At 41.4% G+C, this 576716-nt stretch overlaps 2 protein-coding genes and 1 long non-coding RNA gene across 12 annotated transcripts; 2 read left to right on the forward strand and 1 right to left on the reverse strand.

Annotated features, from left to right (window-relative positions):
- Positions 1-29447: 29447 nt before the first annotated feature.
- DBX1 (developing brain homeobox 1) lies at positions 29448-35149 on the forward strand. Its single transcript, XM_050955445.1, has 4 exons — positions 29448-29817; positions 30439-30540; positions 32595-32797; positions 33851-35149. The coding sequence occupies exons 1-4, from the start codon at positions 29448-29450 to the stop codon at positions 34223-34225; spliced, it is 1050 nt and encodes a 349-aa protein (XP_050811402.1). The 3' UTR covers positions 34226-35149.
- Positions 35150-68209: 33060 nt separating this feature from the next.
- On the reverse strand, positions 68210-424634 carry NAV2 (neuron navigator 2). 10 transcript variants are annotated; one of them, XM_050955200.1, is made up of 40 exons: positions 423544-424634; positions 308962-309079; positions 299087-299139; positions 274682-274754; positions 266644-266911; positions 264826-264894; positions 259454-259611; positions 212840-213947; positions 208850-208962; positions 204404-204512; positions 201947-202336; positions 183104-183226; positions 141863-142001; positions 134295-134586; positions 132626-133328; positions 128431-128898; positions 127613-127678; positions 126031-126075; positions 123470-123630; positions 122646-122705; positions 119166-119354; positions 117284-117336; positions 115444-115467; positions 115246-115320; positions 99166-99249; positions 98193-98304; positions 97339-97484; positions 94656-94828; positions 91143-91296; positions 89649-89808; positions 89061-89161; positions 87559-87654; positions 86981-87149; positions 84477-84712; positions 83294-83448; positions 82716-82787; positions 82343-82539; positions 81790-81908; positions 73090-73293; positions 68210-71849 (listed from the first exon to the last, which is right to left on the reverse strand). In XM_050955200.1, exons 1-40 carry the CDS (start codon positions 423799-423801, stop codon positions 71724-71726), a joined length of 7419 nt encoding a protein of 2472 aa, XP_050811157.1. In that variant the 5' UTR covers positions 423802-424634; the 3' UTR covers positions 68210-71723. The 10 variants fall into 10 exon arrangements, with proteins under 10 accessions (XP_050811157.1, XP_050811160.1, XP_050811159.1 ...); XM_050955203.1 differs by lacking the exon at positions 264826-264894; XM_050955202.1 differs by lacking the exon at positions 127613-127678.
- On the forward strand, positions 273452-303989 carry LOC127052181 (uncharacterized). Its single transcript, XR_007774691.1, has 3 exons — positions 273452-273574; positions 293547-293621; positions 303909-303989. It is a non-coding gene; the product is annotated as an uncharacterized LOC127052181 (long non-coding RNA).
- Positions 424635-576716: the final 152082 nt, after the last annotated feature.

A 576716-nucleotide genomic window follows, 5' to 3' on the forward strand; every position in this document is an offset into this window, starting at 1 on the left:
TAAACAAACATGCCACTGGAGCATCATTCATACACCAGTCCCTTACTAGCACTTACTATTTTGATTCAAGGTATTACTACAGTCTTGTGAGAGGTTGTGAGGAAGAGAAAGAGGCTTTTTCTTCTACCCTTCCCTTCTTTACCATGATGACATTAAAAGCGAAATATCAGATAACAGCTGATGAACACTGTCACCAGTGGTGAGAGTAAGCTGGTACGGGCCGGTATGGAGGACCAGTAAGAAAAGGAGACTGGTTGAGTGGGGGAGAAGCCTACCCCCTGCATAAACTCACCTATTCTGTGAGTGGTTCAGCCCTCAGAGTTAGGAGCGGTTTCTGGCATCCTTGTTAATTTCACTCACAGTAGCTGGGTGGAGTGGGGAGGGTGTTTGACCATGGCAGGGGCAGTCCTTTTCTACCCCCAGGATGAGGGGATCTCTCAATATTAATATACACAACAAATACAAGCATTTGGCTGTACAGCTTAAATCCAGAGCTAATAAAAGAAGGTGGAAGGGGAAAACTCACTGTCACATTGGTTTCTCATCTCCTCCCTCCCCCTCCTCCAGCCAGGCTGCAGACAAGGCTCTGCATTGCTCCCCCGCTCCCCCTGCAGCAAGGGTTCTCCTCTAAGCTCTAGCTTGCAGTAGGGACACTGGCTGAGATGCTGCCTGCATAAGAACAGTTTAAACTCAGCTGTTCCCTGCGCAGTTCAGCCCCCAGGGTTAGAAGCCATTTCTGGCCTCCTTGTTAATTTCACTCCCAGTTGTTGTTGGGGGCGGGGGGTGTGACCATGGCAGAGGCAGTTCTTTTCTGCCCCCGGGATGAGGGGAATCTCCTATACACAAAAAAAACACAAAATCAGGAACCATTTCCAAGTTCAAATCTATCCCATTCCCTCCCCAGCAAAGGATCATGGCTGTGATGTCCAAACTGCTTGCAGATCCTCTTTGAAATGTTACTGAACCACACAGGGAACAGCTGAATTTAAATTGTTCTTATGCAGGAGGCAGGCTTCTCCCTGCCTCAGCCAGTCTCCCTGCTCCCTGCTGCAAGCTAGAGGGAAGCCCCTGCAGCTGCTGCTCAGTGCCAGGCAGGGAGAAAGCATGGAGCCTGGTGTCTGCAGCCTGGCTGGAGGAAGAGGGAAGACATGGAGAAAAATGTGACAGTGAGTTTTCACTTTTTCAGGCTTATTCCAATAGTAAAGTTTTATTACAGACAGTACTGGTAGTAGTAACACCAGCTTTATTTTCTCTATCTATGTCATGCAATGGGAGGGATCCATGAAGTACGAAGGAGAGGTGGATTGCTTGCGATTGGACCATATGGGTAAGAAATGTAAATTACTTTCACCCCTAACCAAACCCCAGGGCTCCCAGCTGCCTCTGCAGCTAGTAGCTCTGGGGGTGATTTAAAGGGCCCAGCCCCTAGCTTCAGCTGAATCCCCGAGCCTTTAAATCCTGATTTAAAAGCCCTGGGATTTAAAGGCCCCACCTCTTCTAATAGAGGCCGCGCCTCTTCCGGTTGAGGCCCTTTCCCCTCCACAGGACTCTGGAGTACCGGCAAGTCCTTTAAGTTACTTTCACCCCGACTGTAACAGAACCTAACCCTGAGGTTAACTCCAAGTAGTAAAACACTGACTGACAGTTTCTTTAATTTTTATATAGCACAAAATGGAATCTGTATTAGAAAATCAGATTGGTTGATGATTTGATGTTTGTTTACTGGTAAAATGTAAAGGAAACAAAGGCACCCATTCAGACAGTGCTGGTTAAGAAAAATATTATAACAAGATTTTTTTTTTTACGTCAATGGTGCCTTTTGTATGAAGGCCTCAAAGCTCTTTTCAAATTTATTTAAGTCTCAGTACAGCCCCATGGAGTTAAAAAGTATATGAACATTATGACCACATCTGATAGTTGAGACAGCTGAGGGTCAGAGAAATGAAGCAACTTTTACATAAATTCATTAAGGAAATCAGAGCCAGGAATAGAACCAGGAGTCCAGATGCCTTGTACTGGGTTTTGTCCACTAAGCAACACTTCTTCCTGCTGTGTTCTAGCAAAAAAGAACTAAAACCTCGTATTTGTACAGAAAAACTACTTGTGGCTAACACAAATAGTGTACATGCATCCGACGAAGTGAGTATTCACCCACGAAAGCTCATGCTCCAAAACGTCTGTTAGTCTATAAGGTGCCACAGGATTCTTTGCTGCTTTTACAGATCCAGACTGACACGGCTACCCCTCTGCTACAAATAGGTCTGCTACAAATAGGTCTGCTACAAATAGGTCAGTCAATCAGACAAGCACTGAGCTCCTATTTCATCTGGCTCTAATCTCCATCGAACAAAACAACCACACCTACATCAATCATTTAGTGTAAAAGAGATGGAGTAATTTGACTAGAATGTAGTCACAGAACTGAGGTCTTGTCTTCTGTTTGGAAAGCAGATGTCTTGGCTTTGCCTTGGTCTTGTTTATTCTTGATAAATACCAAAGAAAAGCAGCAGGGTCACTATTATCCTGTGACAACGTTCTGTTAATTAGGCATGTCATTTGCTTGTATGGCCTAACCTTCTGCAGGTCCCAAGAATTTCCCCCCTCCGCAAGAATTTAACTACACAAATATTGCAAATGTAGGTGCTTTGTAACCAGCACTCGAAACAGTTTGTTTTGTAGTTTCAAACATTGAGTTATCAACAGCCACCTTAAAAAAAAAAAAACTGTTGTGCTGTCAGCCGGGCATGTATACTACATCATTTTTCTACAAGAATAGGGGCTCTCAGCCAAGATTTTCCCTTCTCCAGCTGCTGTGTGGTGACTGTCATGATCCTCCTCAGAGCTGGCTGCATCCAGAGGTGAAGCAGTGTGTATATTTTGCACAGTCCTTTGGGAAAGGTGCTACCTCCAGGTAAATATTTTTGCATTAAAATTAATTGGGTCAAAATCTGCTCTCAGTTACACACATGCAGTCTCCCTGATGTCAAGTGTTATGAAAGTGGCCCATTAACTATGAAAAAGCAGATGTTGGAAAGCAGGCACCAGAAAAAATAAGACACTTCCTTCTGAGGAATAAGTCCTGTAGAATAATATAGTACATTGGTAAAGTTTCACTGAAGACAACAGAGCTATGCCTACCAACAGCAGTAGAGGATCTGGCCCCCTCTTGCATACACAGGAAATACATGGAAGTACCCAGCAACAAATAGTGAGGTACAAGTCCCAGTGAAACTGAAGCTTAGAAACACTGAAATAGATGAGGAGGCAGAAAGCTCAACTTGGGGAAATATTACCTATAGGTGATCTGCAAAGGGGAAAAAATGATTTTTGCCCTCTATGGGACAAAGAACATCTGAAAGGTTCCTGCAGTCTTTTTTTTTTAATCTTAAACATATCAGGAACATCACATTAGATCAGCTGTGGTATTGCTTGATGTTTCATTGGGGATCTCAAAGATGCCTATGCTTTCTCAGCCCTTAAATGAAGGAAAGGGTTTGCAACAGCAAAAACAACAAAGGTCAAAGAATTTTAAAAACAGTCTCTGTAAAAATCACTTTCTCAGTCCATGGATGCTCTGCTGATGTAAAGGAGCCACAGAGCTGTCTGAAGTGCCCCCTACAGGGAATTCCCACACACCCCAACCCCTTTCAGTCCCACCACCTACCAGGGAAAGGGGAAACATGGCAGAGAGCCAGACTTCTCAATCCCTTCCAGCTTTATCACCTAATAGGACTTCAATGCACAGTTAACTCAGATGATCAGTGCCCCAGTGTTTGCAGCCACATTGCCATGCTCTACCAGAGTAACTGTGTCCCCTCTGGTGCTGCGCTCCCTCCTGTGTGTGTTGCTAGAACTTCTAGCGATAGCTCCATGATTTTTTATGCCGCTGCAAGTTGAGCTGCTCTCTGAGGCTTTCCCAGTGAATTGTGGAAGAACTTGCCTATCCTTCTGAGCACACAAGGTGAATTGTGGAAAGTTACTGGAGGACGATCAGCATTCAAATGATTGAACCTAAGTCATGATTGTAAAGCGGGTGGGTTACCAGCCAGAGCAATGCTTCACTGTTATGTCTTCACTGCAGAGTTTCCCTTAACCCCACTTCTGGCCACATAAAACCCTCTCATGCAAGGTTGGTGGTGCTGTCAATCCTGGCCTGTCCTGAGATACAGGCTAGAGCAGTGATATTCAGACTGTGGGTCCTGAGCTCTTTGCAGGACATGATATTAAAACACTATGTGATGTCATTCTTAACCGATCTAAGATATAAAACAATCAGGATACTTTTACTATGTTATTAACCAATTCAGATATCAATTTGCACTAAGTTATTAACTTATTTACTGTGAGAATAATATAGGCTCCTGAACCACAGAGATCTGAGTATCACAGGGCTTAGAGCCTGAGTGAGGCTTTCACTCAGACTGATAACCTACCTATTTACACTTGCATTCACCAGGGAACTGCAGGCTAAATCCCATGGCAGTAGAGCACCAGCGAAGATACAATGCTCACACCCTGACACCAGTCACACAGTCTAGCTCGATAGTGAGCACATACCCTGTTTGACTTATCCAAGTTCACACAAGATGTCTGTGGCTGAAAAGGGACTTGAGCCTGGGTATCCCAAGGCCCAGGTCTGTGTCTTAACCACAAGACCATCCATTTTCCCTCACCTTGGTGATGTACAAGGATTTCACAAACAAACTTCTGCTTATCTAGCATGCCTCAATAGACACATGCTTGAGTCCACCCCCAAAATTCTTGAGGGAAGATCTGCATTTTGCTTTACTAGGGCCTCATCCTGCTCCCACTGAAGTCACTAGCAAAATTCCCTTTGACTTCAGTGAGAACAAGATTTGGTTCTTGGTTTTCCAGAGGATATCTGGGTTGTCCCTAATGCTACAATTTCTTATGATTTTTATCTGATGCCTTTCATCTAAACGGATTCCAGTGTACTTCATAAAATGTGCTAGGTGTACATATATGCAGTGATGAGCTGCCAAAATATTAACAACCAGTTCCCTCCTCCTCACCCCATGAGGGGTCATGCCCCCCCCAGGACTCCTGCCCCATCCAACCCCCTACATTCCTTGACAGCCTCCCCTCCCCTGGAACCCTGCCACTTCCAGCCCCCTTCTCTGTCCCCTAACTGCCCCCTGCCACCTCATCCAACCCCTGCTCCTTCCTGACTGCCCCCCTGGGACCCTTGCCCCCATTCAATCCCCCTGTTCCCTGCCCTCTGACTACCCTGACACTAAGCCACCCCCCCACTCCCCTGCCCTCTATCCAGAACTCCCTCCATGCTCCCTGCCCCCTTACTGCGCTGCCTAGCGATGGGGGCCGGGCTGGGCTGCCTGGTCAGGGTTGGGGCTGGAGCCGGGGCGCTCGGCCAGCCGGGGCCAGGGGCCAGGCCGGAGCCGTGTGGAGCCTGGAGCCGTTCTCGCACTCCCGCCCCCCTGCCCCAGCTCACCTGCAGGAAGCCGCTGCTTCCTTCTCAGCTCTCCCAGGCTTCCTGCGCGAACAGCTGATTCGCGGGAAACTGGGGAGGTGGAGGAGAAGCCTCGAGAGCATTCAGGGGAGGAGGCAGAGGTGGAGTGAGGTAAGCTGGGGCCAGGGGAAGGGCAGGGAGCTGCTAGGGCTTTTGTTAAATCTCAAAGCCCTTTTTAAACCAATTCTCCCTCTTGGGACAACCGGTTCTAAAAGGGCTTCTAAATTTAACAACCGGTTCCTGCGGACCGGTGGGAACCGGCTCCAGCTCACCACTGCATATACGCATATTATTACTTTGCCCAACTGTGAAATGCAGCCACTTCTGGGGTGAAGCAGTAACTGCTTTAATAATGCACAGCTACACTATATAACACTTTAAGACAGGAAGTGAAGAAGCACACTGTTTCCTATTAAAATTACAGGGGGGATTTAGGTAGGGGGAATGTAATGTAAAGTTAACGCCTTTACCCTTGTGAAATGTACCAGGGTTATTTTGGTTTCTTTTTGTTTAATGATCTCCACTGATAAGAATAATAGAATAATAGAATATCAGGGTTGGAAGGGACCTGAGGAGGTCATCTAGTCCAACCCCCTGCTCAAAGCCCAAAGGACCGATAAGGGCCTCAGATTTATGTCTCATCTGAAAGACCAATGTGAGAATGGTGCTGCAATTAGATTAGGACTTACATTTTCAGTCATCTTGACTTTGCTTGGCCATGTTTCATCTACAACCATTCTGGCCAGACAGGCTGTGAAAAAAAGCCCTCTTTCCTACAAATTCCATTTCTCTGTTGGAGGTGCTGCTACCCTCAGTGCACTTTCCAGTGTTTCTGGGAGATGCATGTGGCTGGCAGAGTCCTGCTCAGCAAGCAACAGAAGACTGAGCATCCTCTTTTTCTTTATAACAAACTTCTCCATGTAAATAAATGTGAATCTGAATTAAGTCTGGCTCTCGCAGTTCATCATGTCACCAGAAAACCTAGATGGAATTCAGTATTTATTCTGCATACTTGGGCATGCATTATTCCTTAGCCTGCATATGACTTGAACGTTATAATAGCAATAATATCATAGGCCACGTCCCTTACCATAAAAAGTAAAACCATTTAAACCAAATGCAGGCAAATAAATTCTTAAAAAGACAGATAGTACATAATGTTCCTTCAGGAAAGTGTTAAACTCCTTATGTGAACAAATCCAGCCCCCGAGTTTAGCACGTCAGAGTCTGGATAAAAAATAAATAAATAAAAAATGGCTTTGGGAGCCCTATTGAGGTGCTTTTGCTTCCCTGACTTCTCACACACTGTTCTTTCAAATAAATTTAAAGCTTTTCTTGTCCAAATCCCTGCAAAAAGTAACCACACTGCAGTGTTCCTACTATTATGCAAATAGATTAATCAGTCAATGCTCCAATGAGAATTAATTTATATTTGAATCAAATGAGGCCTAGACTCTTTATAACTGAACCCCAGGCCAAGGCCTAGGCTAGGTAGCAACCTCATATTATTCATTTGACGAAATGTGAACTGACATAAATACCATGGCTAACTTTCAATCCGATTACTCCGTTACCTCACATCAATGGTCTCCCAGCCATCAGACTCTGGCGTCCCTCCTTTCACCAGCCCTGCTAACAACTGACAACTCTTCGCTGATAAACAAGCACCCACGCTGCCACCTCGTAGCCCCATCTTAACCCATCATCCCTGCTCAATGGGCCCTATTAGACAAGGTACTTTATTTTGTTTGTAGGAATCAAGGACTAAACAGTTCAAAAATACTGTTTTGCTGGGGCTGCAATTCAAAGCTGCCCTTTCAGAGCAACTGAGCACTTGAGTCATTAACAATAAATACCCCAAATATATGAGTATGTGTGTGTGTGTGTATATATATGTATATAATTTATACACACACACCCACACACAATTTATATATATATAATTTAAAACAATCACCAAGGTCTATTTTCTTTTGTATGCTGATTAAAAAAAAAAAGGTAAAACAATGTTTTAGGCTATTATGACCAAAGGTCAATGTAAACTGAACCCACATTTTACACAGCACCCTCATACTAAACGCATGTTGACAACCACTAAATTCTTTCTATTGCACTTCACAGGAACTTGTTTTTTAAAAAGATCTCCTCTCCCCACACCCCCTTTAAAACTGTAGGCATTTAAAAAGCTTGTCTAAACAATCCACCAGGTGTGAGGAAAGCTATTTCTAAGCAGGCGGCTCTGTCAGGGAACCTACACTTTGTAATTAGGTTAGCAGGAAAGACTTGAATAGCTCTGATCAAAACATTTTTCCCCCTTCTATATTGTTTATTGTGCACAATTGAAAAGTAAGCTTGTCAAGTCATGGTTAAATTCTACTTAAAAATTTGAGTCCTGGGCACCATGGAATGTAAATGAAGAAGGAAAATAAAACAAATCTCCCATTACTTAGAAAGCTAGAATCACTTGGCGTTAGATAAGGCATTATTTGAAAATATGAATCATAATGCAAGCTGTGTGATGTTATGGCAGCTCTTCAAGCAAGACATGTTGAAAACATATCCAGTGCTTGTGTCTTCATTAAAATATACCTCACAATAGTTTGGCACAGCACTTCTAAAAACCAGTCCTTCCACTGTGACTAAGACCACCTGTAATTATTATACAGTGTTTTAGAGATCACTGTAACCCAAACTCCGCAGTGTGCCTATTTCTCCCCATTTTTTCTGCTCCTGAGGTGGGAACCACTTCTGCTCTACATGAACACAAACAAGGAGCTTGAGTTGCTGAATGTTTCCATTGATTTTGGATCTGAGCACATACATGAATGAGATACACATGTAATTCTTAATTTAAAGTTTGGCTCGTGGAATGCAGCATCTCTATTGTGGGGGGAGGGTCTTTTGGAGGCAGCAGGTAAATATATATGCATGTTCAATACACATGCTGCTGAATTATGTGCTCTTTGGGGCAGTGACGGAGTCTTCTGCTGGGTGTGTGCGTGCACGGCTAATGCTTAGCATATTGTGAATGCTGCCAGAGTACAAGTGTATGATAATAACAAACAGTCTGCACAGTAGCAAAGGTGTGTTATTTAGTGGCTGGAACAAAAGAATGGCTCTGCACTGATTCACTCTAACTCTGGGCAAGTGGTTTAGTTTCCAAGCCTACTGCCACTGAAATCAATGCCAAAACCCCTCATTAGTTTCAGTGGGGCAGGATTTGGCCCTTAACTGTAGCCCATGTCATCCCCCAACAGAATCAGAAGAAGCCCTCTGTCATGGTATAACCCCCACTCTGAACCTTAGCGTCCAAAAGATGGGGTACCAGCATGAATACCCCTAAGCTTAATTACCAGCTTAGATCTTGTAGTGCTGCCACCAACCAGGACTTGCAGTGCCTGGTACACGCTGGTCCCCCCAAAACCTTCTCAGAGGACCCCAAGACTCAGACCCCCTGGCTCTTACACAAGGAAAGTAAACCCTTTCCCCCACCATTGCCTCTCCCAGGCTCTCTGTCCCTCGGTTACCTTGGAAGATCACTGTGATTCAAACTCCTTGAATCTTAAAACAGGGAGGAATGCACCTTCCCCCCTCCTCTTTTCCCCTCCCCAAGAGGTAATACAGATTCAAGCTCTGTGAATCTAAAACAGAGGAATTCCACCTTCCCCCCCTCCCTTCTCTCTCCCTGTCTCCCACCTGGTGAGTACAGACTCAATTCCCTTGAGCCTCAACAAGGGGAAAAAATCAATCAGGTCTTAAAAAAGAAAAACTTTTAATAAAAGAAAGGAAAAAGTAAAAGTTGTCTCTGTAATTAAGATGGTAAAAGTTACAGGGTCTTTCAGCTTATAGACACTAGAGAGAAGCCTTTCCTCCAGCACAAATACAAATTAAACTCCTTCCAGTAAAATACACATTTGCAAATAAAGAAAACAATCAAAAAGACTAAACCGCCTTTCTACTTGTACTTACTATTTGAACAGAAAATTAGAGAGCCTGTAGGTACGTCTGGTTACTCTCAGAACCCAGAGAGAACAACAGACAAACAAACAACACAAAACAAAGACTTCCCTCCACCGAGATTTGAAAGTATCTTGTCTTCTGATTGGTCCTCTGGTCAGGTGGTCCAGGTTCACTGCTTGTAACCCTTTACAGGTAAAAGAGACATTAACCCTTAACTATCTGTTTATGATGTCATCCCCCAATAGAATCAGAAGAAGCCCTCCTTAAATTCCTACAGGAAAAGGGGCTGAGTTGCCACCACAGGAGTGTCCCCCTCACCCCGACTTATGACTTTTGCTGGTGCGAGGCCTGCCCGGAGCTTCTCAGAAGTCAGTGGGGCCAAGAGTAGTGGAAGTACCATTCTCCATAGCACCATCTCCTGCTCTGCACCATCTCCTGCTCTGCACCTGCACTGCCTTCCACAAGTATCTCTAGGTGAGAGGTAATATATCTAGGATCTGTATTATCTCACTCTGGATCCCTAGCATGGCTGCTACTGAGCCGAGAAAACTCCCTACAAGGGGAACCTTGGTTTTCTTCCTTCACAGGTTTTTCCTCCGGATAGAGCAATCTAGCTTTTAGCTTTCCCTCCCCTTCCCCCATAAATAGGGTGTAATATTTTCATACCTCACACAGATGCTGTAAGGCTTAATCAGTTGTTTGTGACGTGCTTTTGAGATCCTGGGATAAGAAGTGCTACTGTATGCAACTGCAGATCATTCTGATCCAGTCATTTGCAGAAATGTTCATTTCCGTGCAAACCTAGGGATTAATTGAGAATGCATCACTAGCAAAGATAAAATTCCTCCCAAAGCTCAGTAAAAGTGAGGCTGCCTCTCAGCTTGATCCAGCTGTCAGATACACACACTCCCCTTGGCCTAGATTTCAATCACAGAGACACCAGTTTGATCTGGAGTCACTCCAGTTTTACATTCTAGTTTTACTCTAGTCCCTTGTGTATGAATTAATTTTACTAGAAGACTTGCACCCTTGTTCCAGCTCCTTTACTTTTTGTAAAAAGGCCAGAGAAGCGTGAAGAAGTTCTATAAGCTCCAGATCCTGCGGATGGAGAATTCCCCTGGATGCAGGAATTGAGGAAGACAGCCACAAGCTGTTTCCTAAAGACCCCCTAAACAAGTCCCAGAGGTGTGCTGGGAGCAGGGAGTGGGTTTGTGTCAGGCAGGGCCACAGCACATAGCACTGTGGAGATTCTGAGCAGCAGTGGGGACAGACTGCTGTAAGTTAGACAGACCTTGAGTACTGTCTAATTTTATGCCAGGGAGCCACTTCAGCTCTTGGAGCCACCTAAAACTGGGAGGTGTAAAGGTGGCTTAAAGCTACTTGAACCTCTGCTCCCCCTGGACTGCTAGTTCTTGCTGTCTCTGTGTAGGCAGCTCAGAATCTCATTCCATATGTTTAATTGCAACTGGCATTTCTGAATCTCTTCCCCGCAGCCATCTTGATGTTAAAATGTGACGTTTGGTTACACTCTACTTCAGTAGTGATTTTTGCTACTGAATACTATAGAATCATCCAGGTCGATTAGTCCAGTCCCAAAAAAGCCCTTAAGGAGAATCTCAACTCATGAAGCATAAATATTGATCACTTTAAGACACAGTCAAGGACAGACCTGAATGGAGAACAAATCAATCAATAAAGGTTGTAAACACTTTAAGACAGATGCGAAAAAGTGATTGAAAAAAAGAACCAAGCACTATGCCAAGTCTTCAGCGTGATCTACACATTCCTATGTAACATCCATTCATGATGATGTGCTTCACAGATCAGACTATACAGCCACAAGAGAATGCACAAAGTAATTGTTGGATATGATGGAAAGCCAATTATTGGAAAAGTAAACTTTTGTTTTAAAAAAATCAATTTTAAAATCGATTTGCTGATTCATAAAGCAGATGGTTTACAATCCTTTTTGCCAGTGCCACACAATGTGTCACTTTTACAATAATAGTGACCAGAAGCAAGTAGCACAGAAATGTAAGGCAGAAGCATCAGCTGTAACTGAGGGGGATGGAGAAAAAAATGGCACTAAAGCCACCTTTACAGCTGTCCCAATCCTGGGGGCTGTATTCACTTGTGTTGACTTTTAGGTTCTAGTTGGAGAACACTTCAACCTCCCTGGTCACTCAATTACAGACCTAAAAGTAGTAATTATTTTTAAAAAACGTCAAAAACAGACTCCGATGAGAAATTGTAGAACTAGAATTAATTTGCAAACTGGACACCATTAGATTAGGCTTGAATAAAGACTGGGAGTGGACGAGCCATTACACAAACTAAAAATTATTTCCTCATGTTTATTTTCCCCCTACTGTTACTCACACCCTCTTGTCAGCTGTTTGAAATGGGCCATCCTGATTATCACCACAAAAGTTTTTTTTCTCCTGCTGATAATAGCCCACCTTAATCAATTAGTCTCATTAGAGTTGGTATGGCAGCACCCATTTTTCATGTTCAAACAAAATCTCTCTCTTCCTACTGTATTTTCCACTGCATGCATCTGATGAAGTGGGCTTTAGCATACAAAAGCTTATGCTCAAATAAATTTGTTAGTCTCTAAGGTGCCACAAGTACTCCTCATTCTTTTTGTTGCAAAACAGTTATTTCTAAATGCAAGAATGATCTAGGCCACAGAAAGTTTGGTTTTATTGGAGGGGTTTTTGTTAACAGATAACTTACATTTCAGTAAATATAAGTATCTGTATCTAACAGAGAACAGAAAAGAAAACAAGTCTCAGAATTCAACAATAACCAGAACTGAAAGTGCTCAAATGCCACAAGAAAGACTATTCTTGCAGTACTTCTAGCTTATTCAGAAGCAGGATGTATCAGAAATCTTAAAGAAAGCAAGTTTCAGACCATAGAGGTTCTCCTAGCTCAGACACTGTAACCATCCAAACTTGGGATGGTTTCCTAAATCAAACCCCAACCCCATTCTTTTTATATGTATTACCATAGAGCCTAGGAGCCCTTGTCATGGATCAAGACCTCATTATGCTAGATTTCCTCTTTGGTATCAAAATACCTACAACAAAGTGCTGGGCATGGACAAGGACACTCAGATTTTAGAACTTGACTTGAATCCATTGAATCAATGAGATTTTTGCCAGTGGCTTCAATGTGAGCATTATCATGCCTTTAATGACCAAGCAGGGATCTCAGGATGTAGACATGGGAAGATTTGTATTCTTTACTAGAAGATTATACAGTTTCCACCCGTCTCCTCTGTTCTTGGGAATTCTCATTTCCTATTTCAGGAGTATTCTTACTCTTCATCTTGACAGTATAGGAGACACTCCCCTTATCTTCGATCAACCATGGGGATAGATAGCAGGGCTTTGTAGCTCTGCTCCAGCTCCGCTCCAGCTCCAGGCAAAAACCTGCAGCTCCACTGCTCCGGAGCTGCTCTGTGCTCCAGCTCCGGGGTCTGCTCCAAAGCCCTGATAAATAGTCAAAATGATGGAGCAAGATGGGGTTTCCTATTCTTCTACTTGTGACCTCAGCAATTTGGAAGCATGGTCATTTAATAAAGCGGCACTTTCTATACACTGGTTCAGCTCCACTGGGACAGAGAGGTGAACATAGCTGAACTGCTCAGTAATAGCAACCATAATGTAATTAAATTTAACATGCTTGCAGGGAGGGAAATACAAAAAGAAACCCACCACAGTCACATTTAACTTCAAAAAGTGGAACTATGCAAAAATGAGAATGCTTGTAACATGGAAATTAAAAGGAATAGTCACAAAAAGTGAAATACCTGCAAGCTACATGGAAGCTTTTTTTAAAAACCACCAACTATATGGTATACCCTAAATTTAAAAAAAACAAAAAAACCAGTAAGACAATCAAAAAAATGCCACCATAACTAAACAACAACGGAAGAGTGGAAGTAAGAGGCAAACAGGCATCCTTTAAAAATTGGAAGTAAAATCCTACTGAGGAAAATAGAAAGGAGCATAAACTCTGTCAACTCAAGTATAATTAGGCAGGCCCGAATTGAATGAGAAACTAGCAAAAGATAAAATAATTTTGCTCTTCATTTTTGTGAAGTGCATCAGAAGCAGGAAGCCTGCCAAACAATCAGTGGGGCCACTGGACAATTAAGGTGCTAAAGGAGCACTCAAGGAAAACAAGGCCATTGGGAGTATCATTGGGATGAATTTTTGGCATCAGCCTTCACTGCAAAGAATGTGAGCCATTCTTTTTAGGTGACAAATCTAAGGTGCTATCCCAGATTGAGGTGTCAGTTAGAAGATATTTTGGAGCAAATTAATACATTAAACAATAATAAGCCACCAGAACCAGATGTTATTCACACAAGAGTTATGAAGGAACTCAGATATGAAATTGCAGAACTACTAACTGCTATGTAACCTATCACTTAAATCAGCCTTTGTACTAGATGACTGGAGGGTACCTAATGTAATGCGATTCTTTTTTAAAGCCTCCAGAAGTGAACCTGGCAATTACAGGTCAGTAAACCTAACTTCAGTGCTAGGCATATTGGTTGAAACTATAGTAAAGAACAGAATTATCAGACACACAGATTAACACGATCTGTTGGGGCAAAGTCAACACAGCTTTTGTAAAAAGAAATCATGCCTCACCAATCTACTAGAATTCTTTGAGGGGGATCAACAAATATGTGGACTAGGATGATTGAGTGGATGTAGTTTACTTGGACTTTCAGAAAGCCTTTCACGGGGTTCTACACCAAAGACTCTTAAGCAAAGTAACCAGTAAGAGGAAAGGTCCTCTCATGGATCAGAAACTGGTTAAAAGATAGGAAACAAAGGGTAGGAGTAAAACGGTCATGTCACGGTGGAGAGAAGTAAATATCAGGATTCTATCCTTCCCTCCCCCAATGGTCTGTACTGGGTGTTAAACATATTCATAAATAATCTAGAAAAAGTGGGTAACAGTGAGGTAAGGAAGTTTGCAGATGACACAAAATTAGTTAAGTCCAAAGCTGACTATGAAGAGTTAAAAAGGATCTCACTAAACTGGGTCACAGGGCAACAAGATAGTAAGTAAAATTTAATGTTGATAAATGCCAAGTAATGCACATAGGAAAAAATAATCCCGACTATACATACAAAATGATGTTTCCAAGCACTCTTTCTTGAATGGTGTCATCTTGGAGAGTTCTCTGAAACCATCCACTCAATGTGCATTGGCAGTTAAAAAAGATAACAGATCATTAGGAAAAGGATAGATAATACAGAAAATATCGTAATGCCACTATATAAACCTAGGTTATGCCCACACCTTGAAAATGATGCACAGTTCTGGTTGCCCCATCTCAAAAAGATATTTTAGATTGGACAATTATTAGGAGCATGGAACAGCTTCCATCTGAGAAGATATTAAAAAGATTGGGACCTCCTGGTATAAAAAAGTGATGACTAAGGGAGAGGGATATGATAGAGGGCTATAAAATTATGAATGGTATGGAGAAATTGAATAAGGAAATGTTATTTATCCCTTCACATAACACAAGAACCAGGCGTCACCCAATAAAATTAATAGGCAGCAGGTTTAAACCAAACATAAGGAATTACTTCTTCACACAATGCACAGTGAACCTGTGGAACTTGTTGCCAGGGGTCATGTGAAGGCCAAAAGTATAACTGGGTTCAAAAAAGAAATTAGATAGATAAAGTCATGGAGGATAGATCCATTAACAGCTACTAACCAAGATGGTCAGGGACACAACTCCATACTCTGGGCGTTCCTGAACATCTGACAGCTGGAAGCCAGGACTGGATGACAGGGGATGGGTCATTCCCTACATTGCCTTGTTCTGCTCATTCTCTCTGAAGCATCTGGCACTGGCCACTGTCAGAAGATAGGATACTGGACTACACGGACCATTGGTCTGACCTAACATGGTCATTCATATGTTCTTATTCTTATCTCAGTTTCTTCCCTTACTTCAGTAGATTTAATTCACTCCAATGTAACTGAGATCAGAAGCTGAACAATGGGAAAAATTATACTGTAACCAAATCAAGGCCTAAAAGGACAAGATCCCACATTCCCTAATGTAAATACCTGCAAATTGAAGCTGTCCCTAGGTCTTCTCTTTTGAGTTCTGTTTTAAAGACAATGTATCCTAGACAAAGTTGCACTCAGATGCAAAATGGTTTCTGAAAAGTCATTAAATCTGCTATGAATCTTTCTTACATCAAATAAAACTTCAGCTCCATAGGTTTCAACTTGGGAAATCTAAAATGCCATCCTGCTATGGAGGAATCTAAAGGCATTCACTTATACAATCATAGAACATCAGGGTTGGAAGGGACCTTAGGAGGTTATGTAGTCCAACCCCCTACTCAAAACAGAACCAATCCCCAAACAGATTTTTGCCCCAGATCCCTAAATGGCACCTCAAGGACTGAGCTCATGACCCTGAGTTTAGCAGGCCAATGTGCAAACCACCAAGCTATCCCTCCACCCACAATGCACAGTGTCAGTGTGGTTGAGTTCCTTTCTCTTGCGAAGCACCTCAGACAGACAAATAGAAGCACAGTGCTGTGATTCTTTTATTTCTGATGATGCCTGTATTTGCATTTTTCAGAAACAACTGTGAAGACCAAAGTTAAAAAAAACCATAAGAGCAGTCAGTCTCTCTCTTTCACACACACACATTTTAGCTTTGGTTGGGTTTGGGGGGTTGTGGGTTCATGCGGCTTGAACAATACAACCCCAAAGTTCTGCTCCGATTCTCTAAATGCTGGAACTGGGGAAGAATGCATCACAAGCTTCAAGTCCTCCTCTTCAATCAGATCATCCAGATAAATGATTTCCTGGTGTAGTAGTTAATATTCTCTTAACATGTTACTTAGCTCGCCTCAATATAAGGAACCTCTCTCTGGTTTTGGAGGCATTAACTGTTTAACATTGTAGGCTATGTCTACACTTACCATTTAAAGTGCAAGAAGTCCCTTTTTTGTGCTAAAACCATGGGAGTGTCAACACTTGTTAATGACTTTTTGCGGTGAAACTCCGAAGTTTCACCGCAAAAAGAAAACCACCTTTATGAGAGGCATACAGTTCTTTTCACTTTCACAACAACACAAAAAGAACAGCAGAGACACATTCTACCTGTATAATCACCTTTTGGCCTGCAGAGAATTTCCCACAGTTCCAAAAGTGACCACTCTGGCCAGCATCTCCACTGCTCTGACACCAGGTAAAGTGACATCTGCTCCTCCCTGTGTAAGCCCTGGGAACTTTAAAACTCGATTTCCTGTTGCAAGTGCTCATCTGCCCAGGTCACCATGGCTGCTCCACATAGCAAACGATCCCCTTCTTGGAGCAATGCCGAGCTACTGGATCTGATCAGTATTTTGGGAGAGGAGTCTGTCAGGGCCAGCTCCAGGGTTTTTGCTGCCCAAAGCAGCAAAAAGGGGGAAAAGAAAAAAAAAAGCTGTGATTGCGAACTGCAGCTTTACTGCCACTACTTCAGTCTTCAGTGGCAATTCGGCGGCTGGTCCTTCCCTCTGAGAGGGACCAAGGGACCCACCGCTGAATTGTCGCCGAAGACCCGGATGTGCTGCCCCTCACCGTTGGCCACCCCAGGTAGCTGCTTGCTGGGCTGGTGCCTGGAGCCAGCCCTGGAGGCTGTGCAGTGCCACTGTGTTCCAGCTGTAAGAATTTCAGTACCTACAAGCAGATTGCACACAGCTTGCAGGAGAAGGGGCATAACAGGGACACACTTCAGTGCAGAGCGAAGAGCCCAGTGGATACTTCTTCATGTCTGGAGACAGTGGAAAGTGGCCTTAGCCAGGAGAAGAAGGAGGTCATAGATGAAGAGGAGGAGTCTGAGGAAGCTGTGGAGTCTGTTGCTGTGTGCACTCAGGACCCCTTCTCTGCTCTGGAGGTGTCTAGCCAGTGTGAGCGGCCACTGTGTGCTGAGGAACAGGCAGGAGAGCAGAGCTCTGGCAAGTTGCTTTGCTATAACAATGCATAAAGCAGGTTGAGGGCACAGAAAAGTACTAAGGTGACTGTGTTTGTGTGCTGGGTGCCCTCCCTTCATGCTAGCCCTTTTCAGAATGGGTGTATGCAATAAACATCTAACCCTGCGTTCCCTCACCACTAGGGATGCTTGACTTTTGTCACCAAGCCAGTGATTTCTTACCAGTGGTGTATTGCAACATATGCAGTGATTCCTGTATGCATGTTTTACAGCAATGTGTTGCTTTTGTCTCCCCAGAAAAGACTGTGGAAGACCCATCCCCCACTGTAGCAGACCGTCTGCAACGTATAAGAAAGCGGCCAAGATGCACTAGGGCGGACATGTTTCTTGAGGTGATTCAGCACTCCCAAGCAGAGACGCAAGATAAAAATAAATGGAGAGAACCCATGACAAAGTGGAAAGAGGGAGAGAACTGAGATCAAAGAGAGAATAATGCTTTCCATAGGGAAGCCACAGAGAGGCTAATCAGCGTTCTGGAGCATCAGACAGATATGTTACATTCTCTCATTATGCTGCAGAGTGACCTGATTTGTGCCCACCCCACATTGTAGCAAGTGCAGAATTCTTTCCCGTGTACTCCCCAAACTCCCACTGCACATTCTTATAGGTTTGTTGCAAATGTTTCCATTTCTCGACAATCCACACCCACAGACAGCTTGTCAAACGAAAACTGGAGTTATACACAGCTATGAGGTATGGGGGGGTTTGTCTGTTTTTAAAATAAAAAGGACAAATTTTTCAAAAAGGTATACGGCCCCCCACCCGCCCACACCCTGTTCCCCATCATCACTCTGGATTGATATATGTACATGTGGTGTTTTCTCTGTTCCTAAAATAAAAGGATAAATTTTTCAAAAAGAAGCAAGCTTTATTTGTGTGGTCACATATCCGTACATGTCATCACAGCTACAAGTCAACTAGCACTTCATCTTTACTGAAATTACACAGAGAACCGCCATGTAGCACAGCACATGCTGCTAACACATCCTTTCTCAAACACAGTAGCAAAGTTTAATGATTTTCATTTGCAAACTTTTCCCTCAAGGCATCCCGGATCCTAACTGCCACACACTGTACTCCTCTAACAGCCCTGGTATATGGCTGCTGAAACTCAGCAGCCAGGTGTTCTGCCTCCACGCTCCATATATGAATAAACCTTTCGCCCTTCCCCTCACAAATGTTATGTAAAGTACAGCATGCTGCAATAACCATTGGAATATTTTCCTCACTCATTTCCAGTCTACTGTACAAACATCTCCAGCGTGCTTTCAAACGGCCAAATGCACATTCAACAGCCGTTCTGCACCTACTCAGCCTGTTGTTGAAACGCTCCTTACTCACATCTAGGTTTTCAGTATATGGCTTCATGAGCCATGGCATCAATGGGTAAGCTGGGTCTCCCAGGATCACAATTGGCATTTCCACTTCCCCAACAGTGATCCGCTGGTCCGGAAAGAAAGTCCCCGCTTGCAGCTTTCTGTACAGGCCAGTGTTTTTAAAGATACGTCCATCCTGCACCTTTCCGGACCATCCAGCATTAATATCAGTGAACTGCCCAAGGTGATCCACTAGTGCCAGCAAAACCATGGAGAAGTACCCCTTACGATTTATGTACTCGGTGCCAAGATGGGCCGGGGCAACAATAGGGATGTGCTTAGCATCTATCACCCCACCACAGTTGGGAAAGCCCATTTCTGCAAAGCCATCCAAAATGTCATGTACATTATCCAGAGTCACGGTCTTGCGCAATAGGACGCGATTAATGGCCTTGCACACTTGAGTTACCACGGCGCCAACGGTCGATTTCCCCACTCCAAACTGGTTCACAACCGACCAGTAGTTGTCTGGAGTCACCAGCTTCCACAATGCGATTGCCACACGCTTCTCTGCAGTGATTGCAGCTCTCAGTCTGGCGTCCTGGCGACGCAGGGCTGGGGAAAGCTCAGCACACAGTTCCATGAAGGTGGCTCTCCGCATCCGAAAGTTTTGACGTCACTGGTCGTCATCCCAGACATGCATAACGATACGATCCCACCACTCTGAGCTAGTTTCCCTGACCCAGAACATCATTCCACAGTGCACAACTCCTCAGTTAATGCCAAAAGAAAGCGCATGTTGCTTATTTTAATTTCAGGCAGCTCATCAGGCATCTCTGACTGCAGCTCTCTTTGCAAGTTTAAGAACAGCTGTACTGCCAAGCGCGATGAGCAAGCGACAGCTAGCAGAGTAGTGGACAGCAGTGTAGGAGCCATTCCTGCTTGTAGATGTGGTGGGAAAGCAGCCATACCAGGGAGGCGGTAACAAAAAAACCCTTGAAAGAAACAAGGAAGTAATAGGGCTGCTGGGACATGAAGCAGTGTACCACGGGACACTGAGCAGGGACCCAAAACGCCTTCTGTTCACCTCCACCCCTCACAGGACCTATCCAGAGCGGCGCACTATGGGATAGCTGCCCTACAGAGCTGTTCTCATTGGCCATAGAAGTGCTGCTAGTGTAAACACCCTATGACTCCTGCAGAATTACACAAACCAGGGCTTTAGGGCTTGGTTACACTCAAAACTCCAAAGCGCTCCCCCTGCAGCACTTTGAAGTGTGAGTGTGGTCGCTGTGCCAGCGCTGGGGGAGAGCTCTCCCAGCGCCGCAGGTACTCCACCTCCCCCTGGAGATTAGCTTACAGCTCTGGGAGCCGCTCTCCCAGCGCTGGGGCACTATTTACACTGGAGCTTTGCAGTGCTGTAACTTGCTGCGCTCAGGAGTGTGTTTTTTCACACCCCTGAGCAAGAAAGTTGCAGCGCTGCAATGCGCCAGTGTAGCCAAGGCCTAATGAAACTTAGGCCATGGCTACACTAGAGAGTTGCAGCGCTGGTAAGGGGGTTACAGCGCTGCAACTTAGGATATGGCCACACTTGCAAAGCACGGCCAGCGCTGCAACTCCCTGATTGCAGCGCTGGCTGTACACCCGGTCGAGCCTCGGGTGTAGCGATTCCAGCGCTGGTGATCCAGCGCTGGTCAGCAAGTGTGGACCCCACCAACGCTTTTATTGACCTCCAGGGTATAAGGAGGTATCCCAGAATTCCTGTCCACAACAAACCGGAAGAAAGAGGGAGCTCGGAGTTCAGACAAACTGCTTATTTAAAAAACAAACACAGCTCCTGTTTGCTGAGCGAGCGGAGGCAGGCAGGGGAATTACTTTGGAATGTTCACAGCTGTTTGCTTGAAGAGAGAAACAGCACGCTCACACGGCAGAGGGGGAGGGGGAAGTCCATGTTGAGCAGATGCTTATCTGGTCTGACGGTTATTTAGGAGTGCATAATTTGCATTTAGTGAATGAGAGAGGGGTGGGGGAAGGGGTCAGAACTTTTAAAATGATTGAAGGTAGGCACTGTGTGTCTTCCAGTCCTTAGAACTTGCAAGGCAGGGAGCTGAGAACAGTGTCAGCTCCAAAAATCCAATCTCTGTCTCTCCCACGCTCCCTGTCACATTCCACCCCACCCCCCTCTTTTGAAAAGCACGTTGCAGCCACTTGAATGCTGGGATAGCTGCCCACAATGCACCACTCCCAACAGCGCTGCAAATGCTGCAAATGTGGCCACACTGCGGCGCTGGTAGCTGTCAGTGTGGCCACACTGCAGCGCTGGCCCTACACAGCTGTACGAACACAGCTGTAACTACCAGCGCTGCAGAACAGTAAGTGTAGCCATGGCCGTAGTCTCGGGGCTTGGCTACACTGGAGAGTTGCAGCCCTGGTGGTGGGTTTACAGTGCTGCAACTTAGTAACTGTCCACACCTGCAAGGCACATCCAGCGCTGCAACTCCCTGGCTGCAGTGGTGATGCAGCACTGCTCATCGAGTGTGGCCACCAAAAGCACTGTTATTGGCCTCCAGGGTATTAGGAGGTATCCCGGAATGCCTACTCACAACAAACTAGAAGAATGGCTGAACTCCAAGCTCCCTCGAGCTGCTTATCTGAAAAACAAACACAGCTACTGTTTGCTGGAGCGAGCGAGTGGAGGCAGGCAGGTGAATTGCTTTGGAAGGTTCGCAGCTGTTTGCTTGAAGAGAGAAGTCACATGGCAGAGAGGGAGGGAGGAGTCCGTGTTGAGCAGCTGCTTATGTGGTCTGAAGGCTATTTAGGAGTGCATAATTTGCATTTAGTAAATAAGAGAGGGGTGGGGGAAGGGCTCGGAACTTTTAAATTGATTGCAGGTTGGTGATGTGTATGTTCCAGTCCTTAGAACTTGCACGGCAGGGAGCTGACAGATCCAAAAATCCACTCTCTCTCTCTCCCCCACATTCCCCCTCACCCCCCTCTTTTGAAAAGCATGCTGCAGCCACTTGAACGCTGGGATAGCTGCCCACAATGCACAACTCCCAACAGCGCTGCAAATGCTGCAGATGTGGCCAATCTGCAGCGCTGCTAGCTGTCAGTGTGGCCACACTGCAGGCTTTCCCTACACAGCTGTATGAAGACAGCTGTAACTCCCAGCACTGTACAACTGTAAGTGTAGCCATACCCTCGATCTTGCTTTTGTCACATTCTGAAGATGCCAGAGCTTTTCCTATAATTGAGTTAAGGTGGCTAGTAGCTGCCAGTTACCCACGTGTATAAAGATAAAGTTTGAGTTACCAGCTTGAAACTGAACCATTGAACTTTCTATCAACTTAGTCTGTTTCCTCATCTTAAATTGGCCAGTGTAATGCCTCTGACAGTGTAACCGCTGAACTCCAATTGATTTATTTTTCTCTTAGCTTATTAAGATACAAATAGAAGGGACCTAAGAAGATTTCAGCATCCGAGGGGGTTAAAAAAAAGTACAAGTTTCTTGCATGTGAAAAGTTACTCCGGGGTTGGATTTCTTATTTTTCTTCCCTTGCAAGCCTTTGGTAGTTCCCGGGGAAGATGTAGTAGGTTAAAAGTGGTAATTGACCGTATCCCGCCAATCAAGACTTTCATGAGATTTTTAATACTGTGCTTTTGGTGGGGAGAGGGTATGTTTTGAAGAAGATACCCCAATTCCCAGAACACCGAGTGCCACTCCACATTTATCCCGGCTGTACAATACCTCCGCTGAAATTAATGGTTGCACGCCGAGGACGATTTCGTGCTAAACACTTTTTCTTGGTGTGGAACAAAGTGCTTCCCCAAAGCGATGGTTTCACTTGCTGGTTAAGAGCAGAGGATCTAACATACAGGTAAAGCCCGTTCATACATACCCAATGGATAAACTCTACCATCTGCACCCTGAAAACCCCTAAATGAGAGCTGGTTTAACCACTGACTCGCAATGTATGTGTGTTTCCTACAGCTAAAGGAGCAAATAAAACCCCTCCTTTGGCTTCTCTTCTGCCACCTTCCTGATCACCCACTAGCCGCAGCAGAATTACTTTCAGACGCCAAGGCAACCTTTCCTCTTTGGCTGAAGACAAGTGTTTCAAACGAACTAGTGTTCTCAGCAATAGCTAAAAGCTAGTCCACTAACTAGCCATCCTTACTCGCCCTCTTCTGCTCACTGAGGTTTAAGTCCCAAAGAAGGGAAATACTGGCTGGTATTAGTTGTAAAGGTCAAAGTCAAGGCGCCTGGAAGGGTCATGGTCTCACTTTTCTTTTTCCTTTGGCAAGATGGAGGGAGGTGGGAAGCGGGCATCCTGGTTTTAACCCTGAATGGGGATGTCTTCTTAAAAGTGGCTGTTTCTGCCCTCCTTCCCATCTGCCATACTAAACTTTCCGTGTGCTCCTCCAGCAGCCCACGGGGTTTGAGATCAGCCTCTGGTCCCCTTACAGGAACCATCTAAGGGGGGTGGAGGGAGACAGAGACAATGAACAGACACTTCATCCTAGGGACAGAAGTGGTCTATTTTCTAGACCGAAAGCACTCCCTGCCCTCCACCCCCCTCCCTTTACTACCCTCGGGTCAGTCGCTAACCTCACCTTAGTCCACCTCTTTACCAAAGTCAATTAAGGACAGACTCAGCAGCCCGGCTTTGAGCCCGGAATTGAACTGCTGAAGGGGAGCAAGCGGGGCAGCATCACTTCATATTTCTCACTTGATGACTGATCACATTTAGGAGTCCACAGGAGGGGACACCCTAGGTTCAAGTGCCCTGGGTCGCTCACGGCCCCCTCAAATCCTGGTCATCCCAACCTTTGCACCAGCGCCAGAGTTGCTGCTTGCAAATAAATGCCTTAAACCAAGCTGAAAGTTCATTACCCTGAGTCCCCAGACTTTTTGCAGAGGAACCGAGGGGGAGACACATTCCCCAGTTCTGTGCCTTTGCAGTCAGGACCAACGGCCCCTCGATAATACATCTGCAAAGGGACCTTTTTCTTTCGCGCTGTAATCTGGCGAGTGGGGACGAAATCCGTGGCTTCTGGGGACAAGACAACCTGCTTCCTCAGGGAAAGTCCTGGTACAGTCCTTTGCTGGCAAACCCTATCCCCCGCCCTAACGATTGCAGCAGGCTACTGTATGTCTGGAGAAGGGCTTTATAAGAAACTTGCCAGAAATGGGCTGTGGGTTTGTCTGGGGGAGTTTTATGGGGAAGGGGGTGTGGGGAGGGGAGCAAGGAATCCGATTTGTGAGAAAGGTTGGGGTCAAGTTTTTGTTTCTTGTTTGTTTTTAGAAACTCCCTTAGGAAGATAAAATTTCACACACAAAAGATAAACCCCTCAACAAACCGCACCAAAAAATAAAAATAAAAATAAAGAAAAGAGCGAGCATGAAGCTTTTTACAGACCATCACTTTGCTCAGGTTGATATTATTCTATGCCTTTCGCCCACTCTTTGCATGTATTGTCTATTTAGATTGTAAACTCCTTGGGCAGAAACCCTGACTCTTGTAGAATGACTGCAAGTTTACAGCCTCCGGGATTACTGGAATACAAATAATAAGCAATTCCTAACTCCTGCGTCGTTTCAGCCCTAGATCCCACAATAAAATAAATGATACAGCAATAATATGGCAAAGAGGAAAATCCCATATAGCAATTTGGAATCCTAGGAAATATTTCCCCTCTCTTTTATTGTTTTTTTTAAATAAACAGAAGGAAGGAGAAGAGAGCAGAAAGACTGGCACACACTAGATTTAAAAAAAAAGTCAAAAGGACAGGTGAGGAAAAAAACAGATGAAAACGACAAAATAATCAAAAGTTGAAAGAAAAGCAAATTAAATAGGCTTGGAATGCATTAGTAAAGCGCAAGAAAGACACAAAGACAAAACTAAAGTTAATTACTTTTGACATGATCAGATCATATGGTTCCATTACAGATTGTGCACTCTGGGCTGGCTAGAATGAATGGTGGGGTAGAAGAAAGTAGCTCTCCCCTCTAGGTCTCTCTGCCAAGTCTGGGTTGTGCGCTCTATCCAAGATCCCCTCTTTCTTTACGCGGGGGAGGGGGGGAGAAACACAGTTAACCACCTGTCAGGGCTGAGGACACAATAAGGCAGCCCCCAAAAGAGCTTTTCATGCATGCGTAATATATTTGTTCAGCTATTCACTTAATGAAGCTGATAAATGTGATGCAAAACAATAGTCAAGTTAATCTATTTAGTAAAATGTTTTGAGACTTTCAAGCGATGTTAAGGAGGGCAGTGTGTTCGGGGACATTTTCATTTCAATACGCTCCTCTCTCCTCTCTTGGGTGGAGGGGGGTTCAGGCAACCTATGTGAATATAATTTCTTATAAATGTGTCTTTAATGGGTTTAATTCACCCTTGCCAGCTGTTTTTTAGCTATTTTGTAAGCGCAAAACAAATGTGCCAGGCTTGGAAAGCTAATTAAAATTAGTTTCGGTCACTGGGGCCAAGCTATATTTCCTGCAAACCATCTGCTTGATTGGCACAATAGAAGGATTTTCAAGAAAAAGGGGGATCTAGAAAAGCTTTGAACGAACCAACAGTTACTGTTCCTTGTGTTGAATTCTAAAGGTGAACGCCTTAGGTGTCTTATAGAGCGTCTCACCCACAGCCTGCATTTAAGCTCTCAACGAGGTGGATAAGCATCATTAAAGAGCTTGGAAACGCATTAAACTCGAGGGATAGAGCATCCACCTTCCCCTCTCCCAGGAAAAATAAAAGCCACGTATATCTTTCCTCTATAGATTTTCAGAACAACAAGTCAAAGTGCCCATAGTATACAGAGCCCTTCCACTGTCTGAATCAGCAGCAGGGAGGCTCCAGCCAAACTGCTACCTGGCTCCCAGCTGCAGACGAGAGCGCTTCAACGAGCTTCAGGAGCTTGCAAAAAAGTGTTTGGCAAATAAAGACCAATCAATAGAATGGAGCAAACTGATGACTACAAATCTGTCTCCTTTAATCGCTGCACATGTCAAATAGTGCATTAAAGTTGATGGTTTATAAAGATAGTTTACAGCCCAATATTAGGTTAACGCGTTTGGGTTTGTTTTTTTCCTGATTAATTAAAACAAATCAGAGCTTTTCATTTGCTTATTATCTTGAAATTGCTCTACAAGCCCAAGGCAGGTACAAGAAACAATAACTGCGTGAGTGAGACACAACCTCCGTTTTCATAAAAAAGACTTGCCCGCGATCCGTTCTGAAATTGATTCATGTTTCTGATTTGCTAGCTGGGCAGCTGGGCAAATATCTTGGCGGGCAATGCCAGTTGAGTAAAACGTTGCAGGGCTTTAAACAAAACCCTACCGCATCTCTCTTGTACAGGGACCTACAAAAACCACCAATCGCTTATGAGGTTCTGTAGCATCAAATCCCCAGTCTCTGTCTTTAAAAGTTATTTCCTGCTTTTCGTTTCAGGCGTCTCATATCCTCCCTCCAGAATGATTGAGACCTTGTAAATATGACAGACACGGAGTTTGACACTGTACCAATGATACTGAACGGGAGGAAATGATCTAACTGACACAAACAGAATTCTGTATATTAGGTGAAGCAATCTGAGTGCCAACGCGAAGTTCTGGCTCTCTCGGACAATTCCGTGCAGATTACCAGCAGCCTGGGAGTGTGACACACGCAGACTTCAAGGTTTTTCCCCTCGATTTTTAAAAAAAAAAAAAACTGAAGAGGGGGCGACAAAGAACGCGAGTGACTTTTAAGAGATAAATTTGAAGATAACGACATTAAAATGAATGGCAGGAAGCACAAAACCACATGAGCATAGGTCAAACGGCATTAGTCACAGGTTTTATCTGCAGACGCTAGAATTCTCTTCTCTTAAACGATCACTGCCTTTGAAAAGAAACTTCCAAAGGAGATCACTTAAAATAAGATCCTTTCGTCCGATTTCTTGGTTTCTTACGGTCTATCTTCCCTTTCAATAGATGTCTAGTCCCTTTTGCCTTGATGCTTAAGGAATTCTTTATGAGTGTGCTAAGACATATCACAAGGACCTGGGTCCACGTGTGCCACAGCATGCGCTTGACCCAACCTTCCAGAAAATGTCAGCCCCTTTTTTAAAAACCAGAGAAATTAGCAGCAGTTGGTCTATAGTGAGGCAAAATGCCCCCGATGTATATGTAAAGAAAGGAGTAAATCATCTCAACGGAACATAATGACTGTAAAAACTATGTGTTCTCAGATCCGCCTGGGCTGCTCTTCTAGACTTGCAAGTTCTGCTGGGAAATACCGCGTTTGGGGGTGGAGGTCGGGGAGAAGTCATTATTTATTGTTTACAAAGTTCTATTCGATTGTTTTATTTGCTACTGTTCCACTTGCCTGAAAGTAATACCTTGAGAGCAGCCAGGCATATTGCATGGGCTCGCCCTATCCGTAGGGAAATGCTATGGTAAGAAAAGAAGTAAACACAAAAAACAAACAAACAAAAAACACACACGCACACAACAGAGCAGGATATGGTACCGACAGACTAAGCCTCCCCACTGTGACTATGCACTGGAGTAGTGCATAAACTATGCCAGCTTCCAAGTGCAGGTGTTTTGGAACTGGGCTTCATTTGATCTTAGTTGATTCCTTTGTAGGTCTTGCTGGGGCTCTCTTCCTTGCTTCTGCAAAACGTTAACACTAATTTTAAAAATTGCAGAGTTCTTAAACTGATACCGAAGATCTTCTGAATCACCATATACTCTTACAAGCATAGGTTGTTGGAGCCTTGGAATAGGATTAGGGAAACTTGTCAGCATCATATACTTTCGATGGCCAGTTTCCTCCTCTCTAATAACTATTTGATTTGAATCACGGGAGAGGTTTAACAGACTCTTTCTTTCTTCCCTAATGTGATATAAATCGCAGATGCACTTTTATTGAATGGTTAAAGCATCGACATGGAGATAATCAACACAAAACACCCGGACAAAAACCATCGAGAGAAATAAAGCTGGTTAATAAGATTTTTGAGAAAGCTTTGTGTTAAAAAGTAAAAAGAGAAAACAGCTGAAGGTGACAGTTAGTTCATGGTTAATAGGATAAAGGCTGCACGGCTGAGGCTGCACACTTCTGCTTGCAAAGGTTCCGCAACACCAAAGAACTGAATAGGGTGCTTTTAAAACATTTAACACATCTGTTATATTATTTAACAGAGAAATCAGGTAAAACCACTTTTCAATAGCCTCTTTCATCGACCTACACCAAAGAAAATTAACTACAATTTCATATATTTCCATATTTGCCATTAAAAGGGCTATCAGAAAATCACTTTTTACGTTATTCCCTTAAAATATTACTTGTTCTCAGAGGAAAGTGGTGGGATCTCTGTTTTGGGGGACAAATATACTTTCAGAGACTCAGATAAAAAACATTGAATATGCATTTGGGGGGGATCTGAGAAAGATTCAAGCTACATTTTTAAAACTGCTGTTTACAAAGAATGGCACTTACTCAAATAAAACTTATGTTAGTAATATGGATCAAGAAGTTGGAATGTTTCACTCGCCTTCTCCTTCAAATAATGTTTATTTCTACCATTTTAGAAAATAGATTAGATAAACGGTACCAACCAATTTAAAACGTTGTTTGTTGTGTAACTAAAGAGTTTTATAGGTTTTTTTTCCTATTTTTAATGTTCATATTTCCTCATAGTTCCTTATGAACTAAAATAACTATTACATTTAAGTTTATTTGCAAACCTGTTGTTTGAACACATAACATTACTTATTTACTATCCAATGGGCTTAGTAACAAAAACCAATATAATCATTCAATCAGTTTATAGAACAGGAGTTCTTCTGGCATTAATCAAGTTTATATTATTCCAAATGCTTGTAGGCTTGATTTTTTGGATAGAAAAGATTGTTTTACATACGTACAGTATACTTTCAAATTTCACAGCGTACGATAGCACGGAAGACATTTTCAGAAAACAATGAGATTCAATAGCAGGATCTTTTCATCAGCAGAGTTTAATTTTATGTTCACTAATTTGTATCTTCCCCATTATTCATAATTGGTGCTTTTTTAACATCCAGTAGATAAGTTTGTATGAATATTTATTGATTTATTTCCTAAACTCGGCAGGGGAGCAGCAAATAAATTTAGTGCTTTTTTAAAATAATTCTTTTTCTATGAGGCAAGATGTCATTTGAAACTTTTAAATAGGCATTTAATTAGCTTGTGTGTGTTGCTTCTGAACAAAACCCTGCTGGGAGCCTTTGGAGAAATGTATTCCAAAGAGGCGGTCAATATGCAAAATTGATGACTACACTTTCTTTGTTGCAAGGCCATTGTGCATTGCTTGTTTATGAAGTCTAATCCAATCATAAATTGCACCCCTGGACCAATCAGAAAGCCCAGAGCTCTCGATGAATGAAGCTCAAGTGGAGAACTTTGTTGAACCCCTTTGTTCGAGCTGTCACTTTTGAAAGAGCTTTAGCAGGGCTGACCACTATAAAACCCATCACCCAGGAGGAAGGGCAAAGAGAACCCTGCCAGACTTACTAGTTGGATCTTTACTAAAGAGGTTTGCAAAGCAGAAAAAAATACCACGCCAGGTTCCTTGGACCTTGAAAAGTATTTGCTTAGCCTCTGCGATGATGTTCCCAAGTCTCATAGCTCCTCCGGCTGTGTACCCGAGTCTCCTGCGGCCAACTCCTACTTTAACTTTGCCTCAGTCTCTGCAGTCAGCCTTTTCTAGCCATTCTAGCTTCTTGGTGGAAGATTTGATCAGGATCAGCAGGCCTGCCAGTTACCTGCCTAGGAACGGCCCTCCGTCTAGCATGTCCCCTCCAGCCTCCGGGACCAGCACAGCCAGGACAGACACTCTGACATCAGACCTCGTCAGCTGCAACACCTCTAGCGCTAGGAGGGTCTGTTCCCCGCAGACTTCAGTCTCATCCAATAACGATTCCACTTTCCTGAAGTTTGGGGTCAACGCCATCCTCTCGTCCACTCCTAGAGCTGGTAAGCGTCCAACTTTAGCGCCTCAATTTAGTGTTTCAGGAGGACTAGCAGGAGCGTATTCCTGTGCACTGTTTTCCAATCGGAAAACCATTAAGTACATTAAGGGTGGGGAGGGTTTCTTCCTGTACATCACTGCCAGTGTTGAAGAAATGATCATCAGCTGAGTGTTTGAGGAAGGGGCGGGGGGGAGGGAGGCAGAGACCTGCAATCGAGAAGCAGAGATTTTCTTCAGAGCATTGGTTGAAGAGTAATGGGAGGCCCTGGTTCTCCGTTCGTTCTGCCGCATTGCCTCTTGCATCTTTGCAGAAATGATATGGGTCCCTCTAAATTTTGGAGAGCAGAGCTGTTTGTTTGTTTGTCGGTCTGATAAACGATGCCAAAGTGACTAATCTCTGCCTCGTTAGTATCAGTGCTCTGGCAAAAAGAAAACAAAACAATCCCAGGAACGGGATTATTTTTTAAACTAGAACCAGGCAGATTAATTTGATCCGTCTGCATCTGCTTTAGGGAAGAAATATTGTATTGAGCTGCTACTTAATCATCTCCACTGCTCTCTTCCTGCTACTGGTGGAATCCCATGAACGGTAAATATCTTTTTTTATTTGCTTTTATTTTTGCCAGAAACCTCCCCTGCGTTGCTTCCAAGTGTCCCTCCAAAGACATTCTCCTTTCCATACTTTGAAGGATCCTTCCAGCCTTTTATCAGATCTTCTTATTTCCCAGGTAGGTCTCAAGGCCCCTCCCCCCTCCTGACGCCTATCTCATCGCTCTCCTCCACTCCCACCCCCCTTACTTGTTCAAGGCATATCCCAGTCATATTTCTCCGTCCACCCTTGGGGGTTATGCTCTAGTTCAGAGGTTGGACGGAGAACAACATTCAAGAATCAGTCGCGCCAATTTGATGCCCTATTTAGCACAAGCAGTGACTGCTTGACATTTCGTACCAATTCCCCCCTGATCTACAAATTAGCCGGAATTGTCATGGTCCAAATTTGAGGCGGTTCCCTTCTCACAGAGAAGCTGCTGGCATCCTCTTCATGGCTGCGGTTTTCCCACAGAGTCAGTGCACTCTGCCGGTGATCCCCAACAAAAGTTTCAGCACCATGACCAATTTGGTCAGCTCCCTCTGGGCAGCCACACACAGACCTAGCGCTGACTTTACCATGCTGCTGATAGACATTTACCAGCCATGGGCTAATTTCCCATTAAGGGTCATTCAGTGTTCCAGTATTTTCACAAGACCACATGGAGCGTTCCCTTGTTTGGGGTATTCGGTGTGGCAAAAAAGCCACATACATACCCCAAATCCCTGTCCATTAGAAAATTTACAAATACAATCTGGGCAGGTAAACAAAAACAAATCAAAATTATGATGAAAAGTCCATTAACCTTTTCATTGCCTACTTTGTGTCTTCAGTGTCATGTTATGACTAAGTATTAACCACTTCTCCCAGAGTTACATTGAAAAGCAAATCTTATCCCCTTACAACCGGAGAGTATATTAATCATTTCGTTCGTAGGTCTCCAATTTCATATATTTATTTATATTAATTGAAGGCTATTAAAATGTAATAAAATTTACACTGATTAAAAAAGACAAAAATCAAGAAGGCTCAGGGTATTGAGATCTGAGTCCTATGGCTGCAAAGTGTCAGGATCTGGGGCAACAATTAAAAAAATCTAATTAGACAAACAAGCTATTAATATTTTTTTAAAAGGAAGAAAATAATCCAAGCTCTTCCATTCATGCTCCTGATAATGGAATTTGCTTCTTTTCTCCAGCATGTGAATGGCCTAACAAAAACAACTTGAGCTTTATAAATAGCTTTTCATGTCCATTTAATGAAAATGATTTGGGGAAAGAGAAGACTGTGTCATCAGTATTCTCCCAAGGAGCTTGGCATGCAGTTGTGTTTAGTTTGAAAGTGTAAATCTCTTTTGTTCCAATAATATATGGCTTTAGCTGCTTGTCCTCAGTCTTTTTCTGTTAGTTCATTACTACACAATTACCATTCACGCTTCATTAGAATCTCTGTCTCTCTTTGGGATTTTGTTTAAGGCGAAACTGTGCCCTTTTTATCATACCAATACCATTGGGAACCAGTCAATGTGCTAATTAGCTGTTACTTTTCATGTCTTCGGATTGAATTCTTCAAGTTTTGTAAGGGGGGAGGGAAGATTAATATAAAAAAAGATGAATACTGATTGATCAAAACTGCATCTAAAGAGGATTTTTTTGTTCAAACCAGAAAAGTCCCTCATTTTCATCTCAAGAATAATGAAGTGTCTGAAATGATAAAAGCTTCTGAAAAATCAAATACTTTAGAGAGAGAGGGGGGAAAAAAGCTTTTTTATTATACCTCTATTTTAGTTGGTATGCCTCGCTTTGCCTTTTCAAGCTGCAAACCTTTGAAACACATAACAAAACAGCCCACTATTGATACATTTTACACGTTTCAGTTGATGTATCTAATCCTAGTTATCACTTGTTGAAAGGGACAGTTATTTAAGCGTAAAGTTCCTTTCATTGCTTCAGGTTTATAGGTGCTGGTCCATTCAGTGGGATGTGTGTACAGAGTGAAAGAAGGTGGGGGGGGGGATGGCAAGAGAGTGAAAAAGACAGACAGAAAGAAAGAAAAAGCTGGAGAAAGTGCAAAGAAGTTAAAGGAAAGAAGGGGAGAGAAGCGGAGAAGTAGAAAGCGGGGAGGTGGGGGGGAAGCCTGTTTGCAGTTTCTTGGCTCGCTCAGCTTAGTCTCTGCTCCTGTCTCTTTCCCCAGCGTCCTCCTCGGTGGTGCCTATCCCTGGCACTTTCTCCTGGCCCCTGGCTGCTAGAGGAAAGCCCCGCAGAGGGATGCTTCGCAGGGCAGTCTTCTCGGACGTGCAACGCAAAGCTCTGGAGAAAATGTTTCAGAAGCAGAAGTACATCAGCAAGCCAGACAGGAAAAAGCTGGCAGCCAAACTGGGGCTCAAAGACTCGCAGGTAACTAACAACCCCTGCGTGTGCGTGCATGGGGGGGGGGGGTGCGGGGAGAAGGGTGGCATGGGAGCCCGAGGACCAGCCATGGGATCAGCATCTTGCCATCCCAGGGGAGAGCCTTTCGCAGGCCACTGGTGGGGATGTCCGTCTCTGGGCCATTGGGGCCAATCCTGCCAGCTGCTGGGCGCCACCTTACGGGCACCATCAGGATAAACAGCGTGTCCCTATGGACTCAGCAAATGTCGGCAGAGCCCCCAGAGACACACACGGGGGGAGAGATATGTGGATTCCCTGGGTGAGGAGTTACAGCGTGTACACAACGAGGGATCCCCTCGCTTGCTGGGTTTCTATCCTTCCTCCCCTTCTCACCTGTCACCGCTTCGCTACCTTTATCCTCTCAAGCCTGGCGCATACCGAAGAGCCTTACCCCAAAGATCTTACAATTTAGGGCCCGATCTTGGCAGCTCCCGGGCGCTCTCCGCTCCCACAGACCTCAGTAGGGCTGGCTGGGACCCAGCGCCCTGCGTGGTGGTAACACTCCCCGCATCCGGCCTGCGCTCGGGCTAGCGCTGGACAGGGGAGAAGAGCTCAAGGGCCGGGGCGGGTGCAGTAACCGCTACGGCTGCGGTGGGAGGAAGCGGCGGCCTGGCAGGTGGAGCAGGGAGATCCGAAGGCTGTTCCAGATTGGGGCTGGCGGGCGGGCATTCAAAGGCCAGCGGAGAGCCCAGTGTGGGAGAAAGCGGAAGGGAGAGCAAGCCGAGGCATCGCTGTCTGGAGCCAGTAGAGCAGGGCTGCCCATCTACAAACTGCTAGTGCCCACTGCGCGCTGGGCACCGACCACACCCTCCCCCGAGACCTCAGTGCCTCCCCGGAGAGCTGACATGAATGGAGAGTCTATCGGACTCCCCCTGGGCCGAGGCAAGCTCTCAGCAGCGGCGCATTGAAGCGGTGGTAGTGGCAGCGGGGGTGGGGGCTGTAAGTCACACGTGCCCAGCCGCGCACCCTCCAATTCTGTGTAACCGGAGCCCGGGGCTTTGTGAATCCCTTTCAATCCAGGTGAAGATCTGGTTCCAGAACAGAAGGATGAAGTGGAGAAACTCCAAAGAAAGAGAGCTTCTCTCCTCCGGGGGCTGCAGGGAACAAACCTTACCCACCAAGTTCAACCCTCACCCAGACCTCAGCGACGTGGGCAAGAAATGTTCAGAGGAGGAGGAAGAGGAGGAAGTGTCCTCTCTGTGCCCAGCCAGCCCTCAGCACACCCTGACCTACCACCAGTCCCCCGAGCACCTGCACTTGAGGGACAGACTGGACTCCCAGATGCCCCCCTCTCCATCCCACTCCAGCAGCCCCAGCAAACCTTCAGACTTCTCAGACTCGGAGGAAGAGGATGATGAGGGGGAAGAGGAAGAGGAGGAGATCACAGTCTCTTAGATCTCCTGCCTGCCCCCACCACAAGAGGGGACTTTGCAAAGATGTAAATCAATAAATAGAAGTATAGAAGTGCTATAAAATTGAAGAGGTGGTGTCCCTCCTGAATGTCTACATGGTTCTCACATGCAGGTTATTTATGGCATAGCCAAGTCTGTCTACACTTACACTTCTTTCCTTGTCTATTTGCTCTTCTTATGAGGCCTTGTATACATAGCAGCCATTAGCCTTTCCCTTTGTATCTATGTTTAGCAACCAAACTTGTGTGATAGCTGCATTTTCCCCATGCAAGCCACAGACAAGATAATTGGAACACCCTGCTTTGGAAGGCATACTTGGTATATAGCAAGGGGGAAGTAATTAAATGGAGTGAAGACTGTGGTTTGGAGACAAAATCATGGTAAATGCTGTAATTCTTTTATTAGATTTCAAGAGAACTCTCTGCTATTATTAAGTTATGGAAATGATGAAAGCTGTATAGTATGATCCTGGAACCCTTGTTTACGTGAGTAGTCCTTACACATGTGAGTAATCCCTGTGGAACTATTCATGGACCAGACCATGCGCCTCTTAATTACATCCAGTAGTACCATACTCCCAAGTATGCCAGTGGGACACATTTGGAGTATGTTGTTACTTAATTGAGAGAACTTAGACCCTCATAAGTAAGGACTAACTGGCATGAACAAGGGTTTCAAAACTGGGATCTATGTGTTTACATTTTAATTGGTGCAGCAATACTATATATGAAGCACTCTCTAAACCACTTTTTGTCCACACATCTGTGATCAATTTCTACATTGCTTCTAGTATAGGTTTAATGTGGATGGAGGATAATGGATATGCCTCTTTGATTTTTGACTGAACTTTGCTGTCTTTGCACAGCTTTTATGAACTGTACACTATTTTGTACACTTACGCTGTATGGATGTTTTATACCAAGGTTATTGTGAATGAGTATAAAGATGGACTGATAAGATCTCTTTTGTTTTTTAATGGTTTTTAAACTAAAAAAGTAGCTGTTTAACTGTGTAACTTATAAAAAACACTTTTATTTTGTATTTTATGTGTACAGATTTTAAATATGTATATATAATAAATGGAATGAATGCCAAATAAAAAGTAGATTTCTGTGGTTGGTCACGTCAGTCTGTTGTTTACAGACTGCTGTAGGTTGTGTCTGGGAACAAAGGAGTGTATAAACAACAGGAGACTATCAGGACCAGAGATTTTATAACACCCATATCAGCACTTTAATTTAAAACTGCTACATTTCAGTTGTGTTACTAAATAGATTTTAAAGGATACACCCTGTCCTGAAACCCTTATTCCCATGAGTAGCCCGTACTTTCACAAATAATCTCGCTAGCTACAGTGCTGTGCACGATCAACAGTTTGCACCTTCCTCAGTTATGATTCCTCTTTCCTCCAACTCCAACCCTCACCCAAACCAACATCAGAGGGCAAACCCTTGACCCCATAGGCCCAGTCCTACATGGCGCTGAGCAGCCTTAAGTCCTACACTGGGTCCCATGTGGTCAGAATGTTTACATGGGGAGGGAGGAATCAAAGAAAAAGGGAAACTCCAGGTAGGCAACAAGTTGTTACTCCAAATGTGAGAACACCACATCAAGTCTGTGACCCTTTTAGTAACTCAGTTTGGAACAAGCAGACAATTTAGAAGCTTTAAGCCCCATCCTGCCTACACAATTGGGTGGAGGGCTTACAACACAATGTTACCAGGATCTGGCTCCAAGCTAGTAATACCACACTATCCTCAGATCAGTAATCCCAGCAGAGTTCGGGTAGGGCCTGTGCCTTTTATATTTTATTTATAATTTTAACTGTTTCAATTTCATATTAGGGACTCAATGATGTTCCTCTAAAGATGAGGACTAAGGTCTATGATAATCATTCACAAGTATTTAAAACACTAAGAGCACAATACTTCTTCCATTGAATCCAACAGCAAAACTCCCATTGACTCCGAAGGGAGCAGGATTGGGTTCCAAGAAAGGAGAATAATCTTTAGGATTTACAACTAGGAGTAATGCAATGAAATTAAGCAAAGGAATATCCCTGAATATCAGGAATTATGGGGAAATTCCTAACAATTGTGGAATAATTTCTTCAAGGAAATTATGGGAGCCCCATTGCTTGAGACATTTAAAATTGGAATGGGGATTATACTGCATGGAATAGCTCTGAACTGACTGCAGGGATGGATTAGATGACCTAATAGGTCTTCTTCATCTCTAACTTCTATGATTCACTCACTGGGTAATTGTAAAGCTGATTTACAAAGAAAAAGGCATTGACAATTGCTGAAGCACTTATTTGGCATTGGGTGAAGGCTCTTTATTGGTATGAGCTTAAGTGCTAAAAACACAGTTACATCCTATACATTGTGCCCTTTCTATTCCAATATTATCATTTTGTCAACAACTAAATTTGGGTCAGGATTAATTGTCTTTCCTTGTCAGTGGACAGGTCATCAAAGTCTCTTTTCTCTCCTTAGTCTCATCCTCTGATATTTTATTTAAAATTAATGTTATGTCATAAAATGATGACAATAATCAAGGCCAAGAGTTTTAAGTAATTAATGATTTTGGGTGTCCAACCAGAGTTGCCTTACAGGAGCTTGATTTTCTTAAAGTGTTCTCATCCTCTGAAAATCAGGCCCCATGAAGGTGTCTAAAGCTGGGCAGCCAAAAATGGAGGCACCCAAAAACACTAATTACTTTTAAAACTCTTGACTCAAGGCCCCTCTGAACATGATGGTTGAAAATTAACAATTGTACGATAACAGGAGTTTTTGTCTCATCTGAGTGCAGTATAAATGGGAGATGATTTCTCCCTTTTTTTGGGAGCAGCTGGAAGAAACAAATTAGTCCAGGGTCAGTATACAATATTCCCCTCTTCTTCCACTCCCTCCCTATTATCTGTGGGTATATTACATCACCTCCACTGAGCACAGTTGGACAGTTCAATTCATGTAACATAAAATGAGCTTTCGTCAAGATTTCATCGTATAGCATTAATGACATTAATTTGGATAGAGTTTTAAAAAACCCACAAAATGTATAATTAATCATTGGAACTGATTGCTACAAGATCATATTAAAGTCAAGAGCTCAATAGGCTTCTAGAAAGGATTAGGAATGAAATCCTGGCCTTATTAAAGTCAATGGCAAACTCCCATGGACTTCAATGAGTATATGTGTAATGAGACCATCTGCAGTTACTTTAGTTATCATATGAACATGTATAAAAAATAAGAGCTATAAACACTCATGGAGAAGCCAAACTAACTGACAGGGATTAAGAAAAAAGACTTGTTATATGGGCAGATTATTACATTATCTTGCATTAAGAGGTTTCTTGCACCACTTTCAAAGAAAGGATCCCAGGCTAGATGGACCATTAGTCTGATCCAGTTTGGCGATACCCACAATACCACAAAGGGTGAAATACACCAGGGTGCAATGGGCCAGCACATAGGGTGACCAGATAACAAGTGTGAAACATTGGGACAGGGGGTGGAGGTCGGGGTAATAGGTGCCTATTTAAGACAGAGCCCTGAACATTGGGACTGTCCCTATAAAATCAGGACATCTGGTCACCCTACCAGCACAAGACCTGTACAGTGCTTCTGTCCTTAGCTTTCACCCAGATTCTTGTTTGCACAGATGAGTGGGATTTTCAAAAGCACCTGACTTCAGAGCACAAAGCTCACTGAGTTTGCAGATTTCTGAATACTTTGTTTTAATGTTGCTCTGCACTCTTAAAAAAAAGTTTAAAAAGTAAAATGAATTTCAAATACAGATAGGGAGAGAAAGCAAAAAACTTAACACTCTTTCTACTGTCCCATCAGCCTATTCTTCTTCTTAGTTACTGTTGCTCAACAGTATCTTACCACTAAACCAAGGCATTTTTCACTGCTTGAAATTAATTCAGACTTACAAGGTTTTGGTCTTTAAAAAGGTTAGACCAGGGTGGGCAAACTTTTTGGCCTGAGGGCCGCATCTGGGTATGGAAATTGTATGGTGGGCCATGAATGCCCAGTGGGGGAGGGAGACTCTATGGGGTGTAGCATGGAGGTGGGGCTCTATAAGGAATGTTACTGAGTTGGGGGAGGCAGGACTCATGGAGTGTGGCATGGGGTGGGGCTCTACAGGGGCAGTACCGGGGACCCCTAAGTGTCTTGCTGGCAGTGACACTAAGGTGGCTGTACCAGGCACCACCATGGCACCCTAGCTGGGATGGGTGTGGCCTCTGGGCTGTTTTAAGGCTCTCGAGGGTGGGGCCGCAGAAGACTGGAAGGGGATTGGGCACGCTGCTGCATGGGGGGGACGACGACACTGCCATGTAGGGGTGGAGTTCCAATCTCAGAAACAGCACAGTGAAGTCATGCCTGCGCAATGTGACTCTGTGTGTTGGAAGATGGTGCTCATCAAGGGAATTGTGAGTGTGGGGCTGGGAAATGCCAGGTGGATGGACTGGGGCAAGCCCCCAACCCCTGGCAAGATCTCGAGGGCCGGATAAAAACATCTGATGGGCCGGAAGCAGCCCAAGGGCCATAGTTTGCTAACTATGTTAGTGATTACTAACTAGCTGTACGTTAATTCAGACTAAGGCCAAACGAATATTGCAGAAATTTTTCTGTGCATAGTTCCTTGCATTTTTAGGTGAATTTCATAAGAATTTTAATATGAATTGTTTGTGGGGAGTGGACAACGATGCAGCTTCCTGGGGATGAGGGGAATGGTTTAGTTTCCTCTTTCCGTATCCCAGCGGTTCTTGACAGAAATTAGCCATCCCACTTCACCCAGCTCCAATAATGGCCACTGTATCAGTCAAATAGGTGCATTGTTATAGTTTCTGCCAAAATATTTAGCAGTGAAGATGATACCATTAATACTTAAATGGGCATCAGACTTGTGGTAGCCTTCTGAGATTAATGGAAGTTTTGCCATTGACCTCAGTGGAGTTAAGATTTAACCTTTGCTTTGTAAGTCTCATCCAAATATATGATATTGCACAAAGATATTATTCACTTGCTACTTTAACAGGAAGCTGTGAAGGCAGATCAAAACTATGTAATATATTAACTATTTCTTTGTGAATAAATGTATAACCTGGATCCATACTGCACTGCCATATTGTTTTTAAAACCAACCCAACTCCTCTTGGCGTTAATCAGAAGTGCAGGTCATTTTTTCTGTCAGATTATACACAAAATGGGCAAATGATTTCACTCTACTGGGAATGATCTTATGTAAAATTTCCCTTCCCTGAATTCTTTATTATTGTTCCTTGATCTTTTACCTACTTTGTGCTAGAAGCAAGGCAACTCTCTGGTATCAACTCTTTTCCATTCAAAAACCAAGGAAGAAAGAGAAGAAACAATTACCTTTAATTAAAAGAAAACTGCACTAGGGTACAGATCGTATGTGAAAGTTCAATGTGTACCTAATAGGAGAATTTGATTAAAAAAAAAACACAAGAAAAATGCATTCAAAAATTATCCACAGAGGACTTTTTTGCTTGGATCAGGGTCTGCAGTCTCTGCTTAATACCACCCCTTAGCATTGAGTCATGAATATTCATCTGAATCTGCTTTAAAAAATGGACTTGAAAAAAAATCAAACCAAATGCCAATGTATTTCAAAGAAAGAGTTCAATCTAGATACTCAATGAGTTAAATATCTTTACCTGAATGGGAATTCAAGAGGTTTGAGGATTAATGTTCAAAGATGCTGATCCTATAGGACCTTAGTACCTCACTTAGCAAGACTGCTTCAGAAGATCTGGGATTATGACCCAGGATATACCACTACACCAAGTTCTCAGGCCTTGTAATTGAAAGCAAGGTCTCTTAATCTACCCTAATGTAATAAACATCCAATGTAACGAAATGTACGCATGAGGAGTCCGGACATGGAGAATGAAACAGCAGCCAAAAAGGCTGCCTGAAAAAGAGCTCTTTGTGGCTTGAAAGCTTTTCCCTCTCACTAAACAGAAGTTGGTCCAATAAAAGATATTACCTCACCCACCTTGTTTCACTTACTCTAGAGCGGTGGTTCTTAACCTTTGCTGCAGCCTGCATCCTTTCGGTTCCCAAAAATATACATTCTTGTAACACTTACCAAAAATCATTGAAATAGGCCAGTTCTTTAAACCTGGATATAACTATAGAATGAAAGAGATCGAAATTAAAATAAATATATAATTCTTAGTTAAAATTTAATGCAGCAATTGTTAAAAGAAATGTATAATGTTGATAAATACATAGGTTTAAGGAAACAAAGTCATTGTACTTACGTGCATGTGCTTAATTTGCGTTTTCGATGATTTACCTTCTAAAAAAGTCTGGCATGTCTCGCCCCCCTCCCCCCCCCGAAAGGGCATCTAGCACCCCTAGGAGGTGTGTACACCCCAGATGAAGAACCACTGCTCTGGAAGTTATTCATATATGCAAGTAAAATAACCGCATATTAGCATCAGTCTCTGAGCCAGCACACTTAGCAGTAATTTTTTTTGTTTCTAAAGATGAAGATGAAAATAGTAACCACCATAGCATGTCATTCATTTAGAAAGCTCTCTGTCCTCCTTTGTGACAGAAGAATGATTGAGAGTGAAGCACAAACCAAGAGGATAAGTAAAAGAGTAGATGACGCTTGGAAAAAGTCACTTAACCTCTCTGTGCTTCAGTTTATGCATCTGCAAAATGTATCTAAAATTTACATGCATTATCTCACAATGGTTTCAAAAGGTTTAACTAATATTTGTAAATGAATTTGAGATCTTTGTATTCCTTTGCATTGCTATAGAACCTTTCATCTAAAGATGCCATTTATTGAGAGTCTTCCCATTCAGTAAGTTTTTAACAACAAAAATTACAAAATATAAACTATTTGTCCTCATAAATGTAATTTCTACAAGTGCTGTTTATTACGCTGGAACTGGTTGTGACAACACAGTTAGGTAAAGGTTTAACAGGAATTGTTCACTTTTTATTTCATAAAAAGCACAGTAAAAATGGCAAAAATGAAAAAGCATCTGAATTTTGACTAACATTTGAATTTTTCATGGTGGTTTGATGAAAAATGGGTCAATACAGAAAAAATAGTATTTCCAAAATCATCACTTTGATATTTTTCACCAAATCGTCTCACCTTTTTTCAATGTTTTTGCAAGACAAGGCATGAAACATGCTGGGCTCTGGTCTTTGTTGCACACGTGCCAAGTAATGCAATATCAGTTATTTAAAGATAGTATTTGTCTCAAAACTGGCCACTTTTTCTTCTTAACTAAAAAGAAATGTGGCAAGACAAATCCACTGTATTCAGAAGTGATGATGAAATGTCTGCTGGGAAAACCTCTGGGGGGAGGGGGTAAAAGAGAGATGTGTGTGTGCATGAAAGAAGGGGGGAGAGTGATAATTATGTAGCAATAGTATCTGAAACACCATAATCATTGGGGCTTAAAGAGACAACCAACCAGTTCTGCTGGGGAGACCGTCCAGTTGATTCAAATCCACTAGTTAACCAGGCACATAACCCAATGAAGAAGCTTCCTGAATAATATCTGAGACTGCAGTTTGGGGAAATTGCCTCATGTCATTGTAGAAAAATACCTGGTCTGAATTTGGCTAGAATCATTGGTCTAAATTTTAAAATTTAGGTGCTTAATGCTAAGAGCCTAAATCTATCTTTCAGTACATAAATATGAGTGACCAGATTTTCAGAAGTGCTGACCACCCACAAACCTCAGTAAAATCAATGGAAGCAGCAGGTGTTCAGCAGCTGTGAAACTGTTGTTCTGTCTCAAACAGTGTTAAAATGAAAGAGAGGATTGTTGAGCATGTATCTTTCATTTCCACTAAGCAGCCCACATTTTGCAGGGTAGAAAATGGAAACTTGCCTATCAAGAGCCTCATATGAAGAATTCACAATATCCATCTCAGTCTGCTCTGCAGCTGTAGTCAAGGTGTAACCCCCATATCTGATTTTGTTCGGAGGTCTCTCAGAAATACTATAGTGAAAAGTTGCTTCTCTGAACAATGATCACCCCAAAATGTGCTTGTCTAAAATGGGATGCTTTCTCCTGAATTATAATGAACACACCAAAAAGTAGACTTACCTCATTCACATGAATTAATTCCAAAGAGAGGCAATGTGGTCCAGTGGATTAACCACAATAGAAACAGGAGGCTGGTATAAGAAGTGGAATGTTTGATTTCCTTTGATTTTTTTTTTGCTAAGAAACATCTAGCTTTAAATATTGTACATTGACTTGTGCCAAAAGTAGAAGAAAGTCATTAGCCTCTGGTCCAGCCAATGTAATTAAGAATCCTGACTCCACTCCAAATCTATATTTGCATTCACTAGTTCAAAATCCTAACTAGACAGAAGTGAAATAAGTAAGAATTGAAAGTCCTTGGAATCTGAAATCTAGATAAAGCTTATCAGGTAGGGTATACTGGTTACAGACTAAAAAACTTACAACAACATCATTTACTCTGACGGAACAACTTGATGCCTTCCTAAGAACTAATCCATTACAAAACTTTTCCTCTCCCCTTCATATGTAGCTTTACTGATTCAGGTCACTGAGACTTCATTAGGAAATTCCATCAATTCTGAACTGAATCTTCTTAACATCTTCCTCATATGTTGCTGTGCCACCCATTCAATGCATCAAAGTGACTTTTCATCCTTCAGACTTTGAGCTTACAGCTTTAAAATGGCACTAGGTCTTTCATTTACCGTATTCCCCCTAAAGAAGATAGGTGGAAGAGTCTTTAGGAACAACTAGAACTCACTACATGTTCTACAAACTCATCTCTTTCACTTACATGTATCTACGAAGGGCTTATCTAGGTCAGGGAAATTCGCTTTGGTGTATGCCCCTAATGTAGACACTGCCTTGATGCAAAATGAGACCTTCAATGATGCGACTTACCTAGTGCCATGGGTCTACTCTGGGGTTGCACCCACCAAACTCATCCCCTACAGAGGCTATCAAACATCCTTTCAAGGGCAATACATTTTAATTTCTACTGATCTGAGCAGCATTCAAATCAGCGACCTGCAGATAACTGGTTCCACAGCTCACTATAGCTATGGTCACACTACAAGTGCTACAGCTACAGAGGTGCAGCAGCAGAAAAGGGATGCAGTCATGCTCTGGGCATCAGAGGGAAAATGGAGGAAACCCAGGGGGAGTTTTAGAACTAAGATCTTTAGAACCAAGACATATACCCACCACCACCACCCCCCTCAGGTGTCAGAGCCAACAGTACAGTCATGTACTAAAAGTTTGTAAAGGGAAAATGAGGCGTGGTAAATGTGGGAGAGAGCATGCCTATGAAAATTGTATTGAAGGGGTGGTGTTCAAATGCAATGGTATATACAGTTCAGCATATGGAGGGTGTACAGTGACAAGCTAAAGAGATACAAAAGGCAAAAGTTGTTAATATATCTTATGCAGAAGACGCAAGGAGGCTGTCAAAATATGAAAAGGAGAAAATCAGCACAGGGAAAAGGGGAACTGAAGACTTAACCTTATTCTATTAAAAATATGATAAATACTGTGGAAGGAAAAGGCAATTATATACTAGTAGAGAAAAAAGAAAGGGTTATTGCATTTATGATGGCAGTGATAAGTTGCCTATTTCAAACAGTGGGGAAAAACAGGAAAAAATGAAAATTATAGCAAGCAGAAAAATACTCGTATGTTAGCAATCTGTCAATTGACCATACTGAATGAGGTTAATGGTGAAATATGACTAGAATGAGTATCACAATCTCTTGTTGGAATATCCACAATCTGACAGCACATGGTTAAGATCTAAAAGAAAATATCCTGGAAATGAAAACTAAACCAGATATTATATGGATCAAGGAAACATGGTTGGTTAAAGAGCTTGCTTTAAAAAAAAATTTAAAAGTGGTATACCACAAAGCAGTGTTATCAACCCAGCCTTGTTTAATGTGATGAAAAATTTGTTTGGGGTGATCATAAGAGCTGCAGTAGAAGTCACTCTATTCATAGATGATTGTGCTCTGTGGGTTAAGAGTAAAAATTTGAGGTGGAGGAAAAGACATGACTGGGAAAACATATGGTGTTTCAAGTTTTCCACTGCCAAACCAGAGAACTGAAACAAAAGTTACAAAGTAATGTAAACTGTGTCTTTATGGGGAACAAATGGATATATTAAAAAGTTTTAAATTCCTAGGGGTAATACTTGATACTAAATTACTTTGGGAAGATCATAAACCATGTTAGAGATAAATGTGTAGGAAAGATTATCCTGCTTATGTCTTAGTGGGACTAATTGGGGGTGAATAAGAAAATGCTAGTGGTGGTACATACAGCCTTAATCGGACCAGTTGTTAACTATGGCTGCCAAGTTTTTGAGTCAGCATCAAAATCAGAACTTAAAAAATTAGGTTTAACACAAGCCCAGGCACTATGAATTGCAGGCAGTACCTGTATGTACACTACAGATAGTTTCTGATGAAATGCCAGTTACACTACAAATGAAACTACTGGACCTAACTTTCTGGGCAACGTTAATGGGAACTATAAGGAGGGTTTTTTTCAAATATATACAGATGGGTCCAAAACACAAAATCAGGAAGACTAGGGACAGCATATTGTATACCAAAACTGGAATTAGTACATCTAAAAGAATATCCAATTGTGTAGCTATCATGACATCTGAACTAGTAGCAATTATGCTAGCATTAAATAGGATCTTGGATGTATGCTCAGCAATGGCTGTCATTTTATTGGATTCAATCTCAGGCCATATGGCCATACAAAGGGTGTCTTGGTATGCAGAAGTGACGTAATCAATGAAATTATATTTCTAATAACAGAGGTAGTACAGCTAGGGATAAATGTAGCAGTAGCTTGGATCCTAGCACATGCTGGGATAACAGGGAACAAAACTGCAGACAAAGCAGCTGAAAACATTATAAGAAATGGAAGGATTGACATAGAAATACCCTTGAGTAAACAGACATTCAAACAGCTAGTGCAGAAAAGTTGGAGAGAAACAGCAAAAAAAAAATGGATTAGTGAAAAAAGAGGAAAGAGACTTTGAATTTTGCCCTAGAGTTGAGAATAATGACACTCTTCAGGGCCTGAACAGGAAAAACCAAATTATTTTGTTTAGCATACTAACTGGCCATTGTGGCTTAAACAAAAATATTTTTCAAATAAATAGATGCAAAGATGGACTATGTGCACCTTGTGTGATGAAAGGAACAACTGATCACCTTTACAGGTATGTACAGGCTTTGATAAAGAAGAGGGAAAGTTTTCTGAGGAATTCAAATGTCTTAGGGCAACAAAAGTTACATTATGTTATTCAGTAAAATTAGTGGGGCAGTATTAAAAAAGTACTGTTACTGTGCCTGAAGGACATAAGGCAGAATGAGAGACTATAAAGCACTGAGTATTTAGTAATCGTAGCTAGTGAAGGCTATAGACCGCTTCACCATTTAAAAAGAAAAGCAAAGCCCTTTTGGGAATTGAAGGTCAGACACACACCTAGAGGTTATCAGACGGGGCAGAACCTCAACCTAGCAAGCTTTTTCTTCCCTTTTTAGTAATAGCAACTTATTATACCCCCGAGGAAAAGCCCAAAGTGACTGCAGCTGTTTTTTTATCTTCCCATTCAATTTAAGTTTGGAGAGATTTCAGGGTGAAAGGCAGTATATAATTGTAAGATGATTCTCACTTGTAAAACTTTCTCCAGCAGGCCTACCATGCTGAAAGTCATTACAACTTACAAAATAATGAAAAATAAGGGGCTAATAATTTACACAGAACTTCACTGAATGAAGATTCTCAGTGAAGATTTGTGCATCACTCATGCCTTTTAACTATCTGCTCTAGGCATCGTTTTAATAGTGCTTTGGCACATGATATTCCAGCACTGCATAGAAGGCCAGCATGACACTGCTGGATCATCACTCTAATTATAATCCTTAAACCTTAGATAATGCTTTTCATCCCCAGATTTCAAGGTGCTTCAAAGAGAAAGGTATCATAATCCCCATTTTATAGAGGGGAAAACTGAGACAAAGGGGAAATGACCTGCTGAAGGTCACTCAAGTTAGTGGCTGAGCCAGAAATAGGGCCAAACTCCTAATCAAGTGCCCTGTCCATTGGCTTGTGTTGCCTCTATTGAAACAGAATGGCTATTTCTGTTGATTTCTCCCTTGTTATGAATTGCTAGTATTGCTGTAATAGGAAATACTGTAACTGCTTATCTGAATGATCAAAATCAAGTCCTAACTTAGAGAATTGTAGAGGCTCTAAGTAAATAGAACAAATCAACTTGACAATGGGGTCACATGTGCTGTGGTCAAACAGGAGTAAGAGACAAAGCAGGAATTATCTCCACAAAGAGATTTAATCCTGGGCTATGCCTCCATTACTAGCATTTTATCTCTTTCTGAGTCTAATGAATATTGATGAACCATCAATAGCTAAGAAATAAAGAAATCCCCCTCAGCAGTTGTTGGTGTCTTCATGGTTAACCTGTATCATTTACTTATGAGTGTGTGAACCCACCTCTGGCAGCCATTCTAAATAAAGGGCCCTTGGAGAGGGAAAGGATAGTTAGAGACTGAAGGAAAGCTGTTCCACAAAATGACACCTTCAGCTGTACATCTCCATATTCCTTATGGTGAATCATGCACAAGAGTAGAGAACAGCCCTGGGGGTTATTTACCCACAGTACACACAGCAGAGGCAATACTCATGCTTTCAATGCTAATGGCTATGCTAGGGTATGTCTAAACTGCAGATGGGAGTGTGCATCTCAGCCAGGACAGACAGACATGCTCTAGTTCTCTTCAAGCTAGCATGGCCAAAATAGCAATGTGGACGTTGCAGCCCGAGCAGCAGCATGGGCTAGCTGCCCAAGTACAAGCCTGCCCCATCCCCTGGGTCCAAGCTCAGGTGGCTAGCCCAAGCCATTGCCTGTGCTGCAACATCCACACTGCTATTTTTAGTGTGCCAGCTCAAGCAGAGCTAGCAAGAGTCTTTCTACTCAGACTGGAAGGCATGCTTCCAGTTCCAGTGTAGACAAACCACCAGTGACAATATTCAGCATCACACTGGCCTGCGAAGCCTCGTGGTTCTGCAGGACCGTGTCTAATTCATTGGCTTTATATAGTTTGAATAAAATAATCACTATCAGAGTATCAGTGGCAGACATCCTTCCTCAGCCTGTTGGTGTGGGAAAAGTCCCATTGTTATTAAAGTAATAAAGAACAGGAGACAGTAATATAAAATGGGGAAGAGACGATTGTCCTTACCTGATCCAGGCCTGCTATAGTCTAGGATAAGAATCACTTTGCATGCTGTGTCTAATCAAATACACAATGGTCGGGGCAGGGCAAAATCCTGTCATCAGACAGAGTCACCCATTACAGCCTGGGAATCTCTGTGCACACACACCTCAACAGGTATTTTGATTCTTTTTCTCTCTTTCCCTTGGATTTGGGTGTTAGAAATCTGGTGTTAACAAATAGCCCTTTCCTTTACTCTCTGCTTGCTATACTCAGACTACCACAGAGCTTTCCCTCCTTTCTATACCTGTGCCTCTCAAGGCCAATAGCAAAACACACTACAAAAAATGAATGTAGGTGATGGGACAATCCACATTCCAATTGACTGTGATAAACTAGAACCTTTTAGGAAACACATAACATGTCTCCACATGCTTCTTTAGCCTATAACACCTGGGATGCATCTTCTCATTAATTCTTTTGCATCACTAACAGCTGAGGATCATGTAAGCAAGTAATCACCAAACTTCAGGCAGGATAGACCACCACACAAAAACCCAGACAGAGGTTGGGGGGAAGACCTGACCAAATTAGTATTTCCTAGCTCTACCACCTCCAAAAGAGAATCCCTCCCCCCATTACCCAAAAGGTCATATCAATGTATATGAAACAGAGATTCACAGGATGGGCCTCAGCTCCAACCAAACTTAAATAAAAGAACCCTTAGCCCCCATGTAACAACACACACATGGAAAAAATTACATTGCCATTGGCATCACACACAGTTGTACGTGATGCAGCACTGCATGACAGTCGTGCAGGACTCAGTAACCAGTAGCAAGGAACTATAACTATACTAACAGTCTTAAATCAGCTCTACCCTATAGCCATTAAGGCCCCCTCACAGTTCCTTCAGAGGTCACAGATATAACTACAGTCACACAGATCACAACGCACTAAATGTCATATTTAGGATGATAAACTGTAATTTACATGTAGCTCCCTTAGACCTAGTGCTCAACAAAGGGTAACAGTCAGCTCTTGCCCTTGGGCTCCTGAGGACGTGTTTACACAACTATTCTAGACTAATTATTCTGGACCAGCTATTTTAGTACATTTTCAAGCATGCACAAGCCCTTAAAGAGCCATTGTTTGTTTCTTCATGGTGAAAAGATACTGGAACTAAAAGGCCCATCACTTACCTCAGACAAGAAGGAAGTTTTGTGGCTGTGCCAGAGCCTGATGGAAGCTGAGTTTGTGTTAGGGGTATGGTAGTACTGGGAATTCTGGTTAGACCTTCCCTTAGAAGAGAGGAAGGGCCTCTTGATTTGCTGTTTATATAGGGGAGTGTCCGAGGCAGAGCTAGAGACATTAGCCATCCCATGATGCCCCTGGCCTGAAGCTTTCTAGTACTGATGAGGACATGTTAAAGTGCTAGTCCTTATAAATGCTTGGTCTTTTGCTACAGAGCTCAGAGTGCTAGTTACTGTCAGTTCTGAGAGAGGAAGGGAGACAGTGGCTTCAATGTCACACAATGTTTTGTTTTGATACCTAATGTCAATATTTGTATATGCCTAAACTCTGGCACAAAGCAATCCTTTGTCTAACACACAGGTGCAAACTAGGTCCCATGTTAAAACATTTAACCATTTGTCTAAGGGACACCACAGCTGGGATTGCTGTTATGTGTTAGGTATTCCATATCAGCAGAAGGAAGGGCGCTGACTTGAAACTCTTGCCTGGGGGGGGGAGGTGTTGAACCTTCTGCAACAGACTCCCTTTTCCCCCTTGCCAGGAGGCAGGAGAGGAGAAGATCAGTCTGAAGGGGAGATGTTTTTTGTTAAGTATTTCACTCTTGATCTTGTTCCCAATGTTAACATGCACCACCATCATTAGACTTCAAAGTTAACATCTAGCCCAAACAAATGAAGTGACTCATAACTTTCTTAGAGCTATTATTTCATGCTGTCTGTTGGCTGGCAGTATTACATCTGCTCACAGAAGGAGATATTGACACTGATGGGCTAGAGATGTACACTTTTCAAATAAAACCATAAACTAATTGGAAAGATGGAAAAACCAAAGCACTTTAAGTCCTGGGAGACAAGATGGTTCAATTTCTGTGCCTGACAAAACCTTCATCTCATCCAGTGTTGGATGGTGGGTTTTAAAAGCTAAAAATAAAAATAAAATCCCCTTTTGCGGGAAGGTCAAAATTACACCCCCTTTTCCAGATTCTGTGGGGTATCAGGAATGTGGGGCCTTGCTGCTATAAATCCCTCCTGTGAGCACAAGAGTGCTGGGAAGGATCATCTTATTGGCTACGGATCTGTGGGCTACACTGACCCAGGAAGTGGATATTGCACTCCTGATCCCATTAGTTCTAGAGGTCATGGAGTGTGGGCTACGCTGCCATGTGGGTTTCTAGTGGTAGAAGGGAGTTTGAAAGTGCATCTGAGATGTGCAGGAGCTCTGTTGCTGGAGACTGCTTGGGGCTATGCTGAACTGGTTACCCTCCAACCTCAGTGGTTTTACCTCTGCAGTTGAATCAGCTGGAACTGGTGATTGCTCTTTGTGGGAATTTAAATCTTATATGCTGCCTTTTTTCTGTGTTCTGCACCTTTAATGTCTAAGGTCTTGTCTATACTGTCAAGTATCTGCACAGTAAAGCAGACTTCTGTGTTGTAACTCCCGAGGTGTACACACTGCCAAGCCACTTAGTGCGCAGAAACAGTGCAGTTGGAGCACTGTAAAAAAACACCCTGACAAGAGGTGTAGCTTTCTGTGCCGGGGCTACAGCACCGCAGTGCTAGTGTAGGTACCCTGGTCGATTACCGCACTGCAATTGGCCTCCAGGAGGTGTCCCACAATGCCTCTTCTTGCCTCTCTGGTCATCAGTTTGAACTCTATTGTCCTGCCCTCAGGTGACCAACCATGAGCCCCACCCCTTAAATTCCTTGAGAATTTTGAAGGTCCTCTTCCTGTTTGCTCCGTGATGTATGCAGTGGTCTCAGCGCATCATTCGACATGACCATGCCTGCTCCATGCACCAGGTGATCCCCCTGCTTGGAGCAATGCTGAGCTGCTAGACCTCATCAGCATTTGGGGAGAGGAGGCTGTCCAGTCCCAGCTGCACTCCAGTTGTAGGAATTATGATACCTACAGACAGATTTCACAATACATGACAGAAAGGGGCCATGACTGGGACATACTGCAGTGCAGGGTCAAAGTGAAGGAGCTGCAGAACACCTACCAGAAGATGAGGGAGGCAAACCATTGACCCGGTGCTGTGCCCACAAGCTGCTGGTTCTAAGAGCTGGACACGATACTCGGTGGCGACCGCACTTCCACTGCGAAGGCCATTGTGGATACTTTGGTGGCTCACATGCCAGTCAAGAGTGGACTGACCCAGGAGGAGGAAATCTTGGATGAGGATGTGGAGAGGGAGTGGGACCCAGAGGCAGAGGATGACTCGGAGGTAAGCGATTCTTGCAGCCAGGAGCTCTTTTCTACCCTGCAGGAGGCTAGCCAGTCACAGCTGTCAGATCTTGGCGAAGTGCAAACAGGAGAGGAGGCCCCTGGTAAGTGGCTTTGATTTTGGGAATCACTGAAGTGAGTTGTTGGGGGAAGGAGGGTGGCAGAAAGCAGGCTTGTCTGTATGATGAACATACCACCACATGCCTAGTCTGAGTGGTGGAACAGGGTGTTGATTGAGTCCCTCACTTCCTGGGAATCTGTGTCAGAGATCTCCAGGAAACTCTCATGGAGATACTGGGAAATCTGCTACCGCAGGTTCTTTGGAAGAGCTGCTTTGTTTCTTGCCCCATTAAGGGTAACTTTCCCATGCCACTCTGCCATCACCAGGGGGTGGGGTGGGACAATTGCTGCACACAGGTGAGCCACATAAGGGCCAAGTCCTGGAGAAGACCTTCCCATGATTCCCTGCTCACCCTCAGCAGCGAGATATCTTCTGTAATAAACACATTCTGCGGAAAGTGTGGGGACAGGAATGATTATAAGGCCCCCCTACAGTGCTGGGTCTCCCCAGGAGCCACATGCCCAGTGTACAGTACAGTCCTGGAACACTGATTTCCCCTGCAGTTACTCACCATTTTGGGGGTCTTGTGGCTCATGTATGTTTGTCTAGGATCAGCCAGTTAGTGACAGGTATGTGAATAGTGGCTCTGTTTTAAATCACTGAATCAGTGGTGTGTGTGTTACAAACAGTGCTGCTTCTGTAAAATGTTGCATTTTGGCTTCACAGATAGATATAACTGTGGGAGCCGCTTCCCTTTTTGTTATCGCCAGCTGAATGGCTGCACAGAATTAGAAGGTGGCCATGAAGTACTAAATGTCATGATGCATGCCACAGCCAAAAAACAAGAATTGAAGGAGTGGCAGGACAGCGAGAAGAGGGACTGAAAGGAGAACGCGACGCACTAGAACGAAGCCATGGAGCGGCTCTTAAACATTATGGAGCACTAAGCAGACACGCTTCAGGTGCTACTAGCACTGCAAACCAAACAGCTCCACGCCTGCCTTCCCCCACAGCTGCTGTCGCAAAACTCTTTCCCATGCGCCCCCAAGACACCATCAACACACTCTTACCAACCTCCTGGCTCCAGTCTGTACCCACTGCATTCCACTCCTCCCCCATCACAGTCCAGCCCTGTGGACTCCCAGTACCCACTGCAATCAAAACCCGTCCCTCTGCAGTTTAGCCCTGCTGAAGTACAGTACTCGCTGCCCTGTACACAAAAGGAGAAAGCTGGATATGATACCTGGACATACACAAATTTTTATCCGTTCCGGGACCCCACCTCTTCCTGGAACCCTTCCTTTCCCTCATCACCCTCAGTGATAATGTGTTTTTAGTTTGTCTCTCTCCTCCAGTTGTTGTTTTTTAATAAAAGAATTGTTTTGGTTTGAAAGCAATCTTTAGTCCATTAATTGAAAGCAAACAGAGCACTGCAAAGCAACAGGCAATTTTCTTACACCTTCATAGTGCATCATCTGTACCAATCTCAATCACCTCCTAGCATTACAAGCACTGCACTCCTGAGCATAGCAACAAATATTAGTGGCTTTCAGTTTCAATTTATGCCTCAAGGCACCCCTGATCCTTATGGCACTGCTCTGTGCCCCTCTAATGGCCCTGGTCTCTGGATGTTCAAATTCAGCCTCCAGGCACTGAGCCTCAGCAGTCCAACCCTGAGTGAAACTTTTACCCTTCCCTTCACAAATATTATGGAGCATACAGCACGTGGCTATTAGCATAGGAATATTATCATCGGCCAGGTCCAGCCTCCCATATAAGCAGCACCAGCAGGCCTTTAAATGGCCAAAAGCACACTCAACAGTCATTCTGCACTTGCTCAACCTGTTGTTGAACTGCTCCTTGCTGCTGTCAAGCTGTCCCATGTATGGCTTCATAAGCCACAGCATTAAGGGCTAAGTAGGGTCTCCCAGGATCACAATGGGCACTTCAACTTTCCCTACAGTGATCTTCTGGGCTGGGAAGAAAGTCCTTGCTTTCAGCTTCTTAAACAGACCAGTGTTCCAAAAGATACATGTGTCATGCACCTTTCCAGACCAGCCTGTGTTAATGTCCGTGAAACACTCATGGTGATCCACAAGCGCCTGGAGAACCATTGAGAAATACCCCTTCCAATTAATGTATTTGGTGACTAAGTGGTCTGGTGTCAGAATTGGAATGTGTGTGCCACCTATCGCCCCTCCGCAGTTAGGGAAGCCGATTTGTGCAAAGTCATCCACAATGTCATGCACATGGCCCAGAGTCATGGTCTTTCGGAGCCCTGCACACTTCCATCAACATGAGTCCAACGGTCAACTTCGCCACTCCGAACTGGTTAGCAACCGATCAGTAGCAGTCTGGAGTAACCAGCTTCCACAGTGCAATCACCATGCGCTTCTCCAATGGCAGGGCAGCTCTCATTCTCGTGTCCTTGCGCTGCAGGGCTGGGGCAAGCGCATCACATAGTACCATGAAAGTGGCTTTCCTCATCCAAAAGTTCTGCAGCCACTGCTCCCCATCCCAGACACGCATAACAATGTGATCCCACCACTTAGTGCTTGTTTCCCAAGCCCAAAAATGGCATTCCACTGTGGTCAGCATCTCCGTGAATGCCACAGGCAATCTAGTGTCATAGCTACTATGTGTGGCATGATCAATGTTGAACTCCTCTTGCCTTTGTCATTTAAGGGATATCTCCACTGTCACTCGTGATGTGTTACCGAGAGCGAGCAGCATACTGGTCAACAGTGTGGGATCCATTCTTTCAGACCAAAGAGAAAGAGCAGAGCGTGTAGCACACAAACCATTGAAAGATGGTGCCAAATGTGGATGGAAGCACAGGGATTGCTGGGATGCGAAGCAATGCATCATGGGGCACTGGGACAGGACTCAGGATGCCTCATGGCCCCCTCCGCCTTCCCACAACTCTTAGTGGCCGAAGAGGAAGAGATGCTCTGTGGGATAGCTGCCCAGAGTGCACCACTCCGAATACCACTGCAAGTGCCACAAATGTGAACACGCTATTGTGCAGGCAGCTGACAGTGTGAAGACACAACAGCGGTTTCCCTTCAGCGCTCTCTGAGCAGCACTGTAAATCTGCCAGTGTAGACATACCCTAAAACGCTGCCTGTCTGTGGAGACAGTGAAGCAAAATGGGTGAGGTAATAGCTTATATTGGACAAACTTCTGTTGGTAAGAGAGACAAGCTTTTGAGCCACACAGGGCTGAGATCTGAAGAAGAGCTCTGTGTGGCTTTAAAGCTTGTCTTTCTCATCAATAGATGTTGGTCCAATAAAATATACCTTACCCACCTTGTCTCTGTAATATCCTGAGACCGACACAGCCAGAACTATGCTGCAAGGAGAAACAGTGGTCATTTTGTTCAGAAAGTTTTTGCAGCCTGTAAGAGTGGAGCTAAACCTAAGGGGAGTGATTTTCCTCTGCCTTGCACTTGTGCAAAGTGGATGTAAAATGCTACTACAGGTGTAATTGAGTTGAGAACTCTGATGTGGTAGCGTTTTGCACAGGTGTAAAATAGTTTACTATTGTTCTTTTCATTGCAGTTTGCCTTTGTTTAAAGTGAGCCTTCTAGACTGACAAGCCATGTGTGTCTATCCAGACCTAACGCTCAACACCTCGCCATTCCAGTGACCTTAAATAAAAGCAAGAAAGGCATAGTACAGAAACCAGAAAAAATAGAACACAGTGGGCCAGATCCTCAGTTGGTGTAACTCAGCATAGCTTGTCTCAAGTCAGGGGACCGACATGGCTTTACACCAGAGAGAGAATCTGACCCAAAGTGTTTAGGAGAATATAAAGACTTATAAAAATCACTGTTAACCAGGTATAAAGGCTGAATTAACCACAGAGCTGTTGTTATGGGTACTAGCACCTTGCATTTAATTAGTACAATGATCTCAGTGTGCTTTACAAATGATAGTCCTCACAACAGCCTGTTGAGAGGTAGGCGGTAGTGTCCCCATTTTATAGGTGAGGCACAGAGCAATGAAGGGCCTAAAGTCACTTCCCCAGGTCACAATGAATCAGTGGTAGAACTAAAATCCTTGACTCCCAAGTTCCTGCACCCACAAAATAAAATAATGGAGACCTAGTATTTGCTATGGAGTTTGGCTTGTATTTCTTTGTTCTAGCACATTTTAATGAAAAAATATGCTACTGCAAATTGTTGCCAAAGCAAAACATTTTCTCCTTCACCAAACAGGAAAAGTAAAATAGGCACCATCTCTGCTTTGCATGTGAAACCATTTCATAGTTCAGTGTCATTTCCAGATGTTAATGGCAGTCTCAGAAATACACCCTCTTTTATAACTTTGTCGTGCTTACATTTGGAATCGAGTGCCTCAGGCAGAGATTTGGATTCAATTGTTTTGTCTTTGCTGCCATCTGGTGACAATGTTGTGGTAATTAACTGAAAGCACCCCTCCCTCATACTGAACGAAAAAGGCATTATTTTGCAACAATGGTGGTTGTACCATTATTTGATTTCCCCGTCTGTCCCACCCACCTCCATGGCATGCAGGGCTCCTGGAATGGTATGCTTGGTACATCAAACAAAAAAAAAGAGCATTATTCTTACTGGCATTACAGTAGCTCCTACAAACCTGAACTAAGATTAGGGCCACATTGTGCGAGGCACTGTACAGACACATTGGCCTGGAGTTAGGTACCTAAATACCTTTCAAGTTCTCAAACTAAGAGACAGTGCCTATCCCAAAGAGCTTATAAGCTAAGGCCCTTGTCCGACAAAGAAGTATGTGTGTGGTAGCCTTTACACACTCCAAGTAGTCCCATTCACCGCAGTGCATAAGTCTTTGCAGGATCAGAGTCCAAGTAGACAATACAATCAACGTGGAGAAAGGAAGTAGTATTAGCCCCAATTTACAGACAGAGAACTGAGATGCAGAGATATTATGATTCTGCTATACTGGCAAAGATGTTGATGGGGAGTGCAAGAGGGCTAATACTACATATTATACACATAGTATTTTACTATACAAACAGTAACACCATTAGCTAAGGGTTATATGGGGAAAAAGTGCTCAACTAGACATAAGAAAACAATGGCAAGATTGCGGTCATATGAGCTAATTAATGTAACTTGGGCATTGGCTAAGGTCAATGCCAGTAAATTCACTAAAGGCTGGTGTCTCCAGGACGAGGTCTGAGTCAAGGGCCTTGTTTCACTTCCTGCTCTGAGTCCTGCCCTGCTTCACTTCTCTTTGCTGGGGCCACAGGCCGAAGGAGTTTCGATAACAGATACTAAGGTGTGAATGGTGTGAAGTCCTTGGGCCTAGGGCTGGCTTCAGCTACGCAGGCGCAACTGTCATTTATCTCAAAGTACTCGGGGCCTGATGCCACTGTGTTACCCTGTGTAATACCAGCGTAAGTTCACTGACGTCATGGAGTTGCAGTGGTTTATAACCCGACTAGAGAGTCAGAGCCATTGACCTCAATAGAAGCTGCGCCCATCTGGCTAGTGCAAAACTGAGCCCTTTGTGTTAAAAACATTGAACATATGCCATTAAAGGCTCCCCTTACAGAATTGCACCATGAGTACAGTAAAACACACAGCACTGCATTAAGAATCACACTGATGTCAATAATGCAATATGTTCAGTTAGCGGATGCATACGTAAACACACAGGCTTCAGCTAATAAGCCACAGCTGTTAACACCATAGGCACAAAAGCATGTTTGTCACACCAGCATGAAACAGTGGGGCTTTACTTAGAGCAGTAAGAGGAACAGCGATGTCTGCTTTCACACCAGCCAGTCTGTTCCCCAGGCCTGTAGTTCTGGTCCACACACTTCAAAAACAACATCTGAAAAAAAATAGCCATTGTTGATTAACATTTCTTAGCAGAAACATTTCTTTAGCGTGTGTAATCTTAAAACGAATTGCCTCTGATGAGAGAAAGAGAGAGCTTCTCACTACCAATGGCCAAGATTACCAGACATGACTAGCAAATGTGTGTGTCTCACTTGAGATCCCTTTAAGGGGCCTGATCTTCAGAAAGTGCTGCGCTCCTGCCCTCTGAAAACCTGGCCCCTTTAAGAGATCTCATAGTAGGTGCTCAAAATCATGAGCCACTTATAAAAGGCTTGGCCAAGAATTGCAGGAGACTCTATGTTTCATAGATCAGGTCAGGCTTTCAATAACCATAAAAAAGAAGAGCATCTTCCTAATGCTGGGAAATGTATCTGTTCCTGCCCCTTCCCCTTCCCCTTCCCCTTCTCCAGCCCAGTGACAGCCAGGGAGAACAATATCATTACAAGTATCAGAGGGTAGCCGTGTTAGTCTGGATCAGTAAAAGCAGCAAAGAATCCTGTGGCACCTTATAGACTAACAGACGTTTTGGAGCATGAGCTTTCGTAGGTGAATACCCACTTCCTCAGATGCATGTACTGGAAATATCCAGGGGCAGGTATATATATGTGTGCTAGCAAGCAAGCTAGAGATAACGAGGTCAGTTCAATCAGGGAGGATGAGGCCCTGTTCTAGCAGTTGAGGTGTGAAAACCAAGAGAGGAGAAACTGGTTCTGTAATTGGCAAGTAAGAGCATTACATTAAGTACATTACAGTAAGAGCTCTGGTGGGTGAGTGGCACTTCCCCAGTGTAGTGTGTTTTCTGCAATCCCAGGTACACTGTCTGTGCTATTCCTGCCTTGGTGGTTTCCTTTTTGACAGGAAGCAGGGTGTTCAAATATGCCAGAGACACAATGCCATAAAATGAAACTCAAGAAGGGGGGGGGGGGGGAGGGGGTGCTTGGTGCTGAAAGCGGGGGAGTAACTTTGCCAGCAGCATTGATTGGCATGGGACACAAAGACCCTCAGAGAACTGCCACAGGCTTGTGAGACTGTCCCTCCAGAGTCCTTCCCTGAACTTTTGTGTTTCCCTTGTGCAGCTCCCCCAGAGCACCTTTAGCTCCCTTCCTCCTCATACCTGAAACAGCCTTGCTGAGAGGAGAAGGAGCTGGAACTGCAGGGGTAGGAGTTGAGCCTCTCTTCAGTGCAGTGCATTTGGCTGCCCCGCTTGGCTCCCTCTGATGGTGTGTGGGTTGGTGGGGGAAGGAAGGAGGCAGAGAGAGAGCTGAACTGGCTTCAGAAAGTAGTCTCCAGCTGGGCCAGCAAAGGGAGCGGATGGGCCTAGTGGCAGTAAGCTGCAGCTGCAGCTGCTTCTTCCCTGCCCAACAGACCTACTGGGTGTATTGAGAGCTGATGCCTTAGACAGTTCTCTTTTTTTGCTCCCCTCCAAATAGGGAGCTGAAAGTTGGGAGAGAAACACAGTGATACTCCACCCCACATTGAAAGTCACATGAGATGTTTCCCCTCCACCCTTCAGGTCCAGGTAAATAACACCCATGTAGAGAGGTAGACATAGGAGTGTCTGCCCAACAGACCTACTGGGTGTATTGAGAGCTGATGCCTTAGACAGTTCTCTTTTTTTGCTCCCCTCCAAATAGGGAGCTGAAAGTTGGGAGAGAAACACAGTGATACTCCACCCCACATTGAAAGTCACATGAGATGTTTCCCCTCCACCCTTCAGGTCCAGGTAAATAACACCCATATAGAGAGGTAGACATAGGAGTGAGAGGTGGTATTCAATGGTGGGCGAGGATGTCTACAGAGTGTGAAGAGGATGGTACTAAGGTAGGAAACCTGGAAGCTATGGGCAGGAAGGAGCTGGAGGAGAGAGGAAGTGTAGCCTGTTGGAAGGAGGGAGACAGAGCAGCAATTAAAGAGAAAGTGAGTGATGTTTTGATGTTTTTACATGTAGACCTAGCAGAAAGGGTTCAAAAAAGAGTACGGCCAAAAGTAAGGGTGAGGGTGAGAAAGAAAGAAGAGGCTCGTGGCGCTGAGCCCTTTGGACTCAGTCCCCGAAAGCATTCGAGGCAGGGTTAGAGCCAGCGCGCTGAGCACCTTTAAGCACCAAATTTGCATGTCCATGAATCAAAATGAAGTCTGAGAACAGGAAAAAACCCAGCTGGCTAAAAAGAGCCTTTTAGAAATACAGTTGCTCCTGCCTCAGGAAAACACTGCCACAAACGGAAACACTGTATTATTGGCAGCTCAGTGCTAGATTATAGTTTGTACTCTGTTACACTGTTAAGAGACAAGTGAGGGAAGGCTTGTAGCTGAGAAGTGAAAAGTGCAGCGAAATGACTAAAGCCACAAAGATCTGCCACTCAGCAAACCTTATTTCTATCCCCATTATGCTCCAAGGGAGCAATACTTACTGGTTAATATTTTCTTGTAATAGGTTGTAGTAATGCCCTGCAGCCAATACCTTTCCCTAGCTTACAACAAACAACAAGAAAAAGTTGACAGGGCTTATTGTAGGTAGCTCTTCCTGTCTTTAGAGTCCCTTTAAAAGCCAACAATAATGTTAAAGAATCACTTTCTCTTTAGTGGATGAAAATACCCTTTTTGGGTAGACCTGGTGTACACAGGAGCCGGTTATTAGCTATACATTGAATTACTTGTGACTCAGTGGGAATTTTCAGTAATATTTTTATGAAGCCCTCATGACAACCTATGCAAAAGGGTTAATTATGCTCTTGAGGAAATGAAGGAGACTTGAGGGGTGTGTGAGTGTTGCCCAGCTGAGGTGGACTGACATTAAAGAACTGGCCAGGTGAACTCATATCAGTGGAAATCTGAGACGTCAATGGGACCCCCCCCACCCCCCAGTGGCCAGGTTATTCACACCCAGCAATCAGGGACCAAGAGGAAGGTGCTTTCTCCCCACCTCTCAGCACAGAAGTAAAGCCTCAGCTTCAGCCCAAAGGTCTGTCCTGAATTTTATACTGTTGGCTCAAATTATAGCAAAACTAGCACTCAGAGCTGGAACTGTATGGATGAGATGAAGGCTCTGTCCTGGGGAAATGCTTTCTTAGATTCTTAATTTAGGGCCCTTTTCAATATGACCCACTCAGGAAAAAAGTCTAATAAGCCTTTTAGCTGCTCTGTGTCTCAGTTTACTCATCTGAACAATGTGGAATTCCCATTGGCATCTGAATTTAGACTGGGTTTTTGTCTGAATAAGGAGAGTTCTAAACAGTGCCCTAAAAAGAAATGGGTGGGACAGAGGAGAAAAGACACAGCCAAACTGGCAGCTGGAGTGCACTTGAGTGGGAGGGGTCTGATGAAACTGAGGCCAAGCCCCAGAGCAGGATACACCCTGGATGACCAATGGGGGTTCTCCCTAAGACCAGCATTGTGTGGCATCAGGATCAGAAATGGGTGAATAATGTTTTTTTTCATTTGCTGCTGATTCTGAAAATTCCAAAAAAAGTTTTGTTTCAGGTTGAGTTGAAACCAATTTTCTTTTTAAATTTCCAGTGAATCATTCTGGGTTGTTTTGACCAGACACAAACTTTTTTGTTGGGTTTTGGGGTATTTTGACAAAAAACAAAGCAGGAATGCAGTCACAAAATGGCAGGGGATTACTCCCTTAATCCCATGCATTAGGTCTCTCATGGGGATGTGGGAGACTCTGTTCAATTCTCTCCTCTGCTTGATGTGGGGAAGAGATTTGAACATAGGTCACCCACATTATAGAAGTGTCATTGCCACTAGGCCTTGCGATAGTCTGCTACAGAGCTTTCCCAGGCCTGCTCTACACGAAAACATTAAATCGACTAGTTTTGCATGTGTCTGCGTCTAAACGTCTCTGCTGCCAATGTAAGCACCATTTCATTGATGCAATTACAGGACCTCCCCGAATGATACAAGCCAAAATTGACCTACTTCCAGCAATGTGGTGCTAGTGTAGACAATGCATTACCTTTGTCGACCTTACCAGACATCCAGCAGCTAGCCCGCAACAGTCATCACTCTGGTCACAATGTTTAACTTCATTGTTTTGGGGCAGCACTGATACTGGACACCTGACACATCCCTCCCTCCCCATGCCTTAAAAAACACAGCATGGTTCTGAAATGCCTTTTCTTGGTTGCCCACTTGGGTGAGTACACATATTAACCCACTTCTATGCACTTCCATCCCTGCTGGCTCAGTGCAGACAGAGAGCTACACCTGATGTGCTCGTGCCTGGAGCTCCTCGGCTTGGACGGGCGTGAGGAGAAGAGACTCTACAAGCACAGCTAAGGAGCAGCCAAAGGACTGGAGCCATCTAAGTGCAGCTTGTGCAGGAGATGCCCTAGGCCTGGGGCACAATGGGGGTGAGAATCAATGGCAAGTGAAAGTGACGGAACTTCAGCAGGCAGATCATAAGATGAGGAAGGGCAATAACTAATCTGGGGTTGCCCAGCAGACCTGCTGCTTCTACAAGTAGGGTGGGCGAATGTCTCAGCCTGAGGGCCACACTGAGGAATAGAAATTGTATGGAGGGCTGTGAATGCTCACAAAATTAGGGTTAGAGTGTGGGCTCTGGGGTGGGGCTGGGGATGAGGAGTTTTGGGTGTAGGAGGGTGCTCTGGGCTGGGGCCGAAGGGTTCAGAGGGCTGGGGTGGGGATCAGGGCTGGGGTAAGGGTGCAGATTCTGGCTGGGGTGTGGGCTCTGGGGTGGGGCTAGGGATGAGAAGTTTGGGGTGCAGGAGGGTGCTCCGGGCTGAGACTGAGGGGTTTAGAGAGTGGGAGGGGGAATCAGGGCTGAGACAGGGGTTGGGGCATGGCCCTGACCCAGCCCCCCCCCCCCCCAGAGCAGTGTCGAGCCAAGTGGTGCAGCCCCAACCCTGCACCTGGGCTGCACTACGCGGCTCGGCCCCATACCCAGCACTTGGTGCGGTTCAGGGGCCAGCTTAAAATGACCCATGGGGCCGTAGTTTGCCACCCCTGTTCTACAATGACCTGAATGCCACATTTGGCAGGGACTCACTCTCACCCTCAGTGTGACTGGGGACACTGTGTGAGCTGGGTGTGGAAACCCCTGCAGTGCACATTAAGGAGGGGGGAGACATAAATCATAGGGCAAGCCAGGAGCTATTTCAAACTCTGCCAGAGTCAAGCCAATCCCACCAGTTTCACACAGATGAGCCTGCTGACGAAGCAAAGGGCGTGCAGGTAAGTGTATGGATGCATTATTTCTTATGAGCATCTTTGTTTCCCTTTTCAGTGCCCTGTGTCCCTCTCCCTGCCCTTCTTCCCTATTTAAAAATTGCCCCCCTCCCATCTGTACCAGTTAGAGAATAAAGGCAGAAAGTTTTGATTCTTCAATTTACTTTTTAAACCAGCACTGGGCGTACAATTCAACGCTCTAGAATGTATAGCAACGCTCTGGAATGCATAGCAGTCAACTACTCAGGGCTGGTGCAAGGATATTTTGCACCCTAGGCGAAACTTCCATCTTGCCCAGCACCCCCCAAAAAATCACATACATTATACACAATACACGGTCACGAAATTGTGCCCCAGACCTTTTTTTTTAATCTGCCATGAGGCTGCATCAACTGTAAACGAAAAAAAATGAAATTTTATTCCTATCAGTCCTTTTTCTTGTTCACTATTAAAAGTAAAGGATAGAGAATGCATGTCACTTACTATAATAAACTATTTGAATTTCATCAACTGTTTGACGTAAATATTGATTAAGAGATCAAGACGACTTTCAAGCTTAAGCCTGAGCATTCAAGCCTTGTTAGGTTTATGTTGCAACCATTACACTAAACAAAAGCACAGATGTAGGCAGATCTTATCCTACTGGTGTAACAGCAACTGCTCTGGATAGGATCAAAAAGTTGTTCCATATTATGGGTTGTCAAGTTTCTCAGAGGCATTGTGGTCCAGGTTTGTTTTAAAGAAATAGACCCCTATCCTGCAATCACTTATGCAGGAGGTATCTGTTAAGATGTTTTGCCTTGTTCTACTTTACCTCACTTGAGATAGGTGTAATTCAAGCATCTGACAAAATAATAGGAGAGCAACCTTCCAAGTTAGTAAGGAAAACATCTGGCTAGTACAACCTAGGATCCCACTATTGTGCTGCTCTGCTAGAAAGAATGATAAAAGATTAAAGTTCACAGAAGGTACAACTCCAAGGTGCTCTGAGCTGTCCAGCTAATCCTTGAATGTTACATTGTAAGAATTCACATGCAAATCCCATTTGCTTGATTCGAAAGAGAAGAGGCCATCAATGGGAGAGGCCTGGAAGCTCTAGAGATATTAATAGTTCATGTCTGTTCCAGTATTTAGTATCAAATCAGGACTTTACCAGTCAGCAAGCAACCACCACACCTACTTATTTCTCAGCATCGTGCATGTTGTGGCTAGATGGTGATCCTGAGTCACTTGTTACCTTACACAAGAGAAACCTACATTTTAAAGAATTATTTCAAATGGGACAATAAAACAGGAGTAACAAACTTTCTGCTTTTCTGAGGTAATAGCCCCAGAAGTTCTTTATTATTTAACAGGGAGCCTGAGCTGAGTGCTGGAACAGGAGGCAATATGATGTTGAAGGGCTTCTGTGAAGGAAGAGGAAGAAGTGGCTCTTGGAGCCTCTGGGCCTGATCTAAAACCCATTGAAATCAGTGGGAATTTTTCCACTGACTTCAAGGTCTGGGGATTGGTCCTGCTTTGAGCGGGGGTTGGACTAGATGACTTCCTGAGGTCCCTTCTAACCCTGATATTCTATAATTCTATGAAGGTGGATCAAGGCCTCTGATAACAAGAGTAACTTTTGTAAACTTCTCATTTCTGGGCAATGAAAATACTTACTTACTGAAATAAGGACATGATTGCTGGGGATGGAAGAGATGTGGAGATATCAGAGGATGAGAGGCTTACAGTCACCTGGGTTGGGGAACTGGGCTAAGGGTGGTTGGTGGTGAAGTAAGATAGCTTAAGAGCTCGTTTACACATATTTCCTAAGAAGTGGGGGCTTAGTAGGTTTTAACACATGCAATAGTTTAAAACAACACACAAGGGTGTATGGATTGTTTGTAAGGGGTCTGTTTAGTAATGAAACAGAAAATCACTTCAAGTTTAGAAAACGTGGGAACAGTTTAGATACAAATAGGAAAGGGAATATAAAAAACTGTACAGATTTTGCAGAACATGATGTGAACCTAACAAGTAACTATGTCACCTGATTTTTGTATCCTCCTCTTCCCATTTCCTTATTTTGCTCCCATTGTTTGTCACTATCACTTGGTGTCATTTTTAATTTAGATCACAGGCTCTTTGGGCTAGTGAGTCTCTTTTATTTGTCTGTAGAGATCCTAGAACATTTTTGGACACAGAATACATAAGTAATAATATTCACAACAATAATTGCCAAGAGATATACAAACTTAAATGGGATAGAGCCCAGGGGATCCCCCGGGTCAGTGCGCCGCTGCGGCAGCCGGCAGCCCAGGGGATCCCCTGGCCCAGGGAAACCCTGGGCTGCCAGCTGCCACGGCGGCGCCCTGACCCGGGGGACCCCCTGGGCTGCCAGCTGCCGTGGCGGCGCCCTGACCCGGGGGACCCCCTGGGCTACTGGCTGCCGCGGCGGCGCCCTGACCCAGGGTCAGTGCGCCTCAGCAGGAGCCGGCGGCTCAGGGTTTCCCTTGGCGAGGGGATCCCCTGGGCTGCCGGCTGCCGCGGCGGCGCCCTGACCCGGGGGACCTCCTGGGCTCCGGGCTGCTGCGGCGGCGCGCTGACCCGGGGGGCCCCTGGCCTGCCAGCTGCCGCGGCGGTGTGCGCTGATCCAGGGTCAGTGCGCCTCCGCAGCAGCCGGGGTTTCCCTGGGCCAGGGGATCCCCTGGACTGCGGGCTGCCGCGGTGGCGTCCTGACCCGGGGGACCCCCTGGGCTGCCGCCTGAACCGGCAGCTCAGACTCCCTCTCTGTCCCAGCAGCAGAGCCCGGTCAACCATTTAAAAAAATATTTGGGGGCGCTTTTTGGCGCCCCCAAATCTCGGCACCCTAGGCAACCGCCTAGTTCGCCTAAATGGTTGCACCGGCCCTGCAACTACTACATGGGCAAAACTAAATTCAAACAGCTGAGTGTAGCAGTCCAAATTACACTGTCTGCATCAGCTCACTGCCCTGTGCGCCAACTGAGGTAGAAGAAAGAGGCAGAGGTGGCGTCTGCTTTGCCTTCCTTTGGCTTGTTGGGAGGGGAGGCAGGGGACATAAGTCTCCCTATGTGGTGTTTAGCTTCTTGAACACCCAGGATGAGGCTTTCATGGAGATACTGTGCCATCCGCTCCTAAACGTTTCTAGGGATGGCACCATCATTTCTTCTCCCACCATAGGACCCATTCCCGTACCACTCTCTGAAGGGTTTCGCTGGCACCAGTGCAGTAAGCAGGCTGGCAGCCCTAGGTGGCTTCAGGATGCCAGTAGCAGCTGTGTTCTCTGGGCTTTTGCCACCCTTAGACTTGAGATATGAGCCAAAATCACTGCTGGCTGTGAAAATATTGGCACTATGCACTGCACTGTCCCTGTACTCATACCCAGGGCTGCCCAGCATATAAAACTCCCATGCAATAGTCCTGACTCAGCATATCTTGAGCTGCAGAGTGGTGCTGTAATGAGAGGCTAAAATGACAGCATTTTTTATTAAAGATCATGATGAGACTAATGGAAGGCAGGTTTGAGCCTTATCACACCCTTTCTGTTGTGACTGTAAATCTAACACTAGCTGTTGCTCTGCTCAGCAGCCTCTGGCATGGTGGCCTTGAGTGGTGCCCCCTCTGCATCTGCTGAATGCCTTACATGGACTAGATGAAGAAAGAAGCAGCCCAAGGAGGACATGTTCTGTGAGCTCTGCCAGTCTTCTACAGCTTCTGACCACAAACACAGGGACTGGAGGTGCTGAAGGGCTGAGAGCAGGGTGAAGGACTAGGCATGGAGTGATTGACTGCTGGAGAAGAGGCAAAGGGACAGCGAAGTGTATTATGGCTTTGCTCAGGCAACAAGCAAAAGGCCAAAGACCCTGTCCACAACAGCCTTTCCATTCTATGGAAAACTCCACGGTCACTGCTCCCTATACTTCCCAGCATAACAGGTGGCATCATGGCATGAATCCTACCACTCCATGCCAGCGGAGAACAAGAACTATGATTACACCTATACCACTGACCTGTGAGAGCTGCAGGCTCAGCCAGCATGCACAGAGCACTACTTGTTTTTAAACATGAATGAACCATTGTAACGCGTTTTACTTTTTAATTTGTAAGCATGTTTGTTTATTGTAATTGGTTTGTATAAGAATGGGACACACTCAAAGTGCTGCTAAACATTTTTTAACTTGTTTATTTGCACTTTACGTTTGTTTCCTGTTTGTTTGCATACAAAGTTTTAGTTTTCAAAACTCAGTGTACATTCAAAGTTTTCACCAAGCAGCCATGCCACATTACAAAAGTCATATCAGGCCTCATCACCCACCCCTGTTTAAGGTCTACACACACAAAGACACACAAGTTCCCAAAAGTACTACACTACTCTATCTTACCGTTAAAATGGTCTTTTAAGGCCTCCCTTACAGCTCCATGGTTGAATTTTCTAATAGCCTTTGTGTCTGACTGTTCAAAGTCAGCAGACAGCTAGCCCACCTCACCCCTCCACCCTGCTGGTAGCCTTTCCCCCTTCACCTCACAGGTATTCTGGAGTACACTACATGCAGCAATACTAATAGGAGCGTTTGCCTTGTTGATAGCCAAGTCGTAATTAAATAGCACCGGTGAGCTCTGAGATTACCAATGGACATTCATCAGGGAGCTTGCACCTACTCAGCTGAGAAGTGAATCTTTCCTGGACTCTGTCAGGGTGGCCAGTGTACGGTTTCATGAACTAGGGGAACAAGGTTCCTCCAGAATCACAACAATTATTTCAACATCACCAGTGTCAATGCCGTGGTCAGGGAAAGATGGGGTGGTGCCAGAATAAGGATGTTTGCCCCATCTAGCCTCACCAAGTTCGGGAACCCCATTGCTTCAAATCCAGCTACTACTTCCTGCAGAGCAGGATACATTTGATGGCCTTGCACACTTGGATGCCATTGGCCCCCACTGTGGATTTTTAAAGGTTCTGAAGTGATTCCCCGCTGGTCAATAGCAATGTAGCTGTGCAAAGTTCCACAGTACGCTCACCACTCGCTTTTACACAGCCAATGCTGCTCTAATGCTGGTGTCTCTGCACTGGAGGGCTGGGGCAAGCTCAGCACACAGATGCAGGAATGTGGGCTTTTGCATCCAAAAGTTCTGCAACCAACGCTTGTCATCCCAAACCTGCATTACAATGCCACCCAACAATCTGCGCTCATTTCTCAGGTCCAGAAGCTCCTATTCACCATGTGGAGTTGCTGTGTAAAGGTCAGCAACCAGCTGACACTTCTATTCACTGTGTCCATCATCCATTCATCATCCGTGAGAAGCTCATCTTCCTCCTTGCACACTTGGTTGTAGTTGTACATGCTGAAGTTTCAAAAAGTGGCATGTAGGAATTTTAAAAGTGGTGTGAAAATGATGAGATGGAAAAAGAGAGATTGAGGGACTTGACCCCCCCCCCCTTTCCCAGCAATTCCTGGGTGACTTGCTGGTGTCCCTCAGCACACTGTGAAAATGTCCCATGAAGCATAGCGCTGGATGGTGATGTGAGGTACACTGGTATACCTACCGTATCTTCTATTGACCCAACCAACTGTGGTGAGGACACGCAGTGGCGACACAAGCACCCACATGCCTGAGCGATATAAAAAAGTTGGCAGCTCTAAGATGATGTAACTTATGTTGACCAAACTGTAGCACAGACACAGCTTCAGTCTTTCCTATTCAATTTTTTATAAATAAAATCAATGGAGCAGGGATTGAACCTCTTACATCCTAGAGTGGCCTAACCCACCATTCTATAGAGTTATTTTCTTGCTAGGTCCCTGGCACAGTGAATAGTCCTTGGGCCATGGTATAGTTCTCCTGGCAAATTTTCCCATGTAGACAAGCCCTTATGAAGCTTGTCATGTTACTATACTCAGAGAAATGGACTAAAAACTTCATTTCCACTGCCTTGTTCTGTGGACACAGGGGCTTCAGTCTAGAGGGCTGTCAAGCCAGCCTTCTTTCACAAGCACTAAAATAAATGTATTTTAAAGAACTAAAAAGCCCAAACGCCAGTATACTAAACAGACACACTTGATCAACATGGCACAAAATTACAGCAAAACCACAAATCTGAATAAATAAGTATCAATTTTATTGAATCATGAATAATTTAAGACTGGTACAATCATCAGCTTTATTTTCCATGACACTGGGGTGGGGGCCATGATCTTAAACAGACCATTTGCAAATTCCAATCCTAAATGACAACTGAAAATTAAATAGGGAGGGGAACAGATGGCAAACATCATACCGTACACAAAATACTCAATTCCTAGTTTTCTCTTTAAAAATGGCTAGAAAAAATTCATCAAAATGCAGCACTTTTAATCAAATATTTACATTTCTATGTTACAGTGAAAAAATGTACATCTTATAGAACATATTTCATAAACGGTTCCACTGGAAACAACTAGATCAAAACAGCAACCTTCCATTTAATATCCACAAAGACTTTTTTTTGTTTTTTGTTTTTCTTGAAAGAATTGCCACATTTAGACAAGATTCAATACACATAATATCGAAGTTAAGCATCAGCAATGAAATAGTTTTTTCTTCCAAAATGTACAAAAAAAAAATTAGCCAAACCCACCCTCAACTAAAACTGTCTCCATGTTTCAGTTATGGCCTGTACAATTCTTGGCAGTTCTAAAGGAAAATAAATGGTTTAGGCTTCCAATTTATAACTCAACATGAATGTTGCATAGAATCTTGTTTTTTTTTGTTTTTTGTTTTTAAAAACAAGCCAACTTTGTAGAAAAAAAGGCAAAAAAAAATTGGAAGCATTTTGGACAAAACCTTAAAATGAGAACAAATTAATTAAAAACAAAGTTTACTAAACTATAATGAAATCAGGATGAAGATAAGAAATGTGCATAACAGGTAACCCTGCTTCCCGAAGTTTCAGAAAGGACACTGAGTTTTGTGAAGACTAAAATGACTAACCTACTCAAAGTCGCCTCCTTTACAGTATCCCAAGTTGTCAATCAGAGAGGAGCAGATAGATAGAACCCCTTTCCTGCATCTGAACACAGGATTAAAAACAAAAAATTATCTGACAATTTCAAAGATATTTGTTCAGTTAAAAGTTTGCTGAGAAATGCTGGATGTTAAGTCAGCTTAGGCTCTATCCTGCAAACAGATCCACCCAGGCACAAGGGTCTACTTGCATGGGTTCAGTCTCAGGTTCAGGTATTCAGTCTCTACCCAGATTCACAGTAGTAGCAGGTAAAGTCAGTGCTGGGAAGCAGAACTGTCAGACTGCTGAGAAATGAATCACTCTAACTCATCAGCACGTGCTGCATATGATTCCATATGAGTGTAGCTCATTTTACAGTAAGAAGATCTGGTTTAATAAGGTTGATTGAGTAACACTTTGCCTTTCATTAAATGATACAATCTAAATTAGAGTTCAGCAAGGTTAAAGCGGTGACACCAGCTCAGGGGATTTTCCCCTCCCTGTCATTAAAATATTTTACTTATTCTTTTACAATTTCTTTTTTTAAAAAGATCATCAAGACTTGAAAGCTGTAACGGGAGATTCACGACCAGCTCTCATTGGATAAAGACAAAAAAGTAACTACAGTCAAATCACAGATAGTAGAAAGTCATGAGGGATAATAAAATTATCCATTCAAACTGAGTCACAGAAGCATGAACTTGTGTCTGTTACATTATTTTAAACCCAGAAGGATTAACAAGCTCTTAAAAAAAGTGTTTGTAATAAGTTTTCTACCTGTACGCTGCAAAAAACAGCAATCACTTTTCTGTAGTTTAGTAGCAATGGCATTTTTCATCATAGAAAAGCTTTTATTTTTTTTTCTTGCATTGAATAAACAGCTATCCAATGACCTATTAGCTGCAGATTGATATGAACCTGAAAGGTTATCTCATTTCCCTCCTTTTATTACCGTCACATTTCAACAAAATCTAATATTTCACACAAACAATATTCACAGCAATTTGTTGTTATATTCCAAGAGATGACTTCTTTAGCCCTGTTTGTTTCCTTACCTAAAATCCCATAATATACAGCACTAATGTAATTAATACAATTAGTACAAAATAAGTAAGGCATCGCTTTAAAATTCAGCACCGAAATAGAGCTGGAAAGGCTTGTACACATCAGTGTTGAGGACTGCGGTTCTTGCTGAGTACAGCCTGAGACAGCTGATGTGTGGTGGCTTTATTGAATGTATTTGCTCCCAAGGAAAGGAAAGTGCAATTCTTTGTGAGGTGTTCTTGCTCCCCAACAGAAGTACAAGCCTTAATACTGAAACTGTATTGTGTGCGTGTGGAGAGGAGGAGGAGAAATAGAGAGCCAGGTTCACAGCTCAGCCATAACCCATGAGCAACTTTTAAACTTTAAAAAGAGATACTACGCCCCTCCCCCCCGCCCCTTTTATGACCTGGATAAGACAGTTTTGATGAACTGCCAAAATACAACTTTCTGCTATTTAAAAACCAAACAAGACTAAATGATGTTACCAGAGTAGCAGTGGACTGCCTGCAGAGCTGAGCTTTAATGAACCCCTTTTGCAGTTGTAATGGTCAGAGAGAGAAATCTTTGACAAAAAAGGCTTAGAAAACAGCTATAAAATTCTAATACAAACGGTAAAAACTGAAGGCCTGACTATACCCTAATTGGGTGAAATTCACCCCCATCCATAGGGTGAACAGAGAACCTATGTGCCTATGAAGTTCCACTTAAGCGATGGCATTTCAATGCGGCATAGGCCCTCTGCTGAGGAGTGAATTTTGCTTACTTACACCAGTGTAAATCAGGAGTAGCTCTACTACAGTCAATGGAGTTTTACTGGTGTAAGAAAGAGGAGAATCAAGCCCTGAATATCAAACGGGTACTTGGTCTTTAAAATTCTGTAGGATGGTTTGTTACACAGTGTTTGAAAAAAAACCTGATTTGTTTAGACTGTACATATATTTCTATTTATATATCTGTAAATCTCTATAAACACATGGTGAAATAGAGGAAAGCAAGCCAAGGTCTCAGACTGGCAAGGAGAGCAGCTTTTTTTTTATTTTAATATTTACTTTAAATTTCCCTGTCTTGCAGCTTTGCCTTTTATGGACCATTATTACCAAGGCAAGCAATATATTATAGCACCAGAACTATCCGCAGCTAAGGTTAGTCTGCAAAGCTGATTACTAGAAATCCAGCCCTCACCCAAATGTGTTTGGTCAGAAGCAACATAGGCAATAAACATCCCTACCCTCTCCTTCTGGACAGTACGTGGCACAATGCTGTTTGTTTCATAGCTGTGAAGTATTTCGTTTTTTTAAATGTCTTCAGTATCTTAGGCATGAGGGCTTACAGTAACTAAACAGAACAAAACGAAGACATAGTGCAGTTCTTATCATTGTAAAAAGAAAAACAGTACAAAAGTTGTTTGGGTTACCTGCACCCACATTCAAGACTGACTGAAATAAAGTGTCTTGTTCTTGCAGCTCTAATACTGAGACATCTGCCCAGTCCAGTAACAAGTCATCTTCATTAGTTTGTGATAAAGAGTCTTGTAAAGTAGGAGAGGAACAGTGGGAAACCGCCAGTTTTCTGTCAGTTGAAGATCACAATGTCGACTCCAAGGATGAGTCAAGGATGTCATCATGATGGCTGTTGCTGTTGGAGTCGCTGTCATAACTCTGGGGGCTCGAATAGTTGGCTGCCTCTTGCAGTCTCATTAGCATGTTCATCTAAGAAAGCGCGGAAAAGGGCTAAGAGTTATTTGTCTGCTGAGACGAAAGAATCTTAATACTATAAAACAGTCATATTTGCACTCACATCACTCATGTGAAACCAGTGCAAGAGAGAGGGGAAACCTGAGATATTTATTTCTGAGACTCTCAAACTGGATACCCAATGTAAAGCAATTCTCACAGCACTCCGTGAGTTGGGCAGTTGTTATTACACTCCTCCAATGACAGACTGAAATGCAGAGCAGTTAAATGACTTGTTCTAGGTCACACACAGAGTCAGTGGAAGAGCTATAAAGATTCCATAGCTCCTTATTCCCAGCCACTCATACTAACCAGTGTTAATGTACATTAATTAGAATTCTGTATTTCTAGAAACAGGTCAGAAAAAGAGATCTATTAAATTAGACAACAGATGATAACATCTCTGTGAATGTGTGCATAACATAGTGGAAATCTAAGGTGATTCTTCAATACACCCAACTTATTTTGGAGATGTACATGATTCCAAACAATAGTTTAAGAGTAACAAGCAATTATTGCAATAACTGTTTTCACCAGGAAGAAAGCTGCATGAACTAGTGTTACCATCAGGCTTATATTAAAACGTGCATTAGAGCAAGCAAATTCAAAGCTTAAACTATTGTATATATTGTGTACAATGTTTAAAATCTTGGTTTCCATACACTTGCATGCTATTTGCTGATTAATAAATTAGATACCAATTATGTAAGCCTCAATTTTCATGCAGTAACTGAACCAGAAAAATAGCTCAATATCATAGTGACATGGCTATCAAGTGATCCTGGCCGGGCAGGTTAGGTCAAGCATTTCCACAACATTATACTAACGTGTTCTATTAAATCATGTATTTGCATATTTTATATACACACACAAACCCCAGAAAAATGCAAAAGGCATCTAGTTTATTGTGTAAAGTTTTACATGAGGTGGACGAAATTTCCTTCATATTCTTATAGCCATTTTAGCTACACTCTCACAACTAGGAGATCTGAGTATTCTCCTTCATTGTATCTGGCAGAATTACACCTGACACTGGTCTCCTGTGGCAGCGCATTCCACAGGCTGACTGTCCTGTGTGGCAAGAAACATTTCCTTGTAATTTTAAAACATTTAACACTCTTAACTTGTCACTTACTCTTTCATTCCTGTTTGTCTTTCCCCCTAGCAAGTACAGTTTATCCTAATTAGCTCTGGAGCTGTAGATGAGAGAACTTACCAGAGGATCTCCTTCAGCATCACTCGGGGGAACTTGTTTGCTAGTTGAACCTTCCCGTGGCATTGAGTACCCATCAAATCCAACATCTTCAGGCCGCAGTTGCAGCAACGGAGGCCACTCGTGGTGCTGTGGGGTGGCTGCCCAGGGATACGTGTCCATTACCCATTTGGCTGGATCCTCCCAGGGAGCTCTCCTTCCATACAACTAGAAAACAAGAGCAAATGCATCTCTTAACATATTTCTGTAATATAATGGGATCTACTACTTTAGTCTCATCAAACTCTTGTGTCATGGTTCTTTCAGTGTGGAAAACACTCTGAATGAAGGCTGGCCAAACAGGTTGTGACTTTCATCCTTCTTACTCTGACTGTGAAGTTCTAGCTATTTAATGGTAACTGATTTAGAGGAGGCTGAGCATTTCCTTTGAGACCACAAACGTTCTTAATCTGCCGCCAACTAGGGAGAAAGGGAACCTGAGAACAAACAATCTTGCTTCAGACTTTGAGTGCACCACTTCTCTGTTCCTATTTCTTTTGGACTAAATAAGCAAAATACAAAATCCAAGTCACTAGTGTACACATCCTGCCTGCAGGAGGATACCAAATATTTGCTTTCAAAGTCACCACGAAGTTGCAGTATGTTGCTAGAGCATACAAGGGTAGCTGCTCGATGCCTTTAATCAGAAACTATGGGGATGAATGCCAAAGAAATACTTTTTGAAGTCAATGGACTTTTGGACTTTCTCTGTGCTCACACTAGCGAGAGAGCCAGCAGAATCTGGCTCCGTGTGATCAGCCTCAAAACACACACACCTCCAGAAAGGTGTTTTGATTTGAACATAATGGTCAGGAAAACACAGCCAGTGCGGCTGAGCTATAGCATTTGTTTTATTTTTAAATAAACGCTCTTTGATCTATTCACTTAGTTTTCATTAGATGAAAACTCACTATTGATCCACATGGGTTGCAAAAGCAGACGCCAAATGAAAAGAGATCTTCAGGTTTTCACTTCTGCTCTAGGCTGACTGCCCTTCAGTAACTGGATTTCAGTAGCTGCTCTTTGTTACCTGAGCTCAGAGGATTCAGACTCCCCTTTATGGTGTACAGTGATGAGTGAAGCAATAAGACACAGTAGGAGGTCATGGTTGTACTATGAGAACATCTGAATGCCTTTGATCCACGGGGTATAACTTAGTGCTAAGCCTCACCCCAAATCCCTTTATTGACATTAAGAACACTTTTTATGATGAAGGCAAATGTGTTTCCACACACAGAAATGGCTGATGTTGGTATTTTAGAAAGCTGAAAAGCAACTGAGCTGTGAGATTCTCCCAGATTAAGCCCAAAGTTCTCATTTTAGATTATTCTCCAGATATCTGAACAAAGCCTCAGCCCAAGAATGTTTACAATACAGAATGCAAAAGTAAGCCAAAAAAAGGATATTTAGCCATGAACCCATTCTCCCTAATGCTCTTAGAAAGCTCAATTGAAGCCGAATTCCTGAAGTCCTGGCCCCTACATCCTCAGTCAGCATTCTCTCTCTCAGAGTCTATCCCACCCAACATTGAGTTTTTAAATGTATTTTTCCAGAAAATAATTACAGTCTTGAACAGACTTCCTCACAACCAACCAAGACATAAATAAAGTAAAATATCATTTTGAGATTAATTTGTTGATTTTCATATCATAGTCTGGAAAGTAGCAATGATCGACAACTCCATATATTAAGCGCTAATAGGTGAAATGGAGAGGAATGAATGAGGAAAGAGACAGAGAGACTAACACACCAGTTCCACACACTAACTTCAGTGCAGTTACTCCTGATTTACACTGGGATAAGTGAGGAGAAAAATCAAGACCACAGATTTTCCATGCATTTCTGGACATACTCCTCTGACAATTTTGGAAACTAAAGACTTAAAAATATCTGAATGAGAAAGCTACTTCATAACTGTCACAACAGCTGTTCAGTGACTAAACAGCTCCTATAATGAGGAAGTACTTTTCCTTTAGCAGAAGTGATGAGGATAAAGGGATTTGCCAACTCTTTCAGAGCTCAAGAATAGCTCAGTTTCCTCCAACTTCCACCCACTTATCTATCATTGAGGCTGCTGGCCAAGTAGGGCTCGTTAGGGCAAACTCTGAAGCCTATCAGTGCTATTTCTTATATTGGTTATTACTGTAGATGGCACTGGGAGCAATAGACAACTACTCCCCTCCTAGTGCAGCACGCTGCCTCCAGAACAATTCAAAAAGAATGGTCCCAACCGGTGGCCTGGTTAGAGAATCAAATGTAGTTCTCCTGGATGGCGATGGGGAGTATTAGCGCCAACTATGCACCAAGACAATAGTGTCTGAATGCCGTTAGCTATGTGGAAGAAAGAGCACAATGATTAAAATGAGCTTCCAATGAAACAAATGTACTTAAAGGGAACATCATTATCATCTGAGAAATGTTTTCTCAAATTTTTGCTTGTGTTTGTGATGGTGAATTAGATCAGGAATATTTAATAGCGAAAGGTCCAGTTCTGTTACTGATCCTGCAGACTGAAGGAACACCACAAAAATAGACTACTGATGGAGTAAGGCACTACTCAGTCTGATAAGGGTGGCTGAATGGTGCCCTGAATAAATACAGAAAGAAACACAACAAACTCCACAGAAACATCACATAACAAGAGACTTTGTTACAAAGGTGCATATACAGCAAACAGACTAATTCCTTCTTGGAAGATTCTGATCCTATTAAATTATATGAGCCGAGTGGCTTATTCCACTGGAACCACCGAGGAGTTTAAAGTTTATGTGCAATGGTGGTGTACATATATAGAGATTTTTATGTATATAGCAGCAAAGTGCAGATTCAGAAATTATGCAATGATTAATTGCTTTAAATGTTAACATTTATTCCATTCTGAAACTATGCCCAAGTGATCATATGAGTAGGCACAGTTGTCCAGTAGGTGGTGCCAGTCAGACGTAAATCCATCTTTCCCTTCCCAAAAAGAAAATATTCTTCATAATCATTTAGTTAGGTTTCACTGTAAGTTGTGGTAAACTGGATCTACTATTTAAATCTGTTTCCTCAACATATGGAGCATTCATCACAGCTGCTAAGCTGCTAAGAAGTGAAGAGATTTGTAAACTCTACATAAGGCTCCTGGCTATTGAAAAAGACAAATCTTTCCATTAATTCCTAGTCCAGCTTTGAAAACGTTATATAGTAAGTGCATTTCCTATTTAAGTAACTACCATATCTCCAGTGTGCTACCAAACCTGTGTACTAATAGTATTACTCTATGATCTGAAAGCAGATGCTTTAAATGAAACAGGCAGAAGGCTAGGGGCAGTAAAGATGAGGGAATCTGCAAAACTGAATGATTTTAAGACAACAGAAGAAGTCAGAAGGAGAGTAGAATGTGAAATTAGGATATGGGATTGGCTGCAATAAAAAAGGATTACGATGGTAGGGATGCTCAGAAGACAAAGAGATAAGATGCCAAAGAAAATAATGCAAACACAACCAAAGTCAGACAGACCTAGAGGCTGATCATCAACTAGATGGTGGGACACTGTATGCAAGGACATAACCAGGTTTGGCTTAATAAGCCATAGCCCATGTCCAGACTAACCCGCGGCATCGGCGGGTTAAAATCGATTGCTCGGGGATCGATATATCGCGTCTAGTCTGGACGCGATGTATCGATCCCCGAGCGCGCTTACATCGATTCCGGAACTCCATCAACCCGAACGGAGTTCCGGAATCGACACGGAGAGCTGCGGACATCGATGCCGCGCCGTCTGGACGGGTGAGTACCTCGATTTTAGAAATTCGACTTCAGCTACGTTATTCACGTAGCTGAAGTTGCGTATCTAAAATCGATTTTAATACCCTAGTCTGGACGTGGCCATAGATAGGAATGAATGGCAATGCTGTACTTCTCCCTGTGTCTGTGAATATGGTTTGGGATGAAAAGAAGAAAAACATATCGCCAGCAAACTCAAGACAGGAACTAACATTTTCTTCCTGCAACCCTTGCAGATGCTCACCCTGCAGAGCGACTAGGAATGTTCCCCCTGTGCATATTAGAAGGTGGCAGTTCCTAGTTAACATGCACAAGCGCCAAAGATAAAGCATAAAAGAATGTACCAGACTGGCAGGAAGCAGGCATTCTGGGACCTCCTATTTGCTCTAGCTGTGGCCTATAACAAGAACAGGAGGGAGAGAGATGGATTTTCACACTTTCACATCCCTGCTTTACGGTACAGAGCCAAAATCAAGATTCAGCAAGTTCAATGGGAACAGTCGCTAAAAGGATCCACTTGGCCCACATGCCTTTTACCCATAATGGGTCTTTAAATGGCAATAAAAAAAATACAGTATTAATTCAGTCCATGTCCAGCCCCATAAATCACTGGGACTGGACTGAAATCAGGACTTCACCATTCCTTTCTGATAGTGGTTCCATGTAACAAGATGTGTTCAGAAAGGAGCACTTGTGGGTATAGGGGACAGACAGATGCCAGAGTCAAATATACATTTCTAGCACCATTTTTTTCCACAAGAACACATGGGTCTAAATTGGCTCTGAAAATGGGGGCTGGGAAGTAGAAGAGGATTTTTCACTCTTTGAAGAGCAAGGTTCTGGAAAAGCTGCTCAATAGGAGATGTGGAGGTAAACAACTTAATTAGTTTTGAGAGAGACCAGGACACATTTATGAGTGTGATTGTATGACAGGGTTGCTTGTGATGGTGAAGGGCAGGGCTCAGTAGCTCTGGGGCTCACTTCCAGTTTATGCCTTATGTTCCTAAAAACTCATGCTTCAGGGCTTCAGCTGGCCACCTGCATGGGTCAGGAAAAGATTCTCCACCCCCCATTCCTCAAATGTATTCTGAAATGGCCACAGCTGTAGATGGGACCAGGATGTGCCAAGGCTCTGAGGCAGCACTGAGCCTTCTGTCTCTCCTGTGCTTGGTTGGCTAGTTCATGCTCAGGGTCCGACTGTCATAAGTGGGGTGCAGAAGGAATTTCCCCCAGGTCAGTTTGGCAGTGACCTTAGGATTTTTTCACTTTCCTCTGCAGCATGTGGGTGAGGATCACTTGCCAGGATCATCTGGGATTCGCTCATTTAATCATTTTCCTGCCACTGCAGAGGCTGTGGACACTGGTGTACCTTGGTCCTTATGGCACGCAACAGTCTAGTCTCCTGTAGGTTGTAATACTTTGTTCTAATTTCAGTTGTTGGGTTTAGTGTGCAGGTGCTGGGTGGCGCTGGTGGTCTGTGCTGTACAGGAGGTCAGATTAGACGACCTGGTGGCTCCTTCTGGCCTTAAACTCTGTGACTATTACAACAATCTTGTCTATTTTCTGAGGCTTGCAGTCATAATTCATATCCTCAGACACAAGGAAACAAAAGTTTGGAGTGAGCTGAGCCATTAAGTAATATAATTAAGCTCAACATCATAAGGGTTTAAAAAGAAATCAGGAAGCTAGACGAAAAGACACTGAAGCCAAAAGCAAAGAAATGGAAACCCTTAGTCTTGGTAAGCGACTGTAAGGGGGCCATAGATAGCATGCACAACCAAAACAAAAACAGGAAGCAGGAAGGTTTGGCTATTTTCTCTTCATTTTTTAAATGTTCCAATGCTTTACACAACTCCGGTTTGAATAACTCAAGGTACAGTACAGGCAGCCTCGCAACATATATGAATATTGTGATCCCATTTTATTGATTAAAACACTGAGGCACATACAGGTTAAGTCACCTGTCCAAAGACAAAAAGCTGTTCTACTGGCTCCCACTCTCCCGCTTTAAAGATGACCTGTAAAGGACATTTTAAGAAGAGGTTGCTCTACTTTTATTTTTTCCCCTTCTTTGGTAAGTACAAAGAAATTTGTTTTTAAGTTCCTTTAGTCTGTTTGTTTTTTATCTTAGAAGCATCAGGAATATCAAGTAAGCAAAGGGCAGGGATTATCACATACTGCACAGTGCCTATAACTATTGTCCCCAATGTGCTCTAGGCCTCTAGGGGCTACCACAGTAAAACGATAAATAATAAAAGTTAATAATAAATAATATTAAATTAAATATTTAATATAAAAGTTCAATGATAAATTATTAGTCTGGTCTTCTGTAGTTTGGACGGAAAATTTGCTGGGGGAGTCAGGCGGGTAGCTCGAGCTTTTTCTCATCTTCAGCAAAGGGCCAGTTGTGTTGTATCTTTAACAACAGCATTCTCTGCAGTGTTCTTCAGGCACTGGAGTCAAGTGCATGTTAACAATTAAACCTAAGTTTTACACAGTACAACTAAAAATGCTTCTTCCTGTCAATTACTCTGTATCAGTCTATTGTGGTGTCATGACTTCACTAATTCTCCAGTTACCACAGAATCATTCTTCCAATGCAGACAAGAACTGACTCGCTAATATAGAGATGACATTTCACCAGAAAAAATGCTATTTTATCATTTTTAAACACGAACCATTCTTCCTTTATACATCATGAAGTAGAAAAAAAGGAAGGTCACTACTGAGGAAAACGGAAACAATGATTCTTAACAAGTGTTACATGTCATTTTATTTTTCGCTCTAAATTTTAAGGCCAGAAGGGACCATTAGGATCACTTAGTCTGACCTCCTCCATAATACAGGCCATAGACTCTGGCCTAATAATTTCTGTATCCAGGGCATAACTTCTGTTTGAGCTCCAGTATACCTTTTAGAAAGATATCCAGTCTTGATTTAGAAACTTCAAGTGGCAGGGAATCCACCATATCCCTAGATTATATTGTTCCAACCCTCACTGTTAAAAATTTGTGCCTGGTTACTAGTCTGAATTTGTCTAACTCCAATTTCCAGCCACTAGATCATATTATGCCTTTTCCTGCTAGATTAAAGAGCCATCTACTACCAGAAAACCCTTCCTCATGTAGGTACTTGTAAACCATGATCAAATTATCGCTTAACCTTCTTTGGGATTAACTAAATAGATTGATTTCAGAGTAGCAGCCGTGTTAGTCTGTATCTGCAAAAAGAACAGGAGGACTTGTGGCACCTCAGAGACTAACAAATTTATTTCAGCATGAGCTTTCATGAGCTGTAGCTCACAAAAACTCATGCTGAAATAAAATTGTTAGTCTCTAGGGTGCCACAAGTCCTCCTGTTCTTTTTTAAATAGATTGAGCTTCTCAAGTCTCTCACTATAAAGCATATTTTCCTGACTTTAAATCATTCATGCACCTGTTTTTTGAACCCTTTCCAATTTAATCAATATCCTATTTAAAGTGTGGACACGAGAACTTCACACAACATTGCAGCAATGATCTTGCTAATGCTGTACTGGGAGGTGATGCTACCTCCCAACTCCTACTTGACAGTCTCCTGCTGATGCCTCCATGGATCATGTTCACCATCTTAGCTATAGTATTGCATTGGGTGCTGGTGTTCAGCCAATTATCTACCATTGCTCCTAAAACCTTTTCAGGATATTACTGTCTGCCATTTTGTGTGACCTACATTCTTTGTTCCTAGACGTAGGACCTTGGTATATTAAAACACATGTTCAAATGAGCTCACCTTACCAAGCAATCCAGATCAGATCTATGAACATGGAAAACCTAGGGTTGCCATCCCTCCTGGTTTTAATGTGACTGTGCTGATTTTTAGTTTGAAAGTTGGGAGGGGCACGGGAAGAGTGCAGGGACACTGACATCCTAAAAATTATCTTAGCCAGCAAAACATCTGTAAGTTGTTCCATGAAATTTAAATGCAAAGAGTTTGATTATTTTTAATAAAAAATTTGTTCTGTGGAACAATCACTGTCACACACGCACACCTGCAAGACTTTACTACCACTAATTAGATAAATGCCATGACACCCGGGTGAGGTAGATATTTCATTATACCTACTTTGTGAAAAGGGAATTGAGGTACAAAGAAATCAAGTGCTTTTTCCAAGCCACACAGCAAGTCAGTAGCAATCTTGAGCTGAATTGTATCTCCTGACTCCAACCCCCCTGCTCTAGCCGTAGACATGCTGGCTCCCACAAAAGGTAAAAGTGCCAGTACTATCCCAGCTTTCTAAAACTGCAGGAGAACCTGAGTTTTTAATCAAATGCTAAGTGCAGGCAGTTCAATAACTTTGCTAAAACTTGAGTTAATGAAGGTTTATTTACAAACCCCGGAGGCACTGCAAAGAAATTCAATCAATATTTCATCACCTGAACTGAGAAAAAAATAGACAAAGTGCCTGTGAGAACGATCCTAACATTTGTTCAATAAATCTCTCTCCATGCTGCTTAGTTTCTCTGCTGACAGATAGCTAAAGGTTGCGAGTTCATTGGCCACAGTAAACATATTGCAAAATCACATGTAGTTTTAAGATGGAAAATTAGGGATAATACTGTAAATGACTGCTTTCAAGTATGGCATTTTAGATGTGGGGTAACATTTTCAAAAGTGCTTAAAAAACTTAAAAGCTTAAGTCCCATTTTCAAAAATGGTTTAGGGCACTCAGAAGCCTAATTCTCATTGAAACTCAAAAGGGATTTAGGTTCCTAATGCCTAAATCATTTTTTAAAATTTTACCCTAAATCTCAAATAGTTTCTAGAGGAAAGTGTTAATGTGGTTCTATTGCATCCAGTATCTCCTTGCTATTTAGACAGAAACCCTACTCAGGTTTCACATTTGACTTCCTCACCTGTAGTCCTTCTCTGACTGCCTCCAAAAGATATGGGATAATAGAGTAGTTCCACAAGTCAGTAAACCAGACTCTAGAACCATCCACGTCTATTGGACAAGAGAGGAAGAGCCGTGGACCTGGAAGGGGAAATTAAAGTCTCATCATTAACATGGTCTGCAGCAGTCAATTCAAAAGCAATATCAAACATCAACTCTAAATTCTTTGGAGATTGTAACTTAAGAGGTGAGAAGAAATGTACAAATGTCAGCATCTACTCTTTTTGAGATAATTTGAAAGTCCCTGAATTACCTCAATACTGCATTGCATTCAAGAAGGAATCAATTACAGAATTCACAAACAGAATTTTAAAAACTCCTTTATGTCTACAATCTATTTATTATAAACCCCTGGTACAGTTTTGCTTGATAGCATGGTCAGTCCAAAAATGTGGCTTTTATAAATCATTTCCACCCCCCAGTGGCTCTTTAATTCCAGTGGAGTATGAGGAATCTATCCTCTCAGGAATGCCAGAGAATGCTTTAGTGCTAGAATGCAAATTCTCAGTTCTCACCGATAGTAACATCAGAGGAACTGTGAGCCTCCAAGAACTTGTTGAGATGCTGCCAGACCTTGGGAATCCAGTCAATGATTTTAACCAGTTCTGCATTTCTCATCCTACCACTGATTTCTGTTTCAATTAGTTTTCGTCTCAGGAAACGACCAAGAAAGCCCTTGACTGGCTCAGTGTGGTTAGCACATAGCACCCATCTAAAGCAGAAGAAGAGAAGTGTCAGAGATTTAACTGTTATTCTAGAGAGTAGCAAAATGACAGGGTAGGTCCTGAGTGGATTTTGTTCATCCTATCTAGCTGATATTCTCTTTATATTATCAGCTAAGCAGTAGAACCATAACCGTCAGGTAATCTGGCAATTTACATACAGTACCTGAAATTGTGGTGTAGTTGAAGGTTAGGTGTTGAGGATGTGGCCTGGTTCATTGTGCCAATAATGTACGGACTACGAGAAAACATTGAACAAATCAATATCTGTAAACTCATTTCTAGGTAATAATTCAAACACATTTAATAAGTAACTTTCAAATTAAGACCTTTACAACCTTAATATTCAGCTAGGTTTACTCCAGCCCCTAGTGTACCAGTGCAGTTTATCTGCAGGTATAACATTTTTGTGCCTGCAATGAATTGTGGGTGCAAAACTAACACCTCAAAATAGAGGCCGTTAATGAAACTGGGTTCTTAATATTCAAGGGCTATTGTGTGTGATGAATACAATTTACCCAAATACTTGACTACATTTTTATTACATATATATACACACATATATACATTTTTAACAGTTCTATGGAACTAGACTCTGCGTACAGAATCAGTTCTAGCTGTCTCAGATCATAGTATTAAAAATAATCTGATACATATTGTCTAGAATTTATTTTATTGATCGGGGTATACGTCTGGCTCTGTGGAAGTTTTAGGGATTGAAGTGTGGGTCCAATATCCCATTACCATTTATGGTACTTGCAGTTCAGAAGCCCATTGAAGATCTCTCCTAGGGAGCTAACATGATGCAAATTGTCCAGAATGATGACAAGAGGCATATCCACAGCATTATTTTCGCTATTACATTGGTCAGCCAGGTTGGACAAGTATTGACGCAGTTCCTGCAACGTATATGTAGAAGAGGAAGCTGGTTTTCATATTATTCCGTGGAAACCCAGTTAACAGAGAAAAATGATTTGCTAGTTGACTGTTGGATTCAGTTCTAGAAATGCTCCTGATAAAGAATATAACATAGCCTGCTTTGCTTTAGTCACAAGAGGTCAGATTGTTCTAAATGGAGTAATCATATGACTTCTACTTTTAACTTTTGTTTTAATCCGAATACTTTCGGGTGTTACAGACTCAAAGATGTACCAGGAGTCCTGTTTGGGAAGCCTATTTGGGGATTGCCAGGGGGCATGGTCTGCCTTCTTGCTAAAGCACCTTGCACTACACTGTTTTGGCCATGCTACACAGAGCACTAAGATGTTTTAAGAACTTACTCATATCTCCGTATACTGGGTAAGCAGGCAAGAAAGTTGCAGAAGGAGCAGTGCACCTCAGCTGCCCATGCTTGCCATGTTTGATCACGTTCTTGCCATTCTGTTACTAACTACAGCACAGAGAACGAGCCCGGCTATGATGCTCATTTGCGAAGGCAGAAGTTAGATGGCTTGGATGATGGCATGAAAGAAGGATGAGTTCAGTGCCACTGCTGAACATTTGGGTGAGGCTGCTCTCACCTTCTCTAAAGTGTGCATTAAACAGGATGCCCCAAATTATATCAGTTGCTAGTGACCACACTTCCCAGCACTTTGCTCCAAAGGACTCTCTGCTCCACCTGAGGCCATCACATAAATAGCTTGGCAGGACAGCTTTGTTTTCTTACCTACAAACCTTACCAGAGGTATACATAGAAAAATGCTGCTGCTATTATCTGTAGGCACATAGCCACTCTAGGTTTTATGTTAATACAATATAGAGGGGCATTACACTGTTACCTTTTTTTTTTTTCAAGGCACCCAATAGCTCTCTCAAAGATTTTACATCACAGTAGCTTACTGATATCTACTTAAAGTTTAACAGCTGAATCCCTCATTTCTGGAACATAGTAGCAGTGTTTCTATAAAGATACTTTCCATTTCCTCACCTTACTGGACTTATGATCCACGTTGAAGGTTGCAATAACTCCATCAGCCAGCTCTCTGCCCTCTCTAAGTACCATAAATTCAGAAAGACGATTTGCTAGGTATGTTTTACCAGTGCCACTTGGCCCAGACAAGATAATCCGTCTATGTTCCATTAAGAGAGAGACATATCGCTGAAGTATAGGCTTTGGAATCAGTGACTCAAACACCAGACAGTCCAAACTGTTCTCACAGATACCTGCATTTAGAAAATCATCATCATTCAGGGGATAAATACCTTGCTAAAGTTGCTAAAAGTTTTTTTTTTTAAAGAGGTTTTAAACTTTTCTCTCAGTAGCAAAAATATCAGTTCCCATTGAGAAAAATGTATGTATTTCAACTACCAAGTTTAGACTAAATTAGAGCTAAAAGGTAAAAGAAAGCACTGATCTAAAATAGAAAATCTGATTGTGTGTGTGACCCTGTGGCCAGTTATACCAGGAAACAACTCAAAAGCTTCACTCAGAAGTTGCAGACTCCACCCACACCAGTCATAAGTAGACCTTCCCTACCCCAGATGAAGACTCCTTTCTACACTACAGCATCTCTCGTGGTAGAGAAGAGTCACGAATCAGTTAGTTATACTGAATGCGAACTGTCTTTACTGGGACTAATCCTGGCTCTCCAGCTCCCAGACTAGCCAACACAGCCTACGCTGCTTAAGTACTGCCCTGGACAAATGGTCATAGATATAATTTCTGGTTCAACTATATGCCCATGAGCCATCTCCATTCTTTGGATTTCCCCCACCATGGAGCAGTGAAAGTTTATTTTGTCTATCAAGAACTGCTGGGTAAAAAGCCTGGTTTCCAATTCTATTGTAGACAAATCTATTCACAGGCCATTTCATTGTCAAGTACAGTCATGGAAAGAGATACATTTACCCAGAATTTAGCCATTTATTTTTGCTATGCAAAACAAACCTATCTATCATCAAATCCCCCTGCCTTCACCAAACATTCGAACCATTTGAAATTAAACTCCTTCTATGTATTATGATAGACACAGCTTCAGGCATAAAAATTTCCATAGAGGAGCATTTGTGCAATGTCAGCAGTCACTTTAGGCAGAACTGGCTCAGGGCAAGCACATAAAGCTTAAAAATAAACTGAAGGAAAGGGAATGTTAGCACATCAGTGGCTGAGAGAATTGTTAGCACCTGACTGATTACTTACAAGATCAAACATTTGTATGCACAGCTCTATATCTGGAAGGTATAAATGAATTACTGGCTTCCCACAAATTGATTAAAATAGAATTTTTAAAATAAAAATAAGTATATCATAAATGAGTCTACAAAGAACAAGCAAAGCTATTACAAGCTGAATATATAGCTTATTTAGTATGGCAAGTTTTCAAGCAACATTTTCATTCAAATTGTACTGTGGGGCTTTTAGAAGAATGTCTTGGTTCTTGGATAAACCTGAATAAACTGAACTGTTTCAGTATTTTTGTGATTATGTTTTTCCTACTTTACAGCTAATATTAACACTAAGGGCTTGTCTACTCTGTGGGATGATATGCTTCACAGGCATGTGATTTCTAAAGTTCACTAATGTGTTGCATATTCATTGGCCCATGCAGACTCTTGTGGTGCACTTTAACAAAATACTGTTTCAAACAGTACTATCTTCAAGCGTAATTCAGAAGTTTTAGTGCACACCAGCACTAAATTACACAGGTGAGGCTGTGGTGGTAAGTTAATGGTACTGTTGCTGTATAGGGCCATGAAAGAGAAATTGATTTCATTCCTGGGTCCCTCTTTTTCAAGACAGCAAGCCTGATCAGTCCTTTATGCAGTAGGAAGAGAACATTTTCTGTTGCTTAACAGCACCTCTGGTTGATTAAATCAGCAGCACTGTCAGCCAATAAAGGGACTCCCATACAGTTCAGCTCAGCTGGAAGGAAGTTGATTATGGCACAGATCTGAAGAGAGGGAGGGGACAGAATGAGTCGCCAAAAGAAATATAGAAGATTTCCTCCCTCCCTCCCCCCAGCCTATTAAAGAAAGAAGGAAGGAAGGAAAGAACTAACACAACAGAGTTCAAACGATGAATCCTGGGATCTTTTCTTGGTTCTACCTGTGACCCAACTTCACTGAAGTTGATGGGCCCTGGAGGAGAAAGGTGCTAACCAATAAGAGTAAGGGTATCAGAGTCTGGCCCAAGGTGCATTCCAAATCCAGGATGAAATCTGCTGCAAGTGCAATTGTTATTACTACTATTACAGGACTAAGCAGATATAGTGATACTGAATTTGGGTACAGGCCCAATGTCCGAAAACTGTTCAGAGTCTAATGCTTAAATTGACAAATGTCACTGAAGAAGTAAGGTACAGGTGGCTTAAAGCGAGAGACAGGGAAAAAGAAATGTAATAAAACTTCTCCGATTCTCTGAGCTTCCTAAAACCATGGGCATTATCAGATATAATTACTGAGAACTACAATGGATGGATCAAGTATAATTACCTTTGATAGTAACTGAGATGGTGTTGTTTTCGCCAACCAGATAGCCACAGGGCAGCAGTTCAGGTGTCTCGGCACTATTTGTACGTTTGATTTCCCCAATGTTGTATCCCAAAACACTGTCTGAATTCAATCCCAGCTGACTCACTGGATCCACATGAATGATATATTCCTGGGGTGAAAAAAATAACTTCTAAAATCTACTTGCCCTGATGGTTGTATGTCACAACAACAACACACACCAACACCACTTAGCTAGTGCTTTGCATTTGCAAAGTGCTATACAAACATTATCTAATTAATCCCTCTGAAGTAGGATGGTAACTGTTATCTCTACTTTACAAACAAGGAAGTTGAGGTAGAAAGAAGTTAACTGAATTGCCCCAAGTCACACAGCACCTCTGTCTGAGCCAAGATTAGAATTCAGTGCTCCCTGGAGCCAAGCTTGCATTCAGACCAATATGCAAATCCAAGTCTCCATGGAGGGCGACAAGATATTGTAGTTAGATGTACGGTTAACTATGATAACATTTATTACTGAATGGGAAGATTCAAATACACAGTAAATTGTCACTGTTTACCTTAAATAAACGTCTAACAACCCCATCCAGTACATCCCATTTTGTCTTGCCACTGACTCCAATGCAGCCAATAAGGAAGAGGCGGGGCCTGGAATCCTAATGCATACAAATGTATTAATTAAAATGAAAAGAAAGCTAATGATGTGAGACTGTCCAAAGTAAATGATTTGTTTAAAATCCTGGTTTCTCTCTACCACAATTGGTCTGTACTTTATAACATATGGTAAATTTTGAAAACCATACCAAAATCCTCCCTAGTCTACGGAATAGTCTTTGCAATGTTAAATGCACAATTAAAATAATGGTTATTAATATAGAGAGCACTTAAAAGTCAGTCCATCAGAAGTTTTAAATATCAGGAAGTAGAGCTTAGCAAGAAGAAAATTATAGCCATTATAATCAGCAAATGAGATTGTGGTACCATATTTATTTTCTCAATAACTTTCAGATCAAATATGCTCAATTTACAAGTGAAAAAAGTTTTCCCCTTCCCTTTTCTGAAAACTCCACCAGGGATCTGAAAATCAAGTTAGATTCTTTGTATCTGTTGGCAATAAAGATTATACTAAAAGAATTTAGCTGACAATTTTGTCCATGATTGTCTAAGGGAGAATAGAAATCAACTTGTTTTGCAAAAACTGTATGGGATCTGCACTGCTAACAGAAGAAACAATTGTTGTTGTCATTAAAGACAACAGATATGACTCCAAGACACATCAGTGTAATAAGATACCATTTCTATTTAATTACTTTTCTGAGCATGAACACAGGTCTAGTAAAATAGAATTAAACAAATCATTTTTATAGTTAATTTGCTTATGCATGGGTGCATCCTTGGTGAATTAATTTCCCCATAGAATTTATTCAAGTACATTTGGCATTTAATGGAAAGCAGATCTGTTGACTCAGCTGCATCTCCAATTATTTGATTTATCTTATGTCACCCTATATAATACACGCATGCGTGAGTGACACAAACTATTCCTCAAACAGGTGTTTATTAAGGAACAGCTACTCAAAGATTTGGTTTGACTGGTGCACTGTAAATGCAATTTAGCAGATTTGCACATGCACTACACGTTTATTAAAAGGACTGCAATGCACAATACTTAAAATGTGTTTGTTGTTTAATCAGTTTAAAATTAACCAGGTGTTTTTGGAGGTCAGGGGATACAGGTGTTTAAGCCTGGAATAGTTTCAAAATGTGACCCTGATTTAAATGTAGACAATTGGAATGACAAACTTTGGGTTTCCTCAGACTGGATCCATTAGTTTTGCTGTGAGGCAGGCCACTCTTCTTACTGCCTATCTTAACAGAATGATTTGAATGCTAAATTAGTATGAGAACTGGAGAACTGCTAAGAGAATTTTAAAATATTTGCCAAAAAAAATGCAAAACAGATTCCAAGCTGTAAAGTCAGGAGTTCAGGATCAAGCCCCAACCCAGTTATGTTTCAAAGCTGAGGAGAGGGTGTAGAGGCCTAATATAGAACACAACTCACCTCCTTCCATTTAATTTCATCCTGAAAGTTAACAAGTATTTTAACATGCCTGCCTCCTTCCTTCCGGGCACAGCCATCACCAGGGTCATCTAATAGCATGTCTGTGAATGGCAAACATCAACAGTCTCTTAGTTTTACAATGACAGCAATGAAGAGCATTACACCAATAATTTTGTTACACTGTGACAGAACACAGCTTAGACCTCACGTGCATAGAGGCATAACGTGAGAATATTGTTAGTGACATCCCTCCCAAATCTGCTTACAATTCTCAAAAAGGGAAAGTCACAGAAAATTACCATCAGTTACCTCATATTTTCCTTCCTACAAAATATAATGCTGGCAAATGTACACAATTAAATGGCTCTGAACATGATTCTGTATAGCTGAGGTCATAATTGGAAAGCTAGGTTTTAGGGTGTAACAGAAGTATGACAACATTCTAATAGAAGGGTTTATCCCAGTGGCTGATACGTATCCACACCATAGCCATTAACAAACCTTATTCTTTTGTTTCTCATAGTTAACCAAAGAGAACATTCCAACTACAGGATAAAACTTGCCCTTTGCCTTTCACAGTATGCTCACCAAGGCTGGTAGACTCTGTGAGGTTCAGGCTGTGCTGCGAGAGACCCATGGACTGTCTTGGCGAGGATGAAATGGAAACCTGAGACTGAGCCCTGCTACAGCTGCCATGGTTTTCAGACTTCAACCGGTCATTTTCTGCTTTTAACTTCTCAATCTCGCTCTTGAAAAGAAAAGTCAGTAGAAAAGACGTACATGCTACCTCAATTCATTTATGAGTGGCTGCAAGTATACATTTCAAGAAACTAACTAAAGTATCTAAAGAATAAACCCCAGATGTTTAATAAGATGCACTTTTCAAAATCCCTTTGAAAAACCTGCATACTAAGAAGTCTAAGGGGCACAGACTTTGTAGTGACTGTAGGCCAAGTGTATGCACACACCAGGGGCTCCTTGTGTTCCTCCATTCCATCCCACAAGCTCCTTGTGTGCCATCCTCCCATCCCTCTATATTTCTGGGATTCCCTGAAATCTCTCTCCCTGCCAGAGGTTGTGTGCGCCTCTCCATTTCTCCTCCTCTCACTCCTGGGTTTCCCATTCTCTCTTTTCAAGGCAGAGGCGCAATGTGTGTCCCAATTCCCCCTTCCACCTATACCATGGTTCTTCAATCATCCCTTCCTGCCAGAGGTCCTTGTATCCCCTTTCACTCTATTGCCATTGTCCCACATGCTGGGGGCTTTGTGTGCATTCACCCCTCTACCATACCAGGATTCCGCAGTCTCCCCCAGACCAGGGATTCTGTGTGTCTCCCATTTTCTATCTCCGATTTCAGGGTGCCCCAATCTCCCCTACACCAGGGGCTGTGTGCCCCCAGTTCTAGGGGTCCTCCCTCCATTTCCAAGGGTCCCACATCCTCCTCACCATGTCAGGGTCTGTGTACATTTTCCCATTTCCCCTTGTACCGACCATTTCTCCCTAGCCCTACCACCCTAGTTGGCCGAGCTTGCAAAGGCCTCACACTCAACTTAGAAATACTGTCCCTCATCTCCTCCTTTTGAATTTTCACTGTTCCCCCAAATCAACAGAATTCTGGCCACTGATGCCTAGATTATTCCCTGAAATGTTTGAATTGATTGGATGCAGCATTCAAACATTATCGTGTTACATTCAGACAGAAAGAAAAATGCCGTTAAGTGTAAGGCTTTTGCAAGTTCGTCCAATGAAAATCCTTTACATTCTGATAAAAGTTTCCCAAGGCACACTACAAATCGCTTCCCCACCCCTACTGACATGCAGTCACCTCTGGGTAGAGCATGGCAACTGGCTAAATGACCACTGGTGGTGGATGAAGTGATTTCTTTAAACAAGTAGCTTGTAAGATTGAAAGCACAATGCCAGAGGCGTGGGTTACCATGTCTACATTGGTAAGAAGAGCCATGGGATCTTCAATGGCCATGAGGTGTCAGCGGACCTTGATTTTACAGTAGCATGGTGGACTGCTCAGTCCTTAACAGATAAAAGCAAATTTTAATTTTTTTAGTTTTTTTACATTCCTACCTGCATCCTGTTCATAGCCTCCCGAAGTTGGTCTAGCTGGTGGGCAGAGCTAAGGGCCTCCAGACGAATATCAGTCAGTTTCATCTCTTTGTCTCTTAGCTCGTTGCGTAACTGCATGACTGTTTCAGCTTCACTGTCAGTACATTCAGAAATACTGGGAAAGGTTGTAAAACAGTCAGTTAACCAGAGAGCTTGGGAGTATTACTTTCAAATGCTGTTTCAGAGTATTTAATTAATAAAGCAAAAACAATTTCCCCCGATTCAGCAAGATGTGCTTGATGGAGAAAAATCAGTTGCTGCTTACAGCACCAATGATGACATAGATAACGTTCTACATAGAAGTTATTGCCCCACTTTCTCCTCAGTTCTAAAATACTGATATAAATTTTTGCCCCATTGTCACTCTAGTTATCTATGTCTGATTTGTTACCCCTTGAGATTTTCTCCTCTAATTATCTGATATTAACATTAAAACACCTTTTCTTCCAATTCTTGAATATTGATTGATACAAAATCCTTGCAAATTCTGCCAATTTTCTCTCTAATTATCATATACGGATATAAAATACATATAAAGAGGTAAAATTTGAGTGTATCAACTATGGCTATAAAATCCCTCAACCTTTTCCACTTTCCTCTAATTTGTGACAATGGATCTCACATTCGTACCCTTTTCTTTTTAATCACTGAACACTGATATCAATTTCAGATCTCACCATTTCTCATGTAATTACCAAGTACTGATTTGAAAAAATCCGCTCAGATTTGGAGGCATTCCCCATATATTTTAAATGTGGCCCCTGCCTCCCCTTTTTTGGAGTGAACCTGTTGTCCTGAGTCATTCTCCATTGGAGGTACCAGGGGGATTAAATTCCCTCCCTTCCCATGATCACACCAGCCATGGGCTCATCCAGCCCAGTTTCCATTCACCTTTATGTTGATAAACTGGAGAGGGTTCACAAGAATGATTCAAGGATTAGAAAACATGTCTTATAGTCGTAGACTCAAAAAGCTCAATCTATTTAGCTTAACAAAGAGGTTAAGGGGGATGACTTGATTACAGTTTATAAGTATCTATACAGGAAACAAATATTTAATAATGGACCCTTTGGTCTAGCAGAGAAAGGTATAAACAACCCAATGGCTGGAAGTGGAAGCTAGACAAATTCAGACTGGAAATATGGCATACATTTTTAGCAGTGAAAGTAATTAACCACTGGAACAATTTACCAAGTGTCATGGTGGATTCTGCATCACCGACAATTTTAAAATCAAGATTTTTAAAAGAGATGTGCTAGGAATTATTTTGGGGAAGTTCTATGGCCTGTGTTATACAGGAGGTCAGACTAGATGGTCTAATAGTCCCTTCTGGTCTTGGAATCTATGACTCTATGAACATATGACTCTGAAGCATCAGAAACTGTCTCTACCAGCACAGGGATTATGCTTTGAGGGTAATAAAATTAGCACATGAAACTAAATTCTGGCCATTACCGATCACTGGACAACACTAGTATTTCTTTCAAAGTAGTCATAATCTTTTAAATGCAAAAAATCCAAATAAATTAAGGAAGTACAGAGAGTAGCAGCAGTCACTTGGAGATTGATGAGTTTATAGAAAGATTTAAAGCTTAACAGGTGTGCACAGCTGGGCTTCCCTGAATGATTCTGGAGGGCTTTGGAACCCTGCACCTATTCAGACATGATAAATTCCTGCTCACTTTAAACCACTCCTGCGTAAAAGTTTATTTTGATGGGGGAGAACAACAAAAATGCCGAGACTCTGGGTGAACAGCCTTTCTGCACATACATTTTCTGGAAGATTACCATGCTGCCTCTTCACTCTGCTAGCCCTTCTCTTTCACTCTGCCAGAGCCTTTTACTCAATGCAAAGCGATAAAGCAGATTGAAGCTGATGTTCAGGTGCATGAGTTTGTATACAGGAGGATCAGCACCAGACCTGTAAGCTTTCAGGGAGGTTTCAGTTTAAAATGTCTCTGCCTAAATTTCTAAGTAATGAGCAAAGTTTTCCCTCCCATCAGAAAACAAATAAATCAAAACATGTGCACCTCACTCATACTGATGTCCTCCCCACAGATGAAGTATTTGACCTTTTCTCAATTCATCTCTAGCCCATTGGCTCTCCAGATACTTGTCAAGACTAGCCATACTCACAGCGTATTTTGATTGATGACAGATATAATCAAAAAAGAAATGATGAATTTCAACATTAAAAGCAGGTTTTAAACTTTGACTATTCCTTAGTACTATGGGCTGAGGTTGCTTGAAAGTGATGATGATGCAGTTAAGAGGCAGAAGAACCGTGACCTTTAAATGCGGTGGGGGGATTATTTCATGCTAGCAACATTTTATTGCCATTTTTCTCTTGAATCATACCTCCTTACCTGGAAACAAATGATGGGAAACTTCAAGTTTGGATACTATTAAAATATATTTGATCTGAAATAAATCTGGAAGTATCATGAGACTGGATCGCTTACAATATTTTCAATGCTTCCTGATTTTAGCTAGGTGGCATCTCTATTTCTACTGATCCAAATCAAAGTGAAGAAGTTACTTATAAAACAGCTTTACAAGGTCCTCTCAGCACTTTATACACATTAATTTATCCTCAAAACACCTCTCTGAAGGAGGCACCATTAACCTCATTTTACAAATTGTTAAACTGAAGCATAGAGAGATTATGTGGTTTGCCCAAGGTTCTGTAGCGAGTCAAATGACAGAGTGGAGAATTGGGCTTTTTGCGTAAATGTTTGAAACAATTCTTATCGTTACTTGAAATAGTTCAACCACTTTGAAATTAAACTCTTCTCTGAAGCTTATAGCAATGTATGTTGTCTTTACTTAACAGAAAATATGAAATCCCAGATGCCAACCTGTGTTGGAACAGCTGATAGCACGAGGAGAAGTTTCAATTAGTTCTGCAGTCCAAGATCACTTTGGTTGCAATTACTTCCCTTACATGGTGAAAATACTGAATTACTCTATAGAAGAGAGTTGATGTCTTTTAGCTTCATAGAGTACTATGGTTAAGATGCTGGACTGGGACTCAGGATATATATTCCCAGCTCTGCCACAGACTTCCTGTGACTCCCCTGGCAAGTCATCTAATCTCTCTCTATTCCTGCTGTAAAATAGGGGTACTACTACTACTACAACTTCCTTTCTTCCACCTTTGGTTTACCTTATCTACTTAGATTGTGAAATCTTCAGGGCAGATATTAGGTGAAATCCTGGCTTCATTGAAGTCAGTGGGAAAACACTGAGTTCAGAATCTCACCCAGAACTGTGTGAATGTATGTGTATATATGTATGGCAAAATGGGGCTCCGATCTCATCTTGGGGTAATATCACTAAATAATACATGGCACTCCTCATTCCATTAGTTCATCCAGTCCTATTTCTCTGTCTGCTCCTTACAGTACATTTCCTACTGTTGCATTTCCAAACCACTTATTTTAAGAGATTTTAAAAAATAAAAATGACACTTACAGAGAATTGGAATGAGAAGCTCTGAGCAACGGGGTAGAAACAGTTGAGCCATTGTGTGGCAGCTTTGGTGATGAAGGTAATGACGAATCAGTCATCTCCTCAATATCTGAATGAGAAGATGCTGACTTGGGGGATTTCTTTTTACCAAATGCTTGCTTGAAGGAGCTGCGTAACTGAAACAACAAAATCATAACGGTAGAGACATCATAAAGAATGCATCTAAGCAATAAATTAAGCCACAAAGTAAAAACTCTAGCATGCAAATCTTTCCAACAAAATGGTAACAAATACTTCATATTAACCTTAGCCATTTTATAAGATTAATAAAGGAATCTAGAATAAGCTCTTGAAAGGGCCAGCTGTTGATACCTCCTGTTTTTAGAGTGTCTCCCTTACAACAAATACTGAATTCCATTCAGCACAAGAAACTTTGTAACAATGTTATTGCAACTTGCAGTTATAAAGCAACACCGCTCAGACAAGGTTACTGATGCTGATGGGGTTAGTCATGTAAATGGATGGGTTAGCTTTGTATTTTATAGTTTAAAGTAGGTCTTCCTTACCTCATTGACCTGCCAGAGGAAGAGCAAGCAAAAGGGAAGGGGGAAGGAAAAAAGACAAGTTTTAACAGAGAAAGCCAGTGACGGGGAAAGCTTTGGATCTCAGACAAACATGACCGATAAACAACAAACACATCAGAAATAATTTTAAACAGGAATCAGAGTACATGGAGCTATATTCTCTAAATATAGGACCTTCAAACACATGGTCATTTCACATCACATGGGGGATGGCACGCAGATCTGAATCTCAATACTGCCTAAATCTTATTTTCAACTTGGCTAGTAATCTCTTAACTGAGTTGCTGAGGCACCGGTACATTGTGTCTTCCTTCATGGGATAAATATTTCATCAGATTAAAATATTCAGCATCTCTACCTATCCGCAACTAGTAAATCCTTTGAATGGGAATCTGACTTACTTGATTTTTCAGTTATTTTGTATGATTATGGCTAAACTGGTGGGTCCCTGAGATCTCAGTTCATTACAAAAGTATAACTCACATGTTTTATAGGTGAATAAGATTTTTTTAAATTGCAATAAGTTTACAGTGGCAACATGTCTCTGAAGTACCTTTATTTTAGCCTGAAGGTAATGTTTCACTATGTAATTAGACATTCTGAGTTTAGACAAGACCTCACAAATATTTGTGAAATAAGCATTCTACAGTCACTGGCTGCAACTTATGTCCAGTTTATAAAGAAATAATTAATTTTATATCCATTCTTCATTCTGCTATAATGTGCTCCTTTGATGAAATCAAGATACTATTCCTCTGTTTACCCCAACTTCACTAAGACCCTATATATTCATCTTTTTCACAATAAATAAATGTCTCCTAACCAATACTAAGAGTAGTTGAATGACAAATGAGATATGTAGCTTGGTGCTAGGATGAAATCTTCTAGACCACGGAAACATAAAATAACTAATAGAGTAGGACTGAAAAGATATGATGAGGTATTGATCATGACTGAGGGATTACTGATCATATAGCGGATGTGGCAAAGACTCATTAACTGTTTACAAGCAGGAGAGAAAATAAAGTCAACCTTGCCAGCAGAGTGCCCCATCAAGTAACACACAAGACACCCTGTGAGGATTTGGAGAAGCCACTGTTTTCATTGAAACCAAGGTTTTGGACAATGCGGGGAGGGGAGAGAAAGTGTTATGATTAAAATATGGAAGTGAAACCATTGGGATAGAAAAGATACTTTAAAATGAGATTCTGTTCAAGTAAAATGTTGCAGTCTCATGGTACAGAGGGAGTTTCATACATAAACCTAACAGGATCACTGATAATTTCAGAATAAATGTTCACAAGAGCAAACTATAACATTTTGTAGCAGCATATTTATAATTTCAGTGTGCTAAGGATCCAGGAACATTTACGCTGAGTGGGAAGGAGGGTGCGGACTGCTGTATTGACTACATTACAAGAACTAAGTATTTTAGTCCAAACAAAAACAAAGCTAATGTTACTACAGCAGCAATGGTTTAATTAAAAATGGAGTTTAATACTATGTACCTTTCCTCCAGTGCATGGTACCTTGTATAGAACACATGATGAGCAAAGAAAGAGAAGTGGAAAGTGATATATGATTATTTTGAAACCTTTTGGAAGAAACTTCTATCACAAGAGAACTTCAAAAACTGATTCATTTGATTTAAAAATTTCATGGTAGCATTCAGAACACAGCCCAAGTTAAAATGGAATGAACGCATTCAGAAGAGGAAAGTAATATGAGCTAAGAGGCTTAATCTTCCTTCACTGTGAATTTGTTTAATTTAATATATGTACTTGGAGTTTTCTCTAATGTTTTATACTATTAGACTAGATTACGTATGTCTCTTAGCCAGGATTAGTCTTTGAGAGATACTACAACTACAGGTTTTATGACTGGCTTTTTGGCTAGTGAGGGTAAAATTATTTTCCATGCCGAGGGCCAGCACGAGCATAGGCATCACTTAAGATTCACTTATGTCTTCAAAATAGGGCTTAGGGATGAGGTAAGTGGTGCATATTACTTGTGCTGACCTGATGCACATGGGTGAATTTCAACCTGGATGTTCATACGACAATTTTATATTCATTTCATGCAATCTCCTGAAGTACACTCACCCAGTTCTTCCTCTTCTTTTTCTTTGAATCACTCTCTATGTTGCTTCCCACACTGGAGTGACTAGTAGCACTGTTAATACTAGAGACACTATCTGAAGAGTGTTGCCTTCTGATTCGCAGGTCAGCAGGCTGAGCAGTCCCAGTACCTGAATATTAACAGCAACATAGTCAAATTTACTGGAGACATTTCAATATCTCCACTAGTCACTCATCTTGACAAAAATGTTTTGGGAATTAAGAGCATTTAGAATTACTTGCACAAAATGATGCATTGCATAGTTCACAGCAATATTTCTTGTTTCTCGTGGTGCAATTAATATTTCACATATGAGCCTGCAAAGCTTTCCTCATGCAAATAGTCACAATTTAAGTCAGTGAGACAAGTAATGTGAGAGAGACTTTGCAGGATCAGGCCCTTGCTTTGCACTGGAAATTAAAACAAATATTAAAAAAAGAATCAGGTAATTACTTAGTGATTTCACAGTATCTGCAACTCTCAGAAGGGGGATTCTGTTCCTTTATTGTGCTGCTGTGCAGAGATGAGAATTATGAAATACTTACAGTGAATTTTAGCAATATAGCAACTGCAGATAGCAAAGTTTTGTTAAACTGTTTATTAGACAGCACAGGAGGGTCTGATAACAGTTTATTTAAACAGAAGGGACCAATGAAAAATCATAGGGCTCTACCGAGATACAAATGTATACATCTCCATGTTACATCAAAGCAGGAGCAAATACAGTTGATCTATACAAAGCCAGTCTCTGGCAAGGTAAATTGCATCAGATATTACCAAGAGGACTAATGTCTCAGGAGTGCCACACTGCTGTTAAAAGTAGAGTTTGCCTCTTTACCTTTGCAGGTGAGCTCAGGTGTGTTAATTACTCCATTAATGGCAGCTTGGGCAGCAGCATTCTGCTTTTTCAGGAGTTCAATTGTTCTCCTTAACTCATTCAGTTCTGAATCCTGAAATGAAAAAGAAACCAATGAGATGTCTATACATTTAGATTCTATGTAAGTATTCCCAGGCAGCCTCCTTTCAATCTTGGTTTAGGTGCTTGGTGAATGGTCTGGGGTGCATAAGAAATGTGCTGAGGCTTGGTGTATACTGTATGACTGACTGGACCTTGAAAGCATTACTTTCCAGGGGTTCAGATATTGTCATTCCACAATGTGGAGAAAATTATTGTACATTAAAGTAGCACTAAAAATTGGTGTTTGTACAAAGCACAATAATTTTTAATAGTGTTTTTACTGGATATATGCATGTATGTGTTGGGAAGAAGACAAACTGTAATAAAAAGCAATAATTAGCGCTTGTTTTGTTCCAAGCAACTTACAGTCATTATCTAATCAGTCCTCACAACATCCCATGAGGTAAGTAAGCAATTTTACAGGTGTGGAAACGGAGGCAGAAAGATTATGTGATTTGCCCAAGGCTACAAAGGAAGCCACAGTGTCAGAGATGGAAATAGAACTTAGGAAAGATCCAGGTTCCCATTCTTGTGCTGTGTCCCACCAGCCACATGCACATTTTTATTTTAAAATACAAATGAAAGGATTATCCTCTTTCATAAGACCATAAGAACGGCCATACTGGGTTAGACCAATGTCCATCTAGCCCAGTATCCTGTCTTTGGACAGTGGCCAATTCCAGCTGCTTCCATGGGAACGAACAGAACAGGGCAACTTACCAAATTTGTACAACAGATTTGATAAAAACGCTGCTACTGTGAATTAATTTTTTAAAAATCTCTTGCTCCTCCTCATTATTGGGATGTGTGCATCTACACATACACATACTGAACAAATGTTTCTCAAACTTGCCTTTTGTTCTGCTGTCATAGTCAAACTCTGTAGTCTGATAGTCATGTTTCCAAGGCTCTGCTCAAACGCTGCCACAAGGTGAGCCTGAAAATTAAATGACAATGTAGAATGAATACTGTTCTCTCCACCAAATAAAAGTGTGTGCTTATTTAAGTATTTAAGAAATGTTATATGGCATCTTCCAGTGTTTGCTAACTAGATACTACATAGAGAAGTAGAGAGGTTAGAGTAGGCTTGGCAAAATAGGAACAACTCTTGGCAAAAACATTTAAAAACAAAACTTCTAGCAGTGACTTATATGTGCCAGAAGGTAACAATTTTGAAAATCCTCGAGCTTTGGGGCATAAACCAACCTCTGATTACCGGAGGTTAGCAGGAACCCTTCCTAGGGTGCAGATTATCCCACAATTGCCAACTGCAGTGTTTCTTCCTCTGGAGCAGTTGATAATGGTCATTGCTGGAGACAGGATACTAAACTAGAAGGATCATTAGTCCGATCTGGCATGGCAATACTTGGGTTTCCTAAAGACATTCTGCGTATAGTAGAGATATTCTTTACAGTCCTCCCTGATTAATATTCTACATCAATTTTTCACTATGAGATCAGTGGACGGAACAGGAATGTCACAAATGTACAGATATATCCACAAATAATTGCAATCTGTTCTGGACTGGAGCTTTTATTTATTCTGAAAAGAAAATACAATTCTCCGTATAGAGGATAACAGAGTGAGAACTGTTCTAGAGTAACTAGGAAGAAAATGCCTTTGAAAAACACAGTCTCATAATAGGTCCAGTCCATTTTATGTATTTTTCACAGTAGTTTAAAGCTGCTTGAATATCATTCTAACCAGGAAACTTTTATTCTGCTGCTTTGCTCAGCTGGAAGGAACTATTTGACCCACTGTTGGAAATGTGAGACAACATCATTTAATTTTTTTGTAAAGAACATTTCAGGGACTAAATTTTGTCCTTTGGATATTAAGGAACAATACAAAAGCAGATTGCTACCACCACAATCTCTATATAGACTAAGTTTTCAGTACCTTTGTACTTCCAAAGCACCTCTTACCAAAGAGACTGAAAGCATTTTACAAACAGTAAGCCTCATCTCAGGTAGTTAAGTATTACTACAGCCATTTCTCATATGAGGAAACTGAGGCATAGAGAGGTTAAATGGGTTGTTCCAAGCCACAAAGCAAGTTTGGGACAGAGTGGAGAAGAGAACCCAGAAACTTTGACCCCCACTATCCCATTAGATGACAACATCTTGCTTTATTCATGAATTCTTTTACAAAAAGACATAAAGGCTCCATGGTGGCCATGATATGATTAATTATTTTTGTTTATGGGTGGAAAAGGGAGAGTGAAAGATTAAAATAGGAGGCATAGGAGGGGTGTGAACACATGTGCAGAGGGAAAGACTTTCCAGGGCTCTGTCAATGACAGGAGGACCCCCTATTATTTAAATAGTAGAATTAAATAATAAAGAAGTGGCTATATAAAAACTGTACATAACTGCAGTGATGGAACTCTAAAGGGCATACGATAATTCTCTGAAGGTGTACACACCATTGTTGTCTCTATGAAACATCCCAAACTATATGTATTAATTCTGTGTCAGATAAAATCAGAAACAGTAGTATCTTCCCTTTATTGAATTGCCATTAAAAATCAACTGGGAAATCAGCCAGTAGAATGATTCAAAAATACTGCACAAAACATTTTAAATACTTCAGTTTCAGGATTTTAAAATATGACCAAAATGTGCAGGTTTCACATATAGCAAGTTTGCAAACATGATATAATTTGATTTTAGTATGGCTTTTGACACATGATATTCTTGTAAGCAAACTAGGGAAAGGTGGTTTAGATTAAATTACTATAAAGCAGGTGCAGAACTGGTTGACAAACCATATTCAAAGAGTGGTTATCAATGGTTTACTATCAAATTGAGAGGATATATTTAGTAGGGTCCTGCAGGTATCTGTCCTGGGTCTGGTACAACTCAATATTTTCATTAGTGACTTGGATAATGCAGTGGAGAGTCTGCATATAAAATGTGAAGATGACAGCAAGATGGGAGCAGTTGCTAGCACTTTGGTGCACAGGATTAGAATTCAAAATGACCGTGAAAAATTGGAGAATTGGTCTGAAATAAATGAGATGAAATTCAATAAAGACAAGTTCAAAGTATCACACTTAGAAAGGAAAAATCAAATGCACAACTACAAAATGGGGAATAATTGGCTAAGCGGAGTACTGCAGAAAAGGATCTGAGGGTTACAGTGGAATGTAATGCAGTTGCAAACAGGACTAATACCACTCTGAGGTCTATTAACAGGAGGGTCATAAGCAATACATGGGTGTGACAATCTACCCTTTTATTCATCCTTTTTACAAAACTATAATAGATTTTGTATGAAGTATGCATTGCGAGGTATCATTTGAAAACTCAAATCTGCTGAACATTATTGCCCTGGTCAAATACGTGTGGCAACATTGTAGATAGAGTTATAAAATTCTACTGTATAAGACATGTTCCAAGTCTGGGGAAACAACTTCAAACCAGTTGCCCAGAGACAAAAGACAAACTGATGTCTCAGCCAGGTCTCAACACAATCCTATGGACTATTATATAATTATAATCGTTACATATTATTATATTATATATATTATATATAAACTGATGTCTCAGCCAGGTCTCACCACAATCCTATGGACTATCACCTGATTAAGCAATCATTCTTTGGTAGGAAGAAAGGTGTGAGCAAGAAATTTATGTCTTGGCAATGGAACAGCTGGGGGTTCCCTTGTAAACAGACAGACTGTTGCCTGAACCCCTGCTGGAGATGATTCTCAAAGTGGAGGAAAAAGATATACATATGAGCAAACACCTCCCTCTCCTTATCTCTACTCACATCATCAACAACATTTGAAAGGGAATGAAAGCATGATTGAACTGGAGGAGGGGTCTTGACAGAGGAAGAATCCAGCCAGACTGCTATAAACATATGGTGAGAGAAACCTTTTTGCTTTGAATTCACTTAGCTTGATAGGTTAGATATTAGTTATTTCTTTGTAACCAATTCTGATTTTTATGCCTCATTGCTTGTAATCACTTAAAATCTATCTTTCTGTAGTAGTTAAACTTGTTTTATTGTTTTATCTATGCCAGTGTGTTGAGATTGACGTGTTTAGGAAGCTTCATTTGAGATAACAAGGTTTGTGTATATCATTTTCTATTAATGAAGTGACAGACCTTATATAAGCTCATATTGTCCAGGAAGGTACTGGGCAGTACAAGAAACACGTTTCTAGGGAAAAGTCTGGGACTTGGAATTTGCTGGTGTCACACTGCAATATTATTCAAGAGTGGTTAGCTAAGAGCACTCATATAACTCAGCTAGGAGTCATTTACATGCTGGAGGATGTGTGTGTGTGTCAGAGGTTGTGAGAGAGAGTGAGAAGGCCAGGAGCGGTTGCTCTCTCAGCAAAGCAGTGTAAAAGGCACCCCAGGCTGGAGAATTGGGGGGACACAGCTGTCCATTAATCCAAATTATAGCTGGGAACGTCCCATTGGGAGATAATCGTTCCATGCTACTCAGCTCTGGTGAGACCTCAGCTAGAGTACTGTTTCCAGTTTTGGGCCCTACACTTTAAGAAAGATGTTGACAAACTGGTATGTGTCCAAAGGAGGGCAACAAAAATAAGATTGAGAAAACATGACATGGGGGAAGGGTTAAAAAAAATTGGATATTTTTAGTCCTGAGAGAAGGCGGCTCAGGGGGAACCTGATAATCTTCAAATATGTTAAATGCTGTTATTAAGAGTAATGGTGAAATAATGAGCTTAAACTACAGCAAGAGAGATTTACATTAGGTATTAGGAAAAACTTTCTAACTCTAAAACTAGTTAAATACTGGAATAGGCTTCCAAGGAAGGTAGTGGAATCCTCATCAATGGAGGATTTTAAAAACAGGTTAGACAAAGACCTGTCAGTGATGCGTTAGGTATACATGATCCTGCCTCAGCACAGGGCAGATGACCTGACAAGGTCCCTTACAGGCCTACATTTCTTTGATTCTATGGCATGTTTCTCATAAATATTAAGTGCATAGATACAATTGTGACAAGTATATGCTTTTGAAGGGGGAAGGCAATGACTGAGTTTGCTGGCAAAAGCTAGTGACTGCACATATAACTGCTGCTGGCTTCTGCTTGACCAGCCATTATCTTCAAAAATTGTTAAAATGTAGTTAGAGTTTCAATTTCTAGGACAAAACTAAATTCCAAATGCATTTCTCACAGCTGCTTTTAAGTCAAGCTACAAAAGTGCTATCACATATTGATGTGCTAATCTCACCTTAAAAGAAATACTCACCAGAGAAAGAGCGAGTGAGAGAGCTTTTGTCAAATGAATTATTTATTAATCTATTTATAAACTAACAATGTAGGGGTTTAAAAAAACACTTACCCCAGACAGGCTTGTAGACTCTCAGCAAAATAACAGGGCACTGTGGAATTTTACAAACAAATAGTCTAAAGCAAAAGTCCATTACCAGGATTTTTCTATTTCTCATCAAGCCTTCATTCTAGCTACGTAGAATATTAAAATCAGAGCTGTACAGAGCTTAAAATTTTAGATCTCTATTAAAATTTTACTAGAAAATCTACAAAGTTAAATAAAAAACAATACACTGCTAAGTAACTAATTAACCAACTCACAGAAATGCTTAGTAACAAATATTAAACTGGAGTTGGATAATTATCCTTTCCTTAGATAGGATAGTCAATAATTCATCTGCAGTATTCATAATATAAGTGTCTTAAGAAAACAAGATTGAACCTCATTAGCCTGCAGCTTGATTTTGGTAACAGAGGCTGAGAATCTTTTCCTACTGCTGACTAGGGAGAATACTGGAAGTCAGTTTAGGTCCAACATGTCTTTTTTGCATAGAAGGATAATGGCTGAGGCCGGGCCAGTGTGAAAGAGTAGCCAATTTACTAGAGAATTTCAGAGCTCACATTTTGCATTCCGCTAGAGTTCTTCAGAAAAGTTTAAGGTTGATGGGAGATGCCATCAAAAGGAGGACCAGAAGAGCCATTGATTAAATATCATTCCTGGAATTCCAGATGTTCAGACTAGTTTTTCTTCATGTTTTCCTATTTCCATGGAATGCAACATTATATTAAAAAAATAGTTCAGGCTTGAAAATAAAATAACTGATACTAATAGAAAATGATGCAACATCCATCAAATTTTCTCACTTTCAGGTCTTCACACATGGGTCCATATGAAGTTCAGCTGTTTTTCCCCTTCATTACTACTGACATCAACTATCACTTCAAAATGCGTATTTTCAGCTTCTAAAAGCAAGCAAGTAGAAATGCAAAATCCTCCACTGTACAAATAAGGAATGAACTTTGAACTGTTTTCCTCAACTTTCTGTTAGAGGTATTCATGTAGCTAAGATCATTTTGCCACTGTTTAAAGTTGCTGTGAATTTGCCAAACTGACTTGGAATGGTTGCTCTTCAGTTAAATAATAATTCTGTAATATTCTCATTTTCTTGCACATCCAACCAAGAAAACAAAACATTGGAGCTCAGTTTGCCTTGAGATAAGAGAAGTGCTGTGGTCCCTGAACTTAAATGGCTGCAATGCAAATATGTGTATCTCCCCAAGGTTCTGTACTGAGAATATAGGGCTTGAGGGTAGAGATAAGCCAGTATGAAGAGGATTGAACAGATACCAACATGTGGGCAACTGGAAGTTCTGTATTTCTGTAGAGTTTCTGCAGTTGTCTAGATGACACTTTTATAGACTCATAAATGCAAGTGCTGTTACAATGTATATAGACAGAATACACTATCAACACAGGAAATACTTATCTAGGATATTTTAAATGACTGGTGATCAGTGTGATTACCAACCCGCCTCTAACAGCAAAGGAAATCCTGCTGCTCTAGCGTCATACATAATAATATTTGTCGTTAGTACTCTGCGACATATTATAATGTTGAATGCTACATATTATAATACAATACTATATGCTGTATTGAGACGAACATGTATTTTCTGAAGTTGTACAAGTCTAAACTATAGGGGCTGCAGGGGTGGGGAGGAGAAAAGTGCTAACAGTAAGTCTACAGCTGCCTTAAATGAGGGAAGGCATGAAGGTTATCAGCCATATATCTGCAACTTGCAAATTCAACATTCACTTCCTATCTACCCCAGTTTATTATGAAAGGAGAGTTTTCATCTCTTTGTCCAGATGATCTCTGGAATTGGCAGCTGTAACCACTGAAGACCTATTCTCTGAGAGATACTTGTCCAGTCTCATTGCTTGAAGCTAAATGAAAAGAAATATTTCTGTTATACATTTCTACCCAGGAGTCTTCACAATGGTACATAATCCACCTCATTATAAATTGCAGGAGTTAGGTCTCTCAGGATGGAGTTTCCATCTTAAATCAGTTTTAATTCTAACTTTGAACTGTGTGGGAGGCTTTTTTTTTTTTTTTTTTTTTTTTTTTTTTTTTTTTTTAATAAATTGCACTGTTTAGCCCAAGGAAAGCAAAATCCTCAAAATCTTAACACTTTGCTCATTGTTCATTTTTCAGGACCCACTTCCCTTAATAACCTGACATTTTCTTTTTAAATCTCTCCTTTCTTGCCATACTCTACGCTACCCTACTTCTATACTACATGTTATTTTCTGAGTTTCTGATTCAAACTTTTCTGAACTTTGGTGGTGGTCAGATCTAATTTTTTTATTCAGGTCATTATAATGACAGGGGCCAGAGTAATGAAGTCTGGAATTTTAGACCTGTATCTGAATGGCCCCAAAATTCTGATTTGAGCCTTCCTCTGATCCTTTTCTTTAAAAAAAAAACCAAAATATCAGTGAGCATTAGCAACAGCATACACGAACTATAAGACACTAAATATTCTCACAATCTGCAAAGAAAAAATAATCACATTTAATACACAGTCTCTGACCAGAAGAGAGAGATTGGAATAGTAAGAATTAACTTGATGCGACAGAAGAATCATTTTCCCAGTGCCATGCCAGAATAAGATGTGAATTTAAAGTGGATTAATTTATATATTCCATCTGTGGACGTTCTTACTCTTGAATAAGAGTGCTTTATTCCAAGTTATCTTAATTTACTTAGATTAAGCTAATTTGGAATAAGGTACTCTTATTCCAGAATAAGTATGTTCACACAAAAAGTTAATCCTGAATATATCCCTGTGTAGACAAACCCTTAATATACATAATATTGAATACATACTTGCCTACCCTTTGCCACGAAAATTGATGATAATCAAAATAAACTAATGATATTTTATTCTCAGATCAAAAATAATTACATACACTGAGCAAGTAAAAATTGTATATATATATTTTAAATCTGTCCACTAGAGAAAGGGTCATTCTCTCTTCTATGTATATACAGAATGGTAAAACCTTTCATGTAGCCATTCCAGACTTGTACTTTATCAGCACATAGCTGACTTATCCCAAATAACTGTTCTCACACTCACAATGAAAACAAACATGAATAGTACAATAACATAAGGATATATGTGGCTGTCATGCCCCTCACACTCTATGAAAATAAACAGGGCTGAGACTGTGAGAAAAATGGCTGAAAACAAAACAAGTTAAATACCCACTTTATGTGTTGGAAAACCAAAATGTTTATTTTAAAAATATTGAATGAATAATTTCTTTTGGGGGGTTGGGGGAATGCCATGTTCAGTAACAATAAGGAATATCATTTACAATCTTTGAGAAAGTGAAAAAAATATGGTGAATGGGACTGCATGGATCAAGGGATAAGTAAACGGATACAGAGCCTTTCAATTTTCAGTTGCCCTTTTGAAGCCATTTAAAGTGACCACAAGTTGTTACTATCTAGTAACTGTTCAGTGAATAGGGTTGCCAACTCTCCAGGATTGAAGCCATTTAAAGTGACCACAAGTTGTTACTATCTAGTAATTGTTCAGTGAATAGGGTTGCCAACTCTCCAGGATTGTCCGGGAATCTCCAGGAATTAAATGTTAATCTTTAATTAAAGATTATGTCATGTGATTAAACCTCCAGGAATATGTCCAACCAGAACTGGCAACCCTATCAGTGGGCTATAGGAAATAGGTTGGTGGGCCTTGGTTCACTTTTCAGTGAAAACAAGCCCTTTCCACAAAATTATCACCACAACCCATGATGGCAGTCTCAGCAAAGTGGCCGCAGGAAATAGAGTAACCTTTTGCAGAAAGGTGGTCCACCCCAGGTTCAGGTCGGGGCACATTGGCAGGACAGTCTGCGGAAGGCTGTACTGCCAGTGATCCAGCTCCACCTGTTTTGTGGATAAATAAGGGACTTCAGTACTCAGGGCTGTCAGTGCCTTAACACATCACAGCAGTGCTAAATTCACTCTGGAGAAAATGAAATGGAAAAAAGAAAGTAGTAAATGTGGCTAATTTTACAAAAAGCAAATGGAGTGTCAATATGGAGGACAATCTGTTCAGACAATGGCACCATAAGTACCAGACAGAAATATTTTGAGACTAGAAGTTTCTGGAAAGAGCAGTTCCTCCTCCTTGAAGGAGGAACAATGGCAGGGATGCTGAATGGCTTCTTAATACAGACAAAGAAGGGAAATAATTGCTGCCTTATAGAGAACATTTCTTCTCTACAGTCTGAAGTGGTTACTCTTCCAAATCAGTAGGCAAAGCAGCCCCCTGAGTGCAAAATGGAGCCTAATTTACATGAACAGTTGCATAATTTGTTGCAAGGAGCAGAAACTGGAGTAATTCAAGAATAGTTTGTCAGCAAAAAAACGAACTTAAGAAAACTCTGTAAAAGACTTGGCCTACATTTAAGAAAGCAAAGCCCACTTTTCTGTAGACACTGCACATTAAGATGAGTTTAAAAAGATATTAGACACAAATGAGGTGGTTTGAATTAAATCATTTGATGTAGTCAGGTATTTTCATCTGCAGGGCAAAGTTAACAACTTTCATTTTGGGGTTTGTTTTGTTTTTGCTCCTGGAACGTGGCAAAGTACTAAATGTAGCCTTAATTTTCTTTCCTTAACTTATATGTTAACAATTCAGTTGGCTTCCCTTTTCTATGTTTTCAAGTATGTATGGCCAACACACTGATATACATTAGCTCTAGTTCTGATTTCCACTTTGTGAAGGATAGTATTACTTAGGTCAAACTCATTCTTCATGTTGATGTATTTGCTATTACCACTCATTCAAGAGCTAATGGCCGTGATTTCCTCTTTGGTAACTCTGAGTTATCACATCTACCCAGTCCCATAATCCTAGAATACAAATATGAAATGGTTTTTAAATGGTCACTATTCATTTTTGTCTTATTTACATTGGAATCACTTATTTCTCCAGTTAGCTTTTGTGTTTTTTTAACCAGGATTTCAGCCACCTGTGATTACACAGTGTTGACTCCATGGGGACTAAAACCCCAATGTATCCTCGGTTTTCAATCCTTTGTTCCAAACAACACGCAACGGTAGTTATTTCATGCTAGGGTATATTCCTCAAAGCAAACAAGTGAAAACACAGCACACACTGATTTGAATGAGATGCATTATGCTTCTTAGACCATGCCATAAACTGGTTCTCAGGGCCCCTTTTGTGTGTCAGCTTTGCCTACTCTTGCCATCAGCCCACAGTGTTGAATGGTTTGTATGCTATGGGAAAACACAATGCATTTAAATCAGGTTTCCCCATTTCTCATGGGCACCCGCGGTAATTCTCATCTGTCTCTTATGACTCCTTTGACACCTATATGTGAATGTAAGACCCACTTTTATGAAGAGAACTGAGTCTTCAAAGAATCTCTTTCAGCATTAACCAAACCTATGTACTTGCATGCTGTACATAGACAAAAGGAACAGCTAAATCAGTATAACTGTATTTAATGTTTTTTTTTAAATAATCACTTGAACACTAGGATAGACGGCTTTTTGTTTTCAGAATGACCCAAAATGCATACATGGTAACTCCTCACTTAACGTCGTAGTTATGTTCCTGAAAAATGTGACTTTAAGCGAAACAATGTTAAGCGAATCCAATTTCCCCATAAGAATTAATGTAAAGGGGGGGTGTTAGGTTCCTGGGAATTTTTTTTTGCCAGACAAAAGGCATTATATACATTTTAAATAATTTTAAACAAGTAATTTCATAAAGGTATAAGTTTTAAACAATTTTTAAACAAGCAATTTAATACTACGCTGGGGGGGAGTAGTGTGCATGTGCTGTATGTTTACAAACATACTGTATATACAGTACAGTACTGTAGTTGGGAGGTGCCCCTGCCTTATCCTACACAGGCACAGCCCACTGGTACTGGAGATGAGGCAGGCAAGGAGGCTGAAGGTGCTGTAGGCTAGGAGAAGCACATTGCACAGCAGCGGCAACTTCCCCTACTCTGCAAGCACCAGGGGCAGGAGTGACCACAAGTTGTTACTATCTAGTAATTGTTCAGTGAATAGGGTTGCCAACTCTCCAGGATTGTCCGGGAATCTCCAGGAATTAAATGTTAATCTTTAATTAAAGATTATGTCTTATGAGGGTAGAGGAGGAAGGGGGGCCTCTACACTCAACCCACCCACTCCCCCCCTTCCCCCAAGCCCCCATCCTTGACCTGCCTCTTCTTCCCCCCCCCTCCCCTTTACTTCCCACGCTGCATCCTCACTCCTCCCCATCACTCCCCCGCCCTCCTGTCCGGGGCAATCAGCCAGCTTGCGGTGTTTAGGGGGAAGGAGGAAGGAGCAAAGGACTTGGCGTGCAGGCTCCCCCTCCCTCCCCCCTGCCTCCTGCCCAGGGCAATCAGCTGGCTTGTGGCATTGACGAGGCAGGGGAGGGAGGGGGAGCCTGCACGCCAAGTCCTTGCTCCTTCCCCGGCCCTCCTGCCCCAGAAATGCTGCAAGCCAGCTGATTGCCAAGGTGGGGGGGAGAGAGAGGGAAGGCCTTGATCCGTGGGGTCTGCCGGCGGGCAGGAGGTGTGTGGGGGTGGGGGCGCGTAGGGAGGCTGTGGAGAAAGCAGTCAAACAACGTAAGACAGAAGCATTGCAGAACTTTAAGTGAGCATGTTCCCTAATTGATCAGCAACGTAACAACAAAACAACATTAACTGGGACGACTTAAAGTGAGGAGTTACTGTATTTATTTTTTAACACAAATATGTGACCTGAATTGATTATTATAGACTAGTGATCTTTTTGCTAATTAGGAAAACGGCTTTTTGTTTTCAGAATGACCCAAAATGCATATATGGTAACTCCTCGCTTAACGTTGTAGTTATGTTCCTTGAGACCAGGGGCTGCTAACAGGGAGTTTTGCAAGGAGTTCTCCAGGTGAAGGAGGAGCAAATACAGCATCTGTGGGGTAAGTGACTGTCTGTAGTGTGTGTGTGTTTGGGGGTTTCTTGCTGTGTGCTGAACTTGTGTTTGTCAGTCTGTTTGGTTGTTTGAAGGACCGTGTGCTGTGGCTGGCAGTTGGAGGCCGTGAGCTTCAAAGAAAGGTTTGAAAGCTCAAAGCCTCTGATAATTGGCTGAGCCTTAATCAGTGGGCGGGGCATTAACTCAGGCCAGGGCTTTATAAAGCTGCACACAAGCGACCAGGGGCTGCTAACAGGGAGTTTTGCAAGGGAGTATTGGAAAGGGAGTGGGAAGGGAGGGGAGGTCCCTTGTCGGTCCTACCTGTTCCCCTGTAGTCCCCTTGAAACCTGTAATCCAAACCATATTCCAAAACCCCTTTCTTTAAACCACCCTTTCATTAACTAGGAGACAATGCAGGCAGAAGCCCAGCAGCAGAGTGGGGGCTATCCAGTTTATTGCACTGAGTGTAGCATGTATGATTACCTGCCTTGTGGGCGGGTGGCGTATGTGTGCAGTCGGTGCAAGGAGCTCCTGGCCCTCAGAGACCACGTACGGACTTTGGAGGCCAGGGTGGTGGAACTGGAGGAGCTAAGAGAGGCTGAGAGGTATGTTGATGAGGCTTTCTGGGACACTGTAGAATTGTCCCACCTCCGCTCAGACAGCCTCTGTGTTGTTGAGGAGGAAGAAAGGCCCAGGGAAGCAGAGTGGTCAATGGGAGCAGAGGGAAACCTTCCCATAGTTGGGACCCTCCTTCCAGATGGTGCTGGGGATGCCTCTCGTACTCTCCCTCCAGGGGAGGGAACTCCAGTTGCTAGGAAAAGGCAGGTGTTAGTAATGGGAGATTCGATCATTAGAAACATAGATAGCTGGGTTTGTGATGACCGGGAGAACCGTATGGTGACTTGCCTGCCTGGTGCGAAGGTTGCGGATCTCTTGAGGCATCTAGACAGAGTTATGTGTAGTGCTGGGGAGGAACCGGTGGTCGTGGTACATGTAGGTACCAATGACATAGGGAAGGATAGGAGAGATGTCCTGGAAGCCAAATTTAGGCTGCTAGGGAAGAGACTGAAATCCAGGACCTCTATGGTAGCATTTTCTGAAATGCTCCCAGTTCCATGCGCAGGGCCAGGTAGGCAGGCAGAGCTTCAGAGTCTCAATGTGTGGATGAGACGATGGCGTAGAGAGGAGGGGTTTACGTTCATTAGGAATTGGGGAAACTTTTGGGATGGGGGGAGCCTATACAGGAGAGATGGGCTCCACCTAAACCAAAGTGGAACCAGACTGCTGGCACTAAACATTAAAAAGGATGTAGAGCAGTTTTTAAACTAGGAGATGGGGGAAAGCCGACTGCTGCAGAGGAGCATGTGGATCAGACACAGACTTCTCTTAGGGAAGAGTCTGATGATAGGGAATCTCCAGGTTATAATCAGAAACAGAGGACAGAAGAGGATAATGTAAGGGCCGGATCAGTTGATAAACAGTCGCATAAAAAAGAATCTGGCACATCAGAAAAGGGCAGACAAATAAACAGGGACAAGTTTTTAAAGTGCTTGTACACAAATGCTAGAAGTCTAAATAATAAGATGGGTGAACTAGAGTGCCTTGTGATAAAGGAGGATATTGATATAATAGGCATCACAGAAACCTGGTGGACTGAGGACAATCAATGGGACACAATCATTCCAGGGTACAAAATATATCAGAAGGACAGAACAGGTCGTGCAGGGGGAGGAGTGGCACTATATGTGAAAGAAAATGTAGATTCAAACGAAGTAATCTTAAGCGAATCCACATGTTCCATAGAATCGCTATGGATCAAAATTTCATGCTCTAATAAAAATATAACATTAGGGATCTATTATCGACCACCTGATCAGGACAGTAATAGTGATGATGAAATGCTAAGGGAAATTAGAGATGCTATCAAAATTAAGAACCCAATAATAGTGGGGGATTTCAATTATCCCCATATTGACTGGGAACATTTTACGAAATGCAGAGATAAAATTTCTCGATACTTTAAATGACTGTTTCATGGAGCAGCTGGTACGGGAACCCACAAGGGGAAAGGCAACTCTAGATTTAATCCTGAGTGGAGCGCAGGAGCTGGTCCAAGAGGTAACTATAGCAGGACCGCTTGGAACTAGTGACCATAATACAATAGCATTCAACATCCCTGTGGGGGGAAGAACACCTCAACAGCCCAACCCTGTGGCATTTAATTTCAAAAGAGGGAACTATACAAAAATGAAGGGTTTAGTTAAACAAAAGTTAAAAAGTACAGTGACTAAAGTGAAATCCCTGCAAGTTGCATGGGCCCTTTTTAAAGGCACCATAATAGAGGCCCAACTTCAATGTATACCCCAAATGAAGACACACAGTAAAAGAACTAAAAAAGAGCCACCGTGGCTTGGCTTAACCATGTAAAAGAAGTAGTGAGAGATAAAGACTTCCTTTAAAAAGTGGAAGTCAAATCCTAGCGAGGCAAATAGAAAGGAGCACAAACACTGCCAGATTAAGTGCAAGAGTGTAATAAGAAAAGCCAAAGAGGAGTTTGAAGAACGGCTAGCCAAAAACTCCAAAGGTGGTAATAAAATGTTTTTTAAGTACATCAGAAGCAGGAAGCCTGCTAAACAACCGGTGGGGCCCTTTGACGATCGAAATACAAAAGGAGCGCTTAAAGACGATAAAGTCATTGCAGAGAAACTAAATGGATTTTTGCTTCAGTCTTCACGGCTGAGGATGTAGGGAGATTCCCAAACCTGAGCCGGCTTTTGTAGGTGACAAATCTGAGGAACTATCACAGATTGAAGTGTCACTAGAGGAGGTTTTGGAATTAATTGATAAACTTAACATTAACAAGTCACTGGGACCAGATGGCATTCACCCAAGAGTTCTGAAGGAACTCAAATGTGAAGTTGCGGAACTATTAACTAAGGTTTGTAACCTGTCCTTTAAATTGGCTTCGGTACCCAATGACTGGAAGTTAGCTAATGTAAGACCAATATTTAAAAAGGGCTGTAGAGGTGATCCCGGCAATTACAGACCGGTAAGTCTAACGTTAGTACTGGGCAAATAAGTCGAAACAATAGTTAAGAATAAAATTGTCAGACACATAGAAAAGCAAACTGTTGAGCAATAGTCAACATGGTTTCTGTAAAGGGAAATTGTGTCTTACTAATCTATTAGAGTTCTTTGAAGGGGTCAAGGGGGATCCAGTGGACATAGTGTACTTAGATTTCCAGAAAGCCTTTGACAAGGTCCCTCACCAAAGGCTCTTACGTAAATTAAGCTGTCATGGGATAAAAGGGAAGGTCCTTTCATGGATTGAGAACTGGTTAAAAGACAGGGAACAAAGGGTAGGAATTAATGGTAAATTCTCAGAATGGAGAGGGGTAACTAGTGGTGTTCCCCAAGGGTCAGTCCTAGAACCAATCCTATTCAATTTATTCATAAATGATCTGGAGAAAGGGGTAAACTATGAGGTGGTAAAGTTTGCAGATGATACTAAACTACTCAAGATAGTTAAGACCAAAGCAGATTGTGAAGAACTTCAAAAAGATCTCACAAAACTAAGTGATTGGGCTACAAAATGGCAAATGAAATTTAATCTGGATAAATGTAAAGTAATGCACATTGGAAAAAATAACCCCAACTATACATACAATATGATGGGGGCTAATTTAGCTACGAGTCAGGAAAAAGATCTTGGCGTCATCGTGGATAGTTCTCTGAAGATGTCCACGCAGTGTGCAGAGGCGGTCAAAAAAGCAAACAGGATGTTAGGAATCATTAAAAAGGTGATAGAGAATAAGACTGAGAATATATTATTGCCCTTATATAAATCCATGGTATGCCCACATCTCGAATACTGTGTACAGATGTGGTCTCCTCAGCTCAAAAAAGATATTCTAGCACTAGAAAAGGTTCAGAAAAGGGCAACTAAAATGATTAGGAGTTTGGAGAGGGTCCCATATGAGGAAAGATTAAAGAGGCTAGGCCTCTTCAGCTTGGAAAAGAGGAGACTAAGGAGGGATATGATAGAGGTATACAAAATCATGAGTGATGAGGAGAAAGTAGATAAGGAAAAGTTATTTACTTATTCCCATAACACAAGAACTAGGGGTCATCAAATGAAATTAATAGGTAGCAGGTTTAAAACAAATAAAAGAAAGTTCTTTTTCACACAGTGCACAGTCAACTTGTGGAACTCCTTACCTGAGGAGGTTGTGAAGGCTGGGACTATAACAATGTTTAAAAGGGAACGGGACAAATTCATGGTGGCTAAGTCCATAAACGGCTATTAGCCAGGAAGGGTAAAGAATGGCATCCCTAGCCTCTGTTCATCAGAGGATGGAGATGGATGGTAGGAGAGAGATCACTTGATCATTGCCTGTTAGGTTCACTCCCTCTGGGGCACCTGGCATTGGCCACTGTCGGTAGACAGATACTGGGCTAGATGGATCTTTGGTCTGACCCGGTAAGGCTGTTCTTATGTAAGAATATGACTTTAAGCAAAACAATGTTAAGTGAATCCAATTTTCCCGTAAGAATTAATGGGGCGGGGGGGGGGTGAGGTTTGCCAAGAAAACTGGGGTGGTGATTTCTGCACTACATACTTTATCTATCAGTCTCCATTTTTCTGAATTGTACTCACATTGGCAGTCAACTGAGTTGTTAGAGCTGACACCTTCTCCTGGGATGCATCCAACTCCCTTCGTAGCTTGCGAATCTAAATATTGTATTTAAAAGATCAGTTTATTGTACCATAATCTACAGAAATAGAGGCATAAGACACTCATGCAAAGTGTCTAGATTGAAAGTTTATCTTTACAAAACTGATATTGCTCCTTACCTCTGACTGGCATTTTTCTTCAGGCTGCAACCAAAAAAATCAGGAAAAACATATGAGGAACTTACAATAGTTCATTACTAGCACAGATCAAATTTTTTTTACAAGTAAAATTCAATATAGGAGTCCTTATTTATTACTTATTGATTCAGCATACATAGGTGTTTGCAGGCAACTTTATTCACATGAGTAATTCCACTGGAGTACTGCCATGTTCACCATTAAAAACTTTGACATTCTATCAATCTAAGTCAATAATCTTAGTTCTGTATTTCTGAACACGTTTGGCTCTGTTTAGTTTTAAATTAAATTTACTAGAAGTAATCCTGATACTCTAAAACTTTTAATATCCTAATTCCCCCCAAAGCCTATTATATTCAGTGTTTATAATAATGTACTTTAAATACATCTTACATTTACATGTACCATTCATTGTGACCATAATTACTTTTGGAAGAAAAGGTGGAGAGCTTATTCACATAGTGAGCACTAACTTCTATAGTGTTCTTGCTTTCAATGGGATTAATTATATGAATAAACGTTCACCAATTTGAGTAGGGGCTCTACAATCTAGTCATTTGTGAATTTTAATTTCATGTAATTGGATGACAGTCTAAGGTGATAAGTATCAGAGGGGTAGCCGTGTTAGTCTGGATCTGTAAAAGCAGCAAAGAGTCCTGTGGCACCATATAGACTAACAGACGTTTTGGAGCATGAGCTTTCGTGGGTGAATACCCACTTCGTCAGATGCATGTATCTGACGAAGTGGGTATTCACCCACAAAAGCTCATGCCCCAAAACGTCTGTTAGTCTATAAGGTGCCACAGGACTCTTTGCTAGTCTAAGGTGATTTTTTTTAACCAAAGGTAATAGATTGTCTGTTTTAGGGCCTGATCCTCCAACTCTTTCATGCACTTAGTATCGCTGACTTGAAAAGAACTACTTGCCTGAATAAAAATTGCAGGTCCATGCCCTTAAAGATAATGTTATTAAGTATAGGTTTGTTTCAAATATGGATGTATGGTAGTTGTGTGGTTGTATCATACTTTCATACCAATTTGTATGGTCATCCTCTATTAACACAATGCCCGGATTCCATTGTTGTTCATTGTTTTTAAAAGACCAGAGTGTCAGTTCAGATTTTCAGATATATTTTCCTTTAGTAACCTTTAATGTTACATATTCTGAAGTAAGATGCTTTTATTAAAGTATTAGAAGAAAATATAATACGCTTTAAAAAAAACCACTATAATTATATTATTTGTCCCAAAATACCACTAGATCTTCTTTCAATGTCAGATTATTAAGACACTATGCAATCAAGACTTTTAATAAAAAAATTCTTGCCAAAATGAGAAGTAACGGCTCCTTTGCAATAATTAAATCCTTTGCATTAAGACCTACTTGGATAATTCTTAATTAGCAGATCACTAAACTATCAGACTGAAATGGCTTTATCTATTGAATCAATGTGAGTGGTGTTGGCACAAAAGACCAGGATTATCCATTATGGTCCTTTGTATCAAGACCTCCTTAGAACGGTTGTGGATCGCTGATTCAAGAGACTAACTCCTGCTTCTGTGTCATTAGGGTCTAACATGAGTATTGTGATAAATATCCATCAAAACCTTTCTGGGAACATAAAAAAAACCTTACATAGGCAGCATACATTATTTATGTTCACATGCAAAGAGCCAACCTCTTTACATGGCAAAAGCAATTAGCACACTTGATCCAATCAATTAATGTGTTTTACTAAAAAAGTTGTACAACTGCAAAATAGTATTTAATATTATGTTTCTCAGCAGACTCCTACTGAAGGTTTACATTTCACAACACTCACCGTTGAATAAATAGATGATGTACTGGACACCAAAGAGAGAGAGGATCCATGCACTAAAGGAAAGATAAAACAAACAAATTGCATATCTGTTTGCAATATAGTAAGCACATAGTGGAATCATATACAAAGCATTCACTGCAGATTTTACACCCACTGAGAGCAAATTTTCATAAGAATGTAAAAAAATTGCATCATCCATCAAACTTTTTATTGTAAGAAATCTTTGCAGAAGTATCAAGATGTAAGTTGAAATTGCTACGAGGGCAAGAGTTATATAAAATGCCTTCACACAGGAAAAATAATTTGACTTCTATAACTCAAATCATTTTTCATATAAAAACAACAACATTCAATCCATTAGGCCTTCAGACTGAGTGACTTGAAGCCAGTGGGAGATTATCACCTGTATCTGAGGAGAGAATTTGACCCCAGGATGGCTCTACTAAAAAAAGAATTCAATTTCAAACATGCAGCAGTTATTCAGCACCTACAGAGATAACATATTTTAACATGCTGACTTAGAACATATGTGCATTGGCTGTATTTCAATCTTCAGACTAAAGACCTCACAGAAAGCTCAGTTAGGCCCTTTAGAACCCCATGTAACAAACTCAACTTGGTTACATGGTTGTACTGTGGAATAATGAACCAAAGTCAACGGAGTAACCCCAGTATAAATCCAGAGTAGAATTTGATCCTAAGTAAAACCTACCAACCTACCTACCAACCTACCAGTCTTTATCAACCCTTAAGAGTGAAATCCTGACCCCACTGAAAAAAAACCTCCCATTGACTTCAGTGGAGCCAGAATTTCACCATTAGGAATTGTGTGCATCACCTCAGTGACCTAGTGATGATGTACTCTCCCACAGCAAAGCCTGTAGGCAGAAAGGGCAACCAGCCCAGGAAATAATTTATTTTGCAAAGGTTTTCAGAGGCTGCTTGCTTCAAGAGGGAAGGGCTCTGGGGATGCAGGGATGATAGCGGGCTGATATCAAAGGACCTCTGCGTGAACATAAACTCCAAGCTACCCCACAGTAGCAACATAATGGATCCTGAAAAATGAAATTTAACCATAGGGAATGCCTAGAATTTAATTGTAACCTCTCAAAAAGATTAACATGCTTGCCTTTCAAGAAATTGCAATACTAATAGTAAGCTTTTTTCTTCCAACCTGTCTATTAAGTTCCACCACTTTTGGTCCAATATTAATCTTGCTATGGCAGAATATTTTGCATGGTTCAATCTGTATGCATACATTTTCTCTAATATTCCTAAAAATTTGACACTTCTTATTGCATACTTGTCATAGATCTTCTGTATCGTCATTCTGAATGTTAATATGAAATAAAGTAAACATACTAATTGACACTGAAAGGTAGGTTTATGGAAAGGGGAGAAAAAAGAAAATCATATTAGCCTTTTATTTAACTTTTTAAGCTGAATCTCAAAATGCACCCAGAAGAAAAAAATTTGTTTGCAATTATTCTATTAAAATATGCTATTCTTTTGCCTCCATCAATCTCTTTAGTTAAATTTCAGTTTTATACATAAGCCGGACAATATACCCATGTCTACAGAAATCAGCAAAGTCTTTACTATCTGCTTGTCTTTCTCTTCCATTTTATAAGCCTGATCCAAAACTCAGTGAAATCAATGGAAGTCTTTCCATTAATGGTAATGGACTTTGGATACTGCCTTACATTCCCTTTCTCTTCCATTTTCAAAACAGGTAGAACAAAATAACTTGACACTTAACATTCACTTGGTAGGATTATGGGCCTGATTCTATTCCTGTTTAAATCAATGGGGCTTTTTTTCCATTGATTTCAGTGTAAATGGTTTCTAGTCCATTAGCAGTGCCTTCACATGCTTGATTTACCTTCTTCAAAGCCATCACGGAATGACCCAGAGCGGCTCATAGTTCTACTCTTCTCATCTAGTGACATTGAGCTATTCCGGAAGCGTGTGTCACTGTAAGGATCATAAGGACCATCTGCATTGGAAAGGCTGTGCGTCCGTAGCATGGTTGGATTTGACAAGCTCATCTGGACTGCAGTAGTAGGGCTTGCTAAAAAGTAAGGAATATATAGTAGAACAGGAAATTCACATATCTATTTCTTGTGCAGCTACCAAAAAAAGATTTGTTTCCTTATAATCATATATAAATTTCTGCCTACATTTCTTCTTGGCTTAATTTCCTTCCTACAATGCAGTGGATTCATACAAGAGCTATATAAACTAAGTTAAAAATAAAAAGATCAGCTTCGGCACAGTCTTTGAGTCTTTATGTTTACATTGGAAGCTCAGTCATGTCAATATCACCTCATACGCAGGAATTAATTAATTCTAAACTCATTTGGAATAGTTCTCTCTCCAACTGGAGTAAAGAGCCCAAACTAATTTAAATGATCGTTTGCAGTGGTTCTCAAACTGTGGGTCGCGACCCCCTTTGAATGGGGTCACCAGGGATGGCTCAGACTTGCTGGGCCCCAGGGTTGAAGCCAAAGCCCTAGGACTTCAACCCTGGGTGGCAGGACTCAGACTGCAGATCCTCTGCCTGGGGCTGAAGCGGTGGGGCTTGGGTTCCCTGACCCAGGACAGTGGGGCTCAGGCGGCCTCAGGCTTTGGTCCCCGCTCCTGGGGTCGTGAAATAATTTTTGTCATCAGAAGGGGGTTGCGGTGCATTGAAGTTTGAGAACCCCGATCTTTTTCATAAACAGCATAATTTGTGAAGTATTTGCTTCAAAGCTCTAAGAAAGACTGACATTTTCATATGGATATAAGAGTAGCTACAAATTCAAAGAACTTTAGTTTTATAATAGTACTGCACTTCTCAATTGTTGTTTTCCAGAAAGGGATCTCAGTAAGTTATAACTGAGTGATACACATACATACATGCATACAGAACACACAGATCAAGCGTTTTATACAATATTACCCCTGCCTCAAATACCCCACGAGGACCAATGTTGTTTGGAATATGTAAATTCTACATCCAGGACCACCTTTTTTTCTGGATTTTGTGTGTGCATGCGCTAAATTATGCAGGTTTTTTATTATTATTCAATCATTTTGTAGAGAAAATTGATAACATCAGCCAAACTTGCCACCCAGCAGTCTGATGGTCCATTAGGTTTGTTACTATTCATTTGTTTCTCTGACTGAGAAACAGTTGGTTAGGAGTCAAGTTGAAGGTTTGACTGCTGAGTCCTATCTCTTCCTAGTCTACTGATTTCATAATTTCGTATCTGGTATTATGTTCTCTTGGTATCTTGGGCTCATTTGCCATCACAGATATGGTTCCTATTTCTCTTACAAGAGGTCTTTTTTCTTTGAAAATAGATACAATTACACCTGTGTCCAGAAGGGTTTGACCCTGCATGCCAGCACTTGCTACTCAAGTCAGTGGAAGTTTACTTCCATTGCAAGGCATCTCTTGAGCCCAAAATGTCTCCAAGGATAAAACCCAAATCAATCACCTTTCTCTTCTATTGAGGATAAAGTTAACTATTACTTTGCTGGCTGAATTGCTGAAAAGCATCTCATAAACCATCACTGGGCTTGCTTTGAAAACAATAACTTGCAGCTTTTATGGCTAGTGCACTAAACTAAGTGTATTCATTTTCACAATGCAGTTCCTGGAACCCTGAAGATTTATTTAAGAAAAAAAATTATTTACAACATCTTAATGAACTTCATTTCTGGTAGCTTTATTACTTACGAAGTATGGTCAGTTCGTTGATCTTCATGTAAATTCTAAAGTAGCTAAAAGCCCCAACATTTTACTTTCTGAGCCTGCAAAGACTGTCATATGGTTTGGCTTGACTAGTGATATAATTCCATGCTCCTGATGCAGCTTGTTTGCTGCTAACACTTTAGGAAGTTACCTCCTCTCTCTATTTATCTGGAATTTCATTTTAGATGTTGATCTGACAAACTATTTTGGACTGGCTTACAGCTTGCTTGTTTCAGGGCATTCAAATTGTTGCTAGGACATTTTTGCTTCAGCTCAAAATTGCACAGGAAATAAGTGACCACACAAGTTTCTACAAATCACATAGTACACAAACTGTTCCATAATACTAGGATGCAGATAGCTCACGTGCATAGGTTTAACTTTTTCATATTATTGCTTTATCTTTCTAGCATATAGATTTTTTAAAAATTAACAGGAAAACTAAAAACTTAAGTATGGTTGACCTGAGATACAACCTTTGTTTAGAGTACATTAAGTATATATATATATCACCTCGTAGGATTTATATTTTTCACATCAAAATAAATTCCAAAGGTAACTAAGAAATATTTTAAATCAATGCAGAAGACAGATGTGTTTGTGGTAACAGGATTTCTACAAACAACTGTCCACACAGCACACAGAAAGCTTACTCACACAATAAATGGATACTTACACAGAAAAATAAATGGTTTTAAATAGTGTCAGGTAAGAGTTCAAGCAACAATCAATGCCTACAAAGACCAGTAACTGAGCAACGCTGATAATAAAAACAATAAGGAGTCTGGTGGCACCTTAAAGACTAACAGATTTATTTAGGCATAAGCTTTTGTGGATATTGTTTTTGTGGATACAGACTAACACGGCTACCCCCCGATACTTGGCTGATGATAAAAACTCTCATATATTGTATATAACTCTTTAAAGAATACAATTTTATAAATAATATATTTGTTTCTTATAAAAAATATTTTGAAACCCCTCTGTTTCAACTTGAGTGCCTAAGTACTGATTTATGTATCTAAATTGGGCCCTAAATGAACAGGGAATTACTGTGCAATTGCTTTTAAGATGAAAGCAAGTCTATTACTGGATAGAATTTCAAGACTATAGGAACCTTAAATTACTTTGTTTCATATGCTAGTACATTTAATTAAAGCTCGTGGAATTTTATAGCTTCTTCTAACCAACTTTAACATTTCATCCATTTAAAAATGTGTTTATTTTAATCCAAGTTACCAAATGAAGGAATGGTAAACTTTCCAACTTAAAATTCCAGTGGCTTGTCTGTGATTGTGATGGATAAAGCTTTGTCTGGTTTCATTATAAGCTGACTGAAAGTCTATATACAATGATAAAAGATACTCAAATGCTTACATGATCGTGTTTTGTTAATATGCTTGGAGTCTAAAGATGAAGTAGATCTATGCATGTAGGAAAGTTTAGGTGCTTCCAAATTTAGTAGTAGTTTAGGCCTGTGAATAGCTTATGTAGGGCATTTGATTATACACACAGCACCATTTTGAATAAGGTCAATTCAGATGTACCACTGTTGATCACACCACAGAACAGTGCTATCTGGTCAGCACCCAAAGGCCTATCTTAGCATTTCAAGATAAATACCTCCTGAATTGAAGCTAGATGGTAGCATGCTGTACCCAGAGCTAGGTAGGGCATTTGGACCTGTGAGAAGAAAGGTACATTGTTCAATTCACTACTTTCAAAATAGATAACATGTGTAACTGGGGGCACTTAGCTCTTAAGCACCTGCTGCTCCTGCTTCAGTGACTCAGCCCTTCAGCTGGCTCACAGTCAAAATGAAATTCTTCCAGGGTAGCAGAAAGTCCAACAAAACCTGTCTAGCTGCCCTCTTTGGTTCTCGGCAGCACCAGCTCTGGGCCCTTTAAATTCAGTCTTTTACCTGGGGTTTGTCACCTTCTCGGGGCTTACACAACTTTAGTGGTGGTCAGTGGGGGAACCCAGACTGGCCCACTATTCCGGGTTCTAACCCAGGAACCTATAAACAGCAGCCATGTACCTGTTACTGCAATGCTGCGCTATTTCCCTGGGCCTCTTCACACCTAGCTCCTTATCTTCACCCCATACCTCTGGGTTAAAGTTTTCAGGTCCTCTCTTTCCCAGTTTAAGCAAATGTAGCAAGAACCACACACTGGTTTCCCTCGAGCTGCTTTGGCCAGAGCGGAGCATCCTTCCATGCCCCTCTGGTCCCAGCCAGGAACTGATCGGCTAAGGCCCCGCAGCTCTTTTCATGTGAGTCTGCTGGGCTCTGACTTGCTGCTTCTGTGAGGCTTCTCTAGGCAGCTTCACTGCTCTTTTCCTGAGGCAGGGTGAAGTAGGATTGCGGGGCCTCCTGCAGGGAGCTGCAAAGGCCAGGTACACCCTATCATATTAAGTTATGCTGATTATCATAACACTTAATTACTCACCAAGCTGGGAGAAATTAAATCTAGTTCCAGAGGGTGATGTTATACTGGAGCCAGATGAAAATGGAGAATTGACAGCAGTGTCCTGAAGGCCGCCTGCCGAATGTGACCGTAGCCATTCTTTTGCATCCTCTTGACTCCGAAGTTGGGATGAAGGGGTATACCTACAAAACCAGACATTATTTCAAAACTTATCTTAAAATGTACTTGAAAGAAATATTACTTGGGAAAACAATTTTCAGATAAAATTTAAGGACTAAGTGATATAAAAGGTATATAATTCTGAATTAAGGCTCTTGTCCCAACCCCAACTCATTCCACTGGAGTTCAAAAAGTGCATATTTTTCCTATGGGTAAGTACAAGGGAAGGAGCCTTAAGATCTGATTTGGCAAACATATGTATGCTTGCAGTCAAGCACATAAGTCAATGTTTGCAGTATCAGCATCTCACTTTGGAATTTCTTTTCTTCTTTTAGTTTATACCACAATTAAATCAATATTTGAACATCTCAATTCATCTTTGCAGTACCTTAGCATGGCTCTTTGGCATACTATAACCAGATTCAGATCAATGGAGCCATTAAAAGGTAGGCCTTTAAACAAGGTGTATTGCAATGATTCATATTAGAGAGATATTAATACATAGGCCCCTGGAAATATACCACACTTGTTCAAAATTTGTAGTATTACATTATCATGAAGGAGACTGTGTTTAACCTTCTCTTCAGGGCAAGGAGCTGGGTTTAATTCTGGCTACACTGAAGTCAATAACAAAACTCTCAATGATATTAATCAGGGCAGGTTTTTCCCCTGTTCTTATACCTGTGTTAGAAGTAACTAGTCCACTGTAAGTGCTATACAACTAATAACAATAAATAATAAATAATAATAATAATGAGAGATGTGAAATGATGCAGATGTCAGTTTGAAACACTGTAAGAGAAGTATTTGCTTATATATAAATAGTCATAAAATGTGCCAAAGAGGGAGAGATAACAACTGACAAGATACTTTTAACGTTTTTTAAAAGCCAAAATGACCAAACCTACATGAGGTCTAATTGCTTGTAAATAATAGCTATATTTGTTTTTACTCAAAGAGTATAACTTTTATCCAAAAATAGCCCTAATGTTATTGGCCCTTTTATCTTAAAAATAGCACCCAATTAAGCTCAATGGAATTTTACTTATGGGTTTGTGTATCTCTGCTAAGATATGTCATCCAGTCTTAGAAAATAAATATTTATGGGGAATTAATATCTTTATAAAGAGGTTTGGCTTCAAATTACAAAACAATTAGTCAAACATAACCCATATTAATTTGGAGTTCTATTTAACATCTAATTTAGGCATAGAAGTGATCAGATTGCATTAAATGCAGTAAAATATTGTTTGCCCCAGTTAAGAACAACAATGAACATTATAAGAACTTGGCCAAGAGAGTTTTTTAAAAGTATATTCTTTTCTTATGCTGTAGGCCTCAATCCTACAGCTATAGTCACTGATTTAGGACTACTCGCATCTTTAAAGTTATGCACATGCATACATCTTTGTAGGACTGGGGCCTTTAATAGTCAATTTTAACACCTATTTAAAATAAAAATAATACAAAATTAATACCTACCTCTTCAGCCCTCAAATGTTTCAATCTTAAAAGATAGCATTTATTAACTAGATGCACATTTGACAGCCACAGAAACATTTTACGCAAAAATTTCATTCTACGAAATGCTTTTAGCACCCAGCTCAGTGTGATAAAGCCGACACAAAGAACAATGTGTTTACAGTGCAGAATAAAATGCAGCTGCAATTTGAAGCCATTGGTTCAGTGATCCTAAAAGCAGCATAAAGCAAGTCTAAAGTTTAAATGTTTTAAACTGGCTAGATATTTTCTGAGAATTCTGAAACGTCGACTTCAAGCATTTAATTTGTAGCTTTAAAATTAATAATGTTACTAAAATTGCTTCCGTTTACTAAGGAAAGAAAAATGTTTCTCAGTTTTTTTTTCTAAATTTCAATACCTCCTACATATCAATGGTGTTTCAGGAACAGACATTTACCAAATGTTAGTCAGGTTGTATTTTTTTTTTTCTATCAGGCCACAGATTGTCTCTCTAGAGAGCCATTAAAAGTGTATTCTGAAGCAAACACAATTTAATTTTTTTCTTCCAATTTCATCCTAAGAAGTTCATTAAGATGTTGTACATCAATTTTTTCTTAAATAAATCTTCAGGGTTCCAGGAACTGCATTGTGAAAATGAATACACCTAGTTTAGCTGCAAATTATTGCTTTCAAATCAAGCCCAATGATGGTTTATGAGATGCTTTTCAGCAATTCAGCCAGCAAAAGCCACAGTTCCTGCTCAAGCAGTGAAGCCACTGGATGAAGAAAAGAAACATGTTGGAAAAGGGCCTTCTTTGAGGACTTCAGAAAGAAAGAAAGAAAGAAAGATTGCTGCCACCCCCTGCAAAAGCAGAGACTACCACGAACAGCCACAACAGAAACACAAAGCAAAGCTCCAAAACCACAACAAAAGCTGTTATACTATGTGGAAACACCAATACCTGAATCCCTTCTTAGGCAAAGTGTTCCTATCAAGATGTGGGTCGCTGTAGAAAAGTTAAAAGAAAAGAACTTCAGAGAAGAACAAAAGGGGAAGATTAAAAATCAGAACGAGGAGAGAAGTATAAACATCTGCATCACATTTTCAGAGGAAAAAGTGATGCACCCTATCTAAGTAAACATGCAACAACAACAACAACAAAAAAAGCCTCCTAGGCATGTGTGGATTGTGTTATACATGCATTTGGTATCATGCTAATGAATTTCATCTGCTCACAATAGTGGCCTTGTTATTTCCCCTTTCCATACTGAACAAAAATGGCTCTTTAAAAAAATAAAAGAACATACTTCAAATGAATGCTTCAAAATATACATTTAAACAGGCGTGCAGCCACCTACTTGTGAATACCGATAGTATCTCAAAGTCAAAAGATGCCCTCATACCATTTCCTTCTGCCTTCATCACAGAGCAAGTGCAATCATTTACTATCACTTAGGCCACGTCAATACGAACAGCACTGCAGCGGCCCGGCAGTAGTGATACAGCTGCACCGCTGCAGCCCGTGTGGTGAAAACATTCTATGCTGACGGGAGAGGGCATAAAAAACCTACCTCTGCAAGCGGCAGAAGCTATGTCAGTGGAAGAAGCTCTTATGCCGACGTAATTTACACTGCTCAAGGGTGTGGTTTATATGTATCCATGAGCGACATAAGTAATGTCAGCGTAAGTTGTAGTGTAGACACCACCTTAGTTGCAAAGTAAATATAGTGGCAGCTTTTTCAAATTGGCCCAGAGTTTTCAGTGTTTTTGTATTTCAACTTAAATTCCATCTTCAGTGTGATATCAATCTATTAGCATTTGCAAAAATCAAATATTTAGAGTTGTGTTTTCACATAATGGACAAATGGACAACTGGCTTTTTATTTTGTGAGGAGGGTTTGTTTTTAACTGAAATAACTATATCATGTTTAAATAAAACAATTTACCGTCAAGCCCTCTAGCTAATATCACTGTCAATTCCTAGACGTAAGAGTAGCAGAGTGCAAAAGAAAGCTGGAGCCATTAGCTTCATGTCCACTATCTCCCATCTTCCTGCATTCATTGTTACAAGAACGGACACACACAAAAGCCTGAAAGACACCTATGACCCAAACTGGAGTAAAGGACTTACAACACTGAGTGTACTGAGCAACACTTGAACTTCATGACAAAGGTGAAAAGCCTGAAACGCAGTGAAAAAAGCAGCATGCCATAGGAATGCTGAAATGCTAGTGAGAGTTCATCATGGTAGATACAAATTGCAGGATTTTCAAATTGCCTTTGGCAAAAACACAAACCAAACCAACCAAAAAAACCAACAACTAAAAACCCACAAACTACATCTGTCAACTCTGCCGTATGCCACCCCCAGATTGAATTAAGTGGACTCTCACTGGCATGTCTGTGTGTCACAATTTACAACTGACCAACAAACACAGCAGAGGTCTCAACTGAGCCTGTCTCTCACAAGACACTTTGCTTTATAAATGTGGGCAACAAAACCCAGAGCCTTTGTGCATTCTGCTGCCTTGAGACAGCATTACCTGTCCTGTCTTCTGGGTAAAGTATTTCTGCAGAATTTGGGACTAGCACCAGGGGAAGAGAGAGGGCTAGAAGAACAAGTCCAATGAGACAGAAAACAAGAGAAGGAATATTAGCGTGAAAAAGAAGAGAAAGGTGAAGGCGTTAAGACAAAAAACTGTTAGAACATTTTTTTTTTTTTAGTAGTTGTTTTCTGTTACAAAGATGCAACAAAGTTTTAGTAACAAAGTCATATAATAAGGTAAGGCTAAATTCCAAGGTTTCAAACTACAGTGCCTTCTACAGACAGTGCACTCTTATTGTGTGCTCTGAAAGAAATTTTCTGTTCTACTTCCGTTCATATACCAGACTAATCACTACAGTATCCAAGTACTTATTGTCCACATCCTAACTGTGTGAAATATTATTAAAACAAACTCATTCATTTTAACCAGAAATACTTGGCTTCTCAAGACAAGATTAAAATGCTGGTGGAGTGTATTGTGGACCACTACTAGATCAGCTAATACAGAAAGATAAGAAGATATATGAAATTCAAATAGGAGGTAGCACTGAGTAATTTAAAATGTTCCACAGCAGTGGCAATTGCAAATGAAAGACTCTTCTGAACCCATCTCCATGCTTAATGTAATTCAGAACTGAATTTCTTGCTTGAAATGGCCATTTTTGTATGTTGTGGTAGTATCCTTCAATATTTACCTTGTAGGAATAGCAATCTGAATTGCAATCATGGAATGTTAGTTACAGTTGTCACATCACTGATTTTTAAGATATGAGCATACAGTACATATTAATGGAGTCTAAATTTAAACCTACTCACCTTTCAGACAAAGTTGTCTTAACACTGTTCGTTCTGACAAAGGGAGTTAAAGAATCATCTTTAGAAGCTGCGATCAAGCCACTGGATGAGTTATGGCTCAGTCCACCTCCGCTGCTGAGAGAGATATCAATGGATTCACAGCTGGTGTGAAGACTGCTGACAGACTGATATCCAATGCCATCCTTGCTAACAGCAGAAGAGCTACTTGCGTTGGTACCCCAAGTTAAACTGTTGGAGGGAGCTGAATGGGCCGAACTGGGACTAGAGGCTAACGGAGACTGGTTCATATCCGTGTTTTTACTGTAAAGAGGACTGCTGCCCCCACTGCTCAGTATACCGCTGCCAGAAGGAGAATCAAGGTTACCCGGCTGGCTCAAGGTAGCATGAGGATTGGAGATCACCACTGAATTTTTCATATTATCAGCTGTTGTGATGGGAACTTGTTTACTTGGTTTTCCACCAAAAAGTCTGTGGAAAAAAGTTCAGAAAATGTAACAAAAACTTCATGAAATGGAATGTAAAATTATTAAGTATAAAAGATATTTTATACATATATTATTTGTCCTTAGACACTTGAAAAAACTATCATTGGAAAATTACATATTATACTGAGACCCCCAGATGTTACTTCTATAGGAAATGATACAAGATAACTATGATATAGACTGAAAACTGGTGCTTCAGAAAAATATTTTTTTGTTGCTAGCTAAATCGAAAAAAAAAAGAGAACGATAGGCTCTGCCTTAAAGAAATGTCCTGCCTATAAATTGTCTTTCTTAGATTCATATCGACAACCATGAATTGATGGGCTTCCTTTTCCCTTCCTTGCCACTAATAAAACCCAGAGAAAATTATTATGCCAAACAATTTCGGCCACATCTTAACTTTTCCTTCTATGAACCTTCAAATATAACTTTCACTGAACTAAAAATTATTAGCCATTTTATCTTCTGTTTCCTGAGGGAAATGGATTTTTCCTTTGATAATACTGAATTGATGACTTTAAAGCATGGAATATTAGACTGGCTGTTGTTCCGATCTATAAATACAGATCACTCAAATCATATTTTGAAAGATAACACAGATCTCTGAGGAAAATTTTTTGACTTTTGTACTAATCACTAAGCAGCCCATACAAAAGCAAGTATCTGAAGAAATCCCCTACAAAAGTCAATGACAACTAGCAGGGAAAGTCTGATGTTTTTCTGCTAAAAAACACGGCCCTGTCTAAATCATGCAAATAGCCTCTATTACCTTTATAAGAGCTACTGGGAGAAAGTTTCAAAAACACCTAAGTTATTCAAGATAGCCATTTTCAAAGGTCCGTAAGCACTTTGGAACCTAAGTCTCATTGCAAGTCAATGGCACTTAGACTCCTAAGCACTTACATCATTTTTGAAAATTGGACATATGCTTCTAAATCACTTAAGTGCTTTTGAAAATTTCACCCATTAGGAGCAGTGGTTAGGACATTTAAGACAGCTCTCTGCTAGGAACAACATGCCATTTTCTATTATCCCTAAACAATTTCCTTAAGGGAGGCCTATTTTTCTTCTGCTTAGGACCAGATATGATCTCTACATAGTGGTGATTTGACAGTGGAGATCTCTGCAATTTATATAGCAAGCCCTGCTTCTAGAATGTACTATGAGGGTGTTTAGCTTAATCTAATCTTTGGTCTTAATTTGCTGAGCATACTAACAACAAGCATATGCCAGCTGCCATCAGACCAAGAAAGTGAAGAATGTCTATGATTAATGGAGATTTTTGAGGCCAAACTAATGCTAACTTCTCTCAAAAGAAACTAATTATCCCCCAGTGCATACTCAGAGACCAGACTGTAAAAGATTTCAGAGGGAGATAGGGATATTTTCATAGTGCTACCATAGAACAATGACAAATTCTCTCTTTAAAACATTGTCACCACCTAAAATATAGTCAATATGTCTGACTCCCAGCCCCACTGGGATGATCTTGTTGTATGGATAATGTCTCCTGGCATCCTGCTTCTCAAACCTAATTAAATGAGGTAATTAAATAAATAAAAAAGAGTCATGGAGCTGGACATCCAAGGAGGTTGTGGTCTGAAGAATGTACCTTTTGAATGCAGAACCAGCCCAACTCAGCAAGTTGGCAGTGTCGGTATAAAGGTTAATCTTGGAAGTAGACATCCTACAGACAATAAGAATATTTTTGCTCCTCTCCTAGTTTTGACAAGAAACAGGCATAACTGAGCTGATTGTTGCGTTGTGTCCTTAGGGATGCATCAGGAGAAGAGTGAACACTAAGGCTCACAAACAAGTGGCATAAAAACATGCATGGTCTTCTATGTAATATAAATTGTTTTTACATGACAGAAAGTGCTAGATGAGATATGCTGGAACAATTAAGACAGCAATAGACTTTCATAAAATAATTGTAATTATGGAATTTTACTCTTCACATAAGTGTAGAAAATATATTTGCTTTCAAATTCAAGGTTGGTAGTATTTAACATATAGCAGTAGCAGTCTTTACTGCTGTCTTTTTATTGTTACAGATGCTTATTTGCTGCGTAAAATCAGCATGGAATATTAAACACAAAGAAAGAGTGCAACAAAATTCTCAATATTACACAATGACAGGGCTAGTGCCCCGCAATACACACACTGGGCAAATTCCATTAAAAATGATATAGCTGTGCCAGGCATACATTTATTTATATAGTCTGGTGACAACTGAAGAATGAAACAGCTGACAAAGAAAGTGAAGGTTTAGATTAAACCTTAACCTCCTCCACAAAGAACTCTCTAAGACACCTGATATTCTCTCAGTGTCTATTCTTAAAAGTTGCATGTAGTTCAAACATTATACCAATAAAGGGTCTAGTAAAATGGTTTTCTGGTCATCAACAGAAATGTATGATTGAGTTTGAGTATTCATATATTTGAGCCAAGCAACATAGACATTTTTCATTTACGGTGTAATATCAGAACAAGAAACAATCTTTTAGTTTTTTTATTTTAAAATAGCAATTGCTAGAAATTAAATTTTCAGCTAGATATAACTTTTCTAATGATGTCCAGAAATAGAAGAATCACTAAACTACACAGGTCATGCTGAATTATACTTGCACAGGCTTTTCAAAGATGGCCATTCATCTAAAAAGAAATGAAGTATTCCTTTTGTGCCTAGCTGGAACCCAAACCACCACTATAGAAGTTACGCTCAAGTTGGCAGCTTGAATGGAATGTGACATCCTCACTTCATTTGAAGTAGGATGATGTCAGTGTAATTGTATGGAAATGAAATTATGATGTCAAGACAACAATGAAATCCAGAACACTGCAACTCAAAAGAGACTATATTACTTACAATGTCAAATTAAAATGGAAAATAATGTTAATGCATATATTTGCTACAGTTGAGACATTGATGCAAACGCTGCAGAAAAGCAAGGAAATTAAGTCCCACTCACCCAAGTACTTGTGTTAAAAATAATAGGGAAGGGAGGGGAATATATACAGACAGAAAGAGCTAAGAAATAGATCATTACATGTAAGAAGATTTCTGTAAAAAATAAGAAAATTCAATGCAGCTGACACAGTACTTTTAGTTAAGCTGCTCTGTACCTCCATACTTGGGCACCTAAGATAAAGAGTCTCACCACACAGGACAGCGTTACACGCAACAGAGTGAGATAGTGTATTGGGCCAAGTAAGTGAACAAATGTAAATATACTGGGTCAAATTACATTCTCACACTAATGCAAATCTGGAGTAACTCCATTGAATTCAATGTGTAACTCTGGCTGAACTCTGGACAGTCTCCCTTTGTTACTGCACAATGTGTAAGTACAATGGGGTGGAATCAATAGTTATACAGGAGCCTTGTTGCTGTGGGTTTATATTTCAGCCTTTATAATGTTTTCAAGTACTAACTTTATTCTGAATTAGCCACAGCTATCATTTTGGGGACGGTTTAACAATCAATTTCAATATGTTTAAGTTTGCTGCTGTCTCATAATGCAATAAATATTTACAATATTATTGGCGCACATATATACTAGCTGTGAAATTAAATTTCAGCACAAAGACCTCAACTTAGCACACGCACTAGTAAGAGCCCACAAAACTTAGCTAGTCCCTGACCTAAACAGCCATAATTGTATAACTCCACTTAATGTACTTCCACAATGAATAAACGTTGTGCCTACCTGCGCAAAGTGGGGGAGGCCACGTCAGGGTACTTGGCTCCTTGTTGGTGAGTGCTTTGAGTTCCACTAGAAGCAGTCTGGGATGCAGGGTTCACTTTAACAGAATTACATGAAGCCACACTTTCATTATCAGACGATATCCCTTTCTCTTTATCTGTTTGGTTGACTAGACCTGGCAGAGAGCTTCCAAGGGATACCTTAGCTGGCTCTCTCATTTTAGGGACAGGCAACCCAGCTGACTTGCTGCTTATGTTGGAGTCTATGCTACTGGTACTAGATCTATTACCAGCTCCACTTCTGCTACTGGATTTACTGGGCCTGGGTAAACTACGATACTGAAGATTAGTGCGGGCACTAAGTGCTAAGTAGCCATCATCCTGGTTTTGTGAGCCATCAACACTAGTTTTCCGACCAGTGGACCGACCCATGAGTCCAGATGATTTGGGGATTTTGCCCAGTGTGGCTGATCTGCTGGTGATAGTCGCGCCACTGGCAGTAATCATAGTCATGCCTCCAGCTGACCCACTCTGTTTCTTAAATCCAAATGTATTTGTATTAGCAGCAGCTGTTCTAGAGTTATTTGTGGGAGGCTTTTTGGATTCATCACCACTGCTCCGTCCTGCATCTGATGGAGAACGTTTAACATGTCCAGCTTTAGGAGAAAGTCTACCTTTTTCTGATACCTTGGCATCATCAGTTTTCCCTAAAAAATAGAAAAAGAAGTCAAATGCTTAAATTGAAAATGCTAAGCAAATGGTAAACATCAAAGCATCATGAAAACAAAAGTATGCTAGCCACAAGAGTGTGGTTAAGAATTATGATCCAGTTTGTAATAAACAATAATGCACTATTGAGGGTTATATATGCAGGCTTGCCAGGAGACAGTATCTGGTATGTTTATCTTGAGAATACAAAAAACAGTGAACAAACTGTTAAGTAAGAGTGACAGATAAGTAAGAAGTGTTTTTCCTTCATGATTACCATTGGCTGGATCCCTTTTTGTCAATAGTGAAGTGATATGATATGGTAACAATAAATAAGCTTTAGAAAAAATGTGTATTTAACTGGTAGAGGCCACATTTTCAAACCAGACCTTGAAATTTCCATTCACAATAGGGTATACAACCAAGTATGAGTGAAAGTGTAATTCATCTATTTGCATGCACAAATATTATTAATGCTCAAGCACAAATTTGCATGTGCTAAGAGCTCTGATGAAGTCCATCTGAAAATTTTCTTTAATATAAATTAAGATGCAGGTGCTATTTTAGCAGTGAAAAAGCTTCTTTCACACAACTATGCTTAGCCAGATAAAATCTAGGTTCTGAGCTACTCTTAATCCCAGACTATGAAAATGGAGTTCCATTAATTACCATTACAAGAAACAAGAATATTGAACTGCAAACACTGTGTCCAACGAACAGTCTAATTTAAGGGACATTCAAAACAGGCAAAGGATATTCAAAGCATTTTGGTATAATAAGTATCATTTAAAATTCACATACAGCCATAAAACAGAAACACAGAGATTTAGTATGTTGTATATACACACTTCCTAGAGCAAATATAGAACTAGTTGAAGTTCACCTCCTGCCACAGGAAAGCAGTTAAGCAATTTATTTCTCCATTGTAAGCTGTTGGCCTGACTGTGTGTTACATTTTTCCTCACCTGTTCCAGGTGTCTTCAGCGAGCCTGAGGTAGTTGAAGGTTTAGTTCTCGGTGTAGTAATGCCAACCTGAGCTGACATGCCCCGTCTCCAGGAACCAGTCTGTGAAATGACAGTGTTCTTCCTACCAGAAGTGCTTTTATCAGATTCATCAGACACATCGGAAGGATTTCGCCTCCATTTAGATCCAGACTCCATCTTTATGCCACTATCTGATCCTCCATCAGATTTCTTGACTTCATCACTGGACCACAGGGAATTCCGCTCGACCTGTGAATGCTTTTCTGCATCAGTCTAATGGAAACAATAAATCATAACAGAATCTCCATTCCAAATTTCTTTAATAAATTCTTCCTTTTTTTAGGGTTCAAAATCTAGAACCACCAAACTGATTTAAAAAAATCAATAATAATTTTTGATTACACTTAGACATTTTATTGTTTGTTTGTTAAGCCTGCTTTTTGCCAGGCAAAAGCCGAGATAAATAAACTCTACTAACTGCGTTTGCTTCTGATACACTGGGGAACAATCACTAAAAAGCCAAAACTAAAAACCAACCAACCATCCAAAACAAACCAAACATCTGATTAATAAATATTAAGGAAAATACTCAGTTCATTGCCATTTACCTCCTCCCTGAATTGTATGTGAACCCTTTCATTGCAATGCATAAAGATCATTTCAAACACGTGCAGCTAGGTTTTCTTTGTTCTTGCTGCTTTGCTATCTCTCGTCTGGCAATTTGATCTCAAGAGCACAATGAGGTGGCTTTTTTCATAGACTGAGAGATCTGGAATGCTGTTAGTTTTAATCTAACCCATTAAAAAATGACCCAAGAACTGGAGAGAACTAAAACCGCATTATACCACTTTCAAACACACTAAAATCCGACTTCAATCCACAAAGCAAGTTAGTTCATAATTTACACTGAAACTCCATCTCTTACTTTTTTATATTTTGCCAATCCTACTGCACATCCCATTTATAAAGTCAGATGCTTTATGGAGGATTCTGCAACAACCATGCTCAAGGATGGAATTTCCCCCTTCACAAACCATAGCCGAACTCCAAACAACCCTATCAATATCCCATTATATTATCCTATATATTCCCAAACCCATTCTCCTTTTCCTGTCCCATTACCAATGATTATTAAGAGATACACCTATTAAAAATTCACTTACTGAATTAGGTTTTCCCTGCCAAACTTATTTTGTGATAAACAATTGGAAGTTTGTAATATCACAACCAACTATAAAATCTGACCACCACCCAAATCTTGGAGAATGTGAACTCCAAGTGATAGCTAAGGTTATTCTCTAATCACAGCACCTTCATGGAAGCAACTGTCAATCCACACTTGCTTGTGTCTCACTGAACTGAGTTGTGCAGAAGGAGGCTAACTAAGGCCTGTTTCTGCAACTTGCTGAAAAGTGCTTTCATCCCACTGGCCTCAGGGGAAGTGAGGGTGGTGAGAACCTTGTATTAGGCTTTCAAGAACGTCCAAAGATGTGGTCTTAACTAGCCATGAGCTTTTTGAAAAAACACCCTCAGATACCTGGGTAATCAGCAAAATGGCAAAAGGAAATACAGAAAAAAAGTGCCTGACAATTTAACATGCTCTCTGCAAGATATTACATTTTATTTTGAAACCTCTCAACTCCCAGAATCTGTCTATAGTTTTACAATTTATTTTCTTTTATCATCACATCACATCCCTAATATTATATGAGTGATGGAGATTTTTTTGGTTTAATTTCTTTTGCCTTTTATTGAGACATTTAAAAGAGATCAAGAAAAAATAGCCTAAGTGTTCAGTATATGAAACTCAATACCATAAACTGTAATGGTTTATTTCAGTGTATGAAATAGGTGGGGGCTATTTTATTTTTCTTGTTATCAGCTCATTAAATGATAAAACACAGTCCAGGACTGTGGATTCAGGAATTGTTTTATTGTTGGCACTTTCCACTTGCCATTCAAATGTAGAGTTTCTCTGCCTCTTCATCCAAAAAAAGTGGTCTCAACATAATCCTCCAATTCTGAGAAACACAATATTGCTTTCTTCTTACACCCCTTTCTGATGGATACAAGATTTGAGGATTAATATTTGTGACTGTAAACTTGTGAACAATATCAGCTTTGTCATAAACCAACAGAATCTGGCTACATCTCCCAGGTGTTCTTTGCTACAATGTAGCTTCATTTATCTACTGCCTAAGTTTATCTACCTCTTACAAATAAAAAATAGAACCAGCAAATCCAAGCCTATCAGCATCACTCTTCCTCTGTATGCTACTCCCAGTCCGTTGTCTAATCATCGTCTATTTACCCTAAAAGCCCTCCAGAGTAGGACTTATGTCTACTTGTCACCGAAGTGCTTAGCACACTTTTGGGTGCTTACTGACAAATGCTCCTTTACTTTACACTTCCTTGGTCTGCCTTTGGAAAACAAAAGAAAGATAAAATTTCACCACCAGAGAGTGCCTAAGAGCAAGTTCTCTGACAATGTAACAGCTTTGTTCTCTTCAACTTTATTTGATGCAATTATTGCACTAAGCATCACCTTCCCTGGTATTTGAAATTTTGCAAGTTCACTCATGAAACAAGTTGACTATAGATGCTACAGTTTCATGCCAGACAATGAGAAAAGAACAGAAACATGGCTGAGGCCCAGAACCCAAACACAAAGAAACTTGCCATCACAACATTAGCTGAAACACCACCGAGTTTGAGAGACCATTACATTGGATGAACCCGAAAATCCTGAGATGGGGGTGCAGCTGTCTGCTGAAGGTCAGCAGAAGGCGCACAGGACATAACAGGTGAACAAGGACTGACAACTGGCTGAGCCGAGAGCAACCTTAACCAGAGTCATGAGACTCTTAGAACTTCATGACTACGATAGCAAACCCAGAGATTTGCTTGGTTTAAAAAGTTTTCATTTAAAGGTTCAGTTACCTTCCTTTCCATATAATGGGGTCTTGATTTTAGATAAGTCTTATTGACTCATCTGATAATTTACTGTTGCTGTTACCTTTGTGAAGGAACTGATTTTTCATGTGAACTATTTTAACATTTAATCTACTGCCATCAAAACTTCCAAGCTATTTTATCTCATTCTCTCTCCCAATTATTGTTGCAGTCTGAGTCCTTTTCAAATGACTCCTAATTCTTACCTCCCACCAGAAGATGTGTACGATGGAATTTTAGGGTTTTTTGGGTTATTGTGGAAAGGGACAACCTCCATGAATTTTCTACATAGGATTTAAACTTTTACCACATTTATAGTCAGGTTTTCAGAGCTGAATTCAGCTGAATTCTCACAGCTCCCACTGGCTTCAGTTGAAGTACTGAGCACCTGCAACATCTAAATATCAGTTCCTTAGTCTTGTATTTAGCAGAATTAGATTTGTTTCTGTTTTGCCTTTCTTGTTTCTTTTGTTAAGATAATACTGCATATGTGTTACTGATTACATCTACAGAGACTAACATGTGAGGGCCCTCCCCTTTTGATATGTTGAATTGTTGGTCAGGGCTCCCAGTTTCACATGCATGAGCTCCACGATCTCTCTCTAATTATCTGAAATCCAAACTCTGCACTCCCTTAAACAGATGTTGTAAGATCACAACTAAAAAGCTATGAACCTGTGACATGGGGACCAAAGCAGTAGGGACCCTTGAGAATGGGTACACGACATCCTTGTGTGCTGTGAAGATCTCTGTGCCAGGTCTTTGTGGCTCACTACATAGAAGAAGGCAAATACCAACAAGCAAAGACCATAATACATGGGTCTAAGCAAAGAATACAAGAGAGGGAGGAGCGTGGTAGCCAATATATAACACTCCACTTTCATAGGCTGTGGCATTACTTCTGAGTCCACTCCCAAACTAAGCAAGATTCCCACAGTCAAAGCCCATTAACTTGCTCTATGTCGGTGAGATTAGGATTTGGCTTTTAAGAGATGAAATAAAGTATTTTGTGAATAATAATTTGCAGTTAACAGCACCTTTCATTTCAGGACAGCAGAACACATCAGAAATTCTTTAGAGAATTTAAATATTTTTGTGAGATGGTCTCATAATTCTCTCACACAGGCATTATAAAATGGGTAAACTGAGCAAGGAGCAGTTAAATTAGGCCACAGCAAGTAAATGGCAGAATTGCAAACATAACCCATGTATCCTGGTGTGACCCAAGAAGCCCTTAATGACAACAGGGAAGTGGGATACAGGAACTCATTCTGTTTCACCAAAGAATGTATGGGAGATATCAAATGAAAGCTGGTGTCACACTGGTCATCAATATCACCACCAAATGTATGTACATATATACTGAAAATATGTTCTTAATAGTCTATACCAATGTATAGCCACCATCTCTCTGCTGGGATGTATATTAAGTATTGTAAGCTAACACAGTGGAAGGCCATTTACATACAAAGTCAAATGTTAAGGAAGAGAGATGAAATCACCAGGAAAGGAGCACACAGGAAAAAACGAGCCATGGGAGGTTATCCTGTATAAGAGTAAAGACGATGAACTTTGAGGGTATTTCTAAAAGACCCTGCACCTAGGGAAGTAAACGGATATCACATTTGCATTCATGAAAACAGGCACTTAGCCAACATTGGCTGAAAACACTAAAGAGAACTTTGGGTGAGATAAACTTCTTTACTCAGTAACTTTATCTATTACTTAAGTTTAGCCTCTAGAGAGCATGCAATGAACTTGTTTAGACATAACCATTTCCAATATCCTTATTCACTTTCTCCTGAATCTCTAGTCTTTGATAATACATTTATTCTTGTTTTCATTATAACTATATGTCAATGCTTTAGTATTAACCAAAAGCTGGTCCTAAGTTGTATGATATAAGCAGGCGTGTATACTGTTCCTTTGGGAACAGCAGACCTGATATTTCTGAGAGTGTTCAGTGGATAAGGGCCTGGACACTATAGGGAATGCTTGGAGATGGCTTGGGGATTGGTGTGTGCCATTCACTGATCTACAAAGAGGGAGCAGGGCCTGCAGAGATCTAGAAGGTAGTACTTATGTTGCCAGAAGTGAGTGGCTTCAGGGAGCTGACTCACAGCAGGCACAGACAAGGCTGCCTGATGCTTAAGAACTGGTGCTGATGAGGTGCCTCACAACCCTGGGCATCCGGGGGGACCATCCCTCCTCCAATCACTAGACTATACTGCCTGTGCAAGTTTGGGGCCCTATTGTTCTACCAAAAGCTTGCATTCCCTTGGATGCTAGAATGGTTGTGGGAGAAAGGGAAGTAAGCTTGATGGTACTATTAGATTGTGATCTCTTAGAAATACTTCTTAGAATCTGACCCACTAAAAGGCATGAGTCAAACTCAGTCACCTATTTCAGACTAATATTTAGTCACTTGTCTTTATTTTCCTCAATGTATTCTAATGTTCAGACACTTCTAATTTAACAAGTGTGTGGAAAACCCATAGATTACCTGTCTAACTCCTTTTGTAACATGCTTGAAAAAGTGCTTCAATGACCGTAACCCCTTTCTCCAATTAGGTGGAGGACTTGCATTAGCAAACACACATGAAATTACTAACAAAACCAGAGGCTAATGCTACTAATCTTTAATGTAGGCTCAAATGTGCACCTCATGGCCAGGCAACAAAGAGTCACATACTCTTACAACATAGTACTTTAGGCAGTGAAACCCTTCACAGCAACCACACTTCTACATTAAAACAGCCATTAAAAAAAGATTCAGATCACAGTCCAACCTGCCCTCTCCCGCCTTAAAAAAAATTGTGACCATATAGGGATCCCTTTGCAATACCACATGTGATATCAAATTAAGACATCCTGTGTCCCATTTGCGATAACAGAGACATCTTGGCTTCATAAACTGTTTTAAAAAGAACAAAAATGGATTTTTCAGTCCTGCACTTTTCATGACAAAATTAGTATCAACTGGAAAAGAAAACAACCTGTGTTATTGCAACGCTTAGTGAGGAACAATCTATTGTATGAAAATGAAATTACTGGACACCATCTGCTGTATTTGTATATGTGGTTCCTGAGCACTAAGAGTTGTATGCATAATACCTTTGGATATGAAATTTGCCATCTTCTGAAATACTGCCAAAAGTAAAAAGCCTGCAATAATGTGGAGCCCAGGAAGCTTAAGATAATACAATTCCTTAGCCAATGTGTGTTTACATTTCTGCTGAAAGTGTAATAATTTTTAAACTCTGGCATTCACTTAATTAAACTCTGTTCTTTAATAAATGTGAAAGAAAAAAATCACATCTGTTACTTATAATATTGAATGTACAGTGGGTCTATTAAAAAATCAACACTTAATTGTTAACGTTCTGGTAGCAGAGATGTCACGAATTTCACATACAGAGAAAGAAGGTGGTATCTCCCATAGACCAGTGCGGTGACTGGTGGTAAGCACTAATGATGACCATTGTATTGGGATGTGAGCAGAGAGAATAATTACTAACTACCGCAGTGACCTATGGCCTGATTTACAAAGGTGCTGAACTCCTTCCATAGCTTGACCCCGGCTGAACTTGCTTAGGCCACTAGTGTTAATATTTTTCATTAAAATAAAGACTAAAAAGCACTTACACAGCACTTTACCAATGCTAAGCCTGTTCTCAATAGATACTGAGCACCTACAACCCTCAGTGAAATCAGTGGGAGTTGTGGGTACTCAGCCTTTCTTAACACCAGCTCCATACGCATACAGCATCACTTTTGGTGTGGAGGGCAGCAGGCAAACTAGCACATAGCACAATTCAGAGCAGATGTGGGAAATAATGTATCTGCCCCCTTTTAAAGCACAAACATATTACAATCATTAAGCAAACTCCTCCTAAAGTGACCTTCTTATAAGCAAATATCAGAAATTCTTATTTGATCATTATGTTTACACCAAGTACTCTCCAGAAAACATACTTGTTATGCACATACGGCACAATGTATTTTGACACAAGGGAGTATTAAGGGTACTGTTGAAAAGATATAAAGGAGTTAAAGAGAAAAGGAACACTGAAAGATCAGACTTGCCTTCCAAAGTAGCAAATCTGTAAAAAAGTAAAATAATATTTCAAGAGGTTAAAAAAATGTACAGAAAAAAAGTGATGAATTCTGCCCTCTCAATTTTTCTGAGTAACAAGTAGCCCCACTGATTTCAGTGGGACCAGCTGTGCAGGTACTGCTCAACATCAGTAAAGGGGGCAGAATTGAGCTCTTAAAAGTTGAAAGTGCTGAAAGTAAAATATTAAACATTGATCAAAACAAATTCTGACAGCAGGAGTTTGTTATTTTATTTCTGGTCAGGTTTCCAACAATTTCAGCGTGAGTTGCTGAAAGGCTGTAAAGGAGCCAAATATCAGTCTAGGGTTACTATTATAAGAAATATGCTGATGCATTCCATTCTTCATTTCAAGAAAACACTGAACTGTTGAAAGGATGAAGTAATATACAGGCTCATTCACTTTAAGGGATTGTAGCTATTGCTTAGAGAAAATAACTCCACCAATGCTTCTGTATGTCTCAAAGGAAACAGAAATGTTACCTGTGCATCTATGTTTTTACGGGAGGAGGCAGGTGTGTTGGCATAGGAACTGATAGAGGAGCTGGTGTTAATGTCATCGGTGCTGAGGTTATCTATGGTGTCACTGATTCCACTGCTGACGGAGCTGCTGTCATCCCAGCTGCAGAAAGAAGCACATGCTTTATACCCAAGCAAGACAATACTATAGCTGTTGAGGAATCAAAAGACATACAAGTGATAAAACAAAGTCTCAAGATGAAAAATATTATTGATACAGATATATCCAAAGTGCAACTTTTGACCAGTATGAGGCTATACTTCTTGGTGACCTACTTTCTATTGGATATCATGTTCAGTACTATAGATCATCATTTTATGATCACCTACTCTGTATTAGCAATAACATCCTGCCACCAGGATACTGGCTCTGCCCCCAGTTTATATAGCAAAACAACGTTTAAACTAAACATCACTCCCTACCTCCTCAGTCCCAGAGGAGAACTGGTATGTTTAAGAAGATACTTCTTGACAGATGAAGCAGGACTTTATTGACTCATCAGCATGGACGGGAACTTAAGTGGCAAAATTGATTTTTGAGCAAACTTCCGGACTCTGTCTTACTAACTAAACCTGGATAACAAACTATCATCTTCCAACACCAGCACCTCCACTATCAGCGCCTAGTTATATTGTATGGAAGCCGAACAAGACAAAGGGACAGAAATTTATTTAGAAATAGCCAGCTGGTTGTAGTTTTTAAAGCTCTAATCAAAGAATGCATTTGTTGTTTAACTAATGCATAACCCTGCTGACCCTTACATTCATACTCCTGCCAGCTAGGTAAGACAATAGCTTATTATTTAGGACCAGCTTTTCCAGCCTGTTAGCTGCAGCTTTTTCCATCAAATATGAAAGACACAACTGGAAGTTTAGCTCAGAAAATAACCACATATTTAAAGCAATTGGAAGGTAATAACAGACAAAAGAAAAAAATTTCTAACATCAGGGCAGACACTCCACCCTTAATGTGCACTTAAAGTAAACTGCTCAAGTAAAGATTTACAAACTAGTATACAACTTCTTTTCTAAGGATAATAAAACCCCATTTGAATAACTGTCCTACAAGCAACACTCCAAAGATGCCTTTGGAGCCCTTGCTGCCTACTGGTAAATACACATTTCAGAAAATGTAAAAACAAATATTTCATAGACAAAGTGTTAGCTGTAAAGAAGCCCATTAGAAATTACTATTGTTTAGAAGTAAAAGATTTTTCCCCCTAGGGCTAGTTTAATTTGGTTATATTTTGAAGAAGCAGCACTTAGTAATAGAAAAACAAAGATATAAGCTTTTTAAAATTAAATCTAAGAATCCTTGGAATATAACAAAATAAGCAAAAAGACCTCAAAACAACAGTTTTGTTGCAATTGCTGTTTCTAGTATTCCTTTTAATATACCACAGCTCATTATGTATGACCACACAGTATTCTCGTACTCCAGTAGGCTCTGATTCAGCAAGACACTTAAGCATGTACCTAATGTTAAGCACTTGAGTAGCCCTACTTACATCAGCCAGTTCCCTTGACTTCAATTAGCCTGTTTACATGCTTACTGTGAGGCATGTGATTGCTGAAATGGAGACATAATGCCTATGAACAAAGTCAGAAACATGCACACGACTGCACTAGTTGTTGTGGCTTGAAACAGAGACTGCACAGTGTTTTAGTTTAAATATTTGATCTGCTTTAAATCTGTTATAGTCTGATGGAGAAGGTTAACCATTTAAACTTTATGTATTAAAAAATATTCATTACCGAATTAAAAAAAACAAAACAGAATTGCAACGTATGTGGGGCCCAGAGCTAGAATATCTTTCATTTTGCCTGCTAACAGCTAAACTACACTATTCTTGAAGAATGCTGATGCCACTAGTAAATGATACTGACGCACAAGCAAAGCTGTTTTGATAGGATAAGATGCGACATAAACTAAAATCAGCCAGGTCAATTTCAGCTTTACTCCAAAGCATTCCAGAGTGTGTGTGGGGGGAGAGGGGGTGAGGGAATCAGTCTTTAACAAAAAGGGAGAGAATTAAATGGGTGGGGAAAAAAAACCCTGGACTATTTAAAACAGAGTTTTTAAAAAAGGCAATATAAGCAACTACTTCACACCGTACTTTCAAGCAAGACAGATCACTGACTTTATTTTAATATAACTGTTGTACTCTGGACTCTGTAGATCAAATCATCATGGAAGCAGTTTTATCTGTTACTTAGCTAAATCTTTCACAAAATAAAATCTGTACAACATACATCTCAGTATAAACAGAAGGAGGATTAATTTGATACAATTAAAATACATGCATATTTTAACCTCTTTTACTTCATTTCAATGTATGTAAAGTTATTCATCCAGTATTCTAAAGAAATAATAATATGGTGAGTAGTACACATTACACTATATCCTATCATATACCCAGGGTCATAAAAAAAGTAGAGCTCTAAAAAATGTATAAATCGAATCACTGTGTACGCCGCCCTGCAAAGGCAGGGTATAGTCTCCTCACAGAGGACCTAATCAGTTACCAAATTGATAAATGTCCATTTCACATTGTTTCTTTAAAAGATGCCCCAAAACCACATGAATTAGTTCACATTATTACCTTGCTTCCCTGTCTTGATGGCTAAAGTCAAAAAGGAGGAAGCAGAAAGGGAAATCTAACAGCCCTCACAATTACAACATTCCTGGCTCTCTGAGCCATGATAACTTCTTTGTAATTTAGCTGGTGCAATTAATAATTTCTGATGTCAGCAAAAGTCAACTCAGCCATAACGCAAAGCTGGAGCCTTTGGCCTTTCCTTCATCCACTTGATCAATCAACTGAAACTCTACTTGGGTTACTCAAAATTACATGAATTCTTAGAAGTATATTTATTTCAACCTCTTGCCCCATGTGCATGGAAGTAGTACAACAACGTTCTCAAAGGATATCAGCACAACTGAAAACATGTCAGATTGTAAACGGGGTCAAGCTATAGTCTGCTATTTCAGATACTGTAACATCTGAAGAGATAAGAGACATCCAAAGGGTGTAACAAGACCCTAGAGAGGCCTGGAGTTCTCAGTCACAGTGCCATCAAGTTTAAGGGATCACTAGATCATGTAGTCTGACCTCCTGTATATCACAGACCACCAACACCACCCAATATACTTGTATTAATTAAGAAGGAGTAAATGCACCAAAGATGCTAACATAACACCCATGCACTAAACCTAATAACTGAAAAGCACTACAAACCACATAAGACTAGATTATTATGTGCCACAGGCAGAGAATAGGAAGGACTGATTTGCAACAGTGCTCAAGGACCCTGTAATAGCAGGAAAATAATTAATAAAATATACCCAGATAATTTTGGCAATTATCCCCCATGGGCTGCAGAGGAAGGCAAAATATGCCCATGGTCATTGCCAAACTGACCTGGGGGAAAATTCCTTCCCAACCCCACACATGGAGATCAGTTAGACTCTGAATCATTGAATCAATGGGAATTTGGGTTTTAAGTATTGGTCAGGATCAGGCCTACACCATGCACTAAGGAACAGACTCTATTATACTACTAATAATTATTTTTGGCTGATGTTATATTTGAATAGCATCTGTTTCCTGATGCTCTGAATTGAAAATAAAGTTTCACAATGAAAGCCGGGATATGTAAGAACCTGAATAGCCTAGTATCAACATATCAACTTGAATATTTTCATGTCTACTTTTGGAGTATGGAGTGTCAAGCATCCAGTTGTCGGCCTAACTCTCTCATATCTTACCCTGTTCCACTGTGTGACTCACCACCTCATAAACAACAAGCTGACGACGAATTAACTATGGGTCCTTGGGTTTTCACCCTCCCACAGTTACTGTTTCTCTGACCCACATACACTTCTCCTATTTGAAAGCTGCCTTCATGCTTTCTGCCAGCACAGGAATACGATCTCTTCCATAGCAGCAATCTCTCCTAAGAGGTGCTTTGGAGCAGTGGTTCTGAACCAGGGGTCCGGAGCCCCCGGAGTCTGTGAGCAGGTTTCAGGGGGTCCGTTAAGCAGGGCCAGCAATAGACTCACTGGGGCCCCCGTCAGAAAGACAAAGCTCCACCAAATGAGGCTGAACCCTGGGCCCTGAGGAACTTAGCTTCGCGGGGGCCCCTGTGGCATGGGGCTCCAGGCAATTGCTCTGCTTGCTACCCCCTGTTCCTGGTTTTTATATGCAGAAAGCCAGTTGTGGCACAGGTGGGCTGTGGAGTTTTTATAGCATGGTGGGGAGGGCCTCATAAAGAAAAAAGTTGAGAACTCCTGCTTTAGAGCAGCGGTTTTTTAAACTTTTTTTCTGGTGACCCAGTTGAAGAACATTGTTGATGCCCGCAACCCAGCGGAGCTGGGGATGAAGGGCTTGGGGCGTGGTCTGGCTGAATGCGCCACTCCCAAGGGGCCAGAGCAATTCCCCACCCCGGGACCAGCCCTGGCTGCAGTGGCAGTTCAGCCCAGCAGACACAGTCGCCTCCCAGAAGGGCTGGTGAGTGAGGCCAGGAGGCAGAGTGTGGGGGAGTGGGTCTCTGGAGGGCCTAGGGGAGTGCTGCTGGGCTGTGAGGGGGTGGGGAAGATCTGTGTGTTGGGGAACTAGGGAGTGAGGGTTCTGTGGGGGTGCTGGGCAGTTGTGGTGGGGCTGTGAGCAGGGGGTGCTGGGCAGGGGTGGTGTTGTGCAGGGCGCTGTGCATTTGTGGCAGGGTCGGGGGGCGCTGGGCATAGCGGGTCTGGGGGGGTGTTTGGGGGGAGTTCCAGTGTTGGGCGGGAGGAGGGGGAGAATGTGTGGCGCAGCATGGGTCCACCCTGAGGGGAAGGGGCATGCTGGCAGCACAGGGCTGGGAAGGCCATTGTGTGTCTTGCAACTGCCGATTTGTAAATAGTGCCCTCAGACTGGGCTGGGCAGAGCGGGGCCGCCTCTGCCATGCCATGCCCCTGGCTGGACCCTCACTCCAGGGACCGACCCCCTTGCACCATGCTCCATTGCCCCATGGGGGCCCACAAATATGTTTGGTGACAAGCCCACCAAAGGTTAATCCGGCCCTGCTTGTTGCTGCTGTGTGTGTGTGTTTTTTAAAACAATCTATCAGTGTATTCCCATTTAATAATATTCTTGTCAATAGAGTTGTCTGCTTTTGTCTATTTGGAAGGTGCGCAAGTATCACCACACAATCCTCAGGACAACCTATCACTGCAGATGTCATTCATATTAGCATATTCAATGCAAACTATCAATTAAATCATTACTAACTAGTGCCATTGTCAAAGTTTGAATTTTGCCCTTACACTGACGTGTGTATTTTATAACTTCTCTCTGGAGCTTCAAAATCAAAAACAAAATTACAATGAACAGCTTCAAAAGGACTGCTTGTCAAAGAGGGGAAGCAGAGCCTTGGGGCATCTACAATATTTCAACTGGAAACATGGCAATTACCCTTTTCCACCTAAAGCTTTAACTGTTTATTTGCTGATTGAGGAAGAAAAACTTCATAGTACAAAATTAAAAAACAAACAAACAAAAACTTAAAAACTCATAAAATCTTCCAAGAAGAAAGCCTCACAATAAAGCTATACTTAAATTTCCATTGTTTCCTTTGGGATCCAGGATGATACTGACATGATTGTATCAGGAATTCAAGAAACTATATTGAATCACTTGCATGCTTTCCCCTCCCCCTCAAATGTTATAATACCAGTATGCCAAATAAATGTCTGCAGAAGAGTGGCTGAAGAGAGCATCTATTTTAAAAAGAGTAAATGTGAATGTAATGAAAATATTTCATACGCATATGAATCATCTACAATATTCTTCAGTAAGTCCCCTTTGTCACATTTCTATATGTTTACTTACATTTTCAACTGAAACATTTCAGAGCCAACCAAATTTGGAGTTTACAGGCACCAATGTTACATTTGAACAGCTCTGAAAAGTGAGAATGCCAAAACATTTAGAAAAAGCAAACCATGAAGGATCTGACCATCATGTAGCAAGTTTCCAGCTGGTCTTGTTGAGACAGAATCTAATCCTTTTAACGACATTCCATATCATGCTGCATAGTTAGACTTTCAGAAATCTTGCCAAAGCTGCTCAGACCATTTTAGTTTTCAGGGACTATTCAGTTTTTATTCAATAAAACATTCCATTTCATTAAATTGTATTTTAACTAAAATATGATTTCAGGAATACTTTTGAAGGCTATATTAGAAAAAGAATAGTAATCAGCAGACGATAAAATTTAGTCCAGCAAAAGACATTTTATAACTGGAACAAGACCACCACTGATAGACTTTCTGTGTGCACAATCAAGCGCACACCATCTAGGGGATTTTCATCCTATCTGAGCTTGCCCCATGGAATCTATCTTCAGAAACGTTCTGAAGATTCTCAGGAAAAACAAACAAACCACCCTATAGAAACTAATAATCTCACATTGGAAAAGCAGAAATTTAAAGTGTGAAATCATCATGCTTTACCTGATTGTATTTGGAATCAAAAAATCATCAGCTACTCACTATATATAACCACTAAGCACTGCAGCCAGACTGCTGTATTAAGTTGCAAACATTTGACTGGTGGAACTTGTTTTTTGGCCATTGTTCAACACAATTGTTCCTGTGAAACTACACTGCCTCGAGGGGTTGGAGATAAATCAGCATGAGTTAGTGTGTCTGACCCAAACGTAGGATTAGCACTAACCCACAGCAACGTGAAAGGAATCCTGTAAAAAGTTTTGTCAGATACTAACTCTTGTTTGCACTTCACCATTCATATTTTGTAGATCTTCTTATACAAGTACTTGCATAGTCCCATTTACTGTAGTTTCTGAGCACCTATGAAGTGTATAAGTAAGGGATTAATCCTGAAATTAGTGCACAAGAAGGGGACCCTTGCCTCTGAGTCTGCCTGCATAGTCAATTGCAGGATCAGGGCCTAATTTAGCTACCAGTTGAATGTCTAGGGCCTGACCTGGATCTCACCCCATTTTCTTCCAGCTCCATTGACTCCCCTGGAGTTACTCCTGATTTACACTAGTGGAAGCTGGCAAGAGAATCAGAACTCTTGTACCATTGCTGAGATCAAGGTTAAGCTTTACAGTTAGTGATAATAATCTCTATAAAAATGTTGCATCATACTTTTGTTTCAGTAACAGATAAATCCATTGTTTTCCAAACAGCAAAAGCAACAAATCAAGGCTGCAAATCAATAGTACTTATTTACACCCGAACGCGCGCGCGCACACACACAAACTAAGGATATAAACTCTGATCCAGTGTACAGTTTGTATAAATGGGTGGTGAAGTGAGGAAGCCCACAGAGCGGAAAGAGCTGGTTTTGAGGGCTTTAGTGGCCCCAGCAATTGTTGCGTTCCCTAAGCCACTGCACAAACTCTCTGCATTCTTCCCCTTTACAACTGATCTGCAGTATTTTTTCTGTTTTCAGGCTCTTCCACATCCAGAGAGAGAGTGCAGGATTTCCCCAATGGACATATGTGGGAGTTCTGCATGTGGATCACAATTAGGATTTGCCTTTTCTTTTTTCATTAAATGTTCTCCTCCTCTCTCCAACTGGAGGAAATCAGTAGTGTGAACCCTCAGAGCTCAACATGCAGAGCACATCTACATTGACTGGAGCAGAGGGGCTGGGCTAAGAAACATGCTCCAGGATGACTGATCAGAGCAATTCCCAGTGTTGAGAATTACCTTAGCAGAATGTCAGACTATCTATGACTTTCAGAATCTTTGGGTCTTTCTGCAGTTGCCCCTTGATTTTGCCCCTGCCAAAGATTTTACACTTCTCCTGATCCAAAAGCTGACACCTCAAGAACCACAGTGCCCTCTTACATTGTACTAGGGCATTAGTTCAATAACAGAAGACAGTGCTACCTATTGAAATATCAACAGCATTTCCTGACCCAATGCCTTCTGAACTAGATTTTCTCTGGAGGTCTCCCATCTAAGTACTAGCTACCTCCGGATCTTATTTAGCTTGTGAGATCTTATAGGATCACATCAGAAGGAGATACAGTTATGGAAATTCTGCTTCACAGTTCAAGCAAAGATTGTACATTAGAGATCCACATTTCTGATACAATATAAAAATATTGTTCGTAATGCACAGGCATATGGAGTAAGAGCTAGTGAGCTAGATTCTTATCGTTTTGATGTAAATCAACCATTAAAATGTGGGAGGAAAGGGGTGAACTACAGTAAAGAAACAAAAATATCCTGAAATGCAACAGGTATTCAGGTTCCATGGTGATAAAAACCTAAATGGATAGATTAGCCAGCATTAGCAAGCATAGTGGGAAAAGCTCTGAGCATTATTATCCCACACTGGTGTTTCTGCTCACTTTCAAACAGGACAACTTATACGCACATGTGACTGTCAAGTGCCATGAACTCACTGACAAGGCCATCCCAAAAGATGGACGGACACTCCATACACTCACATAACTGAAACCTACCTGTAAGTGGCATGGTAGAATGTGACCTCTTCTTTCCCTGTCATCCTGTTTTTCCTCTCCTGCCTTTATGCAGTATTGCAATGACAGCATTCATGTTGCACTCCCAGCCAGTACTCGTACTGGGCCAGGGAAGCTAATGATCCAACCAATGGACCAAATTTGGTGATGAATCCTGGTCACATGCCACCTGAGTTAGTTGTGCATATGTTAAGAAGAATGACAGCATTATACAAAAGTTCTCCAATCTCTTCAGATCTGCCCATTGCTATCTGCCTCAACCAGGATTCAGCACAGGAAACTGTAGAGAGAAAGTGCAGAACTCCTGTGTGCCAAGAACTGAAGTAACTGCCAGTCATTGAAGCTCTCCATTATTTATAATGGACCATAAAAGTGCTTTATAAAATAATTAAGGTGCAGCTCCTGCCCCAAACTGCATACAGTCAAACATTGATTTTTCACATTTGGAACATCTCTTACATCTTGTTTCATACAATACTGATGAAAGGCAGCTGAACACACACGGACACAGGGATAACGTATGCACACTTACACTGTGCTCCCACAGTAAAAAGAGGGCAGAGACTAAATTTGGTCTTGCTAAAATATTAGAATTTGCCAACATATGTTCTGAATAAAATCAAACTTGGCAATAAAAGTAGTTAATTTGATCACTGGGAGCAGGATTGTCCCCAAAGAAGCCAAACCACTGAAGAAAGAATGACTTATCATGCCATGATTTAAAGAACACACACACACAATCCATAGAATCCATTTTACTACTTAATTATACAAACACATTGTGCTGAAGATGTCAGTATCAGCTCAGTAAGCAGTTGGTTTTCTGGTGGAATTGCAACATTTTAAGTAGCATCAGTAAGTCTTGGGCTTGTTTCAAAGAAACGGCAAATGTAAAGGATCTTACTCCTTAACTCAGGCAAGTACTTCCATGGAAGCCAATGAAACTTTGCACAAGCAAGAACTACATGCTTGAAAAAAAGACTGCAGATCAAATCCTAAAATGTCAACGAGCAGACCTCACTCACAATGGCGTGACAACAGCCCCAAAAGCTATTGTTACACAATGCAGAGCATGAGAGCGCTCACTCTTGTAAAAGCAGGTTCTTAATTTTGCACAAAAAGCAAACTAACAGTGCAAGAATATTACAAAGCCCCTAACATAGCTTCCTGAGAGGGATGAAAGGTCTGTAACTCTAATGGGAAAGATACTGATTTCTAAACCAAGTTACTTATAATGAAATAAGAATAACTTCATGCTACCAGTCAATAAATATATTTGTAACTGGCTGAAGCACAGATGAAGTCAGTAGAAAAAATATATACTTTCTCTCAATTCTTGCATATTAAATTCCCTGTTATTTTATGAAAACATACTTAAACAATAAAATCCTGATTTAATTTATTATTCTGCACTTAAAATGGAATACAGAGTGAAGTGAGAAAGAAGCTTCCGGTGTAAAAACTGCCTGTATTTAAACAAAGCTCTTGCACAGAGTTCATGCTCTTGAAAGTATAGAAAACTTCCTACCTTGTAATATTCCTAGGCCAAAGCATTTCTCCACTTTGCTTCCCATGAAGAGTTCCAGAGAAAGGGCTTAGATTTATTTTACACGTTGATACCTTCATCAGGCTACTATTAAAAACTCTGCTAAAGAAACCAGCTTGTAATTTAAATAGATGAAGAGATATTTTAAGAAGCAGAGCAAGGTTGTTTTTCAGCAGAACACTCAACACTTAGAAGCTCTGAAAGACACTAAAAGTAAGAGCTAGCTAGAAGGTGATCATCAAACTCCTCTGAAAAGAAATCTGATCCCTCAACTAAATTAACCTCTGAAGTGCTGAAGGAGTGAGAGGTCAAGACTTTCTGCTGGTACTAGGTCATCTGGAAAAAGTTGTAATGTGGTGGCAGTGAAGCGGCCAGCTTATGCAAACCTCTAGATCAGATATCATAAGGTACAGAGTAAAAGCCCAAGTGAGAATACCTGTAACTTCGTATTTTCTACTAGCTTGGCAGCATAGTTTGATCACAGCTGCAACCCTTTAATCTGAAAAACACATTTCCTAATCTATTTTCATTTAAACCATGTGGAAAAATTAGACTAACATTTTTCCTTTTTAACATTTTCACAAAAGACTCTCTGATAACACTGAATAAATACACTTGTTTGTTTACATTCATTGTATTTAAATGAGAATTTAGCAGTGTCAAAAGAGAATAATAGGCATTCCAATTATTTTGCCATAACATATACAGAGACTTAAATGGCTGCAGTCTAGATAAAACATACATCTCATAAATCCATTCCTTAGTGACTCTTTCAATTTTCAATACTGTGGCATGTGTGGCATGAGGAATCATTATGGTACTGTGGTAAGGTATATGGATTTTGTCTGAGAAGAGTTTGAATTAACTAATCCACATTCACCACTAGAAAATAAGAAGTATATTACATCACTTCAAGAGAAACAGAAATGGCTAATTATGTACACTGAATAGAGCAAAAATTATGTTACAGTTATTAAGATTAAAAATAATTTTGAAGCCAACATGAAATAAATACAACTTGATAGAATTCTATCCAAAAACTTTGCAATCTCTTATATTAAATCACCTTTGAAATTCTACTATAGGAAATGATGTTGTTATATTTATTATTTGTATTACACTAGATCTCAAAGGCCCCAGTTAAGATTATGTTTGTACAGCATCCAGCACAAACTGAAAGTCTGTGGGGGCAGGAACTCTTATTTTAAAGGCCAGATTCTTGCAGTTGCATCTGTGTGTGTAGAGCCTATGTGAAGTCTCAATGTGGATATAAGGCTCTACTCAGATGGATATAACTGTAGGATCAAGAAAACACCTCTTTGTGCATGTAACTCAATACAGAGGAAGGAGAAAGACAAGAATGAGAATAATAGTAACACAAAGTTACATAGAACAGCTAAGGGCTTGATTCAAAGCCCAGTGAAGTAAGTGAAAAGATTCCCTTTGGCTGCATTGAGTGTTGGTTAGATCAGATCATAAATGTACAATTTGGAGGCTTCCCAGTTTTTGTTATTTTAAATAACTCCCATGGACATATGTTAATAAATGCTAAATGTTCTGGATCCATGCAACATAGCAAGTTATGAGGAATGATTTATTTGGTAATTTTTCCAAGGGTAATCAATGCCTGTATAATTAATGTGGATCAGGCCATACGATAGATAAAATCCATTACGGTACAGCATATTTTCCAAGGAGTTCAAGCTCTAACCAGGAAAGAACACAACACATGTGAAGTGCGTTCAGTTTCTGGGGAGAGAACTTCCCATTTTTCAAAAGGAGTCGAGAGGGGGGGAGGGAATTATTGGTAGGGCTGGTAGCACTGCCTATTATTAAGGTTGCCTGACACTTCACATTAGAAGTTCCTGTTTTCAGTTGCTTATAACTTTGCCAAACTTTTAACTCCTTGGGCTGAAATTTTCTATGCTATATTCTTCCTTCAGAGTGAATTTTTTGGAAATTTCAGCAAAATGATGTAGTCATTTCAGAAAACAAGGCTAGGGAAAAAGTCATTCTTTTGCCCATGTTAAAAAAATTCTTGATACTGTGATGGAGGTGGACAGTGGCTGAGACTTGGAGGGATGAGACTGGAAATGTTTGGGCAAGGAGACTGGGACTGGATTAGTAAGACGACTGGGAAGCTGGGATGAAGGCAAGCTAGGACTGGGTGGGTGAGGCCACCGGGACTGGTAACTGATGGGGAGGGAAGCCTGGAGGTAGTTGGGCCAGGAGATTGGGGCTGGAACTGGTGAGGGAAACACAAACAGGCTGGGAGTAGGAATCAGTGGGCAGGGATAGGGAAATGGGGGCAGTGAGGCGGGAAAAAGATCTGACAAGGAGCTGATAGGCAGGGGGAGAACTGTAAAAGCAGCAAAGAATCCTGTGGCACCTTATAGACTAACAGACGTTTTGGAGCATGAGCTTTCGTGGGTGAATACCCACTTCCTCAGATGCATGTCTGAGGGGGAGAACTGAGATCTGCTAGGCAAAAAGACTGGGACTATGAGCCAAGGAAGACTGAGATGGGATGAGGAGCCTGAGCAGGAGACTGGGACTAGGACCCAGGAGTCAGAGTGAAAAGACAGAATGGATGAGAAATTGGGGAGGAGGGTAGGGTGAAAACTTGGACTGACTGAGCAAGTAGACTTGAGCTGGGGGCCACTAAGACTGTGAAAAAATATTATGTGATTGAGTCATTAAATACTGAATCATAACACATAAAAGGAGTGAATTAAGGTTGCAACCACAATGATAGAGAGTCCTGTAGCACCTTATAGACTAACAGACGTTTTGGAGCATAAGCTTTGGTGGGTGAATACCCACTTTGTCATTCATCTCACGAAGTGGGTATTAACCCATGAAAGCTTATGCTCCAATACGTCTGTCAGTCTATAAGGTGCCACAGGACTCTATTGCTTTTTACAGATCCAGACTAACAGGGCTACCCCTCAGATACTTAACCATAATGATGTTCTTTTAATATAGTTTTTGTGTTATATAAAAATGACATTTCCTATAGTTTACACTATTACTGCCCACCTTCTAGGGTGACATGATGTCCCAATAGTTGGGGCTTTTTCTTATATAGGCACCGATTACCCCTCACCCCGTCCTGATTTTTCACTTTTGCCATCTGGTCACCCTACCACCTTCAAGCACACTGACTCTCAGCTTTACAGGAACAGACACACTCATTCATTTTTGCAAGACAATTTATTTATCAGGCTAAAAACTAGTGTTAGATTTCTAATCTATCTAGGTTAGATCTCAGTTATTCAGGTTACTGATGAGTGAGTGTGTCATGGAAGCAAGATGGGCAGATTTTCACATGCAGGGGTCCAGGAGAGGCAATACTGTGCTGTAGCCTTAGTTTCATCTCTAGAAAAACACCAGTCATTCATTTGAAAGTCAAAGAGAACAGAAGGAAGAACAGAAGTCAGAAAAAGTCTACCATAGTGGACTATTAACCCTTTTGAGACTAGATATTCTACAGCATATAAATATACATCTTTTTTGCATTATGACATATTTTTGGTTGAAAGAGTTAAAATGCAAGTGTTCCTAAGAGTCTAAAATACATGCTCTAGGAGATAAATTCTCCTGCCAAAACCTCCAAATAAGCGAGTCAAAGCCCAAACTTCCCTTTCTATTCTGGAGCCTATATTTTAGTGGATACCATGTTACTATAGTAACACAGAAGACTGGTTTATAGAGGATGGTGGAAGTGACAATTTGCTATTTAGAACAAATACAAATAATCAAAGCAACTTGGAAAAGCATTATTTAACATAAACGTTTGTGTTTTAGCAAGAAAAGAGAGGCTGTTAATGTAATTCCTTTCTGCAGCTGGACCATTATCTGTATTAAACTAGATTAGTGATGAATAAAAGATAGGAGCACCACTCTTATGCTTTTTAATGTGTCTCCAACTTGGAGCACAGTCACCCACTCTTTCACTGCACATTTGTATAATGACAAGGCTAGAAACCTCATTAGCTTGTTGAGGATTACGTGGGAGAGATATTAAGGTAGTTACAACATGCACTACTTTAAACAAAATATGCATTATCCATAACCCATAAAAAGAGAGTGAAGACACTGTTGTGCTATTCATGCCCTACTCTGGCTCTGTTGATGCCAATCGTAACAGTCCTTGTGTGTCATCTGTTAGTTTGATCATACAAAAGTTGTTATGTTGGATAACCAAACGGAAATAGCTCATTTTTCTTTTATAAGCTATAATACAATAACCTTCATTTCTAGTTACTTGCCTACACAGGAAAGCCCTATAGGATTTTACAGAAAATTAGAGCATTTCTTTAGGTTTTCAGATCCATCCCATACATTTTTGTATTAAATTGTATCCCTGTTACAGCATTTTACAGGAAAGATTTAAAAAAAACCTGTCTATTAAATTCAGTGGGCCTGATTCTCCACTCCACACATGTCAGTTTTACACTGACATGTCGTCACTGGAGCCACTCTCTCATAGAACTGGTATAACAGTGCAGAAAGAGTCCTTATACATTTTTTAAATAATTCCTATTGAATTCATATATAACACTTTGAAATTCTTTAGGACTTTTTTATTTAAATCAGAATATTAAAGGAAGGATTAGATTTCATTTTATTTTGAAAACCTATATACCAGGACTGAAATCAAACATGATTTTTCTGATAGTGATCAAAGCACTTAAAATGGGGATTTAGAACGGAAGTCCTGACACAATCTTTATCGGAGTGTTACAACTATATATTATGCTATGATGTATTCTTAGTGTAATTACCACAGGGAACACAATGATCTAAGTCTGCAATTCAATAGCCAGCCCTCATTTTAAAAAGTCTATGCTCAGGGGAAATAATGGGGTTGTGTGCGACATAGTCTAGTTTCTTTCAGCATCAAATCAAATCTGAAACTTCAGCCTAGCAAATAGCAAAAAAAACCATAGCATCCAATCTGCTAGTTCTCTAAATTCAAATAAAAACAAGATCATAGTCTTAAGGAATGATGTCGCTGACCATACCCAAAGCTGCAGCCTCAGTCTTTATTTCTTTAAGAATTCCTATTTTGTAACTATGAAGTGAGAGGGATTTTGCAGCATACGCCCATAGTACTGAAGATGCACAGAGGGACATTTCAAGACTGGTTTTACACTTAGTTATAATAATAGTTTAAAGTGTCAGGAAGTTTAAGAGATTAGCGTGTTACGGAAGCAGTTTATGAAGGTGTTTTTGCTAGAATTTTCAAATAGCAATCTGGTGAGATAAGCTATGAGCAGCTTTACATTAAGCTCTGTTACAGTAGTTAAAGTTCAAGAGAGAAGTAAAGAGACCCCAGATATTAATTTACCTAAAGAGCAGCTGCTTAGAAAACACTGCAATGTGTCATACATACCTAGGGTAATAAAATCACAGAATGATAAGCCAAAGAGCAACCAGTTTCGGGGTACATTTTCCTCTTTATGCATGTGTGTAAATTCCATTAACATTAAATTGGAGTTATGTCCATGCATTGAAAGGAGATAAAACACTATGTGACTTAATACATGCATATAAAAAGTAAATCTTTGTTTTATGTCTCTTTTGAAAAGTGCCAGATTCTAAGACCACAATTATATGATCACATTCTATTTGTGGGAGGTTAAAAATGCATAAGCCTATCCCATTTCAAACTCTGCCTTAGACAGCAATGTAATACTTGAAAATTTATTTTTATTTTGTTATACCTCTTCCCTCTACATTTGTCTCCCATTATTCAAGTTGTACCACTTTCAGCAGGTTTTGAGGATTACAGTGGAAGTAAAAATGGCAAGACCCCACACTGCATTTAATAGAGACTGTAAAGACAGCATTGTTATGTAGTGTTGCTGTATGCCATTTAGTGTCTGCAGTGTAGTTTTAGCTGTGTCGGTTCCAGGATATTAGAAAGACAAGGCGGGTGAGATAATATCTTTCGTTGGACCGACTCTCTAAGCTCTATTGGTGAAAGAGACAAGCTTTTGAGCTACACAGAGCTCTTCTTCAGGTCTGGGAAAGGTACTCCAAAAATCACAGCATCCTCTTTTTTGTCCTAGGACAAAAGTTTGTCTCACAAAAGTCAGTTCAATAAAAGATGTTACCTCACCCACCTTGTGTCTCTAATTTAGTGTCTGCAGTATTTCATCTCAGAAGAGCTGCATTTCAGAATTTGGCAAAGTGATCCCTTTTAATAATCCACATATCAATTTGTTAAGTTTTAAAAAGGATGTTGACACCCACTTCAGATGAGAGATGCTTTAAATATTTACAGCACACAAAATATTCTGAGGAGACTTGCATATATTCCTATTGCTCTTCTGTTCTTTCCCTCCATTAATCTGGGAGCATTTAGAAGAAAAATAAATTTTTAGAAGTAAAATAAAACAAATTATTATTAATAATTTTTCAGTGCTATTACTGTGCTCGTATTTATTATATGAGAAAAATAAATGTGGCAAGGTTTTTGTACCTATTACAACTATCATTCATCAGATTAAAAATGGTACTTCTGCACTTATCAATAGGAAATAAACTATCAATTTAATTAATGTAATAAGCATATTTTAAATTACTCTTTCCTAACCTCATTTACTATTTTAGACTGTGTGAAACTGAAGCAAATTTCAAGCAAGAAACTGAAATGGAAAATAAGACTGCCTGATCCTCTGCTCTTCACTGAAGTAAAGCAGGAGTCAAATCAGTGGACTCACACCACCATAAAGTGGGTGTAAGTGATAGGAAAATCAGACCAGATATTTCTAATGAAATGCAGAGGTGCAGAGAACCAGCATGGTTCCACTGTACAAGAATGGGGGAGAAGATATAGAGAGAACATTTACTGTGATCTTGTGGTGGCTGCCATGAGAGCTTCATGCATGTGTTCATGTAAGGAGCTTGAGAGCCAGGTGGGGTACATCCAGGGCCTGGTCTACACTGGAGGGGGGATCGATCCAAGTTATGCAACTTCAGCTATGTTGTTCACGTAGCTGAAATTGACGTACTTACATCTACTCACCGCGGTGTCTTCACTGTGAATCGACTGCTGCCGCTCCCCCGTTGCCTCTGCCTGCACCTCTCGTGCTGGTGGAGTACAGGAGTCGATGGGAGAGCACTCAGGGGTTGATTTATCATGTCTAGACTAGACACAATAAATCGACCCCTGCTGGATCGATTGCTGCCTGCCAATCTGGCAGGTAGTATAGACATATCTGTAGAGTTCTCTGGCAACCAATCCATTGATTTAGGCTGAGTACTGGCTTGCTATGTGAATTTAATATAATGAAAGATTAACGAAATAATTTAGGGCTCTGTTCTGAATATTGGTAAACTTTACACATTCAGAAAATAAAAAGGAATCAGAGATATGTTCTAGTACGCTGGTGCACACATGACATGTAGGAACTGGCTAGGCATGCCTTTAGGGAAAGATTTCAAATGTAGCAAGAAAGATACAAAGCCTCCAACAATGTGATCTATTTCACAGTATGTCATGTAAGAACCACTCAAACTCTAAATCCCCATTTTATCAGATTTCCTGGAGATGCTTCCACTTTTGATGCCCTAAAGCAGCAAACATATACCATTGTCAATGGTGCTATCCAATGCTTTCAAGCAAGAAGCAGAGTATCTTCTCATAAAGGCATAATGAAAATCTACTGTAAATACTCGAAGACAGGATTTTTGGTGCGAAAGGGCTCTGAATGTTGGGATTTCTATAGCAAAAGAGTCCTGGAGTGAAACCTTGGTCCTGTTTTAAGTCAAGAGCAAAACTCCCATTGACTTCAAGGGACCAGGATTTCAGACAGACAAATCATGTATGTTTGGAATAAGATCAAGTGCTTTGACAATGCCTTAGGGGGATACTGTAAGAGACATGCAGTCTCTAAATCCCGGGAATTTCCTTTTACTGACCAAACTGTTTGTTCAAGACAACAAATAACTCCAGCAATAGGACATATATACCTGAGGGAGAAGAAAAGCCTGCTTGTGCAGAGTACGTGGGAGAAATTGTTTAACGTCACTTTATCTTTACTTAAAGATTGACCCTGCAATGCTGCCGAGGTTGGTGTCACCTAAGTGCTGGGTACACATTCAGTGATGCACTTTTCAAATGAACAAGGATGGAAGAATCTGGCCTCATGTGTAAATTGTTATTTTCTGTAAGGAATGAGGAAAGGTGAAGGCAGGAAAGGTCTTATCCAAACTAAAGCAGTTGAGCAAACATGTAATTTTCATTTATTTCTGTAGTTTAACTTAAATAAACCCCAGGTGACCAGTGAATCTAATGGAATCAAGGGAGTAGGATTTGTCCTAAAGTCTTAGGCCTCGTCCACCCTATGCTGTTAAACCAATTTTAACAGCGTTAAATCGATTTAACGCTGTACCCGTCCACACTACAATGCACTTTAAATCAATTTAAAGGGCTCTTTAAATTGATTTCTGTACTCCTCTCCAACGAGAGGAGTAATGCTAAAATCGATATTAACATATCGATTTAGGGTTAGTGTGGCTGCAAATCGAAGTTATTGGCCGGATAGTTATAGTGATAGCTACCCACAGTGCAACGCTCCGGAAATCGATGCTAACCTCGGACCATGGACACACACCGCCGAATTAATGTGCCTAGTGTGGACGCGTGCAATTGACTTTATAATATCTGTTTAATAAAACCGGTTTAAGTTAATTCAAAATTATCTGTAGTGTAGACGTACCCTCAAACATCATCAAATATCAAGCACCTTGAGGCAGGGACCTTGTCTGCTTATATCTACACAGCAAGACACTTTGTGTGTGCGCGCGCACACGCAGGTGTATGACGTGTCTTGCATGTATATGGCATATAAATAAAACATAATATTAAATGTCACCCAAATAAAACAATAAATAATAAGAATTGTGACAGACAAATGGTCACTTAACAAATAGCGTCTACATAAAAAGGCCAATAATTTTTATAATCTCCTCAAATGTAAACAATCGATCCAAGAAAGGAGAAAAAGAATTAAATCAGTATCATTCACCTGGGTTTTTTAATAGTTTTCTACTTTCCCTTTTCCAAATCATACAAGTTAATTTGTCTTCCCAAAAGATACTGGTAAAAAAATGAGTGTATCTCATAGCTGTAAAGAATATATCATTGTGAATGATAGATTTCAATTTAAGCTTCCTTGACTAAAGAGAAACATTCCATTCTTCTGGTTTAAGCTGCTGAACAGAACATTATTTTATTTCTCTAATGCTATGAGACACCCTTGTCTTCAGCAGCTTTTAAGATTTTAGCTTGATCCCTGAAATATAAAAGGGTTATAAAAACAGTGCAATTTGAAGCGTTATTCTCTTATCAGGAGTCTGAAGAAAGGATTTGGGATGGATATGGTAGCTTATCTGTATATATGATTTATAAGTTTGTTTTCAGGTTCCAGGACTAGTAATATATATCAATAAATGACAGAAGCTAAAAATATGAATAACGTTATAAAAATTCAGAAGTCTAGTAGTAATGCTTTTCATTGCCAGGGAGGGGAAGATAGATTTGAATCCTAGTCTCTTGCTGCATAAACTGTTAGGAGCTGCAAGACAACATCAAGAGGATGCATTCAGCCAATCTGACATACCTAACCTCTAGGGAATACTTAGGTGCTGCAGCTTTCAATAAATAGCACTATCTGAGTCAGTGCTACACCAATGCCATTTGAAGAGCACTGTGCTTCTGAATATGCCATCTTTCACATGAGATACAAAAGGCCTTAACCATTAGTGGTCATTAAAAATGTCATGGAACTTTTTGTGCGAGCAGAGGTGCTAACTACGTCCTGGTCAAATCCTAGTTCAGATACTGTAATAATTATAATCTGCCCACCTAAATTCCCACCTGTCTTTTCAGTCAGACCCTTCTCTGCTTTTTATAGTTGGGTAGCGTTGTTGTTAAAAAGCAAATGCATTCCACCACAGAAGTAACCTCAGTTAATAAAGTATAAGTATTAAATCAAGCTAACATCAAATTAGACTGATGTTTAATGTTTTGGATTTTAACTATTTAGCAAAGGGCTCTATATCCTAGTGGAAATCCTCTGTATCAGACAGTCTAGACACCCCAAAACAAAAGATTTTTTCCCCAAAAAATGTGCTATGGTGAAAGAACACACAAACTTTCATCCTTTAACACAACTGATCTCCTTATACAAATCCACAACCACATACATTTCAAAAACACATCTGTGTTCTGCAAATAAAACAAAATGATCCATTTTACCTGCCCAGGAGATGAACGAGCTGGAGTGTGCATCTGAGCCAAAAGCAGGTTTCTTGTTCAAATTATCTTGTAAAATCTTTTCATCATGGTTTTCACATCCTTTCCCTTGTGAATTGTTTCTCTCTCACTGTTACCTGCCTGTCAAATCTACTCTCTTTCCATTTCCAAATTCTTGAGCAGAATATTAATGAAACTAAATCAAGATTTCAGATTCCTCTCTTTTTTCACCTATACCATTTTCATTCATGTCTGGGCAAGAACAGCCCCGAGTTTCCTTTCAATCTACAATTTTCCACAATAAAAGGAATTTATTCAATATCTGATATGTATTATCTGCCTACAAACACTGACTTTAACTGGTGAGTGCATTTAAACAAAAGCCTTTTCTAATTCTGCATTGTAATGTCTAACCTTTAGTAACGAACAAGGAGTCTATGTTCCTGTCCTTTTGGAGTTATAAACTCTTAATGAAGCAATAAGAGAACAAAAGCTCTCCAAATAAAGCTTAGAATTTAAAATAATATTTGAAAAGTATGACTGATCAGACATATGCCATAAATGAAACTCCTTTATTATCCCATAAACATCTCATGTAAATCGGCACTTCCAGATATGAACTCCTGACTGTTACAACGAGAACTAGTCTCCATAATAATGCTCCCGGTCAAGGCCTTCAGATCATTTGAGAATATTAATGGCCCTTTCTCATCATAGTACTGCAGTGAAACCTTTTAGGTAGCTAACATATCAGTTTCAAGGAGTTTGATTGGAAGAAACCTCAGCCTGTAGAAGTATAGTGATCAAAAGGCTAACATTTTCAACTTTTAATGGTCAGTAAGATGAAAACTTATCTTCCAGCACTTACTCATGACTATCCACATAGGGGGAAAACTCACTCCCTTTCTCTGCAGGTGCAGATGGCCTCCAGGGGCGGAACTGGTTTTGTTTCATTCTGCAAAGGAGTTGGAGTGGGGGAGATTTTGCACCGATGTTGCACACCTCCTTTGCAGCATGGCACTTAGTTCTGTGGTGGCTGCCTGTACAGCAGCACGTGAGTTGGGTTCAAAGATCCACAGATATGTGAGTCTTGCCAACTTCTCTCCTTTCACAGACAATAATTTGCTAGGATCTGTGGTGTCTACTGCATCCTACGGATGCAATTGTGACCATCACTTCTTGGCCTGGGGGTGAGGAGTGAAGACACCTTCCCCAGGTTGTGCTACCTAGTACACAGACTGCAATGCAGTGGAGGACCTGGCAAATCCTGTTCACTCCTTTCACTCATGAGTGAAGACTACCATAGACACAGTGGACCAGTGTCATTCCACTGCAGGAGGGAACAGAATTTGGGGAGCTAAGGATCAGCAACAGGAACTGCAAAGTCTAACGGTGATGCGATTGAGCTGGCACAACAATGGTTTTCACTTCAGTTCCTACCCATGTATTGCGTGCTCAGCTACCATAGTAATGGGCACAGTTTAAAAACCCATATACAACAAAATTGGGGTGTGTGGGCTGAAGCAAGGATAGAGATTTCGCAGCTATTTGGATCATCCATAAGCTATTCTCTCCAGGCAGTTCAATGAGGAAGACTAGCTCGAGATTGCATTTGTGGCTATAGAGTAGCTTCACTAGTGCTTCATAGCCTCAAAAGGGAGGCTGTCCTCTTTCATTCTTCCTGAGGTTCTCCTCAGTACACAGGCTCATTACTCTGGCTGTACACTTCCTCCTTAGCAATGATTAACAATGTGAACTTTTTTCCCCAGAAGAGAGCACCGTTTTAAAAAATGAAGATACCATCATGAAATCAACATGTTAAACAAACAACTCTTCAGTTATTTTATGGAGAACACATATTGCAAAGGTATGTGTAGACACAAAGGACAGTAATAGCCAAGGTAGCATTTGGCAAGCTATTGTGTTTAACAACCTTATTTTCTCTGGTAACAGAATTACTTTGGGGAGTCTGATTTTTTTTTATAGAATTACTTAGCCCAAATCTCTGTGTCCTAGAGGGCTATAATCGTTACCCGATACCTGAAAAGCTAAGCTGATAATGAGTTGTAAATTATATTATTTCAGTTGTCTGTAGAGTAAATATTTCCATTATATACCTTATGGACTATGTTAAATATTTAGTCTGGAGTGCCAGATGACAAATCTCAGATCTTTCCCCAAGATACTGGGCTTTGTTGTTTTTTTTTTAAATTTCCTTATAATTATTCTTTCCTCTGCCTAATGAGCTGCAGAACTGAGGCTCAGAAAGCAGAGGTTAGTGGAGACAAAATACTATCAGGATAACCTAAACTGCCAAATGCTGATAAATATTTAGACACCAAAGCTGATGTGAAAGTCACCCACACTATGCTCAAACAGGGAAAGAACACTACAGAGCAGGGGTCTCAAACTCAAATGACCATGAGGGCCACATGAGGACTAGTACACTGGCCCAAGGGCAGCATTACTGACACCTCCTCCCTGTCCTTGGCCCCGCCCCCGCTCCACCCCTTCCATGAGGTCCCACCCCTGCCCCGCCTCTTCCCACCCCTTCCCTGCCCCCATTTCAACTCTTTCCCCGAAATCCCCACCCCAACTCCACCCCCTCTCTGCTCCCACGGGGAGCAGGAGGGGTGTGTGGTGTGGCAGAGGCTCAGGGCAGGGAGTTGGGGTGTTGGGTGTGGCAGGTCAGGGCAGGGGATCAGGGAGCAGGAGGGGTGTGGCAGGGGCTCAGGGCAGTGGGTTGGGGGTGGGGTGCAGGAGGGGTGAGGGGTGCAGCGGTTATCGGGGAGCAGGAGGGGTGTGGCAGGGGGCTCAGGGCAGTGGATTGGGGTGCAGGAGGGGGTTCAGGGCAGGGGCTCGGGTGCAGGGTGCAGCAAGTGGCCCAGGGAAGGGGGTTGGGGTGCAGCAGGGGACTCAGGGCAGGGGGTCAGAGTGCGGCAGGGGGCTCAGGGCAGTGGGTTGGGGTGCAGGAGGGGTGTGGCAGGGGTTGGGATGCAGGGTGCAGCAAGGAGTTCGACTGCAGGAGGGGTTCAGGGGGCGGGATCTGGCCTGGCGTGCACTGGGGGCAGGGCAAGCTCCCTGCCTGCCTGCCTGCCCTGCCCCGGGAAGCAGCTGGAATGTGGGGAAAGAGAGGCGCAGGGGTGTGTGTTGCTGTTGCTTCAGGCACCACCCCCAGCATCTCCCATTGGCCGGGAACGGGGAACCGCTCCAGGTAAATGATGGCGGAGGGCGGTAGGGCTCAGAAAATAACCTTGTGGGCTGCACGCAGCCCACGGGCCATGTGTTTAAGACCCCTGCTGTAGAGATCTGTGTGCACGTTTCTGCTGATAACCTTTTCTTTTAAAATAATCAATTGCTTTCAAACCCCAATGTTGCAATTGCTTTACAAGTGAGGTTAGGCCTAGTTATCCCAGTTGTCCCAGTATCTGCCCATACAATAGTCACAAAAGGGGGTGCCATTAAGTTGTGCATCTCCAGAGGTTGTTCATATACTACTTCTCTTCACACTAGCAGAGAAAACGGTGACTAAAGAAGGCAGAAAAGGAGATATGGCCTAAACAGAGGTGGGCAAGGTACATCTATAGCTAGCTCTGAGAAAAACGATACTCAACTTCCAAATGAGACATTCTTTAAATTACCAGTCAAACCTACAAGCTCTACAAGGTGCAGGCAATGGGGACTCAAACCCTTAATGTTTAGTTAAAGTAAATGGAGTATAAGTGCTGTGTTTTGCTTTGATAAGCCCCTTCACACTAGAGTGAATGTCATCCTTAAGAAGAGCAAGCTTAAAACCAAATGGCCATCAGTATCAATGGACAGACTCCATGTAGTCCCTTGTGTGATGTATACTGTATCTCACAATACTTTGATTTCATATCTATATAATTTAATTAATTAATTAATGGAGCACCAAAGCAGTTTTCAGGCACGTAGGAAAACCAGGCCAGACACTTTCAATCTATGGGCCAATTCCTAGCTGTTTTACTCAGTGAAGTAAACACTACTGCTTCTGTGAGAAAGATGAGCAGGAATTGGCCTTTAATAAGATACAATAAAATGAGAAATGATGAAAGTCCGTAAGATGCAACAGAAGGCAGCGGGAAAAAACAAAACAAGGAGAAAAGGAAGCTGCTCTTGGCAGAGATCTATTACTAGGTATTAGATCAATTTATTCTGTTTCAGATTCAGGCTTTCATGGCTGTTTTAACTACTTTTAGTTTTGCATAATCCTTAAATTGTTTTAGTTTCATTATAATCAGGTGCAACAGTGGAAGCAGTTAGTACCAGAGGTGAGATGTGTCATGGTTTTGTTCTGTAAACTTTTGTGATGTACATTTTTTTTTTAATCATCAATGAGCTCCTGTCTGAGAATGCCAGAATCTATACATTACCTGGGCTTTTACAAACTAAAAAAAGGCAAAAACCACTAATAATGGTTTTATAAATAAAAATGCTAAAGCAAGAACATTAGTAAGGAGAAAAACTAGCAGCTGTATTATTGGTTATGTGCACAGTCTAATTAATATACCTACAATCTGAAGGCAAACCACGTTAGTGAACATACTGGCCATTAACATAACAAGTGCTTATTATTTACTGAGATGCAACTCAATCAGACATCCTGCGGAGGTCTAACGATCTTTTATTTCTTTTCCTACTCATTCTTTTCTTGATGACTAACTGCATAGAAACAGGGAGCCTCCCTTCAGTGCCTTTGTTTAAAGTGAGAATCTTGTGTATTTAATTGCCCTCAGGCATCTGATCCTTTCAATGCAGAGTGGAGTCACTCCCATGGTACAATATCCCACAACACCATTGAACTGCAGACTGCTTAAAAGTAACTCGTTTGGATAGTACATGCACGATTGCCTAAATTATATTTCTCTCTTTACAAGCAGTTGCGTTTCTTTTCTCTTTAATAAAATAATAATAATAAGAGCTGAGCTATGCAAGATCAGAAACCCTTTTAAGTCCTGCTACCCTTTTCATCTAAGATTGTACCCTGATAAATTTAATTCCTTCAACAATGAATTACTGCAGATAAATTCATTTATTAACTAGTTTTGAACAAAGCTTTTTTATTGGCTCCGTTTTGTTAGCCATCTGCTTCTACAAATATCCCGTATCACTGATTTCTTGGGTGATGTCTCACCCCTCCACTTCCCATTTTGCAGAAGACTGAGGTCCCGTCTGTTCTGCAAGATGCTTAAAGATTCTGTTACATTTTCGTAAGGGTCGAGGTTTGTTCAGCTGTCTCTTATCCAATATTTCCCTCTCCTGTCTCACCCCTGTTGAGCTTTAGGCATGTTTGTTGTCTGTGGATATGTCTACACCCTCCACTCTAGAGACAGCTAGCTATAATGCAGTAGTGAAGAACTTGTATTACAGGCAAGGCTGGTAGCACTGTTATTAACAATACCCATTATAAGACCATGTTGTTAGTTACTTACAAATTCGTCAAACTTTAAACAGTTTGGCCTAAAATTTTCCATCCCAGATGTCTGCCTTAGGCTGAACCATTTTGGATGGGGAGGGGAAGGGAAAGGAGGGAAATCAGACCCCAGAGTCTCAAGTTCAACGAACAGAAAATGAGGTACACATAGTTAGTGTCATCCTGTGAAAAGTCTGGATGAAGTGACTTGCCCAGCATCAAACAGGAACTCTGTGGCAGAGGCAGGGATAGAATCCAATTTTCCAAAGCAGCATTCAACTTTCTTAACCTTGAGACCCTCCTTTCTCTCCCTGCAATCCCCTGCCAAACACTTTCCAACTTCTGCAACAAATGAAGCAGGGGTCCAACAGACAATCTCCTTCAATACAGAACCCTGATTCATCTCTAAAGCAGGTCCATTCTGTGCAATGAATGAGGCAAGGGACCTGTAGAAATGAATACATGATCATATAATTAAAGACTGTATCATAATGCACACGTAACACGGGAGCCAAATTAAGGCTGTCATAGGAGCCAAATTAACGTTGACCTTAGTTCTGGCATCTCCTAACTTAGGAGTGCTCGACTTTGCAACCTTAGTGTTCTCTTAATGTAGTTTTCCTTGGGTAATATGTATATAGGACCAACCCCAGCCCTACATGGGTATTTGGGGGGAGGGATAGCTCAGTGGTTTGAGCATTGGCCTGCTAAACTCAGGGTTATGAGCTCGATCCCTGAGAGAGCCACTTAGAAATCTGGGGCAAAAATCAGTACTTGGTCCTGCTAGTGAAGGCAGGGGGTTGGACTAGATGACCTTTCAAGGTCCCTTCCAGTTCTAGGACATAGGATAGGATATTTTTAAGTAGGAGACTGGAAACTTTAGGAGCCTGTTTCCCAGTTACACTACTAGGACAACATAAATGGGGCTTAACGTAATAATTTACCCCCACAGGTCCTCACACTGTCAAAGCCTTATGTCCTCTCTTGCCCTTCAAAGGGGTTTAGAAATAACATAGAGGCCTAGGGTTGCCAGGCATTTGTTTTTCAACTGGAAGTCTGACTGTTAAAAGTCCGGTTGGCCGCCTGAAGTGGGGCAGGCAAGGTTAGGGTTGCCTGGCGCCGCATGGCTCCTGGGAAACTGCCAGCATGTCCCTCTGGCTCCTAGGCATAGGAGTAGCCACAGGGGCTCTATGCACTGCCCCCACCCTGACCGCCAGCTCTGCAGCTCCCATTGACTGGGAACTGTGGGGGCGGTGCCTGCAGACATGGCAACACGCGGAGCCATCTGGTCATCCCTCTGTCTAGGAGCCAGAGGGAAATGTCGCCACTTCTGGGAGCTACCTGAGGTGAGCACAACCCCCTTCCATTCCCCAAATCCTGAGTCCCCTCACGCAGCCAAACTCCCTCCTCCAGCCTGCACCCCCTCTCACACCCCAATCACCTACACCAACCCTGACCCCCCTCTTGAACTCTGAACCCCTAGCCCCTGCCCAGAGATTCCTCCTGCATCCCAAACCCCTCATCCCCGGTCCCACCCTAGAGCCCGCACACCCAGCCGGAGCCCTCACCCTCTCCTGCACCCCAGCTCCCTGCCTCAGCTCAGAGTCCCCTCTCACACTCCAAACCCCTCATCCTTGTCTCCACACCAGAGCCTGCACCCCCCTCTTGCACTCCAACCTCCTGCCCAGGCCGGTGAAAATGAGTGGGTGAGCAACGGAGGGAGGGGGTATGGAATGGGCAGGCCTTAGAGAAGACATGGGACGGGGGTGGAGCAAGGGTGTTCAGTTTTCTGCAAATATTACTGTTAGGTTTTGTCAAGGATATTATACAGCATACTGAGATCATTCCAGACACCAACACATGCGTGCAAGCTCTGATTTCTTGCAGCCTATTTTTAAACATCTTCTACATAAGCTCACTAGACAGATGAATGTGTCAACAGATCTATGTTACTATAGTTGCAACTGATTGATAATATTTTACACTTCAACACTGCCAAGGGATTACACCAGAAATTCTGGTATGAGGTTAACTACAAAAGGACTACAAAATGATGTGCATCGTCTTTGGATCAATCAAAAATAATGGAAGATAGCATCGTATTAAATTATTTCAGGTAGTACCCGTTTGTCTATTCCACTGGGTGGTTTAATGGATAATTATCCACCTTGCATCATACTCAAGAATTGTGCTCAGGACTAGCAAAATACTTTAACCTATCAAATAGCAAAGTAATGTGTTTTAATACTGGCTTCATATTAATATTGAACTCAATGGGGTTAGATCTGGAAAACATGTCCTAGATCATCCCATCCACCTTCCTGTCAATGTGCAATTCTTCTGTAATGCTTTGCTCAGTTCAGATTTAAAAATTCCAAGGACTAGATCTGCCACCTCTCCCACTTTAAGAAACTATTTCACAGTTCATTACATGTCAAGGACTTTTTCCTTATGTTCAGTGTAAATGTTCCCTGTCTTAATCTGATTCCATTACTCCTATGTGAAACAACACTAAATTATGATGTGCTAGTATCCTTTAAATATCTGTCGACAGCTATGTCCTCCCTCCTATCTTCCCACCCATCCTTGCTTAGCTGAATAAGTTATAAATTATGTTTAGCTCTCTTAATTTTTTCTTCCTCAGCAATCCTTCCTGCCATATGATCATTTCTGAAAATACATACAATGCCACAAATGTTCTCTACTCTTTATAGCAGCAGGTCAATTTCCAGCATGAAGTGGGTCTCTATCCCAAAGAGCTAAAATCCAATCAGTGACTGATATTACTCCACAAGAGAACAACATATACAAAGTGGGGTATGACCATTAGATTCAAACATCTGTTTAACAGAAAAGGTTTGAATAGTTTCATGAAAGTAGAGGCAGAGGGATCTTAGCAATTGCTAGTGGAGGCTAGTGTTCAAATCAGGCTGCAGAGAAGACAGTGTGAGATGGAACAAAAAAGGGTCAGTGAAGCGGCCAGCTTGGGTAGAATGGAGGAAAAAGCAGGTGACATGGGAGGGGATGAAAGAGTTGTCTTAAGCAACCAGGGCAGGGCCAGGTAGAGAGGATGGATGACACACAGTAAGATTTATGGGAAAGAAAAGTTTAGCAGCCTCCTATTGAACTGACTGTAAGCAATGTAGCATGCTAAAGAACAGAAATGGGGCGAGGAGTGCGGGAGAGAGAAAAATCAAGGAACAGTAAGCAGCCACTGCAGAAACTCAGCTAATAGAGCTCTGAGCCACAGAGAAGATATCTGAGGCTACGCGGTCTAAATTTTGGGGCTATGGGCAAAACCCAACCCTCCTCCACAATAGTAAAGAATGCTGACTATTACAGTTTGCCACTAATCTCAAGACACCACTATGTAACTGGTGATATTAAAAAACAAAACAGCAAAACTTAAAGCTGGCACATTAGGTGTCATGAGATACCAGGTACAGATAAGCTACAAACCCAGCAATTATATACCTATTGTAGTCAGACAAGGAACAGTAGGATGTTCACTCCTACTCCAACTTGAAGACAGGAGTAGAATCTGAACTTTACCCAGCATGAGGATGTTAATATCTATTTGTTTGTGATGCTTGCTCATTTATGATTTTCCTCCTCCTTTTCCTCTCCTTTTTCTATGTTTTCATCTCTGACTATTCTACAAAAAATATACAGTCCTGATCCCTCATTCCTTACACATCCAAAACAGCTTTTCAACTTCAGATGGGTGAGCACATGTAATGTAGTATCGAGCCTGCATTTTATCTCTGAAAATCAAAAAACTTAACAAAAAACAAGTGAAACTCAGAACTGTTTACATGCAAATCAGATAGCACCTACCAAGTATCAATAGTTTCAAACAAATGCAAAGCACAGCCAGGAATGTTACTATGAACATTCCTGGTTGCAAGTTCCATGACAAGAATAAATCACCTATTCTAGAACATGAATTGGGGGGTTCAGGAGGAGATATCTATTTGGAAAATTCAAAGGAATGTCTCATTTCCTCCAAAACCAGACTGATTAATTAGTTGATGCAAATTAAAAGCAACTCAAACTACAGAATAATTAGTGAAGATGCAATTTAAAGTTAAAATTAGATGAAGATAAAAAATTACTTGAGGCAGAAGAGAGCACGCAGCAGCACGGTAGTATCAGCTGAATTGAGCCTGTGTCTGTTAAGGAGTGAAAAGTTAAGCAGCTAAAATTCTTTAAACTCAGACCTGGGGCTGTGCTCAGATCCTATTCAAAGGTTAGAGTTCCAGTGTCCAGTGTGACCCTCTGGCTATTTATTGACCATTCATACCCTGATATACTTGAGTGTGGCCTCCCACAACGAGAGAGTTCCCTGAAGCCCTTTGGGGTTTATATCCATTTTACAATAATCTAACTCCATTTACTTCAAAGGAGTTACCCTCAAGTTATACAGCTGTAAGCTAAATCAGAATCAAGTGCTTTATTTTTTCCTGAAAAACTTCATAGAATAAACTACTACTAATAAAAAATAAGTTACACTTACAGTAGCTGTCTTGACAAAGATTTTCCAGTATATTGTGCGTAATTGTCTAATGTATACTTTATATAAGTGTAATGTATACTTACAAATATCAGGTAGGAATCTCAATGTGGTTGTAAAGAGTACCTAAACCCCCAAGTTGTCTCAGCCTCAGGATCCTAGGGTTCAGGGCGGTAGGCGTAGAGGCAGAGGGGCTACTTGTTCTGTGGACTCTGCACTGTTCTGTGGGCCCTTTACAGCAGCTCAACTGCCAGAAGGGGGCCCCAAAGTTAGCTTAACTAGCCCCCGCAGAATGCTGAGTGGCTGAGGGCAGGATGGGATATCAGAATTGAGAACACTAGTGACCTGGGCTATGGAGCAATCCATTTGCAGCTATGGGCAGCCAACATAAATGCCAGGAGTTGCTCTAACTTAAACCAGGGGATCTCCTGGTTTGTACCCTCCCTTATATGGATCACATCCCTTTGAGATATGGCACAGAATAATGCCCAAGGTGCAGAGCCTTCAAATGAGAAGGGACCTTTATTATATGACGTCTCCACCCCGAGAGCTCTGCAGTTCCATCTTCCACCTTTTCCTATTGCATAGCCTGCAATGATGTAGCAGCAAGTGCCATGGAGTGAGACATGGTGGTGATGGTGGTGAATCCTTTATGAAAATGCAGATACCAGGGTGAATTTGGTCAGTGGGACTCTTTCCTGATGGCTGCAAGAAGGAACCTTCACTTTGTCAGATCCCATCACCTCCCTGGATGGCAGCACTATTAAGGTGTGTCGAGTCAGGGACACATGTTCTAGACTGTGTGGCCTATTCAGTTTTTCCTGACATTCCTCAGGCAGGAAGAACTCCATTTAGTTCCAAGGAAAACAGGGAAACTCTCTTCTTTAAAGTCATTGTCCAGTAGACTAGCTGCCATATACAACACCTGAGGGAGCTGGTTGTTTATAAAATATGTAATCTTGTAAATATACAGGGATTGATTTCATTGGTATATAACCCTTATAGTTTCTCTTGGATATTTAGTGTCCTAATCCCAAGGACAATTCTTATTCACTGAACTGAAGCAAGTTTTGGTGCAAGTCTACTGAAAACAAGTCTGCTGAAGACAACTCAAGATAAGGAGATAAAAGAGCCAAAAGCAGCACAGCAAGGAAGATGAGAGACAAACTTATCATGGGTACGGACTGCCTGATCTTTATATAACTTCCAAAGCAGTAAAATTATTGCAGAAGTCAAGTCATTGTGTAAAATGCTAATCTCCTGGCTATGAAGATTAAATTTGTTTATTAACAAATTACATGGAATACATAAAACTGAAAAGATATCTGTGGTATACAAGCAAATATAATTGTCATCCCACACTAGCGTAATATACAACTGTGGACAATTCCACTGAAAAGCCTAATGCACTGTCCAAGTGAGGTAAATTAGAAATCATAAAGGTACATTTTCCAAGTGCTGGATGGGCTTTATGCCTTCACTCCCATTGATTATCAACAGGAGTCACATGGGTCATCATATCACAGTAAGTGAAATGAGTTGGCAGTCTCTATCTATTTTCTAATGGAAAGGTGTCCCCATTGCAAAAAAACCCACCAACTAAATAGCTTTCTTAGTCACCTCAGCAGGGAAGCGAATTATTAAATGGACATGGAAACTACATTACTTTCCCACCCCTAGACATTTTTCTAGGTCAGCAGTGGCACGTATTGGCAGAACAGCGTGGGAAACCTTGCATCACTATCACCCAAGTTATACCTGACAATGGCTAAAGACTTCAGTCTCCTGAGCCTTTCTTGAGCACTGAGTGTTTTTTGTTTTTGTTTTGTTTTGTTTTTTAAGTAAAAAGTCCTTTGCACTGTGTATCATCGAACCACCAAAAAACAACACAGGCCATATAAAAAATGAGGCATCTCAGACTGCACATAGAATGAAAAAGAATCCATACTCAGTCCCAATTCTCTTTACAGCCATATCAAAACCTTTAAGCTGGTCAAGTAGTACAAACATGTGAATCTGCTTTTGGAGTTTGAAAACTGTCATTAGTTTTATCTATCCAATCTCCAAATCCTAAACTCAGAGGTTACTAGGGTAGGTCAATCCTGATACTATGTCGACATTGTTGCTATTAGACATGAAAAACTAAATAACAGGGTCTGCACTGTGTCAGTGAACATTGTACATTCTTTGGTTTGTCATGCAAAGCACAAAGTCCCTGATGGAGTTTAAAATGGCCTTTGTATCAGCAAAACTTGTTTACTCATGGAATACAAGCTTAATGCCCAAAGCATTTTTAAAAGAAATTGCATGTAACAGAAAAGGCAACGCTAGTTCCAGGCAATTGCACTGAAAATACAAAATATCACTGGCTTCACATAGCCTCTGAATTGCATATTCATCACTATATTTACATGCACACATATATGCTTACACATAAAGAAAAAACACTTTAGGAAAATTTAGGCCCATGTGTAGGAAAATAAGATTAGTCATACTAGACCAGACTAGTAGTCAACATGGTTTTATAGTCTGCTTCCATTAGAAGCAATACCCAATACTTTGAAAAAGTCAGAAGTCCCTCCTAACGTACACAGGTAAGATCTGCAGTGTTTTACACCCACTTTGATAGGTTTAAAATGAAAACACCAACTATAAGGCAATGGAGAATCAGGCTATCCATGGGGGTGGCCTAGACAGAAAAGGAGTAAAGATAGGTATAATTCTCTGGGGTCCAGATCCACTCCATGTCTTCCACTCCATCGCTTCTTGGCTCTATGAGCTAAGATGTGAAAAAATTATTTAAGTTATATCTATCTCTGTGATGAAGCCAATTCAGGATGCGCGTTTTAAACTATGGAGACCAATCTAGCCTGGAAAGACTACCTCAGGTGAGCTGCGAGCCCTGGAGAGAGCAGCGGGCAGGAGTGGCTCGTTAAGCTGCTGGGTGGTAGTACTGCAGCTCTGCAGTGCCAAAAGATTCTTGAGAAAGGGGAGGAGTTGTTCTCTACTAGCTTCTGTGCCCAAGAGTTTCCTGAACCAGATACAGGTGAGGGAAGAAGAAGAACTTGCTAATTATCTGCTTGTCCTGTTTGGATGAGGTCTATGCTTGTGCCCAGGACTTTAATCAGTATCTATTTTTGTTTGTTTTGTCATAGAATTATAGAATGGGAATCACTGTCCATTTGATCAAGGCACAAGGAAGCTGCCCTGTGTTTATTTTCTCATTTGGACCTATGGCCAAGGGTGCCTGCCCTATGACTGTCCTATTTTCTTTGGACTGAGGGAGAATGTCTTTTGTTCTGTCAGGGCCTGTTACCCCAAAGCCCCCAGAGCTGGCCTCTACACTTTTGCCCTCTGCTTTTATTTGTTGTTTAATATAGTAATTGTATTATTTAGCCCTAAGAAGCATTTTTGGTTACAGGTTGTACAAAAGATACTATACAAAATAAAGGTATATTGTATTGTTACTGCTGGAAATTCTAATCAGCTGATCTTTGTTACAAAATCCCAAGGCCAAAAGCTTCAAAGAAACTTGTTTCTTTGTTGCTGTGGTATCTGATTTTTCAAGATAAACATGGTATCTTTCAAAGGCTGAGGGATGATTATCAACATGCACCAAAGTACATCTTTGAAGTGGAGCTTCTTCTTGAGTTTACTGATAAAATCTAAGCAGACTATGCAGCTGAATGGTAGATCTGGTGGGATTGAACATCTGAGTAATCCTTTGATTTCGCTATTAAGCAACTGTACATATATTTATATCATACAGTTTGCATGACTTAGTGCACAGATGTTGCACAGGTATTAATATATATTTATTCTTTGATGGATTTGAAATCTACCAGATTTATGGCTTTTTCACTATTTTTTGTGAAAATATATTTTACCTACTCTACCTGATACCTGTCTGAAGGTATCCTGCTCTACATTACTGTCCCACAACCACAGGCACTTGCAAATTTTTAAGGCTTTAGGAGGTGAAGGCTTGGGGGTAGGAAAGTGAAATCCAGGAGGTAAATGACAGCATTTTAATGGCAACAATTGTAGCATCTTAACTCCTATGGCTGCTACTACTAGCTGGAAGAGCAGCTGCACTTCTGCTGTGGGATGAAGGCTCTGGTTAACTCAGATCTCTCCAGTTTGACAAAAATTAGGAAATCTTGATGTAAACTACAGACTTTGGATGCAATTTCACAATTTCAGATAAGAAAGGCACTGAAACAGCCTGCCGCTGAGCATAAGGGATTAACATGTGAGCACATGGAGAAGCCACTGAAGAGGAGAGAGATTGTCACCAGTATTCTAGAGCTAAAAATATACTGAAATAGTTTTCTTACACATTAACCTTGAAAACTGTTCTGCATCTGCTTGTGCACTCAGACTCTAAGCAATCAAGGCGCTGACAACCTAAAGGTTAAAATGTAACAAGTCATGCTTTAACATTTTAGGATAAAGGCTGTCTTAAATTCCAGACACGTTTTCAATAGGTTTTTTGCACTTCAGTAACAGACAGCAATATAATGCTGCCCTTCTTAAAGTAGCATAATTATATAAAACTGAATCCAAGATGAGAGGAGTATGATTGTTGTGGGGCATACCATTTTTGAGGGGCTTTTTGGTTCACCATTGCTCTGGAAAGGATTCATCACCCTGTTTGCCAGGAGCTACAGAGACACCTTACTGTAACAATAACTGTACTATTTCAGCTAATTATTGTATGCAGTGTAGTTGTAGCCAGGATATTACAGAGACGAGATGAATGAGGTAATATCTTTTACTGGAACAACTTCTGTTGGTGAGAGAGACAAGCTTTTGAGCCACAAAAGAGCTCTGTGCAGCTAGAAACTAGCCTTCCTCACCAACAGAAGTTGTTCCAGTAAAAGATATTACCTCACCCACCTTGTCTCTCTTATTTCAGCTAAGGAAGATACCACTACAATTTCCACTAAAATGCTACTATTTACAAGTAATTAACATTAGTATGGGACTTGTGGTGGAATTGTGTTGATTGCAAATGGCAACATTTTCATAATGAACATTGTAAAAAGATAAGTCCATTCATCTTTTGATATTATGCCCATTACTGCAGCATCTGTGATAGTATTCTTACCCTGCCAAAAGTGATGGCATTACTTGACAGTATTACTTCCAAATTGATCACATGCTACAACCTTTTTCTAAACTCTTTTGATGTGCACTCCTAGTTCCCATGTCTACCCAGATAATACAACAACTCTATCCCCCATTGAGCACTAGCACAACTTACTACTAATCTTGTCATTTTAAAGCAACGTAATCTTGTTATACTTCACAAAGTTAACTCACAACTAGTGATCCTATGCATGCTGGAACCTACAGTTTTTACACCATGAAAGTGTAGTTTATTGCTCAGAGTCAAAATATAGGAATGCAACATTTAACTCTACCACTGGCTTGCACTATGACCTTAGGTAAGTCCCTTAACCATTCTTTGTACTTCAGCATTAAAACAGGGATAATATTGCCCACTTTTGTGAGCTGCATGAAGGTGTTTGCATGAAAAGTGAAATAAGTCCAATGTGTTACTGTTAATTATTATTGAAAGTCCCCATTTGTTATTACCATTTCTTTTGCACTTAGCATTTGTTCAAGTTACCTGCAAACATGAAATACAGATTTCTTCCCACTACCTAAAAAGTGGTCATTCATCTCAGGTAAATTGCTATAGATGCTGTCATTCTCTTCCAAAGGAATCGATCTTTGCTTTTTTGAAAGCCATTAAAATAAATATTTCATATTACTAATGAGTATTACATTCTTTAAGGAGAAAAACATACAACACAACAGAATATGTATGCGTGATGTAAAAAAGAATCTCTTCCTACATTTGGCCTAGACTCCCAGGCAGAGCATTAATATTTTTGTATTCTGTATAATCCTCTAGTTTTAGGTTTATGGACCAATTTTTTTCTTCTGAAATTTGCTGTGGTTGTTTAAAGTCTTTGTACATAAAATGAATACAGACTTTAAAAGCTTTTAATCTGCTCAGAATATTTTAATTAAATTAGATGTAAACTGATATGTGAGAATTGCACAACACTGTCATATGAGGAAAACGAAGGATTTTCCAGTCAAGTCACAGGCTTTTCAATAGTACAGTTTATAGCCAATTTAATAAAGGTCACAACCTACCATCAATTCACATGCAGTTCCATGGGATGAATGATGACAGGACATAGTGCCTTAGAGTCTAAACAGTGCGAGGGCTTCAGTAAGCTATTTGCTATCTATAACTTGCTGTCAGGGTCAGTGGGCTGACAATTATGTTATTTTCTTCCTCCGCACTCTTCAGTCATAGACATCTATTCCTTGGCTATGGCTGTCTGCTTTTCATTACTTGTCCTGTCCTCTGCCACTGTCTTTTGACATTGTCAAAAGGTGTCTAGTTTTTCATTCTGTTGTGTGCATCCATTAGCTCAGATCTTTATCTTGCAACAATTTTTATTCATTATTTGTGTTACCACAGCACCTAGGAGCCCTAGTTATAGACCAGGGCCCCATTGTGAAAGGCACTGTAAAAATACACAACTAGTGACATCTACAGTTTTAATCACTGATACCTACAGGTGATTGCAAGTTTGAAGTTTCTATTTCAGTTTTCACTATGGAGCTGGAGCAGATGGGGAAAAGTCCCTAGGCTTAATTCCCCTCTTACACTGCTGTAAATTAGGATTAACTCCATGGAAGAAGATAATGTTACACTGGTGTAAGTGAGAGGAATTAAGATGTATTAGTGAAACAAAATTAATGTTGCTGAGTTATACACATTTATGCAAAAGATTCCCTAGTGGTGACTGCATTAAAAACTATTGAGTTTCTCTCCTTTGACTGACTTCCATATTAACATCACTACATTTGTGTTTTGTATTTCCCTGATTTTATTCTGCTCTGGTTCATTTTCACTCTCAATTCCTGTATCTCACAGTGCATCTCCTCTCTTAGGTCCATACCTATGTCTATAATCATCATAAGATTATCTGAGACTCTTGTCTATGCTGTGAAATGCTATTGAATTGCAGGAAATAGTCACATCATGGCACACTCCTGTGACATAGTTAAACTCAATCTGCTCCCACAGTACTGCAAAAATGTCGTTTCAATAATTGTGTTCCTGGACTGTGCTATAACCTTGGCCATTGCAAAGGTGAACCATGATTCAAAAACATAGTTACAACACAGTTTGATCCCATTTATGCTGGAAGATTGAACCATGTTTTAACTACAGCCCACAACAGAGTAGCTTTCTTTTTTCAAGGAGGGGGGATGTAATTTAAGTTTAGGTGAAATTTCTCTCCCCAGCAGAGTTGGAAGGATGTATTCAAGAGGACTAAGTGCGAACAACCTTGCAAGGGTCCAATAATCCTTTTAGCTGTTTTACTTTTCATATTAAAATATTTCTAATTTTTCCAATCTCAAACTAAAGTATAAAAGTGAAATAATCCAACTTAATCATTCTCAAAAGTAGTTTCATAAGCACTCATTCATTAAGGCTTAAAAAAAAAGACAGATTTACTGATATTTCCTTATCATATATTTAATAGTAGCTTTGAAGTTATTCTTGATAAAGTCACATTCACTATTATAGTCTTCTGAGCTATTTGGGAAGATACAGTAATTTAGCTAGATGTTAGTCTCAAATTATCTACACAGAAAGAAACAAGGAATATTTGTACGTAGATATATTAAACTTTTTTCTCAGCTCGGAGATCCATATTCTACCCCTCTACTATGTGCACTCTAGTAATTGTGAGCTTTGAGCATGAATCTAATGTAGCCTTAGATCAAGCAGCTCTGTCTGACAATGTGAAACAAACTTAAGCAACCAGATGGTAAACATCAAACCATAAACATGGAAGAGATGAAACCATAGGTGGCTAATTTACAAACTTTTTCTAAAAAAATAAACACTCAATAAAAAGGCATAAAAATGCTGTCTGTTCCACACACACACACACACACACACACACAAATTTTCTTCTAGTGAGTAAATAAACTCAGCTGTGTTGTGTGATGATTCCATTAACCTTGCAATCAAGCATTAAATTAAACCGCCTAATTCAGATTTCCTCTCCTGCTGCAGGGGGAAATGTACCTTGTGAGCGCTATGTTTTATGCTAATAGAGCTAATGTACAAAACCTTCTCTACTAGCCATCTGCAATTCATGAGATAACACTAGTAAGTAAAACAAGTAAGCAAATTGCAAAAACTCCTTTGGGAATTCTTTAACTAAATAACCATTTAGGTGTGATTTGCTATATTTTCACACTGGGTTTTCTCATGGTACTCAGTTTACAGCTATTTATGGTGAGCTAAATTTAATCTTTATATATATTTTCTAGGTAAACTACTTGAGCAGAACTGAATGATCATTAACCTCTGTTCATAGACGGAGTAGACTCTAACCCTTTGTTATATCATTTTATTACAGTACCCTTCATTAGAGTAAAAGTTCAGGTGAGAAATGAATTAAAATTTAGGATTTGTCTACACAAAACATTACACATCAGAGTGTGACTCTATAGTGCTTTAGTTTGCCTCACAGTAACATCCCATGTGGTCACTGCTACAGCACGCTGAAAGTACAGTAATGTGCTTTCACAAACTCCCATTTCAAACAGCAATATGTCAAAGTGCACTACGGAACTTCCAGTGTGCTGTGCAGTGTCCACATGGGACATTAATGAGCAGCAAGCCAGTGCACTGTCACATCCTGGCTTGCTACGCAGCAAAGACCCACGTGACAAGCCCTTGGTTTTAATCCCAGGTTTTAAATGCTCAATGACTGAATAGGAGCTTTTGTCAAATCACAGACTCAAAATTTTCAAGATATTTAGGCGCTGCTGAGCTCAATGTTGTAACACTTAACTGATTTAGAAACTTTAATCTCATTTTAGAAGGTATTAAGATATGTAGGACCCTAGCTCCCATCAACTGTCCATGGGATTCTGGCACCTAAGTGCCTAAATCCCTTTTGATATTGAGATTTAGGCTCCTGGATACGTTAGGCATTGCAATACTGAGCACAGCAACACCTAAATACCTTTAAACCCTAGGCCTTAGCCTATAGCAGAATGCACCAAACTTCTGTTTCAGACAAATAGACAAATACAACTACTGTATTCTAATTAGAAAGGATTTAACCAAACTATTAATAATAAAGCCACAGTATCTGGGACGAAGTGGAATCTGTCTAGTGCTCAGGATCCTGTTTTGCTCCTGAGTCAGCCACATGGACCCAGCCTTCAGTACTTGTATGTTTTCTTCTTCCAACTAAAGTTATAAGATTCATTTTCATAACAACCCTCCTTCTCTCTCCCATTCTCCTTAGTTTCTAATTATGAGTATGATGAAAGCTCTTTCACCAAATGTGTTCTTTGGTTTCTCTGTAACAAGCTGCTACTAGCAAGTAATTGCCTTTTCTTTTGCAATGTGACATGAATCCTCTAACTGGAATTTATTTAAAGCTGAAATAAAAAGCTCTTGTAAGAAATAAGAAAACCACATACAGGCAGGCTGGATTTCAGGCAAGTGACTTAGCACACAGAACTCAGGAAGATTTTCATACCAAATTAAAGTGTGGCAAATGCTGTAAACATTAGAGGGGGAGGTAATCAACAGCTCCCTGAAAGAGTTTTTAGTATTTTTGAAAATATTATTACTTATTTGTATTGTAGGAGTACCTAGTAATCCTAGAGTCATGGGCAAAGACTCCATTGTGCTAATAGTCTTCAGCTTTCTTGTCAGTTCCCAGGCCTTATGTCATTCACAAACAACCCTATCTGACCAATTAGAAGTGGTATTAAGTAGAGATGGGGCTAAGCTGCAAAATTCAGCACCAGACATGAACTCCCCAAAAATATAGGCATGTTCTGGTCCTAAAGCAGTGACCGCTTACAGAGAACTAAACTAAATTTCTTCATAGTGTTTAGGTGTTTGAATTCAACCTTTTTGTTCTGCTCTTTTTCTAGTATTAAGGAAGCATCAAAAGAAATCCAGCTCTGATCTCCTCAAAAACTACACCTAGATTCTTCTATACTATTATACCCTTATTAATCTAACTGTCACCAACCAGAAGATCTCAACCACAGCAAATGAAGTCTATTACAATATTTTCCAGGAAAGGTTTACTAGTAGCAGTGAAAAAAACATTTGCTAACTTCAAAATCTGATTAAAAAGTGAAGTTCAAAATCTACTACTTAGGGGCACTTTATGGAAACATAGAGGCCATGCATGGGCCCTTCTGCAAATGTTCTCAGTGCAAAGCTAGGTTCAACCAACAGATCAACTGCTGATGTTAAATTCATCAAGCATGATGGTTGGCAGGGGATAGGAAGTCCTAATCAAATCCTGTTACAAAGCAAAAGTACTCAGCTTTTTCTATTCATCACAACCCTAGCTATGTACATGTCACGTATCTTCTGCAGAAGCTCTCTTTTGGATCAACCTCCCTAGATTCTCTTCTCTCCAGTTAACCATGTTCCTTTTAATAACCTGACAAAACCCCCCTACCAGTCTTTGCGCTTGATTCTCCTCATTGAAGTTAATGTAGTTACATCGGTGAAAGTAAAAAGAGAATTGTGCCTTTCTTTTTCAAGTCCAAAGAATTAAAAGTAGAACTTTTTAAATATGCTTTTGTTCTTTCCAGCTCACAAAAACCCACTTGAGAAACCCACATTACAATCAGAGGACCATATTTTAAAGGATTTCCGCTGTGTCTGTGCCCTTTTCCTAAGACATTAACTGGCACACAGCGTTAGAGCCCTTACAACCATATAGTCAACTACTGAAATCCCACTACACAGCTATTTACCTGAATTTCAAAAACATACATTAGCAGCTGCAAATTATGACACGTAAAAAGGCACAATCTAAACATGCATTTGCTTGACACAAGCATACCTGTCAGCATCTCCTAGTCCCAGTGAGGTGTTACGCTGCAGTGTCTCCCGCACTGCAGCCATCCCATCTGGTAGCCGATTCAGTCTACGAGTGTACAGGCCCAAACCACCATCAGTCATGTACCTTTAAAAAACAAAACAAGATATAATGTTCAGTAAAACAGTTTGTAAGCCCTTCCACACTTTTGGTGGTGTTTATATATCCATTTTATACCTGGTACTCAGAGACAAAGCAAGCTTTGCTCTCAGTTACTGCAGAGTCATTTTGCTGAGTTCTAGCCCTGAACTCAGTGCCCCCCACCTTCTCTTTTCCACCCCCAGGCAAAATGAGACAAATATGAAGGAGGAGGAATACAATTTTCATTAAGAACCCACATGCATCATTGCTAAATGACTTGTGATTTCAGCTCTCTTTACTCATTCCCCAGCTATTTTGTGTTGTTTAAAACATTGGGGGTGAAATCCTGGAGACACTGAAGTTATTCACAAAACTCCCACTGATTTCAGTAGGGTCAGGATTCCACCCAATTTCCTATCTGCTCTACGTTACATTAAAGATCTCACAGCATTCTGTGTGAAAAAGGGGATTTGCACCACTGGCCAAAAATGGCTGCTCTTCAACTTCTTTGCACTGTGCTCTGTCTGTCTGTAACTACCCTCCTCAACCAGCGAGGTTGCCGCATTTCAGTAATTTATTATTATTAAATATTTATGAAGGACTGTGTGTGCATATGGAGCTTTACAAATGAATAAGACAGGGAGGGATAGTTCAGTGGTTTGAGCATTGGCCTGCTAAAGCCAGGGTTGTGAGTTCAATCCTTGAGGGAGCCATCTAGTAAAGGCAGGGGGCTGGACTCAATGATCTTTCAGGGTCCCTTCCAGTTCTGTGAGATAGGTATATCTCCATATATTATAACATCCTTGTCCTGAAGTGAGTCAAGTCCAATAAAACAAAATAGAGATCTGTCTGAAATGTATTATGTTGGACCATTAAATAACATGAAATAAGTCTGTATTTTGTCAACTTCTGCATGGCCAACAAGGCAAACAGAAATCCTTTTGCATCTAGTTTTGTTATAAGAATGACTATACTGGGTCAGACTGAACGTCCATCTAGCCCAGTATCCTGTCTTCCAACAGTGGCCAATGACAGGTGCCCCAGAGAGAATGAACAGAACACAGAAAGGATTTCAAGTGATCCATTCCCTGTTGCTTATTCCCAGCTTCTAGCAAACAGAGGCTAGGGACACCATCCCTGCTCACACTGGCTAATAGCCATTGATGGACCTATCCTCCATGAATTTACCTAGTTCTTTTTTGAACCCTGTTATAGTCTTGGCCTTCACAACATCCTCTGACAGATTTCCACAGGTTGACTGTGAGCTGTGTGAAGAAATATGTGAAGAAAAATGTGAAGGGGGGGGGGGAAGAGAAGCAATCCAATTCATTTTTCATTTCCCAATTGTTTTCTAGATAACTGCAGAGACTCTAATGTAGGAAACTTGCTCTGCAACTAGGAACAGCGTATGTATAGTACAAGTACTAAAAGCATCCCTTCTGCTTTATACAGGAGGTTTATAGGAACAGTCTAGAGATCCCTGATTCAGCCCAGGCATGAAAATACCAGCCTGACTTGTGATTTCATCCTAAAATGATAATCTGCTGTGGAAATGATGGCAGGACGAGAACGAATCTCACCACCTCTTCTTTCAATAATTTAGCTATGGTCTTAATGGGATAGGAGTGTTCTCACTGGGGTTAGCCCAGGACAGTATGAAGTTGAAGTAGGAAAAGAATACCTTCTCTTTTGGAACTCCTGCCCCCTGGAACAGCATTCCTGTTGACAGAACCCTCTAACTAATATGCCTTGTGTAGGTGTATTTTGTACACATACACCCTATACAGTTGCATATATATGCTGGTAAAGGATATGATCATGTAGCAGGACAAATGAACAAAAACATCATATACTCTGTATTTGAATAGCATGAGAATATAAACCTTAAACATATTCACTCAGATTTTTATACACATGATCTCTTTACTTTAATTGTGTTTTTTAACATTCTCAACCATGCTGTAATTGGGCAAAAAAATCATTTGTAAGTTCTTGATCTGCAAAGTTAGTTTCTAGATAAACAATTCAAAGTATCTATATAGTTCTGAGGTGTAAAGAACAGGACTTAAAACCTCAGGACATAGATACTCTGAACATTTATCTAGAAACCAGCTTTACAGATCAATAACTTACAGAATGAATTTATTACCTCATTGTAACATAGTTAAAAGACATTTTCTGCCTTAAAAAAGCAGAGCATTTCTTCTTAATAGCTTTAAAAAAGTAAATGAATGGAGTTGCTGACTATAAGTGCAACACATCTTTATATAGGCAGTTTGAGAAATGAACAACTGAAACATCTCAGATGACACCTCATCCCAAATGTTCCATTCTTTTAAAAAATATCCTCAATATATTTTTCCTTATTGATATTATGAATCATGATCTGAGACTTTTAAGTCAAATATCATTTTTTAAACTTCTTACTGAATTAAATGAGTGTAAAATTTATGTTTCAAAGCAAGTAAAGTATATACCCAACAGACACAAACATTGTTAAAATATCTTGCATTTATTTAGTGCAAATAAATTGCAAATTGGTAAATTTAAAAAAAAATGCAATAATCTCATACCCAATCCTTTAAAAAAATCCCCAACTATACCAAAACAACACTTTGCATGACACATTAATACAAAGATCGAAGATAATACATAGATCAATTAATTTTCTTCTGTAATAACTCCTCAACTAACTGTGTTATAAATAATGCACATACATCAAACATTTGAACTAGACTTTTAAAACTGATTGGAAAATAACATGCAAAGAAGTTCATAAAGTCTGAAGAAAACAGGTTATTTTTTTTCTTGCTTTATATCTGTACATATTTGCACAACTATTTAACAATGCGATAATCAAATAAATATACGACAGCTATAGTGGTAGAGCTGATATCTTTGGCATGCAGTTCAACATACCTTAGTGACTCGTAAATTGAAATGCCTATATCCTCTCAATTCTTTTGTCACTCTTAAGGAAATAGTGATACACCACCAAATTTATATCCAAACCGCTAGGATCTCTTCCTTTGTTTTAAAAGGACCAAAGCCAATTACTGACTTTTCTTACTGGGGCATATTTTTACTCACAAGAAGAAAGAACAGCCAAACAGCCTTAAATTCATAATATATCCACGGATTAGAGGGAAAAAATCATGATGCAGATAGAACTGGCTCCATCTTTTCTCTTTTGTATCATTTCTGTCACAATGTCTCTGGTAACAAACCTAGCTGACTGTGCAGCCAGACTCAATTACTACAATTACTTGAGACAGGAAGGTTAAAAAAAATGAAAAACCCTGCACTAGATGTGATTTAGCTATATAGGTCTGTACTGGGCCTGTTCAAGAACAACAGAAGAGTCCCCGTTGGGAGTTTTACAAAGAGGTTGCTAAGCTAGTAAAACTAGGGACAAGGCTATTCTCAGTTCTCCAGAGTCTTCAGGGACAAGATACAATTCTTTTCTCCAAATTTAATAAACAAGGCGGCTTAAAAGAATTATAACTGTTCCTCCAGAACTGCTAGAGCATAGTTTACATCAGGTCTTCCATTCTGTATGTCAGAAACTCATAAAATCCTTAAAATGGAAGAGCAAATTTTGTTCACAGAAGAAAAAAGAAAAAAGGATAGAAAAAAGTATACCATTCTAATTATGTAAGACTATATAATTAAATGTGCATACTACAGGCATGTTGCAAAAACTCATACCTGCATATGCAAATCAGCTAATTGCAACTACTTGTTTGCACATGCAATGACCGATTTTCATCTCAAATGCAGAAACATTATTGTGAGTGTACCTGTCACACACTTTGAAAATGTAGCTTTTAGGTCTGCATTTGTCATCATCATCATCTGGCATATAACTAATCCTTTTAAATAAAATAAACTAATTTCCAATAATTTTTTTTAAAGTTAAAATAGAGGTGATACTATTTTACTAGTTGAAAATTATGATACTGTGCATACGCACAACATACATTAACTAATCTTAATATGCAGACTCTGGGTGAAATCACGGTCAATGGAAAAACTCCTGTTGATTTCAATGAGGCCAGACGTTCACCCTCTGTATGTATGTGCAGCAATCAGACACATTCAAATAACTCTGTACTTGTGCCAACTGGAACAAATAATAGCTTTTCATGGACAGACTTTCAGAAGCACTGAACATCCATAAACCCAATATAAGTCAATGGAGCTGCAGGTGCTCAACACCTTTGATAATGATGTGTGCAGGTTTTATTACTTTTTTTTTTTTTTTTAAGGAAAACTAAAGTGTGACAAAAAGAAAATATGTGAACTCAAATCTTATAACAGCTACAACACCTCGCTCTATAAAAATTGCATAATGGGTTTGTTTTCTTAAATATTAGATAGACAGGGGTTTTATTTAACATTATCAAATAGGTAGCACAGCTTGTTGAATTAAAAGTTTTACAGCTGGAATGCAATTATACATAAATTCTATCTAAGAATGTGGGTGTCCCGCCCCTAGTTAGGGAGAAGTTTGGTCGGACTAAAAGGATGATGCCCTAACTCCAAACGGGGGCCAAATGGGGGAGCTCGAGGAGGCCCCATCTCCTATACTGTGCATGGAGGAATGGGGAAGTGGGTTTCTTTGTCTCCTATTGGTTGGCTTCGAGGGAGGGGAAACAGAGGCGCCAACTGGCTATGAGACCCCTTCCCCCCCCGTGTAAAGATATTAGGGAAATTAAGAAGAAAGGCAGGCCTACAGAAGTGTTCTTATGAAACATAAACACCATTAAGAGCCTAACTGCAAACACTTACACTGGCCATAACTACTTCCCATCATAATTTTGGGGCCAATCCTACACCTTATTATTAAGTACCTGTCTACCTCTGTTAAGTATCTGTCATGCCATCATTGGTCACTTAAAACAGGTTGGACTGTACCTTGGGCTGTACAGATGAAAGCCTCTGAAACAAATTCATAACACTCTGTCCAAGGAAGTGAAATGCAGGCGCTCTCATAATCTTGCCTTCACAACAGGTTCAGCTGGGCAAGAAGAAATCGAATGCCTATGCTACCACTGACATTGATCTAGTCTTCTTCTGCTACATCACAATTCACTACCTCTAAGCACCTGGTAATAGCAGCTGGGATTTGTGTCAGCCAGTGTCAAGGGGTTGTATTTAATAACAATATATTGTGATATGCATAGTTAGTGACAAGGAAGAGCATTAAGCCTTACCCACTATGTTGACTAAGGGACTCTAACAGATGTACTCCAATGCAGAAATGCAGGATGCTAGAATAGCCTAAGGAGAGAATTTCTCTCTCACATGTATTTTGGTCTTCATGTTCCCTGCACAACACCTGATAAGCAAATACATAAACATGTTCCTCTTCGATGCTGTGAAGGTTGATCTACCCTTTAGTTCAGTGCCATGGCTGCTGTCAATATGTCCCCAGTCATCAGCTGTTGGTGTGTGGCAATGGGTTCTTACACCTAAGGTGATGTTCTTTCATCTTCACCCAGCCTCAGACTAACCACAACTTGTCCACAATACTCGCTGGGTTCATCAGCCCAGGGAAAGTTTCCTTGTTCTTGTATGATAGTGTCTCTCCAGTATGCTTGCACATAGTGCTTCGACTATTGTTTAATTTCTTTACTTGTCTTTACAAGACAATATATTAATTGCCTTATTAGACTCCTGCATCAGAAGTACCATGCTAACACATTCAATGTCAAACACTCTTTAAATATCTAGATGAACAAAAGTTTAAAAGACATAGTTCAGGAACTTTTCTGGCATTTCAGTAATAACAACCAGAGGCCCTCAAACACTGACTTTTTATGCAGATGTGTAAATTTTAGTTCCTCAGGAGAATTTAACAGTCAAGCTTGAACAAGGTTAACAACTAGACTCAACTAGGAGAAGACTAATGACTGGACAATGAAGCACTGATAATAAGGAGCTTCTTATCTACCTTCTGTGGATTATCCCTCAGGACTCATCTCAGTATTTTTACTTTTCAACAACAAAGGAAATACAATTAATTTTCCACACTTGTGCCTCCCGACTACACAGGTGTTGTTTACACAGGCATCGTTAATAGTGTATTAAAAGTGCATGGCACAAATTGAATCAAAACAATACATAGTACTTTCTAGGCAAAAGAAAAAAAGTGCCCGCTTTCCTCTGTTTCAACTGTTTTTGAGTTCCCTTGGCAATTTAGATCTTTGAATTGCTCTCTTGTTTTGCCAACTACACCCCTGTAAGTGCCCCTGAAACTTTGTATGGTGTAGCGTATCCTTCCAAGTTCAATATTTTTAAGATGTTTCTGATGCCTAAGTGATTTTTCCCTCTTCCCTAAGTGCACATACAAAAAACAGGATCAAGTTATACCACAGATCAACCGAAGTCTTACTTGGCAGGCCAAGTCACTCGACTTTTGTATGCACTCTGTACTTGCCCATGTATACAGAGCACCAATAGCATGCTTATAGCTACACATCTGACAACTCTCATACTTATTCAACTTTGCTGCTAAATCTCAAATTGTGAGTACAGTATATACAGTCTAAGGGATATTGTAGGCTTCAACATACAATCTGACATTCCAAGGACTTTTTTGCCTCAGTAATAAAATTAAATTAATCACCTCAAGTAAATCAAAATCTAGACAGGATAGTGAATCCAAAAGATTGATCATCTCAAGGTTTCCAATCAGGCAATATAAACATTTACTCTTCTAGGCTTCAGTTACAGTGTCATGGGTATTACTAATTGCTAAGTGTCAGTGCTGCAACAACCAGTGAATGTGGTTAGACAGACAAGAACAAAGTACATTAAAGCTTTGATGTGTGTAAACAGCACATCTCTACTACTGCTTGTAAAATATGATAAATGTGATCAAAATATGCCTGTTGATGAAACCAGGAAATCGTCTTAAAATATGACTAAGCTAAATATCATTACTGCTCAACTGACTGAAGGACCACTGCTAACCAGAAACTTCTCAGTTTAGTACAATTTGGGTTTGCCTTTTTTGTTCTGTACCATAAGCTTGTCTCTCACTTTTTGCCAAATTCCTGTCACCAATCAGTCTTGCCTGACCACTATCATCCTGCCACTGCCAACCATCAGCTCAGCATTTTATCTTTCTAGCCAAAGGGTGGAACATGCACCCTGCCCACGAAGCCTGCCTTTAAATTAAAAAATAAAGAAATAAATAACCAGCCAAGCAAGGTCAGCTTGGGTTTTGTCTCTGGTTTTAATTCCAAGTTTTGATTCACGTACATTTCAACAATTCAGTGAAGCATTCAGCAATGGGTTCAAGTCCTGAGCTTTTTCAGCATGGTCCTGTTGTCACAAGGCCAAAATACTCAAGATACAATCCAAATACTTCCTTTCAGATTCACATCAACTCATACCCAGTGTGCACTTTACTTTACATCTAATTAGATTGCGCAAAACAGATGGACTTTGCGGGGGGTGGGAGACAAGCCCTAGTATGGAACAACTCCTCTGCCCCCAACCGTGCCTTGCATTCTCTGGAATAGCAATCATTGTTTGAGGTTGCGAAGAAGGAGATAGCCCTCTAAGAGTTAGGTGAGAAAGGCAATTTCTTTTAATAAAATCTCATGAGTGAATTTCACAGCTTAGTTTGAGAAACCAGCTAAATGCAATATACTTATATAATTAGCAGTGGAAGCAGCAGTTCTCCCATGGAGGGCTCATTCTCCATGCCAATTTAATCTTGACCCTTTCCGCTGGGAAAGCCACTAACATGGGGAGGTGGTTTCTGTGAAACACATACTTCTCCAGGATACTTCTCCACTGGGAATAGAACTGGGACACATTTCTCATACACCATTGAACAGCTGTCACATGGTAACAATTTTTGGTCATTTCACCTGAGGCCTAAGAATATTTCTGCTTGCCTAGTCTCCTGGGTTCACACTTTATTATAAAGTCCACAGCTGTGCTAGTGATATTCTACGGTAAAGAGATCTTCCCTTTGCTAGAAGAATGGGTATCAAGCACATCATCTCCTGTAAGAGATTTGGAGCTTACTGTTGTACTAGATTAGATCTCAGATATGAGTGGTATGTTCTATATGCTCTATAGCCACAGTTGCTTATTTAGGGTCCAATCCTGCACAAACAAAGTTAGTGTGACAATTATCAAAACTCCCACTAACAGTAGCACTGGGCCTTTACTAAAATGAGTCCATTTGTTGCTATTTCTGCAGGGCTCTCTTGGGGTCAAAGGATTTAAAAAAAAGTTACAAAGCACATGCTTGTCCTGGTTCAAAATCCTGTTCCCATACTGCATTAGGCAATCATTTCAGACACGGATACAGCCTCCCTTTGCCAATTCTGCTTTAGATTGTAAGCTGCGCAGAGAAGGAGTTTGCCCTGTATTATCTTTGAAGCACTAGTAAAACCTAAGCCACTATAATATAAATGACAAGATTAAATACATTGATCCACTATCCAGCTCTCCCTTTTAATGGTATCAGGAAAAGCAGCTACTTTTGAAGAAAAATATATACAAAAAAAAAAAAATCAAGGCAGTGCTGTTTCTTCAAAAACAGGGAAAAGACAATTAGAAAAAAACAAGTAGTTGCATTTCAAATTGCATTAGTATCCAATTCTTCAATACAGAAAATCTAAACGGTAAATTATGTGGCGTTGTAATCCTCTGGTTTAGTATATGCGATTGTATCTCCCTCTAGTGGCTGGTCTTACAGTCTACTCCTTTCTTACAGCTAAATGAGGAGTCCTTTAGCTCAAATGGCAAACCTATATTTTTGGTGCAGAAGGTCCTCAGTTCAATCCCTGCTCTGGTGTCTACATGTGTATGCAGACAGGGTTCTTCACACATTAAAAAAAAAAAAAAAAAAAAAAAAGAAGAAGAAGAAGGGGGTAGGAAGGCACAATTTAGATGGGGCTACTATAAGGTGGGTACATAACTGGCTGGATAACCGTACTCAGAGAGTAGTTATTAATGGCTCCCAATCCTGCTGGAAAGGTATAACAAGTGGGTGTCCGCAGGGGTCTGTTTTGGGACCGGCTCTGTTCAATATCTTCATCAACGATTTAGATGTTGGCATAGAAAGTATGCTTATTAAGTTTGCGGACCGATACCAAACTGGGAGGGATTGCAACTGCTTTGGAGGACAGGGTCAAAATTCAAAACGATCTGGACAAATTGGAGAAATGGAAGGGGGTAGGAAGGTGGAGGGTAATTGCCTTTCATTTTCTTCTTGTACCAAGGAGCAGCCCACAATAGCAAATGTCAATAGCAAATGTTGTCTCAGTTGATGCAAGTGACTCAGAGGACTGCCCCACCACAAATCACAATGGGTCTCTTTTCTGTTCTTTTTGCCCATTCTGTTTTTCCTTCTGGTGTTGCCTCATTCACATTTGCAGCTGATTATCACTTTCCACTTCCCTTCACCTTTTCAAAGCTTAAACACTACAGCTGATAGCCCTCTCAGTCCTTATAGGGTGGAGGAGAAGAAGCCCAGCTGTGGGGGAGCTGCAAGGAGGGGGTGAGCTGGATTTGGGAAGGTGATACAGTACACAGAAGTGTGAGAGGAAGGATTACCCACTGTTTACAATAGAGTGGGATGATCTAAAAATTTAAGAATTGGTGCTGTTATACACAGTCTAGACAAACTATCACAATGAAATCCCAGCAGCATCACCTCTTCCCTTCATTCTTCCAGATAGTGATGCGCCACCAAAATCCATACACAAAAATTCCACCTCAGTTGGCGATAAATGTGACATTCCCTGAGTAAAATACTGTTCTTTATACATTCCACCCTGACCCTGGGAACAAAACAAACAACTATTCCATTCTCTTTCTCCTCCTTATATAAATCCATCAATACAACTCCTTCATTCGCTGATGAGAGTAATCATGGCATTTGTTGAAGGAGGGGGACTCCAGACTCTTCAACTCCCAACTGTGGCTAAGTAAGCAGGCATTGGCATGGAGAGCAGCTGTTCAGGGCCCCCATTCAGCACAGCAACACATTGGCTCTCTGTCTCTTACGGGTGCTGCTGGAGTAGCCTTCTGAGAATAGGAGCCTGGAAATTAGACGATGTTCTCCCAGAAGTGCTGGTGGGAGACAAGAGAGGCGTTCCCCTGGCAGCCTCATTCAGGCAGCTGCCATGTCCTAGCCACCTATGGCATGACAGATGCCTGAGGCCTGGTCTTCGCTATAATTCTTCTGTCAACCTAGCTACTGCCTCTTGGGGAGGTGAATTACCTAAACTGATAGGAGAAACCCTCCCGTTGGCACAGATAGTGTCTACAGTGAAGCAGTACAGCTGCATTGCTGCAGCGTTTAAAGTGTAGAAATATCCTGAGTAAGTAGCAGCCGGCTCAGTCCCAGCTGTAGAGAAGGCAAAGCAACCTGTGGTACTCTTGGATAGGACTATGAACCAAGTCTCCCCCGCCCTTCCAGAAGTGTAACCCATTCCCACCTGACAAATTTTGTGACTTTTCTCAATGCTGAGAACAAAGTAATTGATTTCCCCCTGCCCCCAGGAACCTGCTGGGCAGGTAGGAAACTATTTCCCAAACAGGTCAGAATCAAATGAGCCTTGGGGAAGGGAGCTTAAGGCCCTGGGTTATGGGCTTGCTGCAACAGCCCAACGTCCTGGCAAAGCCACTGGATTCCAGAATATTGGAGGGAGTTGGTATGGGTGAGTCTGAAAGAGGAATTGCTGAGGTGGGGGGGGTATCGATCTAAGATACGCAACTTCAGCTACGAGAATAGCGTAGCTGAAGTCGACGTATCTTAGATTGACTTATAATCACTTACTTGGCGTCCTCGCGGTGTGGCATCGATGGCCACCACTCATCAACTTTGTTTCTGCCTCTCGCCAAGCTGGAGTTCAGCAATCAATGGAAGAGCGATTGGGGATCAAATTATCATGTCTACACTACACACGATAAATCGATCCCCAATAGATCGATCACCACCTGCTGATCCGATGGGTAGTGTAGATGTACCCTTCTACACTGCAAAAAACAAAAAAACACCCAAAACATCCCCGCACCGAACCTCACAGCCCAGGTCAATTGACTTGGACTCATGGGACTTGAGCTGTGGAGCTAATAATGGCAGTGTAGACATCTGGGCTTGGGCTGGAGCCTAGATTCTGAAACCCAGCAAGGAGGTCTCAGACCCCAGTCTGCAGACCTAGCAGGAATATTACACTGTCATTGTTAGCCCCACAGCTCAAGTCCTATGAGACCAACTCAAGTCTGTTTACAATCCGCAAGCCCAAGTCAATTGACCCAGGTTCTAAAACTCATTGATGCAGGTTTTTCTTTGCAGTGTAGTCGTATCTTAAGGATCTATTATTGTTACACACTATGCCTTCAGGCCTTTGGGATGGAGCCCTGGAGTTGTAGAAAAAGCTCTGTGATATCTAATTGTATTACATGTGAAGGAGTTTGTCATAACTGATGAAAAACTGTGTTGTTATTCACAAGAGAGAGTTAATGTTGTGTGTGAAACATTAACTTTGACATTTGCTGACTTGCATGCTTAAATGGGTAATATTAACACTCAGAATAGCTTTTTAATGTAATATTTTATTTATTTTCTTTTTAGGCATGGCTCTCAGGACATGATTTAGTTTATATTTAAATATTTCCTTATTTTTGGTCTTTTCATTTTTACAACACAGGGACAGTCACAATTCCCTACATCCAAAGCTGGATATCACAACTGTTCTCTGAGGAGTCAGAAGTCAGAATTTCCTAATGCCATTTCATAAAGGTCACTGACAGCAGGCTGAGTTGTTCTGAGTCTACTTAGAACTCCTTGGGCTAGCATAGGTAAAAATAAAGAAATCAATTAACTACCTACCCTCACAGTATTTACTGTGCTACAGTATTAAAAGGATCAAAATATAAGAAGCCTGTTCCTACAAGACAGAAGAAAGTTCAGAGAAAGGGAAAATATAACAAATTACATTCTAATGATTATTTGTCATGTTGGAGTATTGCAGCCATATAATGTACCTGTAGTTTTCACCTTCATTCATTATTCGTATTTAGATCAAGTCCTATCGTGCATGCTAAGCCATTTAATCTGCAGTGCCTAATGAAATGACCAAACCAGTGAAATTAATTTGAATCAATCAAGGTACAGAGCATGGATATGAGAAAGGTTACAAAGTTTATCTTGTACTGAATGGGCCATAACATTGCAATTTGGCCCAGGCTTCAAAATTTGGGCCTTGATCTATATTTGTATTTTAAACACCCCAAAGATGAGGAGTGTTTGGATGCAGGATTTTGATGGCTTATATGCCATCTTCTTATTATCGTTATTTATTATTTGTTGAGTGGCAGCAGAGGGCTCAGCTCTGTAAAAGATACAAAGAAAGACATGGTCCCATCCTTGAGTGCTTTCATAGTTTGCACAGATATGGCACAAACCAGAACCAAAATGTGCAGTGTGACCCAGAGGAAAATTCCACCTTAGGGCCCCCGAAGTCAGAGGAAAAACTAATATTGATTTCAGGGGCATTTGGACTGGGCCTTTAGAGCACAGGCTTTTGGTTATTAAATTTACTGGAAAAGTGATGGCATTTTTGCAGCTGCCAATTCAACACTGATGGTTTTTTTCAGAAGTGAATTTTAAGACTTAGGGCTTGACATAGCACTGTCTATACCATGGGCTAGGTCAGTATAACAGTGTCACTCAGGGGTGTGGAAAATAGTAAGTGAGTAGTAACACTGACATAAATTTGTAATGTAGACCAGGGCGTAGTATTCTAATTCAGGGAGTGAGTTTAACTGGCATGTACACATACGGAGATGTAGAAAGCAAAAGGTTCAGAGTTGCAGAATGGACACACAAGAAAAAGTTTGAATGTAGGTCTTCTTAAATCATACAGTGCTGGAACAGGCTTCTCATGCTAAATAGCAACACCTATGTTTCTAGTGCCATCAGAAACTGAGAATTACACAGCTACACAAAACAGTGAAAAATGCTGAGGAGAGAGAGACAACTGAACTTCAAATAATGTGCAAGTCAAACAGGTTCTTGTTTTAATCTTCACCAGCTCACCTCTCCTTACTTCTCATTGGCAGCAATCTGTAGCAGCAATAATTTTTATGGAGAACAGGTAAGAAAGCACCCATTATTAGCAAGAACTTTTTTCTTACTTCTTGTGAAATATATAAGTCCTTCTTTTCCTTCTCCAATAAAGTGCTCACCTTGACTCTAATGAAGGACTGACAAGCCACGTGCAAATGAAAAATAACTTCAGAATTTAAGATGCCTTCCAGACAATAACTAGATAGGCAACGAGAGCATATTGCAATGTCAATCAATAGAGGTGTCAGAGTCACATAAAAATCTTGTTCATGTTACTCAACACCTAAGCAAATCCATCCTCTCACTAACTTCTCTATTAAGGCACTCTTATCTGCTGTACTATAGATACGGCATTAAAATTCAGCTTGTGATAAAATTCAGCTTCAGTGATTGCTTTGGCCTATGTAGTTTATGTGGGTACAACTCTTCCAAGGATCTTGCACCAGATAGACAATCTGCCAGCCAAAATGCCATTCCCAATTCCCCATCTGTGGGCCTGTTTAATTCTGATGACAGCAGGCCATGAGAAAGCCTGAATTCCCAAATTGCCCCAACCTGTTCTCCTTTTGAATTTCCCTCCACTTCAGCTCTACATCCTCACTTCACAATCCTTGTAGGAAGATCATTAGAAACCACAAAGCCTCAAATAAGCAAAGAGGGATCACCTCCCAATATGTGTGTGCATGTGCACAACCACACAAATAAATTCATACATAAATATATGGAAGGAAAATGAACATCCTAGCAAAAGGGAGATTGGGGTAAATTGCCCTTTCTTGACAATTAAACCAAAATCAAGGGGAGGATGGGGGTGTCACAACCAGGACTTGGGTGGTCAGAGCAGGAGTCAGAGTTAGGCAAAAGCTCAGAGCCAGAATTAAGTCAAGGATCAGGGCCAGAGTGAGAATCAGGAGTCGAGCCAAGGGTCAGAGCTGGAATTGAAGTCAGAAGTCAAGCCAAGGGTCAGAGCTGGAGACCAGAGCAGGGATCAGGAACAAGACAGCAAGGCAAGAAATGGCAACAGGCAGGGAATCAGGGACAAGCCACGAATGCAGAGCTCAGGAGTCAAGCAAGAAGGCAGGGTCCTATGTAGCAGCCAGACAGGAATTCACTTAGATGCAGAGACAACTTTCTGTGTCACCTTCTGGTTTAAACAGCGCAGCCGGACCAATTGGTAAGACCAGGCACTTGTACAATCAGGATCCCCCTGGGCAGTGACACATCGCTTATCAGTTACTAGCAAACTGCCAGATGGTGGTTGGGATGTCAAGGCTGCTCGCAGACCTTGGTTCAAGACTTGTGGATCCTCACATCAGGTCACAAGCCCTTTCCAGTTAGCAGCACTCTTCAGATCTGGGGGAGGTTAAAAGTCTCCCTAAAACTACTGCTTTGGTTTTGAAGTAGATAGATTACATGATTTCAAGCCCACCTAGAGGGAATGAATTATTTCACATTAAGGCCTGAAAAGCCTGGAGCTACACAGCCAACAGGAGTTGATAAAACAGGAAGTGTGATACAGGATCTTGTTTGCTCCCCGCTCCAGGAAAACTCAAGTTACCCGCTGCTGCTTTGTTTTGTCAACTTTTTGGTTTCCAGGAGAAGTCAATTTCTCCCCTGGATGGGTCAGCCTGCTGCAGATCCAGCACCTGTGATCTTCCTATGTTAGCAAAGGTTTTTCTGCTGGATCAGGCCGCAAGGAATGGCACTCTTTCTAACCTTATGAAATCAATACTAATTTCTGCCAGAACCCTTCTTGAACAGAACTGGAAGGCAGGAAAAATGGAACTTCCCATGACCTGGTGCATTTAAAAGAAAGCGTCAGGAACCAAGGGCTAAAATGATTTATTTTGGCTATAACAAATATTTTGGCTTCCTTTCCTATCAGTTTGCCAATAAAAACACAGACCCAAGGTTTTTCAAACTACAGCATTGCAGCAATTTTGAAAATGACAAAGTGAAATGTATACCAACTAATAAAGGGCTATTCATGCTATAAATGCCTTTTTGTGCTGTTTTCTACATTCTGTAGCATAACTTAGGAAAATATTGGGCTCATTTGTCCTCCAGTTTATATTAAAGAGCCATTGTGCAGCAAACCACATCAATGCTGTCTTTACAAGCAAGCTCTTTCACTTCTAGATCCTATATTACCTTTGTCCCACTGACATACACTGCTATCCCATTTTCTGTTGTTGTGAATAACTCACATCAGGGAAGATGACTCATAACACTTAAGTTACAAACAATCTTTTCTTACTGAAGACAGTAATCCAGCATTATTAGGTGTCAGTAGGGTTCACTGAGGGTAACACCCTCGCCTCCAGGACAGAAGGTTCAAGTCTCCCAGTTGGTACTGGGATCATATCCGGTGCTGTCATTTCAATGCAGTACTGGAGGATTGCCTCCATTCGGATGAAATTTTCCCATGTGATTATATTCTGAAGAATGTCTCCAAAGTCAGCAATGTGTGGTACTGCATTGTCTCTGTGACTGCTCAAACTTCAAATGTGCACACATTTATAAGTAAATATGGTAGGTTTTTGTCCCCCAACTGCTCAAACCTCAAACTCGATAAATTATCTCAAAGTGAACCTTGTCCTTCTGGCTCTGACATCATCAATAATAAAGATTCTGTCATTGGAACTTAGCTCACTAATGCTACGTGGGCCAGAAAAGAGTCCAGCTCACTCTCGCATACTTATAATGGGTTTGCAGTGCTCACATAAATAAAAACATTTTAGTCAGCGAGAGCAGCAAACATGATTCACTACATTAAGGACACATCTACATTAGAAAGAAAAATGCCATTTATATACAGCCATGCTTCTGATCCTATGCTTGCAACTGAGGTCCTTTCTATCAGTCTTTGGTTGGCTGCCGGAGTAAAAGGCAATGATCCCATAGTACTTTTGAAAAATTGTGGCAGATAAGAGTCCTGTCTCATATTCTGTCTCCCTCAATTAAATAGGCTCTAATATACAATACTACAGGTGAGCTCTTGCTGAGTACATAATGGCTGCTCTACTGGCCTATGCAGTAATGCTACCACTGGTACTTATTATGTTGAGATACCTGAAATGAGAGAAATGCTTGGTAAAACCAAATTTTAATCTATTTTATTATATCATGTGAGCTCCATTCTAGATTGTTAGTCAATATTTTAAGGCTAGTGTTATATTTCTGAACTTCAGCAGGTTCACTGCTATATAGTGCAGGGTGACCAATTAGTACAAAGTAAAAAATGATATGTGGAGATCTATACAATCACAAATGTCTCTGGAAATGTACATCCAGGACCTTAAACCTTTTTTTCCTGTGCCTTTCATAATTACATCCTTGTTTGTAAGATGAACTTCCAGAGCGTGAGGTACTGAAGCTGGCAATATCAGCTTCCGATTCTGTTGAGGATAATTTTCAGTTCAGATAAACAAATTAACTTCCCGAGCAAAACATTAGATGGAGCCACACACAGTAGCCTTATATGCATGGTTCAGAACACATGACAGATCTCTGCAGACAGGCTCATTAATATTGTGAAAAAGGTGTAAAGATAAAGAAAACCATAGTTCTACCAAGGTCATACTTTTTCACTGGACAGGCCTACCCTACTTGTCAGCAGGCATAATCTGAGAGAACAGATGTTTTTTCCTTAAACTTGTTACTGTCCACTCCTATCATAATCCATGACTTGCTATAGATGAGATGTTCAGAGGGCCAGCACTAGACCCATACACCAATTAAATTCTCAAAATAGGGCCCAAGTAGGACTAAGGTGGTGCGTCAGTCTTCCCTCTACATGGGGGTATTTTACCATATGAGAACAAACTTCTTTCACTTATATAGCTAAAACTAGCTCTTCCCTTCAAATTACATTCACTATCTAGAACCCACACAGATCTTGCACTAGGTCTTTTATAATAACCACAGCAATAGTCAAAATAATTTTCTCTCTCTTCCAGTCAATTTTACAAATCCAGTTTTGGGTGAAAGTCGTTTGTCTTGAGGAAAGAGTGGTAACTTTTAGCATAATAAACATTGCAAAACAAAGGCTTTATTTTGTGTAAACATCGGTGATTTTAGGAATGTGTGTCTTTGTACACTGGCAACTAATAGTTCCTTATATAAAATCGAGAATTTACTACATCTCCTTCAAACAGCTTTCTCACTGGATTCTTTAGTATATGATCCCTAAAGGAAAAAAGAAAATGTAAGCAAAACTTCCAAACTCGCTGGTAGAACAGAGTCAATTGAAGGTTTCCAGGGTCCATTGTGGTTATATTTGCTGAACCTTGTTTTATAATAATGGTTGCATATTGGCAAACAAACAGCTGGATTCTAGCTTTCTGTTTCAGTAAGAGGCTCTAAACCTTCTGACAAAGCCAATGCTACTATAAACAATACTAAAATGTTAAAGATTAAAAAAAAAGATGTAATGTTGCCAAAAAAAAGGAAAAGTCTAGTTATAAAAAAATTATCATTTTCAGATCAATGATTTTGAGTTTTGTAGCATAAATCAAGTGCTGATGTATTTACATAAAAATGAGTTTCCCAGTCAAAGAAATGCAAAGTTTAAATAATTGTCCATCATTTAGAATTCCTGCATTTTCATCTACAACTTGTTCTTTAAGTTGCATCTTGCATACTAATTTTTTCCCCATTCACTGAAATATAAAAACACGTCCCTTTGGTGATCCGAAAACACACGGACTTTCTACTGCAAGTTCAGAGAAATCACTGGGATACGCAGCAAATACTTTCAGTTGCAACGTAAAAAATGCCACAATTTCACCATCTTGTGGGGACAGTGAACACTGCAGCAAACATCTAACAACCACTGATCTAAGTCAGGAAAGCATTTAAGCATGCCCACAAGTATGTTCTTTTTCAGGAATACACTAAAACGTGCCTTACTTTAATTGTGATAAAATCCCACTGACTTCAAGAAGAATTAAGCACATGATTAAGTGATTTGCTGTGTACGGATGCTTTCCTGAAAATGGCGCCAGAGAGAAGAACCTATGTTACATACACACTTTTCAACATTTAGTAGAAATATGTGACTAATTCACTTAAAATACAAATCCTTTCTTTTTCCTCACCTGAAATTTTGATTACAACTCAGCTAGATTAGATAAAGATTAGTCTAATTTTATATGTTTTTCCAAACTAAAATTTTGTTGAAGTTTGAAAAAAGCTGGGATTTTACCCCCCACCATTTTCAAACAAGTCTAACAATTTGAGGTTCCGTTTCCGTCTACGTCTAGACCTTAGGTGCCAAAACTCCACGGAAAAGACTCTTCCTATAAGAGAGTTCTAGGTCAGGCTGGTCGATTCAAGAGATTCAGCTAAGCATCCCATCCCTGGGATGCTTATCAGAACTTATCACAGACACTTCTCATTTAAGTGTGAAAGAAAGAAAGAGACTACATGAGTAAGACTCTAGCCACCACTCATTCAAGTGTGGCTGGGAGCTTGTGCTCCAAATTCTCATTAACAATGGGCACAATCTCTTTGCTACCTTTAAGGAGTCATTTAAATTAACCCATTTAAAGCAACAGTATAAGACTGAAAAATGCACAGTTCCATTATGTACGAAGAGCCAAATTACTTTTACTTACCCACTCGTAATGTCATCAGTTCTTATATTCTTGCCCAGAACATCGCCATCACTCATATAGCCAGTGGCGTCCATGCTGATGGTTTCAAGATCTATCTCATCACTACCCTTCTCTGAGATGTCCATGTGACAAACGTTACTACCGCGGGATGCTAGCTGTCTTCTCAAAGGTGCTGAATACATATAACGCCCAGATTCAGCGCTGATGAAGCGGCTGGCATTGGCTCTTGGAGGATACCCATTTCCCATTGATGGAGCATCACCTGCCTGAAGGCGGGGGCTGGACTGCCCAAGTCTCCACGATAAAGGTGTTGGTCTTCCAGTCAAGCTGAGAATACTGCGACCGCTTATTTCAGTAGTGACATTGGTGTCAAACGTGGTCTCCAATGTGCTTAAAAAAAAATTGATTCAGTCTTCACTGACATGGTACAGAACCATTAGATTTCAGGTGATGCCACTGCATACGTCATAAAAGAATGTAACTTCCAAATAGTGGCAAAGATATCAACTGCAGGTGACATACTTAACAGCATTTGCTTAAAACAAATCTCTTCATGTATTTTACACACCTTAACAACACTACTTTAAAAATAAAGGGTCTCCCTAGCCAGGCCATAAATGTTGTGTTGGGGAAGGGATTAGAAAGAGAGGAGGTTATTTATTTATGTGTTTATTCATTTTTGGCATGGGTTCTTCCCAGTATCCAAGCACAACTTTTCCTCTTTCAGTCAAACCTAACCCATAATTGATGCTGTCACCATTCCATGTAGGAGCCTTAAGCTGATAAAAAGACCACTTTACTTCGCAGCTGCATTCACAAAATACTCGATTAATTTGGAGATGCTCAAGATAGCCAACAATCCTTCTGCCTCTCTCAATGAAGACTTAAGGGGGAAAAAAAGTTATATAAAGATAAGACTAATTTCAGACGTTTTTCCAAACTTAAGAACTTTGTATCTATTTGCACCAGGGGTTGGCAACCTCTAGCACACGGCTCGCCAGGATAAGCACCCTAGCGGGCCGGGCCAGTTTGTTTACCTGCCACGTCAGCAGGTTCGGCTGATCGCAGCTCCCACTGGCCGCGGTTCGCCGCTCCAGGCCAATGGGGGCAGCGGGAAGCCACGGCCAGCACTTCCCTTGGCCTGCGCTGCTTCCCACAGCCCCCTTTGGTCTGTGACGGCGAACCGTGGCCAGTGGGAGCCGCAATCTGCCTAACCTGCCGACGTGGCAGGTAAACAAACTGGCCCGGCCTGCCAGGGTGCTTACCCTGGCGAGCTGTGTGCCAGAGGTTGCCGACTCCTGATTTACACAATACTTTGATTTTCAATTTCACCTCATGACCACTAAATACATTTTCTAAGGCTCAAATATATACTCTGTTCTTCATGCCTGTTTAGACGAGTATATTGCTTCCCTTCAATGACAAATGCTAGTATAGGCTGTCTATTTTCTCCTCTTCGAGAGCTGCAGCTTCCCTCTCCCAAACCAGACCAACCAACCCTGATTTTCTTGGCTAAAATGGACTAAAAGGGCTCAGGCTACTCGCAGCATGATAAATCCTGTGGAACTATGAGCAGGCCTAAGTATCCTGTAGCTATGGTAATTAAATCATAATGAGCTGTCACTTTAATTGAGACTTTAAAAGGAAAACAGATGCACTGGGAGTTCATCTGTGGAGGCACTGGCACAGGCAAACACAAACCTTCATCTGCTGAACTCATTTAGGGCTTCATCCCATGAAGGGTTCAGCATCATTAGTCAACTGAAATTGAGGGAGCTGAGCACCTCACAGAATCAGGCCCTTCATGTGGCCAAACATCATATTCTCCTAAGTCTCTTGTTGAGCATTTAAAACAACAGCTCATAGAATGTTCAAATGTAATCACAGCTTTTGCTTATCTTAAGCATATTTTAAATATTACTGGAGATTTCTAAATACTGCTTTACAAAAAAAATTTTTACATTCGCATCACTAATAATATTATAAAGCTTTGTTTGTCCAAAGACCAGTTAGGAATTCAAGTTATGCACTTTATCAAGTAGGTCAAACACAGTTCACCTGCTTGTTTAAACAGAATATTATAGATCTGGGGAGGGAAATGTATTAAAGTCACTCATAAGTAAACCAAAGTAACTTTGTAAATGGTAACCTTTGCACAATTCTATTCAAACACCACGTAATGCACTTAACAAGCATTGCTCTTTCTTTGACTGTGCTTCTATATCCAACCGTTCTGTTCCCTGCTTACTCTTCAGAAATCTTTATAAATACTAAACAAGGATCAGATTCTGTGCTTTCAATAAAAGAAAAAAGCACAATAAATGCTTAGCCAACTTAATTTCCTCCATTGTCAGTGTTAATAATTTTTGCAAGGGCACAACCCAGCCAGAGTCAGGACAGGTAATATAAGAACACAGTTATTTCACTGTTCCATAAAGAAGTAATTCATGTCACTACCTGTGGGAGACTTGGGTTCCCCGTAAGCTGGACATGGTCTCCTCTAAGTTCTGTCGAAGATCAGCAATGTTCTTGACAGTTCGCAATCGTCGAGTTTCTGGATCCTCCCCTATGAAATAACAGACCTTTAGAAGAAAAGAACTAGCCCACATTAATTAGCAATAGCCAAGACATGCACTATTATCTCTTCACGGCTCTGAGTCAAGCACAAATCCCTGCCTTTACATTATTCAATATCCAATCCCACACTAAATATGATGTAGGATTTCATTCACTGCTGAAAGGAGCTTTCCATTGGCCAGACTGAGGAATAGCACTGCATTGTTAACTTCATTTCATGGGCTTTCTTTGAACCATAAAATAGTCAAATATTTTTGTATTGGATTTTACTCAAATCTCCCTGGTACACTTTTGCTTAATAGCCAGAATGATTAGAGTATATTGCAGTCCAGTCCATCCCCCATACTGGCATGATGAACACGTACTTGATAAAGCCTGTTTTTTGGAAAGTTATATCACAGTAGATATACTTTTCTCATTTTAAATACCTCAAATTGATTATTAGAAAGCTGCTGTTTTGGGAACAAACTAAACCATGTCTATTAATTGCTCCACAGCTGAATGATGTACCAGGTAATCCAGCAAATGCAGTTGCCTGCTATTTCATGCATGGAAATGAGCTTTATGGACCAGGTACGGTCACCAGAATGCATTATGATACAGAGACAGTTTTGTTCTGGTTTTTTGGTAGGAACTCAAATTAATTTCCCTTGCAGGCTGTAACACATTCAGGTCAGCATGATTCATGTTCCAGTAGCAAATTATTGTATAACTGTATAGAAACCTTCCAAATTAAACCAGCAATAGTCAAGAACACATTGATATGTAACAAATCCACAAGGTCATAACAACTATTTTTTTTTTGCTTTGCATAAGGATTCTTTGCCATTTTTATTTCCCTAAGGAAATTCTTAAGGAATTCCCTAAGATGGTTCATTTGACAACAGCATATTACCTGTTTTTAGACCAGAAAAGGAATCTACTTCCATTTTATAAAACCTCCTAGTGGCCTCTGTGGAATTTATTTTGCTTACTTGTTCTCTGTAATTGATTAAAAACCACTTCAGTGCTAGCTCAGCTATATTTTATCTACTTAAAAGCTCCTTAGGTGTTAAAAAGAAGTGACTTATGATTGTTAGTGGTACCAAGGTGCTTGCTGTCAGCATGGAGCATAACTGAACTAGAAAATCTTCACACAGGATGTAGAAGGAAAAAAAACCCTGCTAATTAGCTAGGCCCACTTCACAGCAGGGAATGAGCTCACTCAAAAGGTTTACAACAGACAGCTCAATAACAAAATGCTTCATATCCAAAATTTAGCTATTTCTGATAATACTGCAGTCTTGATACTTTTGCATGTTCTTTAAGTGAAGCCTTCTTCCCTAAAAGCTCCCATGAAACTGAATTGAACTAATCCACAAAATGGTTAGTTCAGATGAGAATCTACACATTAAAATTTCTGATTTAAGTAAAGACTGAAAACAGTCTCCAAACAGTTGCTGCTCTTTAAGAAAGCTTCTCTCAACCCCTGAAGTAAATTTAGTGCTTGTGTAAGGGGCCAAATTGTTAGCCCTGGAGGGTGAAGACCTCCAAGGCATCAGTGCAAATGTCCCATGCTGCCCCACTAACGTGCCTCAGCTCTGATTTGTAGGTAGGGTGACCAGACAACAAATGTGAAAAATCGGGACAGGGGGTGGGGAGTAATAGGAACCTATATAAGAAAAAGACCCAAAAATTGGGACTGTCCCTATAAAATCAGAACGTCTGGTCACCCTATTTGTAGGTGTCATCTCTAGGGAAAAGAAAGTATTTTCATATTCATCCAGCCCTTGGCCTTCCTGAGATAGATAACAAGGGGCCAATTATCGTCCATGTTAGTGATGTTTTTCCATGATGTGGACAGCTGTCTCTGGGAACCAGAGTGACACTAATAATGCATTTCACATAGGCCACCTAACCATCAGATAGTTATGGCTTCATCACTACTGACCTGACAAGATTGAAAACAGAATCCCAATAGAGCTCAATTCTCTCAGCCATACAGTCTCTGGGATGTAAACATTTTTATACACTTATTAGTCTGCAAATTATTGCAACACTAAAGAACATTTAAAAATAATATTTCTAGGACTATGTCTGATAAAAGTCCTCTTTCCACAGATTATTTCTTTTGTAAATATGAAGGCAAGATCTAGATAAGCTATTAAGAGCACAGATAAGAGGGTTAGCTGAGGTAAAAGCTTTTAAAGTCTTTTGCTTTGAGACTCACCAAACTAAATTGTGGCAATGTTTTTCTAAAGAGAAAGTCATATCCAGACATCAGTTCTAAGCTTGTTAGAAGACACTATATTGACTTTAATTGAAAATATCCAATTAGACTACACTTAAGACATTAATCACCTTCTTTACAAGATTCTTCTCTTCATGGATATTCTGTATATAGTGTCTGTGAACTGTTTACTTCCATTTCTCCATATACACATCTAACTCATTGGCAACGTTTGTTGCATGCATGAATGGACAAAACAAGAGACATTAAAGTCTAATTTATTTCTTAAAAATTTCCTCTCTTTTGGGGTTGAGGAACTGTTTTATTTGTTCTCCATTAATACTCTTTGATTGAATACCACTATCTGTTGACTTTGGCTTTAAACAATTTCCTCTTTGGATCCACATTATATAATATACAGATTGTGCTGCTGTTGTGTACTTTTGGATCTCGAACTAACATGCATAATAAAATAATAATACTTTGAACTTAAATAATATCTTCCATTAAGGGCTCTGAAAACCCTCTGTAAACTAGGTATTATTATCATTTTACAAATGGGTAAAATAATAAATAATAATAATATAATATAATATAATATAAAAGTGAGATATATATTTCATTTTACCCATTTGTAAAATGGAAATAATATATATAGTTTGGGAGAATTGCCTAAGATAACACACTGATTTAGAGGCACTATTGAGAAAACTCAGGCAGCCCAATGCTTGTTCCCCCAATTCTAACCAACAACGCACTGCCTCCTCTATTTATGTATCACTGCAAGAATGTTCACAAGGACTGTATCCCTAATGCCATTTGTTTGTCTGCTTAATATTTCATGTATTTACATATAAATTATAAATGCAGATATGCGCATACGGGCACTCCTGCTGTTCTCCTCTTCACCACTGACTCTTCCTCTTGGTTCTGCAGCCAGCATGCGTACATGCAGGTGTAACCATGGCAAAGGCAGAATATATAATGAAATATGAAATTAATCTAATTGTGAAGCTTACAGCCACATGACTTCCCAAACAGAAGGATCAGTTCCAAAGCTCACGTTAGCCTGGAGAATGTATGAACTAACTAGGTAAAGAACTCTACAGTGATACCCTAACTGTGAGACATGTTAACGACATACTTAGTTTATAAACAAAAACACACAGCTCTCTGAAAACAGAAAGAGGGATGAAGGGTGGAGACACACCAAAGACCTACAAGCACAACTCACATTTGTACTGCAATGTTGTTGCTAAAAGTCACTTCGTGAACATGTATTGTTATCAGCTATTCCTGGCAGTGGCAGGAATTTTAGAATACACGCAACACATCAAATTACTTTATAACCCAGAGCATCTTAACCCAAATTAATTTCAGCACACTTCTTATTCAATAGATATTGAATTGGTTTTATATTTCTCATTGCAGCAATAGGAGTATCCCTATTAATTTAGTCATCAAATTGACGAATGCTGTAGAGAGCTACTCTCCTTCCTTGTATAGATGTAATGGCTGATTTTATGATGAATGGGCAATTGTCAAAACTCCAAACTTTCAAAACAAGAAATAGCTTGTTAACCTGTCATTTTAAATCTGGGAAATGCAAATATGAGTTGAAGCTAAAGCACACTACTTCTCAAATTATTCAGACAGAATGTGACCATGTTGGGGTTTCCCCAATGTTATAAACTAATGCAAAATGCCAAAGGAACAAGCTTTATCTAATCCACAATCTCTGAAGTCTGAAATATTAAAAAATGGAAAACATATCAGATACATGGTTCCTTAGGGGCGCTTGAGGAATATTTTAGTAAAATCTGGCAAGATGTTGAATGTTTGCTGCAAGGTGCTAAAGCAAGATATTAACTACCCTTAATTCCCAATGATTTCAGTGCTCAGTATCTTGTAGACCTAAGCCCCTGGTGTCCAAAACTCTGATCTTAACCCAGTTTCTGAAGGACCAAATATTAGAACTCATCAAAAATAAGGCACTAGGAATAACCACATAAATTAAATTCCCCCTAAAGAGAGGGGAAACATACTTCATTTAGCTCATTCTCATTTGTTATATACAATGCATACAATTAGTTATCTAGACATCTTCCAGGACCTACCTGAAAGGTCTTCGAGACCAGGCTGTCCAGTTTTAGTGTAAAGAGCAGTATCCATGCTCACCCCTCCCGTGCTGGACTCAGCTGTTACATTCCCTTCATTGTCTGTCTGGGATCTTAAAGGCAACACAAATATAGAGAAATGCAGTCACTCACCACCAAAAATTTATCAAGTGTAACATTGATAAAACTGCACCCGCCATCACCCACTGTGTTCTTTTCTCTAGAATACACTAGCAGACTGACTTTACATAATTCATTAGTCCCATGTTGAGCTATGTCCTAGAAATGGAAACGGGCACTGAACTGTAAAAAAAAATGAAATATTCATAGTCAAAATGTAGACTTCACAGACCCCCAGACACTAAGACACTTCAGATTTTCAGCAACACACACTGGGCTGAAAATGTGATCTTCATTAACAATGGAGTTTATATGTGACAGTTCTTCACACCTGTGCAGAATTCCCTTTGTTAACTAGCAATGTCATCAGTTCTTTTTTTAAAAAGAAACAACAAGGTAAAACAATTGACTGCAAGAACAACTTTGGACATGGTATTATTCAGTGGAAGGTGTTTTTCTAAGAATCTGCTTTTCAGTTATACATTAGTATAAATCTGTGATCACTTCATTTTACTGGTTACACTATGTTTTGGATCTTGGGACCACAGCAGTTAGCAGTTAGAAGTGCAGTCTCCTTTAAGTGCACGAAAGATTTCCTAGATAGGAGGATACAGAAGGTATTTCACCGATACTACTCTTGATCTCGGCTAAAAGACCATGTGGAAACATACAGTAGGGTATAATAATTGCAGGTTAAAAAAACCAGGCAAAGTATATTTACAACATATTATCTGCTTCTCAGCATCTTGTGTAGGTGTTGTGGGCAGGGGACGGGGATAGCAAGATTGTTCCTGCTCTCCAGTGTTTCCCAGATAGCGAACTGCCCCCTTAGAGTTATTGCCTACTGAGATAGTTTAGAGCAAATCTGAGGCTGCTCTTGTAACATCTCAGTGTAGCAGTCTGTCCTCTTCTAGTGCTGGCTGGGCTCAGGGCCGGTGCTACCATTTAGGCGACCTAGGCAATGGCCTAGGGCGCCAGAATTTGGGGGGGGCGCTATTTTGCCGGGGGGGCGACATGCGGGTCCGGTGGACCTACCGCAGACATGCCGGCGGACGGTCAGCTGCTGGAAAGGCTCTGGTGGAACTGCCACAGTCATTTCGGCGAACGGTCCGCTGGTCTAAAGGCTCCGGCGGACCTACTACAGTCATGCCTGTGGCAGGTCCACCGGAGCCTTTAGACCAGTGGACCGCCCACCGGCATCACTGCGGCAGCTCCACCAGACCCTTTCCAGCAGCGGACCGTCCGCCGGCATGTCTGCGGTATGTCCACTGGACCTGCGGGGGCCGGCGAAATGGCCGTCCGCCTAGGGCGTCAGAAACCCTGGCGCCGCTCCTGGCTGGGCTATAGATACAGGTTGATGAGCCTAACATAGACTTAGTTAAAAGAGCTGGATCTTTGAATTCAGGTAGTAGAGAACCATGCATTAACACATCCTGATATGCCAGATTCAAACCCTGCTGCTGACATCCCACCCTGGAAGGCAGGACCCCAAGATCAAGAAGATACACTAGCTCCTTTGGGAGTCACCTATAGCTGTATCTAGCACATAATGGCTCTTTAGGGCAGAGACTGTCATTTGTTCTGCATCTGTACAGCTCCTAGCACAGTGAGGTCTGGGTCCATGGCTGGGGCTCCTAGGCACTATGGTAATACGAACAAACAACAGTAACAGTAATAGGCAAAGTTTAAAATTTGGAACAAACTTAAAAATGATGCTACAAATTATATTCTTCAGGTCTTCCAAATAGGTACACACTATTAGTGATTGGATCCCTTTTTATTAAGCATGGATTTACTTTTCCTCTTCATTTTTCAAGAAAACAAGATGATACATTTTGATCTTTCACTTTAACTTCTGGCTGGGCAAGTTAATTTGATTTTTTTTTTCAAGTCTGCAGCAGTTTTTCTGGCAGAATTGTACAGTTTGTTTTGCATTCTTTTGAAAGGTCAAATAAATATTACCTTGAGACTACCAATCTGTTATTAGAGTTATAAAAATAGTATGGTTAGCAGCTCAGCTGCTTTCATGCTTAAGATGATACTAGTACTGAAAACACTGAATGGAGATCAGCTCCAAGTCACTTATTACACTGGGTTTTATTTTGTCTTTTTCATCAGGACATTATAGTCATAAACAGACAACAATCCAATGCCTAACTCACACTTGCTTGTTCATGGGGATAAGAAATGTAACAACTGAGATCTGATCATGAATACTGGGGGAGTATTTGAAAGGTCAACTCAAAATATTTTTTAATTTTATGTCCATTTTTTCACACATATAGATGAGCACTCTTGGCCTTTTGGCTACTATGCAAATCAGTTTAACATGTCCCATGTTGGGGGACAGGCTCAAACACAGAGGTCTTTTTCAATCTTTATCTACAGCATTATAATGCTAAGAAATGCACTGGCACTCTCCAGCTCCAAACAGAGAGCTGCATCTCTAATGGGTTTGTAAACAAATAGCAGGCTTGGTCCAGCTCGCCATCAGGTAAACGTCAGATGCTGCACTGGTGATGATTTGAAAATCGTGGGTTTCAGAGCAGGGTGAATCCAGAAATGTTAATATGTATTTTAATAGTGGCACCAAGTTCTCTGTATGTATAAATATCTCCTGTCTCTGTGTTCCATTCTATGCATCCGAAGAAGTGAGCTGTAGCTCACGAAAGCTTATGCTGAAATAAATTTGTTAGTCTCTAAGGTGCCACAAGTACTCCTGTTCTTTTTACCAAATTTGTTAGTCTCTAAGGTGCCACAAGTACTCCTGTTCTTTTTACCAAGAAGAATGTAATATTAATATGTATTTTGATCAGGTTAATCATTCACAGGTGGCTCATTTTCATGCACTGGCACAGCAGGAAGCGTGCACAGCTTTTTACAAATATCCTGTACAATGCAGAAAAATAGTATTATGATACTAAAATAGCCTGATTATGTCCAGCAATGGGCAGGTGCCCAAGGAGAGGGGCACAAGGATCCCATTTTATGTTCCCATATAGGGGCCGAGCATACTATCAATCCTTTTGCTTCCCTGAGCGCAAGGATCGTTCCATGCACCTTTGTTTCAGATCTATGGAGGAGGCAGGGCTATGGCCCAGCTCCCCTGAGTCAAAACCTACCAACTGAGCAAAACCCACTCATTGGAGAATGAATGCTTGACCCTAACCAAGGATTGAGCTGCAGCCATGCTCTTCCTTCAATCCTAGGCCTCATCTCCACTATTGACATTTTCTAAACATATCTCAGCATTGCAAACACTGAGTTAGCTTCACCACTGTTAGCAACATTAGGACCACTGGTGTAGAGGGGCCACCAACTACTGCAACCATATTTAACACTATGACATATAAAAGCCAGTCTGATCAACACAATGTTAAAAATGACCACGGCAGCAGCTGGACTATCTACAATGGGTGTCGAACAGGGCACACACTCCAATGGAGCTGAACTGGTGTCTCCAACAGTTGGAAGTTTTGGACACAGCCTTGCAGACATCATACCTGCCTAAGGCACAACGCCTACAGAAGCTCCCAGTGCTATACTGCAACTCCACTCTATCCACCATAGGCTAAGACTGCTACAACTGAACCATATAAACATTACATCTAAAGCACACATACTGTATACATACTATTAACAAGCCAGTATTATAAAGTCAGCTTTAAGCAAACATAGTATATGAGGCAGCAATAATTTACTTCTTAACTGTTGGGAACAATAACTATCTCAGCTATGACTGTTGTTTTTTAACAGTAACTTGATAAAAGAACTGTCAGCACCAATGCAACCACTGTACAATTTTTCTCCCCCTGCCTCCAAGTAACCATATCATAAATGGATAAAAATTTCAGGTTCAAAACACCCTACCTGTACATGAAAGGAGCTACTGTGGCAGTGTTCGGGTGGTTGTATTGCTGTTGCGGATGAGGTAGTTGAACACTCACAGTATTGCTTCCAGTAGTCTGTGTGGTACTAACTGGCCCATTGACAGCTTGGGTGCTGCTGCTACTGTTAAGAGCAGACACCCCTCCTATCCCTTTTCCTTCTGAGGAGGCTAAACTTGAAGTGGAACTGGAATTCCTGCTGTCTAGTTGGGTCTTCTGATGAGAGAACCCTGAGCCAGGTTTTCCACTGCGGCTTCTCTCACCTTCCTTTGCAGAAGTTGGGGCACTTGAGGATTTCCCTGTGGTGTTTTTCATTCCTGGTTTTGGTATGCCACTGTGTGAAGGGGCAGAGGCCTCCTTCTTGGCACTATTCAGCTTTCCTCCTTTAGGGATAAAGCTTGCAATCTTGGAGGACTTTTTTGGCATCTCTGTTGTAGCTGGTGCTGTCTGTTCTTCTTTTGGCTCCTCTTTAATCTCCTGCTTCTCCGTTACGGATATCCTTTTTGTAATGTCTTTGCTTTTATCCTTTTCCTTCTCTTTCTGTTTCTCTTTCTCACTGCCCTTTGGGGAACTTTTCTTATTAGTCAGTGCCCGGCTAAAAGTTCTTTGTGCAATGCCCTTCAGTGCAATTTTGGGGCTACTGGATGTTGGTCCTGGGTTGTTCATATTTCGATTTGCAGCATCTATCTCTTCACTTTCCTCAAAGCTGGGAAGTGCCTCTAGTCTTTCACAGCTAGTGTCCCGAGACCCTGAGCACTCAAGGGATGTTCCTCCTGCTTTGGAGCCTCCTTTGCTATTGAAGAGTTTTAATTTCTCAAGCATGGATTTTTGACCATTGGGAGTTGCTTTGACCATTTCTGAAGGTGGTTTTGGAGACTCTGGAATTGGCTGCTTTACAGATAACATGGAAGACGTGGCTGTGTGCTTCGCACTAAGGGACTTGCTGCGCCAGGGTTTAATGGCAGAGCTGGGCTGGGGTATAGCTGATGAGTTATTGCAACTAACAGCATTTGTACTGCTGCTGCTTTGAACTGAAGATGGTACATTTTCATTCATTCCTGTGGACTGGGAGGTTGTACTGTCTGCTGGCTCTGGGAAAAACAAACAAACAATAGTACCTGGTATTAAAACAGCTCTGATTAATGCAATTCCTTTCCACCACAAAAGGTCTGGTGCTTTAGACTACTACTACTAGGAAAGAAAGTTTTCTCATTATTACAAACTACAGCAGTGTCACTAAACAAAGTAAGACTGCTACTTTATTGAGGGGAGAAAAAAAATCAGAAAACTCTCACTATGGAAATTTACATGTATTCACAGTTTTACAAACACACCTAAATGAAGTTAAACATGCAAAAGCCAGATGTGTTTTAGAAAGTCCTGTAGATCTACACTGCATCTTCATTAGAAATTACATGTGCATTATTATCTGATCAAGGCTTTTCCTCTGCTTTTAAAAAAATCCTTACTGCTCAAGTTCATTTCTTAGAAAAACCTCAAGTGTATTTAAAAAGAAAAACTGCATGGAGGAAAAAAAACAACACTGAAGTTAGTTCCAGTTAATGGTAGTTTCAAATTCTGATATCCATTAAAAACAGAGGCAAACCCATTCGGCAAAAATAAAACCAATTGTATCCTTATTCATGGAGTGAACCTAAGTGATACATTTTTATCTAATAACTACATCCAGCTGCAAGAAGAGCTAATGTCAGTAACTGCAAACCCTTCTTCAGTGAGCATGAATCTCTTGTTTGTTTAGGTTTTTTTAATGTTACTTGCTTTTCTTAAATAATAAATTCAGCACCTAAAGAAAGCTTGAAAATCACACTGGCTTACTCACCTATCAGTGGCCACTTCTCTTCTGAAGTTTCTCTTTGCAAAGTTTCCCTTCTGGAGACGTTACTCTCTCAATTATCACAAATACGTTTTCTGTTAAACGGCTCATGTTTCCAATTAACTTTTGTCATCTCTAACTGTTCGGCCGCCCAGCAGCCTGCTGGGGATTAACGGCTTTTACCTATATTTCCCTGCCCTCTAGCAATAAAGTAAACTGAATATAGAGCTGCTTTTTTTAATTTAAAAATAAACAGCAGTTGAGAACGTACATTTTCAGCGGCCGGAACAGCACTGTGAATTCAGTTCTGTAAATCATGAACTGCTGCAACCACACAGGGGCTGTTTTACTTCACTTTCAGCTGCTCACTGAAGATACAGCTTTGTTAACCTCACTCGTATGATCCAAACCAGACCTCCCAAAGATTTAAAGCACATACATCTTTATGACTTAGTGTAGATCTGTGTTTTTAGGAGTGTTGAAGATCCCTTTATAACACAGTCAGAGTCGTTCCACATTGTTATGTACCAAATGGAACAACAGGAATTAATGGTAATTTTTTAAAAAAGAAGTCACTACTTATATGGGAAGATTTCCAGTGCTCTGTTATTAACTACCAACTACTAGAGTGGCTTTCTAGCCCTCTCCTCTGGAAAGCTTTTCTCAGGTAGATGGAGAGAGGCAATGGTTACCTCAGTATACAGGGGCACCAAGGGCTTGATTCTGAACTCATTTACCACAGGTTTTACTAGAGCAACTCTACTGACTTCAATGCAGTTACTCCTGATTTACTCCAGTGTAAGAGCAGAATCAAGTTCCAAGTGTCTCACATCCTCTTCTGCCAGGTGGTGCTTGAGTGCCACTCTCTCTGCCTGAGCTCAGCACTTCACATTCAATCACATGGATTAGGGAGTGTGGAGCAAATGCATTGGATGGTACAGGAGTCACAGGGGGAGGGAAAAGAAGGATCCAGTGCCATCAACTCTGCCCCCAGCTAGGAGGAAGAAGGGGATGAGAAAGACAGGAGCTGCTTGAAGAGCAGTCAGTAATATTGTCCCCTCCCTGTTTTCAAAATGCTGCAGCACCACTGCTTTACACTCCATGTTTCTGGCAGTAATTTGGTTCTCTTTGCTGCCACTTCCACGATCCATAGCAAGGAGGAAGCAGGGTAAGAATTGTGCCTGAAACACAGTGCCTCTAAGGCTACATCTACACAACATACCACTGGCATACATACATACATAGCATACATTTAGCTACACTCCGCAATGAAAAGCATACCACGTCCACACTGCAGTGCATAGCTACACATGTCAGTGAAAAGCTGTGGGGGGAAAAGCTTTAGCAGCTCCTCGGTGCCAGAGTCTTTCACTGCTGCCAGAGTTGCTCCAGCAGCAGCGAGCTGCCAGAGCCTTCTGTGTAGTGGGTAAAGGCTCCAGTTGCGAGGAGGCAGCAGGACACTACCGTGGTACAAATAGCAGTGTAGACAGGGAGGCAGGACTTGGGCGAGTAGAGAGCCACATAAAGTAATGTATTCAGGTACATACACATACCCTTCATGTGTGTCTGTAATCTACTCACCTAAGCCATGCTTCACCATCTACACTATTTATACCCATACAAGGGCCCAGGGCCAGATTAACCTATGGGGGCCCCTCATAGGGGTAATGGAGCATGGCATGGGGTGGGGGGGTCGGTCTCCAGAGCAAGGGGCCTGCCAGGGGCAATGGGACATGGCATGGCAAGGGTGGCCCCACTCTACCCAGCCCAGTGCGAGGGCACTATTTACAAACCAGCAAATGACAGACACACAATGGCCCACCCGGCCCTATGCTGCCAGCATGCACCTTCCGCTAGGAGGTGGGCCCATGCCGTGCACCACAGCCCCCCTGCCCAACACCAGAATAGCCCCCCTCCCCTCTGGATTCCCTGTGGCCAAAGCCCACCCCCCAGACCAGGGGACTGGCAGGGTCTCAGGGCACAGTGCAAGCAGAGAAGGCCAGGGCCCCTTCTGAGCATGGGGCTGACTCCATGGTGCCACTGCCGCCATTGTAAATCCGGCACTGCTAAGGGGACAATATGTGTATGTACAAAGCACACTGCCGAAAGATGGGTATGTCTACACTGCAATTAGACACCCATGGCTGGCCTGTCCCAGCTGACCTGAGCTCAGGCTAAGGGGCTGTTTAATTCCAGCGTAGATGTTCAGGCTCAGGCTGCAGCCTGAGCTCTGGGATCCTCTCCCCTCGCAGGATCCTACAGCCTGGCTCCAGCCTGAGCTGGAACCTCTCCACCACAATTAAACAGCCCGCTAGCCCAAGCCAGCAAGCCCAAGTCAACTGGCATAGGCCAGTCATGGTTTTTTAAATGCAGTGTAGACATACTCTAAAGATTACTCTTGGGGTGGCGTAGCTGAACTACACCTTGCTGAGGACTGTCTCTAAAATAACAATCTAGTCCAATGGGACTATGAAGTAAGATGCAGCTTAGCATGTGTAAAGAGCCTGGCACTTTGAAAATATTGATGAAGAACATGCCAGCATTTTTTTTCACAACTAAACCTGTGAACATTAGAAATTGTGTGTGGGGCGGGAGGTGTCGATTCCAGAAGAGGCAAAACTGCTTTTGTAATGAGCGAGCCACTCTATTATTGGGAGTGGACTACATCCAGCCTAATCCAATTGGCCCTGTCAATTGGCTGGTTCTCCATTTGTGAGGTAAATCCCTTCTCTTCATGTGTCCTTATATAATGCCTGCATCTGTACCTTTCACTCCATGCATCTGAAGAAGTGGGTTTTTTACCCACGAAAGCTTGTGCTTACATCAATCCGTTAGTCTTTAAGGTGCTACCAGACTCCTCGTTGTTTTTACAAAGGGAACAGTATCAGAGCTAGGGTTAAAACTCAGGAGTTCCTGGTTCCCAATTCCCCTCTTTCAATCTCTCTCTTTTCCTGCCTACTCAATCCTAACCTCACCCTTTCCCCCATCCCAACCTTCTCTCTCTCCCACTCACACACGCACAGTGGCCACTGGTCCCTCACCACACACACTTAAATGTGGGACCCAATTCTACTCTTATATACATGTAAAACTAGCAAAACTCCAGTAACTTTAGATGAGTTACTCCTGATTTATGCTGGTGTCAATGAGATCAGAATTAGGTCATTGTGAAACATTGGAGTATTGTACTAGATTGGGGGAGTGGAGGGATTGGAATAATCTATGAACCAGTATAATGCAATTATTAGTTTCTGTATCTGATACTTTCCAGGGAAAACCATTTGATGTCCATGAATGTCTGACTTTGCATCTCTGCTTTTATTATAAGATGTGTAAAACCTAATGAAGCCAGATAGCCAAATTAAAACTGTTCTGTGGGGGGAAGAATTGCTTCAATATAAGAAAATTCCAATCATCTAGGATTATCTGTTCCTTTGTTACAACCAGTTTGCCAAATGTTTTTATTCCTACTAAAACCAACCACTTATATTGGTAAAAGAATTGGGTTCTGCTCCAAAAGTGTGTATTAAAATGTTCTTTGTCCTACAAAAAGCAGATACCCCAGCATAGAAGATACACTAGTATGAAGGGAAAGATTAACTCAAAAGTTCATAGGCCTGATGAAAAGCTGAGTGAGTTTTATGATAAGTTTATTAATTCCCTTGTGATCCTTTGTGGTGGTGATGTTTTCTTTCCTTGGCAGCCTACATTAACTAAATTGACAACAAATGAAATGTGTTCAAAAACAAAAGACAGCCTAGGCTAAATAATCATTTCTCTCCTCATTTCAAAGACAAAATGTTGGCCTGAAGTCCATTTTATTCCCAATGTTTCTGTTAAAAAGATGTTGGTGGTCTAGTACCAATGCCAATATACACTGTAATATGGGTAAATCAGATTTCAGTTGCTCTTGTAAAACCTTAACGGCATCTGCAGTCCTATCAATTTGTGATGAGAAAAGAACATCTAGAGTCTTATGATTTAAATTACCCACTTAAATCTTTGAGAGCACATAGTATAATAAGGGCTAGAAAATAGATCCTATTTCCTAAGATTTGTCAAGCTAAGTCTAAACAAGTGCATTCTCATTTGTTTCAACTGAAAACCATCTGAAATGCAGACACTAGAAGCAGCAAAAAGCAGCACTTACACAGATGATGTTCTCAACGTTCTAAGTAAAAAGTCAAGATCTTCACAGTATCTTTCCATAAAAGCATATAAAGGTCCCTTGATTTCACAGATATGGAGAACAAACAAAATGTTCTCATGAAAAGACAAATTCTTAGTCCAGTGCATAGCTTAAGTAACGAGGCTGCATTCTGTGTAATAGATGCAGAAAAGGGAAATCCACACTTGAAATTCAGGTTAGGAAGTGGTAGAAGACCTGTTCTATGGCCATTATTCTAGTCTCACAATGGCACAAGGCTGTTGTGTTGCTCCATTCCCAGGGTAGAGGAATGACTGGTGTATCTTGATTTCTCCCCCGTCCAGCCACCAAACCATCCTCTTTCCTGGCAGTACTGAGGGAGTACAGCAAAGAAGACTTCATACCAGATAGCCACCTCTGCCTTATTAGTAATTCATTATGCTTGGCAAACAATGCTTAGGGGTTATTGAGGCTTACATATTTCTACCAGGAGTCTACTGTAAAATTGAAATTTTTCCACAAGCTTAAATAATGAGACCACGTACAGAAGAATCTGCTTAATGAGGTAGCTCTGCACGTGGCCTTTGTCAAAATTAGCAAACTTTATGATTAATAAAAAAGGTACCATTTCAGTAGTAATGCTGCTGCCTATGGAGCTGTAGAGAGCATACTGCCTGACCGGGCAGGCGCTCTGGTATGGGAGGATGCACTATCTGTCCTGGAATAGTGACTGAGCCTATGACAGCAGCAGGTGCAACAGCAACCACATGAGGTGCATAATCATTTTTTTTTCTTTAAAAGCAGAGATTCCCAGAAAGAGAAATGCTCTGTGATGCTATAGTGAAGTGTACAACAAACATCTCATTTAACAGAAAAGAAATACACTTCACTGAATTGGATAGAATCACTTGCTTCCACTTTTACTCATAGGATTTCAATCAAGATGTTTCCCCTTTAGAGGGGATTTAATTTTCTGTAATATGAAACAAAAGTCACATTTATTCCTTGAAGTCTGGAGCATTATTTTCCCCCAACAGGAGGTAAGCTCTATATGGTAAACTTCAATTGCTGTTTTGCATACTCAGCACTTCTGAAAAACGGGAACAAGATTTGTGGAAACGTCAGTCAGGAAACTTTCACATTTCTGCAAAGTCTTCTTTTGTTCACATTAAGCTGCAGTATTTGAAACAACAATTCAGTTGTTTGTGGGTTTGTTTCATTAAGACTCAGCAGTTTCTGAGAGTGGAGTGGGGGAAAAAAAAGCTGGAGCCCAGACAACACTTTTCTCTCATTGTCTTGACATAACTGACTAAGACACTTGAATTCCTAGTTGTTTTTGTTTAGTTACAGTAAAACTTAAACGACTCTCCACATGACTGGCTAAGAACAAGGCCAGAGGGACCTCTATCGTCTGGATACAAGTTATGCCATTATGAAATAATGAAACAAGTGGACTGCCTTTTGAAACCAGTGAGTTTTTAATTTAAACCTAAACAAATACCACTCCTGTTCATTGTCCTTAAAGATTTCTCTCATTCGTAAAAATAAATCCTTGACAGCCTGGGGTGACAGAGCCATCAAAAGGCATTAATGGGCTGCAGACTAGGGGCTGTAACTGCACCCCTCACTTGGATGATATACATAAGTTAATATTCAGTGTTCCAATCTAGGCACACTTTAACTACAGTCAGAATGCTGATATAGAAATGGCAAGCACTAGGAAAAATGTATACCGATAATACTGAGCAGGCACTCAGACATCACACTAGACAATATTTGTTACTGAATGACTTATTCTGTCAATCAGTAAAGTTGTGTAACATGTAACAGTAACAGTAAAGTGATAGTAACATTGATAAGGTTGCCAATTTTGCTTGGACGTATTTCTGGAGGTTTCATCACATGCCATAATCTGTAATTAAAGATTAATCTTTAATTCCTGGAGACTCCAGAACAACTCTGGAGGGTTGACAACCCTAAATATTGGTACACCTAGTCTCTGTCTTGTTCTCTGCCTGCGGAACACAACATATAGTCTCCTGAGGACTAAAATGCTTTAGTTTAACTGCAGTCATTGGGCTCAACACAGGAGTATGTGTGTGAGATGTAACGGTCTGCCACAGGCAGATGATCTGATGGTCTCATGTGGCCTTAAACTCTCTCTAGATATGACATCAACAATTTGAAAAGACTGAATTTACATTTTAAGCGAGAGTCAATCTGAAATCTGTGTCTGTACAAATACTTTGCTAATGTTTGTGTCCGTACCAATGTGCACACACAAACACAAAATCTGTTAATCTTGGTTATCAAAATGGCCAGTGCCCACAAGTGTGGTCTTTTCTGCTGCACCTGCTGTAGTTCTATGAGCAACTCTCTCTTATGGGCCAGGATTTCTTCCCTCTCTGCTTTCTGACCAATGAGACTGTCTTTCCCTCTCTGACCTAGGGCTTGTCTACATCAGAAAGTTGCAGCGCTGGTGAGGGAGTTACAGCGCTGCAACTTAGGAGGTGTACACATCTGCAGGGCACCACCAGCGCTGCAACTCCCTGTTTGCAGCGCTGGCCGTACTCCCGTTTTGTCTCGGGTGTAGAGGATCCAGCGCTGGTGATCCAGCGCTGGTAATCAAGTATAGTCACTTACCAGCGCTTTTCTTGACCTCCGTGGAATAAGCAGGTATCCCAGCATACCTGAGGAAGCCTCTGGTAATCAAGCTGGTCTCCTTCCCCGGTTTGCTCTCGCGTTCCCCGAACCCCGAGCAAGCAGGTCTCCTTCCCTGAGGTTTGCTGGGTGGTTCCGGGAAGGCGAGAGCAAACCGGGGAAGGAGACCAGCTTCGCCGCGGTTTGCTCTCGCGTTCCGCGAACCCCGAGCAAGCAGGTCTCCTTCCCTGAGGTTTGCTGGGTGGTTCCGGGAAGGCGAGAGCAAACCGGGAAAGGAGACCAGCTTCGCCGCGGTTTGCTCTCGCGTTCCGCGAACCACCGTGCAAACCGCAGGGAAGGAGACCTGCTTGCTCGGGGAACGCGAGAGCAAACCGCGGCGAAGCTGGTCTCCTTCCCCGGTTTGCTCTCACGTTCGCCGAACCCCCGAGCAAGCAGGTCTCCTTCCCTGCGGTTTGCAGGGTGGTTCGCGGAACGCGAGAGCAAACCGCGGCGAAGCTGGTCTCCTTCCCCGGTTTGCTCTCGCGTTCGCCGAACCCCCGAGCAAGCAGGTCTCCTTCCCTGCGGTTTGCAGGGTGGTTCGCGGAACGCGAGAGCAAACCGCGGCGAAGCTGGTCTCCTTCCCCGGTTTGCTCTCGCGTTCGCCGAACCCCCGAGCAAGCAGGTCTCCTTCCCTGCGGTTTGCAGGGTGGTTCGCGGAACGCGAGAGCAAACCGCGGCGAAGCTGGTCTCCTTCCCCGGTTTGCTCTCGCCTTCCCCAAAACCCCTTGAAGCCGCCCAACAGCGCTGCAGTGTGGCCACATCTAACACCACTTGCAGCGCTGGTTGCTGTAAGTGTGGCCACTCTGCAGCGCTGGCCCTATACAGCTGTACTAATACAGCTGTAACAACCAGCGCTGCAAAATTTTAGATGTAGACATGGCCCTAGTTGGTTTATACAACGTATGGTAGCTGGAGTGGAGAAAAAAGTCTGCAAGCACAGAAGAGTTTCGGCATGGACATCATTATGTACTTTCCAGTACTTCACCACATAAAGGTCCAGACTGTCCCTCAAAGACACAGGGCTTGGCTACACTGGAGAGTTGCAGCGCTGTAAACCCACCACCAGCGCTGCAACTTACTCACCGTTCACACTTGCAAGGCACATACAGCGCTGCATCTCCCTGGCTGCAGCGCTGGTTGTACTCCTGCTCTGCCTCGGCTTTAAGGATTGCGGCACTGGTGATGCAGCGCTGCTCTGCAAGTGTGGCCACCAATGGTGATGCAGCGCTGCTCTGCAAGTGTGGCCACCAAAAGTGCTGTAATTGGCCTCCGAGGTATTCAGAGGTATCTCAGAATGCCTGTTCAGCCACTCTGCTCATCAGTTTGCACTCTACAGCTCTGGCCTCAGGTGACCCGCCCTTTAAATGCCCCGGGAATTTTAAAAATCCCCTTCCTGTTTGCTCAGCCAGGCGTGGAGTGCAATCAATCAGTGAATCTTTCCAGGTGACCATGGCTCCACGCACCAAACGAGCCCCAGCATGGAGCAATGGCGAGTTGATGGACCTCATCAGTGTTTGGGAGGAGGAAGCTGTGCAGTCACAGCTGTGCTCCAGCCATAGGAATTACGATACCTATGGGCAGATCTCAAAGGGCCATGACTGGGACGCAGTGCAGTGCAGGGTTAAAGTAAAGGAGCTGTGGAGTGCCTATTGCAAAGCCCGCAAGGGAAACCGCCGCTCCGGTGCTGCCCCATGACCTGCTGTTTTTATAAGGAGCCGGACGCAATACTTGGAGGTGATCCCACTGCCAATCCGACGACCACGATGGACAGTTCAGAGCAGGGAGAGGAGGGGGAGGTGGAGGGGGGGAGGAAACCGAGAGTGAGGGTACTGGGGTGGAGGGAGACACCCCGGAGTTCCAGGAGGCATGCAGCCAGGAGCTCTTCTCAAGCCAGGAGGAAGGTAGCCAGTCGCAGCAGCTGGAACTTGTTGGTGAAGAAGAAGCAGAGGAGCGGGTTCCCGGTAAGCAGCTTTTATTTTCAGGATGGAAATGTTTCGGGAGAGGAGGGGGGGTTATGGCTGCATGCATGCATGCCTAGATGTGGAATAGCCCATTGATGTGGTCTATCACGTCGCGGAAATCGGCCTCGGTAATCTCTTCAAAAGTTTCTGCCAGAGCGTGGGCAATGCACTAGCGCAAGTTTATAGGGAAAGCCACTGTGGTCCTCGTCCCAGTCAGGCTAACACGTCCGCGCCACTGTGCCGCGAGGGGTGGGCGGACCATTGCTGCACACAGGCAAGCTGCATAGGGGCCAGGGCGGGATCCGCATTGCTGTAGAAAACCCTCCCTTGCTTCCCAGGTGACCCGCAGCAGCGAGATATCTTCCAGGATAAACTCCTGTGGAAAATATTGGGATAGTGTTCAGTGTAGGTCCCCCTGCAGCTGTTTGCTTTCCCCAATGCACAGAAACCCCAGTACAGCCCTGAACCAATCAGTCCCCCTTCTCAGGTGACCCGCAGCAGCGAGATATCTTCCAGGATTCATTAACTCCTGCACCCATTCCCCCTTACTCACCATTTCTTCACTGCTGTGGGTTGTGTGTGCTCTGTTTGGTATGTGGAAAGTATGCTAAAGTGAGACTCTAAACTCCTTCGCTGTGATTATACATAATGCTGCCTCTCTGTTAAATGTTTCAATTTTTGTCTTTCTAATAACAGTGTCCTTGAATTCCCGACTGGCTGTATCAGAGACTGCTGAGAGGCTACAAAACCTGAGGAAGAAGCCATAGAAAACCAAATAAGATACGGTGAAAGCAGTTATGAATCAGTCTGCCAGAGAGAGTAAAAAACTGGAGGGAAAAAATGCAGCAGTGGAGGGAAAGAGAAAGCAGGAGAAAGGCAATGGCTAAGAAGAAAAGCACGAAGCAGCTGATAAGGATCCTGGTGCGCCAAACGGACTGTATCCAGTCACTCGTAGCCATGCAGGCAGAGCACTACCGTGCCGCCCCCCCCTCCCACCCCCCAGTCCCAAAGCTCTGTCCCTTTTGCCTCAATGTCAGCTCAAAACCCCCTTCTCCAGCATCCAGGTTCTTACCACCACCAGCTGCCCCCAACACCTGTACGTACACCTACCAGCCCTGAGAACTACGACCCTTATCCTCTGCACTCAACCCCCATCACCAAGCAGCATTTTCATCCTGAAATGCAGCAGTCATTGCACAGCACTCCAGGAAGGACATATTCAAACCTCTGACTGTACAGTTCATCACTCCACCCCCCTGCCCTTTTTGTTATTTTCCTTTCAATAAATGAATTCTTGGCTTTTAAAACAGTTTTTATTGCAGAAAGTGAAGATACCGTAGCCCCGGAAAAAAACAGGCACTGCAAATCATTGTAACCACTGCACTTCACTCCCGTGCAAGGCACCAAACATTACTGTTGGTTTTCAGCCTCAGATTCATCCCTCAAGGCATCCCCAATCCTTGTAGCCCTGTGCTGGGCCTCTCTAGTAGTCCTGCTCTCTGGCTGTGCAAATTCAGCCTCCAGGCGTTGAACCTCAGATGTCCATTCCTGACTGAATGTTTCACCCTTCCCTTCACAAATATTATGGAGGGTACAGCATGCGGATATAACCGCAGGGATGCTGCTTTCCCCCAAGTGGAGTATTTAACTGGAGTATTGTGTCCAGTTCTGGGCACTGCATTTCAAGAAAGATGTGGAGAAACTGGAGAGGGTCCAGAGAAGAGCAACGAGAATGATTAAAGGTCTTGAGAACATGACCTATGAAGGAAGGCTGAAGGAATTGGGTTTGCTTAGTTTGGAAAAGAGAAGACTGAGAGGGGACATGATAGCAGTTTTCAGGTATCTAAAAGGGTGTCATCAGGAGGAAGGAGAAAACTTGTTCACCTTAGCCTCCAATGATAGAACAAGAAGCAATGGGCTTAAACTGCAGCAAGGGAGATTTAGGTTGGACATTAGGAAAAAAGTTCCTAACTGTCAGGGTAGTTAAACACTGGAATAGATTGCCTAGGGAAGTTGTGGAATCTCCATCTCTGGAGATATTTAAGAGTAGGTTAGATAAATGTCTATTAGGGATGGTCTAGACAGTATTTGGTCCTGCCATGAGGGCAGGGGACTGGACTCGATGACCTCTCAAGGTCCCTTCCAGTCCTAGAGTCTATGAGTCTAAGTCTAGCTTCCAATAAAGAGATCTCCAGCATCCTTTTAAACGGCCAAAAGCACACTCCACAGTCATTCGACACCGGCTCAGCCTGTAGTTGAACTGGTCCTTGCTCCTGTCAAGCTTCCCTGTATACGGTTTCATGAGCCAAGGCATTAATGGATAAGCGGGGTCTCCAAGGATCACAATGGGCATTTCAACGTCCCCTACTGTGATCTTGCGGTCTGGGAAAAAAGTCCCGGCCTGCAGCTTCCTGAACAGGCCACTGTTCCGAAAGATGTGTGCATCATGCACCTTTCCATGCCAGCCTGTGTAAATGTCAATGAAACGCCCACGGTGATCCACAAGCGCCTAGAGAACCATAGAGAAATACCCCTTCCGATTAATGTACTCGGATGTTAGGTGGGGTGGTGCCAGAATAGGAATATGCGTCCCATCTTTCACCCCTCCACAGTTAGGGAAACGCATTTGTGCAAAGCCATCCACAATGTCCTGCACGCTCCCCAGAGTCACGGTTCTTCTTAGCAGGACGCGATTAATGGCCCTGCAAACTTGCATCAACACTATTCCAGCGGTCAACTTTCCCACTCCAAACTGGCTCGCGACCGATTGGTAGCTGTCTGGAGTTGCTAGCTTCCAGATTGCAATAGCCACCCGCTTCTCCACCAGCAGGGCAGCTCTCAATCTCGTGTCCTTGCACCGCAGGGTGGGGGCGAGCTCCTCACACAGTCCCATGAAAGTGTCTTTTCTCATCCGAAAGTTCTGCAGCCACTGCTCGTCATCCCAGACTTCCATGACGATGTGATCCCACCACTCAGTGTTTGTTTCCCGAGCCCAAAAGCGGCGTTCCACGGTGCTGAGCATTTCCGTGAATGCCACAAGCAATTTAGTGTCATATGTGTCAGGTGACTCGATATCATCGTCGGACTCCTCACTGTCACTTTTTATCTGAAAGAACAGCTCCACTGCCAAATGTGATGTGCTGGCGACACTCATCAGCAAAGTCCTCAGCAGCTCGGGCTCCATTTCCCACAGAAATCGCGCTGCACAGAAACCGCTGGGAGAGCCACAATGGTGCCAAACGTGGATGGGAAAAACAGTGACTGCTGGGATGTGAAGCGATGCACCACGGGGCATTGGGACAGGAAGTGGAATGACCCGCACCCTTCCGTCCCCTTCCCACAACCCACGGCGCCAAAATGGGACGAGGTGCTCTGTGCGATAGCTGCCCACAATGCACCACTCCCAACAGTGCTGCAAATGTGGCCACTCTGCAGCGCTTTCCCTAAAGAGCTGTACGAAGACAGCTGTAACTCCCAGCGCTGCACACCTGCAAGTGTAGCCAAGCCCACAGCCTGCACTGGAGGGTAGGATGGAGCATACTATAAGAAACAGCCCTGAGGAGGAATTGTATTGAGTCAGCCAGATTTCCTGCTGAGGTGCGAATACAACAGTGGCAAATCTGTCATTCCAGGAGAGGTGCAGCATGCACTCTGCTCTACCCCTGCAACTTTATAAACTGATGTGAAGAAAGGGTGGGGCCATGGCTTCATTCTCATCCTGCCCCTCCTGGGGAGGTTATGATACTAGCACCAAGTATGCATTTTGCAATTACACTATAGCTGGCTCCTACAAAGGAACTGAATGTGGGGGAAGACAGTTATGCAGACTCAGCAAAGAGGCCGAAGACCAAATGGACCACGCAGACTGAACTACCCTCTTGCCTTAGAGATTTCCCTTCCAGGTGAGGGTAGAAAAACACTGGCATTTGTGCAGCAGTGTTGGAAGCTAGCATTACTGTTGTGTCTGTCCTGTGGTTGAGTAGTGGACTTCAGTTTTTGTGGCTGCCCATCTGAATCAATTCACTCAGCAATAAATTCATGCAAATTTATATTAAAAAAATTAAAAACTGGAAATGTGTAATAAGTGTTGTAGCACTGATCAAACAACAAGGAAATTCTGGGCCAGATCCTCAGCTGGTATAAATTACTGTAGTTCCACTGTCATCAAAGTTCTCAAGATTCGGTTTAAGCTTCACTATTGGGTTTTGATTTTTTTTTCCTGCTGTACTGTACAAATTAAGGACACCAATTAAGATTCCTGGCTTTTGCCAGCTGTTTCAAAACGTTATTTAAATATAGTTTTATTTTGTGTTTAATATTCCTAAAGTTTATACCAACTATGGCAAAGTTTCTCAGTCTTGTATAAATCTATTTCAGTTATTGAAACTTCAGACTCTTTCTGTTTAGATAAAAAGATCTGGGCATATTTTGAAATGTCAAATTTGGCCAGTTAAACAATTGTAAGATTAAACACAGACATGATTTATTGCATACTTGTATCTTGTCCTGTAACTGTATTGTACTGCTGGATTTACCCTGCAATGTCTTTAAGCTACCCCATGGGCATATATACAATGTAAACATATGATCAAGATTAACTGAGATGGGCCAATTGTCCTCTAAAAATATGTGTAATGAATGAAAAATAAATAGTAGGACAGTGGCTAGTAAAAACTGTGCAACGTGGATTTATTGAAGTGCAACAAAAATCATAACAGAAAATTAAAATTACACCAATAAATAAAAAGAACAGGACTACCTGTGGCACCTTAAAGACTAACAACTTTATTTGAGTATAAGCGTTCGTGGGCTTATGCTGAAATAAATTTGTTAGTCTCTAAGGTGCCACAAGTACTCATTTTCTTTTTGCAGATACAGATTAACACGGCTGCTACTCTGAAACCAATAAATAAATAATTAAAAGGATTCACAATGAAATGTTGTAGAGTAAGATTCTAGGCTAACCAAGAAATTTGAAGCTTAACTGAGCATTAGAAATGTATATACACTGTAGGCAAAACTCCTTTCCAGGCTCCTGTGGCGAACTGGGAATGTTCTTAATGTTTTCTCTGAATACTGTGTTGGTGCCTCAGTGTCTCCTGTGCAGTTCTTAAGAATCTAGGTGGTGGAATAAGGGTGTGTGATTGCTACAGAGCAAAGGGCCAGTGCACCAAAATGCTTGGCACTCTGTCTCCTAGCAACTGATGGCCTGGGCCCCTCCTCTGCAAAGGTGTCAACTGAAGGTGTTGGAGACAAAGAGATCAGGTGACCTCCTGGCCCGGGAAAGGGACTGAACAGAGAGGAGGGGCTGGAGGGGGGTTTGGAGTCTGGAGCAGGCTGGGGACAAAGGGTGAAGTGCAGGCATGGGGGTCTGGCTCACTGCCCCCCTAGAATGGACCCGGCCAACGGGTCCGGTTCGCTGTATCTACAATCTCTGTTTTAGACCCTGTCCCTGTCATCAAATAAACCTCTGTTTTACTGGCTGGCTGAGAGTCAATGTCTGACTGCAAAGTGGGGGTGCAGGACCCCGCGGCGTCCCCAGGACCCCGCTAGGGCAGGCTCGCTGTGGGAAGCGCACGGAGGGGCAGAGGATGCTAAATGATCCAAGGAGAGACCCAGGAGGTGAAGACGTGTGAGCTTCTTGCCCTGAACATGTCTGCTCCAAGGGAGAGGAGGCTCCCCAAAGTCTTGACTGGCTTTGTGGGGAGCAGTTCCAGAGCATCGCCCGGTGACTCCGTGACAGCTCCTTAAGATGCATTTTAATGCTTCACCACTATTACATTAGATTTGCTCTAATCAGAAGCCTGAATATAAGAATTAGAATATAGGGATTTCCTAGTACACCAAGTAAGCTTTAACAGACAGAATTGAGGGTATGGCTACACTTGAAACTTCAAAGCGCTGCCGCGGCAGCGCTTTGAAGTGTGAGTGTGGTCGCAGCGCCAGCGCTGGGAGAGAGCTCTCCCAGCGCTGCACGTACGCCACATCCTCTACGGGTGTAGCTTGCAGCGCTAGGAGCCGCGCTCCCAGTGCTGCGGCACTGTTTCACTGAGGCTGTCATGGTATAATTCCCCACTCTGAACCTTAGCATCCAAAAGATGGGGTACCAGCATGAATTCCTCTAAGCTCAGTTACCAGCTTAATACTTGTAGCGCTGCCACCAACCAGGAATTCCAGTGCCTGGTACACTCTGGTCCTCCCAAAACCTTGCCCGGGGAACCCCAAGACCCAGTCCCTCTGGATCTTAACACAAGGAAAGTAAACCCTTTCCCTCACCGTTGCCTCTCCCAGGCTTCCCCTCCCTGGGTTACCCTGGAAGATCACTGTGATTCAAACTCCTTGAATCTTAAAACAGAGAGGAAAATTCACCTTCCTCCCTTCCTTCTCTTTCCCCCTCCCAGACTCTCCGAGAGAGAAAGTAATCCTAACACAGAGAGAAATTAACCTTTCTCTCCCCCTTCCCTCCTTTCTTCCCACCAATTCCCTGGTGAATCCAGACCCAGTCCCCTGGGGTCTCAACAGAATAAAAAAAAAATCAGGTTCTTAAACAAGAAAAACTTTTAATTAAAGAAAGAAAAAACAGTAAAAATTATCTTTGTAAATTTAAGATGGAATATGTTACAGGGTCTTTCAGCTATAGACACTGGGAATACCCTCTCAGCCTAAGTATACAAGTACAAATTAAAATCCTTTTCAGCAAAATACAAATTTGAACTCCTTCCAGCCAAATACACATTTGAACTCCTTCCAACCAAATACACATTTGCAAATAACGAAAACAACCATAAGCCTAACTTGCCTTATCTACCTAGTACTCACTATTCTGAAACTTATAAGAGCCTGTATCGGAGAGATTGGAGAGAAACCTGGTTGCACATCTGGTCCCTCTGAGCCCCCAGAGTGAACAACCACCAAAATCTAACAGCACACACACAAACTTCCCTCCCTCAAGATTTGAAAGTATCCTGTCCCCTGATTGGTCCTCTGGTCAGGTGACAGCCAGGCTCACTGTTCTTGTTAACCCTTTCCAGGCAAAAGAGATATGAAGCACTTTTGTTCTATTAACTCTTACTTATCTGTTTATGACAGAGGCTTTACAGTGCTGTATCTTGCAGCACTCAGGGGGGTGTTTTTTTCACACCCCTGAGAGCCAAAGTTGCAGCGCTGTAAAGCACCAGTGTAGCCATGGCCTCAGAATGGTATGAGGTGCTTTTTCATTGCAAAAATACTGCTGCTTTGGCCATTTCTCCTGACGCACCCAAAAGACAGAGAAGCTCAGGTGAAGTTGCCACCAGCTTGTCACCTTCAGATCACTACTTAACATTGTAAAGGCCCTTGTCAATTTCTATGTTACTTCTAACTGCTTGAACTGAGCAGAGCAGCAAAACCACTGGCGCCTGGATGAAACTGCTTGCTGTCAAACTACTTTCTAAAGTTTGGCAGAAGAATGCCAGGGACTAAATCAGGGCTTTTTAATAGATGAGGGGATGCAATCTCTCAGGACTGTATCTATCAATGCCATTAGTATAGCACTAATATAGGTATTTGCTGAGGTAACTAATCAGCCTTGGGAGATAACCTTATGAGGATTCTGCCTAGTAGCTGTGTCAGTCTGTATCAGCAAAAAGAACTAGGAGTACTTGTGGTATCTTAGAGACCAGAAGTACTCCTCGTTCTTATGACAGGAGTCAGTGAGCTCTCCTCACCGTTTTTGATCTGGGAATATATGCTGCAAAGTTGTGGTGATTTTATCAAAATCTTGCAAAAAAGTTCTTACCATTTTCCAGGGAGAAATTTTACTCTTTGTGCAGACCAAAATGGCAGTACCATGTGTGTCCTAGCCTGGTAGCAGATACAGAAGTGTACAGCAATTTGCTACATTTTGGGGGATCCATTATTGCTGAGAGACTCTTAAGTACATAAAGTTATTTCTAAACAACTGTCAAGCACTACTGAGTCAACTTTTACTAACCCAATCCAATCTATTCTGTTCCTTTTTGTAAAGGGAACGCAGGCTTATAAACAGAGACACAAGAATGTGAGCCACTGCTGCTATTAAAGATGCTGTGCACATGGAAGGGTGATCCCATAGGCACTAAGGAGTATGTTTCCCAAGAGAAGCCTTGATACTTCAGCTGTTTGACTGTAATTAAAACCAATGGAAATCAAATAACTAAATCTACACTGACTATCCATGAAAAATACTATGAAATTTGCCCCTAAAATCACAGGAGTAAATTGTATTTAAAAACAAACTCCTATAACATTCATTAGTTACTGTTTGTAACACACAAACCCATATGAGCCAAATCCTGTGGACCTTGTTATGCAGCCCTCACTCAGGCAAATTTTTACTAAAGTCAATGAGAGTTTTGCCTGAGGAATGACAAAGTAAAAACAGAGCTAGCTCATGACCATTCTCCATACAGGGGAATAACGGCTTTCCTTGCAACTCAGCTGCATAAGACCAACCTGGATCTTGGGTCAGGATACAGGGCGAAGAAGGGCGGGGACTGTGGGAGTAGGCTGGGGGGAGATGAACAGCAGATGAAGCCACACCCCCACTCCCATGCATTGGCTAGTGCAGCTGGCTGGAAGAAAGATGGAGATAAAGTTGCAACTGGTAAAAGACTAACACAGCATGCTCCCTCTGCTCTGTGGAAAAGAGGAAATCTAGAGAAATTTTGATACAGATGGGTGTTTCTGGGGCATAATTCCTTTCAATCTAGTTTTGGGTAATGGTCACAGAATATGGCCTATACCTTTAAACAAATGCCAATAACTGCATGAACCCAAGCAAATTCTATGATATAAATGCAAAGGATCAACAAGCAACACCAGGAATAAATACGTTCTGAAGATTTTATACCTCTTTTAGTTAAATTTAAAAAAATGACAGGCTTCCCAGAAAAAATCTCCAGCATCAGACAAACAGATCATTCAAACTAGAACACATACATACACAAACAAGTTTTCGGTCAAGACATGTCAGTCATATTGTACTGAGGATCAAATTGGACATAACAAACATTTATCAAATGCTTTCAACATAAATTATAATACAGAAAACAGGTTAGGATTATTCACCACTTCTGGTTTCTGTTAACACACATAGCACAACTGAAGAAAAATGCCAGTAATTTTACATCTGTACCACTGAAATTATGGATTTGTCAAGACCAGTCACTTAAACTGCTTTGATCAGCAATTTGATTTGGACAGGTAGGTCATCAGTCAGAAGTAACTTTCAAATCAAGCGTGAAAGAGTTACAGACAATTATTCTAAAATAGTTTGTTGGGGCTTTTTTTAAGAAAGAAGGTAAAATTTTGTGTTTTCTCTATGTGCAATATATTGTTTATTTTAAAAAGCATTTTTGTATTAAACAGTATACCTGTGGCCTGAGATTTTTTGCCACCTGCCCTACATGCAGCACCTCAAAAAAAAATTTTAACACAGTGAAACTGCTAAAATTTGTCAAGTTCCAAGCATGGAGATATTCCCATTTTATTGAAGCTAAACATTTTCATTACAAAGCGAACTCAAAAGTATAGCCAATTTATAACTTAATTTTTAACCTCATGTACATATGCTTTCCTTTTAAAATCTCTACCCACTATTGCAGTTGTTAGCATTAATTAGCACGTGCAAAAGGGTGCTCCTTCAACCTCTGAACATAAACATTAGATTCATATGAATCTTACAAAGAAAGAAAAAGCTCAAAACCATGTCAAAAATGTAAACAGCAAAGACTACTGAACATGGATGTTGGATTTGAGAAAAAAATACTTTAACTTACTGCTATTTGTTGCACGAACCAAATGTTTCATCCTATAAAAGTTCTTTCCAGTTTTCTTCTTGCTCATGTTGTGTTGATTGATAATGAGGATGATCTTTTCTTCACCTCAAGATCCTCTATTTAATTTTCAGTCTCTAATGAACTGTTAATCTTTCTGATGTTCTCTAGGATAGAGAGACTTTCCCACTCCACCTCTCCCTCCACCCTCACTCCATTCCTCACAGAGTTGGACTGGATGCTACTGAATTTGGCACAGTTAAAAATCAATTTCAGTGATGATATGGCAGTTTGTTAAAAAAGGGTCACTGACTTTTCAGGATCAATTAAAGTATATCAGAGTTCTCATTTAGAAATCACAGTAACATACTATGTAAGGGTCATTGGTTGAAATATCAGGCTTTTCAATTTCACATTTCTATATGAATTTAATAACATACCTATTTAAAACAGTAAGTTACGCTCACTGACTTAACAGAAGATTTTTTTTGGGATAGTGAATTGCAACAAATGTAAGTTAACTTGAACTACTTGTACAAACTAACTCTCCTGAAAGTCTTCGACTATTTAGTATAGATGAGCCAAACAAGTTCAACATGTTGGTAAATGTAATGATCTCAAAATGCATACATCTGTTTAAGACTTATAAAATCAACCAACATTGGAATGATTTTTGTGACACAGAATAGGAAGGACATAGAATTTTAAGGGTGATTATTTATTTATTTAAAAGCAGCAGCTACATCGTGGTGCTGTAAATAGCTTCCCTTTGTTACACTAATCAGGAGATCAGAGTAACTGACAAACGATCCTGATGAGCCTCTAAAAATTTTGGTTTACTCAGGACAAAGGTAATGATAGTTTAAAGTAATGCAGAAAATAGTCTAACAAAACAAAAAGTCTAAAAATATATGTTCTGTACAGCATGCCACACTTAGGGTACGTCTACACTACGGGATAATTCCGATTTTACATAAACCGGTTTTATAAAACAGACTGTATAAAGTCGAGTGCATGCGCCCACACTAAGCACATTAATTCGGTGGTGCACGTCCATGGTCCGAGGCTAGAATCCATTTCTGGAGTGTTACACTGTGGGTAGCTATTCCGTAGCTATCCCATAGTTCCCGCAGTCTCCCCTGCCCCTTAGAATTCTGGGTTGAGAGCCCAGTGGCTGATGGGGCAAAAATCATTGTCGCAGGTGGTTCTGGGTAAATGTTGTCAGTCATTCCTTCCTCTGGGAAAGCAACGGCAGACAATCATTTCACGCCCTTTTTCCCTGGATTGCCCTGGCAGATGCCATAGCACGGCAACCATGGAGCCCGTTCAGTTTTTTTTTTTTTTTTTTTTTTTACAGTCACTGTATGTGTACTGGATGCCGCGGACAGAGGCGATACTCTAACGCTACACAGCAGCATTCATTTGCTTTTGCATGATAGCAGAGATGCTTACCAGTCGCTCTGTACCGTCTGCTGCCAGTGTAATTGGCAATGAGATGACGGTTATCTGTCCTTCTGTGCTGTCTGCTGCTATCATGGGTGCCCCTGGCTGAGATCGGCTGGGGGCGCAAAAGCAAAACTGGGAATGACTCCCCGAGTCAATCCCTCCTTTATGGTTTCTAAAAATAGAGTCAGTCCTGCCTAGAATATGGGGCAAGTGTACTAGAGAACCAGTGTATCAGATAGCACAGCTCCTCCGTGTCAGATCCAGCAGAAATGATGAGCTACATGCCATTCACAAGGGGTGCTCCTGCAACAACCCCACCCATTTCTTCCCTCCTCCCCCAACCTTCCTGGGCTACCGTGGCAGTGTCCCCCCCATTTGTGTCATGAAGTTATAAAGAATGCAGGAACAACAAACAGTGACTTGTTAGTGAGATAAAATGAGGGGGAGGCAGCCTCCCGGTGCTATGACAGTCCAGGCAGGACATTAAGCGGTGTGGAGGAGAGGAGCACAGCATGCTGCTGCTATGATAGTCCAGGCAGTACAGAATCTTTTCTTCACACAGGAAAGGGAGGGGACTGAGGGAGCTCAGCCCCCAGTTGCTATGATGAGTACAGTTACCAGCCGTTCTGTCCCATTTACTGGGAATGACCAGGAATCATTCCTATTTTTACCCAGGCACCCCTGAGGCCAGCCATGGGTATTCAGCAGTTATCAAGCACGGGCTGATGGTGACGACGGATAGCAGTCATATTGTACCATCTGCCACCGGGGAGGGGAGAAGAGCGGATACTGCTCTTCACTGCTGCAGCATCACGTCTACCACCAGCATTCAGTAGACATAGGGTGACACTGAAAAAAGTCAAGAAACGATTTCTTTCCCTTTTCTTTCACGTGGGGGGAAGGAGTAAATTGACGAGCTATACCCTGAACCACGCTGGACAATGTGTTTGAACCTACAAGCATTGGGAGCTCAACCAAGAATGCAAATACTTTTTGGAGGCTGCTGGGGACTGTGGGATAGCTGGAGTCCTCAGTTCCCCCTCCCACCCTCCATGAGCGTCCATTTGAGTCTCTGGCTTCCCATTACGCTTGTCACGCAGCACTGGGTACCCTGCAGATTTTTTTTTCAAATGCTTTGGCATTTCGTCTTCTGTAACGGAGCTTTGATAGAACAGATTTGTTTCCCCATACAGCGATCAGATCCAGTATCTCCCACACGGTCCATGCTGGAGCTCTTTTTGGATTTGGGACTGCATCGCCACCCGTGCTGATCACAGCTCCACGCTGGGCAAACAGGAAATGAAAATCAAAATTTCACAGGGCTTTTCCTGTTTACCTGGCCACTGCATCCGAGTTGAGATTGCTGTCCAGAGCGGTCACACTGATGCACTGTGGGATACCGCCCAGAGGCCAATACCGTCGATTTGCGGCCACACTAACCCTAATCCGATATGGTAATACCGATTTTAGTGCTACTCCTCTCGTTGGGGAGAAGTACAGAAACCGATTTAAAGAGCCCTTTATATCGATATAAAGGGCCTCATAGTGTGGATGGGTACAGCATTAAATCGGTTTAACGCTGCTAAAATCGGTTTAAGCGCGTAGTGTAGACCAGGCCTTAAAGGCAGGGCCGGGGGCAGTCCGTGTGCGGTGGCGGCAATTCAGCAGCAGCTTCTATGTTCAGCTGTCCGTGGCAGTGCAGCTTCTGTCTTCCGGCTGAAGACAGAAGCTAATGCTGAATTGCTGCCGCCATGGAAACGCGCGTGCCACCCTAACAGCACAGGGACTGCCCCCGCCATCCGCAGCGGCAATTCGGAGCGCTGCTTAGGGTGGCGAAAACAGTAGAGCCGGACCTGCTTAAAGGACCAAATCCAGAGGTCCTGCTTTGATTTTAACTTTGTCCAAACTCAGCCACACTACTAGGGTGACCAGACAGCAAGTGTGAAAAATTAGGACAGGGGTAGGCGGTAATAGGAGCCTATATAAGACAAAACCCCAAATATCAGGATTGTCCCTATAAAATCAGGACATTTGGTCACCCTACACGCTACCACTATCAACTGCCTGGGAAATTACCAGAATTAGCAAAAACAGTGAGCAGGACTTCCAGTTAAGGCCTAAAGAGATAATTTAGCAATATCTGCTTGTGATACATATTTTTTTTCTCTTCCTGTTTTTATGCTTGTTTCTTTAATATGAAACAGCCATCAGCAACATGGCAAGGTGATATTAAGAAAGATAAACTACATTTATATAAACCCTTTTAAGCAGGAAAATAATAATCAATATATACAATTTCTGAAAATGCTCTGAAAGCTGGGTACATACCATACTGGTACATTCACCAACAGTGAAACGACAGCCTATAACCTGTATTTCATCTGATAAAAAAGGCACAGGTGGGTTTGATTTTTTTTAAAGTCTGTCATATTACTTACAGTTTAATAGAGCTATATTCATTGATATAATGTAACCTCAACTATAAAGTTTAAAAGAAAACATTTTGGGGGGCAAGGGGCTGAATCCTTGAATAGGCTGACCATAATCCTATCTTCAGTAGCTCTGTCTTACTTTTTAGCCAGCCAGTCTACTTGTTTTTTGCCCTGAGTCAAGTTGGCCAAATGTCACAAGATTTGAATCTGCCTCCTTAACTCTCTTATGCTGGGAAGTTATGAGTGCTGCTACCCAGGCAGAAGGAAGAATCCTTCAGTGTCACAATCATAATCCTGAACAGAACACTAATATATATGGGGAGAATAAATATGAGGATATACTTTTCACAACAGATTTTATTGCAATTACTTGACTTACATGGTAAAGTCACATATACCACTTGGGGAAATAGATATCTTGCTTTTTGGTTCTATTTTTTATTATTATGAGTTTGCTGATTATGGAAAAAGTCCTTGAGACAGTACAGAACATGAAGTAGATAAGGTCCTCTCCCCCATGAGCTTGCAATCTTAGAAGACAAAATATCTGGTGAATATTGTTATGCCTTTTCTGATAGTTTAAATAGCCCTCTACTATCAAAAATCCCTTTACCACATAGGTACTTTTAGATTGTGATCAAACCTTTTAACCTTCTCTTGGACAAACTACATAGTCTGAACTTCTTAAATCTCTCGCTATAAAGGCGCCTTTTCCAGACCATTAATCATTCTTGCAGCTTTTTTTCTGAATCCTTTCCTAATTTGTCAATCTCTCTCTCTTTTATTTATTTATTTTTTTAAATTAGTATGGCTTCAAATTTAGAATTTTTTGTTGCTGAGACTACAGGGCATTTGGGTAAAAAAACAAGAACCCAGATTTGCCGTGTAAATTCTGCCTCCCCCCCCAGCGCCTTTTGTCCCTACGTCATTATAATTTGGGGGCTACCTGATAACTAAATTGTGGAAAACAAGAACTTTTGGTGCTTTGCCTGTTGCCAATGTCTAATTCAATTAAGCAGAATTATACAAACACACTATACAGTCATTCACTGGATTTATGGATTTTATGCCCCTTGTATTCTGTGTCACATATTCTCTTGTTCTTAATAATAGAAGTATAAATAAAGATGTGTGTTTTCCATTTTGGAAGACCTTAGATATCAAAGCAAGAATGCATTTAGCCTCTGAAATTTGTCTCAATGGCAATACATCTCTGACCATTTACCTGTACCTGCTAATAATTAGGTATGTGCAAATAAAGTGCTTGGCAAACAAACATACTATGGGAACTATCTGATTAGCAGACTGAAGGTCACCTTTCCTTAGTGTGCTTTTGCTAGATGACTATCAGTCCATTTTATAAAACACAGACAAGGTTGATGCAATAGAGCAAAGAAAGTGGCATTTCTAAAGACCTGAACATTGGAAAATGTCTTTTAAAATGTTATATTATTTTCTTCATACTTTATCTTTTGTTTTCTTTTTTTTTAAGGGAGACACTGTTTACAGATTTTTAAAGTGTGATAATTTCACACTTCTTAAAACCTAAAGTTAAAAAGATAAAGAGGATCAGGATTTTGCCTATCACAAAAGCAAAGGAGAATCTAGTCCCTTACTGCTGCAAAATCTCACTCCACAGAATTCTGATCTATCCTGAACACTCCTAGATATGAAATCTATCTTTCTTTCTCTCTGCGCATCATCTGCAGAGCAGCCAGATTTAGTCCGTTTCCCAAAAACTACTTTAGTTTATATAAATATATAGTAAATATGTGCTAAGAAACTGAGCATCTTTTTAAAACAATGTTTTTTCCCCAAATGATATATGCTGAATGGAAGCTTTGGAGAGGAAACTACTCTCTCCATAGAAGAGATACAACACAAGCAGTAAGAGCAACAGCTTTCCCCACAAATATGCCTTAGCACTACCGGATTTACCACAGCGCCACTGGTGCCAGGCCCACGTTCCAAAGGGGCCCAGCCCTGGCTTGCTCTTCCCCACTCCCCGCCCCCCACCCCCCCGTTCACCACTATCTCCTGCAGGGGCAGAAGCTTCGTTCTATTGGCTCCTGCGGCAGCAAGGAAGGCTCCGCCAGCAGCCATGCTCCCTCCTCCCCCACCTCTTCCCTCCTAACGTGCTGTGTTCCTGCCCCTTCCCCTCCCAGCATTTTCCCCACCACGGAACAGCTGTTCGCCCACATGAGGGAGGGGGAGGAGCAGAGCTGCAGCGCGCTCACCTGTTGGGGGAAGGAGGTGGGGGAAGGAGGTGGAGAAGAGGCAGAGGTGGGGCCTTGCGGAAGGGAGTGGAATCAGGGTATACCCCCTCCAACCCCCTGCCATGAGTCGCTTAGGGCAGGGGGCTGGAAGCAAACCCCATGATCCCAGTCCACACCCCCAGCCCTCTGCCCTGACTCCTGCACCCCCCTCACACTCCTTCAGCCCCCTGCCCTGACTTCTGCATCCCCCACTCACACCCAGCCGCCCCCACATCCCATGCCCTGACTCCTGCACCCCTCCCCACATCCCCACCCTGAGCACCAAACGGGAGCTCCTGCACCTTGAGCACCAAATGGGAGCTGCCCCAAGTAAGTGTTCCACACCTCAACCTCCTGCCCCAACCCTCAGCCCCCTAGCTCCTAGTCAGACCCTGCACCCCCAGCCCTGTGCTCAGTGTACCTCCACCCTCAGCTCAGTGCAGAGAGAGATGAAGAGAATGAGCTAGAACCAGGGAGACTGTAGGTACCTGCTCTATGTGGTCAGGGGGAATCCTGTTTACCGCCTCCCCAGCCCTGCTGCGCTTGCAGTTTACCCCGGCCTCTTCCTTGCTCCAGGGACCAACTCTAGCTCCCGCCCCACTGTGCTGTGCTTTTGCCCCTGGCACCTGCCATGCTCCAGTCAGCAGGTACTAATCCCCCACCCCCATGCCCTATTGTGTTCTTGCCCCCCGGCCCCTGCCTTGCTCCAGCTGGGGACCAGTCCTTCCCCCAAACCATGCCCTGCTGTCAGGGTGGATAAAAATCAATGACTTAACAAAAAAGATTTTTTTTTAATTTAAATCGGATTTTTGAGGGAAAGACCTACCTAAAAGATAGTTTTAATTAAGATACATTATATTTAATCATGGAACAGGGATTATAAATTCTAATTCTATAGTATGAGAATATATTCATGTAATGTTTAAGAAAAGTTTTGTAAATGAGTTCTAATAGTTCCTGGATTAGGGACCCACTCTTATGGAGTTCCACAGGCTTCTGTATAGATTATTTAGGTTAATCTTTCTATCTACCCAATGAGACTTAGTGCTCAGTCTAGAAGATACCATCAGAAATACTTAGTTTTACAGTTCTCAGACTTTTGGATTTGTGTCTCCAGAGGTAACATGCTTGTTAACAGCAAAAAAAGCTTTAAAATAAATAAATAAATAATATATAGAGATGAGAAATAACAGACCTCAACTCTATTGTCCCTCTGCAAATTTGTGTACACAAATCCCTTACCTCTCTTTAAAAGTGAAAAGTTTCAAAAAGTTCAATGAATAGAAGATTGTTGGGGCAGAATAGATCTGGACAAAGAGAAGTCTGGAGATAAACGTGAGAAGTGAAGGAAATATGCTTTTTTGTTAAAATATTATGTTTGCTGTTGAAGAAAAAAATCCAGGATACTTAATGTTGTTGTTTTAGTTAAATAAAACAATTTAAGTGTCTGTCTGGTGATGTTCTCCTCATAATACAGCCTGGCAAGAAAATCCTCCAAATATTAATGATTAACCTGTTGAACTGAAGATAGTTCACCTCCCAATGACTTCATAAATATCTGCTTCAATTATCTTTAGTAAATGAAATAACCAAACAATTATTCATTTTCTGATACAGCTGTAAAACTCATCTGAAAAGCTTTCAAAATAAATCACTGTTTCAAAATGTATAGCATGTACCTTCTAAAAATGAAATCTACATCTATCTCTGAATTGTGAAGAATATGTATTAAGGTTATAACCAACAAGAACGCACTTTTATGTTGATTTAATCATGGTTTTCTAGTCTTCCTGACTAGTGATTTAAATCAAATCCACCTTGCCCAGAGTGCTCTTGCCCCTGGAATCTTCATTCCTCAAGGGGGCCCACAAAAATCCGACCCTATTGCCTTAGTTGCACCTGGGATAACTCCCACTTACGGAGCTGAAATGGTAGTTTAGTCACTGTAGTAATTCTGTCTTTGGGCCTCTTCCATGAGATTCCTAACAGGGGTGCTAAGATTAAGTGTGACAGTGTTTACAATTAAATGATGAATTCATTATGCTTTTAGACTATTTTGAAGATATGAAATAATAATTATCATCATCATCTGATCTGCACACCTGTCCACTAGGAACCAAACAGTATTTGAGTTTCCTTCTTTATTTATATATATATAAATATAAATCTTTTTTGGCCTTGAGAATACAGAGTAAACTTCCTAGATTTTTCTTTAACAGCATTTGCTTTTTACTATTATTTTACCTCACATTTATACTGCAAGAAAATCTAGAGTACAATTTTATTCCCATAGACTTCTACTGCCCTCTGCAGGTTTATTTTTTTTAAAAAGCAATATTTGTAAAGAAAGCTGGATTGACCTACTGGGATCAAACAATCAGGTACTGGGTCTCAAGCAATTTTTTTACATTCATAAATGATGCAGCAAGCCCAGAGATGCCAGGGCTATGAAATGCTAAGCCTAGAGGCTCAGTCCTGGGAAGCACTGGCACAAATTAAGCATTGGGATTATACCACTTACAGTATTACCTAGGAACCCATGGAAAATAGCTGGAACACAAAGACATCAGTGTTTACTACATCTTTACATTATGTTTAGCGCAATTTTCAGTTGTGGGGGACAGGGGAACAGAGCAGTCACATACAGGATTGCCATCATATGCTTTGAGGGCCTGATCCTGCAAGATTCAAAGCCCTCTTCTGAAGTGCTCAGTGTCCTTGAAACGCAATGAAGAAAGTGGGAGAATGAGAGCACTCAGCACCTAGTAAAAGTGCCCAGCATCTTGCAGGACTGAGCACCTGATGCATTGCTTTCAACATTCCAATGCTGAATGGCTTTGTGAACCCCTATGCTGTATGAAGGAGAGAACCTGACATAACAGGCCCATTACTCAATTCATATGTATTTGTGAATTTCAATAGCATTTCTGCCCAGGGGCTAAGTTCTGCTCCTCCAGTACAAAGGAGAAAGAAAATGTTTCTCCACTGAATATTGCATATGCAAATTAGATTTCAGATTAAGGTAATTGTTTATTTGTTTAGAGATCATGTCTGTGAAATAGCCACAGGGGATAGGACTATGAGGGATCTCCAAGATATCCACTCCCCAATGATTCACAGAGCAGGCATATGAATGTAAGACTCCTACATTTGTTTGGACTACTTAGAAGTGTTTTGGATAATTAAGATGAGTTCAGCAGTGACATTGTTCAGTGTCAGTTGTTATTTATGCTGTAGTTTAGTCTTACTTGTAAAAGCACATAAAAGTAAACCAGACAGGAATATGTTTATATATACATGGACTAAATGACAATTGACAATTCAGATGTGAATTACAAAGCTTTAATTACATGAGGGGCTCTGGTGACATCAGAAATCACAAGCTTGAATAGTTCATTTCTTCACAACCTCAAGCTGTAATTAGAGGCCTGTTCCTTTCTTTATTATTATTAAAAGAGCCTTTAACAACCCAAAAGAGTAATAATTTACATCAAATTGCACTGCCCAGAATGCTATTGCTATTATAAATGGCTAATCATCATGAAAATGAATGAAACATCTTAGCACAGAAGGTCATATTATCAAAGTGTTGCGGGGAAAATTTGTGCATTGAATTGCCATTAATATGAATGGAGTTCTGGACATAAATCTCCACATACAGACTGCAGAATTGATGCGCCCCCCACACTCCCTTCCAAGGCTTTTGATATGTATAATATGTACATACAGGGATAGGGGTAATAGGTGGGGAAGCTACAGAAAAGTTTTATTGCTGTACATTTTCAGACTGTTCTAATAAAAACTTTGAAGGCCTGAACACCAGCCATCACACATTTTCTTATATCACAGATACTAAGGCCTATAATTTGCTTTTTTCTGTTCCCTTCTTGTTTTCCTAGTCTCCTCTTGATTTTTCCCCATCTTTTACTTTAGTACATAAAGTTACTATGAAAAGAATGGATTGGTGTGGCTTAGTGACAGAGATACAGTAGAGAGTCAACTAATACAATAAAAACAGTGAGGAGTCAGTGGCACCTTAAAGATGCATGGATCTGAAGAAGTGGGTTTTATACACATGAAAGCGTATGCCCAAATAAATCTGTTGGTCTTTAAGGTGCCACCGGACTTCTCATTGTTTTTGTGGACACAGACTAACACGGCTACCCTCCTGATAACTAATACAATGTACTGAAATGTGTACCGTGGTTTGTGAAGTATGGGAGATTATAGGCCTGATGATAGGAAGTTCTGATTCTACAATTCAGTAGGCGGTTAATAAAAGTTTCAGGTGCTCAGCATGCTTGAAGTGATGCCTTTTATGACTCTGGCCAAATTTTCATTAGTAACCACTCATTTTGGTTCTCTCCATTTTTGGATGTCCTACCTGAGACACGTTAGGTCCGATTTTCAAAAGTGCTGCGCATCCAAAAGTCCCAGCTGAAGTCAATAGGAGCCACAAGTGTTCAGCACCTCTGAATATTCAGGTCATCTGTATCTCAAACTGAGCATTCAAAACTTGGAGCATCCAAGCTCAGTGGCCACATTTGAAAACTTGGCTGCATAGCTATTTTACACTTTTGGGGAAAAGGATACATATTATATATAAATAAAAGAAAAGGTAAAATAAAAATCAAACAGAACAATGAATTATGAACGAAACCCCCAATGAAGTCTGCATTATTTTAATTTTCTTTAAAAATGTAGGATTACTGTTTGCAAATATTAAATTGAATATTGTGGCTGCTGAACGGTTATACAGAGGGTCTGTCACTAGGGAAAAAATGAGTGCATCTCTTTTCTTTCTCATATTTACTTGTGTTTAACATGTTACGCCAAATTGGCCAATCTTTGTATTGAACTGATCTATAAACTTCAGGAAGAGTCTGGCTTCACTTTTATATACTGTGAAGTACTGCCAAAGACTTAGCTTTTTTCTTGTTACAGCAGTGGTATTTGAAAATGAAGATTAAAACATAACAGTTGTATACTTGTTTCACGCCGTATGGGACAGCTGGGTCGCGAGCTGGCCTGGTGCAACCACTAGGTGAACTAGGTGGCCGCCTAGGGCGCCAAGTGGTTGGGGGCGCCTAAAAACACAGTCAGGGGAGTTGGTGGAGTGGAGGTGAGCTGGTGCAGGGAGGCGCAGGGAGGGCTGCCTACAGCAAGTAACGGCAGGGAGGCATGCAGGGGAACCGCTCCCCGCCCCAGCTCACCTCCACTCTGCCTTCTCCCCTGAGCATGCCACCCCCGCTCTATTTCTTCTCCCCTCCCAGGCTTGCCGCACCAAACAGCTGATTGGCACCGCAAGCCTGGGAGGCAGGAGAAGTGGAGCAGCACCAGCCTGGTCAGGGGAAGTGAGCTGGGGCGGGGAGCTGCCGTGGGGGGGGCGGTTCCCCAGGCGGAGGGGGGTGGGGAGCTGTCGTGGGGGAGGTGCTGTAGGGCTGGGAGTTGCCACAGGGGGGCTCCCCGGCTCTTCCCCATGGCCCTGCCTCTACTCTGCCCCAACCCCACTTCTTCCCGCCCCTGCTCCGCCTCAGCCCCACCCCCACTCCCCTGAAGACTGCAGCCAGGCCTGACCCTGCACTCACCGCATGGTAAGTGGAGCGACCAGGCCCCAACCTGCTCTGCTCCCCTGGCTCCCAGCCACGCTGCTGGCGAGTGCAGGGGGTGGTGGTGGTGGTTCCTCCCCCTCCAAGCCTGGGAGCCAGGGGAGCAGAGCAGGCTGGGGCCGGGTCTCTCCACTTCCCACAGGAAGTGGCCAGCCCCCTTCCCCCCGTCCCTCACAGAGGTCTTGGGCACGGCCGTCCTTAGCCATAGGCAGAATAGGCAGCTGCCTAGGGCACCACTAGGTCTGGGGGCACCGCTCTGCCAGGAGCCCGGACAAATGGGAAACAGTGGAGCATGTAAGAGCGGGGCTGCTGGGTCCTAGAGAGAGCTTAATGCAGCACAGTCTGAGAGAGGGAATTGGCTCCTGGGGTCTCTGGGCAGGGGTGGGGGAAGGAACTCACCCGTGAATGTGACTCTTTCCCCCCAGTGTGAGGTGAGGCAGGCTCGGTGGCTCTGGCAGTATCCTTTGTTGTCCCCATAACATCCATTCTTCTCCCCCCTACCCCATGGAGCACCCCACATTTCTCCATCCCCCCACGGAGCACCCCTATCTCCCCCCTCCCCTCCCTGGCTGCCTACTGAGGAATGAAAGTGAAAGTAACTCACTTTCTTGACAGGCAGCCAGGATTTGAATGGTCGCACAGGGCTCGGCTGGGGATAGCCAAATAGCATGTGCAAAAAATCAGGACACGGGGTTGGGGGAGGGTGAGCAGATGTCCCACTTTTATAGGGACAGTCCCAATTTTGGGGTCTTTTTCTTATATAGACTCCTGTTGCCTATATAAGACAAAGTCCCAAATATCGGGACTGGTCCTATAAAATCAGAACATCTGGATCTGGTCACCCTAGCTGGGAAGCGCTTCTCTCCCCCGGGCGGAGCTGCACAGGGGAAGATGAGCTGCTGTGGCTCCAGGGGTGCACCGTCCCTGAGATCAGATGCTGTGCTAACTTTACCATGGTCCGTTGGGCTGGCGAAGGTGCCTATTGGCGTGTGACTGGACTTGAGGGTTTGCTGCTGCTGTTGCCACTCTGCACCCCAAGAGGTGGATTTTGGGGTCCTGCAGTTTTCCACCTATCTCCTCCTCTACTGCAGCTGTTGGACCAGCAGGATGGGCGTGAGCCAAGCATGAAAGCAGTACTGTGTTGCCATTTAGATTGTCATTTAACAAATTTGTTTGCCAAAAATGCTTGCTAACAATCCTGAATTCAATTTCAATTAAAAAAAAATCTATATCTTAGCAAAAAACAGAATATTAAGTTGTTGACAATTATTTGTGACAAGTTTGGTATGGGGAAGGGAGTGGGCCAGTTTTCATCAGAGAAAAAAAAATGTTGACTGACTTTCCTATAGCCCTGTTACTGCTAAATAGAGCCCTCCAACAACTATAATATGCTCATCTCCTTACTAGTGTATAGAGCAGGGTTCCCAAACTTTAACATCCCGCAAACCCCTTTCACTAAATTGTGAAATGTCATGAATCCCCTCCTAAAAATGAATATTTTCAGGGATTTAAGTTTACATTTCCTCAGTGTGATGGGTGCCCCAACTGCCCACCCCGCTCTTCCTGGTGCTCAGGCTGGGGTTCGGGCTGCCGGCTGCCCTGCTGACAGGGGCAGGGCTCAGGCTGCCAGCCTCAACTGCCCAGCCCCAATCTTCCTGTTACTCCGACTGCCAGCCCCGGTCAGAGCACTGGGGTTCAGGCTGCCAACACCCTTGCTGACCACCGGAACTCGGGCTGCCAGCCCAAATTGCCCGGCCCCTCTCTCCCTGGGGCTTGCGGTGTCTGCCCTGCAACGGGGTCCCACCTGCTGTCGCCAATGCCTGGTCACCATTAGTGAAATTTTTCTGGCGAACCCCTTGTAATGTTCTGCGAACCCCCAGGGATTCGTGAATCCTAGTTTGGGAACCACTGGTAAAGAGCAGGGGTCGGCAACCTACGGCACACGTGCCAAAGGTGACATGCTAGCTGATTTTTGATGCTCTGGGGTTCCGGCTGCTGCCCCATTGCCAGCTGGGGTCCTGGCCACTGGCCCCACTCAGCACCCACTGCTGGCCTGGGACCCCCAAGGAACCCCAGGCTGGCAGCGGGCTAAGGAGGCCAGCAGCTGAGACCCTGGCTAAGCCACTCAACCCACTGTCCGCCTGGGGTTCCATTCACTCAGCTGGCAGCAGGCTGAGTGGGACTAAATTCAACGAAATAGGAAAAAAAGAGCAACTAATGACAAAGTGCAAGAACCTAGAGAGCCTCCTGAAGCACGGTGATAGTTTTGATTTAAATGGACTTGAACTGTACAAAGAATTGAGTACACTGTCATCAATGTTGCCACATGCAAAATCAATGATGGACATTGTACAGTTTATTCATACCAGCAAACTTGTTGAATATATATATATATATATCCTAATGAGTACATTGCCACTCGTATTCTACTGACAATTCCTGTAACAGTAGCATCAGGAGAATGGAGTGTCTCAAAACTAAAGCTCATTAAAAACTATCTCCGCTCTACAATGAGTCAGGAACACTTGACTGGTCTTGCTATTCTTGCAGTCGAACAAGACATCACTTTGTCTTTGTCATACGATGGCACTACTGATTTTGCAGCCAAAAAAGCCAGAAAGATTGCTTTTAATTAAAAACAAATCCTTGGTTCAATACCTCTTCATATACATTTCCAAGAAAATGTTGACAAATTTAAAAAGAATTATATTATTTGCATCATTCTGTCAAATCAGAATTTTTTCTATCGTGCTACTTCTTTAGTGCTAGTCCATCAGCATGACAGTGTGCTTCATTAAGTTAAATTGGTTTTAATAACATGCATGTGGCAAGTTTTCCAATACTGTAAGCTTATGTTTGTGTTGCTCAGAGCAAGTCAGGCACACGGGCACCAGTTTAATAATCCCGCCTAGGGCACCATAAATCCTAAGGACGGCCCTGGTCTTGGGTCACCCCCACCTCCTGCAGAGGCCTGGGGCCAGCTCCCGCCCCATGGAGGCCTGGGTCCCCACACAGCCTCCCTGTGTGGGGGGCTGCATAGGGAACCAAAACAGCTAGGGACGGCCCTGAATCCCTAGGCCCGAGGGGTGGGGGCGAAAGGTGGAAGTTTTGCCTAGGGCTCGAAATATCCTTGCAACAGCCCTGGTCATGAGGGATAACACCTATATTTAACTCCTTATCACCGCCTTGTTTCTTTTCTTGCAAGCTGTTCAGACTTTAAATGAAAGGAGACTTTCCCTAAGTCTTTAAAAAAAACATCTGTACAATTTTATTGATTAATGGGAACTCTCCTCAAAATTTAGAGTTATTTATTTTTCCTGTAGCCAGCTACTCCTCTATGCTCTATTTACTGTCCTTTTCATTTCAGACGTATTCTGCTTCAGTTAATTCATTTTCATTGCCACAAGACACAGACAATTGACTAACAAGACTATTTACATCTGGGAGAAAACCACCATAGATTACTAAAAGGCACAATTTACAAACATACTTAATAATAAACAATATAAATGTATTACCCTGAGGCCTATTTATACCATAAAGTCATCACGTGTCCCAAATGTCCCTCCAAGCCTAGGACCTCTTAAAGCAGACTTCCCTTTCTCCCTTCCCCATTCCACAAACACGCAATGAAGTAGGGGGCATACTGTAAAATATTAGCAAGCCCTAATCTCCCATCCCTTGTGTCCAAGAGAAATGTTCCTGTTGTGGTCTTGAACTTGCCCAGTTTATTCATTATTTCAACAAAGGACAGTAGATAGAATAGCAGGTGTAGTTCAAGGGTTAAAACTTTATAAATATTAGCTGAACTATAATTGTTACATGACAAAAGTGAATTGTTAGTCTAAAACTGAAAACCAAGAGTTCTTGCACTGCTGTCCAAAACATTACTTGTTACTATGACATATACAGAGGTAATAAAATTTATCTATCATACACCTTTATTATCAGTCACTTTTAGGTGGAGGGTGCTAGGAACACTTATTCCTCTTAACTTTCCTACGCCTTAAACAGATAATCTATCTAGTACAGTGGGATCTGCTTGGCATGAGATATTACAATGGATTGGAAGATAACTGACATTATTTCAGAACGACAGGTAAATCCTGTTTTCCAACCCCTATATAGTTTATTAAATACTCAAATTCTTATCAAAACCAAAATTCTGTCATGAACCCCTCATTTTATTAAGACTTCAAATGTCTCCAGAACCACACTTGAGTTCAGTTTTACTATACTCTCCAATTGAGTCCACATGTGGAAAATATGAAACTATGAAACCAACTGGCTCCACCAAATTCTTGGATTAATTGCAAATAGTTATAAGATTACCAGCCACATTTCACTGTTATGACATTAAAACAATTAAAACATCCTGATCCATACACTGTATATAAAATTTTCTAGATAGAAAATAGCCAAATGTTTGTAACTCAGATCCAGGGCCAGCTTCAGGTTTTTTGCTGCCCGAAGCAGGAAAAAAAAGAAGCTGGAGTGCTGCCGCTGAAGCAAAAAAAAGCCAACAGAGTGCCACCCCTTGAAAAGAGCTGCCCCCAAAGGGCCGGAATGCCGCCCCTTGAGAAGTGCCGCCAAAAACTACATGCTTGGAATGCTGGTGTCTAGAGCTGGCCCTGCTCAGATTGTCAGGGTTAATGTCACCTACAGAAAAGATAGCTAAATCATTAAGTAAAGAATAATTTGCCCTCTAAAATACCTGAAAATTGATTTACCAAGATAAATTACTGTACACTTTTTGACATATAAGCATTTTCTCTGTTAAATGCAGTCTTTTCTCATCTAGCTCCTGATGTGAAGGTTCTGAGTGCCTCCTATACAGTGCTAAGCATTCTCCCTTGACGCCATTGAGAGTTGAGATTTGGGCCCTACTATAACTGCATTTGGGATAATATTGTTAAGATCAGTGAAGCTCAGTCAAACGATTTGATGGTGGGTGGGAGTGAGGAAAAATACTATTTAATGAAAAGAAACAAGTCAGCATGAAGAACCACAGGTATGTTGGACCAGTGCTCTAGTCACCTCCTACTCAAAATTATCACTAATGTCAATGGAAGTTATGCACACATAACCAAGAGGAGACTAGAACCCATGGGGGGCAGGACTGCCATCTCAACTGCAAGAGGGTGAAATGTTTTGATATTAAAATCATTGAACTATAATTCAGTTTGAAGTGTATTGGTGCAGTGACTTTATTAGGGATGCCAGTTTAGCTGTCCCACTGATCCACAGGCTTGATTGCATCAGACTAGAGTGACCTTGCAAATAAAATCGCTCAATCCTAACAGGCTACATACGTCTTTAAAACGCCATAGATGCAAATTCCATTATAGAGCTCTGAGACGCAAACTCAAGCTAATGAATACTGTTAAATTACTAACTTAGCGAGGGGACACAATTTCAGTAAATGTCATTCAACTGAGCATTATCTGAGAGAGAACATTGAGCTTGGCATTTCTGAGGAGCCACCACACATATAAGCAGTCTTTGCACCATCCATAAAGCTATCGTCTGTTCCATCTTAAAAAGCTACACTAAATGATCCTTGAAATTAAATTTAAATCATGCACATTTGGCACCTTAGTTATAAAAGGCGTGAGGAAGCCAAATGGAAATATTTATCACATGAACACAGTAAGGAAGCCTCCAATGGCCATTTTCCATTCCTGTTACAGTATTCATCAAGAATACCTTACTTGCTGATTCATTTTCTATTCCCCCTTGTCTGGGACTGATGCAGCCTTCCAAACAACAAAATGAAAAGGCATGTTTCATAAGTGCCAGGGAAACAGTATTTATTCAACCAACTTTTTATGTGTGTGCTCGAGATGGCAGGTCACAAAACTACCTTTATTACAAGGGGATTTGCTTCAATTACATTGAAGCAGGAGTATACCTTTCTTAGCTAAAGCCAGCTATTTTTCAAATAGTGAATGCCATGTATTTATAACATTCAAGGTTTTAATTTATCTTCCCCTTGAAAGGCTCCTTCATGATGCAGAGTGGGTCTTTCAGAGCCAGCAACACCAATGCCACTTAGAGCTGAATGCATGGTGAAAGCTCCTGCCCTAGAACTCAACTGCCACCCTCACCTGAATGGTATTAGGGAATATCAGCATAGTGAACAACTAAGGAGTTAAAAACAAAATTAAAGCTCTGTTTATAACGTACATGTTTTATTAACCTTTGTATTTTGAATGTGGTTCGAATTTAACAGTTATGACATCGTATTCCATGCCAGTGCTACACTACTAATATTTTAGCAAGGGACTCTTACACAAATGTACCGCAACCTTGATAGCGTGAGAAGGGTATGCATGTGTGTGCATAGTTACAAAGAAGAAGGGCAACTTGTTTTCTCAAAGAATGCTATCTCATAACCATAATCAAAAGAGAAAGTGAAGTCACTTGAGGTTTTCTTCTCATTTCCCCATGACCCCTTTACACACTCAGAGCAGTGTAAAGAGGCCATAAAGTGGTGGTAAATTACATTTCCATTAACTTTAAGGCACTTTACAAGGCTAGAGCGGCATATAGAGGCCTCAGTTAGGGTGACCAAATGTCCTGATTTTATAGGGACAATCCCGATTTTGGGGTCTTTTTCTTCTATAGGCTCCTATTACCCCCCACCCCCATCCCAATTTTTGACACTTGCAGTCTGGTCACCCTAGCCTCAGTATAAATTGGAATCAGGCCCTTGAAAAGAAAACCAGTGGGGCAGATTCTGTGCAGTATCTCCTGAGAAAGACAGAACAGAAGGTGTGGGCCTGGTGGAGGGTAGGCAAAGGCAGCTTTATGCCATCTTTGTGTAGTCCATATGCTGCCTGCATTGGGACTGGAGCAGAGCATAAAACATAGTAAGAACAAGTCTTTCTTGTTTACCTGGGCTGCTATAGGTTGCTGTATAGGTAGAACACAATACTATGAGCTTGCTCCCATCGCCATCTTCTCTGGAATGCCCATTGTAAAGGGGGGGGGGAAGGGAGCAGAACTGGGACCCTTATGTTGGCTCTATTCTTTTCCTGAAATGGGGAAATTCTCATCAACCCATATAGTCTCCCCATTTATGTTGCCAAAGCGAAGTATATATTCAGAGTCGGGGGCTAGTATATGAAGTGAGTATGAACGGAAGGTTAATACTTCATTCCTTGTAACTATACTGAATATTCCTTGTAGGGAACCCAGGGTATTATCCTGGGACACCATAAAATATATTGTTCTTGGTCCAATTTGGTTAATTCCAAAGGTAAAAAATTGTTCTTCAGAATTTATGAGTCCTAGGGAACCAGGGATATGTAATCTCTGGCAGAGCTGATTTAACAATATCCAAAGAGAGAATGGCTCAGTGAGGAAAGGGTATCATCCAAATCTTCCCTTCAGAATCAAGAATGCGATCTCCAGCACTCATGTCTCTGGGCTAGAAAAGGCAGACCTCTAGACCTGACCTTTGTTCATCCATCTGTTTTGTTAGCTCCTTAGGTGTCTCTTTCTTTTTATATTTATACACAAGGCCTAGCACAATGGGGCCCAAATTTGATTGTGGCTTCTTGTGCCTTTTGCATTACAAATAAATTATGTAAAAGCAGCAAAGAATCCTGTGGCACCTTATAGACTAACAGAGGTTTTGGAGCATGAGCTTTCGTGGGTGAATACCCACTTCCTCAGATGCATGTAATGGAAATATCCAGGGGCAGGTATATATATGTGTGCTAGCAAGCAAGCTAGAGATAACGAGGTCAGTTCAATCAGGGAGGATGAGGCCCTGTTCTAGCAGTTGAGGTGTGAAAACCAAGAGAGGAGAAACTGGTTCTGTAATTGGCAAGCCATTCACAGTCTTTGTTCAATCCTGAGCTGATGGTGTCAAATTTGCAGATGAACTGAAGCTCAGCAGTTTCTCTTTGAAGTCTGGTCCTGAAGTTTTTTTGCTGCAGGATGGCCACCTTAAGGTCTGCTATAGTGTGGCCAGGGAGGTTGAAGTGCTCTCCTACAGGTTTTTGTATATTGCCATTCCTAATGTCTGATTTGTGTCCATTTATCCTTTTCCGTAGAGACTGTCCAGTTTGGCCGATGTACATAGCAGAGGGGCATTGCTGGCATATGATGGCGTATATTACATTGGTGGATGTGCAGGTGAATGAACCAGTGATGGTGTGGCTGATCTGGTTAGGTCCTGTGATGGTGTCGCTGGTGTAGATATGTGGGCAGAGCTGGCATCGAGGTTTGTTGCATGGATTGGTTCCTGAGCTAGAGTTATTATGGTGTGGTGTGCAGTTACTGGTGAGAATATGTTTCAGGTTGGCAGGTTGTCTGTGGGCAAGGATTGGCCTGCCACCCAAGGCCTGTGAAAGTGTGGGATCATTGTCCAGGATGGGTTGTAGATCCTTGATGATGCGTTGGAGGGGTTTTAGCTGGGGGCTGTATGTGATGGCCAGTGGAGTCCTGTTGGTTTCTCTCTTGGGTTTGTCTTGCAGTAGGAGGCTTCTGGGTACACGTCTGGCTCTGTTGATCTGTGTCCTTATTTCCTCGTGTGGGTATTGTAGTTTTGAGAATGCTTGGTGGAGATTTTGTAGGTGTTGGTCTCTGTCTGAGGGGTCAGAGCAGATGCGGTTGTACCTCAGTGCTTGGCTGTAGACAATGGATCGTGTGATGTGCCCGGGATGGAAGCTGGAGGCATGAAGGTAGGCATAGCGGTCGGTGGGTTTTCGATATAGGGTGGTGTTAATGTGACCATCACTTATTTGCACCGTGGTGTCAAGAAAGTGGACCTCCCGTGTAGATTGATCCAGGCTGAGGTTGATGGTGGGGTGGAAGCTGTTGAAATCATGGTGGAATTTTTCCAGAGTCTCCTTCCCATGGGTCCAGATGATGAAGATGTCATCAATGTAGCGTAGACAGAGAAGGGGTGTGAGTGGACGAGAGCTGAGGAAGCGTTGTTCCAGGTCGGCCATGAAGATATTGGCATATTGTGGGGCCATGCGGGTGCCCATAGCAGTGCCACTGATCTGGAGATATATATTGTCATCAAATTTGAAATAGTTGTGTGTAAGTATAAAGGCACAGAGCTCAGCAGCCAGTTGTGCTGTGGCATCATCAGGGATAGTGTTCCTGACAGCTTGTATTCCATCTGTGTGTGGGATGTTTGTGTAGAGAGCCTCTACATCCATGGTGGCTAGGATGGTGTTTTCTGGGAGGTCACCAATGCATTGTAGTTTCCTCAGGAAATCAGTGGTGTCGCGGAGATAGCTGGGAGTGCTGGTGGCATAGGGTCTGAGTAGAGAGTCCATATATCCAGACAGTCCTTCAGTGAGAGTGCCAATGCCCGAGATGATGGGGCGTCCAGGATTGCCGGGTTTGTGGATCTTGGGTAGTAGATAGAATAACCCTGGTCGGGGCTCTAGGGGTATGTTGATTTCTTCTGGTGTTAGTGTAGGGAGTGTCCTGAGTAGATGCTGTAGTTTCTTAGTGTATTCCTCAGTGGGATCTGAGGGAAGTGGCCTGTAGAATTTGGTATTGGAGAGTTGTCTGGCTGCCTCCTTTTGATAGTCAGACCTGTTCATGATGACAACGGCACCTCCTTTATCAGCCTCTTTGATGATAATGTCAGGGTGGTTTCTGAGGCTGTGGATGGCATTGCGTTCTGCACGACTTAGGTTGTGAGGCAAGCGATGTTGTTGTTCCACGATTTCTGCCTGTGCACGCCGGCGGAAGCATTCAATGTATAGGTCCAGGCTGTCATTTCGACCCTCAGGAGGAGTCCATGTGGAGTTCTTTTTCTTCTGCTGTTGGTGGGAGGGCACCCGTGTATCAGTGCACTGTTCAGTGTTGTCCTGGAAGTATTCTTTGAGTCGGAGACGGCGAAAGTAGGCTTCCAGATCGCCACAGAACTGTATCATGTTGGTGGGGGTGGCAGGGCAGAAAGAGAGTCCCCGAGATAGGACAGACTTTTCTTCTGGGCTGAGTGTGTAGTTGGATAGATTGACGATATTGCTGGGTGGGTTAGGGGTACCACTGTTGTGGCCCCATGTGGCAGGTAGGAGTTTAGACAGCTTACAGTCCTTTTTCCTTTGAAGAGAGGTGAAGTGAGTAATGTAGATCTCCTGTCTTATTCTAGTGAAGTCCGTTTGTATAGAAGTTTGGTTATTAATGAGAGTCTCCAGGTTGGAGAGCTCTTTTTTGATGTTATCCTGTTTGCTGTATAGGATGCTGATCAGGTGGTTCCTCAGTTTTTTTATGATAAATTATGATAACAACAATAGCTAACTTGTCAGCTAATGAAAAAGCTATGCAGAATAAGCTCACATATGGAGGACTCATTTGGAATAGTTCAACATTTTCCTTCTTCCACTATCAGAATTTTATGAATTATATGTCTACAATGCCTTGTAGCTAAGGATTTCAACATCTATTAAGCAGTCTCTACCCTAAACAGCTTACGATCTAAATAGACAAGACAGACACAGCGTAGGGAAAGGAGAAGAACACATAAGAAGCATGAACAGTGTGGTGGTGGCAAACATGTTAGCTCCATATTTTTTATTTTATTTTGTTTTGGTGGGCTTAGTTAGGAGGGGATAAGCTAAATGGGAAGAAAAGTGAACAGAGGGGACAGTGAAGGGAAGAGGCCAAGGGGACAGTGAAGGGGAGAAAAGGGCAAGAGTGTATGTGTGAAAGAAAGCCGAACGGAAGAAACTGGGAGGGAGGGAATGCATCCCCGTGAGGTAGTGAAGTATTATCATTCCCATTTTATGAATAGGGAAATTAAAACATAGGAAGATTAGAGAGGTAATAGCTTTTATTGGACCAACCTCTGAGGCTACCCTACATACAACACAGAAAGGTTAATGGCCATATTCTGAAAAGCGGCCCCTGAGTTTTGGATGCCCAACTTGAAATGCTGTGCAGAGTTGGCTCTAGGCTGTCTAAGGTAACAAAAGTCCAACTCAGGCTATTACATAAAATTGTTTATAAAAATCAGCAGAAGCTGAAGACAAATGGACTGGTACAAACTGGATTGTTTTAAAAAAAAATCTAGTAAAGTCCAGGTTGTCATGACAAGAAGATTAAAAAAACCTTTAGAAATGTGAGAAATGTTTATAGCTGAAAGCACCAAAATGTGTTTTGACTGGTTAATTTTAATGTGCTGAGGTTGCTACCACTTCTTGGACACTGCTTATCTATGAGTCACCAATGAGAGCAGAGGGACACATGAAATGGAGGGAGCAAACTTTACAGGTATGGTTACCATCTCCTCCATCTGCTGGTACCTTTATTGTCCTCATCCTGAAAGACACCTTAACCAGACTGAGCCAGAAAGTGGAAACCAAATGGCATTACCACCTCCACCAGCTGAGGCTAAATAATGAACGGAACCTGAAAGTTGGGCTTCCTGCCTCATGTATTATTCTCATTCCTCACCTTATTTCTTCTCCATCCTATCTTTCTCTTGCTGCCTTCTGTATAATAAAAGTCTGATTAAGTCAGCCAAGACAACTCTACCTTAGTAAAACTGCTGTGAGCCACAACCAGAAAGGCAACTAAAAGTGACATCATAAACATCCTAATGCCAGGACTCAGAGCATCTGATAAGTCCATGTGCTTGGCCTGTGTTTTTCCAGCAGCAAAGCTGCAAATGAAAATCAGCACCAAAGATCAGGAGCTGCATTTACTATCTGTCTTTTCTCTAACCTTTTGTGTGCATTTGTCTTGTTTTGTCTTCAAGATTGGACTTCAAGAAGAGCAGTAGCTCCAAACCATCTCAACTAAACTTTGTTTTTCCTGCTCAAGAGGATATTTAATACCATCTAAAAGACTGTCAAACAGATTTCCCTATAAAAGAATTTTTACAGCTAAAGAGAATAAGGAATACTGTTAAAATGAAAGCCTCACTTAATACTTTACACTTCAAATGCTTTAACTGTTTGTTATTCTTCTTCTGTGTCTTTAAGAAAAGGTTATAAAGATTTTTATTGGTGGTTGGTTCAACGGGAGTAAGCCAGTGATAAATTGATATGAAACCCTGGACCACATTTAACTGTTTAATGTTGTAACAGCAAACAAGAATTTTATTCCCTTCTTGGGCCTGAGCCATACCCTTATCATGACAAAGGCACCCCAAAATTGAGGCACCCAAAACAGTTACCATTTAGAAAGTGTCTCTTCTAATGATCAGCGCAAGGGCACAGAGAATCACTGGCACAGCTACAGATCAAAACCATGGCCCTAATTCTGCCCTGTCTGATTAATGGGATCTAATTCCTATATAACAGTATGTCTACACTATAGCAGCATAGCTATGGAGCTTCAGCTATGCCACCGTATTGTAGATGCTTCCTACATAGATGGAAGGTTTTTTTCTGTCAATTTAATATTCCACCTATCGGAGAGGTAGTAGCTAGGTTGACAGAATTCTTCCATCAACCTGGCTGCATCTACAGTGGGGGTTAAGTCAACCAAACTACGTTGCACAGCTCTGAGCAATATGGCTAGGTTGACCTAAGTTTTAGGTAGCAAAGAGTCCTGTGGCACCTTATAGACTGACAGACGTTTTAGAGCATGAGCTTTCGTTGGATGCATGCCAAAGTGGGTATTCACCCACGAAAGCTCATGCTCCAAAACGTCTGTTAGTCTATAAGGTGCCACAGGACTCTTTGCTGCTTTTACAGATCCAGACTAACATGGCTACCCCTCTGATACCTAAGTTTTAGGTGTAGACCAGGCCTAAGTGAGGTCAGAATTGTTGCCCATGAGTCCTTAGTCCCAAAGCTGTTAACTGCTGTCTGCTCTTATTAGATGGACCTGAGCAAGTAGGATCTTGGATGGCACAATTAGTAGCAGTAAGATGATGTCTTGATAGTACTGATATTGCAGTGATCTATAAGGAATTAGTTACAAAGTAGGAAATTGAGTGTTTTGTGACTGAACAAACAATTGATAATTTATTTCAGTGAATGCAAAGAAAACAGTAAATCTAAAAATATTGTAACTTCCCTCTCCCCAAGTTTATAAACATTCTAAATCAGTGAAGCTCATTCAGCTCCTTCTATAGGGAAAGAGTTCACAGGAGGAAGCAGAGCTGTAGATTGTATCAACATGAACCTCTGATCTCCCTCTTGTAAAAGGCTGCCAAGATCGAGATGAAAATTAAACTGACACAGTGGGAAGATACACAGCAGGAAGACTAGTGAAGAACCAAAAAGGAGAGGTGGAATTGCAGCAGCAGGAGAGGAAAAAGAATCAGTACCTTAAAGAACAGGAAGGAATATTTTTCTTTTCTACCTAAAACTAGTATTGACCTATTAAGCAAGAGCTGTATCATACAGTCGTTAAATAAAAGGCACACTTATTTACAGTTCCTCAGTACGAGGAACATATTTAAATTCATGCTGAAACGTAATGCCTGGTATGAATCACTACAGTCATATTTAGTACTAAACTGTTTCATTATCAAGTTTAAGTTTAACACCACTGAGAGAGCCTCCTCGCATTATGCTTTTTCTCTATTATGTATACAGCAAGCTCAGAAGGTAATACAATGGGATATCAAGCATGAGTGCTTGTTACATGTTGTGATACCTTAGAGATGCCTGTTAACAAGAAAAATAAAGGACTGGTGGCTGGAATTATTTTGAAAGATAATTTATCCAGAAACAAAGATGACAAAGCACTGTAGTAGGCTAGGAACAAAGAAAATGTATAGTAAATTCAAAACAAACTGCTAACAGAAATCCTCATCTATGCAGCATGCACTGAAGAATGCCTGATCCAGAGCTCACTGAAGTCAATATAAAGATTCCCATTGACTTCAATCAGTTTTATCTCAGGCCTCAAGACAAGTTTGCAAGCATGGAACCATAGAGGGCCATAGGAAAAAGAGAGGCACATCTCTAGCAGTGGGACTGTTTTAAAAGGAAAACAAATTTTGGGGAGGGACGGTCTCAAATGCAGATACCTACTCTGACTCTTACTAAGCTTTTCCCCAGTCTTGTTTTAAAAATGCCTGTGCATACATGAGATTGCCGCTTACTCATTCAAGTGTATTTCCTTCTGGCACATTTTTTTGGTCACCTATTTTTGTTAAATACCTATCAGCCACACTCCCAGTGACTTTATCTATTTCCACTGAAATTGACAGCAAACAACCCTACCAACTTTAGTGGGAAAAGGATCTCAGACACAGTTTTTAAGTCCTTCTAGAGGGAGTGCTGTTGGTTTAAGTGGAAGTATGCTACAGAAGGATTGAGTGAAAGCTATGCAAGGGCCCTAGGATCTGACCCTGTACTTGCAACAGACTACATATCAGAGAGATGTTTCCATCTCTTCTGGAGCTCCAGTTGTACTTCATTTCCACTGAACAAAACCAAAGCAAAGCAGATCTGAGGAAGTACAAAAGGTTCATGGCACCTACCTTTTTCATTGCTATTTGATGGAGGTGGTTGTGGATTAACAGGTTTAGATTTGTCGTAGTTGTTAAAGCTCTGGCTGCGCCGGTTGTTGGCACTGATAGACCCACGAGTTTTGGTTTCGCTGCCTGCAGCAGATACCCTCGTGGTGGGACCTGGAAGTCTGTTAAGAAAAATAACAAAACAGGATAACGTACTCATAAGAAAAACCACCAATTTGGAACAGGAAAAGACAACTGAAAACCATGTGTAATCCGAGAATAAATGGAGCAAGGCAAGAGAATTTTGTGGGTTTTTAAAGGAATTTAACCAAGCTACCACAAAAATATCCTGGATAAAAATATACATAACAGTGACTACAGTAGTAGTTTGAATTGCTTTACATCAGGAAAACCCCTTGAACTGGATATTGTACTATTATTCCAAGATGTGATTTTCGGATTTAAAACATTCAGAACCCAGTTCTGACACCCTTATCTAAGTTGATTAGCACAGTACTTGGCAAGTAGTCTGGTTGGTTTCAATGGGACTACTAGAAGTACTACTCAATCTAAGGTGGCAGAATCAGGTCTCAATCATTTTTCTTCAGTGCTATAGCCCTTGGTCTTAATCTTGTCTCCCTTATGCCAGTGTAAACAAGAAGCAACCCCAGTGAATTCAATGGATTTGTGCTGCTGTAAAATTGGTGTAAAAATTTGGCCTTATGTTCCTAAATTAGACTGCTGAAATGCGTTCTACATAGGACTACATCCAATTCAGAAACAGACAATGGGGCAAAAATGTGGCTGTTGCTTAGCAACTGGCATTTCTCTATAGGGAACACATTACATTTGTGCTCTGGGAACTGAACTGGCTACCAACTGATTTTCAATGGAAGGTTAATATTGTTTATTTTTGGATCTACAAAACCTTCTAAGGTTTGAATTCTGGCTGCCTCGGAGATCACTACTCTCCCCATGTAGTAGCACAGCAGTGGGATCAGCTGAAGAGCTTGAGGAGCTGAACAGCCCCCTGCAGGATGCTTATAGTCATGTTTTGTCAACAAAGGGTCCTCACTGGAATGCATTTCCCTTTTGATCCAGCCTTTATCTGCTTTATCAGGCTTTTTCTGGGGAGAGGAAATCTGGGTTTTAGAATAGGATGATGGGAATGATTTCTTCTATGATGTGATTTTTTAGGGGTAGCTGGTATTTTTAAAAAAAGCCCAATGGAGTTAGATGACCAACTCTCAGTGAATTTGAATAAGATATGGGCTTCTCATGCCTTCAGATGAGGCACTCTTGAAAATCAGAGTCTTCATATATGTACAGCACATTTTTATGAATCTAAATAAATGAAATACAGGAAAAACAAAATATGAAATAATGCCCTCAAAGTACATACCTGTAGAGAATTGTTGAGACTTTCGAGTACCTTCGAAAGTAGTGTGACATCTTCATTTTTGAGGCTAAAAACCAGAATCATGTATGGTGGCAACATTGAAAGACATGAGCTATTCTCAACCTTTATTGTTTTCAGTGTAAGTAAAAAATAAAATTGTCTATAAAATCACTGTGACCTAAATGAAGTGTACCACCAATGAGCCTAATCCAGAAACCCTTATTATCATAGTGCAGTAAAACTTTACTCACGGAATACTGCCATGGGGGATTCAATGTGCAAAATCATTGTTACATCTATACCACCATTAGCACTGGAAAGTTGGGAGGGGGGCTTTAACACTGCTTTCATAATCAACTAACTCTTCAGAGATTAGTGAAGGGGAAATGAAAAAATAAAAAAGGGAAAAGCATAAATGTTAACACATGCATGCACTTGCTTCCAAAGCTCAGAGGAGGACAAAATATATGGGCACCACTAAAAACAAAAATATTGTATTTATACATTCACATTACCACAGCCTCTGGCACATAACATTATGGGTTTTGAGGTTTACTTTGTTGTATCCCAGACAACCGCCTTAAGTTCTCAACTGTTCATGAAGAACCTCAGCCAGTTTCAACACTAGGGGATGCTAGAAAATTATATATGGCATTGATCAAAGACAAATTAAACTTAGAACAACCTGAAATACTTTATCTATTGAAAAGAAGGCTACAAATGAAGAGGCAGAAGGTGGTGAGGAGAAAAGATGGGAAACATGAACACTTAGGGCTCTCGGTCCCATTTTTGATCTTTTCCTTGAAGTTGGCAGGGCAAGAGAGTTCATGCAGAGCCTATACTATTTAATAGATGTTGAATTCAGTCTTTTGCAGGCAGGAAGAGCCTTCAGGCTACATCACTTAACAGTCTGTTCTAAACAAACACTCCACATTGTTACCTACTATGTTCTAACACCCACAATAGAGCTACTGGACTATTTTAGAATTCGTTCCCTACTCTTTTTTTTTTTTCCTGGTAGGATTAGTGGATGAGAAAAGAGTTATTCTTCCTAAACGGTCCTCAGTAGTGCTGTAAAGAATTGGAACAAAATGGTTTGCTCAGAAAAGTGAAGGGGACAGCACAGACGCATTGACCAGCAGAGAGCACAGGTTGTCAATTCAGTCATTATTGTAATTGCTAGTTATATAAATATGTATAAAATAGAGAATACATGTAAGAATAAACACTTAGGAAGCAGATATATTGTCAAAGCACTTATCCTTCCATCAGATTCCTGATGTGTGTTTATCTGATTAATTTTGTTTTAAGCACATATCTTTTTACTTGCCCAGGACACTTTGGAAGTGAATATAGCTACTTTGACTATGGCAACACTACAGCTGTAAGCTCTGTAGCCATAGCCTTTGTAGGGAAAAATCTAGTTTCAGAATGGACCTGCTGGTTTTTTGTTAGCAGAGATCAGGTACAAAGTTAAGAGAACACTCTCAGTTATTGCTCTTCAGCACCTTTAGCTAGCTAATATGTGAACTAACTCAGACTGTAACCATGTCTGAGGGTGAACCTGATGCATCTCAGGTGTCAAGTTAGTGTTACGGTTTGGCTACACTTGCAGCTGTACAGCACTGCCGCGGGAGTGCTCCTGCGGAAGCGCTTTGAAGTGCGAGTGTGGTAGCGGCGCCAGTGCTGGGAGAGAGCTCTCCCAGTGCTGCAGGTACTCCACCTCCCTGTGGGGATTAGCTTACAGTGCTGGGAGCCGTGCTCCCAGCGCTGGGGCACTGTTTACACTGAGGCTTTACAGCGCTGTAACTTGCTGCGCTCAGGGGGGTGTTTTTTCACACCCCTGAGCGAGAAAGTTGCAGCGCTGTAAAGCACCAGTGTAGCCAAGGCCTTAGGCATGAAACAGAGTAGGGAGACTCAATAAGACTTAAAAGGTGATTCAGAATATGGGTTCTAGCATAAAACATCTTTCTGATGCCGAGACCTTCCCTTCACCAAATAAAATACAAAATGTGGGGGACGTGAATCCAAATTTTAGGACAGGAGTAATGCGGTTACATTTCCACATTACAGAAAGGGATACAATTTGCTGGTTAGTGCACAAGATGAGTAAAAATGTCAAATAAACTACAATAGTTAAAGCAGAACTACAGTGGAATTCCTAATTAAGCACATGACAGCATACTACACCTCTATCCTGATATAACGCTGTCCTCGGGAGCCAAAAAATCTTACTGCATTATAGGCAAAACCGTGTTTTATCAAACTTGCTTTGATCTGCTGGAGTGCGCAGCCCTGCCCACCCCCCCCAAGCACTGCTTTACCGCGTTATATCCGAATTCATTTTATATCAGGTCGCGTTATATCGGGGTAGAGGTGTAATATCAAGAGTAATACTAATCACAAGAAAGTCTATGATTAATACCAAAGGTATTAGTAATAATTAAAGCAGCCCTTTTAAGTGCTGCTGTGAGGGGTTGCTCATAGCGGTTAGCATTCAAGTCAAGCTGTGATTAAGGACAAAATGGACAGAAACACCTATTACTCATTTTCAGTGAGATTAGCTGTTCTCTGCTACAGGGCGACAGGGAGTCCAGTACCAGTGATGAAATATTTGTTTTGTCTCATCTGACACACTTGACTAAGTTCCATTTTTTATTACCCAAGAGAAAACTAGTCCTGACATTAGTAATTTCAACAGTGTAGAAATGAAAAGAATAACTGGTACACAAATTGTGTAAATCTTCACTTTTCAAACCTTCCCTTTTCAAAATGAAAAGCTCACAAGAATGACCAAGATCCATTATTTTCTTGCCAACATAGAATCATAAGATTGGAAGGGACCTGGAGAGGTCATCTAGTCTGGTCCCCTACACTTATGGCAGGACTAAGTATTATCTAGGCCATTCCTGACAGGTGTTTGTCTAACCTGTTCTTAAAAATCTCCAATGATGGAGATTCCACAGCCTCCCTAGGCAATCTATTCCAGAGCTCAACTACTCTGACAGTTAGGAAGTTTTTCCTCATGTCCAACCTAAACCTCCCTTACTGCAGTTTAAGCTCATTGCTTCTTGTTCTATCCTCAGAGGTTAAGAAAACAATTTTTTCCTTTCTCCTTGTAACAACCTTTTATGTACTTGAAAACTGTTATGTCCCCTCTCCGTCTTCTCTTTTCCAGACTAAACAAACCAATTTTTTTTAATCTTCCCTCATAGATCATGTTTTCTAGACCTTTAATCATTTTTGTTCCTCTTCTCTGGACTCTCTCCAATTTGTCCACATCCTTCCTGAAATGTGGCACCCAGCACTGGACATAATACTCCAGCTGAGGCCTAATCAGCATGGAGTAGAGAGGAAGAATTACTTCTCATGTCTTGCTTACAATATTCCTGCTAATACATCCCAGAATTATGTTCGCTCTTTTTGCAACAGCATTGCACTATTGCACTCCTTTCTAGGCAGTAATTTTCCATTTTGTACGTGTGTAACTGACTGTTCCTTCCTAAGCGGAGTAATTTGAATTGTTCTTATTTAATTTCACCCTATTTACTTCAGATCATTTCTGCAGTTTGTCCAGATCATTTTGAATTTTAATCCTGTCCTCCAAATCATTTGCAAGCCCTCCCAGCTTGGTATCGTTCGCAAACTTATAAGTATACTCTGTATGCCATTATCTAAATCATTGATGAAGATATTGAATAGAACGGGACCCAGAACTGATCCCTGTGGGCTCCCTCTCGTTATGTCCTTCCAGCATGATTGTGAACCTGAGTGACTCTACCCTCTCTCCTAATTAACAAAAGAAAAGTTGACCAAATATACGCAGTATTAGAGAGAACACAAGGGGATGCTCTCTAATACTGCGTATATTTTAGCTATTCTAAATGCTTGGCTACAAACCATCAGACAAATAATTTAAAGATGAACCCTAAACATGCAGTTGGAAATCTTGAAAGGAGGATTATCCATGCTTCACAGAAGAGGAAGAAGTGCTAACCTAGAAGTCTTTTTCTGACCGAGAGTGAATCGGATGATTTTGCTTTGAGATGAGTCCCTGGGTGATGCACTGTACGACAGGAAAGAAAAAGCGGAAGAAAAAGAGTGAGCAAAGAAGAAACATTCACAAAACGCTACTGAGCTGAGCCAATGATTTTAGAAAAGGGAATTTTTCCCATACGTTTCACATGACAAAGAGCTTCTCCCCCAGCATAACTCCTCAGACTTGATTCATTTTCTATAATGTGTGTTAGATTCAGAACTGAGGTGCAGCACTAGCCTAAACAGACCAGGTTTGTATGTTACTGCAAAGTCAAGTTTTATTATTCATTTCTTTCTAACTTGTTATTATATACAATGGTCTGAAGAAACTGAACGAATTGGTAACGTTAATGCATGCTACAGTCAATTCACAACTCTCCCAATACACAAATCCTCAGGTTAGAAGTTTGGTTTTGACTGATTTTTTTTAAATTACTTCGATTTTAATTCAATTCATAAACTACTTTGCAGGCACCAGACCAATGTTCAAGTGTTGAGAAAGGATCACAGAAACAAGTTCTTGTTGCTCAGCTTTATTTTACAGTAATTATTCTGCACTGAAGCTTATGACGATTTCATATGACTGTTACAAAAAATGGCTATGTTCAATTACAGAAAAAAAAATCCCTGTTTTGTTGAATAAAAAGAAAGCCCAGTTTATGCTGAAAGACCAAAAATGGAACAAGCTTTGACAACTGTCCCACTTGGCCAGACTCATCTTAAGGATTTATACTTCTGGTGCGGTTTTTGGTATTTGGAAACTAGCCTTGCTGTAGCACTCAATTTAAAATTACAAACTGATTTGCAGTGTTATACTGAAAACAAATCAGTGCCCATATATTTAGAACAGGAGATAAAAGAGGTGTACAAGTATGTCTTTAGTGTGCTAAATCCTGCTCACTTTACTCCCATCGCCCTTACAGGGGTATGCAGTCCAATAGATGGAAGTACACAGAATCGGTACAGCATGGGCACTGTCTCCACTTTTGTGCATGAAATCTAACTTGGAAGGACCATCTTTGAGTATCAGAGGATAGCTTAATTCTCACAGTACATTCAATGCCTGGTCTCTTTTTGGGGATTGCCAACAAGGTGCCAGTTGTAATGTGGACATTTGTCTAATGACAACCAGAGTCAGACCATCGAACTCATTTCTTATGAGCCATGAAAAAGCTATCAGATTGGTAATGACTTTTCGATAACAAACTTAGGCTGGATTTGAACCAACAGTAAAGGTGAAGGTATTTCTCAATGGAGATTTCTTTCGTTTTTATCCAAACGCTTCAGCAAGGATCTTAAAATAAAAAAAAATATAAGACACAAATCACCATGCTTAGTGGAATCCCTGTAAAGATATATTTAATATAAAAGTCCAGACTTAATCTTGTTAGTGTCCTCTAGGCCACCATCCCTGGTTTTGTGTAAATGACTGTGCTGTTGCCTGACAAGTACACCTAATTAAATGCTTTGCCAGCATAAAGCAAAAGAAATAAAGCCACCACACTTTAATAATAATAAAAAAAAAAACAACTAAATCCTGCTTACTCATGTAGCAGGCATTTTAAACCTGTATAAATGAACATTGCTGTCACAGACAGAACTTCATTATTACTTCTAGTTTGACTTCAAGGGGTGTGAAATCGATTGCTGTGCAGCTTTCACCTTCTGATAAGATGAGACACTAAATGCCTTCTGTTCTAAGGAGAAACTACTATAGGGGCTGTTTTTGTTTCTGAAATGCCTTAAAACAGAAAAAAAAAAATAGAAAACATCCCACCTTGACTGCATTTCTGGTTGTGCTTTTAATTGATGATGTGCAGTTTGCTGGGGCTGTTGGCACTGAGTTTGGAGTGAAGCCGGCATCTGTTGCTGTTGCACCCCAACTGGACACTGGGATGGAGGCCCTGGTTGCTGGAATACTGTTGGAGGTTGCTGAGATGGATGGTGCTGCGGATGTTGTTTCTGTGGCTGCTGCTGCTGCTGCTTATACCGAGACAAGCTGAAGAAAAGTCCTAGAATGGCCTTTAGATTCCCATTCCTGATTTCTGTAAGGCAATTTTTTAAAAGTCACTTGTCAACTACCAGTTTAGTCTTTTCTTACCGTACAATGGCTTATTTCAGCATTCAAGCTGTTCATAATACTGCCTGAATTTAATTCCTTTAGGATACGACAGACTTCCTGCAAAACTAATTGGTATCACAGTTGATTAACATTGGGCATCAACCACAAAGTAAATTAGTTATTTCTCCCCTACAGTGATTGCAGTGGATGTATTAGAAATGAAAAACATGTTGTGAACTGGTGCATTTTAATAAAGAATTCCTTTAAGCCAAAATTAAGATGCAAAAATCAAATGCAATGTAGCAACGTCATGCTGCAAATGATTTGCTGTAAGTTCTAGTCCTCAATGTGCATGATGGGGAGGAACCACACAGTCACACAGAATTGCATTGTTTTCATTATGTCAGTTTAATTTATTTCAAATATGAAAATCTAATATACTTGAATTAAGAAACAGAATTAGTGCATATATTAGTGGCTATACTTAAACTAGATAATTACTAGTCTGGTCTTTTCACAAGGCAATAAGGGCCTGGTGTCCACAACACATCTGAAGAAATTAGCAGTGAATTTGTAAACATTTAAGTTTCTGATTGTCACATGTTCTATCTTGCATATTCTCTCTCTCTCTCACACACACACACACACACACACACGAACAAGGGTCCTGTGGTGAAAAAACAGTATGTGGTTATGCACCATAATGCATATGCCCAAGGGGCTACATTAAGGTTGCACAGACAACTTTAAAACTGTTATTTCCTAACTTTTGAGTGCTCCATTTTGCTGTCTTTTATGTGTTTTTAAATGAGGGGTTCAGAGTGCAGAACGGGCTCTGGGCTAGGGCAGGGGGATGGGGTGCAGTGGGGTGATGGCTCTGGCTGGGGGTGCAGGCTCTGGGGTGGGGCTGGGATGAGGGGTTTAGGGGGCAGGAGGGGGCTCCAGGCTGGGGGTGAGGCCAAGGGGTTCAGAATGTGGGAGGGGGTTCCAGGCTGAGGCAGGGGGTTGGGGTGTGGGACGGGGTGTGGGCTCTGGGATGGGTCCGGAAATTGGGGGTTCAGAGTGCAGGAGGGGGCTCTGTGGGCACAGGTGCCACACCTCACCCAATCTGCAATTGCAGGGAAGTCCTTCTTAGCCCAAGTGTAGACAGAATCTTGTGGAAATATAGCTGCTAAAATCTAAGAAGCCTCTACTGAGCATGTGCAAACAGCAATTTTTTTAAAGGCTTATAACTTGACCAAATTTGGGCTGGTTTTCACAGGAACAGAAGACGACATACCTTACCAAATATCAAGTTCCTGCTTCACACCATAGGGGCTCTGAAAGTTGCCAGAATTTTTTTTTAAACATTGATTCAACATTCCCCTCCCCCCCACCTTGTTCTCAGATATAGCTGAACTGTTTTGGCAAAATATTTCAAAATAATTCAACCTGAGGCAGACAGACACTCAGGAAGGAAAAATTCAGCTCAAATGATAAGTGATAAGCAGCTCAAATGATAGCAAGTGATAAGCAACTGAAAACAGGACCTTATAATAGGAGATGTCAGGCAACCTCAATAATAAGTGGTGCTACCAGCCCTGCCTTTAAATGTATAATTTGATATATGTGAGTGCATGCTCATCTGCTGTGTTAATCAGAAGAGAAACCTGGTTTTAACATTGTCTTAGAAACACAGAAAATAAGAACCCACACAAAAATATACCCTTAAAACAATGAAAAGCAAAACAAGGAACAAAGAAAACCTCTTCTATACCTTGACAATATTTTCACATTGTCTATCATTTGTCTAAGCAAAATGTATCTTCTAAACAGGATACAAGAAAAATTATACCCACAGACTTTGGACTCAATGGTGTTTCCACTGAAGTAAAAGAAAAACTTCCATTAACTGCATAGGGAGCATAAGAATAAGCAAAATATTTCAAACAGGCCTTTCAGGTTCTCTTATCTTAAAAGATGGACTGAGGCAATTCATCTGGCAGTTTGTCACTGGACTTTGCACACAGAGAGTACTTCAGCCTCACTGTGTTTTGCCAGTGAGTACCATCTGAATTACTTCCATTTCAAATTCCCCTTCTCTGTTTTGCGTCAGTATAAACACACATACTGGGTTATGAGAGCATGAGCATGTAACCCAATCATTTTCATTTTGGCCACACAGAAAAAAGAAGGGCTCTTTATTTATATTTTAAGTTTTAAACAAATATTGCCAGATGTTCTGGTTTCAGAGAAATGCAGGGTTTAAAAAAGAAGCCCCACCCACCCAGCCCCCAATCCGTAGATTGGACATCTCCATGCAGTGACATCTGCTGTTCTTTGTTGCTCCTACTGCTTTGACTTCCAATTTTGAAAAGCTGCCCAAGAAACTTTCTTTCTTGACACAAAAGTATGCAAGACTCAGTGGCAAGGCAACAGGAAAATCCACAGAAAACAAGGAAGTAAATCAACAGGATAGGGATAATGTTAGTGTCTGGGACAATTAGAATGAAATCTCAGGACTATACTGCAGCTGTTAAGAGTTAAAAAGTTGCTACATGTGGAATCTAAAAAACTGAAGCCAAGAAGGAATGAAGGAGAAAAAATACTGAGTAAAGTTTTCTTTCCAGTGCCCTAAAGCATCTAGCACTATGAGAATAAAATGAACAGATTTACAATGAGTAGAATAGGCTAGCCAGGTGGTTTAGTAGGAGCACTTTGTAGCACTACACAATGGACCAGAATTCAGGTGCACAGATTAGTTCTGAATGCAAGGGTTGACAGAGAGTAGGCCTCTTGCAGAGGCAACACATGCAGCTCCTTGGCATGGGAGAACGATGCTCACATCACTTTTAGGAAACTTTCTCTGCCCAACACCAAAAGTTTTTGAAGGCAACTACATCCCTTCTCAGCCAGAACAACAAGTGAGGCTGAGATAGGCTATTAAAGAAAACAAAAGGGGACGCTATCAAAAAAAAGGTTCACTATAACTGCATATAATATAGGTCTGAGGGACCAAAAATTTCATGGGTGGACACTCCTCAGAGCCTATCCAGAAAGCCAGCTGCTACCACTTTCCTTTTAGTGGTGTTGTGTGTGTTCTAGAAAAAATTAATCCCACCCAGGGAACAACATTAGAAAGTAGCCAAGAGTGATGTGATATTCCTATATGCAGAAAGTCCTCTCGGATTAGGAGATTTAGCCATAGGGAAAGAAGGAAAATTGTTTAATTTACCAAGAAGAGGTGGGACTGACAGATTTCCAATAAATTCAAACCAACTCAGCAGAAATACAGACTCTGCTTAGGACTCTTGTCAATCAAAGAGAAAGAAAAAATTGCTTGCAAAGTACAAGCTGCAGTTGAGCTGAAAGTAATTTAGCTACACAAGCATGAATTTCAGTACAAAGGCAAAAAAATATAGACATGGTCGAAATTAGATAGTGGTTGTTCTGAAGACTAGTAAAATGTTTCCTTTTATCACTTTATGGTTTCACAATTTGCTCAGTTGATCTCTATCCAGCTAATCTATTAATTCACAGGTGGTGCAACTGCTATCTACAAAGAAAGTATTAGTTCCTACTGCACATACACAGCATCTGTAATCTGCAAAGCCTTAGCAATTAGAAACACTATTTGGAAAGTGGTGAGAATAAGTAGAGAGCTGGAATTCCAACAAGCCAGAAACTGGGCCTGCATCAGTCCAGAGAACAGCATAGGCATGCATACAAAGCTCAAACTGATGAGTAACTAGAGGAAAAATGGCAGTGGAGAGAGAAGCCAAGAGCTCCTCCACATCTCCACAGAAACTTGCCCTTGTTAACATACACTAGCTGAGGTCTTAGTTTGTAAGCTCTTTGGTGCAGGGACTGTCTCTTTGTCCTATGTTTCTACGTTCCTTCCACAACAGGGTCCTGGTCCATGGCTAGGGCTCCTAAGGTAATAGAAGTAATAAGAGTGTGCCTACATTGGAGCCCACTTAAATAAGTGTAGCTTTACTTTACTGAGGAGTACAAATTACACTTCCAGTCATAGTGAACCTCCTTCTTATAGTAAAGGTGTAGAAAAAAATGGATGCACTCTAGAGCAATCCAGAGGAGGCTTCAGTTTATATTTCCATTCTGAACTGATTATAAACTCCTACTTCCTCCTGGCTGAACATTTGCAAAGGGAGTAAATACAATTATTTGCATTTGACCCACGGGATCTTAGCAACCTGCGCCCAACACTTTACTGGCTTGTTTGGTTATGTCATTGTTTAACCGGGTTCAATGTTTTTATTTGTTTTTTATGAGATGACTGCTTTCCGTCACGGTTAACATGCATCTCCCAGAGTAAGGTTTAAATTAAATGTTGCTTTCAAGTCCAAAAATGTCAATCTTCAATCTTTTTAGTAGTATATTTAGTCCCTTACATGGAAGAGTAAGACAGGTAATTCATTTCGCTACTATTGTAGTAGCCACTAGTGGCATCCCCCTGGCTGCCATCAAGTTTGCGCTGTTGTATCCTTTGGAGACTGACTTATGTCACTGTGAAAGGTACCATATATAAATACTGAATTAGTAGATGTCATGAGAATGGGCTCTGCTGAGAGTGGTTTGTGATCTGGTGGGAGAGCCTATGGACCTCTAAGGTTAGCTGAGTAAAGAATTTTACTCAAGACAGTTTTCTCATCACCTCAGCTGGTTTGTCTGGGATTTTGTAGCATATTGACAAAGTTACACAAGGTGAAACATCCATGGAAATGTCTCTCTTATCCGGGTTGAAAACGGGAGTTTATTGTGCAGAAGCAGCCAGGTTCGCCTTTTCTGTTTTATCATCATATATGGACATACAGGGCTTCCACTTTTAGAGGCTTTAGGCTGAATCCCACTCACTTCACTCAATTGAGTAGCCCTTGATTATAAGGGGACTATTTGGGTGAAAATGGGAGACACGATTTGGCCCATTATCTTAAAGCTTCTCCTAGGAGGGGAAGATGACTTCTGTTCCCTATGTCTGAATCCAATTTAGGGCACTCAGTAGGAAAGGATTGTTTACATTGAGCCAACTGTTCTCATATTGTCAGAATTCTACTGCATGTATTAATGGTCTGCTGCCCTGCTTTCTGCACATTATCATTATCAAGATGAATAAACTTATTATTTTTTTAAACCCACACCATTTTTAAAGTGGAAGTTAAATCCTCATGTATTGCAATGAGGGAGAGCCCCAGACAATAAGTTCTGGGTGCAAATGAAATGAAGGTGACTGAGAGGGAGAAAGGGGGCCTTTAAGATCTTTTCTGAATCTCAAAAGAGCATCTTTAGTTTGAAGTAGGAATTGCACTAGCTCTCTCCGCCCTACGATATGGCATATTTGAATATGCTGTAGTAGGGCAAGGTGCATTTGGTGGACATTGCAAATGTTGCTGGCCACTTATGCCTAGAAACTGGGTGATGCTATATCTTTATTAAATTACTTGAATGTACTTTACAGTCAGAAAACCTATGTACACAACAGTTTCCCCATATATTTCATCCCCTGTGGATTATCTGGGGTATATTTTAACAACATCACTTATTTTCAATAGGAGATGGTTTGTTTCATTTCAGACTTGAAGCTACAGGGGTTACCATCCAACCATGTCAAAAAAGAGTCTTAAGTTCACAGCCAGAGTCTAATAAGATGTAAAGTGCTGTGAAAAGAAACTTCAGTGGAAAACCCTGAAACTGAAACAAATGGACGTTAAATATGACTTTATGCTTAGAGGAAGCAATTATTTCAGGTAATTTATCACCCCACTGAAAATCCACTTTTGGGGGGAACAAATGTGGAACTAGTAGTTTGTGAGTACCAAACTCACCATAAAAATACTTCTAGTTAAACCACATTCATGTTAAGGATCTTCCTTCTAAACAACACTGGCTGTCCTCTTACACCCTTAGGCTGCAGGAAGGCATCTGTGTTTTGCAGATGATAATCTACTTCTCCTAAAGGGGAATTCCTTCTCACACACATTTATTTCAAAGTATGTGTCTCATATTATCAATGTATGTAACAACACAGTATAACCCCAAAAGGGAGGAATGTCAATGTCCCAATTGTTTAGAAATTAAAAGAAATGCATCTTGTTTCTAAACTTTCTCACTCAGGTTCTGTTGGTAGCAGGAAGCCGGGAATTTTGTAGTCACTGCTCATCCACTGAGTATATTTATGCTTGAAGTACAGTAATCAGTTAGTCTTTCATTAAGAGTGTGAGACAGCTAGAAACTGAATATAATTATTCTTTTGGCATGAAGAGTTGGGAATCATCCAGTGCTATGCACACTAATGTTTACAGCCAGGAGATTTTGGTTGTTGGCAACCAGGCAGTCAAAGCCAAGAGAGAAAAGCTTTTCTATTCCACCTGAGAGGGCCGGCAGCCCTTCTCTTTAAGAATTGTCAATCACATGATCAGACAGGCTATCAAATTCACCTTGCTTTTTAGGCAGCAACATGAGCAGAGAGGGAGAAATCACAGCTTTAAGTACATAGGTAACTAAGTTACGCATACACATGCAAAAACTTTGCAAAAGTAACCAGCTCCCCAAACTCAAGCTTTCAAGCAAACTTATTTGAGAAGTTAAACCCATAAAGTCGTCTCACCTGAACTTGCAAATCCGATTACTTGTTCTGGGAAATACTGAGGTAGGTGTAACCTAAAATGTTCAGAGTCCAACTTAACTGTTGCTTACTCTGGTTGTTGGCACCTGCTTGCTTTTTCAAACATATTTAAGTGAAAGTAAGGTGAAACCTGATGTATGACATGCTGGTAGGTGGTTATTAATGTAATGTGGTTGGGGACAAATGGTTTCAATGGGTGGACTGATTAACTGGGGGAGTAGCATCTAATTTTTTTATTTTTGTTTCATTTTGTAACATTTGAATTCATTTCATTGTTACATGCACTTACAGAGGCAAATGTAAAAATTTACATACTACAGAAAAATAAATAGAACAGCAAAACAGAAGTTTCTTTCTAAAAAATGTAACTTGACAACTTTCAATAGACATCCAACAAAAAACAACAAAAAATTTTGTTTCAGGACATAACTAATAAAACATTTGTTTAAGAAAACTGGGTAAAACATTTCCAGTTTCATAAAGTGTCAAGTCATGACTGTTAATGGTCCAGTTTTCAATTTAAAATTAAAACTATGATTCTTTAGCAATGATGCAATTAATCATTAATGTGGTAAAAAATATAGGCCCCAATCCTACACGCATTTACACACATGCATAACTTTATTTTTCAATCACAACGGGACTACTGCACTTGTAAAATTATGCATGTGAGCAAATGTTTGCATCACAGGACTACAGATGTATTTTTCTGTAGTTATTTAATTCTATACTTTTTTCACATGCTGCTATTTCAGATACAGTTTGCTTTTGTCACAACCATAAATACACAGGCTTTGCTTTTTCAGTGAGTCATTCCTAGAACTCTAGAAATAGAGCTGCAAGGTTAGTTTGTTTGGTGTGTGTGTATGTTTTGTTTTTAAAAAGTGAATGAATTTAATTCCCTCCCATGGTTTATTTTTACAGTAAAAAAGAGTTAACAGCACTGAGTCCAGCATGTATTTTACTTACCTTTCATACAGTGGATGAGGAGAAGAGAGGAAAACACAACAGCACAAGTCCTATTAAATCTCCAGTTATCCTGGATGTATATATTTTTTAAATGGAGGAAAAAAAACCTAAATATAATGTCCCTCATTACAAGATAAATTTTGGAATGACAGATTGACTCACCCTCTGCTGATAGACCCTGTATGTTTATTCCTTTGGCAGCCAAGAAACTCAGACATGCATCTATGTTTTCAATCTAAACAAGAAACAAGGAGACAAAAGAATACACGTTGTAGTAAATGTTTACCTTAATCTACAGTCACATTTTATTGCCTACAACCTTTGTATCACAGAAAAAGCCTCTTTCTTCATTGCAGTGGAAAAAAGGTTCTTAATATTGGAACCATAACAACATGAAAACTCCTGAGTTATTAGACAACCAACACTGTGTTGGTCAGGGCTCCTCTTAGTTTGTATTAGTATGGAGCAAGTTACTTAATACTCTACCCACGCAGGTCCAAGAAAGATGATCGTAGCATCTCAGTAGACGGCCAAATATAACATGCAAGGATTTTTGTCCTATGATAACAAACATGATACTGAAAATAAACATGGTGCCAAATTTGCCTGAGGAGAAGAGAGATTACCACTTGCTCTTAAGCAGACAGCTGTCAGAAATTTCCAGTCATGGAGGCAGTAAAATGTAAAGAATGGTAAATAGAAACCTCAGCTGGAATCCGGAAAATGTTTACTCACAAAATTCCCTGGATGTTAGAAATTACATATGGAAACAGGCTGCAGTTACTCACAGTGGACCAAATTTTGCCTCTTCAGGGGGTGCAGGGAGCTGGTACAATTGTGCTGAGTTGGAGGGGGCAGGATTTCAGTTGGTCTGAGAGGGTATGCACATCCAGCTCTCTAGGGATCCCCGGCAAGTTGTTTGGGAGCCATGATTATTTGCTAGGGTTACCAAATTGGTTGGACCTGTTCCTGAAGGTTTCATCACATGACATAATCTATAATTAAAGATTAACCTTTGATTCGTGGAGACTCGACAACCCTATTTTGCCTAAGCAGCAAAGAATCCTGTGGCACCTTATAGACTAACAGACGTTTTGGAGCATGAGCTTTCGTGGGTGAATACCCACTTCCTCAGATGCATGTCTATTTTGCCTGTATTCACTACCCCACACTGGAGTGCTACAGCTGCAAAAATTACTTCACTAGACTGAAGTAGCCTCAGTGAAGCAGCCCCATATCCATCCCGTGGCCTGAAGGAACATGAGTCATCCTTCCCTTCCTTCCATGAAAATCATCACCTTCCAGTCGTATTACTAAAGCGGGGCACCAGGGAGAAAGTGTGCATCAGAACATTTGCAGAGTTGATATATGGTGGGATTTTCAAAGGTGCTGAGTTGTCCTGACTCCGCTCTTGTTACTCAAGGATGAAATTTACATTTACTACAGTGGGAACAGAGTTATGCCAATCACCAGTGCTTTTGAAAATCTCACTGTGTGGGTATGTCTACACAGTGGCCGAGAAGCCACTGTTAGTCAATCTTCAGAAGGATCTCTTACTCCCCAGGAATAAGGATCAACAGAATCCTTCTCAAAGCCCTGGAGGAGCCCTCATTTTTTCTACTTTTGTCGTTCCTCTTTTTAATTTTTTTTTTTATTTTTTTTGGAAGCCCCAAGCTGCAATGATGCATCCTCTCTTCATAAGGTGAGGCCTGATGTGGTTTGCCTGGGAGCTGAAACATTGTTCTTTGTGTTACTAAAAGTAGAGAGACACATGTAACGTGCTTCCCTTCCTGGAAGCCCTGTGCAACATACCTTATCTATATGCAAAAGGTCAAGCATGAGTAACCAAATTCTAATCCATCAGGGCTCCTTGTGGACCTCTGTATGAACAACCAAAGAAGTCACTGGATATTCCATGTGCAGATGCATTGCAGGATCAAACTCCCAAATATGTTTCCAGACCATAAAATCCCTCTATTACTATTATGGTTATTATTAGGAGTACGGTAGCATGTGTGGGCCCAATTAAAGTGCTGTACAAGCAGTAATAAGACAGTCCCTGCCCTAGAAAGCTCACGACATAGGTTTACGATAAGATGCAAAAGGTAGATGAAATGGACAAATAGGGGTGGCAAGACAAATCAGTAATAAATGAGAATGTTTCCTGTCTAGCAACTGACAGGAATTACAGCAAAGATAAGTCATACAGAAGGATCTGTATAACCCTTTTACACACCGAAGACCTTGGAATAGAATACTGGGCTTTTTTCTTTTTTTGCATTTGGCATGCTGTGGGAAATCAGTAACAGAGATGGAACTGGACTCCTTCAATTTGGAGCCAGTACAAGAAATCAAGAGGCAATCAATAACCCAGTAAACAATAAAACAGTTAATAATATGGAGCACATCTAAGGCTATCCATGCTCAAAGCAAATTGCAAACATTAATTACTTAATCCTTACAATACCCCAGGGATTATTATTACCTCCACCTTACAGGCAAGCAAACTAAGCCAGAGGTCTCTCTCTCTCTGCAGTATTAACTACCCTTCCATGCCTGATACCACACAGTTATCCCTTCTTGCTCCTTCAGGAGCTGTGCAGGCAAGGATGGGTCAGAAAACAACATGGAGGTCCTGTTCTCCGGTACCTTCAGATTCTGGCTGCCTGGGAAATTGCAGAAATGAAGCTCATAGATCCTAGGGACTCTGGGGGATTCTAAGACCTCACTCCCTCAATCTGGCCTACATACCCTGTCCTTTCAGGTAACAAGGAAGACTACACTGTGAAGTTAGTGTCACAGAATTTCCAGTGCAGGGTTCCCCCTAACTGTAATTTTTTCCAATGACTTCTTTTAAAATGATTTCCCTTAATCAGGATAACCACATAAGGTCCACTGAACACTTTAATAATTATCATCATTGTGATGTATGCCACAACTCTTACTAATCTTACTGTGTGTTAATGGAAGAACAGATGCTCCGTAACTCTCCAACCTTAATGCCTGTAATAGGGTCCGTCTTCACTACCTGCCATATCGGCGGGTAGTAATCAATTGCTCGGGGATCGATATATCGCGTCTCATCTAGACGCGATATATTGATCCCAAAACGCGCTTATATCGATTCCGTAACTCCACCAATCCGAACGGAGTGCGGAATTGACAGGGGGAGCCGCGGACATCGATCCCGTGCCGTGAGGACGGTGAGTAATTCGATCTTAGATACTTCGACTTCAGCTATGTTATTCACGTAGCTGAAGTTGCATATCTAAGATTGATTTTCCCCCGTAGTGTAGACCAGCCCGTAGAGTGCAATCCCAGAGCAGGCCCCTGGTGGCATGGTGCGGCACTGCATCAACCTGCCTCTTGGTCCCTCCTGGGTTTTCAATGACTCTCTTGGACTCCAATACAGTTCATTTGCTGAAGTGCGTTGAGTTGAGTTGACTTTCCAGCCTCAAAAGTCCACCCTTTCTGGGGTAATCAAAATCAAAAGGAAACGACTAATCTGCCATACCTGACCTGTGCCAGGCACGCAACAATATCTGACCTCTCTTTTTCCAGCTCTGGAGCTCTGATGAGTTCTTTGTTCCTCCCGTTAATAGCAGGGGTTATTGCATCTTTTGCCTCGGTGGTAGCACAGCAGAAAACACATGTGCCCCTCTACCACGGGTTCCCAGCCCTGTCAACCCTAAATAATGGTATTATCTGCGCCCCCTCCCCTGTAGCCACAAGATGCCCTGCTTCTCCTTTCCAGAGACTGATTCTATACTTGCTGACTTTCTTCTGGGCTCAAATGTCTTCTCTTTTCAGACAAAGTGATCACAGCCCTCCTTCCTGGGACTGTGTTTTACTACGATAAGCTTCACCCGACCCCCAGCTTCTCCTTGAAACTTAGTATCCATTGCACTCTTTTCTGGGGCTGCACTGTAATCCTCTTCTTCCTCTGGGACAGCCCTCCTTCGTCTGGCTAGGCTAGAGTCCTCACTGACCTCCCCAGATCACCCTCACCAGGGTTCTGGTACTTCTCCAGGGAGCCTCCTTCCAAGTCTCTTAAGACTCCAGGCTTCCCGCCCTCTCTCCCTGTAACTGAACTCTACAAAGTGCTTTTACCTGGTGAGCATTATACGCACTTGACAAACACCTGGCCCCTATTCCCAGTTTAACTCCTGATCCTCCCTTGGAACATTTATCTTATGAGCCCATGCCCTGCAACGGGGTCAGCTGGCCAGGGCCCACCGACACTACTTTAAAAAGAGCAGACTGCCTTGTTACCATTTTATTCTTGCTTCGGAGTCTGTAAAAAGAGCTTAACATGACGTAAGCAAACTCCCAATCTTGTAAAAGGAATGAATGGGAAATAATCCATACAGACGTTGCCATTCTCAGCACAATTCTAGTATGAAGAGAAAATGAGGTAAATAATTATAATTATATAGGATACAGATGAATGGGGTATATTACATGAACTGCACAATAAGATGGAACACAATAAGATGGATTAGAGTCAAGAAATAGTAAGAAACTAAATACTTTAAGACAGGGAAATAGCCAAGTTTGACAGAGAAGGAAGATGTTAAGATATGAAAGGCTGATTACAGAAGATAGCAGAAGCAAGCCTTTATGTCAGGAAATAAAATACGATAATAAGACTCTATACAACTGGAAGGGAAGGAGTTGGAAAATACAACAGAGGCAAGCCCGAGTGCTGGCTAGGGGAAGGACTGACACTCCAGGACAAACAACAGGATGACATCCCATCCCAGCGAGGAGGCAGGTTTGTTTGGCTCTATAGAACTATTTCCCTTTTTGAGTGGGGAAGGAGCACCCCTTAGGCTTACCCTCAGGCCTGCCCTCAAGATACAGCGAAGGGAGCACCAAAGGGGGAAGCCAAACCCTACCTGAGTGGGACTGATTTCCCCAGGCCCACCATCGCCAGAGGGGAGAAACGCTAAGGCTGGCAAGAGGAAAGAGGTGCCTTGACACACAGTATAAACATTTCATGAATTTTGGCTATAAAAAGTATTAAAGACAACACTCTAAAAATCCTAACAAACTACTATTAACACATAGTAAAAACTAATTATTAAATGTTTATGTATCACTTTTTCCCCATAAAATAGTTTGGGTTCACAATATTTTGAGCATAGCATCAAAACACTGTAATAATGACAAAAGTACTGGATATTAACGAAGATTTGTTCTGTATCTAAGGCTATGTCTACACTAGAGAGCTTACAGAGGCATAGCTATACCAATGCAGCTGCGCTGCTGTAAGATCTCTCGTGTATCCATCCAATGCCAATGGGAGAGAATTCTCCTGTCGACATAATTAATCCACCCCCAATGAGCAGTGGTAGCTTTGTTCGGTGGGAGAAGCTCTGCTACCGACATAGCGCTGCACACAATAGTGCTTATGACGGACTGGGGAGTGGAATATTCACATCCCTGAGCGACATAAGTTTTGCGAACTCAAGTGGTAGAGTAGACATAGCCATAGAGGAAGTGCAAATACAGTCTTTTGTGGCAATTGTCATGGGATTTTTCTAGGAATACTAATGTTGCTAGGACTATGAACTCCATGCAAACTATCTATGCAAAACAGTTGTTGCTTCATGCAGACATATAGTTTTGCACCTGCAGTAATGGACACACAAAGCATTCTGAAGTGGCATGGTAACAAGATCACATAGGTATAAAATGTCATGGGTGGAACTAAATTTCCTGAGTAAATCACAACTGAGCACCAGCTTATACAGATAGAAATCTAACGACACTGCATTGCGCTGACACTCAGCATAGCACACTTAGCTGTCCCCTCAAAATTATACTGTTTCAATGACTGCTTATTGTAAACTCTGAGGGACCCTTCTGGGCAAAGCCCATATATTATTTAAGCCCTTAAAGCTGACGTGAAGTTGTTGATTTGCCAAAAGGGAGTGTGTATTTTCTTTTTTGCTGTGAGCCATCACTGGCTTTTGGCAGGCAGCTCTGATTTCTCAGTTGCTCTGCCTCCCGCCACAGGCAACATCTAACACAGCAGAGGAAAAGGAGAAATTGGATGTTTCTGAAACTGGGTAGGCATAGAGCGGAGGGACTGGTGCTAAATGGGAGTACAGTCATACACTGCAATGATCAACATGTGATTTGAATTACTTGCTATTTGAAAAGAACAGTTACAATCAGATCAAATGTCCAAAGAAAAGAAAAGTAACCCCCCCCAAAGAAGCCATAAGTGTTGCTCTTTAGAACACTATACACAAATCCATTTTTACAAGTAGATGTAGCATATTAAAGTGTCCATGGCATGGTCAGCTGTACAATACCGGTTCCACAACATGCAGGATACTTATTTGTTCTCATTTTGTAAAACTAAACACAAATTAAAGGACAGCTGATTCTAACCCTGAAAGATCCTGCTCCTATATGGGAAGTCTAGATTCCAAAACTCCACTGGTAACAGGCAGTAAAATAAAGAAACTCAACAGTCATCAGATAATACATTGTCATAAAGAGTTATAAATAGGAACTTGGGAAAATGCAGGGAGCTCAGGCAAATTATACAGGGTTGGGGGCAGGGGGAATAGGATGGAGAGCTGGGTTGGCAGTTCTACTTCCCCAAATTTAATTAAAGTTTTTCTTTATAAAAACTGATTAATCCTTGTTGCTTAGTTGTTCCAATTGCTGCACATGGTAATTTACTTAACACATGAACTCCTTTTTGCATGAAGTATTTTTACTTTAACTGCTCTAGTGATCATCTTTTCCCAAATTCAAGCTAAGCTTCTTCTGCCACTTGAGAGGGAAAATAAATATTCTTTGTCATGATCTCCCCTTTCTTCTAAATTAAGTGAGGAGAGAAATCTCTCTTTATTGCCAATAATGTAAAAGTCAGAGATTCTGTTCAGAATAACTTCGGAGAATAACCCTGAACCACATATTCTGTTATTTGCACTGCAAAGCAGTTGGAAAGCCAGTTTAATCAGCTCCCTGAGTACGCCCTGTACCTAAGGGACTCTCTAGGTGATGTAGGGGGCATGACTGCATGAGATGGAGAAAAGGTCGGAGAATCTTGTATCCTAATGATTGGTAGCTACCAGAATGGACCCACAGGGCAATGGACAGCCAGGAGCAACTTAGATCAGCCATTCAGCTGCTTTAGGCACTGGACAGGTGCCAAGCTCGGGTGGAGGGAGGGATGCAAAACTGACACAAAAGTTATCCTTGCAACACATACCGCTCTGATATGACCCAGGATGGACTGTGGCCTTGTATGTTTGGCACTACCCTAATTTTGCATTTACATACAATTTGTATTGTAAATATTTTTTCCATCACAGTCAGAGCTAATTCACATATCACTCATTTTTGGGTCAAATTTGTAGAATTTCTTTTTCAGGGTCCTTATCCTCTGTACAATTTATCCTCCTAGTCTTAGGTGTCAATTCTAAATTGAAATCTTAATTTGTGAAGCCTGCTCTCTCAAAGAGGAACAAGCTGCGGATTTGAGGGGCTACCATTAGTCTCTCCTCCACAATATTAATAAATATTACTATACAAATGTATTGCTCTTTTCATCCACTGATCTTACAGTGCTTTACAAATGTAGGCAAGCATCATTCTTCCCCCCTCCTTCCACCTCCTGCTTTTTACAGAGACAGTAACTGAGGTACGGAGGACTTCCTTGAATTTCTGTATAAGGGACAGGAATAATAAGGCTTTCTGATTCCCATTTGTGCTCATACCACTACTGCTTTCCCAGGTATATGGCTCAGGACTATTCTTGTATGCCGACTGGTACTTTAGAATAGCTCTGCACTTCTAACAAGTATGAACACAATTAGCCACAGAAGATTTTGTGCTTGTAATGTAATGGCAATCTCAATTTCTATACTGGTCTGTGTTAGAAGAAAAAAGCTGCCTGGTCGGTATAGGCAGAACAAGGCAAATGACACTAAAAATACCCCAGTAAACATGTAAATAAAGTCCCATCTATGGGCACAGATATATGCTGAACATGGACTACATTTGACAGAAGCTTAGACATGGAAACTCCAGCCAGAGCCAGAGTATACATACAGCTTTGCCCAGTAAGAAGCAACAGGGTAATTTGTAAATTGTGCTGCCCTTGTGACATGCTGAGATATAGCACTTTTTCCCTAAATAAAGGTCAGTCTCAAGCTCTTACTATAGGTTTTCTCCCTCAGAAACTCTAGAAAATGTTTATATATCATGACGTAAGCCTCAATTTTGTACAGCACTGGGAATTTGGTTTTTATGGAATGCCTCTCCACAAGAATTATTCTTTATTTCAAACTAAGTTATATTGCCTTCAATCTCAGTATTTGGGACAGTAAAAAGTTTTCAATCTTGACTGTAAAACTTTCAACAGAAGAAAAATGAAGGTTAATTTCTGAAGCATTTTTAAAAAGCTCAGTGCCCTCTCCTGGTACACAATGACAGAACACAGAATGCAGACCCTAATCTGCACGCTGAACTATATCTGCAAACCTGTTTGTTCTGGTAAAAAAACTCTTCAAGGCTATGGTGTTATGCTTAACTGTTTACTTCATTACATTAAAACGCAATTAAAAGACAAAACAAACAAAAAAGTTTCATTACACTGGCAATTCTTAAAATCTTGTCGGTTTTGTTTCAGACAAAGTTACCTCCATATTTGCATTATTCCTCAAAAACTTTCCTATACATCGTATAGGAAATGGCAAGGAAAAACGGAAAATACGGCTTGCTCTCAAAGGATATAAATCAGGGTGCTGTGTCGAGTCTTCATTTATTCACTCTAATTTAAGATTTTGCCTGCCAGTAATACATTTTAACCTTTTTAGGTCTGTTTCTATAAGTCTATAATATATAACTAAACTATTGTTGTATGTAAAATAAATAAGGTTTTTAAAATGCTTAAGAAGCTTCATTTAAAATTAAATTAAAATGCAGAGCCCCCGAGACTGGTGGCCAGGACCCGGGCAGTGTGAGTGCCACTGAAAATCAGCTTGCGTGCCACCTTCGGCACACATGCCATAGGTTGCCTACCCTGATATAAATATTACCTTGCTCAAAATGCAACTCTTATCTGTATAAATACGAATATATGTTCATTTTTGCAACCTAATGTAAGGTTGCTATCAGTCCAAATTTAGACAGGCCAATGAATATTTTGATGGGGATGTCCCAAAAACCAAAGTTTACAGGATGTTAACAGCAAAAGAGCTTGGTGCTGATAGAACATTTTCACAGTGTAAAAGCAGGATGACTGATGCCGGGTCTGTATTTAGAATGTACAGAGCCTGAAGACACAAATTGCGTGCTGCTCACGTGGTTCTTAAGTAAACCACAAATCCCCATCAATATTTGATATTTTTCTTTCCACAAACATATCTGCAGCTGTCAAATAGCACTAGAAATGTATTCACTAAGCACCACGGAGAAAGTTCTGATTCATGATGTCTAAGTTTCCATTCCCTTCGAAGGGCATTCTTGTATTCAGAATGGTTTGGGGCAACCGAAACCAGGATGTCTTTTCTGTTTAAAACGGCTAAAATATGATTGGGGGCGGAGGAGCAGATCCTTCTCTTTCATCTCTACATTCAGCTCTCAAAGGTCTCCGGCCTAAGCCTGAACAACTAGACTGGAATTAAACAGCCTTTCAACCCAAGCCCCGCAAGCCTGATTAAACAGACACGGTCCAGCTGTGGGAGTTTAATAGTAGTGTATACATACGCTAAAGGCCTAATCCTGCAACAAGAAGATGATGAGTATCCTCAACATTGAGTATGTCTGATCATGAGAAGCACTACATACTCACAGCTTCAATGTTTGAGAGGTCATAACAGTACACCAGGTTATTACACTTATCCTTTGAACTCTTTACTCTGATAAAATGATTAGGATGATTCGTTAAACACAAAGGGCTCAACAAAGTTCCTGCCCAGAGCTGCTCTCAACCTAGTGCATAGTGGATGTTTGCTCATAACACAAACTTTGCACAAATGGCAGAGAGTCTCTGCTTAGGCATGACTCGTGACAGGAACAGCAAGCTGGAGGTCAGTACTGAGATGCCATAACAAAGCTGCATGGCTCTAGCTAGTCCTATCAAAGTCTCATTTTTGAGCGTTAAATATTCAACCTGAAAATAGGAGAAATGTCTCAGGAAATACCCAAAGCATGAGAATCATCTGCTCTCAATCTCCATCAGACATTGCAGCAAAGTATGATTTCTAGCCAATCAGATGAAAGTGGCCCTTTCTTAAACAAAGAATGGCTACTTCTCTCCAGTAACTGTGGTTCTTTGAGATGTGTAGTCCACATGGATTCCGCTTCTGGTGAGTATGTATCCTGTGCAAATGAGATCAGATATTATGGCTAGTGATGTCCATTGGATCCTCGCACCTTCCCACGCAAGGGCATAAAGGGCAGAGTGGACCCAACCATCCCTCAGTTCCTTTGCCAGTACTGAATCCTGTATCTATAGGACTTTGTGGAAGCAGAAAAAGAATGGATTTTGGAATCCACATGGACAACACATCTTGAAGAACCATGGTTACTGTCGGATAAGTAACCATTCTTTCTTCGTCAAGTGATTGGCCTCATGGATCCCAGTTCTGGTGACTAGCAAGCAGTGACCTCATAGGTAGAAAGCAGATGATAGGAGCCCTATGTAAACAAGGACCGTAGGACAGCTGTAACAAAATGGGGGCATCTGATCCTGATCCTGCCACGGTTAAGTAATAGTACCGGGTGACAATGTAGACTGATCCCTGTGAAGCTGTCCAGCAAATTTCTGAAAAAGGCATACTTCTTAGAAAAGCCACAGAAACTGCCTGAACCATGACACTATGGTTACTAACCTGCATAGCTAGATCTAATCTGGCTATCTCATAACAGGATCTAATACAGTTAGATACCCACTCAGACAACATCTGGGTGGAAGTAGCTTGAGCTTTAATCCTGTCTGCGATGGCTACAAACAGTCTAGAGGAGCTCCTGAGGGGTCTTGACCTGTCCAGCTAGTATGAAATAGCCCTGCTCACGTTAAAGGACTGCAATTTGGCTTTCGCCTGGTTTGAGTGGTTTGAGGAAGAAACTGGGAGGTAAACCAAAAAATTTAAATACAAATCAGAAACAATCAGACAGGAACTTGAGGTGCAGCCTAAGAGTCGCATTATCTCTATGGAACTATGCGTAAGGGGAACCAGCCATAAGGGCCTGAATTCCCCAAACTGATATCATGGCTACTAAAAAGCTAGTCTTCATAGGTAAAAAGAGCAGGTTGCTAGGTGCTCAAAGGAAAGTTCCATTAAGCCAGATAACACTGTGGAGGTCCCAGGAAGGGAGTGGATCCTAGAATAAGGAAATATGTATGAGAACTTTTAGGAATCTAGAAACTGTAGGATGGGAAAATATGATACAGCCCTGAATAGGAGAAAGATGTGCTGCTATTGCTGCTAAATGTATTCTTAGGGAGTTGATGGATAGTCCTTAATATTTTGGGGTTAGCAGATCGTTCAGAATAGCAGAAACAGGTGCTTCAAAGGGACAGAGGAGACGCTGCACTTCCCAAATAGAAAATCTCTTGCATTTTGCTGCATAGCCACACAAGACAGTCTAGCAGATGCTTTTCCACTATGCAGCAAGATGTCTGGACATCAGCTGAACAACTTCTTTTGTGGCAGCTATCTAGCCTGCATCCAGACTGTCAGATGTAATGATACTGGGATCCAGGTGTATTTTCGAACATCCATTTTACTAAACGATATACAATAGAGCAGGTAGTGTGAGCAGAGTTTGTGAGGAGGCAGGTTCACCTGATCTGAGTACCAGAACTCTCTGGGGCTGCCTTGATCACTGCAACTGAATCTTGTCTGAGTTTCCTCAAGATTCTCAATATTAACAGGATTGGTGGGTAGGCCTACGTGAGCCACGGTGCCCATGAGATGAGAAAGGCATGTAACAGCAAGCCTGGAATCAACCTCCCAGCCTTTGAGTGCTCCAGCAGAAAGACCCTGAAGTAGGCCTTCCTCACTTTGTGTCTTTTTGGAGAAGGAACAACAATGGAACACATCAGGAATGTGCCCCTTTACCTAGACTAAAGAGGCACTTAAAGTTCTCATCATTCATCTGATAGTAGCCTTCAAGAGGGGCAAATTTTAAATCCTGGGGACTGTTGTGACAACTGGTTTATAAATTTTTCCTGCTTGGAAATTAACCATGAAAATAGGTCAAGCTATTTTAAAAAAAGAATGTTATAAACAGGTGCAAGAAAACCAGACAGAGGCTGAATTAGTCCAAACAAAAAGGTCTACTGACTGGTCAAGGACTAAGTGGAGATTGGACTTAACGTCACCTATACCAAGTTTGGCCTTACAGAAATGGATTTAATTGAATGAAACAACAAGGGGATGAACTATGCCACCCATTCCCCTCTCCTGCCTTTTTGGGTCCTTAAAAGGAGATTTTGAAAAAAGCAGCATGGCTTTCCAGCTCAGCTTATCGCATCTCATCTCAACGTCCTTGATCCCAAGCAGAAACAGCAGACCAGACTGCAGGGTTTTCTTCCCGAGAGAAAGGTCAGCAGGCCTTGCTCTTGTTTAAGGAACTTGATTTTAACCTGAGAGTCCTGAAACTCATCATATCCTCATGACATCCAGTCCTCAAGCCCATAAGTGGTGACACTCAACTGTCAGCACTGCAGAGGCACGTAAGATCCTGTTATGTCACTCTCTCCCCTTGTGTTACTTTTAGCTCCACTATTTTTCTTCTTCCTAATCCCTCTCCCACTCAGCTTTTCAACAGATTCTGCAATCAACTGCACTACACATATTACCACATCCAGCCCTACCTTGTCTGAGGAGAAAAGACCCAAATCAGATGATGTCCTTGACTGTAATGTGAGCCTGAGTTCAAGCAACAGGTACCATGGCCAACTTGCCAGCCTAAAGTATCCATTCATTACTGACCAGCCACCCAGTGTTCCAGGAACATCAACAAAAGTCATATTTCCCCCACCAGCTCTATCATGTAATTCCTTCACCTTGTGCCTATCTGTTAAAAACAAGAGATGTGAATGTACTTCAGACAGCAAGCCAGAGTGAAATTAACCCTTTCCTTTTCACCAAAGAAAAGTATGTTAATGAAAAAAAAGAGACTGATAGTTTGCCTCCAAAAGAAGAGAGATTTTAATAGGCTTTTACTAAGTTTGTTTTGCATATCTACTCAGTTTTAGTTACAATATAAATGCCTGTTTTGATTTCTTGTTCTTTCTTGAGTTTGAGCAATGAATGAATGCTTTTGGATGTATTCCAAGCAGCCATATAAACCACGGTCTCCGTAGAAAAAAAACCTCAAACTTTTCTATCATGGTTTTCATGTTGAACAATGCAAGTGTTTATAATATCTTTCACTCTTTTGACCCTTCAAAACAATACAGCAGGACTCAGCCATAGCAGCTTGGGTCACAGTATCAGGGATATCAAGTCTGTTAGAAGTTTTGCCTTTTTTTTTTTTTTGCGCTAGTGGGCATGAGACAAACAATTAAAATGATACTAACTACACTAACTATAGAAACCATGAGTGAGCGACCACTAACTAGCCTAACAAGAGATTGCACAGTGCACCGAGTAAGGGGACACTACAGAGGTTCCATCACGCTGCCATGGATGGTAAGAAGGAACTGAGGCTCCATTGGGCCAGCTCTGCCCTTTATGTAGTTGGGTTGTGAAGGGGGCACCAGGTGTGGCCAAAAAGAATCTGTTCTATGGTGCATGTGCATCAGAAAAAAGAATCCATAAGAACAATCACTATAAGAACCACCAACCTTTAAGTTACATCTAAAAAAAAACATTCAAACTGGAATTAAGAGCTTAGACACCTGCAGAAGGCATGAAAATACGTGGTACTGATTACTGTACACTGTGTTTTTCATCCCCATCCAGGAACTCCAGTACTGAAGGATTCAATATATCAATCTGTAACCTGAATGGGTAAAATTAATTCTGAAATCAAACCCTGAAACAAAGAACTATAATAATCACATGAAACATTTAGAATATGGCTTTACAATTCTTTCCTCTAAATAAAACATTTTCTGTCTGTATGTTGCTTTGGGCCACTTTCTTTATATAAATAAATGTTTCATTTTCAAAATTAAAATCGCACGTATGGATTAATTTCAAACAAGGAAAGAACATCACGGGCCAAATGAGGTAAACCAGATGAAGTTCAATAAAGACAAACGCAAAGTGCTCCACTTAGGAAGGAACAATCAGTTTCACACATACAGAATGGGAAGAGACTGTCTAGGAAGGAGTATGGCAGAAAGAGATCTAGGGGTCATAGAAGACCACAAGCTAAATATGAGTCAACAGTGTGATACTGTAGCAAAAAAAGCAAATGTGATTCTGGGATGCATTAACAGGTGTGTTGTAAACAAGACATAAGAAGTCATTCTTCCGCTCTACTCTGCGCTGGTTAGGCCTCAACTGGAGTATTGTGTCCAATTCTGGGCACTGCAGGTCTTGAGAACATGACCTATGAAGGAAGGCTGAAAGAACTGGGTTTATTTAGTTTGGAAAAGAGAAGTCTGAGAGGGGACATGATAGCAGTTTTCAGGTATCTCAAAGGGTGTCATCAGGAGGAGGGAGAAAACTTGTTCATCTTAGCCTCTAATGATAGAACAAGAAGCAATGGGCTTAAACTGCAGCAAAGGGATTTAGGTTGGACATTAGGAAAAAGTTCCTAATTCTCAGGGTAGTTAAACACTGGAATAAATTGCCTAGGGAGGCTGTGGAATCTCCATCTCTGGAGATATTTAAGAGTAGGTTAGATAAATGTCTATCAGGGATGGTCTAGACAGTATTTGGTCCTGCCATGAGGGCAGGGGACTGGACTCGATGACCTCTCAAGGTCCCTTCCAGTCCTAGAGTCTATGAATCTATCTATGAAAAATCCTTAACTGGGGTTAAATGATGTAGCTCCATCCATCTGCTCATCTAGCACCATGTTCTTTAATATTAATGGGCTAGATCAAGTATTTAGGCTCAAGCTAGTGTAGGCGGCAGTTCATAGCTACCCACTCTAAAATAGCTCTGGTAAGAATACACCTCTCTGAAGAACACAGCTCCTCTCTTCCATAGTGGCAAGAGAGAAGGAGTGACAGCTCCTGTGACAGCCCATTACCAGACACAGCAGAGCCTCACCATCATGGCTGGCCAACATGCGTGTTTGTGGGTGGTAAGGAGGGTGGAGTCCATGGCTCCACCTACTCTGTGCCCACTTACTTGCTGGGGTGGCAGAAGAGTTTTGGGTGTACAGTCCCTGCTCTCCTTCCTGTGCCTGGAGCCAGCAACCAGGTCCTACACAGCAACCAGGTCCTACACAGTCTCACTGGGGAGTGTTTCAGAGTGGTAGCTGTGTTAGTCTGTATCAGCAAAAACAATGAGGAGTCCTTGTAGCACCTTAGAAAGTAACAAATTTATTTGGGCATAAGCTTCCGTGGGCTAGTACCCACTTCATCAGATGCATGAAGTGAAAAATACAGGAGCAGGTATAAATACATGAAAGGATGGGGGTTGCTTTACCAAGTGTGAGGTAAGTCTAACAAGATAAATTAATTAACAGCAAGATACCAAGGGAGGAAAAAAAACTTTTGAAGTGGCAAGAGAGTGACCCATTACAGACAGTTGACAAGAAGGTGTAAGTAACAGTAGGGAGAAATGAGTATTGGGGAAATTAAGATCTTACTCCTCCTCCTCACTCTTCACTATAGCTGCATAAGACAGGACAAAGGCACAGTTTAGCCCAAAATAAGCAAGTTAGATTAGGGATTTATAAAAATAAATCCAGCCAAAAACCAGAGAATAAACTGTCCTGGACATACATCACAGCAGCTTTAGAGTAAGACTATTTAATTACTTAAAATAACCAAATTAAACATATTTACACAGAGACAGTGCAACAGTAGAAGCCTGAAATCAAAAATCTACAGACACTCTAACAGAGGTGAAAGCTAATTTCTCTGGACTGGATAATCCTTTGTCAAAAGTATGACCCGCTTTGGATATTTGAGTGTGAAGAGCTTAGTACTAGGTATTCTATAAATAGAGACATATTCAAATAGACACACAAGCCTAGGTGGCAAAAGAAACAGTTGTATAAACAGCTTCAACTACTAAATCACGAACAGGACACAGAATCTTTGTCACATTCTGGTTTAGTATGAAGAGTTTCACGACATTTTTTTTTCTTATGGCTAGAGAAAATAGGGTTTCTGTTCAGAAGATAAAGCCACTATGTGGAATTCAGAAAGCAGGAGCTGAACTATGTAAACATGAGCCGGTATCTCTTGCTGTCAACATATGCTTTAAACTTACATTACTCAGATCCATCCCATTTCGAAAAGCTAGAAAGACTTCCCCATAGCTGGAGCTCAGAAAGGGAATGAATTAATTAATCCTATAAGGGGAGATAAATTTATAGCTACAATTTATTTCCTGTCTGATTGATTCCCTAGCCCCTTGCTTTTAATCTTTTTTCCCTGCAAGGAAGCTTAAAAAAAGGCCTTTATCATAAAGTCAAGTGAAAATAATGCTGAGGACCAAAGACAAGTACTGTATCATTAAGGATCTGTCCTTAATTCACTCTGCACATTTTAGCCTGAGCACAATTTCCACTCTTGAGACCAAATTCAACCTTGGTGCAAGCAAGTGAAACCACACTGAACTTAATAGTGCCTGTTGTTCCTACAAGGGTCTCAGTAATAGGCAATTTTACATAATAGATGTGCTATAATATGGAGGCACAATAAGATGAGTTAAGGACAGTCTCGTCTCAGATGTCCTTTCTGGTTTATGTCAAAATCCTAGTATGATGTTAAACCTTGAATTGTTATAATAAATTAATTTTCTCTTTTTTACTTTTCCGGTTGCATTAAGTAATCAATTTTTAAAATAAACTAAGCAGCCACAGAATAAAATCATAGCCATCAAAATGTGAATCACTTTTACTGGGGAAAAAAAACCCTCATCTACTGCACATCAAAGCTATCACTCACTAACATGAGTATGGCACATGTTAAGCACATATTTGCTAATTCCTGGGTGGAAGACCATTCCAAAAAGTCCCCTTTTCAATATATAGCAAGACGCAGAAGCTGATGCACACTGCAGCTATGCTTTCTTTTTTTTTTTTCTTTTTTTAAAGGGCAAAAGGCAAGAGAAAGCACCCTGAGACTGAGGCTTCCTTAAAAAAAAATGCAGTGTTAGATATTCCCACACTCAATATTTAGCCAAGTGTCTCAGCATGCAGTCGAAGGAGTTAAGCTAATGGCTGCCATAGTAAGTCTGGCATTGATCCAGGTAATGCTTTTCCCTTCAGACTAACATACAGCTGTGCTGATAAATATCAGGCTAAAGCCAAAAGATGTCCATTTGTTACTATAGGAACACCAAGCAGATGTAACATTTAAACACAAACTTACTGAGTTACAAAGTCAAGGTAATAATAATGCCTAACAAAAACCAAGACACAAAAGTTCCCTGCATCAGATTTCTCAGGATAACCTCAGAGAAGAATTATTTGAAAATACACATCTTTATTTAACCATTGAACTCTGATTCCAAGAAATCCTGTGCCTGGAAGTTATGGAGAAAAAAAATGTTTGTCGTGCTTTTGATCTCTTCTGCACTGCTATCTCTCTGCACGTTTCTAGGCAGCAGAACTCTGCATTGGGAAGGGGGTGCTCTAATGATAAGACCCCCTCAAAGTGAGAGGTTCTTGAGAGGGGCACCCTAAGAAGATTTATTGCGACCAGTCACACTCATCTAGACAACAATGGCATAAAAGTGTTTGGAGGATCAGGCTCCAGTGACTACTGATGATCCAAAAATAAAGACAATGTGAGGTACAACTAGGCATCTTGGTGGAATTTCTCTGTAGGGTGTTAGAGCTTGAGTGCAATTTCCACTCCTGAAACCAGATTCAACCTTGGTGCAACCAAGTGCAACTACTCTGAAGATAATGGAGTTACACCAGGGCTGAATTTGGCTTTGAGTAACATGGAGCAGTATCCTCAGCATCAGATAGGAAATGCCAAACAGCATTTAAAAGTGATCCCTGCAGTTAACTGACAAATTCCAAGCTGAGTCCTCTGTAGGGTGACTGGATGTCTCGATAAAATCAGGACTGTGCCGATTTTTAGGCATTTGTCCCGCGTCCCGATCGATGTTCGGTTGGGACGCAATTTGTCCTGATATTTCGCACTCCTGTTTTGTTTTGTCCTGCTGGTGGGACTCCGACTTCCCCTCTCCCCCCTCTGCTGGCAGGACTCCAGGACTCCTTTTTTGTTTTCCTCTCTCTCTCTGCCCAGGGGACTCCAGGACGCCACGCTTTTTTTTTTTCCTCTGCCAGCAGGACTCTCCCCCCCGGCCCCATGTGTCCCGATATTTTCTTCATCTCATCTGGTCACCTTAGTCCTCTGCAATCTCCATATGCTGGGTGGATAGTAACTGTAGTGCCAACAGTGAGAAACTGCAGAGGTGAAATTTTCAAGTCTCTAACTATAACAAAAATGACTTTTAAGAGACAAACTGGAAGGCATGGCCCTAAAGTCTTTGTTTTTGATATCTATAAAGCTACAATTAAATATCTGGGGGTTAGTGCAGAAGGCAGCTGCCCACTTAGTGAAGTTACACACGTAAGGTCAGATCCTCATCTGATGTAAATGGCTGCAGATCCAACTATTTCAATAATGTAGATTTATATTCACCATACATACATCTGACATATGAATCATATTCCACCTCTTCCAAGATTCCATTGGATTCCAATTTGTTTTGGAGTGCAAATGAAGAACAATTCTTTTAATTGTTAAATCTCTTTATGGTTTGTGTCCTGGTGGCAACCCCCATTTTCTTATTGATTCTGGCAGCTGAGGACCATTGACTCCTGAATTTACTTTCTCCCTTAACTTTACTGACCCTCAGGGCACTTTGTAAGGTGTCCTTATTTTATTTTTTAGGGGAGAGGAGGCTTTCCCTTGTGACAAGGCATCCCTGTCTGGGGCACCCACATGCAACAGGCCGCATCATGACAGGTATGTCTGCCTCCATTTCTCCTTTCTTCCTCCCATAAAAGGAACACAGTCTTTCTCAATGTCCAGTTCAAAAGTCTGCTGGGAGAAAATGTATTTATTCTTGTACATGTCCAACAGCCCACAGAACCCTCATGACAAAACCATTCTCCCAAAATATAACAAGTTCACAACAGTTTTCATGCCCATTCCTGGGATATCATTTCCAGTTCACCCACTGGAGAGTCATTAACTGTCTGCCCCCTTACACTTTCTCCCCTTGTTCCAGGGCCCCAGTATCCAGGCCAGCCACCTGAGAGCTCCCAGTTTCACTTTCTTCCCCCATGACTCATCTCCAAGAGCCCCAAGTCAGCTCTCCCGAGAGAGAATCCCTGCAGTGTTCCACTCAGCCAAGCCTCCCTGTCTGAGGCCTGGTCTACACTACAAAGTTAGGTCGACATATGCCACATTAGGTCGAGTTAATAATGTAGGTGTCTACACTACTGAGTCCATTCCGCCGACCTAAAGGGTTTGTAAAATCGACTTTTGTAATTAATATTTATGTTTCACCTCTATATTCTAAATATACCAGATATCTTTTATCTTTGGCTACATCTTCCTCTTCCCTTTGCTGAAGTAGGTTTTCCTTGCACGTTAAAGTCAACGTATTGCTAATATGGGCATGATCGTTACTCAATGAATCCTAACAATGATGTTAATAAGAAGTGTTTCAGGCTCTGGCCCACACTGGACTAAATATAGACTAACTCTGCACAATCTATAGCCAAATGAACAGTAACAGAAACACTGAACTCCCTCCTTTTACTCATGCAACATGATAGGATATCTGCATCACAGATGATATTTCAGAGCGTTACGGGCCAAACGCTGTGACAGGTGTTGTCGTGATCTCTTTTTCATAGACAGATACACAAGAGTGGTCACCATTAAAATGATGAATTGACACACGACCACAGATACCTCATGGTTACCACAGCTATTTCCTATTCTAAGTATATGGGGAAATTGTGGTATCTCTGCCCAGGCTACATTGCTTCCTGTGTCTCCAATATCTCCTCTGGGATGTCCCTCCGTCTCCTCAGACTTAGCATGGATAAAGCAAACCCTCTCATCGTTCTCTCTACAGATTCCCCCTTCCTCGCTATTAACAGCTCCTCTTTTCTCCCACTCCTTCAAACTCATATGACACTGGTTGTCTTTAGTTATCCATGCTCTTGCCAAATATTGTCACTATACTACTCCCTCTAACATTTCTAACATCTGTTCCTTCCTGCCCATCCGCACTGCCAAAATCTTGGCTCACATGCCAGTTCTCTCTGATCTCAACCTCTGTAAACACCCTTTCTCTTGGTCTCTTACCTTGTGCCTCTTTATTTTACCTGCTGGATAAATGATCTTCCTTTCCCTCTTCTCTGACCATTTCAGCCTCCTTCTTAAATCCCTTTACGGCTCCTCATCTCTTTAAAACTCCTCATCCTGATGTTGAAGGCACAGCACTGCTCTGCCCCAGCCTAAATATCAACAACTTCTTTCTACCTACTTCCTACCCTGATGCTCCACTTATCTCCTCCTACTTGCACCTTCAGGCTTTTTATCATCTGCTGCCTATGCCTGCAACATCCTTATTCTCCCACTACACCAAACATCCTCTCCCATCTACCTTCAAATCCCCATTTGAAAAATCTCTCTTCCTTTACATAGCTCTCCACCACTAACCTCTACTCCTGTGCTATTGTGCTTCTTTTCTTTTCTCCGGCTTATTCTCCAGTTTAATACTCATCTTTCAAGCTTCAGACAAAATATACAATTTGCATGATCTTTATGTCTTGTAACCATCATCTCTATCTTCACTCTTTCTTATGCGTTGTCATAATTTCCTATGTTTATGTAACAGAAGACCCCATCCACCAATTTGATCAGGGTGGTGGATGCCTGTGCCCACATGGAGCCCCACAAGCCCTACACATGGACTTCACTGAGGTTTGGGACTAGTGTTAGCATCCATAGGAACCAGATGGTAGGATCAAGGCCTCAGCTATTCAGAGTAAGGAGCTTTATCTCTGTTTTCGCTTTAGTGCCATGGAGATGGAAGGCCCTAGATAAATATGAAGATAATTTCAGATATCGCTGTGTACTGAAGTTTGCAAATGCTGATTTTTAAAAAAAAATGTAGACCACTGTACATGAGATATGCTCACATATATAGAGTAGAATCTGTATAAAGACATCACTGTGTCACAGAAGAACTTCATTCTATCAGCAGTCATTAAAACCAGAACTGCTATTTATACATCACAATTTACTGAAACATCCTGTGCCTTTCATTCTACTTTACTCTAAAGGAAGTTTCACTATGTCTATATTCACAAGATGGTAAGCATCACTGAATACTCAGCATCTGTTCTCTAAGGAACCAGCATTAACTACAGTAACTTCCTATAAGTACAACAGATGGTACTACGGTATTGCAAACTCTGCAGAGTGGCAGATATTGAGTCTTTAATGTCAGCTGCTGGACAGTGAAAAAATGGATCAATATAAGATAAGAAAACGGTTGCCAAGCTTCTGTAATGCAATAATATTAAGAGAAAGGCATCCCTTGATGTGCTTCATTGGCCCATGTTTGTTTGCAGTAGTTTTTTCTATAACATGCACACAAACAGGAAATGGATTTTTTTCTTTCATTCTTCAAGAATGAAGCTATTTTCTGACATGTCTCATTCTATGCAGAAAAACTACAATTGTAGGGATGGTCTCTGAATTTTTTTGGACCACTCTATACCGCTATATGCTTAGTTTGCCATACATTGTCTTCATGTCATCTGGAACTAATCACTGTCAATTATAGGCCTTTGTTGTTCTATTTAAACAAATATACATTACATAAATACATATGATCCAGAAAAATTAGTTCTTACATAGTGGACAGTTATGAAAAGGCATTTAATAGTACGTATAAAGTAGTACAGTTTCATAATAAGCTGTGCTGTATTTCTATTTGAGAGGCAAAGATGTCATCTGCCTTTTCCACCTATTGAACTTTAACATCCAATTGTTAGAAGCTGTAATGTAGTTATACACAGCTGTGACTGAACAGTTAGGTAAAAAACTAGGGTGAGACTGTGTGTCCTGGTGTGAGTGAGAGGGCTGGAAGGACACAAGGAACTTTCTCCATCGTGATGCCACCTGCACAAGGGCCAGGCACAATAATCCCTGTGCTTTGGGGAAGGCAGGAACTGTTCCCTTTTAGTGTCATCAGAGGTGGAAATTACCCAAATGGCACGAGTTGAGATGAAGCCATGGCCTCCCCCGATCAAGTGCATCAAGGGATGTAGACTGCACCATCCAAATTAACAGTGTCGATCTCAGAGAAAAGTTGTGCCCACTGACCCAATGCAAATGATTGCAAACATTACCCCCTCTGGTTTACAATGTATTATATTCTTAGAGCACAAACACTAATAAACACTGGCCTTTAGTGTTCAGTCATGGATAACCATGTGGATATGCACATCAATGCAAGGAACAGCCATGATGATCTTGCGTTTCCATTAGTAAAGAACCGGAGTGTCCAGCACTGACTACAGTGCTAAGCATCCTAAACTGAGTGGGACAGGTTAGATATCCTTGCCCCAAGCCATCCTTCTGCACGCACCAGGAGCGCAGGGTCAGTACCTTGGAGCAGGAAGTGAAGGGAGAATACCCCCTTTTAGTATGTTACACAGCTGCTGCTCTAGCACGCATGCTGACAGCCATTATGCCCAAACCTGGCTTCTGAAACAACCCTTGGTGTCGGCTTTGGCTGCAAACACCAGAAGAGATACTTTAGTTCTTAGAGAAAAAGTGAGTTAATCTAACTTTCAGTTACAATGTAATGTTTTGGGTTTTTTAATGTATTTTGGTATTGCTTGTAGCTCATGAATGAAATTCAGTTCTTACAATACACTTGTGAAACATTAAATTACAGTGATCTTGAAAGTTTCCTCAATTATTTATAATCTAGACAGCTGCTGTGGCTACAGTAAGAATAGCAGCCAATATCTACCAAGGAGTAAAAGTAGCAAAGATAAATCTGTAAAGATGTTTTTCTTTTTAAGGAGTGGTTGCTCTGTGGATATAAAGAGGATAACCTCAAAGATGGGGGGAAATGGAATAGTAAAACACAAAACAGTTTCAGGCTCTGGGATGGAAAACTGCTGCCAAACTTTTAACCCTTCAACTGATTCCATCATCAGACATATACAAATTGAACACACAGTGAAAAAATTTAAGAACTAAAACCACACATAAAATATGGTAGAGAAGTTATACTAAAATAATCCTAAATTCAGTATCCAGCTGTAATTTGTACATATTTAGATTTAATGTCATCACATGGATTCTGTAAAAAAATACAGAAGAACAAAGGCCCCTGTTTAAAATATATTAAATAATTTCCTCCATACAGTACATTTTAAATCATCTTATTACCGCTAATATTCTCAAATATCTTGTCTAGAATATTAACTGCACTAATAGCAAACATATTCTTCATGTACTGTATACTTTGAGTTCTGCTACTGTATCTTTTGGTGCTTGGTTTCAAAGATTAAATACAAATCAGATAAGTAAGAACATTTTACAGATAAAAACCCACCACTGAATCAAAAAAGACAATGCACATTTAAAATTTTTCATTTGCAAATTCCTTTCTATTTTGGCATAACCACCGTTAATATATGAAAAAATTCTGTCTTGTGGGAAGGACCTAAAACATCAAGATGATCTTAATAGAGTCTTAGCCCTCGTCCAGACTAACCCGCGGCATCGGCGGGTTAAAATCGATTGCTCGGGGATCGATATATCGCGTCTAGTCTGGACGCGGTGTATCGATCCCCGAGCGCGCTTACATCGATTCCGGAACTCCATCAATCCGAACGGAGTTCCGGAATCGACGCGGAGAGCCGCGGACATCGATGGCGCCCCGTCCAGACTGGTGAGTATCTCGATTTTAGAAATTCGACTTCAGCTACGTTATTCCCGTAGCTGAAGTTGCGTATCTAAAATCGATTTTAATTCCTAGTCTGGACGTGGCCTAAGAGATTGTAGTCCATTAGCCTTAAAATTCTTCATTTTATTTGGAGCAACCTTGATAAAAAAAACAGTTGCACATCTATTTTCCTGCTTCTCCAAAAACTGTTATGAAATAAAAGCACAGTATTTACTTTAAATAAGAATATACAAAAACAGAGTGTCACAAAAACATTAAAATATCACAGAAAGAAAAGTTATGTACCGTGTGCTAAAAGATTCAGACCCAATCCTTCTTTTGACTTCAATAGGATGAGAAATGGATCATTAGTTCTAACAGTCCAGATTTCCCCTTTTACTACATTGGTGCAAGCATTTCACAATACTCAGTTAAATTGACTGTCACACTTTATTAGGAATCGAGTAACACACATATGCACGGCTGCTTTGCCACTTACCATTTGAGATCTATTCTTTGGACAGCCATTGATGTCTTCAATCTTTTCATTTGCTGAAAAACAAATATAAAAAGTAATGCAAAAAGTGCAGTGAGGACACTTGTACTAGTTATTTCCAGAGCATTTGTTGCTAGCTAAATCAAGTGGCCTAAGATTGTAGTTGTCCAATCAAAGCAAATGTGTGAAACATTGAGACCCGTGCAGTGGCTGAATTTTTCTCATGGGTCATTCCTCCAGAGACAGCTGGAGCAAGGTCATCATCATTTCAAAAGGAGACAACTGGGCTGACATTTCTTAAAGTGAGAGGTAACTCCTTATACAACCAAATGCTTAAAAACTGGGCACTGCACTGCATCACTGGTGCACGTGTGGGTGCACACACACCACATGTCTGTAGATGGATGTCCACAGGGATCATTAATTTCATAAAGTATGTGTATATCATAGATTTGATGATCAGAAGGGACCACTGTGGTCATCTAATCTGATGTAATGACATCTACCTAATAAAGCAACAGTTAATTCTGGAAGTCTGGAAGTCCAACAGCTGTGGCTGAATTAGAGTATATATTTTAGAAAAACATTCAATAGTGATTTTAAATGTCCATTAATGGGGAATCCACCACAACACCTGGTATGTTGTTCCAGTGGTTAATTACCTTCACTGTTAAAAAATTACACCTTACTTCTAGTTTGAAGTTGTCAAGCTTCATGTTCTAGCCATTGGATCTTGTTATACCTTTGCCTGCTAGACTGAAGAGCCCTCTATCATCAAAATTCTATTCCCCACCTAGGTGCTGACTGTGATCAAGTCAGCCCTTAACCTTCTCGTTGATAAACTAATAGACTGAGCTCCTGGCATCTACCACTATAAGGCACATTCTCCAATCCTTTAATCATTCTCATGGCACTTTTCTGACCTTCTCCAATTTAGGAATAACCTTTTTGAAGTGTGGACACCAGAAATGGACACAGTATTCCTGTAGCAGTTGCACCAATGCCAAATACAAAGATAATATATATTTCCTTTGTTCCTATTCCATATTCTTCTATTTATACATCAAGGAGCACATTAGCTCTTTAGGCCTTTGTCATCCTGCAAGCTCATGTTCAGCTAATTATCCACCATGACCCCCCCGCACAAGTCTTTTTCAAAATCACTGCTTCCCAGGATATAATCCCCCATCCTGTAAGTTTTGCTGCATTCTTTTCTCCTAGATTTACATCTTTACCATATTGAAATGCAAGTTATTTCCTTGTGCCCAGTTTACTCAGTGATTCAGATCACTGTGTATCAGGGACCTGTCCTCTTTATTGACCACTCCCTCACTCCTTTGGTCATCTGAAAATTTTGTCAGTGATGATTTTGTTTCTTCCAAGACAAGTGTTAAGCAGCATAGGGCCAAGAATCAATCTGTGCCAAAATCCCACTAGAACCATACCCACTTGATGATGATTCCCCATTTACAATTATATTTTGAGACTTGCCAGTTTTTAATCCATTTAATGTGTGCCATGTGAATTTTGTATCATTCTAGTTTCTTAATCAAAATGTTATGTGGTACCAAGTCAAATGCCTTACCAAAGTCTATTGTATCGACATTATTACCGTTATCAACCAAATTTATGTCATAAAAATGATATCGAGTTAGTTCAATGAGACCTGTTTTCCATAAACCCATGTTATTAACATTAATGATATTACCCTTTTAAAATTATTTAACGATAGAGTCCAGTATCAGCTGTTCCATTATTCTGTTTGGTATTGACCTCTGATTGACAGGCCTATAATTACCCAGGTAATCCTCTTTATATTTTTGCAAATTTTGTACATGAGCTTTCTCACAGTCCTCTGGAACTTCCCCAGTGTTCCAAGATTTATTGAAAAAGTAATGTAAGCAGTACTCAGCCAGCTCTTTTAAAACTCTTGGATGCAAATTATTCAGATCCACGGATTTGATGATGTCTAACTTTAGAATCTACCGTTAACATCCTCCTGAATTACTGTTGGAATGGAAAGTATTTCATCATCATCTATCCATATATCAACTGTAGAGTTTTTGGTTTTTTGTTTCCTCCAAACACAGAATGGAAATATTTACTGATGACTGTAGTAGGAAGAAAGCCTGAGACATAAGCCCTTGTATTGCAGAAATACACATTCCTGAAGAAGTGCTAAGCACAGAGTACTCAAACAAACACATTCTGATATCAAGTGGTACCAGAACATCCCGATATCAAGGATGGTACAAAAACATTCCCCCAGGATAACAAAAACACACTGACCCCTCCTAAAAGATAAGGTCAGAATGACAGTATGTAACTTGCTTATATCAGGGAATAAAAATGTATCTCAGAGGGAGTATCTTTGGCCAACCTAGGGGGCAGTGGAAAGTCCCACCATTGACTGAGCTGTTTCCATTGTCACGGGCATACATGTCTTAATAGCTCGTGGAGTCTGCCAGGTGCTATTACTGTGCTTCTTCAACAATAAACCTGGCTGAATGCCTTCGTACCTTAACGGATCTTGTGGTCATTGGGCAGTTCGCTCAAAGTCTGCTCTGCCAACTGTCTGTGTAGAGCTGGGACAGCACACAGGGAAAACATACATACGCAGCCAAACATCTGACCACAGTGACTTCAGCATTTTTGCATTATTATTGACAATTCTACCATTTAGATCAATATCATTGCTAGAACTCCTTTCGTTCCCAATATTCTTAAAATACTCCTCCTTATTGTCCTTTACTCTGCTGGCCAACGACGTCTCCTAGTGTTCTTTTGCTTCCCTTATCAATTTTCTATAATTTCTAGTTTCTAATTTATATTCATTGCTATCAATGTCCCCTTTTTCCAATTTGTTATAGATTGTTGTGTTTTTAAAAATATTTTTATAGCTTCATTCACTTATCCTCTAAACCAGGCAGGTTTTTTAACCAGTGTAGCTTTCTCCCAGTTGTGACCCTGTGCTTTCTTTGGGCATCTAAGAAAATGTTATTAAATAGTTCTTAATTTGATTCACATTTTTCTGTTTACATTCTCTCTTAGCTCATTTGTCTCATAATTCTCTTCTGCTTTTTGAATTTGCCACCTTTAAAGCACGGGGGTATATATTGCTGATTTGGTATCATGGGACAGGTATCAATACATTATAAACTAGAAGAAAGAATTGGTGTTGGTGGTCACATATCTTCTGTGAGGAAGTCTTTGGGCTACAGAAAAAAAAACTGATTCGGCTCAGGGCTTTCCCATAAACAGGGTCCTGTGTACTCTGTAGCAGAATGGGACCATATGCCCTACCAACAACCCCTACACTAGGTGGCAGCAACTTTTATAATCCACAACAACATTAATATATTCCATTCCTCTCTATCCACAAGCGCACACAACTATAGATCATAGTTGAAAATACTCACTGCCCCAAAATTTGTCAATGGATATTTTCAAGAATAGTTCTTCCACCACCACCATTCTCTCCTGCTCCACTCCCTGGCCTCCACTCCCATAGTATGGTCCACACTACCCAGTGGCTCCAGGTGGCTAGAGATAGCAGATGGAAGAAATGTGAGAGGGGCATACTGGCAGCTTGCTCAGCAGTACTTGCAGTGGCCTTTGGTTGCAGCCTGGCTGAACTTCAACCCCTTTCTTTCTGCTTGCCTAGAAACCAGTTGAATATGGCTCTCTGCAGACTCATGCAGATGACACTGCATCTCTTACACAATTCACAATGTTGAGTTTCTCTCTGCAACCATAAGAGCTTGAAACAATTTCAGATTCTGGAGCACAGTTCTCAGCAGGAAGTAAACCCCTTTGCAATTCTGCAACATTGGTCTTTCCTGTTAACCCTTATTTACTGCAACCCCATCAAGCTTTGATTATCTTCCTAGGCTCTTCCCTGCACAGAATGGGTCTCTGTATCATTAGCCTGGCCTAAAACGATTCTAAAACTAACATTGTACACTATGGGCTTATAGCAGTACAGCTCCAAGGCTGGAGAGATATTTCCCCATTTTCCCCACGGCACTTTACCCATGCAAAGTCAGATTACTCTGGTTTTATGAGAGTGAAATGAATTTCAGCCTGAGATTTTTAAATGTTTCCAACTTCTGCCACTTGATGCACACACTGAGGATGTTTGATGACTTCTCTCTTGCCCTTTATTAAGTTAGACATAGCAAAAGCAGCCTAACTCAGTGATAAAAGTAGTATGAAGAGAAATAGTCATTTTTTCATAGATAGAATCTGAATCAAAGGAGAGAAAAGGAAACCTAAAGGAATGTTTGGTTTTATTTCTTCTGTGGCACATGCATTATAATACTGTGAAACAGGTTATTAGAGTCAAAAGTATATGGAAACATGAGGGGGAAAGAGAGTCTCTTCCACAATGTGTTGTAAAATGTTCTTTAAATCTGCTGGTCAGGCAGCTGCTGGTATCCCAGATATAGATATGCATTCCCCACAAAAATAAAAATCCTCAACAAATGGCACTCGATACACTACATGAAAAGTTATGACAGGAATGATTCTAAACTGCCTTGGATAAGGACCATGCAGAGCAGAACATGGGGTGGATACATAGAACCTTTTATACAAAAAGTAACTCAACACACTGTACAATGAGTTAAGTTCTTTGTTACAAACAGCTTTGTTACAAAGCTATTAAGAATTAATCAATGCCTCAGCCACATCTTTGGACCTTACAATAATTTTTCCCGAGTAAAAAGGAAGTTGGCCAATACAATTCATAAAGTGCTAAAACGTTTATTTGGACAGCTATCCAGACCCAAGCAGAAGAAATCTTTGCCTAATGTCTCATCCACAGGATAAATTGTGATCCTGGCATGTCCTGACTGTATATGAGTCCAGATGCAGATTTGGAACATAAACCCACAACCTTCTGGCCCAAAGGTGAGAGTAATAAAGGCTTTTCTACACATGAAAGTTATTCTGGAATAAAAGAGGTTGTATATTTAAAGCGGACAACCATTCCAGATTAACGCTTTGTTTGGACACTCTTATTTTGGAACAAGAGAGTTTTTTTCTAGTTTAATTTGACATACTTCCAGGTGAAAATTCCTGAATAGTCATTCCTAATCCCAGGAACAGACAAGCCCTTAGTAAGCAACAGTGTTAACTGAGAAATCAGTAATGTGACGGAGGCAGCAGTTTGGCAAAATAGGACATTACTGTCCATTATTTATGAAGATTACCATGCCTGGAAAATAGTACTGCAATTGCTGTCAGTCAAGAAAACTAAGATACTAGGAACTCTGTGCTATTAAATAAATGGCTTTCTAAAAGTAGACTGAGTGTCTGATGCTGCTCCTATTAAAGTCAATGACAACAATGACAATTGACTTCAATGGGAGCAGACCCTGAATACTTCGATCTCTATAGAAGATGGAGAGAGTGTACTACAAAACGTACAAAGTGGAAGTATATTATAGGAAATACTGATGCCAAGCCAATAAGGGTAAGTGGTAAGTGTAGCACTTACTTTTGCCAACTGAAGTGCTCCACTTAGTGAGTATGGTAGTAGAAATCTGTCATCTTAACACAGACTTTCAATAATGGAAACAAAAGAGATATTTGTAAGCAGTGCAGGACAGTGCGAGGATATAACACAGAATCTTTCAAGGTAGCTATGGTTTAGCAAACAACTTAACCCTTTCCAGTACCCAAATTAAAGGACTTTATTTCTGTTCTATCAATCCCTACATTTGTAACTTCTGAAATATCATTAGATTCTTCTTAAAAATGCTGGATTTGATAAACAGAAGAAATTGGCAGTTCCCATAAATACAGCCTCAGATGAAAATCCACAGGAAAACTCTTTTCCCCTTGGAGCTTTTCCCAGGTGTGTAGTGTAGTGTTAAGAGTCTCTTGAAGCTCCTCCCCTATCACAGGTAAATCATAATTACCCTGTAACACCTAAATTGATCCATTTTTAAATAGTTCAATGGTTGTTGTATCTAATTTTTAAAAAATGGTTGGCCAAGAGTTGAGGAGGAGAAAGCTCATTTTGGTTATGTTGGCAGCTCCACTGATCTCTCAGTAAAAACTTCAGTCAAAACAAAAGCCAAAAGTTTGATTGACAGTTCAGTTTTTTAAGTTCAGTGACTCAGGTGTGATTCTTTGCCATTTAGACTTGATATCACTTTGTATTTGTGTGTGTATAGACATGCATTCAGTGTGTTGGTTTATTCACAATGTCAAAATCATCTGCGTCAATGTACATCTTAACTCTGTGCTCCCACACCAGTGTTAACACTACAGTATATATTTCACCTTTCAGATTACCAGTACCGTTAGTTGGCCAAGTGAAGAAAGGCCTAGCACTCTATGCGGTGGCATTTCACTGTTTGTAAGTCCTGCCCCCTTAAGACACATTCTCTGACCCAAAAAGTTTACAATCTGACATCCAGGTTCTGCAAACAGTAACACATTGGAACAGTCCCATTGACTGCAGAGGGATTATGTATATACATGAAGTTGCACAGATGTGCAAGCTTTGAACCAAAATAACCTAGCATTTTGTCAATAAAGTTCCCAGTTGACTTGAGAATATTATGACAAACTGTCACTGTGCAACACACAAAATAATTTCAGTACAGTATTGCTAGTTGTTAAATCTGAAGATTATAACTCTATGCTCTTAGGTGTCAAATTTATCCCTACCAGGTTTCAAATACTTTTAGAATTGTCCATTGTTTCAAAATATGGATGCCAAGTTACAATAAAAAGTGAATGAAAGTTACCAAGTTATAAATTCCTAAATCAGATTTCTTTTCTTTCCAGAAATATACATCTGGTTTTGAGTGACAGGAATGTACACAGAAGAGGGAGTGTTGGACCCTGTAAACCTCTATAATAATTCACTCTGATGGCTCTGATGTGTGGTGACAGTTAACTGTCTCCAGGGTGTTCACCATGCAAAAAGATAATCTCACTAATAGGATGTTTCTTGGAATGTAGTGGGGACAAATTCTTGTTTCAGATGGTGGAGGAAGTAACTGTGGGGCAGATATTTTAGTTTGATTCTGACTAATGGGGGAAGACAGGGAGAATTGGTAGTGAATCTGAAGGTTGAAGGCTATTTGGATGAAAGTGATCATGAAATGATAGATTTCACAACTCTAAGGAAAGGAAGGAGTGAGAGGAGCAAAAAAAGGATAGTAGACTTCAAAAAAGAAGACTTTAACCAACTCAGAGAACTGTAGGAAAAGGTGCCACAGGAAGAGAATCTAAACCTGTTAAGGAGAGCTGGTAGTTTAGCAAACTCTCTCAACAAGAAGAATACACAGTTCAGATTTTATAAGGTCTTAAAAGGCACTTCTGCACTTTTCGCTTCCTTATGAAGTTTAACAAAAGCTTCAAATTTTTTTTAGGATTTGTTCTGCTTGTTCTTCCTTCGAAATATCAGACATGTCAAGCTTGTTTTTTCTCTAGTTTTGCTGGAGGATTCATTGCAGATCATGAGCTTTCTAAGCCCTTACCCAAAAGGGCAGAGGTGTAATATCCTTAACGATGACAGCTTCTCTCAGCTGTCCTATTTAGGTATTTGAGCTAAACTGATGTTAACAAAAAACAAAGAGTTTGAAGCAGAATAAAAATTACATCCCTTCTTAATTAATCAGGTTTAACTGCATGACATCTCTGATGGCATAAACCTACCAGTTCTCTAATCATCTACAGGATCTCCTAGGGCAAAAAAGGGAAGACAAGACCTGCATTTCTAATGTTTAAAACAAAAAGGCAGAAAAGAGAATCCAGAAGAGAACAGAAAACCTTTCAAAAGCTCTTCTTCATTCTTCATAAAAAGGCACAAACATATTTCCCTTTGAAGATCACCATTAGCACTGAAGTCTTGAATACAAAACTCATGCAGTGACCAAAAGGAATGTTCATAATCAACAAATTCACTTGAAAAGGTTTAGTTAACCTGGGATAATCTCTAAATACACCACCAATGCCCACAAAAGAACAGAGATGTTTCTGTGGTACTGCTGCTTTGTCATACCCCCCACCCCCACCCCACACACACAACAGAGAGCACTGCATGCAGAAGGGAAAAAGAAATTACCATTCAGAAGCTTTCATGGTACAAATCATTATTTATGAGGACAGGTCATGGTTTTATAGCTGCAGCTGAAGCTGTTTGCATGTGTGGAAGTTACCACTTCTAATGTGACAATGAGATGCAGCTTGCCTAGGGCCAGTGCATAAGGGATGCAAATGAATATTTTCCTTTCAGTGCCAATTTGGGGGATTAAAGTGGAATTTGTGTGTTTAAACATGGATTTTCTTTTGTTTGGAAAAAATTATGAAAAAGAAAATCCTTCACCTTAGGTATTAACCTTTCACAGCTGTGTCTTAAAATGCTAAATCCAAACACTAAAACAGCAATGAGAAAAAGCAAAAAAAATGCAAAGATGAATTAAATCAAACATTTTAGTAAACAATAAATCTTCTGAATATTTTTCACAGGACATATTTTGAAACATATGGGAGCATTCACAAGTAGGTACACAGAAATATGCATACAAGTATTTGATATAGGTAGGTACACTGTTTTTGGTAGTGTTCTTATATGCATGTTTCTACTCAAGGATTTTGTGCAGCATTGTTACATATATGTAACTGTATGTACGTAGGGACAGATTTAAAAAAAAAAAAGCACAAAAGGCAGCTAGGTGCCCAACTCCCACTGAAAGTCAACTGGAGAAGGGTACCTTCCTCCACCTTATGCCTCTGAAAATCTCCCCATTACAATATTTGTGTTGGTATACACAGTTACATAGATATTGGATGGAGTTTTGTTATACACAGGTACACAAGTAATTCATGTGAAATTTTTATACATATGTAGTTACATGGATAGTTTTCAGAGGGCTATACTCAGACAGCAATGAATACGTTGTTTGTTCAGTATGTACGGGCCGGATCTTCATCTGGTAAAAATCAATTTAGCTCAGCTGGAGTCACTAAAAACTATGGCAATTTATGTTAGCTGAATATCTGACCCATACATTCATAAACTTAACTCAGGGCTCTAATTCTTTTGCACAGCATTTGTAACAGAAATAACTATACCAGCTTTGGTGTCTCGTTACTTCACTACTGTCTTCACTTGCATCTTGTCTGTCAGTCTTGTTGTCAATAAAAGTCATTCTAACTCCTATTAATGGGCTTCCTGATGCTGTCATTCTCCATAGCTCCATCCATGTGTTTTGTGATGGCCTAAATACCGGATGGATGAGTCTCTAAAGGAACTAATGAAGAACCTGGAACAGGGAGAATGTGGAGCCCTGCACAGGGCCCAACCTGAACCTTCAACTCCCACTGGCATCTTTAGCGCCTGGGGCCATCCTGACAACAAATGAGCTTCCTTATTTCAAAACAGATTGTTATGGGTTTCTTTTCTTCCCTATACTAATCACGTCCTTCCCTAATCCTAAGTGCACACTGGGATTTTTCAGATGCAACCAGAAGTGGCAGATTTAATATAACACATCATTGTCTTGGTGAATTATTTCCAGACCAGTCTAAAAAAGGTAACAGGAACAAAGATAACAAAAAGATAACAAGCAAGGTCACAAGTCACCCAACAGAAAAAAATCTCATCAGCTGCTTTTTCCCTTCAGCTGTCCTGGGTGATAATGCTGTGTCAGGAGAGCTTATCAAGATCATCAAATATTTTTCCACAATCCCTTAACATAAAGCTTTATCAAATTAATTATCAAAGCCTGTGAGGCAGAATTATCATCTTAATTCCATATGGTTTCTATTTCTTTTCCCCATATTTATGTGAAAAAACAAGCTGTGGCTCTGACAAAATAGGCGTGTACGTGGCACAAAAGGAGAAACTGACTTACCTACAACCTGGATGATTTCAGCCAGTAAGACTCCATCAGTCACATCTTGCTGTAGGTCCTTGATCAATCGTTTGTGACCAGATTTTGCGAGATAATGATTAGCCCAATCCGTGTAAATCTATTAGGAGAAAAAGAAATATATAAAAACTAAATTTTAGATATTTGATCAAACTTAAAAATGAGAATCCCATCTTAGTTCATGCACAACCACCTCTCACATTTTCAGACCTTGGACAGAAGATCCCTGCTTGTGAATTGTTTGAAAAAATTTAGCACCATTACAGTTCAAGGTATTTGCAGATCAAGTATACCGCAGGCTATGGGGTATGGCTTTTTCCTATTGAGAAATCTGACATCAGAGCTCAGGAAAAAACTATAGCAGTGGTTCTCAAGCTTTTGTACTGGTAACCCCTTTTACATAGCAAGCTTCTGAGTGTGACCCCCCCCCCTTATAAATTTAAAAAAAAAAAGATTTAATACCATTATAAATGCTGGAGGCAAAGCAGAGTTTGGGGTGCAAGCTGACAGCTTGTGACCCCTTAGTTTGAGAACCTCTGAACTATAACATAACATGCTATGGCATCAATGGAGTATCAGACATGGAACTACATGTTTTGCAGCACTGACAAGGTTATGGAATTGGTTTCTATTTTCAAACTCCGCATTTTGTGTTTTCCCGCTGCCATTCCTTTTCTGTTATTGAGAAACCTTAAAGACTCATTTCTAAGGAAAATTTCTATGGTGTGATTTTCAGGATGAAGTTCCTTTTAAATGTTAACTAATAAGTTCTGATGCATGAGATCTAACTGCTCTAATAAGTCCTAGTGCATGGGATTTACTAGGTCCGTTAAATTGATTTTAAATTCCCTTACAGGTTTGTAATTAGTTACGTCCTTTAAAATAAATCTCTATCTGAAATCCAAGCTAATATTAATCAAGCAATTAAACAACAAGACTTTAAATATATTTTTATTTATGGGCCAAGTTTTGTTAGACTATATCACTTTTAACAATAGTAAATACAGCATTCAGGATACATAACTTATTTGTCAAACACATAACCTTTTCAGAGTGCATTATCAAAAAGAAGAAAAATCTATTAAGGAACTTCCATTGATGAGACCAATATTGTTCCCTGTTTCCATATAGGACAAAATTAAAGAGAAAAGCACCATCTATGATCTATCTCAACTCAAAACGAATAAAGCCAAAAAATCTAGACAGCTGAACTTTGTCCTTTGTTGCTGTTTTTTTTTTCCCTTTTACAAGTCAACCTTAAATTCCAGCTTTACTCTCCAGGGTATCCAGCCTATTAAAAGACACAATCATCCTATTTCAGTGAATGTGTATAGTATCAAAAATGAAAGAGCTCCAAAACCCGCTAGTTTAACACATCCGTGCCATACATATATTCTGTGAGAGATTTTATCTCCTGCTTTATCTCCTCAGCAGTAGTCAAAGAATTTAGCCAATGCCTAGAGTTTTGTAAAGGAGGCCCATTATTCTTTCACAGTTCTTTGGAGCATGAGGAGTCCAGACAACTTGTCGAACCAACTCCTGTACCAGATGAGAAGTAGTCGTCACCACATTTCTCTTTTGAACCTGTTGGTTTTGAAGTCCCTGAAAATGCTACGATGAAATGTTGATATCTCAAAATGAACCCTGAGGACTCCTGGGTAAAGTAAATGAATTTATGAACTCACAAAAGACTACAGTCAGGTAACATCTGAAAAAGTAAACTAGGGCATGTGCCTGACCACCAAAACCAAATGACTCTCAGGGCATATCTACACTACCATATGTCACAAAAATTTAGGTTGCTCAGGGGTTTTGAAAAAACACACCCGCGTGACATACGTTTCACAGGCTGTGTGCACAACGCTATGTCGGCTGGAGAGCTTCTCCTTCTGACATAGCTACAGCGGCCGTCGGCAAAGAGCACCTACACGAAAGATCTTACAGCAGCACAGCAGACAGCAAGTGTGAAAAATCGGGATGGTGTTGGGGGGGTAATAGGAGCCTATTAAGAAAAAGACCTAAAAATCAGGACTGTCCCCATAAAATCGGGACATCTGGTCACCCCAAAAACATGGCCTAAATGACAGTAATGCTAAACAAAGGCAGAGCTTTTAGAGATTTGTGTGGAGCCAGAATCTACTCACTTATGCCAGTTTTACACAAATAAAAGTGAGAATCAGGATTATTACTTCTATATTTGGAGATTGGCAGGGCAGAAATGCTGATTTCTACCTGCTTTTAAAACAAAGATGGTCTTTCACGTAAATTTAAGGACGATCAAAGACACAACAAACAGATAATATCAAGCTTGCATTATATCGAACTTGCTCTGATCCACCAGAGTGCGCAGCCCTGCCCCCCCGGAGCATTGCTTTACTGCGTTACATCCGAATTTGTGTTATATCGGGTCAGATTATATCAGGGTACAGGTGTACATAGCTGCTAGAGTCACGGCCAGGTAATCTGAGACATCTGTATTAATGTTGTACAATTGGGTATCTCTTTATAGTAGAATTCAATTTAATTTCAGAATCTTCATAAACAAACCACAGTTTACAATGTTCATCCCCACTATTAATTTGGTTCCTTCTTCCTGAAACACTGTACTAATGATTGGCATTGGTAGCTCAGGAAGTATTCATTCACAGAGAGAGAACCGTACCAGCTGTTACTATACTACATTAAAACAGGGTCAAAAGGGAACCAGACCTCTGAAAAGTCTGTTTGTTCTCATTCCAAACAAGGAAATACGAGAGACTTTTTTTTTCTTCTTTTTTTTTTTTAAAGGAGTCGTGTTAAAAAATAACTGTAAAGGCCCCATTTCTATTTTAAGATCAGTTCTTTCTTTAGAATAACAGTATTCAAACACTTTTTGGGACACATTCTGGTCCTTACATGCTAATGCTAGTGGTGTATGGGTTTGGGCCCTGTGAGAATCACAAGTTCACTGAGTGCAAAGAAATCAGGAAAATATCCCCAATTCATGATTTTTTTCAAATTTCTTATAAAAAAGTAAAATGTGTATAGTAAAGTATTTCATACAAAATAATCACCTTAGCAAAGTGTACAGTTCAGCTGCTTCATACCTGTATGTGCTATCCTTCTGCACGTGCAGCATAAGAGTGCTGTGTGCATGCAGAAAAAGAGTGTTGTGTGAACGTGCAGCACAGAGTGCTGTTGATCCCTAAACACAATCTATCTTGGAAACAAACTGCAATAAGGTTGCCAACTTTCTGCTTGCACAAAACCAAACGCCCTCGCCCTGACCTTTCCCCTCCTCTGAGGCTCCGCCCCCACTCACTCCATCCTCACCCCCTGTCGCTCGCTCATTTTCACCAGGCTGACTCAGGTGGTTGGGGTATGGCAGGGGGTGAGGGCTCCAGCTTGGGGTGTGGGCTCCGGGATGGGGCCAGAAATGAAGAGTTCAGGGTGTAGGAGGGGGCTCCAGGCTGAGGCAGTGGGTTGGGATGCAGGAGGGGGTGAAGGCTCCAGCTGGAGGTGCAGACTCTCAGCAGTTTGGGGTGCAAGTGGCAGCTCCGACTGAGGGGGTGGAGTTGAGGGGTTTGGAGTACAGAACGGGACTCAGGGTTGAGGCAGGGAGGTGGTGTGCGGGGTGTGTGTGAAGGCTCTGGTGGGGGGTGTGGGCTCTGGGGTTAGTCTGGGGATTAGGGGTTTGGGGTGTAGGAGGGAGCTCCGGGCTGGGACCGAGGGGTTCGGTGGGCAGTAGGAAGATCAGAGCTGTTGGGGCGTGGTGGGAATAAGGGCTCTGGGGTGCAGGAGAGGGCTCTGGGATGAGAACGAGGGGTTCAGGGCTGGGGCAGATAGTTGAGGTGTGGGGGCAGGGGTGCAGGCTCTGGGCAGCACTTAAGAGGCTCCCGGAAGCAGTGGCATTTCCCTTCTCCAGCTCCTTTGCAGAGGTGTGGCCAGGAGGCTCTGCGCGCTGCTCCGTCTGCAGGCTCTGCCACCGCAGCTCCCATTGCCCATAGTTCCCGGCCAATGGGAGCTGGGGTGGTGGTGCCTGCAGGCGAGAGCAGCGCACGCCACATAGCCTCCTTCCCTCCCAGGAGCCGAACTTGCTGACCACTTTCAGGGTGCAGCACAGAGCCAGGACAGACAGGCAGCCTACCTTAGCCCCATAGACCGAGAGCTGCCAAAGGTAATCCCACATCCAAACCCCAGCACTGAGCCCCATCCCCAAAACTGGAATCCCCTCTTGTAGCCAAAACCCATCATCCCTGGCCCCAGCCCAGAGCCTGTACCCCCTCCTGCAACCCAATCACAAGCCCTGAGCCCTCCCAAACCCGGAGCCCCCTCCGGCACCCCAGAGCCTGCACCTCCAGCCCAGAGCCCTCACTCCCCCTACACTCCAACCATTGCCCCAGCCCAGACCCCCTCCCACACCCTGAACCCCTCACCTCCTCCTGCACCCCCAACCCCCTGCCTCACCCTCACCTCCCCCTGCACTCTAAACTCCTCATTCTGGTCCCACGCTGGAGCCCTCACCCCCTCCCCACCCCTATACCCCAGCCCAATGAAAGTGAGTGAGGATAGGGGAGAGTGAGTCACCAAAGGAGAGGGAATTTAGTGAGCGGGGGAGGATGTCTCGGGAAAGGGGCAGGGCTAGGGTGTTCAGTTTTGTGCAATTAGAAAGTTGGCAACCCTAAATCAGCTGAAACGTGAACAGTTACCTAAAGCTGCCACATGGAGAAGCAGATTACGTAATTGGTGAAGCAGTCAGGTTACCTCCTTGGTCACTGACAAATTGACTGATGCCAAGATCAGTATGTTTAACAGATTTTATTTGTTTAGAAAGACCTAAATGGTGACAATGCATCCGACTTGGAAATGAAAGCTGTCCTCCCTGATACAATTTTCTTACAGGCTGATAATTACAACACTACTGCACATGGCACTACTGTAAAGTATTTGAATACCTTTGGGTGGATATTGATAACATCAGTGCATTTATTTTTTAACTCAAAAGCTTACAACCAAGTGTTTAAGAGATTACTGGCTAACAGTTCAGTTCACCTGCAGTTCTCGCATAGTTTTGCTATTGACGTCTGGAGGACCAATTGGTGAGGCAAACCCACAGCCAAACCAGGGGCTGCTCACTCAATAGATGCTCCTCCAACAGAGCTGTGCAGAGGCACCAATAAGCTACTAACTTACTCTTCCCACAGAGCCTGCAGTGACTCAGCCTTCAAGCACACGGCAGCCCCCTATCCAGGAGCAGAGGTTAGGTCAGATGACCCTCCAGCTCAGGTATTTCCCCAACTCTGCAGGGCCACAGATCAGTCTGTGCAACAGCACTACCCATCCTGGAACCTTTCTGCTGCCTCACAGTATCAAATTCTCGAAACTACCAGCCTGCTCTTGATCCTGTTCCTGCCCCAGCCTTGCCAGAGACTGTTCTCGTCTTGTCCTTGCCTTACCCTGTTACTGACCCGCTCCATGTTGCCTCTACTTCCTGACCCTCTCTGGACCCTTGGACTCTGACCACATGGCTTTGACCCCTGCTGAAACCACTATGCTTGAATACCAGGCGCCAACACTTGACAATTTCCCAGATATTGACAAGCTAACAGCAACAGTCAAAAAGTTTTTTAAACATTGTGCAAGCAGAAAATAGCATTTTAAAGAGTATCTGCAAATCATAGTCCAGGCTGTGGGATCAAATCTTTATGTGAAATTGCCCTCTTAGGTGAGATGGGGAAGCTGGTATGCTGCTCTTGAATACCATGCATACTTCATTACTTTTTACTCATGTTTTGTGGAGGAGGAAATGAAAAATTACACCAAACACAGGAGTTGAAACATCTGTTGGACAATTCAGAAATTTTACAGCTCAACTTAATCTCGAGGTATGACAAAGAGTTTGTTAATTTAATCAAATTGTTTGAAAGACATGAGATTTGTGTTCATCAAGCTTAAAATAAAAAACAAATAAAGTTGTCTTAATTAACATTTATCAAGCATATAAATGTGAGTAACACAGCAGGGATTCAAAATCAATCTATTAAAACTTTTATTGAAATTGCAGATAAGTTTTCAAACTATTATCTCCCTGATACGAATGAAAGAAAACCCAGTTTCACTGAGCCAGCACTCTGGTTCCTTGAAGCGGTACGGTGTTTGATCCCATTCAAGCGTGTACATTAAACTTGGATGCCTTCCCACTGGATTCCAAACCTCATTTCAATGAGAGCTGGAAAACTGAATTAGAAGGCTACTGGTTTTATGCAAAGGAATGCAGCAGTGACCTTTCACTAACCACTTTACGAAAGTTTTCAGAACCACGCTTCCCCAACATTGCAAAACTGGCCAAGTGATATCTGTCTGTTGTCCCTGACTCTATGGATGCCAAGCATGGTGTTTTGGCATATGGGCGATCCTTACTGTGCAGACACAACCCAGGAAAGAGGAACAAGTAAACCAACTAATGATACTTCAGCTTCAATTAAAAACTATAAACAGAAATAGCTGAACATTTGGTGGACTACATATGTTTGTGTTTACTAACGATTTTAGTTGTAAAATTGATTAAATTTAATTGTGAAATTAATTCTGTGCATATTCCTTGAAAATGATTTAGTTCTAAAATTAATTTCATGCATAGTCTTTGAAACTGAATACTCTCTTTACCCTGTTGTGAATTTTCTTTTTAAAAAATTGTGATTTACACAGGGCCCTATGTATGAGCCCAGGGGAAAATTCCTATGTGCTGGAGGAACTGCACAGGTCCAGTGTATACAGCCCTACACTGCCCTCCCTCACAGCCTCTGGTGTAAGGGGGTGCCGGGGGGAGGAGGGGTGACCACCATAGTGTTCATGTCTATGATTATGGGCTATGGAGCATCCCATTGACAGCAACAGGGAAGCTGCTGTAAGTTAGAGCTAGTATAATAGGATTCTGCCAGGCCCCAGTATAGGCAAAACATGGTCATGTGCAAATGGGGTTCATAGCCACCTTTACTTCCCCTCCTGCTGGGTAATGGCTCTCAGGAGGTGAAGGGTAGAATATACATATAGTGGATTGGATTCTCATCTTTTATCAATGTAAATTACTGAAGTTACTAGAATTCTACTGGTATAAAACCAGTGTAAAGTGAGAGCAGAATCAGGTCTACTAACTTCAGAAGTACCTTCAGAATCAAACAGCAGGTACAAGGCTTATGTCTTCCTTCTCCATGAGAATCCAAAATCAACCCCCAAGCCTAACACTAAATGTTCCTTCTTCCCTGCCTGATGAATCCTGAAAAGAGAGTAAGGACAACCAAGACTCCCTGTTGCAGTTGCCAATGTGATGTCAATGCAGAAGGGTAAGGTGCAGCTATTTTGATTAGAACTGGCACTGCCTGAAGAGTAACTACCAGTCTCATTAAAAATATTTACACTTCTTACTATTTTTCTCGTGGAATAAAACAACACTTGCTTATTTTTATTTTCAGGTGTCAAGTTTCTGCAAAACAATGTTGATTGTGTTGACCACAACACTCATAAACTGAAATATATTTCATGGCTTTCCCTCATTTGTCCTCCACTTCCACCTTTACAAGTTACATTAAATGAGATGTGCATTTCCTATTAGGCCAGCATTATTGTGAACTTTGAAAGAAAAAACAGGTTGAAACATCTCAGTGAAAAACATCTGAGTGAAATAAATTCTGCCTACTGACTATATGAGTGACTTTGCTGTTGGAAAAAAAAATAAACCAAAAAAAATAAACCAGAAACTGTATTTCCTAGATGCCTACAGAGGAAAACATTTTAACAGTGTGATGGGGTGTGCATTCCACACAGACCCTGAGCAGGGTAATATGAGTCAGAAGGTGCCAATTCACCTTATCCATCTGGAGGGGAACCAAGGTTGGATAAGACCTAATGGCAGATGAAGCCCAACTGGGAAAGGATCTGGGATAAGATTTTACTCCTTCTCATAACACAAGGACTAAGGGCCACCAAATGAAATTAATAGGCAGCAGGTTTAAAACAAACTAAAGGAAGTATTTTTTCACACAACGCACAGTCAACCTGTCAAACTCCTTGCCAGAGGATGTTGTGAAGGCCAAGACTATAACAGGGTTCAAAAGAGTAATAGATAAATTCATGGAGGATAGGTCCACCAATGGCTATTAGTCAGGATAGACAGGGATGGCATCCCTAGCCTCTGTTTGCCAGAAACTGGGAATGGGTGACAGGGGATGGATCACTTGATGATTACCTGTTCTGTTCATTCCCTCTGGGGGACCTGGCACTGGCCATTTCCAGAGGACAGGATACTGGGCTAGATGGTTCTTTGGTCTAACCCAGTATGGCTGTTTTATGTTCTTATAAACCAGGAAGTGAGAGCTGGAAAAGGCTGCAGGAAGGAGGTCTGCAGTTACTCCTCAGAGGGAAAGGGAGTTGACTAGGGACAAGGAGAGGATCCTGGGCAAAATCTGGCAGCGAGCCTGGGAGGTGAGATGACAGGAAGCCAGGCATTTTTCTATCCAAAGTTCATCAAAATGGCCAAGTTCCTGCAGAACACTGAGATTTCTATGGATCAGCATTTTCTGACCAGCTCTAATTCTGTGGTCTATTCTCCCCTGGATGTCTGCAGGGAGGGAGTGGGGAGCATTGAAATGTGAGTGACAAGAGAATAGTATCTTTACCTGCTACTTCATGCTATGCACAAATCAGGAATGGAGCATACAGAGGAAACTCATTAGCTTATGCTTACTGCATCCCATGTTTTCATTGAACTTAGTGGGCCTGATTCACCATGCCAGTGAGAGAGAAAATCAGGAAACAAAGAAAATGGAGGAGGAGCAGGTTCTGTTAGTACCGTTTTCACATAGTTTCCACTTGCTGCTACAACACACTGGCTAGTACAAAGGCACAGCTGTGTCAAACACCACATTATACTTTATCATCTCTGAAGACAGTTCATTAAACAGTCACCTCTAAAATCACATCATCATATGCAATGAGGATCCCACATGTTCAATATTCCCTTCCAGGGATGGGCAAAAAAGGGAAACACACCAAACACCATATGCATCAGTCAATAGAGCACTTTTCCTTAACCGGCCTTTCTACTTTCTTATAATCTACATACTTGATTCATTTTACTGTATGTTAAGCTAACCCATTCAGCAAGAGTATTCCAGAGAAAAAAAGATGACAAGATATACAAGAGAGGAGGGGGAAACACTGCAGGTTAGAAAGGATAAAACATTGTCTGAAAAGAATGGATATAAACACTCTTGCTTTGAGTTATAAACCAACCACCAAGTGATAGAGGTTGTTATTAAGATGGAGTTGGATGAAACCTCACTGATAGCCCCCTTCCTTCAGGATAAATTTAAAAAAGCTGAACCAACAAGACCCATCACTCAAAACACAGACCATTTGCAAGGCCAGTCAGAAGCTGAGCTATGTGGGTGAACTTGTTTCACTAGGGGGTTGAATACCCCTACTTGGTACTGTTTGCTGGAAGTGGGCGGTGTTTGTGGGCAGAAGTAGCCAGACAGAGCAAGAAGCAGCCAGAAACAAAAAAGAGAAGACAGCAGGAAAGCCAAGGAGATGGAAGAGAAGTACGGCCAATGTGGCCCTGAGGAAAAACTTTTGGGCAAAGTACTGGTTGGAAACCGAGCCAGTGCTAGCCCACTGGGGGCCCTAAGCAGAAATATTTTGGTTCCTCCCCTCCCCAATACTAAAACAGGCAAGTTCTGATAATCAAAAGAAAAGGGCGAGCAACCTGAACTGCTCTGTGACCTAAGCAATTGCTTAGGCTGCTATACCTAGCACCAGTGCTGGTTGGAAAGGCAAGCTGGGAACTCTGAAATATGGAAACTGCTTCCTGTTTGATTCCTACTGTGTTCATGGAAACATTTTGTGTACATTCTTTGTAAATGGAAACACATCAAAGTACCACCTGACTCCATCATTAACACTTCTTCCTAACATATATAACCTGCAAGACCCCAAATATGTTTTAGCTGCTCAGGTCAAAATGGAAAATGTGATACCTATCCCTTATGGGCAGGTTATTCCCTAACTGTCCACTGAGAAGTGTCTTGTACCATTATCATAAGTATCTGGTGCTTGCCACTGTCAGAGACATGATGCTGGACTAGATGGGCTATTAGTCTGATTTAATATGAATATTCCTATATAATCCCCTCCATCTATTCCTTACCCTCATATCTTTAAAAAATCCTTAAAGACTTGCTCTGATAAACTTATTTTCCCTCTCACACTTAGTATGCCAATAAATCTTCACTTCTACTCTACTCGCTCCAAAAGAATCTCTGATAGCTAAACCTCTTTACAAAACAACACTGTACAACAAAGCTGAATAACTATACAGCAAACAAAGCAAAGCAAACAGATTAAACAAAGCAATTCATGCAGATACATAATGTGAATGCATACCTGAGTAGGTGAATAATCAGGAGATTAAAATAGGCACAGTATGGAGAATTCACATGCATAACTGAATGAGAATAGAGATACGCAACACAATGGAACCTGATTGTTAACATTCCCACTGTCTGACATACACAGAATATTCTTTTCTATTTTATTATTAAAAATGGAAAAATAATAATACAAAATCAAACCTATGGTGTTCTTGGACCGTCATTTAAGATTCAGCAAAAACTAGACTGGACAAAGCATTAAATAATACTCAAACAGTAATAACCCTATATCAATAAATGGTTTAACAGGTCATTTTCATCTTTCCCCACTATGATTTTCATATCTTTAATTGCACCCCACAATAAGATATACAAAACTGGCCTCCTGTCATGTCATGTTTACATCTCTCGGGGGCTCTCATTTTTTCATGCCTGGGAAAGAAGCATATTATGCAAAAGAAGTAAACAACTGCTCTTCTGTATACTGAAATCCATTTTTATGATTGCTGGTAGAATTACAAACAATGCTGCTTTACCTTTTATTTAAAATTTAATTTCAAAGAAAAACAAACCATCAATAATGCACGCCAGTGGGGCAGGAATGCTTGGAAGAGGCATTTAAATCAGAGGAGTATTGTTTTAGTCAACCAGCTGAACTAATAAAACTTCTTGTGAAAAATACAGATCTACTTATAAAAAAAAAAAATCTAACTGAACCACCCATTTGCCACAACAAAAGATATTCCATTATATGCAGACCTCCTGCAATTCTTTTTGTTTTTTTTATTTTTAACTGGAGGGAGTATAGAGATCTGTGCTTTTTAGGACTCTTGTGAATGCAACATTACCAAAGTCATTGATCATTTGTAACAATTCCTCACCCTACATTCACTGCTTGTTCTCATACATACATTAGACTCATTGAGTAAACCTCCCAGAGTACATTTAAAAGTTGCTTGTTGCCAGTCTTTGTACCCTATTATGCAAACATGATTCCTAATGCTTCTTTTCCTTTTCCCATAAACAAGCAGAAAACCTGTACAATGGTTGCTAATTTCGAGATGCATGAAAAATATTTTAAACCACACAATGGTTTCAAATGTTCAAAAATAGTCAAATAACTGGGAAAAACAGCAATAAAAGAGCTAGGAATACACTGCTAAGAAAACTTCCATAAACATATGGTCAAATTTGTAAGTGAATTAATTGTTCATATACATTTGTTAATTCAGTTCTGGTATAAATGTTTGCAGAAAGCAAATCTGATGTGTGGATATTTGCAGTGAAACTACTTTCACACTCATCCAATTAGAAAACAGAAATGCCATATGACTCATCTGTCCAGTTACAACTAATGAACAAAGCATAAAAGGCAAATATTAAATACCCACAGAGATCTAGTCAGGAACACTATATAGAGGGTTTTTTTTAATTGCAAACTAATTACCTTACTACTTCAAAACCAAATACATCTCAGAAAACCACAATCTGACCAGGGCTATTCATCAAGGAATTAAAATAATAAAAAGGTTAAATTCATCAGATAAGTGATTTGTTGTGAATTGTACATTCAATTCTAAGCAGGTAATTCGTTTCCCTTCAGTCCCCACAATAAATCAAAAAGTTACTGGATAATGACGCACTGCTTTTTTATGTAAATCAGTATGTTCTTGTAGTGTGCATACTATAAACAACGTTGTGGACAGTTTCCTTATTAAAAAAACATATAGCAGTGAGCAAGCACTGCATCCCAGGCATGCCTTTGTGCCTGAGATCAGTCAGGTGCAGCATCCTGCTTTTGCCAGGGGATGGATTCAGAGGCATAGTAGTTCCCGCCACCCCATCATCTCTTACTTCTATGGTCCTAGGATTCCATATATATGGAAACAAAGCAAAGACCATTGTGAATGGCATCTTTTCTTTTCTTTCAGCCCACTGGGTTTGAATTAGGCGTGTGTCAGATAAACATTGACTTTGGAAATATTCAACCTGTTGCGGTTCATAGCCAAAATACCATGCGTAAGATGAACAAGGTTTTGAGAAATAACCTTCTAAAGTCAACAAATACATGACGTCTGTCAAGAGATAGGATCAAAGAATTAATAAGTAATTGTACTTTTTAAAATTGGAAGTTCTTCTTCTTTTCTTTAATTAATTGTGTGGAAAATATGCCAGGAACCTCTAGGTTTCACAATCCTTTCCAAAATGACCGTTCTTGTGAAACTCCTTGACTGTCATACCCGTAAACATTAGTTTACCTCCTTTTGGCAACCCTATAATAATGAATTGACTGTTTGACTGAACGTATCCTTTGCTGTCTACACAATATGGGGAAGATTATGTAAACTGAAAGTTCCCCAGCACCCTAACACACTTACCCCCATCATTTCATGATTTTCTCTCTCGTGTTTTATCAGCCTAAGATAAACACATTCATAAGAACTTGCTCTAGCATTAAACAAGCTGCAGAGAATCTCTATGGATAAAAAAGGAATCCTCAAAGAACAAGAAATCTTTATGTCCAGCTAGGAGACCTACTGGGCTGTTCTGTTTCATGAGGTCAGAAGATAACTTCATACATGTAGATGCAAATGACACCTCTTCCTACCCTTGAAGAATGTGGGTATTACTTCTGAGGCGTTACTCAAAACACTTACATCATGTCCACATGTTGAATCCTGTCACAAGCAGGCTGGTCATTTCAAGCAGCGTTGAGGCCAGGGATCAGGTGATAGTCTGAAGGTGACCTGGTCCTCAGAAAAATGGCCAACAAGCACCTTGGTGAGAAAGAGACCTACAAGCAGGTTTACCTTACTCTCGGTCAGGGGAAAAACCTGGTTTATCTGTTTGCTTTGTGATGGATTGCTGTGGCTTTGATAAATGAACCCATCCCTGAAGAACAGGACTGAAACTCTGCTGCTACTGAGAGCTTTCTTTGGTGAACTGGCCAGTGAGTTAGACACTGGTTGACAGTTCCACTCTACTGGACTAACTAGTAAAAATACATGTTTATTTATAAGCCTTATCCTGGTAAAGACCTGAGAGAGAGAATTTCAAAAAACAAACAGAGTATATTTTGAAAATAGCAGGATGGGCCTTCTCTATATTGCCATCACATTGATGCCATATATAACTGCAGCATGTCATTCCTAACCCGGCAACAATCAAATGCTTTGGAAGCTATAAAATCAACTCTTGGGGAAAGGATTCACATTGCTCTCAGCTGATTCCTTCTGGATACTACTTAGAACAGCAATGTTAAGCTCCATAAAGAGATGTGTTTCACTCTTCTTGGAGCCAGAAGGAGGGCAGCAATGATGAATTGCTAGAGCAGTTGCACACATGTGGCATGGAGAGGAGCAAATGGGTATATCCTGGAAGATGCAGTCTGACCCCTTTTAATGATGGAAGAACCAACAGCAAGAACTTGGTTTGGAATGTTTTGCTTAGATTTTCCACTTGAGATCAAATACATTTGACGTGACCGTTTTTAGTTAGCTTTAAAACCACTTAATTTGAATACAATAGTCTAAAGCCAGTGTCCCAGTTTCACTTTGTTAGTGTGCCATTTGAGAAGCTGTCACCTGTAACTCTACACGGATATCAGAATTCTCCATTATGCCAAAGGGCAGGGGCTGTTTGCACTGCCAGTGGAAATGTTCCAATAAAGCATGGAAGGTTACACTTTCCCACCACCATAAGCAGTCAAAGTTGCTTTGCCAAAAAGTCATTGGGACATGTATTCCATTTCATCAAACGGATCAGGAGTTAGGTAGGCAGGAAACAGTAAATGGGGGGAGAATTTCTATCCATGTGTCTCCTCCTAGACCTTAGTACCACAGCATAACATTTACAACAGATGTCTCCCTTAACTGAGACAGTAGCCCAGAATAGGAAGATGGAGTTTTATTAACTAGCTACAGGTTCATAGCTGCTTGTAGGTATTTTTAAAATGCGTGAATAATTAGGGCAATGGGATTTACATTTGTTCTCTGACTTATTTATTGTAGAAGAAAAGGCTTTCCTCCTCAGATCATTTTAATTTTCACTAACAATTTCTAGTTAAAATAAATGTTCAATTTCCTATTTGAACTTCTCCCATCCAGTCCTTCTCAGTTACTAACTAATCAGACATTAGCTGCCTCCGAATGTTTCCTTTGGAGAGATTACTATGAATCAGGCTCTCGTGAGTATGACTCAAGGAGACACCACAGTAACAGCTGAACACTTTTTTTTTTAATACAGCAAATACCATAATTAGAATTGAGCAACGGGTTTTTCATTATTGGCTGACAGGGTTAGTCACACCAAACATCCCCACAAAACACATGCATTACAATGCCATGCCTATCTCACTGCTAAACAACCCATAAAGGGCTATTGAGATTCACAATATTCCTAAAATTAGACACAGTGCGTTGAGTTGATCCTTATGGGAATATTTTCATTTATTGTGTGTTATGTGTGAAGCAAAATCCCATCAAATGCTCACTGAATCTGCTACATACACACAGGCACACATAGCCATAGATATGTATTTCTGACTCGGAGAACATTAACAGCAGTCTCCCACCAAACCTCACTACCATTCAGTAAAATTATCAAATCTTATGTTCAAAGAATTTTAAAATTAAAAAGTCTACGAATAAACATGTTAACTCCAAATGTTTAGCCAAAAGAACCACCCCAAGAAAATGTCATCTAGTTTCAAAGCACTTTAAAGACAAGGGCCAAAGTTATCAAGCGCTGGTGCCGTTTCAATGTAGCACAGGGCTAGATCCACAAAGAGGGTTAACAGAATATGGGGTGCACATTCCTGCCTATTAAAGAAATAGCCCTATCTGGACCTTTATTGTGAAAGACATGTGGAAGGTAGGGTTTTAAGTGGAAATAAAATAAGGCATCACTGAGGTTTAGTACAAATCCAGTATCTAACACTGCTGACAGAGGCAGGAAACAGGGGCAGATGGTGAGTGATTAAGTAAGCACAGAACCAGGGAGCCCCAAATGGCTGCTTTTGCCTAAGGCTAGATCTATCTTGCTATTGTTTAAGAGAAGTTGGAAACTTCATGAACTGAAAATCTCAGTCTCTCCGAGGACAGACCATCCTTACAGATGGTCGACTAGGAAAAGGGAAGGAATCAGTAGTCTGAGGGTACGTCTACACTACGGGATAATTCCGATTTTACATAAACCAGTTTTATAAAACAGATTGTATAAAGTCGAGTGCACGCAGCCACACTAAGCACATTTATTCGGCAGTGTGCGTCCAGGGTCCGAGGCTAGCGTCAATTTCCGGAGCGTTGCACTGTGGGTAGCTATTCCATAGCTATCTCATAGTTTCCGCAGTCTCCCCCACCCCTTAGAATTCTGGGTTGAGAGCTCAGTGGCTGATGGGGCAAAAATCATTGTCGCGGGTGGTTCTGGGTAAATGTCGTCAGTCATTCCTTCCTCCGGGAAAGCAACGGCAGACAATCATTTCGAGCCCTTTCTCCCTGGATTGCCCTGGCAGACGCCATAGCACGGCAACCATGAAGTCCGTTCAGCTTTTTTTTTTTTTTTTAAAAACAGTCACCGAATGTGTACTGGATGCCGCGGACAGAGGCGATACTTCAGCGCTACACAGCAGCATTCAATTGCTTTTGCATGATAGCAGAGATGCTTACCAGTCGTTCTGTACCGTCTGCTGCCAGCGTAATTGGCAATGAGATGACCGTTATCTGTCCTTCTGTGCTGTCTGCTGCTATCATGGGTGCCCCTGGCTGAGATCGGCTGGGGGCGCAAAAGCAAAACTGGGAATGACTCCCCGAGTCAATCCCTCCTTTATGGTTTTTAAAAATAGAGTCAGTCCTGCCTAGAATATGGCGCAAGTGTACTAGAGAACCAGTGTATCAGAGAGCACAGCTGCTCCATGTCAGATCCCGCAGAAATGATGTGCTACATGCCATTCACGGGGGGTGCTCCTGCAACAACCCCACCTGTTGCTTCCCTACTCCCCCAACCTTCCTGGGCTACCGTGGCAGTATCTCCCCCATTTGTGTCATGAAGTTATAAAGAATGCCGGAATAACAAACAGTGACTTGTTAGTGAGATAAAATGAGGGGGAGGCAGCCTCCCGCTTCTATGACAGTCCAGGCAGGACATTAAGCCATGCGGAGGAGAGGAGCCCAGCATGCCGCTGCTATGATAGTGCAGACAGTACAGAATCTTTTCTTTACACAGGAAAGGGAGGGGGCTGATGGAGCTCAGCCCCCAGTTGCTATGATGAGGACGGTTACCAGCCGTTCTGTCCCATCTACTGGGAATGACCAGGAATCATTCCTATTTTTACCCAGGCGTCCCTGAGGCCAGCCAGGGATATTCAACAGTTATCAAGCATGTTGTACCGTCTGCCACCGGGGATGGTTACCAGCCGTTCTGTACCATCTACTGGGAATGACCAGGAATCATTCCTATTTTCACCCAGGCGCCCCCGGCCAGCCTCACCTGTAGCCAGCCAGGAGCACTCACGGGTTGATAAGAAGGACGGTTACCAGTCCTACTGCATCGTCTGCCACCGGGGAGGGGAGAGGAGCGGAAACTGCTCTTCACTGCTGCAGCATCGTGTCTACCACCAACATTCAGTAGACATAGGGTGACATTGAAAGAAGTAAAGAAACTATTTCTTTCCCTTTTCTTTCACATGGGGGGGGGAGTAAATTGACGAGCTATTCCCTGAACCACGCCAGACAATGTGTTTGAACCTACAGGCATTGGGAGCTCAGCCAAGAATGCAAATACTTTTCGGAGACTGCTGGGGACTGTGGGATAGCTGGAGTCCTCAGTACCCCCTCCCTCCCTCCATGAGCGTCCATTTGAGTCTCTGGCTTCCCATTACACTTGTCACACAGCACTGTGTAGAACGGAGATTTTTTTTTTTCAAACGCTTTGGCACTTTGTCTTCTGTAACGTAGCTTTGATAGAACAGATTTGTTTTCCCATACAGCGATCAGATTCAGTATCTCCCATATGGTCCATGCTGGAGCTCTTTTTGGATTTGGGACTGCATCGTCACCCGTGCTGATCAGAGCTCCACGCTGGGCAAACAGGAAATGAAAATCAAAATTTCGCGGGGCTTTTCCTATTTACCTGGCCACTGCATCCGAGTTGAGATTGCTGTCCAGAGCGGTCACAGTGGTGCACTGTGGGATACCGCTCGGAGGCCAACACCGTCGATTTGCAGCCACACTAACTCTAATCTGATATGGTAATACCGATTTTAGAGCTACTCCTCTCGTCGGGGAGGAGTACAGAAACCGATTTAAAGAGCCTTTTATATAGATATAAAGGGCCTCGTAGTGTGGATGGGTACAGCGTTAAATCGGTTTAACGCTGCTAAAACTGGTTTAAACGCGTAGTGTAGACCAGGCCTAACATGAGAAAAATAGCTGGAGACTCAAAGAAGAGTAGATGACGAGTCCAACTCAGTGAGAGAGGTGACACCTCTTTTGCATATGGGAGGGATGGAAGAACATGAATGCGAGTTTTGGAAAGGAAAATGTATTTCTACAATCCACTGAAAATATTGGTGTAATAGGTGCTGAAACAGCAAATAAAATGCAAAATTTAACTTTTCAAAAATTCATGACTTTCCAAACATCATCATGTACTGGGGTTAGCACTGTAGCAGGCTAAGGGCCTGATCCTACACGTTCACATGTACAGAAGTAATTTTACCTATTGAAATTAAGTAGCACTAACTCGTGTGATTTAACTTATTCACATGTGGTTTATCAGGTCCCAGATAATTAAAAATTAGGTCAGATATTCCAATGGGTGTTACATTCTATTAGGCATTCATGTGTGTCACACACATGCAGCATTCTTTGAAAGACAGATGTACACAGGGTAATTTAAACAAACACCACCACAGCTATTTATTTTTATCCCTTTTTACTCTCAACTGTGATGCATGTGAGTCGCATTTGAACTCCATGGGATGACACACAGGGCACACAAGTGAAGCATGTGTGTAAAATTTAGCATGTTTACAAGCCTTTCCAGGATTGGAGCATTAGGCTGTCAACACTTCAGGGGAGGGACTGTTTTTATCTTTGTGTTTTGCACAGGCTCTCCTATTCATTAGTGACTGCTTCCATAGTGATGAATATTTTACTATATACAATATAATAAAGAGGTACAGGGAGGAAGAGACATTTTTTACTTCTATCTCGTATCACTAGCTTTCTGAATTCCTGTTATTGATAGAAACTGGTTATATACAACAGCCTACATGTTACATCTACGAAGTGACACTGTCCGACAGCAGCCCACTTATTATGTAAAATGACACTAACAATTGCATTGGTATTTGCAAAACTCTGTTCTCAATACCTCCACTTTATTCATATTTTCCACTTACAAATCCTTTTCAAGCTGTAGCCACATGTCACATCAAGGCAAGCAGGTGGCCCCTTTTCCTTATGCTCACTCTTACACAACATTGCTAATCATGAATTGAAGTGAGACAGTATTAAAGCCTGCAGGAATTCCCTTCTGCATTCGAAAGTAAAAGGGAACAGATTTAGATAGCTGAATTGATCAAAGTAACTTCTTGAATATAATGTGATCTGAAGTCAGTAGCAGAAGGCACAGGCACAGGCATAACTCCCTTGAAATCTTAGGATCTTCCTTGGCCACAAAAGAAGAAACTGATCTGATGAACTTTTGATCCACAAAACGTAATTGTCCTTAGAACAAGAACAGCAACAAGTTTAGTGAAGAACTTTTTAGCTGTCTCTAACAAGCCATCAATAACATTATACCACGTTTTCTAATGCCACAACTTTCATATAGATATAAATGGGGCTTCAATCCCTAAAAGCATATATGTTCAGCAAATAGATAAAGGGTCTATATAAAATGTTTAAAATTCTTACTAAAAAACCCCAACAACCAATCATCACAGAAAACCTTAGGAAATCTCTAACAACAGAACAGAAGGAGAAAAGATTTCTGAAGCCCTTTACAGCACCATTGTCATTGACAAGGAGCCAAGATCTGCTTACTGTTTTATAATGATCACAGGAAAATTTACTTCTCCCACGAGCAGGGACACGAAAGTTCATATTGGTGTATTTCACATGAATGCAGAAATGCCACAATCCAACTTGTTCTTCCTTCTCGGGGGGTCTAATGTTAAATGATGACATCCACTGGCATGTGAAGACTGGATGGTTAATTTTAGCTGAAGTCATGCACACACTGTGGTCAGATTTTCTTACACAGTTAATGTCTTACTGTGTTAGCAATTCCCGCCCCTGCTGCAGCTCTTCCACTCCCACTCCTCCCCAAATCCCAACAAATTTGCTTCTCTTTGTCACCTCCTCTTCCTGTTCAATGTATCTCATCCTAAAGTTCAAACAGTGCAGATATATTTGTGTTTACACTGGACACCTTCTTTAACGATCTCACATCTACAGCTTAACTTAAGCTATTCGCAACCAAAGAGAAGACGTTTGGTTACTGAAAAATTTCTCTTTTGAGTTCAACCAAGCAGGCACAAAGAAAAGATTATTAGAAAGGGCATATGGAGATGCATAACGATTACATAATTACAGAAAACTTTTACTAATGATAGATCCTAACCAAAATCCCTGATCTAAATCCCTCCCCTCCCCTCCCTTTGTGGATATTCAACATTCTGAATGCAGATCCAGATTCAAACTTTGCAAATGGTTTATAATAGGCCAAGTAAAAATCCAGATCTATCCACCCCAAACCGTTGGCGCATTCACATTCTAGATCTGGATCTGAGAGTCCATCTCCAGTGCAAGATAAATATTTAGGGCCAGACTGTTCTTGGTCCTTGTGCAGATGCCTGAGGACTCTTTCGCTCTCCTTTCACACCAACTGCCAGGTATATACAGCAGGAACTGCTCCCTCATAAGTACCCCTAAAGGAGCCAGGTCTACCCTAATGGGGACAGGTGGTAGCAATATTTGCCCCAACCCATGGTCAGCACTTGTCAGATGCACAGAGAACATACATAGGGTGACCAGATAACAAGAGTAAAAAATCAGGACAGGTGATGGGAGGTAATAGGTGCCTATATAAGGAAAAGCCCCCAAAATCTGGACTGTCCCTATAAAATCGGGACATCTAGTCATCCTAAACATACAATACCCTATGAAAGGATGTTTCAGTCTGTCAGCTTTCCCTTTGTGCAAGACTGCTGCTGGAGACATCTGAGAGAGAGGCCTCCTTGAGCTCTGAACTGGGGTGGAGTAGTTTTGCAGTGTCCGTATCAAAGGCCTTCAATTTAAAGGTGCAATTCATCCTTTAACATGCCTGTGCCTTCTGCTACTGACTTCAGATCACATTATTTTATATTTGTATTGCAGTAACTCAGAGGTCTGGGGATTAGAGTCCAATTCTGCTAGGCACTGTGCACACCACAAAAAAGAGTCTCCGTCCCTACAGTCTTAGCTGGAATAGCTCCCTGCCAGCTTTACCTGTCATGAGTGGTACAATATTTAGGTCATCTTTCAACAGATTCATTTAATCATTTAACACTTTTAATTAAGATTAACAACTGGGCACTAATTTTTGCTCTGGCTGAAATGCAGATCAGAGAAGTCCTATGATCCTCAGACTGGCTCTCATTTTCCATTAATGCCCTGATTGGGCCACATCTCGAGTATATATTTTTAATTGCCCACTTGTAAACTGTTTTGCTTGAATTTTGTATTTTAAATAATGCTGCAGCAGTTGATGGGGTGAGAAGCAGGAACAGTTTCACCTCTGCTTCCCTTGCCAAGCCTAAGGACAGCAGCCCGACAGTTTAACTGTTGATTTTTCAAAAGAACACTTTTTCCAGTATGAAATCTCAATGTTTCTTTTAATTGCTTCATGAAACAAAAATAACTTTGTAGCAACAGTGTCTCCAAAGCAACCCCCCTTCCAGTAAGGCCCACTCATAGCTAACGGTTTTTAAGGGAATAGAGATTTCTTGCACTTTGAAGAGGACCTAATGTACTGCAACTGTCAAAGAAATGAATTAGCTGCCTTACTCACATAGTGCTAGGTTCCATGCCTCTGTGGTGACTGGAGAACAACTTGACTAAGCAATGAGCAATAGTTCCAGTATTCCACTGATACACATCAGGATATGTGAGAGAGAGGGTGGAGGGGGTTTAGTGAGAGTTTCTGAAAAATAACCCTTTAAAGAAGACAGAGGAAAGATCAGCTTTTGAAGTTAAAGTCAACTACAGGTGTTTTTGAAATGTCTGGGGTCAAAATACTTGAGTTGGCAAGAAGTCAAAACGCAATGAAACTTGTCATGGTCTGGTCACTGTCAGCACTTAAATCTCCTAACCATTTCTAAATCTGATGGCCTTCTGCTTCTTGATTCAGAAACTCAATAAGGAAAGCACCAGTGAATGTTACAGGCAGCTGGCACAATCATTTAATTGATCTTTCCAACCTATGGCACCTCATGCTTACAGGTCCACATGATTTCAATGTTACTGTCATTGGGGGGACACAGGATCATATAGATAAATAGGAGATGAGTGAGATCCTTCCCACGTGATACTGCTTCATTCCCTCCTTGAACCATAAAGACGAATTTAGATTTTTAATAGGCAACATTGCCCACTGGACTCAGGTTTTATTTCAGTTCTGCCACTAACCTGTTGACCTTAGCCACGTCACTTCACCTCTCTGTGCCTTAGTTTCCCAATATGTAAAATGGTGATAATGATACTTATCTCTTTTGAGATTTCCTGATGAAGAGCTAGTGATATAAATAATAATATCTATGTTAAGAGGTGCTCTACTTGTAAAACTAGGAGATATGCTCTCCATTACCATAGCATCCATTTGCCCAATGTCCCTGTGAGACAAGTATTATTCCCATTTTACACATGGAAAACTGAGGCACAGATTAAATGACTTGAGCACACGGTCACATGGGAAGTCTAAGGCAGGGCTGGGAACCAAACCTAGATTTCCTGAGTTGCAATACTGGGCTTTAAGCACAAAGCCATTCTTCCTAACCCCTTCCCTTTGTACTGCTGGTTTAAGTTCTTAAAGGATTGTTCCAATAAGAATTTTACAACATAAAGGAACAAAGGAAAAACTGTAACTCAAAATGCCGATTAATGTGTCCATGTCTCAGAGGTAAATTATCTCATTCCACTTCACCTCCCAGTGGTGCATAGAATGAGGGCAGCTAACTAAGCTCATCCAAAATGTGATGACAGAACCAGTACAAAAGCCTTTCATAATCACTAGCATGAGGAATAGTGCAGGGGGGAAAAGGAAAATACTGTACGTTGACTATTTTCGGTCATTTCCTTGAGAAGGAGGAAGAATCTCTATAAATCCCCTCTCCAATACATTCCCTGCTTTTATATCCACCGTTTTGGAGACCTAATCCACATGCCTCTTCTGCCAAGAATGACAGGCTAGGAGCCCCTTCCGAGTCCAGAAATGATGCTCTCTAAACCAGAGGAGTGACAACGGTAGACCTGTGTTTGTATTCACAATTCCAAAAGCCACAATTAGCAGCCTTTTCTCCTGGGCAAACTTCCCCCCGCACCTCACATCTAGGGTGACCAGACAGCAAGTGTGAAAAATCAGGATGGGGGTGTGGGGTGATAGGAGCCTATATAAGAAAAAGACCCAAATATCGGGACTGTCCCTATAAAATTGGGACATCTGGTCACCCTACTCACATCTCACCACTGAGTTTCACCTTTTTAAACTCTTCTCCAGGAAGCGAATGATCTGCAGCTGTGTCTAATTGGCACTGCCTGAGTGCAGTAACGCCTGATAGCCAATCAGTGGGAGGCAGGCATATCCCATCACACACACACCCCCGCCTCTCAAAACCAGAAAGGTTTCTTGCTCAAGCCTTTCCCCAATCCCAATGTCTGGGGTGGAGAAGGAGGATCTGCATTTGCTCTTTCCCTGCTCAGCTTTGCGCCTGGAAACTACAGGGCTGGAGTGTTATATAGCAGCACATAATCTGCTGGCTTTGAGTCCTTCACAGAATGTAGCCACTGCAAGGGTGCATGGTCTGTGACTAGGGAAAAGGGACTACAGTAGAACCTCAGAGTTACAAACACCTTGGGAATGGAGGTTGTTCACAACTCTCAAATGTTCACAACTCTGAATAAAATGCTATGGTTCTTTCAAACATTTACAACTGAATATTGACTTAATACAGCTTTGAAACTTTACTATGCAGAAAAAAAGTCTGCTTTCCCTTTATTTTTTAGTAGTTGACGTTTAACACAGTACTGTATTGTATTTACTTTTTTTGCTTTTTTTTTTGGTCTCTGCTGCTACTTAATTGCGTCCTTCTGGTTCCAAATGAGGTGTGTGGTTGACTGGTCAGTTCATAACTCTGAGGTTCTACTGTATCCAGCAGGTTATACATGAGGGAGTCCACAACCCACTGGATAGGCAGAGCTTCCTTCTCAATAATAGAATGCGTCCTCTCCCTGGGGAACAACTTTCTGCTAAAATATAGGATTGGGTGCTTTTTGACCTCAAAGTCCTGGGACAGCTCCACTCTCAGGCCAATGTCAGAAGCGCCTATATAGAGAATGAACTCCTGAGAGAAGTCCAGGTGGGTTAAGACAGGCACCTGGCCCAGCTGCACCTTTAGGGTATTAAAAGATTCACTGCACTGGTTGTCCCATGAGACGTTTTTGGTGTCTGCCTTTTAGTAGATCCGTCTGGGAAGCTTACATCGATGTGAAGTTGGGGATGGAACCAGAGATAATAGGCTGCCAGACCTAAGAGCATCACATCTGTCTTGTGGGGCAGGATCAAGGATTTTGATTAGGAACTATCATTAGTAAAAGCATCGGTTTCACAAGGCCTGCTCCTACCTGATACCCTAAACAAGTCATTTCTGTCATGCTCAGCTTACACTTGGCAGGATTAGCTGTGAGGCCAGCCTCCTGTAGGGATATCAGTACCACTCTTAAGCAATGTAAGTGGTCTTCCCACACATGGTTATAGACTACAACGTCAAGGTGAGCCACATCATATTGCTAGTGATATCAGACGATTCAATTAATTAGGCATTAGAAAGCTGCTGTTGCCCCTCACAGGCTGAAAGGCATGGTTTTAAAATGGAAATGCTCAAAGGGGGTCAAAAATGTGGTCTTCTGCTGGAGGATGGAGATGGAGGCAGTGGGAAATCTGCCAATAGCCTTTAGTAAGGTCAAATGTGCTGAGATGTCACACCAGGCCCAATCACTCTAACAACTTGTCTGCCCTCAGCACTGAATAAGTGTCAGATTTTGTGATGGAACTATCATTAGTAAAAAGAGCAGGAGTACTTGTGGCACCTTAGAGACTAACAAATTTATTTGAGCATAAGCTTTCGTGGGCTGCAGCATGTGCATCCAATGAAGTGGGCTGTAGCCCATGAAAGCTTATGCTCAAACAAATTTGTTAGTCTCTAAGGTGCCACAAGTACTCCTGTTCTTTTTGCGGATACAGACTAACATGGCTGCTACTCTGAAACCTATCATTAGTAAAAGCACCCTGTAGGCAGACGATGTATTGGGTCATACCCTCAAGCATGTTTACATCTTACTCCTCCCAACCTTCTCACAACACATCCAAGATTCCCCTGGGCTGGCATCTATAGAGCAGTTCAAAGGGTGAGAACCCTGGGGAGGCTTGGAGTACCTCTCACATGGGAAACAGCAGCAGGAGTTGGTGTCAGTGCCCAGCCTCAGTCTCAACAAACCACTTCACCATCTCTTTCAATGGCTTGTTAAATCTTTCCACATGGTCGTCTGTTTGCGGATGGTACACCGATGGGCTCAGGGCCTTGATTTTGAGGACAGAGCATAGCACCACCCAAGAGGAGAAGTTGGCTTGGAAGTTTTTCTAAAACATATACACTAGGAATTTTTGGGGGAAATTCTATGGCCTGTGTTATACAGGAGGTCTGACTAGATGATCATAATGGTCCCTTCTGGCTTTAGAATCTATAAATCTGATCCGAAATGTTTTGGTAATAAGATCTTTCTTACATGAAGTCCTGAAGACTGAAAATGCTATCAGCTATGTTTCAACAGGTGGCAGCATTTCTATTCTATAATGCCATTTACTACATCATGGTATGAACTAGAAATTAGGCTGCAGCTAGATACTTTCTGTATATCTAATGTTCCCTGGGATTTGCCACATTTTACATTAAAGAACAAGGTTGTCGTCGTAAATCACTTCTGTTAGACAGTTAACAAAATCATATAGGTTTAAAACAATGAAATTAATTTCCACAAACATAATAAACCTAATCTAATCAGCTTGTGGTTGGCCATCTGTTTCACAGATGTAAATCTAACTGAATCGTCTATTGACAGATAACTTTCTAAATTAAATTGTCTATTGTGACATTGCTTTTAGCAGTTTTTCTTCCTTTCACTTAAAGTTTTTGAAAATGTCTGGATAATGATGTACTTGCTAAATATATTATGTGGTTAGGATACAATCAGTAAGTGTTAACACTGTACTCTTGGCATGAGATCAATAGAAAATGTACACAGAGGACACTGAAGATGATTAGAAGCACAGTGGAACATAGAAAATGGAAGAACTTGGATCATTACAAGGACTTTGAAATTATGAAGGGCATAGTGAAACTGATCAATCTTCCTTTCCATCATGGTCTATATAGTGCAAAAACAGAGAGTCAATTAGGTTAAATGTATTTGTAAATTTAGGACAAATTAAAGGAAATACCACTTCACACATGGCACAGTTAGCCTCCATAATTAACCAGGGGCTGGATTTGTAAAGAGATGGATAATTTATATCCTTAATTTATATTTGTAGATACAAAAGCTAACATCTAGGTCAGGGATCGGAAACCTTTCAGAAGTGGTGTGCCAAGTCTTCATTTATTCAATTTATTTTAAGGTCTTGCTCGCCAGTAATACATTTTAATGTTTTTAGAAGGTCTCTTTCTATAAGTCTATAATATATTACTAAACTATTTTTTAGTAAATAACTACCACAAAGTAAATAAAGTTTCAAAATGTTTAAGAAGCTTCATTTAAAATTAAATGAAAATGCAGAGCCCCCCGGACCGGTGGCCAGGACCCAGGCAGTGTGAGTGCCACTGAAAATCAGCTCGCTGGCTGCCTTCGGCACCCGTGCCATAGGTTGCCTACTCCTGATCTAGGTTACCAACTCACAGTCTTCAGCATAAAGAATGAGCCTCTACTGGGTATAAGGAAAAATTCTGCCCTCTATTCTGTAATCAGTATAGTGCCTTATTGAAGAGGGGGTTTACTCTCCTCAGAAGCATCAGACTCTTGGCACTGTTGGAGGCAGAATATTAGACTCAGTGGTCCATTGGTCTAATCTAGTATGGCAAATCGTATGTTCTTAATTAGAAAGGGTCGCTAGAGCAACACTAGACTACGCTTTCATTGATCTAGTGATTAAAATTGATGATACTGGGGTTTAGCTCAAAAATCTGACACAGACCATCTAGTGGCCTAAAAAAGAAAAGAAAATCGATCCAAATAAAAATTTCTGGAAGTCACAGATTTGCAGAAACAATATCAAAATGCTGATAAAGAGAATAAGTACAGCTAAAATCCCCAGAAGTGCTGGAGGCCCAAGAATGGCACATTGGACCCACGAGAGCTGCCACTGATGGTACTATGTAAGGGCCTTCTGCAAGCCTTTTGGACTTGAATGAAATTGACCCTAAGTGAGCAAGACTATTTTTTCATTCACCGTTGGCTTGCTATTACGATTTCATTCATAAATATATATGACATGGTCTGAAACAAAGGTCATGAGGAAAATCAGTTCTATTTTTTCTCAGCACACAAAATTATACAAGTCTTCAGCTAACAGTGTATTTTATTCCACAGGAAACTAGCACATGTAATCTACAGAAAATGAGTCCCTTTAACTCCAGATCAAATGAGGCTCTTTAACGAGGAGGTCCCATCATTAGTAAATCAGGATAGCATGCATTTGCAACAATTCTGTCTTACAGTTTGTTCTTCTCCATATAGGACTTATGCAAGCACTACACAATTCTCCACGGGGACCCTCATTTAGATACTAAATGGTAATATGCTGTTCAATCATGTGCTTAATTATGCACACATGGTGTAGGTGAAAGCACATGTGGACATGAAACTGAATGTGTACATGGGGAAATGGGAGCACTGTCTTACTTGCAGAAACAATCAGAGCAATTTACCAGTAATCACTCAAAATGGCAAAGAGGAAGGACTGATCTGTGCATGTTGACGCAATGCTAAAGGACATCAGCTATTGTTTGAGCCTGGAGCAGGGATTGGAGGAGAGAGGGAAAGGTAGACCAAAGGAGATATTTTTAAGAAATCCCCTGTAAAGGAAATACAAAGTTCCACTTAAAATTTAAAAGAATATACTGAGAGCAGTCATATAGAGAATCAAATTATTCCCTGCTTGTACCCTGCAACTCCATTGGTTTCAATGGGATATAAGAATTTGGCCTGACCGACATAATTTTGCTCTAATTTTTCTTCAGAAATTAGCTACAAAACTGCAGAACTTAGAGGTGAAAAAGCTATCAGATCATCTATTGTATTTCCCTACCATTGTAGGACTGTACCATATCACATTATTTTCTCTAATGGTTTGTCCCGTGCAATCTTACCTGCTCAATTTAAAAGCTTTGGAAATAGGTTAACAAAGAAAAGTTACTATAGACACTCTAGTAGAATTATCAAGGCTCTAGATTGATAGAGATTTTGAAGGAAAAGGAATAGGGGTGGGGGAAATGGCTGGTTTAGGGGTCAGTTTTTCAACTGGGAGCTAAGAGTGATATTGGGAACCTTAGTGGAATTGTATCAAAAAGATTCAATCAGGGGCAAATGGTAATAGAAGAGGACATCTCATTTCTGTAAATGGTTGGGAAATTCTATCGTAGAACACACAGTTTTGCAGAGCTGTGTTTGAGCACTGAACACCAGTAGCTGGGATGACCTCTCAGGGATTTGTTCCAATAAAGGTTTAATCTTTGCAGTCTCTTAATACACCTCTACCCTGATATGTCCTTGGTAGCCAAAAAATCTTACTGCATTACAGGTGAAACTGCGTTATATCAAACTTGCTTTGATCCACCAGATTGCGCAGCCCCGCCCCCCCGGAGCACTGCTTTACCACGTTATATCCATATTCATGTTATATTGGTTCGCGTTATATCAGGGTAGAGGTGTACCCTGAAAATTGACTGATGTTCCATTCTTAATTCAAGAAACAATCTCCCCTGCCAAGGCAATGTGCTTCCTGCAGGTTATTCTGGGAGTTGTAGTTGTTGGATCTGAAGAAGAGGAATACAATTGTAGTAGGATAATTGTATATATACACAAGCATTATACTTTCAATAATGTGAAAAAGCGTGAGTTCCTACACTCCATTAAAAAAAACAAATACATTTGAATGTGTATAAGCAGGCATATGTGCTGTGGGGAACCACAGGGGAGGTTCAGGGAATCAGTAATCAGACTAAACTGTTGACTTCTGATGGTCAGTTCAAGTCTAGCTCAGGTCAGCTAAGTCCAAAAACCTTGACTAACTATACCTTCTAATCAGCAGCCTATATGGAATGAGTTGGGGGCCTTGCTTCCATCCCAATGATGTGTCCAATTCACATTCGTCACCATGACAACCACCACAACTGACACCACTGTTAGTTATCTCAGTAGAAAAGCAAAACAACTAATTAGTCATGGGACCTGTACTACTCCTTTTTTCTTCAGTAGTCATTTCTCCAGCATACCACTGAGATTCCTTGGGCATAAAAGGGGTTTGGCAAGCTGGCCAAACACAGAGGGATTGCGGAGGGTGCTGGAGCAGAGAGAGAAAACAAATTAAAACACCTGGTATGTGGTCCAAAAAGTATTGTATCAATCTCCTTCCCAGCTTTCCTAAACAGGCTATGCTTCCATGATAACTATCTGAAAGTACCCCCATCCCATTCTGCCAGTGCTGTACTTGTTATTTACTTAAACTGAGGACTTCAGTTTCCAGCACTCAGATACCTCAGTAGGCACAATAAAAGGACCTATAATGCATAGCACAATGTGTTCTTGATCCATGACTGGGGCTTCAAGGCCTGACAGTAATACAAATAAATAATAATAGCAGCAATTAGTGTTCCCAATCAAGCAACTTTCATCTGTATTAAATATAAAATAGGAACTTCAGATTTAAGCTCAGAGTCCATCCTTCACCATCCCTGATGTGATTAATAATTGCAAGGTGTCTTTAAACAGAGGATGACTTCATACTCAGGCCCACCCAATTTACCCTGACACTTCTAGAAATTATGGAGATCATCTTGGTTATTTCAGATTAATGGGAGTTACATGCATGCATTAAGGACAGCATATACCCCATTAGTATTGCTGTAACACCTTGGCCAATGAAAATCAAGACAAAGAAAAAGCATCTCTCAATGAACTGCATTATAGGATAAATTTGTATGTAGAGTGTGAGCTGTGGAAAAAAAAATATTAATGGAAATTAGTTTCAGATCATCAACTGTAGGCACAGTATCGGGTAAGAAACTGAATGGTTCTTTTCAAAGAGGGTCTGGAAGTAACCACAGCACAATGCCAATCACTTTCAAATTTTAGTATTTAAAGTAAGGAGCTGGGTAGGGTAGGATGGAAGCATCTGAACTCAATAACCTATTTTTATTGATTTTCTTTCATATAACATTTCAAAAAAGACTGCTGAGGGTTTTATTTTACAAATTACAACACAAACCCTTGTGTGCCAGACTTTAGCCCATGGAAACTCTTATGACCATGAAAAAAACAACAACCAGGCTTAATAATGGAAATGCTGCCACAACCCAGAGTCTTCAGAGCTCTGCCTCTATCATCTCTGCTTGAAACCCAAAGCAGCAAAAGTGGCTTATGTAGTTTCTGCCCTACATGTGTTGAAACGATTTAGAAAAGGACCTGCTTTTGCAATTAAATACAGCAACTCTGGAAGCTACTGAAGTGTAACATGTTATTAGTCATAAATGAAGATGAAAGAGTAACCTCCTCCTCACCTGGGGAAACTTTCCTATCCCCAAGAAGAAATGGGGAACTGCCTTGACATGATTTTCTTTCTGACCCTGAATTACAATGCACATAATGTAACTCCATCTTGTAACCGTGACAAACTGCGCCATGCAAAACATATCACCTGGAGGGCTCCTATTGTGTCAAACGTGAGAATAAGCACATACATGCCTAAAAAAATAACCTTGGCAGTACATGGGAACAATCATAGTTCTGAAGAGGTTGTCACAAATGCTTTTAAGTGCGGGGGGGGGGGGGGGATTGAAGAGTTTGTACAAGTGCCACACTACGCTTTTTGTAGGGGAATCCTGCTCCCTATGCCTATTATGTTTGTAAAAGGAACTGTTCTTTTTACTATAGCACTATGGCTGAGAACAACCAAAGTACTGCTGCCCAAAAATCTTCAAATATAATGCACTGGTCATTTTCTTGGGTTTGGCTAAAGGAACCTTAAATGACACTCATGTTCTAAATGAAATTAATACATAAATAAATAGAGTTGTATATGATATGGCTATTTCAAGGTGTCTCCGAAGTAACACTATTTCAAACTCTTACATATGTGCCAGCTAGTACCAGTTTAGTTACACTCCATTACAGTGTCCATACCTGTCTGGGGAAGGATATAGCTGAGCTCATCATCTAGTGGAAGACTCTATTATACTAAGGGTCTTAAGTGCAAGCAAATGCAATATCTAGATGTGATGGAGTAACCTAAGGGCACTTATGCCCAGCAAAACATGTCATGTTTTGATTTCATTACCAGAGAGTGCCTTGAACAATTTGCTTGTCTAGAAAGTGAGTTAATCATTTTACATGATGCAAGGCACAATCAAACATAGTTGGGGCACTATTGTATTAGAACACAATACCTAATACAAACACACTAATTTTGGTTTTGTAAAGGAGTGCTTAAATGGTTGTTGTATTGCAGCCAATTTAACTGAGTTTTGCTGCTATGAAACAAACTCTAAGGTCTCCTGTTCTCCTAAAATCTGCAGTTGCTAATAGGAATTATATACCCTTAAGAGCAGAAACAGTTGTGTCATAAAAATAAGAGCATGTAGGACCCTGTGTTACTTTAACATAGTTATTTGTATGTCAGTATAGATTATACAGAATTGCAGCTGTGCTCATATATGAATCTGGAAGAACTGTCAAGGTCAGCTACTTAAACGATCCAATGCATGCTATTTAATAAGACTTCTGGCAATGCTGAAATAAGTATTAGTTTAATAACTGTTCTATTCTTTATTGAGTGGAGTAAATGCACTTGGAGAGGTAATAAAATTGAGGATCAAGTGGATCTTTTCCATTTCTAACTACTATGACCTCATTATCTGCAACTTTACAAACGAAAACATGAAATCACATTTTAAGACAGATAAGGCCTACTGTGATGGGCTATTCACCCCACTCTAGCCTATAAGGGGTTAATGAGGTTGAGGAAAGGCCAATTAACCCGATAGGCCACAGCTGAGGGGAATTAGCTGGCCTAAATAACCCCTGAACAATGATAGAACCCAGCTGGGAAGGAACTGTGGGGGCTAGGAGAAAGCCAGGAAACTGGCAGTAGAATGGAGTTGCAGTAAGGGAGCGTGTAGCCACACTCTGGACAATAGAAAAAGAAAGAAGGGAAACTTGGTGGAGAGAGTATAGGAAAACACTCAGGGGAAAAGACAGCAAGGTTTAAGATGATGCAGACTCTGGCTGCTGCTAAGAGGTCCCTAAGCTGAAACCTGGAGTAGAGAGCAGGCCCAGGTGTCCCTACCAGCCCTTGTGGAAGTGGCACAGTTTGGGCCTGGAAGGAGCTAATGCCCAGAGCAGCTAGGAGGAGGCGCCCTAGTGGTGAGTGGACTCTGAGACACGCATTTAGATATTTGGTCATGTAAAATGCCCCAAATTGGTCACCTAAATGGATCAAACCCAGTACTCCCACTTTTAAAAGTAGGAGACTCTACCGTTGGAGTTATAAAAGGACATGGTCTCTTAGCTTGAAGGCAGGAGCAGACACAAACCCCTTTATGTGGACTAGCCATTAGAAGGAGACAGCCACACTATTGGTTTGAGTTACACAATCCCCCTGGGCAAAGAAAAATTACAGTAATATGAGCACCTTAGTTCTGTTCGTATTAGATCAGTCTCATTACAGTATTAATCAGTACTGGAGAGGCACAAAATAAGAAAGAATAATACTATTGCAAAACTGGCTAGCCTGAGGTATAATTAGTAAAACTGAGTTGTCTTAGGTGACATATCACTGATCAAAGATGGAATTATTTCAAAACCAGCCTGTCTTCAATGTTAAAATTATGATCAGAGAAAAAAACATTGTGCAAAAACGGTCAGAGAATAAAGTTTATCTTAGCATGCACTAAGCTTTCATCTCTAATGTCATCAAATGGCTGGCTTACCCATTTTAATTGCAATTATTCGGAATTCTGTTTCGAACAAGTTATTAATCATAGCAACCACAACTAGAGAAAAATACAAAGGGAAGCCGCTAATTTCTGCTCTTTGGGTCTAACTGAGGTGCAATCCTCAGGTGCAATCCTACAAGCTACACTATGGCCAATTTCATTCAGTATTGGACCCAAAACAAAATCCAGAATCTAGATCCAGTTCAGATAAACGCCTGCTACTCAGAATAGATGGGACAAACCCAAACATCCTGACATTTGAGAAAGTTCAGATTTTGATTCCTACTAACGAAAACAGGAAGGAGCATAAACTTGGCAAGTCCTAAGTGTAAAAGTATAATTAGGCAGGCCAAAAATTTTTTTTTCCAGGAGCAACTAGTCAAAGACTCAAAAATACACAACAATTTTTTTTTAAGTGTATTAGAAGCAGGAAACTTGTCAAACAATCAGTGATGTCACTGGACTATCGAGGTGGTAAAGGACCACTTGAGGAAGATATGGCCATTACGGAGAAGACAAATTAATTCTTTGCATCAGTCTTCACTGCAGAGGATATAAGGGAGAATCCCACACCGGAGCCATTCTTTTTAGATGACAAATCTGAGGAACTCCTCCAGAGTGAGGTGTCAATAGAGGAGATTTTGGAACAAAGTGATAAATTAAACAGTAATAAGTCCCCAGGACCAATGGTATTCACCCAAGAGTTCTGAAGGAACTTAAATATGAAACTGCAGAACTACTAAGTGTGGTATGCAACCTATCATATAAATCAGTTTCTGAACCAGATGATTGAAGGATAGGTAATGTGACAATTTTTTTAAAAAGGCTCTAGAGGCAATTACAGGCTGCTAAGCATAACTTCGGTACGAAGCAAATTGGTTGAAACTACAGTAATGGAACAGAATTATCAGACAAATAGATGAACGTGATATTTGTTGGAGAAGAGTGGACATGGCTTTTGTAAAGAAAATCATGCTTCATTTGAACTCTTTGAGGGAGTCAACAAACATGTGGACAAGGGTGATCCAGCAGATATAGCATACTTGAACTTTCTGAAAGCCTTTGACAAGGTCCCTCACCAAAGGCTCTTAAGCAAAGTAGGCAGTCAAGGGATATAAAGGATGATCCTCTCATGGATCACTAATTGTTAAAAGACAGAAAACAGAGGGTAGGAATAAATGGACAGTTTTCCGAATAGAGAGAGGTATATAGTGGTGTCCACCAGGGATCTGTACTGGGACCAGTGCTGTTCAACATATTCAAAAATGATCTGGAAAAAGGGGTCAACGTTTACAGGTGATACAAAATTACTCAAGATAATAGTCATCTTTGGACTTAACTAAGAGTTGCAAAGGAGTCTCACAAAACTGTGAGAGACTGGGCAGACGAAATTCATTGTTGATAAATGCAAAGTAATGCCCACTGGAAAACAATCCCAACTATACATACAAAGCGATGGGGTCTAAATTAGCTTTTGCCACTCAGGAGAGAGACCTTGGAATCATCGTGGCTAGTTCTCTGAAAACATCTGCTCAGTGTGCAACAGCTGTCAAAAAAGCTAACAGAATGTTAGGTACCATTAGGAAAGGGATCGATAAGACAGTAAATATCATAATGCAACCATATAAATCCATGGTATGCCCATACCTTGAATACTGTGTGCAGTTCTGGTCATCCCATCTCAAACAAGAGAAATTAGAATCGGAAAAGGTACAGAGGAGGTCAACAAAAATGATTATGGGTCTGGAACAACTTTCCATATGAGGAAAGATTAAAAAGACTGGGACTTTTCAGCTTGGAAGAGAGATGACTAAGAGGGGAATATAAAATTGTGACTGGTATGGAGAAAATGAATAAGGAAGTGTGATTTACTCCTTCCTTCTGGCCTTCACAATATCCACTGGCAACGAGGGGTGACCCAATGAAATTAATAGGAAGCAGGTTTAAAACAAACAAAAAGAAGTACTTCTTCACACAACACACAGTCAACCTGTGGAACTCATTGCGAGGGGATGTTGTAAAGGCCAAAGGATAACAGGGTTCAAAAAAGAACTAGATAAGTTCATGGAGGATAAGTCAATCAATGGCTATTAGTCATGATGCTCAGGGATGCAACCGCATGCTATGGCTGTCCTAAACCTCTGACTGTCAGAAGTTGGGAGTGGACCACAGAGGATGGATCACTCAATAATTGCCTACTCAGCTCATTTCCTCTGAAGCACGTGGCATTGGTCATTGTCAGAAGACAGGATACGGAGCTAGATGGACCATTGGTCTGACCCTTTATGGCCATTCTTATGTTGATTTTGCAGTCTCAAATTCAGAAGAGTTTGGATCACCTCATATAAAGTGATAAGTAGTTTAGGTATTGATCCAGGATTTTGGATCTGGCCTGACTGACCATATTTAGTAATAATAAAAACAGTGGTTTAAAGGAGACTTTTATGAAGATGACAAAGGTTCCAATGGAAAGCCCCCAATTCTGCAATGCTTTCTCAATTTGATTAGTGTTCAGTGGGCCTACTTGCATGAATCAGGACCATCTATGTGGCTTAGAGATAAGTGATTTGGAGACAGAAATCCCCTTGGCTCTATTCCTTGTTCTCCTACTGACTCGCTGTGTGACTTTGAGCAAGTCACTGGAACCAAGACCTGCAGTGTGCTGAGAGCTCTCTGGAAAATTCTCGACATCCTTACCAGGAATTAAGCGGGCTTAGTGCCTTCCAGGGCCACTCAGAACATTTGGAATTAAGCCTTCAACCACTGCAGGTCAAACCACGATCAGTGGTATGTGCCTGCACAAGGCAGCAAAGAGGTATAAAGTCTTCTTTTGCAGGTCCCTGGGCACAGGGAGGCTGTTATACTCACTCTCATGCATGTGGGCAAGGAGAGGGCTGAGCCTGGACTCCACCCTACCAATGCACACATAGGTGAGCTAGAAATAAGCTTTAACAGGTAAAGGTCAGGTAAATCTTATTGCCACTTTGGAACAAGGGAAATCCATGAACCAGTCTGTAATTCTCTGAGTCATAATCTAGTCCCTGTTCTACTTTTGGGGCAACAAAACTATGCAGTGCCTCTCGCTCATAGCTTGTGGTAAACTCCACAATTCAACCTTCTGTGTCTCATTTTACCCATGTATAAAGTGGGTATAACCAGTGCTTGCCTGTCTCACAAGGAGTCTATGAAGCTTAATACATTTATGTTTGTAAAATGCTTTGCAAACCTCTGATGGAAGATGCAAGATTATTATGAGTAATTTTCAGAATGAAACAGATTTTTACAAGGTGATATTTTATTCAGCACATGTGCTCTGCTTCTGTTTTGTTATATTGTTGAATTCTCTTACTTCAATATAATTACTAGTTAGAAAATAATCAAGTAAAGTAGTCTGAACATTTTTAAACAGACAAATGATCTTTTCTGTGTGGGATTTTTAACACTTGAATCTACGTACACCAAGCAGGTACCTTTAAATTTTATCTTTATAACACGGATGTGATAATGCTAAAATAAAGAAAGAGGCTTGGGAATGCTCCAGGGAGACCTGCTTCTGTCTTTGGCAGCTGATGTTTTATTTTCCCAACTCTTTGCAGATGCTTGTCTCACAAAGCAAACAAATGGAGGCTCAGATTATCAGAAACTGATATTGCTGCGAGCCCAGACAAGACTGACAGACCTCATAAAAAGTGCTTATTGGCAAAAGGACCTCCTCCTCATGATAGGATTAAGCAAAATTAGCATCAGTTGTGTCGAAGTCAATAACACTGCTATCTTGAAAACAGCAACCCTGTAGTTTTTACATTCATGAAAAATAATCCTCTTCTTCCTCTATTTAGCAAACAATCCCTGAGCCCCCAAAATGTATTGCTCATTGCTTCTTGCTCATCTTGAGACTCACTTGCTTTTCTATCAGTCAATTCACTGGAGATCACTTGCCAGCAAAAAAAAACTTGTCGAGCAAATGTCAGCAAACATCAAATTAACCAGTTTAAAATCAGCAGTGGACAGCTGGCACTCAACAGAACCCCACACATGGCCTCATTCACATCGTTGCTAAACGGAAGTAGTCAATCCCCACTAGCTCCACCTCCAAAATGAACCAATTTATTCTCTAAAGAAGCTTAAACTGATGGCAAGGAAATATCTGCTGCTACTATTTAGTTTTAATGATATCAAAAGATTAGCTTCAAGAAGTGAAAGTCAGCTTAGTATTTTAAGGGCTATTTCAGAACGTCTTTTTTTTTTTTTGCAATAGCAATTTAAGGTGCTATTGCTACTGTTCATTTTGCAGTAGATTTATGTCAAGTTATTTTCCCTTCTACTGAAACTGACAGTAAATACATTTCCAGTACACACACATCTATACTGTGTGTGTACCTGTGTACTAGAAATATATTCATTCTCTCTCTCTCATACACACACATATACTCAGGGCCCCCTCCAGCTCTCACACATTTCAGTGGGATTGGATGGGGCCCTGTGAGGAAATAAGTGTATCTTACAGCCCAGGCTCATGTCACAGCGTATTAGCCTCCATTATCCTCATTCTCAATCTCTCTGCAGTAGTTTGTTCACAGCATGAAAGAAAACGAATACAGAGAAACACCTAAAACAGATTCGCTGGTATATCCAGGGTAGCAAGGAATGCCTTGCCTACTCATGCTGTCATTAAGCCAATGGGAGCATTGCAAGGGACTTCAACAGAAACAGGACTGGGTCCTGCACGTGAGGATTCCAAGGCATGAAAAGACTGTAGTGCAGCAGATGCTTTCGAGAATGTTAAAAGCTCGATGTCGGCATTTCTCTACAGCTCAACACAGGCACCTCAGTGCAGTAGCTGTTAAGCAGTTGACTGCAGGTTACCTGGGGATGATGGAGGCAGAGGTGTGGGGCCAGGGCTCCGGGATACACACTCACTCTCTCCCAACAAAAGAGAAAGAAAAGCAGGCAATGTCTTGATGAATCTTACGAAACAGGGTGTTGATGTGGCACTTTCAGAGAAAGCTGCATCTAAATAAGAGAGCACCATAAGCTACGAAGGGTGGCAGATGTATCTGCTCTTCAATAAGGTCTATTTTGAGAACAGCAGCTACTTTCAGCATCAAAACAGAATATACATGCTTAGGCATTGCACAGTGTATGGGTCAAAGAAGTTAGTCATTGTGAACATGTGAAGGCTTTTACTGGGCCAGTTTCATTATACAACTCTATTGACTTCTCCTGAATTATTCTTAATTTGCACTGGTAAGAGAGGCCAATGAGGGCCAATGTATTTCTACTAGGATCTGTTCATCAATGTTATCCATCCATCCATCAACATGCATCAGATCTTCCATGACAGCTTTTTTTTTTTTCTCTCTCTCTTCACATTTTGGATTAAACCCTCCATTTGTGCTTCTATAGTTAAGTATCAGGGACCATAACTCACCACAACAGCTTCAGTTGGAGCAGTCATATTTCCATTAGAGGATTTTTATTAAAAACACAGGCCAACATTTTGAGAGGCAGCACGGTCAAGTGTAGCGAGAACTGGCCTTGGCGTGTGGAGATCTGAGGTCTATTCCCATCTCTGCCACTTATCTACTAGGCTTAGGTAAAACACTTCACTCCTCTGGGCCTCTTTGGGATAGAGGTTGTCATGTACTACATGTTTGTACAACAGCAAGCACAACAGGACTATGATCTCAGCGAGGCCATTAGATGATAGATATTGTAATATAAATAACAACAAATTTCAAACGTTGGTGACTAAAGTTGGATTCCAAAATTCATACATAGGCACCTAATGAAAAAGTACCCTAATGGCCTCTAGAGGTCCCACTGTGCATTTAGAAACCTAAATTTAGGTACTGAGGTTTGAAAATTTTGACCATCAGCCTTCTCCAGCATTGACTCCAGTGAAAGTCCTCTCTTTAGCCTACATTGTTTCTGAACGTTTTGGTCTATAAATAAAAATTTATTTTTCAAGATCCTGAAAAGAAAACAAAATGAAGTAATGGTGCCTATCAAATGCCAATGGTTCAAAATGTGAAATGCAGGGGATGAAATTAACTCACCTCTTTATGACTATGTACTATATGGCAAATCAGGGATTCTGCATACTACAACGTGTGCAGCATGACAGGGTGCAGGAAGGATGGGGAAACCCATTGGTCAGTTTAAACTAGATCCTTTGTGTTATTTTAACAGCTTTCTACAGTTGAAAAATATTACTGTAAATATGTACATGATATGTACAGCAGCTGCTTAGTTAGAAGTCTTTCTTTATTCTGGTAGGAAATGCACTTCCTCTATCAAAACCAGGTCAAGTTTTCTCACCTTTGTACTAATTACTCTGAATGATTATTTACAAAAAGTTATTTATAGTCATCACCCTTTGGTAATAAGACGAGGATCGTTCTAATAAAACCTAAAAATAGTATAGATGGAGTTGTAGGTCTACAGTATATTTGTCATGTATTCTGAGTAAAAGAGTGTAGCATTACAGAAACAAAAGACACATTACAGAAATGAACATGCCAGTATCCTTGTCAGACAGGAGCTCTCAGCACTCCAAATACAACTGAAGCATAGGGGAAAATCTTAATGGGTAGACTTTCATATTAATAATCATAACTCCCACCAAGGGAACATATCAGTAAATCTTTAGTATCTATATCTGCTGCCATTCAAACAGATTGAGAGTGATTACTGATACATTAAATGCCCAGCAGCAATAGCTATGCCAATGCTCTCCACAATGTAGAATTCTTAACACACACAGTGACAAGTCTGATTAGGCAATTTACAAGAAACAATTTATGTAATTCCTTCCCACAGCCTCATCCTCCTAGGAAAACTTCTGGTTTGATTTATTTCTTCACCACCTCTCTCTTTACATTTACTTCCAATTGTACTTCCAAAAAGCACCTCCACAGATGCACATCTCATCATGTAACTTGGTAAGTAACTTGGTAAGTAACTTTCTTCAATTCCCTTTCAAGCCTCAATTCATCACCACACCCTATTTACAAAGTAGGATTAACTGAAGCTCATATATTGCATACTTAAATCTCAAATGATGACAGATTACAGATTAGCCTGAGATTTTCAAAGGAAAATAAGAGAATTAGGTATCCAACTCCAATCAAAATTCACTGGGATCTGGGGAAATATCATAGATCCCTTTGAAAATCCAACTTTTAAGAATTCCCATTCCATGTGACATTTACACTGAAAAATGGACAGATTCCTGTAATATCTTTGGTGCCTTTTATATCAAGATGGGCTTCTCTTGTTCAAATTGCATCTTCCAGATGTTCTCTCTAATTTATGGGTTTCAGAGTAGTAGCCGTGTTAGTCTGTATCTGCAAAAAGAACAGGAGGACTTGTGGCACCTTAGAGACTAACACATTTATTTCAGCACAAGCTTTCGTGGGCTACAGCTCACTTCTTCGGATGCACAGAATGGAACACACAGACAAATATCTCCTGTCTGTGTGTTCCATTCTATGCATCTGATGAAGTGGGCTGCAGTCCACGAAAGCTTATGCTGAAATAAATTTGTTAGTCTCTAAGGTGCCACAAGTACTCTTGTTCTTTTCTCTAATTTGTGTATGTCATGGCATCAAACCCTGGATCAAAAAACCATGAACCATGGCCAAATACATACAAACATAGCAGTCATCAGCTGTTCAGCCTCAGGCTGGAGCTCAGGGCTCTGAAGCCCACTTCCCTTTCCCAGGATTCAGAACCTGAGCTCCAGCCTGAACCCATACGTCAGCTGCTTTTAGCACTGTAGACCTGGGCTCTGAGACTTGCTGTTAAAACACAGTGTAGATATACCCAGTGAACTCTGAACCCTGGGACTTAAGCACAGAAATCATAGGCCTCTGAGTCAAAAGGAGAACTCACTTTACCTATGAGTAAGGGAAGGCTGTTATAATTGTTGAGGCCAGCCGATACATGATCACATGCACTAACAAGTATATTACACAAACATCCCTGAACTTCAGACAAGCAGGGGACTGCATTTTGCTACTGAAACTTATCTCTGTAGAGGGCTAGAACCAAAGCCGTATATAAATTCTCTACAGGTTGGGCTTAGAATCCAAATTTTGCAGCTTGGGAACAGCTCTAACACTTCAGTTAAGGTCCAATTTCTATGTTGAGTAAATTATTAATTTTTGATATTAGGATATGATCCAAAAAAATTCTTATATGCCACTAATATAGAAGGGAAAAAGCTTTAGAAACAACAACATTACTTTACCTTTCCTTAATAAAAAGTAATAGCTAAGTCAGTTGGCAAAAATAGTGCTATCAAGCCATAACTCTCCAAACTGCATAACCCCTTATCCTCCGAGTCAATTCTTCTGTTGCAATATTAGAGTTAAGCACTTAAAATCTCTTCCAGAATTAAATGTTACTTCCAAATAAGCATATTTTCTTTGCTGTATGCTCCACATTAGCCCAGAAGGCACATTGAGATAAGAGAATTAAAGGGAAATATTTTAATAGAAGGGCAAGTCTTGTGTAAACCAGAACAGATATCCTATATATAGTGATAAACCTTCTGACACTGTCTTCACAGGGAGAATTCTTAATTACCTCACAATTTCACAGGAACACAACTGTAATTTTAAAAACCAATATTCCATCCAACTTTACAGCTAGTGAAATTCTGCAGAACTGAGACTCCAGGCCAGGTTGTGTAACTTATGTCTTGTCTACACAAACACTCATTCATAGCATTCTGAGGTGTAAATCTACTCTGCTGTAGCATGCTGCAAATTCCCTAGTGCACTTAGATCTACCTCCTACCCCCTAAATGGCAGTAGATTAAAGTGCACTAGGGAATTTTAGTGCACAACATCAACCTCCACACAGACATTTAGCTCACAGTAGGCTACTGTGGAGTAGATTTACACTTGAGCTTTACGCATTTGTATAGACAGACACAATCTGGCTCGTATTGGGGGCAGTGCAGGAGGCGCCTCTCCACCAACCAGCAGGAAGGAATGTCCCTTTGGCTGATGCAGCATTCTCCCCTCAAAAAGCCTGTCTAGCTCCACTGTCAACATGGAGGTGAGACAAAGGCAGGGTCCAGCTCCTCTCTGTACCTCTTGACCCTGGGAGGCGACTTGGACTCTCAGGGGCACTAGGAACGTGCAAGTCTTGCACCCCTTTCAGTTCAGGGTCTTTTACTGCACAAGGTCCTTGCACGGGGTGAGCAAGGCCAGAAAAAAAGGTTCCTTCACTCTTCCTCCCCCTACAGACCTATGCAGAGCCACACACAAACAGGCATGTCTTTGATTTTCATTGTTCTCCCAATCAGTATCCTTAAAGTAAAGGCCAGAGTCTGATCTCATTTTCACTAGTGTAAATCCAGATTAATTAGACTGAAGTCAATAGAATTACTCTGCATTTACACTGGTGCTACTGAAATTAGAGCCTGGCCTTAGGTCTTTGACTAATAAACTGCATCTCTTTCTATATCGAAATAAACTTTAAGCAAGGGCAAATACACTTCTGCATCATTCGCACAATGGGTTGCTAAGCATATTACCTACAATGCAAGAGGATTATGAGGAGAAAAAAATTCCATGCCCTGAACAAGAAGCACCTAGACAATTCCTGGGGTCACAGGATAACGGTACAGAGAACAGAGGTGAACAAAGCTAAATCCCATCCCTTCAATTCTGCCTAGCCACACAAGTGTCTCGCATAACCTTACCCAATTTGAGGGGAGCACTAAGAAGGAGGTACTCCTCACTTAGCTACAAGTAAAGTACTTCACTCAAAATAAACTATTTAAAGAGAAGTATGAGCAGGGTGCAACTGTTTACATCTGATTGCTGTTATCAAAAGAAAAGTAAAATGCCATTTTCTGTAATGCTTTTGTCAAGAATCGCTGCTGCCACTAAAATACCTTTTCAAATGAATTCACACTACTCTTTGGTAAATATCAAACTTTTAACATGGGTCAGATCCAGGCTCTTTAGCTACTTACTTGCTGAAATGTAGCCACTTTCCTTACTTCATCAATTGCTTGCAGACTCAAACAGATTAGACAACCAAAGCAGGAAAGGTTATCTGATGCTGGTTATATCCAATTACATTTGTCATCATTCTTTTACTGATGTAATGGTAAAGATTAACCTATAAAGAAGCAGGATCCTTCTCAGGTTTCACAGTTGTATGCATACACTATAAGGCTGGTCACTGCTCCAAAAACAGGATCATTAAACCTTGTATCAAGAGAAAGGATCACGTGTTATTTACAACAATCTTTAACAATCGGCATAAAAACAATACGTCATCTCTTGCTAATACACAAAGCACACAGCGGTGAAGGGGACAGAGCCTTGTTTTGGTCACGTTAAAAAGGAAGAGTTGGCAAGAGGCATGTAGTCTGCTAATATTTTTCATCTAAAAATTCTGAAGTAACAGGTTTTAGATTATATGTCAATTTTATTTTCCTATGTTGATTACAATGCAGTAACAAAATCAGTATGATTTGAATGGTTCTTTCAGTGTTTAGTGGCTTAAGAACTAGGGAATCACCATTCTTTAACTAAGGTGGGCTGTAATACACAGCTAGGGATCAGCCCAGTGTTCTGGAATCTGCACAAATGGGCTACCATACTGAGTGAGAAACTCAAATTCAATCTTTTCTCTTGGACTGGCAGTACTCCAGAGAGTGAGCACGTAGTCCGCCAGGTAGAAAGGTACCTCCTGTTACTCTCTAGCTGCTCCTCTGGTTGTTTCAAGAATAGCACAGATGTGCTCTAGAAGGACTGGCATGCATCCCCCGCATGGTCAGTTAGAGGATTGTTACCATGGCACAATGAACTTAAAGGCAGGACCGACTTGCCAAAAATGGCAACATTTCTGAGAACACAGTTAAGATTTAGCAATTTGCCTAGCAACAAAAGCAAGTCCTCGAGTCATGTAGCAAATCCTAGGGTTCAGGATGACAAGTAGATTTGAATAGATACTCTTCTCCAGTTCATTGTCCCCTTCCTCTCAGCATACCACCGTTTTTGTTGGCCACATCAGATGATTTCTTAAAAAAGTAAAACTAGGAATTTTTAAGATGCCCGGAAAGAAGTTTGGAACATCTAAGGAAACAATGTGCCTCTGCCTCATGCTTCTATAAGGTGGGAACCAATCCAAAAAAAGCAAAGCATTGAATCCATTTAAAAAAAATCAAGATATTCAAAGTGAGTCTGGAGGACTTTGTGTCTGATCTCCATAAACACCTCCAAGTCTTTGTTCCCCTTACTTGTTTAACATTACCAAATAATTTATTTGCTTTGTGTGCTTGCCTTTCTGTGAAAGGCATCTGCTTGGATTCTTGTGTTAAATGAATAAACATGGTGCCTAAAATTAAAACTTGGCTATCAAAAAAGATATGATTCAAATATGGCACTATGTGTGGTTCGTGTTATCTTCAACTCAATAATTATCTGTTGTCATATAGCATAGGTTTTTGAAAGTTCCAGAAACAACTGGACACTTGAAACACTCTAGTTCCTCAACAGATCAAAATAGATCAAAACATAAGGTTTTAGAAAAAAGTTAAAATTGCTCAAAAAAAAAGCTGTATAGTATTGATTGAACACAAAGTTCCAGCAATTTATAATATACTGTAGAATATTGTATTCCAGGAATACACTGGTTAGGAATCATACTGTATCCTGTGGAAGGTGGAAAGTGCTAATCTGAGCATAACATGTTGCACTATCTCAAATAGAGTATTCTACTCAAGCTACTGGGGGATTTAAAGACATTTTCCTGTTACAGAAAGAAAGGAGGACATGGTCTCGATTTCATGCTATCTCGTCTTAGGATATGTCATCACTAGCAACGTTAAAGCGCTGCCATGTGAGTGCTTTAACGTGGCTGTGTAGTCGCGGCTCCAGCACTGGAAGAGAGCTCTCCCAGCACTTTGAAAAACCCACCCCCATGATGGGAGTAGCTCCCAGCAGCGGTGCATTGTCTACACTGCCACTTTACAGCACTGAAACTTGCAGCGCTCAGGAGGGGTCAGAGAAAGTTGCAGCATTGTAAAGTGGCAGTGTAGACAAGGCCTTACTAAATAAAGGACTCTTTTGAAGGCCTTGGGACAGATCCTGGAGCTATATCAAATTACATCAGCGGAGTTACATCACATATGTCATCTCTCTCATGTGCTGTGAGGTTTTTGGCAGAGCTGGTTGAAATATTCCAAACAAAAACCTTTTCATTAAAAATTGGTCTTTTTTAGGAAAACAAATTTTTTTCACAAAAAAACTACATTTTTGTTAAAATTTTTAATTTTCAGGACTTTTAAAAATCAAAATGTTAATGAAAACATTACTGAAGTAGTCTGTTTATCAACAACTTGGTTTCAGTAAACAATTTTTAATAACTCTTTTGATAAAGACTTCACAGTTTTTTAATATAAAAATGGGCTTGTTTCAAAATTTTTATTTTTTTGTGTGCAATTCCCTCTCCCCCCTTTTTTTCCAACTAGCTCCAGTCATTAGAAGGAGAAGTGGCTGATTGATGGAGGATTACCAAGAAAACATCTTTTTTTTAATTCATCCCCATTTTAAAATCCTATTTCTAACACATCTTTGATATATTCCTAGCTGGTTTGCATTTGTCTTTGTAACGTTGTTGGGCAAACTCTGCACTGACTTACATGTATGTGTTATAATAAGGTCCTTAATTATCCCACAGAAAAACAAAGCTGGAAAATAAAATATTATGTCAGTAACATGACAATGTCTCTTTGCAGCTGTCTAGAGCATATTTTGCAGAACTTGTGTATACTCTCCTCTGTCTCTCTTTGTTTTTCTTGTAATGAAAACTTTAAGAATCCTTTTCTACTCCCAAAGAAATAGCAAGACACATATTTAAATAAGCTAATCAGAGATGCACCTTTATAAGCCTTACCAGCCCCCTTAAAACATCACAAAATTCTCTTTAAACCAAGTTATCTTTACCTGAGTAAGTAACTGACATAGACTCTCTGTGACATATTTCCTTTTGTTTTTGACAAAAATAATAAGGGATTACACACAAAGTAATCTTAAGCGGGTTGGTTATGTATTCTATAGCTGTATAAAACAGGTCCTATACTATTACTAATAAAAATGTTTCAGGGGAGATTTTCAAAAGCACAGAGAGAAGTCAAGAACTCAATTACCACGGACTTTCAATGGGAGTTAGGTGCTTAATTGCCCTTTGAGCTCCTACAGCAATTTTCATCCAACGAGCTATACAAACAATAATTGAATGAGCCTCACATCATCTTCTATTATTATTACCCTTTTATGTGTGGGGACACTAATAGACACCTCAAGTGGATTTGCCCAATGTCACACAGGAAGTCTGTGGCAGAACTTGGAACAGAATCCAGACCTCCTGATTCTCAAATCTTTGCTTTCAGCTTCAAAATAATCCTTCTTCTCGTGCTTGTATATGCTTTGGCTATTTTACATTGGACCTTAGTATCTGAACAACCACTGTAATCCTGTGCCACTTATTTTGAATACTAGGAAAGACAACACATTATTTCCCAAACATATTTTGATAATTATTTATTCTCTATACTACTATAGAAGTGCAACAAAACAAAATGTAAGGAAATCTGCCACCAGGACAATTACCAGCACTGGATATCTAATAGCTGAAAAGAAGGAGATTTGAAACAATATTTTTGTACTAGCAGCAGCTTAAGGGAAGCCACCTGTCCAATCCTTTTGGTCTTGTCTCCCAACCCCCAAACAGCAGACCTATAGAAGTCTATGTTTCATGGCAGTGTTGGATAAGGGGATTCTAGACGTGAAGTGGGAAGCTTGGTATGTTCATTTGCATGTCAATACCAAGAGCGCATTTCCAGTTCACAGCTAGCTCAGAGCCCTGGGAACAAACAGAAAGGTTTGGTCATGCTTGTGTGGGCACTGAGTTCTACACTAGAAGTGCAGTTTGCATGGGAAAATGGTGGCTGGACAGCCTTATTTCTGCCATATCTTTATCTATATGACACACTATTAATAATCCCACCATGCATATTCATGATCAATTGAAGCAGTAATTCCATTTCATACGAAAACACACACACACAATGCTGGTTATTATTGAGATGAAAGACTAGACCCCCCCCCCCCTTTTTTTTTTTAAACAAGGCATGGAAAGAAATTTAGTCTTTGTGCCTTTTTAAGTCTAGAATTTCACCTAAACATTTTTTCCTAAAAGGATTATAGTATCTGCATATATGTAAGCTGATAGCTGATGATTACATGTTCTTACGGCATTTCCAAAGAAACATGGCTTTTCTAGGCAAGAATTAAATTAATACTAGTTACTGCTCAGACATTTACTATCAGAATGTTCTTGAAATAATACAGTTTATTTTAATTACAAATTACAGTTAATTATTCATATGCAAGTAAACCTTGGAAAGACACTGCTGATGATAGTATCATGCAGCACAATACAATCATTCCTCATACACTAAGTAGGCTTCAGATAATCAAGTATTGGCTCCAACCGAGAGGAAAAGAGAAAAAAGAACCACACCCCTGAACAATCTTTCCAACAGAAAGAAAATAAATTCAGCAAAGAGAAATTATGTGTGGGCTGATTTAAATCAAAGCTATTAAAATCACTGATTTTAATAATGATTTAAAACAGCAAGCAGAAAACCTTGATTTAAATAATTAATTTAAATCATCTTTTGCTTTTTCACTTTTTAGTTATTTTCTTAAAGAAAAGTTGATTCTCATTGGTTGGTAACCAGTAAAATAATGTTGATTTCCAACTAAATGTAATTACTACACCAAATTTGGCACTTCTTTTGCTAACTAGACAGATAAATAAATGTGTATAGAATAAAAGTACAAGTCATCATGTAGCTAATTTATATTTATTTAGATTCTTAATTTTCACACTTTATTTATGATGCATTTTTTACTTACGACATTTTTTACTTGTGATTTGTGTCAAGCTCTACTTGTATGGAAACAAACTGAATTACTGCACAAAAGAACATTTTATTTATTTATTATTAATTAAATAAAGCTACCTTAAATTTGCTGGATATAGAAGGAAAAAAATTTATCAAAACATGTTTTATTAAACGAAGGAGGTATTATCTCTAATTAGTTAATTCAGTTTCTGGTCACCATGTCCTTCAAGGTTTTAGAATTAGTAGATCTGATCCACTTACATCTAGTTTTTATTCATAGACTGGAAGAGGAAATCCCGCTTTCCTGCCTCCCCCTCCAAACTCCCATTTCGTTTCTTAACTATGAATGAACAAGTTATTAAACTGAACTAGCTGAATAAACTGAACAAAAGAAAATATTCTCTATGCAACTGCAGAAGAGCCTACTGCGGTCAAAACACAGTTTAGCACTTCAAAAAATTGGTTCCAGATGCTTAACCATTGACTTCCACACTTCAGTGGTTTGAGTTTCTTTATAACTTAGCAACAAACATTTGCTGCTTAATATTTTTTAAATTAATGTAAATGATTTTAATGTATTATAGTAAGCTTAGGCCTTAACACAGATTGTCGTAATTTCCATTTTGTAAAAAATAAACCAGTTTTTAATTTAAATGAAAAACATATTTAAATAAAAAAAGGATTTAATTTTTTTAAATCCATTGTTAATTATTTGTATCCACCTCTGTTGTGTCCTTTTCATTTTTTTATGATGTATAAAGAAGTTTGTTCCTTTCGAAAAATATTTATGTCTCGGTTAGGTTTGCCAGGTGTCCAATTTGTCACCGGAACACCCAGTCAAAAAGGGACCCTGGTGGCTCCAATCAGCACTGTTGACCAGGCCGTTAAAAGTCTGTTGGTGGTGCAGCAATGCTGAGGCAGGCTCCCTGCCTGCCCTGGCTCTGCGCAGCTCCCAAAAGTGACCGGCATGTCCCTGCAGCTCTGACCTAGGCACAGGTACGATCAAGGACGCGCCATGCACTGCCCCCCACCCCGAACACCGCCTCTGCAGCTCACATTGACCAGGAACCGGATATGACGGCCTCTTCCGGGAGCAGTGCAGAGCCACAGCAGGTAGGGAGCCTGTGTAAGCCCCACTGAGCCACCTGCAGTGAGTGCCGCCTGGCCAGAGCCTGAACCTCAACCCTCTGCTCCAGGTCACAATCGTCTCCTGCACCCAAATTCCCTCCCAGAGCCCACACCCCATCCCACACTCCAACCCCCCTGCCCCAGATCAGAACCTCCTCCTGCACCCAAACATCCTCCCAGAGCCTGCACCCTGCACCCCCTGAACCCCCTCCCGGAACCCACACCCTGTACCCCAACTCCCTAGTCCAGCCTGGAGCCCCCTTCCACACCGTGAACCTCTCATTTCTGAGCCCGTCCTGGAGCCCACACCCCCAACTGGAGCCCTCACTCCCTCCTGCATTCCAACCATCTGCCCCAGCCCAGTGAAAGTGTGAGGGTGGGGGAGAGTGAACGATGGAGGAAGGGTGCTGGAGTGCATGGGGGAGCAGGGTCTCAGAGAAGGGGCAGGGTCTCGGGGAAGGGGGCAGGGCAAGGGTGTTCAATTTTATGCAATTAGAAATTGGCAACCCTAGTCCTGGTTATCTGTATATTAGCAATTCAGGTCTTATCTATCCTGTCTTTCCTGGAAGACTATATGGACAACTGGAAAATTAGTATAATTATGACATCACATAAGGCAAGGAAGTGAAACATGGTAGAGAAAGTGATTGTTATTCACACTGTTTAAAACTCATTGGGCCTATTCTTCACTGACTTGCCCTTGTGAAGTAGTCATCTCTCCTTGTGCATCACAGGACCACTTCTCAGTTATGATACAACTTCTCTCAATGGCACTCAAAGGCACAAAGGAGTCAGAAAGCCAATGAATCTAGCCATCTGGAAGCAGCTCCTGCAAAGACAGAACCTGTGGGTGGCAAAGAACTGTTGTAATGGCTTCTTCATCACCCCTTGCAGTCCTTGGGGTAAGACAATAATCAAGAAAAACAGAGGAAGTTGTAATGCCGCTGTCCTCCAGCTGTTCCTAGTTCCCTCCTGGAGCTGTGGTAGATGAGCGTAAGAGCAGCCCCCATATTGCTCTCATTAATGCTAGATGCTGAAGGGGGCCCCACATTCAGGCCCCAAATCAAGCTAACACAACAGCAATGTTTTGCTCCCTCCCTCATAGTCAATGAGTTCATGGTGGCAGTGTAGAATGATGTTATGATAGCAAAGCAATAGAGAATGAATCTTGATGTTCCTTATATTTCCAAGGTTGAAAGGGAAAAAAAAGAACCATCCCCTCCTCACTTAACACTACCAAACCAAAGCACCATCAGGCCTTATTTATACATCACAAATATGTTTCTTAAAAAGGACATAATGCCATTCTTTTCTTTGCAGGCCACCTTCAACTTGAGAGACATGGAGATGAATTATGCCAAAAATGTGGAATGCAAAAATTACATGCTGTACAAACACCTACACTTAAACTACTTAAAATAACTAGAGAACAGTGGTACACCATTACAAGAACAATGAGTTTTTTCCCCATGTCCCCATCAGTACCATTTCACTAGCCAATAAACCTACAACAAAATCAGTACTGAGTAAACTCACTGAGGATTCCTGCCAAGGACAAATAAATTATAAAATACTAAGCCACATAGTAAATCATCCAACTGCAAAACCTGCATATACGCCAGGTACAAATCAATGGAGGGTCCATTTCCATACACTTCCAGGTCTGTGCTCTGCCTAATACATTGTAAGAAAGGTGGTAACAGCATATGGAACCCTGACAAAGGGGGGGAGGGGTAGGAAACAAGAAAGAATCCCCACAGTCCCAATAAAAACATGATAAACACAAGCAGTTGGGAACAGCTGTCATAAAAGCTGCAGTTTTACTTGGAAATTTTAAAGCCACTCAGCATCACATGAACAAAACAAGATCCGTGAGCCAATCCATAAAAATGGGAGGACTAACCTTGCCAGGGTGATGCTGCTGGCAGCCAGATGACTGATAATTAGAAAGTGAGACTATTTGCATCCTCCACCCATGCTTCAGTTGGAGGGAGCCAAACCTGGAGCACAGTTCTGTGAGGTGCTGAACACCCTCAGCTCTCAGTGAAGTCAAGGAGGGTGGGCGGATTGGTGAACAGCTGAAATGTATATGCCAATCAACGTGACTGAGGAAAGAACAAACACTCTCTGCCATGCGGCACTCTTACTGTAACTAGCCTTTGAAAAGATTTGAGTAAAAAGAACCACTTTTTTGATATAATGTAATAGCTAAGCTACTATTCATTTGAAAAAGTGCTACACTATTGGTTTGTTTTCAGCGTTATTTCTTTCCTGTACCTGGTGTTCTATTTCAGGTTCTGACACTTATCAGCTGTCCAACCTTAGGCAAGTCACTTCACCTGTGTTTCCTGCTTTGTCTGATTGATCCATTTGGGACTTCATCTGGCATAACTGAAATCGTGGGACCTTTGCCACTGGCTTCAGTGGGGTCAGGCCCTTCGTTTGCGAGCTCACCAGGTTATGTACAGCACCTAGCTCAACAGGACTCTGATTTCAGTCAAGACCTCTAGCCACTACTGTGATACAAATAATAAACAATGAAAAATGATCATTTAGTGCTATTGGTTTCAAAGATATATTAAAATGTAATTATTATTAAGTAGGCTGTATAAAAAATGAACTTCATTATTGAAGTCCCATTACTGACTACGTATTTGCTTATTTTCAGTAGGAATAATCAGAATTAGCTCATCCTGAAGAGTGCTCACCCTCTTTTTACACAATCCTCACTGAGATAAACAAAAAGCAAAGTGAAAATAGTAACAGTCATATTATACAGGGTTTTCCTAGGTGCACCCTCTGCCACTGATAATGACAATAAAGATTTTAAAATATTCTGTCTATGGTTTCAACTAGGGGCTTGGCTACACTCGAAACTTCAAAGCGCTGCCGCGGGAGCACTGTTGCAGCAGTGCTTTGAAGTGTGAGTGTGGTCGCAGCGCCAGCGCTGGGAGAGAGCTCTCCCAGCGCTGCACGTACTCCACCTCCTCACAGGGATTAGCTTGCAGCGCTGGGAGCTGTGCTCCCAGCGCTGCAGCACTGTTTACACTGACGCTTTACAGCGCTGTATCTTGCAGCGCTCAGGAGGGTGTTTTTTCACACCCCTGAGCGAGAAAGTTGCAGCGCTGTAAAGCACCAGTGTAGCCAAGGCCTAGGTATATTGCTGTGGGCTGTCAGATGTTGCTCCAGTCTACCCCAGCCCTGCCTGCATTCCAGTAGCAGATTAAGGAATCACTGTGTCTTTTTCATCTACATAGAAGCAGTAAGGCTTATTGAATGCTTGTAAAGTGCTCTGAGATCCTTGGATGAAAGATGCTCAAGAATCACAGAATACTGCAACAAATCTGTATCAAACTATGAATGTTATAGATGTCACTGTGCTACTCTTCACGGCCCTAGAATGAACAAAAAAAGAACAGCTCCTACCACTTGAGCAAAGGGAGAATCTCCATTAGTGGATAGCACTATACAGCCTATGGCATGCCCCTAAACCATTCTCACTTGGTCCAGTAACAGGCACGTTACACATGCACACTTATTACAATATTATTTCCTATTAAATACGGTTGTAAGTTTTCATTCTGTTCTATCACTTTATATTTTAACATTCTTCCCTATTAAAGCAATTCTTTGTATTTTAAGTTTATTGTTCTGTTTGAATTGGGGGTTCTTTTGACACTCTACACGTGTATTTGTTTGGGTTTGGTTTTTGTTTACAAATCTGCCTTTTGATCCAGTTTATCACGAAAGACCAGGCTGGGTCTATTAGGCTCAGTGGAGCCACACAAAGCCCAAAGGTTGCTCAGGAACAATCTCTTCCAGACCCTAAGGCACAATCCCTCCCAGAATCCCCTGGCAACTGGGGGAATAATGTGACCACTGCACTATCTGACCCTGCCTCCTTCCAACCATCTCCCAGGTTTGCATCACCCACCCACTCACCTTCCCCTCCCCACCACACTAGAAAGGAACAATCCCTGCATTGCCCTGAGCACAGGGGGTGCAACTGTGTCTGGTGTATGTGCGAGGCAGGAGAAACATAACATTATAACACCATCTGAAGTAGCACAGGTCAAATCAATATTTTTTCAGACTGTTGTTCAACCTTATCATATTTTTCATGATCTGTTTGAGATGGTTTGTCATGAAAGTGGAGAGCTTGCTTTCATAACACTTCTCCAGTTAACATGTTCCTATTTTCCCTTCTCAATTTCAGTCTGATTTTCCCTAGTTGATTTAAACTGCTCCATTCTCCCCAGACTGAGATATGTAGGTACTGACCAAAACTCATTTTATTTGTCAAGCCCATTCAAAAAGTGGCTTAGAAGTCTCTGTGTGCAAAGAATGGCCTTTTATATACCTGTGTATATAATTCACTCTACTTCCTGAAGACAGCTTTCTCTGTCCCACAGAGTTCAGCAAAGGTTTTCCATGTATAAAGAGTAAAGGATTGGGCCCATCACAAATCCTTGGTACTGATTAGAAACTTCTAAGGAAAAATCTTTAAAATAATATCTGCATAGAACTGTAATTTCATTGTTTAAAGTAATAAGCTAGTAGCCTGGGCTCACACTAACCTCTCTTCTGAGCATACCTAGCAGCAGTTTGAGCCAGGCTTGGGCAATCCCCACATTCAAGCTGCACATTTTCCTTACCAGCTCAAAAATTCAATATTCTAGGAGGTACTCATGCATGCAGCATCTGACACTATCTGATCCCATGAACACAGCTGCTTCTCTATCAAGAACAATCTTCCTTAGGTGACATCTCTTCATCAAACAGGAAAACATTTTAGACAAGAGAGTTTTAAACTACAGCTACATACATTATACATTTCTGTCAACATAGGGCCAGATGCTGAGCACCCTCGGTCCCACTGAGTTCAGCAAACATTTTCCATGTATAAAGACTAAAGCATTAGTCCCATCATAAATCCTTGATACTGATTATAAACTTCTAAGGAAAAATCTTTAAAATAAAATCTGCATAGAACTGTAATTTTTGTTGCTTAAAGTAATAAGCTAGCAGAACAGAGAACAGCATTTTAAACTATCTCACAGTGTCACTGCCTCAATATTCTATTAATAAATAGCTTTTAAAAATGTGCTAATGTGCAATTCCACTAAGTTTTGACCACAGTTTAAGTTGTGGTATGGACAGGAATTTGAAAAGACAGGCAGATGCGTGGGTTTCCTGATCTTATTTATGCTGCGGGAAGGATGAATCCACACACTTTCTGGTTACAAGGAACTGTGGTTTATTTTACTGTTCTGGGAAGAATAATGGGGAGATAAGAACAAACTGATCAACAAACCCAGAACTCAAAATTGCTCCTCTCTGGAAAAGACTGAAAGAGAAAGAAAATTCTCCCACTCACAACCTTCCCGCCCCCCCCCACATACACACACAAAAGGAAAAGGACAATATACTCAGTCTACGTTTCTATTTTTACTTTTAAATAAACTCAATTAAGCATACACAGCAATCTACAGCAGTACAAAAAGATGAACTGATAAGTAACAGATCCACCCGGAACTGGTCCCTCCGGCAATACACCAGACTATGTGGAAGAAGCCTCACTTCAGCATCAGCTGTTGTAAAACAATCTATTTCACCTTACTAAGATTGCTATGCCACTATGACCAAAACGCCTGTTCACCTCCAGTGATCAACACACAGGAAATAATACCATTCAAATGTGTTACAGAACAACTCTTCACACAAACTGAACTTTTACTTCTTAATCAATCCACGTTTGTGCGCTCTGAAATTCTTGCACGTGAAATTCTTACCAGCTTCATGGTCATGTTATTCTGTTCCCAGCGCCACAGCATCACACTCATTTTCCTTACAGAGAACCAACCAAGCACCTGCCAGAGGAGCCTCAACCAGGGAATGCTACAAATCCATCTCATGCATGTCTCCAGTTCCTTATAATCCAGGTGTTACAGTAAGCTTTTCTCCCCTCTTGCTTAAGGCAAGACATTTTCATGTTGTTGTTCTAGAGAGTTAGATTTCTTGTGGATAGAGGAAAACCAGAAACATTATGCACAGGCTACTCTCTCTGCCTTTCCCCCCACCCCCATCTCAGCCAAATCAAACAACTCCTGAAAGGAGCTCTGAGAAGGCAGCTGGAGCTGCAGGAGTGAAAGCAGGACAAGGAAGTCTCCCCTCCCCCGGCAACCACAAGCACTTCACAGATTGGGCATTCCTGGTTCAATGGGCCGTTCATCACTTCAGAAAAGAATTGCATTTAACCCCTTCAGGGATGGGTTTTGTTTTGGCCCTGCAAACTGGCTGAGGCATTCAAATTAGGTTATTTAAAAGAAAAGGGACAGGGAGATAAATATGGACCATTTCTTTCCCCTTTGATTAACTTTAATAACTCCTTAAAGAAACATTTTTGGAACAAAAGCAGTTCCAGGTGATATGCATTAGAAAACATAAAAAGGAATGGAGCAATCTACGGAAAAATCTACTCTCTTTATTCGGTCCTGAGGAACTGAATTACAAAGTGCTTCTCCATTTACCTGGCCTGATGAAGAGGCTGATTCCTGAAGCTGGTTCATTTTATTTCTAGTTAGTGCAACTAGATAATCTTATACAGCTTCTACTTGGATTTTCTTTTTTCCCAGTCTGCTAGATTAAAATGGGGCCAGATTCTCCCCTCCCTCAGTAAAAGACACAGAAAGTAGTTTTTTTTGGTAGTAACATGTGGTTAAACTGTGGAACTCATTGACTCAGGAGTCATTGAGGCTATGAACCTGATATTCATATGAATATTAAGAATATCCAGAGTTGTTATAATCAACAATAATAATTTTGGAAGCAAAATTAAACCCCATGCTCAGGTCCTTAAGCCAATCTCTATTAGATATCAGGAGAAACCTATGCGGGAGACAGATTATCCCATCTGGCTACGGTGAGGTTTCTACACCCTCCTCTGAAGCATCTCTATGAGCTAGTGTCAGAGATAGGATATTGGACTAGATGGACCCTGAGTCTGATCCAATATAATTCCTGTGAAATCTCTTCAAGGATTTCCCTCTCACTTCCTCCCCTCCCCACCCCCCCAGCCCTGCCATCTCAACTGGGCAGCTGACCTTGCCCCCTAAATGGAAGAGTGTGTTCCTTGCACCCAAATATGGAGGATCCCAATGGATCTATAGAAGATGAGGGCAACTCAAGCAAAGACCATACACCAACTGTAACCTCAAGTGCATTCTCACCTGCCTCCTTGGCATTAAGGCTCTTTTGCTCTTGGCAGCCCCCAGGATCACTGCAGGGTGTACAAAGAAAAGCTGACAGCATGCAAATGCCTTACCTTTACATGAAACTGGAGGGTGAACAATAGATACCTCCAAGGCCCTGCCCCGAGCCATCCAGTTCCCTCTCTCTCTCTCTCTCAATACAGGCCTTGCTCATGTAAAAGGGATTCTGCAGAGTCGTGGTGGAAGAAACAGGTTACAAAGGACAGCTGAAACAATTTTCATATGGATAAGGGGGGTACAAACAGGTCCATGTTTCCCATGTCCTATTATACACCTTGGACCAGGAACTTTCCTTAGCATTATAAGTAACTTCCCAGGAAAAAGGTATAATCTTTAGATAGGAAGTATGCTTTCTATAGCTCAAGAACTGCCCACTTTAGCATTAAACAGAGTGGGATATCATTTCAGCAAGAGGAAGTCCTGCCTCTTTTTCAGAACCCAATTTACACCCACAAAACTCATGTCTCTGTTTGCTCCTGCAAAACTCAACTGCAGGCACAAATTGGACTATTTGTGCCTCTATCAGCCAAAGCTGGTGCTTAGTCCCAGTGGCCAAAGGAGTACCTGCTGTGCCCTCTATTCAACTGCATAAATAGAAATAGGGGTGCAAATTTTACCCACTCAAGTGAGGCTGCTTAGTTGAAAACCATCTTGTAACTTTACTGTTTTCCTCAAATTTCGCATGCAACCATCAACAGGATGCTGCTACTGCTAAAATATTTTCAAAATCAATAAAGGAACATCTGCAATATAATTTTGTATGTGCACCTACATTTTTGATAGGAAAAGAGTAATTTCTCACCTAACTGACCAAGTCTTCTCTCCAGTGACTATGCCTCCACGTTTCTCTGCCTTTACCTTCATTCTTTAACTCTGTACTGTATTATTTTACTCCAAAAAACGTTTTTGATGACTGTGTATGAAAACTGTGCAAAAAAAGGGCTCAATCATTTCTCATCGCTTAAACAAAAAAAGTTTACCTGTACTTTTTTTTTGGCAGACTTAATACCTACACAGAGAAAGAGATGCACAGATGTACAGAGCCTTAAATTCTTTCAGTAAGTTATATTTGAACATTAGAAGTAAAATTTTAGTCCTGTCTTGAGAATAAAGGCCTTTTTCCTTTGCTTTGTTACAACATGGACCAAAGCAGTTGCAGCACAGGCAAATCTTCCCAGGCACATAAGTGAGAATGCGGCTGAAAGGTCACTCATACAACAGTCAAAATCAGAGGGGGTCACAGCCTATTGGAGGGTTTGAAAATAAGATGCATGGTTTTAAGGAGGGTCAAGGGCAGATACAATAACCTGCTGACAAGCCCATGAATGAATGAATGCTCTTCTAGAAAGAAGCTTGGATGTGAAGCCAAAGGGACTTATGAAAGAATTATGTAAGAGCATCTCACCAGTTCTCACATGAACAGCCAGTGCCTTTCGTTCATTCTCTTAACAGATAATAATTTGTCCCTTCCATGCTGCTGATGCAAGGAAAACACCAAAAGGTCTTCCTGTCAGAATACTAGCTACTGACTAGATCTCATGGCTGGAGATTCTATATTGTGCTTCCAGGAAGCACAAAAGGTCCAACACAGGAAAAGCGAGGGGGCAAAAAAGTGAGTTTAAGACACCTTTGTGCTCTCAGGATTCTGGGCTATTTTGAGGGCCAAATCAACCCACAGTGTAGATTAGAGCTGCCCAGAGATCAGGACCGGCTCCAGCTTTTTTGCTGCCCCAAGCAAAGGGGGAAATAAATAAATAAATAAATAAACAAACAAACAAATAAACAAACAAACACACACACACCATTGAGCTGCCGCCGAAATGCTGCCAAAGATGAAGAGAGGGATTGAAGGACCCACCTCCGATTTGCCTCCAAAGACCCGAACATGCTGCCCCAATAACGGACGGAGCGCTGCCCCTTTCTATTGGCCGCCACAGGCACCTGCTTCCTTTGCTGGTGCCTGGAGCCAGCCCTGCCAGAGGTATTCTCATTCAGAGCATCCTTCCAAGAGCTACCCTGCATTTGGAACAGCTCAGAATCTCTCTTTCCACTCCCAACTTGCCCCCTGTGCTGGAGATTGGGGAAGTGGGAGGGAAAAAATGCAGACCTCACTAAGAGGCTCTACACTGGGCCTTCACTGGAGAATTTTTCCGTCAGCCCCTGGCAGCACAGTTGTAGCCCCATATATATGCTGCAGCAGTGAATACGAGCCAGGAAGGGGCCAGAATCTGTCCTATGTTCAGAGGATGGATGGATAGGAATTTAAGTGACAGACTTTCAGCACAATGATGTGTGTAACTACAAGATGTATGTAACAGTCAACTATGCTGAATAAGGGCTGGGGAAGTTCCCAGTTTGTCTGTCTGAAATGTTATTCAGATGATGTGACGCTCCCAAGACTGGAGTGCAAATTCTATCTGTACCATCCCCTTTCACTTTTAATAAACAACAAGTGAATCGAATATCATTTAACAAACTGGTGTGAACAAACCATGATTTGGGATGAAGAGTTCTTACCCACAGGATCCTGATAGGGTTGCCAGGTATAACAAGTATTTATTTGTTCTATCAAAAAGTATGACTAGGGAGCTACCTTTCATCCTCCTGCCTCTCCATCAGGTTCTCCTGACAAAGTGAAAGAGATTCATTTTGAGCTGAAGTTGGTAAAATCCCTGGGGGAGCACTGGCAGCACTGACCTCAAAGCGGCCTTTTACATACAGGTCTCAGTTTAAAAGGGAAAGAAGACAGGATACACGCTTGCATCTAATTTCTCTAAAAAATAATGCACAAGAGGGTTTCCAAAAGCTTTATTATGAACTTTGACTGTTTGCAAATGATGATGCAGCAAAATATTGGCTCCTTCCACTCCCCACAATGCAATCTTCCTACAAAGACATTGTTTACACCTCTAATGAGCATCTAAACATCCTTATTAATGTGCTAAACAATACTGTTGTTATTCATTTGTGGGTCTTCAGTGACATGAAGTATGTATGACTCCAGCATACAAAGCACCCTAATGAGATATAATTCTAGCTTCCACTGCTCTTTGAATAAAATTGTAGGGAAAACAGGAGGAAACAGATGTTGGAAACATTATGAATGAATTCAGCACATACAATCATTGCCAGTACAGGAGTTACTACAAGGAAAGCTCAGGGAAATCCGTTAACTAATAATCCATTGTTTGGCTAAGGAAAAATATGTATGATAACTGATTGTTCTTTGACCACTGCATATAATTCTCCAGTACTGAGTGTGTCATAATTACTTTTGCTTTTTATCACATATCACTATCTCATTTATGATTACTGGTTGACAAATAGAACATTTAGTTACTCCTCTTTGTTGCCATCCTTTATGTACATTTTAGAGCTGGTCAATTTTTTTTTTTAATTAAAAGGGAGTCTGGGTCCAAAAAAAATTCCCCTCCCCTTGAAACTGGGGGAGGAGAAGAGAGCAAAATATTGTCAACATTATCAAAAAAATCCATTGCTGTTGCAGAAAACGTTGTGGCTTTTGCAAATTTTATTTAAATATTTTGTCAAAATTTGTATCAACATTACTGAAAACACCAGAGTGATGATCAAAATTTTTCACTTCAACTGGGGATCGGGGTGGTAAATGAAAGTTGTCAATAACTATTTAGATAACTTTTTGATAAAAATCTCCCTGACCAAAAAATCCAATGTTTTAAGAAGTGGTTCTGATTTGAATAATGTGAAATGAAATCAGTTCATTTTTTGGGGGGGGGGGGGGTTTACAAAAATCCTGGCATATAACCCTTCAAAGATGCTGTACTCAGTTTGCTATCTGACTGTATACTAAGAAAATAAATCCAGTTCAGATTTTAGAATGAAACTCCATTAGTTAACTATGGGCTTGTCTACATTACCGCTTAAGTCAAACCAACTTACACTGCTCATGAGTGTGAAAAAGCCATCCCCCGAGCGACGCAAGTTACATCGATCTAAGTGCTGTCCTCACCACCACCAAGTCAGTGGGAGAAGCTCTCCCGCCGACCTAGCTTCCGCCTCTCATTGAGACGAAGTAATTCTGCCAATGGAAGAGCGCTCTCCCGTCGCCACGGCACGTCTTCACCAGACACACTACAGCAGTGCAGTTGCGCCACAGTAGTGCTGTAGTGTAGATTAGCTCTATGGAACTGTTCCTTGCAAACCCTTGCACATATTCATAGCTCCATCAATTTCAGAAAGGTGAAAGGGCCTGCAAGATTTCCTCAGGCTAATAAAAGAAGTGCAGAAGCAAGCCCTGTGTAGCTCACCCACTGTACAATGAGGCCCCATAGTTAAATCTGAGTTTCTTGCTTTTGCAAGATGACGGGAGACTATAATGTTCCTTGTACAAGTGGTTTTAACAGGAGGATAGGTATACGTGCAATCAGAATCACTTGAAGCTTAAAGCAGAAAAGCATTTCTAAAACTGTGGCTCTACCAGAGACACGAGGTTTGGGGAGAGTAGCTGTGCTTTACCCTAATATAACAGCAAAAAAAGGCATCACTGATGTAATTACCTTTTGGTCTTAGCCTAAAGGTGCTAGGACTGTTAGGGCTAGATCCTTGATCCTTGTCAGGGCTGGGAGGGAACGAGGTCAGAGTGCACTATCTGCCAGCACAAGGTAGAGCAGCCTTACGGCTGCAAAAGTGTCTAAGGTTTCTCTAACACTGCCAGGAGCCAATTTGACTGCCTGCAGTCCCCAACATTGGCGAGGATGTAAATGTAGCGTAAAGCCATCTATGCTCCCAACCCCAAATGCTAGCCCTGAATGTCCCCATCAATACATCAGCATGTTAATAAGCAAGCATTTCTTTACATTTCCAGTGACATTGTGAACTACATCAATCAAGTAATGTCACTCAAAGACAAAATAAATGAAACAGTGCATATCCATTTATTAGCTACAGCTGCCATATTTAACAGAGATTACCCATCTTGGAAAGCGGAGAACTTCTGTGAACCCCAAGTGAGCATTGTGGGGAGATTGGCAGTAGGAAGGAACATTTGCAAATGTTCTTGCCCTTCAGCACCCCTTCCTTCCCAACTCCATTCCACTCTCTTCAGTGTACCACCCAAGGCCATTGATGAAGACAAGGTCTGAGACAGTATTTGTCTGACCTCCAGGATTTTCCCATCAGGATTTTTCACATAGGGTATATGAACCATCTTATCTACTGAATTACGCATGAGAGACTCTCTTTGTCTGTGCTATCACTAATGTAAATAAGCTTCAGTAGTGATCCGGATGCCAGACACCACAAGTGGCAAGATAGATGTGCAATTCCATTTTTTCCCCACACTGCTTATATATTTTAATACTGAAGGGAAAGCTGAATCCTCAGACACCAAAGATGCACCATGTTCCTAAGCAGACACAATTGAAAGAAATTGTCCAAGTCATTCCTGAATTACAGTAATATGTTATTCCTTAGAGTCAAGCCACGTTCTACTACAGCCAAAAGAAAACTGGAAGAAATGTAAAACTGTGTAATGTTTTTAGTCAGTTTCAGACAGGTTACACCATAACATGACACAGCTATAGAAACTTCTATTCAGTGCACATATTAACAACAATGCAATCTACTCTAATAATAAAGTAGAAATGATGTTAAAGTTGCACTGAATTAAATGACAGCCAAAGAATTTGACTTGTGGAGAGAATGTTCTGGAGCTCTGCCGCCAAATTGCTATATATAGGAATTAACGGTATCTAGTAGATAGAAAGCAGAGGATCTTTGAGTCAGGACTCTTGGGTTCTGTTCCCAGCCCTGCCACTGCCATGCTGTGTGATCTGGAGTAAGTCACTTAAATACTCCATTCCTTGGTTTTCCAACCTTTAAAACAGATATAATAAATACTTGCCTCACAGGGATTTTGTGAGCCTTAATGAATTTCTGTTAGCTGTAAATCACTTCCTGCACTGAAGTGGTGAGAAGCTGAGGAGCTGTGAACTGCAAAGACATTGTGCCTGACGAGTGCACAACCCTTCTGTGAGAGATGCAATAGTCTGTGCTCGATAGCCCTTCCAAATCAGTTTCCAGCTGCAATATGCACACTCCATTGTCACACACCAGCCCTGCCTCAGTGGCCAGTGTGAAAAAAAGGACAAGATCATAGTTCATTTCTCCCCCTTTGGGGATTCCAGTTCCAAGTCAGCACTAAACTCCCTAATCCCTGTGTGCCAGAGACATGATCCTGAAAGGTCCTGAGCACCCTCAGCTCTCACAAAGTTCAACAAGACTTGGGGGCATGCAGCACATTGCAGAATCCAGTCCCAAAAGGAACCAATGGTTTGTCCCTGGGACCTCTGCTGAATCAGGCTCAATCTTGGCCTTTACTAATTCCATTTGGACAAAAGGGGCTTTAATTACAGAACTGTGTTTACTGAAAAAATATGAAAACAACTATATAGTTCTGTACTCAACTTGCGTTTAGTGGAAAGGAAAGGGAACCTATTAATGGGGAATCTAACTGCTATCAAAGCACGACTTGCTTCATTTTTTCTGTCATGGATGCAGAAAACAGAAGCCAGTCGTTTAGTGACTGTAATGAAATCTCTGCTTTCCCTGCCAGATCAATAGGGCCAGAGGCACAGATTAAGGAGCTATCCTTGAGCATATTGACAGCATTTATAGAGAGGACCCTTGCCCAGACACACACAGACCTACCATCTGTTTTACCCATTTCATAATGTGGAACTCTATATATTGTAAACTATAAAGTGCTGTCGTGCACAAAAGGTTACTCAGTAATTGATACTTTCCTTTCAGCCTTATGTTTTCTCCAAAAGATAAACACAGTGATATCACGCTGAGGCAAATTTTACTTTCCAAAAATTAGAAACTATGCTTGGCATTGGGACATTCTGTACTGATGAAGCACACATTCAAAGAAAATGGACAAATACTTTTACTACATTTGAAACCAAGCTATGGATTCAAAAGATTTTAACATCTCCCAGGCAGTACTGTCTATGTGCTGTGTCACCCAGAACAATGAGCACTTAACAAAAAATAAGAAACAATTTAAAAAGAACTGATCAACACTCCTTAAGGATGTGCACAACATTTCTGAAAAGTAAATAAACCACAAACCATCAACACAACTGCTCCGTGGTAACAAAGGAGTCCCTCAGCTATGTCTCCAGAATCGCACTCAGACCAACTCCCTGTCCCAGAAAAGCTTGGAACAAAACATGAACCTTGCAATACATGTAGAAACTAGCGTTGGCTGAAAACCAGAATGACATTTAAAAAAAAAAAAATTTTTTTTGAAAGTTTGACAAAATATATAATTGAAATTTTTGACCAGCTCTACATGGAGCTCTTCATACCGGGTCTCTGCCAGAGCAGAGAGAGAGTGCTACATACTCAAAAGATCCTCTCTGCATGGCCCTATAATTTAAACCTGGGGGCTACTAAATTAAGCACACTCTTCAATTGCAACCACTGTGAAATCACTGGAAGTGATAGGCAGGTAGGGGCCAAACCATCTTCTAGAACTTTAAATTCTGATTTTTTTAATATGATAAAATAATCGGTCTATAAATATATACAGAAGGGCCAAATTCTGACCTGACTTACATCCCCTCGTTAACTACAGGGCAGCAGTGGGAGTTAAGTCCAGGCAGAACTATTTTAGTCAATTTAGTAGAGGTTTAGGGTGGCAAAATTACAGTTGTGAAGCCCTCTGTTTGGGCCTGATCCTATCCCCAGTGAAGTTAATGGAAATATTTACACTGATTGCAATGGAGCTGTATCAGTTTATGCACAGAATACGCACTTTAAGTGTCCGGGTACCATCAATCTCTCCTGAGGCTGGAACTCTGATATTAACCAGGAAAAGATTTTCACAATGTCCTATCCATGCTTGCTCCTTGGCTTGATAATGACCAAAGCAGTATCTGTTGCTTTAATGGATTTACAGGCATATCCATTTATTTTTGGTTGTTTATGAGAGCATTATCTTTGAAAGATTTCAGTGTTCCCTTGCCCTCCTCATTATGCGGCACTGAGTCATCAGCTTTACTCATGCTTATCTCTCAATGATCCCTGGGATGACATCAGCAGCCTGAGAGTTGGACAGTTCCATGCACTTCAAAGACCTGTTTTGCTGCCTACTCCTCCCATGTTCAAATACAGATTAGTCAGAGCTGCTGATAACCTGACAGCATTGCATTGTATTCATGGTTTCCCCAGCCTGTAAAGCACAGATGAGATCTCTGCAGAGATGCATCATCTCCATTTCAGACATCAGTCACAATCAGATCACATATGGGACTAATTGCTCAGAGTTAAGCAGACAGTCAATATCTGACTGTAATTCATTTAACGAAAACAAACACATTTTGCTGCTTACTCTAGATATTCTTCTCTCTTATTTGTGTCCTTTAAAAGGACATAGATTATGTAGCATACCCAAAAATATTTGAAAATCAAATGTACATGGGCATTCTGTACCTAAGTGAGGTTTTCATCTGATTTGAAGAAACTAGATTACAGTCAGAAACTGGGAAGGATTCCTTCCAGAGTATTATTTTTATTGTAACTTGAAACAAGACAGTAAGTGAGAGAGAAAGCCTAAACTTAGAAATTATTTGGTATGCTCAGATAAAATAGAAATGAAAGCCTATAATGTGCATATATTGGTACATTGAAAGATGAATGCACTAATTCTCTATCTTTATATTCATCTTCATATATAAAAACACTCTGTTATGAATTGTTAACAGCATGAAATGAAGTGGGTCCAATATTAGCTTCAAGGAATGCTGTGTATATCTCAACTTGCCACATTTTTCCATAGAGCAAACACACCTGCAATCAGAAGCACCTTTTATTTTACATTAAAAGAACAAGGAAGAAGAAAAGCAGAGTCTTTTTGAGAGAGCACAGTGCATGTGTCTCTCTTTTGATGGTCTGCCATGACCTGAGAACAAAATGGCTGCTGACGTCTGAAAACAGTGAGAATGCTTTGAAATTTAAAGATACAGCACACAGAAAGAAAAAGGTCCTATTGTTCCACTGTTGCATACAAAATACAGTGCATTTTTACAGGACAATTCTGCTAGATGCTACTTTCAATCATGTGTTTGAAACTGGTGTGATATAGGATCCATTCTCAGTGACAGGTTATTCCAAATTCCCATCACTTGCCTTGGCAAGGAAAATCCAGGCATAACGTCAGTACTGCTAACGCAAAGCATCCAAAAATCATTAGTCAGGACCCCAGAATCAGGATATTTAAGAAAAAGATATCTGTGTTTTGTGTTTTTTTTCCTTCTAGTTCTTAACTTCTATGTGTATATGTGTCATGATCTCAATTTTTATCTCTACAACCATGAGAGCTAAGAACATACTTTTATTGTAAATAAAAGTTGGAGTTCTCATTTATTCACATGAATCCAGGATCAGGGGCTTTAAGAAAACAACCAAATATTGTAAAACTCATGATAAAATTGACAGTTGGCAAGACTAAAACTTTTGGGGAGCGAGGAAGTCAGTCAGCATCATTGCAACACCTTAAACAGAATGATCAAAAGAACTACATTGACATTAAACAGAAGGGTTACTTGGAGTATAATAAAACAAATTCAAGATGCCTAACAAAGGAGCTCCCACTCCATCAATAACAAACTATTCACAACTGCCCCTCCAACCTTGACCCTTCACCTCAGATTTAGGCATCTTCTTACCTTTGGGCAGTGACCAGTTCTTGCATTCAGTGCAGTCCAAGCCCCCAGTAGCTGCATACACATACTACGCCCTGGCCCGGTCTCCCAGCCTAAGACTTCAGGCTCTGGGCTGTTCATATCCCTGCATCCACAGCACGTCTCCACCATATTGTCTCTTCTAGAGCAGCATTCCCATCCTCCAATAGAAGGAAAGCTGGAAGTAGGAATTGGATTTCCTGACTGCTCTCTAGCTGACAAGGGCTCTGGTGAGGTGGATAAGCTAGCTCCTCCTCTTATTCAGCCCTTAATCATCAGTACTCCAGGGCTGGGACTGATTTTCATAGTGTTGCTAATGACCCATGGAAAACTACACTGGCTTCAGTTGTATGCAACACTTTGCATCTCTCAGATAAACCCAAACACAAAGATTTTCAGTGCTTACTACTGGCAAACTTCGACTTCTAGAGCACCTTCTGTGATGATTTGGGGAATATGTAACATTTATGAATCCAGGTTAATGCTATGAAATTGTTCTTATGAAACTGCTGTATTTTATTGATTTAAGCAGAGTCAGGATGAGCTCTACTCTGACATCTGGTGGTGAATTGTGGCGAGTTGTGGAAAAGAACTTCAGAGGCTGATCTTGTTTGCATAGGCACACCCACTCCATCTAGCATGAGTCCACAGCAGCCCAAATGGTCACTTTGGCTGCTGTGGGACCCCTAGTTTCTCTGTTATTGGGGCAGGAAGAATAAAGTGTTGTTACCTTGATTATGTGAATCAAGGACAATGAAACTATTTTATGACAGAGGGACTCACCATCAACTAAGTAGCACTCACTAGACAAGGGACATGGGTTTCAAAACCCAGTGAACTGAGAGAGGTGGGGGACAGTCTTTGTATCTGATGGTATGGGCCCCTTTTCAGGGCTTGAAATACCAATTGCACCTCCTCCTCTCTGCTGTGGAATATCAGAGCTAATTTTAATTCCATTAGGAGTCTAGTTACATGCTGCTGAGCTGAATTCCCTTTTGGGCCAATGGTGCACCAGCACTGAGGCTCCCCTACTACAAGCTGAAATCACTAAAGAGCTGAAATCACTGAGTGCTGTGGGGGGCCTGAAAATATGTTGCTGAGCAGCTGGCAGAGTAGAGAAGTTTGTGGGATGACTGGAGCGGCTTGTGGGACATCTGGTGGAGTGGAGCGGCTAGCGGAGCAGTTCGCAGAACGCCTGGAGCAGCTCCCAGGACGGGTGGTGGAGCAGAGCGGCTGGTGGAGTGGCTCACGGTGAAGGCTGCAGCAGAACCCCATGGAGAGGTGCGGCAGTTGGCCTTGGACCACGTAAGGTGCCCCTTAACACTGCTGTGCCCTCCCCCGACCCTGGCCTGGGAGGTAAAACTCTGCAGATAAACTTTTGAACTCTAGGGCTGCACTGACCAAGGACAGAGACTTTTGGGCGATTTTGAGGTTGCTCCTTGCTGGACTTAAGACTCTGAGGGGAAAAGGATACTGACAAACTTACTTGGGGGGAAGGGGGGATCTTTTGCTCATGGTTTGTGTTATGAACCCTGTTTGTGGTGTTTCCTCAACATAATGCTGCATTGTTTCCCTCCTTTATTAAAAGGATTTTGCTACACTCAGACTCTGTGTTTGAGAGGGAGGAAGTATTGCCTCTTAGAGGCACCCGGGGGGTGGTATGTAATTGTCCCAAGTCACTGGGTGGGGGGCTCGAGCTGGTTTTGCATTGTGTTATTGAAACAGAACCCCTAGATACTGAACCCGGCCCTTGCTGCTGCCTATTCAGACGGGCAGAAGGGTTACATTACCTCTACTTGTATGTCAATCGCACCCTTGCTGACAACAGCTGTGTCACCTCCCTCCCAGACTGGGTACAATTGGGGGGGGGGGGAGTTGTTAGAATTCAGCAACCAACTATTTAGGTGGAAGCACCTTGAGACAATGAGTTAACTGAAGTCTCTACACTGGGCTGACAAAGGAGAGAGAATGGAAAATTCCCAAATACAGAACAGAGACTCCAAGTTGTTGATGCTAAAAAAACAGTCTGGGTGGGATGGGGAAGCCTCTCAGAGAAATACAAGTAGTCTTGGGCAGGAGAGGAGATGAGAAAGGATGTTTTCATAGCAGGGGAGGCCTGGGAACCAGGGGCTTGCTGTATGGAGTGATGAGCAGTCATTTTCAGCACCATCTTCAGGGAAGATTCTGCACACAAAATGCCACATTCCTCAGGAATCTCTCTATAACCACACAAGAGCTGTTTATTATTTCCTTGGAGGGACATACTCAAAGCCTGAGGGAGGATGGAAGTGGATCAACATTGAGAAGACAAGAAATGCACTGAAGAAGGATGCCAGTTGTCCCCTAAAGACTCTGACTCTAGCCCCAAAAATGCTCTGGCATGGTGAGGAAAACAGAAGCAGTGAAATGTGTGTAGGGCTCATTACTTTTGCATAGAACTTTGTATTTCTCATGTGACTAAGTATAGAGCAATGGTGTGGTTTAGAATTTTATGCAAAGTGTGTGTTATGTGTTACACCTACCATGTGTCCTTGAAGAATTAATCTGTCACCCCAGAGTACCGTCACAGTTGGAGTTCTGGGAGGGGTATGTTTAAGCTACTGGAGAGTGTGAAGGGTCAACTCTAGTCGCTAGGGCTAAGGTAGCTGGTTAAGAATAGAGGATTTGCACCTTCAGAGTGTGCAGAGTCTCGAAACCAGAGACTCTGTTCAGATTCAAGAGGCTTAAAGTACATGGGATCCAGCAGTTGATTCCCTCACAGCAGCATGGTGAGCACCCAAGAAGTGGGGTGAGGAGGAGCTCAACAAGATCTGTGCCACCTTCTGTGTAAGATTCTGAATTTCTTACAGGTAAAGAGAATACAAGCCCTGGATAAGTTAAAACAATTTGAACACAAACTTTCAACAACCATAATGAATAATATTCCAGACAGCTTGGAACAGAAATGCAAAGTACATTGTCAAAAGATACCATGGTAAGAGAAGTAGCCTGAGGAGGTCTCTCCTCGCAGAGCACAGATTGCTAGATAATGCATACACTTTATAAAACAACTCAACAAAATGCCAGTAATAAAAATGAGGAAACACAATGGAACAAAATTAAGATGAATGGTTTTCAAAATGTATGTGTTGCAGCATGTGCAGCAGTATTGCTTAAATCTCAGAGAAGATGGGGAGCCTAGAATAATTTTTTTCCCACTAGCACCGGAGAGACAAGGGAGTGAGATTATGTTTCAGATAGCTTGGAGGAGATTGACTAATGCATGATATAGGAAGAATGTCCCGGATGATTGTAAAGCGATTCTGAAGCTCTTGTTTTTGTTCCTGTTAATAAATCTGACCACAAAATAAAGTTAACTCAATTCAGCCTATCTCCATTCAGTATCTCCATGTTCTGCTAAACATGATTGTTATTTTTTCCATTTCCTCCTTACTGCCTGTATTATTTTCCCCTTTCCCTTTTTTCCTTCCAGCCCTTTTCTCTCACGAGCTGACAGTCTCACTTTTCTTCATTGCATTTTTACAACCAAAATATGAGAGAGAGAGAGAAGTGGGGAACCCGGGGTTGGTACACGCTACATGTTTTTCCTCAGTACCCTAAAGCCATCAACTCGGATTCTTTTCTTCAGGTGCAGCTCAGTTGGGGTGGGTTTTTTGTTTGTTTTGTTTTGTTTTTTTACCACCACGGAGTGCATTTCATCTGGACTCTAAACAAAATGGAACTAAATTCATTTACTTTGGTGTTTACGCACGGAATCTCTCTCTTTCCTTGCTGCCTTCCACATCTTTCTCTCTCAGGAGTATTGAGAGTCATTCCATGCCCTCTGCTTTCAGCTGTTGTCTCTAATCTTGCCCTGCGTACACACCTCAATCACACCAAATAAAACACAATGTGATAGCTGAAGTCTTAAGCAGAGTTTTAGCAGATTAGGCTCAACCAAAGATACTCCTTGACTGTTCCCTTTTTGAGGTGGTGGAGCATGTGTATGTGGAGAGTTGGGGCGGAGAGATGGAAGTGGATCAGCTACCACTACTGGCAAACACAGAAATGAGGGTGATCAAATTCATCACCAAAGTGTGTTGGAATTCATTGAGTACAAAAAGTGCTATATAAATCCAAATTCTGTTTATGACCCAGGATATGCATATCTGCATCCCAATATAATAATATTGCTCTAAAGGGGTGAGTGAATAATTAGCTGCCACGGTAGGGAGCCCCAGAATGCCTGTTGTTAGAACAGAGCTCTGAGTCACTAGAAAAGAAACACATTCCCGGTAGAAATTCTATTTTACCAGATTATCTGCTTGGTTTGTTTGTTGGAGACATTTCTCTCTCTCTCTCTCTCTCTCTCTCTCCACACACACACACACACACACACACACACACACACACAGAGACAGCACTCTTTTTAGAGGCATACAGTCAAGACAGATAAAAAAAAATTAATCTAATTTGCCATTTCTTCTGTACAAAAAATCTTTACTTTAAGGATTCCATGCAGGGCTTGCTTGCTTTCTGTACCGATTTTTGCTGTTAAAGGGAAACAAGGTGCAGAGGCTATAGCATGTCCCACCATAAACAAACAACAGGATGCATGCTTTCCCCTATCAATATTGCACCACTGAGTGGAACATCTGACCACTGATAAATAAACAAACTTCAGATCTCATCTGAAGGAGTTTGCCTGCATTAGCTGGTTGCAAACAAAGGGTTAGATTATGGTTTTAAGCCATTGCCCTCATTGACTGTGTTTAGATTAAAGTTTGTGGTCCTAGTGTAACTTGAGTTAACTAACTGCAATTTTACTTGAGCTATCCAATACATTTGTAAATGCTAACCTAGACACCCCACAAATGTTTCCTCCAACACTGAAACATTTGTTGTTTGCCCTGGGGCTTAGCCTGGTCACATATAACTTACTCTTCTTCCTGCTCTCATCTGCTAAATCACATTAAGAGATGGCAAAATATACATTAAACACTTCCTTAATGTTAGATTTTGTAGTATGCAGTTGCAGCAGTTGCTACAGTGCTGTTTTGAGATTGCCAAGTGGAGAAGAAGTGGGTGTCACCATCATGAATGGGAGGGGAGGTAGTTCATGTGATTGCAAATGGCAGGGGAAATGTCCAGGAAACAATCTATTGAGTTCTAGTCAGTACTAGGTTTCAGAGTAGCAGCCGTGTTAGTCTGTATCCGCAAAAAGAACAAAAGTACTTGTGGCACCTTAGAGACTAACAAATTTATTTCAGCATGAGCTCAGGAAAGAAGAAAGCTCTCTAAGGTGCCACAAGTCAGTACTAGGTCATAGTTTGAAAATTCCCTGATCCACATCGATAATAGTTTGACAAAACAAGAGACAAACAGAAATTCAGGTTTAAATTTGGATGCTATGCACGTGTATAACATTTTTCATTAATTACTACAATTATATATAACCAGGAGTTTACTCACTGGGTAATTTCAAGGACTCCCCAAAGGGAGTACCGAGAGTGAATGATGCTTTGGGTTTCGTTTAATTTTGAATTCACTTAAATCACCAAGCTGACTCTCAGGTAAATAGTGCTAGCAATATTTTTCCTAATTGTGCCCTTCATGTTTCTTGGTTAAGTATTGCTAATGTCTTCTTTGCCTAATTACCTGTTTACTCAGGATATCATAAAGGGTCCCAATCTCCCCAGCTCTTACCTTAAAATAAGCATTAAAAATAACAGATGACAAAGAAATATACTTAAAACATATTGAGTCTAACCCTCCCTTGCCTTGCACTTTCTACAAAGTGAGTGCAAAATGTATACACCATTTGGATTGGATAGATATATTTACACCCACTTTTCACAGTTAATGACACCAAAGGTGCAAGACAGCAGAGAATCAGATCCGTATAATAGTATAAATTTAAGGCTTTGACAAAAATGTCCATTCACTATTATGTGCAGATGCACTGATGCCACACTAGTGAGCATGGTATAAGAATCAGATAGATAAGAACAGAATAGATACTGCAGCAGTTATATAGATCTTGGATATGAAAGAAGTCCCAGTCCTTCCTCTAAGAAACAAGCCCTAGTAATACTCACATGCAGCGCAGCAGGTCTAAGGAGTGTTAAACCATGCTTTGAGTGTCCTGCACTGTATTCCTCTGTAACTGTAGAATTTTATATTTTTGTATTTCAAAAGTTAGATGAATAAGAAAACCTCAGAATTTTGTCTAAAACAAGTCTTGTGTGTTACTAAGATATTCATGTGAAAACAACAGAAAAGACAAATCTCTGAAAGTTTATACAGGCCAACTCTGTCTATGCACAACATGCTCCCTTTTGGGTCAATCAAGGGTTTGGCAAAGCAAAAAAGGCAAAGCCCATGGCTCCAACCACCAAAGATGACCTATGGTTTTAATGTTCTTCAGAACAGAGATGTCTGTCCGACTGATGGACTGACGCAATACATTGAATTTTTTTTCAATGTTTTCCAGCTGGCAAGGATTCATTTGCCTTATGATTAGAATCTTTTGCCTTTACAAAAGAGTAAACACAGATGCATGAAATCCCTATGGAAACCACAACAAGATAAACTGATGGTTCCCTACTTTTCAAGGTGCCTGGTTTTTCTGCTTGAGGTAAAATTGTATGCAATGAGCCCAGTAAGAGGAACGTACAGGAAAAAAAAAACTTACATAATCAGTATTTTAAATTCACATCAGGAGCTGGATTTGTTGTGATTAATAGGTCAATCTTTCAATAGTTTAGCTCACCATATTAATCAGGTAAAAGGAAAATAAAATTAAATCCATAGCTCTGAAGCTGAAAATATCACTAACACAATTCTTTGATAGGGGTTCTCACCCATTTTTAGACCTGCAATCCTAAATTTCTTTCTCCTCTGACCCCCATATCCCAGTATGCCTTGTGTGGCATATATGAGAATCTTACAAGTGGTTTTAACACACTAACTAAAATTTTAAAATACTGTAATACATAGAGCAAAACCCTGCTTGTCTTACTCACATGAGTTGTCCCTCTGAAGTTAGTGACCTAATTCTGATTTCACTAATATCAGTTTTACATCAGTGTAACTCCATTGATTTTAGGGGAGTTACTCATCATACACCCTTCTTTAGATAAGATCAGAACAACAGTATTGTCAACCCCAAATGTTCAAAAATCATGAGTCAAGCTCACAAAAATCATGAGATTGACTAAAATTATGAGATTATATAAAAATAATAGATTTGTTCTAGGACTATCCATTGCCGTTAACTCATGCAATTAACTAAAAAAATTAATCACAATTGATTGCAGTTTTAATCATACAGTTAAACAATAGACTAACAACTGAAATTTATTAAATATGTGTGGATGTTCTTCTACATTTTCAAATATATTTATTTCAATTACAACCCAGAATACAAAGTGTACAGTGATCACTTTATATTATTTTTATTACAACTATTTGCACTGTAAAAGTGATAAAAATAGTATTTTTCAATTCACCTCATACAAGTACCATAATGCAATCTCTTTATTGTGAAAGTGCAATTTATAAATGTAGATTTTTTTTTGTTACATAACTGCACTCAAAAACAGAAAACAAACAATATTAAACTTTAGAGCCTACAAGTCCACTCAGATCTACTTCTTGTTCAGCCAATCGCTAAGAAAAACAATTTTGTTTACATTTACGGGAGATACCACTTATTTACCATGTCACCAGATAATGAGACCAGGCATTCGCGTGGGACTTTTGTAGCTGGCGTTGCAAGGTGTTTACATTCCAGATATGCTAAACATTCATAAGTCCCTTTATGCTTCAGCCACCATTCCGGAGGACATGCTTCCATGCAGATGACGCTCGTTAAAAATATAATACATTATTACATTTTTGACTGAACCCCTTGGGAGAGAATACTATTTCTCCTGCTCTGTTTTACCCACATTCTGCCATATATTTTATGTTATAGCAGTCTCAGATGATGACCCAGCACATGTTGTTTGTCTAACACTTTCACTGCAGATTTGACAAAAAGCAAAGAAGATATCAATGTGAGATTTCTAAAGATAGCTACAGCACTCGACCCAAGATTTTAGAATCTGAAGTGTCTTCCAAAGTCTGAGAGGGAACAAGACGTGGAGCATTCTTTCAGAAGTCTTAAAAAAGCAACACTCTAATGTGGAAACTACAGAACCCGAACTCCCAAAAAAGAAAATCAACCTTCTGTTGGTGCCATCTGACTCAGATGATGAAAGTGAACATGCGCCAGTCTGCACTGCTTTGGAACCTTATCGAGCAGAACCCCTTATTAGCATGGACGAATGTCCTCTGGAATGGTGGTTGAAGCATGAAGGGACATCATGAAGTATGACATGCATCCAACAAAGTGGGTATTCACCCACGAAAGCTCATGCTCCAATACGTCTGTTAGTCTATAAGGTGCCACGGGACTCTTTGCTGCTTTTACAGATCCAGACTAACACGGCTACCCCTCTTATACTATGAATTTTTAGCGCATCTTGCAATGCTGGCTACAAGAGTGCCATGTTCTCACTTTCAGGTGACATTGTAAACAAGAAGCGGGCAGCATTATCTCCTAAAAATGTAAACAAACTTGTTTTTCTGAGTGACTGGCTGAACAAGAAGTAGGACTGAGTGGACTTGTAGGCTCTAAAGTTTTACATTGTTTTGGTTTTGAACGCAGTTATTTTTTTGTACATAATTCTACATTTGTAAGTTCAACTTTCATGATAAAGAGATTGCACTACAATACTTATATGAGGTGAATTGAAAATTACTATTTCTTTTGTTTTTTACAGCACAAATATTTGTAATAAAAAATAAAGTGAGCACTGTACATTTTGTGTTTGGTATTGTAATTGAAATCAATATACTTGAAAATGTAGAAAACATCCAAAAATATTTAAATAAATATTTTTAGTTATTATTAACAGTGCGATTAATTGCAATTAATTTTTTTAATCACCTGACAGCCCAAATTTGTTCTTTTAATTTACCTTCTGCTTTTTGAGCATTTCAGATGCACTGGGGGTCACATTTTGAAGCTTTCTCCACTGCCACAAGGGCTAGAAACGTACCTTTTCTTTAAGAACAAAGCTGAAATCATCACATATCCACTTGACTCCAGCAGCTGGGGCTTTAAGGAAAACAATAATTATCATGAGAGTTGGCAACACTGGAATAGCCCTGATATGCTCCAGGGCCCAATTCTGCTCCTAGTCTACTCACTGGCAAAATACCCACGAATTTGGATGTGCAAAAGATGAAATCAGAAGAATAGGAGGATTTGGTCCATAATTCATTTTGAGTTTTTTTGTACGTTCTCTGGGCTACATCAATTGTCCAAGTCAGCCTTTATGTTCCATGACAATGATTTTAAAATGCCATCTTTAGAAACTTATTAAAACAAATAATGTACACAATCTTCTGGGAAAGGTCCTGATTTCTACATTCCCCATTCAAGAAAAATAATGACCGTAGCTGTTTATCTTTCCAACCAGAAGGACTGGAACGGTATTTTCCTTTCAATGAAAAGTTTATTTCAATGGGGAATATCATGGCATCCAGAATATAGCTTTATGCTGTACTGTGGGTTTGTGATGCTGAGGCTGCTTTATGGTGATGACAGTAACAACTGCTCTCTCTCTCTCACACACGTATGGCAGTAAGAACTGCTAATAAGGGTTCATTTTTATGAACTTAAGAGTCAGACTGGAGTTCCGTAAGAAAGGGCCCTGGACCAAAGGGCAAAAGGTTAGGAGAAAAGTCCCTGACCCCAACAGCAGCCATTCAGTTTTCTAGGATTTCTTCTTCTGTTTCCTTTAACTTATCCACTAATTTTATACTGGAGAAAAGGTCCTGAAACACATACATGGCTGCAGTGTAATTAAGGGGCAAATCCTTCCTGTTCCACTGTAATATCGAGGTCCCTACATACAGCAAAACTGATGGAGTTCTGTTGCATGGGAGGCTGTGCAGGGGGTGCAAGCTATGAATCTGACTTCACTAAAACATGCTGTTTGACCATATGCAAGGAATTGGGGCAGGGTGACAGTGTTGGAGCTATGTACACGCCCTGGCCTTCACCCCCAAAGAGCAGGAAAGCAGATAGTGGCGACGTGGGATAGCAGCGTCATCTGTCTATAGCAGCCACAGCTGCTGAAGATGCTCAGCAGCCTGAAGGAAAGATTTCTCCTTCACTGTCAGCTGTATGTGCAGCCCACTAGAATACTGACCAACATTTTCAAGTTAATTTCAGGGAGATTTGGGGTGGAAGGCCCTGCATGCCTACATTCACCCCTCAGTGGCAACTCCTGTTCTGTGGGGTTAGCCTGGCTCCCCACTCCACTTGCTCTTAGCACTACATGCACTACTGAAAAACAGGCCACTGCAGGCTTTTTTACCAACCATAAATGAATCTTCAGAAACTTTATTGCCAATGTACAAGGTGGGATCTTTAATCTGCATATGGCTGTAATAGCAAATCTGTACTTTGTAAAAATAATTATACCCTAGATGCAATTCTTCCCACCCATACAGAACTAAAGTTTTAACAAATGAAATGTATATATTTTGATTTTTTTAATCCTTCACTATTACACTAATTCTACTTTTACAAACATGTAAGGTGGAAAGCGCTGTCTATATTAATTTTCATTGCAAAGTGCACAGCTTTTGGGGTGTGGACGAGGAGGACTACAAAAACTGGCTCTTTTCTAAGTGTGTCACAGCAGTGTTGGAAAGCTTAGAGGGGGAAGTTCAAGCAGTGGGAAATCCCCCTAACCTGTTATAACAACTGTGGCATACAATAACCTAGTCTCCTGTGGGATGCAATACTTTGGTCTAATTTCAGCTGATGGGTTTAGTATGTGGTTGCAGGACGGTGTTGACAACTTGTGATGAGTAGGATCTGGTGGTCCCTTCTAGTCAAAGTCTAACTCTGATGCTATAAGGGTCAGTATAAATCTCTGGAATCTACTGCATAGAGGCTTTTCACAGGATTCTGCTATATTCCATGGACTCTATGAGAGAAGAGGCTGTCTTCCTGTCACTATTAGATTGCAATCCTTTCCACAAGGAAGGCAGTTTTACTCAGTTTAGCAGGAAAGCTTTGTCAAAGGGCAAACACAACAGTAAGTGTTAACTACCAAAATCCCCATCTTCAAAATAGCCACACAGTCTGAAGTGGTCATTAACTTCAAAGTGTGCCTGTTCAAATGCTAAGTCTATAGACAAAGGAAGTATTAAGCTTAATTCTCAAACCTGGAAGGAGGAACTGAAATACACTCAATTCACTCTAAAACTTCAAGGACGGGCTATTTTATATTTTATAACAGATTCTCTGTTCAATCTCCTTTGATTTCTCCATTTGCTTTGTAAATACAGAGTACTAAAGGTGCTACCACTTTGGGCTAAGTTTTGTGCACTAGAACTCTGCTAAATATTAGAGATGGAGAGACTTATAAATTATTATTTGGACCTTTCCAAAGTATAGAATTATTGGGACATTGAAGATGATAGGCAGGTGAAGAGCTAAAAGGACATTAAAAAATGAATATGGGAAATATGCATTGTTCTCCAAAAACAAGATTCTGCAAAACCTGCAGAAGTTCTCCACAGAGGATTCAGTCAAATAAAAAAAGTTATTTCCAAACCCGACTAAATGCAACACCTTTGCGATTTTCAAGTGGTCTGTGGAAAAATATATTAGACTCAAGAACAATCAAGATATCTCACTTTATTTTCATTTACTTGCTATTACTTATAGGAGGATCAACAAAAAAAGAATGAAAAATGGGCAGGGTGAGATAAGAGAGAATATTCTTTTTCTTGGCTGGGTCCCAAGAAGGGCCCCCCAAAATGAAGCTGAGCACAGCTGGGGGGGGGGGTCACTAACTCTAAATCCACCACTGGCTGTCACCTGGGCTGCTGATACTGTGTCAGCTGATCCCTCCAGTATCCAACCTACTTGGGCAGTACAGCAGAAATGGCCCCGCCCACTATCTCCTCTCCACTCTCTAGGCCACCCACCACTTGCTTTCCCCCTACCCCCTGCTTAAAAATGATTGCTTGCCCCTCCCACCCTCAGGCTTTTCTGGAATCGGTGACAAACTTAGATGAATAATTCTAAACTAGACAGAGGCAACTTCAATCCAGCTCAAATGAGAAAAAGGTTTTAGCCACACACATGGAAGGCAGAATTGTAACTCACTTATCTGCATTGCAGAGATTCCACTCCTCACTTCCAGCAGGTGAAGAAATAACTAGTTTCCAAAATTATCCAGCTTGTGAGAAGTGAGTTAAAACCACTATGGACTGGATTGACATGGGAAGGATACAGAATCATCACTATTATTGCGCTTCAGTAAAGAATTAGTAAAAACTGAACACTATAAATGTGTACATAAGATTATCCCATTAATATCTGTCCTTTGAGGCAGTCTAGCATTGTTTTATTTATCCTATAAATCACAGATGCCAATTTTTTTCCCCCCTGGATGCTCAGCCCTGATTCTGCCCCTTGCCACTCCACCTCTTCCTGCCCTACTCCGCCCCCTCCCCAAGGCTCCACCTTGCTCTACCTCTTCCCACTCCGTCCCCTCCCCAAAGGCCCTCAGCCCATCCGCTGCTCTCCACCCTCCCCCAAGTACCTCTTGCCAGCTGCCTAACAGCTGATCAGTGGTCCCACCAAACAGCTGTGGCTGGTAGGTGCTGAGCACACCCTATTTTTTTTTCTGTGGGTACTTGAGCCCTACAGTACCCACAGAGTTGCTGCCTATGCTATGAATATCTAATCCAGGAGCAGGAGTTTTCCATAAACTCTCATTCCCATATCTGATCCACCAACACAGAGAAAAATTCTGACAGGACATAGCATGATTCCCTTAAACCCACAGATACGTGAAAAACATTCTTCAACATTACACTTGAAAGGTTTTTGTGAACCTTGTGTTTCGATTCATAAAAGTCACAGAGGTGGGGGTGTGAGGGAGGAGGGCTAGGAAAAGAATAACACATCTGCCTAAAGACTGCTTCCAAAAATTATATTCCAGGCACTACTTTGGAAGTGCACCACCACACTTTTCTTACAGATGCAGGGTTTTCCTGTACAATACAAAGTTAAGGCTCTCTTTGGTTAAGTTGAAACATGCAGATAAGATTACATGAACTGGGGATCGAAGCTTTGCCATCATGCTAACCGCAGTCTACATCTGAAACATTTAGGTCAGATATTGTTTCCTTAAGAAGATTACATTGGGTAGTTTGAAACTTAAGACGCAAGTACAATAAAAAGGATGATTACATAAGTTTATTCCAATTTACTTTTACTTATGACTGACAGCTCAGTTAAATGCCTCATCCCAGGCTTTCGGTATTCGTGATGCACAGAATAAGATCATCAGGACAGTTCTTATTTGGTTTCATCCATGCCCCTATTCCACTGCCTGCCATTTAGCTTTAATAATAGTCCATCTGAGAAGCCACATCCTCTCATACAGCCTATAATAGGAAGCTACAAACGCACATTGCATTGCTAGCTCTACCGGATATATCCATTCCCCCACCTTTTGACTGTTATAGCCAGAGGGAGCAGAACACATGGACTGAATGAGAGAACAGAGTATGTGAGCAGAGCTTGGATTTAATAATACCGTTTGTTGAGGCTCCTGGATAATAGAACAAAGGCGGTTGTTACTGCAAGCATTTCACAGAGCTTGTATAGTCTTTGGGCCACAATCCTGAAAACATTTTATTCACATAAATAGCTTCTAGTCATGAGAATAGCCATTTGCAGGATCAGATCCCTTGTCTTCTGGAACATTTGTTTGGCTAGAGAAAGTTTACACAGCTTGTGCCGAGAATTATTCCATGGGAAATAAAACCTGTTCAGCCCCTTCCACTCACTTGCCAACTCTCTCCATTGCTCCTACCTCACTTCCTTCAGGTGCACTAGCAATGTCCCATAAAAGACCAGAAAGTGTTCAATACAAGCAACATTTCTGCTGAGAGAGAATTTTGTATCAAATTTAACGTTTGCTTTGGTCCAGTATAATTGCATGTTACAATCTGGGCCCACTGCAGGCAACGTGTTGTATTACCATTACCCAATTAATTTTCAAGTACTGCAAGGAACAGGTAAACCTGGACTGGAAGAAGAGACCATAGATGATGTCACGGTTTTTTCCCCACTTTGAACTTTAGGTACAAAAAGTGGGGACCTGCGTGAACACTTTTAAGATTAATTTATCTGGTACGCTGCCACCAGCCAGAATGTAGTGTCTGGCACGCTTTCTGTTCCCCCAAAACCTTCCCTGGGGAACCTAGACCCAAACTCTTTGGGTCTTAAAACAAGGAGACATTAACCATCCCCCTCCTCTTCCCCCCAGACTTGCCCCTCCCTGGGTTGCCTTGAGAGGCTTCACACCGATCCAAACTCCTTGGATCTTAAAACAAGCAGGAATGAACCACCTCCCCTCCTTTCCCCCCACCAATCCCTGGTGAGTTCAGACTAAATCCCTTGGATTTTAAAACAAGGAAAAATCAATCAGGTTCTTAAAAGAAAACTTTTAATTAAAGAAAGAAAATAAAAGTTCTCTCTGTAAAATCAGGATGGAAAATGCTTTACAGGGTACTCAGATTCATATAGACTAGAGGGACCTGCCTCCCCAGCCTTAGATTCAAAGTTACAGCAAACAGAGGTAAAAATCCTTCCAGCAAAAAGACATATTTACAAGTTAAGAAAACAAACATAAGACTAATCCGCCTTGCCTGGCTATTACGTACAATTATGAAACATGAAAGACTGATTCAGAAAGACTGGGAAAACCTGGGTGTACGTCTGGTCCCTCTTAGCCCCAAGAGCGAACAACGAACCAAAAAAAAACACAACAAAACACACCACCAAAGACTTCCCTCCACCAAGATTTGAAAGTATCTTGTCCCCCAGGTGTCAGCCAGGTTTACTGAGCTTCTTACAGGTAAAAGAGACATTAACCCTTAACCATCTGTTTATGACAGATAAGAATTACTGTTGGCTTCCATTACAGGAAATGTTACTAATTCAACTAGTACGTACATACACCTGGACAGAGTGGCTGCTCTGTTTCCTGATGCTGTGACTGTTTTTTGGTGCAACTGTGATTACTGCTTAACTACAAAGGGCAGAAAGTTAAGGAGTAACTATGCCATCTAGTCAAAACAGCCTCTTACACTGAATAATATATCGTGGACCTTGTTCAGAACAACAGAACAAAAACAACATTTAACATTTGTGAAGGAAGTGAATTCTAATGTGAAATATTGTATGCAGAAACATTTCAGGTCCTACAAAATCCAGTGTTTATCCAGTGTTAAGGAACAGGGAAGGGGGAAAATGGAGAAATAACAACTAACAAAAATAAGGAAGAAGTTTAATCAAAGGAAGATGACTGCCATAAGTGGTCCCAAGCAATTGTCTCAGGGTAGTCATATGCTGACTCCCACTATGCATCTCTGCTCTTCTGTTGACTCAGATTTTGCTCAGCCACTAGAAAACAGTGTCCTGCTCAGGTGCCAAAAATATCTCAAACTGTTGTGCTTGTTCCCCCACCTTCAAGGCATCATAGGCTCTATCACCTCCAGGCCACCTTTGAGGAAGATCATTTTAGATGGACTGAATGTGGGTAATGGTATAGCAATAAAGGCAATATTATTTTCCATTAAAAGGGGGCACTTCATTCCCAAGGATCAAAAAATGCTGTACAAACTCTGAGCTAAATTCCTGGAAAAACCCCATTGACTTCAATGGAATTACTATACCAACATACACTTGACCATATATACCTCACTACTGAATCAGAAGGTGCACTAGAGAGGGGCGGCTAACTAGACCACAGTGCAACAGAAGGAAGGGGAAATTTTCATCAAACTCCTACAAATATTGCACAGGGAACTTTAATGTCAATACAGAACAAAGAGCACCTTAGTATTTAAGGTGCTGTCGAGAAGCCACACACACAGTAACTTACATTGTACTGAAAAAGTTATACCAGAACATGCATGCAGTTTGTAGGACCTGACATCCGGTAGGTTAGACTGCAGAGTAGATTTTTATAACTTTACAGTTTATCTAGATTCTTCTACTAAATCTACTGCAATATTTTTTGGTCTAAATTAAAAGGATTATTAAGAGACAATTACTCATAAGTACAAAAATTCATAATTTGATATATCATCCACTAACTTAATTAAGATCAGACACTAATCACTTATGAAAATCAAATTTGCTTTGCTAATGGTACTGAACCACACAACTCTGAAGTGAGTCAGGAGATATACGTTAACTTTGCTTCCATATGCCACCAAAATATAGTTTGTTGTCAGCTTCCAAGGCTGGCTGACAAGTTATAATACTTTACATCATGTTACAGTTCTTTCATGCATTACATTAGAAAGTGCACCTTTTGATCTCAGACATAAGGTATTTATTTTTCTGTTTTCAAACAAAACAGCAAGTACTTGTGGTCTAATGGTATTTCACAATTAGAAGAAGTATTTGATGAAGCAAATAATTACCAGTATTAAAGCAGATAAAACAATATCAGTTAGCAGAATTTTCAAAAGCACTCAATGTTGTCCTCACTTTGCTCCAACTGACTTCAAGGGGAACTGAGCACTTTTGAAACTCCCATTCTCAATGTAAACAAGCAGAGAACTCCAGCCTGTGCTCATTGTATAGCAACATCTCAAGTTATGGGACAGCAATGAGTTCTACCTCAGAGTTCACATGCTATGTAACTGAGTCCTCTGGGGATATTTTTTCCACTTTACATTTGCAATTATAATATCGACAGCTGTGAAATAATTGATTGGAATGAGTGCAGGTTATTTTCTCAAGCTAGGAATCATGGAGCTGCACTCCATCACCTCCAATTTCAGGAGGAAACCTCCCTCCAGTTTCTCATACAGGAACAAGAGCACTCCCACTTCACACAAGGGTACTGGATCATATGCAGAAAAAGAAAAGAGTATCTGATATTTAGATCGCCTGCTGTGAAACTTTTGAGAAACAATGCTTAATATGCAAAATTTTCCCAAAAAAGTCTTCTTGAGCAACATCCAAAAGGTAAAGCGGCAATCCACAAATGCATTTTCCAAACACTAACTGACGGGTGATAGAAGGTCACATGTGTTGTACTGGATTCTAAAGGGCAAAAAGTAACAGCTGGGCAGCCCTGCTCAGTTCTTTATCTGGAACTGCACAAATGTACCTGAGGTACATCATAAGAACATAGAAGTTGCCATACTATACACCAATGGTCCATCTAGACTCATGTCCCGTCTCCAGCAGTGACCAGTACCAGTTTCTCCACAGGAACCACCATAATGGGAAATTTTGCAATAGTAAACACCAAGGGGATTTTTACCCCCGTACCTCAGAGTGGTGTGGATATATCCTAAAGCAACCATTGATATAGATGCATCTTTAGTGCAAACTATATACAGTCTTAACCGAGAACTGAAATTCAGCTGCCAAAATCTTCATTCAGTCTCGCTGCCCATTATAAGAGGACTCCTTGAATTACCAGGATCGACTGGCATAATTCCAACACTAGTTACCCTACGTGAGGTGCTTCTCCCAAATTCACACTGACAAAGCGATCAGAATGGTCTACTCCCCATTCAGCCTGATAAAAATCTCATTCATCTTCAAAGGACTTTAGTAATTTAAGCCTGCGGTGGAGGGGAGAAACAGAGGCCCTTGGAGGGTTCACTAATTCTTGGAGATTGCCAGTGCTGTTCCCACAAGGCAGGAGGCCCAGTCAGATCATTATGTATCAACTTTCCAGCCACAATAACGAAGTGACAAAGATCTCTTGGCTTAAACTTTGTAATTAGAATTTAGTAACTAGACAGGTCAGAAATGGGTATAGCACCGAGGATCTTTTTCTTTCATGTACACTTCCTTTCTTGTGCAAAAGTGTTACAACAGCTGCAGTTGCCAAAGAGGAAAATGGCCAGGATCAAACGGGGGAAAGAGCAGATCTCTGCCAAGAAAACTGTTAAAACAGGGGGGAAATGTTATTTTGCTGATAGACAGTATCTAGAACTAAGGACATTGCCCTTGGGTAGAGACGAAGTTTACTTCTACTGAAAAAAAATATTAAACCAGCCTGTTTGTCCAGGTATGTGCCAGATCTCTATCAAGTTCATGCTACTTCCTTTCAATACTTTAAAAGGCTAAAAACCAGCTGATTACACATTAACACATGTGAGTCAGTTCTTCCACATCCCAGCCAGTTTTCCCAGACTTGCTGTTCCTTTGAATCTGAAACTACTGTTAAAAAGATTGACAGGCTTGACTGTAGATATTATCAACACCCAGCTTAAACCACAGGATTAAATATAATGGAAGTGTTTGCCTATTAAAGGAATACATTTATAAACCCCCAAACTGATGCTTGTAATTGGTGTCAAGTATCTATCCACTCTGGTGCAACTAAACTGTGAACATTAAAGTAAAACTGATCAATCATAAGCCTCATGTGGTTTTCCTTAAAGCCACCAGGTGGCAATAGCAGCCCAGTTAACCAGTGCAGGCGCTTGAACTCTAGAAAGTATTTATTCTTATCCCATATCCTTCTAAAATAAGGCTCAGTTCAATTTGCTACCAGTTAAACTCTAAGTCAGAGTAATTAAGTAAAAAAAAAAGAAACCATATGACCACACTTATTGTCTTTGAGATTCCAAAGATCTGACCACTCCTGGGCAATAATGAGAATCTTTGAATATAAAGTCGAATTTGGCCAATATCACCGTATCCTGGACTATGTTCAGAATGCCTCTCTGAGCTCTCTAATGTACAGCAATAGTGTGCACATTGCACCAGCCCATTATCAGATGCAGCTCACTTCTCTTCCGAACAGATCCCTTTGTCTGGGCACCAGTGCAAGGGTGGGGGAACATGGCCCTGCATCATCCCACTCTCTTTTGGGGCATCAGCTGACCCTCTGATGGTAACAGCCCTGCATATCATCATCATCAAACCTGCCAATTTATAGACAATACCACAACATTTTATATGCCCATAGATGGTGTTCTATGAGCTCACTATACACCCCTCTTGTATATAGTGTTCTGATAACACCTGGGAAGGTAGAAAGGGAACAGTCCAAGAGCTACCCATCTGTGGTCCGCACATGGGCTGTGCAAGGGTTATTAAAAAGGCAAATCTGAATGCTTTTAAAAGGTATCAGATTAGCAGTAACAATGAATCTTACCAGCACAGGGACCAATAATGCATACTCTATCTTGGCCTGGTTGAGCCAACTCATCATGTTAGTCCAGACGCATTCAGTTGAATTCCAAGATGGATGCCAGTTAGTGCTAGTTGTGGTGGTGTTTCTTGGACTGAGACCACCATCACATTTCACACATGCCATCGAACAGATGGCGCAAATCACACAGGCCACCGCCAGAGCAGAAAGTTTCTAATCCCCACTGATCTGAAATAGGGACAGTGATGTAATGACTTGTCATTTCACATTTTACTTGAATTTTTTTTAAAGGTTTAAAAAACTCAAAAATTGAATATTTCATTTTGGGTCAAACAAAACGCTTTGTTTGACTCCAATTTCTTTGTTCAATTTTTTGGTACAACCAGTGAATCAAAAAATTCAGTGATTTGCAGAGCTCTGACCACCAGGACTAGGCAGCTCTCTGCAGCATGGGGTGGCCTCTATGCTGGAAGGAAAAGAGGAGCTAGGGCTAAGTACAGGGCAGAACCAGTCTCCACCTGCCTGGAACCTCCCTCCTTCCTCCATCACATATCCCTGCTATGCCCTGAAAACTAGCTGCTGCTGAGTCCCACTGGGAAGCATCAGGGGGCAAATAGCTTCCATATATTAGACAGTTATTGAGGCTGATCAGAACCACAGAGACACAAAAAATGGCTTAATGCTGAAGAACTAGCTGGGAAGAAGAGGGGAGGAAATAAGGCAGATGCAGAGCAGGAGACTTTGGGAGCAATTGTGATGCTTTTGAGAAGGTAGCATTGCAATGGAGGGGAGGCAGAAAAGGATGCATTACTGCAGGCAGAAAAAAGTAAGGGGGTAGTGGAGGAGGAGGAGATGGAGATGTGAACCAAGTTTTCTTGGCTCTCATCCCTCATCAGAATCCCAAAGACTAAGTACATTCATCCTTGGAAGTCTACACTACAGCTTATATGGGTACAACTTATGTCATTCAGGGACATGCATAAGCCATCCCCCTGAGCAAGAGTTACACTGGATGATTTAGTTGGGGGTTGGTCCTGCTTTGAGCAGGGGGTTTGACTAGATGACCTCCTGAGGTCCCTTCCAACCCTGATATCTATGATTAAGCACCAGTGTGGACAGCACCGCTCACTGGAGCTGGACTAATTAAGTCAATGGAAGAGCTCTCTCCCAATAGCTTAGAGCAGGGGTCAGCAACCTTTCAGAAGTGGTGTGCCGAGTCTTCATTTATTCACTCTAATTTAAGGTTTCATGGGCCAGTAAATCATTTTAACGTTTTTAGAAGGTCTCTTTTTATAAGTCTATAATATATAACTAAACTATTGTTGTATATAAAGTAAATAAAGTTTTTTAAATGTTTAAGAAGCTTCATTTAAAATTAAATTAAAATGCTGAGCCCCCTGGACTGGTGGTCAGGACCCGGGCAGTGCGAGTGCCACTGAAAATCAGCTTGCGTGCCGCCTTCGGCATGTGTGCCATAGGTTGCCTACCCCTGGCTTAGAACATCTGTACTAGCCACATTGCAGCTGCACTGCTGTAAGCTCTGTAGTGCAGCCATAATCCCTGGTGCTAAGGGTGGCAGGGAAAACCCATCATGATCTTTTGTTGAAGGAACAGCTCAGTGGTTGAAAGTTACATACCATGACATTTGACCCAACTTGGTTGGGTTTTTAAATACCAATTCCAGCATTGTGTGTAATTTTGTTTATAAAGCTACATTGTGAGCTAGACTGCAAGATGCATGTCAACTGAGGTTTCCTATTTGCTATAAAAATATTTACTTCACAATCAGCTACGTGGCTGCATAATTAATACATTGTCCTTGTTAAACCCACTGGCATAAGAGGAGGAGTAATATCTTCAAAGCCTTGCATGAACCTGTAGCTGGGTAGGTTTGAGCTCCAAGTTGTACCCACTTGCCTATGACCTCAAAGGACAATTCTAACAGCTGTGGATTGCTGGAACATAGTGGTGCTCCAGCCATAATCCCTCTGCCAGGGGCCATAGAACAACTGCACAGTCTATAAACAAGGGTAACTGCTTACACAAAGGAAATCTCCAAGTAGATCAGCGCTAACCAACCAAAATACAGAGGAGAGACAGCACCCTAAGCACATTCTATCTACCTATAGCCTTCTTCTATCTATAACGATCCATTTTTTGCCTTTTACATTTTTCAGTTCAGGAAAGTGAAGAACAAAATGGTTACTAATCTTTCATAACTGTTATTCTTTAAGATGTGTTTCTCATGTCCATTCCATGGTAGGTATGTGCATGCCACAGGCACCATTGCTGGAGATTTTCCCCTCAGAGGTATCTGTTGGGCCAGGAGCCCTTTGGAACCACGCGCTTATGCACCGGTATAAGGGGCCCTACTGGCCCTGCAACGCACCCTCTCAAGTCCTCCTTACCAGTTAACTCTGACATATGGGGAGGAAGGTGGGTCACAGAATGGCCATGAGCAACGTATCTCAGAAAAAAAACACAGTTACGAAAGTTTAGTAACTTATTTGTTCAAGTGCTTGCTTATGTCCATTTCATAGACTCATAGACTCACAGGTCAGAACGGACCAATATGATCATCTAGTCTGACCTCCTGCACAAGGCAGGCCACAGAACCCTACCCATCCACTTTTATAACAACCCCTAACCCAGGACTGAGTTATTGAAATCCTCAAAATTGGTTTGAAGACCTCAAGCTGCAGAGAATCCAACAGCAAGCGACCCATGCCCCACGCTGCAGGGGAAGGCGAAAAACCTCCAGGGCCCCTGCCAATCCGCCCTGGAGGAAAATTCCTTCCCAACCCCAAATATGGCGATCAGCTAAACCCTGAGCATGTGGGCAAGACTCACCAGCCAGCACCCAAGAAGGAATTCTCTGCAGTAACTCAGTTCCCATCCCATCCAACATCTCCCCGCAGACCATTGAGCAGACTTATCTGGTGATAATCCAAGATCAGTTGCCCAAATTAAACTATCCTATCATAACATCCCCTCCATATACTTATCAAGCTTAGTCTTAAAGCCAGATAAGTCTTTTGCCCCCACTACTTCCCTCGGAAGGCTGTTCCAGAACTTCACTCCCCTAATGGTTAGAAACCTTCGTCTAATTTCAAGTCTAAACTTCCTAATATCCAGTTTGTACCCATTCGTCCTCGTGCCTACATTAGTACTAAACTTAAATAATTCCTCTCTCTCCCTAATGTTAACCCCCCTGATATATTTATATAGAGCAAGCATATCCCCCCGCAGCCTTCTTTTGGCCAGGCTAAACAAGCCAAGCTCTTTGAGTCTCCTTTCATAAGGCAGGTTTTCCATTCCTCGGATCATCCTAGTAGCCCGTCTCTGGACCTGTTCCAGTTTGAATTCATCCTTCTTGAACATGGGACACCAGAACTGCACACAATATTCCAGATGGGGTCTCACCAGCGCCTTATATAACGGTACTAACACCTCCTTATCCTTGCTGGAAATACCTCGCCTGATGCATCCTAAAATCGCATTTGCTTTTTTAACAGCCGTATCACATTGGTGGCTCATAGTCATCCTGCTATCAACCAATACCCCAAGGTCCTTCTCCTCCTCTGTCGCTTCCAACTGATGCGTCCCCAACGTATATCTAAAATTCTTATTATTAATCCCTAAGTGCATGACGTTGCACTTTTCACTATTGTATTTCATCCTATTACTATTACTCCAGTTTACAAGGTGGTCCAGATCTTCCTGAATAGTATCCCTGTCCTTCTCCGTGTTAGCAATACCCCCCAGCTTTGTGTCATCCGCAAACTTTATTAGCACATTCCAGCTCTTTGTGCCAAGGTCAGTAATAAAAAGGTTAAATAAGATTGGTCCCAAAACCGATCCTTGAGGGACTCCACTAGTGACCTCCTTCCAGCCTGACAGTTCACCCTTCAATACGACCCGCTGGAGTCTCCCCTTTAACCAGTTCCTTATCCACCTTACAACTTTCATATTCATCCCCATCTTTTCCAGTTTAACTAACAGTTCCCCATGTGGAACCGTGTCAAATGCCTTACTGAAATCGAGGTAAATTATATCTACCGCATTTCCTTTATCTAAGTAATCCATCACCTTCTCAAAGAAGGAGATCAGATTGGTTTGGCACGATCTACCTTTAGTAAATCCATGTTGCAATTCGTCCCAATTACCATTGACTCTATGTCCTTAACTACTTTCTCTCTTAAAATTTTTTCCAAGACCTTACATACTACAGACGTCAAGCTAACAGGCCTATAATTACCCGGATCACTTTTATTCCCTTTCTTAAAATAGGAACTACGTTAGCAATCCTCCAGTCGTACGGCACAACCCCCGAGTTTATCGATTGCTTAAAAATTCTCGCTAACGGGCTCGCAATTTCATGCGCCAGTTCCTTTAATATCCTCAGATGGAGATTGTCCGGGCCCTCCGATTTTGTCCCATTAAGCTGTTCAAGTTAGGCCTCTACCTCAGTTGCAGTAATATCCACCTCCATATCCACATTCCCGTTTATCATCCCTCCATCATCGCTAAAGTCCTCACTATTCTTATTAAAAACTGAGGCAAAGTACTTATTTAGCTATTGGGCCATGCCTAGGTTATCCTTAACCTCCATTCCATCCTCAGTGTATAGTGGCCCCACTTCTTCTTTCTTTGTTTTCTTCTTATTTATGTGGCTGTAGAACCTTTTACTATTGGTTTTGATTCCCTTTGCAAGGTCCAGTTCAATGCGGCTTTTAGCCTTCCTCACTTTATCCCTACATGTTCTGACCTCACCAAGGTAGCTTCCCTTGCTAATCCCGCCTTTCTTCCACTCCCTGTAAGCTTTCTGCTTTTTCCTAATCCCCTCTCTGAGTTGCTTGCTCATCCAGCTTGGCCTACAACTCCTGCCCATGGTTTTTTTCCCCTTTCTTGGGATGCAGGCTTCCGACAATTTCCGCAGCTGCGACTTAAATTCCAGGCCTCCTCCGCATTTAAATCCACAAGTTCCTCCGTCCAATCCACTTCCCTAACTAATTTCCTTAACTCTTTAAAATTAGCCCTCGAGAAGTCGAAAACCCTAATCCCAGATCTACATTTGTTTATCCTTCCATCTAGTTTGAACTGAATCAGCTCATGATCACTCGAACCAAGGTTGTCCCCTACCATCATTTCTTCTACGAGGTCCTCACTGCTCACCAAAACCAAATCTAAAATGGCATCCCCTCTCGTAGGTACTTCAACTACTTGATGAAGAAATCCATCCGCTGTCACATCCAGAAAAATCTGACCCCTATTATTCTTGCAAGCACTCGTCCTCCAGTCTATATCCGGGAAGTTGAAGTCTCCCATAATCACACATTTCCCCTTTGTGTTTACTTCATTAAAGACATTAAAGAGGCCTCTATCCATATCCAAATCAGATCCCAGTGGTCTATAGCACACCCCAAGCACTATCTCAGGGGAAGCTCTAGTTGCTTTTTTACCCAGTGTGATTTTTGCCCAGACAGACTCTGTCTTATCCATTCCATCGCTTCTTATTTCATTACAGTTAATCTCATCATTGATGTACAAGGCTACTCCACCACCTTTGCCTTTCTTCCTGTCTTTTCTAAACAGCACATAGCCTTCAATACCTGTACTCCAGTCATGAGTACTATTTCACCAGGTTTCTGTTATCCCTATAATATCCGGTTTCACTTCCTGCACCAGTAGCTCAAGTTCCTCCATCTTGTTACCTAGGCTCCTCGCATTACAAGCATTTTAATTTTTGGCGTTTGGCGCCAGTGACATTCTTTCCCCCGTCGTGCACAGACCTTCTACCACCACCATCACCCGTTACTCTGGTTTCTACTCCACTATTCCTCCTTGGATCAATTCTTTGGTCCGCAAGGGTATCCCCTCTCACTTTGTTTACTTCCCTCTCCAAGTTATATTCCGGCGTGGAGATCTCCTGAACATCTCCCAACCATCTCCCCCAACTTCCTAGTTTAAAGCTCTCTTGATGAGGTCGGCGAGCCTCCATCCTAGAATTCTATTTCCCTCCTTACTTAGATGAAGTCCATCCTGAGCGAACAGTTGTCTATCCGTAAACGCTTCCCAATGACCGTACATCCCAAAGCCCTCCTTATAACACCAATGCCTGAGCCATCTGTTGATCGCCATAATCTTGTCACTCCTTCGTCGCCCTGCTCTAGGAACCGGCAGAATCCCACTGAAGATCACCTGAGCCTCGATTTCTTTGAGCGCCTTCCCCAGTCTGGCATAGTCCTCCTTGATACAGTCCAGCGAGTAACTAGCCGTATCATTCGTTCCCACATGAAGGACAATCAACGGATTCTTTCCCGCTCCCGCTAGGATCCTATTCAGCCTCAGGTCCACATCCTGTATCTTAGCCCCTGGCAGACAGCACATCCTTCTGTTCTCCCGATCAGGTCTAGTTACAGGCCTGTCTATTCTTCTCAGTAAAGAGTCTCCAATCACGTAGACTTGCCTTTTCCTGGCGACAGTGTGATTCTCCAGTCTATCCCCCACACCAGCTGGCCGCAAGTCCTCTCGATTTGTATTCGCCCTTACAATCCTCCTAGGGCTCATACTTGGTGTCGCCTCCATTGACTCCTCCCCTCCTTCTGCAGGACTAGCTGCTCGTCTCATGTTAGGTGACTCACAAGCAGTACCCCAGGAGGTGGGCTCTGAGTTCATGGACACGCTGATTGCAACACTGCTCTTCTGGTGTCATCTAGGGCCTATTGGGTAATGGTGTAGTGGGAAGCAAAGGTACGCACCAATGCCTAGATTGCAGCTCTGTGTGAAAAATGATGCTGACGAAGCCTGGGTTCTTGTGGAGTGAGTGTTTAAGATGACCAGAGGCAGGACATTCACCTGACACAGAAAACCCTCTGATCCTTTCCACTATTGCTACGAAGTGTTGTGTGGACTTGCAGAAGGGTTTAGTCCCTCTCAATATAAGAATGAAGGGCACAACTAACGTCCAAGGAGTGAAGCCACCATTCCCCAGAGTGCCTGTGAGGTTTCAGGAAGAAGACTGGTAAGAAAATGGCTTGGTTGTTATGAAATTGTGACACCACCTTTAGAAGGAAGGTCAGATGGAGGTCGCAGTTGGACCTTGTCCTTAAAGAACACCATGTAAGGTGGTTCTGACACAAGGGTCTTGATTTCTGAGACTCTTTTGCCAGAGGTGATCACCACCAGAAAGGTGATGTTCCAAGACAGAAGTAGCAGAGGGCATGATGGTAAGAGCTCAAAAGGGGGGACCCAGGAGACTCGACAGAACCAGGTTTAAGTCTCATGGGGGTGGGGGGACGCAGTTGGCTCACAGACCTGAGGATAGAGCCTATCCATCCCCTTGAAAAATCATACTATCATCTTGCGGGAGAACACTTGTTCTGACATTCACTTGAGGGCGGAAGGCTGAGATGTCAATTAAAATGCACTTAGTAGCCAAGACAACCAGGCCCTACTGCTTAAAGTGGAGCAAATAGTCCAAGATAGAATGAAGGGAAGATGGAGATGGAGAGAGAAATGTTTAGAAGCCCTAAAAGATAAATGTTTCTACTTGGCCAAGTCGGCAGCCCTGTGGAAGGCTTTCTACTGCCTAGCATGATCTGCTGAACCTGTTCCAAGCAAGCCTGTTCTTCAGGGTTCAGCCATGCAGTATCCATGCAGTTAGGTACAGGGAGGCAAGATTCAGGTGAAGCAACTGGCCACAGGTCTTGTGAAATCAGATCCAGACAGAATGGGAGTGAGAGTGGGGTTGTCACAGATATCCAGGAGCATGCCAAACCAATGCTGGCATGGCCTCTCCAGAGCTATCAGAATAACTTTCACCTTTTCCCATTTGATTTTTAGGAGGCCCCTGTAAACTAAGGGGATCGGAGGAAAGGTATAAAGAAGGAGGTCCATCCATGGGAGCAGGAAAGCTGATGGCATTTCCTATTCTGCCTCATAGTGAACAGGTCCACTTGACGAGGCCCCCACCTTTGGAAAATGAATCTGGTGACCTCTGGATGAAGGGACCACTCCCAGTGAGAGAAAAAGGATTTGTTGAGGTGATCCTCCAGTACGTTCCAAGCTCATGGGAGATGTGATGCCCCAAGATAAATGGAATGCTTCGCACAGAAGTCCCACAGATGGATGGCCTCCTAACACAAGGTCAAAGATCGAGCTCCTCCCTGCTTATTCATGTAAAATATGGATGCAGCATTGTCTGTCAGGATGTGCACCATTTCACCTGAAATCTGGGGAAGGAACACTTGACATGGTAAGCATACCACTCTGAGCTCCCTTATGTTTATATGCAGGGAGAGTTCTTTCTGAGGCCAGAGGTCCTGAGTCCTGAGGTTGTTGAGATGGACTCCCCTACCTAGATTTGACATGTCTGAGACTAAGGCTACTGACAGTCAAGGTATAACAAAGGGAACCTCCATCATTAACAATCTTGGGTCTTCCCACCAGTCCAGGGAGGCAAGGACCAGCAGAAGGACCATGAGCACTAAGTCCAAGTGGTGTCTGCTCAGAGATTAAACTGATGCTCACCATATCTGGAGGGGCCTGAGGTGCAGCCTTGTGTGCTGACTGAACCACATCAGTAGATGCCGCCACGTGCCCCAGTATCTCGAGGCAAACCTGAGCTGTTGTGATTGGTTGAGCCACGATCTTGGATATCAGATCTGACATGATCTGGAACTGGGCTTCTGGCAAGAAGGTCCTGGCTTTGGTTGAGTTGAGCATTGCCCCAATAAATTATATTCTCTGTACTGGGACAAGAGTTGATTTCTGCTCATTTATCAGCAAGCCCAGCACTGTGCTGACAATATTCTGTACTAGAGCCTGTGACTGACCTTGGATCAGCCAGTCCTCAAGGTACAGGTAAACTTGCACGCCTCGCCATCTGAGGAAGTCTGTTATGACTGCCATACATTTCACAAAAACTGAAGGGGCTGCAATAGACCAAAGGGAAGCATGGTGAACTGGTAAATGCTTTGATCCACTATAAACCTGAGAAATCTTCTGTGGCCATGGAAGATAGAAATGCGAAAGTATGCATTCTTTAAGTCCAGGGCAGCATACCAGTCTCCTGGATCCAGGGAGGGAATGATGGAGGCCAGGGAGACCATGCAGAACCTCAGCTTTTTGAGATATCCGTCGATGTGATGCAGATCCAAATTGGACTGGAGGACTCCCTTTGGTCTCTGGGATTAAGAAATACTGGAAGTAAAACCCCTTCCATCCCAAGTCTCGAGGAACCTCCTCCACAGCCCCCACATGTACGAGGGATTGCACCTTCTGGATAAGGAGTTGCTCATGAGAAGGGTCCCTGAAGAGGGACAGGGATGCGAGGGAGGAGTGGATAAAAACTGAAGGGTATATCCTACTGTCACTGTACTCAGGACACAATGGTCCGATGTTCTGAATGACCATGTTGGGCTGAAGAGCAATAGACGGTCCAAAAACAAAAGGGGCAGTGGATCTGAAACGGTGACTGGTACAGTGCCCTCAGGTGCACTTTCAACAGGGCTGCTTGGGCCCATCAGAGTATCTCTGAGATGCCGACTGGGAAGCTGAGGTGGACAGGAGTGGTTGGCGTCATTTATAACCTCTCCCTTTCTTTTTGTAGGGCTTAAGCACATGGCTCCAGAGGGTGCTAGATACAGCCCAATGGATACCACTGAGGGAAAAATATACGGCAACGGTGCATACTGCGCACACACCTAACATGGAATGGTCATGAGCAAGCTCTGGAAGAACGACAACAGGATTAGCTACTGCTAGACATTTTATAGGCAGACCCTGTACAAGTCTATCGCAGAATGCTGAAAATGGTCTTCAGCCATGATCTATAATGCTGGAATACTTGATAAATGGACTAGTTCACCATCACTACTGCCAGTCCTGGCCCTTTTCTGAAAAGAGCCCGTCCCTTGTGTCTGTGTGGGTTTTTGTAAGCAACTAGACTATATTCTAATATTTATTAATAAAGCAGTAATATTTCACATTTACTGTACAGAGCATTCTTCATTCATAAGGTTCCCTAAGTAAGTCTCCTGGAATGCAACTCTCTTTGATATAGAGGGCATCAGCCAACTGGCATACACAAGGCTGCAGAAGAGTGGGACGAAAATAACGTTTCGCCAAATATGATCAGCCAAACTCCTACTCTTACCAAAAGTGCCACGGTTCTTAGTATGCATAGCAAGTAGACAGGATCCTATTTTTTTAGCTGTATTTTGAAAAACCCACGTGCAGCAGATGGCACAAGAATTCAACACATCTCTTTAGGTGGATGAAGGATTGAACATGTGGTAACCTAGAATCTAAGCTACTCTAACCTGTTCATGACAAGAATCATCATTTTAATGGAACTCACCGCATCCAGTCAGGATGTATTATTTCCATATGTTATCTGATTAGTTAATATTTATTTAGATCTTAGTATTACCGATTGAGAAGATAAACAGCCGACTAATGACTGGTCACATGATTGCTTTTAGCCAATCACAAACCATGATCATCATCTTGTACCTATTTTGAAACACCAACTACCTACCTCACCAAGTGGTGCCTTGTTTTCATTAATGAAACTTTGTGACGCACCTGGAGATCGTCAAATGCAAGGTGCCAAAGAAATGTATAGCATTATTAAAGGACTACTAGGATGATTCTACTAAAATACTTCATTTTTACTATGCTGCACAGTTATATTTTTTGTAACCATTCAACATATGTTTTTGAGAGTCCTTCATTTATCATAATCACTGTGCTTCCCACATAAGTTTATTAGAATAACACTTTCACCCACTGACTCCAATTGAGATACATATGTTATTCAACTTAAGATTTACATCCATAAACACTGGAAATTCAGCTTAGGTCTGACAGATAAACTGAAAATTGATTTTAATCACAAGACTTATTTATTTTATTTTAATTATTTTATTATTTATTTAATCACAAGACTATTATTTTTTCTCTCCTTGTTCCCTACCTCCATAAATGCAGAAAATGACTGCGAACTGTAGGAGAACACAAGTCAAATACCCACCCCCCGAGGGTATATGCTCCAGAGGATTATGCATTCAAGTGGTGGGTGTCAAGTTCTGCAAAACTAAACCTGACCCGAAGAAACCTGATTGATTTTTTTTTTAAACTTTAACAATTTCTCTGGTATTCAGCCTCAAGCACAGCATTGCAGACTACTCACAGCAGCCACTAATTTGTTTGTGTTCTTACTCAACCGTCAGCCTTTTCAATGGAAATCATACACGGCAGAATACCTCTTGGACCCACACACAAAAAGCTCATATAATCAAGGTTTCATTCAGTGTTCAATCAGTTAAAATTGGCAAAAGCTAAACACAAAGTTAACCTGCAGCATACAGACAGATATACAGTAGCACCAGTTTTCTAGAAATGAAGCTATTTTTAAACCACTGTAGCAGTGGGAGCTGCATAAATTAACATAATTTCAGCCTTCACAAACGGTTTCCAGTATTCGCTGTTACTTGGTATAAATTAATCGTCTACTTATACAATGTTTCCCTTAATGTGATCAACCAAAGAATTCATGTGGCAATTTTTGAGCCTTCCCAACCCCCTCCACAGGGCTCCTCATCTTCCAAAATTTCAAAAAGATCTGCTTTTTTCCATCCCAGCTCTTCTCTCCGTTTCAGAGTGATATTATCAAAGGTTTGGATTTCATTATCAATCTCAGAAGGTCTTCATGTGTAACTGGTGGTTCTGTGGGTTGATAACTGTAGGACATCCTGCTATTTTCCCCTAGGGTGATATTCTCCTTGTGGGCAGATGGCATCAAAGTGGAGTGCAGATGGTAACCCCCAGCCAACAAGCTTCTCATTACTGTTTGAAATTGCATGTCCAGGTCCTTTGATTCTTATCTTTTCTTCAAATTATTTTTAGCATTAAAGGATGCATTGTTGTTCTCAGGAGATAAGGCCAAAAATAATAGTATCTGTTCTGTTTAAAGCTGGGCACCTTTTCCCCCATACAGCAGAGAAGTGATTATATATTTTGTATCTCCATGCACTTTATTAAAAATCCATGAATTGTTGGAGGAACAGGATTTTAAAAGAAAACCCCTTTGTTTTGATTGAAATATTACCTTAAGGCTGAACTGATGCTATGGAGACAGCATACGACACTGGGGAATGAAGCCTTGAGAGACATGCAGCCATCCATCATACTTATATAGCTGCCATTACTATAGTATCTGAGCACCTCACAAGCTGTAATCTATTTACCTCAACACCCCTGTGATGTAGGGAAGTTACAGGTGGGGAACAGTGGCACTGAGAGATCCAGTGATTTGCCCAAGGTCACACGGGATGTCCGTGGTGGAGCAGGGGATTCAACCAGGGTCTCCTGAGTCTCAGGCTAGTGCCCTAACCCATTGGATCATCCCTCCTCTCTAAACTTCAGGAATCTAAAGTTCGTAAAAACACAAGACGAGCGTGTCATCAGAAAGACTCTTAGTACACTCACTGTGAAGGAGCTTGGATGGCGGGCATGGTCGGATTGGTTTGTCTGACCTCCCGGACAGAAAACAGAAGCCAAAGTGTAATTTGTTCCCAAAAATGGTGAGTTAAAAATTTCTGGTGGGCAACAGAAATAAAAAGCTAAGAACTGGAGATCAAAAAGCAAAGACTGGATCCCGGAAATTTTAGATGTATGAGGAAAGAGTCTTTCACAAAATAAAATTAAACTTTTTTCCTCAACGTAAAAGAATGTTATTGACAGAACATAAGCATCCCAGTGGCAGGGTGAGTTAATGCACTTACTAGCCTGTCACATCTCTCAGATTGTATAGCTGGAAAGGACCTATGAAGTCTATCTCCTTTCTAGAAACCTAGGGTCAAATCTGACACAGGACAAAAGTGTAATGAGTTTTCAGTGGTCTCCCGGTGCCTAACATAGATTTATCCAAATAATAAAACCACCAAACAATTCCACCTGATCTACAGAATCATTAAATAGTTTTTAACTGTTTAAAGTACAGGTAAACTCTGCTTACATGTGCTTACTGTCTCTGGCAATAACTTAGTGATTTCCTTTCTAAATCTCCAAAATCTTTTGTTTTCTACATCAGAAAATTTGCAAGGTTTTAAGTGAGCTGCATTGGAAATGCATTGCCCGTGACACTAAATAATCTGACAGTACAGAAAATGGACATAATTTCACTAAATACAGCCTCACATCTTCCACGGCATGCATGCACATTAATGACCATCAGGTAATTTACTCAGACATGCACAAGGTAAGACTAAATGACAGACCGTCTCGTCCACAAAGGGCAATTTATCTTGCCTTCATTCATGAAGGAAGATCATAGCAAGTCATCTTCCTAGACGTTTCATTCTCAGGACAAAAAACTAACAATAATCAGTCTTCATGTGGGAGAATTCTCCTTTCTGTTGCTGAGACACGTCTTTCATAATGATGCACTAAAATCAGCATTGACATAATTATGCAAGTCTTCTAACACAAAGGTTTAAGTGGGTAATAAAAATGCCTACAGTTCATATCCAGTATAGGAAGGCTTGCTTACTTAAAAACAACACAAAGAATGCTGTTTCTTCCCTAGCTTTAATGAAGTTTATTTGGATTTAATGAGGCTCTTTTAACTGAAAACTTAAAATCTTGTTCCATGAAGAAACTCAGCTGCATGCCTCATTCATTGTGCAACATAATAAAAGACTTCACTAGGAAGAGAAAGCTCCACTGTAGCTGCCTTGGCTAAAGGTCAATCTTCATTGCAGAAAAATCTTAAGAAGATGTGTTCAAGGGACATCCCGAATTCTGTGGCACACACGTGGGCCAACTGCTGAAAGAAAGATGAGAGAATTCTGAAATAAAATGTAACTAATTCTAAGGGGCTTAACAAATCATGAGACTGTTTGTCCCAGTCATCTCCTCCCAAGCAGAATCTGTCTGTGACAAAATCTGTTTCAAAGAGGGTGGTTATTAAAAGATTACATTGCCAGCATACTCTCATTGCGTTTTTGTTAATTATTCACGGCAGAGCAGAAATTCCTTCAGCTCTTCATGCCATCATAATGTTCCATTACTGTCTGCAGAATGCCAAGAGCCATGGAATTACTCACCATCAGCCTTGAAATTTAACTGTTGGGTCCAGAGTATATACAGTAATCCATGTAATCCAGGACTTGTACACCTGTCCTCTCTCCCACTAATCTGACCATCCTTCATTATTTAGGGTATGAACCTGCAAGGCCAGTAGGAATTGAATGATGCTCAGATGCTCAGGTGATATTCACCATTTTGCAGTATCAACCCTTTAGACTAAGATTTTTGAAGCAGGGACACTGTTGTAAAGCACAATGCACAACTGTGGCATGGTATAAATAGTAATCTCTTCAAATTCTCTAGGCAACTGTGGAAAGAGCAGACAAATAGTTTAAAAAAAATGCAGACTGCCACTCCAGGGAATACAATCTTGTTGAGTATTGTGAAGTCTTTCCCTGAAGGAGTTAAGTGCACACTTGCAGCTCTAAATTAAACAGATGAGTTAGCCTAGTTACCATCCATTTCAGGCTAGTATTTAACAGCACTCTTACAATGATGTGAGGCACTGACCAAACCACATCTGCCACCTCAGCCACTGTTGAAAAAGAAGGCAGGAGGACAACTGCGGTTGGGGAGAAGTATTGAAACAACATTTACAACTCCAATTTAAAGGGCACTTCCTTCATGCCCCCCACTACTGCTCTTTTGGCTGAAATATGGCAGGAGGGAGACATTGGGGAGAGGGGGTTGCTTTTGAAAATACATTTATGTAGGTTGCTAAGAACCAGGACAAAATTATTTAGAATCAAATTATAACTCACGGGAAAATTGAACTTTCAAACTTGCCCCTCCTTAATGCTTTGGAATAAATATAAATTGGTTCGGTCACTCAGCCAGCTCTTAAACGATGACACAGCAACACTGAGCTGGCAGAAATTGGTGTTGGCACAATTATGATGCCGAATACCAATGAGTATTTCTCTGCAGCCTTTTGTGTTTCATCTGAAAATCACAGTGATTTTTCCCCTTTCATTCCACAGTTCAGTGTAAATTCTTCCTCCATGAAATCCCACAGAACTCAGAAGGCAGGAGTGAGAGTTAAATCTTATATCTTGTGGCCAATAGATTAAGCTTCATCCCAAACTTCAAACTATATAATAGAGTGGGTGATTTGCCAAGATATTTTGGGCCTTTGTAGATTTGCTTTTTCCCCCCCCCCCAGATTCTTTTTAACCTGGTTTAAGAGTCTATGGCAGCCGCAAACTTGCTTCACAAGGTCAATTTGAGAACCCTTATGTTAAAAACAAAAAACAGCTGATCTAGCTAACTTGACTGATTGAAAAACCAAGCCACAGGCACCACAAATGGGGGCTCTCAGAGGTCATGTATATGGGTAGAATAACATTCACTGATAGTTATAGTAAGTACAATGCAACCTTCCGCTGATGAACTAGAGGGAAAGGAACTCTCTTGGTGCTTACATACTCCATCACTTTAGAATCTGAGAGTCTGATGGACATTAATGATTTAACCTCAAACACTCCTGTGAGATAATTCTTCCCTATTATCTGCATTTTCCAGATGTGGAAACAGACACAAAGTAGGTGACTTCTCCAAGATCACATGGGAAGTCTGTGTGAGAGCAGGGAAATGAACCCAGATCTCCATTGCCCCAGTCCAATGTCAACCACAGGAACACCTGGTCTCCTAAGAGAACACAGTAAATCTAACCATTCAAAACAGAATCATTAACAGGAAATGGGCAGTGAGGAAGAAACAGAATGGAGAGCTTCTTGGGAGAGACACTGGGGTTGAACTACTGAAAATCTGTAGACAGGCCAGCAGATGGTGCTGACAAGTAATACAGCTGGCCATTCTTCCCCTGCGCACCTCCCCTGGAATGACTAAGCACATGACAATGTGCCAAGTTCTCCTGGTCACAGATCAGAAAGAATTCAAGCTGCTGCAGCAGCGGCAATGATCTGTGGCTATTGCCCTAGTGCAGCATAACGCACTGTCTATAGCAAGTATTCTTGCATTGACGGACAATCTGTCTAGACTCAGTGCGAAGGGACGTGCTCAAAGGTGCACTTCCACAAAACAGAATGTCTGTCTTTTTACACAAAGATACTGTAGGCATGGGTCAAACTAATGAGCTTGTTCCCATTTCCTTTCAATTTTGCATTTCTTTCCCATCACTGAGCTATTCTGAAAAGTCACAGGGAGAGTCTGTCTCTTCTCCTGAGTGCCACAAGGTTAAAAGCCATACAGTCAAAGGGCCAAAAAGCTAACACCTCCTAGAAAGCCAACAAAACAAAGTCTGCCCTGTTTTAGAGAAGAGAGAGGAGAGTTTGTATCGATTGCTTGGAAATGAAATCCTAGGCAATAACTCCTTTTCCCTCTTAAAAAAGCAAAAAATGGTTTGATTTTGTAAATTAAAGCAAGTTCATTAGAATTCCCCTGCTAGCCCGTTGCTTAGCAATAGGATGCTAACTCTCCACTCTGTTCTCTGAACTAGAGGAAACACACCTTTTTGCCAGATTTTTAACAGTCAGTTTTTGTCAGGGTTTGCTTTTTCAGACTGGACAGTATGTCCAAGACCCTGGAGCTGGTGCATTTCAAAGCAGTTCGGAGAGGAGTAAAGTGGCAAAGCTGAAAATATGAAGATAAATACATCTTCACTTTTGTTCAAAGTAATCAATCCCAACAAAGTCACAGAAAAGAGGAGTATGTGTAAACTCATCCTGAAAGCCTGACTAATCCTTGATTAGTCCTCGAGCAAAACAAACAAACCCACCACTAAAATATTCCCTCAACTGACCTCAAATGGTGAAGTGGTTGTTTGATTTAAAACTAGTTTTGAAATCAGACTAAGATGTTTATATGATCTTCTTGAGTAAGGAGGACTTTATGCCTTGATCAAATTTGTCTCAATGGACTGCTCCACTGACAATTAAGTTAGCCAGCTGCAATCAAAACTGTGCACTGATCTTTTCAAATTGTAAATGTGTTCCCTGAGCCTGTTCTGAACTTCTTCACTGTGGGGACACACATTTAGAGCATGATTTGTAATGAAGTTTCTGTAAGAAAATGTAACTTTGCATCTCATTACAGCTCGAATAGTAATTTCTAGTAATACACATGGCTATGAAGTCTCGATACCAATGAACAGGCCATCAATTTCCAAATGTCCTTTGCTTTGTGGGTACACAAGGGAAATTTGGCTTAGAAGTCTACTTTTGCCATCATATGCTATTGATCAGCCTAGCTCAGCAGTTCTCAAACTTTGGGTCAAGGCCCCAAAGTGGGTTGCGACCCCGTTTTAATGGAGCTGGTGTTAGATTTGCTGGGGCCTGGGCCAAAGCCTGAGCTGCACCACTCTGGACGATGGGGCTCACGCTACAGGCCCCCTGCCCAGGGCTGAAGCCCTTGGGCTTTGGCTTTGGCTCCCCACCCAGGGTGGCAGGGCTCAGGTGGGCTCAGGTTTCGGTCCCCCTTCCTGGGGTCATGTAGTAATTTTCGTTGCAATGAAGTCTGAGAACCCCTGATCTAGTTCAACAACACGGATCCCAAAGTTAATCAGTGCTGTTTCCCCAACGAGTTCCTTATAATCAACGGGAACTAGTAGATGGTGTATAGAATAAAACACAGGGCAATTTCTGACCACTACTTTATCTAAGTGGAAAACTAGATGTCTCCATTGAAGACTCTCCTCTTCTCTTGTAGAGTAAAAAAGTATTTTCAGTTGAGATACCACTGTCATCCTTTTCACAGCCCACAAATACCTCTCAGTCTGAGGAAAAGTACATAAAGAAGAAGAATCAAAGACATGCAGATTATATGCTACATGGATTCTGAAGAAACTGAACTCCACAAACTTATCTTCTCCAACTTCCTCTCGTCCCCAAAACAGGGAAATTATGTCCTCAGCTGTGCATGATAGGAAATTTCCTTCTTACCCAATTCTGAAAATGTAATTACTGCCAAGTTACAACACTAGGCCATCTATGAGGAGGAAAAAAAGGTGGATATGGGAAGACCAAGAGGGTTCACCTTGTACCCTTCCCTCTTCCAAACACAATATAACCCACAAAGTCCAAGCAAAGTGAACAACTGCTTCCAAAGCCAGGCAGCAGTTTTAGGTACCCCCTTGACTGTTTATACCCACTACCATGGATATACTTTCTGTCTAAATATGCCTGGTCAGACTCCCGTAGTGAAGAAAAGCGAGCCACCCTGTTCTGGACTTGACTGTGTTGATTGCCATTGGATCTACACTTTAAGGGCCCAATTCTTTTGAGCCTCCAAGGTACTCCTCACTGTCCAAAATGCATCTGCAGTATCACTATCCAGCGTGTGGGTTGTGGGTGTCAAGTGAAACATCTAACACCATCTCCTCCTTGTTTCCGAAGGAAGGACTAATTGGATTGAATAGTCTTGGGACTGGAAGTACTACTGATTCCAAATTAAGGACTGAGGGATTTATGAACCCATTGCACTAAGTCTCATAATTCACAGCACTGGCTATATTTCCTCCTAAGCATTATTACCAAATTAAGACTCACTAGGTTCTTAATAAAGCTGAAATGCAGACCCCAATATTAGTCTTTTTAATCTGAGAGTTATCCTGCCTATTTGAATATTGAAGTAAACTCAAAAGCCAACCAACTCCTGGGAAGGAATCAATGAGTTCTTTTTCTAGCTGATAGCTTATCCATGTGCCTTCTGCCACACCTAGACTCTATCCACTGCCAAACTGATGTTCAGTACGTACACAGTACCACATGTGTGTATGGCACTTGTCAAAACACATAACCAAACAAAGTCCCTGATGTATGCTGCCTAAAGTATAAAAGGATGGATGTGATACAAAGTACAAGATAGGAAGATAGGAGCAGACAGAATCATAGCAGTGGATGCCTAACGAAAAGAAGGGTACATAAGGACAGATTTGAAGAGGGAGAGAAGGTTGCTTGACACTCAGGAATAAGTGTCTAGCCATTGTGGAGGAGGGGAGAAAAAAGACAGGAGAATGGGAGAAGGGGTCAAAGGATCATTCAAGACAAGGGACTGGACACCGTGTAGGATATAAGAGAAGGTCTAGGAGAGAATGAAGACTTCTGAGATCACAATCCAAAATAGTACCGACACAGAGACAAAACTAGTAAAGGCAGTTTAATAAGGTATCAATATTTTTGAGATCTGAAAACTAGATATTTTTCCTCTCATTTATTGTTTTCCCACATGCTGCTTCCAGTTCTAAAATAAGCCAAGTATAGGATGAAAAATAATCCATGGTCAACACATAAAAATACTTCCAAGGGGAAAAAATAAGATGGTGTAACCATTGCAAGAATTGGGATCTGAGGCTGATTTAAATATAAAACAACTTGTTTTATCAATTTGTTTTAATGTTTTATTTATTATGTTTTAGCAATTATTTCCATGCCCATTCTTTGCATAACTTTAGAAACTTCAAATGTTTCTACAAACTATTTCACAAAGAACAATTTTCAGATAAAATTAGAGGCTTGCAAATAAGTGACAAGTGTTTGACTGAATGCCAGTACTTGGTGAATGGAAAACCAGCAGCTCCCTGTTACAAAATGTACCAACAGTTCATGACTAATAATACACATGGAGCCTGGCAAGTTATATGCTTCAAATATAAAATTTTCTAAAAATAATATTCTACCAGTGTATTTTTAACCAGGTAGAAATCTCTTGGAAACAAATCCAAGTCACACTGTGTTTCTGCAGTTCGCCCCAACAAAAGAGACTCAATTTAAAGACTAAATTCTACTCTCACTTACCAGAGTATAAATCCAGAGTACTTCCACTAAAGTCACGGATATAAATGAAAGCAGAGCAAGGCCTTCAGGACATTGACTTCAGTGGAAGTGTCCCCTGATTTACACCACAGTTACAATCCAGAATTTGGCCCAAAATCTGGAATAGGCAGAAACTGAAATGATGAATGGAAAAAGTTATGTATCATTCAAGGCCCATCAGTCAGACTGTTCACAACTGCATTTTCTTAAGGTCTCTCAAAGTACTGATTCTGTATTACAAGTTCAGGAAAATTAATAAGAAATTAATTATTGATATAAAAATAATGTCTCCTTTGATAGAAAAAGGTGAAAGATCTATAGGCAAAGACCATTAAAAAATCTATAGTGAGAAAAATGAGACATTATCTCACCTCTGAATTAACAATCGTGGAACCAAGATTATTGCGTGGACAATGATTCTCAAAGCACTGATCACTGGAAAGCAGATATCAGTAAAAGCAACATCAGTTTTACAAAACATCCTCACTCAGGATTCGGTTTTCCAAAGCAAAAAACAGGTATGGTTTGGATTTGGGTTCCACTTAACTAATCCCTCTTCACCCCCTCAACAAAACTGAGGGGAGGTAATAAAATGTTTGTACTTTTGTCCCTCTGTACACAGAGATCACCAAAAATGGAGTGGTTGGGGTTTTGCAAACTTCTATTGGAAAGAATGTTTTGGGGCTCACTCCATCTCTTTTAGCTGCCTGTTACCTTGGTGCCTGGGGGAAAATAGACAAAAGTCCAGGCCCTATTTATCCAGCACACACACAAGCCCAATTTGATGACAGTAAGGTTTCAGGTAAGTAGTTCCAATTTTCCAGAAAATGCATCTGGAGGCAATAGTCTCTAATATTTGCAGGTGCAGTCTCAGAGGTTTCTGAGAGTGGAAATGAAGAGAAATTCGGCTATCCCTTCTTCTCCTGCAGCCTCCTTTCCCCTCCCTGCATCTACAGCAGCTGTGGGCAAACATTTTGGCCTGAGGGCCACATCTGGGTATGGAAATTGTATGGTGGGCCATGAATGCTCATGAAATTGGGGGTTGGGGTGTGGGAGCGGGTGATGGCTCTGGCTGGGGGTGTGGGCTCTGGGGTTAGGGTGCAGGAGGGTGCTCTGGGCTGGGACCAAGGGGTTCAGAGGGTGGGAGGAGGATCAGGGCTCAGGCAGAAGGTTGGGATGTGGGAGAGAGTGAGTGGTGCAGGTTTTGGGTGGCACTTACCTCAAGCAGCTCCCAGAAGCAGCAGCATGTCCCCCCCTCTGGCTCCTACGCAGAGGCGCAACCAGGTGGTGCTGCGCACTGCCCCGTCTGCAGATGCTGCCCCCGCTGCTCCCATTGGCCATAGTTCCCATAGAGCCATGGTAGATGCGGGGGCAGCACTTGGGGTGGGGGCAGTGTGCAGAGCCCCGTCTGCCCCTTCACATAGGAGCCAGAGGGGAGACATGCTGCTGCTTCTGGGAGCCGCGCAGAACCATGGCACATGGGGAGCGAGGCAAGCCCTTGACGCCGCTCCCCGGCTGGAGCGGAGCAAGCCCCAGACTCCGCTCCATGGTGAGAGCTTGAGGGATGGATTAAAACATCTGAAGGGCCGGATGCAGCCCCTGCGCCATAGTTTGCCCATCCCAATGTACAGTGTCCACCATTGTGATATCTTTTACATTTCATTTTATTAATTTTTTGCACAACAGCATTTTGACTCAGGGCAGAAAAAAATACTTTATGACAGTCTCCCAGATGATTTGCTAAGAATACTCATGGAAGGTGAAGCGCTAGTCAGGCCAATCTTCTGGCACACGCAGAATGCTCATTCTCTCTCATTTTCACCACCTCTGCACTCTCACTCTGTATATACATATATACATCTCTCTGAGTACTACCAGACTATATGTGGAATCTCTCTCAGAGTACAACCAGCTAATAGTGGAATGGAATTAAACCCATAAAAAGTCAGAAGAGTTAGAAAGGTTTGATGCACATGTGGAGAAATAGCTGATGTTTTTCAGTGCACGTAAGCCTAAATCAGAAAGTCTGGAGTCTAAAAGAATTAAAGAAAACAAAGAACATACATAAGAAGGGAGATGTTCTATATAAGACAGAATGAGCAAAAAATGTAGGCGTGCTAGAAAGGAAGTCCCTAAAGCTGTCAGAGAAATATCCCACTGCAGCTTGAAAGGAAAACAGAACACTAAGATGTAAAAACTAGGGTGACCAGACAGCAAGTGTGAAAAATCGGGACAGAGGGTAGAGGGGTAAGGGCTTCTATTTAAGAAAATGCCTCAAATATTGGGACTGGCCCTATAAAATCAGGTCACCCTAGTAAAAACAGGGGACCAGAGTAACAAGAAGGAAGAAATTATTCACCAAAATGAACTCATTACTGGTTAGAGCACAGCTGGACAGTGGTGTCCAGTTTGGGCACTGTTATACAGAAAGAACAACAAGAGGGTTAAAGTGGTGAGCCATAACAATTATTTAAAAAATTAGGGGCAACAAAAGTGGGGCTGTACTCACTGGAGAAATTTTGATTCATGAGAAAAGAAGTTTCAAGGGCTGAAGCCTGAAGGGCATAGTCAGAATACACAGGGAGAAAATGATAAGCAAATACCAGAAAGGAAAATAACAGTCCAGTTGTCAGGGTGCTACACAGAGACTCTAAAGGGCTGGATTCAATTATCTGGTCTGCCACAGCCTTCCTCTGTGACCTTCAGCAAGTCATTTGGTCTCTCTTTGCCTCAGTTCCCCACCTGTACAATGGGAATAATAGTACTACACTACCTCAAAGGAATATTGTGAGGATAAGTACATTAAAGATTGCTCAGATATTACCATAATGGAGAACACAGAAGTACCACACACAGCTAGAAAATGGAAATAGGAAGGGTATTTAGCTTAAAAGAAGGATTTTCAAAAACAGTCAGTGTAGGCCTAACTCTTCTCTCAGTACAGTCAAGGGTAAAATTCCCCTTGACTTCAATGGGAGCAGAGTCAGGCCAACATCGAGGACTTCTGAAAAGCCTACCCTAGATGTTTTCGCATGGAGGACAGTGAACGTCTGAAAGACTGTATTTATGGTGACCAGGTGCTAATTTACTGGCATTCTGAAGGAGTGCCCCAATTGTCCTGTAATCAGAAGGACAGTCATGATGAGTGCCTGCTTGTTCACCATCTAACCTATAATGGACTAGACAGAGAACTAACAGTGAGTGAAAACTGAGAACAAGTGGTGCTTCATGGTCTTTAAAACAAAAAAGCCCCAAAAGAACCCCATGAGTTTTCACTGTAAATCTTTCATCTTCAGTACAAATGCTTGAGGAACATGACAGCCCTTTATATTCTCTGTAATGATCACTATAAAACAAATTATGAATGCTTTTGTTGTTGTTGTCGTTTCTATGTGGTAACAATTCCTGAGGAATCACATTGTAATTTGGCACTCATTAATATGCAGCTATTAAAGTGCTATCAAAACTGTTATCAAACACAACTTTAGGGCACAGTTTGGCTAGGGCATAGCTGATGACTTCTGTTTGCATTTCCTCATGACAGGTGTTAGTGGGAATCCCTCAAAAAGAAAGTTACAATTGTAACGTTGACAGGTACAGGTATTGTCTATGATTCAGGGAAGTACTTAAGCACACGCTTAATTTTAATCATACGAGGAGTCTGATGTCTCAAGCAGGCAAGGTACTAACAAGCTTCAACAGGACTTTATTTTTACAGTGGAAACCTCTTTACCAAGCTGCTGCTGCACTCTCTGTAACTCTCACTCAGTCTCCTCAACTCCTCCCCCCTCCTTCCTGTTTCCTGTCCTTTCTGACTCCCAACAGCCAGTACTCCCAGTTCTAATAATTACAAGCACTTCTAAACACCACAGAGTCCACCAAAATCTATGCTCCTTCAAGTTAAGCATGGTCTTAAGTCTTTGGATGGATTGGGGCCACTCTTATTTCTTGGGTTTTTTTCCTCCACCCATAGTTGCGACTTCTCTAATAAAAGTTTGAAAATATTATTTCTTTCCTACCATTTTTTCTCCATTTTATACATGATAAAAAGTTTCTTACTTTTGCTTCTTACAAATCAAAAGCCATTATAAGATTGCCTCCTTTATGTCTGTGTTACCAGTATTAGTGGTTGTAATTCTCAGCATAGCTCTGGCGATATCCGAGGCCCAATTCTACCACCAGGTACCCCCACGCAACTTTAGCTGGTGTCAGTGGGACCTGTATGTGCATATCTGAGGTCACAATCAGGACTAGGCTCTGCTTAACTTCTCCCCTTCCTACAAGAGGGCTCTGCAATCAGTGCCACACTGAAAACAGGCCAATGTTAATCCGAACTAGGTATCATTTAGCTTGTGCTCCCAGGGACTACACACAGCCGTTACAGTGCAGCCCGCCAGTGCACACTATAGTTTATACTCCCACAGTCCAGGTGTAGTGTAGATATGCTCTGTATTTCCACTGTGCCATTACATCTCTCCCCCATCAAGTTTTACAATCAGTGAGAAAGTGATTTGGAGCTATAAAGTGTCTGATAAAATTAATAAAAACATAATAATAAACAACGTCTGAACTATGAATGTTCTCAGATGCTAGCAGATAACCACTCTCCATGTTCTCCCCACAGAGTTAAGAGCAAGAAGCTAGAGACGATTACACAATAGTAAAAAAAATGCACTAATTAAATCCTTAAGTGTCCTTTCTGGTTAAGGCAAGATTTATAATTTTAACATAATATAGCAAGGTTGCAACTGGTTGTATTCTTGAGGCAATACTATCTTCTTGATGGTTTAATTATTGAATCCCTAAAACACTCTCCTCCCCGGAAGAATTGTAGTCAACAGTGATTTTTGTCTTAAGAAATGAGTGCAAATTTAATAATTCCTCAAAATACAAATGACTTTTTACAAAATAAACTGGTGAATCCCATTTAGTAAAGGACAGATCCCTATCTTGTTATCTGTTAGATGGAAGTTTCTGTGGAAACAAAGTTAAATATTTCCAAAACTGCTCTATAAATATGGGTATAATTTATTGGTAGGTATTTACAAAATAGACAATGTAAGTATTACTTCACAAAGAGATAGCCATTGTTAACCATACAGGGAATTAAACACAAAAGAATGAACAGGAGTACTTGTGGTACCTTAGAGACTAACAAAATTATTTGAGCATAAGCTTTCGTGGGCTACAGCCCACTTCATCAAATAGATAGAATGGAACATATGGTAAGGAGATATATATACACAAATACAGAGAATATGAAAAGGTGGGAGTTGCCCTACAAACTCTAAGAGGCTAAATAATCAAGATGAGCAATTAGCAGCAGGAGAAAAAACACTTTTGTAGTGATAATCAAAATGACCCATTTCAGACAGTTTGACAAGAAGGTGTGAGGATACTTAACATGGGAAAATAGATTCAGTGTGTGTAATGACTGTAGCCCACAAAAGCTTATGCTCAAATAAACGTTAGTCTCTAAGGTGCCACAAGTACTCCTGTTCTTTTTGCAGATACAGACTAACACAGCTGCTACTCTGAAAAGAATGAATGGAATGCACAAATGAGTGAAAATACAACAGCAATGACATTATAGTGATATTATAGTGATTCATCAATTTAAGGTTTCAGTCTAGCACTGGAACTTGAAGCTAAGAGTTTTGGATCATTCTTTAGAAAGTGCCTCTAAAATGCACTAAAATTGCTTTTATAAAAATTACACAGATTTTAACTACTACATTTCACTTATATGGTACTAATTAAGGCATAAAATGTGCCTGGAATATAGCCATTATCCCCATTTTACAGATTAGAGAGAAAGAAAAAGTCAAAATAATCAGAAGTGGCAATTGATTTTCAGTGTTCCCATCTTGATGACAACTTGGGATTGATTTTCAGAATTTTTGTGACCCCCAAACTCCACTTAATGTCAGCGGGAGCAATGACTGCACAAGTCCTCTGAAAATCAAGTTCAAAATATCCAGGGTTACACACTCAAAAATAGAGGCATTCAATATTATTAATGTGCAAGTGACTTGACACACACAGAAACCAGCCTAGATTAGAACCCAGTTGTTCTGACTCCTAATTTCCTGCTCTAAACAACAAACAGGGCTCCTTCCCCACAATAAATCACAGAGCCAAGTGCAGGGAAAGAGGCATAACCATCCTCCAAATAGGAGCTCAGATACTATGAAAAAGGCATAAATTCCTAGACAGAGAGTAACTGGAGAAACTGTATGCATCGAAAGCCGCATTAATGTGCACCTGTTTCCTTACTGTAGGAAGGCTGGGCATAGCAGCCATTAATATATGTACCTCACTCCAGACCCCTTGACCACATCCCAAGATGCCCTGTGCTGGCTCCTCCAGTGCAGCACCTGTAGAGCAACAACTGTGTTTCAAAGGTGCCGGAAGTGGGGTACTCAGACTCCTCCCAACGCTTCCTCTGCCTGCTGGGAGTTTGTTAAGTGTATGACTTTTTACAAAGTAAACTACACAGGCAGCCAAAATTCTGCCCAATGAAAATAGCAACAACACAGTAAAAATATTTACAAAACAGGACATGATGAAAGACCCAGCAGACAGGGTCAACCAGCTCACCTTTCTGCCATGTTTGAGACAAGACCTAAGAATACTCTCATGGCTGCCACTCTGGGCTACTTCACATTACAGGTTGCCACAAGGTGACAATGAGAAGAGTCTGATTTTTTGCAGCCCTTCAGAGCTACCTTCTGGCCAGACTGAAGAGAAGGCTTGGTTAGGAGGAGAGGGAAGCTGCCCATCCCAGACCACAAGAAAGGTGTCATCATGCCAGTCAAAGAGGATAGCAAATTGTAGGGTGAACAGGATGACACATGGCACCCAGGGCTAGGGCTTGTGACTGCCGAAACTATCATCAAATTAAAAACAACGAGTATTTCAGCTAGGCCAGAGGCTCACCAGTCATGTTCCAAAGTACCATACAGGACCTAAGATGTCAAGGTAGAGGAGCCCAACGCTAAAACAGCCATGGACAATGGCTTGGGATTGAAGTGCACTGGCAAAGCCCCTGACTAGAGGTCGCTGACCAAATTTGCTAGAAAAGATTGCCAGCCTAGAACCCCAGACCTGGGTTCAATTCCCTGTTCTGCCATATACTACCCCTGGGACTTTGGGCACATCACTCAGTGTCTCTCTCGGTCTTAGATCCCCATCTGTAACACTTCCCTACCTCACGGGTATGTTGTGAGGAGAACTACATCAAAGATGATAAGGTGCTCAGATACTCTAGTAGTGGAGGCTATACGAGTACCTAAGATAGAAATATTGCTGGGGATATGCCTATTCACTCCTCAGAAGCAGGCTCTGGGACCCTTCTAGAGATATTTAGTCCTGGGTGAACTGTTCCAGAATCAATCTGTGTGGGACTATCAGGCTCGGCATCCTCTACAGTACTTAGTCCTGCCATGAGTGCAGGGGACTGGACTAGATGACCTCTCGAGGTCCCTTCCAGTCCTATGTTTCCTCTACCTGGATGCAGCTGCATGCTTTTTAGGAGGAAAATACCATTGCCATCTGACAGGAGAAACCCTCATAGTGGGGGAGGGGGGAAGAGAACACTAGCTCTGATATAATTGGTCTGGAAGAAACTCATTAAGTGTAGATCAATGTCCCAAGTCAGTATCTTGGGTGGGAACAGCTGTGCATAATACCCACATGGGCATGGAGGTAATTAGGGTGGGAACAATAAACAGAGCATAAAAGAAATGTGATTACCAGAGTTTTAACCCAGTTAACATAACACCAAAAATACGTAATCATATATGGTCTGGACCAATCCTAAGAGGTGCTAGTCACCTGCTGAGATCTGGACCCAAATAAGTCAATGGGCATTGTTAATAAATTAGGATTTCTCCCACAGGTTGTGGCAAGAAATTACCCCAAACCCAATAAGAAACTCCTACATTTTTTTTGCCAAATTCTTGCCTTGCTAAAACACACAATTCAGTATGATATACAAACATGTGCTTCATATCTATATACGGGTTAAAATACATCCTCCCAAAACTCCACAACTCTAATAGTCTCTTTATGCCTAAATTACTATTTAAAATGAGACAATACCAATGAATAATAAACATTTATGCAGCAATTAAAACTTAATACAGAACCAAGGCATGTCTCAGTGAGATAGCAAGCAATGTATGCAGAGATTTTGCTGACATTTCAGAATTAGAAGGGAAAACTCAAGGATTAGAAGGAATAGCATTTGTTCCTCTCTTAAGAGCATGATGTGATGCAAAGGTCAATCTATCTGCTGCCACCTTTCTGACACCACTAGCACGTCTACTTTTTTTTGCTTTCAATCCCTCAGGAACTGGTACAGTCACATTAGTCTGGCCTGACTAGCCTGATACGTCACCCTGTCTGCCAGAAAAATGCAGCATATCCTAAAATGCAGAGCAGGAGGCCAAATGCACTAAATCAGCAGTCATGCTATTGCTAAGAGAAGAGGCCACAGTGTGCAATCCCTAGATGGCACAGATGACCCAGTATTCTGGGGGAAAGAGGGGACAGCTAGGATTCATTAAAAAAGACTCCATTTCTAGTGCATCACCCGTCTTCTCCCAGTTTCAAATGCCTGCAGAGGAGGTTCATGATATGTAGGGCTATTTTCAAAATACACCGCACGCCTACACAGCAACCTCTATATAATGTTAATCAGTTCAGTTTGCTGCTGCAGCGGACCATCCGCTTTGCTCACACCATAGTACTCTAACATACTAACTGCTTACACTGCTGTCAAGCACATTGAGGCATCGGCAGTAGAGAGGCAATCTGATCCATGCTGAAAACGTTAGTACACTAGCAAAAATAAAACAAGTGAAGGAACGTACATTTCTTCTCTCACAGTGGAAAGCAACATATTTAAAGAACCACACAGATGCACATTCAAGTGAAACCTAAATACTGCATATTATAAATGAAATGCTGTTTCTGATGACATGTATTTGCAGTCTAAAGATGGAAAATTCCATTTAGCATGAATTTCCTAGATAGCCAGTTGCATTGAAGAGTACAATCTGACTGATAATATATTCTCTATACACTGCAGTTGAATATAGAACATGTCAACCTGCCCATCATCACATACAATCACAAACCATCCTCCCCATACAAAATACACCCACCACAACTAGCAGCCCTTCCACCATCAGAGACCAGCACAAATGCAGAACACACCCACCCAGTCAACACCCCTATAAATACAAATCACATACCCCAAATACACAGCACACCTGACAACCAACACCCTGCCACCAAACCAACTAAAAAACCAAGATCACCTCCTGCCACCACCAAAAATAGCGACACCTCCACCAAACACCACCTCCCTACACACACACACACACACACACACACACTCCTCTCAAAAGACCACACTTTTCTAACCTGTGTGTCAAATCCATTTTCTAGAGAGTTACTCTTCCTGAGGGGAAAGCCATCCCCTGCATTCTCATGTCCATGAGGTGATTTGAGGGGGATCTGGCTGGAATATGATGGCTTGGTCACCTCCACCTTGTTCCCAAACTTCAGGTAACAGGGTTGCGGGATGGTCCTGGCCGTTGGGACATGCAGGATGGGAGCAGCGCTGTGTACGGGTTTAGGTAGTCCCGATTTCATTTTGGAGGCCACCAGGATGGCTGGCATTTTCTCTTTCTGCTTTCCTAACAAGTTTCTGTCAGCAGCAGCAACAGTAGTAGCAGCAGCAGCCAGAGAGAGTGAAAAGGCAGGTTTGGGAAGCCGGGTGGTAAAACAGCACTGCTTAGGAATCTCCAAAAACTGCTTAGAAAATAATAGAATGAATGAAACTGACCCTTAAGCCTAAATTATCTCAGTGTCTTGTGAGCCTTCCACCTGTTTCCTCTAATTTTATTTTAATTCTCAACCACTGTCCTCCTTCCACTCCTCTTCTGTTGCTACTGCTATTTAACTTGTTCTTCCCTTTCAGTTGCTGACTCCTATAATTTTCTTTCTTGGAAATGGGAGACTTTTACTTCATTATCTTGTCACTGCATCTCCAAAGTGAGGCAGCCTTTTGGAATAAAAAAAAGAATCTGCTGCAGCATATGCAGTGCTTGTGAGAGAGAGAGAGAGAGCGGCGAGCAAGCAGGATTTCCAGCTTAAGATGTCTTTCTTCAGTCTTAGCCAAGAAGCAGATGTAGCTCAGTGTGTTAATGACTGATGCCCTTGGATACAAGCCTTAGAGAATCAAGCTTCTTAGTCTTAATATCTGTGAACAGGACAATGATGCTAGAGCAGAAGGAGAAACGCCCATTGATGACATTTAAATTTTAAAAAATGCCAGTGGCAACAAAATTTCCCAGCTCTTCCAGTGATGATCGTGAAACAGGGAGTAAAAATTCAGCTGTCAAATAGGAGGGACAGCAGCCACCACCTCATTTTAAACATCGGCACTGACACAGACTTCAGCACTACTGCTAATATATTGTGTGTGTTAGAGGCAGCCTGCTGTGCCTACACCAAAGAAGGCTACAGAGATTAGCTGGAGTAGGGGAAGGTTGCAATCTGACAGCACAGTGAAACAGTGCAGCCCTCTGATTGGTCCTCTCAACTCAAATCAGAAACAAAATATCTCTGCAAAAGAGGAGTGGCTTCAACTCCTGTGACTGGCAGGGAACTGTGTGACTGTGCTCAAGTACAAAGCAGGATCTGTAACAGCTCTGCAGCAGCACTCACAGCTGAGCTGTGCTAATGTTAAGGATGCACTAGAGTTTCCTAGCCATATTTTTTTAAAAAAGCATTTTCAAATAAAAACACATGGGACTGAATCATCACTCAATTTTTACTCACTCCTCATTCAGGAAAACTCCCCCTGAAAAGTGTAAAGGAGTTTCTGTGAATAAGGGTTTACTAATTTAACCTGTTAGCAGTACTTTGCACATGTATAGCACCTTGCATTTAAGGATCTCCAAGTGTAATGCTCTACCCTGATACATAGAGGACATGAGCTAGCTCAAGTTGTATCATCTTATGCTTTATCTTTGGAGGTCTCCAGTTCAATTCCTAGCAAGTTAGGCCAAGATGGTGGCCATCATGCCAACAGTTGACAAAGATCGTAAGGGATAATTAGTCCCATTTTACAGCAAGATACTGGAAGAGCTAAGTGACTTGCTCCAGGTCACATAATGGGTAACTGGACAGTTAAAAATAAAACCCACCTCCTGTTCTAACCACTATCAACAACACTTCCCACCTAACATTTGCATGTAAAACAATCCCTACAGACTGCCTCTTTGAACAGATAGCCTAAGCTCAGATCATATTAAACTGTGGAGTATTTTTGCAAGAGGGTTCATATCTAGTACCCAGTAGGTTATTTATAGACAAATACAAACCCTGGACATGCTATCATTGCAAACTCCTGTCTCTCCTGCTTAGCACTTGCTACTGACTCCATAATTAAAGTGGGTTATGTGATGCTTCTGTAATTTTACACAAAGTCAACATGTTAAATATTTATTTTGATTTTGACACCCCGACCCTAAAATACACTGGCTCCGTGGGATGCTTTGCATTACCTCTAAGTGGGTAATTTTTATTTATTTTTTTTACCAGTAAATGTATTTTCCCTCTAGTCTCTTTATCCACTAATCTCAGATTACAAACTGCTCATCTCTATTCTTCCATCTCACTGAGATAGGCCTTCCAATGTTTTCTCTCCTGTCACAGTATGAAGCACAGCTTCTGGCTAGAAATTATTGTGAAGAAAAATTCAAAGCATAAAACTTGACAACCAATGTCAGATTTACCACATTAAAGATCTGGTAGTTGTAGGAGCTAAAACTTATTTAATGCTACTAATTTTAGTTTTGTTGCAATATTAATAAACTATTGAAGAAGCAGAAAAGGTAACATATCTTTATTTTTTGTCTTTTGCTTATGAGTTTGATTAGATTCAGTGCATCTTCCCCCAATTTCATAAGATGCTGCCAGTTTTCGGGGATCTGCCTGCATCCTGAAAAGCTAACTACCTAGCTTGCAGACACAAGAAATATACAAAATTAATTTGTGTAAATAAAAATAAATACTTTTAGTGCTACTTTTTTTAATGACTATTGAACGTCATTTTTGTCGAAGATGGTAGATTGAATTCCCTAGTGAAGGAATCTCATATTTATTCCCTAGAATGGCCATGCTCCTGGACAAGAACAAATCAAGTTTCCACAGAATACTCCCTACTGGCTCTATCTTTACCTACTGGAATAACTCTAGAATCCAATCCAGGCCTTCTGCTGAATGCCAGTTGTTTTGGTGGTTTAATGATGTGGACACCTACCCACCAGGATCTAACCTGAATTCCACATAGGCAACTGAACAGCCAACAAACGAAATAACTTACAGTCTCTGCTTCCATTATGGGTCACATACAGACTAGGGACCTAAAAGCAGAAATTTCTATTATTAATCCCTTGCAATCTAGGCACCCTTTGTGCGTGTGTATTCTATTGTGACTATTTTATCAGATCCAAATGATGTAACTCAATGTCACTGAGATACAGTGTCCTGCTGGCAAGACACAATATCATCACGTCACAAAATGATGTCATAACATTTTAACATGTCACATTACAGGCTACATTTGCACAGGTGGAGAACCTGAAGTTTTATCCCTCTGCCTTGACCCATCTTTGAAGATTATTAGTTATTTTCAGTTGTTCCTTAAGGCATGGATTTTCAAATGTGCCTATTCACAACAGAAATTCAATGGGAGTTGGGCATCTAGCTCACTTAGCCTCCTTAGAAAAACAATTTAGGCTGGGATTTTCAATCACCCAATTTCAATACGCTGGTTAATTTCCAATACTAAAGAAAGAATAAACTATGATTAAAAGGCGATATTTCAAATAAAAAAACTACTAACCTTATCTTCCCTTCACTAACCTTATCTGCCACATGTGTCACACTGGCCCCTACCATGCACACACAGGGAAAAGGTGAAAGTGCAAAAAACCTTTTAACTCAATTCTCTTGTGCAGGAGCCATTCCAGCGTCCATTCCATCTTTGTCTAGCCCCTCCTTCCCCTGTGCAACACCCTTCTTCGTCCCCTCTTTCATTCCTACGTCCTACTCAGGCAGTGATCATGGTCCTCACCTGTTTATGAAGATCCTTTGGGTAAATCTCTTACATGAACTGAAAAACTAGGCAGTAAAGTCAAAGGGCAGCTTCTCAAGGAGGGGAGCTAGGGAATGGAATGTCTGCTATTAACAGAGAATCATGGATGCCCCCTTGGCTGCTGTGTGGTGTACTGAAGCAGTCTTCTAGGCAACACTAACCAAGAAGGGGATGATCAGGGCTTCTGGGAGCCCAAGAAGGTCTGCCACAAACTTAAATACCTTCCCTTCATAGCAGGAAGCCTCAGAGAGGGTGACAGGTAGAGTTAACACTTTCCTGTGCTAGCTTCAGAGAATCTGTTCCTAAACACATGTAGTGTTTGTTTAATCTCTCTTGTCCTATTAAGATATGTACTGAATTTGGAGAAGCACCTAGACTCTGAGGCCAGACTTTATAAACTTCTGTGGTTTTGGACATACCTACGGTATACTCGTAATAGCTTCCCTTTTTTTGCCCCTCTATTTGGAATTTGGGAAGAGCATGGTTTGGTGTCCAAAATCTCTGTGGGAACTACATCAGTTCCTGTACTTTATGTCTGCCTCCTGTGTGCTTTCCTTTTATAGAATATGAGACGATTACATTCCTTTTAAAAAGCAACTAGCACAGCAATTCTCCTGTAGTTTAAGCTTTAATAATTAACTTTACCTCCAATGGTAACAATGGTGCCAGGATGACCTTAAAATAAGTTACAGTAATTAATTGTATGGCCAAGCTGCCTCTTCTGTGTAATTAAGGTGCAGAAGTGTTTTCTGTAGTAAGGAAAAATGGGTTATAGTGGTTAAAATCTAACTCCCATATCACGAAGGGTCACACTATGCAGATCCTCCACCACCTGAGGGCTTGAGGACTATGTTTTACCATATGACTCATGACAATAACAAAAATAATCTGTGGACTCTGTATGAGGCCATAAATTAGACTGAAGATGGGCTATGGGTCAAACAATGCTGCTTTTCCAGTATAAATGTATGCTTCCTGTGTCAAAACTAATTGTTCTGACTTTGGCTTTTATTCATGCATTTCTAACGTTATGAAAAATGTTCTTAATTAAAGCTGGCTGAGAAATTAGGGGGGTTATTTTCAGAAGAAATTCAAATATTAAAAATATTTGGCTGAAAAATGAAATATTTTAATTGGTAAATGCTGTCACGATGCTTGATGGGAGTTGTCATTTGGGTGCATCATGCTCTCATTGTTCTCTATAGGCTAAGTTCTCTGATTGGACTACATCTCCCATGATGCATGATGGTCTTCTCTCTTGCAGAGGGGAGCTGTCCTTGGCTATGGTATCTCCACAGAGGAGAATGAGGACACAAGGCAACTGAGCTACAAATCCCATGAGGCACTGCAGCTGCATTTCCAAATCAAAATAGTGTAGCTTTTGGCTGAAGTATTTTGCTTTTCAGGCATCTGATTATTTTACATAAATAAATACATTTTCTGTGGGGAAAAAAAAAGACATTTTTAGTGAAAAATTTCACATATCTGAAAACCCAATCTTCCAGTGGAGAACAGTTGAGATGAAAATATTTTGACTAGCCCAACTCTTAACATATAATATGTTGGCAAAAACAAATCAGTGAACAGGTAAAAAAATATAAAGTTTCCCACAGTGGGAACTTTACATTAATTTTACATAGGTCTGTCAGACCTATGTAAAATTAATGTTTTGGGGCTCCCTCTGCTGCTGGTGCAGCATAGATTAACCAAGAAAGCATTGCCCTCAGACTTGAGTGGAAAGAAAATGCTGATGCTGGTGCACCAGGATGTTTCAGGCATAACAAGAAGGTTTATGATATGCAGTTATTAAACACAAACAACTGTGTTGATTTTAGCTCCATCCAAAACACAGGGGTGGGTGTGGGAATGACAATCAAAATCTGACACATATATGGACACAATGTGCAGAGATTTTATGTTCCTTTTCATAAACAGTGGGTCTGATTCTTGTCTCACTAGTGAAAATCATCTTCTTCAATGAAGGCAACAGAGTTGCACCAGTGTAAGTGAAAGGGGAATCAGAAAAAGTAAAAATAAATTATTATTATTATTAATACTACCTTGGCTAAGTGTGCTGATAATTCAGCAATGATGATTGAGCTTAACTCATTCACCAGGTTAAAGATACCATTATCAATATTTTCTTTTTCCCTGAAGCATTTACGGAACTCTCTCAAATCTCAGCCTAATCACTTAAGTCTGTGTAAAGCTACCTAAAATGTCATCTACCACCAATATTGTTCCCACAAAAACTTTCTTTTCAAGATTTACAGTTGCCAGAAGACTAGTTTTCTATGGACTGTAGGCAAAGTCATCCCTGGCATAATTCCATTAACTTCAGTAGAGTTCTGCCAAGGACTATTCTTGGCATTGCAGGTGTTTTTAATAGTTAAATCAATCTTTTGTCATATTATTTAAAAACCAAGGGCCTAATACCAAAAGTCATACTCATGAAAGGAGTCCCTTTGAAGTCCAGACTCACGTGAATAAGAATTGCTTCTATGCATAAGGGTTGCAGGATCAAGCCCCAATTTTTTGCTATGATACTGAGGGATGGAGCATGGCCCAGTGGTTAGAAAACAGGCATATACATGAATTATCTGATCTGGCATCCCTATGGCTTACACCAGGGAAATCAGTCTTTGCACTGGAGATCTCTGTATGGTACTCGGCGGAAATTAGAAGACCATGGATCTATTCCCAGCTTTGCCATTGAAGCTTGGCCTACACTACAGAATTTTGATCCTGCCATCACTTTCGCAAACTCTTGGAATATTTTTGACACCTACCAGGCTGATTCTCCACCGTCTTGTACTTTGTGCAGTCATTCACACCTGTGCAAAATGACTGCCAAGGGGATATGAACAAATAAATCATAATGGTGGCATTTTACATCATCTTTGCACAAGTGTAAATCGCTACACAAGGTGCAAAGCAGGCCTATCATGTCTACACACAAAACTTCTTGCAACAGTACAAGCAGCACTGTAAAGATATTGGCACTACCATTGCTCCGAGTAATACTCCTGACCATTGGATCCTACATCAGGCCATTCTGCACCTGGTAGTGACAGTGAGGACAATAACAGCAGGTATTGAAGTTGCATCCAAGCAACTGGTCTACCCAACACCATTCAACAATACCCTGAAATTTCCCTAAGCGATTTGTCTGATCATTTTTTGATCTCTGTAGTCAGTGGAAATCCTGGAAATACTTTACTTGTACATGATGAGCGGCACAAACATTAGCTACCATGCCAAGCACCTTTTGCCCAACAGCCACTTCTGTGATTTCACTGCCTTCCAGTCATTTTTGGACCCGTGATCATGTCTTCTCAGAAGATATCCCACATTCATGTTCCTAGCAGGCTCCAGACAGACACCCAGGCACTCAACCAGACTCCGTGTTTGACTTAAGGAAGTCAATTTCCCTATATGGATGTAAGCAGAGTCAGGATGAGCTCTACCCTGACATCTGGTTGTGAATTATGGGAAGTGTGGAAAGAATTTCAAAAAGTGTGAATTCTCAGATATTTGCATGGGCAAGCCCAGCATAGCCCAATGCAGCCTGGGATGGTTATTTTGACAGCTCTGGGATCCCCAATTTCTTTGTTATTGCGGCAGGATAAATAAAGTGTTGCCACCTGATTATGTGAATGAGGAACTACGAGACTGCTTTATGACAGAGATGTCTCAATATAACTTAAGTGACACTTGCTAAACAAGGGACATGGGTTCCAATACCCAGTGAATTGAGAGAGGTTGGGGACTGGTGTGTACACCAGATGGTATGGGCCCCCTTTTGAGGGTCTAGAACACCAATTGCACAGCCTCCTCTCTCCACAGTTAAAGAGTGGAGCTAATTTTGATTCCATTAGGAGTCCACCTAGAGACTGCTGAGCTGAGTTCATGTTGGGCCAGTGGTGCACCAGGGCTCCTCTATAAGAGCTGAAATCACTGAAAGAGCTGAGCTGAGATCACTGAGTGCTGTGTTAACTAGTGGGGGAGCCTGAAGACCTATCGTTAAGCGGCTGGCAGAGTGGAGAAGTTTGCAGCATGTTGGAGCAGCCCACGGAACAATGAGCGGAGTGAAGTGGTTTGCAGGGATGGCTGGAGGAGCGGCACAGCTGGTGTAGTGGAGCTGGTTGTGGTGAAGGCTGCAGCAGAACTCCATGGAGAGGCAGAGCAGTTGGCCTTGGCCCACGTAAGGTGCCCCGTAACACCTTGTGTGGACTCCTGCCCCATTTCCACCCAGGCTGGGGGAGCGAAAACTCTGCAGATAAACTTTTGAATTCTGGAGTGGCACTGACCAGAGACTTTCGGGTTGTTGGACTTTGGGGTAATTGGGCTTAAGACCCTAAGGGGGAAAGGACATTGCCAAACGTACTTGGAGGTGGGTTTTTGCTTATGGTTTGTGTTATAATCCTGTTTGTGGTGTTTCTCCAATGGGATGCCACATTGTTTCCTTCCTTTATTAAAAGGATTTTGCTACACTCAGACTCCATGCTTGCGAGAGGGGAAGTATTGCCTCCTTGAGGCACCCAAGGGGGTGTGGTATGTAAGTGTCGCAGGTCACTGGGTGGGGGCTCGAGCCAGTTATGCATTGTGTTATTGAAACGGAACCCCTGGATACTGAACCCGTCTCTTGTTGCTGCCAACTCAGAGGGGCAGAGAAGGGTTACATGTAAAATAAGGTAATAGCACTTACCTCACAGGGGAGCTGTGAAGCTTTGTTCATTATTGCTTATACAGTGCTTTGTGATTTGCAATGTCACAGGGATGTGAAGCATTGTTATAGCGACTCCATATTCTAACAGTATCCGAAATGACTATTTCAGTACACCACTTTAGAATGATCCTTGCAAATCTCATCTTCCCAAAAGATACAGATCTGGGTATTCTTGTCCTAGGCACAGATGTGCCCTCCTTTCCCCTCCATTCACAGCACTAGTTTAAATGTTATTTTATATCTGACATGACTTTGCCTCTAGCCTCCTCTGCTTGGGAAAGCTAAGAAAACATTGGTGACTAGGCTCATACTAACACACACATCACTGAAAGAAAGTGACAATGAGCCAAATATCGAACTACTTTAACCCTAAGAACCCTCAGGATCAAGTCAAATCTGAGACAGGAACTGAAAAACTTGGATGCTCTCTCTTATCCTCCCTGTACTCCCTTTGTTGTTGTTCTTACCTCCACAGATCTCTCTGAGAAATGTTGGAACAGAACCCCATCCTCACGGGTTGATAGTCTCGTTGTCAAACTGTTTCCCTGACAGTTTCTCTCAAACCTTGCCTTCTTCTGTTTATGTGCACCAAATCCAGCTGCTTTGTTGCTGCTTGAGAGAGCAATCAGGGCTTAGTGCTGGGAACATCTGGAAGACAGGCTAGGAAAAGGAGATCAACCTGGCAGAGAGAGGCAGCACTCATTTATACCAACCTAGCCCTAGAGCCCAAAACCCTCCCAACATTAGCAACCCTAGAAGTTTCAAATAAATCCCATCAAAATGGTCAGTCCTTAAAGTATAAGAATGCAGATATACCCCGTTTCCTAAAGATCAAAGCATCACTGACACCATGCAAGGAAAAAAAATAAAGAGAGAAATTCTCAGCTGGCATAAATCAGCGTAGCTCCATTGATGCCAACCTGATAAATTATAACATTTTTAGGGCCAGATTCTCAAAATCCCATTAAACTCTCAAGTACTGATTCTCTATTTCCTTTCCCAGAACTGCTGATTATCAAGGAATTTTTGTTAAATAGAAGCTCTCTTGTCCATTCAGACAGTTCCTGCCCAATTCATTTAATGATGCACAGCCCACTGCCTGAGCCATCACAAATGCTTCCTGTTGTACTTGCCAACTGGCGGCCAGATACTCAAGCACAATTAGCAGAGTCCCCCACATCCTGGACTTGCCAAGTGTACATCCTTCATGTTCCACAGCCAAGACTCAAACCCTGGACCTTCTTGATCAGTAGATAACAGCGCTTCCGTAAGAGCCCCAAAAAAGGAAAGCCTCCCCTAGCACAGCCACTAGGAGTTATGCTCAGCTGGAAGTTGCTTGCTACATGTCATACTGTTCCATGTGATGAACTGTGATTTTACAAACATTGGATCGGTGAATGCTGAATGAAGCAGGAAAGTGGAGCAGGCTATTTAGAGAGAAATGTGTAGAAAGACTCTCAAATACCTGGATAATCAACAATGATGGAAAAGGAAACAGAGAGCTTTATGGGTTTTATGCAAAAGATATTGTTAGGACATTTGCCTGAGTGTCTCCAGAGCTCCTTTAAATACACTGGATGATGCTGTAACTTTTACAGAAAATGAAAATGCAACTTCAAAAGACACCGACCATGTAATTCCTGGACCCACTGAAGTAAATCAGAGTTTTGCCATTGATTTCAATGGGGCCAGGATTTACTCTGAATTTACATGCATGACATGAGCCTCTAGCTCACTGTCTCGGATGAATGCAATGGCATAGCTGGCCTGTAAAACAATTTTTGCCACCCTCTCCCCAAATGTAACCAACCCTATCCACCATAATTATACTACTGTGCCTGGTAGGGATTTCAGAGAAGGTCAAAGAAATAGGGTTACACCCTAATGTATCTGACTCATTTTACCTGAAAATGCTTTGCTTGTACCTTTCAACATTTGTACCTTTCAACAAATCAGTTTACATTGGTTTAAGTTTTCAAGATCTCCTTGCAAAGAAAAGGGTCAGAAATTGTTTTTCAGTGAAAGCTGGGTTGTATTCTTTTCTTTCTTTTTTCTGCCCCCCAGCTCCACTTCCCCCAAATCTGTGGGCACTGCAGGGCACAATGGTCGGTTGCTTTCTGGATCTGAAGAATTGCTTTTTGTGATTACTTATCTTTTACCTTTCCTGTTTCCCACTTGTGAATTGACAGCTGAAACCTCCACCCACACCCATTAAATAATGAAATTAAAAATGTGAAAACTAAGCACTCACAACCAAAGGCCACATTACTGAGTAATGTCTATACAAATATTTTGCTGCATCTCAAACCAAAGGATGACATGATGATGGTTGACTGGTTTCCTCAACAGCTATTTTTTTTAAACATTTAATCAGAGTTTTGAATGAGGGTGGCATATTATTCTACTCTGAGCCTTTTTGTAAATTTACATTTTGCCCATGATGCTGTGTTGAATTCATGGTACTCAACATTTGGCTGCACAGACCTAATGGATTACGTTTGATCCTATGCATCCCATCACATGACTTAATGGCAAAATGCAAACCGGAGCATTTAGAATCATAAAACCAACTCCTGTGACATGTCTGAGATGGAATATCCACAAGAGCTATCAATGCCAAAACATCCCACAAGTTTTGTATATTATAATTTCCCCAAAGCAGATCTGACTAAAACATAATTCATGTAAACAAACAATGAAATGACACAAAGCACTGAAAGGTCCAATTTTCTGTATTTACATTTCCTCCTGCAGTATTTGTAGGTGAACATTAGTTGTAGAAGATATACTTACACTCGCACTGGACACCAACTCCTCTTACCCAGAAAAGAGGGATCCTAATTTGATGGGGGGAGAGGGGGCACAGGAGTCCTGCATCCTAGTGGCAAAAGCCCCAGCATTTTTTAGATTGATTTGGAGTTAGAAAAAGTTTTTTTCAGTCCATTCTATTAATTAAGCTGCCTTCATGCGGGTCCACAATGAAAAGTAAAGACCAAGCATTACTGACTAAAATGGAATACTAAATCAATCATTCTGAAATAAATGTGAAACGTACGCAAGACGGCTTGTTAGAGGTCAAGACTAATTGTAGACTCTGCTCCACTCACGTCCATGTTAGTACGCTGTGTTGGAATACACCCATGTCCACACCCTACACACAATTGTAATAAACTTTGTACAAGGTATGCCTTGTGAGGTATCATTTGAAAACTCGTAACTTGCTGGTCAGCAATATGGTGAAGTGCATATGCCAACATTATAGATCAAGTTATGAAACTAAAATCATGACTGAAGTATGTTTTCCAGATAAGTCTGGAAGTGGTTAAACCAGTTTCTCAAAGACTAAGGGCAAGCTGATGCTCCAGCCAGCTGTTAACCAAGCTAATGGGCCATTACCTATCAAGTGGCCAGTCTCTGGCAACGAAGGTGGGTACGGACAAGGAGACCTGCATCTCAGGAAAGCAGCAGCATGGCATTTCCCGCTTCCAGCAGACTGCATGTCTCCTGGTTCTCAGCTGGAAATGCTTTTCAAAGAGTGACTAAAAACTATAGAAAGGAAAGGCAAACGCCCCAAGACACCTCCCCTTTTCCCTGCCCATCTCATTCTCGGCACCTGAAAAGACAAAGGAAACAGGTATTGGACTCTGGGGGTGGAGTCCTGACCTGAAACTTTGGTCAATAATGCTGCTGGAAGCATGTGGTGAGAAACTTTGCTTGAATCTAATACAGTTTGATAAGTTAGGCACCAGAAAACATTCTATCTTTATTTTTCTTGTAACCATTTTTGACTTATGCCTTACTGCTTGTACTGACTTAGAATCTGTCTCTTTGGAGCTTAATACATTTGTTTCATTGTTTTATCTGATCCAGGGTATTTAAGTTAAAGTGTCTGAGTAATTCTAAGATAATAAGCTGTTGTGTATATCCTTAATGGACTAATAGATGACTGTCCAGGAGAGGGATGGGCAGTACAGGACATACATTTCTGGGGGGAAATCCAGGAATGGGAGTATATTTGGGTCACCCTGCTGTATAATCAAGGCTGGTGAGAGCCAAGGTGTGACTAGCAAGCTGCAGTTGCACAAACAGATCTGGAAAGGACCTGTGTGTTGGAGGCTGTTTCTGAGAAGTCCAGGTTGGAGGCAGGCTACAGGAACAAGACATTGCAAGGAACCCCAGGTTACAGGACACAGGTGACACAGCCCACCCCCCACTAGTCTGGATTGTACCCCAATATGTCACTTAAAAAAGGACATACTATTGATGCTACAAGAGCTGAATTTCAAAATTTCTTCTATCTGCTAAGAATTACTTTGAAGTAGATTCCTCTCCTCTCGAAAACAGATGGGTATTTAACTCAGTCTGAAATCTAATTGGCAAAACACAAAACCTATTGTTAACAATGTTCCACAATGATGTTTCTATCTATCTAGCAATCATATCAAATTCATCACTGAAGTATCTTTGCTGTCTGATTGGATCACTAATACTGCTTTGAATCCCTTGCTTCCAGAGGAGCTTGATCTGCACCAGAACCATCCATGTATCTCTTTTTTTAGCAATAGAAAAGGGTTACGTAGTTGGAATCCACTGAAAAAGCAGTCAGTGAGAAACACATTAATAACCAGATGGAAGGGTACAAGAGACGCTCTGTGAGAATGCACCAGTGTTATGGGTCTAAAATATGCTATTCCATGTCATCAATAAATTAGGGTCTGAAATATATATAGGGCATTTAAAAATTAATCTTTAAAGATATGTTATCTTGCATCAGTAATAGCACTTCTATAGGATTTGGACCAGAGACTAAATTCTCCTCTTAGTATGTGACTTGGGAGATATTAATGGAAATTTCCCTCACTGTAACAAAAACAAGAGTTGGTCCTAGTAATTTTTTTGTGCTAACAGCAATTACAGCCATACCTTACATGGCCACACATAGAGAAGCAAGGCCAGGATAAGAGAAGAATGGAAGACATGTTGTGATCGGCACAATCTATATGAGGGCTGAAGGACCAATCGATCAAGGTGGTGAACTGCAATTACAAAATGTTTATGGGAACAGGCATGATCTAGTGGTCTGAGCACAGGACAGGAAGACAGAAACTCCTGACTTCGAATTCTAGCTCTGAAATGGACTGCAGCAATCACCTCGCTCAAGTTACTCAACCTTTCTCTGCCTGAGTTTCCCCATCTGTAGACCTGGTATACATGGCACACTAACCTAGCTCATGGGCTTGTTGTAAGGATTAATGTTTGTACAGCAATTTAAAGATGAAGTATTAAGAAGTATTATTATTAAAACTGAAATAATAATATTTACTGGGGAGTAGCAGAGTTTTCTACCTTACATGCAACATTCCCCACAGACTGGCTTGCCAACCATTTGCCTTAGGATTCCCAACCAGAACAGAAACACTGTACATTGGAGTGTCATCATGCATAAATCCTTTCAATATTTAGGCTTTAGATTTTCCTGCAGATCCAATGTCCAGCTCAATCCAATTCAGTTGTGTTTGCTTAAAAAAAATAAAATTGGGAATTAAATACTAAACAGTCTACATTTCTGTTTGGTGCTTTCTTTTCATCTTCAGACAGCTGCATCCACTTCCAAATTTTCCCTCCCAATGCCAATACTGTGTTATGAAAAAACCCACCTCTTTTGGACAGCATCCTTCCTGGCACAATGAGAAAATAAGTATGGTGGAGCATATGTGCGTGCTGTAAACTTAATAAAAATGTGATTGATGTTCAATTAGGCCTAAGAAAACTAGACCAGGATTTCTATATAAACTGGAAAAGGTTGGAGGCTATTCACAACACAGCATCATAATGTCATTTCCGATTTCTTTTACATTGCGCTGAACAAGCATTTTGAATTCAAAAGAGTAATTAGCATACTGCATAAAAATTAGAGCATGGCAAATACCCAAACTTTAACCTTGCATTAGAAAAATCAATGAGAATTCAGCACTATAAGCTCACTAGCACTGGCTACTCAAACATGGGAGTTCAAGGAGGCTATGTGGTGTGGTGTCTATATCACTGAAGTGTTACTGATAGGAAACTTGCAGCCCAGCTGGTAATATTTAGTTAAAGGAGTTCCAGGTTATTATTAGCGTAGTGCTGGTAGAACTACCCAACGCTTCCCATTATAAGACCCATTACAAAGCTGGCCAACACTTCCCATTATAAGACCCTGTCTTCAGCAGCTTATAACTCTGACAAACTTTAATGTTGTTTTGCCATTTAAAAAAAAATGTGTTACCTCTTTCTTGCAAAGTTCTAACATCTCTCATATTTGGGAGCAGGGAAGTGAAACTTGACAGGTCAGTGGCCTTTGTGGAACGGATGTGCTTTTCGCCATTCCTGTGAATATCTACCCAAATTTGGTCAAGTTATAAGCCTTTGAAAAAATCTCATTTCACACACACACAGTAAAGGCTTCTTAGAGTCTAGCAGCCAAATCGTCAAAGATTCCAACCTCACTAAGCATGCTCCACCCCTCACGGCTCCTACACATGAGCCAACCTCACAGAGCTAAGCATGTTCCAGGCCAGTGCTACAGAGGAGAAGCTGGACTTTCCCTGCAATTGCTCCTCCTCATGGCTCTGGGCTGGGCTGGGGGGCTGGACTGGAGCTGAGAGCAGGGAGTTTGTCTCTTGTGTGCTCTCAATGACTTCCCCAGCCGGTCGCCTGACTCAAATTCAAAAAGGAAAAGACCCAGACCAGGGAGAGAGGAAAGAAGTAGATGGGACAAAGAATCAGGAGAGAGTGGGAATGGAGGTGGGAGTGAGAAAAGAGAACCTGTGACTGGGACTTGGTGGCTATGGACTGTACTGCAAGCCGGGAGAGGGACATTAGGACTGGTTGGGCAAAGAGATTGTGAGTGGGATATGAAGCCTGAGTAGTGGAGACTGAGCCCACGTCCAGACTAACCCACGGCATCGGCGGGCTAAAATCGATTGCTCGGGGATCGATATATCGCGTCTAGTCTGGATGCGATGTATCGATCCCCGAGCGCGCTTACATAGATTCCGGAACTCCATCAACCCGAATGGAGTTCCGGAATCGACACAGAGAGCCGCGGATATCGATGCCGCGCCGTCCAGACGGGTGAGTACCTCGATTTTAGAAATTCGACTTCAGCTACGTTATTCACGTAGCTGAAGTTGCGTATCTAAAATCGATTTTAATACCCTAGTCTGGACGTGGCCTGAGAGCGGGCGGACAATGGGAAATAACATTGGGACAAGACCCAGATATGTGAAGAGTCTGGATTGTGATAGGAATAGGCTGGAGGGGACAGGCTAGAAGAGATCAAGCTTTGGGGAAACGGATAGAAGAGTTTGTGCTCCCTAGATCAGACATCCTTCTAGAACCTAAGATTTCTAGTCTCACTACTTCTCTGCTGTTAGCAAATATCTGTGAAAACCACTGGCAAAGTGTGTGTCTCATCCCTCTCTAGTGCAGGTCCACATAGAGGATGACAATCTACTACTGTTATCAATTAGCTTAAGGGCAGAGCACTGTGTACTCTACAGGTTCCAATCCTGATGATGAATCGGGCAAGTGTAACTATGATGCCACATTATGGAATTTTGGTTTTTCATTAAAAAAACTAGGCAACTACACACAAATATATGTACCGGTATATGTGTTCAAATAATGTTAAGATTCCAAAGTCAAGTATTCAAAAGTTAGGAAATGCCAGTATTAATTCAGCCCCCTTGACTGTATGATACAGTTTTTAATGACATGAACACATGCTGTTTTTCATGGGACCAGTGCCTCATTCAGTGTCCAGAACGGACGATGCTCAGTTAATAAATAGCTACTCAATATTTTGTTTTATTCTCATCATTCAGTGTGTATCCCAATGCCCTATTTTACTGCATGTTATTCAAACTCTGCTCTGAATACAGAAGTCACAATCATTCATTAATTTTCCTTCACAACTCTGTGAAGTATTATCCCCATTTTACAGATAATAAACTGAGGCAGAGAGAGATTAAGCTAAAAGGTATTCATTAATTTTGAGCATCCTATTTGAGACACCAAGGACCTGATTTTTCAGAGTACTTAGCTCTATATGGACTTCATATGTTCAAAACACAGCTCCCATTGACTTTACTTGAAGCTGTGAGAAGCCAGCATTTCTGCAAATTAGACCTCAGGGTCTCAAACTGAGAACCAAGAAACTGAGGTTCTCTCTATTAGTGAACACCTGCGAAAAGTCTGGTTTAAATGACTTGCCCAGCATCATGTAGGAACCCTGTGGCAGAAGGAGGGATAAACTCGTTCTCCAGGGAAGCACTGACTTGCTTTAACCATAAGACCCTCCTTCTCTTCCTGCATTCCTCACCTGTCTCATTAACCAAACACCTTTCAACATTTGCAATAAATGAGGCAGGGATCAAACAGACAACAGCTTCCTTTGATTCACAATCCTGACTCATCTTCAGAGCAGGTCCATCCTGTGCTCTTAATCAGGCAAGCGTCCTGTGGAAAAATTAGTATGTGATTGTATAATTAAAGACTGCATCATAATGCATACTCACAAGGGAGCTGAATAAAAGTAGCACTGGCAACCTTAATTCTGGCATTGCTTAACTTTTGAGTGTTGAGTTCGCAACCTTAATGTTCTGCTAATCTAGCTTTGGTATATAATTTAATATGGTGCTCCAAAGCATGCTAGGTGCCTCGCTGTACAGAGAAAGACAGGCCTTGCCCCAAAGTAGGGCCAGATGCTTAGTTTTCATTGAAATCAATGGAAGTACACTGATTTACAGCAGCTGAGGATCTCGGCCATCCCATTTATACAGACACAACCAGAGAACAAGAAAACAATGGGGAGGGAGACAGATGTAGAAAGTTTTGCTGGGTGCATGACAATCTATTATACACAAACACATGGCTGCCCTTTAGACTTGTCTTTTGTCTAAAAATGCCAATAAGTAGCTGGAGTTCCCAACCTGCTCTAAAGAAAGTACACACATGCTATGTAGAGTAGCTATATTTCTACTTCCTGGGGCTGGGATTTATTATTAACTTCAGTAACAAAATCAAAATACAAAACTTAGTTTAAGTTTTCTCCACAAGCTTGGCTGTACTTAGGGTTTTCTCTGCAGAACCTGTTTGTCTCAGGGTTTTTCCTCCTCCTACCTGAAGCCAAGAGAGGGGGTGGGCTTCAGAGCCCAAATGTCTACACAGCTATTTTTAGCATGGTAGCAGGAGCTCCACAAGAAGCCAGCTCTGAGACTCACTGCTGTGGGCTGCTGCTTGCGGTGTAGACGCACCATATACGTTATGATAGCGTGGGGAAGCTGTGCTGCTATTGATTCTGTTCAGTGCTTAATTAAGAGGCCTTATTCTCTGGGGTTGGTCAATCTGGCAATTTTCAACAGCCTAAATTCACTGCAGTAAAAAAGACTGTTTTAAAAAAATCACCTCTCCATTAGCAAGATTTTTTTTAAACAGCTACTATTTTTAATGTGGTTCCCAAAAAATAGTGTATTAGTAACTTCCTGATCTATATAGCAGACATTGACCCTCCAGGCTGATCCATAAATAAAGGTGTTTTGACATACCAGGGAGAACTATGCAAACTGATGATACAGTAGCTAAACAAAACAACCATGTTAATTTAATCTCTGTACAAAGCACAGCAGGGGAGAGGCTGGAAGTGGGGCAGGGAATTAAAGTTTGCCAAGTGGAAAAAGAAAATCATTAGGGAAAAAATATTGTCAGGCTTCTGGGAGGGAATTGTAGCCATTGAAGAACAAAAACAAAAATATAAAGCTATAAAAACAAACGTTAACAGCTGTCTCTTTTCATGTGGAAATCTGCGTTGATTGGCTGAGTTCTGTTTAAAGCACAACTGAGTCACAGACAAATAAGATGAAAATTAGGGAGGATCAAGGAGGTAACACTGATGAGGGTAGGAAAAAACATGACAATTTATGGTTTATTTTTCTTTTAACCCTTGGTGTATTGAGTCCCTGCCCCAAATTTAGGACAGTGGAAAAATTCAAGTTTCAAACGTCACTAGATAACCCTCCCAGCTGCCTGATCTGAAACAGCATAATACATATATCCTATTCCCCTTAGATATTTCAACAGGTATAAATCAAGAGCAAAAAGAGCAGCGGTTTCAAATAAAGTCTGAAGCTGTGAACGTGCTAGGAGCTGTGCTAGAAGCAGATAACTGATGCAAAGAAAATTAATCTCTATATATAATGATGTCAAAGCAAATCCAGTAGCTAAGGACATTGGTTGATTGGTGAAAACAGCCGTGAGAAACAAGGCCAGGATATTAAAACAATCTTTAAACCCCATACAAAATAACTAATGGAGTCACATACAGAAAGAATCACCATAAAGCAAGGTTGGAAACTGTCCCAGAAGTCTTACATTTCAGCTCCATCACTGTTCAGGGTTCATGATACCCAAGGGTCTGATCATAGCACCGAGCAATTTTATTAGAATATAATCAAGACAATTAGAGCTCTCAGGTCCTATCTGAAAACTCACTCAATGAAATCTAGTAAAGAAGCAGTAACAGTCCCTGTACTAAGGCTGATAAGACTATTGCTCCATAATACGTCAATATGAAAGGATCCCTTTGTGCCAAGAGGCCAACAAGAGAGCCCACTTGAGGACAAACATTACCTTACACACACTAAATACCTGAAAATAAGATTAGAGACAACTGTTGTGACAGCAGTTAGCTTTCCCTGTCAATACTACCCTAGCACCATGGCTAGATTATTAGCACAGTACAGACTAAGGAGGAAGAATGACAACTACTAAACTTCTTCTACTAATAGGTGTTTCTTGCACATCTCACATCCAAGTATTTCCCTCATCTTGCCCTGGTTTCGTTTTTGAAATCTGATGCGAAGTAACGTATTTCTGTCTACCCAAGCTGTTTGTGAGTTGATGCAGAACAGTGCAATTCGGATATCATTTAATACATATTCTTGAAACTTAAATAATAATAAATCATAAAATATATCATCAGTGGTAACATTTATCAAAGCCATATTTCCAAAGTCTCTGCTCTAGTAATGGTGACTGGTCCATGCATTTGAGCAACTCTTTCCTGTAGCACATACTACTCGTCCTTTACTTTTCTCCAAATACTAAGCACTTCATAGCAGAGTTATATATCTGCCTTTACCACTCCCATTTATTTTAATGGGAGCTAGACACACTGTAGGAGGGGAAAACTGACCCCTTTACATTTCATGGAGGATTTTACACTATTATTCTTACCTTGATATGTCCAATTGTAATTTTTCTTTTCATTTTATACAACAACCTCTTATCTCAGTCATGAGTGGAGGTGGAAGACTTCTGTCAGCTAAATAGTAATGGTCATATCGTATGGGAGCTGCGCTCTGATCACAAAACAACATACAAGCAAAAGGTCCAGTTACTTCAGTGATAGCGAAGAGTACCAGAAAATCAGTTTGTTGAACAGCCTAAAATACACTTGTGTGCACCTTTGAGTCAGGGAAAAAGTCATAAAGGGAAAGAAGGAGCAAATATTCCCATCAGAATGAGTCAACAGACTATACCAGCTTCCGAAAGTCACAGATGAGCTCAGCTAAGTAGAATTGTTTTTTAAAAGAGTGGGAGAAGCAGGGAAAGAGAGCAGTATGAATGGCCCCCAGATTAATAGCATGGGATCTACAGAAAACCTGTTGTACAGTTTTGCATTGCCAGTAGGAAATTGGAAACAGAACCCAGGATTCCTGCCTTCCAGTCACCTTCTCTAACTGCCAAATTCCACTCCTGATAATATATTTTACTGGACCAACTGCAGCTAGGGGAAAGGACGAGCTTTCAAGCTCAACAGAGCTCTTCTTTAAGTCTGGAGAAGGAAACTAGAGTGTCTAAGCTAAATACAAGACGGGACACATTGTTAAGCATAAGGGGTTCACACAGGATGCAGGAGACCACACGATGTGGATGAGTTAGGCAATGAGTTGGAGGGGATTTCTTAGTGTTGTCCTTTGTCTTGTAGATATTTCAGGGAGGCCATTGTCTACAAGATGATAAACAATGCTCAGAAATCCACCCCAAATGCATCGCCAAACTCGGCCATAACAACTTTACATTTAACACACTTTTCCCAAATTGTGGGAACAGCCATGGCTACATGGATGGCTCCCCAATATGCCAGTCTCTTCATGGGCCACTAGAGGAAGAATTTCTTGAAAAATATACCACAAAATCAGTGATGCTTGAGATACACTGACGGTATTTTCATCCTCTGGAGAGAACCTAAACTCCTTCAGATTTCCACCACAACGTCAACCACTATCACTCATGCAAACTCTCTAGTATACTCCCACACCAGTGTTAAGTTCCACAATGAGCTTCAACAATGGAACCCTAAACACAACTATATACAAGAAACCCACCCAATCACCACATTTACGTCCACAGATCCAGTAACCACTCCAGACACAAAAACCTCTATTCTTTATAGCCAGATACCACAGAATGTGCTTCAAACAGAAAATCTAGGACAGGAGTCAGCAACCATTCAGAAGTGGCATGCCGAGTCTTCATTTATTCACTCTGATTTAAGGTTTCGCGTGCCAGTAATACATTTTAACATTTTTAGAAGGTCTCTTTCTATAAGTCTATAATATAGAACTAAACTATTGTTGTATGTAAAGTAAATAACATTTTTAAAATGTTTAAGAAGCTTCATTAAAATTAAATTAAAATGCAGAGCCCCCCAGACCGGTGGCCAGGACCCGGGCAGTGTGAGTGCCACTGGAAATCAGCTCGCGTGCCGCCTTCAGCACACATGCCATAGGTTGCCTACCCCTGGTCTAGGATATGAACCTTAACACAATTAACCAAAAAGGACACACTTCACCAAAAAAAAGTACACTACACCAAAGAAACAGATCACATCATGGAACGGGACACTCAAATACTCCAGGAGAACCTGCTTCAGCGCAGAAAAAAGAAAAACTGCCACTGTCCGCAAACATCTACTTCTCATGTACTACCCCACATGGGGTATCACCAAATATTACAACTCATACTTGATAGGGGCCACATCCTGAGACAAATCTTTCCTGAACCCACTCTTCTGGACTCACCAAGCTTATCATCAGAAGCAAGCTCCCTGTAGACCAGGACACACCAACTTAAAAGTGACACCAAACCCTGCCAGATCAACAGACGCAAAACCTGCAAATATATCTCCACGGCTACGATGGTCAATACTCGCCCCAACACAAATTTCAAGATCCATGGATATGACACATGCCTATCACAACATGTTCATCAAATGCCCCAACATCATCTGCATGGGTGAAAACAGACAGTTACTACACTCTCATGAACTCACACAGAAAAATGATAAAAGACAAAAAAACACCACCTCACTTTTGGGTGGACACTTTTCAAAAAGCGATCATCTAGATCTGACCTCTCAGTTTTCATCCTCAAAGGAAACCTCCACAACACTTTTAAAAGACTGGCTTAATTACTGCTTCCTGGAGCAGCTAATCCTAGTACCCACAGGAGGAGAGGCAATTTTTGATTTAGTCCTAGGTGAAGCACAGGATCGGGTCCAAGAGATGAGTATAGCTGAACTGTTCCGTAACAGCGACCCTAATATATTTAAATTTAACATTCTTGGGGTGGGGTGGGGGAAAGATACCAAAGAAACCCATCACAGTAGCGTTTAACTTCAAAAAAGGAAACTACAACAAAAGGAGGAAGCTAGCTGATGGAAATTAAAAGGAATGGTTACAAGAGCAAAATGCCTGCAAGCTGCATGGAAATTATTTTAAAACACTATCATAAAGGCTCAAACCAAATGTATACTCCCAAATTAAAAAACCAGTAATCAGACTACAAAACAAAATATCCCTTCATGGTTAAACAGCAAAATGACAGTTAGAAGCAAACAGGCATCCTTTAAAAAATGGAAGTTAAATCCTACTGAGGAAAATAGAAAGGAACATTAACTCTGGCAAATCAAGTGTAAAAGTATAATTAGGCAGGCCAAAAAAGAATTTCAGGAGCAACTAGCAAAAGCCAAAAACTAACAACAATTTTTTTAAGAGCATTAGAAGCAGGAAGCCTGCCAAACAATCACTAGATGATCAAGGTGCTAAAAGGAGCACTCAAAGTTGATGAGCTGTGGCACAAAAGGTAAATGAATTCTTTGCTTCAGTCTTCACTGCAGAGGATGTGAGAGAAATTCCCTCACCTGAGGACTTGGCTACACTGGCGCTTTACAGCGCTGCAACCTTCTCTCTCAGGGGTGTGAAAAAAACACCCCCCTGAGCGCTGCAAGATACAGCGTTGTAAAGCGCCAGTAAACAATGCCGCAGCGCTGGGAGCACGGCTCCCAGTGCTGCGAGCTAAACCCCGTGAGGATGTGGAGTACGTGCAGCGCTGGGAGAGCTCTCTCCCAGTGCTGGCGCTGCGACCACACTCGCACTTCAAAGCGCTGCAGCGCTTTGAAGTTTCAAGTGTAGCCATACCCTCAGCCATTCATTTTAGTGACAAATCTGAGGAACTATCCTAGATTGAAGCATCAATAAAGGAGGTTTTGGAACAAATAAATAAAAACAAACACCCAAGAGTTCTAAGGAAACTCTAATATTAAACTACACAACTGTTAACTGTGGTATGTAACCTAACACTTACATCACCCTCTGTACCAGATAACTGGAGAATAGCTAATGTGACACCGAAGAAAGCCTCCAGAGGCAATCCTGGCAATTACAGGAAAGTAAGTCTAATGTCAGTAACAGGCAAATTGGTCGAAACTATAGTAAAGAACAAAATTATCAGAACCCTAGATGAACACAATACGTTGGGGGAAGAATCAACAGCATTTGTAAAGGGAAATCTTACCTCGCCACTCTATTAAACTTCTTTGAGGGTATCAACAATCATCTAGACAGGGAGGATCTCATTGATATAATGCACTTGGACTTTCAGAAAGCTTTTGACAAGGCCCCTCTCCAAAGGTTCTTAAACAAAGCAGGTAGTGATGGGGTAAGAGGGAAGGTCCTCTTGTGGATCAGTAACTGGTTAAAAGATAACAAAGAATAGAAATAAATGTTCACGTTTCACAGCAGAGAGAGAAATAGCAGGATCTGTCCTGGGACCTGTGCTGTTCTGCATATTCATAAATTGAGCTGGAAACGGGTAAACAGTGAAGTGGCGAAGTTTGCAGAGGACACAAAATTACTCAAGATAGTTAAGTCCAAAACTGACTCAAGAGTTAGTAACAAAGGGATCTTACTAAACTGGGAGACTGGGCAACAAAATAGCAGATGAAATGCAATGTTGATAAGTGCGAAGTAATGCACATTGGAAAAGATAATCCCAACTACATGTACAAAATGATGAGGTCCAAATTAGCTGCTGTTACGACTAAAGAAAGAGATTTTAGAGTCATGAATAGTTTTCTGAGAACATCTGCTCAATGTGCAACAGCAGTCAAAAAAGCTAACCATGTTAGAAACCATTATTAAAGAGAACAGATAAAAAGGACAGAAAATATCATAATTACACCATAAAAATCCATATGCCCACACCTTGAACACTGTGTGCAGTTCTGGTCACCCCTTTTCAAAAAAAAGATATACAGTATTAGAATTTAAACAAGTAGAGAGAAGGGCAAAAAAAAATTAGAGGTATGGAACAGCTTCCATAAGAGGAGAGATTAAAAAGACTGGGAGTGTTCAGCTTAGAAAAGAGATGAGTAAGGAGGGATATGATAGAAGTCTATAAAATCATGAGTGGCATGGAGAAAGTGAATAAGGAAGTGTTATTTACTACTTCATGTAACACAGGAACCAGGAGTCATCAGATGAAATGAATAGGCAGCAGGTTTAAAACTAACAAAAGGAAGTACTTCTTCACACAACATGCAGTCCACCTATGGAACTTGTTGCCAGGGATATTATGAAGGCCAAAAGTACAACTGGGTTAAAAAATGAAATAGACATGTTAATGGAGGATAGATCCATCAATGGCTATTAGCCAAGATGGTCACGGATACAACCCCATGCTCTGGGTGTCCCTAAACCTTTGACTGCCAGAAACTGGGACTGGATGACAGGGGAATGGATCACTCAATAAATGCCCTGTTCCATTCACTGCCTCTGAAGCATCTGGCTCTGGCCATTGTCAGAAGACATTATACTGGACTAGTTGGACCATTGGTCTGACCCATTATGGCCATTCTTATGTTCTTATGACTGGAAACTAATAACTCTGCTGAACGCTAAAAAATATGAACTTAACAGACACACTGGTTATGGCCTCTTACAATAACTAGTAATACACCTTGCTGCCTACTACTACCCACCTCCATTATCCTATGGATGCAGATTACCCACTTCATTTTAAGTGGTCTCCTACAACATGTGTGAACTGCTTATATTTAACAATCTGTCCCATCTTTTCTTCTCCACACTTGAAGAAGAGCTCTGTGAAGCTCAAAAGCTTGTCCCTTCCATCAACAGAGGTTGGTTCAATAAAAGGTATTACCTCACCCAAGAGTGTGCAGAGACCTTGTCTCTCTCATATCCTGAGACCAATATAGCTAGAACAACACTGCAAACAAGATTATACTCCTGTCCCCCATTACTAAAACACAAAAACAAAGCAAACAAATTAAAAAACAAAATCTGTGTGCACCTCCGAAAAAGACTGCAAAACTGAGAAAAATTCCCGTTCTTGAACTGGGACACCTGACCATGTCAAAAATGTCGACACTCAGTTTGTTCTGACAGCTGTGTATTTCACATGGTGCTTTTCCTCGCTCCTTTGAGCTTGGCAGGGAGCTGAAACAGAAATGGAAACAATCCATGAATTGCAATTGCCTGCCTGCTCACATGAACGAAGAGGGCAAGGAGAGGGGCATGATAGAGCCATGGAAAAGCACAGGCAACAATCACAGGCAAACCAGTACTCAGAGTTTGCTGCTGGCAGGTCATCCAGTTCCAATGCTGGGATTTTCACAAAGTTATTGCCCACAATTTCAGGAGTCTCTTTGAAGTTCCAGTAATTCAGGGCAGGGACGATGACAGCGGATTAATTGTAAACCAAATTAATTTTGATACCTATTAAATTTTGGGACCTATCAACCATGAGAGTTTCTTAGCATGAAACTAGTTTCAAGGTACAACATCAAGACCAACCCCCAAGTTATGTGAAACCTATTTTGGGGTTTTCTACCCCAGTTCTGCTGCAGGGGGGAAGTATGTGGGGTCTCACTCACCCACTCTGGCAGCACAAAATTCCCTTCCTTTCTGCTCGTGCTGAGGGAGGAAAACAGATAAGGAGACTGAAGAATCGCACAAAGTTGATCTGTGAGCTGCAGTGTTTGTGCTATAGACAGTGCCTAGAACAGTGGGGCTTTAAATAGTTGCTTGATTCGGAAGCCTGCACTAAATGCCTATAATGACTATACTTGGTGGCTGAACAGCAGCTCAGTAAGCTCCAAGCAGCAGCTGGGTGCCACAGACATGAAAGCACAGTGCTGTTTATTCAGTTGCAAGTGCTGTAGGTGAAAGGAAGGAAACAAAAAGACACCAACACAGCCATTTCCCAGCTATCATTGGGCTAGGAGGTGAGCAGAACATTTTTGAAGAATAAATCAACATATTTAGCAACTATATAGAATTTTCCTTTCAAAGCCCTAAGCAAAAGCTAGCCTCATCACTCCCTGAGAGACATACTAGGTCAGTGCTATTATCCCCATTTTACAAGGGAAACAGAGACAGAAAGGTTTAAGTGACTTCTCCAAGGTCAGAGAATGTGTCCATATTAGAGCTGGGATTAGAGACTAGCTATTGCTGAATCCAGCCCTGTGCTCAGAACGTGACTTTCTTATACACACCTATAGCTCAGGCTTCTTCTGTTTACTATGAGTGAGTGATAGGTTCAATGGCCTTAGTATTTCAGAGTTATAAGTATTACTTTGTTATGGAAAGGTCATATTTTCCCATAACAAACTGAAAACAACAAACCTTCTGAAAGTTCTTCCAACTAACCCTTTTAGGGACTACTGGAAAGATGTTCCCCATCTGTCTCTGAAGGGCCCCAGCATTCTCCTCACTGTTACTTCCCACTCAAAGTTCTACCTATCTAAGGGCTTCCATTCAGAGCCCATCAGCATCATTCCTACTTCAGTTAGATGATATATGTAACTCTCTCCCCTCGTACTGGGGAATGCTCCCTTAAGAGCACTTCCAAGCCCTGCCTGTGTACCAAGGGACCCCATTTTGGACCAAAATCCCAGTCTCATGTGGTTACACAGACCATTGACCATAAGGTTAACCAGGCTGGACCCAATATAAAATCTTTATACATCTCATTAATGTCTCTTTGAATTTGTTTTCCCCATAGAGCTATACTGAACAAGCTAGAAGAAGATAGTTATTTATTGGTAGGGGAAAACCAGGTACAAAATGTTGGAAAAGATTGGATTCGGACACACATTTTGCAGCTCAGGCCCCTCTTAAGACCTGAAGAAAACTGAGCTGTAGTTTTATGGAGCTCTCAGCTCACTGAGATGGGTCATTCAAATAGCTCAATCACTACCTAAATTACCAGAACGCTTGGTAGAGTCACTGTCCCAGGAGCCTGAAAATGTCCTCATCTCCAAGATGCTTCATTTTCAGTGGCAAGGCTATGCTTGTGCAGAGCTAGCATTAAAGCTTTTGGCACCCAAGAAAGACTAGATTATAGGTTGTGTGTGCTCCGAGAGTTTTGAGAGTTCTGTGGGTGGAGAGGATCATCAAACAAAATAATAGGTTTAATCAGACATCAAAGAGGAGAGATCAATAGAAACCCACCCTTTTTCTTCCATATGGTAACTGTAAACATTAAAAATTAGGGGCTTGGATAGCTGTCATTACATAGTTAAAAGCATAGGCAGTGTTAATAGTTGTATTAAATTTGAAAGTAGCAAGGCCTGACTTTGGGAAAGGACAAGGGTAGAGGAGCAAATCTTCAACACATACTCCTCATTCCCTTTGGTACCTTATATTTTGACCCTGTGCTCATGCTTATCTGATGCTGCAGCTAGGTATCAGTCACAGAGTCAGGGATTGAATTATTTTTGCTATGTATCTTATTTGTGCACGGCATTCCTAACAATCTGTTGTATTCTTAAAAGGCACAGGCCCCATGGCTACAAAACCACAGAAGCTGCAATTCTAGATGATTACCTTGTCTCCAAAAAAGAAATGGCCAGCTCCACTGGTCAAATCTCTCCAACTGAATGCAGTGTTTCCAGCTAGCCATTTGATCACAAGTCCCTCAGCCTTTCTCATTTAATCCCCCACTAAATCTCTCATCCTGTTCTCATACTATCACTATAGGTTCTCACCTGATGCATATTTTTTACTTTAATATTGAAGTAGGGAGTGGCTGTAACTCTTTTTTAAAACTATATGATCACTAGGAAATAGACTTAAGAATACAGGCCAATATTTGTCACCAAAACCATGATAGTCTTAAAAAGATTGGCAAAAGGCATCAGACACACTGAACGAGGCAGAGTTGCTATGGCACCCCTGGCTGCAGAGTCAGCCTCATCTTTCCTTTACTTTGTTTCTCGCTACTAAAAAAATAGGATGATGTTAGGTCAGAAATCCTATTTTAAAAATTTCATAAGAATACAAATGACATCTATTTAAAATCTATCACCTTTTATGCAGTTTGTTTACTTTATGCATTTCACCCAGCTTGGCCCAAAGGAAACAGACTCGTAAGTTTCACTTCCTGGTTCTTGTGCAGGAGTAAAGCGATTCATTTAGGCTGCAAACGCTGCAAGGAAGTGTCTAAATACAAAATGTTTGCACTGAAGTTTACAAAAACTAAAAAAAAAAAAATTGTTACTGGGTTTTGAAGACAAGAAAAATGTTTGTTTATTTTTACTTGACCTCTATATTTTGGTCCCAAACAAACAAAAACTGTTTTCTGCATTGTAATCCAGCTTGTACTAAGGACGGAGTTGATTTTATGTCTTATTAAGGCAGCTGCTATCCCACTAGGATACTCTGATCCCTAATGCATCCCCTGGCTGAATTATTGTGATCAATTTTTTGCAGGACTCCCCAACCCTGCAATGCAGGCATCAGTGTGTCACCAGAGTACTTGCCAGAATAGAGAGCTCATAGAACATTATTCCAGTGCTAAGAGAAACTCTCTGGCTTCCAGCAGAGCAGCAAAGGTTTGTTTTTAAACAAAATGAAGGGAGTTACTATACCACCATAAAGGGCCATGTTTGAGGCTCTGTCTGGATTCCCGAGTCCAGTTTTGTTCAAGTTCTGGAGAAAGATCCATAAAGAAGCTACAGAACTAATCAAAGTATAGAGGGTCTTAGCTATGATGACTGGATGAAGAGCTTAAGCGTATACAGTTCGAAGATGAGAAGGCTACAGGGGGGATCTTCTTGTACTATATAAGTACCTTAAGGGGGATCACAAGGATTTGGGGGATGGATAAATTTGAACTAAGCAGCAACACAAAACACGTGGACGCTTCTAGAAATTAAAGTACTTTGTTTTAATCTAAACATAGTAGCTACTTTCCCCTGAGAAGCTAATCAATGTACCACATGGAATTCTTGGCCTAAGGAAACAGTGGCAGAATCCAAATGACCAAGATTCAAGAAAATAAAAATGGACGCTTACTTGTATACCAGTGATATCTCATGAAATAAATTGAATTAGATCAGGGGTCAGCAACCTTTCAGAAGTGGTGTGCCGAGTCTTCGTCTAGTCACTTTAATTTAAGGTTTTGCATCCCAATAATATATTTTAAACCTTTTTAGAAGGTCTCTTTCTGTAAGTCTATAATATATAACTAAACTATTGTATGTAAAGTAAATAAGGTTTCTGAATGTTTAAGAACCTTCATTTAAAATTAAATTAAAATGCAGAGCCCCCCGGACTGGTGGCCAGGACCTGGGCAGTGTGGGTGCCACTGAAAATTAGCTCGCGTGCCACCTTTGGCACCCGTGCCATAGGTTGCCTACCCCTGGATTAGATGTTTAACCATGGTGATTCTTGCTTGTATGTACAGAGTTGAACTGATCACTACATTTAAAGAATCAGGAAGGAATTTCTTCCCTCCCAACATATTATAGGGATTGGGGGTGGGGGAAAGGTGGAGAATGAAGCAGTTGCATCCCGCCTGATCCATTAATCCAGATTCCTGTCTTGTGTTTCTGATGCCATGTCTTCACTATGAACTTTGATCGATGCCAGTTATGTCAGCACAAAGTCACCGCAGGTAGTATAATACTTGTGCGCATGTATACATAGCTCCTTGTGTTGGTGCTGTGCATACTCACCAGGAGGGCTTGTGTCGATGCACAACGCAGTGAATCATGGGTAGGTATCCCACTGTGCAACCCATCACCATCCAGAGCACTGTCTTTTGGGAAGTTTTGGCAATACATGGGGTAGAAAAGTAGAAAAGTCATATAGGGGTGAGTGGAAGCAAGGGGCAACTTCCCAGCATGCAACTGTCTCCACCCATAATTTTTATGCCTTTAATAAAATTTCCACAAACCCACATGGACTTCCTTGTTGTCTGCCATCTGATAGAAGCATGGCACCTGCGCCGCTCTGCACTATTGTCATAAGCATTGCAAGCACAGGACACATGATCCTCCAGTATTTGCAGATTAAGAACCAACGAATCATTGGGAAACATGATAATTTCGTAGAGGACAGATTGCTATGAGACATAGTGAGAACCAATTCAAGATTGCTGGTGGCAATCATGGTGCAGCTGTAGATGGTGAAGTGCTGCTTTTGAGCCCCAAAAATGAGAACTGACTGGTGAGACTGCACTGGAATGAAAGGTTGGGATGATGAGCAGTGGGTGCAGAACTTTCGGATGTACAAGGCCACATTCCTGGATTTGTGTGCTGAGCTCGCCTAAGCTCAGGATGAGAGCTGCACTGGCAGTGGAGAAGCAAGTGGCGATTGTGCTGTGAAAACTTGCAACGCCAGATTGCTACTGGCCAGTGGGAAATCACTTTGGAGTTGGAAAATCCCTTGTGGGGGTCACTGTTGTGCAAGTGTGCAGGACCATGAATCATATCCTTCTAAGGAGGACTGAACCTCCTGGAAATGTGCAGGACACAGTGGGTAGATTTGCAGCAATGGGGTTCCCAAACTGTGGTGGAGCAAAAGACAGCAGGCATATCCCTATTTTGGCACCAGACCATCTTGGTTCAGAGTACATCAACAGAGTACATCTACTTTTCTCTGGTTAGCAAGAATTGGTGGCTCATCAGGGAGGCTTCACCAACATCAAAGTTGGCTAGTCAGGGAAGACATATGATGCTCACATCTTTAAAAACACAGGTCTGCTCAGAAAGCTACAAGCAGGGACTCTCTTTCCCAACAGACGGACTACCATTTAAATGTCAATAGTGATCCTAGCAGACCCAGCATACCTCTTGCTCCCAAGGCTCATGTAGCCATACACCAGCCACCTCGACAGCACCAAGGAAAGATTCAGCTATTGGCTCAGCAGGTGTAGAATGACAGTTGAATGAGCTTTTTGTAGACTGAAAGGACGCTGGAGTTATTTAAGATTGGAGCACAGTGAAAAAACATTCCAATGGTTGTAGCTGCCTGCTGTGTCCTGCATAATATCTGTGAAGCAAAGGGGGAAAGCTTGCTGTTGAGTGCAAGGTCGAGCATCTGTCCATTGAGTTTGAACAGCCAGACACAAGGGGTGTTAGAAGAACTCAATGCAGAGCTATGTAGATCAGGGAGATGTTGAAAGAGTCTTCAATAGTGATCCACAGTAATGTGTTGGGGTGTACTGTGCTCTACCTGGCCCTGATGTTCTGGGGACTGTTGGTAATATAACAGTCAATTCTTCACCTATTAATTTTGCGCCGCTTGCTGTACATTTATAATTATTACATTGTGTTTATCACTGATCCTATGACTTGTGTCACACTGTACAGTAACAAGTAAGTGGGCGCGTTCAGCGGTGCTAGCCATTCTGCAGCATATGTTGTGAAATAATAAAGATGAATTGTTTTCCAAATAATATAATTTTTCTTAGTAACAATATCAGTGCAAAGAAAACTATTCAGTTTAAAAGTAAATACATTAAAAACTTAATAAATTAACTTAACAAGGGGAAAGAACATTTATGTCCATTTCACCTACACATACAATAACTGTAGCTTCAATAGATCAGTGTATGCAAAGTTGTGGTTGTTCTTAATGTTCCCGGGGGTGGAATGGTAGGAAGAGGGATGCAATCCTCTTCTTTCTCCTGCTTATCTCGCTCAAGCATTCCATGAGTATGGAGGGAGACACTCCTCCCCCAGGCCGCAACAGGAGCAGCTGCAGATAAACACAGAGGTACCGTTGTCAGTAAGGTCACAACGGAAAGTGGAACTTAAGATTCAACACTACCTTCCCTAGTTCCCCTAAAGTTTTAAACAAGACATGCTTACTAGGGTTGCCAACTTTGGTTGGACATATTCCTGGAGGTTTCATCAGATGACAATCTTTAATTGAAAATTAATCATTAATTCGTGGAGACTCCCGGACAATCCTGGAGGATTGGCAACATGAATGCTTATTGACACTTCTGCTTCGGAGTGCTTATGCAAGGCTATGGCCCAGCAGGTGTGAGGAAAATGAGGAAGGAATTGCTCAGTTGCATAAAACCATGAGTACAAGGCAATGGCATTGAATAATGGCTCCATTTTCCACAGGCAGTGGTGAGTTTAGTTGATATCTCAATCCTGAGGGTAAGAGAGGCAGAGAGAGCACAGCTGCTGCAGACATCGCAAAGCAATCCAGTCCTGCATGCTGCTAGCCTGTCTACTGCAGTGGTGCCTGCTGAAGTTATGGCTGAGTGGTGTGGGAAAGCGTCCTACTGCCGAGGAAGAAATAAGGCTGCCATCCCCAGAAATCTTTGGAAAAGGATTGCAGAGTAGCTCCATGAAAGTTTCATCAAGATCTCTCAGGAGAATTCAAGGGACACTCCTGTGTACATAAACTGCTCTGCATGACCCTCTCCCACCTAACTTTACAGGGGAATAAAAAGCAGATAACACTACCTGTCTTTGCATCTGACATGCATCTGACGAAGTGGGTATTCACCCACGAAAGCTCATGCTCCAAAACGTCTGTTAGTCTATAAGGTGCCACAGGATTCTTTGCTGCTTTTACAGATCCAGACTAACACGGCTACCCCTCTGATACTTGACTACCTGTCTTTGTTGTACTCCTACCTCTTTGGATATGAGTAAATGAATGAAAAGCCAATTGCTTTGTCCTGTTAAGTTGCGGGCACCATCAATATATCATTGTAATGAGAAATACAATTATACACTTACCTGAGGTTCCATCCCCTGCATCAGGCTCACCAGTGCTCAACTGCCAGGACTGACTGAATTGCGGTCGAATCTCAAACTGGTCCTGGCTCGCAGCATAGCTGGACCTCCTGATCATGTCTCTCATCCTCATCCACCTCCTCCTTGTCCTTGCTGTTCATGCCAGGGACCTCTGGCTTGGGCTCCTCAGTGGTGTGTGTATGGGGTGGGAGGGTCTCTGCCCAATATGGCATACAGCATTTTGTAAAAGCTGCAGATTTGTGGCTCGGCATCTGCTTGACTGGTCGCCTCCCTGGCCTTCTAATATGCCTGCTGTAGAGTTCCTTCCCTTTCATATGGCACTGCTGCTGGTCCCTGTCATACCTCTTTCTCCTGCATCCCGTGAGCAATCTGCTCATAGATGTAGACATCTCTGTGCTTGGTTCAGAGCTGTGTCTGCACAGCCTCTTCTCTCCACAGGTCAAGGAGATCCAATATCTCCTGTCTATACTAAGCTAGAGTGAGTCTGGAGTGTGTAGCCAGCCTGGTCAGCTGGGCATTTGCACACAACAATGGAGAGCAGATAGAGATGTGCTCACCAAGCTGGACAATCAAGAAAAGGCATTTCAAAAAATCATAGGGCTTTAAAGGTGGGGGCGGGAGCACCTTCATGTCTCCGTGACTCCTGGGCAGTGGAGTTCGCAATTGTGACCAAAGCAATCAGTGTCAGGCATAGCGAGACAGCTGCTGGAAGACTGTTAGCATTAACATAAATAACAGAGTGTCTACACTCATTCTGCATTGACCTCAATACATTGACCATGGCTCAACATCGGTCGGGAAAGTGGTGTACTGGGGTGCTTAAATCAGTGAGACACAAATTGAAGTGTAGACACTTGCACAACTAGGTTTTTGCAAGGCAGCTTACATCAACCTAACTTTCTAGTGTAGAATGTGCTTCAGGCAAAGATCATGGCTCCAATGATCAAAGGAATTTTTTGAGGGGAGCGGGAGAGTGGGGAAGACAAGAGACAGAGAGAGAACAGAATTTGTTTTAAACATACCTTTCACACTATGGTTATTTCAAACATTTTCCAAAGCAACAAGCTAAGCAGTGGTTAGGCTGCAGACTGTGCAGGCAAACGGGGCTGCCTCCATAGAAAAATTGTTAATATATGAGGGACATGATACATTAGAGCTTGGGCCACTCTGAAAAGTTATATTAGCATACCAGACTAATAGTTCACTGCCCTGAAAAATTACAATCTAAATGCACACAGCAGACAAAGCATGCCGGGAAGGAAAAGGAGAGAACATTACACTGCTGAATGATCAACAATTTTTATGCTCCAAACTGATGGGTTTGTCTTCAACTCACTGCCCTAGTATTTTTCTCATTTGATCCATTTATGTAGCAATCAGCTAATGTACATGATACCATGATCTCATACCCCAGACTCATTAGGCTGCTACAATGTTTGTAAAGTGCTCTGAGCACTAAAAATGCCATATGAATGCCAAATACAAATATTGGTATCAGATAGCAGTGAAAACCGTTTTTTTTAATTCAAAAAGGGAGAAAAAGTACCACAGAGATGCAATTATGGTCCTTCCATTGGGATAATCCAACTCTCTCTAAGTGTCCCTGCTATACACATGAATCTTTCATCTTTGCCAAACACCAAAAAACACGTTGCCTAAAAGAATGTTGTTATGAAGAGAGTCTGGAACGATTTAGAAAACACCTCTAAAAACCTGCAAAGAAACATTCTTGATTAGCCAGGAGATCCCAGAGCGTGTTTGCTGATATGCAACAATATAAAGTGATGATAAGTGCTATGCAAAGGACTCCATTTTGACAGAACTTCCCTTTTGTGAATGTTAAGATTTTGCACTAGCATTCATGTGCACATACAATTATCATAATCACATGTGCAAAATGTCAGTTGGACGCCATTTCCTAATTTGACTGCACAAGAGCTGTAACTGCTTAAACCAATGGGTGCAACCACAGATGTGAGGTCCTTTAAAACATTGTCCAGAAAGTCATGACAAAAATTAACCTTTAACTCTGTAGTCACTGTTCTATCCTTACCAGCTTATTGCAAATCTGCACACATTTTTCAGATCCCATTGAAATGTAGAATTCTGTACCCTTAAGATAAAAGGGCAATATGAAAATGAACCTTCTGTTCCAGCTTCTCTTTAGAATTGCAAAAAAAATCGAAATCACAACACAGATAATATAAGAATGGCATATAAATGAGAAGATTAGGCAGCAAAGAAGAAATCTGTAAACTGCTAACCTAAGAAGAAAACTTTCTGCCTTTTATTTTTTAATACAGCTCCCTGAATATGCACAGCTACAGATGCTGCAAAGCATCCTACACTAAAAGTACCATTACTTTTCACATTAGGGCACCCAGCTAGAAGCTGTATATAAAACCTTTTAAAATGAGGCTGGAAATTCAAATTCAGAGAGGTCAACATCAATGAGAGTTGGGTGCCTAACTGTCCTGTGTGCCTCTGAAAACCTCCCACTCAGCTTACTGTTCCTTTTGAATGGTTCTATCAATTGCCTTGGTGTTGCTACTGGTGAACTCAAACAACAAGCAATTTCTATTAATGCACCAAGGAAGATAGAAGTACACAAAAAGATTGTGTTTGTGAAGGGACATTTTTTAAAAGTATGTACAGATTTATTTGAAAATTAGGATGCAAACCCTAATGGCAAGCTCCAGCTGAAAGTTTCTCTCATCCTTTCCTTCTATGTATAATCCATATATCACTACGGTAAAGCAACACGCAAGGTGGCACTCCATAAGCTCATGCCAACATGCCCTTGTGCCCCTTAACCTTCTCTTACTGTTTACATCTTTCCTGGAGGCCCCTCTCAAGTCCTTTTGCTCTTTCTGCTTTGAACTACGTTGTCTGGGACATGAAACAGCGGTTCTCTGTAATGAATTGGTAAGGCCCCCGTGCTTTCAGTTTTACCAATTTTTACTAAAAAATTCTCGGATTTTACAAACACAATCATTCATTTTTTGGTGTGTGTTTTTTTAAACCAATTTTCACCCAAATTTTGGAAGTTGGGGCGAAGGGATAGCTCAGTGGTTTGAGCATTGGCCTGCTAAACCCAGGGTTGTGAGCTCAATCCTTGAGAGGGACACAATCAGTACTTGGTCCTGCGAGTGAAGGCAGGGGGCTGGACTCAATGACCCTTTGGGGTCCCTTCCAGTTCTAAGAGATGGGTATATCTCCATTATAAAAAAAAAAAAGTTCCATAACTCCCCAGACTGATCTCACCACTCTGGAAGGAGAGAGGCCCAGGTTACCAAGCTGTCACGCCATCCCCCATATTTATCCTGAAAACTGTTCAGTTCATTTTTTGTACCAATTTTTATCCATTTTTAATTTTTTTTGGTACTAAACATGGATAAATTCCTGGGAAATTTTAAACAAAACCAAACCTGAAAACAAAGAGCCTTGCATATTGGCTGAGATCAGTGACTGCCAGTACATTACACCTTATACTCAATTCTGATGATGTACTATGCTGGTAATTGAATGGCTATGATAAATACAGGGTCAAGCATTATATAGGGAACACCCTGCACTGGTGTGGTGCAGAACAGCACTGCCTCAGAAAGCTCCAGGAAGGATTCTGCCACTCAGAACCCCTGGAACAAACACACGCATCCTTTAGCCTTGACGCTGCCACCTCCTCCACTCCCTTTGAGGCGGCTTGCACCCTTGAGGGCACTAGGAAGGGCCAATCTATTTTCGTCCCCTGAGCACGAGGACTCTGACTGTACTTAATGCTTGTGGAGGTGAGAGTCACAAAGGAATGGAGAGGCCGTATCTTGTACAATCTATTCCTTATTGTGGTGTTCTTATCTTATCTTACTGCATGGGATCAGTGCCTGAAAGCCACTGCTGTATAAAAGCTTAGCTTGAACGGATGTCCCTTGGGTGAGCAACAAGGAGCTTGTTGTCACAAAGTCAGGGTGCTCCTGTTTTAGTAAGCCCATCACCCTTGTACTGCGGTGAGTCTAGTTTGGCCTGATAAGTTGCTATATTGTAACATGGGGGTCAGGATTTTCCACAGGACATCAAAAATGGTAAAAAGGAAGCATAAGGGGACAAAAGAAAGCCCCTGAACAACAGTGATCCAAGGGAAAGAGCCTGTGCCAAGTCTACCTGAATTTCAAGCTACCCCTAGAGACTAGACCTGCTATTCCAAAAGTTTATTTAGTAATGACCTTCAGGATCTCTGTTTAATTGGCAGCCCTGTAAATATTCTTAATGCAGATTTTTTGAACACTAATGCTCCAGCCTGCATTGTTAAATTCGAACCAATAATTTTTCCTCCCACAAACTCTAATAGGCTTGAAATATTGCACAACATCTAAAGGAAAAACCTACTGGATATCTTCCTAAAGAGAAACTTTTGCCAGTGGCCAAAAAGTCTGCTTCTGATATTGATTTTGATTCAGCGCTTTCCACCAGCTTCCTCCATCCTTTGATATCAATGTTCTTCCCAGAACCAGCCCAGCTCAACTGTAGGGATTTAGGAGCCTATTACCATAAGTGCAACCACATAAAAAAAAAGTGCAGAGGTGGAGCAGTGGAAAAGCATAAAACCTCCAGTCATCCCTAAGAGTCCTCAATAAAATAAATTAATGTAAATATCCCCATACATCCCCTTTCATGGTTACGGGAATAGTATAGAATCATAGGACTACAAGGGACCTTGAGAGGTCATCTAGTCCAATCCCCTGCACTCCTGGTAGGACTAAGTATTATCTAGACATGGGATGGCCAATCTGTGGCTCCAGAGCCACATGCGGCTCTTCAGAAATTAATATGCGGCTCCTTGTATAGGCACTGATTCAGGGGATGGAGCTACAGGCACCAACTTTCCAATGTGCTGGGGAGCACTCACTGCTCAATCCCTGGCTCTTCCCTCACTCCACCCCTTTCCACCCCCTCCCCTGAGTCTATGCCATGCCCTCGCTCCTCCTCCTCCCCTCCAGAGCCTCCTGCACACAATGAAACAGCTGATCAGGAGGTGCAGTGAAGAAGTGGGAGGCGCTGATCGGCAGAACTGCTGGTGGGCAGGAGGCACTGGGAGTGGAGGGGAGCTGATGGGAGGGGCTGCTGACATATTACTGTGGCTCTTTAGCAATGTACATTGGTAAATTCTGGCTCCTTCTCAAGGTCAGGTTGGCCACCCCAATCTAGACTATCTCTGACAGGTGTTTGTCCAACCTGCTCTTCATCTCCAATGATGGAGATTCTACAACCTCTCTAGGCAATTTAGTCCAGTGCTTAACCACCCTGACAGTTAGGAAGCTTTTCCTCACGTTCAACCTAAACCTCCCTTACTGCAATCTAAGCCCATTGCTTCTTTTCCTATCCTCACAAGTTAAGAGGAACAATTTTTCTTCCTCCTCCTTGTAACAACATTTTGCATACTTGAAAACTTATGTCCCCTCTCAGTCTTCTCTCTTCCAGACTAAACAAACCCAATTTTTTCAATCTTCCCTCATAGGTCATGTTTTCTAGACCTTTAATCATTTTTGTTGCTCTTCTCCGGACTTTCTCCAGTTTATCCACATCCTTCCTGAAATGTGGCGCCCAGAACTGGACACAATACTTCAGTTGAGGCCTAATCAGTGTGGAGTAGAGCGGAAGAATTACTTCTTGTGTCTTGCTTACAACATTCCTGCTAATACATCCCAGAAGGATGTTCACTGTTTTTGCAACAAAATAACACTGTTGACTCATATTTAGCTTGTGGCCCACTATGACTCCCAGATCCTTTTCTGCAGTACTCCTTCGTAGGCAGTCATTTCCCATTTGGTATGTGCACAACTGATTGTTCCTTCTTAAGTGGAGTACTTTGCATTTGTCCTTATTTAATTTCCTCCTATTTACTTCAGACCATTTCTCCACTTTGTCCAGATCATTTTGAATTTTAATCCTATCCTCCAAAGCGCTTGCAACCCCTCCCGGCTTGGTATTGTCCGCAAGCGTTATAAGTGTACTCTCTATGCCATTATCTAAATCATTGATGAAGATATTGAACAGAACCGAACCCAGAACTGATCCCTGTGGGACCACACTTGTTATGTACTTCCAGGATGACTGTGAACCACTGAAAACTACTCTCTGGGAATGGTTTTCCAACCAGTTTTGCAACCACCTTATAGTAGCTCCATCTAGGTTGCATTACCCTAGTTTGTTTCTGAGACGATCATGTGAGACAGTATCAAAAGCTTTACTAAAAAGTTTGCCTGTGACCTTGTGAGATCCTGAACCCCTAGTGTGGTTTAATCTCTGGTTTCTAAAGACTCTCAGAGGATGGAAGCTTTTTCTCAACACTGTTACTTAGAAGCACCAGCCTAACTTGCTTATATGGTCACATGATGCAGATTGTTCCCCTTATTCATTGTCAAAATATCCACAGTTACTAAACTAGGGTTTTATTCTAAGCTGTTATATTAATCCAATAGCATGGTTGTGTTGTTTTTGAAAGAAAGGGAGGGAGGAAAAACAGAAGCCCAGAAAAGTGAAGTGAGTTCTCCAACGTCAGTGGCAGAGCCAGGAATAGAAACCAAGTCTTTGAGTCCCACTCCAGTGTATTCAGTAGAGTACACTGACTCTCCAACAGCGTACATATTTTCTGAGGTGGGTAGGACTTTTGAAAATGCATAGCATTGGTCTAACTCTGCTCCCAATGAAACTACAGGGAGCTTTTCCCTTGATTTGAATGAGAGCAGAGTTAGACCAATACTAAGTGCTTTTGAAAATCACATCCATAATGTCTAAGAATCAAGGTCAGTATACACAAATAAGCTGCTAAGGGCCAAAATTCTGATGTCCTCACTGAAGCAAAACTACCATTGACTTCAGAGGATTTCCACTCCGGAGTAGCTGCCAGGCATGCAGGGAGATCAGGCTTCACTGTGTTAAATAATGTACAGTCTCCTGTTCATGTCAGGTCTTTCAGTAGGTGAGGTACAATCTCTTCCTGCACTCCCCTGGGACAGAGCAGCTCCACCTCTCCTTACCTGAGCCAACCGCTAAATACAAAAATATGAATCCTTATTCAGCTTCAGGATTTGGCCCAAAGGACTTACTCCCTTGGTCATTTAGTGACTTCAGTGAACATTAGGGCTGAGTTATCTGATCATCCACAACTAAAGCAAGACTTCCCTTTCCAGTAACTCAGTCTTCTCTGGGACACTTTATCAGATTTATATCATCAGGGAAATTACACAAGGCTGTCTTTTCACTGTATCTCCTCATAAAAAGAGAGATAATAATGTCTGCTGTGTTTGAAGGAATTCCAGGGAAGGTCTTTTAGAACAAAACCTTTGTTTATAGATTTCCAGATGATGAAGAATGGCAGAGAAAGGCAAGTTCAGTGGTTCTCAACCAGTTGTCAACCTGGCTATGAAGAGGATAGATCAAAATACAAGGGGGAGTTCAAAATGAAATATTTAAACAAATGCTTTCTCATGTGACTTGGTGCAAATAAAACTTTTCTTTATCATCCTTAGCCCCATTTTATGATATTTCCAATAGATTATTAAAGCTAAGACAAATATTTATTTGTTCTTAATCCATGTGCCTCTTTGCTGGGCACAGTTGATAGCCTGCAGTCATACAACTTCTAGCTGCAACATTATCAGCTCTCATAAAGTAAGACGCATAGGGCTAAATCAGTACTTTGATGGGAAACTTACAGTTAAACCTGAATGCTGCAGAAGAAATGATTTAGAATAAGTAGTACATAAGGAGGTCCTGAGGAGATGGTTGAGGTGGTAAAAGTCCTACTACAGGTAGGAATTTATCAGGACTGGGACAGAAAAGGACCAGGCAAAAAAACCACCCCAACAATTCAATAGAATATGTGTTTTTTACGTAGGACCTATTTTCATTCCATATTGTGCATGTAATATTACTGCATATTAGAGTGATTCCATTGTTTTTCTTATACTGTTTTGTATCTGTAAAGCCAGAAGGGTAGAAAATAGGAATTTACAAAATTTGTGGGCCACCCTCAATCAAGAGAGCAAGGCTCTAAGATGTTTGAAGGGGATGTCAGCTCTCCCACTAGTTCTAATGCCTGAGAGGGAGACAAGGCCACCCTGCAAATTTTAGAGCTTGCATGAGATGTACAGCCCACAAAGAAGCAGCATTTCACATGTCTGCTTGCTTTGGCTGTGTTTAAGGTCAACCTTGACCGCATCTCATGGACACAGTTTCTGGTCAAGGAGCTCTCCATGGAATCACAGTGAAGACCATTATACTCTATAGGAATTGGCTGGTGAGCAATATGAGGCACTTTCTCCTTGCTGAGGGCGAGCACTGGACTCAAGTCTGGTGGCAATATCACTAGCCTCCAGTCCACCTATGTATTTACAGGTTTTCTTGGTTACATTGTTAGTATATACAGTGCAATATCCCATATCTGAGATGTCAGATGGCTTGGGACTGGTAATGGGAAACGTTCACAATCAGGTCACCATTTCAATCCCAGTCTAGACTGGTAGTGAAAGAAAGTCATCACCTAATAACGGTTACTGAGGGGCCCCTATGAAATGACTTAGTGGATCATAGAGCCCAGTTCCTAGTGGACAAGTGTCCCATCTCACAAAGCTACCACCATGAATGGCACTATTTGTTGATAGAATGGTCAAGAGTTGAATGGCTCCGGAGCCTGAACTATCCTCTGGGTCCCCTCTGAGTTACAGATGAGGTCGATTAGCAAGGTACTGTTGCTATCCAGACTATATACAAGACTCCAATTCCCAGGGCTTTCAAGTCTGGTAATTTTCACAAGTATTAAATTTGGTAATTAAATAATAAATACATAGAATAATAAGAAAACTTCACAGATCTGACTGCAAAATGTAATTATACTCCATATGCATCCAACAAGTCTACCACCTTCAATTACTTTTTTGGATACTGCAGTATACTCCTGACATTCTAGAATTCAAATAAAAACAGTTATTCAGGAAGGCTGCTCAGACTATAATGTACTGAAAACATCTGAGAAAACAGACACTCTATTAGTCACTTAAACTGTAAATCCTCTGACTCATCTGAGGAGTAACCACACCACTGGGCACAGCGCCCTTTAATTTTTATAAAATGCAAAGAACTTGTAATGCTGCATTATGGAAAAGCATCTGGCATTTGACCATCAAAGGCATTAGTGTTTAAACGACTAACAGCCAGCACTGAGTCTTCTGACAAGTAAGTAATAAAAAAAGACATCATGTCGGGCTCTGTAATACTCAGTGGGCTTCTGGGATCTCACAAAGTCTCAGCTCTGAACAGCACCTTTCCCCTTTTAAGGATCTGTCTCAACTTAAGCAGTTTGCTTTCAGTTTCTTTTCATTTAGGACCTGATTCTACTCCTGAAGGTCAACACATTAAAGACTGTGAAGGCTCAGACACTATGGTAATGGTTACCATATATTAAGTGCCATAGGCAGGCTGATGATAAGATTAGGCCACAAGAAAGCATGTGGCAAATCCCGGTCCCTCCTTTGCATTCTCATAGGACTTCCATCTGCAACAGAATCAGTGCAGTTCCACTGTGTTGGGGCAATCAGGATTCAAGAAGCCTACACAGAGTCCACACCCCTAATTAGGAGTCCACCTCCGTAGGGGCTCTGTGTGTGTGTGCTCAGCCAGGTTGTGGAGGTGGGACAGAGGTATATTAACAGATATGTGATTCCACCAGACTTTTCCCCCTTTTGAACAAGGGCTACAGAGCTACAAGCTTCTTTCACTCCCATGTGGGATTCCTCTGTGCCAAATCCAGCTACTCAGGACCAACGCAGAATAGTAGGGAGAATTTGGCCAGTAGCCACTAGTATCTCTATGTTGTAGTGATTTCTACATATTTCTTTTTTATAAGTCAAAGCCTTTTCTGTGAAACTGCATTGTAACTAGAGATGGTTTCACAGTGAGAGGGGACAGAGGTGCCATATTCTAAAAAGTGGACCAACAAGGGCCTAAGAGACATGCATTATTAGTGAAAATGCAAAAAAGTATTGGACAATGCCCAATAATTAGTGGTGAATCAGTGCTCTGGACATGTGCATTTTTACTATAACTAATCTCCCATTTTAAATGATTGATATAGTTCTCTGAGAACTAAGGTTGGACAGTGATTCAGCACATTTTGGTAGCACTAGGCTGGCTGCTGCTACTAGCCATACTGGAAATCCATGCGATGAGCAGCAACTTTGCAGGACTAATCATGTCAGGCAGACAGGGGCAGGCTCTTCTTTCAAACATCTGAGAATGGATGCAAAAAATCAGGAGTTTTACTGGAGACCCTGCAACCCAAATGATACCAGTCTAGTTTACTCAAAGCAGATGATCTAGGACACAGTAGTGCAGTAGCTTAACTGTTTCCAAGTGGAGAAAATACAATTTCCCAGCTTTTGTCTGGGGAGTTGTCAGGATTTGGGTAGCCAGTGCAGACGTCCCTTCCCTAGACCCTTTGATTCCTGTATATCACCTTCATTTTCATTCTGAAAAAGGGATGGGGGTGGGGAGAGACAGAGCTAGGAACAGTCACTCAAATTCGGATTGCCGGTCCTTTGTTCTAATCACACGACCACACTGGAAGGATCTGAGTTAGAATTTTCACCATCATAGTTTCAAGCTGTTTTCCATTCCCATTGGTTAGCCCAAACCAATCCCTACCACCTTACCACTAGCAGTATTTACTATTTGTACTGGGATCGCACCTAGGGACCCCTATTCTGGATAAGGGCCCCACTATGCTAGGCAGTTTACTAACAGAACAAAAAATACCATCCTGGCCCCACAGAGATTACAATCTAAGCACAAGACAAGAGACCATAGGTAGAAACAGACAGGCAGTGAGTCAATACTGGTCAGCACGACCAGCAAAAATGATGCTTTGGAGTCAATAGCTCACACTCGAAGCAGGAAAACAACTAGTATGTTCTTTTCATGGGATGGATAACTCCCACTGTAGGCACAAACATTGTCTAATAATTTGGGTTTATCAAACAGCTCTCAATTAACCAGAGATGAGCACTAGTAACTTCAACACAACTCCAGGGCAACAGAGAGAATAAAGCAAAAAGTATCATTACCACTTAAATTTAAAACCAGACTCCACTGGTCCCTACTTTACAAACATCTCTGTGCTGGGTTCATATAAAGTACAACTATTGACTATATTAATTGGCACACAGCTGCTCTAATCACTATTAGTAATAAGGAAAGAATGGCATGTGAACTGTGCATCTGATGATGGATTGCAATAAACATTAACTGAAAGGGAAGGAAAGAAATGCTTATGCATTCCTTCCCCACAAAAGGACTCTGTAGGCATCTTTTTATGTAAAATGAATGGCATAGATAGGTGTTTAAAAGAGCAAAACCATACACATGATTCTGGAGGCAAATCTATTCCTTGCTGAAAGCAGCCCATTTAAAAATGGCCCTATACTGTATTTGCCTGATTAGCTCTGTATGCATAAAAGGATAGATGAAGCTATCTCTGGAGAACTGATGATATGAAAAAAAATCAATAAAATAGAACATGTTAAAATTATTGCCATGAACTCTCAGTCTTTGCTATATATTTTTACAATGATGTTTGTCTATGTCTGACCCCAATACATCACTTAAAAAGCACCATTGTCCAGGGATGAAACTACCTCCTTTCACCAATCATAAGTCAATTTGTAAGTTATTCCTCCACTCATCACTCATTTTCAGGAATATAATGTCAAACAAAGAACCTGATCCACAACCTTGCAAGTATATGCAAGGAACATTTTTATTTTAGTTTTATTTATTTGTTTAGTACTTGCCCTACGGAAACACTTGTCTGTCCTCAGACACACACCTAAAATTATCTCAGTCTGTACTTCCATAAACTATCGCTTAGTTTCAAAGAAGCTGGCATGCTAACTTCAAGCACTAATTGACTCCTTCCATGCAGGGCTGGCTTCAGGCACCAGCGAAGGAAGCAGGTGCCTGGGGCGGGCAATAGAAAAGTGCAGCACGTCCGGGTCTTCGGCGGCAGCTCAAGTGCTCCGTTTTAGTCATCGGAAATTCGGCGGCAGTTCCTTCCCTGTCTCTTCCTGTTCGGCGGCGGCTCAATTGGCTTTTTCTGTTTTTTTAATTTTTCCCCCCCCCTTTGCCTCTTGGGGCGGCAAAAAAGCTGGAGCCGGCCCTGCTTCCATGTTTCTGTCCAGGCTCTGCTGGGTATAGCTAGAGATCAGATGATGATGTGCTGAGTTTTTTGTTCTCAGTGGAGGGCAGCAGAAATTGCCTTGAGTCTAGGCACAAATCATCTTATACCACTTTGTCTCACCACTTAAAATGAAATCACTAAATTGCTTTGGAATCAATCAACTTCATTTTTTTCCAGTGGGAGTTATACCGGTGCAAGGTCCACATGGATGCTTCACCTTTCTGATAATACTACCCCACGACTCATGTAGTCCTCCCACACTACATCAGTTCACAACTGAAGTGATCTTCTCTCAGGTTTCCTGTGTGCACCCTACTGCTATGAAATTCTGAAATCATCTGGACCAAGTGGCCCCGCTCTCTTTAAATTTTGCTGGCACACACCCACAAGCACCTATTTGTGACCAGAGCTCATTATAAGTACAAATTATGAAAGCTAACATGTTCCTGAAAATCACCCAGAATGCACAGACACTTGTCACCGTACTTGGCACCCTGGGATAGCCCACCCAGAATATAATGCATCTATACCAAAACAGTGCTGTGCAGACACAGTGCTTCAGATGAGGTATCTTAAAGAAGTGCATGCACTGCAGTGTGGACTCACACTATCAGTTTAATTATTGATGTTATTCAAATACTGTAAAATTTTAAAGCTGACTGATTTCACCGCTCAAGGGGACTAGTTCACTGTTAACTCCTTTTGCAAACTACATATGTAAAACAGCCATTTCTGAAGTGAATTCAGTAGCTGTGTAACAGTTTTCAGCAACAATATCCTGCACTACTGAACACTAAGGGAAGAGAAATGCCATAACCAGTGGAAACTGCAGAAGATTTTTAGGTAAGCAAAATATAATAATCCACACTGAAATCTAGCCAGGATAGCATTAGTTCCCTGTTTTTATATAAAAAGTGCCATAATCTTTAATGATCATGAACCATCACCAGTTTCATTTTATCTAACAGGTGGTACCTCTAGCAACAGGGACCTTTACTACTAAGTTGGGGTACTGGTTCCACACCCATTCAAGGGAAAAGGGGTATTTGTTAAAATCACCTACATCACTAGCTGTAGCAGCTGGATATTCCTTGGTGGTCTCCATCCATATACAAAGCAGTTCTGAGTCTGTGCAGCTTGCTAAATCTGACAAGATCAAAGCCCAGAGTGGCACGGCTTCAGGCATCATTTGAAGTTGGGCTATTAAAAACTGAAACCTTCTTCTCTGTTTATTCACAGTGGCACATTTCAACTTTAAAATGGATACACTGTTCTGAGTGTGCTGTGTTATTCCATGTATCAGAGGGTAGCCGTGTTAGTCTGGATCTGTAAAAGCAGCAAAGAATCCTGTGGCACCTTATAGACTAACAGACGTTTTGGAGCATGAGCTTTCGTGGGTGAATACCCACTTCCTCAGATGCATGTAATGGAAATATCCAGGGGCAGGTATATATATGTGTGCTAGCAAGCAAGCTAGAGATAACGAGGTCAGTTCAATCAGGGAGGATGAGGCCCTGTTCTAGCAGTTGAGGTGTGAAAACCAAGAGAGGAGAAACTGGTTCTGTAATTGGCAAGCCATTCACAGTCTTTGTTCAATCCTGAGCTGATGGTGTCAAATTTGCAGATGAACTGAAGCTCGGCAGTTTCTCTTTGAAGTCTGGTCCTGAAGTTTTTTTGCTGCAGGATGGCCACCTTAAGGTCTGCTATAGTGTGGCCAGGGAGGTTGAAGTGCTCTCCTACAGGTTTTTGTATATTGCCATTCCTAATGTCTGATTTGTGTCCATTTATCCTTTTCCGTTATTCCATGAAATCCTTACTGACTTAGGTTGAGAACCATGTGCTTTTTGTTTTATAAAGTAGTGGGTTTGTACGGTGATAGCTGACTCTACATAATGATCATCCTAACATTCAGCTGAGATATCCTGAGAAGATATACAATAGGTGAAAATCACAGGCTTTACTGAATTTTTCCTCACACATACTAAAGTAGAATGGATGAATACATGATGAGAACTGAATTGGAGATTTTTTTGTTGTTGTATGTGTTCTACCAGAAAGTATATTCATTATCCAAGGAGTAAAAGTAAGAGGATAAGAACTGCAATCAAGCTTCACTCATTATCCTTGCTCTGCATGATGGGCTGACAGCAGAGTGAATCTTAGGCTGTGGCTGCACTGCCACTTTCAGCGCTAAAACTTTAATTGTTCAGGGGTGTGAAAAAACACCCCGAGCGACAAAAGTTTTAGTGCTGAAAAGCACCAGTATAGATAGAGCTGTATCGCCGGGACTGTGCGGGGTGGGGGGTGTTATCCTGGGAGAGCTCTCCCCCAGCGATAAAGCATGATTACACTGCCCACATCACGCGCTGCTGCGGCCGTGTGGTAACATGGGCAGTGTAGACATACCCTTAGAATCCTGATATCTGAAGCACAGTGGAGAGATCTTGTACAAAAGTTTCTCTTTTCTGTCAGCCTACTAGTACTGTGCAATGAAAAAATAATTTGCTAGTGTATTTATAGTCTCTCACACTTAACTACTTCAAGGAGTAAGGTAGATCACCTAAGTAGCTGAGTATGCATGCATACACATAAAAACAGTTAAATATTATAGGTACGAGAGAGAGCGAGCTAGAATGTGTGTGTCTTGTTTAAAGTATCAGCCTTGCTAATAACAGATTGCTCTGACTACAGGTTTTTGTCCCTTAGTTCAGTCTCCAAAATGTCACCTAGCACACTCCAAAGACTATGAGAGATTGGTCCTGGTATTTAGGAGCTAATAGGATATCTGTATCCAAATAATGCCAATCAGCCATTTTAAAGTTAAGAGAGGTTAACTCAGATGGGCAAAAAATTATGGGGAGCAGAGGAGAAAAGGAAACAGAGGGCCTTCCTCAATTTATTTTTACTAGGCCTGTCACACAGGTCACATAATTCAAGCACCAACTGGCCGGAATGTGCTTGTGAAACTTGGAAATCTCACTAACTAATAACCTTGTGAACACCTAACCCACATCTTTTCTATATCTATCTATTTCATACCCAATCTGGCACCTAAGTTCCTCAATATACAGGTGTCAAATATTTTCTGACTACTCTTAAGAAACAGTTGAATTCCTGAAGAAGGTTAATATTCAGGCCAATCAGAACATTTCTTTTTACTTGGCTCACACACCTCTTATTACTATATGCAGAGGTAGCCGCTTTGACCAGCATATCAATTTAAGAATGGTTAAATGAGATGCAGAAAGATTCAGTGAAATTGCAGCAGCTTTAGATCTCTAATCCACACACAGTGGAGTAGGAATGCTTTGAAAAGCATGTTAAGAAATATATGTACATTTCTCACTCCAACTTCCACTTAAAGTGGATGACAAGTTTAGCAAATGAGTAAAAGGATAATACCCTTCAAAAGAGTTGCTGATTCCAGAGGCAAGGACATTTGCTCATTTTACCAGTGGCATTATTCTCCACTTGGTGGGAGTTTATTCCCTGCTGGGACCTTACAATAAGAGTTACACTTGTGATGCTCATGATGTTGGAGTATTTTTCTTAATAATGATGAGAAAGAAGATCTTCTGAAACTACTTCAGCAAAGGGGAAAGTAAAGTAGATTAATTCATTTCAGTATGGAATCAGTCTCACTGGTGTAGGCAAAAACTGACTGACGCCTGATATACAGTAGCTTGAATATATTTAACATTCAGGAATCATTCCCTAATTTAAAAAAGGAATCTCCAAACATTCTGTACTATAAAGAGGGATCTTTAGCGTGTAAAGAAAGAAAAGTCTGAGGTCTGGTATCCTCCTATTGTCTCTATTTTTCAGTCTGTACACTGCAAACAACATTCCATTTTCTGAAAGTCCAGTGGCAATTCAGGGGTACATTATACATCCAGTGGTAAAAGCATAGCATCCTCCCTTATGCCTTTTGCTTCCAAGCCACTCTACCACACAGAGATACAGCAACGTGCTGACCTGCTACCATTTCAAAGGTGAATCTACACTGGTAGCAGAAGGTTTTAAACACACGGTGCTTGCGTATGGACAACTGGTATAAAGTCAGCTGCAGCACCCTGACAGATATGGTCAATCATCTGCTTTACAATCCTGCAGTGAGATTACAGTATGGGAAGCCCCAGCTTTAAGAAGAGGTTAACAGATTTTATTTTTCAAGGAACTTGTTAGGATTGACATGTTTGACTGCATTGTTTAAAGTTCAATTATACCTTGATCACTGAGCCATGAAAGATATATTTTAAATGTGACCTGCCAAAACCTTCTCCGAAACAAATAATCAACTACATCATCACTAGCTGCCCAAGAAATGAGAAACGTGATTTGTTTAACAAGTCAGAAACAAAGACTGATTTTGTTAATTTAATGAAATTAAAAACTCTGACGGTACATAAGAATACATTATTTTACCTTGTTATTTATATAAATATTTTATTATCCCATATTAGCTTCCGTAACCAGCAGATTCTTGTTTCAGCTAAAACAATTGTAAGCTAATAATTTCTGCTGTATAGTCAATATGTTCTATGCAATATTGCATTTTCCAATATAGTTAATGCATGTCTACAACATGACTGTACTATTAAGTAGGAAAAGCACGCAAGGCAAAAAATAGAATTTTGCCTTCAAGTTATCACAGAAACCCAGCAACATATTGTTTTCAGCATTAAAGTATTTAGCTGCATTACAGAAACTCTAGAAAACAGACAGCAGTAGCAGTTAGTCTCTAGATAGTTGGGCCTAGATTTTTCAAGGTATTTAGGCACCTAAAATGCAGACACGTGCCTAAAGGGATTTTCAAAAGGTGACCAATTCCAACTCATTTCACCAAAATATTTTTTGAAAATCTTACTTGATGCCTATCTGCATCTTTAGGCATCTAAATATGTTTTAAAATCTGGCCCTTAATGCCCAAGTGGAGGTAAGAACTGTGGCTTAAGCACCAACCTTTAAGCAACAATCATGGCTAATTTTGAAGTGCATGATGTACAAACCAGATGTGTTTAATATTTAGCATTTCAGTTTACTCACTATAACTGGAAATACAATCAATACAGCACGGTCATCCCTAATTGTTACAGAAGGGGTGCATCCTGTCCAATAGGAATTTACAGTAACTGCTGTATAAACAGAACTTTCCACTGTAGCACATTAGGTAGCATATCCTGTATCACAGAGGATTCTGGCTCCCTACTGGCTTTCACTGCACAGTCAGGCGACATTTCACAGGACAGAAAGTAGCCAGGAGGTGAGGGAAGGAGAACTTCCTCCAACAGCTCTGAGCCCTTTGCTCCCTTTCCTTCCAAGGCGCAGAGAGAGGCCTGGGGACAACAGTCGATTTTCAATAGGAAGGGAGCAGGCAGGGCTCACACATTTTTCACAGGACAAAAGGGGGAAGAAAGGGGCAGAAAGAGCCCAACAGATGAGACCTGCTTTTCCTCCTGCTTCTGTTATAGTCCTCTTCCTCCCCTCCTGTCCTGTGAAAATAGTATGTACCCAGCTGCACTGTCTCTCTCTCGTAAACGGCTTCCTCTTTTCTTGTGCATCACATTCAAGTGTCTCATTCTCAGAGTGATGAACACGGAGCTGCTCTGTAATAATATGTTAATACTGAGTGTTGGCCTGCTGTTTTCTGAATGAACATTTTGGTTGAAATGCTTCTAGATGAGGGTCTGTCTGATGGGGTAGGCACAAAAGAGGAGGAGATGGATCAAACTGCTCACCTTATCATATTCCACTTAAGAGATATTAAGAGCCAATGCCACAAATATATATTCTGACAATTCTGGCTCAGTCGCCTGCAAGCCTGTCAAACTGTTTTTTTTTTTTTTTTTTTTGACCAGGAAAGGCATAAAATCCACCAATGCAGTAATAAGTATTGTCTCAGAAACAAAGAAAACTTGTAGCATTTAGAAGCACACTTTCTTGGAGGTGTAAGGAGAGAACCAGAATGAAAGACACTCAGCCACATGAACCTATGGGGTGACTGAAGAAGATAGCCTACTTAGGTTGCCATTATGGGACGTTAGGCACACATGTGGAATGCTTATCTTAAAATTCTTTTTTCTTGAATGCTTTGTTCCAATTGCTAATAAACATACTTGGGCTTGAAGAAGGCTGCTGGTCATTGTATCAGTGGTCACAGGCTCCCAAAGGGAAGAAAAACAGATGCTGAGACCACATAGGGCCTTCAGGATGATAGTGGTTGGTATAAGAAGGGTAGTGCTACCAGGTCGTCATTTAAGAATCTCAAGATTCCACTCTGAGACAGTTAATGGGAAGAGGCCAAAGACATGACATAGGTGCACTCAGAGAAACCAGAAATGGGACAGAGTTGCTGCCAGCCCTGTAGCTATAACATTCATCATCAGGTTTCTGCATAACTCCTTCACTGCCTCTGCTATCATGTATCTCCTCAGCCTCTTTCATCTTCCTCCAGTCCACACTCATTTCAAAACACCCTCCTGAAGAACTTTGCGGTTGGGGGTGGTCAGAAAACAACTTCCATTCTGCAGGAATTCCAGCATTTTGAAATTTGTTTGTCCTGAATTGGAAAAGTTGAAATTTTTAAATTTATCATAGAATGGAAATTTCCAAGTATCTGATTTATAAATATAGAAATGTTTCATTTCACTAATATTGAAACATTATATTATAAAAGCTATAAAATATTAAGTATTTGAACTGATATTTCAATACAATATAAAACTTGGGAAAAATAAATGGAATGATATAAGCAAAATAGAAGTTTTCAGCATTATTGAAACAATGTTCTGACACTGAATCTGTTTTGAGCCCGACCAAAGCAACAGTAACAAAAGTGGCAAAGGACACTGAAAAATATCTATTTGAAAACCCGAATTTTACATCTAAAAACAGTTTTGACCAGCCCTTTCATTAGTATTACTTTAGCACCTAAAGGCCCCAATGGAGATTGGAGCCCCATTTTGCTAGTTGTTGTACATAGAGTAAGAGACATTCCCTGCCTCAAAGATCTTACAGTCTAAACAGACAGATAAAGGATAGGAAAAAGGAAGTATCCTCTCCATTTCACCAATGGAGAACTGAAGCATAGACAGATTAAGAGATTCACTCAAGGTCTCTGGCAGAGCCATTTGTAGAGTTCAGCATCTGCAAACATTCTTGTGAGCAAAAGCCACTCATACCAGTGTTTGCAGAAAACAAATTAACCCCCCACTCCCACCTCTCCTCAAATACCACCAAAGAGAATTTGTAGTTTTATTTAGCCAGTAACTTTTAGACATATTCACAGACTCTTCTTCAGGGTCCATCTACACTGCAATCAGAGGTATGACTGCAGCTTGGACAGGCATACCCGTGCTAGCTGTAATCTAGCTAGCGTGGGTGAAAACAGCAGTGAACATGCAGTGGAACAGGTTTCAGCATTGGCTGTACAAGTCTGCCCAGAACCCCGGTACCTAGTTGTGTTGCTTGTCCACACCAGGCTCTGCAATGCCACATCTTCCTGCTATTTTTAGCTGTGCAAGCTAAAGTTAGCGCAGGTACGCCTACCTGAGCTTCAATCACACTTGCAACTGCAGTGTCAAGACTAACTTCACTGTTAGTGAGACCATACTTAGAGAGACTCCCCTATTTCAGTGGTTGGCACCAACCCACATTGCGCGCTGAGACAAAGCTTTCCTATACAAAGCACATTTTCAAACAGTCATGAACACCCAGACTGATTTAAAGTGAGCCCCCTGGCTTTCAGACACACTGATCTTTACTAGAGGAATATAGAAATATACTATGAATGATAAACTAAAGCTGACAGTCAGTTAGGCTCCTCCTGTACTCAGCTGCATAAGCTTTCAGATTCAATATTAGTTCCAGTGCACAAATTTATCCACAGGGCTCATCACTCTGTTTGAAAATAAAGCTGTGGCATTGTGCTCTTTGTTTTGAGGTTTGCTTTGTATTGTTTGTTACAATGGAACTCTCAACCTTAGTAAAAAGAACGAGGAGTACTTGTGGCACCTTAGAGACTAACATTTATTTGGGCATAAGCTTTCATGGGCTAAAACCCACTTCATCGCATTCATGCATGCATCCTCGTTCTTTTTGCTGATACAGACTAACACGGCTAACACTCTGAAACCTTAGTAAAGTATTTCTGAAATCTATTAAAGATACTACAGCACCAACTGGACAAGTGGGCTAGTAGCAGTAAAACACACCACCATTCCAGGGATTCGAGATCTCATTTCCTTGGTTCTGTAGGAACAACACTATGGAGGCAGCATATTCCACCCCTGGTAGGAATGCTTCATTTTGTTCAAGTCCCACCACCCTACCACCGTCCTTATGCCCTACTGCCAGCTTATGCACTCTGCAATGAGTTGTGCCCTATCTTGGAAGGCTTCAATCCACATAAGAAGTCTGCCTGAGGACGTTCAAGGTAGCATATGAACAATGGCTGCTACCTGTAAGTTCTGAGTCATGCATGGACATGTGACTTGCCCATGTGACTCCAAAACTACATCTTGTAGCTGGGATTCTATATAGGGGGAGGGGGGCACCCACCCGCAAGAGAAAGTCTATTTAAACCCCTGGGAGACCCCTCCATTTTGGTCTTCAGCTGGCTCAAGAGATAGCCTCTCCACCCCCAAAGGATGCCTGAAGGACACTGGAACAAAGAACAGTAACTACAGAGGGTGTGAGTGATTGCTGGTCCGAGACTAGGAGGAGACTAATGTGTAAAAGGAAACTTACTGGAACCTTGCTGAGGGTAAGGTTTTATCTGTATTCAGTCTTCTTAGTGTAATAGGCATAGGCTTGCATGTTTTGTTTTATATTTTATTTTATTTTGCTTGGTAATTCACTTTGTTCTGTCTGTTATCACTTGAAACCACTTAATCCTACTTTTTGTATTTAATACAATCACTTTTTACTTATTAACTGAGAGTATGTATTAATACTTGGGGGAGCAAACAGCTGTGCATCTCTCTCTATCAGTGTTACAGAGGGCGGACAATTTATGAGTTTACCCTGTGTAAGCTTTATACAGGGTAAAACGGATTTATTTGGGGTTTGGACCCCACTGGGAGTTGGGCATCTGAGTGTTAAAGACAGGAACACTTCTTAAGCAGCTTTCAGTTAAGCTTGCAGTTTGTGGGACGTGGTTCAGACCTGGGTCTGTGTTTGTGGCCGGCAAACATGTCAGGCACAACCAGGCAAGGTTCTGGAGTTCCAAGCTTGCAGAGGCAGTCTTAGCACATCAGTTGGCAGCCCCAAGTGGGTTTCTGTGATCCAGTCCGTCACAGTTCAACTGATCAGCATTTATGCTGTTAATGGCAGCTATGGCAGGTATCAAGACAAAGCATCCATGTCATTCTGGTTTCCTTACTTGCTGTAGAAACACTCAGTTATTCTCAAGAATTTTCAGACAAAAGAAATTCATAAACATCTAAGAGGTTTAATACAAACAATGTAATGACTCCTTGAATAAGGCACCCTGCTGAGATGCCAATGACATAAATCCAGCTGCTACGAAACAAGTTATACTTGCCATTCACTTAAACAGAAGAAACAGGAGGCAGAAACACACACTTCAAATACAGCCTCACAGTGGGACTCAGAAGTAACCATATGATAATTGTTAATTATCCCTTTCACAGAGAACAATTATTTATTTTTAAATATAAAAATGCATGATTTTTCTAACATTAAGTGACACAAAGCAGCAATCTCCAGCTCAAGGTCCTTTGTCCATAGGCCTTCTCCTGGAATCCAGCCCTAACAACATCATCAGCAATAATATTTAATGTAGCCTCTGTTGGCTTGTTGTACTGTTCTGTGTAAAGAAAACAGGTTCCATTTTCCTGTACTGCAGTAGAGATTATATATAAAATGTACTTTTTCTATTATTTGCTCATCTCTACATATGTTAGCGATTTGGTACTTAATTGTTTTCAACCTGATGGCTGAATCTTTAACAACCTTTCCTCATTGGTTATCTTATATTTCCCTTCCACTAACATATTCTGTGAAAGAAGCTTATAATAATACCATTATGACAATTTTACTTGGAATTTGCAAGATTGTGCGAAAATAAGTCTTCATCAAAGTATACCTATTTACTGGGCTATGAAGCACCTTTAAGAGCTTCATCACATTCTATCAATACCTACACGGACATAGTTGTTCTATAAATGTAACTGGACTGATCAATGACAACTTCTCTTATTAAACTATTTAAATTCTATTCTGTTTAAGAAATTTCTGCATACAGCAGACTCTGAAATGTGTTAATCAATACTTAGAAGCTTAAAGCAGACATCGCCATAAATTATACAAAGCCATTTATTTATATAATTTTATACTGTGTAGATGATGCAAGTAACTATAATAATTCTAGCGGATATTTGTATTTTTAGATCTCTTCTTAGTACAGCTGGGTTGATACATTTTAATTCTTCATTCTCGTGGTTGGCAAACTGCAATTAGTTTTAGAGACTGACAATTCATCTTTGTTAAAGGCAAATTTGGCTTATGTGGATTTGTCTTCCATGTCAATTAACAGCATAAATACTGTATGAATCTGCAAACCTACATCTTGCTGGTTGACCATCTTTAGTTGCTAATCTAATGCTTTCATACATGCAAGCTGCAGGCTGACCTACTGTGAAAATCAGCATGGGTCTATTTAGCATACTTTGAAAGAGAAACCTACTCATACAGCAAAACTGCTGGCTTGAAATATACAGATGGGCAGATGGACACATGCTAAACCAACATTTCCCATGTGATAAGGATATGTTAACATTTGCAGATGTAAAGCCAAACAAAGACATCATTTGTTAAGGTGCTAGCAGAAATTAAAACGGGGGTGGGAGGGAGGTGGGGAAGAGATGAACAACCCATATCTAAAGAACTGAACAGCAACAAACATTACAATGTTACAAAAACACTAGGATAGAAGACAGATTCCGTAGATAGGAGCCTAAGAAACACAAAGAAAATAAAGTTATCTGAAAAAAATATTAGTTTTGTGTTTCAAAGTCACTGCTCTGAGCGCTTTGCTCTAGCACCATATCTCACAAGCGGCATAAGGAGTTAGTGCTTCTCAGCACTCATCTTACCTCCCAAAGCATAACACAAAACACTCTGGGCACACAGCACGTGCAGGAGAGTTGCAATACGGCAAGGCCAATATGCAGTATATAAAGCTTTGCAAAGACAAGACATCAAATATACCCACATTCCTCTCTCTGCTCTACTACCTGAGCTTCCCACTTGATCACTCTCCCTTACAAAGAGCCAAATTCCTCTGCTACTTCTTTATATTGCTCCAAATGCTCCACTCTCAAGGATGCCCGCACATTTAAAAACAACAGAGTGTAACTATCTTGAATCTCTAACACATTTACAAAAATGTTGGTGCTATAAACCTGGAGTAAAATCTTAGCTCCATTGAAGACATTGCTACAGACAGGTAGTGATGAGCTGCCTTACAACCCAGGGTACCCTTATGGAGTGTCACTGCATTGCACCCTGGTTAATTTATCTTTTTGTTAACCACAAACTCTTGGCCTGCTCTACGGTTCACTAATTAAACAGCAACTTCTCATGTAAACCATACCATATCAGGCTATGATTCTGTCAGATCTTAAAGGAAGCAGTGCCCAGCTGAAATATTACTTGGGTGGGAGAGCTCTGTGGGATGCCTATGTGCTGCAGGAAGTGATGGTGGTGGCTTAGTGAGTGAGTTGGCACTAATCCACTGTCTTCACATATAGCTGACCTTTGAAGAGGATGCAAAAGTGATATCCTGACCATTAGGCACTTCTCATTTGCCATTTTCTGTGAAAGCAAGAGAAGACTCCAAGTCACGCAATGTACCTATGCCTATACTGGGGGCAGTTTGAATTTGTTCTTCACATCCTCTCACATGATGTAGTATTGCTTTATGCCTTGAAGACAGCTGCTAGATTCTACCACAGAAGTGGCTGTATTTCAGCACTTTTCACAACATCCACTGTGAGGTAGGTAAGACTTTCTTTTGGTGCTGTAGAAGCACAGTATATTATTATTTGCATCACGATTAAACTGACTCATGGCATTACAGCCTCAACCTGCCTGCAGTTTTTCAGAGTGACTGGCAAGGCAAGGTAGGGCATATGGGGAAACACTTTATTTTATGTGCTTGGGATGACATCAGTTCTTACACAGAAAATGCACGTGACTCATACTAGAAGTAAGTGTGTCTATTCTCCTCTAGTGGCTGGCCCACGTAAGATGCAAATAATTCTGCTACACCTGCCAACTAGGTGCTTTGGAAAACTCCATCTTTCGTTCCTTTATTCAAGTAGAAGCTCATGCTTTTAGCTCTCTAGGTTCCATGTTCAAACCTGGATGACAGCTAAAATGCGGTCAGACAGCCACAGACATGTAAGTTTTCAAATATTAGCTCTCAAATGTCATTATCTATAACTTTTCAAGCTGGATATAAGGTATATTATATTCCATAGGGGATGGAGTCGTTTAAGAGTTATAGCAGAATGTGACAAATAACAAATACTCAGATCTGCTACAGATTTCCTGTATTTCCTTGGACAAGTCACTTAACATTTCTCTGCCTTGGTTTCCCCATCTGTAAATTGAACAGAATAATAATTTATTATTTGTATCATCATAGCATCTGGGAGCCCCAATCAGAGACCAGGACCCAATTTTACTAGGTGCAGCATGTTGGACCCCCAAGTTGGGCCCTAGGGCCAGGCAGCTAGTGCCCCGGCCTCCACCCCCAACGGATTTTTCCCCCAGCCCCCATAGCTGCCACTGATCATGTAGCTGCTTGGAAAGCAGAACTTGTAACAGGAAAAGCAGCCTTGTGGTCAGCCGGTCTGAAGGGACGAAGTTCCCCTCACGACGGTTGCTACCTGGGTAAGGATGTAGGGGCCCGACTGCCTCCCTTGTATGGGCATAAGCCACTCGCGACCCCACAATTGGCTTATCACAAATTATGACGAAAAATTCGCTATATATTCCTGACCCCCTCCTGGGGACGGGGGGAGAGAGAACTCGAATTCCCGTCGAACCGTATCCAGGATTGATCAACCTGGCTCTCTCCTGGCTCACGCATTCCCCAGAGCCTGACTGCTTGCCGGCCGTAATGAAACTTTTGTGGTTTGTATGTGTAAGTATAATTAGTTGTTAAGGATATCTGTATATCTGTATTGTTAGATAAGAGGCAGAGACTGGTTCCAGCCGCCCCAAGGCTCCTGCTAGGGGAAACCCGTTGACCAGGAAACCTTGAACGCAAGGGGGACCAGTTGAGCCTAGCAATTTGTGTCTACTAAGATTAGTTGCTGCATTTATGAGTATTAACAGCACCAATATCACTTTTATTAACCCCTGGGACGACCTGAATAATTACTGGGACTTAGAAAAATACCAGGGCCAACTTCTATTTGTAATTGTAGTGTTTGTGTTATTTGTTCTAGTATTATATTGTAAGCCCAAGCTGTAACTAATTGTGTTATCCCTTATCCTTATCTGTGACTCCTTTAATAAATCCTTAATTTTTAACACTACGCCTGATTGCTTGCGTTATCCCCGTCACTGCCCTTGGGCACTTGTCACCCCCCCCCGGGGCATCCAGTGATCGAACCTCCGCCCTATTCCAACGCTCATTACCCGGTAGATAACGGGCACCTGGTGGCCATATCGGTGGAGCAAGGGGCGAGAGCAATCTGTAATCAACATGGCGTCACGAACAGGATGCCTTCGGGAGGGTCAGTGCCCGTGGTGTAGTGGGGACCGTGAGCAATCTGAGCTCGAGCAATTTCAACACCTGCAATTTCACCAAGTGGCCAGCAGACAGTCTGCGAAGCCCACCCTAGACTGGGTTTGTATTATAGAGTCAGGGTCAGGGTCAAAAAGCTATACGACCTCATTAACCCTGCCCGCCGTAGGATGTCTCCTCCATTGCCATCCCACCTTTAAATGTCAGCCGGCCGCTAGCTCCCTGCAGCCCCAGTGCACGGGGGTTGCGGAGACTAGTCGGACCGAGACACCGTTGGGCATTTGGAAGGAGTGTAGCCGTATCATAAAAAGATCCGGGGCCACCGTTTCCAAACTCATACCCCCGCCCCGGGTACAGCCGGGTGATCCTGCCCATGGGTTGCTAGCCCAGTTAGTGCAGGAATTAGAACAGACCAGGCGAACAAAGAAACTTAGACCAGACGAGTATAAGTCAGAGGACGTGTCCACGGTCTTGTTCAGCGCACTGAATAAGGCGCTGGACCTCTGCGCGGTCCTTCATGGAAGCACTATGTTTGCTGCTAAACAAGCCGCTGCTAACAGCACTGACAGCGCAGAATGTGAGATAAGTGAAAAAGAGCAGGAGGACGGGAGTCAGACTAGTAAAAGCCCACCCCCCTATGAAGACCCCCCTTCCCCTTTAATTTACCCCGCACTCCCCTCAGCCCCACCTGCGCCTGAGAAGGAGGGGCAGATAGAGGCAATGCCCGTTGTTCTCACCAAAAGTAAGTTGGATTCTAATACAGGCCAGACGGTTACGACCACCGAGCTTCGAACTCGCACTAAGGCGGAGTTGAAGGAATTCTTAGCAGACACGAGGCGCAGGGAGGGCGAGGCACCCCTAATATGGCTGGGTCGTCTGGCTCTGGATTATGGGGCGGAGGTAGTGGATAAGGAGGAGGCCGCTGTTCTGGCCAAAACGTCTAATTGGTCGTCGGGGTTCCCGGGTCATCACCTCTTAGGAAATGGGGTCTGGCCGCTTACTATACCAGCCGCGGCCGCCCTAACAATGAAGGGAAGTTTTAAGGGCATGTATATTCCCCCTGGCAGCATAAACACCCCCCACGAAGTTATATGGGCCATTGCCGGAGCGTCCATCTTAACGTGGGACCCACAAGCGACGCCGTTAAATTTAAACCCGCAACAGCTCCAGTCGGGCTTCCCCTTTATTTTTGTCGCAGACCCCACTCAAATTCCGGTCAACCGGGACGCAGTGGACATGGCCGTAGAAGGCGCCCCACCGATTGACACAGGGGGGACCCTGCTGCTCCATGGTTGGGTTGGGCAACCCCTTATTACCTTATATGAAGTCATGTCCCGGCTTCGAATGCCACCAGCCTCGAAGGACCCCATTTCAGCCCTTCCAGCTGAGAGCCCTGTTAACAAGGGTCAGTCTAAACACCCTGAACGAACTAAGGCTGAAAGAGCACTTTTTGGGTTCCTGTTACATAAGGGGATCCCCAAGGAGGCACTGCGGAAAATGTCTGATACCCAGCAGCTAGATTTGGGGAGACAGTTAGGATGGAGGGACTGGGACGACTATTTGAGAACAAAAAACGAGTAGAGGCCGGGTGCGCCCCGGCCTCCACAGAGACTTGGGATGATCGACCATATCACACCCTATTGGTAGCCGGTCCCAAACCCCCTTATACCCCTGTATCTTTTTTGTTGGACACCGGAGCTCAAATCTCCGTTATAAAATCCGATGTACCCCATGTACCCACAAGTTCTACTATGTTTATTCAGGGTCTTAACAGTATTGAAGAAAAGCCTGTAGTCACCTTTATTCTGATTCATAAGGGGTATAAGCGAAAAGTTAAGGCTTTGTTGGGGGGAACAAATTTGCTGGGGGTTGGGGATATAAAACGACTGCGATTACAAAAACAAGTCTGTCAGGCTCTGCCTGTCACCCTGTCGCCCGAAGCCCCCCCCCCTTATTGCCCCGAGCTTGTTAATGACAGTTCATGGAAATTTTCCCCCATTCCCACGAAGCCTGAAGGCATCCCCCTCATTAAGCAACTGCTCGCCCAGTTGTTAAAGGAGGGACGGATATCACAGGCGATCGCGTCAAACTATCTATCTCCCGGCTGGGGTATCCCCAAGCCCGGCAACCCCTCTGAATTTCGATTGGTAATTGACTATAGGCAGGCAAATAGCCGAGTCCGACACCTCCCATTTGCAGGCCCAGCCACCATTCCAGAAATACGGCAACAGCTAAGCGATGCCAGTGGAAGGTGGGCCTGCACCCTAGATTTAAAGGATATGTTCTATCAAATCCCATTGGAGGACAAACCCCAAATCCTAAATTTCGCTTTTCAGGGCGCACAGTACCAGTGGAAGGTGTGCCCTCAAGGATTCTGTAATTCCCCCACCTTGGCCACGTCCGCTCTTGCAAAAACCTTAAAGGGGGTAGAAGCCACTGGGGGCACCACCATTTTGGCCTATGTGGACGACATAATTATAATTGGACCCAACGAACACATAGTCCAACACGTAACTAATACCGTGGTAGCCGAACTAAAGGCCAATGGGTGGCGAATTAATGAGGCAAAAAGCCACCTCGTGCCCTCTCAAAGCTTCTCCTTCTTAGGCCAACATTATGACCCTTATAACTGTGGCCAACCCACCTCGGGAATTTTAGACCCTTGGGTTAAAGACCCACCCGAGAATAAAAAGCAACTGCAGAGACTTTTAGGCCTGATTAATTATCACCGACACTTCATCCCAGATAAACACCTTGTAGACCTGGAAACGATCCAGGAACCCCTCTCGTCCAAACGGAAACGGGAAATATGGAGTCCTGAGGCCCAAAAAAGCTTGGAACACATAGCCACCTGGTTTGCCTCCAACCCACGGCTAGCGCGATATAAAAGGGATTCACCTTTTACCATTACCCTTTTCTTTACACAACATCACTATGGGTACTCGGTATCACAAGATGGGCAACCGGTTTATAACTGGGCCCGACGGCTCAAGGGTCCTCAGTATCGATATGGACCCATAGGACTTATGTTACTAGCCGCAGGCGAGGCACGCATTTGGGCCCCGCTATCTAGTAAAGGGACCCTGATAGGCCCCGAGGTACACCTTATTCCTTGGCTCACGCGCCTGCCCCCCCCCAGTTTTCACGGGACCAGCCTAACTTGGCAACAGCTGTGTTATTTGGGGGAAATCACGTGGCGGGAATGGACGCTTAAATCGCTGCCAAACGATGTCCGATTCCCAGCAGCCTCGGAGCCCTTGTGTATAGAAACAAAATATGACCCCTGGATTGTGTCCGACGGGGGCACTTCCCCGACCCCCCGGGCAGGAGTCCTCTGTGCTAAATGCGACCACTTTCAGGTTGATCTCCTTCCCCCGGGTTCATCGGCCCAGCAGAGCGAAGTTCATGGGGTCCTTCTCGCTGCCCAGCATGTTACCCAGGCCCATTTTGTTTCTGATCAGGTTGTATTGGGTATAGACTCACAATTTTGTCTCAGCATCCTCACGGGAGAGGCTAACCCCACAGCGTTTATGCCCCTGTGGGAGACTATTTTTGACCTCATACGTAAGTTCTCCCGGCCCTGGTTTATAACCCATTGCCCATCACATCGTCCTGACTCTAACCCCCTCCACTCTGAATTGGATCACAAAATGAGGGAAATTCAAGCACCCCAAGTGTGCCTGGGGCAGCAGCCCCAGCTTAACACCGACCCATTCCTCCAATGGCTTCATGAGGATTGGGGGCATTTGCCTAGCGGCCGCCTATATAATCAGTTAGCCCTAGGTGCTCAGGGAAAACCTGAGGTACGGCGGCAGGACTGTGAAAGAATCGTGCAGTCCTGCCTTAAGTGTGCACAAATCAAGTCCCAAAACCGCCCACGTTATGAGCGGTGGGCGTACGCTGCGGAGTATTTCCCTCCTGGCGCGGTGTGGCAAATAGATTTAATGGGACCCCTGCCTGGAGCCCGTCGCCACCCAAAGGCTCTGGTAGTGGTAGATTTGGGCTCCCGTCAAACTCACTGTATCCCTCTAAATACCACCACGGCTGCGGCTGTGGCTGGGGCACTGCAACAGGTAGCCGCAGCATGGGGTGTGCCCTCCGAAGTTCAAGCAGATGGAGGACCCCCGTTTACCAGCAAACGTTTTGAAGCATTAGTGCTGGGATGGGGGGCTTCCCTCCATATTCACTTAAAGTATCACCCCGAAAGTAATGGTGTTGTAGAGCGGAAAATCGGGGTTCTAAAAACCATGATTCGTTCAGTTAATCCCAATGCTGACTATAAGGGTTGGAGTGCACTATTACCACAGGTTTTAATCTCTCTCAATGCAAACTATTCTCGTTGGCCTGAAATCAGCCCCAGACCTAGAGGCCCCTGGACACCCGTATATCAGCCTGACCAACTAGTCTGGGTGGCTGAGCCACAGGCCTCAGGTCACCGAGAACCCTACGCTGCACAAATTGTAAGTATAGGTAAATATCCTAATACCTACACGATTGTGGATGCCCGGGGCACCCACACCTTGGTCCATCATAACTGGATAAGCAAGCGTTCCGAGTCAGGAACGAACTAACGGGGGCCAATAAGGCCGCCTTCTGTTTGTCTTGCAGCTCGCAATGGCAGCAGGAAAACGGGACGACAACCAGAAGGGCCCCGATCCGCGGAACCTAGGACAGCCGTATCCTGTAGATGAGAACGCCCATAAGCTTATGTTCGCGGCCTATTGGATCCAAGAAGTCCTGGGAGGAAACATCGACTTATCCTCACTGACACCTGACAACTGTCTTGCATGTTCCAATAGGCTGTCTGTAAATAGGCCTTTGTTTGATTTATTGCCATTAGTGTTTAACTTTAGTAGTATTAATAGTCCCCTTAATTGTTCTTCCTCCTTTGCTCAGTGGCTCCCTATCGTGCAGTGGACAGGTTGTATAAATGATTATTTTAACCCCATCTCCCCCCGTGTCTTTCCTATTTTTAATAAAACTTCGGCACGTTATCTAGGCCCACTCCCCTTGTCACCCGGACAGAGACCCATGGCGTCCCACTGTTGGGTGTTTTATGGCAATAAGGGACGACGAGGCCGGTCAAACTCACCCTACTGGGTAGGCACGTATCCAAACTGTTCCCAAACCCTTATCTATGACAACGTATCCCACGGCAACGCTGTTATGAATCGGGACACCCCCCTGCCGATAACCAATAAAACTGTCGTGGAAATAAATGTCATGGACCCACCCTTTAGTGACTTCTTTAACCCTCTTAGGCACACCTATTTTTATTTTAGTTGGGTTTTAAATAAGATAAGACCCGGTCACTTTTGGCTATGTGGCGAGACGGCCTTTGCAGCACTCCCCCCCAATCCCAAAGGTATATGTACCATCGGGTCTATCCTAATAAAAGGGGGTGGTCTTTATGTCAAGACCCGGCAGCCCAGTTCGGCCGGGCGGGTTCGACGTTCTTGGGGATGGTGGGAGAGGGCAAAGGGTGCGTTATCCTCTGTAGTATCTTCAGCGGTTTTATTCAACCCCGTGGGATATATGTTATTGCGTGAGCAAGTATTATTCCAATCATTGGCTATTGAAACGCTAGCTAACACCACTGCACGGGGCTTCAGCTTAGTTAATCAGCGGTTAGATGAATTAGCAGAGTATTCTTTTCAAAATCGCTTAATGATACAATTTTTGTTACAATCACGAGATTTTTGTGAAACCCTCATATCTATGTATCCGCAGTTTAAAGATAAGTGCTGTATCTCTCTTTCTTCTATCTCTGGAAACTTAAGTGAAGTGATTGATGACCTTCAGGCCTTGGGAACTGCTGTGCGTGAGTCCAGAGAGACCTTCCGCTTCTGGTCATGGCTGGAGTGGCTGGGCCTTGGTGCCTATAAGGCTTATTTTCAGTCCCTTTTGGTGTCGCTCGTGGTGGGCCTCTGCCTCCTCTGCCTCGGGTGTGCTTTTGTTAAGGCCTGTGTTCGGCGGATGGTGGGAAGTGCCCTTATTGCCTCGGCCACTGAGACGCATCCGCTCGTAGGAGCGGACGCTGACTCGGACACTGAGGTTTAGGTACGTTGGGTGTTGTCGGCCGGAGCATGGGGGCATGTTGGACCCCCAAGTTGGGCCCTAGGGCCAGGCAGCTAGTGCCCCGGCCTCCACCCCCAACGGATTTTTCCCCCAGCCCCCATAGCTGCCACTGATCATGTAGCTGCTTGGAAAGCAGAACTTGTAACAGGAAAAGCAGCCTTGTGGTCAGCCGGTCTGAAGGGACGAAGTTCCCCTCACGACGGTTGCTACCTGGGTAAGGATGTAGGGGCCCGACTGCCTCCCTTGTATGGGCATAAGCCACTCGCGACCCCACAATTGGCTTATCACAAATTATGACGAAAAATTCGCTATATATTCCTGACCCCCTCCTGGGGACGGGGGGAGAGAGAACTCGAATTCCCGTCGAACCGTATCCAGGATTGATCAACCTGGCTCTCTCCTGGCTCACGCATTCCCCAGAGCCTGACTGCTTGCCGGCCGTAATGAAACTTTTGTGGTTTGTATGTGTAAGTATAATTAGTTGTTAAGGATATCTGTATATCTGTATTGTTAGATAAGAGGCAGAGACTGGTTCCAGCCGCCCCAAGGCTCCTGCTAGGGGAAACCCGTTGACCAGGAAACCTTGAACGCAAGGGGGACCAGTTGAGCCTAGCAATTTGTGTCTACTAAGATTAGTTGCTGCATTTATGAGTATTAACAGCACCAATATCACTTTTATTAACCCCTGGGACGACCTGAATAATTACTGGGACTTAGAAAAATACCAGGGCCAACTTCTATTTGTAATTGTAGTGTTTGTGTTATTTGTTCTAGTATTATATTGTAAGCCCAAGCTGTAACTAATTGTGTTATCCCTTATCCTTATCTGTGACTCCTTTAATAAATCCTTAATTTTTAACACTACGCCTGATTGCTTGCGTTATCCCCGTCACTGCCCTTGGGCACTTGTCACCCCCCCCCGGGGCATCCAGTGATCGAACCTCCGCCCTATTCCAACGCTCATTACCCGGTAGATAACGGGCACCTGGTGGCCATATCGGTGGAGCAAGGGGCGAGAGCAATCTGTAATCAACACAGCACAAACACAGAACGAAAATATAGTCCCTGCTCCAAAGAGCTTCCAATCTAAGCATGCTTACCTCCCTCACAGGGGATAGTGAGGATTCATATTCCAGGAGTACTTCCCCCACTCTACCCCCAATCTGTTCTATAAAGTGGAAGTAGTAACTATGACAAAAGACAAGATGCTATGGAAAAGATATGAGAAGATGATCCTCAACTGGGGCACACATCACACTGGTCATGACAAAACATGAGTAGTTCAGGCCTCCAAAGGTCTCTGTGAAAATGGTACAACTTCTAAATGCACCTCCTTCATTAGCAATCCCTGCTCCACGTAAGTTATGGACTAATCTCAACACATTTAGCAAATAAGACATCTAGGGCAAAAACCTGATCCCAATGAAGTCAATATAAGGTTTTCCAGTGACTTCAATGAGGCCAAGATTTCACCTCTGAACCTCTGCAAAACTTTACTGGGTTGCGTATGTGATGTGTATCAGAGGCTATGTTTTGTCTAAGACAGGATTTACCTACCACTGACATTCTGCCAACTAACACTTATGAAGTAGTTGTATCTCTGGAAGTGTTGAAGGAAATGTTAGATAAACTGCGGGAGTAAGACTCATAGACTCCAGGACTGGAAGGGACCTCGAGAGGTCATCGAGTCCAGTCCCCTGCCCTCATGGCAGGACCAAATATTGTCTAGACCATCCCCAATAGCCATTAATCTAACCTACTCTTAAATATCTCCAGAGATGGAGATTCCACAACTTCTCTAGGCAATCTATTCCAGTGTTTAACTACCCTGACAGTTAGGAACTTTTTCCTAATGTCCAACCTAAATCTCCCTTGCTGCAGTTTAAGCCCATTGCTTCTTGTTCTATCATTGGAGGCTAAGGTGAACAAGTTTTTTCCCTCCTCCTGATGACACCCTTTTAGATACCTGAAAACTGCTATCATGTCCCCTCTCAGTCTTCTCTTTTCCAAACTAAACAAACCCAATTCCTTCAGCCTTCCTTCACAGGTCATGTTCTCAAGACCTTTAATCATTCTTGTTGCTCTTCTCTGGACCCTCTCCAATTTTTCCACATCTTTCTTGAAATGTGGTGCCCAGAACTGGACACAATACTCCAGTTGAGGCCTGACCAGTGCAGAGTAAAGCGGAAGAATGACTTCTTGTGTCTTGTTTACAACACACCTGTTAATGCATCCCAGAATCATGTTTGGTTTTTTTGCAACAGTATCACACTGACGACTCATATTAAACTTGTGGTCTACTATGACCCCTAGATCTCTTTCTGCCATACTCCTTCCTAGACAGTCACTTCCCATTCTGTATGTGTGAAACTGATTGTTCCTTCCTAAGTGGAGCACTTTGCATTTATCTTTATTGAACTTCATCCTGTTTACCTCAGACCATTTCTCCAATTTGTCCAGATCATTTTGAATTTTGACCCTGTCCTCCAAAGCAGTTGCAATCCCTCCCAGTTTGGTATCGTCCGCAAACTTAATAAGCGTACTTTCTATGCCAACATCTAAATCGTTGATGAAGATATTGAACAGAACCGGTCCCAAAACAGACCCCTGCTGAACCCCACTTGTTATACCTTTCCAGCAGGATTGGGAGCCATTAACAACTACTCTCTGAGTACGGTTATCCAGCCAGTTATGCACCCACCTTATAGCAGCCCCATCTAAATTGTACTTTCCTAGTTTATCTATAAGAATATCATGCGAGACCGTATCAAATGCCTTACTAAAGTCTAGGTATATCACATCCACTGCTTCTGCCTTATCCACAAGGCTCGTTATCCTTTCAAAGAACGCTATCAGATTAGTTTGACACGATTTGTTCTTTACAAATCCATGCTGGCTATTCCCTATCACCTTACCACCTTCCAAGTGTTTGCAGATGATTTCTTTAATTACCTGCTCCATTATCTTCCCTGGCACAGAAGTTAAACTAACTGGTCTGTAGTTTCCTGGGTTGTTTTTATTTCCCTTTTTATAGATGGGCACTATATTTGCCCCCTTCCAGTCTTCTAGAATCTCCCCCGTCTCCCATGATTTCGCAAAGATAATAGCTAGAGGCTCAGATACCTCCTCTATTAACTCCTTGAGTATTCTAGGATGCATTTCATCAGGTTCTGGTGACTTGCAGGCATCTAACTTTTCTAAGTGATTTTTTACTTGCTCTTTTTTTATTTTTATTTTATCTTCTAAACTTACCCTCTTCCTGTAAGCATTCACTATATTAGACATTCCTTCAGACTTCTCAGTGAAGACCGAAACAAAGAAGCCATTAAGCATCTCTGCCATTTCCAAGTCTCTCGTTACTGTTTCCCCCTCCTTACTGAGCAGTGGGCCTACCCTGTCCTTGGTCTTCCTCTTGCTTCTAATGTATTGATAAAAAGTCTTCTTGTTTCCCTTTATTCCCATAGCTAGTTTGAGTTCATTTTGTGCCTTTGCCTTTCTAATCTTGCACTCAAGGAGCAGGCACAGGGAGCTTGGTTCCCAATAAACAAATGCACCAAAGAGGAGGAAAGATACCCAGTACTTTCTAGCCCACCTCTTGAATAATCGTGTTTTATGGTCTTCTAAGTGTTTTATACACTTCTAAGGAGTGTAGGGTCCTTCCTGATAGATTCAGGGGACTGGATTCAACAATCCAAGATGTGCATTCCACATGACTAATACAAGCACAGCCACTTTAATTAAGGAGCTAGAACGCTGTATCTTAGAAGACCATAAAACATCAAAGGCCATATCCTGGCTGTCATGATTATTCAAGAGGTGGGCTAGAAAGTACTGGGTATCTTTCCCCTCTTTGGTGCATTTGTTTATTGGGAACCAAGCTCCCTGTGCCCGCTCCTTGAGTGCAAGACCTGGGGGAGAAATAAAAAAGTGCTACACATCTTTGAAGAACAGCCAAAGCATGGCTAAAGCCTTTCCCTCCTGTGCATCAGTGGGCATTCGAGGGAAGTGCATACTGAGGGTATGGCTACACTTACAGTTGTAAAGCGCTGGGAGTTACAGCTGTCTTCGTACAGCTGTGTAGGGAAAGCGCTGCAGTGTGGCCACACTGACAGCTACCAGCGCTGCAGTGTGGCTACATTTGCAGCATTTGCAGCGCTGTTGGGAGTGGTGCATTGTGGGCAGCTATCTCAGCATTCAAGTGGCTGCAACGTGCTTTTCAAAACAGGGGGGTGGGGTGGAGTGTGACAGGGAGCGTAAGGGAGACATAGAGAGTGGATTTTTGGAGCTGACACTGTTCTCAGCTCCCTGCTTTGCAAGTTCTAAGGACTGGAACATACACAGCACCTACCTTCAATCATTTTAAAAGTTTTGACCCCACCCCTCTCTTATTCACTAAATGCAAATTATGCACTCCTAAATAGCCTTCAGACCACATAAGCAGCGGCTCAACACGGACTCCCCTCTCTCCTCAAGCAAACAGCTGTGAACATTCCAAAGCAATTCCCCTGCCTCCGCTCGCTCGCTGGAGCAAAGAGCAGCTGTGTTTGTTTTTTAGATAAGTAGCTCCGGGGAGCTCGGGAGCTCGGAGTTCAGCCATTCTTCCGGTTTGTTGTGGACAGGAATTCTGGGATACCTCCTAATACCCTGGAGGCCAATAACAGCGCTTTTGGTGGCCACACTTGACAAGCAGTGCTGCGTCACCAGCACTGCAATCCTTACACCCCAAGCAGACCAGGTGTACAGCCAGCGCTGCAGCCAGGGAGTTGCAGCGCTGGATGTGCCTTGCAGGTGTGGACAGTTACTAAGTTGCAGCGCTGTAAACCCACCACCAGCGCTGCAACTCTTCAGTGTAACCAGCCCTGAATCTCCAGACAGGACCTGTAAGAGTCTCTTAAGCAGGGTCCCTAGAATAGTCTGCCTGGAGCAGTCCACAAGCCAAATGCAGCTGCCAATCAGGTTCGGCACCTCTCTGGCAACACTTTGCTTACTTTAAAAGCCACAGCAGAGTCCTAAGCAATACTAAAATGATACCACTGATTTAGTATAGTTATGATAGCTAGCAACCCATGCTATACCCTTACCAGATCTCAGTGTTTAAGGCATCTGTGTAACCCAAAACCACTGTAGGCCATTTAGAACTACTTATCATGAACTAGGATTAGTCAATTATTCTCAGCTATGTGGAAGATATAAAGGTGAATTTTCAAAGTGGAGCATGGTGATTTAGCCATGTGAATATAGATAACAGCTATATAAGCTGGGCAACTCAAATTCTCTTCATGATTTGTGTGGGCAAAACTGAAGATATTCTGGAATTCACAATTGAGTCCCCAGACTGAGTCACTGCTCTTCAGCTCTCGCACTCAAAAAATTATACAGCAACACGGAACAAAGAGCCATACTATTATATAGATTTTTCAATTTTAAAGAAAGTACAAAATTAAAACAGACTTCTAAAATTCCTCAGTCCCTGTTTACTTGTGATCAAGAAGACCATTTGTTAAGCATTAACATTGCTGCGTAAATCAATATTCTCTGGAGTTTATAATGTATATTTTCTTTAAATACCACAGTTCCACTGACACAGTATGCTGGGTAAACAAACAAAAATACCATGCAAGAGGAAAGCATGTGGCCCACTTCGGAACATTTTCTTTCTAAACACTTTTTGTTTACATTAAAAGAAGTCAATCATATAAACTAAACATAGCTAAGAACCACCATAAATATACAAGGGACTGGGTAGAAATAAAGCACATAACATGTCCACCCAACAGCTCTGAGGTAACGAATATTTTGATTTTAGACTCATAAGATTGCCACGTTCATAAAAGTTACCATGTAGGACTTATAGTTCAATAGCTACAGGGGCATGGAGAATTTGAATTAAGCCTATGGAAACTTCCCTCAGAATGAGAGGGAAGCAGACTCAGCAGGGCTGAACAGGGGAGAGGCTGTGTAGTACAAAGAAGTATTGGAGATGGAGAATACTCTCATTTTCCAGTAGCAAGAAATCTTTTGAAGCTCTTCACAGGTTTTGGACACAAAGCAGCTCACAGTGAAACCTCAAGAAAGAGAAATAAAAGTTAAAAGTAATCTGGAGAATTTGGAACAGCATTCAACTCCCAATGAAGCAGTTGTACAGGCTTAATGTTCCTCCTAATTTGTTGAGTCAAGTGATTAGAATCTAAGTACAGTGAAATATTAGATCAAACCTCATGCTATGAGAATTGTTAAAGGAATCTATGACTTAAAACACAGGGTGAAGGTGACTATATACATGTAGAGCAGATGCTATTTGTTAATCAGTAAGGCTATGAACATTTGGGTAGACATTTTGGTACCTAAGACTTATAGCATGCCAACTAGAACTGCTGTGCTTTACAAAGTACAGTAAATACATCAGCTGGTATGCTAGTGCACCCATAAGGCGTTTAGTCATAAGGCATAATAGCAGAAAACCAACTTAAAGCTCCAAAACATACAGAAAAGAAAGTGTTTCCCACAAGGGGAAAGGAGATAGTCCATGGGAAAAATTAATTTTCAGACAGACATTATGAATTAAAAGCAAATGAAACAAATGCTTGTAACTAGAAAAATGTAATACTCCCATAACTAACACAAATGATCAACCTTTGGGAATGCCTTATTGAAGGGATTGTATTATTACTAATAACTTGAACTACAGACTTCTCTTTAGAAGCACTAAAGTATCACTGAATGAGACCCTAATTTGGGAATGCACTTCAGCACATGCTTGCTGCCCATTGACTTCAAGTGACCTAAGTTAAGTATGTACTTGCCTGAATAGGGATGCTTTGCAGACCAGGATGTAAATGAGTAGGCTCAAGCAGTTTGATACACATACTTCAGTGTCACTTTTGGTGTACTTCTCCTAATGCCCTGGAACCCACCTTAAAACGTTAACAAAACCAGAGTGTCTAACATTATCACAATGAAAAAGAAGCTCTTAATGGATGTGCTTCCCTTTCTCTGTCAGGAGTGGCACCAGGCACAGTCTTGAGATGTGAAACTTGATAAACTGTGGGCGCAAAATGTACCACTCCTGACAAGAGACACAGAAATGCATCCATTTAAAATTATACTAGGGGTTTATATTGATAGGGAGAGAACATTCTCTCACTGTTACAGAAAAGACTTGAATTCTAGACTCCTAGGTTCTACACATATCTCTGCCATTGATCTGCTGTGCTATATAACAAAAGTCAACATACACAGCTCTACAGCACCACCCAGGCAATGAGCTCAAAACATTAATTAAGCATTACAACACCCTTGTGCTATTGGGTAGGGCTCACTTCACCCACCACTAGGGTGACTATACGTCCAAAAGTGGAAACGAGACGCCATGCGGGGCTGGCCCAAGGAATTGCCCTTCCCAGCCCTCCTGACCCTCCCCCGAGCAGGTCTGGCCTGAGGGTCACCCCATCCACTCTCCCCCCTGAGTGGGGCTGGCCCAAGGGATCCCCACCATGGCACCACTGCTCACCCAAGCCACCCCCTGCACAATGTTCCTCCACACACCCCTAAGGGGGCACGTCCAACTTTTTTTTTTTGCGCAAAACTGGGCATTTGTCCCATTTGTTCTTGCTAACTGATGATTAACGACCAGTTTTGCCCCCCAAAAAGGAGGACTGTCGTGGCCAAAATGGGACATATGGTCACCCTACCCACAACACAAATATAGCCACCTCAAAGGTGAAGCTCTGAGTGGTTATTTAACAACACACAGTAACACAATGCAACAGTTGAGGACAGAATATGCCAGGGGAGCTGGAACCTCAATCCAAACTGGATTTTGCTCAGACTCTCAAAAGTGCAACGAGACATGTATCAACAACAAATGGTCAAGACCAAGATTTTTACTTCCATCCAAAAGATGGCAACTGCAGCAGTACTGTGTCCCATTTAGCACCACTCAAGGAATACTACTTATTGTACCATCCACAGTAATAAGGTGCTCATTGAAGGTCTCCCATTTAAAAACTGATGTTACTTAGTATGTGAGGTTTGATATGATCATAGCGAAAGGCACTGTAGCTACAGGACGCTTAACTGCACCTCAGTTAACTCTCACAGGGTAATATTTGCTCACAGATTCCAATGCCAGAAGGGACTACTGTGATCACCTAGTCTGACTCGTATAACAGGCCAGAGAACATCCCAAAAATAATTTTTAAAGCATATCTTTTAGAATAACATCCAATCTTAATTTAAAAATTGCTAGCAATGGAGAATCCACCATGACCCTGAATACATTGTTCCAACAAGCTTGTCATCAATATTGATACTTTCCATAATAACTCAAGGAGATTCACTTGTCTGAGGCCACGAAGAGAAAAGCAATAGCTTTTGAAAAGCATCTACAAGCAGATGACAGCAATGAAACTACACAACCTCTCATGTAGATCTATATTGTCATTTGTTCATGCAACATCAGCAGCATGACTGTAAAAACAAGCCAAGTGAAAATCTACAATGAACTATGTGGACTTGCTAGAAATCGCTGGTCTGCTGTGATTACTGCTGTTATTGCTAGGAAGATGGGGCAAACCTAGGGCAAAACACCATACACATAGCTTTGCATATCTTCATCTGCCTGGTAGAGAAGATCTGAATAGGAGAGAACTTGCTGGATTCACAACTCCAACCTGCATCTTCCCAGCTATCATCCCAAACTAGGCATGTCTTACAGTTTCTGCAATTGAAAATGAAAATATTTTGGACCAAATGTTCCATGCAACTTACTTTCTTGGTTCACTTGGAGATGCTTTCCACCTTCAAGGATGAACATCAAAGTCTTCTTTTCTTCTACACCTCTCTTTACCCACATGCATGCTTATTCACATACACTGAATGGCTGCTTTGAGACTTTTTGGGGTAGCATTCTGTAAGCGTGTGACTGACTTAATCCAGCAGCATATTGGTATGCAAAGGATACAGCTGTGGCACTTACAGTAGAAATGAATAAGAGCTCAAGTCTCTTAAAATATATCTTCACAATACCCTTGACAAATTAAACCTCTCTTCTATAAGATTCATTGCAGAGAGGACATCTCCTTCCAGTAATGACCCATCCCTCTTGTTCATATAAACACAGATTAAAGTACAGAGTGGTGATCATATTTAAGTAACCAATTTATTGCAAAGCAAATTAATTTCAGGAGACGTTTAAATGATGCCCATAAAATACGATACCTGCTTAGATGAAACAGATAACTGTAGTACTAGCCATCTGGATCAGACACTAGGGTTTTTTTTTTGTTTTTTTTGTTGTTGTTTTTAAATGTCTACTACAGGACAAGAATTGATTAAACGAGAGGTTATAGCAGAGTAGTACTTACTAAGAATTATACCATCCACACAGCTTTCATCATATTGCGTTTGAAAGCAGTCCAAAGGAGACCACCACCGTGACAAATTATTAACAATCCACAATTCCCAGAAGCCTTAATGGACAACCCTTTGTTAGCTGTGAGACCCAACTTGGCATTATGATTCTCCAGGATATTCCTGGCAAGGAAATGCCCTTTGAGACACTAACAAGTATTTACCAGATACCAAAAGAAGACAAAGGCCTTGATCCTGCAATGAATTCTACACGGGCACAACCCCATTGACTTCAGAGTGCATTGGTGTAAACCACTAGTGTGAGCCTTCTGACATCTTAAGCCTTTTCTGTGTGCTTTGGCATTAACAAACTGAAAAAGAAAATCTTTGTCTTTGATCCTCTTGTTCTTAGAATGGAGCATGATTTGCAGCCTGGGCACGGGAGCACAGTCGTTATTGGAGGATTGGAATCTTAGATATTTTAAAATAACGCATTATCTGTGGGAAGGAACTAACTTGAAAAATTATAGAACCAGGTCCCAGACTAATGGTAATGGAGGGGGAAAATCCCTATCTACAGGGCAGACAGGTATAACCCCCACCCCCACTCAGTAGTTGTTGTACCTAATGATAAGAGAGGAGTCTCCATGCCCATTTTTGACCCTCTGCAGAGACTGTTTAGTGTTAATGTCATTGCTGTGTGTGCAGTGTCAACACTCTGCCACTAGAAACCAGGCAGAAACTGCTAACTCATTTTACAGAGGCCACTGAAGAGCCATTACACTATAAAAAAACAGAAAAACCTTTTAATCACTACTGACCCAGACTGGGCTTGAACCAGTGACCTAGAAGTATAAAGCTCCAGATCCTATTACCAATTCCCTGATCCATTCAGCTCCACCCAGCACCTGCCTTTTGCAGCTTTTCTCTTGAGTGTTTAGAATGTACATGTATGGGTACCACATACATGTCCTAATAGAAACATTTGCACTACTTATGCCACATTCAAACTTAAAAGTTGTATTGTCACAAACTGCTTTGAGGCATGTTAGACCCTGAACCAATCAGTTTATCTTTAGTTTCTCCACTCTTTTTCCATGCTTAAGATAAAACAAGATTTTCTGAGCATACATTTGTTTAAACAAATGAAGCTAGAACCTAGCACACACCAGGAGATCAACTTCTCTCATCTTTCTCTACAGCTCACTAAAACACAGAAGTTCTGTAGCTACAGATAATTGAAAATCAAACCACGTTCTTATAAAATATCATTTAAAGACACAGAGTGTGCATTTACTGGTATGTGTAACTAGCAGGTGATCACAGTAACAAACACACATAGATCACTTTCAGAGATCATAACACACACACAAAATGAGGAGCCTTTGCTGTGACCTTTAGATAATTCTAGTGTTCTAATAGAAGTAGATGATGCACAGAAATGCCAGTGCTATGGGGAATCCTCAAGTTACGTTAAGCAGCAAATACATTTTTCAGGTAGGAGCCAATTCTGCAGCCTCCGTCAGGCACAAGATCAAGTTCTCATCATAGTAAGTGTTGGCTACCTTACAAAACACTCACTAAGGCTGTTGGAAGTAGAACACATGTTCTGTAGTAATTGTGACAGAAGTAAGGATTAAAAATAAGACAATTCTTAGACTGATTTATGACTCATTTTCTACATCATTTTACAGCACTGAAAAGCTTCATCATTCCTTACCAAGGAATTTGAGATTTGATGCATAAATGAATATTCACATATTGAAAGTCCTCCAAGTGAACAAATGCATCTTAGCGAAGCACAAGGCTTCAAATCATGAATCAGAGGGTCAAAAATAAGACTTATTTTTCAGTTTGTTAATGCCGAAGCTCACGGAAAAGGCTAAAGATGACAACACCCACACAAGTAGTTTACAGCAATACAAAAATAATGAGCTACAGTTCAAAATGACGTTGCATTCAGTTTGAGTCTCTTGCCCACAGATAATAGAGCTAACCACACCACCACCCACCTCCTTCAGGATTTCTTAATGAAAAGAAGCAAAGGAATTAAAATTTAAACATGGATGGTTTGATTTTTTTTTATTTAATGTTATACAGTGACCCAACAAAACTACCTTTGCATTTTCCCCTGCTGTTATCTCACAGTAGGCAGCAAACATTAATAACTAGTTTATGTGCACTGATAGTGCTCAAAATGATTACAGTGCTCTCTCTTGGACCAGTATTTCCAAATCCATCTGCATGCAGCTGTCTTTTCTCTTCAATACCTCATGTAAATACTTTGCAATTCATTGTGACACTTGGATGCACATAACTGTTTTATTTTTAAATAAGGGGCTGAATAAAGACAATGAAATTCTGCACAGATATGCAGTTAAGAACAATACTCGCATTTGGAACCTGGGAAGACAAACATACAGTGCAGGTAACAAGGAAAAGCAGAAAGTGATCATTTATTAATAAGCCCAAGACAAAGTGATTCTAGCTGCTTTTTCTTTTGTCAAATTGCACTGGTTTAAGCGTTTTAAAGTAACATGGACCTTGTTGGTGCAATTATGTTTCTATTGCACAACGTTTACAATATACAAAGGACTTGGCCATGACAGCTCCATTTAATCAGAACCCTTGAGTGGATTCAGTTAAACAAACCTTGAGAAATCATCATTTTGAGTCAATCACCTTATGCCTGTCTTTTGTTCTCAAAGATCCCAGAGCACTTTACAAACTGATATACAAACTACATGCAGGAATCACTTCATTCCACAATGAAATGCAACAACCTGTGGGGTGAATGTGTAGTATCATGCAGTTTAAGATGTATCAATTTTAGTGACAAGTGATTTTGAGTGCTTCAATTTTGTGGAGGCCCAACCTGAAACATCTTAAAGGAGCCTGATTTTCAGAAGGTGAGTGCCCAGCACTAGTCACTATCAGAAATTTGACTCAAGTGTACATGTGCAATTATTTTGTAAATACTTGAAATGTATTGTCAAGGGATTGTGTGTTAGATGCATTCAGAAGCCAAAAATTAAATGGGGGATGAGGTGTCGTTTAAAATAAGCATTTTAAATCGAAGCTGGAATTTGCCCAGGACAACCAGGCCTGTTATGCACAATCTTGCAGAAAGTGCCCTGGGTATCTTTAACAGTTACAAGTGATCAAGAAATTGGTATTGGGTAAAATTTTCAAAATCATCCAAGTAATTTGCAAGCCTAAAGTTCCATTTTCAAAAGCTACTTAGGTGCCGAAGACCTACTGGATTTCATTGAGATGTAGGTTCCTAAGTTTCTTTTGAAAATTGGACTCAGACTTCTAAGGCACTTAGGGTATGTCTACATGGCAATAGAAAGTTAATTTATTTTTAATCTATCTAGTTCAGGTACCCATAGCAGTGAAGCTGTGGCAACACAAGCAAGCAGCCTGAGTACGTACCCAGGGTCCCAGGCAGGCTTGCACAGCCTACACTGAAGCCCACGCTGCAGCAGTTTCACTGTTACTGGCACCCGTGCTAGTCAGATTAGAGTCAGTTCAAGTCTGACATTTGAAAACTTTACATCCTTTGTGCCTTACCACCAGAGCAGCACACCCTCCAGCAGAGCACCAACCCCAAACATCAATGGAATAATTTTGACTTGGATGGAGGGACACGATCTAGTAAATTGCCAGCACAATTTTCTGCAGCATCTAGTCCTCCCGCTCAAAGTCTAAACTGGCCCAACCCTGATCTGCATGAGATCTGACAGAAGAGTAACACAATGTGATGGCACATAAAATTACACCAATTAGTCTTTCTGTGTAAGTTACTCCATGAGGGAAGGGGAAAAGGCAAGTGGGACAGAAATGCAGATGAGATATTGAAGCTTGGCAAGGAATATTTCATCAGTATTATTACCTTGCTTTTAGTACCTCAAGGTTATCTGAAGACTGAGATAAATAGCCCCACAACAGCATATTTAATGAACTATGTATCTAAAATGCATAAACCTATTCATTTCCCCTACAGAAAAAACAAATACTTTCTTCTATGCCAATTAAAGAGCTAACTAAACCCATTTCAGACAAATGGATTTTTTTTAAAGTGGATTCTAGTTTAACCTTAACAAATACACCACTACCTAAATATAACGCGACCCGATATAACACAAATTTGGATAAAACGCAGTAAAGCAGTGCTCTAGAGGGGTGATCCACTCCAGTGGATCAAAGCAAGTTCAATATAACGCGGTTTCATCTATAACGCGGTAAGACTTTTTGGCTCCCAAGGACAGAGTTATATCAAGGTAGAGGTGTAAATACCCTTTAGTAAGGATAATTTGCAAGACAAGTTTTAAACACTGTTAAAGGTCACATCTGGCAACCAAACCGAAGACCAGTCTGCTGGCCAATCTTTTCACAGAGTCCCAAATCATTAAAGGCAAAATACCATGGCTGCATCTATAACATCAAAACATTCTGAACATTCCAGCCCTTACACTCTGCTACACAAATCTGCCTGTCTATCCAAGGTATTTTTATGGCGCCTATCACCTTAGTATCTATGGTCCAAACAACTGTCTAAAATTTTCTAGATTATTGCAGGTCAAAGTAAGTTAACCCTTTTTTCCCCCTTTTCTTTCCCTCCTTTCCCCCTGCTTGCTTGATCTTTTCATCTGCTGGGCCATTAAGCTCCAGCATCTTTAGCTCAAAGAGACAAGTGTGCTCAGAGAGAAGCAGGGACCTTTCTATGTATATTTGAATGGAAGATAAATTTCCCCTCGTTCATTGAAGGTCACAGTCTGCACGTTTGTTATCCTAGGCAACCATCGAGCCACTGGATCATATGTGTAAGAGGTCTAGTCACATGCCCAATGAATCAGCTTACGGCTGACAAGCCCAATTTGAGAGCGACACAGCTAGTTACAAGTTTCACAGATTCATGTTTTGTCTGAGTTGGAATCCAAGATTACAGCATGCTGTTTCTTCTTTCTCACTTTGCTTCCATACTCTGGATCAAAGCCACTTCATGTTGAGCTGCACCCAGTGCCAAATATTTCCTCCAGATTGGATGGGATTCTGCACACTCCTCCCAGCTTTCTACATTGATGTTGAACGACTTCATATCATTTTTACACACATCATGGTACCGACCTAAAGAGTGACCCCACTTTCTATAGCCATCACGAATCTCACTGTACAAAATATTCTTGGCAATATGGTCTCCTCCCATTCTTCTGACATTACCAAGCCATTGCAACCTCCTTCTCTGAATAGTGGTTTTTACATGTGCAAGTCCTGCACACCCCAGCACCTCTGTATTTGGTTTTTCTACTTTATTTTCAGGATCTTGCACAGGCATTTCACATGGAAGTTTTTCAGTCTTCTGACATGCCTAGCATATGCAGTCCACATTTCAGAACCCTGATGAAAGCACACAAGTCTTGTAGATTTGCATCTTCACCTTAGTCAATAGTGTGCTGTTATTCCATGCACATTTCTGTAAAAGCCCAAAATTCTGTTAGTCAGTTCAAGCTGAAGGTCAAGATTCCTGCTGATCATAAAACCCCAAGCAGCAAAAGCTGTCAATGACGCTAAGCGATTTACCCTCCAGAATGTCAGGCATTGGTTCTTCCACCCCCAAGAACATGATCACAGTCTTCTGGAAACCAATTGTCAACACAAAGCTCCTGCATGACGCAGAAAAACTACCCAAGAGATTTTGCAGAAAAGATTCACTGTGGCCAACCAAAACCACGTCATTTGCAATCTGGAAATGTCTCAGAACTAGCCTTCACCTTGCTTTTCACTCGCAACTTTGCAATATTACATAAGCCTCCATCTAGTCTGGTTCGGGATAAATGCCATCACTGCTGTCCATAAATGTATGAAGAAGCAGGAATGAAAAGTAGATGTTAAAAAGCACGAGGGCTATGACACTCCCCTTTTTCACCCTAGTGTTGATATCAGAGGCATTTGATTCTTTGTTTTCAGACACTACAGTTGCCTTCATACCTTGATGTAATAGCCAATGACGTTCATTTAGAATTTAATCATATTCTTGCTGTTTTTAAAGTAAGGAATACTGTAGTCCATGACAACTTTTGTCTTCAGTATGTTATGCTGAAAAACTATCTATATCCAAGCGGTTTTAATGACAAATCACATTGTAATGTTCTGATGAATTTTCAGACCAACCATCTGGGTAGTTAGGAAAAAAGTGCCACCTAGTGGTTAGAATAGGGATCCAGGACTCCTGGGTGCCATGACGGCTCACTTGCTGTACATTGAGAAAATCATTTTTCCTTTCTGTGTCTCAGTTTCCCTTCTATATAATGAGGATAATAATATTTACATATCTCACAGGAATACTGAATGGCTTAATCCATTAACATATGTGAAGTGCTGCACTGTTATAGAACTGCAGGCAGCTCAGAAACAAAATGCTATAGAAATGCAAATATTACAGTGCGTCCGCTGGGCAGGCTGGAGTTACTTTTTAAAAGGAAGGGGAAGCTCCAGGATCTGGTAAAATGTCTCTTCCTCCTGCATTCTTCAGTCAAATGCTACCTTTGCTAGAGAGGATGTGCAAACGTCCATTTCTTAGCAGAGTAACTGAGGAACACAGTTTAAATGGTTTGCCAATGGTTAAACTTGTGCCTGAGATGAGCACAGAACCTGCTTATCATTGTTTATCTACAATGCCCCTTATACAAGCTGGCTCAAAACTCTGTGCTTAGGACACTTGTAATATGGGGATAATACTGCTAACCTATCTTGGTAAAGTGCTCAGCCAGAAAGCTACCAGGCAAGTGCAAAAGTATTAGCTACATAGTTTTAGATGCTCTAACTAAGGCACAAAAAAATTGAGTGCCATGGAAATGAGGTACAGCAACCTAATGGCTTCAATATTGGCTATAGAATGAAGTAAGTTGTGTTCTGAAGTTAAGTCTAACACTTACCTGCCATATTTTGTAAGGTGTGTATTAACTGAAGAGGGCCCCAGAGGAGCCTTTACTAGCCTTTCTTTATAGGAGATAAGAATATTTCATTTATCATGTTGGTAAAATAGAACTTATATTGTCCTTATCTACTGCTTTTCTGACCTTTAAGTGCTTTGGTTTTGTAAATGATGTGCTAAGGAATTATATTGTTGTCACTTAGCAACTGAACTCAGTTGTTTTTTTTAAACAATGTTTTTATTTTTGGCTTTATCATCATCCTTATCAATCACAGCTCCAGGGAAAGGGAAGAAGATGGCCTTCCCATCTGCAGATCAGTTTAGATTCCTCTCTGAATCCTGAAGTGAAGCGAATACTTTGCAAAGATTGGTAGTGAACAGTCCCCATAATACTTGTATTACACAAATCCTGGGTTCAGGCCACAGACCACCTCCTTTCTCTGACTTGGAAAACATAACCCATCACCCCAGAGAATTAGCCCCCCGAATTATTCAGGCCACCCGTCACTGCAAAAATAAGGATATAGTTTAAAGACTTGGGACTATGTTTCAAGTCCGAAAAGTGGGATGCCAACTCTTTTGGCTTTGCTGGCTTTGTTTGTGGAAACTGCATCTTCCCAACACCAAAAAAGCTCCTACCCTATTTGTTAGTTGCTGCTTAAAAGCTATTATGACCTGTTAGAAGTCTCCAAAACCTATCCCTACAACTAGGCGGCAGCAAAGAGCACTGTACCTATGCTCAGTTCGAATGAAGAATCTATTTGAACCAGAAACTATTAACAGGGGCAACAGGTTTCTTTTGAATAGATGAGCCTAAGGACCATGTGGATTAGCAGAGAGAGTTCAATTTCTGTTTTTATTTTATTAGGCATATTTTTGTTTGCAATTAAATGGGTATATCTTCAGTTATCTGTCACTGACTGATACGATGAATGTGTTATACTGTCTTGACCTCAAATGAGATCTCATTTCTTGTGTTGCTGACTATATTTAAAATTCAATAAATTATTGTCAATTAAAAGAAAAACTAAGTTTTGGAAAGAGCAGCATCACCCCATTTGGCCTACATAGCATCTCACTATAAACAAACAAGGAAATGTATGAGGTGCTAAGCTGTCCTGCCTAGCCTGGAAGGCATGGCTGTATTACTGGAATTGTCATGGAAGGAGAAGACAGCACAAGTAATCCAATAGGTTCCTGGCCAGCTAACTAATCACTGTCACTGATTTTAAAGTCAAGCCACTTTGTTTCCCTATTACTTATCCTGAAGGGCAACAGCAATTGATCGGCTGGCTGACTCAGAGACAGATTCTGTACATGAGTAGAGCTGCCAAACACTAAGCCATTTTCCTTTATCCCACCTTTAAGCAAGCTTTGCCTACCCTAGAGTGGAGTAGTGTTAGTTAGAAATACGGAAGTTCATTTATTCACGTCTGAATACTGGTGACATCACAGCAGAATATTCTGAAGCCTTCTTGATCCATCCTTACCATTAGGCACTCAGCAGATGACCTCCCAACTGATCCGTCATATGCTATGTATCCATTTCCTTGCTGATCACACCATACTACAATGACCTGACCCCTATTCCTTACATGATAACTTTGTCAAGGTTATTTCCACCTCTATGCCAATGTGCCCAAAGTACATAAATTTGCACTTGTTGATTTCCAAAAGCAGTCCGCTTGTCTCCTATAATTTTTCTAATAGGAGTGTTTATCTTCTTTAACACCCAGGAGATATATGAGAATCTTCATCAGCACCACATCTGACAGTCTTCAGTTTTCCTCATCAGCAGAATTAGTTTCCCAGGATTCATATCCACAAGTTGCTTTGGAAATGGACAAAATTAAGCTTTCCACAAGTCAAACTTTTGTATATTTCAAGATGCTATGTTTTTTCTATATTTTCGTAAGGTAGGTCATGGCTGATCAAGCCATCCCTAGTCATCCTCTGATTTCTCTGGAGCAGCATCCCTGATTGGGTTGCATGATTCCCCAATAATTAAATGCATCAACTACCTCTACACCTTGACCATTATTCATGATGTTGGATTGTATCCTGTTGTGACAGGGTGTACCAACCCCACACAGGGCCAACAGGGACGGACCAATCACTGTGGGCCCAGGAGGCCACGCCCCCTTTCCCCTGCTATGCATACTCCAGATGTAAGAGACAGATAACAATAAGCAGCCCAGCTCAGTTGGGGCTAGCTGAGGAGGAGGAAGGGGTGGGGGTGGACATGTACTGTAGGCTTCTGCAGAGGTGCTGGAGACACTCCAGGCAATAGAGCCTGTGGACCCAGACTCTCCAACTGTGGAGACAGATGGGGATGTCAAGCTGCCACCAGCCAAGCAAATGCCTGGGATGCAACTTATGGAAGGAAGTGATCCAGGGAATGTAGTAGAAGCCGATGCCTAAACCTTTAATGGGGAAGTCCCTGACTTCATAGGGCCCTGGATCAGACCCCAGTGGAGCGGGTGGGACTAGATTACCCTACCACACCCCACAGGTCACTAAGTCTGGCTGCTGCTTGCTCTCGGCCCCAGCCTGGACGCTCAGAGGCCATAGACTGTTCGCCCTGCCTAGAGGGCCAGAACCCCAACTGCTACTGCCTGCCCCAGCCCAGAAGCTTAGGGGCCAGCCATAGACTGTTTTCTTGCTCAGCCCCACCCAAGGGGTCTGGAGTCCACCTTGCTGCAATTACCTGATCTAACAGGGAGTCTCGACACCTGCATGACAGAGTATACCAACTTCACGTTGGGCCAACAGAGGCGGCCCAGCTCGACAAACAGTGCTCCCCATCACACCTGTTAGTATTGATCATGTCAACATACATCCATTTTGTTTTCACCACACTTAGGTATAGTCCATATTCCTCATTAACTGTTTTTACAGATGCCAATATTCATTGTATGGCAACAATGGTCGCAGCAAAAAGAATCATATCAACATATCTCAGATCCTTTAGGAGGTGCCCACCAATGGAAATCCCAGCTCCTCCCACTTCATTAAAACCTTCTCGAGCTTGTCTCACCATAAATTGTGTTCATGTTGAAAAGAACTGGGGACATAATGCGCCCTTGTCTCACACCTTGCCCCGTGGAAAAAAGCACTCACTGGCACCCCTGTTATTTGTACCGTGATCTGTTGTTGACAGCAGAGGCTTGTTACAAGTTCAGTGAGATGTGTTGGAATCCCCACACATGCCAGTATAAATGTGGTCATGTAGGATGTTTTGGAGAAATCAACGGAACACCTAATCTATATGTACAGTATGTTTGTATTATTTACCATGTTTGCACTATATTATTGTGTCACATTATATTTAATTTATTATTTGTTGTAGTAAACCACATCAGGAATGCAAAATCACTGTGTGGGTTCTACCTGTTGGTATGAAACTTTTTTGCAACTTGTGTTATTTGGAAAAAGTCAGGTAACCATGCAGGAGAGTTAAATTATTGAAATTGGAGAGGTGCTTCCCAACCTGATGCTGGATCTCAAACCAAAAGGGTTTGAAAAAATCTCCAGTTAACTTAGTAGTTATTCCAATACCTTCCACAAGAGTACACAATTATCTAGTTTAAATGGCCAGATTCAGGGAGGATAAGAGCCAAATAGTCCTGGGACCATCAGGTTTCTGCAACTGTGACACTCCATTGCCATAAGATCTACTGGCTTTTGTTTATTTTGTAACCCAATCTGTTTCTATAAATTTGGAGCCTGTTCATTATTTCCTTCTAATTGTGTCCTGTGTGTAGGCCTGAGATTTAACTCACCTCATACTAAACCAGCCTGGGGTGAAACTCAGGGATTTCAACATTAAAATTAAGGGGCGGGGGGGGGAGGGCGGGGAGAAATGCTCCACTACTGCTAAGGTGCCCCCACCTCAGGAATGTCCCTACCCAGAGTTATAACACCCAGGTTTGTAAAGCAGAGACACCCAGATGCTGGGAAGTTTAGGGAGGAAACAGAAAGACTCCAAGATTTGGTAAAATAGATCAGAGAAGCTCTGATCAGTGAATTTATGCTGACCATCTGCACAAAGGAGGACATAAATAAGTTACAATTTAGGCATGAGAGATAAAATGTAAAAAGAGTTGAGCAGGAAGGAGAAAACATAGGTGTCAGTGTGTGATTGGTTAAATTTTACCAATTTACCCAGGAGTACTGAATAATGTGATAGGTTTAGAGAAGTTAAAGGAGGTAGCTAGTTTTACCTATATAATGTAACCAAAAAAAACCCCAAAACGTGCTCTTTCGGAACCATCTCTGGACTGGAATTTAACATCAAGCTGCTAGAACTTTGACCCCGCTGTACAACCGTGACGTGCAGAGGCATCACCAGAACCCCCAGAGGAGAAGATCCTGAGTGGCCATTGGGTGAATTTTGTCTGCATATTGGGAGTGGTGAGCATAAGAGATCTGCTTGATATATGTATTCTGTGTCTGTTGCTAATAAATAGATGTTTAGCGCACTGCTGTGTAAGGCTCTCTCACTGGGAAAAAGTTCCACAGACCCATAAAGCCCTGAGCCCTGAGGGAAAGGGCGAATACTTATATTGATCAGGTTTCTTCTTAAGCCCCATGGGTAAGGATAGGTGCCTTACACCCTGAGCCCTCAGAAAGGAAAGGGTGAGGGGGCCTAAATTGATTTGGTCACACCTTGAGTCTTTGGTAGGGTATAGGCGGGGTGCCCTAGATTTTTTTTGGGGGGGTGAGTAATGTCTTCCCTTACATATACTTGTAGTAGAAGATCATAGGCAACATTTGAAATTAGTAAAACAATAAGCCAAAGGCAAGATTGCTGTGCAGCTTACTTGCAGATGGATACAGCATAAATAATGTAAACATTTTTCAACATTGTGTATTGAGAAGATTCTGGTTCATTAGATGTCTTGCAGCACATATGGGCTTCTATGTTTGGGTGAGCCCACTGTAACATGTATTCTAAAACTTAGGCACAACCAGAAAATAAAAAATGCAATGGCTGTCTTATTCAAATGTGTTTTGCTACCAGTCTAAATATTTGACATATGGGGACTATTTTTCTTCAGGTTTAACTGTGTACATGAGTGCCAAAATTGGTAATTACTTGTACTTTGTGAATTCCATCTGGACTGCCTGCAAAATTTGGAGGCCAACTGAAAATTGGAACCTACATATTTTTTTCTTTATAAGAAAGTCTTTCAAGATTCACCCTCTCTCCCAGCCAAGAGAGCTACATATTACTCATGATGGAGTTAGTCAAACAAATTCTTTGATGATCAGATGGCATTCCTAACAGCAAAACCACTATTTCCCCCTCCTACAAGAAGCCTGGGGCCATGATTCAACAAACCACTTAAGCATGTGCTTATCTTTAAACAGGTTCATAAATCAGATTGAAATCAATGGGACTTAAAGCCCATGTTAAGTGCTGTGGTGAAGCAAGACCCAAGTATGCTGACTTCATATCATTTGCAGATGCTGCTGACCTGGAAATCAGAGGACTCGGCTTGGCTATGCCTTGCTTTTCCATTACACCATTAGGTCAATATTTCAGCAGTAGCATGCAATATTGTCTTAAACTGGATCAGAATAGTCCAAATAGAAATGTAACACAGAGTATTTGTCAACTACTGTAAGATGCCACCATTGGTGTAAATCATTCTAAAGAACAATATATTCCAGGGTGGTTACGACCTGCAAATGGCTTATTAGGAACCTTAGTCATGGACCAGGACCACACTATACTAGGTACCATACAAACATAAAACAAAAAGATGGCCCCTGCTCCAAAGAGCTTATTATTAAGGGTTCTCTGAGTCCGACTCTAGGTGGTTAATCTTCCTTATTTCAAGATTCCCTAAAAGTTTTCTGTATGCAGAAGTGGGCAACAGGCCATTAGTTGCCAGCATAAAAACATAAATCTTACAACATGCCTGGAATTCAGCCTTCAAAATAACAGCAACCCTTGTGAATTTAAAAATATATATTATTGCAACTATTCCAAGCTTTCCCAATATTATTTCCCATTCTTATGAAGCTTCCCTTATTTTGCATTTATTTTGGAATTAAATCACAGCCTTCCTGGTAAAGCTACAAAGAAGCAAGCTGACTTGGGTTACTGCAATATGACAATGAAGAAGGATGTATTTACATGCTGCTAAATTTATTGCTTTACCTCTGATGGATTCTAATGAGCCTGGGGGCAATCTTGTGCCAAAAAAGTTGGCTTAGCGTCTCCACTTCTGTATTCATTGCCATTTGACATATGGGATCTTGAACAACTGCCAGTTATAGTTCTCAAAAAAGGAACACACTGTTCATTGGCACCTGACTAGATGAGTAAAATCCCAGGGGTTCTTGAAAAGGTACTCCAGGTACAGAACAGTTTCCCACACTAAATCCCAGAGAGAGGCTCAAACCAGAACATTTAGCTCAGGATCTGGACGTCTAAATTCAAGCAGTTTTGGATACAGGTTGTTGGGTTCAGTCCATTACAAAAATAAGCCCAGCTGCAAAAGTCAGATCCGAATCTGGAATGGAACTTCTGCAAAATTTTTGCTTTTCCAGATATGCAGTTTTGATTTAAACCTATCTCTGATGATCTTTTTAAAGAGAATCTGATGATCTACCAGAAAACCAAAGGGATTCTGTCTAATTTGAGCCAATACCTTAATTGCAAGTTTTTCAATATTCCATGTAACACACCCAATAAAATCAAATTTCAAACTATTAAAATTACTCTGACCTCAGAAAACCCAAACAGTGTCATTTTCCCCTTGTGGAGAGTAGAGTGTTACTTTTTTAGTAATTACATCCATTACCCATGCTGGCACAAGGCCTCCAGTCTCTCCTGCTCCGAAGAGTCTAAAAGTACAAGCGCTTTTAATGTAGCAAATATCGAACTTCAGGAAAGTCTTGTCTCTTCAGCAAAAGTTTTGATTCATCGAAGCAATAGAAAACAATCTCATTAAGAGATTGAATAGGCTGAGTGCCCAGTGAGCACCTTAAACCTGGAGCAGCCAATCACTTTAACAGATTATTATATAGCAAGGACAATCCAGCAACGCAGGACCAGGTCACACTGCAAATTCTCTCCTTGTCAACATACAGCAATCTGGTGCTTAAGGATTCTATATCACTTTGAGAGACACCAAGTTTTGAAGTAGTCATTTCATTTCCCAGAGGAACCTGCTGTCACTTGGCCTGCAGAAAGAAAAGTTCCTCAATGGGCACATGAAAAGAAACTCTTAACAAGTTAACAAATAGAAATCCTAATGAACGCTCTGAACATCTACAATTGAGTATATACACACAGCGTATGTGTGTCTTGGAACTGATTTGGAAATGTTTCCACTGTGTATTGCTTGTAAAATTCATAGCCTGGAAAGGTGCCCTGGATGCCACGTCATTGTGTGTACTGCCAGAGAAAGAAGGGGGTTAATAAAACAAATATTAGCAGGGGAACATGATGTGAGAGGCAAGGTTTGAGCAAGGAGCCCATTTTCAGATTAGGAGAGGAAAAGGGGGGAGTTATATTCTTAAATGTCATGCTCAAAAGAAAAAAAGATAAAGAGAGGCAGGCAGCTCTCCAAACCATTTAATGCATTCACCGGAACTCTGAAATCACCTTATGACTGTCATTGAGGGAAAGCCAACAATGAAAGACACTGGCAGCACCACACTAATTCAAATGCTGAAAGCACAGCTTGTGTTTCAGTGAAATGCCCCAGCCTGCACATGCTCACAATGCAATTAGGATCTATTTTTTAAAGTTAGAAGTCCATTTAATTTAAATAATTAACATAAAAGTACTGAAGCCCCCATGGTTCTGAAATCACAGAGTAAAGCTAACTCTGCTAATCACGCTGTCACAAATCACTATTTTTTTTCCATTCCTGTCCTTTTAAGCATTTTGAAAATTTATTGAGAATGCCGACAGTACAGCATGTGCCTGTTGGGAGAGGTAGTTCATTGTAATTTATCTTCATTCTGGAGAGGCTAACAACTCAAAGGAAGCTAGGGGACATCTCATTAGACTCTCATTAGTTGGGGGACCTCCAAAATCACAATGGAGGAATGGGAGTGGCATGGTTTCCTCTTTAGATAATTCTGGCTGTGCATTTAGCACAGTTTCTCCAGAAAAAAGGGGAGGGACACTCACAGAGGAAATAAAGCCACATTTTCCACTGGACACAAATCTGACAAAACACATCTTTTCCCCCTCAGTTCAGCTATTCATGACAATTTTGGCAAACAGCTCCATTATGCCTACTGTTATACCTATGGATCAAGTAGTTACTAATGTAAGGGAGGATTATTTCAAATGGATTGGAGGTACAGGAATGGCACTGTTCCCTAAACTATCGACGTATTCCTGTCTATTACAATGCACAGCAAGTTTGTCCATCCTGTCTCCCCCACTGACTCATAGAACCCTTCTGTTAAAAGTCTATTTTTGTCCTCTGTTAGATACTGATACTTTTACAACTTATAAATCTGTTCATGGACAATAAACACAGTTACACAAGTTCATCTTGTGATAACCATACTGGGTCAAATCCCTTCAACTCAGTGGAGTTACACTAGGAACTAATGTGGCCCCTTGTACTTAGTCCTATCAAAACATCTCTCCCTGTTTAAACCCATTCATGTGATGTATATCTATGACTTACCTCTAATGCTTTTTATTGCACTGAGGGAGTCTCAGCTTCAGAGCTAACCTTGTACCTTCGCTCTGTCAGGCTCTTTAGATAGCTTATGTGTGTTCTTACCGTTAGAAGTAGCATATTTCACCCCACTTTTGTCTTGCATTGAATGCAAACAGAGAATTACACATAAATAAATACAAACAGAGACACGTCACAACCAGTTGTAAAAACAAATTTCTTTAAGACAGTGAATTGTCATAATGTTTACAGCCCAATGTGTACCCAGTAGACCAGCTCATTCTAAGGTCAGCAGTGGGCTTTGGGGCTATTTGATACAGGGACGCCCGGGGGGGGGGGCCAAGAGGGGTAATTTGCCCCAGGCCCGGGCTCCGCAGGGGGCTCCACGAGAGTTTTTCGGGGGGCCCCTGGAGCGGGGTCCTTCACTCGCTCGGGGGCCTCAGAAAACTCTTGCGGGGCCGGGCCCTGGAGCTTCTTCCGCTCCTGGTCTTCGCTGGCGGGGGAGTCCTTCTGCTCCGGGGCGGAAGGACCCCCCACCAGCGAATTACCGCCGAAGAGGTACCTGCCGCCGAAGTGCAACCCGGTCTTCGGTGGTAATTCGGCGGTGGGGGGGTCTTCTGCTCAGGGACCCGCCGCCGAAGTGCCCCGTAGACCCGCGGCGGGGGCCCCCTGCCACCGAATTACCGCCGAAGAGCGGGCTGCACTTCGGCGGCGGGTCCCGCTTCGGCAGTAATTCACCGGCGGGGGCCCCCGCCACGGGTCTTCGGGGCACTTCAGCGGCAGGTCCCAGAACGGAAGGGCCCCCGCCACCAAACAGGGCCGGCTCTAGACATTTCGCCGCGCGGGGGGCCCCCTGTCGCTTGCTGGTCTCACGGCTCTGGTGGACCTCCCGCAGGCGTGCTTGCAGATGCTCCACTGGAGCCGCGGGACCAGCGGACCCTCCGCAGGCACGCCTGCAGGAGGTCCACCGGAGCCGCCTGCCGCCGATGGCCCCAGGCCCCCGGAATCCTCTGGGCGGCCCTGATTTGATACCATGGGAATTTACAGCATTTAGAGTAAAGTCATTGAGAACTGATGCTTCAAATACATTAAGAACACCACCTTCTCAATGACCTTCCAATGCAGCAGCTTAGGCTGTTATTACAAAACATAAAAGGAGGGGCAGTGGCTCATTCAAGACCTGCTCCCTTAACCTGTAGAGGGCTACATTCTCCTCTCAGTTAAGCTGATGTAACATTGTAACTACAAGGAGAACTTAATATTGTGAGTTTTGTTCTTTAAGGTGTGTTTTTCTTGCGTATTATTGTTCTGGACAGAGGATCTAAACACCAGGTTTAAAAAGCGCAGATTCTTTCTCTTCAGTCAAAGTTGGTAGGGTTCACTCTACCCACATCACTCGATCATGTTACATACAATTTCTGTAGTGGGGTGTCTTTCAGAGGAGCCCTTAAAAACCAAGGGCCTACGCACTCCACATGAACAGCACAGATCCCACAGCTCCTTTTACAACTGCACACGTTTCCCCAAATGGTCTTGTCTGCCTCATCTTCCCACTGTTACAGGGTGTGATGCACACTCACTCACGCTCAGCCAGAGAAAATTCCCATATGCATTCAGAGCAAAAGCCTAAGATTCTCACTCAGTCCTTATTCAGGGAAACAGACACTGACATCAGAGGGAGTTTGCCTGAGTAAGGACCAAATAAGATTCAGATCTCCAGATCAAGCCCATAATTTGCACTGTGCTTTTGACAACTTTTACAGCGAAAGGCCTTATATACATGCCAGACTATTTTTAAGCATGGGAGGAGGGCTCAGTAGTTTCAATCTGCCAACATGATATTTAGGCTTATCGCAGAAATGTAGGTAAGTGAACAATGGGTATTTTGAGAGCTCTTAGTCCAACATATGCTCAATCCAAGGAGCATTTTTGCATTTACCTTCATTCATGCCACTTTTGTGCTTGTAACTGAAAAGTCATGCAAACAGACAAACATGCTCCCAAGCCACAAAGGACTATAGTGTGGAAAAATAAGCGTGGGGCCAAATATTATGAGTTGGCATGCCATGGGAGGATAGCTTGGTTCCCACAAAATGGTAATCAGCCTTGTGGAGGGCCAGGTAGAATGGAGCCTGCCAAGCACACACTTTCAAGTTGGATCATTTATCAGTTCTTGTTCCCCTTTCGTGTAAGCAGCCTGTATCTACCCCTAAATAGAGGTACCTCCCTCATGAGAAAACAATTCTTACAGCTCTCTTAAGGGACACAATGTTTTGCTTTAAAGCTCCACAGAGTCATTTTTTAAGAAAACGTGTCTGTTCAAATAAAGCTTCACTCAGCTTTCTGACACTTATGTCCCCCACACAGAGATGTATATAAGAACCAGCCCTTCTGGCAATGCAGGCACAGTGACCTAAGCTTGTTGCGATCTGACTAGATGCCATCAAAGAAGGGTATGTTTGCAGAATGCCGTAGCACTGAACGTAAACACTGGCCTTTGTGCTGCAGTAAAAAACAAAACATCACATTTTATAAATGTTTTCTAGGCTTTTCAGAGGAAGATGCCAATGGCAGAGAGGCAAGGCCATGTTCTATTCACAGTTACTATCTAAGTGACACCACTGAAAGTGGAATCCCTCTCAATTTCCATGAAATGAATGAGAGCAGAATTTATCTAGTCTAATTCCTGCTTTTACTGATGTTGTCAGCGTGAAGGTTTTAAGTTCTTAGAGGCTGAAGTTCAGTGTGGAAAACTGACATTTATTATTGTGTGCCTTCAAAATTCCCCCTGCCAACCTACCCCTTTCCAGAATAACATTTCTCCTGGGATTTTGGAAGGGACAGCCCTTTGGGGCTGTATGTTGCTAGAGAAGAGGCAGGCCCCAGTTGTGAATATGAGGGCCTGGAAGGCTGGGGGAGAAAAGCTAGTACATTAGATAATAGGGAGGTGGGAAAAAAGCAGCAAGTGACAACCTATGTACACCTATCTGTACAGTGGTTCATGAGGGGTTCAGCAACCAGCCTGAGAGGGTGGGCAAAAGCGGAAGTAGGAAATTGGTCTCTCTAGGATATTTATATCCCCCCCACCCATACTTGCTTACCTGAACACCACACAATCTTTAAAGCATTTATCCCCAACAACCCTGTGAGGTAGGGAAGTTATCTTCATTTTACAGATGGGGAACTGAGAAAGAGAGAGATAAATGACTGAAGCAGAGAGTCCACATTAAACCTAGGTCTCGCAAGTCCCAGGCTAAAATCCTAACCAACAGACAATCTTTCCTATCTTCCAGCACCACTTTTCCCCTAACCTAGTCCTTCCCTGCTCTCCACCCATGGCCTCCTCAGACCCTATCTCACAGAGAAGCCAGACTTCTCACCTCAGTGCTGTGCAAGGTTTTCATGCTGGCCTGGTCCAAAGCCCAGGGCAGCTAATGGGTTTTTCTATGGACTTCAATGGGTTTTGGATCAGGCCCGGAATTTGCAACATAAGTGGATATGCCTGCAACTTGGAAGGTCAGACAGTGACTGCAGTATGCTGTGTTTTGGTTGGGATGGGGGAAATGGTATTTTTTCAGTCTTTCATAAGGTAATTACAGATTCCATGTTCTTGCTTTCATTTTTAAGCACCTTTGTCCTCCAAGCTATGTTTTGCTAAAATATTGATTTATCCAAACAAAATTTCAGGAATTTGACATGGTTGGTTGAATAAAAAAATTTATTTATTTATTATTCCCCCCTCCCTTTCAATTATGTAGATAAATTTGCAAAATAAAACTTGAACATTGGTAGTACTCTAAGTGCCTAGGTACAATAGTGATTTGCACCTTACAAACCAATAGAAACTTTGCATATTTGATGCAAGGTGCAAAGGGCTTTGCTCCATAAATTTTATGTACAGTTATTACACTGGCTGAAGCAGGTACCTGGCTGCAGAGATGGGAGCTAAGAATATCAGAGTCATGGAGTGTAAGGCCAGAAGAGACCACCATATCATCTAGTCTGATCTCCTATATAGCACAGGCCACCAGCACCACTCAGCACCCACACACTAAACCCAAGAAACTCAAGTAGACCATAGTACTACAGCCCATAGGTGACTAGAGTTACATATGAAGGATGACAGACAGAGAACAGGAGGGACTGAGGTGCACCAGTGCCAGAGGCACCTGCAGTGACAGAGAAATGTTAAGTGAGATGTACCCAGATAAGTCTGATAAGTGATGTGCACCCACACATTGCAAAGGAAGGCAAAGAAGAAACCCAAGATCACTGTCAATCTGATTTAGGGAAAATTCTTTCCCAGCGCCACAGACGGTAATCAATCAGATGCTAGGCATGTTAGCAAGAACCAGCTAGCCAGGCACCTGCAAGAGAGAATGCTTGGTACCATCTCAGAGTCCAGGCCCTACCTATCCAATGTCCAATCTCCAGCTATGCCCATCCTGAATGCTTCAGAGGAAGGAATTTTTTTTAAAAATCCTTCCAGAATACATGGAGAAGGGGAGGAAGAAATCCCTTCCTAACCCCTGCCAGTGTCCAGCTGAAGCCCTGAAGCATGAGCTTTTAGGAACATAAGACAAACTAGAAGTGAGCCCGAGGGCTGCTGAGCCCTGCTGCATACCATCACAAGCAACCCCATCATACAATCACACTCATAAATGTGTCCAACTCACTCTTAAAACTAATTAACTTGCTTGTCCCTTTTGATTTTGTGTTAAAAGTGATCTGCAAATTTTAAATATAAAGGGAGGAGGGCTGTGCAATTTTTATTTTATGTTTATTTTATTTCTTTGTGATGTATAAAGAAAAGGGTCTGAAATGATTTTTGGTCAGTTGGTTGGCTGGTTTTTAAAAGATGTGGGTCCTCCCCGCCATTTCTTGTTTACTTTATAAATATGAGGAGTGTGGAGTCTAATATGGTTTTTTTCTAGGGCACGTGCTGGAGAACTTAGATGTAGATTATGAGTGAGCCTCCTCAGTATCCCATTGAAAAGCCAGGACAGGGTTGAATGTTTAGCAAAGAGATTTTCCCCCAACTGCTGATGCAGCCGTTTGTGTTAAAAGATAGTTAGCAAAAACAGCCAAAGACCCAAAAGTGTTTGAGAGAGACAAGGAAAGATGAGGTAATATCTTTTATTGGACCAATTTCGGTTGGTGAGAGAGACCTGGAACTGACATGGCTACAATGCTACTGCATACAAAAGTGTTTTAAACAGTCTGATTTAAAAAAAATCACAACTCCTCTCAAGTCATCAAATTTCAGTCACTTTTTGCAATAAACCGGGGACTTAACACACACCTCATGTATACTCGGTATGCTGTACCACTAAATCAGTCAACATTACAATGGTATTTTAGAAGGAGCGGCTGTGTAATTAATGTAAAATGACACCTGTCTTCATGATTCATATCAGAGCACATTACACGGTGTAAAACGCCACAATGAAAAATACAGCTTTTGACAACACTTAGCAGATTTGGCTGTTAGTCTGATATCCTATTTCTTTGAATAAAAGATTTAATGTCATGAGACTAACACGAGTATTCAGCTATTGGCAAACACAGGATCCTGCTAAACCAACATTTGAATGATGACTAGGCTGAGTCCCAGTAATTTAAGGAGCCCAGCTTTCCCCCTAAACACCCTGCCTGTGCTAAGATCAGGCTCAGTGAAAATGGCCCATTCCAGCTGCTGAATTCTAATACTGAAAAATGTACCATTTCTAAAAGATAGTTGGAAAAAAAATGTACTCAGTATTTTCAATGCTTAATTTGTAATCAAAGAGGTACTGGAGCTCAAACAATTATGTGCCAGAACTCAGCAATTTTTTACTTTGATGCGGCAAGCCCAGAGGTGTCGGGGCTATGAACTGCCAAGCCCACAGGTACCAGAGCTCAGCCCTGGCAACTCCTGGCACAAATTACGTACCGAGTAGTTTTCAATGGTTTGTTGTCAAAACGAGAGAACATATCTCATCAAGTCTGATGGGGTGTGTCCTGGGTTTGGTATTATTCAATATTTGCATAATAACTTGGATATTGGGGTGGAAAGTATGCTTCTAAAATCTGTGAATACCAGCAAGCTGGGAGGGGTTGCTATCAGTTTGGAGGACAGGATTAGAATTCGAAAGAACCATGACAAATTGGAGAATTAGTCTGAAATCAACAAGATGAAATTCAGCAAAGTATATATTACTGTTCTTAGGAAAAAATCAAATGCACATCTACAAATGGGGAATAACTGGCTAGATAATACTGCAGAATAGTATCTGGGAGTTACAGTGGATCAAAGTTGAATATGAGCCAACAATATAATTCAATTGCTCTAAAGGTGAACGTCATTCTGGGATATATTAACAGGAATGTGGTATGAAGATACAGAAGATAATTGTCCTGCTCTACACAGCACTAGCGAGGCCTCAACTGGGGTACTGAGTCCAGTTTTGGGTCCCACACTTCAGGAAAGATGTAGAGAGAGCCCAAAGGAGAGCAACAAAAATGATAATTGTATAGAAAACCTGACTAGTCAGGAAAGTTTAAAAAAATACCTAGGTGTTTAGTCAAGAAGCAGAAAACTGAGGAGGGACCTGATAACAATCTTCAGCTATAATAAGGGCTGTTCTAAATAGGACAGTGATCAATTGTTCTCCATGTCCACTGTAGGTAAGACAAGAACTAATGAGCTTAATCTGCAGCAAGGAAGATTTAGGTTACATATTAGGAAAAACTTTCTAACTGTAAGGATACTTAAGCTCTGGAATAGGCTTCCAAGGGAGGCTGTGAGATCCCTGCCATTGGAGGTTTTTATGAACAGGTTGGACAAACACCTGTCAGGGATGGCCTAAGTATACTTGATCCTACCTCAGCACAGGATGATGGACTAGAGGACCTCTTAAGGTCCCTTCCAGCCCTACATTTGTGTGATTTCTATGACTGTAGTCACTGGAATAAGGATGTGTTTAAAGTACTCATTTGTGCCTTTTCTATTATATGAAAAGCACAGACTTGCCAAGATCTGTAAGATGTACAACTGGGATATGTACCCACTCGGCATCCTGTATCTCATCATCAGCTCCATTAGGGAGAGAGTGAATAGAAGTCTGTCAACCTGTTAGTAAAACTGCAATTTTTGAAGGAGGGAATGCGAACAATCAGGTAAGAGACTGAAGCGCCACAAGAGAAGGAGTCGTCTCACACCTGGATCTGGAAGAGTAGTAAAAATCAGCCCAATTTGCCCTGATTGAACAGATTTACTAGGAACATTACACTGGATGAAAGTTTTCTTATCCAGCAAAATAAATTCCCCTGCCAAGAAAGCCGTATAAAAGGTTTAGGTAATTGTTGGTCAATCTGTGGCCTAAGAACCACTTCCAGACCTCTACATTGTCACCTCTGAAAGGTGACTATGTTAAGAAAAACTGATTTTGATTCATTGAAAACGTGTTCCCTGCTCCACCTTGAATCAGCCCCATTTTTACAGAGAGGAGCTAGGAGCTGGGAGCTACCGAGCAGCTGCAACTGAGAAGGTAGCACAGTGTAGAAACCTCAAAGAGAAGAGGACAGAAGCTCAAGTGGATCTCCCTAAGCCTAGGGTAATATCTAGAAAAGGATACCACCTTCTCTCTTACACAGTCCACTCGGTTTGGGGGCCCTCTTGAAAAGGGGACTCAGGGCAAACTTTTGCCACCCAATCCTCAGCCTTGAATGAAGGAAATGTTCTGTTTTAACTGGAACAGGAGTTTTTGGAAGTAAAAGCAAATCAGTGCCAGAAAATCTTCCTCACCCTGAGCTTGAACTGTTCCCACTGAAGTCAAAGACATGATGAATAGAAGCAGGATCAGATACCAGAATCCTGATCAAACAGCTGGGTGGAAATGGTGAATCATGTTTGTTGTAGTTTGAGTGGATATTTGTTTTCTTTTTCTAAAATGATGTAGTGATTTAAATTATGCTCAAGACTAAGCTTTTCCAGATAGAGAAAAAAAATGCCAGGTTTTTTCATTTACTTCTTTCTTCTCTTTTATATATAAAAATAAATACACAAATAAAATGTACTGCAGATTTCTTTTTACTGTCTTGTTTTTAGATTTTGGAGTGATGCAAAACGAAACCTGCTGCTGTGAAAACCTATGATTACGAAAGCTGTAATCATTTTTCACTATCTGGTTTCTTTTCAAAGTCTACTTCATTCTTTTGTTCCCCAGGCACTGTATTCACAGTGAAGCAACCACCCTCATTCCATAAATTAATTACTGATTCCCAGAATGGAACTAGGGGTGGGAGAGCACAACAAAAGTGAGGAGAGCAAAGAAATCAACAATACACCAGCCCACTCTGCATCTTAATGTGATATTTGAAAAAGCAGCTTACAAATATCTGCCGCATAGAGTGCAGGATAAAGTATTTACCAGGTCCTTTAAAGGACCAAACCTTGTAAAGAACTGCTCAGTTTGAGGTAAGTATTGACATCAAAATCTATTATTAGTTTAAGCATAAGTGGGAGGAAAATTACAGCAGAGAGAAAACTATAGCAACTGGTTATCAAGGATGTATTGGAAAATATCCCAGAAAGGCATATATTATTTAGTGAAATGTATCAATGCAGTGGACCGAGGGTCCAGCACAAGGCCTCTTCATGAATTAAGTTCTGTTTAGGTCCTAAGGTGCCAAGGAAGGCCATGTGGCATCGAACTTCCTAAGTGTGCTCAAATAGTAGGTAGGTAGATATGTACCACCAACATTTGAGCCTGTGATTGTGACCATAGTTATTTGTGGGTTGAAAATGGGAGGCTGGCTTTTAAAGTCAAATTCAATATCTCAACTATAAATGTAACCTAATAAAATTACATTTGGCAAGGTCTCTTTTGATATCTCAGCTAGGTAACTGACTATCTATTACCCATATGGATTTTACATTATAGTCTGTCTGAACACTCATGTCCATATCCCAACCCCACTGCATGGTGGGGAGGGGTCCATCTGAAGGGAGAAAAGATTATAAGCAAGATGCTCTGTCTCTGTGAGTAGTGGGTGCCACCTCGCCCCACGGTGTGGACCTGGCATGGAAGGTGGTGTCACGGAGGTACATTACGTTCCCTTCAGCCCCTAGCTGAGGCTAGTCATAGAAAGGCTCATGTAGCATTAATGCTGCCTGTACAAAATAGGCTTATCAGGCCAGAATCGTACAATGAGACTTGCAAAGCACCCACAAACTATACATCAAACACTCCCTTATATGGTAATTTCTTGACTGAGGACAAAGGTGGGTGTCTGATTTGGTATAAAACAAAAGCCCATAATAAAGAATTGTACCACTCTCGTTGTTTTTGTATACTAGTCCAGACAGAGTCAAGATAAAGTGGGTGAAGTAATATCTTCTACTGGAACAACTTCCGTTAGTGAGAGAGTGAAGCTTTCAAGCCACACACAGCTCTTCTTAAGGTCTGGATCTCCCAGTATCACCGCAAACTGCAAGGTGGAATAGCTGGTTAAGCATAGGTAGTTAGCACATATTGTAAGGAACCATTCAAGGTAGACTGGCAGTCATAGGACAAAAAGAGAAGGTTAGTGGGACACAGCAACTCACCACACCTGCCAGAACACACATCTCTGCTGCTACAACACCCCCCCACAACACACCTTTCAAGATGCATGGATCCTACACATTCCATATCACAACATGTGACGTACCTCATCCAGTGCACTAACTGTCCCAATAACAACTGTGTGGGTGAAACCAGGCAATCGCTACACACTCAAATGAGCTCACACAGGGAAATGATAAAAGACAAAAGCATCCTATCTCCTGTGGGTGAACACTTCACAAAGCGATCACTCTATACATGACCTATCAGTCCTCTCCTCGAAGGAAACATGCATAACATTTTCAATAGGCAAATCCTGAGAACTTAAATTCGTTATTGTACTAGACACTAAAAACAACGGACTGAACAGACACACTGGGTTTGGGGCTTATTACAACAATCCATTACTCACTCCTGCCCCCCTTTTTGTCCTATGACTCCAGAGTTGTTACCGGGCTACTCTTCCTTGAACAGTCCCTTACAATATGTGCTAACTACTTTTGCTTAACAATGTGTTCCACCTTGCATTTTGCTATGACACTGGCAGTTCCTTTCCCAGACCTGAAGAAAAGCTCTGTGTGACTCAAAAGCTTGTCTCTCTTGCCAACCAGAATTGGTCCAATAAAAGATAACACTTTACCTACCCAGTCTCTTTAGTATCCTGGGACTGCACAACCACACTATATATAACATAGTTCAGACATTTGGCATGTCCCAAAATAGTACAGAATTATCTGAGGAAAAATTGTGCAACTTTCCTACCAAAGGCAGCATCAGACAGAGCTCCCATGCTCAACACATAGCTTTTGTCAAACATGTCTAGATGTCCTAATGATTTTCATGTAGATGTTTAGCAGTGAAGATCTGAGAACTCTTACCTAGAAAAAGGCTAGACTTCTAGATAAATGTGTGAAGGGACAGGATATTCTCAATGAAAGTTCTTTGACTCTGGAACTTACTCTCCAATGTAGTACAAAGGAGCCTTAATTTGTTGGCCTTCAGCACATAGTGCAAACCCTGTGTTAAAGGGGAAGAGCTTGGGAGAGCCTCAGATTTTGGGGACTGAGTGTTTCAGTGCACACATTGTGTCAACTTTGTCTTCTCTGCCCATGTGCCTGTATACATATATGCTGAGGAGTTGATGACAGTTGTGTAGTAATAAGAAACAAATATTGGTGACAGAAGAAACTAGGGACTCTGAACTATGAAGACAAAATTGTACAGGAAAATTATGTCCTTTGCCATGTCTTCATTTGCTGGAAAGAATCAGCTATATTCAAACATCAGGATTAGAATAGAAATATGCACATTTAATATTGTAAAAGCAGCAAAGAATCCTGTGGCACCTTATAGACTAACAGATGTTTTGGAGCATGAGCTTTTGTGGGTGAATACCCACTTCTTCAGATGCATGAGGAAGTGGGTATTCACCCACGAAAGCTCATGCTCCAAAACATCTGTTAATCTATAAGGTGCCACAGGATTCTTTGCTGCTTTTACAGATCCAGACTAACACGGCTACCCCTCTGATATTTAATATTGTATGTATATAATGACTGAGAATGTGGTCCTGTGTGTAGCGTATATGTAGAATACCCATACACAGACCAAATTCTCAGACAAGGTACACACACACACACGGACATGACAGATGGTCTTTGTGTCATAATAACTTAATTGGGGATAAACGTGCTGTTAAGTAATTCTTGAAACTGGAACTTGCTCAGAATCATGAGTTTCAGCCATGAATATTTTACAACAGTAAAACGTGAGGACAAACAATCAGTGTCTATTGTTCAAGTCACTAGTAATGTCTTTGTAGTTTGTTTTAAGTGTCAACATTACTACATGTCCTAGGTTACTGTAATGCAGGAGTTGGCAACCTTTCAGAAGTGGTGTGCAGAGTCTTGACTTATTCACTCTAATTTAAGGTTTTGCATGCCAGTAATACATTTTAACGTTTTTAGAAGGTCTCTTTCTATACATCTATAATATATAACTAAACTATTGTAGTATGTAAAGTAAATAAGGTCTCAAAATGTTTAAGAAGCTTCATTTAAAATTAAATTAAAATGCAGAGCTCTCGGACCGGTGGCCAGGACCTGGGCACTGTGAGTGCCACTGACAAACAGCTCACGTGCCGCTTTTGCCACAAGTGCCATAGGTTGCCTACACCTGCTGTAATGCCTCAGAGCAATTCCTCTGACAGGAAAGGTTACATGAGCTGAATACAACAATGAGCCAATGGACAGGCTTCTTACTGACCTGCGAGAGTCTTCATGGAATTGCCAAGCATGCCATGCAGAGTCCTCAGTTTCTCCATCATTAAACACAATAATTTATGCAAGTAACCCTTGTGACACTGCACCCCATATTCTTCGCAGTGAAAAAGTCTGATTTGCTAAATATGATTATCCTATTTGTATGCATGTATCATTTTTGCACAGGCAGTTATAAATACTGACTATGTATCTGTACTTGAAATGTAGTTACACCTGGGTAACACCCACTAGAGAAGATGCTTTCAGTCTAGATAGCAGTTGGGAAGGGCGTATTCAGGGCAATGACACATTAGAAAGAACAATAGGCCTTAGGAGAAGCTTATCTCCCACCTGGTGAGTCTTCCTGAGAACGCTCCAAATAGCCTGCAAGTAATGACTGCTATGACTCTACAAGGACATGTGACCAGGCCACATGATGCTGGTCTCCAATTTGAGATGTAGTATTTTCCACAGACTGGTCTGGGAACCAAGCTTTGGAACAAAGGGTTCCTGCCATATGCAAAAACTAAATAAGGCAGGGCATGACATCATCTGGCTTCTTCACTCCACTCCCAGGAAGACTCCTGGAAACACCTGAGGAACAAAGACTGAACTGGGGGAAGTGCTGGACCCAGGCTAAAGGGATTTCGAGCCTGTGAATGAAACACCTGGGGATTCCAAGCTATAAATGCTTGCCCCTTAAGAATCTGCTAATTCATTTCCAGTCAATTTAGTATATTAAGCTTAGTTGCATTTTTTGTTTATTTAATAAACTTGTTTTTGCTTTATCTAAACTAGTGTGTTGGAGTGAAGTGTATGGGCATCATGGCTCAAGGGGTATATTCCTCTCCACATTGAGGGAGGGGACAAACTTTATGAGCTTAAATTGTGTAGTTTCCGGTGCAGCGCAAGGCGGTATAATTTTGGGTTTATACTCCAGAGGGCGTGCGTGCCTGGGAAGCTAGCAGTTGTCGTAACTGTAGCCTTCCTATGCTGAGGCTGGTCAGAGAGCCTGCGTGTAACTGTAGCTGGGTGTCCTCCTACCTCTATGAATGGTGGTGAGAGTGCAGGCTGGAGGGCTTTGCAGATTGTCACAGCAGTACAGTGTAAGAGAGAGCCCAGGCTGGTGGATCGAGAGCTCAGCAGTACCCCAGTTCCAGGTGGCACCCCACAGGAAACCCATCACAACCCTAATGTAACAAAGCTTACATCGGAAGAAGTGGGCTGTAACCCACAAAAGCTTATGCTCAAATAAATCTGTTAGTCTCTAATGTGCCACAAGTACTCCTGTTCTTAAAGCTTATAAGAGAATGGATTGTAAATTCATGTGTCAAATCACAGGGGTGAAGGAGAGGATGTTATGGAGGGGAAGTTGCACTCTGATGCTTCAGTACTTTTCAAATTTATTTGTAAAAAATACAGCACAAAATGAAGCTTTAACAAGCTGATGTACTACTGTGACATGACGTATCAAGGAGACAGACATGTTTCCAAAATTCAATTCAACATACAATTAATGCAAACATAAATAGTAAAAACAGTATGCCACTAACTGCTCTCATCTATTGTGCTGTTCTGAAAGCGCTAACTGTAAAATACAAACACTGCACAAGGATGCTAAAAGTGTTTTTTTTTTAATTGGCTCCCTTTTAACAGCAGGTTTCAACTAATCTAGTTATTTTCTGCCAGATTTCCATTACACATCAAGCAGCTGACACAAACTTAATTAAACAATTGTGGTGTGAATGAAAATGCTATTATGCTGTGCTTGTAGACAGCTTATAAGTAACAGGTCTAAGTGAAGGAAAAGACAGCTTCCTTGGAGACAGTCACTCAGGATTGGTGGCTTATTCACACCCCTATGTCGATATAACTTATGTCGCTTAAGTGATAGCGTAGACATAGCCATAGTCACATTCAGATGTTCACAAGATTCACTTTAGGTCCCCACTACCTCTGATAATAAACCTTTCCCTTTCATCTGTCAGCAGCACCCAGCCCACTGGTGGGCATTATGACTCTGTGGAAGATGTAGGAGCAGATGCAGGGAGTCTTAACTTGCTGATTGGAATGCTTAGTCATTCTGGCAGACAGAAGTGATGGCATACAGCATAAAACTGTTTTCAGAACCTGCGTGGTTACTAGTGTTGTGAAACATTTGCTATTCACACTGTAAAAACTAACTTATTCAGAGTCTTAATCACCAAGCCTGTGACAGAATGAAGAAGCCAGAAAAAGCACAACCAGCCTCCTTCAGGCTAGAGAGCAGTCTGAACCTGCTCTTGTCATAAACAGATGGTTAAGGGATAATGTCTCTTTTACCTGTAAAGGGTTAAGAAGCTCAGTAAACCTGGCAAAAGCAGCAGACAAACCTACCCAAGAGGCTCAGCCAGAGCCCGAAATATCACATAGTGCACCAGCAGAAAGCGGTTCACCATCAACGAAAACAACCCCATCACCTACATCGCTTCCAGAGGGACCAAGCCCAAGTCCATAGTCTAAAGAGGAACTGATGTCTCCAGCCTCAAGGGAACAGTTCCAGACTGAGCAGGAAGCAGATGACAGCCTTCAGAAAGCTTGGGCGGCGGCACGGAGCACCCCACTGCCTCTCAGCTCTTCTAACTGATCCCGGTTTGTTGTAGAACAAGGACTTTTATACAAGGAGACTCTTTCTGGTGGACACCAGGAAGACTGGCATCCTCAAAAACAGTTGGTAGTTCCAACTAAGTACCGGGGAAAGCTCTTAAACTTAACCCATGATCATCCCAGTGGGCATTCTGGGGTGAACAGAACCAAAGACCGATTGGGGAAGTCCTTCCATGGGGAGGGGATGGGCAAGGACGATGCTAATTATGTTGGTCTTGTGAGGTGTGCCAAAGAGTGGGAAAGCTCCAAGACCAGGTCAGAGCCCCTTTCCAGCCACTCCCCATAATTGAGGTCCCATTTCAATGAGTAGCTGTGGATATTCTAGGTCCCCTCTCAAAAGAGACCCCCAGAGGAAAGCAGTACATACTGACTTTCGTGGACTTTGCTACCCGATGGCCAGAAGCAGTAGCTCTAAGTAACACCAGGGCTAAGACTGTGTGCCAGGCCTTAGCAGACATTTTTGCCAGGGTAGGTTGGCCCTCAGACATCCTTACAGATTCAGAAACTAATTTCCTGGCAGGGACCATGAAAAATCTGTGGGAAGCTCATGGGGTGAATCACTTCGTTGCCACCCCTTACCACCATCAAACCAATGGCCTGGTTGAGAGATTTAATGGAACTTTGGGGGCCATGATAAGTAAATTTGTAAATGAACACTCCAGTGACTGGGACCTAGTGTTCCAGCAGTTGCTTTTTGCCTACAGGGCTGTACCGCATCCCAGTTTGGGGTTTTCACCATTCGAACTTGTGTATGGTCACGATGTTAAGGGGTCATTACAGTTGGGGAAGTAGCAATGGGAGGGGTTTACGCCTTCTCCAGGAACTAACATTCTGGACTTTGTAAGCAACCTACAAAGCACCCTCTGACACTCTTTAGCCCTTGCTAAAGGAAACCTAAAGAATACTCAAGAAGAGCAAAAGGCCTGGTATGATAAACATACCAGAGAGCATTCTTTCAAAGTAGGAGACCAGGTTATGGTCTTGAAGGCGCAAAAGGCCCATAAGATGCAAGTGTCATGGGAAGGGCCATTCACGGTCCAAGAGCACCTGGGAGCTGTGAACTATCTCATAGCATTCCCCACCTCCACCCTAAAGCCTAAAGTGTGCCATGTTATTCTCTCAAGACCTTTTATTCCAGAGACTTAAAGGTTTGTCAGTTTACAGCCCAGGGAGAAGATGACGCTGAGTGGCCTGAAGGTGTCTACTACGAAGGAAAAAGTGATGGTGGCATGGAAGAGGTGAACCTCTCCACTACCTTGGAACGTCTGCAGCGGCAACAGATCAAGAAGCTGTGCACTAGCTTCACCCCATTGTTCTCAGCCACCCCAGGATGGACTGAACAGGCATACCACTCCATTGACACAGGTAATGCTCACCCAATTAGAACCCCACCCTACCGGGTGTCTCCTCATGCCCAAGCTGCTATAAAATGGGAGATCCAAAACATTGTACAGATGGGTATAATCCGCCCCCTAACAGTGAATGGGCATCTCCAGTGGTTCTAGTTCCCAAACCAGATGGGGAAATACGCTTTTGCGTGGACTACCATAAGCTAAATGCTGTAACTCGTCCCGACAACTATCCAATGCCACGCACCAATGAGTTATTGGAGAAACTGGGACGTGCCCAGTTCATCTCTACAATAGACTTAACCAAGGGGTACTGGCAAGTACCGCTAGAGGAGCCCGGCAAAGAAAGGTCAGCCTTCATCACCCATGCAGGGGTGTATGAATTTAATGTGCTTACTTTCGGGCTACGAAATGCACCCGCCACCTTCCAAAGACTTGTAGATGGTCTCCTAGCAGGATTGGGAGAATATGCAGTTGCCTACCTCGATGATGTGGCCATTTTTCCTGATTCATGGGCAGAACACCTAGAACACCTGGAAAAAGTCTTTGAGCGCATCAGGGAGGCAGGAATAACTGTTAAGGCTAAAAAATGTCAAATAGGCCAAAACGGAGTGACTTACCTTGGACACCAGGTGGGTCAAGGAACAATAAACCCCCTACAGGCCAAGGTGGATGCTATCCAAAAGTGGCCTGTCCCAAAGTCAAAGAAACAGGTCCAATCCTTCTTAGGCTTGGTCGGGTATTACAGGTGATTTGTACCACACTACAGCCATATCGCTGCCCCACTAACAGACCTGACCAAAAAGACCCAGCCAAATGCAGTTAAGTGGACTAATAAGTGTCAGAAGGCCTTTACCCAGCTTAAGGCGACACTCATGTCTGACTCTGTGCTAAGGGCCCCAGATTTTGACAAACCATTCCTAGTAACCACAGATGCATCTGAAAGCCACTGGTCAATCAGTGAAATAGAATGCTACGCCATTGTGTATGCCCTGGAAAAGCTACGCCCATACGTTTAGGGACGGCGTTTCCAGCTACAAATCAACCATGCTGCGCTAAAGTGGCTTCATACTGCCAGGGGAAACAACAAAAAACTGCTTCGATGGAGTTTAGCTCTCCAAGATTTTGATTTTGAAATTCAACACATTTCAGGAGCTTCTAACAAAGTAGCTGATGCATTCTCCTGTGAAAGTTTCCCAAAATCAACTGGTTAAAAATTGTCCTTTAAATGTGAAAAGTCTTGTAGTTTACATAGTATCAGAGGGGTAGCCGTGTTAGTCTGGATCTGTAAAAGCAGCAAAGAGTCCTGTGGCACCTTATAGACTAACAGGCGTTTTGGAGCATGAGCATGAGTAGTTTACATAATTAGTAGTATATGTAAAGGTGCATGTGTTTTATTAATCTGTTTATTCTAAAGTTCTAGGAAGAAATAACCGCCAGTGTGGTTCCACACTGTCTGAGATTTGGGGGGCATGTCCTGAACAGATGGTTAAGGGTTAATGTCTCTTTTACCTGTAAAGTGTTAAGAAGCTCAGTAAACCTGGCTGACACCTGACCAGAGGACCAATAGGGGGACAAGATACTTTCAAATCTTGGTGGAGGGAAGTCTTTGTTTGTGCTTTTTGTTTTGATTCGTTGTTTGCTCTCGGGACTGAAAGGGACGGGACATCATTCCAGGCTTTCCCAATCTTTCTGAATCAGTCTCTCATGTTTCAAAATTTTAAGTAGTAGCCAGGCAAGGCAGATTAGTCTTATGTTTGTTTTCTTAACTTGTAAATGTGTCTTTTTGCTGGAAGGATTTTTTACCTCTGTTTGCTGTAACTTTGAATCTAAGGCTGGGGGCATGCGGGGTCCCTCTAGTCTATATGAATCTGAGTACCCTGTAAAGCATTTTCCATCCTGATTTTACAGAAATAACTTATTTTTTTCTGTAATTAAAAGCTTTCTTTTAAAGAACCTGATTGTTTTAAAATCCAAGGGATTGAGTCTGAACTCATCGGGGATTGGTGGGGGGAAAGGAGGAGGGATGGTTAATTCCTCCTTGTTTTAAGATCCAAGGAGTTTGGATCAGTGTGAACCCTCTCAAGGCAACCCAGGGAGGGGAAAGTCTGGGGGGAAAAGGAGGGGGATGGTTAATTTCTCCTTGTTTTAAGACCCAAGAGGTTTGGGTCTGGGTTCCCCAGGGAAGGTTTTGGGGGAACAGAGTGTGCCAGACACTAAATTCTGGCTGGTGGCAGGGTACCAGATTTAAGCAAGCAATTAAGCTTAAAAATGTTCATGCAGGTCCCCACTTTTTGTACCCTAAAGTTCAAAGTGGGGGAAAAAACCTTGACAGCTCCCCTGTCAGATTTTAGTCCCATGAGTAAAAACTGCATCTCCATTTCTTGTAACAGTTGCTGTTATTACTGGAACTGATAATCATAAACATGGAAATTACTCTGACTCTCCTCTATCCTGCCACTAGACTAAGGCTTCAGACTAAAAATACTGACAGAAAAGGATGAACAGGTCTAAACAAGGTGTGAAAAGGATTATCATGGAAGAACACCCTTTTCTTTTGAGGTGACACTTACTTGAGGTGCTCACATATTATGGTGACAAATACAGTATAAAAAACTAGAGACAGCTAACTGGTAAATGAACAGTATTAAGCAGTGTACATTTGTTTGTTCTTTTTTCTTCCCTTTCATTATATGCTGGGTTCTTCTTGTACACGATGTTATAGTTTAATGCAATACTTTATCATATTTTAACAATGTGCTTAGTTAAAAAGCAAAACATAAATCAGCAATTGTAGGATGTTGTTGCCTTGCTGTAATAAGTTGAGGCCTGAGATTGTTCCTTCAGGAGACTGGAAATCCTTAACAAGGCTAATAAACAAATAGCAAAAGAATCCTTCTCTGGGCCAGTACAAACAAGAAAGCAGGAATGAGAGCTTCCTCAAAAAGCTCTGTGAGCAGTATATAATATCTTGATAGTGCCACTCTAGTCAACATTTCCTAGTGTAGTATTTGGAAAGAGAAATATATCACAGCTATTTTTAACTGCACCTGGCCAAAATACTTAGAGAGAGAGAAATTGCTCCCATTGCTAAGTGGCCATTTAATTATTTCCATGAGAATTTAATTTGCTCATAAGCCCTCATCAGCACAAACCCTCTATAACAGATTTCAAACCTTTATCAGCACAGCCACCCCTTGACCACAGAGAAATTGAATCAAAGGGATGTGAATGCATTATGTGTGGGTGCTGCATCAGTGCATCAGGAAAACAACTTTCCCCATTAGGTGAGTCAGCATGATGATTTAACAAGAGGTCTACAACTGGAAGAAGCATCCAACCCATTAGGTTACTGAAAACAATAAAACCTCCAAGTTAGAACATTTCCCTGGTTTGCGTGTATGTGCTTTTGGTTTTTAATAATTGAAGGTTGCCATAATGAAAATTCAAACTATGGTTTATAGCTTGGAAAAATCATACTGTTAAATTGAACGTTATACCCCAAGGTCAGTTTCTTCATTTTTTTTACATTTTTTTTTAAAGAATCAGTTGAATATTGTTTATGGCTTGCAAAAATTCACATCCTGAGATAATATTTTCTCTACATGTAACATGTATATGCCTGATATGCTGGGGCTCCAATCCCTTTTTAAGGCTTGTAGGCACTGCCATAATACTAATATTTAATAATTAAACTAAAAATAAAAAAACCTTCCACTGAGATCAGCCACTTGTTAAGTACTTCTCAGAATTAGGTCTCCAAACCCACAATTATTTTATGCATTCTCCTATTAACTGCTCAGTTCTCTAATTAGAAAGCAGAAATGGACTGTTTTTAATATGACAACTGTATTTAACAGGTGCAGTGAAGCTTGAAGTACTTTGGGATCACAAAAATTCAACATTTCTGTTCCTCCAGTGTTACAGTATAGTATTTGGAAATAACTAAATGAAATTAAGATGTCCTTCACAGATGGTTTAAACATTACTATTCTTTTGCAGTGATTCCTGTATTATTTTATCATTCCATGAAGCTGTAATCCATAAAATATATGCAATGCTCCTATGCTCTCACGCAACAAATTGCATTAAAAAAAAAACAGAAGGGAGAAGAAAAACTATACTACAAATTTGAGCATGAGCTGTTTTCACAACCAGTGTTACATCTATCAAATTAGATGGTAAGATTTCAAAAAGTGTATTTTTTTTGCAGTAATCAGGGAAAAAGAGGTAATGAAATTTTGATGGCAGTTTCCATTGTTTTCTACACCAGTGCAAACTCTCAATTCTTCTCCTTCTCATGCTGTCTCTCTCTCCCTCTCTCTCTCTTTCCTCTTCTTCTCTGTTTAGTGGCATAAAAGGAAAGATATTTCCCTTATAAATTCTAGGGCATCACATGGAACATTGCCAGGTTTATGGAAGCTGAGGAAACAACATACTTCCAAAGTTGAACAAAACTAGAGGAAAAAGGGAAGAACTAATCCAAAGATGTGACTAACATTTGTAACAAGGGCCCTTGACCAGTGGGCCGGTGCTCTGAGGAGGCACCAGACATTCTCTCTCTCAGGGGCTTGCCTGGCTCATTCTTCCACACATGCTTAGAATGTGATTGCCATATATGGGTCAGGAAGGAATTTTCCTCAAGATCAGATTGGAAGCAACCTTGGGGGTTTCTGCCTTCTGCTGCAGAGTGTGGGTGCCAGGCTTAGCTGGGTATATCTCACTTAGAATTTTCCTGCTATTGCAGGGGTCTCAGGCACTGGTGCACCTCAGTCCCTCCTATTCTCTGCCTGTGACACAACAGTCTAGTCCCTTGTGGGCAGGGCCGGAGCTTCCACTAGGCGACCCTAGGTGGCCGCCTAGGACGGCAGGATTTGGGGGGCGGCATTTTGTCACCCTTGGCAGAAATTCAGTGGCGGGGGGTCCTTCTGCTCTGGGTCTTCGGCGGAAATTCAGTGGCAGGTCCTTCACTCACTCTGGGACCCACCGCCGAAGTGCCCCAAAGACGCGGAGCGGAAGGACCCCTGCTGCCGAATGCTCAGAGGAGTAGCACTGCCACCTGGGGTGGCAAAAACCCTGGCGCCATTCCTTCTTGTGGGCTATAATATTATGGTCTAATTTTTGTGGTTAGAATGTGGGAACTGGGGGGTGTTGGTGGCCCATGGTATACAGGAGGTCAGATTAGATGATCTGGTGGCCCCTTCGGGCCTTACACTCTATAACAGTAACCTTTTTCCTAGTATGAACCGCATCTTAATACAGAGATGGTTTCATGGTGACTCTTCCACTTGTGATTGTGACACATCCTTGTGGCAAATCCATATAGGGAATATAGGCCATCAGTCTGACTACTCATGTGCTTAAATACTTTGCTGGATCAGGGCCAGACTGTTCAACACCTTACAGAATGAAACCCAGCATAACCAGTCAGATCTCCAATAACCACCACTAAGTGTTCGCTGGGCCACCTGTGGTCCATGGTCCACAACTTGTAATCACTAGTTTATCCTGTTCTCTAAGATTTCTTAAATCACAGAATGAAACTGGTATATGATACAGGTCTCACTGCTTTTGCACACTGGAGGACACCCTGCACACATGAACTGTACTTGAACAATGGATTAAATGTATGCTTTTAAAAAACAGCAACAGACACCTGTAATATATTTGGCCAATTATGCAATGCTATACCGTAGGTGTCAGTGAAAGCAAAGAGGGATATCTTTTCTTATTCCATCTGGAAGGCAAGGTATAAGCCAAGGTTCAGCCAGAAAGATTAAACATTTATCCTGATGGAAATCATTACTTCCCTGCACATGAAGAAGCAGGTAAATCATCAGTATGGAATATCACTGATGAATGGATCTGAGGTAACATGAACAGTTTTAATGATGTTACTTGGTCTATATATAAATATTCACTGGAGCAGGGATTGGACCCTGGGTCTCCCAGATGAGGGTCGTAAGAATATGGTTTAGTGTATAAAATGCCCAGGAGAGCCCACAAAATATCCTAGCAATTTAAGTAACACTTTAAAGTCAAAAGTGTAATGGAGATTTAGGTCTATGGAAGACTGTGATTTGGAGATGCTCTCTCATAAGAGAGTTGTGAGTGTCGGAATTTGATGTGCCCTAGAGTGGAGGAGGAGGGGAATAAGGGGGACACCGCATGGCTGTGTGCAGCAGTTCACCACAGTAGCTTTCCAGTTTGTTTTATTAAAGATTTATTCCTCTCTCGTTCACTGCTTTGTTATTTAAATGAACCCCAAGAGCCGTACAGGTAAAGCTAGACAGAAAGCAGATTTTCCATTTAGAGGAAAATTCTGAGAGTTTGAAGTTCTTTTCTATTCCAAAATGGACAAAAACCAAAAAAAAATAATCAAAATTTCCCATAGAATGAATTGAAAAAAAAATTAATGTTGATAAAAGTGAAACACATTGTTCCAACTGACATTTTAAACTTTTAAAATATAAAGTGACTTTTCATTTTCAAATTTATTTTGAAAAGAAAAATCAAAACATTACGTTCCAAAAATTTCAGAACAGATTAAAACAAGTCATCTCAATTTTTCTGTAGATTGAATTTTCATTGAAATTGACACATTTCTGCAAAATCTTTCACTTTTGACAAATCAGCATTTTCCAACAGAAATATGTTCCATCAGAAAATCGGTAACCAGCTCTACAAAAGAGCAGCACCTGTAATTTTTTCTGAACCAAAAAGAAACAAATTGGGAGTTATCAGAAACCTCTATTGCAGGGAGTAACTAAAAGATAGCTGGCACCACTGCCAACTTCAGCCTGCAATCAGTGATTGCTTGTATGTCCCATTCTAAGATTTTGCTTTCTGAGATTATACAGGGCTTCTTTATAGTTCCTTCAACAGATATTTGTCATGCTTGAGATTCCGTTTAAGTCACTCATGCATAATTCAAGACAGTGTAGAACTAAAACTATAGAAGGGAGACAATGCACTAGTGTTTCCTTACTATAAAAAATGACTCAAAATTCAGACGCTATTTCAACTTAGCATGAGTTAATATGATCTTCACAGGAAATTCCTCTCTATCCTGAGTGCAGAGTTATTAAGTTACACAACTAAGGAAAGACTCTGCAATTCACCTGGTCAACTGAATTAATTCATAAAATTCCACTTTAGAAAGAAATAATAAGTTAATAAAATTATGCCCAATGTCATCTTTATTATTTTTACTGGAAAACAAATCGTTTCAAAAAATAAGTTTGCTGTAAGTCATCTACTAGAAAATGATAAAAATCAAAAGATGTGCTCCAATCCTTTACATTTCTTTCCAAAGACAAAATATGGTATATTGAAAAGAAGTTGCTCAAATTCAGAAAAACATTTAGTAGACATGGAATTCATTTTCTGGGAATACACTAGTTTTAAATTTAAAAACAGCAACAAAAATCTCAGCCTCAGAAAAAAGTCCTTCACCTCCAAGTTTATTATATTATAAAAAAATTCCATCAAAAAGTGAAACACTTGCAGCTACCAACAAAACTATATAGATTTTCCTGGATGCCATGATAACCACTGCAAAAATAAAGCACCACTGTTTGAATATTGATTCCTTTTTCATTTGCCTGCTTACAATTATAGCTTCATCAACTCATAAGTAACTATGGGTTTGAGTCAGCTTTGGTTTAGAAGGTACAGCTCCACTGACTCTGCTGGAAAATTGAATACATAACATGTATTTGTACATATACACACACACTGATATTTTCTAAGAAATTTCAATTCATGAATCCTGACTAAAGAAACTGTGCCATGATGGGCCAAACTCACAGGTGAATCCCTGGGCATCTACAGTAACAATGCAACTTGCTCCTTCTTCAGACCCTAAGCATGTAAGGGACATCAAATTAGACACCCTTAGACTTACACTCACTTGCTAATATGTAACTTTTTGCTTTTTACATATAAAATCTGAGATTGGCTCACTGAGTCAAACTGAATCTGAGGGAGGCTAAACTGATGCATTATGCACACAGACAGACTGCAAAGAGAAGAGTATGGCAAGATAACAACTAACAAGGTGCATATAGGAACAAGCAAAGTCAACTCCTTCTTACTGACTTGAATCTCCTATCACCTACATCAGTGTGCTAGCTCTATTGAAGTCAATGGAGTTACGCCAGGGTAAAGCTGGTGTGAGTGACAAGAATCAAGCCATTCCGCTAGCACGCTGACACTTAAATCACACCAACTTATACTCTCTTACCCTCCATTAGATGCCCTCACTCTCATATACTAATGTCATTTATATCTTCTTGCAAATCACTCCTAAATGTGACCATGTATGTCATTGTATGCTCTTGGCCACATCTGTCTCAGGCCTGCTATTTTCTGCCTGGCACACTGCACAATGCCAGGCCATGTACTGACTGTACACACACTTCCCCATACCTTTAATTTTTATCTTACCTTTTTTTTTTTCTTTTCTTTTTTGGCAAAACAAATTTTAACTCATTACTATTTCTTTTTGTTGAACACCTGCTACTGAACAAAGCAAAGCAGAGGTTCACAACTTGTACAACATCTGTGCCACAATGTAGCTGCCAAAGAGTCTGCAGCCAATGTCAGTGTCTACTGCAGCGCTGAACACTGCCAGAGTGTGCTGGGGTCATATGTGACCATGCTTGATGCTCATCACATGCTCCTTGAATTCATTAATGGAGATGGATTTCTAAGCTAAAGACAGAGCAAGTGAGTTAAAGCCTCCTTAGCTTTTTCCTCTATAGTGATTAGTGATCACAGTGAATTCCACTTGACCTCAGAGGATCATTTATGGGCATTTCATTGGGTTATGTGGTTAAGTGTTTCGGGTCCTCCTAGAGAAGGTACACAAAGAATAAAAGCATAGTACTACTACCACTCACTAATGCAGCCCTCTCCTTATCTGAAGGTGTGGAAAGTCTTATGCTTTGGAGGTGAAGGTCTCTGGTTCTATCCCCCAAACAATATAAATTGTTATATATTACCAAATATCTCAGAACACCTTCCAGTGGAATATTCCGGAAATGTGCCTATATATGGTACAGCTGGTGACTACATGGATGTGCTCTGTACAAATGGAGGCCTTTTTAAAAACAAACTTGCACTGCAGGTCAAGAAAGGAAGGAAAAGTGTGTATTATACTTCCTTTAAAATAAGACATTCTTTCCCTCCTCAATGTAATTTTCACTGATTCTTTTAAAGCTTGTTCTGTTTCCATTTCCTGGTATGCACAGCACAGCACTGACAGCGACACTCCACTCACCAGCAGCTCTAAATCTGTCAGTCTTTCCCAAAGCTCAGCCATGTCAAAGGGCTATGAAAAATGTCTAGGGTACAGACAAGCACACGAAGCATCCCGCTTTACTCCTTCAGTTCTCATATCCTGCATGCTGTCATTACACATACAGCTTCATCCTCCTCTCTATGCACACACATTACTTCCATTAATGGTCAAAGCATATTTTATTAAGTGTTGATTGATTAACTTTAAAGAGAGTAACTTGTACTCATCACGGGAAGGACAGAACCCAAAGCTTTTAAAAACTAGAGCAAGGTCTTCTCAGGCCATTGTAAAGAGACTCTGCTAGATCTAGAGAGATTTAGGCACCTAATTGCTACTTTAAGTGCCTAGGTCCAAACTTTACATACTCAACCCACTTGCCTCCTCCTCCCCCCCACCCCCCCCCCCCCCGTTCAGCTGCTGCCTAACCCTGTAGGTGCCTACATTTCTGCCAGTGGACATGTGCAAAACCACCTACGTCCAGACTGCATTGAGCAGTACAGCCCTGTGTGGATGCACAATTTATATTCAGGGATGCGGATATCCACCGATATAAAGCAGATATCTGCAGGTTTGCAGAGCTCTAGTGACAACAAGTATGACCAGCAGGGACATGGCCAGCGACCGGGCCAGGAACAGTAGCAGCAGCAGCATGTCAGACAGACACTCGCAGGAGCTAGCATCCAGTCCGGGCAGCTCTTCCAGCATGTCTGTACTGCCCCTAGCCCTGCCCACTGGGGCAGGCACCAGGATCACCGGCAGTTGCCCTGATCATGCTACTATGTGTAAGCAGCTTGCATGCTCCCAGACAGGACACTTACACTGCCTGATTTGGAGCAGTGATCACAGGTCTCCCAGCTCCCACGTGAGTGGCATGACCAATGGGCTATAGCAGTGGTTCTCAACCTATTTACCATTGTGGGCTGCATATGCAGCTCTCTCTGTGTTATGTGGGCCACATCCACACAAAATATATACTACCTGTCTGGCCCTGAGGATGTCACATGGGCCATAGCTGTGTGCCGATTGGGCTGCAAGTGGCCCATGGGCCACAAGTTGAGAACCACCGGGCCATAAGGTATTCTAGGGTGAGTCTCTCAATATTGTCTGCTGAAGCTGTTCCACTTCATATGAAATACTTAAATATTCATTGGGTCAGAAAGAGTGTGAGTAACTCTATATGCTAGTGATTAGTACCTTCACCTGGGTGACTCAGGTTCTAGTCCCTGCTCCAATGAATGTTTAAATATTTTATACAAAGTGCAGCAACTTCAGCAGAAGACACACCCACCCCGTAGCCTGGTGGTTATGGCCAACCTGGGAGATGGGAGACCCGGATTCAGGCAGAATGGGAATTTGAAACTGGCTTTCCCACATCCTCAGATCATTTACTATTGGGGTTAAAGAGGGGGGGGCAGCATCACAACCTCTTTCTTGTTCTTTGTGAGAAAGGGCTGTCCTGGCTTAGCTGCCCAGCACCTGGAGTCTGGAGAGGATATGTAGCGGTGAATCCCAAGTGGAGCTAGGAGTCTCCCTCCAGCATTACACTGGTAGTCAGAAGCAAACAAAGAAGCAGAACTGAGAACTGAAAGCCCAATCTGTTCAATTGTGAAATCTTATTGGTGACATTTCCTGACATTTGAGAGATTAAACTTGTTATTACCTTAATGCTCCCTTAATTTAGCATTTTGTACGACTTAAAAAAAAAGTGTCAGGATTTTTTAAAAACCATTCAATCACAGCCAGAGCAACCTGAATTTGTTTTATCTTCTGCCAGACCACTTAAGTCCTAAGGAGTTAAACAGTTCACTTTTAAAACAGAATCAAAATTATTATGAGTTTGGCTTTTCATTACACTCTGCTTCATTACACTGCACTGAGGCAAAAGATACCCAAAGAAAGTATCACAGCTTAAGAACTACATAAATCAATTTACAACCAATAGAATTTAAAGATAGCAGGCTGTGAAAGTTGATAGCTTGTAATAGACAAAATGACTTCGGTTTTTAGATATCTTTGGTTATTACTAATGTTAAATAGCATACATAAGCTTAGATAGTGGCATAAACCACTTCCTCTGTGGTGGCATTTCTTTGAGTTTCTCTTACAAGAAGAGGTCTTGAGTCACAAAAATGTTTCAAGAGCATCCACTTCCCCACTGATAATGGGATTTCATGTTATTTACAAATGAACTGAAGAGTTCTGTTAAAACCTCAGCCTTTGAGTGGAAGTTGAGAGACCACTCCTGCCACCATTAGTCATGCCAGTAGTCCCATTAAAACCCATTGGCACCCTTCACGTGAGTAATGATTGCAAGTCTACCTGCTAGAACTAATGACTCTATTGTACAAAGCTGTCCTTTGTTGACAGAGCAATTCTTACACATCGTGAATTCAGAGAAGTCACAAACATTCAGAATAATTTTTAGACATGAAATTATATAAAGTTGATGTTTTAATCAATCGCTGTTCTTCCACATTTTGGGATAACACTCAGCAAATGTCTGATGAAGAGAAAAAAAGGAATTGCACACAGCAGCACTGGAAAAGACCAGCTAGATTACCTCTGTATTTTTACCCTATCACTTCGCTGAAAGAGTAATCAAACAGTAGCTATGAAGAGTTCCCTGTCAAACTGTCAGGATGTGGCTAAGGGGGTCCTGGAGGATCAGTCCTAGATTCAATATTTTCACTACTGACTCGGATAATGGAATTGAGAATATGCTTATAAAATCTGTGGATGACACCAAGCTGGGAGGGGTTGGAATTCAAAGTGACTTTGACAAATTGGAAGATTGGTCTGAAATCAACAAGATGAAATTCTGTAAAGACAAGTGTAAAGTACTACACCTAGGCAGGCAAAAATTAAATGCACAACTACAAAATGGGGAATAACTGGCTGGATAGTAGTTTTGCTGAAAAGGGTCTGACAGCTACGGTGGATCACAAATTGAATACGAGCTGCTAAAAATGTTGATATCATTCTGGGGTGTAATAGGAGCACCAAATGTAAGATATAGGAGATAACTGTCCTTTTGGGGGGGTGGGAATCCAGAAGTGGGAGGGTGTTGGGGTCACCCTGCCAGTAGTAACCAACGCTTCTTGAAGTGCTGACAGGCTGCTGGGATCAGCTGCTGAATCATCGCTGTGGCTATACACAGACTCTCAGGGTATGACCTGCCCGCTGTTTGTGAGGAGCACAGGTTGGGAGCGTCATAAACAGATAGCTAAGGGTTAATGTCTCTTTCACCTGGAAAGAAGTATCTGAAACACCTGACCAGAGGACCAATCAGGAAACAGGATTTTTTCAACTCGGGCTGGAGGGTTTTTTGCGTGTGAGTCCTTTGTTCTTGGTTCTTCTGCCTGTATACTCTCTCAGCTATGAGAAGTGATTTCTGTTTCCTGCTTTCTAATCTTCTGTTTCCCAGTTGTAAGTACCAAAGATCAGATAGGGATTTATATGTTCTTTTGTATTTACATGTCTATAGTTGCTGGAGTGCTTTGAATTGTATTCTTTTTGAATAAGGCTGTTTATTCATATTTCTTTTAAGCAATTGACCCTGTATTTGTCACCTTAATACAAAAAGACCATTTGTATGTATTTTTCTTTCTTTTTTATATAAAGCTTTCTTTTAAGACCTGTTGGAGTTTTTCTTTAGTGAGGAACTCCAGGGAATTGAGTCTGCAGCTCACCAGGGAATTGGTGGGAGGAAGAAGTCAGGGGGAAATCTGTGTGTGTTAGATTTACTAGCCTGACTTTGCATTCCCTCTGGGTGAAGAGGGAAGTGCTTTTGTTTCCAGGACTGGAATTAGAGAGGGTGGACTCCCTCTGTTTAGATTCACGGAGTTTGCTTCTGTGTCTCTCTCCAGGAACACCTGGAGGGGGGAAGGGAAAAGGTTTATTTCCCTTTGTTGTGAGACTCAAGGGATTTGGGTCTTGGGGTCCCCAGGGAAGGTTTTTGTGGGGACCAGAGTGCCCCAAAACACTCTAATTTTTTGGGTGGTGGCAGCTTTATCAGGTCCACGCTGGTAACTAAGCTTGGAGGTTTTCATGCTAACCCCCATATTTTGGACGCTAAGGTCCAAATCTGGGACTAAGTTATGACAGGGAGCTATAGCAGCAAAGCATTGTGAGGCACTCCAGGGAGCAGGGCAGGGAGGACAGCCCTTCACTGGTCTGGATTGCACCCCAAAATGTCATAATGGTAGAATACCCTCCCTCCCCCGACACACCCAGCCTAACTCTTTACCAGTAATCTTACATCTAATAATGAAGTGAATGACCACACTGAATATTTCTGGTGCTAATGTGTTTCAAGAACATCTAGAGGTAATGGGTCAAACGCAGAAATGCAAGTGCAAATGGGTGCAGCTCAAATTTAGACACTGTCAAGGGTGAACATCAAAATTAGGATTCAGTGAGGCAAAATAAGCTCTTGATCCTGCATAAATTAGGGCCTAAAAGAGGTGTTCATGGAAGTGGAACTGGAATTTGACTACAACCTAGGGATGCTTTACAACGCAGCTTGCACATCTAAACATGAAAACAGTTTGCTGATATAGCCGATGGCAATTCTGACAGGCTGGCAGCTGAGCCCAAAAGAGACAAGGAAAAGCAATGTTTGCAGCTGTTCAGGCCACCACACAAAGAAAGGTAACATGAAGAGACTAGCTTAGTGCCCTGCTGAAAGCCTCCTGTTAGTCAGAGTGTGCTGCCAGGAGCAGTGAGGATGTCATTGTCTGCAGTGTTATGGGTGTGAATTAAAGTAACCATGTAGCTGCTTTGGCAACAATACTTATGTAGTCACTGTCAGCAGCTAATTGCCAGTGGAACTTTGGCCTCTGAAATACCCTCTTTCTGACTGACCACGCTTCCTATTCCAGTAAGACTCATACTTTCCAGCCACTGGATAACTAAGGCTAAGTCTACACTATGGCCTATGGCAGCATAAAACTTATGCCAGTCAAGGATTTGACTTCACTGGAAGTTGGAGTGGGCCTTAGTGAAGATAGACCCCTTTTGCACAGTAGATCAGCTCCAAATTGGTGCACCTTGAGCGCACTGTAGAAGTACCGTCACAGGGAGAAAATACTGGGTACTAAAAGGCTCTTTCGTCTAGCAGAGAAGAACTTCAGTGGCTGGAAGTTAAAGCCAGACAAATTCAAATGAGAAATAAGGCACATTTTTTAATAATGAGGGTGATTAACCTTTGGAACAAACTACCAAGGGAAATGGTGGATTCTCCAACTTTTGAAATCTTGAAGATTGGATGCCATTCTGAAAGATGTGTTTTAGTCAAACACAAGTTATTGGGCTCAATACAAGAGTAATGGAGTTAAATCAAGTGGCCTGTATTATACAGGAGGTCAGACTAGATGATCCAGTGGTCACTTCTGGCCACAAAATCTATTACTGTGACACTTTTAAAAAAGAAACTTACATCCCAATATGTAACTTCCAATCAAATAAATTTATCTCAGAACATGTAAGATCACCAAACTGTGGCAAAATGAAAAAACTGGTATATTACAGCTAGAGAAGATGTCAAAGGTTTTACTGTACAATCTCACTGATGAATATAAATTTTAAAATATCATTTGAAACAATGTGATCACAATTCTTTATGATACAACTAATATCAACTTCCTTTTGAATAAGTGTCATTTTCATATCATAGCACAGAGAAGAGAGCTGTGATAGCGCACAACAATAAGGAAGTCTGTAATTGTTCGGCCCCACAAGCTACAACCATTTGAGCAATTAGAGCTAAAAGTGGGATTAATGATGAAACTAAAATGAAAGAAACAACTATGCAGATTCACTGTAGTTTTGCTAATTAATTAGACTCTTACAGCACTTTAGCTTGAAGTCTTTCATCATGTGGAAATGAGTGGCCATACTTGAAGCAGAATGCATTTCTGGTTGGAGTTTTACAGAAGTAACAACTCAGTATAGTAACATTTAATGCCCAATCTCAGATACAAAAATTGTGTGTGTTGTACGGAATATGCACCAGCCTACATCACAAAATACCTAGATATTTGAGATTATAAACAGATTCTTTGGGAGAGAGAGAGACTGTGAATACTGCTATCAGTCACCTGAAATAAATCCCAGTGAGATCTGAGATTGGAAAAATTAAAGATTATGGGGCAGTTCTGCAGATGTGGCTGAGGAGCACTCAGTGCATGTGGGTGTGGGGGAGGATTAAAGGTCCACACAAAGGTGGCTCAAAACCACCTGTGTGTTCCCCCAATCTTGGGGATGTTCAAGGGCCAGTCTAATCTACAGCGTGAATTACAGGCTCTGTGATATCCATGGAGGCCCCTACGGAGGGAAAATCATTAAATGGCCAGTTCAACTGGGTTTAAAGCTGCTTTGCACTGCTGAAGAGGTGTAAAAGGCTGTCATAAACCTAGTCCCAGATTTGGACCTTAGCGTCCAAAATATGGGGGTTAGCATGAAAACTTCCAAGCTTAGTTACCAGCTTGGACCTGGTAAAGCTGCCACCACCCAAAAAATTAGAGTGTTTTGGGGCACTCTGGTCCCCACAAAAACCTTCCCTGGGGACCCCAAGACCCAAATCCCTTGAGTCTCACAACAAAGGGAAATAAACCTTTTCCCTTCCCCCCTCTCGGTGTTCCTGGAGAGAGACACAGAAGCAAACTCCGTGAATCTAAACAAAGGGAGTCCACCCTCTCTATTTCCAGTCCTGGAAACACAAGCACTTCCCTCTTCACCCAGAGGGAATGCAAAGTCAGGCTAGTAAATCTAACACACACAGATTTCCCTCTGACTTCTTCCTCCCACCAATTCCCTGGTGAGCACAGACTCAATTCCCTGGAGTCCCCCACTAAAGAAAAACTCCAACAGGTCTTAAAAGAAAGCTTTATATAAAAAGAAAGAAAAATACATAAAAATGGTTTCTCTGTATTAAGGTGACAAATACAGGGTCATTTGCTTAAAAGAAATATGAATAAACAGCCTTATTCAAAAAGAATACAATTCAAAGCACTCCAGCAACTATAGACATGTAAATACAAAACAACAAACCATTTTTGTACTCACAACTTGGAAACAGAAGATTAGAAAGCAGGAAATAGAAATCCCCTCATAGCTGAGAGACAGTCAGGCAGAAGACCAAGAACAAAGGACTCACACACAAAGTTCCCTCCACCCAGATTCAAAAAAGTCTTGCTTCCCGATTGGTCCTCTGGTCAGGTATCTCAGATCACCTCTTTCCAGGTGAAAGAGACGTTAACCCTTAGCTATCTGTTTATGACAAAGGCACTAAGATATCAATCAGAATACCAGGCCCAAGAGTCTTTCCCCATTTTTATCTCTGAAATACCTACTACCTCTCTGTAACACCACCTCTTATCAGACTGATTCACCTACTTACCCAGACTTTTAAAACAGTCATTTTATCCCCTTCTAAAGGGATCTCTATGATTGTAGCACCTTATCTTTTGGTCAGGAGGTCTCTGCAGCAAAATGCCAAGTACTATCTAGCAGGTACTGCTTTATTTGATTTCAGCCTTTCCGCTACTAAAGATTCATTTTCACAACATGGTTGACGATTGTTTCTGGACTCAGTAATTATCATAGCAATAGAGTACCATTAAATGCTAAGAAAAGCTCATTAAAAATGAGACTTTCTAGATGGTTCTATGGGTTAATAATTATTATCTATATGGCTCTAGTTTTTAAATTAGGATCAGCTAGAAGCAGATTAGCAAATTGGGAAGTAAGCAAGAGTTATAATGTTCAATCTGAATTTACCGGCTTAAATCAAGCCCATGCTTCATACTATGAAGGGATCCTTTGGAAAGCAGAAGTAGTTCAAGGACCATACAATTTATGAAAATTTTATCAAAACTAAATTCACCACAATCACCACAATTGCTTGAACTTGTAGTTACTTTCAGACATGAAATGAAACAGATTGCTGTGTAATTCCATCAACAACAAACATCTGTAGGCTAGCAGCATTCTCTTCCTCAAGAGACTTCAAGCAAAGATCATGGTGCACCACATTTCAGAGCTCCATAGGTTGCATTTGGCCTTCAAATTGAGTTTTGGGCAGTTTATTCTGCTGAAAATCCACAAGAAAAAGACAATCCAGCTAATCCCAAGTATTTGAGTAGACCAGATCATCAAAATGGTCCCTTCTTACCTTGAAACTTACCGGTCTATTTGGCACTCTTAAATATGTCACTTTTTTCAGAGCTTAACTCATCTCTCAAGTCAGTTCCTCACACCCATTCTTAGACATCATCCATTGTATCATTGCATAAAACCAGCATGTTTGGCAATTTCAGATATTTTAGCAACAGTGTAATGGAAGTAACAAAGACTAAGCCTTACTATCTGTGCCACAGATTGCTCTTCTGATCCTCTGCACTTTACAAGCACTAATATAATCAAATTCAGGTGGTATTTTTCTTTTGGGACAGCGAAATGGATTGAGTAAATTTCTTTGTTTCTTTTAGTCCTCCAGCATGAGAATAAGGGATTTGAATTACAAGAAGTAGTTACAAGTATATTAATTTCCCTGCTGTTTGGATGAGTTAGAGGAGGACATCTGAATGTAAAAATTGCTCAAACTGACACTGAATTCAGTTGTATGCTCATGTGATATGGTATCTAGGATGCTTTGGTGTCTTCTTTACAGTGACCCATCATGAAACAAGATCTTCAGACTCCCTGTTATACTGAAGATTCTCATGTGCTCCCACGGACATTCATGCGACCTGCTTGAAGTCTAAAGAGGATCCCTGAACCCTTTGCTTCTTTTCTTTGAGGGAAGGAAATGAATCTGTTGAGGCTAGCTTCTCAGTTTCTCTTGCCCAGGAGGTATAACTTTGCATGCCTAATTGTCATAAACAGATAGCTAAGGGTTAATGTCTCTTTCACCTGAAGCACCTGACCAGAGGACCAATCAGAAAACCGGATTTTTTCAACTCTGGGTGGAGGGAATTTAGTGTCTGAGTCTTTTGTCGGTCTGCCTGCTTTCTCTGAGCTTTGGAGAAGTAGTTTCTACTTTCTAGTCTTCTGTTTCTAAGTGTAAGGACAAAGAGATCAGATAGTAAGTTATATGGTTTCTTTTCTTTGGTATTTGCATGAATATAAGTGCTGGAGTGCTTTGATTTGTATTCTTTTTGAATAAGGCTGTTTATTCAATATTTCTTTTAAGCAATTGACCCTGTATTGTATCATCTTAATACAGAGAGACCATTTGTATGTATTTTTCTTTCTTTTTATATAAAGCTTTCTTTTAAGACCTGTTGGAGTTTTTTCTTTACTTCAGGGAAATTGAGTCTGTACTCACCAGGGAATTGGTGGGAGGAAAAAATCAGGGGAGATCTGTGTGTTGGATTTGCTAGCCTGATTTTGCATTCCCTCTGGGGGAATAGGAAAGTGCTTTTGGTTTCCAGGATTGGGAACGGAGAGGGGGAGTCACTCTGTGTAGTTTCACAGAGCTTGTGTCTGTGTATCTCTCCAGAAGCACCTGGAGGGGGGAAGGGAAAAAGGATTATTTCCCTTTGTTGTGAGACTCAAGGGATTTGGGTCTTGGGGTCCCCAGGGAAGGTTTTTCAGAGGGACCAGAGTGCCCCAAAACACTCTAATTTTTTGGGTGGTGGCAGCAAGTACCAGGTCCAAGCTGGTAACTAAGCTTGGAGGTTTTCATGCTAACCCCCATATTTTGGACGCTAAGGTCCAAATCTGGGACTAAGGTTATGACACTAATCCCTTACACCTTTCTCTGAAAATCTGGTATTGGCTACTGCCAGAGACAAAATACTGGACTAGAAGGGCTATCAGCTTGATATATTAGCCTATTCTGATCCTAGAATGGATTTTCTTTAAAATCTTTTATTTGCCCTTTGCTGTAACATTTATTTAAGACTAGATTCTGACACCCTTACTCACCATGACCAATACTTATACTTTTAAATCAGTTGAACTATTGAAGAAATATGGTACTACTGACAGTGAGAGATGGTGGCAAAATTTGGTCCACAATCCACATAACAAAATTCAATAATGCAGAGCATCGCTGTTCCACAACATTAAAAGCTCACTGAAACACAGCAAAAAGCTACAACCATACATTGAGAGGAAAGGTCCTCAATTTGGATTTTAAAATGATTATTGAGTCTGGCAGGCAGATCTCTTTGGGAAGAGAATTCTATTAGAGGGCAGCTAAATATGCCAACGTTCTCTAATTTAAATTTGCAAATGAAAGGGATGCTGCTTAGGGGTGGTCAGGCATATTTAAAGGACAGTTTCCAAAATGCTTTTGCAAAGTTTTCAAAACACCACTGGATCTGCAATATCTGTGGCAAAACAACGTATTTCATTAGATTAGTTTAATTATCATTACATCTAACTCTAGTGTTTTTGAAAAAGGGTGTACTCCACTAGGGCACTGCATGAAAACAAGAACAATGTGTTGTGTTGCCTGAGTTTTCCAAAGCTGCTACTGGGGTTTTTTGTTTTATTTTTAATGAACATATTCCGCCCTCCACCCTGCAGACACCACACAGAGCCACACTCTCATTGGCCTCATTGTATACAGATATCAATGGAAGCTTTGTCTCCATCACAACTGCAAGTTCAAGCTCTCTGTTTTCTCTGGAAAGATGAGCCCAAGTCATGAAGTTCAGATGCAGAATCGGATCTGAATCAGAACTTTGCCAAAGACCCAGGAGGTTCAGGTCCAGAGAGCTCAGGATAGTGCCATTATATAGAGAGGCCCAAGCTTTGGTGTTCATCTTTCCCTCTGAGGGCAAACTTCAGCTAAGTTCTCTAGTCTTCAGAGCCAATGTTCCATCCCATCCCCAATTCAGCCCCTCTCTCTCCTTTCATACAAAGCTCAGGAATCAAAATTCCAAACAGATTCCTATGTGCTGGTGATATTTGTGGGTACTAAAAATTGATATTTTGCAAAAGACTAATCATTTTTCCATTAACAGGCCAATTGTTTTCAATATCAATGATATCAACAGCACATCTATAAATGGTGTTAATCTTAAGAATTGTATTTTTGTTTGGGGATTTCTTTGTGCACTTTTGGGTCCATTTATTTCATGAGAATTCAAAGGAGTTTGAATATCAGTTATGGCCCATGTCAAATCCTAATGGCATCATGCACTTCTTCATAGATTTATAATACTCTGCACATGTGATTAATAAACTATAGTGAGTTGCTATTGGAGCTAGAATCTATATTTTAAGTTCCAAAAGCAGGAGCCACGAGAGGGAAACTAAAGCCGAAGGGGCAACTTCACTAACACAAGCCAGCTGAGTCTTTGTTTTACTTAAGCAGTACTTGCTTACATAAGAGAAAGATCAATAGAAAAGGACAGGGACTTGACCCTAGCCCACCTGCTAAGATTTTCTGAATAGCACATGATGGGATAAAATGTCCCCCCCCCCACCGCCCTTAGTACCTGCACTCACAATTATCTGTTAGAAACTGCCAATTATAATAGAGCAGTATTTTGCAAAACATGATCCGTCAAAGCTGCTACTGTGTTGTAAGTGAAAATGTCAGGACAATATTAAGGTTTGTATATTTAACATATTAATGCATTGCAAGCAGTGGAATTCTAAAAACTAAAGAGAAAGGTAATGAGGCAAATGGCAGTAAAGCTGGATTCCAGACGGTTCCATTGAAGTATCATCATCCTCTTTTTTAAAACCAGGATTAGTAACACATGCATTTACACTCAGAGGATTTTAACACATAGTTTCAACACCAAAAAACAAATTTAAAAATCAAGCAGAGGTAAAATGAAGAAACAATAGTATGGGCCCCAGAATCTGATCTGATCAGACAAAAATGAGATGTTAGGCCTTAACTTTTTATGCCAGGAGAGAGACAACGCAATAAGGCATGAATAGGGAGGAAGCATAAAACTCGTGCATAACAAGGATGAGGTACGTTAGCAGAGCATTAGAGGGGAAGCTGACAGAGCCGCCGCTCTTACATACCTATTGTGTGGACAGATTTTCAGTCTCTAGTGCTACAAATCTGGCATTATTCATCAGCACTGAATTCAACTTAAATTAAAAAAAAGACTTACCAGCTCATTAACTAGCACCGATTTGGGATCTAAAATGAAATCCTTGCTCACCCTCTGGGCCAGAAATCACTGATTTTTATTTATTTGTTTGTTTGTTAAAAGAGTCAACACTAATTTTGTATTTTAAGATCAGCTGCATAAAATTTGTTGAGGCGCAGTAGTGGCTGGCAGAACGGACTATAGTACTAAGTAAACAGTGATTATATCAACATCCTGAGTCAGAAAGTCACATCAATTAAGGTAAATTTTAAGAATATTTATTCTAATAACCTAAGTAAGCTTTGAAGTGATCAATTTAGAACCTGCTCCTACACCCTCCTCCCCCACAAATGAGTGTTATATATACACACTATACATTCATTAAATCAATATTTGCTCTGTTAAAAATTAATTTATTGAGCTAGTGTATAGCCCAGGACAAAGGTCACACATTTTATAGAACAGTCTTGCTAAACAAGACTAGGGGGATCAATAATTCCAGTGATGTGAGAGAGTTATTGAGGTAACTCTTGCCCCACACACTCCCATTAAAGGTAATGGGAGTTGTGCTCATAAATCCGTTATGTCTAAGTGAGAAAGCAGAACTGTTTCTTCCCTGAACTCCCTGGAATAATCTCAACAAGGGGAAGTTAAAATTACTATTTTTTCTCTACACCATCCCATGCATGAGAACACTGATCTGGTTCCACTGGAAAGACCAGGGCCGCCCAGGGGGGAGGGCAAGAGGGGCAATTTGCCCCAGGCCCCGGGCTCTGCAGGGGCCCCCACGAGTTTTTCGGGGCCCCTGGAGCGGGGTCCTTCACTCACTCCAGGGGGCCCGTGTCATGAACAGACAGCTAAGGGTTAATGTCTTTTTCACCTATAAAGTATCAGAGGGGTAGCCGTGTTAGTCTGGATCTGTAAAAGCAGCAAAGAGTCCTGTGGCACCTTATAGACTAACAGACGTTTTGGAGCATGAGCTTTCGTGGGTGAATACCCACTTCCTCAGATGCATGTAGTGGAAATTTCCAGGGGCAGGTATGTATATGCTAGCAAGCAAGCTAGAGATAACAAGGTCAGTTCAATCAGGGAGGATGAGGCCCTGCTCTAGCAGTTGAGGTGTGAAAACCAAGAGAGGAGAAACTGGTTCTGTAGTTGGCAAGCCATTTACAGTCTTTGTTCAATCCTGAGCTGATGGTGTCAAATTTGCAGATGAACTGAAGCTCAGCAGTTTCTCTTTGAAGTCTGGTCCTGAAGTTTTTTTGCTGCAGGATGGCCACCTTAAGGTCTGCTACTGACCGCTATGCCTACCTTCATGCCTCCAGCTTCCATCCCGGACACATCACACGATCCATTGTCTACAGCCAAGCACTGAGGTACAACCGCATCTGCTCTAACCCCTCAGACAGAGACCAACACCTACAAAATCTCCACCAAGCATTCTCAAAACTACAATACCCGCACGAGGAAATAAGGAAACAGATCAACGGAGCCAGACGTGTACTCAGAAGCCTCCTACTGCAAGACAAACCCAAGAAAGAAACCAACAGGACTCCACTGGCCATCACATACAGCCCCCAGCTAAAACCCCTCCAATGCATCATCAAGGATCTACAACCCATCCTGGACAATGATCCCACACTTTCACAGGCCTTGGGTGGCAGGCCAGTCCTTGCCCACAGACAACCTGCCAACCTGAAACATATTCTCACCAGTAACTGCACACCGCACCATAATAACTCTAGCTCAGGAACCAATCCATGCAACAAACCTCGATGCCAACTCTGCCCACATATCTACACCAGCGACACCATCACAGGACCTAACCAGATCAGCCACACCATCACTGGTTCATTCACCAGCACATCCACCAATGTAATATACGCCATCATATGCCAGCAATGCCCCCCTGCTATGTACATCGGCCAAACTGGACAGTCTCTACGGAAAAGGATAAATGGACACAAATCAGACATTAGGAATGGCAATATACAAAAACCTGTAGGACAGCACTTCAACCTCCCTGGCCACACTATAGCAGACCTTAAGGTGGCCATCCTGCAGCAAAAAAACTTCAGGACCAGACTTCAAAGAGAAACTGCTGAGCTTCAGTTCATCTGCAAATTTGACACCATCAGCTCAGGATTGAACAAAGACTGTGAATGGCTTGCCAACTACAGAACCAGTTTCTCCTCTCTTGGTTTTCACACCTCAACTGCTAGAACAGGGCCTCATCCTCCCTGATTGAACTGACCTCGTTATCTCTAGCTTGCTTGCTAGCATATATATACCTGCCCCTGGAAATTTCCACTACATGCATCTGAGGAAGTGGGTATTCACCCACGAAAGCTCATGCTCCAAAACGTCTGTTAGTCTATAAGGTGCCACAGGATTCTTTGCTGCTTTCACCTATAAAGGGTTAACAAACAGTCACCTGCAAACACCTGACCAGAGGACCAATCAGGAGACAAAATACTTTCAAATCTCGTGGAGCGAAGCCTTTGTTTGTGGGTTTTGGGTTTGGCTTTGTTCTCTCTGGGTCCTGGATGGGACTAGAGGTGCAACCAGGTTTCTGCCAATCTCCCTGCTACAGTCTCTTATCTATTCAGAATTGTAAGAAAGAAAAGGCGGTCATAGTCTTTTACTTTGTTTTTTTTTTCCATTTGCATATGTGTACTTGCTGGAAGTAGCTTAAATTGTGTTTCTACTGGAGAAAGTTTCTTTCTATTGTTTATAGTTGAAAGACCCTGTAACTTTTTACCATCTAAAGTGCAGAGATAAACCTTTTACTTTTTCTTTCTTTTTTTATTAAAAGTTTTGCTTGTAAGACCTGTTGATTTTTTTCTCCTAGTTAAAGTTCAAGGGAATTGGTGGGGAGAAGGGAAGGATAAATTTTCTCTTTGTGTTAGATTCAAGCAGCTTGAATCTGTCCGGCCTCTGGGTGAGGGGGAAGGTAACACTCCTCTCGGTGTGGTGATTCAAGAAGCTGAATCAGGCGATCTCCTAGTGTTCCCAGGGCGGGAAGGAGCTGGGAGGAAGAAGGGAGGGGGAAGGGAATGGTTTATTTCCCTTTGTTGTGAGACTCAAGGAATTTGGGTCTTGGGACCCCCAGGGAAGGTTTCTGGGGGAGACCAGAGTCTATCAGGCGCCCTACTCTAAGTCCTGATTGGTGGCAGCCTATCAGATCTAAGCTGGTAATTAAGCTTAGGGGAATTCATGCTAGTACCCATATTTTGGACGCTAAGGTCCAGAATTGGGAATTATACTTGACAGCCCGGAAAACTCTTGCAGGGCCAGGCCCTGGAGCTTCTTCCGCTCCCAGTCTTTGCCGGCAGGGGGGTCCTTCCGCTCCAGGGCGGAAGGACCCCCCACCAGTGAATTAACGCTGAAGCGGGACCTGCCGCTGAAGTGCAACCCAGTCTTCAGCGGTAATTCTGCAGCGGGAGGCCCTTCCGTTCCAGGACCCACTGCCGAAGGCTCCCCGCCACCAAACAGGGCCAGCTCTAGACATTTCACCACGCAGGGGGCGCCCTGCCGCTTGCCGGTCCCGCGGCTCCGGTAGCCCTCCCGCAGGCACGCCTGCGGATGCTCCACCGGAGCTGTGGGACCAGCGGACGCTCTGCAGGCATGCCTGCGGGAGGTCCACCGGAGCCGCCTGCCGCCGACGGCCCCAGGCCCCCGGAATCCTCTGGGCGGCCCTGGGAAAGACTAAAATTAAACTGTACATTTAATATAACAAATAGTGCATGGTTAAACTGGCATATAAAGTCCCACTTGCTGCAGGAGTGCAAGATCTATAGCCACTATAGTTTCCATATTCATTCTCCATTTTCTTTCTCCACTTTTTTGTGACTGGACCCCCCATATTGGTTTTATTTGTTAAATCATCATATTTACAGACTAGATATTTTAATCATGGTTCCATATTGTGTAGTCCCCACTACCAGGTGATTAGGAGCGGGACACTCTCCATGAAAGAAGCCCCTGAAAAATAAAACACAGGATGATTTCAAAGCTATTTTGGCACCCTGGAATGATTGCCTTTGTCACCTTTGACTTTATAAATATCTTTTGCTTTCTTAAAGGTTGTAATTTTAAAATTAAAATTAGCATCATCATGCAGATGTGGGAGCTGTTCTATACAAAGCAACCAAAAAGAAATGCACTGTTATTGCTCTGGCTCACACCTCCCACACACGCAGCACCTATTGTACCCTAATGTGCATTCCAGCTCCCAGCGGTACGCTCCAGCAGCAATGCCAGGAAACTATTTACTGAAGGAAATAACTATGATAACAGGATAAAAATAGTCTGAAATGATGGAAAGCATTTTGTTCGTAGATATGTTGAAAAGAAAGGAAATGAAGCTGTTAAAAAGACAGAACATGGAGCAACGCATAGAGGAGGGAAAATATTCATTTGGTTACAGCAGGAAATCTGGCAAAGAAAATGCATTTTTTCTTTCTGTGCTACACAGGCATTGCCATATACATTCAAGGCTGGTAGAGCTCCAAAGGAAGCTGGTCTCCACTTGGCAGTGGGCCCATTGCTATGAGCTGCCCTTAAGTAGTTTGCCTATTTGCTTCTCTTCCAGTACCAGTAAGGTCAAAATAAACAAGGACATGCAGCTTTCTTTGAGATGCACAGTAAACAAACCCATTCACACACCAGGGTCTCTCCCCACTATTCATGACCTTTTATTTCCTTACTAAATCTAATGCACTGAATAAGTCAACAATATAACAACAAGAATATTAAGAGCCTGCAGGTTATTTTTGTTAGAACCCTATTGTGATGCTGGCAGACCAGGTGCCGCTCATGCCCCTGGCCACACTGAATACTTAAAGATACACAGCCGGAAACCAGTCTTGCTTACCTGTGTGTTAGCATTATCAAAATAGATATTAGATGTTAAGTTGGAAAGAATGTGTTTAGACTTTATAAAATGCTAGTAGGATGCTACATGAATTCATCTCACTTATAACCTCTGTAACCCATGGTATAACCTCTGTAACCCAAGGTATAAAGTTATGTTGAGTATTTGCACTGTAATTGTGTAACTCAACAAACAGGAAAAAAACATTGATAAGGTCAAGTTCTCACACTGCATACAAGAATGGCCCATTGGAGGTAACTGAGGTATTGTGTAGCATCAAAGGAGAGAGGTCCTGTTAACTGCATTTCTAACTCACTCCAGGAATGAGAAACTTATGCATGAGCTCATCCAATCAATTTTGGACTCTGAGGTGGAAGGGATAAAAATCCCTGATGCAGAAACTGGGGCTCTTTTATCCTGTCTGGATTCCAAGGGAAAGGATTCCTAAATGTAAGTGTAGAGATCCCCAAACTGCTTGGCATGGGTTAACCCTGAAAAGACAATCAATGCTGACAGATTACATTTGTCACCTGTTGAAACCAGAGACTGAACTCACTTGTGTGTATTTGCTGCCTGCTTTAACCCATAAATAACTCATTTATTTTTCCTAATAAATAAACCTTTAGTTTATTACAGGACTGGCTACCAGCATTCTTTCTGGCATGAGATCTAAAGTAAAAAATAATCTGGGATAAGCGACTGGTCTCTTGAGGATGGAAGCAAACTGAATATTTTGTGATCTTTGGTGAAAGTGACCATTTATCAATAAGTACAGCTGGCCTGAGCATCCAGATGTCTAAGGGGACTGTCTGTGACTCCATTATAAGACTAATGTAGCATTCTGGGAGTTCCCCTTTGTTACTGGGTTAGTACAATTTCATTATAGAACCTACCACCAGTTTGAGGTTGGCACTCTTGGTCATGAACCACTCCAGATAGTGTGATACCTACATTTACATCATCCCTCCTTAAAAGAAAGCAAGAGGAGCAACAGACGTTCAACCACTTTGAAAACCAAGCCACTTATTTTGGTGATTAAACAAGGATTTAGGTAGTTGGTCTAAGTACCTGCACAGATCATCTACCATCTGAAAATCTCATATGTAATCTGAATTTTCTATCATCCTTCCTGACAAGGGCCTGACCTTTCTAGGTCAACAGGAGTTGAGCATGTTTAGCATCCTCCATGAACAGGCCAAGTCCCAAGGCAGGAGAGAAAGATCTGTGGCCAGTGGAGTACTTGCAATTTAGCACTGTTTAACAGCATGGTAGCTTTCATGCTTGCCTAGTTGTAATGATTTAAAACTCAAGAATATTGGAAGACAAGCTAGTCCTGTTGAGATCACTCCTTTGTTTGCCAAATACTGTGCATTTATAGATGTAATATAGAGTGTCTTTCAAACAGGACAACAACTAATTTGTTGCTGCAGCTGAACTTGGAAATGGGAATTGCACAAAAAAATGTAGTGCAAACTGGAATACTTATATTGTGTACTCTCCATTTTCCACCTACTGGGTTGTTTGGCGTCTGTCTGCCATTGTTCTGGATTGAACATGATAAGCAACAACCACCTATTGTTTTCCATCTGACTTCAAAAATGGTTAGTAGTTTATCAGTGTCAAATCTAATCTTCAACAAACAACAACGTGCATTTATACTAAGATCTGCAAAGGAGTCCTTTTTTGGCACTGCTGCAAGCAGGAACAGAGAGGCAATTAACCTCCACCACTTACAGAGAATTACATAGAAAAATAACACTAAAACAAGATGACTAATCTGAAAAATGAAAGGAAATACATATTAAAGGATGCAACTCTGTCCATCACTCAGCCCTTTATCTTTAGCTCCCGGGGGAATCTCACATAATTAGGTGTTCTTCTGTACTAAAGGTGCAGCAATCGAGAGGAAGGATTGAACAGGAAGTCCCACCTTGAATTAGAGTTTTCTTGGTTGTACCCACTTAAGTTAGCATTCAAATAATTTTAAGGTCTGTGTTTCATATTTAATAATTCCCAAAGTTCTAATGACATTGGTATTAAGACACTTGCCGATGAATGCATTAGAACTGTACAAAAGTGCTTCCATATAGGTGGGCAGGAAGGGAAAACTGAGTCCCCTTCCTATGAAACTTCATCACCACCCCTCTTTTCTGGAGTGATAAGATATCTAAGAGGCTACCATGAAGCATGACCAGCGTTGCTCATTAAAGTAATACAATATGGCCCCAATTTTCACCTTCTTTCTGTCAATGTCTCATTTTTCCCATTGGCTTCCCTCCTGTCACCCTGTAAGTCAGAAAACCTCTCTCTGTTATATGGTCACAATTTCATCTACAGCATGTTAATTGGGCTTTTAGCATTAAAACTTCTTGTACTGAATTGGCCAATCAGGAACCATTCTGGAGATTTGCATCGAATCCCTTAACTGGGCTTCCTGGAATTCATGAACATTCAACATTTTTTCCCCTCACTTCATTCCAAGCTGACACTGCCTTCATCAATGAAGTAGTGAGAAATATTGTAAATTTTATCCTTTGTGTGTGGCCAAACCTAGAAAGTCACCCGAGTAGACTTTGCAATGGGCCCATTTAGGCTGGATGTTGCAACTGAAACTTTTTATCTGTGGGGAGGGGCCCACTGAGAATGGAGTGGATAATAATTACAAGTTGCAAATGTTTCCAGCATGCAGGTACACAGATGTACTGTGACCCCCTTGGTGCCAACTGGCAGATGGCATAAACTACATAGTGGTTTACAGGAATCCCCAGGATCTGATGTCTACGTAAGAGCATGCCGAAGAGTGGCAGCCAGTAACACACTCGTTATCCAAATCATTGCAAGATCTATGTACAGATAATATTTAAGGAGTTATGAATCCATACTGAAAACTACATTCTTAAAATATGGGAGTTAAAACAGGTTGCCAGAAAGTGATAAACAGGTTTTGTTCAGGAAGGGGGTACTAGACACACATCTCTGGCTGGTCATTTTATATTTCAAGACACACAAAACACCTATTTGCATTCCTGAGCCTGATGCTAATAAAGAAATTGTGAATTCATAAGAAAAGATCTGTAGTTAAAAAAACAAAATAAAACAAAAAAGCCAGCAAGGGACCATCTTATTTACGAGTAAAGAATGGATTTGGAGGGTATATCTGGTGGTTCTGGAGTACCCCCAGGATCGTTCTCTGAGAAGGTTAAGCATGATCTGTCTTATAAAAGGAGGGTCACAGACAACCTGGCTGGAAAATGTTGAAAAAAATTTAGGTGAGCTAAATTCATTAGAAGACAGCATCTTGTTAATTAAGTCTAGGATCTAGAAGGTGTGTCAGGATTTTATTTTTATGTAATTATTTGTTTCCAATACTTCAGATTGCTAATTCTTGATTCTCTATACTTTGTTAAATAAACTTTTACTTGTTTTCACTAAAATATAGTTAAGTACTGCATGTTAAGCAGAGCACTGATCTGAAAAAAAACTCACAGGTGCGTACTGTTCCTTTGGAAGCAGTGAATCTGAATTCTGTGAGTGTCTCCTGGACCAAGAGCTGATCATTTCAGGAACATGCTCAAAGGGCTCAATGGTTTGAATGTATGCATCACTAACCTGTAGAGAGAACAGGGCCTGCATAGGCCTGGAGAGCACTGCATATGTTGCCAATAGCCAGTAGAGTTGGTGCGTTGACCCATCAGGTATAGACAAGGCTTCCTCATGCTAACGACAGGTAGTAGCAAGGTGCCTTGCAACCATAGGTACCCCAAGGAAGCATAATGTACATCAAGTGTCTTCCCAGGGCTTATTTCTGTATCTGCATACATACCAGCTACAGAACCTGAGAAGTCAAAAAGTTAACAAGCCAACCTGAGTACATCAGTGTAATGTAGGGTTATTTTGATTTTCCAGTCTGCAACGAATGTGCTGATGCCTTTATATGTACCACAATAGTGGAGTCTGATAAATAGGCTTGTGATTGAAGCCCTTCAACTTTAAATGCCCATTTGTACAAATTCACTTAGTGAGCTAAGCCTCTATGTTTGTCCAAAACATTTCCTGGGCAGATTTAAATGTGTAAAAATGTATCATCTACTGACTGCATTTTATCCGCCAAGGAACTCTAAGATCAGCACCACTATGATCACTCAAGCTATGTAACATAGGTTCACTGGTCACGTGGATGGTCACTTAGGTCTGATTCAAGAAAGTATCCCTATTCAGGAAAGCACTTACACACATGTCTAAGTTGTGTTATTGAAGTTAAACACATGCTGAAGTGCTTTCCTGAATCTGGGCCATCAGGGCTGGTCAAGGTGACATTAAAGTCAAGGGTAAGTTTCCTATTGACTTTAATGGGAGGTGCATAAAGCCTTTAAAGCACACATAATATGCCTAGACTGCAAAGCAGCACCCCTAGCTGGCCTGCATTAACTGACTTGGGGGCTATAAATTACAATGTAAACATTTGGGTTTGGGTGGGCGCCCAGGCTCTGGTATCCTACCCCCTCACAGGGTCCCAAAGCCCAGGTTTCAGCCCAAACCAGAACATCTACATGGCAATTTTATAGCCCAGCGGGCACAGTCAGCTGCCACGGCCCAGCTGAGGGAGTTCTATTGCAGTCTAGACATATCCATAGACTCTACGGTGACCTAAGTCTTTCAAAAATACCATAGATGGCTGTTCCATAGCATGCAATATTGGTAGGCAGATTTTTTACTTATTATTATTATTGGAGGAGAATACTGAATTTTCATGATAAGACAACAGGAGTTAAGGGCATGTAATACTTTGCAAGACAGATCTCATAGTTGTTTGTGCCGTCAACAAGAAAGGCTTCACAAGCCCATCAGGGAAGTCCATGCTTAATTGCACAGATCACACACCCTGAACCTATGCTTAAGCATACATACCATGTCCCGAGTCCTAAGCCCTGCACTACAATGCAACAGAGAACAGCTTTGACGAGTCTACCCTGCAAGTTTTGAGGAAGCCAGAAGGGCACAAATAATTGTTCTTTGTGATTCCCAACCTAGCTTTTGATTTTCACACGAATGCAGAATGACCACATCTTTGACTTTTAGATGTAGTACCGAAAGCATTTGACATAAAAAGGTAGCAGAGAATGAACCATCCCAGATACCCTTAAGCCTCCAGCTCAAGTAGGTGAGAGCCTCCTGAGGATACACAGCATTGACTTGGAACAACATGCAACAGGAATAGAGAAGAGTCCACAGTCAGATACTGTGTTTGGAGGGAGTGATATTTTCATTTTTATTTTAAAGTATGAATATGCTGAGAAGGAAATACTGAAATATAATCTAGACAGAAATATTTATACAGCAATTATAAATATTACAGAAACAGCATTCCATTGTGCTGTCTTCAGCCTCTCCTTCAAACCAAAAGCACTTGAAGTTTGTATAGATTGAGTGATCACAACTCTGTAAGCACAGATAGCAGTACTATTTATAATAATTTTTTTTAAATCCTTGAAAAAACTATTAAGCTAATTTTAAGAAACAAATTGCTGCCGCTACATGAAGGCTCCATGGAATTTTATACAACGGATTAGCATCACCTTCGGGATGCCTTTATTAGTGTTATTATTTTAATTTAAATAATGACTTAAGATACTATCACCAGTGATTTCCTGATACCTTCTGCTGCAGCTGACAAGACCAATAACTCCTAATTATAAATGGCAAGAAACAAATGGATTGTTCCACTATAACCTGTAAACTGTATTTACCACCCATTGTTTGTCCATTTGGCAAGAATGAGATACGATGCATTTATAATTAGGAGTTAAACACTGCAGTTGGTGCTAAGTGTGCGATAATATCTCCTGTAACAGGAGGGAAATGAAGCTGTGTTCCATTTATCTACTGCCGCCACCACTAAAACATTTTGTCTATTGTCTGGTATGATGTACTGTATAGAGAGAGACTATCCAGATGAAAAAGAGCTGCTTTACTAAGCAAACATTTATGTTGTATAAACATTTCCATATAAAGAAAATTTTATGTTATATAATTTTGAATGTCTTATTCTAAATGAAGATTATCCTTAACCACTAAGAATGTCACTATAATGACACAGCTCAGTTCAGCACAAAACAATATGACCACAGTACAGAAATCGGATAACGCAAACAACTTGTTTGCTAAACAGCCATTAAAAAAAAAAATCAGAAAATTCAAGCTTATATATTTGGGATTATTTGTAGGCTATTAATGACAGTTTTGATACTTAACATAAAAGGAACCTGCTCCTGAAAATGCTTATTTGGGGATATAGTCTTTCCTCATGTGAGTAAAGAGTCCTTGGGGTCAATAAAAGCATCAAGCCAGTAGTGCCTTATGAGCCCTGGGCTGATGGATTGTTTTAGAAAAGAATAAAATAAAATGCAAATGAAGATTTGCCTTTCCCAACAGTAACGTGGTATCTACTTAGATAAATGTGAAGATATTCTTAAAATCATTACAGCTTTCCCTCCTTTGTCCCCCCCACCCCAATTATGGCTTAGATTTTTAAAATATAAAACAGTGATACTTGGAAGACCGTCGGTGATATTTTTATGCTTTTCTTTGTGTTCACTAGGGGCTGAGGATCATTTCTTCTTTAATATCAGAATCCAGATTAGATCAAGGCTCGTGGAGGTAATAATGGAAGCAACAGATTCCCTTCCTACTCCTTTCATGGTTAAGTAAAGTTTGTTCCTTTTTTTATTTTCTAAGTATGGTTCGGCGCCTCAAGCATGCTTGTTAGGATGGAAAAAGCGTGCAAATCCCAGACCTAGGACCCTGCCAAAAGTCTCTTTAGACAGTTAAGGCAGCCAAAAGTATGCTGAGAGCTTGCCAGAGCCATATTGGGTGACTAAAATTAAATAAACAGTTAATAAAAAGATTGAGTCAACTAGAATGAATACAAACTTATTGACTAACTGCTTTATCTGCCTTATAAAAGCCTATCTGATATAGGAATTGAGGCCCTGCAATGATTAGAGCACCACAAGTTATACTGAACATAGGAGATGTATACAGAAAAGTATTTGCTATTATCTCTCTCAATGAGAGGAGGCTTTCATTTGAATAGATCATTGACTCATCTCTGACAGTCAGCTTCCTCCTTTAAAAGGTAAACTTGTTCTGCCCTCTGTTGTCAGCAAATTACAAATTATACCCTGCCGCAACAGGCAAACGGCAGGATCAGAGTAACTGAAATATCAATATATATTTATAACAAAGAGGTCGCACAGAGGTGTTTCAGGAGGTTTATTTACATGTTAAAGAATGTTCCTGCAGGGAGAGAGACATGCTGAAACAGTTTGTTTTCCCTACTCAGTATCTATGATTCCATGAAAATAGAAAGGATATGACACCATATTTATATATTCATATACAACAGCTTTAAAAGTTCTCAATGATGTAGGTATTAAAATCAATTGCTGAAGAAAACCAACACATCAGCTATGAGCATGAATAAAAGGAAAATCTATTAAAAGTTCAGAAGTTTCTGAATTTATAAACTCAACTGGGTAACAGGGAAGGTTAGCAGCACAGCGTGTTCACTCATTAGCCTCCTACCTACGAGTCAGAGTTTCAATGCCAGTTTTGTTCAGTTGCAAGTGACATGAGCATAACAATCTCAGCCTGGTTTGTGGCAGATTTTTGTCCATCACACAAAATCATCCAATACATTTGGCACAGCTAGCCTCTGATGAAGAGATGAGAACAGATCAGGACTGAGAAGCTGATATACCTCTTGGCGGAAATATTTCTCTTCCTTTGGAGGATACAGATGAAATCCTGGCCCTATTGAAGTCAATGGGAGTTTTGCCATTGGCTTTAATGGAGTAAGAATTTCATCTATAGACTCTTAAAGCTGCAAAAACAGAAGTATTCCCCTCACCATACAGTGGAAAGATGAGAAGAGCCCTCACAGGGAGCCACACCACATCCATAAGTAAAGTTCTGTAGCAGTTCCTTTGCATCACAGGAGTGGGAGGAAGTAGCAGTGAAGCCAACAAAGGCCTTACATTAAAGGTGGCAGGAGGCACGGCATAGCAGTCACCTAGCCTGGGCCTTAGTGGTTGTCACAGAGTGAGAAGCAGGGATTTTTTGGGAAGTAGAGAGGTCTTCAGAAGGAAACCCCACTTCTGTATATCTCCAATGGTTGCCATGTGGGGAGCATCATTCTTATACCTTAGGAGGTTCTGGGTGGGGAGATGGAAGCTAGCACAGCAGTATGGCATTTCTCTGTCTGCACAAGACCCAGCACATGAAAACTATTTCTCTTGCTCACCCCAGCTGCTTCCACTTGCTGACAGAGTCCAAGGCAATAAAAATAATCTACTTCCTCAAGCCACCTTCCTCTATTCTGTAGACTGGTTCCAGAGCTGCAGGTGAATTGGCTTACCAGACCTGACATGCCTTTCTGGAGAACCTATTTAGAATCATGCTTAGTCCTTTAACTGATGTGGTGTTTAGATGTTGCTTGTAATTATTATAACTGGGAGCACTGGCTATTGAGAGTCTGAAAGGACAGGAAACAGGAAGGAGGAGGGAGGAGTTGAGGAGGCAGAGTGTGGCCCAAAAAAAAAAAAAATTAAAATAGCCACTCAACAAAAAAATTGTTTTAAAAAATGTTTTGCTCCCCCCTTCTCTCCCCATTTCTCCTTTTTAGTTCATCTTTCTTGTTTCAAAAGAGAAGGGGAGGAGGATAAAATAGGGGGCAGATTGTATTAAATTAAAATAAACAGTTTCTGGAAACTTCTGAAAAAAATTCAAAGCTATTAACATTTTTCAACCAGGTGTAATTAGGAGACTTTTTGGGCTCTGGTGGAGATGAGTATTTTTAGTGTGTTCTAATTCACTTGAATTTTAGTAGAAAAAAATAAATCAACCTAAGCCCCAAGCTATCTTCAATGTGGAAAGTTGATATTCCTTAAAGGGAGCCAAACATCAGAGTTCTCATGGAAACTCAGTTGCAATATAATTATAGAGTAGTAGCCTCTGCTCTATAACAGTAACATGACTATTGTTATTTTACATTGATACTGAACAATTATGTAACTGGAGGGCCTCACTGTTGTCCCACAAACAACTTCAACAGAAGCTAATTCAGACTTTTCATTATAGGTTGCATTGTAATCCTAAATCTAAACAATTTATTGTTTCTTTCTGAATCCAAATGGTCTATTTATCAGCTTGAATCCTTCAAATTTGCTAGCAGCCTACCGTTTGAAATAAGCCCTGCCAGAGAATAGTCACAGTTCTGGTTTGTTATACACACGTTTAAATTTAACAGATGTGGCTCCGTAACTGCCCTTACATCTCCATTACAATTTCTAACAGGAGAACAGAACTGTTTAAGGACATCTACCCAGACATCTGTTTAACTGACAGCTGCCTATGCTAGGCTGTGTTATCATTCTGAAATAATTAGTGGCAATTATTGTTAATCTCTACAATTAAAAAAAGTTCACATTTAAAAAGTGACTATGACAAATTACTACATTTTAGTTTCCAAAATGATGCAGTGAGGAAAGAAGCCTTACTCTATACAGCAATGAAACTTGACCCGATAACTGCTCTGTCAGATCCTGTATTTTTGGAGAAGGTTGCAAGGGTAAGATCCATGGAACATCTAGTTTGGTGACATAATGGATTAACACATCTATGTATTAATTTGGCTTGTGGCCTAACTAAGTTTATGAAGTTCCCCGCTTGCCCTATGTGCACTGGAATCATTTTTTTTATAAAAAGCAAAACCTACAAATCAAGTTAATTGGCAATATCTATCGAAACAAGGCCCAAGGCTGCATGAGGAATGAGAGTGAAATAGCATTTTAGCTAAACACTGCAATCAAAAGCAGCTTAAACCAATGGATAATTAGAGAGTCACAGTTTGGAGAGTCACCAAATTCAAATCTGATGGAGATCAAATTTAATAGAAAGGGAACCTGACCTTTGTTAGTGAAAATAACGTACAGTACGCAGATGGGTTGATTGATATACAATGCTGTATTTTAATAGTCCAACAGGATTCTAAGTTCTTAGGTTAAAATGGCAAATTTCTGGAAATCCCATGGACTAATAAAATAAGCTTATAAATAGATAGAAACAGTCATACTTAGCAAATTACATAGTGCTTTATTTTAGGTCCAAATGCTGTACATTAACAAATATTTCTCTGTATATTTCTTTGCTATCAGGCGCAAATAGCAATTTCACAGGTCACCACGTCTACTCACAACAATAGCATTGCAAATACCAAACAGAAATCTAAATGGTTTTTCAGGAAGGAGAGGCTGTTGGTGGACTGGGGTGAAAGTCTAAAGGAGGCAGTTGGAACTCAGCTTTTCTGAAAATCAGTTCACATATTAAGGTGCCTAAAATATAGACATGGGTCTCTAACTTTAGGCACTCAAGTTTGAAAATTTACCCTAAATGCCTCTCCCAAGTGTCCAAGATGAGAATTGACACAACCCAGGAATCCTATCTTCCTGTTGCCTTCTCAAATACTAAGTGACACTACATCACCAACATGGTTTATTTTAGCTCCTGTTTCTGTGGAAGAATGGCCAAGAGACACTCATATAAATGTGGTCTCTCCTTACCCATTCTCATACTCCTCTTACCTGTAGACAATTTCCATGAGGGTGTGAAATTCCATTCCCTCATGGGCCATCATTTAATGCCAGTTTGTTTAGCCATCCACTGATGTACAGGTAGGGTAAAATCCTGGCCCCACTAAAGTCAATGGCAAAACTCCCATGAACTTTAATGGAGTGAGGATTTCACCCATAACAGGCAAAATTCTACTCTTGGATTTATTCCCAGTATCAATCTCTTCCAGATAGCCTGCACTTGACTGTAACACAAAACTCAGTGACGTCAGGGACACTAGTATGCAATACCAAACTGCTCTGCAGATGCAACCAAAAGCTCAAAGCTGTCCTCACTCTTCATGTTAGAGGCTTCATTTATTCTGCAGTCAAAAGGGCAAACAGTTTCTTCAAGAATGCAAAGCTACTAATGCAAGTCAGAATCCATGGCAGGCACTGGAGGAGCTTCTCCATAATGATACAAGCGACCCCTTTCCTGAAGAAACCAAGAGCTCTACCTTCTCTCCACATCTCATATTGCTGCATCCCTCTCCTCTCCCCAAAGTCCTGATCAGTCCACATATTAGTTAAATTCTGACCTTATCTTCGGCCTGGTCTACACTGGGGTAGGGGGGAGAAAATCAATCTAAGATACACAACTTCAGCTACGAGAACAGCGTAGCTGAAGTCGATGTATCTTGGATTGACTTACTTAGCATCCTTGGGGTGCAAGATTGATGGCCACCGCTCCCCCATCGACTCCGCTTCCGCCTCTCGCCCTGGTGGAGTTCTGGAGTTGACGGGGAGTGCGTTCGGGGATTGATGCATCGCATCTAGATGAGAGGCGATGCACTGATCCCCAATAGATTGATCACTACCCACCCAGCAGGTATCATAGATATATCCTTCGACATGAGTGTCCCACAATTCACTTCCATCCAAGCCACCAGGGCTGCAGATATGCTCAGTTTAGAGCCAGTGAAGCCATCACAGAGATAACAATGATATCGAAGTATGATTTTCCTAAGAGCTTAGTAAAAATCTCAGCCTTCTGTAAAGCCTGTTTAAAGAATTAACACAAATAGGGCTAATGAACCCAAATCATCCCTTCCAAAGTATTATACAGAAGCTGCAGTAATGGCTAAGCTTTATGGATAATGAAACATGCATGGGGATATACAAAAAAAATCATCTTCTAGCATCTGTAGTACTTTAATTCATGAACACTAACGGGGTCTCTGATCTCCTCAATACACACAACCCGCATTTGCAACGGTGGGAGATTTGCACACATATAGAAGGGAGACTATGCATCCAAGGATAATATAGAGTAGAAAGGCAAAAATTATGAAGAATCATTGAAAAACTTGTGTCATTTTTTTCCATTGCTTTGGAAATACTCAGCAAAATGGTCACCTGAGTTTTGTGCATCTTTGGGGAAAGTACACTGTAGCATCACAAATTAATTCAGAAACAAATAGATCTAAACTATAGTTATACTTCAAGTGTAAGGCAGGATTCTCTCTAAGCACCCGTCCCCCAACCTCTTGAGAATGCAATGGCTTACCAAATATATTCGCTTGCTCAGTGATGAAAATAAGTGATTCTTATATACCATGTACAATAATAAAACATTTACTCTAGCACATCCTTCCAGGGATAAGATTGTTTAGCCAGAACGGAGGGCTTAGTCGTGAGTCATCTAGAATAAAATACTTCTTGGATCTACAGGTTTAAATCTCAGCATGGTCAACTTGCTCTTCATCTTTCCAACTCAGATAAACTGAACTCCACAAGCAGTTTATTATGTGTGTGGGGTTGGGGGAAGTGGGATCTTTCAGAAGGGACCCTTAGAAAAGGGAGTCTTGCCTGCTCTCTTTGGACATTAAATGTAAACATTATTATTCATAGGAGTAGGGGGTTGCCTTGCTGCCCTGGCCATGGATTCATTTCTTCCCTTGGCTGCCACTCTTTTATCCCAGAGGTGACTGTATATCAGTGTTCTCTGTGTACACTATGGCTCCAGTCCTGAAAATGCTTAAGCATGTGCATAACTATGCCGACATGAGATGTATCATGAAATGCAACAGGATTACTTATACTTAAGTTTTTGCAGGATGTTGTATACATTTACATACACGGGCCTTCCATTAGGGGAAGAGATTCATGCATTAGCTGTGGCCTGTGTCAAGCTGTATGCTCAGAATGTTCTTTCTTTGCTAGAATCTGTAAAACAAGAAATAATGACAGTTGCCTTCTGATGACAAGACTACAGATAACAAGGAAAGATAAAAGAAAAATATGACCACATCAGGGAAATTCTCAATTCTCTTCCTCTGTTCATCCTCTCCCCTCCACCAAACTGATGGGTTTTTTAAAAATGGGGGCCTGATCCAGTATTTGGATGTATTCAGTTCTCTTGTGTGTACTGATTTTTTGCTGCTGTAATCTGAAGTTGACTGAGCACATACCTTGTTTATGTCTATTGCGTTAGCAAAAAACATCTGTACAAAATGAAAAATACACACATAAAAAATGCTTTTCTAACCCCCACCAAATTTCCTTCAGGAGAGGAAACTGACAACGTATGAATATAATTCAGTAGTGTTTGATGTTGCGTTCCATTAATTCTCCTCCCAGTAAACCAACACCAGAGGGCTGATATCCCTCAGTTCATTTGCCAGTAAAACAGGATATAGAAAGGATGGGTGGAAATTCTGGTCATAACTTTAGCCTACTATTTGCATCAGAAAAGTTAAAGTTTTTTTCATCCATACTTTTTTTTTTAAATATGCTGTAATTTTTTCAGTGCCGATTCATATAAAAAATTTAAGCCTCCAATAGTTCTTTCCCTTGCTTTCTTGTACAGTTGACTCTTCCCAGATAAAATGAAAAGTTAGCCAACTGTGGCTGAGACCCTTAATATACATTAGTATTCCCTTATAAACTGGTTTTAAGGAGCCTCTTCAGAGCATCACGGGAGAGAGGGAGGTGTTAAGAAGGAAGGGGATTTAGAGGATATACCAGATTACATGCAATCCTTACCTTTACTTGCAAAGCATTTAAATTGCCATCAAGTCTGTATTATGAATTGGCTCCCTGGGAATGGCATCTGGCAGTAAAACATGCATAAAAGTCCCTGCTTGGATTATCTCTTTCAGACATATGGATACAGGATGTAAATGAGAACACATAAAGAAGACCAGAAAGTGAGACAGCACGTTTTGCTGCTGTTATTACTGAATCCCATTAGGTGGCAACATGCCTTCATACATAGATGGTAGGGAGAGGGAGTTTAGAGGAAAAAGCAGGTTTTTTGATTATTTAAATGTTTGTCATAACATATACTAGCCCTATGATTGGTTGAATACATATGGATTATATATCACACACATCCCAAATACTAATACTCTTGAGACTTGCATTAACATGTTGTTACAGCTACTCCTGGAACAAAAAGAAATGTAGTTTCAAAGCTAAGGGGTTTGTACATGAGTTTATTCCAAACAGCCATTTTGGTTTCCCTCCTCTTACATGGAACTGGTCCTTTAGGACTCGATCCTCTTAATGCTTAGGTACATGCTTAACTGCCATGAGTAGGTTTCACTGATTTCAATGAGACTCATAGTAGTAAAGTTAAGCAGGTGCATAAGTGTTTACAGGATTAGGGCCTTAAAGCATGGAAGAGGATCTAAGCAGCAGGCTCTGGCTTCAATCTAGACTGGCTTCTTGCACATGGCCTCACGTTTAATTGGGAAACGCTGTTCCAGCTGAGCTGTGATTGAATGAAACTGTAGGCTGTTTAGCTAAGAGTCTAAGAACTAGAGCAGCTTAACATATTTTGAACCAAGATTTTCTGCAACAAAAAATGGCATTCTTCTTAATTGAAATGTGCACAAGAGAACTTGACTGTTTTGAAATTTTTTAGTTTTCCGAAATTTTTGCAACATATTTCATCAAAATATGTATCAAATCTTTGGTCAAAAACATTAGAAGCAAAAACATTACTGAAACCCAGCATTTTGGTATAGGAAATTTTTTATAATTTTGGTAGCATTTTCAAAAGCAGTTTAAAAAGGCAGGAGATGCAGCAAGGAGTAAAATATATGTCAGAAAAATATTCTCATTAGTTTAGATCAGCAATCACACAAACAAATGTGTGTAAGGAAACAAGGAAGTAATCAAAGGATGGCTAAGAGCTCTCCCATACAGGCAATCAGAAGCCAGGAGTGAGGTAAGGCAGCATGGTCACTAAAGGAAGAGTGCCTGATGACAGTTCTCTAGCAACCCTTCAGGTCAACGAGTGTCAATTGCAGTGAACTGTTTCAATAACTTGGCCAGGAGGCCACAGAAGAAAATGCTGCTGACATCCACACAGGTTTCCAAAGGAGCAAAGATACCCTGCTATCCCCTGTAGCAGGGCAGTCACTCCACTCCAACCCTGAAGGGGTTAAAACAGCCCTGGGAAAGGGCTGCCTCGGGGAGCCAATCATGGGTAGGCTTGAGGCAGCCAATCAAGGCCCAGCTGGGCCAGTATAAGAAGGGCTCCTGGGAAGAAGAGAGCCAGATACACTCTCTGGAGAGAGAAGGACCTAGCTGCCTGAAGGAGTCTCACTCTAGCCCTGGAGTGAAAAGGGCTAGCTGCTGAGGGGAAGGTACCTGAACTGGAGCAGTGCTGGGGAATAGGGCAAGGGAGCCGGGGAGCTCCAGGCTGGTAAAACCTCATGCTGCAGGCCTTGTCAAAAGCCAATAGAGGTACTGGGGCTGCACAGATACAGCCTGGGAATAGGCAAAGGTAGCAGATCCTAAGCCCTTGCCATTGATGAAAGGCCATTACAGACTGCAGTCTGCCCCAGTGAGCAAGGGCTAGATGATGACTGGTAGTAGCCACTGAGGCAAGGTGGGTTTAGATGGTTGGGAGTTCCCTAGGGAGGGGAGACCCAGAGCGGGGGGTATTGCTGGGGCACCAGGGTTCAGGAGGGACACAGGAGCCCTAACGCAGGTGAGACACTGGCCTGCAGAGGGCGCTCTGGGCTGGACAAGAGCTAATTTCCAAGATGACTAGCAAGAGACGCCATGCCAGTGAGTCTTCACTTCACTACACGCCCTGTATGGCAATGGAACCCTGACTGGGTAGAAAGTCTTCTGTGGGATTATGGGTGAGGGATAGATTGTGTCATGGCACTAATCCTCCTTCCCTTCCATGCCCTCCTTTACCTCAGAAAATTCAACCAGTGGCGTGAAATCCTGGCTGCACTGAAGTCAATGCAGCGTTACCACTGAATTCAATGGAGCCACTATGTTACCCTTAGTACTTGTCTAGAACCCTACTGCTATTGCAAGCATCAGGTAGAATGGCTTGACAGTTCCAGGAGATGTGCACATTCACCTACTTCTTCTCAAACCTTATAAAGTTCAAGAAAACAAAAATCAAATATACCTGGAAATAATTACTCTAACCTCATGGTTCTTATTCCTGTTAAGTCAGGAACAGACTCGTACAGCCACTGTCAGCTTAAATGTTCCTCTCTTTTTAAAGGAACCCAAAATCTGAAATCTTGCCTTAAAAACAGAGGCGTTGATCCAAGATGTCAGGATTCAGATGAAAAGACTGTCAGGACAGCGTCAAATTTCAAGTGACAAGCTCGGTTAACTATAGGAAGGAGCAATAAACAGGATAGACCATGCTCTCTGATGGAGCTTTTAAACACGGTGATGCAACTCCCAATTCACAGATCATCTGAGATCACCTAGAAAGACCAATCTGAGAAAAGCTTTTGAAACAGCAGCTTGAAATCCAAAAAGCTGACAGGTACCCTTTGGAAGCCTCTCATTTTGTGCACAGTTCTAAAACATCTCAAGCTGTCTGGATCAAGGTGCAAATAAACTGAAAAATGATGAGAAAACTCTGTCCATCCAGGCTTCTTACTGGTGGGTGGAAAGGACTGGGAGTGTATCTTGCACTTGTGAGTCACAGTAATTGTTCTTGTTGACCTGTGACCACTGACCTAATTCTGGAACGGTTGCTAGGCTAGCTTAATTCATATACTGTGTGCAATTTTTTTTTAGTAGTTATGAGTAAAGCCAATACAACTGAAATACATACATAAAAGTATATTAACATTAAGATAGGCCTTCGTTTATTGCCAAGCCTAATAAAACCTGTCTTGTAGCTATAAATTGTTAGTATAAGTATTTGCCCTATTGTAATAAGATTTAGCTATAAGTTCTTTGTACTAGACAAGTTAAATGCAAAAGAATAAACCTAATGGAATTTTGGGGGTGGGGGACTGAATACATGTTCCATTGAGGTGTTGGAAATATTGACAAATATCAATGCAAATAGCTATCTCAACAATATGAACCCCAATTATGAAAGCCACATGTGGACAGGGGGCTAAAACCTAATGAAATACAGACATGGATATATAGGTGTATGAAAAGAAGGGGTATAGAAACTGATGCATGAATATTCATGAGTGGGATCATAGAAATGATGGTGGCAGCTCAAATGTCATTTCCATTTCTGATGGTCTCCACTGACTGTTTACTTCTGTCATTGTTTTATCAACCTTCATAATGTTGCATGTCAATTCTGGGGATTGCTTTATTCTTTGCATCATTTACTGGGCACTATTGTTTGCATTTGGATTGGCTTAGATCTTAAGTAAACGTTTCAGATCTCTATGCATGTGTATGTCTCCAATCACAAACAATAATGTTTCTTACATAGTCGCTTGAGTAAAAAACTTGTGTGATTTGCACTCTAATTTGATCAAAAGCTACATTCTCACTACAAAATAAAATCACTACCTGTAGCAGCCAAATTTGGGAAGCACAGAGCAATGGCCTCGTCAATGCTTGGCAGAATGCAAGATATGAATTCAAATCTCATTATTCTTTGCAGTACAAAGAACTAGTCTAATTCCAAGTAATCAGCACTAGGAAAGTACCTAGTTAAGGCTTAAGGGAAAATAGTGAAGGTGACAGTTCTATCTACAGGAATACAAGGCTCTAGGCATCCTAACACAATCAGTACAGCCCCCCGCCAGCAGCATTAATAAAACCATTCCAAAAGGAACTTTGCCAGCCTGCCACCTACAAAAAGGCTCCTCTTCCAGCCTTTCATTGTCCTGGGAAGCACACCCAAAAACCCTATCAAAATGGGGTCTGAAGGAAATATATTGTAAATCCAAGGACTCAGGGTTCTGCCTGCAATTTCATTGTTCTCTACATTGTAATATACACTGGAAAAATATAAAGAAGCATTTGAAACTGCTGAAAAGGCCCTTGGTGATGATCCTCTAAAGTGACACTATAAACTTAGGTGCTCGAAAATTAACTAGCAAAGACAGAATCTTTATCTTTAAAAAATCTAGCCCCAACCCAGCTAAGTCCTCATCTGAAACGCTCTCTTTTACACAATGTACTAGTACTCTCCTGCCCACTGTCCCAAATTTGACCTCATTAAAAGAGACCAAACAGAACTGTATTTTCTCTCTTTTCTTGGTGGTATACCCATGCAGGCCTAACACAGCAGGAAATCATCTCCAAATTTAAGGCCTTGTCTGAGACATTTAAGCCTGTTGTTCCCTAGATCAGTGGTTCTCAAAGCCAGCCAGCCTCTTGTTCAGGGAAAGCCCCTGGCGGGCGGGCCGGTTTGTTTACCTGCTGCCAGAAGTGAAAGTAAGCCAGCACGCCCCAGTACGGTGTACCGGGGCAGCCCAGCTTCTCCAGGAGGCAATTTAAACAGTCTGGGGCTCCCAACAGCAGCTGGAGCCCCAGGCCCTTTAAATTGCCACCAGAGCCCCGCTGCTGGAGCCCTGGAGTAGCGGCACAAGGGCTCTGCGGTTATTTAAAAGCTGGTGCTCCCACTGCCTCTACTGCCCTGGGCCCTTTAAACCACTGCTGGAGCCCCACTGCCGCTACCCCAGGGCTCCGGGGTCTATTTAAAGGGCTGGGGTGGTAGAAGCAGGGGAGTCCTGGGCCCTTTAAATAGCCCCCGGAACCCTGGAGCAGTGGTGGTGGGGCTCTGGCAGCCGTTTAAAGGGCCCAGGGGGGTAGTGGTGGCTGATCCCTTTAAACAGGCCCTTTAAACAGCTGCTGGAGCCCCTGGCTGCTACCCCAGCAGGGGAGGACACTTACCAGTAAAGGGCAGGCCGGAGCTGGCTCTGATCCCGCCCATCCCAGCCCCTTCCAACTGAGGCACCGCCCCTTCCAGGGGCCAGAGCCAGCCCCAGCCCAGCCCCTATTTCTACCTTCACCCCTGCCTGCTGCATCCGCAGGTTCAGCCGATCGCGGCTCTCACTGGCCGCAGTTTGCCGCTCCAGGCCAATGGGGGCTGCGGGAAGCAGCGCGGGCCGAGGGATGTTTCCCTGAACAAGCAGTGGACTGACTTTGAGAACCACTGCTCTAGACATCTATTGTGACTTGGTTCATTGCCAGTAAACCTCAAACTAGGAATAGGAAAGTGGAGCACGTTATTGTTGCTGTGATGGTGATAGTAACTAAGAGCCTAACTGTGGCTACTTTGTGTCACACCCAAGGAGAGGCTGATTTATGTCCTGAACAGCAGATGCAGGTAGATCCCACAACAGTAGCACAAACAGCTGCACCTGATTAGCAATATACATGGGTCAAGAGATTTTCCCCTCCCTTCTTTGAATTTTCTGCCACAGTACAGGCCCAAACTTTGCATTCTCCCACAGTCAGAAAAAAACAGACAGCTGTACCTCCATTCAGATCCTCCATTCAGATATAGGGCGACCAGACAGCAAATGTGAAAAATTGGGACGGGAGTGGAGGGTAATAGGAGCCTATATAAGAAAAAGACCCAAACATCAGGACTGTCCCTATAAAATCTGGTCATCCTATTCAGATATGCGAGAGAGATGTAAAAAGGAACTAACACAGAACTGTGCTTGATTAAACAACTTCAGAAGAACAGAGCAAATGTAACCCTTCTGTTGAGTGTACTGGATGGGGTCCTGATCATGGTTGGAATTACTGCAGGGTTGATAATTCAAGAAGGAGCCCCCCACTACAACTCATCACAGAGGTCACACTAAATGAAAGCAGGGCCTCCTTTTGTCCTGGATGCTGGCATCCAATTAATTCTAATGCTGGCATCCAATTAATGTTGGTATGAAGGCTGAGATTCTGGAAATAAATCTTAGTGGGGAAAAGTAGCACTTACTACACAATAGTAACATGCACTCTGTAGTGAGCAGAGAAAGCACAGGAAATATCCTTTTGGTAATCTCAGTTTTGCAGTGTGTTCTCCACTGCCACCTCCTGGTTCCATAAGGCTTACCTTTATTGACTGGACAGGTAAAAGAAAGTACATTAGAATATGGAGACGTATCTTCTACTAAAGTAAAAATATAAAATAATTACTATGTAACTATAGTGTGTTTGCTTGGCAGGGTCCTTCAGTCTCGTCTCTACCTCTGAAACAAACTATAATTAGAGTAAATTGAAGGAAAAGTGACATACATCTTTGTCTGTTGAGGCCGGGACACTGATATTTTCCACTGTGTCCACCAGAGAAGAAGACAAAGAATAACAATGTGTTGGGGGAAGAGGGATGGTGAAGGGTTCTACTGCCCCCCCCCCTTTTTTTTTTAATAAAGACAGTAAAAAAAATTCTTCCCTCCACACCCACTTTTCTGGTCTAAAGCACCTGTCAGTCTTAACCCTGTAGATTGGGCTTGTACAGGATTCCAGACAGACAGCTGCACTTCTGACATGTTCCACTAAGACTTTTCCATGTAAAAGCACGATGCACAGCCAGTTCAAATTTTTCCTCAGACTAGCAGCACAGAACTGGTGGAAGGAACCCCTGGGCTCACTAATGCATTCTCTTTTTCTCTTTAAAAGGTACACACAGGAAAAGCTTGCATTGCCACTGCCCAATACTGTATCTATTCTGTGGAGCTTCTAGCTATAAGGTCCCAATCTTACAACTTAATGGGGGTGTCTTTATATACACAAAGGGATTCAACTTTGCAAATGCAAGTGCAGAGTCAGGATCTGTATTTGCATATAAAACGTGCGTACACTTTTTCCTAAATGGAAGGTGGAGTGTGGCAGCAATCACTAGTTTTAAAAAGTTACTAGAAGATTTCTTCTCAAGAATGCTCAAACCAGAAGCATTAAATACTAGAGAATACTATTCAGAAAGGATATAAGAGAAAGTGATTATCCATGAAGTAAAGCTCTTATTTCTGTTTGTCTTTGGTCAGTCTTATATACAGTAACATAAATCATAAGAACTTAAGAACTGTGACAAAGTTCCTCCTCTACCTTGGTGGGTCCTGCGCTTATTGGCAGATTTGCTCACTTCAGTGATCTTCCCCACAGTCTGGATCAGCTCCTCCTGTGTCTGATCAGGAGTTGGGAGGTTTGAGGGGAACCCGGGCCCACCCTCTACTCCAGGTTCCAGCCCAGGGCCCTGTGGATTGCAGCTATCTATAGTGCCTCCTGTAACAGCTGCATGACAGCTCCACTTCCCTGGGCTACTTCCCCATGGCCTCCTCCAAACACCTT

The sequence above is a fragment of the Gopherus flavomarginatus genome, chromosome 5, assembly GCF_025201925.1.
Source record: "Gopherus flavomarginatus isolate rGopFla2 chromosome 5, rGopFla2.mat.asm, whole genome shotgun sequence".
NCBI classification, from domain to species: Eukaryota; Metazoa; Chordata; order Testudines; family Testudinidae; genus Gopherus; species Gopherus flavomarginatus.

Coding starts and splice junctions, on each gene's coding strand:
- NAV2 (XM_050955200.1), bottom strand. CDS start 423,801: ATGCCAGCCATCCTGGTGGCCTCCAAAATGAAATCGGGACTACCTAAA. Junction 274,755..299,086: donor CAAAGAATAGATCTCAAATG/GTAAGTGGCAAA, acceptor TTTCTTGTTTAG/ATTGAAAACATAGATGCATG. Junction 127,679..128,430: donor AAGACAACTTTGTCTGAAAG/GTGAGTAGGTTT, acceptor TTGTTCTTCTAG/CCCTCTCTCTTCCCCTGGTG.
- DBX1 (XM_050955445.1), top strand. CDS start 29,448: ATGATGTTCCCAAGTCTCATAGCTCCTCCGGCTGTGTACCCGAGTCTC. Junction 29,818..30,438: donor CTCGTCCACTCCTAGAGCTG/GTAAGCGTCCAA, acceptor TATTTTTGCCAG/AAACCTCCCCTGCGTTGCTT. Junction 30,541..32,594: donor CAGATCTTCTTATTTCCCAG/GTAGGTCTCAAG, acceptor CTCTTTCCCCAG/CGTCCTCCTCGGTGGTGCCT.